The sequence below is a fragment of the Homo sapiens genome, chromosome 22 (genome assembly GCF_000001405.40).
Source record: "Homo sapiens chromosome 22, GRCh38.p14 Primary Assembly".
NCBI lineage: Eukaryota > Metazoa > Chordata > Mammalia > Primates > Hominidae > Homo > Homo sapiens.
In genome coordinates, this window is record NC_000022.11 from 36,541,055 (window position 1) to 36,968,811 (window position 427,757).

General features: G+C 48.5%; 5 protein-coding genes, 7 long non-coding RNA genes and 2 pseudogenes across 29 annotated transcripts, besides 31 other annotated features; 5 read left to right on the forward strand and 9 right to left on the reverse strand.

Moving 5' to 3' along the window:
* Positions 3,348-3,642: a silencer, noted in NCBI's record as "tiled region #13009; K562 Repressive DNase matched - State 8:EnhW". NCBI's record gives its function as "represses a minimal TATA promoter and a strong SV40 promoter by Sharpr-MPRA in K562 cells {active_cell/tissue: K562}" and the evidence as "EXISTENCE:reporter gene assay evidence [ECO:0000049][PMID:27701403]".
* On the reverse strand, positions 19,803-162,698 carry CACNG2 (calcium voltage-gated channel auxiliary subunit gamma 2). Of its 4 annotated transcripts, none has more exons than NR_166440.1 (5): positions 161,312-162,698; positions 46,411-46,494; positions 25,299-25,439; positions 24,143-24,332; positions 19,803-23,832 (listed from the first exon to the last, which is right to left on the reverse strand). NR_166440.1 is itself a non-coding variant. In NM_001379051.1 (5 exons), the coding sequence occupies exons 2-5, from the start codon at positions 161,451-161,453 to the stop codon at positions 23,297-23,299; spliced, it is 903 nt and encodes a 300-aa protein (NP_001365980.1). In that variant the 5' UTR covers positions 161,454-161,457; positions 161,749-162,698; the 3' UTR covers positions 19,803-23,296. The 4 variants fall into 4 exon arrangements, 3 of the variants coding, with proteins under 3 accessions (NP_001365980.1, NP_006069.1, XP_016884020.1); NM_001379051.1 differs by lacking the exon at positions 24,143-24,332 and having other exon boundaries at positions 161,312-161,457; positions 161,749-162,698; NM_006078.5 differs by lacking the exon at positions 24,143-24,332.
* Positions 22,006-22,521: an enhancer, noted in NCBI's record as "H3K27ac-H3K4me1 hESC enhancer chr22:36959107-36959622 (GRCh37/hg19 assembly coordinates)". NCBI's record gives its function as "activates a minimal SCP1, AML or CMV promoter by ChIP-STARR-seq in primed H9 embryonic stem cells {active_cell/tissue: H9 hESC(primed)}" and the evidence as "EXISTENCE:reporter gene assay evidence [ECO:0000049][PMID:30033119]".
* Positions 22,160-22,388: a silencer, noted in NCBI's record as "fragment chr22:36959261-36959489 (GRCh37/hg19 assembly coordinates)". NCBI's record gives its function as "represses an EF-1alpha promoter that drives an FKBP-Casp9 reporter gene in an ReSE screen in phorbol 12-myristate 13-acetate-treated (for megakaryocytic differentiation) K562 erythroleukemia cells {active_cell/tissue: K562(+PMA)}" and the evidence as "EXISTENCE:reporter gene assay evidence [ECO:0000049][PMID:32094911]".
* Positions 29,298-29,889: an enhancer, noted in NCBI's record as "H3K27ac-H3K4me1 hESC enhancer chr22:36966399-36966990 (GRCh37/hg19 assembly coordinates)". NCBI's record gives its function as "activates a minimal SCP1, AML or CMV promoter by ChIP-STARR-seq in naive H9 embryonic stem cells {active_cell/tissue: H9 hESC(naive)}" and the evidence as "EXISTENCE:reporter gene assay evidence [ECO:0000049][PMID:30033119]".
* Positions 67,792-68,456: an enhancer, noted in NCBI's record as "OCT4-NANOG-H3K27ac-H3K4me1 hESC enhancer chr22:37004893-37005557 (GRCh37/hg19 assembly coordinates)". NCBI's record gives its function as "activates a minimal SCP1, AML or CMV promoter by ChIP-STARR-seq in naive and primed H9 embryonic stem cells {active_cell/tissue: H9 hESC(naive and primed)}" and the evidence as "EXISTENCE:reporter gene assay evidence [ECO:0000049][PMID:30033119]".
* Positions 68,457-69,120: an enhancer, noted in NCBI's record as "OCT4-NANOG-H3K27ac-H3K4me1 hESC enhancer chr22:37005558-37006221 (GRCh37/hg19 assembly coordinates)". NCBI's record gives its function as "activates a minimal SCP1, AML or CMV promoter by ChIP-STARR-seq in primed H9 embryonic stem cells {active_cell/tissue: H9 hESC(primed)}" and the evidence as "EXISTENCE:reporter gene assay evidence [ECO:0000049][PMID:30033119]".
* Positions 69,121-69,785: an enhancer, noted in NCBI's record as "OCT4-NANOG-H3K27ac-H3K4me1 hESC enhancer chr22:37006222-37006886 (GRCh37/hg19 assembly coordinates)". NCBI's record gives its function as "activates a minimal SCP1, AML or CMV promoter by ChIP-STARR-seq in primed H9 embryonic stem cells {active_cell/tissue: H9 hESC(primed)}" and the evidence as "EXISTENCE:reporter gene assay evidence [ECO:0000049][PMID:30033119]".
* Positions 143,763-144,304: an enhancer, noted in NCBI's record as "H3K4me1 hESC enhancer chr22:37080862-37081403 (GRCh37/hg19 assembly coordinates)". NCBI's record gives its function as "activates a minimal SCP1, AML or CMV promoter by ChIP-STARR-seq in naive H9 embryonic stem cells {active_cell/tissue: H9 hESC(naive)}" and the evidence as "EXISTENCE:reporter gene assay evidence [ECO:0000049][PMID:30033119]".
* CACNG2-DT (CACNG2 divergent transcript) lies at positions 162,822-226,035 on the forward strand. Its single transcript, NR_134623.1, has 4 exons — positions 162,822-162,938; positions 182,174-182,293; positions 225,290-225,467; positions 225,895-226,035. It is a non-coding gene; the product is annotated as a CACNG2 divergent transcript (long non-coding RNA).
* Positions 167,568-167,711: a silencer, noted in NCBI's record as "fragment chr22:37104667-37104810 (GRCh37/hg19 assembly coordinates)". NCBI's record gives its function as "represses an EF-1alpha promoter that drives an FKBP-Casp9 reporter gene in an ReSE screen in K562 erythroleukemia cells {active_cell/tissue: K562}" and the evidence as "EXISTENCE:reporter gene assay evidence [ECO:0000049][PMID:32094911]".
* Positions 184,882-185,382: an enhancer, noted in NCBI's record as "H3K4me1 hESC enhancer chr22:37121981-37122481 (GRCh37/hg19 assembly coordinates)". NCBI's record gives its function as "activates a minimal SCP1, AML or CMV promoter by ChIP-STARR-seq in primed H9 embryonic stem cells {active_cell/tissue: H9 hESC(primed)}" and the evidence as "EXISTENCE:reporter gene assay evidence [ECO:0000049][PMID:30033119]".
* LOC124905112 (uncharacterized) lies at positions 203,121-205,287 on the reverse strand. The gene is made up of 3 exons (XR_007068090.1): positions 205,125-205,287; positions 203,758-204,868; positions 203,121-203,547 (listed from the first exon to the last, which is right to left on the reverse strand). It is a non-coding gene; the product is annotated as an uncharacterized LOC124905112 (long non-coding RNA).
* Positions 217,157-235,065, reverse strand: IFT27 (intraflagellar transport 27). 5 transcript variants are annotated; one of them, NM_001363003.2, is made up of 8 exons: positions 234,977-235,065; positions 234,620-234,740; positions 226,729-226,808; positions 226,252-226,311; positions 225,084-225,143; positions 222,865-222,982; positions 221,850-221,959; positions 217,157-217,355 (listed from the first exon to the last, which is right to left on the reverse strand). In NM_001363003.2, exons 2-8 carry the CDS (start codon positions 234,651-234,653, stop codon positions 217,257-217,259), a joined length of 561 nt encoding a protein of 186 aa, NP_001349932.1. In that variant the 5' UTR covers positions 234,654-234,740; positions 234,977-235,065; the 3' UTR covers positions 217,157-217,256. The 5 variants fall into 5 exon arrangements, 4 of the variants coding, with proteins under 4 accessions (NP_001349932.1, NP_006851.1, NP_001171172.1 ...); NM_006860.5 differs by having other exon boundaries at positions 226,729-226,805; positions 234,620-235,065; NM_001177701.3 differs by having other exon boundaries at positions 234,620-235,065.
* Positions 224,815-226,014: an enhancer, noted in NCBI's record as "CDK7 strongly-dependent group 2 enhancer chr22:37161913-37163112 (GRCh37/hg19 assembly coordinates)". NCBI's record gives its function as "activates an origin of replication core promoter dependent on BRD2, BRD4, P300/CBP, MED14 and CDK7 cofactors, with strong dependence on CDK7, by STARR-seq in HCT116 cells {active_cell/tissue: HCT116}" and the evidence as "EXISTENCE:reporter gene assay evidence [ECO:0000049][PMID:35650434]".
* Positions 234,627-234,686: a silencer, noted in NCBI's record as "silent region_13671". NCBI's record gives its function as "represses an Ori minimal core promoter by ATAC-STARR-seq in GM12878 lymphoblastoid cells {active_cell/tissue: GM12878}" and the evidence as "EXISTENCE:reporter gene assay evidence [ECO:0000049][PMID:35858748]".
* Positions 234,765-235,328: an enhancer, noted in NCBI's record as "OCT4-NANOG-H3K4me1 hESC enhancer chr22:37171863-37172426 (GRCh37/hg19 assembly coordinates)". NCBI's record gives its function as "activates a minimal SCP1, AML or CMV promoter by ChIP-STARR-seq in primed H9 embryonic stem cells {active_cell/tissue: H9 hESC(primed)}" and the evidence as "EXISTENCE:reporter gene assay evidence [ECO:0000049][PMID:30033119]".
* Positions 234,765-235,366: a biological region, named in NCBI's record as "OCT4-NANOG-H3K4me1 hESC enhancer GRCh37_chr22:37171863-37172426".
* Positions 234,817-234,866: a silencer, noted in NCBI's record as "silent region_13672". NCBI's record gives its function as "represses an Ori minimal core promoter by ATAC-STARR-seq in GM12878 lymphoblastoid cells {active_cell/tissue: GM12878}" and the evidence as "EXISTENCE:reporter gene assay evidence [ECO:0000049][PMID:35858748]".
* Positions 235,107-235,366: an enhancer, noted in NCBI's record as "active region_18939". NCBI's record gives its function as "activates an Ori minimal core promoter by ATAC-STARR-seq in GM12878 lymphoblastoid cells {active_cell/tissue: GM12878}" and the evidence as "EXISTENCE:reporter gene assay evidence [ECO:0000049][PMID:35858748]".
* Positions 235,894-236,457: an enhancer, noted in NCBI's record as "H3K27ac hESC enhancer chr22:37172992-37173555 (GRCh37/hg19 assembly coordinates)". NCBI's record gives its function as "activates a minimal SCP1, AML or CMV promoter by ChIP-STARR-seq in primed H9 embryonic stem cells {active_cell/tissue: H9 hESC(primed)}" and the evidence as "EXISTENCE:reporter gene assay evidence [ECO:0000049][PMID:30033119]".
* Positions 257,521-258,443: an enhancer, noted in NCBI's record as "H3K4me1 hESC enhancer chr22:37194619-37195541 (GRCh37/hg19 assembly coordinates)". NCBI's record gives its function as "activates a minimal SCP1, AML or CMV promoter by ChIP-STARR-seq in naive H9 embryonic stem cells {active_cell/tissue: H9 hESC(naive)}" and the evidence as "EXISTENCE:reporter gene assay evidence [ECO:0000049][PMID:30033119]".
* Positions 259,649-278,445, reverse strand: PVALB (parvalbumin). 2 transcript variants are annotated; one of them, NM_002854.3, is made up of 5 exons: positions 278,377-278,445; positions 275,891-275,958; positions 274,049-274,181; positions 272,592-272,701; positions 259,649-259,864 (listed from the first exon to the last, which is right to left on the reverse strand). In NM_002854.3, exons 2-5 carry the CDS (start codon positions 275,949-275,951, stop codon positions 259,836-259,838), a joined length of 333 nt encoding a protein of 110 aa, NP_002845.1. In that variant the 5' UTR covers positions 275,952-275,958; positions 278,377-278,445; the 3' UTR covers positions 259,649-259,835. The 2 variants fall into 2 exon arrangements, with proteins under 2 accessions (NP_002845.1, NP_001302461.1); NM_001315532.2 differs by lacking the exon at positions 278,377-278,445 and having other exon boundaries at positions 275,891-275,981.
* Positions 266,347-267,073: an enhancer, noted in NCBI's record as "NANOG-H3K4me1 hESC enhancer chr22:37203445-37204171 (GRCh37/hg19 assembly coordinates)". NCBI's record gives its function as "activates a minimal SCP1, AML or CMV promoter by ChIP-STARR-seq in primed H9 embryonic stem cells {active_cell/tissue: H9 hESC(primed)}" and the evidence as "EXISTENCE:reporter gene assay evidence [ECO:0000049][PMID:30033119]".
* A 27,872-nt stretch (positions 278,446-306,317) lies between the features above and the next one.
* Positions 306,318-329,389, reverse strand: NCF4-AS1 (NCF4 antisense RNA 1). The gene is made up of 2 exons (NR_147197.1): positions 329,039-329,389; positions 306,318-306,963 (listed from the first exon to the last, which is right to left on the reverse strand). It is a non-coding gene; the product is annotated as an NCF4 antisense RNA 1 (long non-coding RNA).
* NCF4 (neutrophil cytosolic factor 4) lies at positions 319,952-336,961 on the forward strand. Of its 4 annotated transcripts, none has more exons than XM_047441385.1 (11): positions 320,169-320,761; positions 322,093-322,171; positions 322,991-323,075; positions 323,865-324,018; positions 326,338-326,408; positions 329,361-329,488; positions 330,598-330,655; positions 331,273-331,371; positions 334,599-334,729; positions 334,975-335,040; positions 336,574-336,961. In XM_047441385.1, exons 1-11 carry the CDS (start codon positions 320,665-320,667, stop codon positions 336,767-336,769), a joined length of 1,164 nt encoding a protein of 387 aa, XP_047297341.1. In that variant the 5' UTR covers positions 320,169-320,664; the 3' UTR covers positions 336,770-336,961. The 4 variants fall into 4 exon arrangements, with proteins under 4 accessions (NP_000622.2, NP_038202.2, XP_047297341.1 ...); XM_047441384.1 differs by lacking the exon at positions 320,169-320,761 and adding an exon at positions 320,803-321,727; NM_000631.5 differs by lacking the exons at positions 320,169-320,761; positions 322,093-322,171 and adding an exon at positions 319,952-320,149.
* Positions 330,739-331,277: an enhancer, noted in NCBI's record as "H3K4me1 hESC enhancer chr22:37267835-37268373 (GRCh37/hg19 assembly coordinates)". NCBI's record gives its function as "activates a minimal SCP1, AML or CMV promoter by ChIP-STARR-seq in primed H9 embryonic stem cells {active_cell/tissue: H9 hESC(primed)}" and the evidence as "EXISTENCE:reporter gene assay evidence [ECO:0000049][PMID:30033119]".
* Positions 337,916-338,108: a silencer, noted in NCBI's record as "fragment chr22:37275012-37275204 (GRCh37/hg19 assembly coordinates)". NCBI's record gives its function as "represses an EF-1alpha promoter that drives an FKBP-Casp9 reporter gene in an ReSE screen in HepG2 liver carcinoma cells {active_cell/tissue: HepG2}" and the evidence as "EXISTENCE:reporter gene assay evidence [ECO:0000049][PMID:32094911]".
* Positions 346,974-348,250, reverse strand: LOC105373022 (uncharacterized). The gene is made up of 2 exons (XR_938229.2): positions 348,142-348,250; positions 346,974-347,815 (listed from the first exon to the last, which is right to left on the reverse strand). It is a non-coding gene; the product is annotated as an uncharacterized LOC105373022 (long non-coding RNA).
* Positions 354,468-355,021: an enhancer, noted in NCBI's record as "OCT4-NANOG hESC enhancer chr22:37291564-37292117 (GRCh37/hg19 assembly coordinates)". NCBI's record gives its function as "activates a minimal SCP1, AML or CMV promoter by ChIP-STARR-seq in naive H9 embryonic stem cells {active_cell/tissue: H9 hESC(naive)}" and the evidence as "EXISTENCE:reporter gene assay evidence [ECO:0000049][PMID:30033119]".
* Positions 359,801-360,366: an enhancer, noted in NCBI's record as "OCT4-NANOG-H3K27ac-H3K4me1 hESC enhancer chr22:37296897-37297462 (GRCh37/hg19 assembly coordinates)". NCBI's record gives its function as "activates a minimal SCP1, AML or CMV promoter by ChIP-STARR-seq in naive and primed H9 embryonic stem cells {active_cell/tissue: H9 hESC(naive and primed)}" and the evidence as "EXISTENCE:reporter gene assay evidence [ECO:0000049][PMID:30033119]".
* Positions 360,310-360,429: an enhancer, noted in NCBI's record as "active region_18940". NCBI's record gives its function as "activates an Ori minimal core promoter by ATAC-STARR-seq in GM12878 lymphoblastoid cells {active_cell/tissue: GM12878}" and the evidence as "EXISTENCE:reporter gene assay evidence [ECO:0000049][PMID:35858748]".
* Positions 360,310-360,932: a biological region, named in NCBI's record as "H3K27ac hESC enhancer GRCh37_chr22:37297463-37298028".
* Positions 360,367-360,932: an enhancer, noted in NCBI's record as "H3K27ac hESC enhancer chr22:37297463-37298028 (GRCh37/hg19 assembly coordinates)". NCBI's record gives its function as "activates a minimal SCP1, AML or CMV promoter by ChIP-STARR-seq in primed H9 embryonic stem cells {active_cell/tissue: H9 hESC(primed)}" and the evidence as "EXISTENCE:reporter gene assay evidence [ECO:0000049][PMID:30033119]".
* Positions 360,450-360,569: an enhancer, noted in NCBI's record as "active region_18941". NCBI's record gives its function as "activates an Ori minimal core promoter by ATAC-STARR-seq in GM12878 lymphoblastoid cells {active_cell/tissue: GM12878}" and the evidence as "EXISTENCE:reporter gene assay evidence [ECO:0000049][PMID:35858748]".
* Positions 370,407-371,108: an enhancer, noted in NCBI's record as "OCT4-NANOG-H3K27ac-H3K4me1 hESC enhancer chr22:37307503-37308204 (GRCh37/hg19 assembly coordinates)". NCBI's record gives its function as "activates a minimal SCP1, AML or CMV promoter by ChIP-STARR-seq in naive H9 embryonic stem cells {active_cell/tissue: H9 hESC(naive)}" and the evidence as "EXISTENCE:reporter gene assay evidence [ECO:0000049][PMID:30033119]".
* On the forward strand, positions 372,574-399,385 carry CSF2RB (colony stimulating factor 2 receptor subunit beta). Of its 7 annotated transcripts, none has more exons than XM_011529903.3 (14): positions 372,574-372,623; positions 380,982-381,229; positions 382,190-382,313; positions 384,933-385,123; positions 388,348-388,505; positions 388,585-388,753; positions 389,321-389,456; positions 389,601-389,776; positions 391,711-391,850; positions 392,778-392,940; positions 394,261-394,387; positions 394,576-394,633; positions 395,495-395,598; positions 396,323-399,385. In XM_011529903.3, the coding sequence occupies exons 2-14, from the start codon at positions 381,154-381,156 to the stop codon at positions 397,446-397,448; spliced, it is 2,748 nt and encodes a 915-aa protein (XP_011528205.1). In that variant the 5' UTR covers positions 372,574-372,623; positions 380,982-381,153; the 3' UTR covers positions 397,449-399,385. The 7 variants fall into 7 exon arrangements, with proteins under 7 accessions (XP_011528205.1, NP_001397756.1, XP_011528206.1 ...); NM_001410827.1 differs by having other exon boundaries at positions 394,297-394,387; XM_011529904.3 differs by having other exon boundaries at positions 389,619-389,776.
* On the reverse strand, positions 377,418-384,889 carry LOC105373023 (uncharacterized). Its single transcript, XR_938230.2, has 2 exons — positions 384,696-384,889; positions 377,418-377,885 (listed from the first exon to the last, which is right to left on the reverse strand). It is a non-coding gene; the product is annotated as an uncharacterized LOC105373023 (long non-coding RNA).
* Positions 380,435-380,814: an enhancer, noted in NCBI's record as "active region_18942". NCBI's record gives its function as "activates an Ori minimal core promoter by ATAC-STARR-seq in GM12878 lymphoblastoid cells {active_cell/tissue: GM12878}" and the evidence as "EXISTENCE:reporter gene assay evidence [ECO:0000049][PMID:35858748]".
* Positions 381,234-381,804: an enhancer, noted in NCBI's record as "H3K4me1 hESC enhancer chr22:37318330-37318900 (GRCh37/hg19 assembly coordinates)". NCBI's record gives its function as "activates a minimal SCP1, AML or CMV promoter by ChIP-STARR-seq in primed H9 embryonic stem cells {active_cell/tissue: H9 hESC(primed)}" and the evidence as "EXISTENCE:reporter gene assay evidence [ECO:0000049][PMID:30033119]".
* Positions 384,450-385,649: an enhancer, noted in NCBI's record as "BRD4-independent group 4 enhancer chr22:37321546-37322745 (GRCh37/hg19 assembly coordinates)". NCBI's record gives its function as "activates an origin of replication core promoter dependent on BRD2, P300/CBP, MED14 and CDK7 cofactors, and independent of BRD4, by STARR-seq in HCT116 cells {active_cell/tissue: HCT116}" and the evidence as "EXISTENCE:reporter gene assay evidence [ECO:0000049][PMID:35650434]".
* On the reverse strand, positions 407,191-413,606 carry LOC124900478 (uncharacterized). The gene is made up of 3 exons (XR_007068091.1): positions 412,594-413,606; positions 409,741-410,044; positions 407,191-409,289 (listed from the first exon to the last, which is right to left on the reverse strand). It is a non-coding gene; the product is annotated as an uncharacterized LOC124900478 (long non-coding RNA).
* Positions 407,426-407,507, forward strand: LOC124905162 (uncharacterized; annotated as a pseudogene).
* Positions 409,476-412,670, reverse strand: CSF2RBP1 (CSF2RB pseudogene 1; annotated as a pseudogene).
* A 10,587-nt stretch (positions 413,607-424,193) lies between the features above and the next one.
* On the forward strand, positions 424,194-427,118 carry LL22NC01-81G9.3 (uncharacterized protein FLJ39582-like). The gene is made up of 4 exons (NR_038954.1): positions 424,194-424,459; positions 425,336-425,453; positions 426,114-426,534; positions 426,932-427,118. It is a non-coding gene; the product is annotated as an uncharacterized protein FLJ39582-like (long non-coding RNA).
* Positions 427,119-427,757: the final 639 nt, after the last annotated feature.

Below are 427,757 nucleotides of genomic sequence, written 5' to 3' on the forward strand. Positions count from 1 at the left end.
TCACCCCATTTTATAGACGAGAACACTGAGGCTCAGAGAGGAGGAATGTCTTGCCCCAGGTGAGCCAGCTGGTCAGGGTGCATTTGGAATGGAAACCCAGGTGTGGCTGAAACCAAAGCTGGCACTCTCCATGCACAATTCCAAAACCCACAAAGCTCTGAAAATCTAAAGCTTTTTCATGAGATTGGGGCAAGCATTTGATGGCAAACCTGATATGAATTGGATGTGAGGTTATTTATAGTCTTTATTTTGTCCCACTTAGCGTGAATATTTATACATTTTGCTGCAGAAAAATTAAAGGGTTTATGGAATATTGCTCCAGAGCTCACTGGCATGTCACCTGATATGCGGTAGATCCACTCGAAAACCTTTCAGGAATCCAAAGAATTCCAAGTTATAAAGCACATTGAGGCCGGATGTGGTGGCTTCAGACCTGTAATCCCAGCACTTTGGGAGCCCAAGGCGGGCAGCTCACCAGAAGTCAGTAGTTTGAGACCAGCCTGGGTGAAACCTCATCTCTACTAAAATACAAAAATTAGCCAGGCGTGGTGGTGGGTCCCTGTAATCCCAGCTACTGGGGGAGGCTGAGGCATGAGAATCGCTTGAACCCAGGAGGTGGAGGTTACAGTGAGCCAAAATCGGGCCACTGCACTCCAGCCTGGCCGACAGAGTGAAACTGTGTCTCAAAATAAATAAAATATAAAATAAAATACATAAATTGATAAAGCACATTGAGCCGCGAGGATTTCAGATAAGAAATTGTGGAGCTGTGCTACCTGTACCAAACTTTTCTGTCTCGGTTAGGCAGAGATCACTACCCCCATTCTGCAGATGAGGAAGACTGAGGGCAAGGAACATGGTGTCCCAGGTAGGACGGCAGCCATTTTATCATCCTGTTGGAGGCTGTGCCAGCAGGAAAGGAAGCTTTGGAGCCACCAGCCCACCCCAGCCTCCCAAGAACCTTGTTGTCTCAGCAAAATTTCAGAACTAGAAAACCTGGAAAGATTAAAGCCCCAAAGAATGCCACAAGTCCCCCAGGAAGAAAGGGAGGCTTTGCTGTGCGTTCCAGTGGTCGACATTCTAAATCATTTTTTATTTCAGCTGCATGTACACTCACCCATCACAGGACCAGTTCTCAGAATAGAGAGGTACCTGTTGAATCATCCACCCTACTTCCTGCCTCGTGTGGGCATGTCTCCAAGTGCTGAGCCATCCGCTTCGCTGCCGTGGCCTGAGATATATCAGGATTTGCAGGCCTGGCGACAGGAGACAAAATAGATTCCCATTTCCTTCAGAACCATTTAGCTAGTTTAGAGAGTGTTTGACTGTTTCAATGGGATGAGCAATAACCAGGCCTCTCCTTGGCTCCTTCTCTCTGCCCCATATGTTTTCTTCTGTTGGAAGCTGGGATTTGGGGTCTTAGGGCCAAAGATAAATACTGATTTTGGCTCGATCTGGCCGCACAGCTGTGGGCTAGTAGGTGCCCCTCTCTGAACCTCAGGCCCCCACTTTCTGCAGCACAGTGTTGTTCTCATCTCTGTTTTTTTTTTTTTTTTTTTTTTTTGAGATGGAGTCTCTCTCTGTTGCCTAGGCTGGAGTGCAGTGGTGCGATTTCAGCTCACCGCAACCTCCATCTCCTGGGTTCAAGCAATTCTCCCCACCTCAGCCTCCCGAGTAGCTGGGATTGCAGGTGCCTGCCACCAGGCCCAGCGGATTTTTGTGTTTTTTAGTAGAGACAGAGTTTCACCATGTTGGCCAGGCTGGTCTCGAACTCCTGACCTCAGGTGATCCGCCCTCCTCAGCCTCCCAAAATGCTGAGATGACAGGCATGAGCCACCGCATCCGGTCTCTCATCTCTTCATACCACATGCCTTGGTTCCCACTGCCCCGGCGGGTGCCTGGAGAGCCTTGTGGCTGGGGCTGAGTGACCGCAAGGTGATATTTAAGGTGGTCTCATGGAGCAGTCTGACATCACTGTAATGCAAGCAGACATCTGGGGAGTCAGACTGACTGAATTTGAATTCCAGCGATTTAAATTTTTACCACTGTTGTGTGACCTTGGGCAAGTTGTGTGACCATTTGAGCCATAGCTTCTTCATCTGTAAAATAGATGGAATCATAGCATGTACCACTTCGGGAGGGAGGGAGAATAGAATTAGGTCAGATTTTATATGTGACATGCTTAAGGCAGTGCCTGGCATGCAAATAAGCCCTTGATACATGCCAGTGGGGTTACTCTGGTTACCAGAAACTTGGAAGTAGGGGCTTTGGCTGGGGCAAGATCTCGCAACATTTAAAAAGCAATCACTGACCGGGCACCGTGGCTCATGTCTGTAATCCCAGCACTTTGGGAGGCCGAGGCAGGTGGATCACGAGGTCAGAAGATCGAGACCATCCTGGCTAACACGGTGAAACCTCGTCTCTACTAAAAATACAAAAAATTAGCCGGGTGTGGTGGTGGGCGCCTGTAGTCCCAGCTACTCGGGAGGCTGAGGCAGGAGAATGGCATGAACCCGGGAGGCGAAGCTTGCAATGAGCCAAGATCATGCCACTGCACTCCAGCCTGGGTGACAGAGAGAGACTCCGTCTCAAAAAAAAAAAAAATAAATAAATAAAAAGCAATCACTGGTCACTCGTGAGGAACCAGGCCCCGAGTTGGTCACTCAGCGTTCAGGTGGAGACCTTGCCATGCTATCAAGTAACCTAGAGTCTATTTTTTTTTTTAAGATGGAGTTTCACTCTGTCGCCCAGGCTGGAGTGCAATGGCACGATCTTGGCTCACTGCAACCTCTGCCTCCCATGTTCAAACGATTCTCCTGCCTCAGCCTCCCGAATAGCTGGGATTACAGGCACCCGCCACCACACCCGGGTAATTTCTGAGTAGAGACTGGGTTTCACCATGTTGGCCAGGCTGGTCTTGAACTCCTGAGCTCAAGTGATCCACCCGCCTTGGCCTCCCAAAGTGCTGGGATTACAGGTGTGAGCCACTGTGCCCAGTCAAGTAACTCAGAGTCTAATGGGGAAAGTAGATGTGGCTAATCCAGGGGCTGCAATACCTATAAAGTCCTTAATCAAATATATTTTGCGTCTATGTTTAAAAAGCAGATTTCACCTAAAAATCTAGTTTTTTGGCTTCTCTTAAGATCTGGCAACACCGGGCTGGCCTTCCTGCGATACGAGAAGAAGCTGGAGCTGAATAGGAGTTGCCCCCTTGGCCAGGGGCTCTCTACTTTGCCTCAGTCCCCACTACTCCCTATTGCACCAGATTCAAACTTCTTCATAGTCATGCATGTTTGCCGCTGGGGCCTGTGGGAGTTTGCTGATAAGTTGCAGTGCAATGCTGTGGGTGCTGTGAGAGCACGATGAGCAATAATAACTCAGCCTTGGGCAGTCAGGAAAAGCTTCCCAAGGGAGGCGAAGTCACAGCTGCTTCTCTATAAAACCTGCAGATGCTGCTGAACACCCTCATCTTTATGGCTCAAGGACATGAATAAAGGACGCAAAGTCAGAGCTCACGAGGAATCTCTGGCATAAAGCGACTGAGGCCCAGTGACTTATCTCGGGTCACACAGCCTGCTGATGGCAGAAGTGGGGCTAGAACTAGGATTACCAACCAGAAACCTTTTTGGACTACTTTCCCTAGAACCAGAGCTGTCAACCAGAAACAGTTCTGGGCCACTCTACCTCCCCTGTCTCTGGATTCCTCGGGAGTTAGGAGGATTTGTACTCTGGAATCTTAGACTTGAGTCCTGTCTCTGCCATTTACTTGCAGTATGACCTCAGATGAGTCACTTCCTTTCCTTGAACCTCAGTTTCCTCATCTGTAAGGTAGAGCTAAGGATTCTGACCTCAAAGGAGTGTTCTGAGGGCCAAACGTTGGGAAAGTGGACAGGAGGCAATCTCAGACATCTCATTAGCTCAAGAGGACTCTAGATACCTGAGGGTCATTATGACTGTTGACAAGTAGCCACCTTCTCCCAAGAGATTTTGTTACCATCTGTTTAACAGTGACCTTGAAGGGGATCCATCCCCCACTTTGCCCTTGCCAGTCCCTTAAAGGAGCACGCATGGCCTTTGGTCAGGCTTGGACCCTGGAAGGGAATGCTTTGGGATTCTCTGACTTTGGGTGTGAACTGGGCCCTGGATGCAGAGCCCAAGGGTTCCCCTCTCCTGGGAGGCTCCAAGGTCACAGCGAGTACTAGGGTAGAGTTGGGAAGGAAGCAGAATTTCCTGGGCAAAAGAAATGTCAATAATTCTTTTGTTTTCTTCAAGGCATCTACCTGCCTATCTGGGGCTCCCCTTAAATCCCATGTCTGTGGCTGGAACTATTGAGACTCTCCTACTTTGAGGAGGTCCCACTGTCCTGAGTTCAAATCCTGACTTTTCTCCTTATTAGTTGAGTGTGACTTTGGTTGGACAAGATTTCAAATTCCTCTAAACTCCAATGTCCTCATCTACAAAATGGGCCTCTTAAGAGTACACATTTGGTAAGGTTTAGTGGGAATTAAGTGAGATTATGTGTGAAAGGGTTTAGCACAGTGTAGAGCTCAGTCAATGCCCGTTATTACTGTGATTGGAAATTAGAATGATTGCCACCCATCGTGTTTGTATAACACTTGACCATTTCTGAACTTATGCTTCTCTTACGCCATTTGATCTTCGCAATGACTCTTTGAGGTGGCCGGTGCAGGGATCATGACCTCATTGCACAGATGAGACAACTGGAGCTCAGAGAAGGCAACCGTCTACTCAAGGTCACACAGCTTGAGTATGGCAGAGTGGCAGAGCCAAGTTCACTTCTTGTTCTTTTTTTTTAAGATGGAGTCCGGCTCTGTTGCCCAGGCTAGAGTGTAGTGGCATGGTCTTGGCTCACTGCAACCTCCGCCTCCCGGGTTCAAGCGATTTCCTGCTAATTTTTGTATTTTTAGTAGAGAAGGGGTTTCACCATGTTGGCTAGGCTGGTCTTGAACCCCTCACCTCAAGTGATCCACCCGCCTCGGCCTCTCAAAGTGCTAGGATTACAGGCGTGAGCCACCACACCTGATCTCAAGTCTTCTGAGATGAAGATTAAACAGCACCTTCCACAGGGTCAGACCGGACGAGACAAGACCAGGCTTTGACCACGTGGTTGGGTTGTTCCCTGGGTGCTTCATATCTCCCAAAAACTCCTTGATAGAAATAATCCACAATGCTGTTTCAAACCCTTTTTGCCTCTGTTTATGCTCTGAGCCTGTACCACCTCTAGGGGCGAAGAAACTTCTCCTTTCTCCGTGGCGTCAAACGGACTTTTCCTTGTATTTGTCCTAAAGGGACCTCAGCAGCCCCTCCCCGTTGGGTCCGTCAAAGCACTCTGCCAGAAGGTCTGTGTGTTCTTCAGTGTGGGCACATGATGGCGCTGCTCCACAACGCATGAAAAATCAGGCCCAACCCACCCCTCACCCCCCGCCCCCCGGACTGCATTTCAACGCATCAAAGATCAATTAAACACCTACTATGTGCAAGTGACTGTGATTGCTCCGGGGAGGGCTTCAGTTATTCAATACTGTTATGTTTAGCTATATTAATAATAGCCGTAATAACATCGGTACAGGGCTTCATAGTTTATCGAGCAATTTACGTGGATTATCTGGTTCTATCTGCCAAGCAGTCCTGATGCGTTAGATCGGGTGGGTCTTTCTGTCCCACTTGAGGAGGAAACTGAGGCACGGAGGGTGACAGAACTTATGTAAAGGCACGGGGGAGAGAGGCACATGGTAGGCATTTGATGAATTATAGGTGGTGGATGGAATGAGGCAGACCCAGGCATCTATCTCCTCCAGGTTGTTATTCATCAGTGAGGGCCGGGATTGTATCTTATTTGTCTTTCCATCCCCACTCCTAGCACGGCTTCTGATTGAGGGCTTCCACAGACCTCTGTGGCAGGGAGAGGAGAGGCAGGGGGATTCCCTGTAGGCTGCAATGCCGAACAGCTCCTGGAAGGCTCTCTGAGGGTGTGCAGGCTGAGAGAGGTGGCTTCTGGGCTGGAGACTGCAAAGAGAGGAGGTCACTGCCTTCACCGTGTAGCATTTGCAGGACATGAATGACTCACCGTAATTCAGCTCCTGAAGGCACCAAGTAGCTGAGTGGTCAGGATGATTCATTCATTCATTCAACAAACGTTTTCTGAGTGCCTGTTACATGCTAAGCATTAAGAATGCAGGTATGCAAACACAGCCTCTGTCCCCCTGGAGCTTCCAGAGCAGTGGAGGAGATGGAGGGCAAAGAGCTAGCAATGCGGTTTGGTTTGAGTTGCCCAGAAGTCTGTACTGAGTGCCACGGGGTAACCAAGTCTAGTGGCACAGTGTGAAGGCTACAAGAGGGGGAGATGTTTTGCAGGATTTGAAGGATGAAATGAATTTGCAGATAACCAGACAAAGAAAGGTGCATGAGGACTGGGGGAAGGAAAGCATCAGGGGCAGTGGGGTATGTACGGGCAGGAGCTGTCAAAGGGCGTCAGTCATGTGTTTGAGGATGGGTAACAGATGCAGTAGGAAAGACAGTGGTACCAGCAGGGAGGGCCTTGAAAGCTATTCTGAGGACTGTGAATTGCATCTTGTATTTGTCAGGGAATCACCATGCTGGGAGCTCTGCTAGGAGCTCAGAGTTCCATGGAGAAGGTGGGCAAAGAGAGGCCCATCACTCATGTTTACTGAGCCTTGACTATTTCGTGGTGCTAAGCACTTCTTGGGCCTTGGTTTATTGTCTGTCTTATAAGGCAGGTACTGTGATCATCCCCATTTTATACACGAGTAAACTGAGACTTGGGATACTGACATAAGTTTTTCCCAAGGTCATAAAACTGGTACTAGTGGAGTCAGGACTTGTCTTTTTTGTTTTTTAATGGTCACCTTTACTAAAGCTGAAGTGTATGGGTTTTTCACGGATGGGGTACAAAATTCAAAAGGCTCAAAAAGTCCCAAGTGAGGTTGCTCTTCTTTTTTTTTTTTTTTGGGATGGATTCTCGCTCTGTTGCCCAGGCTGGAGTGTAGTGGGATGATCTTGGCTCACTGCAACCTCTGCCTCCTGGGTTCAAGCGATTCTCCTGTCTCAGCCTCCTGAGTAGCTGGGACTACAGGCACATGCCACCACGTCTGGCTAATTTTTTTGTATTTTTTAGCAGAGACAGGGTTTCACCATGTTGGTCAGGCTGGTCTTGAACTCCTGACCTCGTGATCTGCCCACCTTGGCCTCCCTCCCTCCCCAGAGGTGACTACTCTTACACTTTCTTGTGTTTTTTATTTTCTAGAGACTTTGCCTGTTTGTTTTGTGAGAGGTGTTTTATATAGACATAAGCACAAAAAGCAAGACAAGACAAGTGCCTGTTAACTACAAACATGGGCTTTGGGAAGAGCCAGTGTGGGTTTAGATCTTGACTTTTTCTGAGAGCCTGACAAGTGTCACCATTAAATGCTGGTTTGGACAAAGGGTGGGCGGGCTTGGAGGGTGGGATGAGGATGGCAGGGGGTAGGGACGTGGACATCAAGAGGTCTGTGTGCACAAGTGTGACTGTGTGGGCCTGGACTGGGGGTGAGGTGATCAGATGGGGACAGGAAATGGGGACTGCAGAGGCCTGGTGAGAGACAGAGCAGGGACGAGGCAGGGGAGAGCGGCTGCTGCGGGGCTGTCATAGCCGGCAGGCGTTTGGCAGGGCAGAAGGCACAGTAAGAGGAAGAGAGGCAGCCTGCGGGCTTGGCTTGGGACAGCCTCTCTAAGGCTCGTGCTGACTCTCGAGCAGTTCCAGCTCAGCAGGCCATGCACACGAACCAGGAAGCTGGGTGGACTGGGCTGGGAAGGAGGCCATGGGCTCAGGAGCCCGGGAGATCTGGTCCCAGTGCCCAGTGGGGATTCTGGGCAAGCCAATTCCTCTCCAGGCATCTGTGCGGGTCAGCGCCACACGGAAGCCCCTCGTCCCTGTTGATCTTCACTGTAGAGGGAGAGGCAGGGAAAGGCTTGGGAGATGCCGGGCTGGGATGGGCTAGGGGCTTGGAATGCCTGCCCAGAGGTTTTCAGGGCGGCATCTCAGCAAGTGTCCACAGTGTGCAGAGCTCTCCCAGGCAGGATGGGCACCTATACATGCATGCATATGTGTACTTTACATGTTATATGTAATACAATGTAATACATGTTATTTTGCTCGGTTCCCACTTCCCCTTTTAGAAGCCAGTTGATATATAATGAGTTGGTGTCCTCCCATTCTTTTTGATGCATTGAGGATCCTAAGTCTGTGCCCCAGTCCCCATAGTCTGTTCACTTCCTGGCTTCCTGGAAGAACAAAATGTCCCCGCCTCCTCTCGTTCTTTCCCTGCCCCACTCCTAGAATCAGCTGTTTTTCTAAGGAGCCCAGGTTTTCTTCCCTGAGAAATGCTATTTGGGTGGGGGAGAGGGAGGGAAGCAACAAGCTGTGGGGGAAGAGCCTCGATCTGGGCAACCCCTTTGCTCTTGTGACCTCGAGCAAGTCCCTCGGGGCATTAGGGGACCAGTTATGTCCTTTCTAGACTCACCTGAGGCCAAGAAGATGTGGGAAACATCCATCCTGTGTGCCTGCGGTCTGGAAAGGCACAGCCCCAGCTCTGCCCCTGTGTGGCTGTGTGATTCTGGGTTTCTTAACCTCTCTGAGCCTCAGAGTCCCCATCTGTGAGATAGGAATAACATGAGGCTTTTTTTTTTTTTTTTTTTTTTTTTTAAGACAGGGTCTTACTCTCTTGCCCAGGCTGAAGTGCAATGACATGATCATAGCTCATTGCAACCTTGAACTCCTGGGTTCAAGTGATCCTCCCGACTCAGCCTCTCAAAGTGCTAGGATTACAGGCATGAGCCACTGCATCTGGCACGTGGACATTTCTGACTTATCTCAACTAGGGAAGGTACTCAATAAATGCTAATTCCCTTCTTCCTCCCCTTAATTATTTGACTTCAGTACCCCAGGAAATGAGGACTGGGATATTGGATGGTTTGGGAGAGGAGGAAAGAGGTGTCCAGGGAAAAGGAAGAAATTGGGAAATAGAAGACCACGGACAAATAAAAGAGGAGGGGTTAATTCAGAATAGGGAAGACGGGCCAGGCGCAGGGGCTCACACCTGTAATCCCAGCACTTTGGGAAGCCGAGACAGGCGGATCACGAGGTCAGGAGTTCGAGACCAGCCTTGCCAATATGGTGAAACCCCGTCTCTACTAAAAATACAAAAATTACCTGGGCGTGGTGGCACTCAACTGTAGTCCCAGCTGCTCAGGAGGCTGAGGCAGAAGAATCGCTTGAACCTGGGAGGCGGAGGTTGCAGTGAGCTGAGATCGTGTCACTGCACTCCAGCCTGGGCAACAGAGCAAGACTCCATCTCAAAAATAAAAAAAAAGAAAAGAAAAGAATAGAGAAGATGATTTTAATCATCAGAGCTTTCCAATAAAGGCAGGCTCTGGCTGCTTGGGGGAGGTTGAGAGCCTCCTGTCATTAGAGGTATGCAAGTAGAGGCTGAGGGATTGTGAGCCACACAGATGTGTTTGTGAGGACTCGCAATGGCCAGGAGGTAGATTCCTTCACTCAGCAAACTTTGGGAGAGGGCTGTCCTTGCCTGGTCCTGTAATGGGGCAGGGAAGCCAAGGTGAATAGGACACCATCCCTGGCCCCAGGGAGCGCCCAGCCCAGGAAATAAGCAAATCGCTGAGATCCTTTTACTCTGCAGTTCTGTGCTTTGAAGCATCCAAGCCTTGGAGGGAGTTGGCTGGGGATTTTCAGTGTGCGCCTTTTGGTATTGATCCACTGAAGTTGGAGCTGGCTGGGGAATGGCAGGAGGACGCCGCAGTGTTATTAGTGCGGAGGACACGCTGTAATCTGTCAGTGTCACCCCGGTTGCAGCTGGCCAGGAACCATCCTGCTGTTAACGCCTCCCTTCCCAGCAGCCATGGAGCACACAACTTGTACAGCACCTGCCAGTGCCTCCACCTCTCCTTGTAGGAGGGAGAGTGTGGATATTTATTCTTTTTCTGCATCTCCCTAGCATGAGTCCTCGTCTCCAATCACACTAATTTATTCAGTGTTTTCCAACACACCTTGGGCATTCCTACCTCTGTACCTTCAGTTACCAGAATTCCCTACCAGCGGTGGTCACTCCTGTCCATTCATCCATCCACCTGTCCATCCATCCAATCATCCATCCATCCACCCACCTATCCATTCAATCATCCATCCATTCATCCGTCATCCATCCATCCCCCCATTCATCCATTCAATCATCCATCCATCCATTCATCCATCCACCCACCCACCTTCCATCCATTCAACTTTGCAATCCGCTTCAGTTCAATTCAATTCAATTCACCTTTATTCAACTCATAAGGTTACTGGGCTTTGCCATGTACCACACACATGTGATAAGTGAGGCATGCCTCTGCCCTCAAGGAGCCCATGGGAAGAATCCTCCCCATTCTCCATGGCCAGCTTTGCATCTCACCTCTGTTAATCCTTTGCCATGCCCTTCAGCAGAAGCAACGGACTCTGAAGGGCTGTCCTGTGAGGAGAGTTCAGTTCTGGCTTTCATGAATTGCAGAGGACAGAGCTCAGACAAGGAGAGAGGCAAAGGGTGGGGAGGAGGTGAGAGTGAGATGAGCTAGTGGGACGGGGATTTTGGCTTTGTGGAGGGAGCTGCTTCCAGTTAGCTGTGAGTACTCAGCAGTGTATTGGGGGATGAAGGGAAAGAGAAGGGGGCAAGGAAACCACTATTGGAGAAGTGGGTTAGTGTGGCGGTGAGGAGGTGAGCTCTGCAGCCAATGGACTACCTGGCTTATTGTCTCAGCTCCACCATATTCCTGCTGTGTGAACCTGGGCACATATCTTAACATCTCTGAGCCTCCATGTCCTCATTTGTAAAATGAGGATAATAAGACCTATCTCACAATGTTGCCTTTAGCATTAACACATGCAGTGCTTAAATTAATGCGTGGCACAAAGGGAGAGCTTAATAGATTCCAGCTTTGGTTGTGACTACTCCTATTACGTACCAGCTACTATGCCAGGAGCTTTCATTCCAGTGTGTCCTCTGAGCTAACCCTATGCGGGGATTATTGAACCCATTTTGCAGATGAGGAAATGAAGACCGACGGAAGCTATCTCTTGAGCTCGTCATGCAGCTGGCGAAGGGTGGAGCAGGGCTTCAAATGCAGACCTTTCCAACTCCATTGTCCCTGCTCTCCTGCGTGCCCTTTCCTGCCTTTTCTCAAGGGGTGAGTGCTCTGAGATGCAAAGATTGGAAGACTTCCATCCCAGCTTCTGCCTAGGGCACTCTTTTGGCCTTCTCTAGTTGTAGCCCTGAATTGTTAATTACTGTTTCATGTATGTTTTCTCTGCTCCCCAGAGACCATGAGATCAAGAAAAAAGATTTTCTTCTCCACGGCAACTGAAGTGTTGACTTTGACAGTGAAAGCTACAGAGTGTATGATGTTTCCCTTTTTGCCTTGCTTGCCAGGAAGCTTGTGCTTTTTGTCAAACTGCTTACTTCCCCTTTCCATGGTTTTGGTCTTCTACCTTTGACAGACTTTTATTCATAAGTCTTACTGTAAGCTGTTCTACTCATAGAATAAGCTGAATAAATAGAAATTGAATTGAATGGAAAAGGATGGGTTACAAATTACAAGTAAATAATTCATTTTATATTTAATTTAATTTATTTATTTACTTTTGAGATGGAATACTGCTGTCACCCAGGCTGGAGTGCAATGTCGTGATCTCACTGCAACCTGCGCCTCCTGAGTTTAAGTGATTCTCCCGCCTCAGCCTCCCAAGTAGCTGGGATTACAGGTGCCCATGCCTGGCTAATTTTTGTATTTTTAGTAGAGATGGGGTTTCACCATGTTGGCCAGGCTGGTCTCGAACTCCTGACCTCAGGTGATCCATCCGCCTTGGCCTCCCGAGTGCTGGGATTACAGATGTGAGCCACTGTGCCCGGCCTGCAAGTAAATAATTCAAATAAAATCACGAGCTTCAGGAAAGAAAAATGCCTTTCTTATATCGGGCCATTGCCACAGTGTTTAGCCCTGAGCCCTGGTTCTGGCTGGGTGAAGTTTGCATGGAAAGCCCAGTGGTGATTTTCCCTGTTGTGTCTGGATCAGTGGCTCTCCTTGCACCTAGAATATAACTCAAAGGCCTTCCCTTTGGATTAGAGCAGCAGTCCCCGACCTTTTTGGCACCAGGGATCAGTTTCATGGAAGACAATTTTTCCACATACTGGGTGGGAAACTGTTTCTCCTCACATCATCAGGCATTAGTTAGAGTCTCATAAGGAACAGGCAACCTAGATCTCTCTCATGCACAGTTCACAGTAGGACTCATCCTCCTGTGAGTATCTAATGCTGCCGCTGATGTGACAGGAGGTGGAGCTCAGGTGGTAATTCTCCATCACCCGCTGCTCACCTCCTGCTGTGTGGCCCTGGTCCAAGGCCCAGGGATTGGGGACCCCGGGATTAGAGGACTGACCCCTGCCCACCTCTTCCACCTTATCCTGTGTAACTTGTCCCCTTGCTCACCCAGGATAACTACTGGAGTCATCTTTGAGATGTTCTCACAAGCCAGGTTCTTTCCCTGCTTCAGAAAAGAGGCTTTGTGGCTGGGCGTGGTGGCTCACACCTGTAATCCCAGCACTTTGGGAGGCCGAGGCAGGCGAACCACCTGAGGTCAGGAGTTCGAGACCAGCCTGACCAACATAGAGAAACCCGGTCTTTACTAAAAATACAAAATTAGCTGGGAGTAGTGGCACAAGCCTGTAATACCAGCTACTCGGGGAGGCTGAGGCAGGAGAATCACTTGAACCCGGGAGGCAGAGGTGGTGGTGAGCTGAGATCATGCCATTGCTCTCCAGCCTGGGCAACAAGAGCAAAAACTACGTCTCAAAAAAAAAAAAAAAAAAGAAAAAGAGGCTTTGCATGTGCCGTTCCCTCTGCCTGGAGCCCTCTGCTCTCTCCCATCCCCTGCTTCTGCCTGGCTCATCATTCCTACGCTTCAAATTTCTGCTGAAAGTCAGCATCTTAGGGAGGCCTCCCCTGACTGCTCTGTTTAAAGGGGTTGTGGTAGCTGGTCTGCAAAGACAACTCCCAGTGCTTCCTGGCCTCTCCTGTGTATGCTGCTGTTCCCATCAAGAAACAGACTCTATTTCTCCTCCTCCTGGAAGTGGGCCGGGCGTTGGGCCTGGCTTTGGCCAATGGAATGTGGCAGAGGTAATTTACTGAGGCTTCCGAGGTGAGGCCTTCAGATGACTGGCAGCTTCTCCTTCCTGCCACCTGGAACCCAGCTGGTATGCTGTGGGAAGCCCATATCACATAGAGAGACACAGCGGGAGAAATGGGGTGTTCAGCTCAACAGCCCAGTTGAACCCCCAGCCAACAGTCAGCATGGATTCCAGCCATGTGCGTGAGCCAGCCTGGGTGCTGCAGCCCAGGTGAGCCCCTGAATGACTGCAGGCCCAGCTAACATCATACGGAACAGAAGAACCACCCAACTGAGCCCACAGAACTGTGGGAGATAATAAAATGGTATTGCTGTTTTAAGCCACTGAATTTCCAGTCATCTAAAGAGAGGTTAATCCCTGATAAATTTCTCTCTTTCTCTCTCTCTCTCTTTTTTTTTTTTTTTAGAGAGACAAGTTCTCACTACGTTGCCCAGACTGGAGTGCAGTGACTGTTCACAAGTGCAATCATAGTGCACTGCAGCCTCGAACTCCTAGTCTCAAGCATCCCTCCTGCCTCAGCCTCCTGGGTAGCTGATATTCTAAAAATCATTGCCCCAATGCACTTACTTCATAGCATTCACAATAATCTATAATTATATAATTATTTGATTCTTAACTTGCTAATTTTCCCTTTTTTCTTTTTCTTTTTCTTTTCTTTTCTTTTTTTTTTTTTTTGAGACAGTCTCGCTCTGTTGCCCAGGCTGGAGTGCAGTGGCATGGTCTTGGCTCACTGCAATCTCCACCTCTTGCATTCAAGCAATTTTCCTGCCTCAGCCTCCCGAGTAGCTGGGATTACAGGCATGCGCCATCATGCCCGGCTAATTTTTTGTATTTTTAGTAGAGATGGGGTTTCACCACGTTGGCCAGGCTGGTTTCAAACTCCTGACTTCATGATACATCTGCCTCAGCCTCCCAAAGTACTGGAATTACAGGCGTGAGCCACCGCACCTGGCCAATTTTCCCTTTCTTCCTATAGCACATGAGTTACAGAAGGCTGGGACCATGTTTGTCTTGATTGCAGCTATCCCCAGCATTAAGCACAGTGAATGGCATGTGGTGGGAGCTGAAAGAATGAAAGAATGAATGAATGAATGAATGAATGAATGCAAGGCATCGGAGTGGTCTTGAAGTGTTCCTAAGAGCCAGTGTAAGTCTCTGTGGCTGCAGCCCAGGCTGATATAGCACCAGAAAGGAGATGGGTATGGCCTAAGTCTCAGTTCTCTGGGGCTTTCACGACTCAGAACTGTACAACACTCCCTGACACCACCTCTATAACCCAGATCTCCACACCCCTGCCAGGAAGAATCACCCTTTTCCTTCTCCTTGCCCTTCTGTATCCTGCACAGCTCTCCATTAGGGGACCCGACAGGTCTCCGCGCATGCTCGTGTGTATAGATGATGGAAGCAGGACAGAATAATGGGTATGAATGAGGGCTCTGGATCCAGAGACCCCCACCTTTGAACCCCAGTCCACCACATTCTAAGGATATCTTGGTGCCATGGCTACAGATATTGAGTGTTCACTCACATAGGAAGTGCTGTGTAAGTGTGAGCTTACATTACAATTGCCATGTGCCAGGCACTACTCTCACGTCTTGAATTCATTTACTTCATACAACCTTATAAGGTGGTTGCTATTATCATTCCCCTCTTACAGATGAGGCAACTGACGTGTGGATAATTTGCCCAAAGTTGCGGATCTGAACCCTGCCAATGTGGCTACAGAGCCCACCTTCTTCTTTTTTTTTTTTGAGACGGGGTCTCTCTCTGTTGCCCAGGTTGGAGCGCAGTGATGCAATCATGGCTCACTGCAGCCTTGAACTCCTGGGCTCAAGTGACTCTTCCATCTCATCCTCCCAAGTAGCTAGGACTGAAGGCGTGCACCACCATGCCCAGCTAATTTTTGTATTTTTTGTAGAGACAGGGTTTCACCATGTTGCCCAGCCTGGTCTCAAACTCCTGAGCTGGCGTGATCCACCCAGCTTGGCCTCCTAAAGTTCTGGGACTACAGCCGTGAGCCACCGTGCCTGGTCCAGAGCCCACCTTCTTAACCCTCATACTGCCTCTCTCGTTCTCAAGGTAGAACCCTCGTTCTGCCTCCCTGAGCCTCAGTTTTCATACCTATAAATGGGATAATAATGCCTGTTTAATAGGGCTATGATACCATGATCTGGCAGTGCCTGACACATTGTAGAATCTCAATAAATCCCAATTTGCTGTGGCAAGATAGATGAACAGACTTCCAAACCAAGGAGGGCTTTGAAGCTTTACTGTGAGGGTGCTAGAGAACCACTGAAAGTTTTCGAGTAAGACAATGACATAGTGAAGCTGTGGCTTAGCTCCAGTCCTACCTTTTCCCGCCTCTGTCCCCCCAACAATTAGCTCTATGCTGCCTGAGGTTGGTATCTGAGTTTCACATCCCTGTCTTACCTCCCCGTGAGGTGCTGAGATTTGAACTGTTTCAGGATCGTGATAGTTCATCCCGGGCCTGGAATGAATGGGGTGGGAGGGATGTTCTTGATCTTGTGGGACTCATCTCAAAGGGCTGCCTCAGAGATCCCATCTGGGGCCCCATTTCTGTCTCCACCTCCAGCCCTACTGACTGACAGAGGTGCCTGGGTTTCATATGACTGACTTCGTATTCCCCTTGGAATCCCTTCTGCAGCATAGTGGATGAGGTGAGACAGAGGCTGGTAACTCGGTGGAAGAGAGAGGAGGGAGAAAAAACAAGGGAGCCAGAACAGGAGAGAGTGGGAGACAGGGGGACAGAGAGAGAGAGTGGTGGAGAGAGGGCGAGCCAGAGTGAGGGAAAGATGGGCTCACTGCTTCAGGGCGGGGTGCACCTGGTGACAGAAATGGGCCACCTGACCTTGTGCTGTGTTCCCTTGTTCTGACAGATATGGTGAGGCCATCTGACCTTGTGCTGTGTTCCCTTGTTCTGATGGATGTTGTGAGTCTGTGTGGGTGCACAAGCATGCACATGTGGTCTGTGTGTCCACATAGATGCGAGCGTCTGTGACATAGCATGCACCCTGTCTGCTGGCCTGTGCATGGAAGTGCACAGATGGGTCTCCAAGGACCTAGGGACTAAGCATGTGGAGAACCATGTGCAGTGCCTATGTACGTCCTCAGCCCCAGCGTCACCTCCTCCATGTGCCTCACCCCCTATTCGTTCACCCTCCTCCCCCTGTGGTGGCATTATCACCTTTCTTGGTCAGTCTCTGCTTACCTGTCCCTGTCTCTGCCTCTATTGAGAGCTTCCTGCAGGAAAGTCCACATCCTTGTCATCCCTGTACTCTTGGCAGCAAGATCAAGGCTTGCTGGGGCAGGTGATCAATAAAGGCTGATGACTGATTGAGTATATTTGTGTGAATGGATCTACTTCCAGAAGCGTGTGTGGGTGTGTATGTGTGTGTGTGCACGCACATGTGCACACATGGAAACATGTATGTGGCCATACACAAATGCACATGCACTGTGGGGTGTGGATGTGTCTCTGAGATGTCCATGAATGAGCCTCTGGGCACACACCATGCCCACAGATTGATGCAGTGATATGCTGGCAAATGTTTAACAACCGGCTCTTCATTGAAAAAAAGAATGCTGTTGGGCCGGGCGAAGTGGCTCACCCTGTAATCCCAGCACTTTGGGAGTCTAAGGTGGGCGGATCATGAGGTCAAGAGATCGAGACCATCCTGGCCAACATGGTGAAACCCCATCTCTACTAAAAATACAAAAATTAGCTGGGTGTGGTGGCGCACACCTGTGGTCCCAGCTACTTGGGAGGCTGAGGCGGGAGAATCACTTGAACCTGGGAGGCGGAGGTAGCAGTGAGCCAAGATCTCATCACTGCACTCCAGCTTGGTGACAGAGTGAGACTCTGTCTCAAAAAAAAAAAAAAAAGAAAAGAAAAGAAAAGGAAAAATAAGCCCTGATTAGCAGCATTTGCCCATTGCTGTAGTGTAAATGTTCCCACCATGGCCGACTTCAAGTTGCTGCTGTGGCGTCATGGAATATGGAGTTAGCTGGGAAGAGATGCACATAACTGGCTCACATGAGCCCACAGGAGTTGGCTTCAGTACACGGAAGTATTCATGTCTGTGACTGCCCAGCCCATGATGGGCAGGGGAGGCAGTGCAAAGTTCCCCTGGTGATGGTAATGCTTCTTTCCAGAGCTGTGCCCTGGGGGAGCAGGCAGTTGCTGGCTGCCAGCCAGCTTTCACCAAGCGGCCTTAGAAGTCAGTCTAAACCAATACTCCTTGTTAGGCAGGTCTAGGCGCTCACCAACACAGCAGCACCTTCCCTCACTCCCTGCAGAGGCTTTGAAGTTTTTGGATTTGGTGAAGTCAGCATGACTGCAAGGAGGAATTGCTAAGCCTGAAGCATGAATGGAAGAGGGGGAAGGAGGAACGCTTCAAACCTCCATCTGAGGCAGGTGGCCAGGGATGCTGGAAGGTCTGGAGGCCCTGGGCCTTGTGCCTGCTTGAAGCCGATTCACTGTGTAAGCCTGGACACATCGCTTGCCCTTGCTGGCCTCCACCTGTGACTTCCGTGAAGGGAGAGGTCTTCTGAGCTCCGTGGCCTCTACCTGACCCTCTGGGAGTTGGTCCTTAAACTGCGCTCTGAGTGTTAAAATCTACATTCAAAAGGCAGAGAGAGGCTGTGTTGGCCTTAAACAAGAGCAAGAGGGGACCCTGCCCTGGCCCTCCTCAGACCAGGCCCTTTCCCACATGGTGAGGAATTCACAGGCCAAGGCGATGTGCTCACCCCAAGCCCTACCCTTTGCTAGACACTCGTCTGATGCCTGCTGCTGTAGAATTTCTGCTCCAAGAGTCCTGCCGTGCTGGCTTCCAGGGCTGGCTGCCATCTGTCCTCCTGAGGACCCATGTCCTCCTGCCTTAAGCAGTGGTTTTGGGAAAGCTGGGTGTGCAGGCTGGGATGTGTGCCCACTTTGTGGGAGATGCCCTGAACGTGCTGAGTGGAGCTGGAAGTGGGAAAGGAGGAGGGGTGGGTCATGGGCAGGGAGCTGTGGTCTTGGGTTCCAGGGTGGGCTTGCCCCATGCTGCTACTTTGAGGAGCAGAATGCAGAGGAGGTTGAGAATTCTAAATTCAAACCTAACATTTTAGTTTGTCACAAGGACATATTTGCCAGGACAGAGGATAGACCATATTTTTAAATTTTATTTTATATTTTATTTTAATTTTTTTTGAGATAGAGTCTCGCTCTGTCACCCAGGCTGGAGTGCAGTGGCGCGATCTCGGCTCACTGTAACCTCTGCCTCCCGGGTTCAAGCAATTCTCTGCCTCAGTCTACCGAGTAGCTGGGATTGCAGGCGCCCACCACCACGCTCGGCTAATTTTTGTGTTTTTAGTAGAGACGGGATTTCATCATCTCGGCCAGGCCGGTCTTGAACTCCTGACCTCATGATCCACCTTCCTCGGCCTCCCAAAGTGCTGGGATTACAGGGGTGAGCCACCTCGCCTGGCTGATAGACCATTTTTTAAGGTCGTTAGTTCGATGTGCAGCTGTTAAATCTTCAGACTTAAGTTATGGAGAGTGAGCCTCCCTTTCTACTCTTGCCCTGGACCCCACAAGTGTTAGGGGTGAGCCTGGAGAGAGAGATAATTGAGATTGGTGGGGGCTTGGTGGTGTGGCCCCAGCAGACTGAGGCTGAGTTGAACAGGGAGTTTTGAACATTGGACCCTTCTAGAGTAGACTTTTCCGGGCCACGTCATACAGGGCTTACCTTCTCTTAGGTCTGTGCGGTGTGTAGGTGTCATCTGCTTGCCATCTCCTTTCTCTGGAGCCCCAGGAGAGCTGTACAGTGAGTATGCTTCCCCAACACATCTTAGATAGCACTGTTATCTTAGACAGCTGTTTTGGGGCATGACAGGTCATCCTTCCAATGGGGCCTTTCTCTGATGTCAAAGGTCAAATCCTCCTGTTAGCATTCCATCTTGTCTTTCTCATCTCTTCAAGTTAAGAGAGTCCCAGGGACCCTCCCCATTCTTCTGCCACTCCATGGCTCTCCTCTTCCTGAGAAGCACCCCTCTGCAGGGAGCCCCCTGAGTAAACTGGTAGGGTCATGTCCATTCCAAACTGCACAATTTCACGGGGGAAAATGGAAACCCTGGAGTGTAACTGGGATGTTGAGTGGGGCTGCTTTATTCTAAAAGATAAAACTCAAGGACGTCATGCTCTCTGTCTTCAAATATCTGAGGGGCTGTCATGCTGAAAAGGGAAGGGATTTATTCAGTGTTGTTGGAGTGTGAAGGAAGAGGTGGATTAAAATTCAGTGTGCAGAGAAGACTTTTGCCAAAGAGTGCTGCTTAGCACTGGCTGGTGCTATCTTTGGAGGGGGTGAGCCCGCTGTCACTGGAGGCGTGCAAGTATCCCTAAAGGATATTTAATAGGGAACTCATGATCTAGAGAGTGGGGGGACACCCTACTGTACAGCATCTAAACCTCTCATCCCCAATAATCTGTAGCTTTAGGATTGTTTTAAATAGGATGCCAGGAGTTGGGAAAGGAATTAAAGAAATTCACTGAAGTGAGGACCAAGCTATAAAAAAAAAAAATCTTTATTTCATGTACCAGGATTTTTTTTTTCAGTTTTCTGCTTTTTAAAATTTTTTTTCTGTTAACAGTCTGAAAAAAAAAAAAAGGACTCACCAAGAAAATAAATGGAGGTTAGTTTCTTGAACTGGTCTGAGCTGGACATGAGCAATCATCCACACCCCTGGGCAGCAACGCCCTTGCAGTTCCGGTCCTGGCTCCTTCCCTCCGGACCCCCTAGCCCCTTCTCAGCCATGGCGATGTCACCCCACACCCCAGTGGCTTTCTTCAAGCACACCCAGAACCCAGGCCTTGCGCCATGGAAAGAAGCACTGATCGCCTTCCCAGACGCTCTGCCAGAATTCGGAGAACTGGAGCTAGTTTTTCTCTTCAGACAGTGCTCGCTTGGGTGCGGTTTTCTTGGGGACCCTCCCTTCTCCCTTCGCTCTCATCCTTGATCCCTTTAGGTCTGGAATCTGGTGGGATGGCGGGCAAGATTGGGGTGGGAGAGGGGTAGAGTTCAGTTTCTGCCCAGACTGAGGGCAACTTGGTTGTTGTTACCACACCTTGAATTGTCTCCCATTGTTCTGCCCCAGGGCCCATGACCTCCCCCTGTACTTCTGGGCTGGGCTGGCCGATGTTCTGCCCCTTGCTGACCTGGGAAAATAACTTTCCTTTCCCAGGCAAAAGACAGGAAAGGCAGGTGAGATGTGCAAGCTCAAAAAGCCTTACTAGCCATTCTCTAGAACTCCCCAGAGAGCTCAACCTCAGGAAATGCCGGTGTCAAGAAAAATGCAAACCGGGGGAGACTCGCAGGCAGAGGCAGGGGGGCCTCACCTTGACCTTCAGTCACCTGGGAGTAACTTGCAGACTGTTCTGAAATTTCCAGCTCAGGAAAGCTGTTGGATTTCTGTCAGTCTGAACTGGCCCTTGTCACTCTGGGGAAGAAAGGGGAGAAACACAGGATGCCCTTGACCTTTAGTCTGTGGTGCAAGTTTAACTTTTGGGGTTGGTCCTTACACTGGGATGGAACTGCTAAAATTTTCCTCTCCATTCCCTCAGCCTTGAGCCCTCCCAGTAAACCTCAGAGGATCCTCTTTTTCACAGACCCCCAAAGACACTGGGGAAGCCCTGGTGGCAGAGCTCTTCTCCCAAGGAAGCCTCTTTAACTCTCCATGATCGCAGCAAGGGGACACAAAGTGAAGAAGGGCTTTGGGGACCCCTGCGTCTTTCCCCTCTTTGCCTGAACAGCTTTATGTTTGCTCACATGTGTGTATTTTTGCTTTGACATTGGATGTGGGGGCAGGTGTTCGGGGAGCACAGTGAGGAGGTATATGGTGTGTGTGTGTGTGTGTGTCTGAGAGGCTGACTGATGATGAGCCTGGGGGCTTGGTGGCAGCTGTCCTGGTCATCCCTGGCATATCCTCGGGGCAGGTGGCAGATCTTAAGTCACAGATACATAGAGCAAGAATGGGCCTTTAGTGCTTCTCTGGGTCAATCCACATGCTTACATGGGGGGAAAATTAAGGCCCAGAGAGGCCATGCAGCAAGGAATTCCGGAATCCAGTCCTGGATTCTAGACGGGTGCCCTTCCCATGCATGCGAGTGGTGTGTGTGTGTGTGTGGGTATGTGTGCGTGTGTGGGTATGTGTGCATGTGTGTGTTCATGTGTATGCTCTGTTGGGAGGTTGTGAATGAACACAAAGGCCAGTGTGGAGTTGTTGTCGTCCATGGCTTTGGAGGGCATGAGTCAATTTCCTTTGAGCCACGCCCCTGGCCGTGTATGGGATGGAAGGGTTGAGACTGAGTGTGTCCCTGTGAGTGACTGCAGTGCTGGGCTAAGTGGACTGTGTATGTGTGTGTGAACGTGCCTGTGTGCGTGTGGGGTGTGTGGTCTCTTTCTTTGTTGGATTCTGTCTTCCCCCATTCGCAGCACCTTCCTTGTCTGAGGAAGCCACCTTTCCATCACAGAGACCCCCTGCAGCTCACTGGGACCTTCCGCTACTCCCTCCAACCTTCAAGCCCAGCTCTCACCTCTCACAACGGTTTTGCTTTGTTTTTGTAAATGGATTTGTATATTCGTTTTCTGTTTTTTTTTTCTTTACAAGTTCCCTGCTAAAGTTTAAGTCCCCCACCCCGCCCCATTTTTTGTTTTCACAGTTTAAAGCTGGAAAAGAATTAAAAGAAAAATACTATCTGATTTTCTTGCAAGTAAATCCACTTATTTTGTATTTACATTTATTTATAGTCTGTGGTTTTTTTATTAAAAAAAAATCACCACTTGTTTTTCCTTTTTCTTTTGTAAAAAGAAGCCTTTTTGCAGTGTCATTGTTGAACCCGCTGGGCCCCAAGGGGGCATCAGTGAGTCCAAGGACCCCCAAAGGGTCAATGAACCCCCTTCCCAGGGGACTGGGGGGCTTATGAGTCAGGGGGTCCACCATCGCCCCAGGGTCATCAGGTGGCCCTGAGGTGAGGGGTGAGGAGGGAGAGCTGTTTCATGTCCCCCGGGGGGGGGGGTGGCATCTCCTGACCCCAAGGACAGGAGCTTGGGGACATGACCCCAAGAGGCTCACCCTGAGGATTCCGGGGTTTCCGGCATCTTGGTAAGCCACCGGCAGCCTCCCCTCTCCTTCCCTTTCCTCAAGGCCTAGGAAGTCATCACAGTGGGTTAAGGAGCATTAAGGACTGGGAACCTGGGGCCAGGCAAGCCCCAAGTGTACCCCCCTCCAGGCACCCTAACGGAGAGGAGGGACAAGGGCTCGGTCACCTGGAGGCCTACGATTGCCCCATCAATGCTGGGCGGAGCCGGCTCGAGCTCTGAGCCTTCCTGGAGTTCCTGGGGCACCCACCCAGGGGCTCCAGGGACCTGGCAGTGACTGCAGGCTCACCTGGCCCCAGGGCCCCTGAGTCTCGCCCCCCAATCTCCCAGGGAGGCAGGGCCCGCTGGGGGTTAAAGGGAACAGAAAAGTAACTCTCCCCGAGTTAAAAAAAAAAAAAAAAAGTAACATAAACCCTGAAAAATACAAAGGACATCCCCTTTCCTTTCTGTTCTCATTTTTTTTTTTTTTGCTTTAATGTTATCTTGGTTCCCTTTTATTTTTTCATTTAAATTGATTTTTATTAAATGTTAAAATAATGGTACATGGGAAATCATGCATTTTCTTTTAGATTTATTTTCTATTTTTAATTTTTTATCCCTCTCGCTTTTTTTTAAAGTTTGTTTTCTTCCCTCGTTTATATTTTCCCACATTTCCTGTTGTTTTGCTTCTTTGTTCCTCTTATATTTTGTTCTTTTTTTTAAAATTTACTTGTTATGTTTTTTCTCTTTTTTTGTGTGTGTGTGTTTTTTTGTTTTTTGTTTTTTTGTTTTTTTTGTTTTTTGTTTTTGCTTTTGGAAGGTCTCCCAGCGGAGGGTCTGGGTCTCCCCGCCCCGCCCCGCCCCCGGGGACCGCGCCCTCCTCCCGCGGTCTTCTGGCGAGGCCCGCGGTCTTTATACGGGGGTGGTCCGGCGGTTGGCTGTGTTGGAGTGGAGAGAGTCCTTGTTCTCCTTCTGGATACAGTTGTGAACCTGGAGGAAGCTGTTATCCCTGTCGGAGTTGTAGGTGGCGGTGGGCGTGGTGGCGGCCTTCAGGGGGTCCCTGCTGAGCGTGTACATGGAGATCTCCGTGGACGGCAGGGTGTTGAAGCCCTTGATGCCCACGGGGGAGGCGTCCCTGGAGTGTGAGGGCTCCGTGGAGCGCGAGCTGGAGCGGCTGCGGCGCTGGTAGCGGTAGCGGTAGCTGGGGATGCGGGTGATGGCAGAGGCCTGGAGGTAGTCCGTGGCGCGGGCCGTGGCCCGCAGCTGTTTGTGCCGGTCGATAAACATGTGCACCGCCAGCACCCCGACCATCTCGGCGATGATGAAGGACAGGGCCCCGAAGTAGAAGGACCAGCCGTATGAGTAACTATTCTTTTTGGAGTCGCTCTTGGAGGGGTCTCCGGCATTGGCAGATATGTACACTATGATGCCAATGATGTTACTCAGACCTGCGGGGCGCAGGGTGGCGGGGTGGGGGATCAGAGAGAAGGACGTTAGTTTCTCAGGAAGTCGGCCACAGGGCAGCCGTAAAGGACGGGGACAGCTGTGTGGGCCTTCCCCGGTCCCGCGCCTTCATGAACAGGTGGGGCGGTGTAGATGGACATCCGCAAGCTTCCCCTTAACATTTTATCTTTCCATTCAGAGAGAGCCACAAGGGAAGCGCTAATGGAAACAGACATGGGCAGGGCGGGAGAAGGGAGGCATTTCACAAGGCGCTGAGTAACTAATAATAGATATTGTTCATTGAGCCTTCTCTACCTGCTTTCACTGCTTGGTGCTTCTCAAGCAGGGCACAGATGAGGAAACAAGCACAGAGAGGTTAAGGAACTTGCTTAAGGCTGCACAGGGCTTCAAAGCTGGTGTAGCAGCGGGTGAAGGCGGGCTGATGGAGCCAGGCTGGCCTGCGTTCAAAGCCTTCGCAAGTTAACCTTGGTTTGAGTTTCCAGATCTGTAGAATGGGAGTAAGGTTAAGCCTTACTCTTTAGGGCCACGGAGAGGGTTAAATGGGTGAATACATGTGAGTACTCTTAGATGTTGGTGGTTCCTTTTTTTTTTTTTAAGATACAGTCTTGCTCTGTCACCCAGGCTGGAGTGCAGTGGTGTGATCACAGCTCACTGCAGTCTCAAACTCCTGGGATCAAGCGATCCTCCCACCTTAGCCTCTCTAGTAGCTGGGATTATGTATGCGTCACCATGCCCAGCTGATTAAAATAAAAAAATTTCTGTAGAGACGCGGTCTTGAGGCCTCGCTGTGTTGCCCAGGCTGGTCTCGGACTCCTGAGCTCAAGTGATCCTCCTGTCTCAGCCTCCCAAAGTGCTGGGATTGCAGGCGTGAGCCACTGCACCCGGCCTGATGTTGGTCATTCTTATTAAATGGCTCAGGCTACACCCAGGTTCTTTTTCTGGCATCTGAAGTGAGTGTGACTCATCTGTCATGTAACTGGGCTCAGACATCTGGATGTGGGTGCCTGCCTGCTCCCACCTGAGTAGAACAGTGAGGGGAGAGTCCACCCTTGGTTTCCAAGGTGAAGCTGAGTATCCCATAGGGGTTGGAACAGCGAGGCACTTGGGTGCCCTCTCTCCAGCCTCCTCATGGGTTTACTTGCACCGGGAAGGGAAAGGGTAAGTGGCAATTGGCCAAGTACCCTGAGAGGAAGCGGGCATTTGGGCCTTTTCTCAAGTGGTGGGAAGAAGATGGGGTGTGGGGATGCTCCTGGAGGATTTGGTACAGGCTCGGGAGTTGCTACAGGACAGGAGCCCCCCCACCACCTTCCTCCCCTGCAACACGACCTAGTGCAAGTCTTGGAGATTTCCTCTCCTCTCTCCCCATCTCTCTCTGCCAGGCCCTCGTGGCCCCTGAGCACCCACACCCCAGCCTTCTTCCCAGTGGCAGGACTGGATCAGTGGCTGTTACCTGCAGACACGAAGAAGATGCCGGCACTCAGGATGATGTTGTGTCGAGTTTTGTAGAACTCGCTGGCTGCGATGCAGAGGCCACCCATGAAAAGCAGAATCACACTCAGGATTGGGAAAATGCTGGAGGCCCTCACGGCCCCTGTGGAACACAGAGGGTCAGGGAGAAAGAGAACGGCATGGCTGTGAGACTGAGGCACACAGAGGCAGGTGGGAGAGCAGCCCCGAGGCGCTGGGGGTTTATGGACACAGCCTTAGAGGAGAGGTTGCTTTGCAATCCTAGGGAGGGAGAGACAGCGAGCAGGCCACTGCCCAGCTCACAGCCCTGCAGGAGCTCCCCACTGCCTCCAGGGCCAAACTCCAGCACACCGTCAGGCACACAGGGCCCTGTGTGACTTGGCCTCTGCCCACTTCCAGCTCCCACGGCTCCCAGTCCTCATGTTCTCTCTCGTCCCACCACATCAAACTTCCCACGACATGTCATTTCATGCTGCTGACTTTTGAAATACAGAGCTTCCTACTGGAATGTCTTTCCTATTCTTCACTCAGCAAACTCTTCTTCATCCTTCAAAACCCAGCTCGAAGTCCCCTCTTCTGTAAAGCCTTCCCTGACTTCCTTAGGCAAAGTTATGAGCTCCCTCGTCTGCACTTTGGGGCCCTTGGGCACGCTGAGAGGCAGTGTGGTATAGTGGTTAGGTGGAACCACGTGGGTTGGATTTGAGTCTGGCTGCAGCATTTATTAGCTGTGCAATAGAAAAAGTATCTCACCTCTGTGTGCCTCAGTTTCCTCATCTGTAAAGCAGGGATGGTAATAATGCCAAGCTCCTAAGATTGTTGTGAGGATTAAATGAGTTGATTCAGGCAATGCACTTAGATAAGTTTCTGGTGTCTATAATAAACATTCAATGCATGATATTATAATAAATATTTGTGTATACATATGCTTCCACCATGAACCATGGGTCGTGAGACAAGGACTGTGGCTTTACAAAGAAAAAGTTTCTTGTCTTTATCCTCTCTGTTCAACGACACAGTAGTCTGCCAATAGAAGCTCATTAAGTGAATAAATGTGGGGTCGTGGTCCAGAAGGAAGGAACAGGCACATTGCAAAGAAAACAAAGTAAGAAGAGAAACCCCTCTAGATAAGGACTGACAAACAGGACCGGAGAAGAAAAGAATATGGTAATGAAAAGGGAGAAACAGAAGGTGAGGGCCAGGGCTCCTACAGTTGGGGGTGGATGGGGGAAAAGGGGGACAGGTGGCTAAGGGCAGAGGTCGGGGCTACATGTGTTTGTGGGGGGAGCAGCACCTGAATGAGGACCCAGAGGTGTTGGGGAGCCCTTCACAAAGTGTCTTTGCGAAGTAAAACATTTTTTTTTTAATCCAAATTCAAATAGGCAGTGAGTGACCTCAGGACCCAGCTCCGTGTCCTGGGAGCCATGGGCTAGGCAGGAGGCAGAGCTGGCTTGAGGCAGGGGTGAGGGAAAATATGTCTTCTTTATTATTATTATTTTTTGAGACGGAGTCTTCCCCTGTCACCCAGGCTGGAGTGCAGTGGTGCAATCTCGGCTCACTGCAACTTCTGCCTCCTGGGTTCAAGTGATTCTCCTGCCTCAGCCTCCCAAGTAGCTGGGACTACAGGCGTGTACCACCATGCTTGGCTAATTTTTGTACTTTTAGTAGAGATGGGGTTTCACTATGTTGGCCAGGCTGGTCTCAAACTCTTGACCTCATGATCTGCCCACCTTGGCCTCCCAAAGTGCTGGGATTACAGGCTTGAGCCACCGTGCCTGGCCAAAGATGTCTTCTTTAAATGGTGCTTAAGTGGTTTCTAAGGAAGTTGAGTCCTGATAATTACAGGACCCTTTGGCCAAGCCCAGGGATTGGTCAGGGAGGTTGGTTTTGGAGGGGAATGTGCCAGGAGCGGAGCTTCCTCTTATCCCCATCCCCGTCCCCACCCTTTTGGGTGGGAGTGTGTTCAAGAAGGATCTGTGAGAAGAGAATTTCTCTATATAGAACTGTAGGGATTTTTCTTTTTCTTTTTTAAAATTTATTTTTATTTTTATTTTTTGAGATGGAGTCTTGCTCTGTTGCCCAGGCTGGAGTGTAGTGGTGTGATCTCGGCTCACTGCAGCCTCCACCTCCCAGGTTCAAGCGATTCTCCTGCCTCAGCCTCCCAAGTAGGTGGGACTACAGGTGTGCGCCATCACACCTGGCTAGTTTTTGTATTTTTAGTAGAGACGGGGTTTCGCTATGTTGGCCAGGCTGGTCTTGAACTCCTGACCTCAAGTGATCTGCCCGCCTCGGCCTCCCAAAGTGCTGGGATTACAGGCGTTAAAAGGGGATTTTAGGCAGTTTGCTGAGATGTGTGTGATGTGAAAACTCTTCTTCTGTCCTCACCATGGATCTGCAGCATAGTCTACACTGCTCACAAATGGGTGAGTGGGTTATTTGGGGGGGACCTGAAGAAGGGCAGGGCTCTTGGGGCAAAACTGAGCTGCATATAGGGAAGCAGGGGTGGGAGGATGGGGGCTTGGGGTGGCTGGGCTACTCTGCAGCCTCAGCACCCTCCTTCTCTTGGGCGGGATGGGGCTGCTCCTCCACAGACCCCAGGGAGGTGTTCTCTCCTTGCAAATCATTGCTAAGACAACACGCTGTATCCCTAACCTGATCCCCCAGCCCAAACACACCCACATCCACACCCACGCGTGACAGACATGCATGACTAAAAAGCCACCTTAACTCTCATCTTTATAAGCACATGAGGATGGTGAGAGCTTACTGAAAACCCAGGAGAAGAGAGAGAATATTTGTTAAACACCCATTCGGTGTTGGGTCTTGAGCAGGTACCTAACATATATGATATAATTTCATCCTCATAACAGTCCGGCAGGGTGTGTTTTTTTGCCCCAATTTACAGACAAGAAAATTGAGGTTCAGAGAGAGAAACTCCCCTGCCACCCAGCTAGTGAACCAGGATTCATATCCAGACCAGCTCAACTTTTGGAGCACCCTGTAGTCTCCCTATGTGGCTTCCAAGGAGCCCAGGAAGGGTGAGTGCCACAGGGCCTGGAGAACTGGGTTTGGGTCCCACCTGTGCCACTCACTTGCTGTGTGGCTAAGGCGGGTGCTCACTTCCTCTGTTTTTCCCCTGTGTAACATGGGGTATGGCCTGTTAGATGGTTTCTTTTTGTTTGTTTGTTTTAGATACAGAGTCTTGCTCTATACCCCAGGCTGGAGTGCAGTGGCGTGATCTTGACTCACTGCAACCTCCGTCTTCGGGGTTCAAGCAATTCTCCTGCCTCAGCCTCCCAAGTAGCTGGGATTATAGGCGCCCGCCACCATGTCCGGCTAATTTTTGTATTTTTAGTAGAGATGGGTTTTCGCCATGTTGGCCAGGCTGGTCTCAAACTCATGACCTCAGGTGATCCACCGGCCTCGGCCTTCCAAAGTGCTGGGATTACAGGCCTGAGCCACCGCGCCCGGCCGTTAGATAGTTTCTAATAGCTCTGCCCTTTCCATGTGGACATGGTCCTGGCCAGCCACAAAGGGGAATGACAGAAGAGAGAAGGAAAGAAAGAAAGAGGTCGGTGTGGCTTCCGAGGCGCAGCAGCAGCAGCTCAGAGGAACAGGCAGAAGAAAGGCTCTGGCCTTCCCCCTCCAAGAAAGTGGGGTCTTACTACCCACAGGATGCCTGCAGGTCGCCGACCCAATTGTGCCCTCACAGCAAATGGACTCACAGCAGCCCAGGGCTTGATTTTTCCAGTTGAGCCCCATCTGCTGTGGGAACCCGGATGCCCCAGCTCAGCCCTCCTGCCAGCAGGGGGAGGGAGCGTCGGCTGCGGAGGGAGCTGGGATGCATGCGTGTGGGCAGCCAGAGGCCAGGCATGTGTGGACAAGATGGAGGGCGGCGGGAGAGCAGGGAGGGGTCTGCTGTGTTGCAGCCAGCAAAGAGCAATGTGGAGGAATCAGAACGGCTTCAGAAGCCACCAAGGCAGCGTATGACATGCTCTAAATAATGACCACCAGCGGGGAATACAAACAGAAGCCTCTTCGGCACAGAAGAGCCAGCCCCAAGCTCTGGCCTTTCGTGGAAGAGGCCTCTTTGCCCAGAAAGAAGGCAACAGGCCGGGCGCGGTGGCTCACGCCTGTAATCCCAGCACTTTGGGAGGCAGAGGTGGGTGGATCACCTGAGGTCAGGAGTTCGAGACCAGCCTGGCTAACATGGTGAAACCCCGTCTCTACTGAAAAAAACACAAAAATTAGCCGGGCATGGTGGTGCGTGTCAGTAGTCTCAGCTACTGGGGGTGCTGAGGCAGGAAGATAGCTTCAACTTGGGAGGCGGAGGTTGCAGTGAGCTGAGATCGCGCCACTGCACCCCAGCCTGGGCAACAGAGCAAGACTCCATCTCAAAAAAAAAAAAAAAAAAAAAGGCAACAGTGGGCAACCAGCAAATAGCACCATGCTTAGGCCACTAGACTTGGCAGGGCCCAGATCCAGGTGGGAAGGAAGCTGGTTTAGGAGCAAGCAGGGACTTCTACATTGGAGACGTTTCTTGAAGGAGGTATTTCTGGCTGGGTAGTGTCACAAACGGAATGGGGATTTTGGAGTTAGTCACACTTGACTTTGAATCCTCGCTTTGTCAGTTATCAACAGTGTGACCCTTGGGCAAGGGTCATTACTGCTCTGAGCCTCAGTTTCCCCATCCTGTGAAATGGGAATAGTAAAAATAATATTTAGCTTATAGGAATGTTGTAAGGCCTTGCTGCTGCAAGTGTGGCCTGAGGCCCAGCGGCATTGGCATCTGATTAGAAAGGCAGCCCTGCCAGGCATGGTGGCTCATGCCTGTAATCCCAGCACTTTGGGATGCTGAGGTGAGCGGATCACATGAAGTCAGGAGTTCGAGACCAACCTGGCCAGCATGGCGAAACCTTGCTTCTACTAAAAATACAAAAATTAGCCGGGCGTGACGGTAAGTGCCTGTAATCTCAGCTACTTGGGAGGCTGAGGCAGGAGAACCGCTTGAACCCGGGAGGCAGAGGTTGCAGTAAACTGAGATTTCGCCACTGCACTCTAGCCTGGGTGACGGAGCGAGGTTCCATCTCAGAAAAAAAGAAAAAAGAAATGCCGCCCCTCAGCTCTTTCCCCCAACTGAGTCATAATCTCCATTTTAATGAGATCCCCAGAGCAAGATTTGCATGCATATGAAAGTTTGAGAAGTGCTGTTATAAGAATTAAATTGGGGCTGGGCTCGGTGGCTCACACCTGTAATCCCAGCACTTTGGGAGGCCGAGGCTGGTGGATCACTTGAGGTCAGGAGTTCAAGACCAGCCTAGCCAATATGATGAAACCTCGTCTCTACCAAAAATAAAAAAATTAGCTGGGCATGGTGGTGCACACCCATAGCCCCAGCTACTTGGGGGGCTGAGGCAGGAGAATCGCTTGAACGCGGGAGGCAGAGGTTGCAGTGAGCCAGGATCTCACCACTGCACTCCAGCCTGGGCGTCACAGCAAGATTCTGTCTCAAAAACAAAAAAAAAAAAAAAAAGAATTAAATTGGGTCCTACCTTTTACTGTGTCTCACACTAGAAGTTGCACAGTAAAAGGTAGCAATTTTTATTTCTGAGGTCCCTCTTCCCAAAACATCAGTCCAGGCATAACTTCCCTATAAATTGTCCTCACTTCCTACAAAGCCAAGCATGGTCTTGTTGCCAAAATCTATCACAAGAGTCAGGAAATATCTGATTTATTTAATGAACAAATATTTACTGGTCTCCTATGAGTAAGCATATGGCACTTCACATTACCTGACAACATTTATGGAGCCCCTCCCCTGTACCAGGCCTTGTTCTAAGAGCGGTGTAAACCTCATACCAGCCCCATGAAGCCATGGGCTTTGGCTTCAAGGAGATTACACACGCCTAAAGCTGACACTGGCAAACTTGTTCTGTGAAGGGAAAGACAGCAAATATTTTCATCTTTGCTGGCCATATGGTCTCAGTTGCAATTTCTTAACTTTGCAGTTGTAGCACATAAACAGCCATAAACAATATGTAAACAAATGAACGTGGTTGTCTTCCAATAAAACTTTATTTACAAAATCACTTTGGGAGGCCGAGGGGGCTGGATCACTTGAGGTCAGGAGTTCGAGACCAGCATGGCCAATATGGCGAAACCCCATCTCTACTAAAAATACAAAAATTAGCCCGGCGTGGTGGCGCATGCCTGTAGTCCCAGCTACTCGGGAGCCCGAGGCAGGAGAATCGTTTGAACCCAGGAGGCAGAAGTTGCAGTGAGCTGAGATCAAGCCACTGCACTCTAGCCTGGGCAGTGGGTGACAGAGTGAGTGAGACTCCATCTCAAAAAAAAAAAAAAAATCAGGTGGTGGGCTGGATGGGCTGGATTTGGCCTGCTAGTCATACTTGGCCAGCTGTGGCCAAGAGTATACTCTATACTGGGGAAAAGGCCACGTGGTCCAGAGCAGGGAGATGCTTTGCTCTAGGCTAGCTGTGAATCCAGTGAGCAAATATGGACTGAGTGCCCACCGCTGTGCTAGACCTGGGCTTGGCATGAGAGACATGAGGGGTCCAAAACAGGCCTGGTTCATGTCTTTCTAGAGCTTATACTCTCATGAAGGACATGTATGCCATCAGATAATCACACAGCCTGGATAACGTGCTATGAAAGAAAAGTACCTATATGGCACCATGAGGGTATGTGACAGGCTAATGTCACATGTAGACAACTAATGTCCATAGAGAGCTTAGAGTATGCCGAGGACTGTTTTGAGCACTGCACATACACAAACTCGTTAGTTCTCATTACAACTCTGTGAAGTAAGTACTTCATATTATTTTTATTTTTTAAATTTATTTTAGTTCTACTTATTGCATTATCTTAAGCAGCATATAATAGTATGGCCTCTGAAATGTGATAGACCTGGATTCAAATCCAATGCTTTTGTTTTTTACTTTTTAATTATTATTATTATTTTTTTGAGACAGAGTCTTGCTCTGTCACCCAGGCTGGAGAGCAGTGGCGTGATCTCGGCTCACTGTAACCTCTGCCTCCTGGGTTTGAGTGATTCTTGTGTCTCAGCCTCCCAAGTAGCTTAGATTACAGGCCATGTGCCATCACACCTGGCTAATTTTTGTATTTTTAGTAGAGACGGGGTTTCACCATGTTGGCCAGCCTGGTCTCGAACTTCTGGCCTCAAATGATATGCCTGCCTCAGCCTCCCAAAGTGCCGGGAGTGCAGGCGTGAGCCACCACACATGGCCTATATAGGTATTTTAATTATCCCCACTCTACAGAGACCAAACTGAAGCAAGGAGAGGTTAAGCCATTTGTTCAAGATTTGTGAATCCAGGCAGTCTGACTCTAGGGTCTGTGTGTCTAACCACTGCATTCCCTTCTTTTCAGGCTCTACACTTTGCTGCCCTTCAAAGCATCCTCTGAGCTTATGTGGGGATCAGGACAGGTCTCCCTGAGGAAGTGGTGGTAGAGCTGACCTCTGGCGAATAAGGAGCAGCTGATTAGGCACAATGAAGGCAGGGCTGTGGGAGAGAGAGCAGCAGGAGCCGAAGGTGGAGGAGGCATGGCTCCTTCAGAGACCTGGAAGAAGGCTGGATCACGAGGAGCCAGTGGAAGAGTGTGGGGAGCACTGAAGGGAGGAGCCAGTGGAGGAGTGTGGGGAGCACCTAAGGAGAGGAGGCAGGCGGGTCTGGGCCACGTGGGGCCTCATGAGTTGAGCTAAAGAGCTTAGCTTTATCCCAAGAGCAATGGGAAACTTTAAAGGGCTTAGAACAGGCAGGGCTGTCATGATCTGATTTGCATCTTAAGAAGCAAACGGATTACGAAGGGGTCAAGGGTGGCTCCAGGGAAGCAGTGAGAAGGCTACTGCAGCTGATCGGAGAGGAGTGATGCCGGTGCTTGGGCCAGGGTAGGTACAAAGGGCATGGACAGAGGCAGATGTGTCTGAGAGATGTTTAGGAGGTGAATTGAAGCTTGATGGATGGATATGGGTAGTGAAGAGGGTGGCGTTGAGGTTAACTTCTAGGTTTCAGACTTGCCAGCTGGGTGGAAAAAACCACTTAGGGGGACTGGGAGAGGACCCAGCCTAGCAGTGAGTAGAGAGTAGGGGAGGAGCCTGGGCGAGGTGGCTCACGCCTGTAATCCCAGCACTTTGGAAGGCTGAGGCCGGTGGATCACCTGAGGTCAGGAGTTCGAAACCAGCCTGGCCAACATGGTGAAACCCCATCTCTACTAAAAAAATACAAAATTAGCCAGGGGTGGTGGCGCATCCCTGTAAACCCAGCTACTTGGGAAGCTGAGGCAGGAGAATTGCTTGAACCTGGGAGGTGGAGGTTGCCGTGCACCAAAATTGTGCCATTGCACTCCAGCCTGGGCAACAAGAGCGGAACTCTGTCTCAACAAAACAAAACAAAACCAAAACAAAACAAAACAAACAAAAAAAGAGACTAGAGGAGGAAGATCAAAGGTTTGGTTTTGGACATGCTGAGTTTGAGATGCCTTGGGGATGTGCATGTAGAGTGTGGGTGGGGCAGTTGGGTGTGCAGATGTGGAGCACAGGGGTGCCATCTGGGTTGAAGCTATCTCACAGACACACAGAGAGCTTGCCTATGGATGAAGAGAGGCTTAGGCCTGAGGCTTGGGGAGCCCCAATGGTTAGTGACCATCTCAAGAAGACCTTGGGCAAATAATAGTGTTCCTTGGCCCCAATTTCCTTTTCTGTAAAATGGAAATGAAAATCCTAACTCCGTCTACCTTACTGGGTTACAGGGATTAAGCAGGAAGAGGAATGTGGACGCTTTAGAAAATGCAGGATGTCAGTGAACTATGAGCAATTTATTATTTTCTATGAGGGTGACAGAAATAAAGAGTATCCTAAGTGCCCAGGAGGCAAGCGACATCTTGCCTTCTGGAACGGGTGGCCTGAGCTATCTGTTCTTTGCAAATCTGCTTTTTGGCCAAACTCCCTAGACAAATCATCTTGTGATCTTGTGCCTCGGTGGGCCCCAGCCTCTCTGGCCATCACGCTGTGACATGGTGCTTCATGGTGGGCATAGCCAGAGGCCAGGCCAGACAGGGCACGCGGGGCCCCGAGGTTTTCTCACTGTGTCTGGCAGCGGAGGAGGGTGGGCTGGTGGTCAGTGGGGGTGGGGATGTGACGACGGGGGGAGGTCAGGAGACCTGGGCCTGCTGTGCACTCTTTGCCTAGCTCTCCACGGGACCTGAGCATGTGCTATTCCTTCTCTGGCCTCAGATCTGCACTCTGATGAGGTTGGAGTAGACGATCTCTAAGGCCCTGTCCCTCAATGATGGTCCCGTGCCCATCAAGACCTCTCCCCAGGGCCCATACAGCCAGGCCATGCTGCTGCCTTACCTGTTCCCTGTGCGAGTAATGACCTTGAATCAAAATAGTCACCGTAATCAGGTATGTAGCGGGCAGGTTCCTCATTTTCTGTGCCTAGTGTTATGCTCTTATCCCATCTGGGATTTGACTCATCATTAGGATGAATTAGGATCATTAGGATCAATCCGCATTAGGGGATACAGTCTACAGTCACAGACCTGCACAGACCTGCTGGGTTGCAAGGAGCTTTCTAGTCTCTTGGGCATCTCTTCCCATCTTCTCCTTCCACGCTGTGCTGGCTGGTGTAGCCAATGGCCGTGAGAAGGGATGCGTTTCAAAAAATGCCTGTGTGATGCATGTTTATAGCAGTACAATTTGCAAGTGCAAAATTGTGGAACCAACCCAAATACCTATCCATCAATGAGTGGATAAAGACTGTGGTATAAATATGATGGAATACTACTCAGCAATAAAAAGGAATGACTAATGGCATTTGCAGCAACCTGGGTGAGATCGGAGACTATTATTCTAAGTGAAGTAACTCAGGAATGGAAAACCAAACATTATATGTTCTCACTCATAAGTGGGAGCTAACCTACGAGGATGCAAAGGCATAAGAATGATAGAATGGACTCTGGGGATTCAGGGGGAAAGGGTGGGGAGAGGATGAGGTATAAAAGGCTACAAATTGGGTTCATTGTGTCCTGCTTGGATGATGGGTGCACCACAATCTCACAAATCACCACTGAAGAACTAACTCATGTAACCAAACACCACCTGTTCCCCAACAACCTCTGGAAATAAAAAATTAAAAAAAAAAACACTCCAAAATGCCTCTGTGTGTGCGTGTGTGTGTGTGTGTGTATGTGTGTGTGTGTGTGAGAGAGAGAGAGTCAGAAAGACCTCAAAGAAGAAAGAGGAGAACAAAGATGGTGGGTGAGAAATAGAAAGAGAAGTCAAACGCTATGGTTTGGAGCATGGGTTCCAGATGCAGCCCGCTTGGGGTCTCCTCCTGGACCCCCACTGGCTCTGTAGCCTCTGTGCCTTGCCTTTCCCATCTGTGTGATGGGGACACTGATCATCTCACCCTCATAGGGTGGTTGTGAAGATGAATTAAGATAATGTTTCAAGTGTCAGGCCTGGCACATCGTCAAGTGTTCAATGAACGTGTGCTATATATAATAGCACATGAAAAGCATTTTGAGAGCCCAGGGAGCTAACTTGGGGAGTACCATCTGTGCAGGATGCCGGATACATCCCTGCTTCCTGCTGTCAGTAGAGATTGGTGACCAGTCGCACAGGCTCAGGAGAAAGGCTGCCGGAGTCCATCTTCCTAGCTGTGACCTGGTCCCCCGGGGGCCTCTGCTGCCCCCTCTGCCATATGGAGATCACAAGCACACTTAGCTCACAGGGTGCTATGAGGAGTAACTGAGTACACACACTTGAAGCAATGAGAATAATGTCTGGTATGCGAGGAGCACCAGCAAATCGTGCTCATCATTCCAGCGGAGCAAATTGTTGCTGTCTCTCACCGGGCTTTGGGTTACTGAGGCTGCTATTTATTAAAGTGTGGGTTGTGACTCATTACTAGGTCATGAAATCGGTGTAGTGGTAGCAACCAGCCCTTAAAGAAATGAACCGGGGCCGGGCGCGGTGGTTCACACCTGTAATCCCAGCACTTTGGGAGGCCGAGGCGGGTGGATCACGAGGTCAAGAGATCGAGACCATCCTGGCCAACATGGTGAAACCCGGTCTCTACTAAAAATACAAAAATGAGCCAGGCGTGGTGGCGCAGGCCCGTAGTCCCACCTACTTGGGAGGCTGAGGCAGGAGACTCGCTTGAACCGGGGAGGCGGAGGTTGCAGTGAGCCGAGATCATGCCACCGCGCTCCAGTCTGGCGACAGAGTGAGACTCCGTCTTGGAAAAAAAAAAAAAAAAAAAAGAAATGAACTAGGACAGAATAGAAACTGCCGGCCAGTGTGCGTTCAGGAAGGCTGGGTGGCTTTTGGGGAACATTTTGCTCTGGTTCTGCAGATGTGAGTGAGTACAAGTGGCAGCTTAGATGTTTCCTAACCATGGGGTGGGGTCACAATAGTTTTAGCCGCACTGGTTGTGATGACTTCTGGAGGGGATGTCTCTCAGAAGCCCCCTCATGGCAATGTTTTCTAGAAGGGGCTGAGAGCCCTGGGCAGTGGACAGGTAGCAGGATAATGGACCTGGATAATGCTCCCAGGGTGCAGTCCCAGAAAGTGTGCCGGGCTGGGGCAGGTCATTTTCCCTCTTGGGCCTCCGTTTTTCCCTCATCTGTAAAATGGGAGGGTGGGGCTGGGTGATCCTAAGCTAGGATGATGGGCTGGGTGCGGTAGCTCACACCTGTCATCCCAGCACTTTGGGAGGCCAAGGCTGGCAGATCACTTGAGGTGAGGAGTTTGAGACCAACCTGGCCAACATGGTGAAACCCCGTCTCTACTAAAAAAAAATACAAAAAATTAGCTGGGTGTGATGGCGTGCACCTGTAATCCCAGCTACTGAGACAGAAGAATTGCTTGAACCCAGGAGGCGGAGGTTGCAGTGAGCCGAGATGGCACCACTGCACTCCAGCCTGGGTGACAGAGCGAGACTCAATCTCAAAAAAAAAAAAAAAGCCGGAATGATGGATCATTACACTTCTAAAACTCTAGGCGGGTGAAGCCTGGTGGACGCCCCTCATGCTGTTCCACTGGGGCTCTGGGGAGACCTAAAAAAGCACTGTTCACGGGAGGCTCAGAGAAGTTGTGTAACTTGCCAAAGGTCACAGAGTGGAGCACCCCTTGAATTCAGGCCCTTTTATTCTAAGTAACAACCTCGGGTTTTGACACCTGGTCTCCCCACACTTCCCTGGCTCATGTTCCCTGGTGGGACTGGTGGAGGTGGGGAGAGAGGGGCAATGGGAAGGAGGGACACTGTCTGAGGCCAGGAAGGGTGGCTCTGGCCCAGGTTGACACCCAATATCCTCCTCTGACCTCATTCTGGGAAGAGGGTGAACATGCCAGCTGCCCTAGGGCGGGCGGTACCTTGTTTATTCACTTAGCAAACCTCTCCTGGGTCTGATCCTGGGAAAGGCCCTGTGCTGGAGGGGGTGGATGGGTGGGAGGAGGACACTCTATTTGCAGCCACTCCTTGTGGTGTCCTCAAGCTGTTCACAGTCCGTGGGGAGAAGATTCCGTAACAGAAACCAAGATGAAACAGACCGGCAATAGAGTGGTCACCTCCCCGCACAGCAGCCTCGTCCTACATTCCCAGCCTCAGAGAAGGGCAGTAATGTTTGCCCCATCTGCCAGCCAGAACTCCTCGCCATCCACAAGACCTCTCTCTTACTTCTCCCATCCAGGCTGTCAGTAAAAGCTGCCAGCTCGACTGGGCATGATAGCTCACACCTGTAATCCCAGCACTTTGGGAAGCCGAGGTGGGTGGATCACCTGAGGTCAGGAGTTTGAGACCAGCCTGACCAACATGGTAAAAACCCGTCTCTACTAAATACAAAAAATTAGCTGGGCGTGGTGGCAGACACTTGTAATCCCAGCTACTTGGGAGGATGAGGCAGGAGAATCACTTGAACCCAGGAGGTGGAGGTTGCAGTGAGCTGAGATCATACCACTGCACTCCAGCCTGGGCAACAAAAGTGAAACTCTGTCTCAAAAAAAAAAAAAAAAAAAAAAAAAAGCTGCCGGCTGTCTTGTCAAATACATATAGGATCAAACCCCTTCTCAGCCACCTCTCCACTACCGGGCCCGAGCACCTGCCTTTTGAGCCTGGAGATAGCTGTGGTCTCCTAAGTGGTCTCCCTCTCCTGCAGAAGCTGGAGTGATACTGGTAGCCTGGACATCAGACCATGCCTGTCCCCTGCTCAGAACCCACCCGTGGTGGTCTCATCTCAGAGGAAAGCAGAGGCTCCCAAGTCCTGGTCCCCACCCCTTCTGCCACCTGCCTTCCCCTCGTCTGCTTATCACAGGGCGTCCTGGCTGTTATGAACCTGCCAGCTTCAGATGCTTTGCACTGGCGGTTCCCTCTGCCTGAATGCTCTTCCAGGATATATGCACCTCCCAAGCACTCCCTCACCTCCTTTAGGTCTCTGCTTCAATGTCACCTTTGCCACAAGGACTTTCTGACCACCCTGTTGCAAACTGAAGCCCTCCCCGGGCGCCCATCTCTCCTCCCTGTTTCCTCTTTGTTCTTTGCGCTCATCGCTATGCAATGGGACACAACAGTGAGCATGGATCGTGGCAATCGCTCTGCAATGGGATGCGACAGTGAACACGGATTGTGGCGAATGCCTGCTGAATGCTCACTGGGTTCGGGGCAGGTGCGAATTGCTGTCCGACTCTAACTCCCTTAATCCTCATGGCAATGCTAGGAAGATGACAATGAGCATCATCCCCATTGCAAGGAAACCGAGGCCCAGGGAGGTTCACCGGGAAGTGGCAGAGCTGGATTTGAAGCCCCGAGTGTGCCAAAGCCTGCCTCCCACTGGTGTCCAAGTTCTGTAAATTCACCCCCCAGACGGCCATCGTATGGGTCCTCCCTGCCTTGGCCGCCTTCTGCCTCCCTCCTTGGTTCCACTCCTGCTGTTGGCTTCCCCCAGGCTGCCTGTCATCGTCCTCAGGTGGTCAGTGAATCCCTGGGGAGGTGTCAAATTTAAGCGCAACTGGGTGTACCTCTCTTGTGTGTGTTGTGGGGAGCTGAGTGGGGGCATCTGCTTTGATGAGGGCCTGCCTCCCTTCCCCCTTCTCTCCACTTCTGGCTATGGAGTGTGGCCTGGTGATCCCCCCATTGAGGCCTGTGTGTGTGGCCTGTGTCACACCCCCTGGAGGGAGTACGTCAGAGACAGCAGCCAGCCCTGGGCCCCTCACCCACACCTCCAGCCCCAGGCTCTGAGTATGGAGTGGGGAGACCTGACCATACCCCGCAGTCCTGGACAATGAGTGGCCACAATAGAGTGGATTTTGGGGTCTGGCACACAGTAGGTGCTTAATACATGACTGTTGGAGGAAGCCAAATTCCTCTGATTCTTCTTCCCTTACTCCAAATCACAATAGGACAGCTAGGAAATGTCACCTCCCATCTCCTGGACACAACACGCACACATACACACACACAACACACAGGGACCCACATACACACAGACATGTGCAAACACACAAGCGCTTACACATTCAGACATAGACACTCAAACACACAGACATGCGGGTACCGAAAGACACAGAACACAGCACAGACTCATGCCCTCATGCACAAAGACAGATGCATGGATGCACGCTTGACATTCAAGAGAAGTCACACCCCGGTCACCACAGCCTCGTTCCTCACCACGCTCCTTAATCTTTGGTTAATGAGGGAAGAGGATATGGAGGCTGCCACAGCAGACACATTCGATGGGCCCACAGCGCTGGTTGGGAGAAACAGTCCAGTCACATTCATTACTGGGTAAGCCAGTTATAGGTGGGGCGAAATCCATATTGGTCATGGCTTTATGGAGGCCGGGGTAGTGATGAGGGACTCCTATAGCTGTTTCTCTATCAGTGTGGTTCAGGAGAGGCTGGGGGACTCCTCAGTTACTCATAGGCACTGGGGAGTAAGAGTGTCCATTCATTAATTCATTCATTCATTCGTCCATCAGATATTAATTGAGTGCCTTCCTTCTGCCAAGCCCTCCAAGAGGCTGGACAACATCTTAAGCTTGGCCTGCTGGCTTGAGCGCGGTGAGCCCCACCATCCTTTCCACCCCCGGAGATGAGCTCTGAACTGCTGTCCAGCCATGCTCTTCTGGCATTCTCTGTCCTCCCTCTCTGCTCTACATCCCCAGTCCAGCTGGTGTAGCAAGGATGGTGGGAGTTACCCCAGACACCTCATTGGCCACTCCTGCTCAGCCCCCTTTCCTGGAGTGTCCTCATCTCACTGGCCCCTAAGCCTTCGTGGTGTCCTGGAGCTTAGTGTCTGGGCTTCTCCCCTTCTCTCTCTGTGCCACTCCCTCGGTGAGTTCATTGAGTTTCATGGCTTTAAATATCACCTACGTGCCAACAACGTGAAAACTCACTATCTCTGGCCAGGACCTCTCCTGTGAACCCTGGCCTCAGGTCCATACCGAGCCCGTGACATTGTCCCAGGAAGTCCCACAGGCATCTCTAACTGAATATGTCTGATATTGAGCCCCAGTCTCAACCTGTTGTTCCCCCATGGGCACGGCCCCTTGGCACCATCCTTGCCTCCTTCCTTTGTCTCGAAATCCACATTCAGCCTTTCAGAAAATCCTGTGTGCGGTGCCCTGGAAATATTTTCAACATTGATCCTATTTCACCCCCTTCACTGCTACCACTCTGGTTCAAGCTGTCATCACCTCCTGCCTAAATTATAGCAACAGAGTTTTAACTCTTCTGTCGGCTTCTGCCCTGGTCCGATTTCAGTCCCTTATGAACACAACAGCCAGAGCCTGTTCAAAAGTGAGATGGTGTCTGTCAATCAGAGCAAACCCCCAAATTCTCGCTGCAACCCACAGGGTCCTTGAGGCTCTCCACACTTGCTCTTCCTTTGCTCTTCCTTGCTCACTCTCTTCTTGTCTCACGGGGCTCAGTCCTATTCCTCAGATATTCCAGGCATGCTCCCAACCCAGGACCTTTGCACTTGCTGTTTGCTCTTTCTTTCTTTCTTTTTTTTTTTTGAGACAGAGTTTTGCTCTTGTTGTCCAGGCTGGAGTGCAATGGCATGGTCTCAGCTCACTGCAACCTCCACCTCCTGGGTTCAAATGATTTTCCTGCCTCAGCCTCCTGAGTAGCTGGGAATACAGGCATGCACCACCACGCCTGGCTAAATTTTTTGGTATTTTTAGTAGAGACGGGGTTTCTCCATGTTGGTCAGGCTGGTCTCGAACTCCCAACCTCAGGTGATCTGCCCACCTTGGCCTCCCAAAGTGCTGAGATTACAGGCACCCGCCACCACGCCTGGCCACTGTTCATTCTTGATCCCATCCCTACTCTAGAATTCCCCATCCCCCGTCCCTGCTTGACTTTTTTCCCCATAGGGCTTATCTTAGTCTAACATGTTATATCATTCACCTGTTAGTTTCATTTTTTGCAGACTGCAAGTACCCTGAGGGCCATAACCTCAGTACCTCAAAGAGGGCCTGGCATACAGGGGGGCCCACTCCAGAAAGATCTGTGGAGTGTGTGAATTGCTCACACTTACAAGTGAAGGAAGACGCTACATCTGTTTCATGGACCTTGTGACTTCATAGGAAATTTAAGGGGCCCAAGCGTTGTGCGTTCCTGGTGGGGCTCAGGTTGGTCCAGTTCCTCATGCTGCAGAGGTCTTGGGTTTAGGAATACTCCGGAAGGCATGGATTGTGCCCCATCCAGCTCACACCTCTGCTTTTCCAGGAAGAATTAATTTAGGGCTGGACATGGTGGCTCACACCTATTCGCAGCACTTTGGGAGGCTGAGGTGGGCAGATCACCTGAGGTCAGGAATTCGAGACCAACCTGGTCAACATGGCAAAATCCCGTCTCTACTAAAAATACAAAAATTAGCCAGATGTGGTGGCGGGTGCCTGTAATCCCAGCTACTCAGGAGGCTGAGGCAGGAGAATTGCTTGAACCCAGGAGGCAGAGGTTGCAGTGAGCCAAGATTGTACCACTGCACTCCAGCCTGGGTGACAGAGCAAGATTCCGTCTCAAAAAAAAAAGAAAAAAAAAAAAGAATTAATTGAGGAGCTATTTGGGAACCTGGAAAACAAGCCCCAAGTCCCTTAGGAGATGCTCTACATGGGTTGGAATCTGCTTTTTGGGGAGAAAGAAGAGTTGCTTGACTGCTCCTTCCCTCTCCTTTCACTTCCGTCCCTATCCTGAAATCTGTTCCCTGCCCCATGGCCCATGCCCCATCAGTGGCCACCCCTGCTGCTGTCAGCTCTGTCTCCCAAACATCTCCTTCCTTCTCACCATCACCATGGCTACACTCTGGTTGCCCCCTCTCCCCCATCCTGGGCTCCCTGCCTCTGTTTCCAACCGTCACTACCACAGCAGCCAGGCTGATGTGTCTAAATCGGTCATTCCCATCACACTTAGAATGAGAGCTGAGGTCTCCCCCTGGTCCCAGGCCCACATGACTGGGTTCCTCTGCTGTCTCTGCTGTAGGACCCCACTCCACCCCTGCACTGGGCTCCTGCAAGACCAGCTACCCCTCTGATCCTCAAACATGATGCTCTGTGCCTGCTTTAAGGACTTTGCTCTTGCTATTCTCTCCATCAGCTACTCTCTTCCCCAGAAATCTTCTTACCTGGTTCCCTTTCTTTACTCAGGGAAACTTTGGGACCACCTTATCTAAGTGACATGCCCTCAGGACCCACTGGCCCCTCCCCCATCACTCTCCACTCTCCAACCCCTCCCAGACCACTCAGAAACTATCTCAGCTGGGGCCGGGCGTGGTGGCTCACGCCTGTAATCCCAGCACTTTGGCAGGCTGAGGCAGGCGGATCACCTGAGGCCAGGAATTTAAGACCAGCCAGGCTAACATGGTGAAACCCCATCTTTACTAAAAATACAAAAAAATTAGCCAGGCATGGTGGCGCATGCATGTAATCCCAGCTACTCGGGAGGCTGAGGCAGGAGAATCGCTTGAACCCGGGAAGCAGAGGTTTGGCATTACTTGCACTCCAGCCTGGATGAAAGAGCAAGATACAGCAACAACAACAACAACAAAACTATCTCAGGGTGCAGAGGGCAGGGACAGGGTGTTTCACACTTGTTTATTACTTGTTTCTTACACTAGGATGTAACCTTCACGAAGGCACTGGCCCTCTTTATTTGGTTCACTCTTGGATCCCCAGGACTGACAATAGTGCTGGCACTCAGTGAGTGCTTAGTAAATATCTCTCGAGTGAATGAATGAATGAATTGGCTCTGGTGCCACCTTCTCTAGGGAACTCTTATGGAAGGACCTCCTCTGGTCTGGGTTAGGGGACAGGTTCCCTCAGCACCACACGATTCCTTCTATTCCAGCATGCAGCATAAACATTAGGTCTGTAGGTCTCCCTCCAGATGGCTAGCCCTCAGGGAGAGGAGCTGCTTCTGCCCCCTCACAGCCTCCCCTGCGGCAGATGAGCGGTGCAGATGGGTTTGACAGACCTTAACTAGGAGTGGACTCAGGCCCTCTCCACCCCAGGTGCAGCTCAGCCCGCCTCCTTCAGCCTAAGCTCTGCCCACCTCTGGGAGCCACCTGCCTACTTCTGGCGAATGGGGGCCCAGCTGTTTTCCTCTGGAAGCCTGTTGCTTGCATTGATCTCGGGGCATTAGACCATGATTTACTTGAGTGTTCACATATTCACCCACCCAGTCACTTCATTGCTCAGTCATCAAAGTGCTTTTTTGGGTCAAATTCCCTGCCATGGCCTTTTCTGGGTGCTTGGGGTGCAGAAATGAATGGGACATAGCTCTGCCTTCAAGAAGCTCATAGTCTCTTGGGGATCCCGAGTGTGAACCAGTGACATTGCAGCAAAGTGTGGTCGGGGTTGAATTGTAGACACATGCAGGGTGCCAGGGAGGCCCCAGAGGAGCTTCTGAATCAGAAGCGGGGGTAGGGACTGGGGGCAGGGGATCCTTCTAGAAAAATCATCCCCGTCTTCCAGCTTCTCTCAAGATCTAGGTTAGAACTTCGTAGAGAATGATAGAAACTTGCGTCTTCCAGCTTTAAAGAATTATTTTTGTTTTCCGGCCCAGGACTAGCATTTTATAGACCAGGGGTCAGCAAACTATACCAAATGAAGCCTGCTGCCTGGTTGTGTAAATCAAGTTAAGTTTCACTGTAACACAGCCACACATATGCCTCCATATTGTCAGTGGCCACAAGAGCAGAGTTGGGTAAATGGGACAGAGATTGCATGGCCCACAAAGCCTAAAATATTCAACATCTGATTCTTTACAGAAAAAGTTTGCCGACCCCTGCTACAGGTGTTCAAAAAATATTGTTGGATTAAGTCAACTCAAATCAGACCTTCAGAATCCTGTCGTTGCCAATCTGAGTCCAAGTCTTTTGTCCAGGGACACCAAAATGAACCAAATACTCTATGCTCTATGCTCTTCTTTCTTAAAAACAAGGAAATGGAGGCATTGAGTTGTTAGGAATTGCTACTGAAGAATCCTCTATCTCTTCTTAACAAAAAGCATTCATTGAGCTGTTATAAGGGCAGCAATGAATGAGACAAGTTTTCTGCCCCCAGGCACTTACTGCCTAGCAGATAAAGCATGACATCATTCGAGCTCCACCTGGTGAGCCTTGTGCTCCGGGAATGTGGCTCCCAGTGTGGGGCTTGGCTTTGCCTGCTGGCTTCCCCCTTCTACATTCAGGCCTCACCTCTGCCATGCTGTGTCTCCCAAGTTGAGCTGTTTTTCCAAGGGCCCTCCCTGCCAGGCTGTGCTCTTCTTGGGGGCAGGCCCCATCCATCTTGGCCTCCCCAGCACGGAGCACAGGATCCAGCACACAGAAGGAGCTCAACCCACGTTTACCGCACAGCTGGGCTCCTGCAGCCCCACCCCAGACACAGTCGCAGGTAACAGGTAACCACAACCAAATGGCCTTTTAGGAATTCCAGTTAAGAGCAACGTCTTGAAGGAATTCATAAAAGGAAATGAAGAGCAGGGTATGATATTTTTTCCTTTAAAAAAAAGAATCTAAAAATTGCATCGTGTTCCCTCCCTCTTTCTTCCCAGCTGCCTGGCTGACTTTACATTCCACGGGCTTTTCAATGAAACCAGATTCCAGGCTGACCTGAGAGCTGGGCTTGATGTGAGAAGTAATTATTGAAAGAGACAGGGGCAATCTATATAATAAAATGCCTCCTACATGCTTCATAAAAGTGATCTGAGGGCAATGGCAGTCCTTGTGCTGTTGGGAAGGGGAGGTGGCAGGGCCTGGAGCAGAGGCGGGGTTGCTCCTGGGAGGAGAGCAAACCTCCTTCCAAAGAGATGGCCTGAGAACCTCGGCTTTGCTGTCCCAGGCCTCAAGGACTCTCAGCCCCTCTCTTGGAAATCCCTTTCTCAGGGAATAGGTAGCCTTGTTAGTTTTTGCTGATACTTGAGACATTTCCTTGGAGCCTCAGAATGCTTTCTCTTGATAATATGTCTCAGGTGGATTTAAGATTGCAGCTGTTACATCAGGATTTAACTTTGACTTACTTGACTTGCGGGGGAAGAAAAAATCTCTCTCTTTTTTTTTTTTTCATTAGAAGTTCCAATCTGGCACTGCCTGGTGGGTTACTTCATCCAATTATTCAAGAAATATTCACTGAGTGCTTATCACATGCCAAGCACTGGGCTGAGAATATAATGGTGAATGCTAGGGTGAGTCCATACCCTAGCAGAGTTGGGAGATGGTTACTCAAATAGCCAAGGACCCTACAGCATGATAAAGTACCGTCCTCTAGGAACTCATGCAGAAGGCAGGAAGGACTTCCTGGAGAAGGTGATGTTTTAGCTGAGACCTGGAGGTCGACTGAGTAGGAGTTTGCCAGACAAAGACGGGCAGGGAAGGGCATTGCAGGCAGAGGGAACAGCACATATGAAGGTCTGTACTCCGGAAAGGAGAGAGGCTTAGCTTTTTCCTGCCCTCTGCTGTGATGAGGGCCTCTAGGTAGGCCTGGTCCTTGACTCTGTGAAGGATGGAAGGGCAGGGCCCACCACCAGGAGGGAGATAAAAACAATCGTGTGCACTCACGGAGGAAATATTCTGCTGTGTCAGCTTCGTAATCTGCATCCTCTGGGAAGTGATCAATTTGCTTGCACAGACCTTTGAAATTCCCTGCAAAACAAGGGGAGAAGGAGCACATGAAACATCATAGTTTTGGGGGCGCTTAGGGCCCACCTGCCTCTTCCCAACTTCTGGCTCTTTGGAAACTCACTCAGCCCTCTCCCTCACCCCTGAAGGAAGGTTTCGCTTTGTCCGTTTGGACATCTGCCTGGTGAATCACAACACACACACCCGCAGTACTGCAGAGAGGATCTAAAGCCGACGACTTCAAAACGCTGCCTTCTGTCCCTGCACTGAAGCTTCTGAGGATTAGCGGAGGCTTGGCAGCAGTGGAGGTTTGATTCCGAGCTGGGGACTGCCACGCAGGAGGCCGATGAATGCTCCTCAGCCCGTCTCTGTGCCCCAGCATAGCTGGGAGTCATCCTGCATTTTACATGTGAGAAAGTAGCAGATCACTTTCTAAAGGGGACACACCCCGCACTGGTGCTGCCAGATGCTGCCACAGCCCTTTAGAAGAGCCTGCAAAACACTTTCCCATCTGCAATTCCGCACGGAATTCACCAAACCCAGCCGCCAACTGCTCTGAAATAAATATGGGGGTGGGGAGGAAGTTGAGCCCCCTGGGGGCTGGACTTTTGGGTTTTGAACTACAGCTCATTTTGGTTCCACCACAGGCCTGTGAGGGGGGTATTATCATCCTCATTGTATAGATGAGGAAACTGAGGCTCAGAAAGGCTGAACTATCTGAGCAAGTGCTTGTGGCTAGGAAATGACGGAATCAGGGCTGAAACTAGGATCTTTTGACTCTAAATGTTTCCTCGGTGCCTGCTGGGAAGGTGAGAACTGGCCTGGGGCAAATCCCAGCACAGTGTCACAGGCAGGTCCTCCCCAGTGTTCACTGATGAGCACGTGAACTCTTGAATGTGGCCTTTCTAAAAACCGATAAGTAGCACAGACTCTACAATCACCAGAGCATCGGCTTCCTGACAGCAGAGACTTTGTTTCATTCACTGTCTTATCTCCAGCACCAGCATAGGCACAGTGAATGTCCTTTAACCTTCTCTGAATGGAAGAAAGATTGGGTGTATGCTGGGGCGTATGCACAGTGGGTAAGATGCAGGTTGCACAGCCAGACTGCCTGGGTCCAGCTGTGCATCACTCAGTGTCCTCACCTGAGAGTGGCGATAACAAGAATTCTTCCCTGGCAGATTGTCGTGGAGGTTCACTGAGCTGATGCATGTTGAGTAGTCAGAACAGTGCCTGACACATTTAGGAAGTCCTTGGGGGCATTGACGTGAGACAGAAATGAAATTTGACTGTGTCCAGCCACCAACATAGTAGCTACTGTGACCTAATTAATACAGCCCTCAATACATGTTGGCAATGATTTTCTTCTACAGTCCTGAGACTATGTCTTATAAAATAGGGGCAGATTCTAGTATGTGTCATAGATATTAATTAGGAATTTTACGGTATTATTACATATACCTTTTTTTTTTTTTTTTCCCCCTGAAATGGAGTCTCACTCTGTCACCCAGGCTTGAGTGCAGTGGTGTGATCTCGGCTCACGGCAACCTCCAACTCCCAAGTTCAAGTGATTCTCCTGCGTCAGCCTCCTGAGTAGCTGGGATTACAGGCACATACCAACATGCCCAGCTAATTTTTGTATTTTAGTAGAGATGGGGTTTCACCATGTTGGCCAGGCTGGTCCCCCACTCCTGACTTCAAGTGATCTGCCTGCCTTGGCCTCCCAAAGTGCTGGGATTACAGGCATAATCCACTGTGCCCAGCCTAGACATATATATATATATGTGTGTGTGTGTATAAAATAGACCTATATATTAGGTTGGTGCAAAAGCAACTGTGGTTTTTGCCATCAAAAGTAATAGTGAAACCGTAATTACTTTTGCATCAACCTAATAGTACACAGGTATATAGTATACAGGGATACTTACGTACTACGTAGGAATATAAGCATTTTAGGAACTTCTGGCTATGATTATATGCTGCATATAATGGAAAAGAGGAATCTCTGTAACTCCCTTTCACACATGAGCTATCCCTGTACCAAATTCACTAACTTTCTTGAGTTCTACAAGAAAAACAATTCCCCAGACCATATCGGGACTTCTGGTCGCTTCACTGAAGCTTGGTAGGGCCACTCAAAATGGTCCCATGGACAGGTGTCTTCTCTGAGTGTTTTGGGTTCCCTGCTTTTTGCTGTCCCCACCCCCATCGTGTCATGGCCCCTCTGCCCTCCTGCATCTTGGGGTGTTAAAAGGAAGCCTTGTCCCCTCCCTAGTACCTTGTTTTCCTAATCCAACCATGCACCCTTCTCTGTGGGAAAAGTCTTCATACCAGCTGCTAAGAGGATAACAAATTCTCCCTATTGTTAAAATTACAAATCAGTGTATTTGAAAAGCACTTCGCAAAGCACTCTCATTTTCTTTCAATTCAATCTGACAAATATTTCAGCAAGCCGGTGCCAGGCATCTTTATAAAGAATCTGTGCAGGAGTGAGGCTCAGAGAGCAGTACTGACATGCCCTGAGGCGTCCCACAAATTGAGGACAGAGCTTCACCCAGCAGGGCCCCAGCTGCATCCTGGTGGGCCACACCCGCTCCTGTTCCCCGCAGGAACAGGAGCTCACATTCTACGGGGAGCCTAGTTGCTCCTTGTGTGCAAGCCTGGGCTTCACTCATCCTTGGACCATTGGCTCCTAGCGCAGTGCCTGGCACAGAAGCAGGGTTCAGGAGATGCTAACAGAGAGGCCGTGCGAGATAATCAGTGGCCCAGACCTCTCCTTGAGGCCTGGACCTGGGTATCCAGCTGCCTATTTGACATCTCCTGGTGGATGTTTTAAAGGCACTGAACATGAACTCCTGATCTTTCCCTCTAGCCTGGCACTCTGGAGGCCCCAGTTAGCTTGGCGAATGCTTCTCCAGGGTTCCCTTGTGTAAGCCTGAGCCTAGTTGTCAGCGCTGACATCTATCTCTTCCTCCTCCCTGCAGGCTCCATCCATCAGGGCGTCCTGTCTGTATTAGATCCTTAGTGTCTCAAACTTGCCTGATGTCTCTGAGACAGCACCGCCCACTACCAGGCCACCATCCCTGCTCCCTGGATGGCTGCCGCGGCCTCCCCACTCATCAGTTTGCACCCACTCTTATCCTTCTCTACAGAGCTATGACAGTGATCCTTTGTACATGCAAATCTGATCATGCCACCTCCAGCTCGGAAACACTCCAGCTTCCCAGTGCTGTCGGGGAAAAGCTCAACATCTCTAACAAAGCCTGACCCCCAACCTCCACATCTGGCCTCACCTCCCACCCACCTCCTCCCTCCCTGTGCATCTCTGCCTTCTTTCCTGCCATGCTCCCTCCTACCTCAGGACCGTGGCACATGCATGCTGGTCCTGCTGCCTGAACTCCCACCACGTCCTCTGTTGCCTCTTTCTCCTAACCTCCTTCTGCCTCCCTGCACTGTGCTACTGGGGTGTCCTCCACTAGCTGGCTAGTGCTGGCTGCTCTATGTTGGGGGGAGATATATTTTTTTTTTTTGAGACGGTGTCTTGCTCTGTCACCCAGGCTGGAGTGCAGTGGCACAATCTCGGCTCACTGCAAGCTCCGCCTCCCGGGTTCACGCCATTCTCCTGCCTCAGCCTCCAGAGTAGCTGGAACTACAGGCGCCCGCCACTACGCCCGGCTAATTTTTTTTTTTGTATTATTTGTAGAGACGGGGTTTCACTGTGGTCTCGATCTCCTGACCTCGTGATCCGCCTGCTTCGGCCTCCCAAAGTGCTGGGATTACAGGCGTGAGCCACCGCGCCCGGCCTAAGGGGGGAGATATTAAAGCCTGTATGATACTAGTGGGAATGTTCTAGTAGAGAGGGAAGAAGGGAGGGGCTGGGGGCAGTGGCTCAGCCTTAGCTTTAGGAAGCTGAGGCAGGAGGATCCCTTGAACCCAGCAGTTCAAGACCAGCCTGGGCAACATAGCAAGACCCTATATCTACAAAAAATAAAAACAAATTAGCCAGATGTGGTGGTATGTGTCTGTGGTCCTAGCTTACTTGGGAGTCTGAGGCAGGAGGATCCCTTGAACCCAGGTGTTCGAGGCTGCAGTGAGCTAGGATAGCACCACTGCACTCCAGTCTGGTGACAGAGCAAGACTCTGTCTTGAAAATAAAATCAAAATAAAAAAGTAAAAGAAAGGAGGACAGAAGGGATGACCTGCAGAGATGGGGGAGCAATACAGGTGCACTGTGCAAGGAGATGAGGCCCAGGACACAGCACAAGGGGGGTGGTGCTGTGCCAGGAGGGACAGCAGAGCTCGTGGGTGCAGTGCTGGGGATGGGCAGACATGGTGGGAGGGTGTAACACTTCTCTTCTGTTGCTTCTATTTTCCCAACGAAATGGGAAGCAGGATCATCAACTGAGAGTGAGGAAGGGTTGGGGACGGGAGGACAGGGGAAGGGAAGCGAGAGTGGGAGACAGTGGACCAGGCTGTGAAGTGTGTGTGTCAGTGGCTTGAAGGTCACTTCTGAGATTCTGTGGTTTTCTCTGGCCACATTTGTGGCATGGGTGCAGTTAGCTGGAGAGTTGCGTCTAACCAGGAGGAGGTTTGTGAGGTGAGTGCAACAGGGAGAGGGTGGAATGGGAGGGATTATGAGGATGGATATGGAGTCTAAGCTGGGTAAACAGGGAAATGAGGTCCTGAAGGGCAAGTGAGGCAGTGCAAAGGCGGGGGTGGGGGGTGGAGCGGGGAGGGCAGTCAATGCTTTTGAGCCTGGGGTTGGGGTGGGGTCAAAGCATTGTTGAAATGGGGGTGCATGGGAGTGAGCTGCAACGGTGGCACGTGGTAGCCAGAGAGTGGGATGCAAAAGACAGAGAGTGGAGGGGGTGTGGATATTGGAAATGCCAAGGGCAAGGGTAAGACCCCGAATGAGGTGGCTTGGGGCAGGCAGAGGTAGGGATGATCTTCAAGTATGCACTGGAAAGGTCACACAAATTAATAGATAAGGCAAAACTACAACATTCGCTGTTGTTTTCTATATACATCGAGTATATATTAAGAAACTGCCTACCCGGTTAAAATTTGAAGTGCAAATGATTCATCAAATTATTCTAATAAGCCCCAAATCACCGATTGGTTTTTAGAAATGAGTGGTGTGATCTTTTGATGATGAGGCTGTTATGAGCTAAATGATGGCTTGACTGGACCATGCTTTGACACAGGAAACCACACCAGATGCTCCCCAAGCTTCCCTGTTAGAGTAAGGGTCATTCCACCTCGGCGAGTGCAGAATCTTCTCCTAAGTTGTCCTCTACGGTTCGACTAGAGGACCTCTCTGTGCCCAGCAGCCCCAGGAGGTCAGGGCCGGGAATGGGAAGGTAGTGGGAGGCTGTGAGAGGGGTAGAGGCTCTCATCGGCAGGGCAGTGGTGTGCGCCCAGCCCAGCCCAGTCCCACCAGTCAGGACCAGTAGGGAGACTCTTCTTCTCTTGCCCCCATCCTTGGGGCGGGCCTTGGAGTTTATAGAACCTGAGAACAGAGCTGAGTCCTTAACCCAGCCTTGGGGAGCGAGGAGAGGAGATGGAGCCTTGGTCCCAGCCCTTCTCTTCTCTCTGCCCCGCCCAATGCAGGAGCCACCCCTTCCCCCAGCCAGCTTCCCTGACATAGTAAGACTGATCGGTACAACAGTATTTCAATATTTAACAACCAGTGAGGCAGCACCGGCACATCAGGTTGGAGTGAAGGGGTCACGGCCAGGGACTGGAGGGGCTGATTTCCTGGTTGTGGAATCTGCAAGGATGATAACGGGAGCAGCATTGGAGGCAAAGGCAGTGAGCCAGCGCTCAGCTCCCCAAAGACTGAATGGCGGCGGCCATGAGGGAGTCGGACAGGTAGGCTGGGATGTGTTTCACAGAGGCAGGGAGTTTAGGGAGGAGGCAGGGAAATGGACCGGAAATGTCGATGAGGCCCAGGGAGGCCTGGGATGTGAGCAGTAAAACACTCTCGACAGTGAGAGTTTGCAGGGGCGGTGGTGTCCTTCGGGGAAAGCCAGATTTCCATTAGAGCAAGGACAGAATGGGGGGATTCTGCTGGCACTGTGACCTAAATTCTAGAAGGTGCCATGGCAAGGATTTAGGAGGGCGGGGGAGTTAGAGATCCAGCCAGATCAGAGGACACACAGCCCTGAGGGACAAGTGATGAGTAGGGAGGAGTGATGGGGTAAACTGGGATACAGGTCACTGTGCGATTGGTCCCAACGCCTCTGGTGGCCATGAGGCTGTGAGGGTCAGCTGGAGGAGCACAGGGTCTCCAGGAGCACTTGGAGCTCGGTGGGCCCTGGATTCAGTCTGATTAATGGTGGTGCTGGGGAGAGGTATAGGAGGGGAGGGGGCACTAGCAGCACTCAAGCATTAGTGGTGAAATTTGAACTTCATAGGACATCTACGTCAACAGACATCACTCCAGTAAGGGGAGAGTGGTGAGTGGTGATGAAATGAATGAGATTTCATTTCCCTAAGGCCAGCCTAGGGTTCCATTGTATTTCCTTCTGGTTGGTGGTAATCCACCCCAGGGGTTGTGATGGCTTCAGGCACAGATGGATCCAGGTGCTCCAAAATCTGGAACCTCTCTCCATCTCTGACTTTCCTCCCAACTAGCTTCATTCCTAGGCACCCTCTGTCCCTGTGGTAGAGACTAAGGGCCAAGTGCCTGGCACTGGGATGGTAGAGGAAAATCTAATCTCATCTCTGCCTTCCAGGCTCACATTCTAGGGGCAAAGACAGATAGTACAGAACTTACTAGAGTGCAATCCTTCACATACTATATTAGAAGGAGGTATGAGGCCTTATGGCAGCACAATTGTTCAGCTATCATTTATGTAGCACCAATTGTATGCCACGCTCCATGCAACCTGCTGAGAACAGAGGGGGAAAAATATACTTTCTGTCCTCAAGGAACTTGCAGTCTATGATGGCAGACAGAAAACACACGCTGTGGTGTAGAGGATGTGTGTGATGACAGAGGAGAGTGGAGCGTGTCTGGGGCACACAGATGGAAGGTGTGTCCAGGCGAGGGAGTGTGTGGGTGACAAAGGCCTCCTGAGGAGGAGCAGGTGCCTGAGCTGACACAAAGTGGAGAAGTCAGCCTGATGAAGCAGGGAGGGGTCCGTGTATGCCCGCGTGTGTGTCTGTGTGTGTGTCTGTGTGTGTGTGCATGTGTGTGTGTCTGTGTGTGCATGGGTGTGTGTGCGTATGTGTGTGCGTGCATGGGTGTGTGTGTCTGTGTGTGTGTCTTGTGTGCATGGATGTGTGTCTGTGTGTGTACATCGGTGTGTGTGTGTGCATGTGTGTGTGTGTGCATGGGTGTTTGTGTGTCTGTGCCTGTGTGTACATGGGTGTGTGTGTGCATGTGTGTGTCTGTGTGTGCATGTGTGTTTGTGTGTGTCTGTGTCTGTATGTGGGTAGTTTTGAATGCCTACTGTGTGCTCACTGGGCAGGGTGAGATGAAGTCTGCATATGTGTGTGTGTGCATGTATGTGTCTGTGTGTGCATGTGTCTTTGTGTGTGTCTCTGTGTGTACATGGGTATGTGAGTCTGTGTGCATGGGTGTGTGTGTGTCTATGTGTGTGCATGTGTCTGTGTGTGTAGGCGTGATGAGGAAGTGGTGGAGGGTTGAGAAGGGCTTTCTAGCAAGAGCAGTCAGGATAGTGCGGGACATAGGAGGGAACACACTGTCCCTGGGGGTGGGAGAAGGTTTCCCAGAGCAGAGTTGGGAGTAACAGGACTTGAGAGAGGGCCCGAAGCCAGCAGTGTGCGGGCCGGCTCGCCCCTGCTCAAGGGAGCTCATCACCAGTGTCTTCCCAGCTCTCGTTAGCAGTTTGAAATCAGCCGTGGTAGGTGTATTCACACCATGGGAACCCACGGCAAATGCTACAAACCAAGTTCCCCACCTCCAGCCCAGGGAGCTGATTGTTAAACATGTACCAGCACACCACTGGATGAAGGGTGATCCTATGTGAGGAGTCAGCTGGTACAAAGACGTGACAAATTGGTGGGATTGGAGATTTGCAAAAGGACTGGTCCCATCAGAGGGCTGGGTGGGTGAGGGTGAGGGTGAGGGTGGGTGATGGCTGGAGTGGAGTGCAGGGGTCTCACTGCCCGCTGTCCCCTCAGGCATTGGCTTTGAGCTTCCAGAGGAAAGGGGATGCAGGGAAGACTCTCCCACCATGAACTATAAAGGGTTATTCAGCTAAGGGGCTCAACAACCATGACTCTCCATGGAACCTCCATCCCAGAAGAGTGGCAGTGCCCCACCAACCGCCAGGCTGAGTGAGTTCAGGCCCCGCTGAGGCGGAAAGGCCAAGGGCTGTGCCGTGGGCTGGCACAGCTCTGGCTCAAGGAGTTTACCATGTCAGGCTGGGAATTGCAGCTTGCAGGTATTAAGTAGTTTAAGAGGAGGTTTCATCAGCTTTGTAAAAAGCACATTAATATCTCACACCAACTGCTGTCTTGTTTCTTTAGATACAATAAGCTCCTCATAAACCTGGTCATTAGGGGCTGAACAGACTCTGTTTTATTTTCCACATATTCATGAGAAGCTGAAAGAGCAGCTCTGGAGCCAGGAGGGGACACGGTGGAGCGAGCTGAGGCGTGGGGAGGAGGCTGTCTGAGTAATTTTTTAAGTGAAGCAAAGGAAGGGTTTAGTGGGAGCTGCTTTCTCTGTGTTTTCAACCTTTGCTGCTCCTGGCTTTTTGCTTTCCTGGCAATACCTCCCTGACGGCAGGGATTCGGGAGGCCTCAGGGAGGGTGGGCCATGCCTGGCTTGTTTCTGGCTGGAACCCCAGCCCCCTGGGGCACAGCGCAGCCACCAGCTTGGGTTGGATGGTTTGCAACAACAGAACGTGTGGCATCCTATGAGTTTGATCGTTCTCTCGTTCGTTCATTCATTCTTTCAGTGGGTAGTTTCTTTCTTTTTTTGTTTTTTGGGAAGGAGGGAGGGGAGGAAGAGCTAGGGGTCAAGAAGGGAGAGGGCAGTCTCAGTGGGTAGTTTCGAATGCCTACTGTGTGCTAGGCACTGGGCAGGGTGAGATGAAGTAAGTGGTCTGTCCTGCCTGCCTGCCATGAATTTGCTCCTTCCATTGGCTCTGAGCTCCCACTTCACTGAAGTCCCCAGCACTCAGGAGCTGACCACAATGAACAATTGCTCATCCAACTTTCAGTTGCATCCTGTCCTGGCTCTTGTCTCCATAGCTACCTCTTCAGTTCTTTTTTTTGAGACAGGGTCTCTCTCTGTTGCCCAGGCTGGAGTGCAGGGGTGTGATCATGGCTCGCTGCAGCCTTGACCTTCTGGGCTCAAGAGATCCTCCCACCTCAGCCTCCCGGGTAGCTGTGACTACAGGCATGTGCCCAGCTAATTTTTGAATTTTTTTTGTAGAGATGGGGTCTCGCCATGTTGCCTAGGCTGTTCTTGAACTCCTGGGCTCAAGCGATCCGCCCTCCTCAGCCACTCAGAGTTCCTTCTTTAGTTGTTGTTGTTTTGAGATAGAGTCTCTCTCTGTTGCTCAGGCAGGAGTGCAATGGCACGATCTCAGCTCACTGCAACCTCCGCCTCCCAGGTTCAAGCAATTCTCCTGCCTCAGCCTCCCAAGTAGCTGGGATTACAGGCATCAGCCATCACTCCTGGCGAATTTTTTGTATTTTTAGTAGAGGTGGGGTTTCGCCATGTTGGCCAGGCTGGTCTTGAGCTCATGACCTCAGGTAATCCACCCACCTCGGCCTCCCAAAGTGCTGGGATTACAGGCATGACCCACTGTGCCAGGCCCCTTTAGTTCTTCACATGTGATTTGGGGGAGGAGATTGGGCTCCAGAGTTAGAAAGATTTGGCTTCTAAGCCTGGCTCTGTTACCTAGTAGCTGTGTGAATTTGAGCAAGTTATGTGACCTCTCTGTGCCTCAGTTTCCTTTGCTGTAAGAAGGCAATATCAGTCCTCACCGAGGGGGTAAGGGGATTAACTTTGAAGACTCGATGAAATAACAGAAGTGAAGGGCCCCAGTGCAGTTCTTAACCCAGAACAGATACTCAACAATGTAGGTCCTCCTTCTTTTTCTTCTCTTTCAAATGGCACCTCTTTCAGGAGGCCTTTCTTGATTGCCCTTAGCTGGGAAGACTCTTTCCTCTCCTACGCTCCTATGCAGTGCTTTTCAGCATTTTAATGGGCATGGGAAGCCCCTGGGGATCACGTTAAGCCAGGTTCAGATTCGGTGACTCTCAGTGGCCTGAGACTCTGTATTTCTCATGAGCTTGCAGGAAGTGCCCACGCTGCCAGGCCCCAGTGGCGGGGGCCACACTTTGGGTTGGGTAGCGAGGCTGTCAAGCACCTTTTAGCTGCTTTGGTCATATTCTCTTTGTGTATTGTTGTTTGGGAACAAAGAGCTGCAAGTCTGTAAGCTCCTCAAGGGCAGAATTTCTTCTAGAGGATTCCCTGAATATACCATATTTTCCTTGATTCTAAGACGCTCACATGCAAATTTCAATGTTTCTGAAATTGAGATGTGTCTTATAATTCACGGGTTCACTTCACTGCAGTGTGTCTCTTTTCTCCTGAAACATCATTATCACATTGATGGTGAGCCTTTTAATTAATGGTAATGGCTGCCTGAAAAAAGTTTATTGAACAAATAAATAAATGAATGAGTTAGTGTGTGTGGGTGTCCAGCGACTGTACTACACATTTCCATTCACCTAAACAGTTGAGCATCATGCCAAATATTAGAATCCCTGGGGCACCAAGATCTTTTGCACTTCTCTTATGAAAAACCTACTTGACTATACCTGGCCAGGCATGGTGGTTCATGCCTATAATCCCAGCACGTTGGGAGGCCGAGGTGGGCAGATCACCTGAGGTCAGGAGTTCAAGACCAGCCTGGCCAACATGGTGAAACCCTGTCTCTACTAAAAATACAAAAATTAGCCGGGCTTGGTGGCGGGGGCCTGTAATCCCAGCTACTCGGGAGGCTGAGGCCTGAGAATCACTTGAACCCAGGAGGCAGAGGTTGCAGTGAGCCGAGATTGTGCCATTGTACTCCAGCCTTGGTGACAAGAGCAAGAATCCGTCTAAAAACAAAACAAAACAACTCCCCAAAAACAAAAATACAAACAAACGAACAAACAAAAGACACCTATTTGACTATATCTGGCCGAGCACGGTGGCTCACGCCTGTAATCCCAGCACTTTGGGAGGCCAAGGTGGGCAGGTCACTTGAGATCAGGAGTTCTAGACCAGCCTGGCCAACATGGTGAAACCCTGTCTGTACCCAAAATACAAAAATTAGCCAAGTGTGGTGGCACGCGCCTGTAGTCCCAGCTACTCGGGAGGCTGAGGTGGGAGATTGCTTGAACCTGGGAGGCGGAGGTTGCAGTGAGCCAAGATCATGTCACTGCACTCCAGCCTGGGTGACAGAGTGAGACCCTGCCCCCAATCCAAATCTATTTGAATATATCAAAACATACGTATAGCCTGCAACTCAGCAATTCTGCTTAGAAATGTGTGTTGAAGAAACACTTGCATACATGCACACGATGTATGAGAATGTTCATAACAGCACTGCTTATAACAACAACAAACTTGGAATAGCCCAGATTTCTATTATCGGAGAAATGATAGCATAGTATATTGATGTAATGTAGTGTACAGCAGTGAAAGTTAGTGAATTACAGCTACACAAGTCAACCCAGATGAATTCCACAAACATAACACTGGACAGAAAAAAATCAAGCTGCAGAAAAATGCATATGGTATGATTCCATTTTCATTAAGTTAAAAACATGTTATAGATTATTTAGAAATACATGTGTATGTGGCAAAACTGTAAAGTCAAGCAAGGGAATGATAAACATCAAGTTTAAGAGTGTTTGCAGCTGGGCGTGGTGGCTCACACCTGTAATCCCTGCACTTTGGGAGGTGGAGGTGGGAGGATCGCATGAGCCCAGGAGTTCCAACCCAGCCTGGGCAACATGGCGAAATCCTGTCTCTACAAAAAAATAAAAAATTAGCCAAGCATGGTGGTGCACACCTGTAGTCCCAGCTACTCGGGATGCTGAGGCAGGAGGACTGCTAGAGCCTGGGAGGTTGAGGCTGCAGTGAGCCATGATCATGCTACTGCACTCCAGTTTGTGTGACAGAGGAAGACCCTGTCTCAAAGAAAAAAAAAAGAATGTTTTCTTGAGATAGGGTAGGGCACACAACTGCTTCAATGTCCTAGGAATGCTCTATTTTTTAACTTCGTAATGAGTGCATAGGCACTCTTCATTTTATTGTTATTCTTTATTCCCTGCTGTGACAGAGGCTGTTTCCAAATATGTCTTGTTCTTTTCAAGTTTTGCCTGGACATATGGCTTCCCAGAACGTAGGCTTTAGTTCCCAGCCTCGCTTGCAGCTGGAGGTGGTCATGTGACAAAGTTCTGGCCAATGGGATGTGAGTGGAAATGATGGGAACAACTTGGGAGGAATGGCCTTTAGGGCATGGGATGTGCCCTTCTCAGTCCTTTCCTCTTGGCAAGTGGACTAAGGAGCTCCAGCCGCCATCTTGGTCAATGAGACAATCTTGAGAATGGAGAGCTGCATGATGGTAGAATAAGATAAAGGGTATCTGAGCCACACTCCCATGGAGTGTTATACCAGTCTTGGATAACTTATCTCCAGAGCTGTGCAACGAGAAAGAAATAAACTATCAACTATCTTTATTTTCTTACTTTTAATTTTTTTAGAGACAGGTTCTTGCTTTGTCACCCAGATTGGAGTGCAGTGGCATGATCATAGCTCACTGTGACCTCGAACTCTTGGGCTTAAATGATCCTCCTGCCTCAGTCTCCTGAGTAGCTGGGACTACAGGTGCATGCCACCACACCCGTCCTGTCTTTTTAATTTTAGGTAAATAAACCAAAAAAACAAAAAAAAAAATGCGGGAAACTTTATAGCCAAGCCTAATCCTAATGAACATAACCTGTACAAGTTAAAATAGTCTTTAAAAAAGCTTGATTTTTAAATTTGTTTTTTTTTTTTTGATACGGAGTCTTGCTCTGTTGCCAAGGCTGGAGTGCAGTGGTGTGATCTTGGCTCACTGCAAACTCTGCCTCCCGAGTTCAAGCGATTCTTGTGCCTCAGCCTCCTGAGTAGTTGGAATTACAGACACGCACCACCAAGCTTGGCTAACTTTTGTATTTTTGGTAGAGATGGAGTTTTACTATGTTGGCCAGGCTGGTCTGGAACTCCCAACCTCAGGTGATCTGCCCGCCCTGGCCTCCCTAAGTGCTGAGATTATAGGCATGAACCACCGCTCCCGGCCTAAAATTTTTTTTAAGTGCATTTTATTGTGTATACTTTAAGGTATCCAACATGATGTTGTATGATTACATATATACAGCAAAATGGTTGCTATAGTGGAAAAACTAACACATCCATCATCTCACATAGTACCCAGTTTTTCCCTGTGTGCCAGGAGCAGCTATAATCTCATTTAGCAAAAATCCTGAATACAATACAATATTATTAACAATAGTCCCCATGTTGTACATTAGAGCTCTGGACTTGTTCACCCTGTATATTTGCTACTTTGAATCCTTTGACCTATATCTCTCCATTTCTTCCCTCTCACCCCAGATCTTGGTAACCACTGTTTTATTCTCTATCTCTACATACTTGATATTTGACTTTTTTTTTTGGTAAAGATTCCACATATGAGTGGAGTCATAAAATAGTTTTCTTCCTGTGTCTGGCTTATTTCACTTAGCGTATTGTCCTCCAGTTTCATGCATGTTGTGGCAAATGACAGATCTCTCCCTTTTTAAAGGCTGAATCAGAAATAATATTCCATTGTATGTAAACACCACAGTTTCTTTATTCATTCATCCATTGATGGACATCTAGATTGTTTCCATATTTTGGCTATTGTGAGTATTGCTGCAATGAACATGGGAGTGTAGATACCTTTTTTATTTTTTATTTTTTTTTGGGACAGGGTCTCCCTTTGTTGCCTAGGCTGGAGTGCAATGGCACACTCTTGGCTCACTGCAACCTTCGCCTCCTGGGTTCAAGCGATTCTCATGCTTCAGGCTCCCAAATTACAGGCGCCTGCCACTACGCCTGGCTAATTTTTGTATTTTTAGTAGAGAGAGGGTTTCGCCATGTGGGCCAGGCTGGTCTCGAACTCCTGACCTTGTGATCCATGCGCCTCGGCCTCCTGAAGGGCTGAGATTACAAGCGTGAGCCACTGCGCCTGGGGAGTGTAGGTATCATTACAAGGTGGTGATTTCATTTCCTTTGGGTATATACCAGAAGACATATTGCTGGGTCATATGGGAGTTCTATTTTTATTTTTTTTTGAGGAAACTCCATACTATTTTCCATAATGGTGGCATCAACCTACATTCCCACCTAACAGTGTGCGAGGATTCCCTTTTCTCCACACCCTCGCCGACACTCGTTATCTCATGTCTTTTGATAATAGCTCTCCTAACGGGTGAGAAGTGGTATCTCACAGTCATTTTGATTGGCACTTCCCTGAAGATTAGTGACGTTGGACACTTTTCCATTTACCTATTGGCCATTTTAATGTCATCTTTGGAGAAATGCCTATTAAAGTCCTCTGCTCATTTTTAAATTGTGTTATACATTTTCTTGCTATTGAGTTGTATGTGTTCTTTATAAATCTTGGATATTGAGACTTTAGTTTAAACAAGAATATATGTTTAAAAACTCAGATATTAACCCTTATCTAATATATGGTTTGCAAATGTGTTTCCCAATCTGTACATTGCCCTTTCATTTTGTTGTTTGTTAAAATAGTCTTTTATATGTATTTATTATTAAACACATTCTAAAAATATATATATATATATTTTTTGAGACAGAATCTTGCTCTGTCACCCAGGCTGGAGTGCAGTGGTGCGATCTCGGCTCTCTGCAACCTTTGCCTCCTAGGTTCAAGCGATTCTCTTGCCTCAGCTAGCCGAGTAGCTGGGATTACAGGCACCCGCCACCACGCCCAGCTAATTTTTGTATTTTTAGTAGAGACGGGGTTTCGCCATGTTGGCCAGGCTGGTCTTGAACTCCTGACCTCAGGTGATCCGCCTGCCTCAGCCTTCCAAAGTGTTGGGATTACAGGCGTGAGCCACTGCGCCCGGACTACTTCTTCATTATTATTACATCTGTTATGGCGATCTGTGATCAGTGATCTTGGATGTTACCATTGTAATTGTTTTGGAGTGCCAAGAACTGCACTATATAAGATGACGAACTTAATTGATAAATGCTATGTATGTTCTGACTGTTCCACCAGTTGGCCATGTCCCTGTTTCTCCCCCTCTCCTTGGACCCCCCTATTCTCTAAGACATGACAATACTGAAATTAGGGCAATTAATAACCCTACAATGGCCTCTAAGAGTTCAAGTGAAAGGAAGAGTTGAACATATCTCACTTTAAATCAAAAGCTAGAAACAATTAAGCTTAGTGAGGAAGGCATGTCATAAGCCCAGACAAGCTGAAAGCTAGGCCTCTTAAGTCAAACAGTTAGCCAAGATATGAATGCAAAGGGAAAGTTATTAAGGGAAGTTAAAAGTGCTACTCTCTATGAATGATAAGAAAGTGAAATATATTTGCTGATATGGAGAAACTTTGAGCAGTCTGGATAGATCAAACCAGACACAACATTCCCTTAAGCCAAAGCCTAATCCAGAGTAAGGCCCTAACTCTCTTCAATTGTATGAAGGCTAAGAGAGGTGAGGAAGCTGCAGAAGAAAAGCTGGAAGCTAGCAGAGGTTGGTTCATGAGGTTTAAGAAAGAAGCTGTCTCCATAACAGAAAAGTGCAAGGTGAAGGGGCAAGTGCTGATGGAGAAGCTGCAACAAATCATCCAGAAGATCTGGTTAAGATCATTGATGAAGGTGGCCACACTAAACAACAAATTTTCAAGGTAGATGCAACAGCTTTCTATTGGAAGAAGATGCCATCTAGGATTTTCATAGCAAGAGAGGTCAATGGTTGGCTTCAAAGCTTCAAAAGACAGGCTAACTCTCTTGATAGGGGCTAATGCAACTGGTGACTTTAAGTTGAGGCCAAGGTTCATTTACCATTCTAAAAATTTTAGAGCCCTTAAGAAGTATGCTAAATCTACTCTACCTGTGCTCTATAAATGAGACAAAAAAGCCTACATGCAGCATATCTATTTATGGGATGGTTTACTGAATATTTTAAGCCCGCTATTAAGATCTACTGCTCAGAAAGATTTCCAAATATTACTGCTCATTTACCATGCACCTGGTTCTCAAGAGCTCTGATGGAGATGTATAAGGAGATGAATGTTGTTTTCATGCCTGCTAACACAACATCTATTTTGCAGCCCATGGATCAAGAAGTAATTTTGACTTGGAAGTCTTATTATTTAAGAAATACATTTCATAAGGCTATAGCTGCCAGAGACAGTGATTCCTCTGATGGATCTGGGCAAAGTAAATAAAAAAATCTTCTAGAAAGGACTCAACATTCTAGATGCCAATAAGAACATTTGTGATTCATGGGAGGAGGTCAAAGTATCAACATTAACAGGAATTTGGAAGAATTGGTTCCAACCCTTATAGATGACTTTCAGGGGTTCAAGATTTCAGAAGAGGAAGTAATTCAGATGTTCTGGAAATAGGAAAACAGCTAGAATTAGAAGTGAAGCCTGAAGATGTGAGTGAATTGCTGCAATCTCATGATAAAACTTGAGTGGATGAGAGGTGGCTTTTTATGGATAAGCAAAGAAAGTGGTTTCCTGAGATGGAATCTGTTCCTGTTGAAGATGCTGTGAACATCACTGAAATGATGATAAAGTATTTAGAAGATGATATAAAGTTAGTTGATAAAGCAGCAGCAGGGTTTGAGAAGATTGATTGCAACTTTGAAAGAAGTTCAACTGTGGATAAAAATATATCAAACAATATCACTTGCTATACAGAAATCTTTTGCGAAAGGAAGAATCAATTGATGTGGCAAACTACATTGTTGTCTTAGTTTAAGAAATTGGCACAACCACCCCAACCTTCAGCAACCACCACCCTGGTCAATCAGCAGCTATCAACATCGAGGCAAGACCCTCCATCAGCAAAAAGATGATGGCACACTGAAGGCTCAGATGGTCAGTAGCATTTTTAGCAATAAAATATGTTAAAATTATGTATGTACATTGTTTTCTCAGACATAATGCTATTGCACACTTAATAGACTACAGTATAGTGTAAACATAACATATATTTTTTGAGACAGAATCTCACTCGGTCACCCAGGTTGGAGTGAAATGGCACAATTATAGCTCACTGCAGCCTTGACCTCCTGGACTTAAGCAATCCTCCCACCTCAGTCTCCTGAGCAGCTGGGACCACAGATATGTGTCACCACGACTGGCTGATTTTTTATTTGTAGAGATGGGGGTCTCACTATGTTGTCCAGACTGGTCTCAAACTCCTGGGCTTAAGCAATCCTCCTGCCTCAGCCTCTCAAAATGTTGGGATTACAGGTGTAAGCCACTGCCCTTGGCCCAACATAACTTTTTTTTTGAGACAGATTCTCACTTTTTTGCCTAGGCTGGAGTGCAGTGGCATGATCTCAGCTCACTGCAACCTCTGTCTCCTGGGTTCAAGCAATTCTCCTGCCTCAGCCTCCTGAGTAGCTGGGACTATAGGTGCCCACCACCATGCCCGGCTACTTTTTGTGTTTTTAGTAGAGATGGGGTTTCACCATGTTGGCCAGGCTGGTCACGAACCCTTGGCCTCAAGTGATTCACCCACCTTGGCCTCCCAAAGTGCTGGGATTAAAGGCATGAGCCACCATGCCCGGCCCCAACATAACTTTTATATGCACTAGGAAACCAAAAAATTTGTGTGACTCACTATGTTATGATATCTGGTGTATTGTGGTGATCCAGAACCGAATCCTCAGTATCTCCCAAGTCTGCCTGTATGAGAGAGGCAGTGATGCTCAGTGGTTAGCTTCACAGGGTCTGGAGGCTGGCTACCTGGGTCCACATTCTAGTTATGCCACTGAACCTGAGCGTTGGCTCCTCCACTGTAAAATGAGGAGTCAGTTAAACTTCTGTCATAGAGTTGTGAGAATTGCATAAAACACTGCATTGAGAGGGCTCAGCACAGTGGCTGTCACCTAGCTCGCTAAGAGGTAGGTGTGATTATGTTTTGCTGGGCCCCACGGTCGGGGCACAGATAGATCACACAGTCTCTACTTTGAAGAAGCTCACAGACTAGTAGGGGAGAGACCGGTGATTACACTCTGCTGTGCCAAGAGAGCCTGCCCAAGGAGCTATGGGAACCGCATGCACTTAGATCCTATGAAACAGGATGGTTCAAATGACTCTGTCAACCCCAGAGTCCCTGGAGTAGGCGGATAATGAATAAACACTGTCATGTGTCAACAGCCCTAAATTCATCTTAAGAAGCCCTGTGGTGTGGTGGCTGTGCCTCTCGCAGGAGAGCGTGGGTCTGAGTTCTCTTTCTGCCGTGTATTAACCATGTGCTCTCGGACAAGGTGTTCATCTTTCAGTTCAGTACTTCAGCTCGTCCTTGAATTTTTATCAAGTGGTTACTAGGTGTTGGTGTTGAGCTAGGTTCCACAGCAGAGAAGGGATCAATACAGACGGATTCCCCGTCCCCCAGAGCTGAGTCTTGAGAGGACCCTAGACAAATAATTAATGCAGACGACCCAGAATGAAACCACAAGGGCAGCGAGGGCGTTGGCTGGTCGCCGGGAACAAGCTGCCATGAGCCAGGCATGGGGCCAAGCACTTTACAACAAGCCTGTTGAGGTGGACGCTATTAGTCTCCGTACATTAGAGATATGGAAGTGGAGGGACAGAGGGGTGAAGGAACGCCTCTAAAGATTCATTGCTCGTGTAAGTGAAAGAGCTGGGCTCTGACCCCGGGCAGGAGGTTCTAGGTGACTGCTGGGCTGCACTGTTACAGCACAGTACAGGATGCTGGGTAGTAGGGACAGTGCATGGCATAATCTGGGTACTGGCAGGTTGTCAGGAAGGCTTCCTGGAAGAAGCACCATCTCGGATGAGCCGTGAAGGATAAGTAAAAATTGGCAGATGAAAGGGAGGGCAGGGAGGTGTTTGAGAGAAGAGCAAGTGAGGGCCAACCAGAGAGAGGACAGGATGCTGAAGCCAGAAGTGTCATTTAGAGGACGGAAACCAGACGGTTGGGCTGTGCGTGTGTGTGTGTGTGTGTGTGTATGTGTTTGTATGTATGTGTGTGTGTATGTCTGTGTGATGTGTGTGTCTGTGGGTCTCTGTGTGTGTGTATGTATGTGTACGTGTGTATGTCTGTGTGTGAGTCTGTGTGTGTGTCTGTGGTGTGTGTATGCATGTGTGTGTATATGTGTGTATGTGTTTATATGGGTGTGTGTAGGTATTATGTGTATGTCTGTGTGTGGTGTGTTTGTATGTGTGTGGTGTGTGTGTATGTCTGTGAGTGTATATGTGTGAACTTACGAGCAATGGGGAGCCACTGAGGGGTTTTAAGTAGGAGGTTAATGTGACCAGATCTGTTTGCCCTGGTGGCTGAGTGGGGAAAGGACTGGAGGGGCAAGACCAGAAGCCATGGGCCCAGATTCCTCCATCGGGTGAAAAATGCTTGTGGCCTTTCCTACTTGGCAAAATATACCTTAATTTTCTAACCACAGATTTCCCCAAACCTGTCTTGGCCCTTTTCTTTTTTTGAGCCAGGGACTTGCTCTGTCACCCCAGCCAGAGTACAGTGGCACAATCACGGCTCACTGCAGCCTTGCACTCCCCAGGCTCAGGTGACAGGTGATCCTCCCATCTCAGCCTCCTGAGTAGCTGGGACTACAGACACGCGCAATCATGCTCAGCTAATTTTTGTATTTTTTGTAGAGACAGGGTTTCATCACGTTTCCCAGGCTGGGCTCAAGTGATTCTTTCACCTCTCAGCCTCCCGAAGTGCTGGGATTACAGATGTGAGCCACTGCACCTGGTCCCCTTGGTCCATTTTAATCACATATGTATATTCAGTTTTGTGGCATAGAGTCAAGCCAGAGTGCTCAAACACCACCTACACCATTAACCCATGAGAGCGGAAATAGCTCGTGCAACGAGGACCCACAGGCCTGAGGATGCCCATGTAGCCACATTCCCATTTCCAGGCCAAAGACACACCCCTGCTCAGAAATCTCAAAGATTTCCATTGCCTCCATTGCCTGTCACATAGAACCAGGATTCCCAGCTAGATCCAATCAGATCCAAAACTCTCATCTTCTCAGCTCTGACTCTGCCATCATGCTCTCCCAGCCGAATTAAGCTCTCCTCTCTTCTCCACCTAAAACAACACCCATTTCACTCTGGACAGCAGAGCTAGAAGCCACAGGTGGTAATGTACAGGTAGACCCGAGACTAGGGTGAGACATCTAGGGTGCAAAATTTAAGGAGTCCCGTAAGCATCTCCAACTTTGCACCTTGCTTGCTTTACCCTAGTTGGGCCCTGTGTAGGGAAGGAGAGGTCAGGTTGATATCCGGGTAAGTGTTGTGTTTTCAGAGCTGCCTCCCAAGGTAGTGAGCTACCTGTCACTGGAGGGGTACCAACAGAGGGGGTTCAGCTGCCTCTTAGGGATGCTGAAGAGAGAATTTCTACAGTAGCTGGGATTCTGAGGTTCCTTCTATCCCTTGGAAGCAGGGATTCTAAGAAGCCTTCCCTGATCCTCACAGCCCGAGCTGCCTCTCCCTCCTTTCATCACTGCCTTTACCTCTAAGATCACTCAGCTGGCAATTTACCACAGGCTACCCCATGACATCTCTTGTATTGCTGTCTTGTCTTATTTCAGATTTCACAAGCTTGTGTGTCATTTTCCTAACGGAATTGCATCGAGGACAGGGATTGAACTGAATACTTTCTGTTCTCTCTCTCTCAGTAGATATGGGAGACTTTAAAAATCCTCTCTGTCCCAATGCTTCATATATCATCTGATGTACTCATCACATCAACCCCTTGGGTAGGTTCTATTAATGAGCCTGTTCTACAGGTGAGAAACTGGAGGTTCATAGAGGTGATAAATGTTAGCCATTATTTTTAATAGGGACTCAGGACTGATGCTATCAGACTACCTGGGTGTGTATTTGCCTTGGGCAAATTCCTCAACATCTTTTTTTTTTTTTCAAATGAACCTGATGTTATGAACATATATTTAACCTCTTTGAGCCTCAGTTTCCTTACTGTAAACTGGAATAATATCATTACCTATTTCACAGTTTCTTGTGAGGGTTAACTAAGTTAATCTACATGTGAGCTCTTTGAACAGTACATGCAGTGAGCTCTCAGTACCTGCTAGCTATTGTTAATTATTATTGTTGTTGTTATCACAGGAAGGCCTGGCATTATCAAATCTAGAAAAAGAATGAATAAAATGTGACTCTCAGTGTTTCCAGGTGACCTCTCACCTGCAGAGCCTCTGGTTTTTCTCAGCACTGTCCCTCACCCCAGGAGAGAGGATTCTGCCTCAGAAGCCGTTCATGTATATGGATATGTGAGTCTCTTGTGAGTCTAATCGGCAGGAATCAGCCCCCTAGAGTGTGATCGGGCAGGAATCAGCTCCTTAGAGCGTGATCAGGCAGGAATCAGCAGCCCCAGAGCGTGATCGGGCAGGAATCAGCACCCCCAGAGCGTGATTGAGCAGGAATCAGCCCCCCAGAGTGTGATCGGGCAGGAATCAGCACCCCCAGAGTGTGATCGGGCAGGAATCTGCCCCGCAGAGCATGATTGAGCAGGAATCAGCCCCCTAGAGTGTGATCGGGCAGGAATCAGCCCCCCAGAGCGTGATCGGGCAGGAATCAGCCCCCCAGAGCGTGATCGGGAGGAATCAGCCCCCCAGAGCGTGATCCGGCAGGAATCAACCCCCTAGAGTGTGATCGGGCAGGAATCAGCCCGTAGAGCGTGATCAGGAGGAATCAACCCCCTAGAGTGTGATCGGGCAGGAATCAGCCCCCCAGAGCGTGATTGGGCAGGAATCAGCCCCCCAGAGCGTGATCGGGCAGGAATCAGCCCCCCAGAGCGTGATCGGGAGGAATCAGCCCCCCAGAGCGTGATTGGGCAGGAATCAGCCCCCCAGAGCGTGATCGGGCAGGAATCAACCCCCCAGAGCGTGATCGGGCAGGAATCAGCCCCCCAGAGCATGATTGGGAGGAATCAGCCAACAGAGCATGATCAGGCAGGAATCAACCCCCCAGAATGTGATCAGGCAGGAATCAGTCCCCCAGAGCATGATCAGGACGAATCAGTTCCCCAGAGTTTGATCGAGCAGGAATCAGCCCCGCAAACCATGACAGGGAGGAATCAGCCCCCAGAGCATGATCAGGCAGGAAATCAACCCCCCAGAATATGATCAGGCAGGAATCAGCCCCCCAGAGCGTGACCGGGCAGGAATCAGTCTCCCAGAGCGTGATCAGGCAGGGATCAGTCCCCTCAGAGAGCCTCCCGGAGCACGGTCAGGCAGGAATCAGCACCCCAGAGTGTGATTGGGAGGAATAAGTCCCCCAGTGTGTGATCAGGGAGGAAATCAGTTTCCCAGAGTGTGATCCGGCAGGAATCAGTATCCCAGAATGTCATCAGGCAGGAATCAGTCCCCCAGAGAGTGACTGGGAGGAATCAGCCCCTTAGAGCGTGATTGGGCAGGAATCAGCTCCCCAGAGCGTGATTGGGAGGAATCAGCCCCTTAGAGCGTGATTGGGCAGGAATCAGCCGCTTAGAGCGTGATTGGGCAGGAATCAGCTCCCCAGAGCGTGATTGGGAGGAGTCAGCCCCGTAGAGCGTGATTGGGAGGAATCAGCTCCCCAGAGCGTGATTGGGAGGAATCAGTCCCCCAGACCGTGATGGTCCCTGGGACAAGTGTAAAGAGTGGTATTGAGACTACAAAGCTGAGGGCAAGAGTTAGTCTTTAATGAGTGATTGACTAATTGAATAAAAACACTTTGGAAGCCTTCTCTGTGCCAGGGAGGCAGATCAGGATGAGAAGGCCAGAATCTTTGCTCTGAAATCTTCACAGATGAGGGGCAGGGGAGGACAGAGGAGTGACCCCCAAAGCCAGCCTGTCCACAGAGAAGCAGATGAGAAAGCGGGGCCACCTCCTACCACAATCCCCAGGAGGAATGGGGCTTCCATGGGACAAGGAAAGTTACTGAGAGAAGTTGCAGCTGATCCAGACAGCTCAGCGAAGACCAAGGTCAGGGAGGCTGAGTTGGTTGCACCAGTTGTTGCATATGTGTGGGAGAGGTAGGGGTTCTTGGGGAGACCGCCAAGGCCTCTGCCACCCTCGCTTAGGAAGAGTGGGCACGGGGAAGACCCCCAAGGCTACTCCCCACCTCCCTACTCCCCGTGGCTCTGGTCAGCAGTGGCTGCTTTAGTTGCCATTGGGAAGGCAAACACTGTTTGCATTCCTGTCATTTAAAACAATGTGGTGTTGTGACACTCTGGAATCTGAAGATAAATGTTTAATAAAAGGATTCAATTTGATATGATGTCGGAACTTAATTAGATCCACAATGCACAGAGGGCTTGGCAAGCCCTTCAATTAGGAGCTACTTAAGGGTGTTGTGTGTGGGGATCTGCAGCGCTGTCAAGGGACTGCGGGGGCTGGGATGGTGCCTCCCAGCCTTGAGAGCTGCCCTCTATAGATTCGGGCTCAAGGGCACTGCTTTTTGGCATTTCTGGTAGAGGTGATGGAGGGTCCCGGCCCATTCTGTGCTTGGAACTCTGCATATGCTAGGATTGTGGCTGCAGCATGTGACCACAGAATGATGCAAATGAACCTGACCTATTTGAGACTCAGGGCTATGACCCCAGGTCAGGTGCAGACTCTTCAGAGGCAAATGTTGGACAGGGGAACTGCCTTTAAGCCCACTTGGCCCAGAGTCCAAGGGCAATGAAGCTCAAGGCTGCCAGGAACTGGTAAACAGCTGTGTTTGTGATCCTGGCCAGGACTGACATCAGGCAGGCAGGTACTGATATAGCTACATCAATAGTCAAATATGAGTTGATAAAATGCCTGCTGTCCAAGCACCCCGAAATGCCCCTTCTGCCCACTGCTTTGGTCCCTCCAGCCCCTCCACTGGGATCTCTTGAGCCTCCCCAGCAACTAAAGTGTGGGAGTCTGACCAGCCGCGGGTCTCCAGGCTGTTGTTCTAGCACTGTGGCCGGCGTCTGTTCTGTCTGGTCAGGACCGAGGCCTCAGCAGTTGTGAAATCTGCTGACCATCATCCCCAATTCCAGCCTGTAAAAATGATAGCCGTCTCGGGGACAAGGGAGTAGAGACCTGGGACCATGAGTTTCAGCATCAGACTCCACGAATTCAGGAGTGTCAGTGCTGCTGGCTATGAGTTGTGTGGATACCCTGAGCCTCCTCTGTAAACCGGGTTAATAACACCAATGTCAAAACATGGTTGTGAAGATTAAAGAGCATAAATAATGTGGGTGGTTCCAGGGCTTAATGGTAAGCACTTTAGCTGCAGACTCCAGCAATCCAAGTTCAAGTATCAGTAGGACATTTTATTAGATATAGAATGTAATGCATAAGAGTATAATATCTGGAAGAACCAGCCTGTGTGGGTTCAAATCTCAGGGCTGCCACTTACTAGCCATGACCTCGGGTAAGACATGTCACCTCTTAGTGCCTTACATTCTTTATTGGAGAATACAATGATAAGTATCTACTGGGGTATTGGAAGGATAGGCCAGCTAATATTTGTAATGGACTTAGAAGAGTACTTTATGCATAGTAGGGATTCATTAAATGTCAGCCATTACTATATTAGTATAACATAAGGTGCCTGGCACATAGTAGATGCTTAATAAATGGTATTGACTACAACCACATTGAGAATAATCTTCTACTCTGCCTGGAGTAAAAGACTCTAGCCTCCTAAGTCCCTGAGATCCTTACTAGTTTTCTTCATTGTTTTTACCAGCCAATATCTTCCGTACATTCATAGTTTATCGTCCCTGGAAATCTCATAACTTCTTGGAGGAGAGAGGCCACCTCCTGGTTATGCCTCTTCCCACAACCCTCTCACTTGGCCAGCATCCGCCTGGTTATTTGGCTGGTCATACGCTCCACCACGAGCACACAACACATGTCCAAAGAATGTGCTTCCCACGCTCCTCAATCCTCACTTTCCCAAACATACCCCCTCCACCACCTTCCAGCTTGCTACCACTTAGCAGATGCCTGATATGTTTTAGCTCAATGAATGAATGAGAGAACCCAGACCAAAGAAGTCTTTTGTCCTAAGCTTGGGAGAGGATGCTTTTTACCAGTGGTTTACCGGCTGCAGGTATTTCATCCATTAGACACATCCTTTCCCGCTAATGCTGTGATTTCCAAAGTTCATTCTGCTGATTCCAGCCCCAGGAGATGCTAAGAGGAGATACAAAATAAAGGGGTTCCACTGGCAAGTAAGTTTGGGAAATGCTGAACAAGGGGAGGTTAAATAGGTTTCCTTACCTCAGGGCTTTTCTGTGCCTTTACTATGCTAACTGCATTGTCAAACTCTAATGTGGGAATATAGTGCTCAATGTTTCCAAAAGTTCATTTCATTACAGGCTCTCTGTGTGTGTGTGTGTGTGTGTGTGTGTGTGTGTGCATGTGTGTCTTTCATCTCACGGGGCTACAATCTTTGGATCACTCTTTGGGGAACACTGCAGTAAATGAATCTTGGATTTCACACCTGTACTTTCATGCACAGCAGGGAGTAATGAAAAAGCAAAATGCAAAGGTTTCTAATACCTTTCTCCCTCAAGTGCTAGTGTGGGAGGCATTTCTATACATGTCCCTACAGTCAGCATCTACACATGCCCCTACAGCTTTTGCTATGCACCGTTGACATGATTTGAGTAATCTGACCACCTGGCTTCTTTCTTGATGTGCCGTCTTCCCTTGGCGTCTGGGTCCTCAAGGTTGCTTGGTTTTCTTCCTGTTCATTTTCAGACTCCTTTGCAAGGTCCTCTTCCTCTGATTATCTTGTACATTTGGTGTTTCTGGGGCTCTCTCTTTGGCTGTCTTCTCTTTTCATTCTACATATGTTCCTCAGAAATCTCATCTCTGGCTTCCGTTTTCACTTACATACTGATGACCCACAAGTCTTTATATACAACCCAGTCCTGTCTTCTTTCCCTTGAGTTCTTGGTGCGCTGGCTGTCCCCCCGTGAATATCCCACAGATATCTGAACCTCAACCTGAACTTAGTGTCCATTTCCCCCATCCTCTTATGCTGGCTCAATAATAAATCATGCCTTCCTCCAGCCCATTTCCCAAGCTGCAAACCTTGGAGTCATCCTTGATTTCTACCTCTTCATCTCCACTCCCAGCAAATCGCCAATTCTTTAACATGTCTTGAATCTGGACCCCTACCAACCGTTCCCTGCACTCTCAGAACACCCTCCAACCCCCAAGTGGCTCCCCTGCTTCCCTCTTCCCTACCACTGATTACTTCCACTCTGTAGTCACTGTGATTTACAAAAGGTGAAATCGGAGCTGCCTCTCCTCAGTGCCTCCCCATTCCTACAGGATGACGTCCAAACTCTTTGACAAGGTCAACAGGGTCCACCACAATTCGACAGCTGCTTTGATCTTCAGAAACTACATCCTGTTGTAAGTCCCAGGACCCACCACGCTCTCTCCTATCTCTGGACGTTTGCCACGTGCTTCCTGGCTGTCCTTCCCAACTCACTTCTCTATCACTTCTCCTCTCTGCCCACCCCTGGATACTCCCTATTGATGCCTTAGTGCTCAGTTTACACATCATTTCCTTGAGGAAGGCTTCCTTGAAGACTGTCCCTTCCCCCACATCACCCCAAATCCTGAGCCGGCAGCTCCTTCTGGTTCCCATGGCACCCCGCACTCTTTGGTATGGCGACATTCCTGGACTACATTGAAAGGCCTGTGGCCTGCTTCCTTGCCTGTCTCCTCCACTGGTGTGAAAGCCCCTTGAAGAGCTGCTGCATTCATCATTGTATCCTGAGGCAGAGGCAGAGGCAGCCTGTCCACCCTCTCATGTTTCCGATGCACCCAAGCACCATCCAGCCCCGGGTCAGCACATCCACAGAGAGCAGGCAGGGTGGTGGGAGCAGCAAGTGGTGAGGCCTGTGATGCCATAATCAATTTTGCTGGGCTTAGCGTAGTTACTGAAAAGCTTGTGGAGGGAAGAGAACACACCTATTGACTCAAAGGAGGTTTGGGGATTTTCTGTGGTTTGCAACGATCCATTTGCTCGTTACTAGCTGAGATCTGGAATTGGCAGTACTGACATAATGGCTTATGTCCGTGGACTTACTGCACATGGAGAAAGAAGCTTCGGAGTCTGGGGGAAGAATGCATTTCGCCTTTCCAAGCTTCCCTTGTCCTTGCCTCATCTCTTGAGCGGTGCCAGATGACAAGGGCCTCTGTCACTGTGATGCAGTTTACTTCCTATCTCCCTCTCTAGCAGAGGTCTGCTCTTGGAGAACGGACTATGTGTATTTTGTTCACAATGTACCTCCACTGCCCATCCAGGGCTTTGGCTTGCACCAGGTGCCCAGTAAATGTCTGGAGAATAAATGAATTGAATGAAGGTATTCGCAGCCATATGTCCACTACAGCCTATAAGGCTGCATCTGATTTGGTTGGGAGGGCAAGTGTGTGTACAAGGTTTGTAGTGATTGGCAGGAATCTCACAGATAAGACTAGTGAACAAACTGCACAAACTACTGCCCAGTGGTTGGATTTCCTGTATCTCATGGGTACCACACCTGCAGGGCCCTTCTTGGTTTAGTCTGTGATGACTGCTACGCTCAACTGCCGCTTTCCACAATCTGACTGCTCAGCCACACTGGATTCCTGATTTCTCTTTCCATACAACAAGCAGACTTCCCCTCTGGGCCTCTTGCACCATGGCTCCCCTGTCTAGAATGCTCTTGTTTTGCATCCGCATGATGGGCTCCTCACTTATTCAGGACAAAAATGATATGACCATCATTCTCTGTTCCCCCAGCTGGGTTAATTTTCTTCTTATCACGTACCCTGCATTCATCTTACCACTATCACATTTTTATTTATTTTTATGTTTACTGTTAGTCCCATTAGAATGGACGATCCACGAGGGCGGGGCTTTGCTCTGCTCACTGTTGCAGCACCAGAGTATAGACCCATGACTGGCATGTAGCAGGTGCTCAGTAAATATTTGTGGAACAGTCTGATTTAGCTTTCTGCTTTCCAAAGAAATAATGTCACAATAGTGTTAGTTAAAAAAAATAGTGTTAGTTAAAAAAATTGTGTTAGTTAAAAAAAGAAAGAACTCACAGATGTACTGCATGTCAAGGTATGAAAGTGTGTCTATGTTCAAACATTCTCTTATTTATTCCTCACATAATATTATTCAACCACACACGTGGTAGATGGAGTGTTTATCTCTCCTATTTTTCAAATCCAGAGCTCAGAAAAGTAAAATCATTTGCCCCAAAGACCCTCAACTCAGAAACTTATGTCATCTGACTCCAGATCTCGTGTCCCTTGAGTGACAATGTCCTTGAATTACTTAACCTCTTGTTGCCCTGGTGTCCTCATCTGTGATATGGAGATAAGAAAAGAATAATCCTCCTAGTGTTGTGTGAAGGTCAAATGAGTTAATTTGGTGTGATGCTTAGAGAAGTGCCTGATACATACTAAGAACTCTGTAAATGTTACTTATTATTGTTGAGTTATTTTAATATTGAATTATTATTAAAATTCTCCCTTGTTAGAATTCTATCCTTGAATTTCTGATGCATTTTTCATGCAGCTGCATTTTAGATAAGACATATTAAATACCTGTCTTTCACTACTGGGATTTATCTTGGTAAGGCTGCACGCCATAGTCTAGCGCCTTACGATTCACCGGATTTTCCTGTCTCCAATTGTTCCCATTCACCTGTCTCCCCAGCGAGAGTGTAAGTTCCTGGAAACTAGAGAGTATTGCTGATAGAGGTCTGGACAAAGTGTGACTGTTTTCCTTTTTCATTGAGATCTGTAATCCATCTGGAATTGATTTTTTTTTTTCTGTATGGTATGAAGCAGGGGTTGAGATGCATTTCGTTCCCTATACAGACCTGGGTGACCCAACACCATTGCATCCTGCTTGCTTGGCTCATAAAGTTCTCTCTGCTTCAACTGCCATCTCCTTTCTCAGGACCTATTTGAGTCTTCCATATTCTTCAAAGCACAACTAAAATCCTGCCTCCTTTATGAAGTCTTTCCTGACTAATGCACTATTCATTTATACCATGATGATCTATTTATTTTCTACTCTGTGTTGGGCATTGTGATAGGCAAAGGGATGCTGGGCACTGGGGAGAGTGGTGAATGAATCAGAGACCATCCCTTCCCTCAAGAATCACACAGGCCAGGAAAGGGACACAGACATTGACCAAGTTATGGTGCATGTGGGTGTTGGGAAGTGGAATTCTGGGCTCCTGGAGATGTGTAACTGGGATGTAACCTAGTTTGGGTTTTCAATGAAGTCTCTCCCAAGGCATCCATGTTGAAATTGAGACCTTGAACATGACTAGGAACTTGCTAGACCAGGTCATGGGGGTGGGGAGATTGGTATTTCTCCATGTTCCAGTCTTGAAGAGCACAGACATATTTAATATTCTTTCTTTATGTTTCATGTTGATCTATCTGGATAGATGTTCCTTGGGGATTAGGAGCAGAAACTATTTTTTAAAAATCCATTACAGAGCCTAGTACAGGGCTGAAAGCAAAGTAGGTGTTCTATGTATGTTAATTCAGAGGGCAGGTAAAAGCATTGTATCAGTCATGCTGGAAATGCTGTAATCTGGTCATTTGCTCAGAGGAGGGAACTAAATGAGAGGAAGTATACCAGCTTTTGGAGGCAGACAGATCTGGTGTAAACCTTGGCTTTGTCACTTACCAGCTATTCATGTTGAGCCAATTTACTTAATCTGAGTCTGTTTCCTCATCTGAAAAAGATATATAATCATATCTGCCCCATAGGCTTATTATAAGTTTAAAAGGAAGAAATCCAGTAAAACCCTGATCCTGGGCATCTAGTAGGCAGTCAATAAAACATCAGTCTCTTTTCCCATCTTAAATTCAAAAGGCAATGTGGTGTGATGGGATGGATATGGGCTTTAGAATCAGACAGCCCAATGACTGAACTCTGACTTCATCACCTCTCTGCTTAACTTCCCTGAGCCTGTTTGTTCACCTGTAGAATGGCATACTAGCTCCTGCGTTTGAGGAGCTCTGGGAAAATTAGGTGAAATAAATTGTGTTGAACACCTGCCACATTCTAAGGGTTGGTAACCATCAACCCGAACCTTAAAAGTCCTACACGTTTTAGCTGCTTGCCAAGAGTATAAGCATTGGAGCTCTGCAGTATTTACCTGGCCATGGCAGCTAATCAATAAACATGTGCAGTATGATTGTCTGATTCTAAGTGCCATCCTGGGTGGAGGTGGAGGGCAGGAGAAGGGACAGGTAGTGAATTCTGAGTTGTGTGCTGGTGACACCAGGTGGCTTCTGGATGGCTTCCAGGACTCTGGGTCCAGGACACTGCCAGCCTCTTCTCTGTGACTTTGCTCCATTGGGTTTTGGTGGGACCAACCTCCCCTTTCTTCCCAAGAGGAACTTGCCACCATATGGCTGCGTCTTCATCTGGACTAGAACCTGGTGAAACCCAGAGGAAAGCAGCCAAGTGTGCCTGCAGGGGCCCCTCAGAGGCAGCTGCTCCTCTGTCACATCCCAGGCTGCAGAGGCTGCCCCAGTCTGCTGCCAGGTCTCCTTGCTGCCCTTACATGAGCGACTGGCTTTCCCTTCCTGGGGAGACAGGTGGCAGCTGTATGGCCTAAGCGCCGGCTCTACCTCTCTGCCTTCCTGTTAGCCACCAGGGCTTACCTTTCTCTAGTCCTGACAAGTCAGAAAGAATGAAATGGACACAGTCAGGCAAGAATTGATGATATTGGATGTGGCTGCTATCTCTGGTCTTGCCTCCACTTTTGAAAGGAAGGAGAGAGACAACAGAATGGCCTGCAGATGGGAATAAAACTTAGAGAAGGGCCAGGCACGGTGGCTCCACCTATAATCCCAGCACTTTGGGAGGCTGAGGCGAGCGGATCATGAGGTCAGGAGATTGAGACCATCCTGGTTAACATGGTGAAACCCCGTCTCTACTAAAAATACAAAAAATTAGCTGGGTGTGGTGGTGTGTGCCTATAGTCCCAGCTACTTGGTAGGCTGAGGCAGGAGAACCACTTGAACCTGGGAGTCGGAGGTTGCAGTGAGCCGAGATGGCACCACTACACTCCAGCCTAGGCGACAGAGCGAGACTGTTTCAAAAAACAAAAAACAAAAAACAAAAAGCAAACAAACAAACAAAAAAACAAAACAAAAGCCTTAGAGAACAGGGCAGGAAATTAACTTTTAGGGAGTGCCTACTACATGTCTGGCACTTTCCATAAAATAGCTTTTGAAATTCTCACAGCCAAATTGTGTGGCTAATGTTATTATTTCTACTCAGATGAGGAAACCGAGACCCAGAAAGGTGAAGGGATGGCCCAAGATCGCAGTGTTTCTATGTGGCAGAGGCAGGATTTCAACTCAGTTCTGTTTATCAATCTATGCTCATTCCACTGCACTAGGATTTCTCAAATTTGAGTGGTGTAGGGATGTATTAAATGAATATAATTCTGATGGCACCGCAGGATGACAGAGTTTAAAAAATTCTGAGGTTTAAAATGTAAAAACATTATCACTAGGTGCAAATTTCTTACGCTCACGCTCACAGCTCTCATACAATTGTCAAAATTACCAAGGAAATACAGAGTTGCAGTACTAATAAAAGTCAAATGAACAATGTTGATTGAATGCGATGGGTGATGTTTTGCCGAAGTGTCTATTGAGTTCACTACGCTTTGTCCAATATGTACCAAGTGTTGACTCTGTTTGTCTGCTAATGTTTTCAGTTTGAATTATCTTAAGACCCTCATACATAAAGACCACCGTAATGTCATTTGACATCAGTTGACAGTAGTCCCATCATCCACCTTGCCTCTGTTCTTTTCTCCTTAGTCAATGATAATCAAGGCGGTAAAGTTCCTGCCCAATGATGCTGCCTTTGTGATGTAAGATCAAAGTCTCAATTTGTCCAATAACTTAAGAAGTGAAAGTGCTATTCTACGAGTCTGACTTTCCACTGACACAGACTGTGACAGAGAAGTTTAGTCTTCCTAAGGTAAAAGATTTTAATCTGAGGGTCGATTGTTGTCACTTGAAATTTGGACATACATGCCACTCTCGTGGCAGCTGGACATGTTTATCAATCTGTTAAGAGTTAAATGCTGTCACTTGGGGTCATCGCTTTGTGTAAACACAAAGGCAAACTCCAGCACTGAAATGGCACAGCCGTGCTGGGTTGGAAGGCGCCTCTGCAGATCCTTATAAGCCAGTTATGCTTAAGTGGATTTTAAAAGATTATCATCAACTAGAAAACACGTTCAAGCATGTGCATACACACACACACACAGTGCCTGGACTGCTGAGTCTAGGAAGGACTAATAGACTCTAGGAAATCCTACCCCATCTTCTGTGACTTCGCTCAGATTACAGCAGAGCAGGCCAGCAAAGACAAGTAGTTGGACACCTCACCTTTCAGTCCAAATCTTCCAAATCTGTTTGCAGAGGGAAAGTGGCTCAGAGAGGCATTCCTTTCCTAGCATAAGAACTTAAGGCAGATGGTCCTCTGGGATGCAATTGAACGACTTTCCACTAAGTGATAGCAAAACTCATGCCCCAGAGTGATGTTTGCTGTGTAGAGAGAAATGTGTTCACATGGATGCATTTGGAGAAAAAGGATTCTAATGGTATTTTTTCCTTTCCTTCAAATAAACAATCACCACGTAGAAAATCTGTTCTGCTTCTTTTGTCAGTTCACTTGTTTTGGGATATGGTGGAGTGTTTAAGAACACAGACTTATGAGTAAGACTCCCCAGATTTGAATTCCAGCAATATTATTGACTGTGGGCCTTGGCCAAGTTACTTAATTTCTCCGCACCTTTTTTTTGCTCATCTGTAAAATGGTGCTAGTGGTAATTTGTGACTACCTACTGGGTTTGTTATGGAGCTCACGTCAGACACACACATTAAATGCTGACCACGGGGCCTTGCGTCAGAGCATCCAGAGCCAATGAGAGTCACATTTGCATTATTTACCAGGTTCTGTCTTGTATCTGGCCTGAGGCCAGTAGGAGCTCAAAAAAGAATAAGTATTTACTATTCCAATCCTTATCCTTCAAGGCTGATTTGAGTTGCACTTCCTCTGGGAAGCCTTCCCTGCTTCTGGAAATCTAGTGTCAGAGCTGCCAGCACCTAAGCAGCCTGCTCCTGACTGTTGGGTTTGATAGTCCAAGTCTGTCTGTTCTGGTAACAAACTTTGTGTTTAGAACTCTTACATTGTATGAGATGGGAGCAATTCAAGGCCAAAAAGTGACTTGCTTTTGGATTAAACTTGCTGCCTGGATGAATGTCTAATGGATCTCTTATAGGTATTGAGCTCATTCTTGAAACTACTAAAGAAACCAGGAGAACAGAATGAATTCCATCCCTAATGTCCATAGGTCGCTTTTTATTTAGGAAAACAAAGATTGGCCGGGTGCGGGGGCTCACGCCTGTAATCCCAGCACTTTGGGAGGCCGAGGCGGGCGAATCACCTGAGGTCAGGAGTTCAAAACCAGCCTGGCTTACATGGCAAAATCCTGTCTCTACTAAAAATACAAAAATTTGAGTTTGAGACCAACCCGGCCCACATGGCGAAACCTCATCTCTACTAAAAATACAAAAATTAGCCAGGCATGGAGGCACATACCTATAAACTCAGCTACTCGGGAGGCTGAGGCATGAAAATCGCTTGAACCCAGGAGGCAGAGATTGCACTGAGCTGAGATGGTGCCACCGTACTCCAGCCTGGGTGATGAAGTGAGATTTTGCCTCAAAAAAAAAAAAAAGAAAAATGAAGATTAAGTATGAGGTGTGTGTGCATGCATGCATACATACACAGGCACACACACAAACACTACTGGAGCTTCCCTCTTGCCTTTCTGTTGCATGCACACACAGGCACTGTAGCACATACTCCCCTGTGCTCCCCTGTGTCCTCCCCTGCCAGTGCAGGCTCCTGGTGACAGTGTCTTATTCACCCTGACATCACAGAATCGAAAAGATGCTGGAAATAGTAGATGCTCAGTAAAGATTTCCTAACTAGAGCGGCATTAAAAAGACAACAGGATCTTCAGCCAGTGAAGACAAACTTGTAGGTTTGCGAGACAAACCATACTGTTTTCCAGCATGTTGGTTCATGTATCTGCCAAAGACGACAACAATTAAACAGCAGGTGACATTTACTGAGTGCTCCCTATGTGCCGCTCACTCTGCTCAAGGCTTTCTATCTATGATCTCATTTAACTTTCCAAACACCATTACAAAGAAGGCACGGCTCTCATTCCCTGTTTACAGATGAGGAAACTGAGGCACAGAGAAGTTTAGTGACTTGTGCACACTTGTTTAGCTAGTCGGTGGAGGGGCAGGATTCAGACCTGGCCAATTGGCTCAACCAACATTTCCTGAGCCCCCAACTATGTGCTAGGCACAAGCTAGTGTGGCACAATACTTGAAATCGGCAGTTCTCAATTATTAGTGTGCCATGGAATCTCCCGCAGGGCTTGTGGAAATGCAGACTGCAGGGCCCTATGCCCAGAATTTCTGATTCAATGGATTTGGGGCAACACCAGAAAATATGCCTTCCTAATAAGTTCCCCAAAGTGCTGAGGTCCAGGGATGTACTCATCATGAGGATCATGAGGTCCAGGGATGGACTGGAGATCCATGGGTTTAGATCTTACTTCCTTACTTTTAGAATAGGAAAGGAGAGTTTAGCAACATATGTAACACAAGCCATCTTGTGGGAACAGAAGCCAAAATATGCCGGGTGAAGGCAGACATTCGGCTCTGGACCTCTGTGGGGAGGGAGGGAACAATTTTTAGGTTCCTGTTACATGCCAGCCATGCTCTGACACTAAATCACTTAAAACGTAAGACAAGGGCTGGGCGCGGTGGCTCACGCCTGTAATCCCAGCACTTTGGAAGGCTGAGGCGGGCAGATCACCTGAAGTCAGGAGTTCGAGACCAGCCTGGCCAACATGGAGAAACCCCGTCTCTACCAATAATACAAAAATTAGCTTGGGGTGGTGGCGCATGCCTGTAATATTAGCTACTTGAAAGGCTGAGGCACGAGAATCGCTTGAACCCGGGAGGCAGAGGTTGCAGTGGGCCAAGATTGCGCCATTGCACTCCAGCCTGGGCAACAAGAGCAAAACTCCGTTTAAAAAAAAAAAGGTAAGACAAGTCCTCTTTCTCATTCAGTCTTCAAAACATGGGTTTTTTTTTTTTTTTTTTTTTTTTGAGACAGGATCTCTCTCTCTCTCTCCCAGGCTGGAGTGCAGTGGCACGATCTTGGCTCACTGCAACCTCTACCTCCTAGGTTCAAGAGATTCTCCTGCCTCAGCCTCCTGAGTAGCTGGGATTACAGGCATGCACCTCCATGTTGGGCTAATTTTTGTATTTTTAGAAGAGATGGGGTTTCACCATGTTGGTCAGGCTGGTCTCGAACTCCTGACCTCAAGTGATCTGCCTGCCTCGGCCTCCCAAAGTGCTGGGATTACAGGCATGAGCCACCATGCCCAGTCCAGAACGTGGATTATTAATGGAGGCATAACTCTGGAGAAGATTTGGAAGTGTGATGAGGGAAGGTTGCATTTGGCATTCATATGCTGGGGCCAGAGAGCCTCGACTAAAACCACAGCTCTGCCCCTTCCTGCTGGTGTAATCTTGGGCATATGGCTTAATTGTCCTGTGCCCAGTTTCCCTCTCTGGAAAATGGGGTAACAGGAATATCTACTCGATTGCGTTCATTGTGAGCACCAAGTGAGTTAGTACAAGAGTGCCTGGCCAGAGTCTGCCCCCGGTGACTTCGTTAGCTGGTAATTGACACAGAAAGACTGAGACTGAAAGAGTGAGGGTTGAGCCACTGAAAGGGACTCAGCTGAGCATCTAGGGGGAATTGCTTAAAAACTGACAATAATGATGATGATGATGACGATGGTAATAAAAATGATAATGATAACTACTATTAGTATCATTCATTAAGACATTTGTGGGCCAGTGTGCAAAATGCTCTACAGCAAAATTTCATTGAGTCCTCTTGTCATCCCAATTATTATTTCTGCTGTCAGGATGAAGAGACTGGGGTTCAGTCTCATTAACCCCAATAATGCTCTGTGTGACCTTGGGCAAGTTGCTTGACTTCTCTGGGCCTCCAAGACGGGGTTGGTCTCAAAGTTCTTGAAGGGCCTTTTGGCTTGCAGATTCTAGACTGTACAGTTCCTAAGCGGCGACTCCTCACCTCATCTCATTAATATGCATCTGTTCTTACAGCCTTAGGGATCCCAAGAGAGGGGACCTTGTTGCCTTTGAGCTTCAGATATCAGGGGACCAGATTCCCTGGAATTCATGATTTGGAATTCTAGAATCATTTCTAAATCATGCAGCACCAGCAAATGCTTGGAGTCTGTGTGGGAGGCAGCGGGGATGGCCCGAGGCAAAGCCGTGAACCAGGCAGAGGCTTCTCTCACCTTCCCAGCCTGCTCCTGGTGGTGAGAGCAATGGCAGTCCTTCGCACAGTACTGACTGCATGCCAGGCACCCCACATCTTCCCCGTCAGTGCCCCGAGCCCTGTAGCAAACCTATGAGGTAGGGGAATGCTCTCTTTTCCAGATGAGAAAACAGGCCCAGAGAGGTCAGGCTGCTCACCCACAGCACCCAGGCTGAGGGTCAGAGCCTGGACTTGAACCCAGGTCTGTCTGCCTCCAAAACTTCTGCCAGTGAAGACCAGCCTAAACTGTCTCCCTCCCTGCATATCTTTCTACTCCTTTCTTTCCTGTTTCTGAATTCCCCATTGCCCTTTCATCTTGCTGGCCCCCCTCCAAACCTGCCCCTAGTTCTTTGGGAAAGGTCTAATGAACACCTTCAAGGTGGCTTGAATTATCCCCAACCCCAGGGCCTGGATTCTGTGACTCTGGGGTGAGAGACCCTCTTGATCAAGAACCACAGATTAGGCCGGGCCCGGTGGCTCCCGCCTGTAATCCCAGGACTTTGGGAGGCTGAGGCAGGCAGATCACGAGGTCAGGAGATCGAGACCATCCTGGCCAACATGGTGAAACCCTGTCTCTACTAAAAATACAAAAATTAGCTGGGTGTGGTGGCATGTGCCTATAATTCCAGCTACTTGGGAGGCTGAGGTAGGAGAATCGCTCGAACCAGTGAGTTGGAGGTTGCCGTGAGCCGAGATCATGCCACTGCACTCCAGCCTGGCAACAGAGTGAGACTCTGTCTCAAAAAAAAAAAAAAAAGAACCACAGATTAATCCTTGGGGTCCCTTCCAGATGTAACATTCTTTGAGGTTAGGGTCCTAATGTAAAAGGTGTCAATAAGGCATCTCTGAGGCTCCACCAGGCTTTGTGCAATCCCTGGCAGGGGAATGCAGGACGTTTCAAAAATTAAAATAGTTTCTGTATACAGAGGAGAGAACGCTGGATAGAGAGTCTGAAAATGCATTCTGGCTCTCCCACTAACTTGCTGTGTGACCTTGGACAAGTTGCATCCACTCTCTGGGCCTCATTTCAATCGAGGGTTGGATGAGATGGCCTTTCTTCACTCTGTAATTTGGTGATCACATTCTGCCTTGAGGTTGTTTGTATGTCCTCCCACCCCCATTCTCTTGTTGGAGGGCAGGGTCCTTCAGGGCAGGGCACTGCTACCCCTTCTTTGCTTTGGTTGGTGTCCCCAGGGTCTAGATAGCACCCTCACAAACTCTGTGTTCAGTAAGTATTGTCCAGCGAATGAACGATGCTTCCAAGTATGTAGTAGGCTGCTTGATTCTGCAAACTGTAATGTATCACATCCAGATCATCACCGATGATAGCAGCTAATTTGGGTTTTTAAAAGGAAACTGTATTATGCTTTGTCTGACTTGATAAAGTAGCTCAGCTTTGGAGAAATCGTGTTTATCTTTAACTACAGTTTAAAAAAATAATTTTTCATAAAACCTTCAGAAGGTAATTTGACTGTATGTGCTTTTCTACCTCAAGTCATTTTCTTGGAAAAAAACAAAAATTGAGAACAAGTGCTACTCAGAAACAGGCAATGCTGCTTGGGAATTTAAAGGCACAGGCATGAAAAATTTAGCAGATTGAGCTAGCTACCTTGAAACCTGGTTTTGCATTGACACCTTTTTTTTGTTTGTTTGAGATGGAATCTTACTCTGTCACCCAGGCTGGAGTGCAGTGGCGAAATCTCGGCTCACTGCAACCTCCGCCCCCTGGGTTCAAGCAATTCTCCTGACTCAGCCTCCCGAGTAGATGGGAATACAGGTGCCCGCCACCATGCCCGGCTAACTTTTGTATTTTTAGTAGAGACGGGGTTTCACCATGTTGGCCAGGCTGGTCTCGAACTCCTGACCTGAGATGATCCACGCGCCTGGGCCTCCCAAAGTGCTGGGATTACAGGCGTGAGCCACCGCACCCGGCGACACCTTTAAAATTAGTATCAGTTGCAGACTAACTGTGAGCTCCAAATTCTAACCCTATTTCTGATGCTGACTTGTTTTAGTCTCTGAAAGAGTCACTTAAATGTTCGATCCAAGCTTGCTTCTCCGGCAAAGCATAACAGCATTGACCTACCTCATTCTTGACTACTTCTTTTTTTTTCCTCTCTTTTAAAAGAATCATCTGATCCATACCACCATTTGTTATTTTTATCCTCTTCTTCTTCCTTCCTCTTCCTCCTTCTTCCCGCTCCTCCTCTAATAATTGGACAAAATGTAAGATCAGAGAATAGATACTGTCAGGGTTTCATTGGTCTGTTCTCTTCTTTATCAGTGAAGACCATATTTATGAGATCTTTGTGGATTTCCCTGCAAAGGCAAGCTGAGAACCTTAAACAACTAGGGAGGAGCTTTTTAAAGAGTCGAGTCATATTTTGGTTTCTGTCTCTTCAATGGTTTGCTTTTGGGAGATTTTCCAGCTCTAATGTTAAAAGGTGTCACTTTATCCAAGCAGAAAAGTCCCAGTTGATTAAGAGTCTGTAGCTATACATAGGGAGATCTTGGCCTCAGTCTTGGCCAGAGGAAAAACTGACAGCTTTAGAGTAAAACGAAGACCCCAAAGATGGTCAGTATAGTATGGGGTGACAGGCATTTATTCGGTGCAAGCCGACTTCATTTAATCATGGTATAATCCTCCAAGCTGGTTATCCTCATTTTATAGAAGAGGAAACTGAGGTTCAGAGAGGTTAAGTGACTTGGCCAGGGCCACACAGATAGGAAGTGACAGAGCTCTTCTGATTCCAAAGCCTGTCTATGTCAAAGTCTGTCACTCCTCTGAGGAGACAACCTGGCATCAGGCTTGAGACAGTAAACTAGAGCCAGATATGAAGAGACTGGGGAATCAGATGAAAGCCCCCCACTCCCTCCCCTCCCATCTAGGACCCCATCTAGGACCTGGGGGAAGGAGGAAGGAGTGGGTAGGGGTGGAGCCTATGTGCCTGGAATAGTGGGAGGTGAAAGTGGGAAGTGGATGAGAGTGGGGACGTGTGTGTGTGTGTGTGTGTGTGTGTGTGTGTGTGTGTGTGTAGAGGGAGAGAAAATGAATGAGAGAATCAGGGTAGATACATAATTAGGTGTTGTTTGGTTTCAAAATGAAAATAGCATTATACTTTGTTTGTGATTTTAAAAGCAGGGCATGCTCACGGTAACACATATAGTCTGTACAGAAAGGAACAATCAAGAAAGCAAAAACTGCTTGTCAACCCACTAGCTAGAGATAACGGTGACCCACAGCTGGACTTTGAATTTTACATTCTCAGGCTTAGCTGCCTTAAACTCACCTCAGTCTTGCCTGTTGGCAAGTTGCCATGGAGACCACTCAAAAGCAGTTAGCATGAATGACTTTGATTTTTTTTTTTTTTTTTTTAAAGAAACTGGAGTGCAGTGGCACCATCATAGCTCACTGCAGCCTCGAACTCCTGGGCTTAAGCCATCCTCCCGCCTCAGCCTCCCAAGTAGCTGGGACTACAGGCGTGCGCCACCATGCCCAGCAATTGACTCTGATTTTCGAATTTTAGACTCACTTGTTTACTTCAGGGTAACTGTTGTCACCTGATAACTTCTTTGGTTTTATTTTATCTAGGATGGATTTTAAGGCTAACAAAATATGATTATGTTTTCAAAGTCATGTTTCAAAGATTAAGGACTTGCAAACATTTTGATATGATGTTAAGAAAAAAGAGAAAATTGTGCATACAATATGAACTGAATCCTAATAATATACATATATGTACATTCACAGAAAAAAGGCAAATAACTTTCAGTATTTCTTCTAAAATGTTACCAATGATTATTTCTAGGCGAGAACGTTATGAATTATTTTAAGTCTTCTATATACTTTTCTGTATGTACTCAAGTTTTTATAATAAGCATGTTTTGCTTATACAATCAGAGAATAATGTGTGCTATTTATAAAAAGGAATAGATAGTTGGGGACGAGATGTTTTTGAAAGGTACACAGTGACTAGCATATGCAGAGACAAAATAGAGCAAAACATAAAGCCACTTTGCATTGACCTTAATCAACACCCTTGCCCAGATGGATATTAGAGAGGGAGTAAGGGTAACTGGAGGAAGGAATGTTCATTTGAGTTTCTGAAATATTCTTTTCCTGCAAATGCCTCTGCTCTGCACGATGTGTGCAAACACTAGTTATAACGAGCAAGGGAAAGTTTCTCTCCGTAGGAGCCCCAGAAGTCCCCTCTTATTTATATTTAGGGTTCTGCTTTCCTAGTGGAAATTGGTGGTTTTATCCGTGGACATTTCCCAGAAATCAAATGGAAGGGACAGGTAGGAGAAAATGGTCTGTAATTTCGGTTCCATGGATGTGTGCCATATAATAAATGTCCTCAGCTTGGTGTGTGTTTCTGGCATGAAACTGTCAAGAACTCCCCTAGAAAGCTCTGATTGTTTGGGTTCACTGGCAGGAAAGTGTGAATCCTGCTGTTCCTTCTAGGTGGATATAATAAGCCCCTCCAACCCCCACTGCTTTTTTCTTTTGAAATGAGGGGTAAAGACAACAATAAAAGCCAAGAATCCTTAAATCTCAGGAGAGAGTGGAGAGGTGAAAGAGGATCTGTTTTATGGTGCACCTTCAATAAAAAAGATTTACAGGTAAGTCATTTTCTCTTCTTTCTAGGCACTAGATTGAGAGGATTCAGGGAACTAAACCCCAGGGAGAGCTTGGCATAAATAAAAAAAAACTGACAACTGTCAAAACAGATAGCAACCAATCAGAAATACAATGTTGAGGGAGGCTCCAGTTCCAAAATGATTCAGAGAAGTGTTTGCTTGTTACGGCAAGAATAAGGACTTAGGGGAACATTGGGAGGGAATTAGGATGCTCTTCAAAATCCCAAACTTGGAGACTGATTGAGTGAGTTGGGTAAGACGGATCTGATTTTATATCTTAAGGAATAACCGAAGCCTTAAATACTGGTGAAGAATATGTTCATTCTTCCTTCATTCGTTCATTCACCGTTCATTCATTCATTCATTCACTCAATAGGCAGTCACCCAGTGCCTTCCCTGGGCAGGCTGTGAGCTGGTGATGGAGATGCAGAGTGGAAGGATGTAGCCCCATCCCCAGGGAGCTCAGAGCTTGGGGGAGGGACCATAACCATAATGCAAAGTGTTACATACAGTGAGCAGTAAATGCTGGGTGTTATTGTGGGAGATAGAGGAGAGGGGCAACTAACTGTGTGTGTGTGTTTGTGTGTGTGTGTGTGTTCGTGTGTATGTGTGTGTGTGAGAGAGAGAGAGAGAGCAGAGGGAGAGAGAGAGATGATCAGCAGACCTGAACTTGAAGGACATGAAGGAGTTAGGCAGGTAAAGGGGGCCAGGTGAGAAGAATACAAGTCAGACAAGTAGAACAGTCATTTGTTCATTCACTTCATTCATTCATTCATTCATTCATTCAGCACATATATTGAGCTCCTACTGGGTTCCAGGCACAAGTTCCCAAGTTTCCCAAGGACGCAGTGAAGAAGACAGAGAAAGTCTCTGCCTTTAGAGAGCTTATATTCTAGGGGAACAGAGAGTGAGCAAGTAAACAAATGAATCCACAAAGAAGAGGCTTTCAAATGGTGATGTGTCGCAAAGCCTACAGGAAGGAATAATGTGATGCGAGGGCATGGGGGCGTAAAGGTAGCCAGGGAGTCCATCTCAGAGAAATCACCTTCCATGCTGCCCCCTGCATCAGTCATGCAAAGCCCGGGGAAGTGCATTTTGGGGAGAGGGAACAGCAAGGCTTTTAGGCAGAGACAAGCTTGGTGTCGACGAGGACCAGAAGAAGGCAGTGCGGGAGGGAGACCATGGGAAGGGGTCATGTGGCCACAGAGGTAAGCAGGAGCCAGATGATGTAGCACTGTGGGCTCTGCTGAGGACCTGAAGAATAGTTTGTAAGGGGTGGCAGTGGGTAGGTAGACCAGTTGGTCAGGTATTGTGGCAGACCCAGTGGGAAGCCTTGGTGGCCTGGGTGGAGGTAGAAGCTGTGGGCGTGGACAGGAGATGGCAGTTTGGGATCATATTCTGAAGGCAGAGTCAACCTTATCCACAAAAGGGTTTGATGTCATGGGTGAAGGGAAGAGGAATCAAGGATGACTCTCAGGATTTTTACCTGAGCACCAGATGGATGGTGACCATTTATCTAGGAGGGGAAGAGCAATTTTGCTTGGAGTCAGGAACAGCAAGCATTTGGGAATCTAATATACCTCAGGATGGCATAAATCCAGGTTCATTGAAAGAGGTACAGGGTGGCTGGAGGGGAAGGTAGAGGTCATGAAGGACCCTGTTGGCCCTGAGAGAGCTGAACCCAAACCTTGAAGCTTCAGATAGACCCTGAAGGCCTTTACAAAGCGAAGCAACACTGTCGGGTATTATCTTTTGAGACATGAGCTTCCAGTGTAGATGTTTGCATGGAAGGATGTGGTGGGAAGCAGAGAGATGAAATGAATTAAGATGCTGTTGTCATAGCCCAGGCAGAGTTGGTGATAGCCTGAGTAAGGCGGGATGGAGAGATGTGGACAGATTCTTGAGCTATTTGTTTATTTATTGAGACAGAGTCTTGCTCTGTCACCCAGGCTGGTGTGCAGTGGTACGATCTTGGCTCACTACAACCTCCGCCTCCCAGGTTCAAGCGATTCTTCTGCCTCGGCCTCCCAAGTAGCTGGGTCTATAGGTGCCTGCCACCACACTTGGCTAATTTTTGTATTTTTAGTAGAGACGGGGTTTCACTATGTTGGCCAGGCTGTTCTCGAACTCCTGACCTCGTGATCCACCCGCCTCGGCCTCCCAAAGTGCTTGGATTACAGGCGTGAGCCACCGTACCCGGCCCTCTTGAGCTCTTTAATGGGCAAAAGATGCAGGATGCAGCAACTCGGTACACGTGTGAGATGAGAGAGGCGAGGACAAGGGAGCTCCTGTTCCCTGGGTTCTGGAAGTTCACAGATGGTGTTTTCATCCACTGCAATGCAGTGGAGGAAGGTGAAGAAGGCGAGTTCAGTTATGGACTCAGATGTAGGAGATGTGGTGTGTCACTTCCCTGGGGTGCATGTGACCCTTCCTCCCTTCTCACAGGACACTGATCTTGTGAAACAACTGCCTCTCAGCCCCCACCTCTGTGTCAGCAGTGTCCTTCAGGGGAAGCTGGCCCCACCCTAGCCCCAGGATGGTCTTCCTGTCCAGGCAGGTAACCTATCCCTGAGCAATAATTAGCATGAAGTGGTCCTGTGACCCACTTGGGCCAAAGAGACAGGAGGAAAGGTTTTCTGGGGCCTTCTGAGAAAGTATCTTCCTTGTTTTTATCTAAAAGCATCCAGAGTGACTCTCTCTGGTCCTCTGTGGATGTGTGGCCCCAAGGCACTGTCCTGTCTCACTCTCAGCCTCAGGATAGCAAGAGAAACAGGCAAACTAGCTGGAACTGCCCGGTTATGTGAGCAACTCTTTTTTTTTTTTTTTTTACTGTGAAGCCAGTTTGGGTTGTGTTTTCTTACCTGCAACTCAAAGCATCTCAACAGATATGAGGGCCAGCGGGACAACCAGATGGATCTTCCAGCAGAGACATGGGCTCTCTGGCTAGGGCTGGACCTCAGGCTAGAGTCTGAGGTGGAAAAAGGACTCCAATGCTCATGCCCTTCTGAGAGTTGGATTCAATGGGAATCAGAATCATTTTCCTATTCAAAGAAAAGTTTTATTTTTAATAAGGAAAGAAGTGGAGTAATGAAAGGAAGAACTTCCTTGAAGAACACGCCACACTGTGTGGTCATGTACAGGGGTGGACTATGATGGAACCTCTGTATTTACAACTCGAAAGGAGAGATGCTAATCATTAGAGTGATTCAGGCACTGTTCAAAGGGAAGCTGAATGACCTATTTTCTGACTTTTTTTTTTAAAAAAATGAGAATCCATTTTATGTCGGCTGCCCCAGATGGTCTCTCGAAGACATAGGCTGCTCTGAGGAAAGAAGAGGGGAGCTCTGCGGTCTGGCACACGGGAAGACCAAGTCCAGCTTTCACACGTAGGAGCTGCGTGATCCCCCTGGGCCTCATTTGTAAAAAGGAAAAAACAACTGACCTTCCCCCTGCCATCAAGTTGGTCCTGTGAATTAAATTGGGAAATTCATGTAAAGAAACTTTGCTATGCCCAGCTAATACTAGGAGATTCTCTCTCCTCTCCTCTCTCTCTCTCTCTCTCTCTCTCTCAATCCCTTTTCTCTTCCCCCTTCTCTCTCTCTCCCATTAGTATTTCATCTCCAGCATCCTCTCATGACTCATGATGTGGTTACCAGTGACCTCTGCTTGTCAGATCTGATGGTCAGTTATCTGTCCTCATCTTACTTGACCCATCAGTGGCATTTAATTGGTTGCTCACTCCCTCCTTGAACCCCTTTCTCACTTGCCTTCGGGCACCCCCTCGCTTGGTTCTCTTCCTACCTCACTGGCTACTCCTTCTCAGTCTCTTTGTGGATTCCTCCTCATCTTCTAGACCCCTAACTGGTGGAGTGCCCAGGTCTTCATCCTCAAACCTCTCTTCTCTAGCTATCCTTACCCTTCAAGCCTCCTTATCTCAGCCCAAGTGAAGCCCAGCATCCTTTTCCTGGGCTATAAGACCTTACCCAATCTATCCCCCTTCCCAATCTTCTTTGCCACCTCTCCTACAATTCACGTCTCCAGCTCACCCAATCTACTTGCTGTTTCTGGAAGACGCCAGCATATTCTCCCTTCAAGCCTCTTTGCTAACTGTTCTCTCTACCTAGAACCTCACTACCTCACTTCTTCAGGTCTTTGCTCAAATATCAGAGTGACCCTCCCTAGCCACTCTGTGTAACCTTACAACTTCCTATCAGATCATTCTGCATCCTTCTTACTTTATGTGTCTTCAAAGCACGCATCAACACCTAACTCATTTTATATTTATTTGTGCATCCACTCTTTCCCCCATCAGAATGCCAGCTCCATATCTTCAGATTCTATAACAGTGTTTGGCACTAAGGGGGTTCCCAATAACTATGTGTTGAATGAATGCATTCACGGAGGGTAACTGCTATTGTTCTTCCTAATGTCATTATTTTTCCCAATTTTAAGGTTCTAAGGTTTATGCTTGCAAAGCAAAGGTTAGAGCCAATGACTTCCCAAGATCCCTTTTGGTTTTCCAACCTCTGGATCCATAACACAGCAGATGTAAATTGCTTACATGGGAACGGATCCAAACAGAATTACTGATGCTCAAGGGCTTCAGGATCACCACACTCCTGGATGTCCTAGACTTCCTAAAAAGTCATTCTGAGCGATATGGTTAGACAGCTATTTAGACATGTCTGTTTTGGAGGCAGTTTGACCTATGGTGAGAATGTCAAATGAAACAAAAACATTCTGACATTTTAAGAGCTTAATTTACTCACGATAAAAGGCATAGCATCTGAATATGTCAAGTTTATAAGACGTGGGCTTTAGAACAGGAATATGTACCTCCGTACTGCAAGGGCATGCCTGTGAGTTGATTGACTTGTTAAAGCAGCAAGCCAGTAACACATTTGAAATAAATGGAGGATGCATCTGCAAAATACATCTGAAAGTCGGTTTCGGTGGATCTGTCGCTCTCACTGCAGTTTGGAATTGGGTTATACATGAAATTAAACAATTGCCAAGATGATTCAAATAGATGCAGCTCAGAGGCCACCCCAGAAGGAGAGGACCCCAGTGATGGTTGCCAATCAGTAGGATGTGGTGAAAAAAAGCATAGACTTTCAAGCCATACAGACTTGACAGTGAATTCTAATTCAGTTGTGTATAGGCTGAGTGACGTCAGGTAAGTTACTTAGCATCTCTGGGCTTTGCTTTCTATCTTCATGTGGCAGAGACTACTATGAACCACCTAAGGCTGTTTTCCCTATAGTCTAGCACTCTGCCTGACCACATTTCTCAAGCTTCCTTTTGGTTAGGTGTGACCACAGGCCTGGGATCTGACCAGTGGCTGTGATGAATGGGATGTATGTCACTTCTAAGCCTACCCATTACAGCCTCTCCTAGATGATCTGCCATGATTTTTCTCCTTCTAGTTTGAGGCAGGGGATCATGGTGACTTCAGAAGCTGTGTGTTGGAGACAGTGGAGCTGTAAGATTGAAAGGCATATGTCCCTGAATCAATACTTGGAGGAGAGCTGCCTGTTTTGGACTTAAAGTGAGTGAGAAATAAACTTCTATGAATCGAGCCACTGTGATCTGGGGGTTTATTTATTATATCAGATACCATTACCCTGATACCTTTGCAAAACACTGGTAAAATTTTTTTAGGAGGGTTGAAATAGACTTTGTTTTTTGGAGCTCCCAGGACAGGTCTGGTATATAGCAGGGGTTTAATAGATTAGCTCTTACTATCCTCTTGCTTAGTTAGTTATCTGCAATAATCATTACACATAGATCTTGTGCCAGGTTTTGCTAGGCTCTGAGGAGGACTCAAGAAGTATAAAACATAGTCCCAGATCTCAAGTTTATATAGTGGGGAAGACCATTATCTTTCATGTGTGTATATGTCCTAAAATATCAGGCTTCTGAAGGATAAGATTGGAGTGAATGTCTCTGGGATTAACCATGAGAATTCAGAGGAAGAAGGTCCCTTTGGTTGGCCTGGTTAGGGAAGACTTAATAAATCACCCAGATATTGGAAGAAAGAAGTTACACAGGCCATGATGAAAAATGGTCAATCAAGGCCAGGCGCAGTGGCTCACGCCTGTAATCCCAGCACTTTGGGAGGCCGAGGTGGGTGGATCACGAGGTCAGGAGATCAAGACCATCCTGGCTAACATGGTGAAACCCTGTCTCTACTAAAAATACAAAAAAATTAGCCAGGTGTGGTGGCAAGTGCCTGTAGTCCCAGCTATTTGGGAGGCTGAGGCAGGAGAATGGTGTGAACCCGGGAGGCGGAGCTTGCAGTGAGCTGAGATTGCGCCACTGCACTCCAGCCTGGGCAACAGAGCGAGACCCCGTCTCAAAAAAAAAAAAAAAAGAAAAATGGTCAATCAAAAAAGAATTTCTATTTTATTCTGGGGAGAATGAACATATATATTTATTCTCTTAGCAGGTATTCATTGCTAACCATGTTAGTAATGTCAGCTACTTAGAGAGTTAACCTAGAATATGGAAAAAAGCTACAAACGAGGACAAAGATGCTTGTTACTGGGCCACTTACCATGTCAAAAGACAGAAACAACCCAAACATCTAATAGTGGGAGAAGGCTTAAGTAAATTGTGGTACATCCCTTTGATGTCATCTGTCCCGAAGAAATCCCAGGAAACTGTAGCTTCAGTTACCACCCTCATATCAGTGACTCCCACATTTGTAACTCTGGCCCTGGTATCTTGAAACTCCCTACAGGGAGTTTCCCGTATCTCCAACTCCCTACATGTTGTTGCCACTTGGCTGTCTCCAAGGCACCTCAACCCAAGCTCATGATCCACTCCCTTCTCCATGTCGCTCACCTCCCATCCCTCCAATGTGGTCTTTTCCCAGCATCTCTTGCTCACCACGTCCAGTTGTGAGAGTCAGGATTCTGGGAGTCATCCTGGATATTTCCCTTTCACTCATCCTCACATCCAATCCGTTAGGTCCTAAAAAATTTTGAAATCCATCCTCTTCTCTTTGTCTCTGCTGCTGCCTTCCTGGCCTAAGCCACTAACTCCTTGCATCTCGTTCTGTGGTATAGCTTCGCAACTGGGCTTTTTCTGCATACCTCTGAGGCTTTTCTCCAGGCAGTTCGAGATCAAATCTGATCATTTCACTCCTGCCGTTTCTCACCCTCAAAACTCTTCAATGACTTCCCACAGCTTTTAGAATAAAAACCAACATTCTTAACATGGCCCACTGAGTACCTGATTGTCTGAGCCTTGCCTCTCTCTCCATCTTCATCCCATTCTATCCCTTTCCACCTCCTTCTCCATAATCCAGCCCCGGGATGTTGCATAAGCTGTTCCCTCTGCTCAGAATGCACTTTACAAGCCCGTTCCTTCCCCAACCCCCAAATGCGCCAGTGCCAGCTTCACACCTACATGCCATCCGTTTCTCATAGACTCAACCACCTCAAGGAAGCCCTCCTTGATGTTGCGCCTAGATCAGGTTCCCCCGGGACCAGCTTCTGTGGCATACACACAACCTGGACAGGGGGAAAGATGGCTCAGGAGTGTTCTAGATGGTGAGGCAACAGATGTTAAGAAATTGTCCCTGATAATGCAGAGTGGATATTTTACCTTTAAACAACTGAGCCATTGAACTGTACATCATAGATCTGATATTGAATTTGAATCAGGACTAGCCATGCATGCCAAAAATGTTTACTCTGTGCCAGACACTGTGCTATTTACCGTACCCCCGTGGAACTTCTCGTTTATTTAACAAGTCTCAGAAATCTGAGTGTCAGGAAAGCAAATCTGTATTCAAGGAGTTCCCATGAATGTCTTCTATTTCCTTGAGAAAGACATTTAATTTTCTGAATCTCAGTTGCAATCACAATCCTTACCGACTGCCCTGTGGCGGTGTAGGCAGGCATTCACGTGGCTAAAATACTTGGAAATCTCAGGCCTTGCTTGTAATGCAGAGAAGAAGCTGGGCTTTGAATCTGACCAGTTAAAAGTGTGGCATTCCCAAGATCCATACTTGATCCCTCCAGAGGACTTGTGTTATTAAACCAGAGAGCAGAGCAGGTTCTGGCTGGCAAGGACCCAGGGATTAACGTCCAGGGCGTTAACATCATAATTGGGCCAGCCTTGAAGGCAGCAACATCTGCTGTGTGAGGCTCTGGTGCCAGAGCCCATGTTGCACCTCCTGGCTGGCTAGGGCCTTTGTCTTGGGAAGTGGCCTGGGTGGCCTTAAGACTGCATTTACTTAGCACATGCTCAATAGCTACTGTCAGGTGGTGAAAAGCTCTCATTAGGGCCAAGAAATTGACTTGTGTCCTGGGCTTCTCAGAAAAACAATGGGGACCCATGGGAGAGGCTTTGTGCCTGAAGGTGCCCAGGGACTGGTAATTGAGTTACTGTTCAAGTGATGAGAGACTGTGGCCACTGACGAGTATTAGTGGAACAAGGTTGGCAGGCTGTTGCAAGCCTTCCTAGCAAGGCCAGCCTGCATTTTCTCTTTGGCATGGAGTATATGGGGATTCATTTTCTTTAAAAATGTTTACGTAGGCAGTAGAGCCCAGTGATCAGGGGGGCAGCTTGGAAGTCGGGCTCTCGGTATCTGGAGACGGCAAAGGGAGGTTGGGTTGTTTGGAGAGGCTCACCGCACTCCACACTGTCATATGCATCATCTCATTCAATGACAATCGTCCTGGGGAGGCTGATTCTCTTATTTTCCAGTTGAAGAAACCAAGGCTTCAAGAGGTCGGTGAGCTGCCTAAAACCACACAGCCATGGAAGATAGGTGACGGATTAGAATCTTGTCTGTTTCCTGGCCAGGTGCGGTGGCTCACGCCTGTAATCCCAGGACTTTGGGATGCCAAGGCAGGCAGATCACTTGAGATCAGGGGTTGGAGACCAGCCCCTGGCCAACATGGTGAAACTCTGTCTCTACTAAAAATATAAAAATTAGTGGGGCATGGTGGCAGACACCTGTAGTCCCAGCTACTCAGGAGGCTGAGGCAGGAGAATGGCTTGAAGCTGGGAGGTGGAGGTTGCAGTGAGCCAAGATCGTGCCACTGTACTCCAGCCTGGGCAACAGAGTGAGAATCCATCTCAAAAAAAAAAAAAGAATCTTGTCTGTTTCTGAAGTCCATACTGCCTTTACTCCTCTGTGGGTTCATGTGTGGACCTGTCTGAGTTATGTCAATATCATTGGTGGTCCATTTCCTGCTTCCAAAGGGATCTCGCACCCACCCATTTCTCATCACTGCCTATGGCCCAGGCGACTCCCATTGGGATGATTGCACTGGCCAGTCTTTCTGCCTGTTTCTTGCTTCCTTCTCTGCTCGCATTGCCCACAGAACAGGAGCAGATTGACGCAGGTCCCTTCCCTGCTTCACACCCTTCAGAGGCTTCCCATGGCCCTTTGGCTGGAATCCAGGACACTTATTGAGGGCACGAGGGACTGCATCTTCTAGTTCTGCCTGTGTCTCTACCTCTGTCTGCTTCCATTGCCCCTGCTCTTTGCTTTGTCCATGCTGAGCTTCTGGTACTTTCTGGAAGGCTCTAAGCTCTTAGTCTTGCACTGGTGCCTTTGCATATGCCATTCCTTCTGCCTGGAACACTCTCCCCCAGTTTTTCTCTGGATGACTTCCATTCAACCTTAAGTATTTCTCACTTGGAGAGAGTTCTTGGCCCCCTCTGTCTAACCACACTCCTCTCTTTAGTACCCTGCACTCTTTACTTCACTTTTTAATAATTTGCAAATACATTTCCATTTGTGATATTGTTGACTGTTTTTAGTTTTTCTCCTCCTCTATTTTATGCGCTCTTGAAGGTTAAGGACCAGGACAGTTCTGCTTCCCACGATATCCCCAGCGTTTCACACACAGTACATTTCCAATAAGCACTTTTTATATTGAATAAAAAAATGGTTCTCAAGAACTGTTAGCATTGTCTCTGCAAATGTAAGTGCATGTGAGCATATTTATAGACTCCTGTTCATTATAACTCAGTTTTCATCCATTTATTCATTCATGAGTCATTCCCATCAATATTTACTAAGCACCAACTGGGTGCTGAAGATGCAAAAGTGACTGAGAAAATGTGCCAGCCATTCCCTAACTCAGCCGGCGGAGGGGTAGATATGTAAGGGCCAAGGCCTGAGCTTCTGAGGCAGGTGTTCCAGGTTGGATCGTGGATCCTCCAGTTACTCGTCTGTGTGACCTCGGGAAAGTCACTTCACTTCACTTCTCTGAGCTCTAGATGTCTCCTCTATCAAGTGGAGCCAACAACACCCATCTTGTGGGGCTGTTTTGATATGAAATTGAAATAAAAAGTACGTAAAAACTAAGTTCAATAAAGAGATCTTGTTGTTGTTTATGATGATTACTCAAAAGGGGCATAAAGGGAAGTTAGGTCAGTTCTTCCTAAGAAGTGGTAGGTATTAGGGAAGGTCTTATAACTGAGTGCCACAGAGGCATCTGGACAGGAGGGGAAAGCGTTTTGGGTAGAGGGAAGTGTGAGAGCAAAGAGGGACTTATGTGGGTCTGGGATTGTAGTATTTTGTGAATTTGTGTCCTCCATTTCTCTCTCTCCCTTCAGGGGCACACAGCACCCTCTCTTCTTCCCAGAATGGTACAGTTTGTCTTTTGGGAACCCAACCTCCTCTGTCCACTCCTCCTCCCTGTGTCATCTCTGTTTGTATCCTTGTCCTCTCCATGTAAGCCTGTTCCTCTGGTTACCCCTTTCCCCTCAAAACTGGGAAGGATGAAGGGTTGGGAACATCTCAGTCATCCATCAAATGAAATTGGGAGTTGGCAGCTGTGGTTTCATTAATGACTGCTCAACCCTTCTCTCCCCACATCTGGAAGGCTTGTGCCCAAGGATGGATGAGCCAGTGATACACAGTGAGAGAGGTACTGGCTCCCTAGAGACAGATGGGAACCCTGAGGCCCTGTCATCTGTCTTCTACCCTGGGCAGGAAGCCCCCATCAACACTTTTTGAGGAGGGGCCATTTAGCCCCCACAGGGACACTCTCCAGTGTCTCCCGAGTTCCTGTCAATGGGAGTCAGTTTCAGTGTGTATCAGCAGCATGAGCCTCAGTCTCCAAGTCCGAAATTCAGCACCACATCAAAAGTGAGCAGCTCTTCAAGGAAGAAATGGTACCATGTCCAAGAGTAGGGACTCTGGGACCCAGACTTCCAGGGTTCATATCCCAGCCCTATCATCCCGGCCAGTTAATATAGTTGTGCCTCAGTTTTCTCATGTGTAGAATGGGAATGAAGATCGCGGCTCCTTCACAGGGGCGGTTGTGAGGAATCTGCAATGACAAGCAGGAGTGACTCAGAAGCCTGCTGTGTCCACAGAAAAGCCTGTTAAGTGTTGACGATTGTTATATTTCCTCTTGATGGAACCCTTTCAAAGCAAGGGCTGGAGGGAGATTACAAGGGCCCAGAAAAATCCTCAGCCTCCAAAAATCCTTCTTCCTGCTCTCTGAGGAGTAAGTTTCCTTCACGGAGGAGCAGTGCCTCTCTCCGCATGGTCACAGGAAGCTTGTGGCAGGGGCTAGGAGGCAGGCCTCTGCAGCTGGACAGCCTGCAGGGCTCACGCTTGGCTGCTTACTAGCCAGCTGGCCTTGGCTGACTGCCTACCCTTTCTGCATCTCGGTTTCCTCACCTGCAGGACGGGAACCATAAGACCCACTGCAGAAGGTAGGGCCCGAGCCTTCAGCATCACCTTCCCTCACTCACTCCTTCCCAGGTCACTGCAGCTGTCTCCCAAAGGGCCTCTTTGTTTCCGCGCTTGTTCCTGTGCAGCCTGTCCACCCAGCAGCCAGAGCCAGCTTCTGAAAACCCAAGTCAATGAAGGTCGCTCCTTTGCTTAGACCTTCCAGTGGCTCCTGATGTCCCTCAGTTTAGATTCCAGAGTCCTCATCCCAGCCCACAAGCCCTTCCGTGTCTGTCCTCCTCTTCTTCCCTGCTCCTGCCTCCTCCATTTCCCCACCTCATCCACGCTGTTCTCTCCCATCTGTCTCCTTCTTGGGGCACACCAAGGACTCGCAGGACCTACGCATTTGCTGTTCCCTCGACCTGGAGTACTCCCCACCGCAATGTCCTGTCTTCAACATAGCAACATGCCTTTTGGCTGATTTTCTTCAGGGCTCTGTTCAATGACCGCCTCCTCTGAGAAGCCCTCCAAGACCACCCTATCTTCTACAGCATCCCTTTCTGTCACTCTCTGTCCCCTTGCCCTGCTTTATTTTTCTGCAGAGCACTTGTCACCACCTGATAAACATTTATGCATTTGTTTGTTGATTGCCTCTTTCTTCCTATTAGTCCGCAGAGCCCACGAGGGGAAGGTCTTTATCTTTTTGATCTCTGCTGGATCTCCAGTACCTAGCACAGTGCCTGGCTCAGTGTAGATAGCCAATAGATGTTTCTTGCACAAATGAACAAGTTCCCAGTAGGCAGTAAGGATGAACAATGCTTGTGAAAATGTGCCTGGCCCATGGTAGGTATTTGACAAATGTGAAATTTTAATTCCCTTGTTATCAAATTAGAGAGTTCATTTAAAACACAAATACCCTTGGGAGGGGCAACGCATTGACTTTAATTCACACCGGATTCCTGTACAAGGAAAAGGTCCAGTTGGAAGGGTGGAGGAAGGCAAGCCAGGGGCCCTGTAGACAAACTTCACTTGCTAAGAAATTTTGTCTCTGGCCAGCTCTGTTTAGGTCTGTGTGTACGACGATTCTCTAGGCAATTGAATTGCATTACCCTTTTCATTCTAATAATATGAACAGAATTTAGATGTGGTATTTGATGATGTCTTGTCTATTGAATGACTTCAGGACTTGCCTGGCACACGGCAGCAAATTACTGTCAACTTGAGGGTTGCCGAGCCTCTGCCAAAGTACCAATATTTCTGTGGAAAATCCTGGTCATTTACAGTTCATGTCTCAGAAATGAATTTTTATTTCATTGGCTTAATCTTTAGCATTATCAGAAACATGTGTTTATTCCCAGGGAGACTTCCAATGTGAGATCCTTCTAACAAGACCAGAGCTGGGAGAGCTCCTGAAGGGAATGAAAGACAAGCGCTCCCTGCCTGGTTGGAATTGCTGTTTATATGATCCCTGCTGAGAGAGAGAAGAGGGTAGACTGGACTCCTTCCAAAAATCGGAGGGGAAGCTGATTCTGACTTGGGAGGGTATAAAGATCTCAAGGCCAAGGCTGTCAGCTCGAGGGGAGGAGGTTGGGGAGAGAGGGGCATGTATAAGCATCTTTTCCAAATCAAATGCCTGGAAATTGAACACACCCAATAATTCTCTGGCCGTGGCACATAGTAAGCACTCAATAAATGCTAGTTGAATTCAGCTGGAGAGGGTTTGGAAACTGTGTTAGCTGCTGTGCTCTGGTTGGGGATTTGACCGTTTCTTCCACTCCACCCCCAATGCATTCATATTGCCTAGTAATCTGTCACAAATACCTAGCAGTGCTGAAGCCTTTGGCTGTGTCAAAGGGAAGGATCCAGCCCTTCCCAGGGGAATTTCCTCATTAGATACATGGTACAGCTCCACCCACACACTGGGTCTCTGAGTCAGAAGGGCATGTTTCTGCTGCAACTAATTTTACTACTGTTGTTTCTATTGCATCAGTAAAGCCCTGTTAGCTTTTAGAGAAGGATCTGCACCACTGAGATTTCGAGATTGGTTATTTTGATCATGAGGAATTTTCCTAACCAGTCTCCTGCCCTGCATCCTCATCTGTCCTTAGACAACAGGGGAAAGACAGACTACACTGTGAGAAGCATCATCACTGAAACTTCTCCTGCAGCTCGTTTGCCTGGCAAAGACTTGTGTAATCATGGATAATTAGGATAGTGGTAGCAGACAGCTAACCCAGCACCGATGCAAAGCTACTGAGTTAGTGACCATAGCAAATTTAAGTAAAGAGATTATTTTGAGCATCACTTATGGGCAGATGTGACAAGTAAGAAGGGGTGTCTAGTGATCTTTTCAAAGCAAGCCATGAAACAGTTGTGTGGTCAGATGGTAGAAAGAAATTGGCAAGAGAGGTCTTTCCTTCCTTCCTCTCTCCCTCCCTCCCTTCTTCCCTCCCTCCCTCCCTTTCTTCCTTCCTTCTTTCTCTCTTTATCTTCTTTTTCCTTCATTCCTTCTTTCTCTCTTTCTCTTCTCTTTCCTTCCTTCTCTTTTTCTCTTTCTCTCTCTCTCCTTCTTTCCTTTTTCCTTCCTTCCTTCTTTCCTTCTTTCCTTCCCTCTCCTTTCTTTCTCCTTCCTTCCTTCCTTGCTTCCTTCCTTCCCTTTTTGTCTTTCTCTTCTTTCTTTCTCTCTCTTTCCTTCCTTCCTTCCTCCCTTCCTCCCTTCCTTTTCTTCCTTCCTTCTCTCTCTCTTTCTCTGTCTCTCTCTCTCCAATAAATATTTCCTAAGCCCCAACTATATGCTGTGCCCTATCCTAGTCCTTTGGGATATAGAAATGAACAAAATAGACAAAACTCTTTGCTTATTTGGGACTTACATTCTAATGATCTACATCTATCTGTCTGTCTATCTATCTATCTATCTATCTATCTATCTATCTATCTATCTATCTATCCATCATGTGCAGTGACCTGAAATGACACAGATAATACAATCACAAAACAAAGGATCAAAGAATATGCTAATCAGAAGGGAAGGTCAGGACTGGAGGAGAAGTAAAGAAACACCAATGGGCAGGTCTTAGCATCTCACAGTGTTGCTAATGCTACTCTGTGCAACCGAAGCTCCCTGACAGCCAAAGCAGAGAGGGAACGTATGTCAGTTACATGAATCTTATTGTTCAAGAAGGGGCATCACCACAGTCCCTATTTCTTCTCATGATAAAATGTGTTTTCTAACCATATTACCTTATTTAAGCCTTAGGACAATCTCATGACTCAGTTACCATTATTAGCTCCATTTTACAGATGAAAAAACTGGGGCTTAATAAAGCTAAGCACCTTGCCCAAGGTTACATCCGGAAAATGGCAGAGTTGAGAGAAATTCTCAGGCAGTCTAAACTCAGAGCTCTGTTCTAACCATGAACTTCACTGCCTCTGTTATGGGCAAACTGAAAAAGTACATCAATGGTCCCTCGGTGAAAGCTTAATTGCCCTGGAAGATAGTCTCCTGGAAGGGATTTGGGGAAAAAAAAGAAAGACACACCCATATGCAACGGGAGGACTAAATATTAAGTATAAAGCTCATCTGCTTTTAGGCCCCAGACATCCCAATAGCCCAAGAATGGGAAAACCAGAGCTGTGAGGTCCCAGGCTCCAGCTGAACTGGGCTAAAACTGGCCTGAAAATCCTACACCTAATTCTGTCATCATAAAAGCATGATCTTTGTAAGAGAAAGGAGGAGCAACAATCCCCATTAGCTTGACGTCTTCCTGTTCTCAGCCTCACCCCTTTATAGCAGAACCTCACTAGGTCTTTGAGAGCTGCTCTATTGTCTGGGCCAGTAGTTGGAAGATGCTCTCCAAGGTGCTGAAGCAAGTGGGGCTTATTTTTCTTTTCAGATTGGCTTCTTGCCACTGACTCACCACTCCTGGTAAATCACATGAGTGTTCTAGCAGATTGCGAAGACAAACTGCATGATCAAGCTGAGAAAATGTGGCAATTTGTAAGCGTTCAAGTTTATTAACAGGTAATGCTAATACTGAGAGGTAGCATGGCTGAATGACTTTGGCAAATTTCTTAAACTTTCTATGCCTCAGTTTTCTCACCTGTAAAATGGAAATAATAATAATAAAAAATAATACTGACCCCAAAACAAGTTGCTGTGAGGATCAAATGAGTTACTAAGTGCTTAAAACAGCGCCTGGTGAATAAGCCCTATATAAGTGGTTTTTTTTGTTTGTTTTTGTTTTTGTTTTTTTAAAGTTGGTTATATTCCTTAAGGCAAAATTTCTTGGTAATGGGGTCATCTCTAGGATGACGAACCTGGCAGAGTTACTTCATGCCATAGGATAAGTGCAGTCCCATTGGATGCTGTGATGACAGATGACATAGAAAACAGTATGTTACTTTCATCCTTCTATCAAATTCACATAACAAGACCAAAGCCTGCACCACATCCAATTCTCTGTTGCATCTCAGAATTCTAAGTCCTTCATTAACGTTCTAAAATGTTGAATTCTGTGTGCTATGCAGTTTTTAAACAACATCTGTTCATCAACCCCAGAGGTGACAGCGAGTCAGTGTTGGGGGTTGTTCAAAGCATACCCACACCTCTTGGCTCCCTCACAGGAATGTTAGGGGGTCTAATTAATTACTGTTTGCAAAGCAACCGAGAAATTCTCCAGGGAAAGTTGCTGTAGAAATGCAAGTTTCTTCCAGCACTTTGGGAGGCTGAGACGGGCGGATCACGAGATCAGGAGATCGAGACCATCCTGACTAACACAGTGAAACCCCATCTCTACTAAAAATACAAAAAATTAGCCAGGCGTTGTGGCGTGTGCCTGTAGTCCCAGCTACTTGGGAGGCTGAGGCAGGAGAATGGCATGAACCCCAGAGGCGGAGCTTGCAGTGAGCTGAGATCGCGCCACTGCACTCCAGCCTGGGCGACAGAGCAAGACTCTGTCTCAAAAAAAAAAAAAAAAAAAAAAAAAAAAAAGAAATGCTAGTTTCTGTATTATTATTACATGTGCTTGTAATTGTTTTCAAAGTTTACTTATTGGGCAGGGAGAGGGAGAATATATTTTCTTCCTTGACGGCAATGGATAATGCTCTGCAAATTGGCATTTATGGATACTAAATCACTTTGTGAAACATTATATCTCTAGAGCTACAGGAATCTCATAATGGGAAATGCACATAAAGGGTTTCTTCTTTCACTTTTGCACCCTCCCCTTCATTCAACTTCCATTTCCATAAACAAATGTGAAAAGAAACATTATAAGAAGCAGCCATGTGTATCCAAACTTTAAAAGTCAAATGCATATTTTAATATAAAATTACCTGCATAGAGTCAGACTTTTTTGGATAGAACATCCTTCGCGTTAATTTATGCTAAAGATTGAACAACATTAGGTTGAAATCAAAGCTTGAAACAGACACAAAGGAAGTTGGGGATAGACATAATCTGGAACAATTAAAATTATGTGCTGAGCTCACCCACCCCAAAAGCTATAGAAAATATTGGCTTGACTTGATTTTGTAAAGATTTCTGTGAAATATTTAAGAGCAAGCCTATATCTGGGAAATATCTTTCCATGGTTATATATGTATTTCTTTTTTCCCATTTTATGGAGAAATAACTATTTTATGGGTATTGTTGAGCATTAGCCGAGGAAACTTACCCCCTGTCCTTTAATGTTTCTCTTTCCTAACTCAAGTTTGAGATAGTGACATTACGCCTGGCATACTAAAAAAAAAGTTCACTGGAATTAAAATTTAGCAGTACACAGAGGCAGAACACAAGACCTTGTCTGCGAGCTGTTCAAGTGGTGATGAAATCCGAATTAGAAAAGAACGCTATCGTTGCTCCTATCAGCAGCTCCTCAGCCAAGTTTTATCTATAGCTGCACAAAAATTGATTTGCAATCAGTTACATTTGTTTTTTAAAATCCCATCAAATCCAAGAAGCCTATTTTAGTCTGTAAAATTGAGCAGATAATTGCCTCCTTTATATGAATAAAATGTAAAACCCGTATCTGGAATAACAGCCATTTTCTTATTCCTCAACAGACGCTTTGAGCTCCAGTCACACCACACCTCCTAGATTTTCTAGTTGTATGCTCTTTTCTTCAGCTTGGGATTCTCATCAGCTTTCCCCCAACCCTTTTCTTCCCCCTGGGCTCCCCACAACCCCACCCTCCCAGCTGCAGACATTGAGCTTCTCTCCTCTGGGCTCCCATAGTATTTTTTATGTTTTGAGATTTCTCACATAATAATAAATGAAGGAAAGAATAAATGAATGAGCTAGGTCCTGCTCACTTCATGAGGGCCCTTACTTTGTATTTTCTTATAGCCTGTGGGATGGCAGTCTGATCACAGGGGCAGGCATTGACATTCTTTATTCAAATCATACAGTCACTGCCAGCTCACAGCTCTGGAGGGCTTTTGTTTCTAGTGGATTAGCCATATTGCAAATGATCAATAAGGCCAATGATTCTGGCATATCTTGATTTTAGGTTCTTATGGATGCTGTCCCTTACATAGCTGCATCTGTCCTACTCATTTACTTTGCAAAAAAAGCCTTCCGCTTCTCTCTCTCTCTCCTCCCCATCCTGGTCCAGGCCATTGTCATCTCTCATCTGGACACCTGCAGTGACCTCCTCCCAGGTCTGCCCTCAGTCACTCTTGCTCCTCCAATTTTTATTGGCATTGTAGCCAGAAGGGTTATTTAAAATGCAAATCTGGGCCAGGTGCGGTGGCTCACACCTGTAATCCCAGCACTTTGGGAGGCCAGGGCAGGTGGATCACCTGAGGTCAAGAGTTTGAGACCAGCCTGGCCAACATGGTGAAACCCCGTCTCTACTAAAAATACGAAAATTAGATGGGTGTGGTGGCAGGCTCCTATAATCCCAGCTACTCGGGAGGCTGAGGCAGGAGAATCACTTGAACCCAGGAGGTGGAGGTTTCAGTGAGCCAAGATCATGCCATTGCACTCCAGCCTGGGCAACAGAGCAAAAACTCCATATCAAAAAAAAAATGCAAATCTGATTACATCAATTCTGAGAATCTTCTCTAGCTACCCTGCCTTTCTTCCTGGTCCTTCATTATCTCAATTTGCTGTCCCACCTCAGGACTTTGCACACCCTGTTGCCTCTGGCTGGAATGCTCTTTCCTTGCTCCCCTTTTACATAGTTACCAGGTCATCCCTCTCTCTCCAGGCTAGTTAAGCCTTGAGTCACACACTCTCCTAGCTCCCTGTGTTTTTCCTTCACAGTGCGTAGCACAGTTTGTAGTTGTGTGTGTGTGTGTATGTGCACACATGTGCATACGTGTGTATATGTCTAAGCTCCATGAAAGCAGGAAATGGATTGCTTTCTCTCTACTCTTTCCTCAGCGCTTAGGCTCCTCAGACATGAAGTAAGGATTTAAAAATATTGTTGAATGAATAAATGATTCTTGGATAAATGTCAGATCTTTGTCTAATAAAGCAAAAGCCAGAGGAGAAATGTTTATGCTCAAACATGTATTTTTTGGTTCTTGGGAAGGTGCACACCAGCCAGTTAACAACATTGCCCAGCTCGACTACCAGCAAGTCCTTCTCATCAACCTGAGAAATGATGCAATCTTTTACCCAGTATAAATTCAGCTCTTTATAAAATGATTCCATCAAGTCATGGCAAGTGTCCAAGAAGCCCGTAATGAAATGCAAATAAAAAATTTAAAAAGAGCATATGCTCTGCAAATTAAGCAACAGAAAGAGTAATATCGTATACTGCCAATTCTTTATCAGTGAAATCACCCAGAATTCAACGTGGTAGGTCCTAGACACCCATTGCTCTGGGTAACACGAAATAAACGACCCTCTCTTGCTAGGTTCCTGCCGGCATTTCTAGCTTGTCTTGCCCTCTGGCCGTCAGTTCTCCTATTCCAGCACAACCTCACTCAGAATGCCCAGACAAGTCTACACTGGGAACATGTGAGGTTCTCTCTGCCTTGAACTATCTACCTTCTGACCTCCTACTTCACCCTTCTCTCTCCAGGGCCCCTGAGTGAACATCCATTCATCACTTCCAGCTCAAGTAGCTTTACTCAACAAATATTTCTTTATCTGATTGAAGTTTTGATTTTCCCTTTGCCATCTCAGTAAACGGCCCTGCCATAACCCTCTTTGCTCAAAATGGGAACCTGGGAATCTTCTTTGCTTTTTTTCTTCTCTCTCCAATACCGATCATATCCCATCCATCAGCGAGTCTTGTCTTAACACTGTCCCTTTTCTCCAACTCCATCATCCTCATCTTAACCCCTATCTCTAACCCGCCATGCAAAGTCCTCTCACTTTCAACCCTCCCATCCATCCTTCCCTCAATGGTCAGTGCAGTCTTCTGAAAGTAAATTAGATTGTACCTAAAACTCTTCTATGATTTCCCATGTCTCCAAGAAAAATATTTGAACTCCCTTCCATGACTTGCAAAGCCTCAGCAAATTGGCTTTTGCCTTTCTCATCTAGATTCTGCCCTCACTTTGGGTCTTCCCAACTAGACATCATCACTTCAGATGTCTTAATGGTGACATGTCCTCCGCGGAGCTCCCAATCTCCCCCGGCCTCAATCTTCTGCCGCGGCAGCTCCATCCTTCCAGAGGCACAGACCAGAAAGCTCAGAGTCACCCTCGACTCTTCTTGCTAATTCACATCCTGTTTCCAGCAAATCCTGACAGCTCTACTTCCTTTTTTCTTTTTTTGAGACGGAGTCTCACTCTGTCACCCGGGCTGGAGTACGGCGGTGTGATCTCGGCTCACTGCAACCTCCACCTCCCAGATTCCAGTTATTCTTCTGCTTCAGTCTCCCGAGTAGCTGGGATTACAGGCACCCGCCACTATGCCCAGCTAATTTTTTTGTATTTTTAGTAGATATAGGGTTTCACCATGTTAGCCAGGCTAGTCTCAAACTCCTGACCTTGTGATTTGCCCGCCTCAGCCAGTGCTGGGATTAGAGGCATGAGCCACCACGCCCGGCCAACAGCTCTACTTTCAAACTGTGATATGGTTTGGCTGTGTCCCCAACTGAATCTCATCTTGAATTGTAGCTCCCATCATTCCCACGTGTCTTGGGAAGGACCCAGTGGGAGGTAACTGAATCACAGGGTGGGTTTTTCCCATGCTGTTCTTGTGACAGTGAATAAGTTTCACGAGATATGGTGGTTTTAGAAAAGGGGAGTTCCCCTGCACACGCTGTCTTGCCTGCTGCCATGTAAGACATCCCTTTGCTCTTCCTTTGTCTTCCACCATGATTGTAAGGTCTCCCCAGCCATGTGGAACTGTGAGTCCATTAAACCTCTTTCCTTGATAAATTACTCAGTCTTGGCTATGTCTTTATCAGCAGTGTGAGAACAGACTAATACAGACTGTGTCTCAAGAACCACTGTCCACTTCTCACTTCTCCTGTGGCTATCCCAGTCCACACCACCACCAACTCCTGCCTGGACAATGGCACTGGCCTCCTCCTTTGCCTTTCTGCTTCTGCACTTGCCCTCTCTCCCGCTGCCACCAACCTCTCTTCACTCAATTCTCAACTCAGCCTCTGGAAGAGTGATGCTAAAATACAGGTCAAGTTAGGTCACTTCTCTGCTCAAAACCCTACAGGGACTCCCACCTTACTCAGAGTCAAGGCTAACGTCCTCACAGTGGCCTATAAGGCCCCATGTGACATGCCTCCCTTCACCCTGATACCTCATTAGTCTCATTATCTACTCCTTTCTGCTTGGCTGGACTCGCTCCAAACACACTGGCCTCCTTGCCATTCTATTTTACTTTTTTTCTTGAGACGGGGTCTTGCTCTGTTGCTCAGGCTGGAGTGCAGTGCTTCGATCCCAGCTCACTGTAGCCTCGACCTCCCAAGGCTCAAGAAATCCTCCTGCCTCAACCTCCTAAGTATAGCTGGGACTATAAGCATGTGCCACCACACCCAGCTAATATTTTTTTTAAAAAAATAGACATGGGGGTCTCACTGTGTTGCCCAGTCTGGTCTCAAACTCCTGGGCACAAGCAATCCTCCCACCCTGGCCTCCCAAAGTGCTAGGATTGCAGGTGTGACCCACTGCACCTAGCCCATTCTATTTATTTTTATTTTTTGTAGAGATGGGGGTGTCACTTTTTTGGCCACGCTGATCTTGAACTCCTGGCTTCAAGTGATCCTTCTGCCTGGGCCTCCCAGAATGCTGGGATTTTAGGCATGAGCCACCGCGCCTGGCCCTCTTTGCCATTGTAAAACACCACAGGCACACTCCTGCCTCGGGGCCTTTGCGTTAGCTGTTTCCTCTACCTGAGTCACCTTTCTCTAGATATCTGCTATTTATTGTTCTTTAGATATTATTTGTCATTCATCTCCTTCAGGTATTTATTCAAATATTACTTTCTTACTAAAGTCTTCCCTGTTCACTCTATATAAAATTGCAAACTTCTCTTCCTAGAAACATTCTAGTCCACTTTCCTGATGTCTTTTTCTCCTTAGCTCTTGTCTCTACGTAGCATGTGAGGCTGAATTCTAGGCATGCAAACACTGTGTGGTCCCATAAACCCTGTGCCTAAAAGAACCTTGTAGTTGGTTTAACGCTTTGTGTTGCTATCTTGAAATTCTTAATAATTTCTTCTTCCTCCTTTTTTTTTTTTTTTTTTTTTTTTGACAGAGTCTTGCTCTGTTGCCCAGGCTGGAGTGTAGTGATGCAATCTCGGCTCACTGCAACCTCCGCCTCCCAGGTTCAAGTGATTCTCCTGCCTCAGCCTCCCAAGTAGCTGGGATTACAGATGGCCACCACCATGCCCAGCTAATTTTTGTATTTTAAGTAGAGATGGGGTTTTACCATGTTGGCCTGGCTGGTCTCGAACTCCTGACCTCCAGTGATCTGCCTGCCTTGGCCTCCCAAAGTGCTGGGATTACAGGCGTGAGCCACTGAACCTGGCCAATAATTTCTTATTCTAACAAGGTGCTCCATGAGTTCATTTTGAACTGGGCCCTGCAAATTATGTTAGTTGATCCTAGAAACATGCTATATATTTTACTTTTTTGTTATTGTGTCTCTCCCCACTAGAAAGTGAGCCCCAAGAGGGCAGGAATATTTGTCTTTTTTTGTATATTACTGTAACCCCCTGTGCCTAGAATAGAGGTTGGCACATGCTAGATGCCCAGTCAATATTTGTTGAACAAATGAGTCCTCCAAGTTAACTACCCAGAAATCTGGGAGTCATCCGTGACACTTACCAACCTCTCCTGGACCTCTGCATTCAAGTTTCATCTATTTTGTTTCTTTTGTTTTTGAGACAGAGTCTCGCTCTGTTGCCCAGGTTGGAGTGCAGTGGCGTGATCTCGGCTCACTGCAACCTCCGTCTACCAGGTTCGAGGGATTCTCCTGCCTCAGCCTCCCAAGTAGCTGGGATTACAATCATGTGCCACCATGCCCGGCTAATATTTTTGTATTTTTAGTAGAGATAGGGTTTCACCGTGTTGGCCAGGCTGCTCTGAAACTCCTGACCTCAAGTGATCTGCCTGCCTCGGCCTCCTAAAGTGCTGAGATTACAGGTGTGAGCCACTGTGCCCATCCTGTTTCTTAAATAGATGTTGAACCTGTCCACTGCTCTCCTTGTTCTTACCACCACTCTCCGCCAGGCTGTGTAGGCACCTCCTTGTAACTTGCTTCCCAGCTGGTCTCCAGGCATGCCCATGTGTTCCCCCGCCATTCCCCACTGCTTTCTTCCTAGGAGCCTAGGATGATGGTCAAGGTCTTTAGCTCGGTCTCCAGGCCCTGCCTACCTCTGCAGCCCTCCCTCTCAGCAGTACAGTCTCTCGGGCCTTCTTCTCACCCTGCAAACATGTTTTCTGTTTTTCACATGAAAACCCTTCTTCCTTTATTTCCAGAACATCCTTCACCCCTTTTAGGTCTTGCTCACCCTCAGGCCTCAGGCTCTTTCTGAATCCCTGAACGAAATCTCCCATGATCCACTGTAAGAGCAAAACCCCCATATACCTGTTTTCTGTGGGTGTTATCATAGTAGGGACTATATGGTTATCAATGTGCTGTTTTGCTGGATGACTCTTTTGCCCATGACACTGTAAGGGCAGAAAGGACCACACCTATGAGATTTTTGCATCCCCATTTCCCAGCAAGCCACCACCAAGCACATAACAGGTGCTCAGTAATGTTGCTTGGTTGAGAGAACCTGTGGCAAGATACCCTGTGAGCAATTAATTTAGGCTGGGTCTCCACTGCTCTAGTTACTTTTCACACCCCATCCCAAGGAGGCAGAAGAGCTCTCAGGGCCATGTTAATGGCATTAGGACTGTAGGGCTAAGATGCAAAGTTGCCGTCAGAAGACAGTCCCCATGCTGGAGTCCCCCCGGGCTGTAGGCAAAGACAGAGATGTGTTGTTTGGCAAGCAGAATTGGCCTACATATTGTTGTTGTTATTTTAAAATTCGAGCCAGGTGCAGTGGCTCATGCCTGTAATCCCAACATTTTGGGAGGCCGAGGCGGGTGGATCACCTGATGTTAGGAGTTTGAGACCAGCCTGACCAACATGGAGAAACCTCGTCTCTACTAAAAATACAAAAATATTAGCCGGGCATGGTGGCACATGCCTGTAATCCCAGCTACTTGGGAGGCTGAGGCAGGAGAATCGCTTGAACCCGGGAGGTGGAGGTTGCAGTGAACCGAGATCACATCATTGCATTCCAGCCTGGGCAACAAGAGTGAAGCTCAGTCTCAAAAAAACAAAAGAAAACAAAAAACGGATGAGTTGCTAACATTGAAAAATTGGGAGATGTCACATAAAACTTTGAATATTTGGCTTCCTTTGAAAAACTGGACGATTTAGCGACCTTAGTTCTGCAGTGCCTCAGTTGGCTGGAGCTGACCGGGGGCTGCCCGGGCTGGGGCCTGTGTGTGCCTCAGTTGCCACATGGAATGCTTCCTCCGTCAGGCACCTGCCTGGCTGCTCTGGACACCAGAGGCTGTGGTGTCCAGCCTCGGCTTATAGAAACAACAGAGCCGGATGATCTGAAGTAAGAAGAGTTCCAAGGGTTGGGACGGGTCAAGGGAGCCAATCTGCAGAGGCCACAGGTGTCTGCAGACATGGAAGGCTCTGGAATCTCTGGGAACCCTGGCACTGGGTTCCCAGCCTGGGCCAGTCCCCTGTGTCCAAGCCTGTGGGACCTTCAGGACCAGGAGGGCATGGGCAAGAGATGACCTGAAGAACTACAGACCCTTTCTTGGAGGTTCTTGATGGTGTAAGACCTCCAGGATTCCCACATTATAAGAGAGAGAGGAAGAATCCTCTTGAAAACATGACAGACGTTAGATTTTTTTTTTTTTTTTTGCTACTCCGGTAAGTACAGTGTGTTTGTGTGTGTGTGTGTGTGTCTCTGTGTGTGTGTGTGTGTGTGTGTGTGTGTGTTTATGTATGTGCGCATTTGGGGGGTACTTTCAGAGTTAGAGTTAATTGATTTCAGAACAAAAAAAGGAACACAGCTTTCCTACATGCAACCACTGTGGACAAAATCCACACCTGCCTCAAATAAATTATATTCCCCATATTCTCAAGAGAGCCAATCTTTCTCTTTGAGGAATGTTTTTTTTAATCCCTCTTCAATCTGTTTGTACTAAGAATGCGGGTATACTTTATTCCATGTTTCTCTTTCTTCTTGTAGTTGTGTGTGCGTGTGTTTCAAGACAAGGTCTCACTCTCACCCCGGCTGGAGTGCGGTGGCTTGATCACAGCTCACTGAAGCCTCAACTTCATAGGATCACTTGCGTAGGCCACCACGCCTGGCTAATTTATTAATTTTTTTTTTTGGTAGAGACAGAGTTTCCCTATGTTGCACAGTCTGGTCTTGAACTCCTGGGCCCAAGTGATCCTCCTGCCTTGGCCTCCAAAAGTGCTGAAATTACAGGTGTGACCCACTGTGCACAGCCTCTTTAGTAGTTTTAAAGCCCATACTTATAAGAAGTTCATTATGACACTGCTCTTTGGCACATATATTTTGAGAGACTGTGGGAAAAGCTGTGTCTCTTAAGAGTCAAAAGTCAGAAGCCGGATTTGGCAGGCTATTGAGAAGAGGTGTTTTAACTTCAGACGCATAAAAAAAAGTTCCAATTTAATTCAGACTTGCTATGGAGTCAGAGATATCTTCATCTACAAGAGTTTCATGAGGATCTTCTAGAACTTCAGATTATTACATTTCTTTTCTAGTTATCGAAAACAAGTTCTCAGCTCCTTTAGGCAAATGTTTTGGGACGTATTCTTGCTGTTCCTATCCTAATTTAGTTTTTTGCCAAACTGGTGTCCGAATCTTTGTTTTGCAGAGTCAGGAAAAGTGTGGATAGGAGCAGAGAGGCATTAAAAAAAAGGGAAAAGATGATGGAGGAAACCCAAGTCCATCTTGACTAAGCGGAGCTGTGATTTGGGAGGGGGGAAAACAGAATGCTGGGGCCGGACTGGGGAATTTTGGCGTTTGCTGGAGGAGGCTCTAGAAGTGAGAAATGTCTCTGTGGGCTAGAAATTGTGTCCTTTTCAATGCTCTTATAAGTAGAGTTTGGATTGGAATTCCTTTATAATTATTCTTTGACTTCTTCATATGTGACTCTTTGCAGAACTGAGCCACTTGGAGGTCTGTAATTTGTTAGGGTTAGACAAATGTAGCCTACTGGGCTTATGGCAAAATAGTTTCTATAAGGAGAATATCAACTTTTCTACCTGAGGTCTTGGTTAAACAATTAAAGCCTCGATCAAGCGTCACCTCCTTGTGTGAAGCCTTTACTCCTCTAGCAATTAGCTAGCTTGTTGATGTGCCCACCCTAGTTTCTTCATAGTTCTATTTTAGTACTTACCACTCTGTATGCCAATTTGTTAGTTTACATGTTTGTGTCCCTTCCATGGCCTCAAGGTTATGCAGAATAGGGACCAACTGTGTTTTATCGCCCTTTATAGATTCAGCCCATAGCTAAGACTGTGGTGGCTGGCACACATTAGGTATTTAGTAAATGTTTGCTGAATGAATAAATGAGGCTATCAATGGGTGCAGTTCACTTAAGACTTTCTTTCTTTTCTTTCTTTCTCTTCCTTTCTTCCTTCCTTCCTTTCTTTCTTTCTCTTTCTCTTTCTTTCTTTTCTTTCTTTCTCTTCCTTTCTTCCTTTCTTTCTTTCTTTCTCTTTCTTTCCTTCCTTCCTTCCTTCCTTCTTTCTTCTTTCTTTCTTTTTTTTTTTTTGAGACAGAGTTTCGCTCTTGTTGCCCAGGCTGGAGTGCAGTGGTGTGATCTCGGCTCACCGCAATCTCCACCACCCGGGTTCAAGCAATTCTCCTGCCTCAGCCTCCTGAGTAGCTGGGATTACAGGTGTGTGCCACCACGCCCAGTTAATTTTTGTATTTTTAGTAGAGACAGGGTTTCACCATGTTGACCAGGCTGGTCTTGAACTCCTGACCTCAGGTGATCTGCCCTTCTTGGCCTCCCAGAGTGCTGGAATTACAGGCATGAGTCACCGCACCTGGCCCACTTAAGATTTTCAAATATCTTTAGGTTCATAACCAAGGGCTACTGAAGACATTCAGATAGTATAGGATGGAACAATCTAATAAATAGACTCACCTTATGATTTCTAGAAACTGATTTAAGTTAGGAAATGAATGTTTCCAGGAAGTGGTATTGGGCCCTTGCAGTTATGGTTCTAATGAATGATTTGGGGAAGGGAAAGACTGTAAATTGGTAAGTTAGTAGAGGATTCTAAGCTGGCCTACAAACGCAGGCTCATTTTTGACTCCTGTCTTTTTCTAATGAACCATATCCAATCAATAAGCAAATCTTGTTGGCTTCACCTTCAACACACAGCCCGAATCCAACCACTTCTCATCACCGCCTTCACTACCCCTAATTCAAGCCACATCTTACACCTGGATGGCTGTAATGGGCTCCTAACTGGTCTCCCTGCTTTCACCCCAGCCCCTACATTGTGTTCTCTACCCACCAGCCAGAAAATGACTTTCCTCCGCTCAAAGTCCTCCAACAGCTCCCACGACGCTCAGAGCAAAAGCTGCTCTGGCCCCTGCTGCGTCCCTGACCTCACCTGCTCCAGGGGCCTTGGCCTCCTTGCACCTCATCAAATGCACCCAGCACGTTCCTGTTACTTTCGCCTTGAGACTTTGCCCCAGACATGAGCATGGCTCTTTCCTTCACTTCCTTTGGGTTTTTACCAGTGAGGCGTCCTAGACTTCCCCATTTAAAATGGCGGCGTTCCTGGCCAACGCTCTCTGGCCCCCTTCCTGTTTAATTCTTCTCTGCAGCACTCAGCTCCAGCTGACCTATATTTTGCTTTATTTATCGATTGGTTGTCTGCCTATCTCCAGTAGAATGAGGGCCCTTCATGAGGGTCAGGACTTTTGTTTGCTCTGTCCATGATTGGATCCCAGTGCCCGGAAGAGCATCTGGCACACAGAAGTGCTCGACAGTGATTTGTGGAATAAATGCAGACAGCTCTCTCAGGTAGTGGTTGGGTTGCTTCCATGTGGCACCTGCCTCAGTCTCTGATGTTTGCTAGGATTGTGCTGGGATAATTGTGTATATGGATGAGATGTCTGCATCTTAATGGTTGATAATTAACATTGACTTTTTGCCTTCTTCCGGAGAGATCCAGTGGCTCTGGGCATGGAAGGATAACTGAACAAAGAGAACTCAGGCATCCAAGGAGTGAGACAAGTCTTCAGTTCCACAATGGATAGAAACCAGAGGAGATTATAATTTGTGGTCAGACTTAAGGGTATATGGAATCCGGCCTCAAAGGAAAACAGTCCCAGCCCTGGAAAGCTCATGCTACTCCCATGTCAGATAGAGGGGCCTGGCCTGGACTCGGGAGGGCTCTGCCTGGGAGAAGAAGAGGTGTGCACGTTGCTCCAGGAGCCCGGCTGGAGGACACGGGGGCCGGAATTGCTTTTATTGGATAAATCTTCTCTGGATTGAGGAGTTCATCTTAAGAAATTTTTGATTCCTATGCTGGATAGGGCTGGACACTGGATCTACACTCTGTGCCTATAATTTTTAAAAACCTACAGAGTTTTCATTTTTATAAATCCTAGAACTTTTTTTTTTTCTGGATACAATAAGATTGGCCCGCAAATGGACAGTGGCGTAATGAGCAAAAGTGTCGTGAGGTCTGTGTGTTTCCTTTGCTATGGCTCAGGGAGTGGAGGCTTGTAGTTCCAGAATATTGAGTAGGCACAGAGAGCTCTGGAGCCCCCGGGAGCCAGGCAGGTAGTAAAATCCTAGTGTGGTTATGGTGCTGGGGCAAAGAAAATCTCCGTTCACTCCCAAGCTCTCCAGAGTGTCTGAGGCTGTAGAGAGGCTCACTGAGACTGTGAAGTGGGCACAGGCTTTGTGTCTTGGGGGATGAGCCTAGAGACTTTTCACTTCTGGGGGTTTGTCCAGTATGTTCCTCTAAGGTTGTCATAATAAGTGCATCATTACCAAGTATTACAGCAGGTACTGGTTTGCATCAGGGCTGCTGACGTTGTCTGTGGGCATTGTTAAGAAACCAATCTGGGAAACAAATCTGAACAAAGACCTCACAAAGCCACAGGAGTGAAAAAATAATGGCCCATGAACTTGAGTGGGGGCAGGTATAGAGGGAAAATACCCTAGTCTTTATTTGAAGGAAGATTGCCCGGAACTGTGAACTTTAGATCAAGACAAGAATCCAAGATCAAGGCAGATTCTACCTTATGATTAAGGGAAAGTCCTCCTCTCGCCAATAAGGGCAGGTAGTGACAGGCATCAGGGAGGCCATGGGGCCTGGGAGAGGGAAGAGGAGCAGAGAGAAGCACGCACTGCATGCTGGGCTTTTCACACATGAGAAAGCCTTAAAAATAACCCTCCAGTGGTTATTACTTCTCCCATTTTCTAGATAAGGATAATACAGCTCAGAAGCTAGATAATTTACTATCTCAGGGCTTCTAAGTGTTGGGGTGGGATTTAAGCCTGTCTTCCTCATCCATCTCTTTTTAAATTCCTTCCGTCCTTTATTCAACACATCTGTATCCAGCCCTTGCCCAGGTGCTGGGTACACTGCAGGGACCAAAGCAGGAATGTTCCTGCCCTCAGGGAGCTTTCAATCTGTGGGCATGATGACAGTGAACAAAGTAACAAACCATAATGTAATCACAGAGGGCAATAGTGCTCCAGGGGGAATAGGCGGGGTGTGGGGACAGGGCAAGAGTGTGCGGGGAAGGGACTCCTTAGGTTGGGTGGTCAGGACTGGCTCCCTGCAGAGACTGAAGATAAGATGGAGCCTGGTATTGGGGTGGGGACAGCAATGACGCTGGGAGGGAAGGAAGGGGTGTGCAGGTTATAGGAGCCGAGGGAGCGCCAGACGGTGGCTCTCCGAAGTGTATGTATGCCCTTTCACTCCAGCATGTGGCTTGGCAAGAGAAGCATTGGAGTCAGAGGAGGAAATACCACATTACACAGTGGGTAGGAAACTGACTGCCCTTAGAAGTCTAAGACGGTGTGGGCTGAAAATACCAACTGCTTCCCGCTAGGTGTAGGCACAGGCCTGCTGAGAGATTTCTATGGCATTATTAAGGGAAAGCGGGAGGGTGGGGGCTCTGTCCTCTTGTGGGTGAGGGCCTGGGCAGCAACTTGTCTTCCCACAGCACAAGCTCCGACCCTACCAAGTCAGAAAAGAGGCTGGGACAGGGCCACGTGGAGTCAGGGAGTGGGGAGAGGGCTGTCCCCCATGGCGACCCTGATGCTACTTCTCAGGGACGGGAAAGGAGAGGAAGGAGTGTGTTAACCAGGTCAAAGGCTGCTCCACAGTGAACACTGTGCTGTTTCACGTTACTTATTTCATGTGAGGAAACTGAGGCTCAGAGAGGCAAATTACCTTGCCCAAGTTCATGAATCCAGGAAGGGTATGCCGTGGAGTCTTCCTGGCTTCAAAACCCAGGTTCTCTCCTGTGACCCGGGCTGAGGGGCAGCAGATTACCTGGCCCCAGGAAGGAGTGGGGCCAAAGAAGCAGGACCTGGGGTGATTCTGGGGCCGGGGGAGGGAGGGAATGGCAGGGGTGGGATGGTGCGGGGACACAGGCACACAGGTGAAATGCTGATGTACTGAGATAGGCTTTGCTTGGGAGATCAGAAAGACCTGTGTTCAAATGCCAGCCTGTGCCAACTGCTGGAATTTAGCAGCCAGATGGAACACCTTGAATATCTGCGCGGCCCCTCCCCCAGCCTGCCACCCCCGAGAGGAGGCCCTCACAGCTCCTCTTGCCTCTGGCTGCCTGAGTAAGCAGTCCCCTAGAAGAGCCTGACTCATTCGCCTTGGCTCCCTGCCACCAGAGCTGCAGGGAGGACAGTAGCCCAGTGGCTGGTGGCTTCCAGCTTGCACTGACTGCCCAGCCTCCTCTGGGGAGCAGATGGGGACAATCCCCCCACGACTCTGCTCCTGGTACCCGCACAAGCCGGGGCCTCCCAGGTCAGCTCTCATTCCCTGGCACAGACCTGTCCCACCTTCTTGTATGTGGTTCTGTGTTTATGTGTCATTGTCCCTCACTAGGCCGTGAGCTCTTGCAGGGCAGGGATGCCTGAGTCATCTCCCGTCCCCAGTGCTCATGACAGGACTTGGCACCATGTAGGGGCTGCTCAGCAAATATTTGCCAAATTCCCTTCCAAATCAAACAGGAAATCCCCCTACCCTTGCCGGGGGGCAGTTGCTGGTGGAGCCGGGCCCGTGACCATGGCTTCTGCGGGCTGCTCACCCGGCTTCAGCCCTCCAGTGCCAGGCGCGCACAGGCATATGTCACATTTCAGCATTGTTTTCCTTCCGATGCTGCTTTCGATTGCTGGTTTTATTCCAGCCCATTCTCACTCTCTGTCTTGGAAAATCACAAGGCAACTCCACGCTGCTCCTGGAATTCTTGCCAATGTGATTCAAGAGGAATTGAGCACACTGCGCTGAGCTCCCCTCAACACAAAGACGCTGCTACTTTCAGTGTGGTGGCCTTCCTTCCACCAGCCTGGCCCCCCACCTTGCCCAGGTGAGGCGGGCGGGGCGGGGCAGCGTGTGCGCTTGGCTGTTTCACCCAGTTGTCACCCACAAAGTGCCCCAGTTGAAAGCACCCAGGGCTGGGAGGTGTGGGTTGTTAGATAAACGTGGAAGCAAGGTTGCCCCATAACAGCCCAGAGCCTTCCCTCATCCCAGTCCTCACTCACAACCTACTCTGCTAAAGTTTTTTAAATCATGGCTTCTTTACTAGCTATGTGACTTGGGATAAATGACTTACTCTCCTCTGTGCCTCAGTTTCCTCATGTGAAAAATGGAGACGATTGTTACAGGATTAAATGAGATACAGTGGCAGTACCCAGCACAGGGCTTGGTGTACTGTGGGCATTCAGTGACTTCTGGCTGTGATGCCAATGACCTGTGTCAGTGCCGGCACATGCTTTCTGAGTGCAGGCAGGTTCCTTGGTGCTAAGCCCTATTACCGTGAAATCAATCAACTCCGTGCTCGGACCCTCCCAGGCACACCGTTTGAGAGCAGGCTTGGATTCAGTCTCCTATCAGTCTCTAGAGGAGTCCGGAAGTGGAATGGGGAGCTGAGGCTGCCATGTACGTCGGAGGCAGTACCCGATGGGGTGTGACTCTCTGTAGCTCCTCCAAGCACCTGGGGAGCAACATTTACATGCAGCCTCCTGAGATCGCATGTTAGATGGAATCATATTTATTTCTTCCTTAGTCGGAGATTACACGGTGAAGTGGGAGAAGTGTGGACTTGCCCTCCCATCATGGCCATTTCTGGGCTGAGTGACATGGGACAAATCATCCAACTTCTCTCATGCTTATGGGAATGGGATGTCAGGAGGTTCAGTGTGGACTTGAACCGTGTGGGGCCTAGGGTGTGCCATTGAAAACAGAACCCTGCTCTGTTCCTAAGAGCATCGAGCATATTAAGCGATCCTGTCATCCCAAATCTGTTTTGTCGGAGGCCTCCTTGGTGAAGGGCCACAGCATCTGAGGTGGAAGGCAGAGTAGTTTTTGTAATTGGCTCCATTGCATGTCAACAAATGAAAGGGTAACCGAGACTGACAGTCCCCTAGCTGTGGGGGGACCTTGTCCAGAACCTGTCACAGGACGAAAGCTCTAGGATTGGAGGCAAGGTGGCCTCATGGGCCTGGGAAGCAGGCTGCCTGGATTTGAACAATGTCTCCATCCTCACTCCCATGGAACCTTGGCCAAGCCTCTTAACACTTTTCTGAGCCTCAGTTTCTTCACCTGGAAAATGGGGCTAGCAATATTCTCTTGAAGGCAGCTTTGTGGCTGGTGTGTTGATAACAGGTTCTGCTTCCTATGGACTCATTGCTATTCTTTTTTTTTTTTTTTTTTTTTTTTTTTTTTTCAGACGGAGTCTCCCTCTGTCACCCGGGCTGGAGTGCAGTGGCATGATCTCAGCTCACTGCAAGCTCCACCTCCCAGGTCAAGCAATTCTCCTGCCTCAGCCTCCCTAGTAGCTGGGATTATAGGCACACACCACCAAACCTGGCCAATTTTTTTTGTATTTTTAGTAGAGATGGGGTTTTGCCATGTTGGCCAGGCTGGTCTCGAACTCCTGACCTCAGATGATCCTCCTGCCTCGTCCTCCCAAAGTGCTGGGATTACAGGTGTGAGCCACTGTACCTGGCTGACTCATTGCTATTCTAAGCCATCTTGTGAAGCGGTTACAGCGATCACATCCTCACTTGACAGATGGGAAAACTGAGGTGCAGAGCGATCAGTGATCTGCCAGTTCATTCACTCCTTCATCCCATTTTCTGACCTGACCCCTGCTTCCTTCTCTTCTCTTATCTGCCACCCACCCACACATTGAAATCATGACATGAATTACACACCTGTCCCCAAACTCGCCAGGCTAACTCAGGCCTCTGCCTTTGCATTCCCTCTGCCTGTAAGGTCTGTCTCCTTCTCTGTGCCTGACTCAGCTGTGTGTGTTCTTTAAGGCTCAACTCAGGTGCCTCCTCCTCCAGGAAGACTTCCCTCCTAAGCACTATCGGTAGGTTCTCCTTTAGCCTGGGCTTACCTATACCTGAGTGTGTTCACCTACATAATAATCGCGGAGTAAACTGACTCCACATTTTCTGTCTCCTGGGCACCGTGCATGCCCCTTACAAACACTCTTTCGTTCAGTTTGCCCTACAACTCATCAACGTAGATGTTATTTTTTTCTGTGTCACGGTTGAGGAGCCGGGATTTGAACTCAGATGAGTCCTTTTTAGCTCTCCATGGGACACCTGGTTATGCACTTCTTTTTACTCATCTCTTTTACTGGACCTTGGCGTAGTTATCTCTGTATCACTGGGGCCCTGCACCACACAGGGAATCAAATAATAGTTGTTGAATGAAACTTGAACACTCACGATATGTTTCTAGAATAATAAGAGTTAAAAAAAAAAGAGAGAGAGAGAGACAGAACTCAGTGAAGTATCTCAGGATCCCATCCTCCTCCATGGTTTAAGATAAGTTCTCATTAGGAGCCCAAGCCCTTTGAGAGGAGACCCTTGCCCAAGTCGGTCTACGGGTGGGTGCCTGGTCCGGTGCCTGGCATGGAGGACGTGCTCAGAAAACACGGATTTGACCAGTAGCTGTTTTTCCCCTTTGAGCGTGATCACTTAGGGAGTTCTGCTTTTTGTGAACCAAGACTACTTGGGGATCTCCGAGTCAAAAGGTCTTTGGTTTTCGCCAAGGGGTACTTCGAGGAAAGGGCCACCCCTACCCTCTATACTCAGGGAAATTGGATTTCTGATGACTGCTGCACACACAAGCAAGCAATAAAATGACAAAGCAATATTAAAGTTCAAGCGCTCAGCATACCCATCTTCTCCAGGCATCCTGAGTTTTTTTCTTTTTAGAGCAAAACCCTGCAATATTAATAAATGACAGAGAGAGAAGGATAGAAAAACGACTCTTTCCCTTTGACATGGTGAAGATCACAGGAACTAGAGGGACCTTTAATCTTTATTAATGCGTCGCGAGGGGGCCTCTCCCACAAGCTGTGGGAAGCAGACATCCAAAGAGTTTGCAGCGCTCGCAGAGTCCTCAGCATCCCTGGGCGCCTCAGATGACTGCCTGGTACTGTTCAGAGTCTAGCAGGACCGCGTCATGGGGACCCGCTGTGTCCTGGGCAAGAACAAGGCAGCCCTAACCCAGCTCCCATCTGTGGGGGGCTGGAAGACAGGGAAATTCAGGACACAGGCCTCGATCACATGGGCCTGTTTCTAACCAAGGGCACCGATGCCCTGAAGAGGCTCGGAAGGAACCAGGCTGTCGGTTGCAGGGACGAGCACAAATCATGGCTAGGAGGGAACATACCTGAGTTCATTAAGGAGCACAACCAATAATGAGCACCTTTGTTTTTATACCTTGCTGCTCCCCTCTGGACCACATGGCTAAATGCATCTTCCCACCCTTCCTCCCCTATGGCTGGACATTACATGAGGGTGGCTGGCAAAACCTATATTATGCAAGCCTAATTCCACTGACTTAGTGAGTCAGGAATTGCAAGGTACATATAGGGGAGAGAACATAACTGAAACGTTTATAGTAAGGATTTAAGAGCCAAGAAGGTCAGACACACACACACACCCATACACACACGCACAGAATGAGAAATGGAGAGGCATATTTTGACATTCTTCCATTCATCTCTCTGCCTATTCATTCATTCAAAAATGCTTATTGATCGCCTACTCGATGAGACGCACTGTTCTAGCCACTGGGGCTCCAGCAGTGAACAGGATGAGCAAGGTCCTTGTTTCTCTAAAGCTTACGCTCATTCCACTCGAGAGCGTCCCTGGGTGCCAGGCCCAGCACAGGGTTAATCACACTAAGGATGCATTATAATGCAAAGAGGATGGACACCACCTACACCCCTTTCCGGGCTAGGGATCTAAATGCCAGGGAGATCAACCTGTCCAAGACCTCACACTGGGTTGTGGACCTGGAATCTGAAGCTAGATTTGAGGCCGACTGTCTTTCTACTCACTGCTCAAAGCCGACTAACAAACCCGAGCTGAGAGCGGTGGTGCAGTTGGGGAGGAAGCATCTAGCTGAAGTGTGCTCAAATAAGGCATCGTCTAATTCGATTATGCTTGCTAGACTGCAATGTAATAAAACAGAGTTTTCATATAAGCATCATCTCCTAATGTTTACAGAACAAGGAAGCAAAATTAAGAGAGGAATTTCCAGGGAGAAAAGCATGTGTTTTAGGCTGATGTAAAGAGAATAGACCCAGAAAACATTGATTTTTGAGTTTACAACTCAGCTCTGACGAGGGGGTGCCTGGTGGATTGGGAGGGTAGGACCCCATGAAGGGCCAGGCTGGTGCCCAGAGGAAGCTGGCGAGAGTGGGAGGGCCTGCTAGAAGGACCTCAGGATGGAGGAGAGAGGCTGACAGGGAGAGGCTTGTTAACAGGAAAGAGGGCTGGTGAAGGCAGGCCACAGAAGACTTGGGCAGCCTGTAGGATTTATTTCCCACACCTCCTTGCTCCTCTCCAAGCCTCCAGCTTCTCTTCCCAGTGTCTGCCTTTCACATGCAGCCAGAATGACTTTTCTAGCAAAGTAGAGCCTGATGACGAGTGTGTGGGCCCTGGAGTCAAGCTGCCTGGGTTCGAAGCCTGCTCTGTTCCTTCCTATGTTGTGTGACCCTGGGCAGTTTACTTAACCCTTCTAGACGTCCCTTTCCTCATCTCCAAGTGCGGATTGAAGTAGTGCCAGACTCATAGGGTTGTCACGAGGATTGATGGCCAATGTGCATGAAGCAAGTACACAGTGCCTGGCACATAGTAAATGCTCAGTTAGCGTGAGCTGCTTTCATTATTTTAAATCTGCTCAGACTACTCCCCTTTTTAAAACCCATGAGTGCAAAAACCAACAACTCGACTCAAAAATGGGCAAACAACTTGAACAGACATTTTTCCAAGGAAGGTGCTAGTTAAAATGACCAATAAGCAAGCACATGAAAAGATGCTTAATATCATTAATCATTAAGGAAAAGCAAGTCAAAACCACAGCGAGATACCACTTCACTCCCATGGGATGGTAACTATCAAAGCAAACAAACAAAAAACAACAACAACAAAAAACAAGAAAATAACAAGTGTTGGTGAGAATGTGGAGAAATTAGAACCCTTGTGCACTGTTGGTGAGAATGTAAAATGGTATAGCCACTGTTAAAAATAGAATTACCACATGATGCAGCCATTCCACTTCTGGGTATCTACCCAAAAGAATGGAAACCTGGGTCTCAAGGAGATATTTGTATAGCTATGTTCATGGTAGCATTATTCACAATAGCTAAAACCCAATAGCAACCCGTGTCTGTCGACGGATGAATGGATAAGCAAAACTGGGTATATACATATGGTGGAATATTATTCAGCCTTCAAAAGGAAGGCTGTTACGTGCTACACCATGGATGAAACTTGAGGACATTATGCTAATGAAATAAGCCAGACAAAAAGATAAATACTGTCAGGTGCAGTGGCTCAAACCTGTAACACTAGCACTTTTGGAGGCTGATGTGGGAGGCTCGCTTTAGCCTAGGAGTTTGAGACCAGCCTGGAAAACATAGTAAGACCTTGTCTCTACAAATAATGGAAAAAATTAGCTGGGTAAATAGTGGCATGCAGCTTTGGTCCCAGCCACTTAGAAGGCTGAGGTGGGAGGATTGTTTAAGCCCAGGTGATTGAGGCTGCAGTGAGCTGTGATCATGCCACTGCACTCCAGCCTGGGTGACAGAGTGAAACCCAGTCTCAAAATAAATAAATAAATAAATAAATACTGTATGATTCAACTTACATGAGGTCCCCAGAATAGTGACAATCATAGAGACAGAATGCAGAAGCATGGTTGCCAGGGGTTGAGGGGCAGGGGGGAATGAGGAGTCATTGTTTGCTTGGGACAAAGTTGTAGTTTTACAAGATGAAAAGAGTTCTGCAAACGGGTGGTGGTGATGGTTGCACATGAAGGTATCTAATGCCACAGGACTCTACACTTATAGATTGCTGAGATAGTAAAGGCTATGTTATGTGTATTTTACCACAATAAAAAAAATAGAAAAAAAAATAAAACCAACAAACCTATGAGTGGAGGCTCTTCACTGCCTTCAGAGGGAACCATACTTCCTAACTTCCTAGCCTGGCATTCAAGGTCTCTGTGGCTCTTCTAGTTTCTCTATCACGGCCACCTCTCTCCATCCTGTCCCCCACTAGACCGGATGGCCCACTTCCCCTGCCAGCACGTTGCTCTTTCACATTCCAGGCCTTGCTCTTCTTTCTTTCTCTGCAAGAACTGCTTCCCCGCCACCCCACTTGACTCACACGCAACATGGGATCACCATTTTTTTTTTTTTTTTGAGATGGAGTCTTGCTCTGTCACATAGGCTAGAGTGCAGTGGCCCAATCTTGGCTCACTGCAACCTCCACCTCCAGGGTTCAAGCAATTCTCCTGCCTCAGCCTCCTGAGTAGCTGAGATTATAGGCACCTGCCATGACCCGTGGCTAAGACGGGGTTTCACCATGTTGGCCAGGCTGGCCTCAAACTTCTGACCTCGGCCTTCCAAAGTGCTGGGATTACAGGCATGAGCAGCTGCGTCCAGCTGGGATCCACTTTTAAGACTCAGCTCCCACCTTGGAGAGAACTTTCCTCACCGTTGTCCACCCTGGAACTCACCACTTCTTCTTTTGCGCTGCACTGAGCCCCTCTCTGGGTTTTGGCCCTAACCCCTCTTGATTTTATGCTCTGAGCTGTTTATACAGCTGTTCAGCCCACTGGACAGTGAGGGCCATGCCTTGCACTTTCTGACCACCCCCCACTCCAGGCCAGCCCAATACTTTGCACCGAACCTCAGTGAGTAGCTGCTGAATGGATTTGGCTCTCAGAAAAGGAGGAAGCACAGGCTGGATGGGGACTTATGACCTGTTATTATTACAAAGTAAGCATATGCCTAGGTGATGGGAGATACGGAACCCACGGGGAACTTTGAAAGGCCGTTTGGTTTATTTCCCTGGTGAAAAACCCTTTGAGACAAAGAGCCTGGGGAGGGAAAGCTACATTTCGCCTTCATGTCGCCTCTGAACAGAGAGGCATAAAGCAAGGGTTCGTGTTTCTCCTTCGAGAAATTAGGTCACTGGGTGTCGTTAAGTGTGCCTGACAGAGCTATGCTAATCAGTTCTCTTCTGGCCTAAATATCTGGTAATTACCTTGGTTTTTCGCTTTGCCAGACTCGGCTTCCTAAAACAGTTCATCCACGCTGTTACTTCTTGGCTCAAAATCTTCAAGGATAATGTTCACCACCACCATCAAACAGCAAGCACACCCTGCTCTTGCCTCATGCTGGGCGCTGTTCTAAGCATTTTACCTGCATGAACTCTTCAGATACCGCCACAGTCTCTGAGGCAGGTGATACTATTAGGTCCATTTCAAAGGGGAGGGAATGGAGGCTCACTGCTTTCCGGGGCCTGCAGCTCCGCATCCTGATGCCTCTGCCGGGCTCTCGGCTCCTCTCTCCCTCCTTATCCTTGTTTCTGACTCCTGGCTGTCAGTCCTCACCATGATCATGCACGGCCCGTGCCTCCCAGGACAAGCCAGAGCTTCAGGCGATCCAGGTTCCCTGCCTTCTCCCATGTACCTCCCCATCTCTATTAGCCTGGGTTCTCCAGAGAAACTGAGCCAATAGAATATATATAGAGAGATATAAGCGGAGACTTATTACAGGAATTGGCTCATGCTATTAGGGAGGCCGAGAAGTCCCACAGTATGCCATCTGCACGCTTGAGAACAAGAAAGCTGGTGGTGCGATTTGGTCTGAGACCAAACGCCTGAGAACGAGGGGAGTGAATTTTTTTTTTTTTTGAGATAGGATCTTGCTCTGTTGCCCAGGCTGGGGTACAGTGGCACAATCACCACTCATTGCAGCTTCAACCCCTGGGGCTCAAGCAATCCTCTTGCCTCAGCCTCCAGAGTAGCTGGGACTACAGGTGCACACCACCCCTCCTGGCTAATTTTATTTTATTTTATTTTTGGTAGAGGCAGGGCTTTACCATGTTGCCCAGGCTGGTCTCGAACTCCTGAGCTCAAGCGATCCACCTGCCTTGGCCTCCCAAAGTGCTGGGATTACGAGGTGGGAGCTTACACCACCGGGCCCAGCCGGGTGTAAGTCTTGCTCTGAGTCCAAAGAGCAAGAACCAGGAGCACCCATGTCAGAGGGCAGGAGAAGATGGATGTCCCAGCTCAAATGGAGAGGGTGAATTTGCCCTTCTTCAACGTTTCTGTTCTATCTGGGCCATCAGTGGATTGGATGAAGCCTGCCCACATTGGTGAGGGCAGGCCTTCTTTTCTTAGCCTGCTGATTCAAATGCTAATGTCTTCCGGAAGTGCCCTCCCAGACACACCCAGAAATAATGTTCTACCAGCGATCTGGGTTTCCTTTAGCCCAGTTGAGTTGACACATATATTTAACCATCACACCACCCACCCTAGAATGCCTGCCTGCGTCAGTTCTGTATCTCCCAGACATCCTTGAAGGCATGTCTTGTGTCTAGACTCTGCCAGAAAGTCCTCTCTGAGGCTGGGCGTGGTGGCTCACTCCTGTAATCCCAGCACTTTGGGAGGCTGAGGTGGGTGGATTACCTGAGGTCAGGAGTTTGAGACCAGCCTGGCCAACACGGTGACACCCCATCTCTACTAAAAATACGAAAAAAAAAATTAGCCAGTCATGGTGGTGGGTGCCTGTAATCCCAGCTACTTGGGAGGCTGAGGCAGGAGAATTGCTTGAACCCAGGAGGCAGAGGTTGCAGTGAGCCAAGATTGTGCCATTGAACTCAGCTTAGGAGACAAGAGTGAAACTCTATCTCCAAAAAAAAAAAAAAAAAAAAAAAAAGAACATCTTCTCTGAACTCCTGATGCACTTGGAGTCCAAACCACCCGCTTGAATGTTTGGCTTCTCAGTGATTGTGTGTTTGTGCATGTACGCGCATGAGTGTGTGTGCTCATGTCAGCACTCTCTTTCCATAGTTAATCGTTTTTCTTTTCTCTTCATTAAAATTTCATTCTCTCTCTGTCTCTCTCTTTCTTTTTGAGACAGGGTCTCACTCTGTTGCCCAGGCTTGAGTGCAATGGTGAGATCTCAGCTCACTGCAACCTCCGCCTCCCGGGTTCAAGCAATTCTCCTGTCTCAGCCTCCGGAGTAGCTGGGATTACAGGTGCCCAACACCACGCCCAGTGAATTTTTGTGTTTTTAGTAGAGATGGGGTTTTGCCATGTTGGCCAGGCTGGTCTCAAACTCCTGACCTCAAGATGATCCACCCGCCTTGGCCTCCTAAATGCTGGGATTACAGGTGTGAGCCAGCATGCCCAGCTTCTTTCCATATTTAGATTATGAATGATTTGAATGCCAGGATCCAATTCTCTCTGTGCCTCAGCCCTGATCTAACTAACTATAAGATTCCCCTTACAAACTTCATTCATTCAAAACATCGACAGCAGACATTTAGTAAACTTTTTACTGTGTGCCAGATACTGTGAGCAGCGTTGGATGCTGGGCTAGATGCAGATGGGCAGCTGGCTAAAGGGCAAATATGAAAAGAGAATTCAGGAAAAACCAGTAGATTAGGGCCAGTTCATTTTTTGAAACCCAATTCTCCATCATCCCAGCTTTTGGGACCTAACAAGTTATGCTGTTAATTACAAACAAAATGAAATATAAAATATAAATATAGATGATAGCTTAGCATCTTTGGGCTGATTGGCTTGTTTGGAAGGGTCTATTTTAGAATTTGTATCTTTATAAACTGACAGTCTCTCTGGGCTGTTATAAAAGTATTGATTATCATGATAGCCAAAAAAATTGAGCTTTTGTGGTAGGCTTTACTTAAAATGTATATAACACTGCACCTCCAGGGCAGTGTTCTAGAAGCCAGGAAGTGGCTCTGGTAGGGCTACCTGTTTTTTGTTTTTTTGTGTGTTTTGTTTTTGTTTTTTTGTTTTGTTTTGTTTTTTGAGACTGGATCCCTCTGTTGCCCAGGCTGGAGTGCAGAGGCATGACCTTGGCTGACTGCAATCTCAACCTCCCGGGCTCAAGCGATCCTCCCACCTCAGTCCCTCAAGTAGCTGAGACTACAGGGGAACATCACTGCACTCTGCTAATTTTTTAAATTAGCCTCATCATACCTAGTTCTCTGAAGGGGAAACTGAGGCTCAGAGAATTAAAGTCATCTGTCCAAAGAGCAAGGCAGTCAGAATTGCAGGCCAGGTCCAAAGTCTATATTCTTTTTTTTTTTTTTTTGAGACGGAGTCTTGCTCTCTCACCAGGCTGGAGTGCAGTGGCATGATCTTGGCTCACTGCAACCTCTGCCTCCTGGGTTCAAGCGATTCTTGAGCCTCAGCCTCCTGAGTAGCTGGGATTACAGGCATGCACCACCACACCCAGCTAATTTTTGTATTTTTAGTAGAGACGGGTTTTCACCATGTTGGCCAGGCTGGTCTTGAACTCCTGATCTCATGATCTGCCTGCCTCAGCCTCCCAAAGTGCTGGGATTACAGGCGTGAGCCACTGCACCCAGCCAATCTCTTTATTTCCGAAGTTCTAAAATTATATACTTAGAAAGAAATGCTTTAACCTTGTAGTAATACATTCTCTTTAAGGTCAGGAATAAATAAGTAAAAATTAATCTGACAATCTTGAAGCAGGCTGAAAAATATCACTCTGTACTCCCCTTGGATTTGACTCCCAGAATTGTTCCACTCATTGACAGCTGATTGGCTTAAATAATTCATCCCCTTTCGTGAGGCCTATTGCTTCAAATTGGTATGTGCTTGATGAGGGCTGTGACTGACGGGTGACTGCAAGCTGAAATGCTCCACCGCACAAGCCGAGAGAGGCTCGAAACAGTTACCCAGTGTCTTAAGGCAAATCTGGGCGTTAGGATCTCATTCTTTTGCAAAGCACTGAATCGCCAACAAACAATTTTTTTGGATACTCTGACCATCTGTGCATTCCCGACCTTCCTGTTGACTGAAGGGAGAGGGTTGACCATGTTTCCCAGGACACCCAGAGGCATCTGTGTTCTAAGTTACAGGCCTGGCTGGAAGCTGCTTGCTACAAGAGTCTGCACGGGGCCTCTGCCTCCTCGATCTCTGTGGCAGAGCTTTCACCTCCTTTTCAGGCAACCCAAAATTTGGGGACTCAGATCTCTTTCTGTCACAGGGGGACATTTTGCTAGGAAGAAAAATGGCCAGGCTTTTAGAAGAGAAGAGAGAAGAGGTGTATTCTTGGGGATAAGAGGTTAGAGATTAGGACTGAGGATAGGAACAGGTAAGACGGGTAACTTTCAGCAAAAGGCAATAAAGAAAGGGAAGAAGAAACACATCACATTCTCAGACAGGGTAAAGATATCTCCTCAGACCCACGGCAAGAGGTGAACATGGACCTTGGTGTGCTGGGGTTGCTATAGCTACACAGATTGGGAAGCCAGGAAGGGGCCCTGGTGGGGCTACATTTTTTTTTTTCTTTTTTTCTTTTTTTGAGACAGGGTTTCTCTGTTACCCAGGCTGGAGTGCAGAGGTGTGACCTTGGCTCACTGCAGCCTCAACCTCCTGGGCTCAAGCGATCTTCCCACCTCAGCCCTTCAAGTAGCTGGAGCTACAGGTGCACACCATACCACCTGGCTAATTTTTAAAAATTTTTATAGAGACTTGGTCTCACTTTGTTGCCCAGCCTGGTCTTAACCTCTTGAACTCAAGCCGTCCTCCTGCCTTGGCCTCCCAGTGTTGGGATTACAGGCGTGAGCCACTGTGAATAGGGGTGGTAGGGAAGGCCAAGAGCAAGAGGAAACCGGGAAACCACAGGCACTGAGGATTCTCACACAGGATGACTTCAATGAGGCTTTTGCTGAGAACAGCTACTCTAATGAGCTGGATCTTAAGAAGTCGGATTCCCCCAGCTTCTCGGAGTGACCTTGAACCTGGGAGCACTTTCCGTTCTCCTCCAGTTCTCAGTTCACGAGGTCCGTTCTCCTTCTCCAGGATCCCTGCAAAGCCCATTCTTCCCAAGGCATCACCAACCACCACTGGACATGATTCAACTCCCCACATAAACACCCCACCCAGGCCCACTGAATCCCATTCCGTACTTTAGTCACATGCCAGCTGATTTGTGCATCCCAAAGTTTGAGAAGCAAATGAGAACTGGAAGCTTCTTGGGCTAAGGATGGCATCTGCCTTGCAGCTGTTTCTATCTCCAGGCACAGGGCTGGGCCCATCATGGGACTTGCGTAGTTATGTGTTGAAGGAGGCTGGGCACAGTGGCTCACGCCTGTAACCTCAGCATGTTGGGAGGCCAAGGCAAGTGGATTGCTTGAGTCCAGGAGTTCGAGATCAGCCTGGGCAACAAGGCAAAACCCTGTCTCTACAAAAAACACAAAAATTAGCTGGGCATGGTGGTGCATGCCTGTAGTCCCAGCTACTCAGGAGGCTGAGATGGGAGGATCACTTGAACCCAGGAAGTGGAGGCTGCAGTGAGCCAGGATTGTGCCACTGCACTCCAGCCTGGGTGACAGAGTGAGACCCTGTCTCCAAATATAAAAAAACAAAATGTGTTGAAGGACTGAAGGAATGAATCTCCCAGAAAGCAAAGACAGCAAGGCGGGAAATGGGTCCAGCAAAAGAGAAGAAGGCAATTGATCAAGCTGAGTAGGCAGCAAGGATTAGGAAAAGATGGAGAAGATTGGAAATCGAATTCTCTGAACTCTAATAACATCGGAACTATCAGTAAACCTTTGTGGATGGTACCTTGCCTATGAAGAAAACACCTCGCAGAACATACACATTGATTTCTTTTATGAATTCTTAAATGTTGTGAAAATGGTGCCTCCATGGAGGGGCTACTTCAGTGCAAAGCACCATCAGGGGCACCGCAGGCAGGAGAGGTGGCAGGAGAGAGGACAAGGAGGAGGTCTGGGCAGTGTATGCTGGCAGGGAACGAGCGATGGGAGGCTGCCCCTTCACCACACTCGCTGCTGCTGAGAGCCAGAGCAGAGGACCGCAGGTAGGAGAGAGGGGCTTCGGCCTCTCTCTTCAGAGGTTCCTGCCTTGATATGAGGCCCTCACGTGGACAGAGCACTTTACAGTTTACAAAGTACTTTACAGTTTATGAAGCACTTTACAGTTTATGAAGCATGAGTTATCACGAGTCAGCTCTACTTGTCACTTCCAGGAAGTGAAAACACTCAGGCAGGCAGGAGAGGCAGCAATGTGCGTCAGGAGTGGGGACGTGCCTTTAATTGAGGGCGGCCGGGGTGATTTGGTAACGGGGTCCCCTGTGACTCTCTCTCGATAGCACGCAATCGCTGGTGTGCCGCGGGCAGCCGTCCCTCCCGCATGATCAAGTAAGACACAGGCCTGGTGGTGCCCATGCTTGGCCAAGTCAGCCCTGGCCATTGAAGAGGTTGCCTAGTTGGGCCCCCACCCTGCTGAAGGCTGCAGGATGATGCTGGTCCCAGCTGACGGTGCCATGTGGTGGGCTCAGAGCCAGCCTGCACTCTTGGCTCCACCACCCCTGAGAAGGGACAGGGGTGACCATGGGAAAGCAACTTCACCTCTCCCACCTCCCACTTCCTCAGCATGGACTGGAGATAAACTCATTCCTTTCTTATTTCATTCTTAAACTACACCTGTTTTTTGCTTGCTTTTTTTTTGAGACGGAGTCTCCCTCTGTCACCCAGGCTGGAGTGTAGTGGCACTATCTCGGCTCACTGCAACCTCTACCTCTTGGGCTTGAGCGATTCTCCTGCCTCAGCCTCCTGGGTAGCTGGGATTACAGACGTGCACCACCATGCTCAGCTAATTTTTGTATTTTCAGTACAGAGAGAGTTTCACCATGTTGGCCAGGCTGGTCTCGAACTCCTGAGCTTAAGCGATCCACCTGCCTTAGCCTTCCAAAGTATTGGGATTACAGGCGTGAGCCACCGCACTTGGCCCACACCTGTTGATAAGGACTCTTTTAATCCCCATTTTACAGATGAGGAAACTGAGGCCTAATGCAGAGCATTGAAAGAGCTGGATTGAACACAGGCAGTTTGAGTCCCAGGACCCTATTCTTACCCACTGTGCTATGCCACTGGGAAGAGGGAGGTAGGGTGCACAGTGGGCACCTGAGCCAGACTTGAATCCCAGGCCTCTGCTAATTGGCCGTGTCCTTGAGTAAGTTACTGAATCTCCCTGGGCCTCTGTTTTCTCATCTGTAAAGTAAGTTTGATTATAGTTCCTGCCTCAAAGGATTGTTGTGAAGATTAACATGAGATAACACAAGTAAATCATTAGAACAGTGCCTGGCACATAGTAAGTGTTCAATAAATCCTGCCTCATTATTCATAGGGTTAGTGAGAAGATTAAACGAGATAATTTATTACTTTTTGGGACAGGGTTGCCCAGGCCGAATGCAGTGTTGTGATCACGGCTCACTGCAACCTCAACCTCTCAGGCTCAGGTGATCCTCCTGCCTCAACTTTCAGAGTAGTTGGGACTACAGGCATGTACCACCATACCCAGCTATTTTTTTTCTTTTTCTTTTTTTTGTAGAGATGCAGTCTCACTCTGTTGCCCAGGCTGGTCTTGAATTCTTGGACACAAGCGATCTTCCCGCCTCGGTCCCCAAAGTGATGGGATTACAGGCATGAGCCACCATGCCTGGCTTAAATAAGGTAATTTATGAGGTGGGTGACCAATTAAAAAAAATATGAGTGCTCTCCCCTGTTCTCCTTTCCTGACCCAATAGTCAAGCTCTGGTCAGTTTCCAAAGCCAAGTGGGAGTGGATTCCATCCTGCAATACACATAGTTCTCCTTTTATGTCGACTTTTCTCAAAGAACTGGGAGCACTTCCAAGATGGCAAGTCTCATATGGGTAACGATCCTGGGAACTATGTCCCATTCAACAGCCACAGAGCCTGCTGGGCTATGTTAAATTTCCAATGTCACCCCACCAGGGGACGGCATGGTCTGTCCTGGCAGTGTCAGGGCACTGGAGGGCCCAGCTCACAGCTCCCCATCTCCGTGCCTCTCTCCTGCCTCCAGCCTGTTAACCTGTTATCGTAGTATCCCACTTTCATCCCTTCTCACTTTCTGTAGGGAGGTATTGAGAAAGAGAGAGAAGGAAGAAAAGAAAGGCTGATTTTACTACTCAAGTACTACCACTAGTGACAGCAACTATCAACAACAATAGGAAAGTGATTATAGCACCCACTGTTTGACAGGCTCCACCATGACAGCCCTGTCTGTGCTAAGGTATTGAAGCCTCATGATGACCCTATGAGGTTAGCATGGCTGCCATCCTGAATTTGTAGAGGGAAAGTAGATTTGTGGCCACAGGGCTGGTGAGAAGTGATGTTTATACCGGTCACACCTGGCTCGTGTGACATCAAAGCCTCCTGTGTGGTCTCGCCCCACCCCTCGTGGAGCAGGCTCCCCACAGCGCTATCTCTTAGGAGGGCCAGCCTCCCAAATATCTCTTGGGGGTATTTGCTGCCCCAATATGGGTTTTCACAGACACATTTGATCTTGCTCTCTCTGTAGCTGTGACCACACACGTGTACTTTGCACTTTGACCTTTCTTTAAGTACCATTGACTTAGAAGTCCCTCTAAACCTGAATCTTAGCGGTGGCAGAAGATTATTCTCTGATTGGAACCATGGCCCTCTCTTTAGGAGAGTGGAACTTGCCACCTGGAACTAATGCAAATGACTACCATCGATGGCGTACCCAGGATGCAGCTGGCACATAGCCCGGTACAGGATCTCACTTAAGTGCAATATCACTCATTTTGCAAATGAGAAATAGGAGGCTCAGAGAGGCTAAACAACTGGCCTAAGGTCACCAGCTGGCTCCTGTTTTAACTCGTTCAATTCTCAGAGCTGCCCTGCGAAGCCCAGGGCTTGGAACCTCAAGTCCACACTACCTTCCTCGTGAGGCTGCTACGAGGCTCAACTTGCTACAGCTTTGCTGGCTGTGGCTCACTGTGAAAATGTCAGCATTTTCCTCTTCGTCTGTTTTACAGAGGTTTAGAGAGGTTAAGGGCCTTGACCAAGGTCACAACGCTCAGAAGCAGAAGAGGCAGACAGCCTCTAGCCCAGATTCTCTGCCTCCATATCCGGTGCTGTTCCCTCTACCCCACTGCCTGGGAACATCTGCTGGATCAGCCTCAGCGAATGCCCTGGAAAAATGGTAGGGACCTAATTTCCCTGAGCTGCCTGATGGAGCTTGCCTCTCTTTCTGCTTCTTCTAATATTGTGTGTGTGTGTGTGTGTGTGTGTGTGTGTGTGTGTTTTAAAAATCTTTTGTCAGCAGCAAATTCATCTGAAATTGCAGCAAGAATAATACTTCGGTGTCACCTCTACTCTTCTCTGGTTCTAACAATCTTACAGTATCAAACAGCCCCTGCTTCAGAAGAAAAATAATAATGAATGACTTAAAATAACTCTGCTGAAGAAAATGAAGGTTTGATTTGAATTGCAGAGGGAACGACTCCCTTTTTGTCCCCCTCTCTCTTCATTTCCTGAAGAAGGCTTTCAGAATCTGCAAGATCCTTCTGCATTCAAAGATTCTGAGAGTCAAGAAAAACCAGGGCCAAATTATTTGATCTGAAAGTATATTTATCCCCATCATTCCAAAATACCACCAAATATCACCTAAGGAATAGGAAGCATTGGTGTGTGTCCATCTCTATTCTTCTCTAAGAAGCCTTAAGCTTTCTCGGGTCCACGGGAAAGGATGCGGTTTCCCCACCACTGCACTGCCTGGATGGGTGTGTCTTCCTCTGGGGTGGGTCAGAGAGGTCCATATGCTACAGAAGCCTATTACAAGCTTATCTCATTAATCACAGTGATTCATGCCGATAAAAAGGAATTTTTGGGAGAATGCAGATTTAACCCATTGTGGCCTTATCGGATCAGATTCATTATAACTCCATGCCTAGGTCCCCAAAGGAGATAGCAGGTCACGAGTGTATGCTTCAACAGAAACCCTCCTTAACCCACGTGGGCATAAATGAAGCTGAAATTACCAGAGAAATATACACTGGCATGTGTTGAGCCTGTGGTGCCGTTCAACCAAATGAAGTTCCATGGTTTAATATATTTCTCCATAGAGTGTCACAGCAGACAAGGTTGTGAATTGCACATTCCAGTTTTGCTCTTTGAAGATAGTTCTATTCAACCAAGTAGCCAATAGGAGTTCAGCTGATTAATAAAAGTACATTCTTTTTAAGTATAATTTTGAGTATTGTTGTGGTTTGACTGCCCCATGATTGCAAAGATTTCAACAAAGCCAGCTTGGAAGCTGCTAAAATGAACTTATTACTCAGCTTTTATTTACAAAATGTATTTTGAGGCTTCAAGTGTTGCAGAGATGCCAATGGTCGCAAAGGAGAGAGAATTGGTATTGAATCTGGTGGTATGCTGAAACCCCAAGGGAGGGCAGCTGCTCACCAGCCTGGCATTCTAGGTAAAATGAGGCCACGTAAAATGATGGAATGGTTATCTTCCCAAACGCCAATTTGTGTTGGTTTGCAAAGTGCTGAAGAATGAATGACACCCCGTCCTGGCTGAAATTTATGTCACACAATTTGGGGTAGGAGGAGGAAAGCCTATTTTCAGTCTAATGTTACAAGGGGAGACAGCAAGTCAATGGAATTAGGAGGAAATGGCCAGAACCTAGTAGCTCAATTTTTAACCCCAGGGTGAATCAAAGCAGCTTCCCCATTCCCCTTCCTCTCTGACCTTAGGGATCAGCCCACTCTCTCTATTACCTTCTACTACCCTCTCTCTACACACATTCACATTTGACCCAGTTCCCCCTTCTAACCAAAGACTCGACCCAATTCTCAAGCCTTCTCCCCCACAGTTCTGACCCAATTCTCTCATCATTTCCACAAAGACGTGACCCAATTTGCCTCCATCCTTCCCCCAGCACATGCGATAACATTCCCCCTACAGCTCCCACACTACGGATATGACCTCATTTCCACCCCCATGCCAGTCACTCACACCTGTTCCCCCTCCATTTCCCCACGATGGCCAGGAGCCACCATGGTTACCTTCTCTTCTTGCACCTAGGACACCACCCCCTTCTCTAAAAACACCAAGGACACAGCTTCCCTTCGGCAGCAGCCTCTTCTTTCCCTGGGTACATTCACAGGGATTTGACCTAATTTTCCCACTTCTCAAACCCTACTTGGCTCATCCATCTCATCGCACACCGTCTTCCCAAGGACACGTGGTTTGTGTCATTGCTGGAATGTCAAGCCCTCTGACACAGCCAATGCTCCCAATCAATGCTCGCAGCACAGCACTGAGTAGGTAGTTACTGCAGCCCCTGGCATGGCCAGAGGAAACGTCACAGCTGGCTGTGCCTTAACTGATACTCAGTTATTAGTTTATTCTTTAAAGAAATCATTTTGTTGGCAGCTTATCTGCCAGCATTTTGGATTTTCTCCCTTCCTTCCTTCCTTCCTTCCTTCCTTCCTTCCTTCCTTCCTTCCTTCCTTCCTTCCTTCCTTTCTTTCTTTCTTTCTTTCTTTCTTTCTTTCCTTCTTTCTTTCTTTCTTTTCTTTAAAAAAGGACATGTGATGAGTTCCGGTGAAGTGTGGTAGGGCTGTCAGTCAGGGGTTAAAGTCCTTTATAAGAAAACATGGGCAGGAGCAAATGTACCGGCCACTGAATGCTGCCCTTTCTATGTCAGTAGGGCTCCTGGAGAGGTTATAGGAGATGGCTCTCTGAGGGCTCTTCATTCATGGCTGCTACCTAATTAAAAAATAAATACGTTTCAATGATCACAAATGATTTTTATTTATCCACTAGGAACCAGATTACAATCAGTTATGCATATGAAATCTACTAAACAGTTTTCAGGTGAAAGGGTATTAAGTTCTATCAACGTTGGGGACTGATTTGGGTGAATAGACTTGGAGGCGATTGGTTGAGGGAAGACTGGAGAGAGCTTTTGTAGCCTTGCTCTCGTTTTTGTAACTGTTCCTCCCTAGGTCACTGCCCACTTACGTGTGATGGAGAAAGAGCCCACTCCAGCTCTCCCTGTTCTCTTAACTTGGCTGAGTTTTGGTGACACTCACGGTGGAACTTGGTTAGAAATAGTTGTTGTTTTGAAAAATTCAGAATTTTTCTTCTAAAATGAAGTAATACACGTTAAAGGTTTTGGACACCGTGAAGAGTTGTTCCAAATGGTAGTTATTCGGATGATAACAATCCCTGTTATCATCACAAGCACCATCTCTGCTGCCACCACCTTCATCATCACCACCTGCATCACAATCATTATCATCACCATCACCACCACCTTCATGATCACCACCACCTGCACCATGGCTATAATTACTACCACCACCATCAGCATCACTACCACCACCATCATTATCACCACCATCACCGCCACCTTCAGGATCACTGCCACCTGCATCATGGCTATAATTACCACCACCATCACCACCATCACTACCACCACCATCACCGTCACCACCATTACCACCACCATCACTACCACCACCATCACTGTCACCACCACTACCACCACCATCATCACCACCACCATCACCATCATCAACACCACCACCATCACCACCATCACCACCACCTTCATGATCACTGCCACCTGCATCATGGCTATAATTACCACCGCCATCACCATCATCACTACCACCATCATCACCATCATCACCATTACCACCACCATCACTGCCACCATCACTACCACCATCATCACCATCATCACCACCACCACCATCACCACCATCACCATCACCACTTTCATCACCACCATCTTTATCACAGTCATTATTACCACCATCAATCATCACCACCTTCATGATCACTGCCACCTGCATCATGGTTACAATTACTACCACCACCATCAGCACCACCTTCATGATCACCACCACCTGCATCATGGCTATAATTACTACCACCATCACCACCACTAACACCACCATCATTATCACCACCATCACCACCATCTTCATGATCACTGCCACCACCACCACCATCACCACTACCACCATCACCATCACCACTACCATCACCATCACCACCACCACTACCACCACTTTCATCACCACCATCTTTATCACAACCGTTATTGTCACCATCAATCACCACCACCTTCATGATTACTGCCACCTGCATCATGGTTACAATTACTACCACCACCATCACCATCACTATCACCACCACCACCATCACCATCATCACCACCACCAGCAGCACATCTGAAAAACTCTGATTCTGGCCTTTATGTCTCAGATTCTTTTCTTTTCCTGTCAACTTCTTTATTTATACATTTATCCATTAAAAAGAATGAGAATGAAAAACAGAAAAATTATTCTTTTTTTATTATTCTAAGAATTTGTATCTTTTTCACGAGTAAGTTAGAAGCTAAAGATCTATCTATCATCTATCTGTTCATCTCTCTGCCTATTAATCGATGGATCATTTTCTTTTGCTTGTTGGTTGTATTTCCATGGCTCTTCCCTTTTAGTTTGTCTTCATCCCTCCACCTTCTTTCTGTTGGTTTAGTGCTTAGGGCCTAAAAGTAACTGATGCAGCACCTTAGAATATAGAGAATGCTTCCAAGCCCTCGCAGAGACTGGACTTTTCCTACCTGGTGATAGCATAAGGAAGAGCAACTACATGATTTTTTCTCTTTGTGGGAAAAGGGGCACATCTTTTTATTCAGAGTCGAAAGTTTTTAAAAAGGAAGAAGACAGGGAATTTGAATCTTTGTCAGCACCTGGCTCTTTAGCATAATGATCTGCACATTGTTGACATCCTGTAAATGCTTACTGAATTAAATTTGAGCATCAGCCTTTGGGCAGGAACAGAATTAAATCCATTTTTTGGGGGGCAGCCACTTTTATTCCAAATATATTTTTGGGTTACATTTCTAACTTCTCCCACCCTTTCCTTTTGTCTCTTGTCAAAACTCATCACACTGGTGCTGAAGTAAAGTTGACCATTTGTGTTTGGAATCCATTGGCTGGACTAGGGTTTAAATCCCTGCACCACCAATGACCAACCTGAAAAAGAAATCACTTGACTTCTTTTGGCTTCAGTTCTCTCATCTGTACCACCACCCTGCCATACAGGGTGGTTGTGGGAACTGAATGAAAAAATAAGGACTATACAGTAGATCCCAGAGGATCCAGCCCATGGTAGCTGGAGGCATGGCATGTGTATGTTTCCTGTAGATAATTACTCCCCCCACTCTCTATTGGGTCCATTTCTGGTATGGCCAAAGGATGCCAAGTCTGCATGCTCTCAGGGACCAACTCTCCCTCTACCATCAGCCCATCTTCATGGTGCTCAGCCGTCAGGAGACTCTGAGAATTGAACTAGGGAAGTGTAACAGCAGACCAAGAGGCAGAATTCCTATGTGAATTTCTGCTCCTTTACACACTGCAGGAATGCTACGAGACAGCTCATTTCTAAGCTTGGGAGGGTTCCCACAGCTTGGCTGAGACTTGGGGGAGAAGACGCAGGGCTTGAAGGCCCTTGCAGGAGTGAAGCCAGTGAAGAGACGGAGTCCCAAACCCGACTCCCACCTCTGCCCCTGTTAGCTGTGGGACTCTGGCAAATCGCTTAATCTCTCAGCACCTCCGTTTCCTCCTCTGCAGAATGAGGAAGAGAAGCCTAAAACAGATTTTGCATGGTGGTTGTGGGGATAAAATAAAACCTTTGGTATACAGGAGGGTGCTCAATAGGTAGTGTTTTTCTTCCCTTCCTTTCCTCTCCATCCTCTCCTTCTTTTCAAACATTTCCTTTTTATCTTGTATTCCCCTCCCCCCACCCCACTCCCGACTTCTTCCCAGGTTTCTTGATTCAAATTTAGATATGCTGGCTACTCAATGGTGACTTGTATAGAACCTGAAGTTCTTAGGAGGATGGACACTAAAGAATCCAATAAGTGATAAACGTTTGACTGCATAAACAAGAATAATAACAACACAATTATTTGGGATCATTATTAAATTGTGAGACCAAATGAAGCCAACACAATCAAAATTGAATAGAAAGTCAGTAGAGAGTCACACCCTCTAATTTGTTTGAAGATGCTGCCCTGGTTTATTACTGATGCTCAATCATACAGTTATTTAAAGGAAATCCAGACTGACAATATTAATAATGGTGACAAATCTTCCCGGCATGGACGGCTCTCACTTTCTTTTAATTGAAGGGAAGCTATGGAAGTGTTTTCCTTCATTTAAAAAAAATCTTCCTTTTTTTTTCTCTCAGGCCATCTGTCTGGCTATTAAAATCCCATCAGCTTCATTGCGAGAACGCTTACTTCCCCCATGCCTGCCATCCCAAAGGGGGCTCTTACAGCCAACTAGCTCATGATCGCTCCGGGCCCTCCAAAGGGTAAGTGCATTTGCTCTCAGCGCTTCCTTTGCAGCATCCTGTCTTTCTTTCCTGGCATCTCATTGCTGTATAGACAAGATATTCTGTGATTTATTTCCAGGCCCCCACATTAATACTCTGAAATTAGTTTATATCCATAATTATGTGTTAATTCATTCAACTGTATAAGAAGTAGCTATGTCTCTTCTCAGCAGTTTAGGGTCTAACAAGACAGTGCTGGATCTCTGAAATAAACACCCTCGGGTCAAAGTCCAATACTTCAGGATTAGCCTTTGCTTTATAGATGATGGTGGATGAAGCCCTTGGATCTAAGAGATTGAGTCAGGACTAAGAGTCAGGAAGGAAATGCCTGCATTCTCTCTGACCCAGCACCTGGGTTCCTAAAATCCTACACTATCTCTCTTAGGCTTGTGAGTCATATTATCCCAGCCCTTCCTAAATACCCCAAATCCTTTTTGTCATTATTGTTATGGGAGACAGTCATTCCTGTTATGACAAAACTGCCTTTCCTCCCCCACTCAGGTATGATCATTATGGAGAAATCTTACAGCTTCTTCCAAGAAAACACCTCTTCCTACCAGAGGTAAATCCTTCTATGCTTGGAAGGCTCTAGGGTGGAGAAAGAAATTCCTTCCCTGCTGGTTGACAGGGAGAGCTAATTCCTCTTGTTCTGATGGTGTCTTGGGAGGGGGCATCTCCTGAACACCCTGGAGGAAACCAAAGGGAAAATCCTTCAGTACAAATCAGTGTGTCAACAAGGGAGGCAGCATCTCTCTCTCTCTCCACCCCCCGCGACCCCTGGCTGTCGTCCACACCACCATCCTTTCTAGATGGAGGAATGGGTCAAATTGTAACTAAGAACCGAGTGCTCCCGACGCCTCAGAAAGGCCCTTACAGTCCAGGCGACTTCTGTGAATTGGCCTCTGACCTTCTTTTCACTTTCTATGTCAGTGTCTCTTTTATCACCTAAAGAAAAAAGCTGATGAGTAATGGGGCTGAAGAGCCACCCGTCTCTCCATGTCTTTCAAACCCCGTGGATGGTTTATCAGTAGGAACAACGCTTTTGCAAAGTGAATGGTGGGCCATTGTGGTACCTGAGATGAATTTAGGTGGTATAGGGATGAACATTTAAATAGCTTTAAGCTAAGTATTTTGAAGGCATGTTAAAAATATAACTAGTGAATTGAACCAGTGATTTCTTGGGTACTATTGCTTAGGATGAGGCTCGATTTAAACAGGGGATCGATTTAAAGATACATGTTTGAGGCTGGGTGCAGTGGCTCACACCTGTAATCCCAGAACTTTGGGAGGCCGAGGTGGGTGGATCCCTTGAGCTCAGGAGTTTGAGACCAGCCTGGGCAGCATGGCGAAACCCCATCTCTACAAAAATTCAAAAAAATGAGCCGGTGTGATGGTGCACCCCTGTAGTCTCAGCTCCTCAGGAGGCTCAGGTAGGAGGATCACTTGAGCCCAGTAGGTCAAGGCTGCAGTGAGCCAAGATTGTGCCACTGCCCTCCAGTCTGGGCAACAGAGCGAGACCTTGTCTCAAAAAAAAAAAAAAAACAAAGTAAAAAAAGATATGTGTTTGATTAATAACAGTCCTGATTTAAAACAACAGCACTGTGTTTTGAGCCTTCACTCAGTATGCAACTCCTTTATACAGATTTTATTTTAATTTTTATAACACACTGCTTGAGAAGCATATTTATTTCCGTTTTTGTGTGTGCATGTGGTGGACAGGAAACAGTGGTTCAGAGAGATGAAGCACCCTGCCCGAGGTGGCAGAGTGCATCAGGATTCAAACCCAGGTCTGTCTGATGCCCAAACTGGGCTCTTTCTGCTGGATCGCGCTGCCCAATCAATCCGGGAAGAAAGTAGGGCAGGAAGTGGTTGGGTTCTAGGGAAAATCTATTGGTCCTGAGCTGCGGTGGTGTGTGGTCCTGCCGTCTGAGACTCTGGCCTGTAATTTTAGCCTGGGCTCCAGCCACAAGCTTTGCAGCTTCCTCTCATCGCTCAGTCCACAAATATCCATGCCCCGCCTGGTTTCTCTGTGTTCTCTGTGTCTCAGAGAGCTCTCCCTGGGCAGCGTTTCTGGGGGCGGCAGGGGGTGTCTCTCCCAGCCTGGGGGCGGGCAGGCCTCTCTCTGCATCCTGCTGCTGTTCCTCTTCGCTCTGACCAACTGTCGTGGACCCTCTGGGCTCCAGCATTCCATCTGCTCTGAGAGGGGCCCGCCCGCGCCCAGGCAGCTTCCATCTCTCCCGGGGGCCTCTGCCCGCCTTCTCACGCTCTTTCCCCACCCTGTGCCACCTCGCTATGCTGAGCTTCTGCCCCCCGTCATCCTTACCATGGACCCACCTCTGGCTCCTGTCCTCTGGTGCTCTGCAAAGCCGCTGACTTAGACCTGGGGTGGCAGCTGGCTTCCTTTACCCCCATCGCTCTGCCCCCACCTCACCCACACCACACGTTCTGCCTCTGGCCATGTCCTGGTAACCCTGGTGTCAGGCACCTCGGCTGCCGAGGCCCATCGGGAAGCCCCAGAGGCACAGTGTTCTCAAGCCGAGGACAGGCCTTTTGAAACAGATCTTTCCGGCCTGGTTCTTATGTTCTCCTGTGAACTCAGTCCTCAGGGGAAGGATTCCGCTGTTCCGGGACCAAGGCGGGGAGAGCCGCCTACCCTAGGAGCGGCTGATTCCACGGGAAGCCAAGGCACTAACTAATTTGTTCCTCCCTTCCTCCGTCCATCTTTCCATCCTTTCTCCTTTTCTTATTTTGTTCATTATTACTACTATTTTTGCTGAGATCCTACTATGTGCCAGCCCCTGCCTTAGCTATTTAATTCTGACTGATTGGCCTATCCCCATTTATTCACCAAGAGCTTGAGGTGTGCCAGGCACTGTGCCGGACAGCCGGTCACAGAGGTAAATGTGACACCATCCATGTCTCAAGGGCTTTGCCACCTGGTTGAGGAGACAGATACTTGAAAACAGAGAAGCACAAGGAAGTGTCTGGATCTTTGCCGACATCTGAACTGGCAGAGGCTGCAAATGTCTGAGGGTGGAGGCTCTTTGGCTTTGAGGCTGGCAGGAGAAAGGGGAGAGTGGCCACCACTCCTGGCTTGGATGGGCCCCTGTCTAATCCCTTCACCATGTCAAAACGGACACCAGGGCATACCAAGACAACAGCAACAGCTCGCTGCCACAACCCTCCTCAGATATAAAGGCTCATCTCTAAGGAGATGACCCTGTCACAGAGCAAGTCCAGAAGAAGGAAAAACCTCCGTTTCTTGGTGCTGTTTCAGGCTTCTCTTCGGTCAAATCCTGCAGCTCTTTCATGCGGAAGGGCCCTTGGATTTGATGACTTTGTGGGAGAGATAGGGGAGCCCGGAGCTCCCCCAAGGGTATCAGCTGGCATGTAAGAGGGAGGAAGGCGGATAAACAGACTCAGGCATGCAATGGGCCTGCCTCCCAGAGCTGGGGATTCTATCCACCCTCAAAGAGGCAGCAGCAGAGGCTGTGACCCGGAGGGAATATTGTGGTGGTGGAATGGCACAGTGCCTTCCGTCCCACAAGCATGAGTGAGCTGCTACTACGTGCCAGGCACCGTGTCAGGTGCTGGAGACCCCACACTACTTGCTGCCTGGGACCCGGGCACAGGGGTTCTAGTCCCTGCACTGCCACTTGCTGACTCCGTGGCATGACCAAGTCCCTTCCTTTTTGGGCCTCATGTTCTTCAAAGTCAAGGTGAAGATTTGGACTAGATGAGCCCTGTGGAGTCGCCGCTAGTCAACTTCCCTCTCTCATTTTCCCATAGCAACAGAAACTCGAGTTTTCCTCCAGGCATGTGGCCACCTAGAATAAAGGTTATCTTTTCCAGATTTCCCTATAGCTAATGTGTGGTCACGTAGCAAACTTCTGCCCAATGAAACTAAGGCAAAAATGTTGTGTGATACCTTCTAGGAAGCCTTCTCAGGAGCCAGGTGACAGGTGCCCTTTGCCCTTGTTTTTTTGTGCCATCCTCCACCTTGATCCATGGGATGTGAAGGCAGTGGCTGGAGCTCTGGCAGCCCTACTTGACTGTGAGGTTGAAGGACCCACTGTGGGGATGATGGAGTGGGGAGCGAGCAGGGGTCTGCATTGTTAACCGGTTTGTGGAGCCTCCAGGCCAGCCTTGTAGTTTACAGCCCCAGATTTGTTTACTTGAAAGAGAATAAACTTTTTGTTTTGTTTAAGACACTGCTCATTTAATTTTTCTGTTACTTATCATCAAATCTAATCTTTCTTGATATAATCTCTAAAAATCTCTTCCAGGTGTACTATTCCAAGGTTGTGACACTAGGTTGTGAACAAACTCTTTGTCTTATTTAAACCACTGTTAGTTTTATTTTTCTGTGGCTTATTGTCAAATTGAATCCTTCCTGGTACAAGCTCTAAAGCCTTTTCCAGGTGTGCTGTTCTGAGCTTGTGGCATTAGGGGAATTCTTTGGGTAGACATTCCCTGTGGTCGGCAGAATAACAGCCTCCCAAAGATGTCCACATCCCAATTCCTGTAACCCGTGAGTGCGCCACATTGCATGGGAAAGGGGATTAAGGTTGCAGATGGAATTAAGGCTGCTAATCAGCGGACTGTAAGAGAGGGAGATTATCCTGGATTATCTGGGTGGGCACGTGGTAATCCCCAGGGCCCTTAGGTGTGAGGGGGGAAGCAGGAGAATCACGAGAAGGACTCTGTTCAACAACTCTGGCTTTAAAGATAGAGGAAGTGGCTACAGGCCAGGGAAGGAGGCAGCCTGTAGGAGCTAGAAATGGCCAGCAAGTAGATTCTTCCAAGAGCCTCCGGAAGGAATGCAGCCCTGCCCACACCTTGGTTCTAGCCCAGTGAGACCCAGGTTAGACTTCCAACATCCAGAACCATCAGATAATAGGTTTTTGTTGTTTTAAGCACTAAGTTCGTGTAATTTATTACAGCAGCAATAGGAAACATACACTCCCACTGGTATATAATGGGTAAAATGAGAATCCTAACACCCATGTTACAGAGTGCAGTGCAGCCAGGGAAGGTGACAGACACATGGTCCTCAGCCCAGGGCCCAGCACACAGGAGACTCTCAAACAGTAGCTCTCGGGGAAAATCACTCTTTCTTCTTATATCTCTGGTCACCTCATTTAACCTTAAATGATAATGTTAGCTGAAATGGGCTGGGTGCAGTGGCTCACGCCCTGTAATCCCAGCACTTTGGGAGATGGAGGTGAGAGGATCGATTGAGCCCAGAAATTTGAGACCAGGCTTGACAACACAGCAAGGTCCCATCTCTTAAAAAAAAAATTAGCTCAGTGTGGTAGTGCACACTTGTAGTCCCAGCTACTCATGATGCTGAGGTGGGAGGATTGCTTGAACCCAACAGTTTGAGGCTGCAGTGAGCCATGATTGCACCACTGCATTACAGCCTGGGCGACAGAGTGAGACCCTGTCTCAAAAAAAAAAAAAAAAAAAAAGTAGCTGAAATGAAATGGACTGATAGAGGTGCTGGGACTGAACTAGTGGCTTTCCCAGATCTATGCACTCTGAATTTATTTGGTGCCTGGGAAGAAGGTGGTTATCCTCATGGTAGAGGCAAAGAAACAGGCCCAGCCCGCCAGTGGCAGGGGTGGGATTTAGATCCTCATCTGCCAGAACCTGCTGGCCATGCTCTGAAGCCTTGCTTCTCAAACTGTGGTCTGCAGACCTGTGGCATCAGCCTCACCTGAGCACCAGAAATGGAGTCTCAGCCCCCACCTGGAGCCCCAAATCAGTATCCATCTCAGCAATATCCCCAGGTGATCTGTGTACACATTAAAGTTTTGAGGGTGCTGCTCTAGACCAAGTGCTCCACTCTCTCCTTGACCTCATCCTTTTGGGGACAGTCTTGGGTGATTTCATTTTCTTCATCTGTTTTGGGCCTATCTCCTTTGTTCTACTGTTGGCGAACTCTTATTCGTCCTGCAGAACCCACTGCAGAGGGCCTTTAGGACCTCTTTCCTGACCTCCTCAAATAAAGTTGCTCTCTTTTCTCGCCTTTACTTGTGCCTTCATCAAGTCCCTGAGCTCACTGGTAACGGTTTTGATACCTGCCTGTCTATTCTAGGCTTTGGTCTCCTTCAGAGCAGGGGCGTGTCTTCTGACACCCAAAAAACATTTACTAAGCACCTACTGTGTGCCAGGCACTGCTCTCAGTCCCTGGGCTATGGCAGGTAAATAACACAGACAAGGACCCTGGTCTCATGGAACTCACATTCCAATTAGAAATAATACATACAGTAGACAAACAAATTCAGAGAACGTAAAATCCAACGAAGAAAATAAAATCGGCAAGAGAGACTGGGAAGAGGAAGGGCAGACTCCCCTCGGCAGCTGATTTGTTTCTGTGATCTGTGAACTAGCACAGAGTCTGGCTTACATTAAACATTCAAAAATTATCAAGTTAATTCAGGTCTGACCATTCTTTGAGATTCAAACGACAGGTCTTTAAGTTAATATTCTTTCTGGGCAATTACTGGACAATTTTTCCTACCCAGAAAATGGAAATTTCTCTCTTCTCCATGAAGCTTTCCAAGGTAGAAATGAGAAGTAGTAAATCTCTCGGTCCTGCAGCAGGTCTCCCTCCCATCTCTCTGCAGCCAGCACCAACAGCGTGGCCTGTCGCCTTGGCACCTGGCATTCAGTTATTGAATAAAGCATGCCACGTGGCTGGCCACCACAACAGGGCATGCTTCCCGAACTGGGGTCAAGGTCAGAAAATGTCAGCCTCTGAAAGGAAGCTGCCAGGGTGACCTAAAATGGGTGAGCGTCTCTCTCTTTAAAAGCAACAACTCACCCTGGGGACGTTCTTTAAAAGGGAGTAGATGAGGCTAGCCTTCCACCTGAATCTTATCAACAGGCCCTGCTCAGGAATGTGGGATATTTATGCATTTATTTACAGATGCACGGCTTTCTTCCCTCTGTCTCTGTGAGCTGCTACGCCCTGTCTGCGCTGGTGTCATTTTAGTTCTGTCTTCAGCTGTCAAAAGACAAAGACTCTACCTCTAATTTGCCATAGGCGTAGAGGAGGATTTGCAAACTTCGACGCCTACAGAGGCCGGGAAACGGCCACGCACGGTGGAGCGGAGCAGCCATGTAAGCCACGTAAGACACTCGGGAGCAGTGGGGACTCAGGGGGAAGTGCGAGGCACCTGCCGCACGGAAGAGACATCTGCTGCCCAGCTCTTGCTGATGGCTGCCAAGCAGGGATAGGGCCCAGGGTTACAAAAATCTTTTTTTTTCCCCCCAAGGAACCAAAAATGTGGATTTTTATGGGAAAGTTTTCAATTTGTAGAACATTTGAGGGCCAAGCACAACTCGCTTGCCAATCACCCTTTGCAACTGCTAGCGTCATAAATAATAAACACACCACTGGTAATGACAGCACCCGACATTTGTCAAGTGCTCACTGTGTGCCGGCACCTCGGTAAGCACTCTACGTGGAGCATCCCACCAAAATTTCACAAGCAATTCAGGAGGGAGACAAAATGATTATCCCCATTTTACACGTGAAAAATAGACTTAGGCTATATTTCTTGTCCAAGGGAACATAGCTCATAAGTGACAGGGGTGGGATTTGAACCCAGGCTGTCAGATGTGAGCTGACATGAACTCCAGGCCTCACTGGGAAAGAATGCATCCTGATGATGATGATGATGATGACGATGATGGGAAAAATCTGAGATTAAATAGGCATCCTAATCCCAGATGTCAAGCTTTGTGCTATGTCTTTTTTCTATATTCACTCACTCATTCATTCAACAAACATTGAGCAATCTCACCGTATAATCATTGCTTTGTGATGGGGCCTCTGCCCAATCTCATCCCTCATTACTAACACCTTCCCCTATCTCCTCTCCCATACCTTGTTCTCCCGCAATAGTATAAACCTCAAGTGGTCCCCTAAACACTTCATGCTTGTTCACACCTCTTCCTAGGACAGCACCTGGCAATGGTAGTAACTTGGTAAATTTTGTTGAAGAAATAGATGAGGGAACTCATGATCTAGAGGAAGACACAGGAATGGAAACAAGCAACATAAAAGATATTAGATGCTGGGATCTGGAGGAAGCAGACCCCAGGTGGGAGGGAGCAGGGTGGGAGGCAGCAGAGAGAGGTGACAACTTCACTAAGTCCTGGAGACAAAGTAGGATGTGGCTGGGAAAGGGGCCTTTGGGCAGAAGGCAGGGGGAGAGGGAGTATCTGTATTCACTTCCGCACCTTCACAAACTGCAAGGAGACTGATGTCCTTGCATTTTGAGGGAACTTCTGTTTTCAAAGCAGTGAGGAAATCTGGCAGTCCCTTCACTATTCCCCCACCCTGCCCTGGATAAGCTCAAAATGCTGAAGACTTCATCATGCAAGGGAGTACAAACAGCATTTCTGTTCAGCATTGCCCTCAACATCTGAAAGAAGTTTATTTATAGACTTGGGAGCCAAGAGAAAATGGAAGATATAATTAGTGTCATAGAAGGCTGTACACAGGTTTTGGGGTTGGACAGGCTTGGGTTGGAATCCCAGCTCTGCCATTTGCTGTGTGACCTGGGGCAAGTTACTTAACATCTCTGAGCCTCTTAAGATGGAGTTAATGGGTATCACAGCACATATCTTCAGAATTGTGAAGATTAAATAAGAGCCTCTGGAGAGCATCTAAAACAGTGCTTAGCACAAAGGAAACACTCAACGAATGACTACCTATTATTATTATTGTTACTATTAGTATTGAAGTGATGGCAGAACCGTTGTTTTTCAGGATTACCTACTCTGCAAACATGGTGGAGGAAAATGGAGACAAGAGCTATCAACACTAGCGAAAATTCAGGAAGGAGAAAGGATAACATGTATCCCTTATCAGAGATAGAGAGATCCAGGTTGGGGGAAAATATGATAGAAAAAAGTGCATACATCCTTTAAGCAGAGAAAATGAGACAGGAGAGCCATGGGGCAAAACTGGGATAAGAATTGGTCTAGGGGTCAGCAGTGGCTGGTCTCCAGTGAGTTTTGCCTGGTGCAAGGTCAGAGAGGCTGGCACTGGGGCATTGAAGTTGCATGATGGAGGGGGTGGCAAGACAACGGGTGGATTCTTCCTACAACGAGGCTCCAGCAACCATGCACCTGGGATCTTGTACCTGATCCCTGGCATGCTTGTTAGCCGAAGGAAGGCTACCCAAGGTCAAAGAAGTTCAGGAGAGAGTGAATGAATATAGTGTCAGTAAGGAAGTGGGACGGCACTCCGCAAAGGCAAACCCAGGGTTGCTAAGTCAGTGCCTCTGGGCCCGGCAGTAACTAACAAGGATTGCAATGGAGAGAAAAGATGACTGCTTCCCAGCAGGCAGTGACTTATCAGCTTTTATGGCAAAGCTGGGGCCCAGGAGGCACCACAGAGGACCTCCCAGGTTGCAGGGGAAACACCTGCTTGTTACCAAGCGTTTTTCAGCATGTGGTTTCAGCCAAGCTTAGGAGAAAAGACTGGTCAATGGATGCCTGGAGTTTTTGTTTAAAAGCCCATCTCCTTCACTAGGTGGGCAACTCCCAGAGGCCAGGCCCCATCTCTTTATTTGTTCATTTGACACCTAGCTCCCAAGCACTTTCTTAGTGCCAGAAATTAGACAAGACTTTGGGGAGATGGTGATGGACAAGGCAGACATGGTCCCTGCCCTCATGGGGCTTCCAGTCTTACAGGGGAACTCAGGTCAGAAACATGCATGTGCTAAAAAAATAAAAATACAAAGTTAAAAAAGAAGCCAGGCGCAGTGGCTCATGCCTATAATCCCAGCACTTTGGAAGGCCGAGGTGGGTGGATCACCTGAGGTCAGGAGTCCAAGACCAGCCTGGCCAACATGGCAAAACCCCGTCTCTACTAAAAATACAAAAATTAGATAAGCATGGTGGTGTGCGCCTGTAATCCCAGCTACTCGGGAGGCTGAGGCATAAGAATTGCTTTAACCCAGCAGACGGAGGCTGCAGTGAGCCAAGATTGCACCACTGCACTCCAGCCTGGGGAACAGAGCGAGACTCTGTCTAAAAAAAAGAAAAAAGGGGACAGGACTTGGGGGGCTACTGTAGACAGGGTGGTCAGGAAGCCTCCTTGAGAAGGTGATATTTGAATAGAGACTTTCTGTAGCCACATATTTGTAATGGGAGGGACTAGCACATAGTATGTGTTCAGTCATGCTTGTTATGCTGGGAAGTGAGAAGAGAAGGGGAGACTGGACGTCCCTCTATTGTACATCACTTACAATCTCCCTTCTCCCCTTTACTCTCTGTTTACTATGACTAACTTAGTGCAAGTCACCTGGTCACTGCAACCACCTTCTCACCTGCTCAGCAAGTCTCATCAGCCCTGACCCACTCCTCATCCCATCCATTAAGCCCTCAACAACCAGTGACCTAGACAGTGGAAAAGCCAGTTGTGATGATCCTACCTGGCTTCCTACCTTTCTGGGCTTCCCTTTTCTTTCATGCTGAAACACAAATGTCTCTGTGAGGCATTTCTGTGCCTTTGGGGTCACATCTGTGCTGCCTTCCAGCCTCACCCCTTTCTGCTTTCTACCTTCCATGGGACCATTGGCATTGCCAATGCCCAACATATGGGCATCTGTTTCTGCACATGCTGTTCCTGCTGTCTGAAGTGCTCTTTCTTTCCTTAGCTTGCTCACCCATACTCTGCATCCTTGAGAACTCAGTCCTCCCTGGCATCCCTTCCTCCCCAATCCCTGTGCTCCCAGAATCCCCTGTGCGTACATTTCATGCTGTGCAGTTATCATTGTCTGTTCACTGGGGTATCTCCTCTACTAGACTGAATTCCTTGAGGGCACAGATTGAGTCTTTCAACTCTATCCTAGAGTCCCACACAGTACCTGGCAAATACTCGGGAACAGTTGTTGGAAAAGAGCAACCATCACCCTTTTCCTCCTCAAGCAAGTTGCTGGTAAGGCCACATTCTGCTCTATGCTGCTTCCTGAGTCACGGGGCAGGCACCAGCTGCATGCTGGAGAAATCCTCTGGGCTTTCTTAGCACCCTGCCTACGTTTCTCCCTGCAGCAAGATAGCTGACCGTCTTCTTTTGATTCTAAGGCTCGTATTTTAAGTTGCAAGATTTTTGAAATTAGAGTGTATTTTATAATTAATGTGGAACATTAAATTTGTCCCCCTCTCCCCTGAAGGCTGTTTTTGGTAGACAGGTCATTTTACAATTAGCGGTGTCTTAGAACTGAGAGAATATGGAACTGGGAGAATAAAGCCTTTTATGTACCCAGGAGAAAGGACTGGGGGCTGGCTAGGCCATCGCAGCTCACCAGCAATCCCACAGCTAGTGACATGCATTTCCTGGCATTGGGGAGCACAGTTAACATCTCTTATTCCTATTTTCAAAAAATCTGGTGTTATAACTGAGCCTCATTCAAATTGCAGCTGAAATCCTCGATAATTCTAACTGATTGTAAAATATGCCAAGAATCTCTCTGAATTTGTGGGAGGGTAATAAGGAGAGGTGGCACTAGGGTATGGGGCTGTCTCAAATGTTTAGGATGAAACAGAGCCATTTTGCAAGATTCTTATTCTTTAGGGTCCCCTGCTAGGACTCCCCTGGAGGGTCTTGGAAGCAGGCTTAGGAACTTGTTCACCACTGCCTGCCTAGGTTTCACAAAGGGTGGGCACCCACTGTCAACACATTTTTAAATTTTGTTGATTGAAAGTTATTTGAGTCTATTTCTACCCTTCTCTGAACTGTCATGGGTAGCTGAGAAGCCTAAGAAACCACTGTATTCAGATCGGCGTGGAAGCAAAAGCAGCATGGCAAAGCAGGAAAAGAGCCAGGCACAGAGGCTCACTCCTGTACTCCCAGCACTTTGGGAGGCTCAGGTCAGAGGATCACTGGAGGTCAGGAGTTCGAGACCAGCCTGGCAAACATAGTGACACCTCATCTCTACAAGAAACTTAAAAATGAGCCCGGTGTGGTGGTTTGCGCCTGTCTTCTCAGCTACTTCAAAGACTGGGGCGGGAGGATCACTCGAGCCCTCGAGTTCAAGGCTGCAGTGAGCTATGATCATGCCACTGCACTTTAGCCTGGGTGAAAGAGTGAGACTCTGTCTCTTAAAAAAAGAAAGAAAGAAAGGAAGGAAAAAAAGGAAACAGCTGCTCTAATCCTTACAACAACTATAAAGGCAGGTATTTTTATCCCCATTCTGTAGGTGAGTATAAGTCACAGAGACAGAATTGACTAACCCAAGGTCACACAGCTTATAAGCAAGAAGCCAAAAAACATAACAGAACAGTACCCTTTAACAAGACTAACAAAGCCCTTTGGGTCCTGACCACTTCCACTTGCCCCTCCCACCCCATCCAGCATCACCACCCTGCCACTCCCCCACCCCCACCCCTCTCAGTTTCCTATCCACCCTGGCCTTCTCTTGGTACTTGTCTCATTCCTTCCTTGCCTATCTCTGGACATGCTGCCCTCCGATCTGGAATGTCCTTTCTTCCTCTCTTCACCTGGATTAACTCCTATTCATCCTTCAGGTCTTCACTCCCATCTCACCTCCTCAGGGAAGCCTTCCCTGGTTAGCTAGAATCCCAGTATTATGAGCTCACGTCTCATGCATCTCCTGTGAATAGCACTTATCAGAGCTGTAATTTATATACATGTGAGATTATGTGAATTGGGATTCAAATAATGTGAATCGGGGTTCAACAAGGGCAGTGACCCTGAAGGACGCTGCTTCCTATGATGTTCTCACCTCATGGCCTAGTGCTTGGCGCTTTACAGGGGCTCATGAAAGATTTCACCAATAAAATAAATGAGTGAAGGAATTGTCCCATCTATGGCTGCGAACTAACCTGGAAACGTACAATGCCTATTGCGTTTGAATATGGGTTTTTGACCAAAATACTTATATTTGAGGTTAAAAGGAGACATTGCATTTTGATGAAATATTTCTTGCATTATCAGTCTGGATTTATATCTTCTCCTCCCCTCAACCTGAAAGCGAACACTCAAGGGAAGCTCTCCCCCAGGATCTGTGACAGACACTTTAGATGGTGTGGAGGGAGGAATGTGTGGCCAGGATCTATTTAGAGGACTTGCACCCCCGGCGCTTTCTTCTCAGGCATTTGTTTTCTCTCCAAGCACTTTTTGTTTCCATTATCTTTTTTACTATTGTCCTTTATGCGTTCAGTCTCTCTTCCTCTCTCTCTTTCTCTCCATCTCTCTCTCCCTCCTTCCATCCCTCCCTCTTTTCTCTCACTCCTTCCTCTGTATTGAGTTCATTATTTATTTTTTAGAATGTTAAAAAAATTAATGCTTTGGCCACCACAGCTCACCATGCAGGAAGAATAATCCTTCGGCAGTGTGAAGGGACCACCCTTTCTGAACACCCACACTGTAGCAGGCAGTAGTCATGGGTTCATTCATTAACAAGGTAGATTGACTTCTTGCACTGTCATGATTGCTGTGGGCACAGCAGTGAGCAGAACAGATGAAAATCCCTGCCCTCATGGAGCTGACAGTCTAGTGGTGAGAGACAGACACCACATATAATGAGTGGAGGACAGAGCGTGCTACAAGGTGGTAAGTACTCTGTAAAAATAAAACAGCAAAGGGGGATGGATGAGGAGTGCAGGTGGAGGTTGTTGATTGCAATTTCAAATAAGGTGATCTGAGAAAAGGGAGGACAGACATCCATTCATTTAATCCCTAAGCCAGCAACTGCCCTTCGAGGAGGAGATTATGCCTCCTTTTTTTCCAGATAAGGAAGCTGAGGGTTAGAGGGGTTGAGTAACTTGCCCCAGATCACACAAGGCTGCAGTGCAGGAAGTGAACCCAGGTCTGTGTGGCATCAATTCTTTCAACGAGACCACAAAAACTTCATCTGAAAACTTCTGTGAGTTACGTAGGATGTAAATTTGCTATTTTCTGAAAATGCTTGAAAACATAAACCCATGGATCATTTACACTGGGGACAGCTCCAAAATGAAAGGACAAAATAGAGGCACATGGTGAGTTTGGCCTGAAGTTCAGCATTAGAAATTGACTGCTGCATTTCCTTAGACTCAGCTACTCAGCTCACAGGGGGCGTGGACCAGGGCACAGTCGTCGTCACCCTGAAAGGTGCAAAGCAGCTCAAGATGGCAGCTAGGAGGGAGGGGTATGCAGGGGAGTCACTGGGTTGGAACTCAGGCTTCTTGAGATGCTCAGGTTGAGTGCTCAGTGAGGGATGCTCAACAAGACACAGACCAGATGTAACAGTGCTTATTAGTGGATATAAGCGGGAGGCCACCGTGGCTTGGGTCTACTGCCCAGAGCACTCTGGAGGCTTGCAGAGGGCACATGATAGGGGGACAATGTAGCCCGATGAGTCATAAGGGGCCTGGATTCAAGTTCTGGCTCTGCCACTGCCTGCCATGTGACTTTGGTGTGTTGTTCATTCCTGTGTGCCTCATTCAGCTCACCTGGAAAGAGGAAGCAAGGGCAGGGAGTGTGGTGTGAACTGACCAGGACTCCAGGTAGAGGAGCCGGGTTTGGCTAACACGGTGAGAATGGCTAGGAATGCAAGGCCTGGCTGTATGGAAAAGCTGCTGGTTAGAACCCAAGCCTGAGGGAAAGTTGTCAGGGTTCTTTGAATTGGATGGGAGGTTTGTGAAAGAGTAGAAGGTTCTGCTGGAGCTAAACAGGGGTGGGCCATTCTAAGGCCTGCTCTCTGCTCAGAGGTGTCTGTTCTGGGGAATATTAAGATCACAGTGAACTTTGGTATACTTTAGAAGCAGAAAAGGGAAGAAAATCAATTGGATATTTTTTTTCTTTCCTATAGAGGCTGTGTGCATGGATCATTTTTCTTTACCTTTCCTTGAATAATTTGCCTTCACTGTAGCCAATTAGGAGCTGTGCAGCCTCAATGACTGACTCCTTTTGAATTCACTTATCTTATAATAGTGGATTCATGACTCATTATTATTCTTATAAAAAAAGAAGTTCCAGGAAGAACAAACAAATCATTCTGACTTCCGCACCCCCTTCTCTCCCTCTCTCCTTTCTCTCCCTCTCTTCTTCGCCCTCTCTCCCCACTCTCCTCCCTCTTTCTCTCTCTCTCGATCACTTGGTTGTCACATATCCTCATGATGTTTGCATTCATCTCAGTAATTTTAAGAATTTCTGCATCAATCCATTGATAAATATTTCTTATGCGCTTCCTGTGTGCAAAGTACCTAAAGAAAGTCAAATTATCTTGGGAATTATGGAGCAATACTTGCACAGTGTGAAGGCCTGTTAGTACCTTCCAGATTCAGCCCACCCATGCTAGAAGGCAAGCGTGTCTGGGAAAGGCTATTGGCTTTCCTAAAATAAAAGATGAATCCTTTTTTTTTCCTGCAGAATAAGAGAGCCATGGCTGAGCCGAGCGTGGAGCACTGTATCACCTCGCAGGCCATCATGACTTGGAAAAGATTTGGGACCATTGAGAGAGACACTTCTTGCTCAAAGAGAACAAGGATGTAGAGTGGCTGGCAGAGCCCCTGTGAGCAAGCAGCCTGGTGGGGGCAAGAAAGGAGAAGCCACTGATGGATGAGGAGCTCAGATATTCAGCAGAGGGAATTTGACAGCCTGGACAGAGAGTAAGATTTCTGTTCTGCCTCACAGTAAGGCAAAACGGACAGAGGGGGAGAGAAAACACGGAGTCTGCTTCCTCTACAGGCCACATTATGCCCACTGTTGGCTTCACCTCTGAAGGTCTGGAAATCCTTTGGGGGAGCCATGGAGCCAAGACAGAGGGGAGGAAGGCATAGGAGAGAATAAGCACCAAGAGTGAATTTCTTGCTGTCCCTGGAGACGATGTTTCCTTTAGGTGACAACAGAGGCTAATATCCTGAGCAGCAAGCTACCAGGCAGCCTAGAGACACCTTGCTTGAACAAGCTGTTTTCGCATCTTGTTGTAGATTTCATTGAACTCTTCTCTGAGAGGGCCAATTCATCTTTCCATGCAGAGACTCTTAATTCAGCTTTCTTGAAAAGTTCATGAACTTCTGTCTCTCTCCACCTACCTGTATCCACATACACACTGTCATCTCCCACCCACGCTCCTCGAATCCCCCTAAGGACACCAGCCTGCTGGGGATTTCAAGTTCACACACACACACACACACACACACACACACACACACACAGACTTTTCAGTCTGCAGAGGAAGAAAATAAGGGTGGTGGTTTTTTCCCTGGCCCTTCTCCCTCTCCCCCTGTGCCTGTCTCTAACAGGTGGTCATGTATCTTCTCATTCTTCAGCAGACTAGTTAATTTCAAAAGCAGCCTTAGAGGCAAGGACATTTTTTTTTTCTATTCTTATTTTCATCAAGAGGTGAATGAAAATAATCACCTCAGGAGACAAAAAGCCCTAATGAAAACCAGACAGCAAAAGAGATCAGAGGAAGACAGGGTTGTTTTTCATCTGGAGTCATTAGCGGCATCTTAGAAAGAAGATGTGAAATCTGTTCGCAATTTCTCCAGATTGGGCAGAAAACACAGATCAAGTGGTTAAGGGGTGGGGGGTGGGGGGATCTTTTTTGAAAGTCCAATTTTTCACACAAAAGAAACACAAGTTGGGGGAACCTCAAGCACTGACAACTTGATCTCCATAGAGAGCGACCCCATTCTGAGTGCTCATAAAAGCAAGCACACTGACAGCCCCCAAGGACTGTCTACGCCAACTTCCAGAAACAACTGAACTTACAGCCTTTGGAGATCAGTGCAGTCTTTGAAAATAAGAGGCTTACAATCTCCAAACTACTTCCTAAGTCGCCAAGGCCCAACTTCCTAAGGTGGTCCCAGGCCTGCAAAGCTCCAATTGACAGAGGCTTTGGAAATTAAAGGCCCGGTCAAAAGCGGGCCCGGAGCTCCAGCCCTTCCTGCCCTGGCCATGGCTACAAGTGGAAAGGGAGTATCATCCCTGAGGAGAGCCTGGCAGGGCCCCACAGTACTGCCCGGGGGTAGTGAGGCCCCGCTGGGGAGAATGGCCCAACCCACAGTGCCTGTGCGCATCGCACAATCCTTGGGAAGTGTTGCAATTCTAACCCTTTACAGACAACTCAGGGAGAGAGGGAGTGTGCAGCTTGGAGAGAAAGTTAAAGGGGGTGGGCAGCACATTTGGGGGTGTGGACATCAAACAGATGGAATTTTAATCAAAATACTTAAGCCTTTTTAATGCACGAGTGATACAAAGCTACCTCTAGTCTGTTTGCCTTCTGGGAATTACACAATATTTAAAAGATCACAATATTAAGAATTTGGAAATAAAACACAGATTTAGAAAAGTATATTTATGCCAACCCACCCATTTCTGGGTGTATTTATGGTAAAACAATGTCTTGTCTCTCCTCTAGTCTCTTGGCTACCTATCTCCCTCCATCCATCTAACTAAAATCCAAGGAAAGCAAATTGCCACTATGATCATTTCCCTAAAGCGGTCCTCATTCACTTTGCTTTTCTTCTCTTTCGGAATAAAAGTCTGTCATAAATGTTTAATTAAATGGAAGTCTTTCCACTGTTAATGACTAGCTGTATGAAAGGCTTTTCATTTTTTTAAGGAGGGGGCGTGTGTGTGCATGTGTTTAAAACAGTCCCTATTAATTTCTTGATATTGATTTTCTGGCTGGGGAAGAGCATATAGTATTCAGCATAGAGCTCCTCTGCAGAATATGTTAAAGACAGCGGTTTGGATTGAGAAAGGGCACCAAATGCAGTATGCGTCAAATAGACCATCGCTCAATGAAGTCACTTAGCTATTCAAAACATGTTCAGCCATCACTCAACCGTTTGCACCAAGAATGTTGGGAGGGGGGCATGGGATTTGTGCTCTTTCCCAGATGTAATCATTTCCGAAAGTGTGGCTTTTGCTCAGTTTGGGTTAGACCCTGGGGCCACATCAGTTTCTCTCTCACCCATCCATTTCCCTCTCTTCTCCCCCATCTCCTAGTCTCAACTCCCTGCATCACCATCCCATGTCGAGCTTAACAAACAATCCTGCAGTCCTTGCTTCCCGACGCTGCCTCAAACGGCCCCCAGTATTGGTTCATAACAGAAGCAAAACACATAAGCCTCTTTTTTTCCCCCACATGGAAGCATATGTATCTCTCTGTGCACGTCTATCTATGGGTGGCTGTAGCTTGCACACACAGACATATATAGCCATTCAAATGCAGTCCCTCATACTAAAGTCTGTTGCCAAATGCAGGTTGGATGACCCACAGGAGTTTTTTTTTCTGTGCTTATTAATGTGTCCCAGAAGTACATGCCTTCATCCATAGCGTGATCCCCCAGCCTTTACACCGTGGCGGCTCCTGTGCCCACAGCACAGACACACATGCCTCAACACTCCGCAAGATCAAGGCAAAGAGCTGACACCCCCACTCCCCCCTCAACCTCCCCATGCCCTCCCCTCCCTCCCTCCCTGCCTGCCTGCACAATGTCTGATTCTCAAGCCGGCTGCAATGCTGACTCTACTAGCTTCTGGCTGACAGACATGTCACTCTGTGGAAGCCTAACCCGCAAGTGAATTGCTGTTTATTAGAACTTAGGCTTGTTTCCTGTGAGAGACGTATGTATTTTTAGACTTTGTAAACGTTAAAATACACAAATACACACACGCAGCCAGCCACCTCGAGTGATATGTGTGGCTCATAGACATTACGAAATGCTCTTGAACTCAGCTTGAGATCCTGGAATAATTAGGATTTACCAAATAAGGATTCTTAGAAACAACATATTCTTTTTTAAATAAGGAGATTTGCAGATGGTGGTGTGTCTAGGACTTTTGGGGAGTAAGGAGAAGAGGAGGGAAAAGGGAAGAGCATTTTTGAATTCTTCATTGCGAAAAGAGAAACAGCATACACAGAAGCAATTATTTTACCCTCTCATAGATGGCAATGCTAAATCGGATGGTAAATCCTAATGACTCCAAAGCAGGCAGAACACCTTTGACTTTTAGAGACAATCTCTTGTCGTTTTCACCATGTCATAGATTATTCCAATGAGGATGTTTGAGGGGATGAGGGGGTGGCGGAGGCGAGGGAGTAGAGTATGGGTTTTGCTTATTGATTTTCTTTCCTCTGAAACTAACCCAACCAACCTTGATTGGTGGTGGAAGGAGTGAACTAAGAAAATGGTGGAATGTAAAGGGGACTTATTTGGAGGAGGGTGGGGAGGGGGGAGTGAAAGGGGAGGGGTGGGGTGGAGAGGGGGGAGGAGATGGGAAGTCAAGTACCTTCTAGGCAGCAGGTTCTCCATAATCCGGAATGGGTCATAACTTCCTCGTTCTTTTTGCTGGTTTCATTCTCACTGACACTTTTGGTCTTGCAAACCCCTCTGGAGTAGAGCCAATAGTCGGTTCCCACAGCTATGGTCATCAGGCTGAAGGCAGCGAAAGCACCAACGGTGGTTAAAAGCATTTGAACACCTCGATCAAACAGCCCCATAATTCTTCATTATATAAACACCCAACCGACTTCTGGTTCTCGGGAGAGTGTGTGTGAGGGTGCAAGTACTAAAGCCAAAAAAAATAAATAAAAATAAAAATTATTCCACTACTAATATAATGGATATATGTATGAATAGAGAATATGGAGAGTTATAAAAAAAGGGAGGTAAGAAAGCTCACGGAAAAGAGTGTAAATTATAAAGATCACACGGGAAGAGGCTTGCCTTTTGAGATCAGAAACTGTTCCAGTTGCAGTGTTTTTTTTTTAAAAAGAAAAGGAAAAAAAAAATAAAAAGACACCCCCCACCCCCCCAAGTGAGATGCCTTAATCTCTTTTTCTAAAATTCTGGTCTCCAGTTTCCATATGTGATAGTTAATTTGGAGATGGCTTCCACAGTGAACCAGGGAACAGCCGAATTCTCAACACCATTTCTCATGGTCGGGACCTAGACAGTTAGAGACTGTGAGAGCCGAGATGCAACCTTCGGTCTTCGTTCTCGGCTCTGCGGCCTGCGCCATGAAAATCCTTTGCTTCGCCAGTTCTCTTCCTTGGGGGGTCTCGGCGCTTTCGTTTCAGACCAGACTTCCCAGTATTCTGTAAGCCCTTGAGCTCAGCTGCACAGGTGCGGGGGTCTCGCTTTCCATGGTTTTGCCCGGGCAGCGGCGGCGGCGGCGGCGGCGGCGGCAGGGCGGGCAGGCGCGGCGGCGGCGGCGGCAGCAGGACGAGCAGCGGCGGCGGTTATTGTTGTTGGTGGCGGGGGTAGTGTTGGCGAAGTGGGGGAGAGAGGGGGTTTCTCCTGGAGAATCGAGGCGGATTTCCCTCCCCCTATCTGCAAAGCTCCTGGAAACGAGGGAGCCGGCGTCTTGCTGCAGGGTGGGCCGCGCGCCTGCCCCCCACTCGCTACCGGCTGGGCGCCCGCGGAGGCGCTCCCACCTACTGCATTACGGGTGGTGCTGAACCGGACAGCTCCCTGCGCCGCCCGCTCCGCGCGCTCCCCGGCTGGCTCCCAGGGCCGCCCGCCAGGAGGGGGGCGCTGGCCAGAGTCCTCCCTCCCCGGGGCAGCAAGGCCAGCGCAGAGCGGGGGCCGCCTTTCCTCTTTTTACCCCTCTCCCAAATCCTAAAATGAGCGCTCTCCTGGGCTCCCGGAGCTTAGAGGAAGGCGTAGCTAGAGATAGCTCGCGCTCTCTCTCTCTCTCTCTCTCTCTCTCTCTCTCTCTCTCTTTCTCTCTCTCTCTCTCTCTCTCTCTCCCCCCTTCCCTCCCCCCTTGGTGTTTCTTCCAGCTCAGCCTCCTTCTCATTCCATCTCTACGTGCCCAGAGCTTCAAATACAACCCTCCCATCACAGTCAGACGGGCACAAAACTTCAACCAGCCGTTTCTCTGCCTGGAAGCGGCGAACATGTAACCTGGACGGGTAATTACAAACACGTCTTTATGTGTTTTTTAAATCATTGTTTTCACTTTGCTTTGCTGGGGATTTGTTTTATTTTGTTGGTCCGTTAGATGTATCTTCTTTCGGTTTTCCTCTCTCTTCTCTTTGTCTCTCTCTGGCTTACCAGGGGGTGTGCATTGCTCTGTGTCTCTCTGTAGTTTTCCGTGAAATTCCAAATCTTGCTTCTACAAGCAGACATTTTGGGAAGATTATTCGTGGAAAAGGGTGCAAAAGGGCGACTCGTAGCTGGGGCTTGGGCAATGATTTTCATTGCAAGGATAAACATGTTCTCAGGGGAAGTGGGTGAAATGTGAATCCTTCTAAGTATCCTATGTCATTCATAAACTGGTTGGGAAGAGATAAAAAATCTTCCTTCCATGAACACTGGAACACCGAAACCCTCCCCTCTTTCTCAGAAGAATCATTGTTTGTGGGTTAATTACAGTGTCACCTTTCATTTCTCTTATGTGCAACTTTTCCTTAACGTGACCTCTGGTAGAAAGAAGCACATTAATTCCTGCTGCTACGGATTACATTTTTTTCTCTGATCACTTTTATGGTTAAGTGAGTAAGAGCACATGAGGCATGAGATGGGTTCATGTTTTTGATATTTTGTGTGTGTGTGTGTTGCGGGGGGGACCCTGGAGAGGATGTGAGTATGATGAGTCTATTGAGGCAGGGGGAGTTGAGAGGTTTCAATCCCATAATTCAATTATTCAGTACTTTCTTCTCTCTCCCTCTACTTTTTTTCTTGAGATTATTTGCTTGACATCTTTCTCAGTGGTCTGGTGATTATCAGAGGTATATAAAAGATGAGTGAATTAAAAACAGTCTTTCTTTGGTGTAAAGTCCATTGCCTAACTTCCTTCGCTCAGGTCAGAGTTGGTCTGCAGGTATGACCAGTGTATTTTTTTTGACATAGAAAAACTACCTGTTTCTTCGCCCAGCACAAAACTTCCTTTCTCCCACTCTGTTCTTTTCTTAGAAGGGAAAGGCTCCCATGAGGGGCAATTGCTGTGCTTCTGGTATCTGGGAGAGGGTCCTGGTGTCTGGAGAACAGAACCAAGATTTCCTCAACCTCTGCTAAGGTACCTTTGGGGTACAGCAAGAGCTATATTTGCAGGCTGAAGACTTCTCCACTTTGGTTTCTTGTCCTGTGAAGATGGGGATGGGTACAGGAATGGAGAGGGCTAATCTGCTGATCCCATACAGCAGGGAACCTAGCAAGTTCAGCCAGTGGCTCAGGTGGCTGATTTTCTTCTGTCCTTGAAGCAAAGGTGAGGGGCAGGCAACAAGTCCTCCTCTGAGATAGGCTAAGCTTTTGGGGGGAGTGGAGAGAAGGTTGGGGGTAGTCACATGAGCCAAAGAGCCTTGCCCTCACTTATTGCTGTCACCTTGGTTGTCTTTGACCTGTCCAAAAATCCCTTTAGACTGCAGATAGAGCCATTCTTCTCATCTCTCTCCCCCTTTCAGACCAACCCCTGAAGGTTTTGCTCAAAAGAAATCAGTAACAGAGGCTCAGAAGCTTCTGTTTGTCCACAGAATCTGCTAACATCTTAGCCACTGACAACGGCTGCAGCTTTAGCAGCATTTGATTAATCTTCTGGCCAGATGATCATTGAGAAAAGGGAAAGGGGTGGGGGAGGAAAGCAACAGCTTTTAGGCTGCCAGCATGGACAGTGCAGAGACTACTGGAGACAGAATGGGCCTGGGGCACAGCTTGACTCTGCTACTCAGTAATGGCATAGCTCCAAACAAGTTAAGTTCCTAGAGCCTCAGTCTTACCATATGTTAAATGGGCAGTTTAGCACCTACCTGTTCCTTTCTGAAGTTCTTCCCAGCTACTGCCAAGCCACCTATCCTATTCAGACCTCCACCATCGCACGTATAGCTCATAATTGTGTATGTGTTGTCTCTTTCACTTATTTGAAACCTCTTTGAGGTCAACAGCTGTGTCTTGTTCACTGTTATATCTTTGGGACCTGGAGTATAGCTTTATATATAGTAGATACTTGATGAACAATGGCTGGAGTGATCACAGTAAGGATTAAATTGTAGACGTGAAGTGCCTGACACATAGTATGCACTCAATAAGTGTGGGTTTTCTCTCATTTCTCCTCCCCTCTTTTACATCCAAATTGGCCTCCTCCTCCTTCTCCTCCTCCTCCTCTCCTCCTCCTCCTCCTCCTTCTTCTTCTCCTTCTTCTTTTTCTTCCTCTTCTTCTTCTTCTTCTTCTTCTTCTTCTTCTTCTTTCTTCCTCTTCTTCCTCTTCTTCCTCATGGGGTCTCCTTGTATCACCCAGGCTGGAGTGCAGTGGCATGATCTTGGCTCACCCACACCCTCGCCTCCTGGGTTCAAGTGATTCTCCTGTCTCAGCCTCCCGAGTGACTGGGATTACAGGTGCCTGCCACCTTGCCCAGCCAATTTTTGGAATTTTTAGTACAGCCAGGATTTCACCATGTTGGCTAGGCTGGTCTTGAAGTCCTGACCTCAGTCCTGACCTCAGTCAGCCCTCCTTGGACTCCCAAAATGGGCTGGGATTACAGGCGTGAGCCACCGTGCCCGGCCTCCAGCCTCTGTTTCTATATGGTTCCTGTACCACACCCCTCCCCTTCCCAACCTAGTTCTTCTCCTTAGGTCCCTTCTGCTCACCATGCAAGGCTACCTGGGAAGAGCTGGCTTGGTACAAGCCCTGTTGAATGGTTGGGACACACCAGGCATACTTAGTACTTAGTAGCTGCTAAATGGATGCTCTTAGGGGAGCAGCTTTGTATGCCTGCATTTGGTTACTTGGGAAGGGCTTAGAGGAAATTAGCTGAAATGCCACAGACCTATTTTGAGCTGCTTCTTTGATGTAGTGAAAATAACGTGGGATTTTAGTGCAGCAGACCTGGCCTTGAAGCACAAGGTTGCCATTTCCTCACATTTGACCTTGGACAGTCATTTAACCTCTCTGAAATTTGTCTCTTCATCTGTCTAGGAGGACCACAGATACGAGCATTATGGTGTGATTGTCAGTGTTACATGTTAATAGCATGTGAAAAGCTAACATTTGATGGGCATTTGCTATGTGCCAGGAACTGACCTAAGCTAAATCCCACAATGATCCTATGAGGTAGGTGCCATCATTATTCCCATTTTACAGATGAGGAAAACTGAGTCACATAATGGTTTAAGTATTTGGCATAAGGTTCCCCAGACAGTAAGTGGCAGAGCTGGGAGTCTAGTCCAGCAGCTTGGCTTGAGAGCCTCTGTCTTAACTGCTGTGTCTTGACCCAAGATATGAGCTTTCTGAGTAATGGTATTGCACTGAGGCTATTTACTCCTCATCCACAGATTTGCCAGGCATTTGTGGAGTAACTCCTAGGAGCCAGGCATTTTCACACAGATTCTCACACATAACTCCCCAACAATCCTGCAAATGCATATTAATAACTTTTCCTATAGGGAGAGTAAACAGAGGCTCAGAGAGGTCATCTATCAAGTTGCAAGGTCATATTTCAAGTAAATGTAACAGCAGATATTTGAACACTTTGCACTGCTTCAAGTTCTACTTCCTACAGGTCCAGAGTTTATTCATTCAAAGAATTGAGCACCCACTGTGTGTGACATACCATGCTAATTCCTAGTGATGGTGATCAGGACAAACGTAGTCCCTGCATCCAAGAACCTACAGACAAGCAGGAGGAGTATACAGATGAAGAACGACCACATCGAAGTAAAGAAAATAATACAAAGGATATTGTGAGGCCATGGGGCAGGGAGACCAAACTCAACCTTAGGGGCTGAAGGACATCTTCCCTGAGGACAGGATATTTAAACTGACATGTAGGAATGAGAAAGAGGTACCTAGGCCAAGCTGGGGGTGGTTAGAGGGTGCAAGGGAAGCTGAGAAGAGGAACATTTCAGGCTGGGAGAGTAGTTTGTGCAAAGGTTCAGAAGTGTGAGTAAGATGATTGGCCAGTTTTGGGGGAAAAATACTAAGCATGGCCGATCCTAAGACAATGATAGGAAATGTGTTAGGCCAAGCACCTGGAGACCATGGAGGGGAGGTTGGAGGATGAGCAACAACCTGGAAGAAGCTGGTGGGATATGGAAGGAGAGAACCAACCCTGGAGGCAGGAAGACACTGGGAGACAGGAAGGCAATTGCTGCTGAGCTCTAAGCAAGAAGTGATGGTGGCTTGGACCACCACAATGGCAATGGGATGGGGAAAAGTGAAGGTAATCGGGGTATTTGGGAAGAAATTGATGACTACTGGTGTCCATTACTAAGATGGGCAACTGTGAGGCAGGAGCAGGTTGGGGTGTGTGTGTGGGGCAGGGGATGATGCAGGAAGGTGGGGAAAGCCAAGAATTCTGCTTTGGCCGTGTATCTAGTTTTGCTACGTTCTATTACCTCTTCACTCCCTGCTCCCAGCCTATATCTTCTTGGCAAGTGAATTAATTAATTAGCAATGTAAAGAACTCATGAAAGAAGAGATTTGGGCTGTTCACATTGTATTTCCAACACTTGGAACACAGCCTAGCACACAGTAGGTGTTCAATCAAAATGAATATTTTTCTTGCTATAAAATTTCAAATGCATGTCTTCTCTGTGTCAGGCCCTGTGCTGAGGTACAAGGGATGAAGATGGGATTAAAATATCATAATCAGGGAGGATTGGAAAGTACATAGCTGACCCAGGGCATGCCAACCAGCCTGGGAGAGGAGTGGGTGTCTGGCATTCCCCACTGCGTGTGCCCACAGTCCCTGTGTTCATCCTCTTGTGGCACTTCCATGTTTTGAGTTGCTGTTTTGTGTCTGAACTCGTCTGGCGCATCAGTTCTCACAGCTGTCGGTTCCCACAGCTAAGCAAGCCTGCTCTGCTCTCTAGGGCTACAGAGCCAGTACGTAGTAGGTCTGCAATGCTTATTTGATGAATAAATGAACATAATGAAGGCAAGGGCTGTGGAAGTCCAGGGCAGGAAGCATTCATTTCTGTCTTGCAGTGTCTCAGAAGGCTTTGGGGATAAGCTGACCCTCAAAGACCAGGAGAAAAGATCACAACTGGTGAAGGAACAGAGGAGGGCATTCCAAGCATGGCAATCACACATACAAGTGCAAAGAGGCATGAAGCCGCACGAGGGACTTCAAGGAGGTTGGTGTGACTGATGGGGGTGGACAGGAAAGCTGGGGCCCAATCCAGAGAGACTGCTGTGCTTGGGGTTAGGGACCATCCATCGGCATTGCTGTCCTGGGGGCCCTCGTCTTGCCATAAGCAAACTGGGAAGAGAACAGGCTGTGCCATCAGAAGGCCCTCGGTTTGAATCTCAGCTCTCTGCAGCTTATGCTTCATGACCTTAGGCAGCGATTTAACCCCTCTGAGCCTCAGCTCTTCCTCACTTGTAAATAGGGACCTAGTTTGTTCTTCTTGTAGGCCCTTTGCACTTGCTGCCTCCCCTGCAGGAATGTTTGTTCAGGTCTTAGCTTCCATATCACCTCCAGGGCAGCAGTGCTGGTCACTCTGGATGACACTGGCCTGCTTTGCTTTCATGATCACAGCCTCACATTCTCTTGTTTATCATCTGAAATCTCTTCCTGCCCACCCACCTCCCCCAGGACATCAGATGATATCTATCTTGTTCATTGCAGTATCCCCAGTGCCTAGAAAGTGCCTGGAACAGCATAAATGCTCAGGGAATATTTTTTGAATGTATGAATAAGGTTATGGTTGTTAGGATTAAGCAAGGGAAACCCTATTTACGTATTTGGAAGATAGGAGAAGCAGGTCTCTAGAAGCCCCTGAATGTTAGTGGGTGAGTGGAACTTGGGGAAATGAGGGTACCCTGAGTTGATGATGGGGTGTGTGCAGGAGTGAGGCAGAGTGAGGGTCAGACTTGACCTCCCCTGGGGGAGTGGCACTGGCCTGGTGCCACCCTCGCTTCTCCCCCAGGGCCTGCTCTTCTCTCTCGGGCCACAGAGTTGCTCAGCCCCATGCTGGAGCACCCACTGCAGAAAGGTCTAGATGGGGCTGTTGGCCCCGGGGCTGGGAGGGAAGGAGATGTAATGAGATGGCAGGTTTTACTCCTTACATCTGGGAACTGCCCAGAAAACCTCAGGGAGCCCCAGGATCTGATGCCAAAGGAGGCTGGGGTGGTGGGCAGAGCAGGGCTGACCAAGCTTAGAAAGTGGGATGTGTTGAAGGGGAGTGGTTAGCTCTGAGCCTGGTAAAAACAGAAAGCAGAAACCCTGGGTATAGCCATGTCCAGAACAAGAATCCCCACAGAGAAGTCACTTTCCCACCCAGGACAGGACTGTCACCCCCAAGAGAGTCCTGAGCCACCAAGCACGCTAGCCTTTCAACCCACCACCCCCCGGCTGGTATGAGATTTCCCCCAAAACTAAACTACAGCAAAGAAAATTCTGATAGCAAATTAATCACAAAGTTACAGATTAGAAAAAATGAAATAAAAAATGTGCACATAAAGATGCAGAGGAAGAGCAAGAAGAAGAATATGAGCTGGCCGGGTGTGGTGGCTCACACCTGTAATCCCAGCACTTTGGGAGGCCGAGGCCGGCAGATCACTTGAGGTCAGGAGTTTGAGACCAACCTGGCCAACATGGTGAAACACGATCTCTACTACAAATACAAAAATTAGCCCAGCATGGTGGTGCATGCCTATAATCCCAGCTACTTGGGAGGCTGAGGCAGAGGAATCACTTGAAGCCGGGTGGTGGAGGTTGCAGTGAGCTAAGATTGTGCCACTGCACTCCAGCCTGGGTAACAGAGTGAGGCTCTGTCTCAAAAAAAAAAAAAAAAAAAGATTGTGAGAGAGGCCAGGGCAGGAAGCAGGGCCATTTCCAGCGATTTTTAAAGGAGCGGCTATCCAATAGCGATGGAGACAGTGAGATGCACGCAACCTACTTGGGCAAGCAAGGTGGAGAGGGGACACAGAATGGCCCTGCATGGCCTGGTGACCAGGCTTAGCCCCCTCACAGCCCCACTCTCCTGCCTTCCTCCCTCCAGCCAAATCAGCCTCCCTCTGTCCCTGGATCCTGGTCCCTTGCCCACTCAGGGCCTTGACATCACCGTTTCTCCGCCTGGGCCACGCATCTCTTGGCATCGGGCTCGTGCCCTCTTTCCCACAGGTGTCTGTTCTGAGAGGCCCAACTGACCACCCAATGAAGCCTGTCTCACTCCCCATCATTGCAAACTCTTTATCTGCTGAAGTTTTATCCTTAGCCCTTAGCAGCCACCCTCACCTCCCATAGATTTTTATTTTCTTATTTATAGTGCAAGGATGGGGCCCGGCTATGTTACTGCTTCCCTGCCTTGCACGTGGTATCTGGCACACAGTAAATATGTGTGGCCCAATGTGGCAAATACATGTGGATTGAATGGGAAAACCCCTGGGTCAGCAGGGTGAGAAGCAGAAGCAAAGCAGGAAGAGGAGGAAGGGAAGGGAATGGCCTGGCTGGAGTATCCCAGGAGGGCTGGCCTGGAACTCTGCACAGGGAGGACAATGGGGTCTTTAGGAGAAGACAATGGGTGGCTTCAGAGGTCCCTGGGCAGAGTGGAACCTGGAGAGGTGAAAAGGGAAGAAACGGAGGGGACTTCTTTCCATGTGGATTTCGGCAGATCAAGGAGGAGGTGTCCCCAGGATTGCTGGGGACAGCCATGCAGGCTGGGGAGTGGATCCTGGGGGTCGGGGTCCAGTCTGATGCAGGCCAGCATTGTGGCCTCAAGTGACAACAGCCTGAGGTCTCACTGGCCCTGTCTGGAAAATGGGGGCAGCATCACCTGCCTTGAGGTGCTGTTCTGATAATTAAATAAAATAATGTAGAAAAAGTACTTCCCACGCCTACTCCGTAGTAAGCCCTAAATAAATATTAGCTACATGTTGAGCTCCTACTGGGTGTTATGTGTTTTGAATAAAATACAAAAAAAAGAAAGAAAGAAACAGACGTAGCCCTGCTCAGAAGCAGTCACTCTCAAGTGGAGAGAGACCTGCATGCAGGGCTCAATATAATGTGGGCAACAGGATGGGGAGAGGGCGGAGGGAGGCATGCTAGGGAACACACCCTGTAGTGGACAGACAACGCCACCTGGATATTCAGGAAGGGCTTCCAGGAGCTGGGAGAGCTGCTCTGGGTCTTGAAGGATAAGTGGAAGACTTAGAGGCAGAGAAGGCCAGGGAAAGGTTTTCTAGGCAAAGGGAATAGTAGACCCAACCTATATGGGGCATGAAATAGTTATTCAGCAAAAGTTAGTGCCAAGTGCAGTGGCTCACATCCATAATCCCAGAGCTTTGGGAGGCCGAGGCAGGAGGATTGCTTGGGGCCAGAAATTGGATACTAGCCTGGAAAACAGTGAGACCCCATCTCTACAAAAAAAATTTAAAAATTAGCCAGATGTGGCTCACACCTGGAGTCCCAACTACTGGGGAGGCTGAGGCAGAAGGATCACCTGAGCCCAGGAGTTTGAGGCTGCGGTGAACTATAAGCGTGCCACCACACTTCAGCCTCGACCACAGAGCAAGACCTCATCTCTTAAAAAAACTTTTTTTTTTTTTAAATTAAAAAGTCCCATAAGTTTGTTGAGCACCTAACATCAGTGAATAGGACTGGAGTACTCCCTGCCTCTCGGAACATTAGGAACATACATTCCCAGAAGGCAGCCACTACGTAATTGACTACACAATTGATTGATAGTTTAATTGTAATTGTGGTAAGTGCATGGTGCATTTGTGGGAGCTACAGGTAATTCTATTTCTCCAAAGTGCTAGGAGGGAACTGGCAGAGATCAGCTGGAAAGGGAGGCGGGGCCTGGTCAGGGGGTGCCTTCAATCTAACTTAGTGCCTACTATGTGCTAAGCTCTGTGCAGTGGACACAAAGATAAAACTAAGTCAGTCACCGGCAGGAACCAATGACTGAATGCAGTGTGATCAAGGAGGTCCATGGGGTGGGTCACAGGGACATAGCAGGGAGGGCTTCATAGAGGAGGTGACCTTTCCCCTTCCCCCAGTTGAACAGCAGTCCGACAGCCTGCTGTCCTGCCTTTTAAGGAACAGGGCTTCCCGACCCTGCAGGCTTAAAGAATCATTAGTCACGTCTGAAGCTGGCTCAATAGCAAAGGGTTCTGAGCCTGGTGGAGTTTCTTTTTAGGCGTCTGGTGCAAGTGAAGGAGGTGTTGGTGTCATATTGAGGTACAGACCCAAAGAGCAGTAGGTGAGAGGACCAACAGGCTGCTCCTGTGTCCAAAGGCTCGAGGAATGTTGGCTCTGCCCCATTATCCCAAGCTTGGGACAGGTTATTGTACCTCTCTCTGACTTTTTGCTCATCTGTAAAATGGGTGTGATGGCAGAGTCATGGGGCTGCTTTTGTCATGGGGATTGAATGGGGGTTTCTCCTGCTACGTTTTCATAATGAGTGCTTTGTCTGTGCTGCCAAGTGCACCACCAATTCCATAAATGTGGTTGACCTGGCTCCTTACAGAGGAGGTCAAAATCACCAAGGGTTCTGAACATCTATAAGTTGTGGCCCAACACTATATTCTGAAAACAGGTCTGATTAGGAACACACTGTAATGGGTAGACAAAGACCCCATCTCCTGGACCCTGATGGGTTTTGCGGATTGTCAAGTTCCTCTTTTCCTAAAATAGCTTCCTTTTCAACAACCTGTGGGTGCCCGAGTCCCTCTGTTGGTATCAGTTGGGCTATCTGGTATATTTATGGGTAGTCTTATCTGAGCCAAGTAACCTACTATGTGCTAACACGCCAACTCACTCCATGGGCCTGCTTGGAATTCAGAACCCACTGCCATGCAGACGGACATCGGGGGGCTTCCACAGGTACCCAGGGGTGGATCCCTGGCCCGCAGACTGGGCTAGACTTGCTGTCCTAGCTAGGTTCCTGCACCCTCTTCCCTGGGTCCTCACCTCCTGTCCTGCAAATGCTGTTTCATCATCTCTCCTAAGAAGCCTCAAGTTCTGAACGATGGGGTCCTTGTCCATTGTGGTTGTCATTGTGCCCTTTGTATCTTGCACATGGTTTGGCACAGAACAGGGCCTGAATAAACACAGGTTGTTGATAAATGTGGGGTAGGGGTAAGTTAGAGAGAAGAGGAGGAAATTGATAATAATAGCATATTCTCTCAATGTCAGGAGACCACGTTGACCACCCGGTTTCCATGACACTTGGGGAGTATGGCTGTGTGCTTGGTATACTTGGTGTCATATGAACTCATTTAATCTTTATAGCAAGTCCTCAAGGGAAGTTCTGTGATGGCCCTCAAGAGGCACAGAGAGGGTAAGCAACTTGCCCAAGGTCACACAGCTAATATGTGATACAGTCAAGATTCTAGGCCCTGAGGCTCTAGTACTATAGAGACTCCTATTAATAGATAACCTACTATGTGTTGGGCATTTTCTCCCTTAATGCTATAAAAACCTTGGGAAAACTGAAGCTCAGGGGGCTGACCCTGCCAAGCCAAACAGCCAGCAAATGGCAGAGCTGTAATTTGCACACAGCTCTGCCTGTTGCCAAAGTCCTGCCCAGTACACAATTAGGGCCCCATAGTGGGGAGAGACTCCGCGGGTTAGGTGACTCCCCCACTTCCACTTACTCAGAGTGGCAAGCAGGTGTCTGCTGAGCCCTGGACCTCTTCCCAGCTCCTTGCTGAGCTTCAGGGCTTATGTCTCCGCCTGCTCTTGCTGCTAAGGGAACTATATTTACCTATGGAGGCCAAACTGAGTGGGATAGTGGAAAGAACCTGGGGTCTGGAGCTACATGTTGAGCTCCTACTGCCTCCCCCTCACGGAGCCTCATTTCTTTGTCTGGAAAATAGGAAAAATAATAATGACTCCTCAGTATAGAATTTATGAATTTATATCAAGGACCTAGGACTCTGTGGTACACGAGAATGCTCAAGAAAGGTGTGATATTGTAGCATCTCTCTGCTTAGAACCTTTGATGACGTCTACACACAGCTTGTGAGATTTGACCTTCAATCTCTTCCATCACCTTCCTGCCCTACTCCCACAGAGTTCCAGCTACACTCCTCTTGTTTCTCTCAACAAGCCGGGCCCTTCTGTGCTATGAATTCTCCCATGAAATCATTTTGTCTTTCAACATAGATACATATGTAGATAATCTGCAGAAGGGCATAATCGAGGTGAAGTCATACCTGCTAGTCCCTTTTCAGCCTTGCTTTTTTTCTTTTGCTTGTCTCTTTCCTCTTTATGTATATATCCCTCTCCCATCTCCGTACCCATGTTACAACCGATATATCTCTAGGTGTTCAAGCAATCATAAGCAAAATAGACACGCAGATCGTCTTCACACACAAACACACCTGCGCATATCCAGATGCCACTCACATACAGAGAGCTGGACCATTCTTTTACAGAATGGGATTATACGAGGCACCCTTTCTGTGTCTTGCTTTACTCATTCAAACACCACCACCCGTGGGAATCCCTCCAAGTCAGCCTCTGCAGCTCTAATTCATTCTTTTAATGGCACCATCATTTTTCAAAGTGAGGAACTACTATAATTTCTTCATCCAGTCTTCTATTGACAGACGTTCACTTTATTTCCAATTTTTTTTTCCCTCTGCTATAAGCAGTGCTGCCATAAACCTCCTTGTACATACATCCTTCTAACTGGAGATTTTATTTTGATGGAATAGATTCCCAGGAGGGGGATTGCTCAATTGAAGAGACTATGTATTTTTTATTTTAGTCAATGTTGCCAGATTGCTTTCCAAAAGTGCTGTAACACTTTGCGTTTTCTCCAACAATTCATGAGTGCTTTCCTACTGTTTCCCAGCAGCCATTCCAGCAACAGGTGTTAGCATTATTTTTAATTTTTGCCTGTCTAATAGGGGCAAAGTGAAATCTCAGTTAATGTCCTATACAATAGTGAGTGTGCATATTGTTGTATGTTTGTTGGCCATTTAGATTTGTACTATGTCTTGCCTATTTTTATCCTTTGCCTAACTCCAGTTCTCCTTGTTCATTGCTTATCAGTTTATAACAGCTCTTTGTATATATAGATATTAACATTTTGCTTGATATCTGTGTTGCAAATAGTTTTGTGCTTAAATCTTTTGTTTTTATATCAATGTTGTGAATATCTGTTGCCACAAAAGTAATTTTTATGTAGTAAAATATGTCTTTCTTTAAAAATATGACTCTCTTGGTGTTTTTAAAAATGCTCTGAGATCACCCTTGTCATTTCCTACATTTTCTCCCAAGATATTTATTATTTTAATGTTGGGGGCTGTTAACTCTTTAATCCATCTGGGGTTTATTTATGTGTGTGATTGTAAGAGGAGGTTTCAACTTTCTTACAAAAGCTAGCTGGTTGTGCTGGCATGATTAATAAAACAGTTGCTCCTTTTCCAGCATAATTGAAATACCATCTCTGCCACATATTAAATTCTCATGAATACTTTGATCTAGTTCTGAGCTGTCTGTTCTGTTCCACTGATCTGTGTATCGCTTCCTCACCAGCACCATTCAGATTTGATTATAGGGGCCTTAATATGTTCTGATCTCTAATAAGCCACGTTCTTCCCCCATATTCTTCTCTTTCGCAGGATCTGGTTGTTCCCGGCTCTGCATTCTTCTACATGAACTTTGAGCTGGTTTCATTCAATGGTGCCTTATACCACCCCTGCATCCCAGGGCCTGAGATGGGGCTAGACATTCAGCAGGGGGGCAGGAGATGTTTGTTGAATATAGTTGATGCTCTCATACCTCCCCAGTGCCTCCTAACCCCCACCCCCAGGACTATAAGATATTAAATAGTATTCAAACCAAAGTTAATATGAAAGTGTGTACATAGCAGACAAATCTAACTGAATGGAGGAAGCTTCAGAGGCCTTTAAAGCAAGGAGAGAAGTCGCTCTTGTATTCAACACCTATTTATTGAGCACCTACCATATGCTAGACCTTATTCTAGCGCCTGGGGATATAGCAGAGGCCAAGGGAGACAAAAGTTCAATTTCAAGGTGTGATAATGGTAACGTGTTAATTATTTTTTGGTGAGATAATGATATTGTTGTTATGTTTAAAATAAAGAGCGCTCAGCCAAGTGTGGTGGCTCACGCCTGTAATCTCAGCAGTTTGGGAGGCCATAGCAGGAGGATTGCCTGAGCCCAGGAGTTCAAGACCAGCCTGGGCAATACAATGAGACCCCATCTCTACAAAAATTACAAAAAAAAAAGATATTAGCTGGGCACGGTAGCGTGTACCTCTAATCCCTGCTACTTGTGAGGCTGAGGCAAGAGGATTTCTTGATCCCAGGAGTTTGAGGCTGCAGTGAGCTGTGATCATGCCACTGCACTCCAGCCTGGGCAGTAGAGTGAGACTCTGTCTCTAAAGAATAAATAAAATAAAATGAAGAGTCTTTACCTTTAGAGATACTTCCTGAAATATTTACTGGTAAAACTATGTAAAGTCTGTAATTTGTTTCTAAATAACCTAAAACTGGGGGGAAATGGATGAAAATATAGATGAAACACAATTGACCTTAAATTGGCAATTATGGAAACTCAGCAATGGGTAAATAGGGATTTATTATACAGGCAAGTATCCCTTAAACAAAAAGTGCTTGGGACCAGAAGTGTTTCAAATTCAGAGTTTTCGGATTTTGGAATATTTACATATCATAATGAGGTATCTTGGGGATGGGATCCATCTCAAAACATGAAATTCATTTATGTTTCATATATACCTTATAGACATAGCCCAAAGGTGTTGTTATGCAATATTTAAAATAATTTTGTGCATGAAACAAAGTTCATGTGTTATGAGGTCAGGTGTGGACTTTTCCACTTGTGGCGTCCTGTTGGTGCCCAAAAAGTTTTGGATTTTGGAACATTTTGGATTTCAGATTTTCAGATCAAGAATGCTCCACATCTACTGTTTTCTCTACTTTTGTCTGTATTGGAAATATTCCATGATAAAAAAAAGTTTTAGAAACGCATACAGAGCTTATTATGTTCCAGACATTGTTCTAATTGCCTTACGTCCATTCATTCATCAAATCTTCAAAACAGCCCTAGGAGGAGGGTATTATCATCCCAGTCTTACAGATGAGAAAAGCGAGGCCCCATGAGATCCAGTCACTTGCCCAGGGTTGGTCTCAGTGAGTGAGTGGCAGAGCTCCCTGGCCCCATGGCCTTCCTCTCAAACACCATGTTCTACCGTCTTTCCCATCTCCCACTTATTCTGGTGAGCCTGCAAATGGACAGCTAAATGAGATGGGATTCTTTTTTTTTTTTTTTTTTTTTAGATGGAGTCTCGCTCTGTTGCCCAGGCTGGAGTGTAGTGGTGCCATCCTGGCTCACTGCAACCTCTGACTCCCGGGTTCAAGTGATTCTCCTGCCTCAGCCTCCCGAGTAGCTGGGACTACAGGCACAAGCCACCATGCCCAGCTAATTTTTTGTATTTTGGTAGAGAAGGGGTTTCACCATGCTAGCCAGGATGATCTCAATCTTCTGACCTTGTGATCCGCCTGTCTCAGCCTCCCAAAGTGCTGGGATTACAGGTGTGAGCCACCATGCCCGGCTAAGATGGGATTCTTTCATAAAGTAGGAAGGGCTATGAAAGATACAAAAGATACAAAACAAGGTTATGGGAGAGAGAAAGACTGGTCGTGGGAGAAGGTGAGACTGAGAGTGAAGAGGTGGTGTCCTCTTTTGGGTGAGTGATCAGAGAAGGCCCCTCCAAGGAGCTGAGACCTGCACAGACATCTGAGAGAGATGTTCAGACAGAGAGGCTGGCCAGTGCTGTCTCTGAGCTAGAACCAGAAAGGATCACAGTGGACAAGGATGAAACCTGTTTGGGCACAGCGGCAGGCCCCAGATCTCACTGCAGGCTGTTATGAGGTGTTTTTAGGTTCAAAAAAAAAGTGAACCAAGCCATCTCAGTAAGATCATAATGATTTATTGGATTTATAAGCTCTATGATCATTTAAATACATTTACCTACATTTTGTGGTGCTAAATTCATCTATAACAGAGGAGTAATTTAATTCTGAAGCCACATTAACTGCTCTTTGCCTTCTCGCAAAGTCACCCACTCTTGATTTTTTTTGCATAACTTAATTCAGTTTTTCTGCTCTTGCTACATTTTCTTCAGCTCCTACACATTTTTTGGGAGGTGGTTATAATGTTATTATCTTATTATTAGTCACTAACCGGGAATAATTCACTTTTCCAATTGATCTATGCTGCCTACAAAATGCCATATCAACTGGAAGCACAGTCTGGTTAGTGAGTTTTGAGAGCCAGTTCAGACAGACCACTTTGTGTGACAGGCTTGGCTCAGGCAATGATGACCTCTATGAGCTGAATTTACCTGTGGTCAAACGGTCCCAGTGTTGGAAGAGCATCCACAAGCCAGATTCTCAAGGGTGCGGCAGGGGTACCTGATTGTGTCCAACTCATGTTGTGTGCTGAATATTTTACACAGTTCCTGCTAGTTTGCATTTGTCCTAAATAAATTTCTGACAATGTCAAGTTCAATGGATTCTCTAGATAAAACATCCCTGAGCACCATGTTTCCCTTGAAAGGATGCCCAGCTGCATATGCACATTTGTGGTGTAGCCTTCACACAAACACACTTATTTGGGTAAAGTAGAAGTGTGTATGTGGGAACTAATACATCCTTCTGCCATCGTGACTCAAGCCTGAGGAGTGTTAATTGTGGATGAGTGGGGTTTTGGGGCATAAGCAATTGCCTGGTTCACTTTATGGTAGAATCACCCCGAAGCTGTGTATTGGGAGGAGAGAATGAGGACGGAACATTAGGTGAACTAAAAGGAGAGGCTATAAACTGAAGCTTATTCTTTGGGTAAGAGCAAGCCAAATTTATTCATGAATGGGTGTTCCTGGCCTTTGCTTTCCTGCTGTCATCTAATCAGGTTTTCTTGATTCTTGACTAGGTTTTTGGAAGAACTTAGGGATATAGAATCAAAAAGAAAGGAGGAGAAAGAAATGAACAAGAAGCCCTCTATTTAGGGTTCAGGAGAAGTTTTTCAGGGTGTTAGAGGAAAGGGTGGGAGAACCATAGGGGTGACGAGGGAGACAAGAGGGCATAGAAATTTTAAGAGATATCGCTACAGATATCTCCAATCCGTAGAGTAACCTGGTGGGCTTTGCATGTGGCTTTGACCAGTCATTGGCCCTTCTGGGTCTCCTCATCTCCCCATCTCTCAGAACTTGGACCCCAGGAAGCCAAAGGGCCTTTCTAGTGCTCACATTCAGATGTCAAATGGCATCCTCAAACTATGCTTGGTCCAGGACTCTGGAGAGATCTGGATTCCTATTGACTCAGAAAATTACTCAGTATTATTTTATCTGGTGTAAGCCACATCCCTCTTCTGTGCCTTGATTACTCTATTGGCTCATCAAGGACACTGAAATAAACACAGGGGACTCACAACGTGATATTCATGAAGTTGGGTTTCTTTTTTTCTTTTTTTGAGACAGAATCTTGCTTTGTCTCCCAGACTGGAGTGCAGTGGCGAGGTCATGGCTCACTGCAGCCTCAACCTTCCAGTGTCAAGTGGATCCTCCCTTCTCAACCTACCAACTAGCTGGAACTACAGGCACATGCCACCACGCTCGGCTCATTTTTAATTTTTTTTTTTTTTTTTTTTTTGTAGAGACAGAGTTTTGCCATGTTGCCCAGGCTGGTCTCAAACTCCTGGGCTCAGGCTATCCTCCCACCTCCGCCTCTTGAACTGCTGGGATTATAGGCATGAGCCACCCCGCTCAAACCAAAGTTCTTTTAATAAAGGAATTCCGCAGTGCAGGGTAGACAGCTTCCTTCTATCTCTCATATGTAAACTACCTCCTTTTCTTGCTCTCCTTTTCCCCTGACCCATTGTCTCCTTCTCTCCTCCTCAGGAGGCTGGATGGGGACACATACCATGAGTGACATCTTACCAGAGGGTGGCCATGAACTTCATCATGTTCCACAACTGTTAATGACCACTGGCGCTGGCCCTGCTGCTCTCTGAACTCCTCTCTGTGGAACTGTGCCCCTTCTCTGGGAAGAGTCCTTGAAGCTCTACTGAGAATGAAACCTCTTCTTTCAGCTCATGTCAATCTTGGTATTTTCCCAACATGTTCAGGTTCTGGCTTGGAGGTGCTATCTGTTGTTGACTTTGGACATAAACGAAGCTGTTATTTGCCTCTTTTGGTTTGTTATGTTAACAAGCTTTTGGGATTTGTTCTTTAAGATTCCCCACCCCTATTGTATGATGATAGGTGCTGGAACCAGACTGGTTGGGTTCAAATTTTTGCTGTCGCTAACTTGCTTTGTGAACACATGTCAGTTACTGAATCTCCCCGTGCCTCAGTTTTTTAAATATGTAAACAGGGAGTTCTCGTAGTACCCGTGGGTCTTAGTCAGTTATTGCTATAGAACAAACCACCCCCAGACTTAGTAACATCAACAACAACTATTGTTTTTTTCATTCATGCATCTGGAGAGAGGCTGGGGAGGAGGAGGCTTGGGTTTGGCTTATCTAGGTGGGGCTTGCTAGGCTTGGCTCTGAGCTGTGGATTAAACACAGGTCTTCTCCATTTGTCTTTCATCTTCTTTGGGCCACCGGCTACATAAGGCATGTTCTGATGGCAAAGAGGAGAATTAAAGGGGAAGTCCTATTGGCCAAAGCTGGTCAATGGGAGAGAGAAGCGTACGCCCCTAGGGAGAGACAGAGGGGAGTGAATTTTTGTTGAACAATTATCCTAACTATCACACTGTTGTGATAGTTAAATGATTTAATAACTTTAACAGGCTAATAACAGTACCTGGCATGGAGTAAGTATTCAATAAATAACAAACATTGGTAGTGATAATATCAGTACTAGTGGTAATATTAATATTGGCATTTTTAGTAGTATATGCACACCTCAGGTACTCTTTTCAAAATATACATTCACACTAAAGTGTAAATGTCTGCTGGTATAACACAGACCTCAAATGTGTATGTTTAACAGGAGCAGTTAAGCCAGAGGTGAAGGCATAAAGGTAGATTTTTGAGACTCAGTAAAATCTAATGATGAAGAAAGGGGGTTCTGGAGTAAGTCAAATTTGGATCAAAATGCAAACTCTGCCACTTATTTTGCTGAGTGACCATGGGCCAGTTTCTCACCCTCTCAGTGCCTCATAGGGTAGTGTGAATTTGATAAGCTCTTGTAAGCAAAGCAAGTCAGAAAGCACCTGGCCCCTAGCAAAGTCAATAAACACCCATGGGTAAAAAGGTCAGGAGTGGAGGGAGGAGGTAGCAGAAGCCTCTCATAGAACCCCAAACCTTGCCAGAAGGTGGTGAGCTCACCTCTGTCCATGGGTCTTTCCAGTAAAGGTTCATTAAGCACCTACTATGAGCAGGCATATGCTATGGAACCACAGATTCACTTCTGCTCAATCCACTCATTTCCACAGTTAACTTGCCTCGTAGTTAATCTGGTGGCACGTGAGTTCCGCTGGATCTTAGATATGGTTATCAAAATTAAAATTAAAATGGCCACATGAGGGTTCTGTGGCAAAGCAAGTTTAAGAACCTGCACTAAACAGCCGAACAGGTTCTATGGCTGCGGCACTTCAAGCCTTGCCTAGGCTCCTGTGCCTAAGACTCTCCCAGAGAGCGATGTAGAAGGCAGGCTTCCAGACTTAAGTGACCACAGAACCCAAAAAACTGGAACCTGGCTTTGGGAAACAGTGCTATAATTTCTTAGCATCTCTCCACCCCCATCCCTCCTTGCACTGTCAGCTGCTGGCATTCCTTCCCACCTTGCTGGTCCCCACAGCCCCATTCCTGGTCTCTCCCCTCCCTCAGGAAGTGCAGTAAGGTTTCCCAAGTTTGCATCCTTCACCCGGGTGGCACACTGTCCCCCACACAGGATGAGGGGCTCTGTGCCTGCTATTTTCTGGTTTCTTTCTGTGGGATGTCTTCTTCCTCCCCTGCCTAGCGAATCCTGTTCATCCTCCATGCCTCTGCCCCTGCAGGCAGCCTCCAGCTGTCCTGGTCTGGGATCAAAGCCCCTTTTCAGATCCTTTTGGCCTCCACAGTGTCGCTGTCTCATACCTAATTACTGGTTGGCACCTGTGAGCTTCCTGCTGTCTCCTTCCCCTCCTATTTTGAGTGCTTTGAGGTGGGGGCAGCAGTGCAGTCCCGTGGTTAAGCTTTCTTTCTTTCTTTTTTTTTTGACAGAATCTTGCTCTGTTGCCCAGGCTGGAGTGCAGTGGTGTGATCTCGGCTCACTACAACCTCCATCTCCAGGATTCAAGCGATTCTCCTGACTCTCAGCCTCCTGAGTAGCTGGGATTACAGGTGTGTGCCACCATGCCCGGCTAATTTTTTTGTACTTTTAGTAGAGACGGGGTTTCACCATGTTGGTCAGCCTGGTTTCAAACTCCTGACCTCGTGATCCGCCCGCCTCGGCCTCCCAAAGTGCTGAGATTACAGGTATGAGCCACTGCACCTGGCCAACCCCATGGTTAAGCTTACATGACTGCAGGGGGCTTTAGATCCTGTGTGACTCTGGGCACCTGCATGTGCTTCAGTGTCCTGCTCTGTGAAATGGGAATAACAATTGTAGCACCTCATAGGATGCCATGTGGAGGGAGAAGCAGCCTTTCCCTCCATTTCCTGCTTTCCTTATGTGGGGAGGTGGCAGAATGAAATGGAATGGGCTCAGACCAGGAGCCAGTGTTTGAATGCCGCTGTGAGACAAAGGGCGAGTGACTTCACCTGCTGAAACCTCCGCTTCCTTCTCTGAATGACAGAATGCCTCCATTTCTATTTCTATTGCATGGGGTTGAATTAATAATCTGAGGCTATGCATCTATAGGAGCTGACAGAGTAGGTGCTTAATAAATATTTGTAAAGAAAATATAGACTTGCACTCAGCACCACAGACCTGCGACATGCAACCCACTGGGCTCCCTGAAAGCCTGAGTGGGGAGGCATTTAGAAGGCAGGTGAGTCTATTGCTTCATTTCACAGATGAGAAAACTGATGCCCAGAGACAGTCGGAACTCACCTAAGGGCACACAGCAAGTAGGGGTTAGTAGATCTTAGATAAGAGCCCAGGTCTTCCTGACTTTCAGTCCAGGGAGATTTCGGACTCTCTAGATGGGCCTCAAGACATCTTGGGTTTGGAGAGCATGTGGGGATAGTAAACCACAAAAAAGGCCAGGCACAGTGGCTCATGCCTGCAATCCCAGCACTTTGGGAGGCTGAGGCAGGAGGATCACTTGAGCCAGGAGTTGGAGGCCAGCTTAGGCAACAAAGTGAGACCCCCATCTCTACAAGACAAAAATGAAAAAAAAAAAATTAGCTGGGTGAGGTAGTGTGTGCATGTAGTCCCAGCTACCTGAGAGGCTGAGGCAGGAGGATCCCTTGAGCCCAGGGATATGAGGCTGTAGTGAGCTATGATTGCACCACTGCAATCCAGCCTGGGCAACAGAGCAAGATCTTGTTTCAATCAATTATTCAATCAATGGATAAAACCACACAGATATCAAAAGAATGGGAGTATAACTATTTCTGACAATGCCTTACACTAACTGGCTTTAGTTTTAAAATGGTCAAATACATTCTTTTTTCCTTTTGAGACAGGGTCTCACTCTGTCACCCAGGCTGGAGTGCAATGGTGTGATCATAGCTCATTGCAGCCTCAACTTCCCAGGTTCAAGTGATCCTCCCACCTAAGCCTCCCAAGTAGCTAGGACTGCAGGCATGCACCACTACACCTGGCTAATTTATTTTTATTTTTGTAGAGATGGGGGTCTTGCTAATGCTGCCCAGGTTGGTCTCGAACTCCTGGCCTCAAGTGATCCTCCTGCCTCGGCCTCGCAAAGTGCTGAAATTACAGGTGTGAGCCACCATGCCTGGCCTAATTTCTTCAATGTTCCAATTGTCTTGAGATCTGCAGTCTCCCCTTTGCTTCCAGTTTAGCCTGAGCATGATTTGAGGGTCACTTGCCTCCAGATGCAAGTGTCCGGCAGGCACCCCCTACCCTGTGGCACAGTCCAGTGGGGACAGCTCTTCTGGGCTTGGGCCTGCCCCTCTTGGCCAGGTGTGGTGGTGAAGGGAGGTGGAGACAAGCCACATTACCTGGGCCCTTCCCTGGATGGGACACAATGCTCTGTGCTTGCCCCCACACCAGCTAGACGTTAAGGAGGCTCCCTTGGGGTCTGAGTCCCAGGATCACCATGCACCAAGTCATATGACTTTGGGAAAGCCACCTGCTCCCAGGCCTCAGTTTGCTCGTCTGTGAAATGGAAGGGATGCTGGCATTTCCATCAGCAGTGTTGCAGGGATAGGATAGAAGAAGATAAGCATTTGGGGCACTTAGCAGAGCACATGGTAGTCACAGTCATCAGTATTGTTTCCTTTAATTGCAACTCCTAAAATCAGGGATCCAAGGGACCTCAAAGACACACCCAACGTCTTTGGCCTCAAACTGGGAACGGTTGTGTTACCCCTTTCTCTCACTCTCGTGGGCCCCCTGGCTCATCTCCATGCTGGGGCATTCTCTGGGCATCGCGAAGGGCACGACATTACTCCCTGGCATTTGCAAAGTTGTTTGGCATGGGTGCGGCATTTCACTGTGTACAAGCCCCTTCCTCTGCCCAGTCCATACCTACCCCTCACGTACCTCTAGCGCTTTACAGTTTATATGTCATGCAGCATCTGCTGGGCTTAGGATGCCGACCCATGGTTTACAGAGCACACGGAGGCCCGGAGAGCCACAGGGAGCCCGGGGAGCCATGCGGGCCCCAGGCTTTGCCTCTGGGCGGCCCCACGGGCGGTGGTGCGATTCTGGCTCGGCTCCGGTCCCCTCGGGCTCTACCTTCTTGTGCTCCCTCTGTGTCCTGCGGAAGATGAAGTCTTCCTGAACGAGGCTCGGGAATGCTGCCACTGTTCAATGAGCTAATGGTGAAATTGGAAACTCAAGGGCTGGAGGCAGAGAAAAAAAAAAAAAAAGACAAGCTTTGATTCACAGGCAGGAGAATGAGTGAATGGGGAAAATTCATCCTGCGGTCATCAGAGGAAATGCCTGGGTGGCACGTCCCTCGTCCTTCGAGCAAAGTCTCTCCTGGAGAGGGGAAGGTCATGCAGGTGGCAAGCTCAGTGGCCGGCGGTGGCTGAAGCTGGGACAGGGAGGCGAAGGAGTGGGCTTGGGGCAGACAGACCTGGGCTCCAATCCCAGCGCTGCTGCAATAGCCACCGTGCCACCCTCACCTGGGAAGCAGGGTGATGGTGGGTGTTACCTCAGGGGTCTCCTAAGCAGAGTAAGTTAGCTGGTAGAAGATGGGCACAAAATAGATGCTCACAAAATAAAAACCCCTGGAAGCTTCTCTAGTAGGCCAAAGTGGAGACAATCTACTGTCTCTTTAGAAGAGGGGTTAAAATCTGTCAGCTGCCTCCACTGGTCCTGAGTGAGTGATTGAGCCATTTCGACAGCCTCGGGTCTGATTTCTGGTGTTGGGGTAGTCAGCTGGAGTCATGACAAGGTTTCTAGAGGTAATCACATACATTACATTTAGAATGAGCCGCTGGGCCCACGAGATGAGCCACTGGGCCCAAGAGAGAGAGGGAAAGGGTAACACAACGATTTCCAGTTTGAGGTCAAACACCCTGGGTATGTCTTTGACGTCCCTTGGATCCCTGATTTTAGGAGTTGCAATTAAGGGAAACAAATACTGGTGACTGTGATTACCATGTGCTCCGCTTTGGTTTTAAAATGGTCGGATACATTCTTTTTTCCTTTTGAGACAGGGTCTCACTCTGTCACCCAGGCTGGAGTGCAATGGTGTGATCATAGCTCACTGCAGCCTCAACCTCCCAGGCTCAAGCGATCCTCCCACCTCAGCCTCCCAAGTAGCCAGGACTACAGGCATGCGCCACTATACCTGGCTAATTTATTTTTATTTTTGTAGAGATGGGGGTCTTGCTAATGCTGCCCAGGTTGGTCTCGAACTCCTGGCTTCAAGTGATCCTCCTGCCTCGGCCTCACAATGCTTTATCTCCTTCTATCCTATCCCTGCAACACTGCTGACAGAAATGCCAGCATCCCTTCCATTTGACAGGTGAGCAAACTGAGGCCTGGGAGCAGTTGGCTTTCCCAAGGTCACATGGCTTAAGGCACAGTGATCCCGGGACTCAGACCCGAAGGGAGCTCCCTTAGCCTCTAGGTAATCACACACATGTCTAGCAGGTCACCACAGGCATTCTCATATGGTCTTTTTCATTTCTTCACATGGACTCATTGAGCTGGGTGTTATGATCGCTGCAGGTGAGGACGCAGGGATCTGTGGGACAGAGACTTGTCCCGGGTCACACGGCTTGCAGATGACAGCACTTGGCCTCCAGTCTGGAGCTCCTGCCTCCAGCTCCTCGGTGCCTTCTCATACTCCATCTTAATTTGGGAGGAAATGGAATCACCTGGGAGAAGGGGAGGAATGAAATTAGAATGTTAGCAGAAGAATGTTGTTGTGCCTTGAACAGTTTTAGAATTTCCTCCCAGATCCTTCAGACCGGTGAACTCACCTGCAAACACACTTTGTGATAGGAAGGCAATAGGCTGCAGCGAGAAAGTCTCCAACTCACCCGTTTTTTTGTTTAAACTTCAGGTTCCCAAATTAATAGAGGCTTCCTCTGTGTGCTAGGAGGATGCCAAGCAAGCTTCCCAGCCTGGAACTGGGAGATAATAGTAATTAATGGAGCCAGTTTGGGTGAGGAACCTCAGCTTGTGAGGTAAACAGGAAAAGATTCTGTTCTGTTTTATTATTTTTTTCTAATAACTGCTCCCCTGTGCTCTGCTGAGCTTCGTTTTTCTTGCTGGGTAGCTGGTTTCCTCTAGGACACTTCATTCTGTAACTTTCCAGTCACTTTTAGTTATTAAAAATAACAATCTCATTTTGGTTACTAAGACTCAATCCTGTTCATTTTGAAATGGCAATCTCATATGAAACTGGGAGCTTCCCTCTGGGGTATATGTGTGTGCCTGTGCCTGTGTGGGCATGTTCATATGTGTATGTGTGCCCGTATGTGTGGGTAGTGTGTGCATGTACATGTGTGCATGCATGTGTGTGTGTCCATGTGTGTGCATGTGTGTGTGGACATGTACATATGTGTATGTGTGCCTGTGCATGTGTGGGCAGTGTGTGCATGTACATGTGTGCATGCGTGTGTGTGCATGTGTGCGTATGGGCATGTACGTATGCGTATGTGTACATATGTTTGTGTGGGCTCATGTGCATGTACATGTGTGCATGTATGTGTGCATGTGTATGTGTGCGTACATATGTGTATGTGTGCATGTGCTTGTGTAGGCAGTGTGTGCTTAGGTGTATGCACGTGTGAGCAGTGTATGCATGTATATGTGTGCATGCATGTGTGGTTCTTGGGATCTTGGAAAACGCAGCTCTGGCTCAAATTCTCCCTTTTTATCCCAATTATCTGAGGCAAGCGGGACAGTTCTGGCTCCCAGAGCCCCTGATCTTGATAGCAAGGTGGACCTTGGCTTAAGTCCATACCACCTACTGTGATGTCCACCCAAGCCACAGGAAACCTGTGAGTCCTTGCTACACCAGAGAGCGGCCACCCTTCTCTCTGCCCTGCCATCTCCACTGTTGCTTTCTCCATGCACCATGGGGTTGTTGAAACCTGGTGGCTCAGGGTGCATTGCAGGCTTAATGGCTCAGAGTGGTTGGAGACATGCTCATGGTGCCTGACCTGGGGAGGGGCAGGTGAGATTAGGTGTCGGGCGCTCCTGGGCTCATAGAAAGGCAGCGGGGCACTCTGCCTGCTTCCCTCAACACCTCTCTTGCATCTCTCCCTGGTAAATGCTGCCCTATCGTTTGGTGTCTCTTGTCACTGGAGCTATAGAAAATCCTAGGACTCCAAGAATGACACCTTCTTTGAGATGGCTCTGGAGGATTTAGTAACTTTGTTCTTCCCAGTGAAATTTTGGAGCCCCTTCAGAGCCCTTTAAGAGGGAAGCTGGGGTAGGAGGAGCCCCCAGGACCTCCTGGCATCCTGTTACACGCAGTCCTATTCACAGAGCCCCCGGACAGTGCCTTCTCAGGACACTCACAGCAGGTTTCATTATCCTCATTTTACAGATGAGGAAACGAAGGCTCAGACACAAAAGAACTTGTCCAAGTTTACATGGGCAGCTAGTGGCAGAATCGGGATTTGGATCTGGGTCTGCTTGTCTTCAGAGACCCAGGAGTCACGGATGTTTGTTATTTAGGGTCACCCAGAGTCTATTCCTCCTCCTTCTGGTTCCAGCACCCTAATGTCTTTTAGAGCCATCGCTTCTTCCTCATCGGGTGCAGTCTTGGGGCCCAGTCCATTAAGGCTTCCTGCCCTCCCTTAGACACTGACCTAAACTGAGCTCATCAGACCCTCTGTCCTGGACCCTGAGCCAGGAACAGACAGCAACAGGGACAAGCACCCCATCCCCAAAGAGAGAGAAGCAAACAGCAAAGAGCAGTCATTCCAGCCCTGGACCGACGAGGCCATCGAGTAGCTCCAGCTTCCCAGGCTTGGGAGCTGCTGCAGTTCCTGCCCATTTTCAGGTCCTCGTTTTCAGATCCCATGCGGTGGACTAGCCAATATCCTCCAAATAAAACCCCCCACCCCTATTTTATCTATCTATCTATCTATCTATCTATCTATCTATCTATCTATTTATTTATTTATAGATGGGAAGTTTTGCTCTATTGCCCAGGCTGGAGTGCAGTGACGTGATCATAGCTCACTCCTACCTCAAACTCCTGGGCTCAAGCAATCTTCCTGCCTCAGCCCTCCTGAGTAGCTGGGACTACAAGCATGCACCACCATAGCCAGCTAATTAAAAAACTTTTTTTTTAAATGTTGCCCAGGCTGGTCTTGAATTCCTGGCCTCAAGTGATCCTCCCACCTCGGCCTCCCAAATTGTTGGGATTACAGGTGTGAGCCACCGCACCCGGCCTCCCTATTTTATTTGCTTTAGTCAGCCACAGTTGGTTTCCATTGTTTGTAATCAAATAATCCTCTCTGGTACCCTAAGCATGGTGTTGGGGGACCCTGCTCTTTGCCTGCTGGGAACCCCTTTGTTCTCTGTGTATTGATGAATTATGACATTTAAGGCACTTAGAACAGGGCCTGGCTCTCAACAAATGACTCTGCCATTCTTATTACTCTTCTCGTCTTGGGCTCCAGTTCACGTCGGGGTCCAGGCTGGGGTGTGTGGCCAGGTCTGGCCCTCCCAGGCCTTGGGGCTGTTGGGATCCCCATGAAGCCTGAGCTCACAGGTCTGGGTTCGGTTCCTACCAGGCAGATGCTCGTGCGGCGTCAGATGGGCGCTCACCACAGCTGGCATTAATTGACCATGTGACCAGCTGGCAGCTGCTGCCTGTGCTGTGTTCCAGGGGCCCCAGCCAGGAAGGGCTGGACTCGCCATCCTCCCCAACTGGTGTTATGAAGTATGAAGATCGTTATCGTTCTGAGCACCTACTACGTGCCCGGCCCTTTAACGATAGTAAGGGCAATCCTAATCATAAAAGCCACAGCATCAAACATTGTCACTGTTTGTTTTTCCCAGCATTCTTATGGGGAGACTTGTGCCCATTTTATGGACGAGTAAATTGAGGCCGAGGGACGTTGCTGGGAAAACATGGAAGGTGCTTGGGTTCAACTTGGTGTCTCAACTTCAGCAGTGGCACTGGCTGGTTTCTTTAGATTTACTTCAAGGTAAACACGAAAGTATTTGATTTTCCAAGACAGCACAGCTTGATCGACATGAGAAACACACACAGTCCTCCTATTAATATGGCTTTGATGGTGCTCTTTACAAAATATTCCTGACTCTATTATATTACAGGGCCTTCACCTCCTCCTCCCTGTGTCATGTCTAGATCCTTGGGGACAAATGGGAACATCCTCACGCATGCTGGCTACACATCAATAACTCCCAGATTTCTGTTTTTTTGTTTGTTTGTGGGTTTTTTTTGTTTGTTTTTTGTTTTTTTTTATTTTTTTTTATTTTTTTTTTTTTTTTTGAGACGGAGTCTCGCTCTGTCGCCCAGGCTGGAGTGCAGTGGCGCGATCTCGGCTCACTGCAAGCTCCGCCTCCCGGGTTCACGCCATTCTCCTGCCTCAGCCTCCCGAGTAGCTGGGACTACAGGTGTTTTTTGTTTTTTTGAGACAGAGTTTCATTCTTGTCTCCCAAACTGGAGTGCAATGGCGCAATCTCAGGTCACTGCCACCTCTGCCTCCCGGGTTCAAGTGATTCTCCTGCCTCAGCCCTCCAAGTAGTAGGACTACAGGCATGCGCCACCATGCCCGGCTAATTTTTGTATTGTTAGTAGAGATGGGGTTTCACCATGTTGGCCAGGCTGGTTTTGAACTCCTAACCTCAAATGATCCGACCGCCTCGGCCTCTCAAACTGCTGGGATTACAGGCATGAGCCACTGTGCCCTGCCAACTCCCTGATTTCTATCTCCAGTACAGCTGGCTTCTGCATCCTAGACTGGCTTCTCCAACAGCCTTCTTGACACCTCACAGGGATGGCTGGAAGACACCTCAAGCCCCACACATCCATACTCTTGGGCTCCCTCACTCCCCGACCCTGCTACTCAAGCAACTTCCTTCACCTCACAGGCTGGCAACTCCATCCTCCTCATGCTCAGTCCAAAGCCCTGCAGTCATCCCTGGCTTCCTCTCTTTCTCTCTTGCCCACATCTCATCCATTTGGAAATCATGCATGGGTCAGGAATTGATCCCCTCTTTCCCTTCTACCACCTCCACCCTAGTCTGAGCCACCATCCTTTCTTGCCTGGATTACCCCATTATCTTCCTACCCTGCTCCCAGCTCCTACACTGGCCCCACCTTCATCCCTTCCCAACACAGAGACTGGATGATCCTTTGAAGACAGGAGTCAGACTGTGTCCCCTATCTGCTCAAGCCTAGGTTGTGACTTCCATTTTGCTCAGGGTAAAAGCCAAAGGTATAAGGGCCCCCAGGACCCTCCTGATCTGGACTCAGGTCCCACAGCTCTCTCCTGCCTGCTCTGCTCAGCCACACTGGTCCCTTGCAGTCACCCCCCACGCCAGGCTGGCTCTTGCCGCAGGGCCTTTGCACCAGCCGCTCCCTCCTCCCTCTTGCTACGCACATGGCTCACTTCCTTATCTCCTGCGAGTCTGCTCAGTGAGCTTCTTCTTCCCTGACCACACTAAGGTTGAATTGTCCACACCTCACACCCCATGCCCCTCCTCTCCCTCATGCTGTCTTACTTTTTCTTTGTTTCATACCAAGTATCACCTTCTGATACCCTTATTGAAGGATTTCACTTAAGTATCTACTTTAGGAGAATTTGCTGAAGGCGATTTATGATTGCTGGTTTTTGTCTGACTTATATCAGCTCCCCCAGGGTGAAACTCTTTGCCTGTTTTGTTCCCCACATGTCACAAGCTTCTGGAGCACTGCCTTGCACGCAGTGGACACCCTGTGGATGAATCCCCAGTAGTTTTCCTTGGATCCTCAAATTTCTCCCTGACACTGGAGCCACAGAGCATCATTTCATGCCCTTGTACACAGTATCATTAGAGTCTGCAGAAAACAAAAATGACCCTGCAGTGTAAGCTGTTGGCTCGGCTGCTGTTCTCACCTTTGGGCTCCACCCATGCCAAAGCCCTTATAGGCTCCTGCTCTGTCACACCTCAGGGCCTTTGCACATGCTGTGCCTTTTTCTGCCCAGTGGACTCTTGGGTGTCATTCAAAGCCCTGCTAAGGTGTTGCCTCTTCCCTGAGGCCCTCCAGGACACTCCCACCCTCCTCAGTCCTGGGAAACACTTAATCCCTTCTTCCTTTCCTGCAGTGACATACCTATGGCATTTCTCAGTGTATGGGTCCCAGTGTCCCCCTGGGTCATGGCTCTGTGTCCATTGCACCATCAGACTGTGAGCTCCTTGAGGGCAGAGGCTTGGCTCTTGCTCTGTATCCTGAGCCTGGGGCTTGGCACAGGGCAGGTGCCCAGTCAGTGTTTGTTGGGGAAGACAGAGTAAATCTGACACAAGCCAGGAGAGAACAAAGACAGTTGTGAAGACCCTTTCAAGGTCACTGGCTGGCGGGGAATGAACACTGTCTTATTATTTGATCATTTATTTATACTCTATTTTCAAATAGGATTTGAGACAGGCTGAGATGAAAAGCATAGATAGGGCAAAAATGAAGCCCTGCGTCTTGAGTGCCTCCTCCTCCTCCTCCTGGCTCTTCCTCCCTGGCTATAAACATGCCCCAGACTCTGTCTTCTTAAAAGAAGTGCCCTAAACCCTCCAGCAGCTCTATGGCCCTCTGCAGCCCAGGCTTTCAAACCAGGCCTGCAGCCATTGTCTATCCTCAGACCCACTTTCTGAAGCTGGAGTCATCTTATTTCTGCCCCATCCCCCCAGTAAACCCATCTTAGCCGGGGCACCGGGTACTTCTATGTTACTAATACAATGGACACATTCAGATCTAAGTCACTGGAGTTCTGGGTAGCCTTGGGCATTTTGACCCCTCTTCCCTTCTCCAACCCCCTGTTTACCTTGGCTGATGTGACGCCACACTCTTGGGGTCCCTACCAACTCTCTGTTTTCTCCTTCCCACCTCCTGTCCTCTGCTCATCCCATAAACATCTATGAGCCTCGGGACTCCTTCCCTCATCCCTTCTCTAGTCACCCTACACACTTTTCCTGAGCAATTCTCTTTTCATTCTGCAGTTACCACCAGGACTAGTTTGGGTAATTCTAGAAACAGATAAACCCCCAAAGCTCAGTGGCTTAACACAGTACAAATTTCTCTCTCCCTTACACAAAGTCCATTCAGTAGCAAGAAGAGAGAAGGGGGCTTGGCTCCCTCTGGTCATCAAGGGATGCAGGCTCAATTCACTTGGCCGTCATTGACCCTGAATCTGTGCGCACATTGGACAAGAGCAGGGTTGGGGGAGCCTGTCCACTTACCATCCTATCACCGGGGAATAGTCACCCTACCTCTCTGAGCATCCTTTTCTTCATCTGTCCAGAGGAAGAGCATGCCACCCACCTTGAGACTCTGTTGTGAGGCCCCATGAGAGCACAGACAAATGACGATGCTGACAAGGGAGTTCTAGGTGGGCAGGGACAGGCTTCTTTCTCTCGCATTTCCTGAGCCAGGAAACACCTGCCAGTTGGCTGAACCCAGGAGTTGGGGATGTGGCTAGAAGGAGACGGAATCAGGCCCCATCGCAAGCCATGTTCTCAGGGAGGCCTTGCTGCTGGGGACTGTGCAGGGACATCCCGGCCAGAAGGCAGCTGTGTGACTGGATCCTCCTACATAAATTCGTGGCCAGAGCATGGGAACTCACCCAGAGAACTGACTCAGCCTTCTGGCTGGCTCTCAGAGCCTGTGCTGGGGCTGCAGCAGGGCTGATGGTCAAATCCATCACCCACAGTCAACTGCATGACAGTGGGCATATGTCACCAGCTCTCAAAGCCAGACAGGCTGGATCCTCTGTCCTCTTCAAAGGGAAGGAAGACTGACATTGATTGAGCACCTACTGTGTGCCAGACATTCTCTTAAGTGCTTTACATCTACCATTGTTTAAGTCTCACAGTAGCCCAGGAAGTGGGCAGCAGTCATCGTTCCCATCTCACAGGTTAGGAAACCAAGACTTAGGAAGCTTAAGATTTCAAAATTTCAATAAAAGCACAACAAGAAAGAGGAAGCCCAAAGCATGCACACTTCAAACGCCCAGTGGCTTATTTTTGAGCTCTCTCTTGACCCACTTCTTTAACTCTCCTAAGACCATATCACAGAAAGGAAGGAGGCAGGGCCTGGGAATTGGAACACCTGGGCTCACAGTCCACAGCCAGCACTTACTAAATGAGTCATGTTGTGCAAACCACTGTAACCTCTTGAAGACTCAGTTTTCTCATCTGTCGAATGGTCGTAATCACGCTGCTCTCCCAATGTCAAGGGAGAGGAATTCATAAACTGCCAAGAGCTCAACATTTTCTTTCCTTCCTTTTTTTTTTTTTTTTTTTTGATGGAGTTTTGCTCTTGTTGCCCAGGCTAGAGTGCAATGGCACAATCTCAGCTCACCACGACCTCTACCTCCCAGGTTCAAGTGATTCTCCTGCCTCAGCCTCCCGAGTAGCTGGGATTACAGGCATGCGCCACCACACCTGGCTAATTTTGTATTTTTAGTAGAGATGGGGTCTTGACATGTTGGCCAGGCTGGTCTTGAACTCCCATCCTCAGGTGATCTGCCCGCCTCGGCCTCCCAAAGTGCCAGGGTTACAGAGGTGAGTCTCACTCTGTCACCCAGACTAGAGTGCAGTGGTGCCATCATGACCCATTGCCACACTCGACTTACCAGCCTCAAGAGATCCCACCACCTTGGCCTCCTGAGTAGCTGGGACTCCAGGTGTGCACCACCATGCCCCGCTAATTTTTGAATTTTAATTTTTTTGTAGAGACAGTGTCTTGCTACATTGCCCAGCCTGGTCTCAAACTCCTGGGCTCAAATGATACTCCTGCCTTGGCCTCCCAAAGTGCTGAGAGACCCCCTTCTTTCCTTTTGCTACTGAATGGACTTTATGTAAGGGAGAGAGGAATTTGTACTGCGTTAAGCCACTGAGCTTTGGGGGTTTATCTGTTCCTAGAATTACCCAAACTAGTCCTGGCGGTAACTGCAATCATGGGCATGAAAAGAGAATTGCTCAGGAAAAGTGTGTTGGGTGAGTAGAGAAGGGGTGAGGAAAGGAGTCCCAAGGCTCACAGATGTTTATGGGATGAGCAGAGGATGGGAGGTGGGAGGGAGAAAACAGAGAGGTGGAAGGGACCTCAAGAGTCTGGTGTCCAGGAGAAGCAAAGAGTCCAGGAGCCACTGCACCTGGCCAGCATTTTCTCTGTTTAAGCTGCTGCAATCTCCCACTCAGATGCTCCTTAGGGGTCTTCTACGGCTTAATCTGTTCTGAAGCCTCTTCTCTGCACAGCAGCCAAGGAAGTTTTTGAAACAGAAATCAGATCACAGTACTTCCTTGCTTGAAACCCTTAAATGGGTTCACATGCATTCCTGACACCTTGTGTGAGCAAGCTCTCCCTATGTCTTGCCACCTGACCCTGTCCCTTAGCTTCTTTTCAGCCCCTGGCCACCTTTTCATCTTTTTGTCACCCTGTGCTTTTTTTTTTTTTTTTTTTTTGAGATGGAGTCTTGCACTGTTACCTGGGCTGGAGTACAATGGCACGATCTCGGCTCACTGCAACCTCCGCCTCCCAGATTCAAGTGATTCTCCTGCCTCAGTCTCCTGAGTAGCTGGGGTTGCAGGCGCCCACCACCACGCCTGGCTAATTTTTTATATTTTTAGTAGAGATGAGGTTTCACTGTGTTGGCCAGGCTGGTCTCGAACTCCTGACCTCGTGATCCGCCCACCTCGACCTCCCAAAGTGCTGGGATTACAGGTGGGAGCCACCGCGCCTGGCCCACTCTGTGATTTTTCTTGTTCCAAGTCCTATGCACATGCTTTCTACTCTGCTTGGAACATACCTCTCTCATGCTCTTCAACTGGGCAACACCTGTTTCTGCTTCAGATTGCATGAGAAATATCATTTTCTCAGAAATGCATCTTTCTGCTCCTCTAAATTAGGTTCCCTGGGTTTCCCTCCCACAGCATGCCATCTCTTTCACTCTGCATGATTTGCCATTGCATTTTTACTTGTTTGTTTTTTAATGTCTGTCTCCCTCTTAGAATGTAAGCTCCATGAGGGCAGGCACCATGTCTGCTCTGCTCACTGTCAAGTCCCCATCCCCAGCACAGTGCCTGGCACCAAAAGGGCACTCAACACTTTTAGTGGAACGAGCAGAGGTGTTTGCTGCTGTTTCCCCAGCATGCCTCATCCTGCCATTCCATTCTTGTGCTAGAAAGGGTGCAGCCCCAGGATCCAGTGTGTAGGAAGGAGAAGTGCCCTCGTGAGGGCCCCTCCTGTATTCCCAGGCCCCAAGGAGGTGCAGGAGGAGGGAGAGCCTCTTGCACCACCCGTCTGGTTCCAGAAGAGCAGCCGGCCTATCTCCCTCGCCTGCCACAGTCCCAACTTCCCCTAGACAGCACCGAGGCCACCTCTGCAAAAATGGGCCCCAGATGACAAGGTTCTCCTCTCACCGGGACCACTGGGACACAGCGCGACAACTGACCTATATTAATCACAAGTGCTATTAGCCGTCTTGGTCCCCTCCCAGCCAGCATCAAATCCCACCCTGCACAAGCACTTCCACCTATCCAAGGACGTTGTAAAAATAAAATGATCACAACCTGGCCCTCGGGGAGCCTCAGCCTTACAGTGTGTCCTGCTCCGAGGCGGACAACATTCACAACCCAGTTTGAGGAGGAGAAGCAGAGAGAAGGAGGTAAAAAGGAGGGAGGAATTTGTGGAGGGGAAGGGGGTAAGGCAGATACTCAAGAACTTGAAGGCATGAGGGCAGATGAGATGAGAAAGAGAGGGACAAAGTGGCAAAGAAGAGGAATGAGAGCAACACACGGAGAGAAGAAAAATTAGCAAAAGAGCCCAGGGGAGATATTAGGGAGCGGGACTAGAATTCTAACAAGAACAGTGGAAGCCTTATAAAGAACATTAAAGAGTCCCGGAAGGAAATTCGTTAAAAGGAGAAGAATGGGATGAAAGGAAGAAAATAAATGAAAAGCAAATAAAACTGATTCTTCTGCCTGCCCCCTAAATGAGATTGGGCTGTTTGCTGAAAATAGAAGCAGAGGAAGTGAAACAACCCAGGAATATACCAAGGCTGAAGGCTGGAGAGTTGGGAAGGAAGGGCTGACGGGTAAGACAGAAAGCAATTCAAGGCACACCCAAGTGACAGCTGGGGGCGGGGGCGGTTGGATGACGACTGGACCGGCCCTTGAAAACTGGTTGGTGTTCTTGCCTTGGGCCAGGCATGTCCAGCCCTCAGAGGCCCGGCTTTGAGGCAAGTTCTTTTCTAGACTCCACACCTGCCCTGCTCTGCCCTGCCCTGCCCTGCCCTGCCCTGCCCTGCCATGCCCTGCCCTGCTGGGAGTTTTCAGTCCTAGGAGGGTGGCTGCTGGTTGCTCAGGAGCAAACTGTTCCCCTAAGGCCCAGGTCAAACCCATTGACTCCATTGTCTCTCCTCTTCAACTGTGCCCTCAGAGGCTCTTGGACAGCCAAGGGTTCTGTCTGGGAATGTATAGTCTCTCCCGGGTCCATCCTGGAGATGCACATTTGGACAAATGCACATTTGGACATTTTGTCTCCAAATGTGCAGTAAAAAAAACTCAGTGCACTCAAAATTGCCATCCCTCTGTCTCCCTTCACTAATTCACTATTCAACAAGGTTTCACTGAGCACTTAGTATGTGCCAGGACTCCAGTGAATAAGACAAAGTCCCTGACCTGCAACACTTAGAGTTCTTCTTTCCTCCCATCTTTGCCTCCTTCCTTCTTTCTGGCTCATATTCACCCCTCCAGTGTATCAGTTATTCTTGCTGCATTGCAAACCACCCCAAACTTACTGGGTGCAAACCAACACCAATCATTTGTGATTACATCTCTCATGCATGGGGAGGTTGACTGAGCTCAGCCATGTAGTTCTCGCCAGGGTCTTTCACTCAGTCACGGTTAGATGGGGGCTGAGGGCTAGGGGCTGGGGCTGAAGCTGGTTTGAAGGCCTCCTCCCTCATGTGTCCGGGGGCTGGGAGCTCACCTGGAGCTGGCAGCTGAAACTCCTATGTGCCCATCACCATGTGTTCTGGGCTCCCTTACTGCATGGTGACTGGGTTCTAAGGGGCTGTGGTGCCTTTTCTGACCTACTGTCAGAAGTCACATAGCGTCGCTGCAGTTGTATTCTCTTAGGAGTACTGCTCGGCTCTCAGGCAGTCATAGAGATCCATCCAGGTTGAAGGGGAGGGGACACAGACCCCACCTCTTGATGGAGGACTGGCAGGGTCACTTGCAGGATGAGCATGTGGGAGCATCTTTGGAAAATACCATCTGCCGCAATTTGCCTTCTGGCCACAGCTATTCACGATGATTCATACCCACCCCTATTATGAGCTGAACTCTGTCTCCCCAAAAATTCATATGTTGAAGCCCTAATCCCAGTACCTTAGAATGTGACTGTATTTGAAGACAGGTTCATTAAAGAGGTGATTAAATGACAATGAGGTCATTATCATGGGCCCTAATCCAATATGACTGTTGTCCTTATTAAAAAAGACTGGGACACAGACACACACAGAAGCAAGACTGTGGGAAGACACAGGGAGGAAGCAGCCAACTCTAAGCCAGAGAGAGACCTCAGAAGAAACCAACCCTGCTGACACCTTGATCTTGGACTTCCAGCCTCCAGAACAGCAAGAGAATAAATTCCTGTTGGTTTAGCCACCCAGGCTGTAGAATTTTGCTATGGCAGTCCTAGCAGAGGAATACATGCCCCACATGCAAAACCTATTCATTCCTTTCCCTTGAGATCTGTATGGCAGCCGCTCAAAGGCCAGGAGCCAGCCAGGTGCAGGTGGGAATGCATCTCCTCAGGTGGCCTTTCTTGGGTACAGCTCCTTGAGTGCCACTTCATTCAATGGGAAGACCTGTGAGCTAAAGAAATGAGTTATCTGCCCTCCCCCTCCTACTCCACAATGGTGGTTCAGGCATAGGAAAACTATTAACACCATAGGCACCCCCAAACTAAAAGCGGAGGAGCAGGAGACACACAGGAGTCACTGGTCCAGAGCAATTCTGAAATCCATCCTGCTCAAGTCCCATCCTTCCTTCAGGACTTGATGAAATCCCTGCTGGCTCCCTGTGCAGAGAAGCAGCAGGACCCATCAGCAAGAGTGCAGGCTTTGAGGCCAAATAGTCCTGTGTTCAAATCCTGCTCTGTCAATAAGAGAAGCTAAAAAATGAACTATTATGGCACATATTGCCAGTTCCTGGAATAGTCCTCAGTCCAACTGCCTGGGAAAGATTCCCCACATGGCTCCTGACTCTGGCCTCTTGGTTCTTTCCTCTGGACCACCCTTGGGTTTCTGTAAGAAATGTCCAGTGTTTGCAGCTGAGCAGTTTTTCTTAACTTGCTTTCTGCCCATGAAGATTTTATGGTCCAAAATCTCTCTTTTCATTTGGTGCCCTCTCTAACCCTTTAATTCAAAGCCAAAACAGGCCCTTTAAAAATTGTGTAGGTTTCTTATCTTATGAGTCAATTTATAATCCCTTCCATTAGACAAAAGCCATATCCACAAATCTCTTTTTCACCTTGGGCTCTTGGCAAGGCTGCCTTTATGATTCTTAGAAGCTCTATTATTTAACAGAAAGGGTCTTCAACATATGCTGTTAAGATCCTTAGAAGGCCTTTGTCTGCTTGAAAAGGTCTATGAGGTACCACCTTAAGTCTTTCTAAGGTCTTAATAAAAGGCTTTATAGTTATGTCCTTGGATTCATCTTTAAACTATTTTCCTATTAATGACCCTGGCTTTAATCTTTGCCTGGAAGTCATTTCTTATTTTGGGAAGGAAGAAAGTTTTCAAGCCAAGGAAGTCTTGGTTCCTTTATATTTAATAGTTCATTTTTTAGCTTCTCTTATTGACAGAGCAGGATTTGAACACAGGACTATTTGGCCTCAAAGCCTGCACTCTTGCTGATGGGTCCTGTTGCTTCTCTGCACATGGAGCCAGCAGGGATTTCATCAAGTCCTGAAGGAAGGATGGGACTTGAGCAGGTAGAAGAAGGGAGGGCATGGCAGGCAGGGGTGCCACATGGATGAAGACACAGAAATGGTAGGAAATGCAAGGTGCATTAGGAGACAGAGGCAGCCAAGTGCACGATCCCTTTCCATCCCTCTCTCCCTTGTTTTGTCCTTCACACATTCGGTTCCTACTTCCACTCCCTTATAACCACTGTTTATGTCGTTTTGTAGCACAAGCCCTCTGATATCATCCACACTCCACTCCACCCTTCAATCGGTTGGATCACATGGGTTCCATCTTCCCTGAGAATGCCCTTCCTCATCTTGTCCACCTGGAGCATGACTTACTTATCTGTCAAGGCCCAAGATGACTGTCACCTCCTCTGTGACATTCCATATGAGTTGGGATATTCTAATGGTTATAACAACAATGCCAAATGCCTCAGTGTCTTAACACAAGAGTTTTAGTTCTCACTCAGTTGAATGAGAGTTGGCTGTGGTGAGGCAGGTGGGCTTTGCTCCCCAGTTACATGGGGGCTCATGTTCCTTCTGTCCAGTGGCCCCACCATCCTGTAGCACAGAAGTTTGCAAACAATGACCTGTTTTTGTAAATAAAGTTTTATTGAGACTCAGCCTCACTCATTCAGTTACACGGGCTGCTTTAGCACTTCGATGGTAGAGTTGAGTAGCTGCGACAGAGACTGTGTGGCCCAGAAAACAGAATATTTGCCCTCGAGTGTTTACAGAAGAGGTGTGCTGATACTTGCTCTGGGGTTGGTAAGTCTGGAAAGAGAGTGTGTGGAGGGTCCTTTGGGAGTGATGCTGCACATCACTTCCTCCCACACTCCATTGGTCACAGATGGTCACATGACCCCAGCAGGCTACAAGGAGGCTGGGAAATGTAGTCTTCCTGGATGCTCAGGAGGAAAATGAAGTAGGTCCCACAGACACATAGCTTTGTCTGTCCATTTACATCGTAAATAGCTACTTAGGCCGATCGTGGTGGCTCACGCCTGTAATCCCAACACTGTGGGAGGCTGAGGCAGGCAGATCACTTGAGTCCAGGAGTTTGAGACCAGCCTGGGCAACATGGCAAAACCCCATCTCTACGAAAATACAAAAAATTGGCTGGGTGTGATGGCACATGCCTGTAGTCCCAGCTACTCGAGAGGCTGAGGTGAGAGGGTCACCTAAGCCCAGGAGGTTGAAACTACAGTGAGCCAAGATCATATCAATGCACTCTAGCCTGGGTGACAGAGTGAAACCCCTGAGATGGGGGTAAAAATTTTTTTTTTTAAAGCTACTTAGTTCACAATGGCTGTAGTCTAGAATTCACCTCTTTGTGTTCTTTTCAGTTTGTGCCTGTTCCCCCACTGATCCTCAGATTCCTCTCTCTCCACTCCACCAGTGCCTGGTCCAGCTCTCCCTGCGTGCTGACACTGGGCTCCTCCCCAGACACGTCTTTGTTAACAAAACAGACTTAGCCTGTGCCCTCATGGAGCTCCTGGTCCAGCAGGAGCGACAGGCAACAAGCAAATCATCACAGCCAGCCATGGAAATGTGGCAACTGCGATGATGAAATGCTCCGAGAGAAAAGGGGCAGAGGCCAGGTGCGGTGGTTCACGCCTGTAATCCCAGCACTTTGGGAGGCCAAGGCGGGCAGATCACTTGAGGTCAGGAGTTTGAGACCAGCCTGACCAACATGGTGAAACTCCGTCTCTACTAAAACTACAAAAATTAGCCGGGCTTGGTGGCAGGCGACTGTAATCCCAGCTATTTGAGAGGCTGAGGCAGGAGAATTGCTTGAACCCGGGAGGCGGAGGTTGCAGTGAGCCAAGATTTCGCCACTGCACTCCAGCCTGGGTGACAGAGCGAGACTCTGTCTCACACAAAAAAAAAAAAAAAAAAAGAAAGAAAGAAAGAAAAAGAAAAAGAAAAGGGGCAGAGTCAGAGCTCTGAGCACATCTAAGCGGGAGGGACCTGATTTAAACCAGTGGTGCCAGGAATGCTTCCCGGAAGAGGTGACATTTAGGCTGTGAGCTGAAGAATAACTCATTCACCAGGTGGAGAGAAGCTGGGCAGAGGAGGGACAGGCAGGGGGAACAGCCTGGGCAAGGGCCCTGAGGAGGGAGGAAACATAATGACTTAATCCTTAATCATCACAGGCCCTTATTATTATTAATTATAATCCAGCTGAGGCTCAATGAATACTTACTATGTGCCAGACAGCGTGGTAAGCACTATAATTTGCACAGCACTGTTGAGAGCGAAGCTAACAAAAGCAGAGGCTATTAATGTCCTGCCCATGTTCCTTCAGCCCAACCCAGGGGCACCCTGAAGACAGTTCTCTGCTTGCTGCCAGCATCTTGGGTCACTCTGCAGGCCTGAGAGGCTCAGGATGGGAGTGCTGGGAGTTGTTGCTTCCCCTCACCAATGACGGATGGGAGCTGGAGTGTAAATACCCCAGCTTCCTTGCCCCACGGCTGGCAGATCTGAGGTGTCTCCTGCTAATGCTGCCTCTCAGAGGCCCTCAGGCGATAGAGGCCCTGTTGCTTGCAGGGGTACCCCCAGAGCAGTGCACAGTTTGTTGGCTTTTTTTGGTCCATCCCTGTCTCACTTCTCCACCCCTCCATGCTACTTTTGGGGCAACCTCCAAGAGAAACTACTTGTCCCTGAACACTTATCTCAGGGTCTGTCTTTGGAGGAAACAAAACTAAGAAACTATTAAGTATCCCATTTGCTGGATGAAGGAACTGAGGCGCAAAGAAGTTAACACAGAGTAGCCAGGAAAAACAAAACTGAAGGAAGGTCTTTGAAATGAAAGTGCCAAAAATGCGTGTGTGTGTGTGTGTGTGTGTGTGACACAGACAGCCAGGAGATGGCGGTGGGGGTAGTGAGGCGAGATGAGCCTGGTGAGGTGCGTGCACACCAGGGCAAGGATTTGGGTCACTAACTAGGGGCACGGGAGGCCTCTGAAGGCTTTAGACAGGCAGGGTGACATGTTATGACGTGAGAACACAGGCACCCTGGAGACCTAGGCGAACCTGGATTAAAAGGGTCCAAGCAGATGTAAGGAGGTGATTAGGAGGCTTCGGTGGTCATTCTAGGGGGCCCTGGGGACCTGCCGGGCAGGGGCCACTGAGCTCTTCGTGATCTCCAGAGCCCTGGGGTCCACATGCAGACCAGGACACAGTGTGTGTCCTAAGGAGGACATGCACTGCCTGCCTCTGTCCCTCCCCTCCCCAAACCCCTTCCCCTTCCTCTTAGGTCATGGAGACCCTCCATACTCCCACCTCAGGGTCTCTGGCCTGGGGACAGTGTGGGCTGGGGAGCCAGGCACCCCTGCAGCCTGGCCAGGCTGGGAGCTGCAGCAAGAAGGCCAGCCAGACCTCCTGACCAGCAGCCGGCCAGGCCCCAGAGGCGAGCACGTGTCTGGGCGGGTGCCACTGTCTGCCCCAGTGCCCTGAGCTCGCCGCACTGCCGAGCAGATGGCCTTGTAAGTGAGTGCGATCAGAACAGGGTCAGGAGGGTCTGCTGGTCCTACCTTCTCCTCCACCTCTGCTGGGTTCCACTGCCTTGGCCGCTGTCCTGGAGGTGTTGACCAGCTTGGCTGGCCAGGGGCGCCGTGCAGTCAGGTGTGGCAAACTGTGGTGTGATATGACCCAGGCGTCCAGTCATGCAGGGTGCAGGGGACACGGATCCTGGGGGCTCTGGTGAAGCTGAGGCAGGACTGGAGTGGGGGAAAGTGGTAGGAGAGTGGCAAGGGGCATTGGCCACCCTGCAGTCACCTCGGGGAGCTCCTGACTGCACGTTGAGCCCCTGAGTGTGTGGCTTGAGGTGTCGGCAGGACTGGTGTCCCTAGGGAGGAGCAGAAGGGAACTGGAATTTGCTGGGGGCTTACTATGTGCCTGGTCTTCAGTAGCTGCTTCCTTGGGTTATTACTGGCCCCTTGCCCCACTTCAGAAGCCCTCCCTCCACCCTTCTTGGGGGACTTTTTCTCCAACCCTCCAGGCTAGGGGTTCCAGCTCCCCCGGTTCACAGTGTTTATGACCTGGGTCTTCCTTTTACCCTGGGACAGGCCCTGAAGGACAGCAGTTTCTCTGCAGGCCTTTCCTCCAGCATCTCCAGCCACAGGGTCCTTCCCGGGCACCTGCTTGTCTGCTTGAGCTGCTTCTTTGTGAGCAAATGAATAAAGGTTCTATGCGAGTCCCACTCCCTGCATGCGAGAGTAATCAGCTTCACCTTTCTGAGCCTCAGCTTCCTCATCTGTAAAATGGGCAAAATCACTCCCACCGGCCGGGTGCGGTGGCTCACACCTGTAATCCCAGTACTTTGGGAGGCCGAGGCAGGCGGATCACCTGAAGTCAGGAGTTCGAGACCCTAACACGGTGAAACCCCGTCTCTACTAAAAGTACAAAAATTAGCCGGGCGCAGTGGCATGTGCCTGTAGTCCCAGCTACTCAGGAAGTTAAGGCAGGAGAATCACTTGAACCCAGGAGGTAGAGGTTGTAGTGAGCGGAGATCGTGCCACTGCACTCCAGCCTGGGCGACAGAGCAAGACTCTGTCTAAAAAAAAAACACACACACACACACACAAAACAAAAAACAAATCACTCCCACCTTGAAAGGTTGTTGCAAGGATTAAAGAAGATGAAGGAGGTGGAAGCCTGGCACAGAGGAAGTGCTGATCAGAGGCGCACTGCCAGCCATGTGGCTGGGGCAAGTCTCTGCACCTCTCTGAGCCTCCCTGCCTCAGCCCTAAAGTAGCCCTGCCCTGCACAAGGAAGGGAGGGAGAGAAGGGAAGCTGACATAGTGTGTGAGCTGCGAGGGTTGTGCACTGGGACAGCTTGGGCCTGTATCTTCCCATCCATGTGATTTGAGGTTTGGGTAGGTGAAGGCATCTCCCTGCTCCACCCAGCACTGGCAGTCCAGGGATCTTGGAGCCCCCCTGACCCACGTGGCTCTCCCTCCCTCCATTACTCACCTTTCTTTGGGCCTTTGCACTGCTTTTGCAACCCGGTAGGGGCTGGTGCCGGGCCCGTCTTGCATGAGGCCCCAAGGCTGCCCATGCTGTGTGGGGGAGGAGTGGGATCCCTACTTTACCTCAAGGCTCAGCCCTGGGCAACACCGCCATATCCTGGTGTCTGCCACTCTCTCGGGAGTTGGGAGTCCCAGAGGCTGCAAGAGAAGGGAACATGTGGCAACTCCAGAAGGGTGAGGACAGAGAAGGGGGCTCTGCTGAGAGCTCCTGCTGCAGGCTGGGGACTGCTGTAGCCACCCCCTCTGAAATGCAGTGAGAACAGCTGCCCTGGCCAGGCCCCCACTATGTGCTCGGCGTGCTCCTACGGCACGTCTCACCTTCACAGTGGCCCAGCAAGGGAGTAACAACCATCCCATTTTACAGATGGGGAAGCTGAGGTTCCAATAGACTCACCCAAGGTAATTCCCAAGTGTGTCTGGCTGCTTCCACCATTCCACGGGCTGCTGTTATCATAGAATCAATGTCAAGCTGGGCGCAGTGGCATGCACCTGTGATCTCAGCTACTCGGGAGGCTGAGGCAGGAGGACTGCTTGAGGTCAGGCGCTCAAGATCAGCCTGGGCAATATAGCGAGACTTGGTCTCTTAAAAAAAAAAAGCAAAAGAGAAAGAGAGAGAATCACTGGTCTTTTCTAACCTACCATTTTCCAGAGGGAGTGAGCCCCCAGGGAGTGGCTGGGTCATAACAACAGCAATGGTGGAGGGAGGACTCCCTCCTCCACCCCTCCCTTTTGGTCTTCTGCAGCTGTTTATGGACGTTCTCCTTGTGCAGGCGTTGTTCCCATCCTGAGTTCCAATCCGACTCTGGCTCACACCACATGCCTCCTAGGAGTGCCCATCACACGCCGGCCAAGGCGTGTGTGAGGTCCTCCCTGAAGGGTGGTGGACAGAGGTTCAAGCTAAAACACAGGTCTATCAGCCCAGCCGAGGAGGCCCTGGAGAGGCTGCTGGGGGGTCAGACAGCACAGGTTCCCCTCACCCCCCGCCCCAGGCCAGTCCTGCACCTCGCTGAGCCTTGGTGCTCTGTAACTGTCTCATGAGTGAAGGCATGAATGAGGGAAACCGTGAGGACACCCAATCCCTTAACTCCAACTCCAAAATTACATCACCCCCTCCCTCAACCAACACCCTTCAGCGGCCTCCCCCTGCACATCAGGTAACTCCCAAGCTCTGGCTGGGCTTCTGATGCCTCTTCTTATTTATTTTATTAGTTTATTTTATTTATTTTATTTTTTGAGATGGAGTCTTACCCTGTCACCCAGGCTGGACTGCAGTGGCGTAATTCCGGCTCACTGCAACCTCCACCTCCCAGGTTCAAGCAATTCTCCTGCCTCAGCTTCCCAAGTAGCTAGGATTACAGACGCCCGCCACCGCGCCCAACTAATTTTTGTGTTTTTAGTAGAGTTGGAGTTTCACCATGTTGGCCAAGTTGGTCTTGAACTCTTGACCTCCAGTGATCCACCCGCCTCAGCCTCCCAAAGTGCTGGGATTACAGGTGTGAGCCACTGCGCTCGGCTGGAAACTCTTTTCCCCGTGCTCCCTTCACTCAGTGCCCAGGAGTTCTGGCCTTTTGTGGGCCAACCTCCTCTGCCGCAGGACCCTCAAACATGCTATTTCCTCTGGCTAATGTACAACTCCCCGTTCACTGCCTGACTCCTGCTCCTTCATGTCTCCACAGAGAGGCTGCTGCTGGACACCTCCTCCCTGCTAAGACTCCTTTGGAGTCTTGTATAGAGGGTTCTGTTCTTTTCTTTCCAGTGATTTTTACAACCTGTGGTTTTCTACGGGATTGCAAACTGACTTATTGTCTCTCTCCCTCACCAGCTTGTGTGCTCCATGGAGCAAGGAGTAGGAGGCTCATCTGCCCTGTCCAGCTCTTAAGCCCCTGCACCTACAGCGGGGCCTGGCTGGTGGCTGGTGGTCAAAAAGCCAGGGCCTGTTGAGACACAGGGGCTCTGTGTCGAGGCTGCTCCTTAAACGCTTCTTGCCTGCACGCTGTGCGTGGAAACCCAAAGAAGTGAGAGACGCGAGGACTCCAGGGATTGCTAACCCACTAGTGTCATGCCAGAGGCCCCAAGGCAAAGGCGCTCTCAGCCAGGGCAAGAGACCGACTGGGCTCAGGCCTCCTAGCCCCTGCTGGGCCTCTCTCCAGTCCTCTCTGGGGCCATGGCAAGCCACTCTTCCCAGGGGTCACTCACCGGGGACCCAGGCCTCCTAGTCCCAGAGCTCCTTTGGACGAAGGGTGGAGGGCAGCAGACTCCACCCCTGGGATTATCCAGGATAGGGTCACAACAGCAGCGGCAACAACCGAAACAATAGGGTGAGCGGCGAGTGTCCCACTCAGCAGGGGCTGGGGGGTCTGCAGCTATCGCCAGGCTGTGAACCCTCAGCAAACATCTGAAGTAGGTGATGTTAGGGCCCAGAGAGGCGAAGTGACTTGTCCAAGGCCACTCAGTGAGGTAGAGCTGAGCAAAGACTCGCACCCAGAGGCTGTGTGATTCCAAAGCCTTGGGTGCCGCGTGCAGGTGAAACCGCCCCACATTGCTTCTCGACCGTCACCACCTTCTGCCCCTGAGATCAGCAAGCACCTGCAGGGAGGTGGTTGGGAAGGGCCTGACCTTCCTCTGGAGGTTTCCTGAGATTCACAGAGTCTGACGGTAGCTGTGACATCGCTAGGAGCCTGCACTGGGGAACGCAGGTCATGGGCCCATTGCGTCCTCAGCCGTAACGTAAAACAGTTGCCTTGGCTTCCTGGGGTGGCTGTGAAGGTTGAGTGAGAGGAAACACGCTGGAAGAGGCTTTGGGGGAGATTCTGGGAGCACAGTGTGGCTCACAGGGGTTCAAGCCCCTGCTTGTACCTTGCATTCAGCTTGCCCCTGGGCAAGGTTGCTGCTGTTGGAATCTACAATGAGGCAATGAGCCAGGAGGCAAAAAAGACTCACAGATGTCGAGAAGGAGCCTGAGGTCACAAGAAGCAGCCAAGTGTCATGTCATCTGTCTGGGGTGCATTTTCTTCTTTTGCGCAGTGGGACACAAACAGCCACTTTAAAGAGTTGCCATGTGAAATAAAATCAAGATACAATGTATGAGCTGCTGATTTTTTTGAAAATAATAGGATACTTGTTCATGCAACTTTCTTCTTTGCTTAAAAACTTCCTTTCATACTGCAAGAATCCACCATAATCTAGAGGGTACATGCCTTAAACAATTTTTTAATTGATATATCATAGTTGTACATATTTTGGGGGGGTATATGTGATATTTTGACTGTCTGCTTTTAATTTAAATGCCATCTGATAAATGATATGGTGACCAGGGGATTTCTGGACTTGGCACTATGAACTCAGTACAGTCCTTATCTCAGAGTATTTGATGCTTACTGTTGGAATGGCTTGGTCAATTGAAAATTAGGTCATTTGGGCCGGGTGCAGTGGCTCACGCCTGTAATCCCAGCACTTTGGGAGGCCAAGGCGGGCGGATGACCTGAGGTCAGGAGTTCGAGACCAGCCTGGCCAATATGGTGAAACCCCAACTCTACTAAAAATACAAAAATTATCCGGGTGTAGTGGCAGGCACCTGTAATCCCAGCTACTCGGGAGGCTGAGGCAGGCTAATCACTTGAACCCAGGAAGTGGAGGTTGCAGTGAGCCGAGATTGTGCCATTGCACTCCAGCCTGGGCAACAAGAATGAGACTTCATCTCAAAAAAAAAGAAAAAGAAAATTAGGTCATTTTTATCCACGGACTAGTTCTTTTTTGGGTACTTGTAATCAACATATAAATATACTAGTGTGAACCGGAGAGGGTACATTGAAGGTAAGCAATGCATCATGGCGTCCACCCAAGAGGGAACCTCCAACAGCACAGGCTGTAGGGCCAGAACCAGCCTGTTCTCCATTTTTGTGTGTAGTTCCATGCTTCAAATGTATCTTAATTTTATTTGCTTTTCTCAAACCTGAAATAAATTTTAGTTTTTAGCTATAGCAAAAACAAAAAAAATAAAAACAAAACAAAATAAAAACAAACAAAAAAAACAAACAATGCAGCAGCAGCCGCCACAGCAAGGTCATTGCTCCCACACATGGGTCTCCTTCCCGCCCTCTCCCTGTCCTTAGCGAGGTCCCAGTGCTGAACGCACCCTGACCTTTGGTGGTAGAGATCTTTGCTCCTAGTGGGATCCTACAACTCTCAGAACAACAGGGTCCCCCTGGACTGTGAGCACAGTAGAACCAGCTCTTTCTTGGGATTTTAAGAAAACAGACAAGCTTCGCGCACAGCTGGGTTGCAGCAGTTTTTTTCTTTTCCTTCTTTTTTTTGCTTTCAGCCGTGGCAGCCTGCTCTTGATTTCTCTGGAAAGGCAGCTCCTAATTAGAATGGATCGAAGAGTCTTTGCTTCAGCTTTGTTCTCGGTCTCGACTGAATCGTTGCTTTAGGGCTTAATCTGGTGCAGCCGCTGGTTGGTTGATACCCTTGGTTCTCTGAGCTCCTCTCTGGCTCGGGCAGGCTGGCACCCAGGGGGCACCAGAGCTCTGCAGTGTCACTCTGCTCCCTCTCACTCCAGCCCTCTCTTCCTTCTCTCTTTTTCTCTCCACCTGCCTTCTCTCTCTCTAATTTCTTTTCATTAACGACCCAGAGCTGTCCAGGGTGCCAGTCCCCACTCCTAGGAGTGTAAACTGGTACAATTTATCTGGAGGGCAATTTGTCAAATGCTATTAAAAGCTTTTTTAAAAAAGTACGTAGACTTTGACTTGGAATGTCCCTTTCTAGGAATGTATGTCCTGCAGAAATAATTGGACAGGGGTCCACAGATATGTGCAAGGGGACACTGTCCTTGGCTGTTTTCCTGAGTGACCACCTGGAAACCTGGTGTCCTTCAACTGGAAATCATTATGCGTGGGTCACGTAATAAACCAACTGCAAAAGAACCTTTGGGAGTAAATCAGGGAAATTTGACTGTGGACTGAACAGTAGATGCTCCTAAAGAATTACTATTAATTTTATGTGGTGTGATAATGGCTTTGTGGTTGGTTTAGAGGCAGTGACTGGAGGGCTGGCATTTGGTTTAAACGATCGTAACCACCACCATCATGGCAGGGGAGCAGGACAGAGCAAGTGCGGCAGGATCTTGGAAGTTCCGAATCTGGCTGTCAGGTAAATGAGCGTTCATCATGCTGTTCTGTTTTTGTGTAGGTTTTACAATTCTCACGATTTAAAAAGAAATAAAAAGACCATGTAAAATCACATATATATCATATATATGATATATATGGGATATATATATCATATATGATCATATATATCATATATGATCATATATGATCATATATATGATATATATGAGATATATGAGATATATGAGATATGATATATATGAGATATATATGATATATATGAGATATACATGATACATATATGCATCATATATATGATACATATATGTATCATATATATGTATATATGATACATATATGATATATATGATACATATATGATTTATATATCATATATATGATATATATGATTTATATATGATATATATGATATATATGAGATATATGAGATATATATGATATATATGATATATATGATACATATGATATATATGATATATATGATACATATGATATATATGTTATATATGATATATATGATATATATGTTATATATGATATATATGATATGATATATATGTGATATATGATATGATATATATGTGATATATGATATGATATATATGTGATATATATATGATGTATATCACATATATATCATATATATATCATATATGTCACATATATATCATATATATCATATATATCATATATGTCATATATATCATATATATCATATATATATCATATATATCATATATATATCACATATATGATATATATCATATATATCACATATATCACATATATATGATATATATCATATATATCACATATCATATATATGATATATATATCATATATATGTGATATATATGATACATATATTTGAGACAGAGTCTCGCTCACTGTAACCTCCCCATCCTGGGTTCAAGAGATTCTCTTGCCTCAGCCTCCCGAGTAGCTGGGATTACAGCTGCCCACCATCATGCCTAGCTAATTTTTATATTTTTAGTAGAGATGGAGTTTCACCATGTTGGCCAGGCTGGTCTCGAACTCCTGACCTCAAGTGATCCGCCCACCTCAGCCTCCCAAAATGTTGAGATTACAGTCGTGAGCCACTGCACCTGGCCTAAAATCATATTTTCTGACCTGAAATAATACCCACCAGATATTGTTAAATGAAAAGAGATAAGTTCCAAATTTCATATATGGCATTATCACATTTTGTTTTTGGCTTCAAAATATGTACATATTTGTACATGTGGAGGAGAAAGGGAGGAGGTGCACATGCCTGGATGTGATGGGTGGCTATCTCTGAGTGGTAGGATTTGAATATTTTCTACTTTCTTCTTTATGCTTTTTAGTAATAGTTTCTTTTTTTTTTAAATAAACACACATTATTTCCATGCTTGTAAAAAAGCCATAGTTACTACAGATGATTTGGAAATCACCTATAAAGCACTGAACGTTTACTATATATCATGCCTTCTAAAAGTAGGTTTTATATATCTCCATCCACCCACAAAAACTGGTAAGGTTAGTGGTATTATTCCCATTTCATAAACAAGAAAATTGAGGGCCAGAGAGGATCAGTGCTTTGTCCAAGGACACACCGCTGCAATCCTAATTCCACTCGTCTGATATGAAAGCAGTGCTCTAACCTCTAAACCTTGGCTGCATCCAGAGGGTCTACAGGGGATGTCAGATGTAGCCCCTGCCCTCTAGATGGTGACCCTGTCTTTGCTCTCCTGGTCTCTTGCCCTCATTCTCTTCTCTGGTCACTCCTCTCTGCCCCCCGGAACCAGTTACATAATGGCTTCGGTGAAAATACACTTTCCCTCTCAGATCACAGGTGAAACTCGAAAGCTGCCCATTCAATATTTTCTCCTAATGAGCCTTCCTAGGCTTCTTGCCTTTTTAGAATGGAAACAAGCTCTTCGCTGCCATTCTCCTCATATTCATCAGCTCTGTTTGCTGGCAGGGCAGAAGAGTGAATGGGCATCGTATACATAAACATCATACGATCCACAGAGGGCTGGCCAGCCCGAGTTCTTAATCCTGGCTCCATCACTGACAATTTGCAACCCGGAGAAGTCACTCTCTCTGTGTTTTCTGTCTCTAAAGTAAATAAAGGATAACACACTTTAAAAATCAATTGGTGTTCTGAACAAAAAGGATGGGTGTGTGAAATGAGGACAACTCTAAGGGGCTGAAAATACATTTCCCCAAGTTTTGCAAATGCTGGAGATGGTGCAAGCCTTGTCCTACCTTACCCCTCATCCCCATCAGCTCTTGGTCTCCTTACCTCCAGGCACCTTCTCTCCCACTCCACCCTCCAATTCCTCCAGGCTGATCTTTCCAAAGCAAAAATCCAGGTGAGTCACTTCTGATAATGGCTCTCCACTCCCTTCTGGAGAAAGTCCAACTCCTCTGCTCTGGGTACAAAGAGCTCCATGTTCTTGCTTCATCCTTGTCTCTGACCTCACCTGCTGGGCACCCGTCTCTCCCCAAACCCTACAACGCACACGGTTCCCCAAGAGGGCCTCCAGCTTCATGCCTCAGGGCCTTTGCATATGCTTCCCTTTGTCTGGAATTCTCTTCCCTGGCTAACATCAGGTATTTCCCTGCAAGGTCCTGGAAACCCTTCCTAGGCAGCAGACCTGGAGCTCCTCCAGGCCACCTCCTCAGTCCTCCCTGATCTCCAATGCAGGGCAGGACCCTGGACAGAGATGAATGCTGGAATGGGAAGCACAGGTGCAAAACCAAAGGCTTCCTTCTGCATCTCCAGGATGGGCACCAATCGTCCAGTAGATGTGGCTTAGTGTAAATTTCAGTTCCCATCCTGGGATCAACTGAATCTGTGCTTCTTGCCACTCCAGCTTGGGCCAGGAAGTTTTTAGTATTCCATTTTTAAAACCACAACATTTTAGCACCAAAATGAATGCATTTTATTTATAGACATGGAAGCAGGTTGCCTCTTGCCCCCATCTCTCCTTCCAGAAGATGGTCTATCCAATGCATGTTTCCCAGATACGGAAAACTACAGGGCTCCTTTCACAGCAGAAACACCGTCCAGGGAAACCTGCCTGGCGGGCTTCTCCTACCCCATCCACATCTGAATGGATGCGGCAGGGAAGGGCCTGGGTGTCACAGAGGCAGTGCTTTGGAACTGGGCAACTGTTTCTGAACACCCACCCCAAACACGACCGGCCCCACAGTGTGTCCACCCTCCCAGTCACCTCGGCTTCCCCGCCCTCTCTGGCTGAATCAGGTGATGTCAAGAGGCAGCTCTAAAAGATGCTGCGGAATGGCCAGCCCAGAGCCATGGAAGAGGACAAGAGGCCAGGTCCCAGGCCAAACCGCTCTTACAGAAGGCAAGAATCGTGGAGGACAACAAACAGAACCTTCTTCGGAGATCCTAAAGGAGACAGAGGGGCGGTTCCTCTAACCTCCCTCAGGATTTGAAAGATCAACGCTTTTTGGGTTCCACTGGAGTTTAGAAATCAAGAGTCGGCTCCTTTTTCTCCTCTATGGATGGCAGGTGATTCTAGGGCAGGGTATGCATCTCTGGTGTCCATCCACACCTCCCACACTCATCGGACTTTACGGAGGTCCAGCGTTGGGCACTAGGAAAAGAAAGTGGTCAAGCTCCACCTCTGAGGGGTCACTGATGAGCCAATGATGCCTAGAGGGTGCCAGGTGCTATGACCTTCAAATCCTGCTTAAACATCACCTTCCAAGGAAGGTCTTCCCGACTTCCCTGTTTAATATTGCAGCCCCCACCCTGGCACGTCCTCTGCACGCCTCTGCTCTATTGCAACCTAACAGACTGCAAAATTTACCTATTCAATCAAACACCTCGCTCACCCCCCTTGAACGTAAGCACCCTGAGGGGAGGCATTTTTGTGTTACTCACTGACAAAATCCCAAGATATAGAACAGGGATTGGCACATAGTAGGTGCTCAGCAACTGCTTGATTCAAGCATTCATTCAGCAAATGCCTTCTTTCAGGAATAAAATCTGCAGACGCAGCATGCATTTTGTCAATGTTTGCTCATTGAGAGTGGGTTCTTTAGGCAAGTGAAGTAATTAATAGCCACTTGTTAGGTTCCCAAATAGTGCTGGGCACTGTGAGGATGTAAAATCTCTGATGTCCGGCTGGGCGCGGTGGCTTACGCCCGTAATCCCAGCATTTTGGGAGGCAGAGGTGGGTGGATCACCTGAGGACAGGTGTTCAAGACCAGCCTGGCCAACATAGAGAAACCCCATCCCTACTAAAAAATACAAAAATTAGCCAGGCGTGGTGGTGCATGTCTGTAATCCCAGCTACTCGGAAGGCTGAGGCAGGAGAATTGCTTGAACCTGGGAGGCAGAGGTGCGGTGAGCCAAGATTGCACCATTGCACTCCAGCCTGGGTGACAGAACGAGACTCTCAAAAAAAAAAAAAAAAAAAAGCTCTGATGTCCATCCACCTCTGGCTTCCTGTTGCCTTTGGAATAAAATAGAAATTCCTCCCACTGTGGACCCTCCCTATCTCACCTTCCTCTCCTTCCCCGGCACACACCAGGGTATGTCTTCACCGGCCTTAAGTTCCTCCATGTTCCAAGCTTGTTCGTGCCTCAGGGCCTTTGCACTTGCTGACCTTCTTGCTGAATCTCAGTGCAAATGTCCCTTCTTCTCATAGTCCTTCCTATCCCCCCAAACCAGTTACCCCACAAATCAACACCCATCTCAGCTCCGTTTTGTCATCTGCACTGCCTCAAATTATCTTGATCATTTATTTACTTGTAGAACCAGTTTATTGGAGAATCTCGAATCCATGGGCTCTGAAACAAAACCATTTTACTTTTTCCTAATTACTTTTTTCCATCAAGCTCTGCAGAGGTCCCCTTCCTGCTGGGTCTTCCTAGCAGGCTGATCCCGACACGTTTCAGACCATCCTAGTCACTGAAAGGCAGGCCAGGCCAGCTCAAAGCTTCCAAAGTGTTTGTTCAAATCTCTTTTCCAGAAGGGTGGGGAGGGGAGCAAGATCTTTTCTTCCTCTCTCTGGAGTAACTTGGAACAGAGGGGCCAGGGAGGAGCTGCGTGTCTTCTCCACAGGCCTCCTCTGGGTCTGGTTCCATCTGTTATCTCCGTGGTGGCAGGGGGTGGGGGAGGTACTTGGTTGTTTTGGGGCTGAGCCTCCTCTGTTGCTGGGGTCTCCTCAGGAAGGGGCAGCCACATTCCCCTCCAGCCCTGCCAGGGGAAGAGGCCCCCTGCCCTTTTCCAGGTAGGAAACAGCTCCCTTTGTCAGTACCTGGCTGGCTGGTCACATGACTCCACTCCATGTGGGTCCTTCTAGGAGCCTTCCGTGGAACACCCGTGCCGCCCTTCCAGACGCGGTCCTTGCTTTTCCCACTGCTGGTGCAGGCTTCTCCCCAAGCCTCTCCCCATGGAACGCCCCCCAGAGGGGACCAAACAGCTCTGGGGATGTGTGCTGAGCTTCCCAAGGGTGCCCTCGCCACCCTGTGCTGCAGCTGGCACCAGGTTTCTGCAGCTCAGAGAGCATCCGGCTGGGGGTGTGGTGCCAGCCCCCTCTTCCTGGCAGCATCCTGTCTCAGGAGGATCCTCTTGGGCCTCCTTCCCTTGGCGGGGCAAGGGGGTGATGGGGGGGGCACCCACTCACCAACACAGTGGCCACCCTCACTCCCATCTCTCTTGACCATTCCAATCTTATACAGACAGGGAGGAGTGGGGAGTAGGGGGAAGGGGAGCTCACAGCAGCAGGACCAATTCTTCCGCCTCTACTAGGGCCATGGGGAAGGGGGCTGGCCCTAAGCTTCCATGATCTCTTTAGGAGGTGGTTTATTTAGCATCTTTGTCCACAGCTGTGGCCCTGGTAACCAATTCTGGGGCAACCGGAAATGTCCCCGCTGCATCCCCTTGGTTATGGTGAGCCTTCCCTTTTGGAACATGTGACACGAAACCAGCAGCCTGGCGTTGCTAGTGCCTAGGAAAATGCCCGGCAAATGGTAGGCCCTTGGTAACTACTTGCTGAAGGCATGACGCGGCCGCTACAGTGGCTTCATGTTGAGTAACAGGAAAAGAAGGGGGACGCGAGAGCCTGACCTTGGCTGACACCGTGTGCCCAGATGCCCTGCACACCCGTTACTTCACTTCTCACAGTGACCTTGAGAGGCAGCCTAACCCCCACCTGCTCCCAGCCAAGCTCGGGAGGAGGCAGAAGAGGACGGCGGCTGGGAGCCGGGCTCTGGCGTCCACGATCGTGGCTCGGCCACCCCTTGGCTAAGTGTCTTAATTCTCTGACTCCAGCTCCTCATTTGTAAAAGGGGGATGGTAAGACTCTGCACTGTAAGGACTAAATTAGCGAATATATGACATGTGCTTAGCTCATGTAGAGACATGGCAGGTCGTAAACAGGAACCAGGGCAATTTCCATTATTGCCATTATCACTGGGACAGGCCCAGGTCCGTCCACCCCAACGCTGGCACTCTGCATGACACCCCTAGCTCCTGTGGAGGGAGAGTGATGAAGTCCTCTGGGGCACGGGGGCTGAAAGAAGCCGAGACCCCTGGGGGAAGGTGACAGTCAGGGAAGGCCTTGGATGCCAGACCTTGGCCGGCATCCTGATGTAAAAGGTGGTGAGGCACCTCTGTGGGTCTTTAATCAGGGGAGTGAGACGATGAAAGTGGTGTTTTAGAAGATTAATCTGGCAGCAGAGACAGGATGGAGAACAGTCAAGCTCAGTGCAAATAATGATGCCAGCTGCCCAGCTCCCCGAGGCAGGCAGGAGCCCTGGCCTCCCTGCGCTCAGCCTTCCCTGCAGCCATAGAGGCTGGACCTGCCACCAAGAGACAGGCACCAAGGAAGGCCGGCAGAGGGCACTGTTCTGCCAGTGACAGGAACTACCTCCAGGGAGGTCTGGCATCTGGCTAGCCAGGAGCAAGCAGCAGAACGGACTCTGTCAGAATAAGGGGGCCATCAGCCCCATCTCAGCCTTGGGACAGGTTCTGAGCTGGGCATTTCAGCTGTGGGAAACCGTAAGCAAACGCTGGGCCAGGCCCTTTCAATACCCACTGCGGGCTTCGCTTTTGCAGTGGGAGGCCCTTTAAGGAGCCGGTGCACCCTGCCGCGCAGTGGGCAGGACCACCCCCTCGAGCAAGGCGACGTCCCGAAGCACCAGCCTCACAGAAGGGAGGGCCAGGGTCCCAAGTGGGGCTCCCGGCTGCCCTGGAACCGGCAGTGACGCAGTGGCCAAAGTGTACAGTGGAACTAGGGCCACCCAGGCCAAGAGTGGAAGGAGCTGCTGCTTCGACATTTTCTCCTAATTTTATTTAAAGCCATCATTATATATTAAAAGAGCAGAGGTAATTCTGTCTTCTCCGGTTGTGCAGCACGATCTGCTCCAGCTCGTCATGCCAGGGCCCGGAAAACCTCCACCTTCTCCCGGTACAGCTGGTGGAACTGCTTGGCAAGGCAGTGGAAAGGGGCTTCGAAGTTTTCCATCTCTTTCTGGAAAGACAGTTTAAAAAGTTGGCTGTGTTCTTTTAGAAGGGTCAGAGGGCCAGCTCTCACTCAATGCTTCCCTCATTCGGGGGCTACCTACTTTCCACCTCATTTCATCTTCACGCCCTTCGAGGTAGCCACTTTCATGGATGCCAGTTTTACAAGAAGGAAACTCAGATGGAGTCAGGTAACTCAGAGATGAAGGTACCTTGCAGGAAGCCACACACCTTGTGAATGGTGGAGCTGGGGCCTGAACCCATGTCTGTTTCTACAAAGCCTGTGCTTTTAGTTGCAGTCACTGTACGTGTGACGAGATGTGAAAATGACACCTTTCCTCAGTTTTGACTGAGGCTCCAAAGGCCAAAGCAAAATACCAAGGAACCTGGAGCCCCCCATCCCGAAGAAGAGCTAGACAGCATGGGGCACCCTCTTCCTAGGCTGGTGCTGGACCCAGGCCTGGGAGGAATCGAGGTGAGGTGGTGGCTGGGCAAGCCAGGAGAGGGCTACCAATGAGACGGCCTCGCTGCCTCCTTTGTCAAACTAAACGGCTGCAGCAGCACTTCCCTGAACCAGCGGGGGCCAAGTGGAGCCAGCCTGGTGCTGTCTTAAGGGGGCTCGGCTGGGACCGCCTCCAGGAGGGTGACGGGTCCCAATAAGAATGAACAGCCAGGAACTGGGGCTGCAGGAGGAGTGAGGGGGGACCACCTGTGAGAAGCAGCCTGCAGGTGAGACAGCGCCACTGATGGGGTGGGGAGGGGCATCTCAGAGGCGCCCATGGGGCACCAGCCGGATCCACCCAGCAGGTGTGGAGTGGGCCACGACAGACCCCAGCAAACACGCTGCACTCCTGGCTCCGGTCTCTCCCTCCCGAAGACTGTGAGAGGAGGTGCCACTTTAAATCAAGTTCAGAATTTTGACAATCACCCAGGGCTGGGCACTTTAATACCTGAAATCGTGAATATCTTTGTGACTAAAGGAGCCCAAAAGAATTTTTGTTACCTGAGAGAGAAAAGAGAAGTTCAGGAACTTGCCCTAGATTTTATCTAAGCGGTGGAAAAAACGGGCCCCTCCAGGGTGCACAGGGACAGGCTGGAGGGCAAAGGAAATGGCGCCCTCTCTCTTAACAGCCACTCTCACTCTGTTGGGTGCACGTGTGCATTCAAAAACTTTCTCAGAAAAAAGTTGGCAGAAAAAGGAATGTACTACTTTCAAGACAGCAGCTCAAGCTATGAATGCACTAAGAACCTGTTTTGAGACGATCCCTGGCAGCTGGCAAAAGTGCAACCTTGAGAAGAGGCCGTGAAATATCCCCAACGAAACAGAAGGATTTCCAAACTGAAGAACGTTGCAGAAGGCATCAAGCGCGGTGCCTTCGCTTCACAGATGAGTAGTTTGGGGCCCAGCGGGTGAAGCGGCCCAGCTGGTTGGTGCAGAGCCCAGCCCAGCATCCAGATTCTCTGATTTGGGAAGAGCTACCTTTCCTCGAGGCCAGCTGGGATGTGCGAAGGAAACCAGGTCCCGTGGAGAAAGTTACCTGGACTTTCTAGCAAGGGAAAGCCTAAGTAAAGAAAACAGTTGGCCAAGAGGAAAGACAGTGGTGGCAATGCTGAGAGAGTGCCGAGGAAAGAGTGGAGAGTTTGTAGCCAAGACGAACATTTATAGTAAGCTCCCAACAGCCAAGGACTTGAAAGCCATCACCGTCCAGCTGGACACGAGAGCAAGAATTCAGTACATCCTGCCGGGCCCTGCTAGTTGTGCAGAGCACAAGGTCCTAGGCAAGCCAGTGTCGGGGTAAAACACTGCTTCCGTCGAAAGTAGAGTTAAGAATGGAATGGAAAAAGACTGAGGCCTGCATAGCGCACGCACGGGGATTTCAAAATGGATTCGAAAACACTCCACAATGCAATCTTGGGAGATCGCAACATAAAAAGGAAGGAATTCAATGCAGGTGAGCCTCAATAGACACCACGGCGTGCTTCTGAAATAGATGAAAATTGAACTGTTTTCCAAATACTTTGAGAGGGTTACCAATGACAGGAATCCTTTCGTCTGATCACTAATCATCATCTCGCTTACACAGTCAGGACAGCTGTGGAGTAGGTCGGCTTAGAGGGATTCTCAGGGCAGGTTCAGGCTAGTGTTCAGTCTGGCCTTGAATTGTGTTCTGCAGAGTCCCACAGCAGGCTCCGCAGGAGGCCAGGGTACCCCTTCTAGAAAACCCAAGTTTTCCAGCTGGACAGGCCTGACTCCTAGTCCTGTTTCTAGCCCTCGTTTAACTATGCAACCAGGGCAAGCTACACAACCTTTCTGAGTCTGTCATCTATACAACACAGGAGTGTTACCTTGTAGGGCTGTTATGAAGCCTAAACAAATAATGTGTGCAAAACACCTAGCACACAGTAGGCCCTCATCAAACGTTACTTCCCCACTCCTCGCTTGCCTGGGAGGGCAGTGATCAGCGCGGATTGTTCTTGCACTTGTTTGTAGGGACCTCCTTTGGGTAGGCAGGATGGTCACTGCGGTGTTTAGGCAGAAGAGAGGAGGAGATGAGCTTGGCGCCAGCCCTTGGCTGCGTCTCAAGCTGCGTTTGCTTATATTTCCTTTTTAATTACAGCTTTCTTAACCGAGCTGCCAGCGGTGCTTCTGTGAGCCTCAACTCAGGGGGGACTAGTTAACTTGCACAGATAATAGCAAGTGCTTACTGCAGCCTCTTCAAGAGTAGTTCACACCCACCCACCCACTTCAACACCTCAACAGAGTTTAACCCGTAGCCCACTGGCCTTTGGTGACTCCTGTTTTGGAGGTTGGGGTGGGTTTTAATTTCTGAGTTCTATCAAGCGTTCTAGGGAATATGGAATATTGGGGTGCAGGGACAATTTCACAAATGAATGGAGGAAGGGAGAATACTGAAATCCTGTTTGCTAGGGCACTACCGCCTACTGCTTTGCACAAAGGTGTGCTGCAGAAAAGATGGCAAACCCTCTATACAGGAAAAGCTGATTTGGGCTTCATTAATTTAGCATTTGTGATAATTGGACCAGAGGCAAGGGTGATATTTATCTCTGCACAAGCCATGAATACAAGGATTTAGTAAGTAATAACAGTATAAACAAGATTCTAGGGGTAATATTTATACTTTAAGAAAGCTAACATCTACTGAGTGTTTACCAGGCGCCAGACTCTGTGATCCATGTTTTATATGCGACATATTACTTGATTCTCATATTTATTACTCGATAAGGGATGTATTTTATGATCCTCACTTTACAAGCCTGAGCCACCAACAGGTGAAATAACATGTCCAGGTTCCCACGGCGAGTTCTGCCACTCACCATGGGAGGTCAGAGTGCCTGCCTTTACTGCTGTACTTTCCCTAAGGAAGCATGCTGCTTTGGGGGAGTTTTATAAGCTCGGACGGCAGCACTGGTCAAGGTTCCTAGATGCAATAGCAGAAGTGCCTAGAGCCAAAGTCAAGCTGGAGCAGAAGATGACCTCCAGAACATTAACCAGCCCATGACTCAATTCTGAGGGCCACAGAATCAGGTCTAAAGGCCACAAGGTGAGGTCCAAGTTACGACCATGACTGTGCCAGGCCTGGTGATCTCCCCAGCTAGCAACCCTGGCGAGGGGCAGGGCAACCAACACTCGGGCCCCTGCTGGCTCTGAGATGGATGTTCAGGGCCACACCTGTTCCTAGAGGGCAGATCATCACTTCATGCCCTTCCTAGTGGAGTCTCATGTGAGGGGTCTGATTGGTGCAGCCTGGGTCACATGGCTGCATCTTGGCCTCAAGGAGGATGGGACTTTAAAACTCCCAAACACAGGAAGCAGGTTCCTCAGTGCTGGACAGCTAAAATCATGATACATTAGGTTGGTGCAAAAGTAATTGCAGTTTTTGCCAGGAAAAGTGTACTGAAGACGCTGAAAATCACTTGCTTTTTGTAATGAGGTCTTCTGCTCTTTTAACTGGCAGGCACTTTGTGGCCTGGAGTCACCCTGGGGCTGCAGCAAGGTGAGGATGGGTGGTACCGATGGGAATTAGAGGCCATGAGTCCTAATCCTGGCTCCACCCTTCGCTAATCATGGGACCTTGGACAAGTCACTTGAGCTCCTCAACACTGGAATGGGAGCTGTGGGGCCAACTTCTGGTTCACAGGACTGGTTGTGAGAGCCACATGAAACAATGTTCCAACAACATCTGAACCCAGAATATTGCATGCAAACGTCGAGGGTCATGATCACCGCACACAAAGCACTTGTATTTCTTACTAGTTGAGATACACCTTTTCCCAGGGTTGGCTGGCTGATCTGCTTTCCTGTTATGTCTGAGCAGCTACTGCTATACTGAGAAGAGATCTCGGGTAAGAATGTAAACATCAGTTCCAAATGAGACTCTGCATATGGTGGAATAACAGCTCCCTGCACGTGAGGTCATGTGCAAGACCGCTGCCAGCAGAGGCCCACTCCAGACTTGGCGACGAGGCAAGTGGAAATACTCACCACGGATGTTTCAAAACATTCCAGGCCCTGGCCCAGCGCCCATGCCCGGGCCTCAGCTGAGTCCACTGCTCGTCTGCCGGCCAGGTCTGTCTTGTTCCCAACTAAAACACCTACTCAGAAGAAACAACCAAAATATGGCACTTCACTGTCACACTCTGGAAGGACAGCGGGCGAGATGAGAGCACTATTTTTGAGGGGTGTAAAGCATCCTCTGAGAGCTGCCTGACTCGAGGTGGTGAGCCCCCCCACAGGGAAAGCCGGGGGTCTCTCGTGATGGCCCCAAGGGCCACAGAGAGACAGGTGGGCTTCGCTTTTCATGCACAACTTCTGCTAGGTCTTTTTCTAGACCTCACGTGTATCTGTCTCCCTTGCCTCCTTAAAGGGCTGCAAACGCCTGAAGGCGAGGGCCAAATTTATGTGAGCCTTTGTAATAATTCTGAGCACACGGAGCAAACTGTAAACTGGTCATTAATAGTAATCTAAGGACTCGGCTCGGAGTCAGGGATTCAGAGGTAATTTAGTTCAGCTCCCAGCTGCATCAGCTGCAGCTAATTTTTGAGCCTGTCTCTGGAGATCACTTTCCCCGGTCTATAATGAGGAGAATTTGTTGATCTCACATAGGGACGAAAAATAAACTGATTTAAAGCATTCAGAAGTGACAACAGGCTTGAATGTTTACTTGTACCCCATATACAAGAGAAAATTAGGAACTCTTCCCTGGGGTTAGCTTTCTGGAATTAACAACTGATATTACAGCACCCTCCCGTTATTGAGTCTCCCCACAGCCCTGCCAGGTGCGTGTCCTCATTCCCGTTTCCTAGACTGGGAGAGGTGTGTGTGGTGACTCACCGAGGTTGGCATGGCTGCTAAGTGGCAGGGCCAGTGTACGCCTTAGGCCATCAAAGTCCAAGCCCAGGGCCCCTTCTCCACCCACAGCTACCTCTGCAATGCCCTTGTGCTCTTGAACCAAAGGACAGAGATGCCGCTGGGAAACATGGGTGTCTGCAGCCCGTACCTGGGAGAGAGATGCCTGGAGCCTGTGACCGAGCCTTCTCCAGCCACTTGCTGCAGTTGTTGAAGGATTCTTCATTGGTCACATCATAGACGAGACATAAGACATTGGGACTCTCCCACTGTGCAAGAGGGACAGGATGAGTATGGGTCAGTAACAGGAAAAGTGACTTCAAGGCTGGGAGACAATTTGGCCTTCCAAGGGAAAGGGTATGGGGAGCAGAGGGAAACAAGAAACGAAAACAGCCACACCCCCAGATGTCCAACAATTTCCCCAAAGGAATGAACGGAGGGCCACGTTCAGTGGCAGGAGGCAGGGCTGGGGCGGTGCCGCCAAGGACAAGAGCTCATGTCTGGGCCAGGCTCTGCTGGGCACTTCCGTGCCTCACTGTGAAACCTCCCAACTCGGTAGAGTGTCTGAATATTTCCACTTTGTAGCTGAAGAAACCAAATTCAGGGAGGGTAAGTGACTTGTCCAGGCCTGACAGGCTTTAAAAACAAAGACAACGATGACAGAGATGGGGGACGACTGAGTTCTTCTCTACCCAACAATCTGCTTTCACCTGCAGCTGGCCTCATTCATTCATTCTCCACTCATTCTTATCAAGAGCCCACCACCATGCAAGTTACATTTTTGTGCTTTGCAGCCCTGAAAGAAGATTCTTTCTTCATTAGCCAGCCTGGGAAGCTTGTTTGCTTGCATCTTCTTAATAAGGGCTGGCTTGTTAAAATGCAGAGGGCACTTTCTGCTTCTCTTGCCATCTCTGCATCAGCCTAATCCAAACCACACTGACAACTGGACAGGGCTCCATGACCCAATTAAGAGCCAAGGCTACACTCTCAGGGGCTGTCGCCTTCAGGGGCTGCTCAGAGTCCTGGGATGTCCTGCTGCCTGCCCCTGGATGTAGAATGGCCCTGTACAGGCTGTGGGTGCGCACCCTGGTGCTCGTGACTCTTGGCCATGCTCTGGTTTCTGGATCCCCCAACCTCGCACAATTAGGACCTGGTTTATTTCCGGGGTGCCAGTAACCTCCCAGGGTACAGAAGAGAATCCTTTTCCCTCCAGATTGGATTCCCTTTCAGATCCTTGGAAGGCGGGCCCAGATTCCACTCTGGAGGGCTCCTCCTCACCCTACAAGGCTGTGCTGGCTTCTGGCAGTGTCAGGGATGGGAGGACCGTGGACTAAACTGATGAACCCTTCACTCCACAGATTAACTCTTGAACTCCTGCTAGAACACATTGAGCTCTGTTACATGCACGCAGGAGACACTTCAGCGTGGTTTTAACTCAAGAAATCCTCCTTCTTCCAGGCTTCAGTGAGGGGGTCCTGGAGAGGCCTGGCATCAAGCTAAAGCCAGAGCGGGTGAACCAGGAGTCAGGGCCGGCTGGAGGGGAGGGTGTGAGCTGACGGGTGGCACATGGCCTGGATTTGCCCTAATACATCTTCCCTTCTGCTGGGCATGGCAGCCCCAGTGCCAGGCCATGCACACGGTAGGCAATTGGGGTGAACGTCGTGAACCGATGCATGAAGCCAACCCTGTATGAAATCACTATCATTAGATCTACTTCTCTTAGGCAACAAAAAAAAAGGGGCAGAAAACTGTTCCCATTAAAATGTGGCTGTTCTTGGAAAGGCAGGGGAGGGCTCTGGAGAACTCAAACCTTCTAATTAGCTCACTGGCCCAGATTAGTGAGACTGTTACCGTGGAAGGTACAGCAAGTGGATCCTGCGAGGCTGGTGGGACGGGGGTGGATGGGGCATGGTGAGGCCTGGGCAGCAGCAGGGGCATGTTCCAGAGCAAACCCCAGTGGAACGGCAGAAAGTGAGCCTCGTTATAGGCTGAGGCCTCTACAGCACTTCCCAGAGGGGGAGGAGGCAGTCTGTACTGTCTTGGGAGGTAGGGGACACCATCTGAAAGGACAGTGTTGCTCTAAAGAAGGGAGGCCTCACAGGGGGAGGGCTGCAAGGACCGAGCCGCAGGGCTCTTGGCCCATTGGATCCTGGGCACCCCAGAGCTGGGGCCCGGGCAGTCACACGCATCAGCCACTCCTTCTTGCCAAGTATCCATGAGTCCTGGGCTGGGAGGAATGCCCCTTAAAGAGTAATGCCATGGGAGCTTCCCAACAGCACAGTGCAGGGAAACTGCTGTGTGAGCACTGTCAGGGGTAAACGTTTTGGCAGGAGGTGGTGACAGTCAGGAAAAAGACCACGTGCTACTTGCCAATTTATCCAGCATTTCCGAAAACAGCTCCTTGCCAGCAGAGTCAAAAATGAAGAGTTCCTACAATCAGAAAAGCAAGAAAAGTCTCCACGTGGAAAAACCACAAGCTACGAGTCACTGGTATCACTCTCAACTCACACTGGACTTGTCTTAGGGGTGAAATACAGGCACCCACATCTTCACACATGCTCTGTCTTTTCTCCCAGGCACGAGAGAAGATGAAGGGGAAAGGAGCGAACTCCAGAGTCTTAGAGAGGCAGTACGACGGGTTCTCGCACCAACCAGCACTTTCTGTGTGGAGTCTCACCTCTTGTAACCCTGAGTGCAAAAATACCAGGAACAAGCTGACTTCCCACCTGGCAGAACAGAATGCTAAACAGGCCGGTGAGTGCTCTGGTTTCCAAAAGGTCATTCTGCACTTTGTTAACCAAATTGATTTTCAAATCTTAGAACAATTCTTTCTAAAGGAGGTCACTGAGTAGGCCTGGGGAAGGTGTTTAAAGTAGGACATTCTGTCACCCTTCTGGGATGGCTAAGGTGTGAGGCAGACAGAGGGTGCGGGATGACCCTTCCTGCCCTGTCCAAACCTTCCCCAGCCCATGTGAGAACCCCCAGGGCTGGTCCCCTAGGAAATCACCCCTCGGCTCCCCCACAAGCTCCCTCCTGGCACTGGGTATTTCCTGGCTGGCCTCTGATCCCTGGCATACACCGTCTAAACATCAGCACCATTGTCTGTTTTGCATATTGGTTACCTGGGAACTCACCTTTCTCTTCATCAGAAGTACTTATACTTTTTTTTTTTTTCTCGCAGACCTCTTTAGGAATCTGGTGAAAGCTACAAACCCTCTCTCTAGAAAAGCACACACAAACATAACGTCTTGCAATTCACTTTCAAGAGCCCCAGGTTCCCATAAAGAGACTCAAGAACCTTGATAGTAGAGAACAAGTTCCTCAAGGGCCAGGCCCATCTCCTAGTCCTCCTTCCTTCCTTCCTCCTCCACCTCCTCAGTCCCTCCCTTGAATGCTTCCCGATTCTATTCCGAAATGCTCAGCCAAGTCTAGACCACAGCCTTGCACTGCATCTCTCCTAGGGAGGATGGTGTGACCACAGAGACCCTGGGCCCAGCTGGGGGAGCCCTGAGTTCCCCTGGGTAAAGGCATCACTCACCACACTGTCTCCCGTGTCAGGAACTGGCACTGTCTTCACCACCAAATCCATTCCTGTTGTCTGCCGAGGAACACCAAGAATGTTAGCACTGAGGGCCCCCAAAGGGAGAGCATGTTACAGGAGGACACACAAGCACCCCGATCCCAGGAGGGCTATCTCCAGTGGAAGGGTTTGTTCTGGACTCATTCTTGTGAGAAGCAGCTCAGCATGCAGAAGTCAGAGGGGACCAACTAGTCCTCTCCACCTCCCTGCCCTGATGTGAGCTGCTACACGTGGTGGCCAAGTTGCTTGTGGCCATTCTGCTCTGTAGCCAACCTCTCACCCTGGGCTAGTGGAAAAAACGATCTCCACGTGGCCCTCTGAGCAGCCTTTCATCAGCTGTCTTAAGGCTTCCCTCAAGGAACTTCGAAGTCACTCATCATGGTGAACCGAGCACTTCTCTATAAGCTGTGGCCAGGTCTTGACACCCCAGCTCACCAGGGTGTAGCTTTTCTGGAAATGGGCTCCATCACTGCGGAAGATCTGTGCCAGGGCGGTCTTGCCCACTGCTGGGTCTCCTGTGAGATCAGAAAAGAAGAAAAAGAACGCCTTAGTTCTCATCTGACTTGAGAATCTCCCGCTGCAGAACATTAGTCTAGAAACCAAAAACTTCAATGAGTTTTGAGAGATGTACTTGCCTCTCACGGGAACTTGTTCTGAGGCCGCGGGCAGGGCACAGGTCCATGAGACTGATCTGCAAACCTCACAACAGCCAGAGCACACTTCTGCACGGCTAAGCCTTTTATCCACAGGAACTGACCCAGAAGGTAACAGAACTTACAGAGGGCTTTGGGGCCCTGGAAACGGAACTGACGCTCTTCCACTGAAACACGCCCTATGGGGAAAAGCTGTCACTTCCAAACTGGAATTTACTTTGAAGTCTTGAAGGTAAAGAAGTGTGACTGGCACTGACAGGCAGAGTCACCTGTCCAACTGACCCAACCTGGGTTGACAGCTTCCACCTGAATACTTTTTTGTGTGGGGCGTGGGGGGTGGAAGGGTCTCTGCATTTGTGGGAAGCAAGAAGTCTGAGGCTGTGTTCATCATTCTGAAATCTCTTTCCAAATGCTATGCTCCATCTCCATCGCAGAATACCTGTCTGTGACCCAAGGATTCTTCTTCCCAGGGGCCTCTCCACCAATTCTATCTGCAATAGCAGTCACCTCCTCCAAGCTCATCTCTCACCTACTGGCTTTATCTCCCTCTCCTCTGCTGGTCAACAGCCCCAGAAACTGGTCCCTCAGAACTAAAGGTTTATGTCGCAGTTTTCAGTCTGAGACCTGAGCCTTTCACAAGACTGCTGGGAGCCATTTAATCGAGCGCTCCTCCCGTGCCCGTCACGGGTGCTGGAAGCTCTCCCTGCCCATCTTTAATTCCCTTTGCCCTCCCCATTTTCCCTCTCATGGCTCTGCTGAGCCTCCTTTGATGCTGATTGTTTCCATTTGCAGCCTCTTTTCCTCCTGAGTCTTACGTGGACTTGCACTCCACCGTCCAGGTCCTGGCAGAACACGTGCTTTCTGCTTCTCATCCTCTGGATCCTTAGCAAAATCAGCACCGCCCTCCGCGGCTTCCAACTCACATCACTTGGTACCATCTCTTCACCTTTGCTTCCCATTTTACAGTCGGCTTCAACACTCCTTTCCTCGACTTCTCAACAGTCTGCCACTGTTCACTTTTCAGTTTTGACTTTTCCCACCTATAATTTTCCCTTGTAAGACAATTATTTCAATGCTTGTGGCATTTCATTTTATGTGAACTCCTCCAGGTTTGAGTGAGCTATTCAGGTCCTGCTTTTCTATTTGTCATCACTCCTTAGAAGGGAACCAATATGTGCTGAGCCCCCCTCATGGACCTGTTCACACAATCCCATTCATTCCTTCCCCGCCAAGGTATCATTCACCTTACCTGACAGATGAAGAGACTGAGGCTCAGAGAGGCTGGGTAACTCGCCCAGGATTCCAACCTCACGCTCTTCCCAGGCCCTGCTCCTCTCCTAGAGCTCAGGGACCACTTCTGACACTTTTCTTGTTTTGAGATGGAGTCTCTGTCACGCAGGCTGAAGTACAGTGGTGCGATCTAGGCTCGCTGCAACCTCCGCCTCCCGGGTTCAAGTGATTCTCCTGCCTTAGCCTCCCGAGTAGCTGGGACTACAGGTGCACGCCACCATGACCAGCTAATGTTTGTATTTTTAGTAGAGACGGGGTTTCACCAGGTTGGCCAGCCTGATCACAAACTCTTGACCTCAGGTGATCTGCCTGCCTCTGCCTGCCAAAGTGCTGGGATTACAGAAGTGAGTTCTGACCCATTTTTAATGCTGTCCCTCCAAGCCCTCCTCACCGCCTTCCATGACATCTGGGGCAACCACAGCCTAGACTGTCAAGGGGTACCCACCCATCTCGGAGCAAACAGAGCGCATCGCTTTCCTTCCTTGGGCCCTGACTGCACCCGCCCTCCCAACTTCAGCTCTGCTCCTGAATTCAGCTGGAAGTTGGCTCCTCCTGCTTATGAGATTCCTCACAGATTTGTTCTGGTTAATTTCATAAATCTTTCCTCTGACTGTCAGTCAGAGTCACCAACACTTACAGGAAACCGCCTGTGTTGGCTATGAGGGCTCAGAAGCACAGGGAGGTGAAATAACTGATAAACACATTTGCAGAGCAACAGGATGACAAGTGCAAATTCAAATAGCACAAACTGAGAAGCAAGGCGTCTGGGAAGCATCGAGAAAAGAAATGAATGAGAGGATTCACTGGGGAGGGAGGCTTCCCTAGGGGCAAGGGCTGGGCCTGGGGGCGACAGCAGGCAGGGCGCTGCAGGACAGAGAGGATGACGTCTGCAAGGGCACGATGCGAGATCACCTGTGACCTCACAGTTGCCAAGGCCGATGGCCTTTTCTTGGTTCTCATCCTCCTTGACTTCTCTGAAGGATGTGAGTCAGCCTGAAGTGACCCCTTCCTTCCCGAGTCCTGTCCCCGTGGCCTCAGTGACCCTGCCCTGGCCTGGTTCTCCTGCTATCTGCCTGCCCCTCTGCCCCCCGAGTGTGGGCATTCCCATGGGCCTGTCATCGGCGGCGCTCTGCTCCTAGTCCACTCCGTCCCACTGACTCTCATCACCTTGACAGAAGGCAGGATCTCCCTCCCAAGCTTTGTCTGTATATCCAAAAACCCGTGTGCGTTGCCACTAGAATGAAGGACCTTCCTCCAACCTCAGTCTGTCTACAGCCAAGCTCCGTCATGCCCTGGTCCTGAGTGGGCTGCCCCCATCACCCAAGCTTTCTGTTTGTGACGCCACCGTGTGTTTTCATCGTCCCCAGATTCAACGGGTCACCTCTGACTGCTCCTCCTCCTTCCTCCCATCTTCAGGCAGCCTCCCTTGCATTCCTCACATCCTTGGCTGAGTCTCAGCCCACCTCTGCTCGGCCCTCCCTGCTGACCCTGCCCCAGTTAGCTCAGCCTCACTGCTGGGTTTCTATCTCAGCCCCAAGCCCATCCTTCCACAGTGTGCAGGGGAGGGGCCTCTGCAGACACATTTCTCCCTTGCTAGGAGCTTCCTGTTAGGCTCTGCCAATGGGAGTTCTGGAAGAAGAAGGGAAGGCTGGAGTCGGGGGAGAGGACACTGCTCTTCCCGCCTGCTTCTCCTTTTTCTTAGTACTACCCTAGCAATGGCCTGCACCCCAGCAGCACTAACTGCTTCCTGTCTTGGGGTGTGTGTGTGTGTGTGTGTTTCCCTACTCCCAGACCAGCTTATTGTTGCCCCCAGAGGAAACAGCGCCAGCGGGCAGTGCCCTCTTCTCAGAGATCCACACCTTGGCTCCCAGGGCCCCTCCTCCCTGCTTCTGGGCTGAGAGCCCCACATGCTTCCCTCTGCTTCCCCAGCCCAAGAGGTGGTGCTCCTTCCTGCAGTTACTACCCGTGCTGCCTCAGTTTCCCCCTTTTCCTCTTCCAGTCCTCTAGCACCAGTGTCATTCACATCCTACTGAAATCCTCACTGTTGAAATGCCGAGTAGAGTTGCTGGTTTTTGCCTGGCCCCTGACTTATGTAGTCCTTGGTACCAGGAGTGGTCTTAAAACATGGACCCTCCAGGATGGTTTGGAACTGGTTTGGTGTGTCTTGCCCTGAACACAGGGCTGGGCTCCTCCCAGTGGGAAATGGGTCCTGGTGCTCTGTGGCATGTGCTGGGGTCACGCGGCAGGTGACTGAACTCCTGAGGTGCCGGGACCAGCCGGGCAGGGCCCCTTCCTCAGGGGTCCGGATCCCAGCTCCCTGGGTCTCTTCAAGCTTCTGACAACCCCGACCTCTGCCCGCCAATCTGTGTCAACTCAATGCTGCCTTCTTGCTTCCTCAGTTCTCCAACACTTGATGAAGCAATTCCATACATTAAAATTTCTCTGCTGAAATGACGACTGCGTTTTCTGTCTTCCCGACTGTGCCTTGAACACTTCTTTTCTCTTCTTTTTTCTCCCGGCTGTTATCCACCCAGTGGGTGGCATCAACAGGTGGACCCCCATGACACAGTGCCTCCATCTTGGCAAACCTTCACACAAACCCCACTGAGGATTCCTTCATAGCCTACCCATCTCCACGGTCAGCCCTAACCCACCTTCCCACTCTCTCCCTAGTAATCCCTTACCCCAAATCTGGGCTCTGCATTCCTGTTCGCCCAGTCCCTGGAAATTCCTCAAGGCCACCTCCTTCCAGGTACCCCTAGACCAAATTCAAATCCTGTCCATTCTCTGCAAGGAAAGCTCAAAGAATACCCTTCCTGCACAGCCTCTGAAGGCCATCTCTCCCTCCTTCATCTTTATCTGTGTGGCTAACGTGGATCGTTGCTCAGTGGTAGCGCACGATGTGATGTCAGAGCAACCCTCCCAGGAGGCTCTATTACCATCTCCATGTATATCAAGAGGCAGCATATTATGGTACTTAAGGGCACAGACTCTGGAGCCAGACTCCAGCTCCATCACTTTCTAGCTGTGTGAGTTTAAATCAGTTACTTAACCTCTCTGTGCCTCAGCTGCAACATGTATAACCTAAGATAATCATAGCACCTACCCCACAGAATTGTTATGAGGATTTAATGAGTTAATATGCACAGTGCCTGGCATATATAAGTACTATTTAAGTGTTTTTTTAAAAGTAAACAAAATACAGATCAATGTCAAATGTTGTTTTCTTTCTTCTCCAGAACCAGAACAAGTAGCAGCTGTGCCTGGAGGCATTTCCCCGCATCTGGCACACAAAGGGCATTCACTTTGTGTTCGCTGTGTTAGAACGTATCACACGCATCTTAGTTCTTCCTTGAGTGCAACTGACTCATGCTTGCAGGCCCACTGCACCTTGCACGGTGACTCTGACGTAGTAGGTGCTCAGCGAGTATCTGTTCAATGCATAAACACTTGAACTGAACGTCAGGTCCTTCAATGACCAGTTATGTGAGAGAAAAAACAGAGTAACTCAGTTTAAACAGTAGGGCTGTGGGTCATGGATGGAAAAATAAAACCAATGGCATGTGTGTGGTGGGGGTGGGTGGACAGGTGTCAGAGGGGGCTGATTTCTGGGCTGAGGTCTTTTGGTCCCTGGAAACTTCCAAGAGGAAATGCTGTGGAATCCCTGAAAAGAGGCTGCAGATTGAGGCGCAGGCTGGAGTTCAGGAGCCACTAACTAGGCAGTGGCTGCACTCAGGTGAAAGAACTACCCAAGGGAGTTGGGGGTAAAGAAGGGCACAAAGAGGCCGGGCATAGTGGGTGGCTCACGCCTGTAATCCCAGCACTTTGGGAGGCTGAGGCAGGTGGATCACTTGAGGTCTGGAGTTCAAGACCAGCCTGACCAACTGGTGAAACCCCATCTCTACTAAAAATACAAAAATTAACTGGGCATGGTGGTGTGTGCCTGTATCCCCGGCTGCTCGGGAGGCTGAGGCAGGGAATCATTTAAACCCAGGAGGTGGAAGTTGCAGTGAGCTAAGGTTGTGCACCACTGCACTCCAGCCTGGGAGACAGAGTGAAATTACGCCTCAAAAAAAAAGGTCCGGGCACAGTGACTCACGCCTGTAATCCCAGCACTTTGGGAGGCCGAGGCGGGCAGATCACCTGACGTCAGGAGTTCAAGACCAGCCTGGCTAACATGGTGAAACCCAGTCTCCACTAAAAAATACAAAAAATTAGCTGGGTATGGTGGTGGGCGCCTGTAATCCCAGCTACTTGGGAGGCTGAGGCAGAAGAATCGCTTGAACCCAGGAGGTGGAGGTTGCAGTGAGCTGAGATTGTGCCATTGCACTCCAGCTTAGGCAATGAGAGTGAAACTCCGTCTCAAAAAAAAAAAAAAAAAAAATAGAAGGACACAGAGGAGCACTACTTGAGGACAGAGTAGCTTGGGCTAAAGCCCTGGAAATCAGATTGGGACCCAGGGTCTGGATCATACAGCTCTGCCACTTCCAGCTCTGTGACCCATGGCAAATGTTCTCATTTTTCTGGGCCTCAGTTGCCTCATCTGTAAATGAGGATGGCAATAATGCCAATCCCACAGGGTTGCTATGAGGATTCAATGAGACCACCTGTATTGAGGGTCTAGCAGAGCTGATGCACCCAAAGCGCCAGTAAGTTAGCTCCATGATGAAAACCGAATTTAAAAAGAACCCAGAGAGAAGCCCATTTAAAAAAAAAAGTAACTTCAGAAAATAATGTTCCCACCTTATCCATAAGGAAATTAAAGCTCAAAAAGTGCTTCGTCCAAGATGACACAGCCAATAAGAGGAACAGGCAAAATTACTTTTGTTACACAACACTGCCTCCTCTGGTGCTCTGGAAACTGGAGATTCTCCTGAGAACCATTAATTTATTTTGCTCCAGTATGATTCAGTTACTACTGTCAGTCATCTTTCTGTGTGACCCTTTTATTTTCAAATTATAAAAGCCATTAAAAATATTATCATTTATTCTCAGTCTGGAAGAGGGGAATTTTTTAAAACAGGAATCTCTTTTTCTCTATATAATTTCTCACCACTTCTTTCCTGAGCTGGCCAGGGAAGCCTGGAAAGGTCACAGGTTTCAACAGAAACACGAGTTAAGAGTTTTGGAGTTGGCCAGATCTAGGGGCTGAAATCCTGCATAGGGCCTTCACTAGGGGTTGACCTTGGCTGACATCTCTCAGTGCCTCAGTAAGATCAGAACAATCCAGTACCTGGCCGGGCGCAGTGGCTCATGCCTGTAATCCCAGCACTTTGGGAGGCCGAGGTGGGTGGATCACCTGAAGTCAGGAGTTCGAGACCAGTCTGGCCAACATGGTGAAACCCCAGCTCTATTAAAAATACAAAAAAAAATTAGCCGGGCATGGTGGCTTGCGCCTGTAATCCCAGCTACTTGGGAGGCTGAGGCAGGGGAATTGCTTGAACCAGGGAGGTGGAGGTTGCAGTGAGCCGAGATTGCGCCACTGCCCTCCAGCCTGGGCAACAGCGTGAGACTCCGTCTCAAAAAAAAAAAAAAAAAAGAAAAACAATCCAGTACCTAGCCCAGTGTGCTATGGTGAGACGATTACATGAAATATGTGTGCTTCACATGCAGTAAGCACTCAGTAACATGCATATGTGTTTCGCAGTCTATAATCCAAAATATTGTTTTTCTAAATGTGCAGACTGATACAAGGGGTACACTACAAATGTGCATGCCACATATTCACATATTCATCCATTCTAAAAGTATTTATTGAGTACCTACTATGTTCCAGGCATTGTTCTGGGTGCTTGGGATGTATCAGTCAACAAAACAAAGATTCCTGCCTTTGGGAGACTCAACATTTATGCCCTTCTTGGAGTGGGGCAGCACAGTAACTTTGGGTCTTAAAGACAACACACAAGTGCCTTTTGCAAACTCTGGTCACTACACTCAGGTCACCGTTATCAGAGGGGGTGAGGTCGGGGGAAAAATCCCATAGTAAAGACTACCAAAGTCACTGATGCCTAACTTTGGGGTACAGTATATGTTTAGCTGAAGCACTCAAGGTTTGCTTAAGCTTTGTTTGTTTTGTTTTGTTTTAACAAGTCTGCTTCTCCAGAGTTGTAACTAGTGATTTTTTAACGAGTCACCTCAACTGGTGAAGGTGGTCTCAGAGTATGTGACAGGGAGCAGGGGGAAATCCACTGGAGCTGCGAAGTGCCCTGGAAGATCATTCTTCCACGCCTAACGTAATTTACTGTATCAGTAATTGCAGTAACTCGCCTTTGGGAGAGAGAAAGGAAAAGGTAGGCAATTTAGGTGAACAAAAGCTCTGGATGAATTATGAAGGCTCTGGACTCCAGAGACCACCGTATTCAAGCGCAAGTTTTCAGACTCACCTGCCAGGATGCATTTGGCTGCCAGCTTCACCATGGTAACCAACACTCCCGCGAGCCGTACCCAGAGGACAAGAGCGGCTGCTAGAGACGCGAGTGGGTGGGCTTCGGGCCCTGGGCTGGCCTGGGACGGGAAGGTGGGGAGGGGAGGGCTGATCTCAAGGGTCAGTGGCCGCGACGGGACTGGGGATGACCGAGCCCGGCCCTTCTGGGCCGGGGGCGGATATCGGGCGCTGGGGGCGGGTGGGCAGGGGAGGGCTCCAGGTGGGCCCGGCTCGAGGCCTGACACGGCAGTCTGAAAAGGTGCAAGCGAGCGGACACGGCCTGTGCTCCCCGCCCAGCCCCTCAGCACAGCCCTACCCAGAGGGTTCAAGGAAGGACGATCCGGCTCTCCTCCGATCACAAGTACCGGGCCGGATGCACTCTCCAAGCAACCATAGCCCACCTGCCCCGCCTCCTCCTCCTCCTCGCTGACCCTCGATTGGTTGCCGCCAAAAGCTCCCACCCTCAAGGTCTCACAAAAATCCAATGGGAGTAGAGAGCTGGGATAACAGCCTTTTCTTGAGATGCAATTCGTAGAGTTATCAGTTCTTCAAGTTCAGTCTGCTTGACGAGTGGTTGTAATTGACGTCAACCAGCTTTATATCCCGCCCCCGCTGCGCCTGAGAGTCCCGAGATAAAGAAGCCTCCACGTCAAGCAGTCAGAAGCGGTGACAAGAGAAGCTTTCTGATTGGTCAGAGTCTGGCTTGACCCATCTTCGGGAGGAATAGGGATTCGCCACTCCCGCTGTCCTTCTAGAAGTGGGTTCGCCTACAATGGGGCAGGTTGGGCTCTAGGCGGTCTGGAGCGGCGCCTGCGCAGTGGGCCAGGCCGCCGCTGTAGAGGTCGTTTTGACTTGCTCTGACTTCGCGCGGTTCTCGCGGCTTCCCCGGTTCCCGGGTTCTGCACAGCGCGGCTATTAAAGTGCATGGAGAAGTGCAGTCCTTGCCCCGCATCCCGCAGGGAAATCTCATTTTAAAAGCTCAAAGATGTAATGAGCGTTAAAATCTAAAATATGAAGGTGTTTTATTAAAGTGATGTTTGTGAACAAAGGGAGAACAAATACACTTTGATGGGGCTAAGCGGTGAGACTCGGAAACTTGAAGTCGTACTTTGCTCTTAGTCCATTTACTCTCTGCAAAAGGAGAATGCATCACTAACCTCGTTTGCCCGTCACCCAGGGAGGCTCTCTGTACGCGTTTACTGGGTTGGGGGTGCCTCTTGCACGTGGTTAGGGGGTCAGAGACCTAAATCCCTGGCCTGGACAAGTCACCTCATCCCTCAGCCTCAGGATGGGCCTAGGAGAACCCGCCTTGTGGGGTGGTTGTGGAGATGGAAGGAGAGAAACGTATGAGTGCCTGGGAGATAGTAGGTGCACACGTGATTGTGGGGTGGATGGGAGAGCGGAAGCTTATCTGGACAGATTTGGTTTATCATCACTGTCACTGGTTGGCCGAATGTACCCCTTGTTCTCACTTTCTCAGGGCCCCTGGGATTCTGATGGCTGATGCTGAAGGGAAGAGCAGCCCCTCAGCAAAGGTGCCTGTGCGAAAGTTCCACATTCCCTCCAGACACCTAGAACATTCCACCTCTCCGCCACTCTGCATCTCAGAGTGGCTGCCAGCCTTGTGTGGGGGAATAAACACACACACTCTATGAATGGCTGATGGTTTCAGCCCCGAATCCAGAGTAAATGCAAGTTGTCTGAGATGTTCTTTCCTTGGGATTCATTCCTGGCGCTACGGTAAAGGTCTGTTTCTCCTTCATTTCTCGTAACTGCTTTTCTTCTTTGGTGACATCACGTGAGTCTGTCTCAGACATCCAGGTCTGAGTGAGCAAAAAGCCTCTTTCTGGTCTTCTGCCTTCCTCTTGCCGGCTCCCCTCCAGGCCAACCTGTTCACCATGAGTGACCCTGTTAATCCCTTAAAGGACCCCATTTGGTGAGTCACCCTCCCGAGGCAGCTCCACGTAGCTAAGACACAGACACACATCAGGGCAGCCTCCGAAGCCTTGGTTCCTTCATTTTGCGAGGTGGGTAATGACAGAGCCGGAGCATAGCCATCTTGGACAAGCACTGCCATTTTAAAGTTCTCCTTGATCAAAAACGGCCTAAATTCAACCCAAAGGGCATCAGCCTAATGGCTAATGTCAGAATGACCATAAACCACAAGTGACATCTCCAATCAGAAACATTCCAACCCTAAGATAAACCCACCCCCCGACCAGAGACATGCAGCCCCAAGATAACCTCCCCTCTGGTCAGAGAGATGTCAGCCCCAACATAACCCACCCTCAGACCGGAGACATTCCAACCCCACAGTAAACTTCTCCTCCACACAGAAACATTCCAAGCCTGTGGTAAGCTCTCTTGCCCTAAACCCTTAAATACTCTTAGTCTGTAAGAGAGAGCACTCCTGACTGAAATTGGCCAGAAGCCCCTCTCAGGTTTATGCTCCAAAATAAACCTGTATTTAACTGTTGAGCCACTTTTCATGTTTCTTGCCTCTTTCTTTAACTCTTGCAGGTAATAATCACACCTCCCTCCCAGGGCTGTTCTCTGTTCCCCACCCACTGTCTCCCTTTTGTTGCTGCTACTCTGTGTGATTTTAGTCAGCATTATCATAAGAGCATTGTAGAACTTTCTAGAGAGATGGTAAACACTTGTATGGTGAATTCTGTCCCCCTTCACCTCATGGACCCAAGGGCCTTCTATACATTTCTGTGACTGAAGGTAAGCTGAATGAGAGTCACTAGGTTTAAGGTGGTCAGAGAATTTTGGAGCCATGGGGGCTCCTGAGCAATTCGAGTTATCCCATTTCTGAGCAGCTCTAATAGTCACAGCTGGCCTATGTTGACCACAGACTTAAGGCTGGCCTTGTTCTAAGTGATTTTAGGGATTAATTAGTTTAATTTCACATTTACATTTGATATTCACAATAACCATGTATCATCCCCATTTGATAGATGGGGAAACTAGGGCCCAAATGAGATTAAGTGAAACACCGAAGGTCACCTAGCTAGTGAGTAGCAGAGATGGATTTGAACTCCTTCTCACCCTTCCTAAAGAGCAAATACTTATTGAGTTCCTTGCCGTAATAACTTGCGTTGATTGAGCATTAGATGTGAGGCATCTGCTAAGCACTTCACATCCTCTCTCCTGTATGAAACCATGACCCTGGGAAGTGGAAACTCTCATTCATTTGAAGAAAGGAAAGAGCCACAGAGAGGCCAAGGTCATGCAACAAGTCAGCCAGATCCAGAACCAGCCTCAGATCTCTTGACTCTGGGGACCAATGTTTGTTTCTTTGTTTTCCCCCATTATCCAGCATAGTCTCTCCATTTTCATTAATTAGCTTTTCTTGAGTGCCTACCATCAGCCAGGCATGGTGTTGGTTGCTGGATCCACTGAAGGGTGGGGATGACAGAGCCCCAGGCTTTACCTCTGGGTGAGATATCACGGCAATGTGGGAATACGGGCCCAGGGTTGCACACTTTTCTAGAGGAGCCAGGAATCTGGATTTTTGTGTGAAATCCCCTGACCTGTTAGTGTTGGCAATGAACTTAAATTTAAAACACTGTAGCTGCAGTAGAAACCTCTGTTGACCGGTTCAACCTGGGGGCTGCTCATCTACGATCTTTGGTAAAGAAAGGAAGACCAACATGTGGACAAGTCACTGTGCCACAGGTGGATATGGGACTCCCTATGTACACCTCGAGGAGCATTCCTAACCCTGGGTGGATGGAGAGGGAGTCGGGAAGGATATTCTGAAAGGAGAGCCTTGTAGGAATTTGCGAGGTGGACACAGGGGAAGGCAAATGCTGGGTGGATGGGTCAGCACATGCAAAGGCTCAGAGCTCTGGGAGGGCAGCAGATGGAACACACGGTGGAATGGCAAGACCCAGAGTAGAACCCTTGTTTGAGGAATTAATTCAACAAATATTCTGTTGAGTGCTTGCTAAGCACTAGGACGTAGAGGTGGACAGAACCATCTAGCCCAGTGGAGCGGCAGATGATCAAGCAGTAATGATCTATGATTGCATGTAGTCAATGTTGAATAGGGGAGGATGTGGTGCAGAAAGAACAAATACCCTATGCTCTGATCCCTGGACTGGCACACCAGCATCACCTGGGGATTAGTAAGAAATGCATTTTCCCAGGCCCCACCCCTGACCAGCTGAACACTGGAGGTGGAGCCCACAATCTGCTTCCATAAGGCCTCCTGGTGACTCCGACACAAGCTCATGTTGAGAACTGCTTTTCTTAGCTAATGCCAGGACCCACCTTTATCTACTCTATTGGGTCATTTTACTGTTTTTCAAGCTCCTCGGGAACGTTCCCACCGCAGGGCCTTTGTACGCACTGTTCCCAATGAGGCTGTATGACTCTCCTTCATGATCTTCAGATCTCAGCTCAAACGTCATGCCTTCGGGGAGCCCTCCCAAACACACAATTTAAGCATCGCCCCCAATCTGTCAGTCTCAATATCCTTGACTTACTTTACTTTCTTCATAGCGTTCACTACTACCAGAGATTACACAGTCTGTCCCTCTGTATCCGTGGGGGATTGGTAACCATGGATATCAAAATCCAGGGCTACTCAAGTCCCCTATATAAAATGTTGTAATATTTGCACAAAACCTACACACGTCCTCCTGTATACTTTAAGTCACCTCTAGATTACTTTCAATAACTAATACAATGGAAATGCTATAGAAATATTGGTATACTGTATTTTATCTGTATTATTTTTATTGTTGTATTGTTATTTTTTTATTTTTGCAATGTGCAGTTAGTTGAATCCAGAGATGTGGAACCCGTGGATGCAGAGGGCCACCTATATTCCATATTTATTAGTTTATTTATATGGTATCTGTCGCCCTCCACTAGAAGGTAAGCTTCATGAGAACTGACACTTGGTCTCTTTTGTTCACCCAGTATCTAGGACAGTCCCCTGCATGGTGAGGCACCCCGTAAATACTTCTGAATGAATGAATGACTCTCATAGGGTTTACCCTTCCGGTTGTGTATTCATTCATTCAACAAGCACCAACTCTTGAATATCAGTTTTTGGGCAAGCAATGGGCTTACTACTGAGAGATGTGCAATGACCATTCAGATGGGGTAACCTCATCCTGGGTCCTCTCCCACCCCTAGCCTGCACCCCTAGCTACACCCATATGCTCTGTGGAAGAGGAAGTATTAACAGTGCTGCTTCCCAAAGCCAGGGACTAGACTGTTGGGGCTGATTACTGGGGCTTTGGATAAGAGGGGAGTGGAGGGGCAGCTGCTGACAAGTTGTTCCCAGAAATTGTTCAATCATCCTGGGGTTGAACACGTCCCGACATCCCTGAAGAGCAGCATGCGGATGAGCCACGGCTCCCTGCCAGGGACAGCAGCAACATTCCACGCACAGCGCCAGGGCTGATCATCCCCAATGCAGGGCCCAAGCCCCTTTGCCACTGTGTCTTGACAGCCAGGGGGTTCTCCTTCTGCCTGGGCCCCATCACAGCCCCTTCACTTATAGGGTGTAGTAGCAGAATTGTTGGATGGAATCCAACAATTGGGTAAATAGGAGATTTTAGGGGAAATTAAATAATTGAGAGTGATTCTGCATGAATTCTCAAGAAGAATATCTTTCATACATTAAAGCAGATTTGCTCAAATGCCCTCATGTCAGAGGCAATGCCAAAAAGAGAGTGCTAATAGATTTGTAGAAATTTTATGTATTTAGATCAGGGTTTCCCTACCTCGGCACTATTGACATTTGGGGGTGAAGGGTTCTTAGTTATGGGGGCTGTCCTGAGCAATATAGACAGCATCTCTGTCCTCTGCCCACTAGATGCCAGAGCAAGCTCCCTTGCTGAGACCACCAAAAATGTCCCTGGACATTGCCAAATGTCCCCTGGGGGGCAAAATCTTCCACGGATGAGAAGCACTGATTTAGATGTATGAACCCACTGAATAAAGGATATTGATTTTGCACTTGCAATCTACAAGGCCTTGGGCCTCGGGCTTCCTGGGCTTGAATCTTTGTCTTGCCACCTCTCCTCTGTGTCTCAGTCTCCTCCCACCTGCTCCAGTAGGCGCTTTGAGGCTCAGAAGAGTGGCCACATGCAAGGGGTCCCCAGCACGCCTGACACGTGGTAAGACTCAGTGAGCACCAGTTCTGATGAACAGCCACTGGGGTGGCCATGAGTCCCTGGAGGAGGATTTATAATGCGGTGGTACAGTTCTGTTTTACAATTTCCTATAACGCACTGTCACATCTGGTGCACTGCCTTCTCTCGGTAATGACCTTTGCTGTTCTTTTTTCCACTGTTCACGTGGGCCCGGTTGTTTATGTCTCCGCTGATGCAGTACTTGGCGGTGGCCATCTCAATAAAGGGCAGAGGAAATGGAACTGACTCACCTTCTGTGCGCCCGGAATGCAAAGTGGAGGCCTGAGCTGTGGCCTCGGCGGGGCACGGAGGCCGCGATGTCCTGATTCTGTCAGCAGGGGGCAGCAGCAGCCGGGAAATTGTCTGCTGCAGGAGGGCAGAAGGGCTGCCGCCTTTTGACTTATTTGCTGCCGCCTTTATTTAAAGTTGAGCAAATCATCCCTCCAGAGCCACCCGGAGGCCCCCTTTAACAGCCCGAGATACTCCATCTGCAGAAGCCAAGAGCCGCTTTTCCAGAACGTTCCACATTAGTGCATCTCTGTCCGTTTGCTCGCCAACTGAGAATGAGAGGCTGAGACATCACCTGGGCGCCTCTCTTTGAGGCGCGGTGCTTTGATTTACATCCCAGAGCCAAGGGCTCCTGAGTCCTGCTGGAGAGTTCTTCTCGCACCTGCCGCCTTCCCTCACTGCCCCCTTTCCACACTCCACGCATAAAGCCTGGGTGGTTGTGTTCAAGGAGGGCCAAGGAATTCTGGGTGCCCCAGGCTGAAGCTATGTCAAATTCTGCTAGAGGCAAAGTTGAGTGGGTCCCTGACACTCTACCCTTTTTTCCCTTCCCCGGCCCCCACTCCATATAACACCCTGCAGCTGCGCGACACAGTGCCCTTCCCAGAACAGCCCTCCCCCGGCAGCTGCACCCACCACACTCAGGGCCCATCTTAGTTGATTCCTCACCTCATGCACTTGGAAACTTAATAGCCCAGTTTCATTCTCGCATCATACCTTGGAATACGCCGTAGACATCCTGGGTTCCATTTTCCACCCAGCGGCCAGCATCGTCCTTTACAAATCTTAATTTCGGATAGGTAATCTCACCCCAAGATTCAACATTTAAAAGAGAAAATCTACAGAGAACGTCCCCTCCGTCCCGCCCCTGACAGTTGCTTATGTACCCTTTCGGAGAGATTTTACATATATCCCAGCACAAAAGCACATACACATTCTTTTTTTTTTTTTTCCTTGGGACAGAGTCTTGCTGTTTCCCAGGCTGGAGTGCAATGGCGCAATTTCGGCTTGCTGCAATCTCCGTCTCCAGGGTTCAAGCCATTCCCCTGCCTCAGCCTGCCGAGTAGCTGGGACTACAGGCGCCCGTCACCACGCGTGGCTAATCTTTTGTATTTTTAGTAGAAACGGGGTTTCACCGTGTTAGCCAGAATGGTCTCGATCTCCTGACTTCAGGTGATCCGCCAGCCTCGGCCTCCCAAAGTGGTGGGATTACAGGCGTGAGCCACCGTGCCTGGCCACATACACATTCTCATTCTTTCTCTCCTTCTTCCCTCTGCAAATAGAAGCCAGCACCCGCTCTTCCATCTAATGTACTTTGGAGTGGCCCCATGTCTGTACTCAAAGTGCGCTCGGTCTTTTGTGTGGCTGAGTCCCGTTCAGCTGTAAAAAGTGATACTTCTAAATATCACCGCATTTCCACTGAAAGTCCCCCAAAGGCTTCCCACTGTGCTTGGGGGAAAGTCCACCTTTCCCACGGAGCTGTCAGGACTGGTGAGTGGGCAGTGCCTCCTCCCTGGCAGTTTTCATCTGCCCAGCAGCTGGCTCTCTGCATCCTCACATTCGACTTGCCCGTTCTGCCTCAGGGCCTTAGCCCTGCTGCCCTCACTCATCTAGTTAACTCCTGTATGCCTTTCTCAGCTCAAACATCATTTGCCCTCCATGTCCTGCACACTCTGGACACCAGTGGCAGTCACCACCACTTGTAGTTACTGTCGGGGCACACCACTGCAGGCTCTAGAGCCAGACAGACCCCTGGGGTTCAAATCCCAGCTCCACCACTTCCTTGCTGTGTGACCTTGGGCAGCTGACTACACCTCTCTGTCCCTGTTTCCTCCCATGTGGAATGGGAGCATGAATAGATCCCTGGTCCTGGGGTTTTGTAGTGGGGATTAAATGACTGGCCAGAGCAAGCCTCTACTACCTGCTGGTGCAAATCTTTGAGGGAGGACCACGTCTCCTTGGCAGCCATCATATCCTGGTGCCTGGTTGATAGTAGGAGTTCTATAAATATGAGTCAAAATGACTGCACTTTAGTATGGGTCTCTGTAGGAATCATCGTCTTAACCCACTGGTTCTCAAACTGAGCCGCTCATGATACTAGTTAATAACATGATAATAACAGCCAGGCTGGGTGTGGTGGCTCACGCCTGTAATCCCAGCACTTTGGGAGGCCGAGGAAGGTGGATCACCTGAGGTCAGGAGTTCGAGACCAGCCTGACCAACATGGTGAAACCCCATCTCTACTAAAAGTACAAAAATTTGCCAGGTGTGGTGGCTCACACCTGTAGTCCCAGCTACTCAGGAGGCTGAGACAGGAGAACTGCTTGAACCCGGGAGGTGGAGGTAGCAGTGAGCCGAGATCACGCCACTGCACTCCAGCCTGGGCAACAGAACGAGACTTCATCTCAAGAAAAAAAGAACAGAAAGGAAAAGAAGAGAAAAGAAAAGAAAAAAGAAAAAAAATTAACAGCCTGCCGTCACTGACCCAGGCCAGGCTCTCTCCTTAGATTGTGTCATCTCACTCTCACAACCATCTGGACAGGCAGGTAGCATCATGATCTCAAGATCCCTATTTTACAAGTGAGGAAACTGAGGTACAAAGAGATTAAGTAGCTTGTCAGAGGTCACACAGTAGCTGAGCTAGGAGTCAAATTCAGGAAGCCTTCTAGGAAACAATAAACATTTGATAAACATTGTCTTAACCCAAAGATGCTTATCTCTGTGACTAGGGGAAGGGGCTCTGCCTAATTCTATTCTGGGCAGGTGTCCAGACCCAGCTCAAATGCCCCTCCTTCCTCCTACCTCCAACCCTGCATCCCATGTCCTGATTTACACCTGGACTCTCAGAGAGGAGAGGTGGCTGTTCTACCCAAACCAATCCATCTAATTAAGGATTTGCAGCCCCTGATATCCTCTCCAGCCAGTGCCCTGACTGTTATCCCCTCTGAGCCTTCTGCGTCTGCTGCCCTCTGCCACCCCTGCTGCCCACACAAGCTCGAGCCTTTCCCACATCTCCAAGGGAGACCATCCCTTATTCCTGCATTTCATCCTTGAAAGTATGGCTCCTCCAAGGACTTTCCAGGCCCTCTTTCATTCCCTCACCTCCACTTATTCCATGATATGCCACAAACCATCTTACCCCAAACCTGTGTCAAAGGTTACTCATGGCCAGGCGCGGTGGCTCACGCCTGTAATCCCAGCACTTTGGGAGGCCGAGATAGGCAGATCACTTGAGGTCAGGAGTTCGAGACCAGCCTTGGGCAACATGGTGAAACCCTATCTCCACTAAAAATACAAAAATCAACCGGGCATGGTGGTGCATGCCTGTAATCCCAGCTACTCGGGAGGCTGAGGCAGGAGAATCGCTTGACCCCAGGAGGTGGAGGTTGCAGTGAGCTGAGATTGCGCCACTGCACTCCTGCCTGGGTGACGGTGAGACTCTGTCTCAAAAAAAAAAAAGGAAAATCACTCATGGCTGGGTGGTCAAGTCCAATGCCAGGGTTTAGGATAGGGGACACTTTGCGCTTACTATGTGCTAGGCCTGGAATAAGCACTTAAGCCTCATAGTAACTGCATGAATTGGGGACTATCATTATGCCCATTCTACAGATGAGGAAACTGAAGCACAGGGACGTTTAGCAATATACTAGCCATGAACCCACCTTCTTAGCCACTGGCCACACTATCTCCAATGGAGCATCTCTGCAGAGGTGGCACTGCCTCTCCTTCCTCCCGGCATTCCTCTGCCTTGCTTGGAGACCCCTCTTCTCCTGCTTCTCTTCCTGCAGCTTCCCCCTCCACTGGGCTTTCTCCCATACCTTGGAGCCTTCTCTGCTCCCTGCTCCTGAAGTGACTCCCCTAGGGCTCATCCTGACCCTTCCTTCCCTCCAGGGGCTTCCTGGTGAGCACTTTCTCTGTCACTTGACAGACAGCAGTCCACTTGATATGGCTGGGCTTGGGACAATAATACCTGTAACCTCCCTCTTCTTTAAAGAGTTACCACGAGGGTCAAAACTGACACCACGTAGTGCCTAAGCGTGCTTTGCAAACTGTGAAATGCTGGACAAAGGTAACGGCTGTCACTGTTACCATGATCAGCTCCGTTCAGAGGTTGGTTCCCTCATCCTCTCCTCCAAATATTTTTGGCACAAGTCGTCAGCACCCATATGCGGCATCTGGGAGCTGAAATTCAGAAGCCGCCTAACGGGTTGTGAAAATATCCGTTAGATGTTCAGGCTATAAAGCTGGGGGGCCTTTCTCCAATGGAACTGCAGGGGAAACGCAGGCTGGCTGAGAGAAGAGCATTATCCGACTGGGCCAGTGGGGCAGGACTCCAGGCTGCCTCCCGAGCCTCTTAGAGCTGTAAACAGGCGTGATTGTTTTGGCAGGAGGCATCCCACTGTCAAAGAGGAAGCTGATGAGATGCAAAGCAACCCAGACCCTTTCAACTTCTCCCACCCGAGGGTGGTGTGCCCAGTGATGCGAGCACCCGGTAGAGGGACAGGAGGGCAGACATTTAAGCCAACAGATCTGAGTTTAAAGTCTGAGCAAAAAACATGTCTGTGGCCTACTCTCAGTATCCCCATCTGGCTTGCTGGGAAAGATTTTGAACATCCTACCGACTTAATCTTTGTTGGGAAAACACAGTTTTGGGATATGCCGAGCTGGAGAGTGGGCTCTGAATTGTGTAATATACTCCCCGACTGCTGGACTTCACCTGGTCTGGTAACTCTTACCTGGGCTCCGTCCATTTTCCAGAGGAGGAAACTGAGGCTCAGCTAAATGCATCAAATGACACGTGGACACGAAATAGCTAATAAGAAGAAGGACTGAGACGAGAATTGAAATCTTCTCTCTCCAAACCTGAACCCCCTGGCTTACTGGCTGGGTGATCTTGGGAGAGCTCGTGAACTTCTCTGAGCCTCTGTTTCCTTATCTGTAAAGTGGGGCTGATGATGAGACCTACCTCTGAGAGCTGTGAGGGTTACATGGGATTCTTACATGGAAACCACTTGGCCCAGCCGAAGAGTAAACACTGGGTGAATGCCCCCGGTTATTACTACTTTAGGGCACACAGTTGTTAAATAAATAGAGGAGTGGATGAATAAATAAATGCACTCTTTTCTCTACCAGGGACTGGAAGCTTTCTTTGCAAGAAGCCCATGAAGTGTAGGCAATTTCCTTTTGATGGCAATAAAGTTGGGCCTCGCTTCCTCTGTGATTCACATTCTTGAAGATCTTTCCAAATGCAGAGAAAGGGCTGGCCCCAGATCATCCGACATGGTCTCTCTGGTGATGCTGACAAGGTGACGTTTTGGATGATTATGCAAGAAACCTTCCAAGAACTGACCCTCTGCTCCAGCAAAAAGCTTTGAATTTTGCAAAACTGCCGGAGCATAGCAATTTCTCATCTGGCGCTGGCTCACCCAGTGAGCTTTGCAGGCATCCCAGAATTGTCTCTGAAACACTCTGCCCATTGCCCTCTCTTCGCCCCTCGAGAGTTAACAGATGTGAGCGCTACAGGAGAGGGTGACAAGTGGCCCAAGACCTGGAGAAGCTGGGGTGGTAAGAGCAGGGCGCAGGCTTCTTGCTGGAGTGCATCCCAGGCGGCCCCGCAGGCTCTCTGGTGAATACAGAGAGCATCAGAGCACACTCTGTTTCCACAGCACGATGTTCAAGGGACTGGTCCTGCAGCGACTGCTTCCCTGCCACATTTGCTCTGGGCTGTGGAGAGCTGGCTGCTTTCTAGTTTGTGTTCCTGAATACTGGACACGCATCGGGACTGTGGTGCAAATAACCCCACAGGATAGACCAGTTTAGCTCGGGCTCCAGGATTAGATAAACCACATACAATCCCCAACTCCAACACTGGCTTGGTGGGGCTTCCCCAGGAGCCAATCCACAGCAAGGACTAGAGTACAAGTGGTTTATTGTAAAGTGATTCCCAAAGCACCTCCAGGGGAGTGGACAAGTGAGAGAGGGAGAAGGAGGAAGGCAGAAGGGGGAACTAATGAGCCCACCACCACCACCTGTGGTCTACAGAGGCTCAGGCCTGCCGGGCTCTGGGAGACTGCCTGGAGCTGACCTCAGATCATCCTGGCAGAGGGGAGGAAGCTGGTGTGTTCTGATCCAGCTCACTGTTCTGTGTTGGTTGAGGGCTGCACAGGGCACTGCTCTCGGGCGCTTCTGCCTCGGCCTGTGCAGGGGCTGAGTGGGCTCCCACAGCCCTTGGACAAGAGGCTTAGGTCTTCAGGGCAAGGGGGATGGGGGTGCAGGCCCCCCGGTATCTGGGATATGAGATCCATCACCCAGGCTTGGATGGAAAGTATACTCAACGGAGGAAGTGCTCAAGGCAGGAGGCGATTACTATTACAGTTTGCTACTCATGTGTCTGGAAGGGCCCTTCCTTCCTTGCTTCCTTCCTTTTTTCTTTCTTTCTTTCTTTCTTTCTTTCTTTCTTTCTTTCTTTCTTTCTTTCTTTCTTTCTTTCTTTCTTTTTTTCTTTCTCTTTCTTTTTCTTTCTCTTTCTTTGTTTTCTTTCTTTGTTTGTTTCTTTTTTTTTTTTTTTGAGATGGAGTTTTGCTCTTGTTGCCCAGGCTGGAGTGCAATGGTGTGATCTCGGCTTACCACAACCTCCGCCTCCCAGGTTCAAGTGATTCTCCTGTCTCAGCCTCCCGAGTAGCTGGGATTACAGGTGCATGCCACCATGCCCGGCTAATTTTTGTATTTTTAGTAGAGACAGGGTTTCACCATGTTGGCCAGGCTGGTCTCGAACTTCCGACCTCAGGTGATCTGCCTGCCTCAGCCTCCCAAAGTGCTGGGATTACAGGTGTGAGTCACTGCGCCCAGCTGGCCCTTTTCTTTCTTAACGTGAGAACGGTCTGTCTTTCAAATGCCCAACTTAGATGCCACATCTTCTATGGTACCTTTTAATGTTTTATTTTTTTAGAGACACGGGATCTCTCAACGTTGCCCAGGCTGGACTCAAACTCCTGGGCTCATGCAATCCTCCCACCTCTGCCTCTGGAGGAGCTGAGACTACAGGTGGACGCCAACGCACCCTGTATGGCACCTTTTTCTGCCTGTATTGGTTCCTCAGGGCTGTTGTAACAAGTGACTATAAACTAGGTGACTTAAAAGGACAGAGATTTATTCTTCCATGTTTCTGGAGGCCAGCAGTCTGAGATCCAGGTGTCAGCAGTCCCCCTGTGAAGACTCTGGGAACACTCTCTCCTTGCCTCTTCCGGCTGCTGGTCCCTGGCTGTGGCAGCATCACCCCAGCCTCCGTCTTCACCTCTGCCTTCACTGGGCTTTCTTCCCTGGGCCTCTGCCCGTCTTCTCCTTTTCTGTCTCTTTTAAGGACACCTGTCATTGGATTTATGGCCCACCCTTATCAAGGAGGATCTCATCTCGTGATCCTTACCTTAATTACATCTTCAAAGACCCTTATTCTGAATAAGGGCACAATCCGAGGCTCTGGAGGACCTAGCTTGTGGGGAGTGCTATTCAACCCACTACACTACGTGTTGTAAATTTTCTTTGATTTCTACAGCATTAGTTAGAATTACGTCTGTTTCAGGTACAGACTGCAGCAACTTAACCAAACAGGGGCCTGTTTTCCTCCTGTCACAGGCACTCTTTTTTGTTGTTGTTGTTTTTGTTTGTTTTTTGAAATGGAGTCTTGCTCTGTCGCCCAGGCTGGGGTGCAGTGGCATGATCTCGGCTCACTGCAGCCTCCGCCTCCTGGGTTCAAGTGATTCTCCTGCCTCAGCCTCCTGAGTAGCTGGGATTACTGGTGTGCACCATCACACCTGGCTAATTTTTGTATTTTTAGTAGAGGTGGGGTTTCACCATGTTGGCCAGGCTGGTCTCGAACTCCTGGGCTCAAGTGATCTTCCCACCTCGGCCTCCCAAAGTGCTGGGATTATGGGCACGAGCCACCCTTAGGCTGGCAGCTTGCAGGCCAGTGGGAGGGCTTTAAAGAGCCATCAGGGACCCAGGCTTCTCCTGGATTTCTAATGCCGCTGTCCTCAGCTACGTCTTTAGTTTCTGTGGTTATAGGAAGACAGCTCCGTCTCTGGGCACCAAGTCTGCATCCTAGACATGGCAAAGGAGGAAGACCAAAGCCAGAGGCTTCCGTGCAAACCCCACCCAGGGCTGCCTGTGGACATCCATAGACCAAAACCGTGTCCCCTGGTCAGGGGAGTATTTTCCACAGGGCACATTGCTGCCCTGCCCCTAAATGGGTTTCTGATGGAAAGAAAGAGGTGAGAATTAGTGGTGAGTAGGCAACAGTGATGATCAGTGGGTAATAATATGTAATGTCACCTATAAAAAATTAAACTCCACAGCATAAGCATGTCCCCAGGTCACTACAGAAGAGCCTCAGTATTTTAAAGGACACGTGATAGTATGTTTGTGGATGCCCATCATGTTTCTCAAGCTCTGCCCTTTCTGCATTGCCGCAGCTGCCTGTCTGCACGCCACCGCCTGTCTGCACGCCGCCGCCTGGCCCTGAGGGAGGCTGGGGCCAGGTGTGGGCACTAAGGTATGCCCAGAGCAGCATCAGAAGCAGGAGATGGTGGTGATGCCACCACTATGAGACAGCATCAGAGCCAGGAGGTGGCAGGCACACTGCAGGGACAGCCACTCAGGCAGAGCAGCCCACAGGAGGGACGTGAACTGCCAACTCATCTCTGAACCCAGTGACATCAGCACATCAGAGCCTTAACCCTGCTGGCGTTCTGAACTCTGGGTCAGGTCAGGAAGCAGAAAATAAGAACAACGGCATGGAAACTTCTCTGCCTCTTTAGGAAGTGGCACTTTCTTTGGATCCATCCGTTGACACCTGTGCTCAGTAGATAATCTGGTGAATGATTGATTCAACAAGGTAACAAGGAGCCAGCAGGAGGCTAAATGAGTTTTTAATGACTGTAAGTCATCTCAGATCACAGCGTCTCCAAGTTGGGAGGAACATGTTGTCTAGGGGAACTCTCCTGCTGATGCATGAGTTCTTTCAACAAGTTCCCTCATTTCCATTTGCATGCCTCTCATGACGGGATGCTCACTGCCTTGCAGAATGGCCGGTCTTACTGCTCTACGGCTCCAAGGGTAGACAGGGCTTCCTTAGGTTTAGTCAAGAGCTGTTGCCTTCTCAATCCCACTAGTTGTTCCTGATTTTGTGCCCACAGAATCACACAAAATAAACCCAGTTTCCCTTCAGACTCCACTCCCTGCCCCTAATTATAGAAAGGCTTAATTTTCTCCATTTGTAGGTGCTTTGCTTTCCTTTTTGCTTTCTGTGTTTATTTACTCAACGAAGATGTATTAAGCATCCCCTTTGTGCCAGGGAGCGTATGAAGTGCTGGGGTTACAACGGTGAAGGATTCCAGCACGTAGGAAACCTAAGAACGAAACAGGGAAGGTGGGTGAGGACAACGATAATTGCAGTGAAATTCACATGGCAAGCAACCAACCATTTTAAAGTGTACAAGTCAGTGACGTTCACAGTCATGTGTAACCACCACCTCTGGCTTCAAAACTTGTCACCACCCCAGAATACCTTGTACCTATTAAGTAATCACTCCCCTTTCTCTGCTTCCCCATCTCCTGGAAACCACTAATGTGTCTTCTCTCTCTACGGACTAACCCATTCAGGATATTTCATATATGTATTTATTTACTTATTTTATTTTATTTTTTTGAAGACAAAGTCTCACTCTGTCAGCAGCTGGAGTGCAATGGCACAATCTCAGCTCACTGCAACCTCCACCTCCCGGGTTCAAGTGATTCTCCTGCCTCAGCCTCCCTAGTAGCTGGGACTACAGGCATGAGCCACCACGCCCAGCTAATTTTTGTATTTTTAGTAGAGACGGGTTTCATCATGTTGGCCAGGCTGGTCTCGAACTCCTGGCCTCAAGTGATCTGCCCGCCTCAGCCTCCCAAAGTGCTGGGATTACAGGTGTGAGCCACCGTGCCCGGCCCTGGGTATTTCATATAAAAGGAATCATCTAATATGTCATCTTTTGTGACTGGCTTCTTTCAGGTAGCATAATGTTTTCAAGGTTTACCTAAGTTGTAGCACGTATCAATGCTTTATTCTTTTTTATGGTTAAAAATATTCCATTGTACGGTATGTCACATTTTGACTATCCATTCATCCATTGATGGACGTGTGGGTTGCTTTCACCTTTTGGCTATTATGAATAATACTTGCTATAAATATTTGTGTACAAGCCCAGGCCCAGTGGCTCATGTCTGTAATCCCAGCGATTTGGGAGGCCAAGGCTGGCGGATCACCTGAAGTCAGGAGTTCGAGACCAGCCTGGCTAACATCATGAAACCCCGTCTCTACTAAAAATACAAAAATCAGCTGGGCGTGGTGGTGCACGCCTGTAAACCCAGCTGCTCGGGAGGCTGAGGCAGGAGAATCACTTGAACCCGGGAGGCAGAGGTTGCAGTGAGCTGAGATCGCACCACTGCACTCCAGCATGGGTGACAGAGCAAGACTCTGTCTCAAAAGACAAAAACAAACCAAAAATATTTGTATCTAAGTCTTTGTGTGTATGTGTTTTCATTTCTCTTGGATATACACCTAGGAATGGAATTTCTGGAACATATAGAAACTCATGTCCCATAAACTTGTGTCCTAAATTTTTTTTTTTTTTTTTTGAGACACAGTCTCGCTCTGTCACCCAGGCTGGAGTGCAGTGGCGTGATCTCAGCTCATTGCAACCTCCACCTCCCGGGTTCGAGTGATTCTCCTGCTTCAGTCTCCTGAGTAGCTGGGACTAGAGGTGTGTGCCACCACGCCCCGCTAATTTTTTGTATTTTTAGTAGAGATGGAGTTTCACCGTGTTAGCCAGGATGGTCTCGATCTCCTGACCTCGTGATCTGCCCGCCTTGGCCTCCCAAAGTGCTGGGATTACAGGCGTGAGCCACTGCACCCAGCCTTTTAACTTTTTAAGGAATGGCCAAACTGTTTTTCACAGTGACTGCACCACTTTATGCTGTCACCAGCAATATATGCGGGTACCAATTTCTCAGCATCCTTGCCAATGCTTCTTATTTTCATTTTTTTGGATGACAGCCACCGTGGAGGGTGTACAGGCACCTCATTGTGATTTTGCTGTGCATCTCCTTAATTACAAATGGTGCTGAGCATCTTCTCATATGCCTGGTGGCCATTTGTATATCATCTTTGGAGAAATGTCTCTTCAAGTCCTTTGCCCACTTTTTAATTGGGTTGCATGATGGTTAGTTTTATGTGTCAATTTGACTGGGCCACAGGGTGCCCAGATGTTTGATGAGACATTCTCCCAGGTGATTCTGTGAGGGTGTTTGGGGATGAGTTCATATTTAAAATAACTGAATAAAGTGATTGCCCTCCTTAATGTGGGCGAGACTCGTCCAATTAGTTCAAGGCCTGAATGGAACAAAAAGGCTGACCCTCCTCCAAGGAAAAGAAAATTTCTTTCACTGCCTTCAGCCTGGGGCATTGGCTTTTTTCCTGCCTCTGGACTCAGAAGCTATACCATCAGCTCTCCTGGGCCTCCAGCTTGCCGATTCATCCTGCAGATGCTGGGGCTTGTTCATCTCCCTAATTGTGTAAGCCAGTTCCTTACAACAAATCTTTTTTTTTTTTTTTTAATAGATGGAATTTTGCTCTTGTTGCCCAGGCTGGAATGCAATGGTGTGGTCTCAGCTCACTGCAACCTCCGCCTCCTGGGTTCAAGTGATTCTCCTGCCTCAGCCTCCCAAGTAGCTGGGATTACAGGCATGTGCCACCATGCCCAGCTAATTTTGTATTTTTAGTAGAGACAGGGTTTCTCCATGTTGGTCAGGCTGGCCTCAAATTCCCGACCTCAGGTGATCCGCTCGCCTCAGCCTCCCAAAGTGCTGGGATTACAGGCGTGAGCCACTGCGCCTGGCCACAAATCTTTTTATGCACTATATACATGTGTATACACACACACACACACACGTACATATACAAGTTGAGAAATCTCAGATCTGAAAATCCGAAATCCAAAATGCTCCAAAATCTGAAAATTTTTGAGAGTCATTGTAATGCTCAAAGGAAGTGCTCTTTGGAGCAGTTTGAATTTTGAATTTTTGGATTTGGAGTGCTCAGACAGAAAGTGTAACGCAAATACTTCACAATCCAAAATATTTCTGCTCCCAAGCATTTTGGATAAGGGATACTCAACCTGTGCGCCCACACACACAAATGCACACACACACACACACACACAGCCTATTCTGTTTCTCTGGAGGACTCTAACACAGGTTGTTTGTCTTTGGTTGTTGAGGTGCAGGCGTTCTTTACATATTCAGGATACTAAATCCTTACCAGATGTAGGATTCACAACTATTTCGGTCCCTTTGAGAAGACAGATGCTTAGAGAAGCAATGAGTATGAAGTGGAGTTGGAAGCACAGGGCAGGAGTCCCTCAACACAGATGCTCCCGAGAGCAGGCTTAGCTGGCTGATGTATGGTGGAGCCCATTGCACCTGGCACTGAATAGGTTCTCAATAAAGAGTTGTCAGTAAAAATGAGCAACTACATTTGGATGTTGGGTGGGAATAAACAAGGCTTCCCAGAAGGAGCCTCACTGAAGCTGAAGCCTAAGGCTGGTGTAGCAATGAGCCAGGCAGAGGAGAAACAGTGATGTGGCCGAAGGAATAGCTTATGTGAGGGCCCAGAGGAGAGGGAGGACATGGCAGTTTTGAGGAATGGCACATTTTATGTAGTTGAAGCAGAGAATGCAGGGAATGAATGTGGGGTTGCAGGGCTAAGGTGGGAGGTGAGAGAGGAGAACGCAGGAGAGTCGCGAGAAAGGGGAAACGGTGAAGTTGGAAGGGATCAGACATGAAAGGTTTTGTGGGCTGTAAAGGAGTTTGGGGCCCTCTGCGAAAGGGGGAGGAAGAACAAAGCTATGAAGTGTTCATGAATGAATGGCAGCCATAAGAAGGCCCAGTGCTCTCAGGCCCCCGGGAGGATGCAGGGGAAGCTGACTCTTCCAGGCTCCTTGCAATTTAAATTCTGGCTCTGTTCTCCATCAGGCAAAAAGTGGGGTCAAACAAGTGGATTCAGGAGTCTCAGCAAAGCTACTTAAGCTGCATTTCCTCATCTGTATGACAGGGGCTGTGAGGAGCCTGCAGGCTCCAGTGACAAACTAGAGGATCGTGTCCTAAGCCCCCAAATTTGACCCTCACAAGATCCCAAATAAAGGACACAGAGAGGACACATTCCTGCGAATGACTTCCCTGAGGAGGGAACAGAGAGGGGAAACTGAAGGAGGGTAGGGCAACCGAGAGTGGAAATTGACGGGGGGCCTTTTGCGGCACAGTTCAGGGTCCAGGCGGGCTGCCCAGGCCTTCCTCCTCTGTCGGCACTGAGGCAGGAAGATAAGAAGGGAGCCAGGAACACCAGGCCTCTGTCCCATTTGCCGAACCACCTCTTGTAAACAGTCTTCTGGGTCTAAATAAACCAACATCAGATTCACCCAATTTGAATCTTCCCAGACTAATGCGTCTGCGTGGCCGCAGATGCCTTGGGGACGGGGAATCTTTAATGGGAAAGCAAAGAGGGAAAGAGGCTGAATGCTTTGAGAAGTGATTTCTTCGATGAAGTCATCCTCTAAAGTGGTTAGCTGTGTCCGGCACAAGTAGGCACTCAGAAATCATTTGTCAAGTCAGTGAATACATGTTTGCAATTTTCACTTTTATTGGCTGTGTGGTTTGGGCAAGGTGCCTAACCTCTCTGAACCTTCCTGTATAAAATAGAGAGACATCTCTTCCGTGGATGGCTGCAGTGTGGATTAAGACATGGTGCCTTAGTCCATTTGGACTGCTGTAAAAAAATACCTTAGACTGGGTAATTTAAAAACAACAGAAATTCATTGCTCACAGTTCTGGAGGCTGGGAAGTCCAAGATCAAGGTGCTAGAAGACTTGGTGTCTGGTGAGGGCTCTCTGCTTCATAGATGGTGTCCTGTTGCTATAGCCTCACATGGTGAAAGGGCAAAGGGCTAGGAACCTCCCTTAGGGCTCTTGTATGAGGGCATTCATCCCATCCATGAGGGCTTCTCTCCCATGTCCCATCACCTCCCAAAGGCCCCACCTTCTAATACCATCACCTTGAGAGTTGGGTTTTGACTGTGGATTTTGGAGGGACACAAACCTTCGGACCATAGCAGATGGTATATGCAAAGTGTCCAGCAAGAAGGAGGGAGATGCAGATTTGGCATCCAGCTCTGTCCAGCCGCAGAGCTATAGCCCTGCACAGTCATATTATCCAGGGTCAGGTTAAGAGCAGAGGGCAGCTCAATCCTGACTTTCCCACCCATCCTTCCTCTCCGTGGAGTCTTTGTTCTGATGCTCCTGGCTCTTCCTTCCCCGCTGAGTCCCCTGTCTTCTAGCTCTGGGACATCAACGCATCCAGGGAGCCAGTGATCATTCATCACTCGATGAAGCTGGGCTGCTCCCAGCTCTTATTAAAACCACTCAGAGACAGATTGATTTGGGGCCCTTCCTCCAGCCTGAGCTTTCTCCTTCCTGCTCCCAGCCTCTAAGACAAAAAGGCATAGAGATAAACAGCAAGCCTCCTATGATCATGACAATGAAGAGAAGGAGCTGCATTCAGCTGATGAGAAAACCCGGAGGCGGCTGGTGGGGCAGGTGTCAGGGCAGTGGGTGGCTGGAGACTGAGGAACTGGAGCCCAGTGATACCGGGCCACAGAGGGGTATGCTGGGCAGGGAGGACTTCCTGTCATGCCTGCATTCCTTACTGAGTTAGCAGGTCCCTATGGATGGCACTATGGCAGGGGTGGGGCAGCAGGGGCCTGGGGCCAAGCCCCGTTCTGCTCTGCACTGCTATGTGGCCTTGAGTGAGTCACAAGCCATGTTGGGCCTTTATGGCCACATGTGCATCAGGATGGGTGAAGCCCAGCATCTTTTTGGTGCCAGGTTCTGGGATTTAGCAGGACCCCTGCAGACATGCCCTACTTTCAGGCATTGCATGGTCTTTGGGAGGGGTGGACAGGAATCAGATTGTCACATATTGGTTTTTTTTTTTTCATTTCACTCACAAGACTGGTGCAGGGGCTCTAACCTCAGCTTGGGGTGACGCTCCAGAGTAGATTCCTGAGGATGAAGAGGACTGAGCCAGGGAAAAGGGGGTTGGGGAGGACAGGGAGGCAGAATGGTCCAGGCTGAGGTAGAAGGGCTGGGATAGAGGCTGGGTCATGCCCGTAGGCAGGAACTCTGTGTTTGGCTCTGGGATTTGATTCTATAGATTGGGCAGTCGCTGGAAAGATTTAAGCAGAACAATGTGACTTGATCCATGTTTTGGAAAGAGCCCTTGGGCTCTGGGTGGAGAGGGGAGAGGGAGGGGGAGAGGAGGCCAGGAGACAGGCTGGGGACCACTGCAGTGGTCCATGGACACCAGGGCGGTCCCAACAGTGTCTCCCAGAGACCGGGAGAAGCCAGCCCCCTCGACACGGTGAACGTTGCAGTGTAGAAAGATGCCAAACCTGTGTTACAGACACTGACTGGATATTAGCCGTGTTTGAACAGATGCCCGTGTCTGAATTGGAGGCTCTTTACAAATGGGAGACTCAGGCTGCCAGGCTCTGTCATGCCCAATCCCACCCGTGATGGGGCCCAGATTCAGGTGGTGGCCAAGGCCAAGAGAAACGGTCGAGTGGAGCACGACGTGGGAGGCAGGAGGAAGAGGGCTTGGTGAATGACTGCCGGGGTCAGCAAGGCTCTCCCTTGTCATTTCACCTCCCCCGCCACACTCCTGTGCTTCCCTCCCATCCCCCCTCCACACAAGATGCCCACTGCTGTCACCCTGCGCTGTGCAGTGGTATGTTGGGTCATTAAGCCCTGCATTTAATTCCAGCTCTGCCTCTTGCTGGCTGTGTGTCCCCAGAGGGCCTTGGCTTTCTTGTCTGTAAAGGGGGTAATGGTACTGCTTATTGCTGAGGCTTGTTGAAAGGAGGAAATGAGATGTTGTGGTTTAGTAAATAGAACCCTCCCACCCCCAAAGTGGCCGCCATTACTGCTGCCTCTGTTATCCTGCAGCCGCAGCGCAGGGGCCCTGAGCCCTTGCAGGGAAGACATTTCCTCCTTGATCTGCCCAGGCCCCAGACAGAGTCTTTTCAAAATAGGGTCTTGGAGCTAATGCCTTGCATCCCCCAGGAGGTCAAAGGGCCGTGCTCTCTGACACGTGGCTGCTGCGCCATTTGCTGCCCTGAGTCTGAACTGCATGGTGTGGGCTGTCATGCAGGTGCAGAACAAGAGGCACTGAGGCCACTCCAGGCCAGCGGGCAGCTGTCAACTGTCATCCTGACCTGCCTGTCCCTCGCAGGGCTCTGACCTGGTTTCCGGGTGAAATGCTCCCGCTCCCCAGCCCCAGCCCCTCCTCCTGCATTCCACACAGACCCAGCATGGGGTGGGCCCTCTTCCTCTTCCCCAACCCCACTTCAGTGTCCAGAGTTGGGCCCTCTGAGAACCCCCACATGAAGACCCAAGTCTGCATTGGTCCTGACTGTTGTCACGAGCATATGTGTGTACCAATGCCCTCACGCCTCCCCACGTGTACACGCACACTCATGCACATTCCCACTCCCACGCCCATTCCCGCGTGCTCCACCTCTGGCTCACTTGCCACCTTTGTGCAGGCCCTGGCGCCTGGTTGAGCCCCCGGCAGGGCAGCCCTTTGGGGTTTGCTGCTGTGTTGACCCAGTTTCCAGTGTTGGCCTTGAGTCCTCTCCCAGGCCTGGGCCTGCTTGCTCTGAGCCTGGCTACCACCCTGGATGAGGGCCTGCCCATTCCTGCCCTTCAGCCTGCGTCCTGATGGGCTGTCTGCCCCGGGCTGGGCCCTCAGGGAGAGCCTTCCTGACAGCCCTGCCTAAGGGCAACACCTCAGAGAGCAGGGGAGGTGCAGGGCATGGGGTCTGGTGAGAGAGAGACTAACACTCCAATGCCCCCTCTCCACCCAGGGAAATCTAAAATAACCTCCCCAGGGCTGTCTTGGGGAACAGCAGAAGCCCTTCTGTAGGGACGTGGCCATGTTCACCCCCAGCATCTGTCCCCACTTTTCATTTCCACAGGGACACCCCTCTCCCACTCTCAGGCCGTGAGCCTTGTGGGTGACCAACTCCACCTGTCTCCAATCAAGATCCCTCCTCCTGGCCTCTGTGTCTGACTCAGGAAGGGACACAGGCTCTGGAGGTGATGCTGGGGTTGGGGTCCTGGATCCTCCCCGTGGTGGCTGTGTGACTTTTGGCCAACATTTAAATTCTACATGCCTTAGCTTCCTCATCTATACAAGGGATGTAATAATAGCATGCATTTCACAGTGCTGTTGTGCAGATGGAATCCTGTAAAGGACTCAGCACAGAGTAAGTGCTCAGTAAATGTTACCTACTAGTATTAATGGGACTAAATCTGGGGACTTCTGATAGAGTGGCTGGGAACAAGAAGTTCTTTTTTTTTTGCTGGTAATGCTGAATGTTCACCTTGAGTTGCTGGGGGAATCTTGCCATCACGAAGGGAGAGCCCTCCTGATAACAAATTCAGCACAAAGAAAAGCAGTACTCAGAGAGAGGAAAAGAGGGACTTAGTCCTGATGATATCACTTGAGTCCCTTGATCCAGCTGTTCCTGAAGACCTTCCCTTAACTATTCAGGCACATAAGCCAGTCAAGTCCTTTGTTTCCTTCCTTCTTAGCTTAAGTTACTTGAGTTGGGGTTCTGTCATTTGTAAAAAAAATTCTTAATGGTATCCATCCATCTATGTGTCTGTCCATCCATCCACCCACCCATCCATCCATCCATCCATCCATCCATCCATCCCCCCACCCATCCACCCATTCATCCATCGTCCATTCACCCACCCATCCATCCATTTACCCATCTGCCCACCCATCTACTCACCCATCCATCTATCCATCTATCCACCCACCCATCCACCCACCCATTCATCTACCCACCCATCCATCCATCCATTCATCCACCATCCATCCATCCCCCCACCCATCCACCCATTCATCCATCGTCCATTCACCCACCCATCCATCCATTTACCCATCTGCCCACCCATCTACTCACCCATCCATCTATCCATCTATCCACCCACCCATCCACCCACCCATTCATCCACCCACCCATCCATCCATCCATCCATCCATCCATCCATCCATCCATCCATCCACCTACCCATCCACGGACCTGCATTCAAATCCCAACACTAGCAAATCCTGTATTTGTGGGCTTAGACACATCACATCCCCTCTCTGAGACTCAGTTTTTCAGAGAATGGGAGTTTCATCACCTACCTTATGGGGTGGTTTTAGGGAGTAAGTGGGTAACCTCTGTAGAGTTCCATGCTTAGTACTTAGAACAGAAAAGAGACTGTTCCCTTCCATTCCCTCCTATCACAACTTTTCTAACTGTTGAAATCCAGCCCCCACCCCCTGCCCAGATGCATCTGGAAAGCCAATGCCTGACCAGGCCTGGGTCTTCCTGAGCAAGCAGAGTCTGACTGGTACAACCTTTATTGCTTCTCCAGCATTTTCCAGAAGAATGGTGTCATTAGAGGGCCACAGGGGATGGGGGAGTAAAAAATAACATAAACGAACTGAACAGAAATGCAGGAGGGTGGCGAGAGGGGCCGAGATTGGGTGTTCAGGGCAGAGAGGTGGAAGACCAGGGGCAGTCAGTGCTTCTTAGCTTTCAGCCACCAGAGTGGAGAATTCTGCAGAACAAAATGACAAGGAAAGTGAGTCAGAGGCGGGGATGCAAGAGAGACTGTCCACACCTGACTGCGGGGCCCTGGGTGGTGCTCTCTCTGGGTTCTTGCTTCTGCTGCAGCAGCCCCAGAGCGTAAGTGTGAAAATGAATGAATGAATAAATGAATGAATGAGCAGATGAGTGAAGTGAGGTGGGAAATGATGGGCCTACCACATCTTTTGGTTCATCATGCCATGCCACACCCAAAATCATTAATAATAACTACACTAATAACAATAGCAATAATAATAATAATAGTTTTCTGAATGCTTATCATATGCCAGGCACTATTCGAAACACTTTATATGCAATATCTTATTTGACTCTGACAATAGTCCTGTCTGGTGCATTTTGGCATTGTTCCTGTTCTACAGATGAAGAAACTGAGGCTCAGGGTCCTGATTTCTGGACTTCTCTGCTGTTTTTCTCCCCAGGAGATGAGAGAGGACAAGGAGTTTGCTGCCACGTGCCACTACGTGTCTCTGAGATGCCATGTCTCAGCCTGCTGGGGAGTGTAGGGTCTCAGGCAAGTGCCCATCGCCCTAGAAAATGCAGTGTTGTCTTGGCTGGGCACAGTGGCTCACGCGTGTAATCCCAGCACTTTGGGAGGCTGAGGCAGGTGAATCACTTGAGGTCAGGAGTTTGAGACCAGCCTGGCCAACATGGTAAAACCCTGTATCTACTGAAAATGCAAAAATTAGCTGGGTGTGGTGGCGGACGCCTGTAATCCCAGCTACTCCAAAGTCTGAGGCAGGAGAATTGCTTGATCCCAGAAGGCAGAGGTTGCAGTGAGCCAAGATCGTGCCACCGCACTCCAGCTTGGGCAATAGAGTCAGACTCTGTCTCAAAACAAACAAAAAAAAGAAAAGAAAAAAGAAAATGGAGTGTTGTGATGTGGGGAGAGCACAGGCTGGGGATTGAAAGTTAGGGCTTCCAGGCTTAGTCTGGCCCTATTTGCTGGAAAATGTATCTCTCTGGGTTTTGGTTCCCTCATCTGTCAGTGGAGTGAAGAGAGGGGCCAGTAATAATTGCTTGGGTGAGACAAATAAAAAACTGGTCGTGAAATGGCTTCAAAAAGGCCACAAAAAGTATCTGAGACTCATTTGAGGTGAGCTGCGTCCTCCCTGGACTTTGTGTGGAATACAAATGTAAAACCCCACCTATCCAGTTTCTTAGTTTTCATCATTGTACTGTGGTTATGTAAAATATTAACATCGGGGGAGCTGGGTGAAGGGTGTACAGGACTCTCTGTACTATCATTTCAATTCTTCTGTATATCTACAATTATTTCAAAATAAAAAAGTGAAAACACACACACACAAAAGCCAAACCAACACATGCTGTATTGTAGAAATAACCTGGCACTGGGCTGGGCACGGTGGCTCGCTCCTGTAATCCCAGCACTTTGGGAGGCTGAGGTGGGCGGATCACGAGGTCAAGAGATCGAGACTATCCTGGCCAACACGGTGAAACCCTGTCTCTACTAAAAATACAAAAATTAGCTGGACGTGGTGGCGCACACCTGTAGTCCCAGCTACTTGGGAAGCAGAGGCAGGAGGATTGCTTGAACACAGGAGGCAGAGGTTGCAGTGAGCCGAGATCGTGCCACTGCACTCCAGCCTGGTAACAGAGTGAGACTCCATCTCACACAAAAAAAAAAAAAAAAAAAAAAAGAAAGAAACAACCTGGCACTGGCCCTGGCTAGATGAAGGGACACGTACCTGGGTGCCTCACCTTCCTGAGGTTTGACTTAGGAAATAGACATCATCCTTTCCTGTCCCCAGGCTGTCCTAGGATAGGAAAAGTGGGTGACCTGGATATGGGGGATGCAGGGTGGGAGAGAGTGAGGGTCCACCAGCTGGTTTTGAAATCTCCAGGCTCTCTGGCTGAGTGGTAACAGCAGTGCCAAGGATGGAGTCTCAAATAAATACCAAAACAACAAATACTCGTACAGAATCCCTCCCATAGGGCAGGCGTCAAAGTGCTTGCTTTCTCAGCCAGGAGCCTGTGATCTTCCAGGACCTCGGTGGGGCAGGTGGTTATTTTGAGATGTCTTTTATTAGCAGTACTTTTATTAATTATAGCTAGTAACTAACATTTATCGAATGCCAATGTGGGAAGCATTTTGCATATATTATCTCATTGAATCCTCATGACTACTCCATGGGAGAGACACCTTTGTCTGCATTTTACAGATGGGGAAACTGAGGCTCAAAAATTAAGTAGCTTGACCATGACATGATTCAAGCTAGAAATGCTCTTAGGCTTCCTTCTTCATCCCTGTAGTTTCCGACCTACTTTGACCTTGGTATAGAGTGACACATGTCCCAGCTCAAATATCACCATCCCATCGCATTAGTCCTTTTTTATTTACTTCATAGTCCTTGGCACTCTCTGAAATGATCTTATTTATGCACTTATTTTTGTCAGTCTCCCCCTACTAGAATGCAAACTCTAGAGGGCAGGGGAGCCTCTCTCTTGTTCACTGTTCTCCTGGCAGCCACAGTGTTCCTGGCACACAGTAGGTGCTCATAAATAAGCTCTGGGTGGATGGATGGAGGGATGGATGGACAGATGGAGGGAGGGATAGAGGGATGGATGGATGGGGGGTAGATGGATGGATGGATGGATGAGGAATGGGTGGATGGAGGGATGAGGAATGGATGGATAGAGGGATGGATAAAGGGAGAGAAAGATGAATGGATGGATGGGTGGGTGGGTGGATGGATGGATGGATGGATGGATGGATGGATGGATGGGTGGGTGGTTGGGTGGGTGGATGGGATAGCTCACGAGTCCTTCTTAGGGATCAACAAGTTCTGACTTACTTTATATAATTCACATGACAGTCTGGGAGGATTCTAATTTTATAGATGGGGAAATGGAGGCTGGGAAGGTGAGGTGTCAGGGTCATGTGGAAAACAAGAGGCAGAGCCAGGACTTGGCCTCTGGCCTCAGGAACCTGCTACATGAATGTGGAGAGGCTACTCCTGAGAGGGCTAGTGTCCCAGCTCAGGCAGAAGCATGAACCCTCTACAGCTTCAACCTGTCATTTCATCCAGCACTGGCATTCCCTGTTTGGGGGCACTGAGTTTCTCTGTCCTGGGATAAAGGATGCATGAGCCTGTCCATCACCGCCTGCTCATGGAGAGATTGTCAAGAGGGGAAGCTGGTCCTCTCTGTTTTCCAGCCTGCCCTGACCCCTTCATCCTCACTCTGGAAATTATGGGCTCTCAGGCTGCTCATCGGTAAATAGCCCGTTGGTCACCTTCACACTAGACGGGATTTGGTGCAGCTGGTGTGACGGGGACCCAGGGACACCAATGAGGGACTCTCCGGTGACGGAAAGTCAGACATTTTGGAGCCAGACTTTGGGAGGTACTTTGGAGCTGTGGGGTTTTTGAAAGCCTCTTAAATCAGCCCCTCTGCCCACCCTGCAATCTGTTCTCAAGCAGCCAGGACATCACAGTAGCCACATGCGCTGGCCTTCGGCAGAGAACACGGAATTCTAATTTTATCCCCTCAGAACCTTCAATAGGGGACTTTGTAGATAAATTGAGGGCAGGAGCCACCCCTTCCGTGCCTTTCCTATCTGCCTCAGGGCTGAGCTCTTAGGAGCCAGCCAATTAACGAACAGGTCTCCTAGCCAAACCCTTCCTCTAAAATGCCCAGGTCTCTCCTTAAAGAAAAACAAATGACTGGCTGGGTGCAGTGGCTCATGCCTGTAATCACAGCACTTTGGGAGGCTGAGGTGGGCAGATCACAAGGTCAGGAGTTCGAGACCAGCCTGATCAACATGGTGAAACCTCGTCTCTACTAAAAATACAAAAGTCAGCCGGGAGTGGTGGCGCGCGCCTGTAATCCCAGGTACTCAGTAGGCTGAGGCAGGAGACTAGCTTGAACCCGGGAGGTGGAGATTGCAGTGAGCTAAGATCACACCACTGCACTCCAGCCTGGGTGACAGAGCAAGACTCTGTCTCAAAAACAAACGAACAAACAAACAAACAAACAAAGACTACACAAAGATCCTGTAAACTCTAGGTCAGCTGAATTGGTGGTAGGTAGGATCCCAGGATGGGGAATGTAGCTTTGAATGGTCGGGTTCTAGTCTTGGCTTTGCCATCTGCTGCTGTCCCTGGACAAGATGCCTCATCCTCCCTGGTCTTGCTTTTCTTATGAGTGAGTGTTGGGTCTAGAAGACGCCTTTCCAGCTGTCACACGGTGTTTGGAGCAAGCAAGCTGGGGGTAACTCCCAGCTCCCATTTCTTGTTCCTGTGACCTTCGACTAGATGCTTCACCTCACCTGTCAAATGGAGCTCATGATAGTGCCCACTTCCTTAAGTTGTTCAGAGGAGCCAGCACTAAAGCTCTCGGTCACAGGCCTGATGCATAGCAAGCTCTCGGTATCTGGTGGTGTTGCAACCAAGGTGTTTCTGTACTTCAAGCCACTTTAAAACCAAGCCTATAAACGCCTAGTTGCTGCCCGGCAGAAGCAGGAGGCTCTAAATGGTATTGTAACTGGTATTTGTTAGCATCATCGTTGTTCTTGTTGCCATTGTTTGTCTCCATGATCCCAGCATTTCCTGCCTCCGCCCTGGCACCTACCTACAATCATCCAGCAACCCTGGACCTACATCTGAATCTTGTTCCATCACTATCTGGCTAGGTGGCCATCAGTCACTACTTTAGCTCTCTGAGGCTCAGCTTTCTCATTTGTAAAGTGGGTATAATAATGCCTGTTTGGATGGCTATTAGAAAGACCAGATGGGGTAGTACGCCTGGCACACAGTAACTGGTTTATAAGTGTTAGTTCCGCCTCCCGTGTGGATCTCCCCAGCACAACAGACACAGGTTGGAGCTTTGACATAACATTAACTACGAAAGTCCTGAAACTAAGCAAGACAAGGAAGATATAAACAGAGGGCACGGAAAGCCTAAAGAGCAGCCAGCTGACCTGGTACAAGTTTCCGACCCATCTATCCCATCAGAGCTAGCATCCCACCTCCGGCACATCCATCCGTGGCAACTTAGTTCCTGATCCTCAGTTTCCTCATCTATAAAATGGGGATACTGGGACTATCTCCTTATAGGGTTATGGTAAGGGCTCCATAAGATAATGGAGAAGGAGTGCCCAGCACAGTGCCTGGCACACAGTGGGAATGCGACTAAATCAACTCTTAATGTTGACAGGTAGAAGAGACAGTCTTCCTTTGGAGGTATCCAGAATGGTCATTCTCTTCTAAGACATGAAAGGACAGCAGTACTTTTGCAGTCTAAATCCTCGCCCAAGACCCTCTGGGGCCAGCTTGCAGATGTCATCATTGTCCAACCAGAAAGCGACAAAGGAGGTAGATGGTAGGGATGGGGGTGGGAAGGAGGCAGCAGAGGGAGGATCAGAGGACTAGAGGATTCTGTTCTTTTCTTTCCCTTAGGAAACTGAAATTAGCCTAATTAGGTCTGTCCCAGTCCAAGGCCGCGGGGATTGGACAAATTTAGAAGCTATTGACAGGTGAGAGCAACACACGCTGATGGCCCAAAGCGAAACTGAGCCGGCCATTGAGTCAGCGGCTGGAAGGCTCTTTCCCTCCCTCTGTCGTGATGACCGGGATGAAGGAGCCGGCCTCCTGGTTTATCACCTCACCTCTAAATAGCTCCCGGGCTCGGTTTCTTATAAATTGGTATCTCAAACAGGGATCACCTTCCCATCCCGGAGAACTGGGAGGCAGAGTCACTCCGGGTCAAGCCAGACAGCCACAAGGAGGCCGCGTCAACAGTTCTGGGGCTCACTCTGTACCAGGCACCGCACGGTGTGTTATTCCATTTCATCCTCGTCGGCTCTCTTATCTTCATTTTGTTTACAGAGAAACTGAGGCTGAGTGTCACTGTGTCACTCAGCTAGGAAGATTCTAACAGGCGTGGCTGGGGCCAGGGTGCGTCTCTTCCTCAAAGGTTGGAGTTAAATGGTCCTGGTTCTGACTCAAGCTGCAACCCCCAGAGGCAGAAGGAGAGGGATGCATGGAGGGGAATGTCTTTTTCCACCAAGCAGCTGCTCCCTTTCACAAGAGGCCAGTTATGTAAGGAAGGCTGCTTCCTCTCCCCTTGCTAAATCTTTTCTAGTGCAGCATAAGGCCAGAGCTAGGGAAAGTCCACACGGGAATAAAAAGAGCAGATTGCTAAGCACAGAAGCCATTTATAACTAAAACGTCTCAGCTCAGCTTAGGGGAGGGAGTGGTGGAGTCAGGAGACCCGGGTCCCGTTGGGCCAAGGACTTCTATGTGACTTTGGCACTTACTGTCTACGGGGCCTCAGTTTTCAAGTCTCTCAGTGGGCATCACAGTGTCCCCTAAACCTCATTGAGCTGGTACCAGGGTGCAATGAGATGGGACAAAGCATCGTGCACCTTAGGGCTCTGCCCTCAAAACCCTGGGCTAGCCTTGATCTGAGCATCCTGTCCTACTTAGAAATCAAATCCCCATAGAGGCCGGAGGGCTAGAATTACAGGGAGAACGGCAAATTCTCCTTCTATCTCTCTCACTTTTCTCCTGCTTTAGACTCAATTTCCTTTCTGTTGAGGATTGAGATTCCACCACTTTTAAAAGGTTTTGGGTGGCTTACGAGCAAAACATTCCCATAAAATAAGAGGAAAGGAATCATTTCTAGAACATTCTCTTCATTCGAGCAACAGCCCTGTAAGGTGTGTATTTTTCTCCCCACTTTCCAGGTGTGGGAATGGATGTCCTGAGAGAGGAAAAGATACAGCCATTCCCACGGCTGATCCCCAGCATTTGGCTTTCTAATTTCTGCCTGACTCAGGTGCTCCACCACAGCCCAAGGCCTTACGCTACCACTCCGCCTCTCACGCCTCTCACGGTAAATAGGCTACTTAAGGATAAAAGGGAACAGATTTTGCCAGAGGGAAGCAGAAAAGGCAAATTCCTTCAGGCATGCGAGTGAGTGGCAAGGGGTGGGGGGGTTGCAAGGTTAGGCAATAATGATGACTACATGTTTCAGCAACAGAAGCAAAATGCAAACCCCAAACTCTTGAGTTGAGACACACTTAAAGCAGAGGGCAGTGGATCCATCGCCGGGAATGGGTTTCAGGAAGAATGTAACTAGGACTGCGTGCAGGCACGTGTGCACACGGGGCATGCGGATCTTCTCTGCAGCAAGATATTAGGAGTCAAGGTTTGAAGAGGGCCCTGAGGCTTCACAGCAAGTCGCTCTGCTTCCCGGGGCCTCAGATTCCTTGTATGTATCAGTAACAAAAATATCTTGTAGAGCTGTTGGGAGGTTTGAATGAGTTAAAAGATGTAAGGCCTGTGTGCTGTACTTGGCACACAGGAAGTGGGGATGAATGCTAACCTCGATTCCTGTTGGTCAACACACTCTGCGGGGGCAGGCATTGAGTTTGGAAGGCCCAGGCTGGGGACACATGCTCGTGTGAGGCAGGATGGCAGAGGGTCCTGGCTGGACCACCGAGCCTCAGTTCTAGCTCTGCTACAGAGAGACCCTGGGCATGTCACTTCTCACGATGCCTCAGTTTCTCCACTTGCAAAATGGGGATAGTGACGGCATCTACTTCCTAGGATTATTGTAAGGCAGTGGTCTTCTAAGTGTGGTTCGCCAGATCATTAGCACCATCTGCTAACTTGTAAGAAATGCAAAAGTGTGGGCTCCACCTAAGGAATCAGAAACTCCTGGGGTCTGGCACAGCCATCTGTGTTGCCATAGGCCCTCCAGGTGATGCTGACACCCGCTCCCAGCTGGAGACCTGTTGTGAAGGTGAAGTGTTTGAAAAGCCACCTGCCACATAGTCTGCTTTGTCTGCTTTTTATGCCTGGGCTTTGCAACTGCAGGTGCTTTAACAAAGATTTTTTTTTGGCACCCTTCACCTCTTTTTCTAGCTTCTCTTTCCTTTTCAGCCTTAAGCCCTCCCCATGTCAGCTCTGCACCAGCCTTTTAGGGTGGCCTTTGAGAATGAATCAACCACATCTATAAAAGCCTTTGAGCTTCCTGGAAGTAGTTGCCCCAGAGACGGGAATGCAAAGGGTTATTATTAGAACTTTGTCTTCCTACCCCCTCCCTTCAATACAGGATCTTCAAGAAACTGATAAGTATCACTCACCTTCAGAAGGACAAACAGAGCAGGGAAGAGAGGCAGTCCCTGGTTTGGGCTCCCTGGCACCTGCTACAGACAAGTCTCCACAGATCCCCAACCTTGGCTTGCAGATCATCTCCCACTACATACAGCAGTTATGATCCTCATCACTGCACAGTGCTGCCCAGAGCTGGGTACTTGTTCATTCATTCATTCATTCATTCAACCAAATACACTTTTCTTTTTCTCCCACTATGGGCCAGGCCCTATTCTAGGTGCTGGGATTAGAACTGAAAAAAACAAAGTTCCTGCTCAGTGGACCTGACATCTTAGTGGAGGAGAAAGAAATAGGCAATAAGTCAATAAATATAATCATCTTATAGTAAATTAAACTATGAATGAATGAATGAATGAATGAAGCAGGCAGCACAGGTCACGTGCTTCGGAGCTCAAAAGACCCGACTTTCAGACTTTGATCTTTTCTCTTCCTAGCCTAAAGGGTTTATGCAAGCCCTTAGCCTCTCTGAGCCTCAGTGTGCTCATCTATAAAATGGGAATCATAATAGTATACACTTCAGAGATAGCTAGGAAGATTAAATGAGTGAAATGCTAAGCACGGTGCCTGGCACATATTGAGCGCTCTATGAACTTAGATGCTATTGCCATCATCACTCAAGGTCACGCAGCTGAGCCAAAATAGTGAAGTGGTCTTCTGTGTAGAGGTTTATCCACTGAGACATCTGTGAAATCCCGGGGCTGGAACGCACCCCAGTAATTGGCTAGTGATCTGCCCCATGTCCCATGTTTTTTTTTTTTTTTTTTGGTTTTTCGTTTTGTTTTGTTTTGTTTTTGAGATGGAGTCTAGCTCTGCTGTCCAGGCTGGAGTGCAGTGGTGTGATCTTGGCTCACTGCAACCTCCGCCTCCTGGGTTCAAGTGATTCTCCTGCCTCAGCCTCTTGAGTAGCTGGGATTACAGGTGTGTGCCACCACGCCTGGCTAATTTTTGTATTTTTAGTAGAGGTGGGGTTTCACCATGTTGGCCAGGCTGGTCTCGAACTCCTGACCTTGTGATCTGCCCGCCTTGGACTCCCAAAGTGCTGGGATTACAGGCATGAGCCACTGCGCCCGGCATGCCCCATGGTTTTAAAGACAAGGCACTTTATGGTCAGAGGGGCTCTGGGACATGCCCCAGATCCCGCCAGGAGTTGAAGGCATCTTCCAGCTATAGGTGGGGCTCGGGCCTTCTGGCCTTTAGAGAGAGTGACAGCAAAGCAGAGTATCTGAAACAGAACGTCCTGGGCCCCAAAAAGGCTCTGCTTCCCATCTCGCTGCCTATTGGGCATCATTGCACCCACCCTTCCTGCGTTAGGGGGTTGGGAGTGAGGAAGGGGGCATCTGCATCTTCCCACCTCAAAAGCATGAAGTGTGGGGCCCCAGTGCCTCAGGGTGGTCTGTGCTCATTGTCTATTTTATGTCTTGCCTATGAGCTCAATGGAGGCTGCACAGGTGGGCCTGGACCATGCTGTTGGGTTTGAATCCTGGCCCTGACACTTGCTGGCATTGTGACCTTGCACTCACTCCCTGGGCTGCCCTTTCTACATCTGCACTTATGTCCTCTGTTGTCCCAAGGTCAAATGAGGTAACCAAACCCAGCACTAGGCTGGACACACATGACATGCCCAGCTAATAATTCTTTCCTCCCATTCTTGGCAAAACAATCTTCTTGCCCCTTTCTGAACATACCCAAAAGTTTCCAGCCTTGGCTGATGCCAATACCTTGCCTGGACCCCACTCCCTCTGTCCCCTACAGCCTGTGGCTTAGCCTCCAAGTCCGTACAAAATGCCTGATGCCTGCGCCTCTGCCTCTGGCTGGCACTATCGCTTGTTTGTGTATATGTGTAGAGCTGCAAGCAATTTGCAGACAATAAAAATGACATTGCATGGCCGGGTGCAGTGGCTCATGCCTGTAACCCCAGCACTTTGGGAGGCTGAGGTGGGCGGATGACTTGAGGTCAGGAGTTCGAGACCAGCCTGGCCAACATGGTGAAACCTCGTCTCTACTAAAAATACAAAAATTAGCTGGGGATGGTGGTGCGTGCCTGTAATCCCAGCTACTCAGGAGGCTGGGGGAGGGGGGAATTGCTTAAACCCAGGAGGCAGAGGTTGCAGAGAGCTGAGATTACACCACTGCACTCCAGCCTGGGTGACAGAGAGAGACTGTCTCTAAATAAATAAATAAATAAATAAATAAATAAATAAGGCATTGCAGTGGCCATTTATTGAGCATTTGTTATGTGCTGGGCACTACAGGCCACATTTCCATGTTATAATGCCTAGTTTACAGATGAGGAAGCTGGGGCTCAGGGCTAAGGAGTAGCTGCTCAGGGGCACCCAGTCAGGAAATGGGCCTGAATTATTTTTACCTCTTCCATTGCCGGGCACAGAGTTGCTACTCAGTCAACATCTGCTGGATCTGTTAGAAGAGTTTAGTTGATGCCTTAAGATCTGAGTGTGGCAGGGAGGGAGGGAGGGAGGCAGGGAACTGGGCCAGGTTTGGCTGGTTTCTCTTCATCAGGTAGGTTTTCTGTGAGCAGTCAGCCATGAAGACCCAGCCCAGGGCTTCTGAGGTATGGCATATTGGCTGCAAATAAAAATGGAAGGCAGGTCTGGAGGCCAGGGTCAGGGTTCAGATGGGAGCCAGGCCTTGGGGTGGAGCTGTCTGATAAGCAGATTGGTGGGGATGGGGGTGTGAGGGAGGATCTGCCAAGCACCAGAAGCCCCAGGAGCGGCCAAGCCAATGATGCCTTTCCAATACCCTCTGCTCCACTCCTTTAAAACCACCTCCCTCCTTCCCAGCCACAAGAAGGGCAGCTGGCATCAGATGGCCAGGGGACCCCCTGCATTTGACCTGGATAGGGATTCTCCATTCTCGTTACTGGCAGGAAACAAACAAACAGAAAAGAAATCAACAACAACAACAACAAAAAAAACCCTCTAACTCATAGGCATACACCTACTTTCATAATCCTTGTACCTTTCCCAAAGCAATTTTGGGTTCACAGAATCTTAATTTTCACAACAAGCCCAAATAGGTCTTAGGAGAAGCTGATGCACCCCATTTGCCGGGCAAGGGAACGTAGGTGTGCAGAGGTGACGTGTTCAAGGTCACAGCTGGCAAGGGGCAGAGAAGGAGCAGAGCATGGGGGTCTGGGCTTTACACTCAGGCAGCGGATGTTTATGAAGCACCTGCTCTGTGTGGGGTATTGGCTAGATACTGGGGCTAGAAGGATGAATGCAACCCAATCCCTAGTTTTAAGTTTTACATCCACTTATATGTTGGATGTAAGTGGGTAGAACGTGAAGATTCTAGACAGAAGGTACCCTTGCGAAGGGACCTAGTTTTAAAAAAATTAGCTAACAAATACATATATAACATTTACTCTGTGCCAGACACTGTTCTAGGCACTTTACATATTAACACATCTAACCCTTGTAATCACCCTGTAAGAATTATCATTCTATTCAGTTCAGAGATGAGAAAACAGAGGCTCAGAGTAGTTATCAAATTACGCAAGGTCACACAGCTCGAAAGTGGTAGGGCTGGGATTTGAACCCAGATAGCCTGGGGCCCAGAGGCCAAACACCTACACACAGTTTTCTCTGAGACCAGCAGAAAAGCCTATTATGGGAACAAATGGCAGCTTAGTATGTTGCAAACACTCATTCAGGCCTGGTTCTAAATCCCCACTCCACCGCTATGTCCTAGCTCTTTCAACTAGGCTAAGCACCTTCAAAGTCCATTTGCCCACCTGCAAAATGGAGATAATTCCGGAGAAAATCATAAGCTAAGAGAGATAGCAATGTGGGTGTGCTCCATGAATGCCACACAGAGCCAAATGGAGAAAGGAGTGGACGGTGGGCCACTGGTCTCTCACCTGTGCTGACATTGAAGCCTGCAAAGCAAGGCAGGGCCAGGTATTCCCTGTCTGAATTCCCCACTGATTTCTGGTTTACTGTTTTTCCTGGCTCTGCTGCAAGGCTAGAATAGTATATTTGAGTAAAACCCAAACAGGTTTTGAGACTTGGGGTTACAGGACACCAGGACAAGATGCTGAGGAGGACAGGAGATAGGAATTTCCATCCCTGGAATCTGAGGATGTGAGAGGCAGAGGATCCTTGGGGATTAGTCGGCCTCATTTCGTTGGATTAGAGATGGGAGACAGAGGCCCAGCGATCGAGAGACACTGCCCAAGGTCACACAGCCAGTTTGGGCAGAGGTTGGGCCAGTATCCATGCAAAAATGCAGGCAGAGTTCAGGAAAAAAAAATCCCAAATCCTCCTGGATCCCCTACCCAGCAGGAAAAACAGAATCTATTCCTTTTAGGTTTTCAAATTAGGAAAATACACCAGTTTTCCTTTGTCTGGAGTATGTGGCAGAGCTCTCAGACCTAATGGACTGCTTTTTGTCTTCTAATCTGGGGGAGTGAGGGACCCCCATATCATCCCTTCCTTGTGACAGACATAGCTTCAAACTTTTCGCATCCAACACCCCAAGATCCACAATATGCCCAGACCCCAGGTCACGGCTACCCACCGTCAACCCCAATTTTGCCGTCCCCATCTTTGTCTCCAGCAGCCATCAGCATCTTGGTTTCTTTAGCAGACAGGTCTCTGGCATCTGGGGAGAAGCCTTTTAGGATGAATCTGGAGGAGAAAAGGGAGAAAGCCGGTGAGGGAGTCAGGCCGAGGTCGCCTTGCAGGACGCTGGATGGAGGGTGGTCTGGTTTCTGTATGGGGAAAGGGATGGCTGGGACAGGCAGCGAGCAGCAGTCACGCACACGGATGCTCTGGGCCAGGTAGCCTGCTCGGTGGCTGTGCTTTCGTGGGTGAGTATTTAGGAAAGGACAGGCTGTCCTCAGTGAAGGGTTGTCCTCACTTCAGGGAGGGCACCTACATTCGTTAATTTATCCAACAAGTATTCACTAAGTGTCATTTCTGTGTCTGGCGTATGCTGGAAAGTGGGGTCACAGTGGTGATCTTCGGAAGGCACTGGAAAAAATAAGGAGGTCACGGGCTCCGAGAGAGACCACACAGTGTGATGGGCCGTGGAGGAGGGCACTCAGAAGCTGTATCTGCCCACCTGCGGTGAGGGGAGGAGAGGGGAGGCTTCCTGGTGAAGGTGATACCTGGAGGACAGGGGGAAGTCAGCCTCTGTGAGTGTGTGTGTGTGTGTGTGTGTGTGTGTGTGTGTGTGCATAAGTGTGCATGCATGTTGGATGTAAGTGGGTAGAACGTGAAGATTCTAGACAGAAGGTACCCTTGTGAGATGGTTTAGGGGAGAGACAGGATGGGTGGGGAAGTCCCTACTTGAAAGGCCTCTCCCTACACCCACCCCCCGCTTCTCTTTTTGACAAAACTCAAGGCTTTCTTGGCCAGAAAGTGACATAAGGCAACCTGAGTCAGTAGACATGGCCGGGTGGCTGAGGGAATTATGGTGGGAGATGCTTTTGCAGATGGAGGCATGCATTTTCCTAGCCACAGCCTTCTCCTTCTCTGCTTTTCTCCAAGGACCCCTGGACTCTCAGAGGTGGTTCTGCATCCCTGGCTTGCCTAGAAATTGCACCAGCCACACTAGTACCAGAGGGCTGGGGGCTGCAGGAAGGTGGAAAGTGTCTTTTAGACAAATGAAAATCAATGAAATACTCAAGTGAATGCTTTCTGCCCTGCCTATGGTGTTAGGCAGCAAGAAAACTGCCTCTTCATTTGCATTAAATTATTAAGTAGCAACATTCCATTAGCAATATTAAGTGGCTATCATTTAACCTAGTTAGTTGCACTTTCAGCTGAGGGTTTTACTCTTCCGAAGCAATAGCACCAGGAAGCCTTCTCCCCTGGTGCCCTGGGTCGGAGCCCTGCCTTCACGCACGGTTACTTTCTGTGAAGCAGGCAGAGTGAAAGGCAGGTCTGATGGACACTTGGAAGCTAGAGTCCCAGCCCCCACTCCCTCTCGTGCAGCCGTGGGCTGGGCAGCCCCTGCAGGCCTCCGCTTACCCCAGCTCATCCTCCTCGATGAAGCCACTTTTGTCCTTGTCCAGCATGTGAAACACCTTCTTCACATCATCCGCACTCTTTTTCTTCAGGCCGACCATTTGGAAGAACTTTTTGTGGTCGAAGGAGTCGGTAGCTGTGGGGGGAAGAGCAGGGTCAAACAAGGACCAGAAAGGCTGGTAGGGAAGCCTGGGAGAATGGGGGGCATCAAGGCATTTGTTGATGGATTCCCACATGCCAGTCATGGGGAATGAGAGGTACCCACCTCCATTGGAGGGCTGAGGGAGCCCGGGCAAGGGAGGATAACCTGTCCAAGGTCACAAGGCTGGGAGTGGAAGAGGTGTGCTCAAACCCAGACCTCCCTGGCTCTCAAGCCCGCCCCCACGCCCCACCTCCACTGCACCCATTGCTGATGATGGGAGCAGCACCTAAGAACCAAAGGCTTTTGTTCTTCTGAGAACCTTGTGCCCAGGAAGACTTTTGAGTGCCAGCTGGTTGGGAGTGGGCTGGGGAATTGAAGGGGGCATGAACATGGTCCTGGGGTTAGGGGGAGGAGGGTTGACCTTCTTTCTTGGCCACAGACTTTGTTGCCAGAAAATTGACATAGAAAGGACAGGTTTCCCTCAAGGTCATACAGTGGGAGGAGGAGGGGCAAACCCGGAAGTCCTGGCTCTGCGCAGAAATCCACTTCGGAGGCAGTGGGAAGGGGGTGTTAGGAGGCTCCCGAGAAACACCCAGTTAAGTTTCTTCCCACATGGGCTTGAGGTGAAGGGAGAGGGTTATCCCAGGACCCTGGGAGGGTGGCTTCCCAGAGAGGTTCTTGTGCCCAGGGGAGGGGGTGCAAAGCAGAAAGGAAATGGGGGTCCTTTTCTACCTGCAATTTTCTGTATCTTGGGGTCCTGTTTTAGAACACCTGGGGAAGGGTACAATGTTAGATCATGTATTTTGTGTGTGTGTGTGTGTGTGTGTGTGTGTAGGGAATGGCTGTTGAAGTCATGTTCTCTTCCCCTCAGCACAGGGCTAGAGACAAGGAAAGTTGCCCTGTCCACCTCCGACACTAGGCTGGGCAACCCAGTTCTAATACCCCTTCTGCCCAGCTAGGTGACCTTGGGCAAATGTCTTGTCCTCTCCAAGACAGTTCCCTGATTTCCCCATCTGGAGGACAGGGGAGGAGGAAGGCGGGCAGCTTAGCGCTGAAGTCCCGGGCAGCTGGGAGAGGTGAGACTGCCAGTTCCCCTCCCCTGCCCGCCTAAGGAGGCTGGAGGTTTGAGGCACTGAGGATGCCCCGTGCGGGCTTAGGCAGAGCTGTGCGCCGGCTCCAGAAGGTCACCTCGCCCGCAGGTCCGTTGCTGAATCTCAGTAAAGGAACTAGGACAGTCAGGGGGCCAACAAAGGCTACCGCCTGGCGGGAAAAGTCCTGTCCAGAATGAGGGTCCAGGAAAGGGGTCTCTTGGAGAGGAGGATGCCCCCTGCAGTCCCCTCTAAGTGCCTTAAAGAGGACGTCCAGAGAGCTCGTACAAGGACCCTGGAGGTCTCTCCTCCGACCCTGGTCTTCGCCCTTGGTCCCGGACCCTGAGTCCTCCCAGCCACCGGGCCTTCAGCACCCTCAAGTTTCTGTAACTTAGGCGGGGCGCCCTCTTCCCCGCCCGCTCCCCGCGCCAAGCCTCGCCCGGACAGAGTTTGGGAACTGCCAAGGACGCCCCCGCCCCGACCTCGCCGGCGCCCAGCGGGAAGTGTGGGCAGAAGCGCGCTGGGGAGGATCCGCCGGCTGCGGGGCCGGCGGAGTGCAGGGGCGCGGGCGGTGGACGAGGGGAGAGGGATGGGGAGGGGAGCGCGCTTGCTCACCGCTAAAGGCTCCCACCGCCTTCTTGATGTCCTCAGCGTTCAGCAAGTCTGTCATCGACATCCTGCAACTGTTTGAGCGGGCAGAGCAAGTGCGAAAAGATTAAAAAGTGCTTTTCTCATCATTTCTGCTCATATGACCAGCGCTGCAGTGCTGCGCGCCGGGCGCACGCCCGCCGGGCCTGGCATGGCGCCAGGGGCCCGGACTCTGAGCGCAGCGGGAGCGGCTCAGTCCAGCCGCGCCGCTGAGCAGCGCCGGCCGCCGGCAAGAAGGCGCGCGGACCTGCTACCACTCCTGCACCGCCAGGCCAGGGGTCCGCGGGATCCCAGGGGCTGCGGCCAGGGCACGAGGGAAGGGGCCACCTCTGGGATTTAGGGGGCACTGGCGTCACCAGCTGGGTCTGGAAAGTCCACCTGCCGTCAAGGACACGCAGGAGGTGCGCCGTCTCAGATCTGGGAACCTTGGCGGATGTCCTGCCGCGTGGGGGAAGATCCTGAACCTTCAGCGGCCAGCCTGCACCTCAGGACCTCCTAGGCCCTGCTCCCTTTCTCTCTCCACTCCTACCTCAGCCTCTGCTCTGGTCTGTCCTGGATGCAAATTTATGCTGCAAAATCTGAGCGCTGAGGTCCTGAAACCTGACCCACCCGACGCAGGGAGGAGGTGGCAGGGACAGGGACAGGGACAGGCAGGAGCTGCTGGGGCCCACTTCGGGTGCCCCATCCCACATCTGGCCAGGGATGCATATTCTAAAACCTGATTTGATGTTTTACTTTTATTTTTTATTTTTTTGCTGGCTTGATTTTTCGAAGAACACTTCTCAGATCTCTACTAACTACTTGCTTTCCTGGTCTCCTGGGTCCTGGCATCATGGGTCCAGACTCCCCCTACTCCTATAAACCTTTTTTGGGCAGAGTAGGGTGGGAGAGTCCGCTTGGAATTGCTATGCTCCCTCCCAGAAAGCCCCATATGTGTTTGGAAGAAGGGTAGCACCTTCAGACCACACTTTCTAGACAACCTAAGCAGGTGTAGGGGTCTGAACTTCACCTCTGGAAAAATGTCACGGTGCCTATCTGTATGCAGCCAGAGACCCGTTGTGTTCTTCCCCATGGTTCCCAAGGTTTCAAGCTGCAACCAGCTGCTTCTAGAGTGTGTGAGCGCTGGACAGGGAGTCAGGAGGCCTGGGTTCTAGATCCTGGGCTGCACTAAGTCCCAGTGTGACCTTGGGTTGTGACCTTCTCTGGGCTTCTGTCTCCTTCTGATGTGTTGATGACGTCAGTGGTCCCATGTAGTGGGACCTGGGGACTGCAACTTAAGGTATTGGCAGGTAGGCAGGGCCTTGGGCTGTGGTGGCCCTGGGTGGTGGGGACCAGGGAGAGCAGCTGTCCAGCTGCCCAGTAACTCAAGTTCCCTGACATCGCTGTCAACATTGTCTCCTGCAGCTCAGCCCTGGATGGCTGCCCTTCCTGGAAACCTTAGGATACCTCTGCTGGCTCCAGCTGCCCCCTCCCTGTGAGTCAGCTCCTTCAAGCCACAGCCCGCCAGATGGCTTCCAAGGCACCAAGGATGCAGCTCCTGACCTGATGCCTCTCAGCTCCAGGACTTCCCAGGACCCCTCAGCTGCCCTGGACCCTGCTGCTACTGCCGTCACCTCTGCACCTTGTCCCCAGCTGGGCTGCTGACTCAGATATGCCAGGCTCCTATGCTATCATTTCAACTCCCAGGCTCAGCTCACTCCAGGAGCCTAGTTGGAGAATGGATTTCCCCAGCTGAAGGACGCTTCAGCTATACCAGTGGAGAAACGGAGGCACAGAGTCCGTGAATGGTCTAAGGACACATGGTAAAGCAATAGCAGAGCAGGGTACACCCCTGGACTCACTCGTGTGGAGTTCAGTGACTCTCTGGGTGATCCTCCCTGGTGCCTGGGACCCAGCTCTATCAGGTCCCATACATCTCAGCCACACACTGGCTCCTGGTGAGCCCCTAAGCAGCTACCCTGTGGCAAAGGCTGCAGCCTCAACAGGGGCCCACTCTTCTTCCATCTCCTTCCTCCATCTCTCCCTGCTGCTGAGTTCTCCTATCAACTTGACACCCCCTCCGGGACTGAGCCCTCCCAGCCAGAGCATCAATGTCATTAGGTCAGCCCATCAGCCCTGGGTAGTCCTCCTCTGCCCTCTGGGTCCTCTCTGATGGCATCACCAGAGTCCACAGATGTCTGACTCCAGCCCTCTCGTTCTAAGGCTGGGGAATCTGAGGCCCAGCCACGGGGGGCGGTGGGTGGGGGGAGTTTGCCCCAGGCCACACCAGGAGTCTGGGTGGAGAAGCAGGAATGCATGCTCTCAGCCCTACATTCCACAGCTGCCCTGCCTCCAGCACCCCCACCGCACCCCCCTCCCCGGGTCACTACGGACAGGGGAGATGTAGCTCTCCCTTCCAGCTGGCTCATCCTGCTGCATCCCTCTATCCTCCAACCTCGGTAGCTGCCACTCACCTCGGGTGGGGGTGGAGGGCTGGAGCCTGCACTGAAAGGCTGGGCTGGTGGGAAGTCCTGTCGGGAAGTGAGCCTGGAGGTGGGATGGCCACCTATATAGGCTTCTGCTCTGGCTATTTTGGGAGGTGGCACTCCCCGTAGCCCCGGCCCCCTCCCCTTCCGGTGTCAGGTACTCCCCAACCGTGGTGCTGGGTGTCTGTATCACATTCAGCCTCCCTGGGCCCATCAGGCCAAGACTATTAATAACTCTTGGCCCCTGCTTCCCTCCAGCACCCAAAATTGAGGCCCAGGCAGGGCTCGCCTCTTCCATGAAGCCTTCCGTGACCACTGTAGATGGCAGCGATGCTTCCTTCCTCCATATTCTGCCAGGAAAGGAAGAGAAACAGCAAGGAAAAGAATGAAACAAGAACTGTCCTCTGTGCATGGGGCTGAGCCCCATTCCTATGCTGATATGATCTCTCACTACAGCCTTGCCAGGTAGACATAGCTGCTCTCGCACAGATGAGGAAACAGCATAAAGACGTTAGATGTTAAGTGACCTGCTGCTCAAAGCCACGGGCCTGGGGTTGGGAGCGGACTCAGCACTTTTGTGCGAGGATCTAGTGCCTGGTAGAAGGAAATGTTCCGCATATTCTCAGACAAGTCCCTTCCTCTCTCTTTCTCAGTCTTTCCACCTGTAACATGAGCTCAATCAGAGGTAAACTGTGCCCTATAGATGGTCTAGGGCGAGGGGAAGATGGACCCCCTGAAATTGTATGCGTGTGACATTGAGGCACAAAGGCCCAAGCCCTTCATGATTTGCAAAGAGATCTCTGACATTGTCTGTTTTGGATTGGAGAGGACCAGCTGAGGGATGTGTTTTGAGAAGCATGAATGACCAAATGAATTCAATAAATACGTAGTGAATATCTAATCTGACCACCATGAAATGTTCCTCTCCTCATCCCTAACCTGAAAAGAATCTCCAGGGCACGAAGATTGTCAATGGTGGGGTCTAGTTCTTCACAGTGACACGAGGAATCCCAGGCTCCATGCAAAGGCTGTTTGGAAGCTCCATGGATAGAAAGGGCCGAGGGCAGGCTGCATGGGGGAAGCTGGGACTGGGGCCTCCTTGAGGTGTGGTGCTGGGGCCTGAGCTAGGTTGCTGGTGGTGGCAACAGGAAGGAGTGTGCAGATAGGGGAGCACCTCTTGGAGAGAAGCTTCCAGAATTGGGGCTGTGGCATGAACAAGAGGGACAAATCCAAGCTGACCCTAAATATTCAAGGTGGGGTTTGCTGAAGAAGGAAGGTGTTGACTTTGAAGGCAGGGAGTGTAGGGAGGAGGTAGTGCTCAGTCGAAGGGATGATAGAGTAAGTGGTGTTGAATCCTAGGATGTTAGGGCTGGGACAGCCTCCGTGGTGATCGGCTACAAACTTCTACAAATGACATCATGTTATAGATGAAGAAACCAAGGCCAGGGTGACTTACCCAAATCCCCCAGAGAGTAGTGGAAGAGCCAAGAGCTGATGCTGGGTTTAGGGGACCTGAAGGACACCCTGGCGGAGATGTGTCTGAACTCTGGAGTGAGGTCAGGGCTGGACCCTGGGGGCTTTGTCATCAGAGAAGTCAAGGAGTTGATCTCGTCAAGTCGTGGGCATGGCTGAGCTCAGGGAGCCGGGATGCAGGAGAACCTTGAGGATGAACCCTTGAGGAAGATCGCTGGCTGGGGCCTGGGAAAATAATTACACTTGTTTGTTGAACAGTGTGCTGGGTTCTGTGTGCACAGCATCGCACTTTGATTCTTGTATCCCCTTAAGAGGTAGGCAAAACCCTCTCTTTTTTACTAATGATGGAAGAACAAGGCTCAGAGAGATTGGGCAACTTGCCTAAGATCACAGAATGGAGGTAGGATTTCAGCCCCGGTTCTCTGACTCCAAAGCACTTGCTCCTTTCTACCACACTATCCTGCTTCCAGAATAAGACCGGAAGACGGGAGCAGCACCTACTGTGGGTGAATTCTCAGGAGCCCAGATGGCCTTCCTCTTTGTCCCCATAGGTCTTCTTCATGTACCTCTAATTAAGCAAATCTGAATGGGCTGAACCATATCGTGTGTGTGTGTGTGTGTTGGGGGGGGGGTGCATTTATTGAGCACCTACTGCGTACCTAGTGCTTTATGTGCTTTATCTCAGACGTTCGAAGAAATAGAATCTCAGAGAGGTTTAGTGACTTACCTAAGGTCACACAGGTAGGAAGTAGGTGGGAGAGCTAGGATTTAAACTGAGCACTTCTGATTCTGGAGGATCTTTCCCCCTACAATACTTAAAGTAGGGTAGAGATGTCCTAAAACCCGAGTCATATATCTGGAAACATGATCTAGTTTTTTTTTTTTTTGTTTGTTTGTTTTTTTGCTCTGAATCTGTGCTGATTGAAGCAGGCTTCATTTTATTAATTTGGTTAATTATACAAGGGCCTTGATGCCAGAAAATGGGTTTATCAGTCAGGTCTGTTTTTGCCTGTAAGTGATGAGAAAGTCTGACTTGGGCTGGCTTAAGACAGTGGGGGATTTGCTAACTCGTGCAACTGAAAAGTCCACGAAGGTTCAAGCATGGTTTGATCCAGAACTCAAATGCTGTCAGGAAGATGCTGTTTCTCTTACTTCTCAGCAATACCTTGTGCCACTCTCTCAAACTGGTTGACCCCTGAGGGTGGCAAGATGGCTGTCCCTGCAATGCTACAAACTTTCAGGTCCAAGTCCTTTGGGGGAAAGGGAGTCTACAGCCCGAGAGTTTGCTCAAAAGTCCCAGAGCTATACAAAAATTAGCTGGGCGTGGTGGTGTGTGCCTGCAGTCCCAGCTACTCAGGAGGCTGAGGCCGGAGAATCTCTTGAACCCGGGAGGTGGAGATTGCAGTGGGCCGAGATCACGCCACTGCACTCCAGTCTGGTGACAGAGTGAGACTCCGCTCAAAAAAAAAAAAAAAAAAAAGTCCCAGAGCTGCATTCACTGGTTGTGATGAGCTCAGTTTGGCCCATGTCATCCCTGAACCTGTCACTATTGATTACAAAGGGAGCACAGGCCTGTGGCACAGGATACCCTTCAGGCTTGGAGGAGGCAGAATGTCAACATCATTGGAATGGCCTGGAGAGGGAGACTGTCCCTGGACAGAGAGGTGAGGGGCTTTGAGCAGTCAAAGCCCACGAAGTCATTGTTGAGGTAAGTCCCTGGGGGCTGCCCAAGTGTGCCAGGCACATGGGAGGTTCATGCCCTAAGTCCTTGGTGAGTGTAATGACAGTTTGCCTGCATCAAACTTCTAGAGCATGATTCACTCTGAGGCCCAAAGTTGCTTTCCTGGACTTAAGTCCCCTCCCACCGACCCAGGCCCATCCTGCTCTGCGTGAGACCTTACAGACTCCACCCGCCTAGGACCTCTGCTTAAAGGCAGCAGCAGTGCCCAGTGGAATTTTCCTCTAGCTTCAGGGTTTCTTACTGTGAGCAGGGAGGAGGACCCTGAGTAGCTAGCAGATGCCGCAATCTCACACTGACGCCCCCTTCTATCCCCTAAAATGAGGCGTGGTCTTTAGCTGATCACGTTCACATAGTTCCAGTAACATATATGTTACCAGAGTGGATCCCACTATCTTTTTCTTTTATACAGATGAAAAGTTTTTACAGATGAACCAAACTGAGGTTCAGAGAAGTCAAGTCACTTGCCCAAGGTCACGCAGTTCGCCAGGACCAGAGCCTGGTCTGTCTGCCTCTTCTCACATCCAGTGCTCTCCCTGATGCCCTCTCTGGCCTCCCAGCTGGTGGAGGGGAGGAGGCCAGTGTGTGCGGGCCAGCAGTCTCTCAGCTGCCGCCTGCCAGGAGATAAGTATTCAGCTGTTAGCTTCGCTGCTGCTATTTCATGAGTTCACACTATTTCCACCTGCTGTGGCTGGGAACAGGATACAGAGTTCCCCACATCCAGGGCCCCGGCAGGCTGGGTGGACATCGCAGGATCTAATGATATCGATGAGATCAGCCCTGTGGGATGATGTGTATTAACTCAAAGGAATCTCGGCTGCATTCCTGAGAGCCGGATCTCAGGAAGCCTGTGGCCTTGTTTCCCTTTCCTCCCCTTACCCATGCTTAAGCACGATTTCCTCCGGAGAGAGCGGCCACAGGGAACACAGTCGTGAGGATGGCAAGGGCAGGCAGACAGACGGCCCTGGGTCCCTGCCCCGGCTCCACCCACTTGCCCACTGTGTGATCCTGAGCCAGTTGGTTCACCTCTCTGGGCCTCAGTTTTTCCACCTGTAAAATGGAGCTAAAGAGGAAGCCGTGGTGAATACTAAATGAGATCGTGTCTGAGAAAGGCTATAAAATCCGACACAAATGATAATAGGGTTGCCATTGTGAGGAGCAGAACTTGATCCTGGCCTGCCCCTGAATGAGAAGACCTGGAATAGCTTTATGGATAGAAACATGGAGAGCCAGGGGTGCCGGCCTCTGAAAACCGCTGACTCTCCAGGAAGGTCTCCAAGGCCAGGACCCAGTGTCCTTGCTGGGGAAATGAGGAGCCACACGGAGAGGAAGAAGGGGAGAATCAGAGAATGTGAATGCTGGAAGGGGCTGGGGCTGGGGGCTCAGACGCACTGTGGTCTGGAAGGGCCTGGGGCTCTGGAAAGAGGGTGGGTTAGGGCTCAAGGGGCCGGGGTGAACAGAGCTCTTGGCCACCTGGGTTTATGTTCTGCCCTGGAAGACTCCACCCCATCCCAGTGCTGCCCAGAGGAACCCTGGGAAGGGGTTACGGCCCCACGTGGACTGGAGTGTGAAAGGGGAGCAGGGCACCCCTAGATCATGGCTGAGGTCATGGGCTGAGGGCGCAAGAAGGAGGCATGTACTCAGAAGGCCGGAGAGGATTGGAAAGAGGAGGTCTCTAGGTTCTCCCTTCTTGGGTGGTACTGGAGGGTGGGCCTGGAGGAGCCGAGGGAGGAGGCTGGTCCACAGGGCTTGAGAACGCTCGGCCCCAAGGCATCTTCACCCCAGCTCCAAACGTAAAGGGGGTCCTAGATTAAAAAGGTGACGTCCCCTCTCACTGTATCCTCTCTTCCTCAGTCCCCTCCCCATTAGTCCCTCCTGCCCCCATCACTGGCACAGCCCACGCCCTGCAACAGAGTAGAATGGTCCTTGACAGAGGTGTGTGTCCGTGTGTGCCTGCATCTGCGCGGTGTGTCTGTGTGTGGTATGTGTGGTGTGTGTCTGTGTGTGGTATGTGTGGTGTGTCTGTGTGTGGTGTGTCTGTGTGGTGTGTGTGTGGTGTGTGTGTGGTGTGTGTGGTATATGTGTCTGTGTGGTGTGTGTGTATGGCGTGTCTATGTGTGGTGTGTGTGGTATGTGTGTCTGTGGTGTGTCTGTGTGTGGTGTGTGTGGCGTGTCTGTGTGATGCATCTGTGTGTGGTGTGTGTGGTGTGTCTGTGTGTGGGGAGTATGTGTGTGTGGTGTGTCTATGTGTGGTGTGTGTGGGGTATGTGTGTGTGGTGTGTGTGGGGGGTGTGTGTGGTGTTTGCAGTGTGTGTGTGGTGTGCATCTGTGTGTTTCTCTGTATGTTGTGTCTGTGTATGGGGTGTGTGTCTGTGTGGGTTTCTATGTGGTGTGTTTGTGTGTAGGTGTGTGTGGTGTATGCAGATGTGTGTTTGCGTATGGCGTGTCTATGTGTGGTGTGTATCTGTGTGTGTTCTGTGTGTGGTGTGTCTCTGTGTGGTGTGTGTGTGTAAGGTGTGTGTGGTGTATACATGTGTGTTTGTGTATGGCGTGTCTATGTATGGTGTGTGTTTGTGTATGGCGTGTCTATGTATGGTGTGTGTTTGTGTATGGCGTGTCTATGTATGGTGTGTGTTTGTGTATGGCGTGTCTATGTATGGTGTGTGTTTGTGTATGGCGTGTCTATGTATGGTGTGTGTTTGTGTATGGCATGTCTATGTGTGGCGTGTGTTTGCATGTGTGTCGAGGGGGAGGATGACGAGTTTGCATGTGTGTTTTTTCTGTTTTTTTTTCCTTGGAGACAGGGTGCAGTAGCATGATCATAGCTCACCGCAGCCTTGAATTCCCAGCCTCATGTGATCCTTCCACCTTGGCCTCCCAAAGCATTGGGATTACAGGCATGAGCCACTGCACCCAGCCTCCATGTGTTTTTTGGGGACTCCCATCCAGTGCTCTTCCTTGGCTCTTGGGAGGGCCAGTGGCTGACCCTTCAGAGCCATTACAACAATCCGTGTGTGTCCTCTTCAGCATCTGGCTTCTTTGCATCAAAATCAGGCAAGTTCTAATGCTCTGAACTCTCCCATAGCAAACAGGGAAAATCAAGGTCTCACCTCTAACCACTTATCTACACCCCAGTGCTATGGGCTGCCTTTGTTCCCCCCAGATTCCTGTGTCGAAGCCCTAACCCCCAGTACCTCAGAATGGGACTGCATTTGGAGACAGGATCTTTACAAAAGTGATTAAATTAAAATGAGGTGTTGAAAATGGGTCCTAATCCAATATAACTTGTGTCCTTACAAGCAGAGGAGATTAGGACACAGACAAGCACGGGAGGAGACAGCCATTTACAGTCAAAGAGAGGCCTCAGAAGAAAACACCTTGATCTCAGACTTCTGGCCTTGAGAAGGGTAAGAGGATCCATTTCTGTTGTTCAGGCCCGCTCCCAAGCTGGCTAACACACCTGGCGATGGAAAGAGCCTGCTGAGGGCGCATGAAGGAGAGGGTCTCCATTCCCGTGATCACAATGCAGATGCCAGCCCATGTGCTCATGAAAACTCTCAAAATCCTTTGAAACTGTGACATTTCCCTGCTTTAAAAAAATGTGATCATAAATATGCCATGTACTCTTTAAAGAAACAATAGAAAATAGAGGAGCTAAACAGGGCCGGGGGTGGGGGGGCGTGTCACCAGTAATCCCTTGCTACCCAAATACAACCATGGTTACCATTGATTTCAGAGGTTTTCTGCCCTCTCACTCCTGCTGGACTATCTACCTGCTGATCGTCCTTCATGTTTTAGCTTGGGTGTCACCTCTTACCAGAAGTCCTCCTGGGTTTCTTCCCCCTGACCTCGTGCCCCTCCTAGAACTCTGCATTTGCCTCAATAATGGCCTCCTATTATTCTGCTTGTTCTCTCTGTGTTTCCAGTTGCCTTTTCTGCTGGGAGTTTGAAGCACCACCATAGCGTTCAGCTTCTTTCCAGGACGGACTCCAAGGAGAATAAATCAAATGGGGGATATTTTTATGTTTGGCTCTGCGTGTACAGTGGTTCTTCTCTAAGACATTCTTGGATTCCTACTTACAGTGCTGTCGAAATCCATTTATTCACCTGCACTTTAGAGGCACCTGCTGGTGTGTAATTAGTCTTCCAGGAACTGTGACCTTCCCTGGGAACTATAGCCTCCTGTCCCCAGGAATCTTAATTCCTGATCCAAAATGGCAGCTCACATTTCGATAAGGGAGGGTGCTCTGGGGAACAGGGAGCTGGGTATTTGAAACCGGCTGAGCAAATCCAGAATGTACGATCGCTATCTGCCTTGGTGTTCCTTCAGCCAATAGGGGGATGCTTGATGTTGGTACCAATGTAAAGGCCCCAGGTTAATACAGCTAATGTGTTTTAAGGACATTGTTGAACCAGTTTTTTCTTATTAAATATTTATTGCTTCCATCCTGATTCTGGGTCACATTTGACTGAGAAAAAAATGTTTTTAAATTCAGAGGCTGAATCAGTTTGAAAATCCAATAGTTCCCATTTTGTTTCAATACTGCAGACTAACCCACAGCTCATGTTGGGGTTTAGGACCAAGGTTTGCAGAATGACAATGGCTGAGAATTGAGAAATAAACACAAACACCAATCGAGGCAGAGAGGAAATGAACTGAGGCAGCAGAACTGCCCTCCCCCTTTCCTTCCTCCTTCCTCTCCTCCTCCTCCTCCTCCCACCGCTATGTCTCTCCTCCTTTGTTCCTTTCCCTTTTGCCTCCTTGTCTTGCCTTTCTTTTCCCTAAGTCTCAATCATGAATGCTTGGTCTCACAATTCTACAGGATTAGGGGCCCTTAGCCACCAATCCAACCGTCTCATTTTCTAAAGGTTTTCCCTTGTATTACTTTTTAAATTATGGTAAAAGAAACACACAACATTCACCGTCTTAACCATTTGTAAGTGTAGAATTCAGTCCTGTTAGGTATATTCACATTATTTGTCAATCATTACATTTGACAGATGGGAAGCCTGAGGCTCAGAGAGGGCATAAGATGTCCAAGGAAAATGGCAGAGGAGGGACTCACCCAGGCCTGTGGATCTGACTTCTGGGCCCTCAAAGGATGGCAGGACATGTCTAAAGGGATGAGAACAAGGTAGAAGGGAGAGAGAGCAGGAGATGCTGTGTCAACTTTAGACCACAGTGTGAGCTCTACCCTCTCCTCCTCAACTAGAAAATGTGTACAATACTAAATGATGCTCAGTGAAAGAAGCCAGACACAAAAGGTCACACTACATATATGTATGAAATATCCAGACTAGGTCAATCTAGAGACAAAAAGCGGGGGCTGGAGGGAAGGAGGAATAGGGAGTAACTGCTTAATGGGCTTTATTGGAACCAGGTCAATGTGGCACCAACGAATCAAGGAGGGCGTCTGGGAAGAGGTGATGCTCAGGCCTCTTTGATTCCTTCTCCCTGCTCACACACCAGCCTCATGTTCACCTCTGTTTACTAGGATCATTGCTGTGGAACAATTATCCATGGAATTGTCTGCTCTCAACCTATGAGCTTGTTGAGGTCAGCTACTTAATGAGTGTTGAGGTCACTGCATCGTGGGCTGATAAAAATGTTTTGGAACCAGATAGAGTGGTGGTTGTACAACATTCTGCACACTCTGAACCCTGAAGGCATTAGGTGCCACTGAATTGTCTACTTTAAAGTGGTTAATTTTATGTTGTATGAATTTCACTTCAGTTAAAACATCTCCTATTCTCCCCACAAGATTCGTAGTGAATCTGATAGATGACAGCATATCAGATGACCGTCACTTTTACTGATTGTATGAGTCCTTTCTCACACTGCTGTAAAGGCATACCTGAGACTGGGTGATTTCTAAAGAAAAGAGGTTTAATCGACTCACGGTTCTGCAGGCTGTACAGGTTTTTGCTTCTAGGGAGGCCTTAGGAAACTTACAATCATAGTGGAAGGGCGAAGGGGAAGCCAGCACGCCTTACAAGGTGGGAGCAGGAGGAAAGGGTGGGGAGGTGCCACACACTTTTAAACAAGCAGATCTCAGGAGAACTCGATCACAAGACAGCCCTAGGCGGGTGGTGCTAAACCATTAAAGACTGCCCCCATGATCCAGTCAATCCCACCAGGCGCCTCCTCCAACACTGGGGATTGCAATTTGACATGAGATTTGGGTGGGGACCCAGAGCCAAACCATATCACTGATATAGCCATGTGAGTCATATACAAGGGAGACGTTACCTTTTGTTTACCCTGAAGGGTAACATAGACCACTGTGACAATGGCTTGCAGTAATGGCTGGCAGTGACAGCATGCTACTTCCTCTGGCGTTGTCCTGCCTCCTCCCTCCTGTAGGCTTACTGCACCTGCCATTCATCCTGTATGACTCAGCTTAGGCATCACCTCTTCCCAGAAGCCCTCCTTGATTTCTTCTCCCTGCTCACATACCACTCTCATATTGACCTGTGTTTACTGTGATCATTGCTGTGGAGCAATTATCCATGGAACTGTCTTCTCCCAACATGACTATGAGCTTGTCGAGCTCAGGGGCCCTTTCGCAGCAGGGTGGAAAGGAAACTGCGTTGATTTCGGTGCCACATTGACCTGGGTTCAATATCTGGCTCAGCCAACCTGCTAGCTCTGTGACCTTGGGACAAATTACTTACTCTTTAGGAACAACAGTTTCACATCTGAAGAATGAAAATAATATTTTCCTTATGGGGCTGTGCCAAGGAGTCTTGGATGTATTATCACATCTCCTGTGAGTCTTTGAACTTTTGTACGTATTATTATTTGCATTATATTGGTTTTGCTTTTCTCCTAGTTTTGGCCATGTCTGAATATTTTCAAACAATCTCACCAACCATATGAGCACTAGAATGGAAAGAATGTCTTGGCTGTAGGGCAACCTGGTGTCCACTGGGGGTGCCCAGCTGGTGTGGGGTGGGGGGTGAGGAGTAGCTGAGGCAGAGAGGAGATGAGTCCTGGGGGGGTGAGCATTTGGGGTCAGTGGTGACTGCTGCTGTTACACAGTGGAAATGAAAGAATATTCAGTCTCAGCTGCCAGCTCTAGCTGTGTGACACTTGCAGAGAGACTTGACCTCCCTGAGCTTCCGTTTCCACTTCCGTCAAGTGGGACTCCTGAGAGTCCTCCACTCAAGTGTTGTGAGAGTGAAATGAATACATGAATTCAACAACTTAAGCAGAGAGTGGGTCACACAATGCGCCAATAAGAGGCCGCCATACCAGGCAGATCACCATGATTCCCTGCTTGTGTAATATACACACCTTACTGGATAATAATGTCCTGTAATATAAATATACATACATTCAACCTTTGCCAGATTCTGAAAAGATGCTTCAGTAAATGAACTTTCAGTAATGCCAGATTGCTACCCAAATTCTTAAAGTGTGTTGCAGACAAGCAAGCAAGCAAGAAAGAGTTCCATTTCTTGGTGTTGCAGGCTGAAGGGTGAGCAGGTATCAGGTGGGGGAGTGTTGGGAAGGAAGTGATGCCCCCACTTGAATTCAGTCAGACCACACGTCGTGGATCGTGCCCCTCCACCTCCAGATGGTGGGAGGCAAGGGTGAGGAGAGTGACCAGGATTATTCTGCAGGGCCAGGGCAAAGTCCGGTCCCATAGTTGAGTGACCTTGGAGCGAGGGGTAGGTGAGGGCCCCACTGCCCAGGCTGAGGAGCCCTGAGCAAGCAGCTCCCTGGCGACTGCAAATTCCAGGATGGAAGTAGTATTAAAATTCCAGATCCACATGTGATTACAGAAACCTCAGCTGCATAAGCCAAAAACACAGACTGACCCCTGAACTCCCTCCTCTCTCCCTGCCTACACATTGTAATGGAAGGAAACATTCTGCAAATTCTAAACTTACCACTGAACATGAGGAAATGCTCTGACTTCTCGAGTTCAGTTTCCCCATCTGTCAAATGGGTATAACCCACCTACTTTATCCTCCCCCAATCCATTTTTTAAAAAATCTTTAGTTAGTATGAGTGAAGTTTATTTCACTTGCAATGGAAATAATCTTGACTGTGGTAGTCTATTATATCAGTGGTTTCTGATAAACCATGCTTTTAAGTATTCATACCTTTGTATGCTTGCTGAGCTGATAGGATGCGGTTCTAGAAATGTGGGCAGCCATCTTACCCACTACAAAGAGGGAATCTGTTTGAGAAATGAAAAGAAAGATAAAACCCTGATGATATCAATGAGCCCCTCGATCCAGCCATTCCTATAGACAAATGCACACCTGGGCTTTCAGTTACAAAGCCAATAAATCATCCTTCCCCAATCCACTTTTTAAAAAAACCTTTAGTTAGTACGAGTCAAGTTTATTTCACTTGCAATAGAAAGAATCTTGACTGTGGTAGTCTATTATATCAGTGGTTTCTGATAAACCGTGCTTTTAAGTGTTCATACCTTTGTATTGCCACCTTTCCTTGACTGTAGATGGTCCTTGCAACTTGCTTTATTGCCACATTTTCTTGGCTGTGGTTGGGGCTTGCAGCTTGCTTTCAACAATGGAATGGGGTGGAAGGGACACTGTGCCTGCTCTGGTTCTAAGCTTGAAGAGGTCCTGACAGCTTCCATGCTCTTGGGAGCCCAGATATGCCAGGTAAAATTCAGATGCCCTGCTGGAGAGACCATATGGAGATGTCACATGAGAATGAGAGGCCCACAGACCACACAGAGAGATTAAAGCCCAGCTTCCCAGTGTCCTAGCTGAGGCCACCCTCAGCTGATTGCAGCCACATGAGTGACCACAGGCAAGAACAGAAGAAGCACCCAGTTGAGCCCAGTTCAGATTACAGAATTTAGAGAGATGATAAAATAATTGTTGTTTGAAGCTACTATGTTTTGTTGTAGTTTGTTGTAAAGCAATAGATAAATGAAGCACTGGCTCATACATTATGAAGTTGTTGTTAGGACTAAGATAGTGCATGCAAATTGCTTAGCACGGTGACTGGCACAAAGAAAGTGCTCATTAAGTATCAATGATTCTTCTTGTTGTTGATAATAATGATTACAATGATTCTTCTTCTTCTTGTTAATATGATTCTTCTTCTTCTTCTTCTTCTTCTTCTTCTTCTTCTTCTTCTTCTTCTTCTTCTTCTCTTCTTCTTCTTCCTCTTCTTCTTCTTCTTCTTCTTCTTCTTCTTCTTCTTCTTGTTGATATGATTACAACATGTTTGTTGCCTAAATTAGGTCATGAACTCACTGAGGGTGACAAGTGTGTCATATGCATCGCTGTACTCCCAGGATCCAGCACAGGACATGCATATTGTAGGTAGTAGGTCATTGCTGGTTTCAACGAGTGCATGGATGGATGGATGACGGATAATGAACAGAAGGATGGATGGATGAACAGCAAGTGGAAATGTTTGAAAAATGTAAAACACAGAGCTCTATGCAGAGTTTGCCCTTAGCTTGTAATTTTTTATCTGAACGTACTCTAAGTGGAATTCAAGCCAAAGGTTATATGGGCCTTTGACTTGACTACAAGTATGGAAAGACTTTGAATGCAACGGGGACTCAGAGAAAAGTGGAGACCTTCGAAACAGGGGCAGTAAGGGAGGCTTCTCAGAAGAGCCAGATTTGGATCTGGGCCTTGAAAGGCGAGGAGAAGATGGATGGATAAAGAGAGCTAAAGTAACCACTGGGACTGTAGAAATGAATATGGCTATGATTCGGTATCAGTTCATAATTTTCCAGAAAAACAGATCAGCAGAACCAGAGTGAGAATCCTTAATCAATTTAGATTCTGACCCCTGACTCCAGCCCTCTTCCACAAAAACATCTAATGTACCTGTCCATGAAGTCAGACCTACTCTTGAGATTTTTCAGTTCCATGAGCTAGGAAATTCTCCTTTTCTGCTTGAACGAGCCTAAGTTGGTTTTTCTGTGACTTACAACAGAAATGGGCCTATTCCATGCACCCCAGGAAGTATCCTCAGCTCATTTGAGACAAGGCATTCAGAAGCACCATTTGCCCTGGACTTAAAGATCGCTGAAGACATTTTTTTTTTTTTTAAGACAGAGTCTCTCTCTGTCACCCAGGCTGGAGTGCAGTGGCGCGATCTCAGCTCACTGCAACCTCCGCCTCATGGGTTCAAGTGATTCTCCTGCCTCAGCCTCCTGAGTAGCTGGGACTACAGGTGCATGCCACCACACCTGGCTAACTGTTCGTATTTTTAGTAGAGACGGGGTTTCACTGTGTTAGCCAGGATGGTCTTGATCTTGCCGAAGGCTTTTTCTTAATCTCCTAGAGAATGGGAAAATAGCTTGATTACTCTTTCTTTCCCCATTCAAAGCTGGAAGGAAAAAAGTCTACCAGTAGTCTATGGGGGTAAACAACTAGAGTCAGAGATTCTGGGCCTTAAATGCTACCTCTCTCTCTTTGTCTCTGTCTCTGTCTTTCTCTCTCTCACACACACACACACGCACACACACACACACATACACACACACACACACATCTTTTCTCCCAAAGGCTGAATTCTCTCTGATTGGCTTCATCTACATAGAAGGAAGTCTCATTTCTAATTAATTGCTCCCAAGCTTCCGGTTGACAGCTTTGTCACCAGCAAAGGACTGTTTCACTTCCCTTAATTCCAGTTTGAAACATGCAAGCAACAGTGTCTGATGGGCCAGGTTCATGTCAGCTGCTCATCTGTATCAGTCCGCATGGACTCAGTTGTGCTGCAGTAAAAACAATCCCCTAAGTCTCAGGGACTCATCAAAACAAAGGCTTATTTCACACTCACATGAAGTCCACTCTGGATCCAGATGACTTTCCAGGGCAAGTGACCTCCTTGTAACAACTCAACAATCCAGGCTGAGGGAGGCTCCACATCAAAAGGGCAGGAAGTAGAGAGCCCCTCTGAGGCTGGAGGGGAGAAGAATCAGAAATAGCAGTAAGTGGCAGGGTATCCACTCCACCATCCCTGGGTTACTGCCAGGGGTGAAGTTGGAGGGGGACGAGGCTGTGGTGCACCTGTAGCCACTTGGAGTTCACACGTGTGGTGGGGTTGTTTTCAAGGAGAGAGAACTGGGCCAGGCACGGTGGCTCACACCTGTAATCCCACCATTTTGGGAGGCCGAGGCGGGTGGATCATCTGAGGTCAGGAGTTCAAGACCAGCCTGGCCAACATGGTGAAACCACGTCTCTACTAAAAATAAGAAAATTAGCCGGGTGTGGTGGTGTGTGCCTGTAATCACAGCTACACGGGAGGCTGAGGCAGGAGGATCACTTGAACCTGGGAGGTGGAGGTTGCAGTGAGCTGAGATCACACCACTGTACTCCAGCCTGGGTGACAGAGTGAGACCCAGTCTCAAAAAAGAGAGAGAGAGAGAGAGGACTGTTTTAAGCCAGGAAGCCACCCCAAGGGATGCTCATGACATATAGGCAAGACAGCCAACAGCCCACTCAGATTTACCCTGGGTGTGGTAAGTAACAGGGATAATACCCCACATTTCGCATTTCACAGAGGGAACATACAGACCCTAATAAGTAAAGAAACTTCCCTAGACCTCAGAGATAGGCTCATTTTATTTTAAAAATTTAATAGATATGAGATAAAACTAGTATAGTAGAATGGTCATGGCCAATCCACAGCAGTGGGTACATGGTGCTCATTTTAAAATTCTTTCAACTTTTCTGTAGGTTTGAAAACTTTCATAATAAAATATTAGAAAGATTTTAAGTTTAAGTTTATGTTTAGAATAATTAATACATTTATATGCTTCAAAATTCAAAAGGTACAAGAGTTAAACAGTGAAAAGTCTTCCTCTTGCCTCTTCTCAGCCACGCGCTTCCCTCCCCAAAGGCAGCCAATGTTAGCAGCTTCTGCTGATGGCTTTCCTGAGCAGAATATGTGTGTATACAGCAATTCCAAACAGATGCGGTTCTCCCCATTTATAGCATTAGACACTGACATGGTGACAAGGATTTCCTCCACACCAGCTGAATGCTTTGCATGATTATCTCATTTCATTCTCCTAACAACCCTGTAAGGGAGACATCATTATCCCCAGTTTATGGATAAGAAAACTAAAGTTCAGAGGAAACATGAATTATTACAGATCCCATGGATAATAATTGGAAAATCGTTAGGATGTAAACCTAGGTTTTTATTTTATTTTATTTTATTTTATTTTATTTGTAGAAATGGGGTCTTGCTATGTTGCCTAGGCTGGTCTTGAACTCGAGCTCAAGCGATCCTCCCAAAGTGCTGGGATTACAGGCGCCAGCAATCAAGCCTGGCCAGAACATTGATTTTTTTGACCTCAAATCCTGTGCAATGAGCCACCATATCGTCGTACAGGTATGTGGACTTGTACCTTGTCCACAGGGTGTGGGAGTAGAGTCTCATAGATGGAGCAAGAAATGAGAGCTCACACACCACCATGAGAACCAGCGTCTGCTGGTGTTAGAGGCTCCAGCACATCCTAATTTTCCCTGAGCGTCTTTTCCCAGCAATGTCTCTGGAATGGAAGTAGGTACACATGCGTACTTAAATATGTACCTATTTCCATATGGTTACTTAAATATGTACCTATTTCTATTCCAGAGACATTGCTTGGGAAATGTGATAAGTGTCACATCAACTGAATGGGGATAACCAGAAAGTAATGTACCTCCCCCTGCCCTGGCTCTGATGTTGTAGGTCTAGTCCTTTCCCTAGTCCTGGAGGAAATCTTTTTACTCAGGTAATAAAAAGCTTTCCGTGCTGGTGGCCACACATATCTGTCAGTTAGATAACTAGCATGTCCAGTCTTGTTTAATAATCAAAACCCCAAACTCTGTTCAGAGGTAAAGCTTTGCCCCTGGCCTAGCTGGAGCCTGGTGTGAGGGGAACCTGTGGTGGGAAAGGGGGACGTGTCACCACCTTGAGCTTCCAGTGGCAGCCAAAATCCTAGCTGAGTGCAGTCATATGAGTGACCCCAGATGGCACCAGCAGCAGCAAAGCGACTATCCGGCTACCAACCTGAAGAGTCCTTACAGATAATCTACCATTGAAGATTGATGTTTAGGGTGGGTTTTCCATGGTAATAGACCATTGAACTACACCTAACAGTTTCTCTTTAGGGTTGGGGATCATAGTACCCCAAGAGCTCTCTCTAAAGAACAACCTGCATACTTCGACTTCTCTACCTCTGCAATTTTAACCCTTTTATACCTTCCAATGCATGAAAAGCCAAGAGCCATGAAACTGGTTTTTTACCTTCTCCTTTGCAAGTCCAGCATGAGGGGTCTAGAACAGGGCTTAGCAAACTATAGTCTGTGGCCAAATGAGCCATGGCCCACAAAACCTGTTTGCTATCTGGCCCTTTAAGAAAAAAATGTCCCGTTTGAAATATGCAGGCAACAGTGTCTGATGGGCAAGGCTCGTGTCTGGTGCTCATCTGTATCAGTCCGCATGGACTCAGTTGTGCTGCAGTAACAAACAATCACGCAAGTTTCAGGGACTGGAATCTCACTTTGGAATGTGAGAACAGGTGGCAGCTCTTATCATAGACCCTCAGCTAAAACTGAGATGGAAATAATTGCATTATAACAGACCGTTACAGATGTTTGATGAATAGAGCATTCCATGGCCAAATACATTCAAGAAATGCACTGTGGATCACCCCTGTAATCCCAGCCCTTTGGGACGCTGAAGTGGGCAGATTATCTGAGGTCAGGAGTTCAAGACCAGCCTGGTCAACATGGTGAAACCCCATCTGTACTAAAAATACAAAAATTAGCTGGGCATGGTGGCATGAGCCTGTAATCCCAGCTACTCGGGAGGCTGAGGCAGGAGAATCGCTTGTACCCAGGAGGTGGAGGTTGCAGTGAGCCGAGATTGTGCCACTGCACTCTAGCCTGGGTGACCGGGCGAGACTCTGTCTCAAAAAAAAAAAAAAAAAAAAAGAAATACACAATGGAAAAATAAAAGGCAAACAAGATTCTTTCATTGAGCCTTCTCTCCAAGGTGGGAAGAAGAGGCCTGTAACGTCCTATTGTCCTATAGCTCCTGGACCCTTTCAGCTGGAGCATCCCCCGTGACAACTGGGGAACTCCTGTTGCCAGATGCAGGATGGTGGACGTGAGAGAGGCAGCTGGAGCCAGGCAGAGTTTCTCCACCCTGTGTCTTCATCTTAGCCTTTCTGCCCTCTTTCTTCCTTAGAGTTATCTGGCTGTCTGCTCATCTGGTCATAAACCGTTTTGTTCATATTAGGCCATGAGAAATGTGCAGTTCTTGGGTGGGGGGAGATGAGGAGGGAGGCTGGGGATTTTGCTTTTGAAGAATGCAAGGAAAGGACAAAGTTGAATCTAGTGATCTCACTTTCTTTCTCTTTTGTCACCATCAAAGCTGTGATTTGCCACTTAGCCCCCTCGAAACAGTTTCGTGGTTTGCTGGAGTTACTTCTGAGCAGATTTATTTATGATCAGAAGGAATATTTTATACCAGGAGGAAATTAATTCTGCTCAGCCTTCCTGCACATTCCTTTGACATGACAGGCTCCTCTTTTGAGGGCTGTTTTAACCTCTAGCTTCTCCCTTTGATATATTCAGGAGGCCCCAAAAATGCTGAGCCATCATCCTCACTCCTGATGGCCTTGCCATCATTCTGAGAACTAAAAAAGAATTAAATTGCAGTGGAAATGGTCACAGAATGCTCTTTTCTCTTTGGAAAGCTAATGTTAATTTGGAGTGAGATTTATGTAGGAAGCTTAAGGAATCTGTTAAAAGAAACATTGAGTTGATTTTCTAATTGACCACCATGTTGCATTTACATGTGTGACATCTGCAGATGCTCCAATAGTACGACTACACACATAAAGCTTTAGTGATTTGGTGATTGCCAAAAAGGCAGTATTTTTTCTGATTGGCATAATTTCTACCTCCAATTTACTGGAACACTGGGCATGACTGAGACGCCTTTTTAGTGATGTCTGCTGTTCTGCATGTTCAATAAACATAAAATTGAGAGGCTTGGCCATGGTTGTGTATGTGCAGCATCTGTGATCCAAGTGGAATTTAATGGTGGAATTGGGGCTTAACAATGGAATCCTGGGAGTGATATTTGGGCCTCAGGGCCCTTACTCTGCAGAAATGAGTGATGGGGCCTGTATTAGTCCATTTTCACACTGCTGATAAAGACATACCTGAGACTGGACAATTTACAAAAGAAAGAGGTTTATTGGACTCACAGTTCCACATGGCTGGGAGCCCTCAGAATCATGTCAGAAGGTGAAAGGCACATCTCATATGGAGGCAGACAAGAGAAGAGGACTTGTGCAGGGAAACTCCCCTTTACAAAACCATCAGATCTCGTGAGACTTATTCACTATCATGAGAATAGCAGGGGAAAGATGCGACCCCATGATTCAATTATCTCTCACTGGTCTCTCACACAACACATGGGAATGATGGGAGCTGCAATTCAAGATGAGATTTGGATGGGGACACAGCCAAACCATATCAGAGCCTATTCATATGGAGCCGACTCTGTGTGTGTGTGGTGTGTGTGTGTGGGGGGGGGGGGTGGTGTGTGTGTGTGTGTGTGTGGGTGGTGTATGTCTGTGTGTTTGTATGTGCGTGTGGGCAGTGTGTGGGGGCAGTGTGTGTGTGTGTGTCTGTGTATGTGTGTGTGTGTGGTGTATGTATGTGTATGTGTGTGTGTGATGTGTGTGTGGGGGGGTGGTGTGTGTGTATGTGTGTGTCTGTGTGTGTGTGGTGTGTGTGTGTCTGTGTGTGTGTGTGTGAGTAAGGTTGTCAAGTTAGCAACTGGTCAGGCTCCTCCTGGGCTGGTCCCTGCCTGTCTTCAACACCACCTGGGTGGTCCCTGCCTGTCTTCAACACCACCTAGGTGGTCCCTGCCTGTCTTCAACACCACCTGGGTGGCGTGTGTGTCTCACGGCTGTTATGCTGCCTGAGCCTGTGTGTGACTGGAGCAGGAGCTGGCATTTCTCCAGCCCCTGTTGTCCGCCAGGTGTTTTGTGATGCTTTCTAATTGTTTCTCCTGGGAGCCTCCTCGCAAGCTGGTGCTGGGCTGCACTTTTGGCCAGCCTCGGTGTGCTGGCCAGTTCAACTCAGGAGCCTTCAGCACTGAGGGCCAGCCCCAGTCTGCGGTGTCTGCCCAGGACGGCCAGTCCCTGCCAATCCGGCAGGTCCTCAGAGGCCAGGCTGAGCAGCTGGGGCCTTGCAGCAGGACACAGGGTCACAGCTGGACCCAAGCAGAGAGCCTGCTGGGCCTGAGTGTCCAGGTGTGAGGGAAGGGCTTCCTCCCTCCAGAGAACAGGGATGCAGGTTCCAGCCAGGTAGACCTTCCTGCTTTGTGAGTGTGTCCAGAGCAGGGAGAGTTTCACCCACAAACCCAATATGTGACAGGAGCAGCATAGGGCATACCCACTCTGCTCACTCAAAGGATCCCCAGGAGCTGCTCTGGGGTGCCTGAATTCTCACCATCACAGGCTGGAGTGCAGTGGTGCTATCTCGGCTCATTGCAACCTCCGCCTCCCAGGTTCAAGCTATTCTCCTGCCTCAGCCTCCTGAGTAGCTGGGACTACAGGCATGCACCACCATGCCCTGCTATTTTTTTTCTTTCTTTTTTTTTTTTTTTTTGGTAGAGACGGGGTTTCATCACGTTGGCCAGGCTGGTCTCAAACTCCTGACCTCAGGGGATCCGCCTGCCTCGGCCTCTCAAAGTGCTAGGATTACAGGCATGAGCCACTGCGCCCGGCCCATCAGTTCTTTTTCACCATCAATCCACGTCTGACCTTTCCTGTGCCTAAGCTGTCATAGAGGGTAAATGCAAACCAAACACACTTCAGATGGAAAACACCTCACCCTTCTCCCAATTCTCAAACCTTGACTCACTTCCCATAGCACATGGAGGAGAATGCTAGCATCTTCCCACAACTCGCTCCACCTCTCCTCCCACCCAGCCCTTCCTCCTTCACTGCTAGTTGCCCTGCTGGTTCTAGAACATGCCTTGGAACCTTCTCCCCCAGATACCTACATGGCTGTGTCTAGGACCTCATTCCAGTCTCTACACAAATGTCACCTCATCAGAGGCCTTCCCCGGCCACCATGTCCGAAGAGACACCCAGCCCTACCCTCACTTCTCTCTCTATCTGCTTCCCTTGCTCCGAGGCTCTCTTGCTGCTCAACTGTGGATTATACATTCATTTGTTCCTCATTTCTCTCTGTCACGAGAAAGAAAACCTCAGGTGTTTCCCCACTGCCACAACAGTGCCTGTCAATAATTGAGCCCTCAGTAAATACCTGTAGAATGAAAGGAAGAATCTTTTCAATGGTGGAAGTAACTCAATACACCCATGGTCCTCCAGTGGCGGGACCCTAGTGCTTCTGAGGGAAGGAAGATGCTGCTGTGGCCAGATTCCAGGAGGGAAGGGAGAGCATGACCCCCAGCCCTCAGGACAGATGGGGCGTGGCTGCTCCCACCATGGCTCACTGAAGTGCATCTGATACACCGTGTTTGCCACTCCAAAGTTTAATTTAGCTGATGTCTTGGCTGTGAGCAACAGCTGGTAAATTTAGTTGGGGGATTAAGAAACGTATAAGATGCATAGCTCCTTAAAAGGAGCTGGATGTCAGGGGAAAACGAAAGCCAGGTGCATCCTGAATTTGGCTGTGAAAGGCGGGGCAGCCACCTTCTTGGAGCAGGCCAAGGGGCTGTGTTTGCTGAATCTTCTGAGGGGCGGCATCTCCACATGGAGGTGGCGGAGGGCGAGCCTGGGGACACATCCAGTGGCTGCCATGTCACCTAGCCACCCAGGAAATTCCTTCAACCTGCTGGCAAGGATAGGGACAGCTCTGAAGACATGAGTCTGCCCAGAAACCATAAACAAATAGATTGACAAACATTACTGTAGCAAATTAAAACTTGTGTGAGAGTTAAAAAAAAATGCCATGGACCAAGTTCAAAGCAAACAACAAAATGGCCAAATAATACTTTCAGACAAGTGCTAGAAAAAAGACCAATGCTGTTGATTTACAAATAGCTCATAATCAATAAGAAAAAGATGAACAGTCCAATAGAAAGGAGGGTCCTAAGGCACAGACAGGAGGCCAATAATACAAATGCAAAATACAAAAGGCCAATAAATGTATGAAAATATACTCAGCCTCCTCTGCCATCAGAGAAATACAAACCAAAATCAGAGACTTTTTTAACTTATCAGATGGTCAAAAATGTTTAAGTACAGTTGTATTCAGTGATGGCAATGAATTAAGAAAATGTAAATTTCTATTTTAGGAGGGAAATTTTGAGATTTCCATCCAAATTAAAAATGCACATGTGGCTGGGCATGGTGGCTCACGCCTGTAATCCGAGCACTTTGGGAGGCCAAGGTGGGTGGATCCCTTGAGGTCAGGAGTTCAAGACCAGCCTGGCCAACATGGCGAAACCCCATCTGTACTAAAAATTCAAAAATTAGCCGGGCATAGTAGCAGGTGCCTGTAATCCCAGCTACTTGGGAGGCTGAGGCAGGAGAATTGCTTGAACCTGGGAGGCCGAGGTTGCAGTGAGCTAACACCACTGCACCCACAGTCCAGCCTAGGTGAAAGAGCAAGACTCCATCTAAAAAAAAAAAAACAAAAGAAAAAGCTGCACATGCCCTTTGTTCCAGCAATTCCACCACTAGGAGGTAAGCCTCCAAATATTCTTTTATTTTTAATGTATTATATGACTTTATTATATGAATAAATGTATGAATAGTCTCCCAAATGAATGTTCATTTCAAAATACAAGCACACCTCCTTTGATTGGGTTCTGCTTTGTTGCACTTTGCAGATATTGGATTTTTCACAAATTGAAGTTTTGTGGCAACCTTGCACCCAGGAAGTCTATCGGTGCCATTTTTCCAAGAACGTGTGCTCACTTCATGTCTCCGTGCCACATTTTAGTAATTCTTGCAATATTTTCAGCTTTTTCATTATTATGATATCTGTTATGGTGGTCTGTGATCAGTGATCATTGATGTTACTATTGTAATTGCTTTGGGGCTCCATGAGCCATGACTATGTAAGATGGCAAACTTAATCGATACATGTTGTGTGTGTTCTCACTGCTCCATGGAATGGCCATTCCCTCTCTCTCTCTCTATTCCCTGAGACACAAAGGTATTAAAATTATGCCAGTTAATAAGCCTACAATGGCCTCTAAGTGTTTAAATGAAATGAAAAGTCCTGTCTCTTACTTTAAATCAAAAGCTAGAAATGGTTCAACTTAGTGAGAAAGGTATGCCAAAAGCTGAGATAGGCCAAAAGATGGGCACCAGACAGTTAGATCAGTTGTGAATGCAAAGGAAAAGTTCTTGAAGGAAATTAAAAGTTCTACTCCAGTGAGCGCACGAATGATAAGAAAGTGAAACAACCTTATTGATGATATGGAGAAAGTTTGAGTGGTCTTGATAGAAAGTCAAACCAGCCACAACATTCCCTTAAGCCAGAGCCTGATCCAGAGCAAGGCCCTACTTGTCTTCAATTCTGTGAAGGCTGAGAGAGGTGAGCAAGCTTCAGAAAGAAGCTTGAAGGTAGCAGAGGTTAATGCATGAGGTTTAAGGAAAGAAGCTGTCTCCATAACATAAAAGTGCAAGGTGAAGCAGCAGGTGCTGATGGAGAAGCTGCAGCAAGTTATCCAGAAGATCTGGCTAAGGTCATTGATGAAGGTGGCCACACTAAGTAAGATATTTTCCATGTGGATGAAACAGCCCTCTGTTGGAAGAAGATACCATCTAGGACTTTCATAGCTAGACAGGTGAAGGCAATGCCTGTTTTCAAAGCTTCAAAGGACAGGGTGACTCTATTGTTACGGGCTAATGCAGCTGGTGACTTTAAGTTGAAGCCAGTGCGCATTTACCATTCTGAAAATTCTAGGGCCCTTAAGAATGATGCTAAATCTACTCTGCCTGTGCTCTATAAATGGAAAAATAAAGCCTGGATGCAGTACATCGGTTTACAGCATGGTTTGCTGATCATTTAAACCCACTATTGAGACCTATTGCTCAGAAAAAAAGATTCGCTTGAAAATATTACTGCTTATTGATAATGTACCTGGTTACCCAAGGGCTCCGATGGAGTACAAGGAGATTAATGTCGTTTTCATGCCTGCTAACACAACCATTCTGCAGCCCATGAATCAAGGAGTAATTTCAACTTTCAAGTCTTATTATTTAAGAAACACATTTTATAAGGCTACAGCTTCCATAAACAGTGATTCCTCTGATGGAGGTGGACAAAATAAATTGAAAACCTTCTGGAAACGACTCATTGTTCTAAATGCCACTCAACATATTTTTGATTCATGGGAGGAGGTCACAATATCAACATTATCAGGAGTTTGGAAGAAGTTGATTCCAACCCTCATAGACGACTTTGAGGAGTTCAAGACTTCAGTGGAAGAAGGAACTGCAGATGTGGTAGAAATAGCAAGAGAACTAGAATTAGAAGTAGAGTCTGAAGATATGACTGCATTGCTGCAATCTCATGATCAAACCTGAATGGATGAGAAGTTGCTTTTTTATGGATGATCAAAGAAAGTGGTTTCTTGAGATGAAATCTACTCCTGTGAAGATGCTGTGAATATTATTGCAATGACAACAAAGGATTTAGAATATTCCATTAACTTTGTCGATAAAGCAGCAGCAGGGTTTGAGAGGACTGATTCCAATTTTGAAAGAAGTTCTACTGTGGGCAGAATGCTATCAAAGAGCGTCACGTGCTACAGAGAAATCTTTCTTCCAAACTCCTGTTAATGTTGATATTTTGTCTTGCTTGGTGATGGTGATGATGATGGCAATGATCATGGTGGTGATGATGATGATGGTGGTGGTGGTGATGAGGATGGCAATGGTGGTATTGATTATGGTGACGATAGAGGAGGAGGAAAAAGACCAGGGGCAGAGGAGGGACCAACACAAGAGAAGAATGAGAAGGAGGGGAAAAAAGGAAAGACCAACTGGAAGCTAGGATTGCCAGGCACTTTAGAGTCATAAGCTGATTCAATTCTTCTAATTATGCCATGAGACACAGAGTAGCCATCCCCCATCTGAATTTTATGATTGAGGAAACAGAGGTCAATGTTGTGAGTCGTCTGAGGTCTCCCAACATACAATAGTAGAGCCAACATTTGAACATTCAGCTCTGAAGATGTCTTTCTAGTTCCATGCCTTCTCACAGCGCCTAGCACAGTGTTTGGTACGTAGTAGTGCTCTTAGAATTTATTTCTAGAGGAGTTTGTATCTCAAAATTAGGCTTTGGGAGTTGCCGCAAGGTTTGTGGCCCATTTCTTTGGGAGTCCCCAGAGTGTGTTGGTTATTAAGCTGTCATCTCATATAAACCCCCGATCCACCCTCCCCCGTTCAGCTCCCAGTCTAAGGCTGGGATTCTGCAAACCCATTTCCGCACTGCCAGCTCCCTCCTGTTAGGCCCTGGCACTGGTGGGTGCTAGAGGGAGCCTGTGAGGCTGGAGGAGAAGAGCCTCGTGCTTTCCTTCCCACTTGCCCATCCGCTGAGCATCCCCTCAGCTTCACTTATTCACCCCAGCACTGGTCCCTCACCCTGGCAGCAGCACTTAGTTACCCCCTCTAGTTTTTTCTAGAACCCTCCAAATCAGCCCCATCACACTCCCTCAAGATCTGAGGGTCAGCTGGCCAGTGTTCCCTCCTCAGCCATCCACATCCCAGCTTGTGCAGTCTCTTTTTGGAATTTCCGGGTTCTGTTCACCACCACCTCTCCCCTTTGTTCTGACAGCCCTGGGGGCAAAGTTCCTTCCTGAAGTTACTATCTCTAGGCATCTCACTTAAGTCCCCCATTGCCTTTTCAGGCCCAGAGACCTGTCTAACCAATTCCCTATAGTAAATTCCCTCTGTTAAAGTAACTGGTGTGTGTGCTTTCTGGTTTTGACTGGGTCTTGACTGATGCATGAGGTCAATTTGATTTGGGACAGTAACCATCCTTCAGATCCCACTCTTGGGGAGAAAGAGGGACAAGACAGAGAGAGAGAGAGAGAGAATGAATCAGACTAACACCATTTTGCATCAAAAATAAGGCTTGCCCATGAATAAATAAATGGATTTTACAACTTACTTAGCCATCTCTTTCCTGTTGGTTTTTGCTTCCTACTTTTACAACCCTGACAGGCAAGGCTGTGAGTGCAATGAAGCGAAGTCCTCGGAGTCTGGATTTGACCCCTTTCAGCACTTCTACTCTGGTCTCAAGGACCAGAGAGGGGAACTGCTATCCCTTTAATGTTCTGGCCCAACCAGGGCCACAAACTCCTTCCTGGATTTATTCTTGGAATATCAAAGTCAGACTGCAACTGTCAAAGTGCTTTAGTAAACTCTAAGGAAAAACAACTAAGAAAATGCAAAGAGGGCATGGATGTAAGCAAGTCTTCCTGGTGCTTGGAACCTGTTTGCACCCTGTCCTTCAAGAGAATCCACAGAAACATGGCTTTCCGGGGTCCCTCACTGACTAGCTCCTGGGCTGCTTCCCTGAGAACAGCGCCATTTGCCACCTATTTCCAGGGCTTCGTTTCCTGATCCTATTAGTGCCGAGAATGCTGAGAATGTTAAGTTAGCTCATTGATTAATTCATGTATTAATTCATTTAACCACCCTATGAGATAGGTACTCCTCTTAGCCCCATTTTACAGATGACAAAACTGAGCCACAGAGGCTATGTAACTTTACTAAAGTCATTCAGCTGGTAAGTAGGACGCTGGAATTTGAACTCAACTAATCTGGATCCAGAGTCTTCCTCTGATCAAACCTCTCCATTCTTTCTCAGGGACATCCCTCTTCTCCAGGTGGCTCGCTCTGCGGGGGCATGGCCTCACTCTTGTATACTTCCATTGGCCAGAAGCTTATTCCTTAAAAAGACAGTCTGGATTATTAGAAATTTCTTTATATTGAGCCTGCATTTCCTTTCCAGTTGCTTTTAGCCCCATTTCTGGGATTTCCCCTTGAAGACACAGATTAAATTTACATTTCTTCAAAGCCAACATGAGTCTCTTTCTGAGTTCTCTCCTCTTCTCACATTGCCTATGTTCATCTGACTCTCTACCATCTTCTAGTAGTGTGACCTTGGACCAGTCACTTACACACTCTTTGCCTTTGTTTCCTTGTCTGTAAAGTGGAAACTGAATGAACACACACCTCGCTGGGTACTTTATCCAAAAGCCCCTGGAGCAGTGCTGAGCATACAATATTGTTCTGCAACCTTAACCTGCCCAATCATTCGAATGGGGATAACTGTTAAGCTTTGCTTGGTACATGGTATGGTTGTGTGGAACCAGCCACAGACCTGTGATTCTGCCTTTTTTTTTTTTTTTTTTTTTTGAGAAGGAGTCTCACTCTGTCGCCAGGCTGGAGTGCAGTGACACGATCTCGGCTGACTGCAACCTCCGCCTCCCGGGTTCATGCAATTCTCCTGCCTCAACCTCCCGAGTAGCTGGGACTACAGTCTCCTGCCACCATGCCTGGCTAATTTTTGTATTTTTAGTAGAGACAGGTTTCACCATGTTGGCCAGGATGGTCTCGATCTCTTGACCTCGTGATCCGCCCACCTCGGCCTCCCAGAGTGCTGGGATTACAGGTGTGAGCCACCGCACCCAGCCGATTCTGCTTTCTGTCTGTCTATCTCCACTGTCCTCCTCCTTAGACCCTATCAGCCCTGCCCTGAGCTCACCCTCAGCCCAATGACCAGCTTCTAGTCTTGCTCAGCTGCAACCTCTCTTCCCTTCAGCATCCACGGTGTTCTTGGTAAAACACAAACCTCACCCAGTATCTCCTCTGTTCAGATCCTTCCCACACCTCTCCTGGCCTGCCTGATAAAGTTCAAATTCCATGGCTTGACTTATAAGGCCCTCCTTGGTCTGTCCGCTGCTGATCTCCTGGCCTCTCCTCTCCTGTTTCTCCCCTCCTGCTTCATCTTGAGCCAAACGAACCAGCTCCTGGGTCTCTGAGCCTTGCCTGACTTTGTGCTGTACCTGCTTTGTGTCTGAATCCCCAGGGCCTAGCACTGTGCCTGGCAACCATCCGGGGCTCCGTAAACCTTGGCTGGTGTGTGATGCCGAGAAGCGAATGCTCTGTAAGCCACTGCTGCATCCGTGGCAGTTCATGCCATGATTTTTTCCAGGGGTCATAGTCAAAATGATTGTCTGATCCAGAGCAGTGTCCATGTGGCCCCCAGATGTGCCCAGCATTAACCATTTAGGTGATGGGCATGAGGAGGTTCTGGGCATGCCATGGGGAGGGGGAGGGGCAGCACAGGTGCTGGGAGGCAGTGGATGGAACCAAGTGCTACAGATGCACGTCCACGTTTTAACAACTAGTACAGCTCCAACGTTCCCTCTGGAAAGCGCTTTCTTCCCCTGGGTCCCGTTTCCTTCCTTTCTCTCCCCAGCTTCCCCAGGCCTTGCCCTGTTGCTCTGCCAGCCACCCCAGCACAGCCCTCTCAGAAGGCTTTTATTTTGAAGCCTGCATAGGGCCTTTGGTGACCTGTTTTCCCCAGAGTTTGCCCACAGGGCTTGGAAAGCCTCTTTTACCACATGGCACTGTGCACACCAATCTGGCCTGGTTCTTTTTGCCTAAAGATCCCTCATCCCCAGGACCTCCATTTTCAGGATGGGGACATGGAACACGGAGCCCATGGCATATACCAAACAAACAACATTGAATGGCATGTAAAACAGTGGTTCACCACATGACACCTTCATTCAAATGGGCTTGCAGATTGGCTTAGCCTGTGAGAGGACAGGTGTAGGACTGACAGCCCTCGACAGATGGGAGCCAGGTGACCTCCCACCAGGGGTCTTCATCCGTCAGGTAGGACCAGCATCTCCAAGTGCGGAATCCCCTCTCCTATGTGGCTGTTGCTTCATGTTTTTTCATGGCACCCAATGGGTTAGCTTGTTGGTTGCTCATGTAGTCCGTAGAAAGCCATCTTTGAATAGGTGACAAAGTTTGAAATGTCTGCAAGGGAACCAGCAGAAAGTGGTTGAGGTGACCCTTCCATGGGGGGAGTCTCTCTACAAGGGTGTATCCGTGTGGAGCTTTGGCAGTTCCGAGCCTCCGTTCCCTCCTGTATGACATGGAAGCTGTTGCCACCAGCAGCACTGCATGGGCAAAGGGAAAGTACCTGGCCAGCCCAAGGTCCCTTCTCCTGGGTTCTCATCAGGTTCCAGTGTCCCAGGCCATGTGATGGAGGCGAAGCTAGGGCACCCTCTGGAATGAGAAGCATGAAACTCAAGTCCCAGCTCATCTCTGTGACGTCCAGCAATTCATTCCCTCCAAGCTCCAGTTTCCTCATCTGTGGGAGGAATACTGTAAAGAAAAGAAAAAAATACATATTGCAAACTTTCAAAAGTGAAATGCTTATTCTGGTGCATTCCTGGGGGAGAAGGGAGCAGATGACTTCCAAGTTCAGGAAAATACCTTGATTCATTTTGGTGTTGTTTTTGCTGAAAAGGAGAGGCCTTCTGGGAAAAGTCTGGATAAAAGACAGTTGCACATACAGAAAGCAATCAACTACTTTGTGGAAAAAAGTTACAAGCATTGGTCTCTCCTCCCTCCTGAGCCCTTGTTGACATAGAAAGAAAAAATATCTATATCTATATCTATCTATCATCTATCTATCTCTATATGTATATGTATGTATGTGTATATAAAGGATAGTCCGTCAGTCAAGGACAAAGAGAAGAGAAAGAGCATCAATGGATGTGAGATGGTAATACACTGTGGAAGGCGGGATTTGCTTCGAGGAAAGGTAATATATTCAGAAGGGCAGCAAACCTACACAATGGTCAGGTGTGGTGGCTCAGGCCTGTAATCCCAGCACTCTGGGAGGCCCAGGCGGGTGGATCACCTGAGGTCGGGAGTTTGAGACCAGCCTGACCAACATGGAGAAACCCCGTCTCTACTGAAAATACAAAATTAGCTGGGTGTGGTGGTGCGTGCCTGTAATTCCAGCTACTCAGGGGGCTGAGGCAGGAGAATCGCTTGAACCCGGGAGGTGGAGGTTGCAGTGAGCCGAGATCGTGCCATTACACTCTAGCCTGAGCAATAAGAGCAAAACTCTGTCTCAAAAAAAAAAAAGAAAGAAAGAAAAGAAAAAGAAAACCTACATTACGCAGAGCGGAGCACCAGTGAAAAGAAAACCAATGAGCTCAGACCCGCCCCCGCCCCCCACCCCCCCGCCACAGGGTCCCCAAGGTGAGGGGAGCAGGTGGAGAGGACGACGGGGGTGCAGTGAGAGCCAGCAGCCCGGGGCTTATCCTTGAGCCTTCTTCGGGAAGTCGATTCTCTGAGGATGGCAGAGAGGAGAGTCTCAGGACACCACGGCCACCAGCATAGCGGAGGCCTATGAGTGCCCTACGGAGGGGCATGTGCAGAGCCCCTCATCCCCTGGTCATCCCTACACCTTCTGCCCTTCCGTTAGAGTCTGTAGATAGGGTTTTCGGGGGATAAGGGGCAGGTCCACGCCCTACAATGCAGGGCTCCGGGAGGTAGGGGTTTCAGATGGGAGTGTGTGGGGGCAGAGGAACAAGGGGAGAAAAGACCCTTTCCCTCCCTCATCAGAGAAGAAGAAGACTTTTGGAAAGACCTGGGAGGGGTGCTGGAGAAAGTCTAGATCCTGCTATTAAGTGGAAGGGGAAGTGGTCTGAGCATCAAACTTTACCCTGAGGCTGAAGCCCCTTCTAAGATCGTTGTGAAGCCCATTCTAAGATTCTAAAGATCACCTCGTGATCTTTCTTATCGTCCCCAGGGCTCCAGGGCACCCACCATAACACTCCTAATTCCATCATCTTAAGCACTTACTGTGTGCCAGGCAGATGTTCCATTTCGAACCCTTGTGATACCTTTCTAGTGGATGGCGTGTGGAGTCTTTAAGGAGAACTAGGAATTGGTTAAGCAGAGATATTGGGGGTGGGGGGTGGAGGCACTGGAATATGCAAAGGCCTGGGCACATTGGGGCTTGAGGGACCACCTGCCCCAGTAGTTTTAGCTGGGAGAGGAGAGGAATGAGTCTGGAGTTAGGCTGGAGCCTGGCTGAATGAGAGCGATATGGACTCGTTTTCTTAGCCACCGTGAGGCCTGGAGGGATGGGATGTGTGGGGTTAGTCATATTCAGGAAAGGCCTCCCAGGAGCTGGTGTGGATGACAACCCGCAGGACGGATGGAGGACAAGACCAGGTGGGCCACTGTTGAAATTATTCAGGCAGGAGAGGAGGAAAATCTGAATTTAAGCCCAGGCTGTAGGGATGGAGGAGGAGAGGCAGTTAGAGGGAACTTAAGGAGGTGAAATACATTCCTGACAGATCGGCTGTGGCAGGCCAAGGAGACAGGAAGGCCAAGGTGACTCCAGGTTTCTGTCTTCCGTAAATGGTGGAGACAGAGCTCAGGAGGAGGGGCCGCTGTGGAGGGAAAGGAACCACTGGCTTGGAGGGGCTCGGGGAACAGCTAGGGAGAGGTAGGGGGTCCAGGAGGCAGCTGGGACACACGGCCTGGTGCCCAGCGAGCGACCGCAGAGTCCTCGGTGTGCAGATGGTAACAGAGCGCTCGGGAGTAAGGAAACCCCCACTCAGAGTGCATGCTGGGGAAGGTGGCTGAGGTTGGAGAGGCATCTGGGAGGAGCCCCAGTCACAGAGGAGAAGCGGTGGGAGCAAGTGGCACAGGGGTTGGGGGAGCCGAGGCAGCATTGTGGGTGGTAGGTAATAGCAGAGGCCAGGCCAGGCGCAGTGGCCCACGCCTGTAATCCCAGCACTTTGGGAGGCCAAGGCGGGTGGATCACCTGAGGTCAGGGGTTCAAGACTAGCCTGGCCAACATGGTGAAACCCCGTCTCTACTAAAAATACAAAAATTAGCCGGGCGTGGTGGTCCACGCCTGTAATCCCAGTGACTCAGGAGGCTGAGGCAGGAGAATCACTTGAATCCGGGAGGCAGATTGCAGTGAGCCAAGACTGCGCTACTGCATTCCAGCCTGGGAGACAGAGTGAGACTCCGTCTCAGAAAAAACAAAAACAAAAAACAAATAGCAGAGGCCACAGCTGCAGAAGGACCCCAGGTGAGGGCTGGGGACAGGAGTACACTGAGGGCTGTGGCTAGGAGGTCACAGCTGGGAGCAGGTGGCCGAAGGGCCAGGAGCTGAAAGGCCAGTTACAGAACTCCCAGGACTGCGTGTTACAAAGCTCTCTGGTTCCTGGCTGTGCAGCTCCGAGAGAGTGGGGCACCCTGGGCAGTCGTCGCCACACTGTGGGCATGTAAGAGGGAAAGCTCTCCCCTTAACGTAGAGGGCAGAGCTCATGAGGAGCGAGAGATGCTTTTATTTCAATCACCTGGGTCCTGGCCTCATCCGGCAAGAGGGCAATGTCCGAGATCAAAAGCCCAGTCCTACTGCAAGTCTACCCACTTGCTTTGTCTCCTTCTTCACTCTCGGCCTCCATCCTCCCCTCTTTTTCTCCCTCCCTTCCTCCCACAAACCCTTATTGGTCCTGTTTTGGACACTGGTGATTCATAGATGAATGGGACATGGTTCTTGCCCCCAAATGTGCCCATGCTATGGAATCTTCAGCAGGAAGAGGTGAGAAGTGAAGACGCTGACAGAGGCTGGAATTAAAGTGACAGCTCTAGCTGGGGAGGGTGCTGCCCCAGCCTTCCAGGGAAGTCTTTGACCAGTTTTGAATCTTAGGTGATGCAAAGAATCAAATGGATGAAGAAAAGCCATAAAATCATAGAGATGGGAGGAAGACGGGGAGAATGCATCAGGAGAGGTCAAGTTGATGTACAGGACAATGAGCAGGCAGAGGAAGGGAGGAAGGCATGTCCTGGGGCCCGGGCTGGAGGGAGGGTGCGGGTGGGTGAGGGGCTTCAGAGTGCTGCAGCGCAGAGGAGGGAGGAGAGGGCTGTGGAAAGGGGAGGTTGCCATTCCTTTGTAGTTAATATTTGGAGGCACGACTGATTTTTGAATATAGTTTCATGCAGATGCTGGTCAGCCTGGAGCCACACTTTTCTGCTGGCTGTAGATTTTTCCCCTTTTGATGCCTTTAGGAAAATCAAATTCCAACATGTCTGTGCTGGATAAACTGCAGCTAGAGGAGCCCTCCTTTCCTGGGGCACTTTCAAAGGCAGTGGCATCTTAGCAGCATCAGGAACCAGAGGTAGACCCTCAGGGAGGAGGCAGCCCTCAGGCAGCTGCTCTGCCTCACCCCTCACCCAGGATTCACCTTCCTGAGCTCTTTTTAACTGTCGCAAGGTAGTCTCTTTGCTGTTAACTCTGGTGCAGCGTCCACACAGACCTGCTTGCTTTTATAAATAAAGTTTTATTGGAAGATAGTCATGCACATTCAACTATTTATTGTTTATGGCTGCTTTTGTGCTGTGACAGCAGAATTCAGCAGTTGTGACAGAGACCAACTCCCTGCAAAGCCTAAACTATTTACTATCTGGCGTTTTTTAGAAATTATTTTTCAGCTGGGTGCAGTAGCTCACACCTGCAATCCCAGCACTTTAGGAGGCTGAAGCAGGTGGATCACTTGAGGCCAGAAGTTTGAGACCAGCCTGCCAACATGTTGAAACCTCATCTCCACTAAAAATACAAAAATTAGCGGGGCGTGGTGGCAGATGTCTGTAATCCTAGCTACTCAGGAGGCTGAGGTATGAGAATGGCTTGAATCCGGGAGGCAGAGGTTGCAGTGAGCTGAGATTGCACCACTGCACTCCAGCCTAGGTGACAGAGCGAGACTCCAACTTAAAAAAAAAAAATGAAAGAAAGAAAATGAAAAGAAAGCATTTGCCAATCCCTGCTCCAGTGTACTGGGTAGGGTACAGGTTCAGCTGCTGTAACAAGCATCAAAGAATCAGCTGCTAAAACACAATAGAAATTTCTTTCTCCCTGAAAAATCTGAACAGAAGCAGGGTCAGAGATCCAAGCTGTTTTGTTGCTTAACTGTTCTCCATAGCTGGCCTCTCCAGCCAGCTGGAAGGGGAGATGGGAAATGGAAGATACACCTTCTGTCTTTCACGACACAGCCTGATAGCATGTCCATGGCCTCCCCTCCCATTCTATTGGCCAGCAACTGGTCACATGGCCACAGGGAGCTGCAAGGTAGGCTGGGAAATGTTCTCTTTAGCTGGGTGGCCATGAGTCCAGCCACAACTCAGGGACTTTATCACTAAAGGAGAAAGGACAGAGTGGATCGTAGGGGATATTAGCAGTCTCTGCTACACCTTATCAAGAAGAATAAAGACAGAGTGCACAGGGGAAGGATTTGGCATTCCCTGCAGAGTATTAGAAAAAAATTTGTAACATGCTCAAATGAAGTAGGTATCAATAACGGATATAAAATACCTCCTTCTTCCACTTCCTCCCTCAAATATTTATTAAGCCCTCATTTATATTAGGCTCTATTTGGATGCATTTTGCAGATAAATAACCTGAAGCTCGGAGTGCTTGAGGGAGATGTCTGAGAGTTCATAGCCAAAGAGTGAGAGCTCTTTCTGCCTTATTGCCTTGCTTCCCTTGGGACACCCTGGGGCTGGGAGCTGGGCCTTGCAGCCTGCTAGGCTGGCTAGGTTTGGTGACACAGAAAGCAAATGAATAATTTTTAAAGTGAGAATTCTATAAAGGAGACTGCTTGAACAGATTCTGTTAGACTGAAAAGGCAGAAGGAGACACCGAGGTCACCAGAGATAGAAACTTCAGGAAGCAGCCATCACCCCTGCGGCTGTGGGAACGGAAGGAAGAGAGCGGGGTTACGCTAGCCTGGAAGCTTGGAGGAGGAGACTTAGACCTGCGGGGAGGAGCTGGGACTCAGAACTGCAGACCTCTGAGGAGGGGGTGGGGTGAGACTGGCTCTGGGAATGTGAAAAAAACTAAAACCTAGAATCAACTGCTGCTGGGCCAACATGGCTTCCAGGGCAGGGCAGTTGGGTCCCGCCTGCAAAGAGAAAGAAGCAAGCCCCTCCTTCCTCTCCCATCCTTCCGGCCTCCCTCCAGCGCCCCCTCCTGGCCAAGGGCAGCGGAAATCAGCCAGCAAAGCAGAACAAACAGGGTTTTGAGTCCCAGCTCGGGCACCACAAAGCAGAGGGTAGAAGAAAGGTTTGGAGCTGGGAGAAAATCATTTAATAACCAGCCCCAAGGCTATGACTCATTTAGACCCCCAGTCTGTGCAGACCTGGGGCCACTGCCTCTGAGCCAGTGCACACCGGGTACTCTGGAGCCTCTGTCTTCTGATACATGGGTCAGGGGGAATGCAAAATGATTCAACCACTTTGGAAAACAGTTTCCTTCTTTTTGTTTGTTTGTTTGTTTGTTTGTTTGTTTGTTTGTTTGTTTTTAGACCGAGTCTCGCTCTGTCGCCCAGGGTGGGGTGCAGTGACGCGATCTCAGCTTGCTGAAATCTCTCCTGGGTTCAAGGGATTCTCCTGCCTCAGCCTCCCGAGTAATTGGGATTACAGGTGCCCACCACCATGCGTGGCTAATTTTTGTATTTTTAATAGAGATGGGGCTTCACCATGTTGGCCAGGCTGGTCTCGAACTCCTGACCTCAGGTGATTCACCCACCTCGGCCTCCCAAAGTGCTGGGATTACAGGCGTGAGCCACCACACCCGACCTGGAAAACAGTTTTCCTATAAAGTTAAATATGCATCTACCATATGACCCAGCAACTCTCTCTTAGATATTTACCCAAGAGAAATGAAGGCACATGCTCACTCAAACATTTATGCTTGATGTTTGTAGCCCCTTTGTTTTAACAGCCCCAAACTGGAAAACAAAAAAAAAACCCTAATGTTTATGAACTTGTGCATGGAAAACAACTTATGTTATATCCATACAATAAAATACTACTTGACAATAAAAAGAATGAATACCGATGTACATATCAACACTCATGAATTTCAAAAGCGTTATACTATGTGAAAAAAAACAGGCACAAAAGATCACATACTCTGTGGTTTTGTCCGAAATTTCAGAAATGGCAAAATACTGTGATAGAAAGTGGATCAGTCATTGCCAGGGCCTGGGGGTAGGGGAAGGAGATTGGCTGCAAAGTGTCCTGAGGGATCTTTTGAGATAATGGAAATGTCCTATATAATGATTGTGGTGCTGGTTACACAACTGTCCAAACCCATGGAATTGTATACTTTCAGTTGGTAAGTTTTACTGTGTGTGAATTGCACCTTGATAAAGCTGATTTTTTAAAAATTGAAGTAGAACGCTGTTAGAAGTGGTGCTTCCTCCCCTTGTTTCTAATGCCACCCTCTTGCAAGCCCATATCCAAGTAGTGGACCAAGGCATCTTATAAAAACATAAATTCAATCATATCACTCCTTGTTTAAAACACTTGAATGGTTTCTCTTTCCTCTTTGAATGAAATCCTGAGAATCACCATGACTTACAAGCCTATCTGTCCTGCTCACTGACCCTGACATTTGGAGGGCCTAGAGCAATGGGACAGAGGCCCATGTACCACGATTCTAAATATGTACAGTTAGGAATCAAGCCAATCAACTGCTAAAAAGTAAGTTCTATCCTTCTTTGATAAATGTACCTTCATGATAAACTGGAAGGCCAGGTTCAAATGTAGAGTTTGGAGTTCTGTCCCAGAATGTAAGGTTAACGAAAGGCAGACGCTAGACTATAGCCTACTGCCATTGCCTTTCCACCCCCGGATCCATCTGAAACCTCCAGGCTACCTGCCAGGCCGCTGTAGACATTTGTGTCCATAACCTCTGGGGACCAAAGACAGCACTGGAGATGGAATCAGAGAAACTGGATGTGAAACATGTATCTCTTGGTTTTCCCCAAATTGTACTTGATTCTGTATGTGTGTACATGTTTGAGCATGGGTATGCATGCACGTGTATATTTGCATGTGTGTGCATGCATGTATGTGCATTTCTATATGCCTGTGTGTACATGCATGTGTGTGCAGGTGTACATGTACATGTGTATATGTATGTGTCTCTGTGTACATGCCTATGTGTGCATGTGTATATGTACATGTGTATGTGTATATGTGCCTGCGTGTGCATGTGTATATATGCCTGTGTGTGCATGCATGTGTATGTGTTTATACATGTTTGTGCATGTGTATGTGTGCCTGCGTGTGCATGTGTATATGTGCCTGTGTTGTGCATGTGTGTTTATTTATGTACCTCAACAGCAGTGTGAGCTACCTGAGGGCAGCAGTTGTGCTGAATTCATCTCAATATCCTTTCTACCTGGTGCAGAGTGATACTAGATGAATGCTTGTGGAGTGAATAAATGAATGAATGAGGGCCAGTACAGCAGTTATTAAGTGTGGGTCTTGAAGCCAGACTGATGTGAGGTCCAAATCTTACTCTGCCGGTCATTAAGCAAGCCGCTTTGGTTTATTTTCCTAATCCCGTAAAGCCTGGGTTTCCTTATCTCCCGGTGGGGATAAGAATACCACTATTTTATGGGGGTTGGTGTGAGGATTAGGTAACAACAATCAGAGCCAACATGGACCAAGCCAGGCTGTGGGCCAGGCACTGTACTAAGGGCTTTGCAAATGCTAGCTCTCGTGCTCCTCCTGGCAATTTCACGGTGTAGGGGTGGTTACACAGTCAACTCTCAGAGTGACTTGGCTGTTACCGTATTTATGATGGTGGAGAGGAGATTCAGGATTCTTAGCCCCTGGGGGAAGCTTCCCCTGAGTGCAGCTCAGATTCTGGCTGATAGGGCTGTCTGGAGAGGTTGTCTGAGCCAGCAGGCTGCGCGCTCTGCCTGGCCAGCTGCAACTTGACTCTCGACTTGGCCGGGTCCTTCTAGTGCGGCTTATAGCATTCAACCTCCTCTAGGTGGCGCTGCGGAGCGGGGACTCGGCTGCTGATCGCGGCGCCCCCTGGCGGTCTGTTCCCGTCAACATTTAGATTAAGCGCAGAGCCGGTTCCGCCAGGGAAGTGCGCGTCCCGGTGCCCCCGCGTGATGAGAGCGGATGACAGATTGCGGGAAAAAGTTAGAATGTAACGTTAGTTGTATGACAGAGAGGACCAAGCTGTGCAGCAGAGGGAGACAGAAAAGGGAGGGACCAAGCCACAGCAAGGAATGATCGTCAATAACATTAACGTCTAGAATTTATTGACCACCTGCTATGCGCGAGCCACTGTCCTAAACATCTGGTATTCATTCCCTTAGTTAACACACCTCTAGTAAGTGCGTGTCTCAAGAACAGTGTCTGTGTTTCATTTAGGGCCTAGCACACAGTGGGTGTCTGGCACATAGTAGGTTCTCAACACATTTGGAAATGAATAATACAATAATCCTGCAATTTTTCTCTCCAATTAATAATGTAGAGGCAAATATTATCTCCATTTAGAAAACTGAACAATGGTCGGAGAGTTTGCACAACTAATGCGTGACACAGCGAGGGCACACGAGGTTTAGACCCAGCTCAGCCGTGTGCCAGGGCTTCTCAGAGAAGAGAAGACCCTCTGCCTTCAGGGAGTTTGCTGTCTAATTGGCCACGTCTACACCCTCCCTGCCTGGGTGGCATGCCAGGGATGGCTATTTATGGCTCAGGGAGGAGGTCCAGTGAAGTTCCCCTCATAAATTATAAAGGGAGACACATGTGGGTCAAGATTGGGGAATTCAGTGTGTGAGGGATCCCCAGGAATCTTACACTGTCCAATCAGGGATTTTCCTTCTCTTACCCTGGAGAGTGGCTGATGTAGGCAGTGGGGATTTGCTGAGTACCTATAATGAGCTCTCAAGGGTATCTCCTGGTCCTGTAGAAGAGGCTCACCTCCTCCCTATCACAGAGTTCCAGTTCCTATGGCTGGAGCTCTCAGCCCCAGCCGCTGGCTGCTCAAAGGAGAGTTTCCTCATGTCCAAAATGGGGGCTATGGTTTATCTTGTATACCCCAGCACCTGCATGAGGAAGGACTGAAAAGTGCTGTGCACTTTTGTGATTCGCACATCCAGTCCCCATTCAGGCTCTGGGGATCCCCCAGGCATGGTCTTGGTGTATTAGACTTTTTCCTGGAGATGTGATTATGAATGGGCATTAGTAAGTGGTGTTATGCAGAGATGCCCTTCTCTGAATGGCCTCTGGTATTTGTTTTTTGAGTTCTTGAGAACATATATATTTTTTGGTATTCCATGGTCTTTATCATTGTCAGGCTGTCACTGAACTGTCGCTTGCATTTGGCTGCCCCTGGTAATTTTCTTCCTTCCCCTAACTCACTGCTTCAAGTTCTTGAGTTGGCAGGAAGAGAGGACCAGGCTCCTTTTATATTTCTTCTGTGAATAAAATATGCCAGTGTCAATGCATAGACTTTGAGCTATCAATTCTAACCATTCAATGGCTTTTCTCTTTTTTTGGTTTATTCACAGGCTGTGGGATGTGGAGGTTATCAAAAATCAGGTCTCCATAAGTGAGAGGTCACTTCAGGCATTTCTTTGCACTTATCCAAAAAAGATTCCATCCATACTTGTTTAATGGAACGTGTGAAGAGCTTGGCTCCTCTTCCAGGTCATCCCTCTGCCTCATTCTCCCCCTGCAGCAGGAGCAGCAAGAGCCCGGTTCTGGAGTGGGAGTAGAAGGTACAGGCATTGCTGCAGCGGCAGGACAGGAGCCCATTGCTGACAGAGTGCCTGGCCTCAAATTACACTGTATCAGAGCTCGGGCATAAAATTGGCAGCAGCGTTCTGTGTATGAGGAGACAGAGAAATACCTGTATTCAGCAGAACCACGGGCAGGGACAGAAGAAAAGGAGAGAAAGAGGGGAGGAGGGGAAGAGCTGGCCCGTCGCGGGCTCTTCCCTGGACATCTTTGTCCCCCAGGTGCAGAGGTGGCTTCCCAGTGGCTGAGTCAGGGCCACAGGAGGTTTCTTGGGGGGTTGGGGGGGCCGGGGTTTGGAGGGCAAGCCATGAAAATACCTGGGAAGGTAAACTTGAGGGCTTAACCCACCTGAAACACACACATACAGATATACACACTGAAAACGATTAAAAAAGGAATAAGAAATGTCCATGTGTCTAGGCACTTTTATACAGTTTTCTATTAATTCCTACTACAACTCCATTAGGCAAGACTGTTTCACAGATTGGTGAAGAAGAAAGGTTCAAAAAGGACATGTTATCTTGCCTGAGTTCACCTATTATAAATGTACTTGTGTTTATACTCATTTGTCACCGACTGCAACCTAAACATCTAAACACATTCTCTCACAGCCACAATGCCACCACTATACACATTATATGGTCTTTTATAGACACAACACAAATGCACTTACACTTGCCTATGCGAGCTGTATGTGTTTATACACAAATATGTGTTTCCAACTATAGGCATATACTACACACACAGTTTACACAATCACCTACAAATTCTGTATCATGCTTGCTTGCTAAAATTGTTTTGCCACTTCCTGTCCTTCCTGACCAACTGTAGGCCAATGTCCTCCTCTTCCCTCAGTTATGGCTGTGTGCTTGCACCTGTTGGTACTTACAGACACCTGCACTAATAACCCTGCTCTGTGTTTCATTTCATCCTCTAGCCTGGGAGCCCCGAGACACCAGCAACTCATCAGACTTATTGTTTGTATTATTTCTAGTTCTTTGGGTGTGAATTCTTCATGATGTGGAGGCTCTGAGCTGTCTTTCACAGCTCACGATTTGTAGTTTTGGTCTGTGAGTTGACAGAGTAGGCCCTGCAGAGTCACTGACTCCAAGCTGTTTTTATATAATGCCTCAGCTTAGGATTTCTGCACCACGTGGGTAGCTTATATCGGGGCCTTACACCAGTGCAGAGGGCAGGCTTGAGGCTGATCTGGTACACACGTCCCTTGTTCCACCCATGGACTGTGAGAGGACCTCAGCTCCTGCCGTGACTCTAGGCTGATGGCTGAGAAACTCTGTTCCCATAATCAGTTCTGACACCCACTTTACACTGAGAACTCAGATTTGACTTTCTGCTAACAGCAGGACCTGTGGCCTGTACCTAGTCCCAGATTTGGCATTAAAATCTCAGCCCAACAATGCATATCCAATCTTGGTTTTCCCATGGGCTGTTGGCCACGTTCCTCTCCCCCTGGTATAGATTCCTGACCCCTCTCTTTGATCCTACCTAAAAATTATGCTTTCTTGTTTTTTTTAGCTGGGACTTGTATGTTTAAAGTAGTTTAAAACAACTTTCTGCTCTGCATGTATGAATACGAGTGTGTGAGCGTGTGTAGCTGGCAGGGAGTTACTGGGTGTGGCTGTGCCAATGACTCCTGTGGACCTCTTCTCAGAGAAGTCCCTTCAGAATCAAATACCCATACCTGTTAGGAGCTGCAGTCACTGACTGGCAGCGTTTCATTCATTCACTGAATATTGGTTGAGCACTTGCAATGTGCCAGGCACGCTGCTAGCCAAGGAGGCAGTCATTAAACATACAGATAAACAAACAAATGTGAGATGACAATAGTTATGAGTGCTCTGCAGTAGACGTGCAGGGACCTGTGAGAGAATGTAGTAGGGAGGGCCTTAATTTAGGGTGTGTGGTCAGGGAAGGCCTCGCTAAAGATGTAGCTTCTAAGCTGAGATGCAAAGGAGGCAGTGAAGAGCTTTTTCCAGCAGAGGGAACACCATGAGCATAGGCCTTGGGGCGGACGTCTTAGAACATTCTAGAAACGGAAAGGAGGCCAGTGAGAAAAAGGGAGCTCAGGAGCAGAGGCTGGGGAAGGCTGCAGGGCCTCAGGGGCATTGGAGGCAGGCAGGGCAAGGACTCTGGACTTTATCCTGAGCACAGGGTGATGGGGCAGGAGAGTTTAAGCAGGGAGGGTGAAACTCACTCTGATTGGCAGCCCTGTGAAAGAGGATTGGCTGGGCATGGAGATCTAAGGATGAGGAAAGGATATCCCAGAGTGCCAGGGCGCGCAAACCAAACTTCACACTCTAGGAAGACAGAGGCCAGAGGAACCAGGAGGGCTTCCTGGAGGAGGTGGCATTTACTCTGGGCCTAAGAGATCACAGGAAAATGGAGGCCAGCATTCTAGGCCTGGGGAAGAGTTTGGGCAAAGGCTTGGCAGTAAGAGAATAAAGGTGGGGCTTGATGGGCCAGAGGATAAGTGACTCCTCAAGGTCACAAGACACCCTGATGGCTGGGACCCCATCTCTGATGGAGCAAGGCTTCTGATACCCAACTGAGGCTTGGCGCCAAGGACTGACATCAAGGAAGTGGATTCCTGCAAACCTGGCACCCGAGGGTCCACTTCCTCAATTTCTGTGCAGCTGGGAGGTGAGGTAAGAGGAAGTGTGGGCCACAGGCTAGGCCCAGAGAGCCTGGAGGAGGAGCCTCTGCCAGACTGGAGAGAAGCAGGCCTGAGCCTCCCCAAAGGCAGCTCCTGGGGACTCCCAGGACCACAGGCTGAGACGAGACGCAGGGTGGCTGGAGGAAGTGAGAGGTGAACTCAGCCTGGGACTGGCTGGGCGAGACTCTCCACCTGCTCCCTGGGACCATCGCCCACCATGGCTGTGGCCCAGCAGCTGCGGGCCGAGAGGTGAGTGCCGGGGTGTGGCCGCCCCCGGGCCTTCTCACTGCTCCTCATAGGCCTTAGGGACAAAGGCCAGTCCTTCTGCAGTCCCTGATCAACATGAGAGGCTGGGGTTGAGTCAGAACCCAAATACTCAGAAATGCAACCTCTCAGAACTGCTTTAACGAAACTTTGAGCTGTGGCTCACCACCCTCAGACACAAATGAGAACACTGAGGCTCCAAGAGTGGGAGTGACTTGCCCACGGTCACACAACGAGTGACCGGCAGTGTCTGGAGAGGAATGCAGGTGTCCTGGGTCCCAGGCTGGGGCCCTTTGCTTCACATGGTGATCAGCAATGACTTTCCATCTTCTGCGCAAACAGAATTCACAGAATCTGGCTTGTTCTTCCGCTAATCAGGGCTTGCCTCAAATGTCACCTCCTCCAAGAAGCCTTCCTGACAGCCCCTACCTCATTGCTGTCTGACCCTTTGCCCTATTTCCCTTTTCTGCCTGGTTCTTATATTACAGGAATAATATTATATGCTCATTTATTATTTTTTCTTGAACGTTGGCTCCCCCATGAGAAGCAAGCTCCACGAGGCTGTGTCCGTTTTGATCGCTGCTGTATCACTAGGAGGTAGCTCATCCCTATTGAGCACCAGGACCAAGGGCTCAATAAATGTTGCTGAATGAATGAATAAATGAATGAATGAATGGGTGGATCTTTGAGACGGAAAAGGTCTTAGATTCTTCTAGTCCAACCTTGCCATTGTACAGATTGGAAATCTGAGGCCCAGGGAGGATAAGAGACTTACTCAGGGTCACAGAGAGTGACTGGCAAGGTTGGGGCTTGGAGCACGGCCTCACCAGCATCTAGCCTCGTCGCTTGGGAAGCATTTTCAGAATTTTTCCTCAGTAGCCAGGTCTGAGCTCTAAGCTGCGGGGGCCCTGAGGACGCAAAGCCTGGCCCCTGCACCCCCTGGATTGGAACAGCAGGTGACCTCTGTTACCTACGTGGAGGCCACTCAGGGGGTCACCAGAGACAGGCCAGGCTGGTGTGTGCCTACGCGGGGAACAGAAGGCCCATGTTGGGGCCTGGGGCTGGAAGTAGAACCTGAAGCGTGGGTTGGGGCAAGGGCAGCAGAAGCAAATGCCTACAGGGGAGTCCACGTGGCCTTCCTGAGCCTCAGAGCGGGGTGCAGGAGCTGGGTAAGGCTGGCCGACCTGAATTCCTTCCTCCCCTCACATGCTCCTGGGGGACCCAGCCGCACGCAAACTCGAATCTTCCGGAAGCAGCAGCTGTTTGAGGCTTGGGCACTTCCTGCTTTCTGGGGTACAGGGTTCAGGGGATGACACGGAGAGCTGACCAGCAGGACTGTGCACTCCCTCCCCCACTCCCTGTCCCCTTTCAGCTGCCTTAGCCCTCAGAGGGGGAGGGACTGCTTTTCATGAGGCCTTGAGCCAGGTACTAGGGGCATGGGGGCTCCCTGTACCTCGAAGGTCTTATCTGAAAGCGAGCCTGGATTGTTCTGCTTAAGGTCAAAGCAGAGAGTACAAGGAGAGGGCGCAGGTTCGCGCAGCGGGGACTTTCTAGAACCCCAAGGTGAGACATCCAAAGATGGGGAGGGCTGCCTTAGGGGTGGCAAGTTCGGTTCCAACAGACATGTTTTGAGCACCTACTATGTGCCAGGTGCCAGAAAACCTGCCCTGGCTGCCCTCCAAGGGTTCTTCCAACCTCGGCCTCCCCCAGGGCAGGCTCCAAAACCTCCCCCAGGCCAGGCTCCAAAGTCTGTGAACTGTGCGAGTGTGTCTTGAGCCAGAACATCCCGGCCCAGTAGGGCCTGGGTGAGGTCCCCAAGGGAGCGGATATTCCAGGGGACTTCCGGTTGGGTTTGCTGCTCTTCTTGCCCGCCCCACAGGCAGCCAGGCCATTCTCATGCTGCCCATCAAAAAACTCTATAATTGCAGACGACGGTAGTGGCCGTGTATTGAGCAGTACTGAGCACCTACTGTATGCCGGGCTCTGTTCTGGGCACTGGGATGTAGGGTGAGCAGAGTCCTTGCCCTCATGGAGATTTTAGGGCTGTGTTTGTTACAGATGGGACTGCATGACCACCCGGAGACATAAGTACTTCTCCTGTCCCCATTTTACAGAGGAGGGAAGGAGCGGAGCACAGCTAGGAATCTTCCCAAGGGAGCTTGATCTTCTTGTCCCCAGTGCTGCGCCTATGCCTCGAGCATCTGCCAATGTCTGTCCTGCTTGACTCCTTCCTCAGCCCCCACCACCCCAGGGAAAACTCGAGGTCCCTCTGCGAGGCATCAAGGCACCTCGTGAGCGGGCCCTGCCTGTCTCTCCGACTGGTCTCTCATCACGTTCCACCTCCTGCTCTGTGCTCCAGCCATGCTCAGCAACCTGCGGTTCCCTGAACTGAGCAGCTCCATCCAGGGCACATGTTGACTTTGTTTACATCTGTGACCCAGGGCCTAGGACAGGGCCTGGTATGGAGATGTTTGATGCCTTATTCCCAGGTGAATCTGTGCAATTGACAGCAATGTGTTAGACTATAATTTGGCTATTGCTATATGGTCACCAGCTTCCCATTCCTACACTCAATATGGCCACCAGCTTCCCATTCCTGCACTCAGTATGGCCGCCAGCTTCCCATTCCTGCACTCAAGGCCTGGGCTGTGTCTTGTTATCTCCGTATTCCCAGGGTCAGTGGCTGGACCTGGCCTGGGAAGGGGTGCTGAGAGACGAATGTTGGCTTCACAACATTAGTTTGCTTTGCACTCTACCTCATACCCGGTGGGCCCACAAAACACATCAGGGTGATAAGCAGGATCTCTTTTCCCCTCCTTCGCACAGTGACTTTGAACAGCTTCCGGATGATGTTGCCATCTCGGCCAACATTGCTGACATCGAGGAGAAGAGAGGCTTCACCAGCCACTTTGTAAGACAGACTCCTAGTCCTTCACCCAACAACCTCTGAACTTCCACCCAGCTGACCTCTGAACCTTGCCCTCTGACCTCTGAACCTCCAATTCTCTGATCTCTTAACTTCTATCTCAGTGGTTCTCAACAGGACCGATTTTGCCCATTTGACATTACCCTGGGAGATTCTGATTATTGCATCTTGGGGCAGGTCTACTCCACATCTAGTGGGTAGAATCCAGGGTGCTGCTAAACACCCCACTGTGCACATGACAGCCCTGTCCCCAGTAAAGAACTGTCCGGCCCCAGCATAATACTAAGATTGAGAAATCCTGATCGCGTCCTTTGACCTCAGAACCTCCACCTGGAGAGTCGGGGGTGAGGGACTTTAGTGTTGCCCCCACAACACCCCTGTCATATTCAGACACAGATGGAGGGGGCATCCTGCACCCACAGCACAGCCAGGGGCAGGTTCACTCTGCACCATGACCTCCAAGGCATGGCTCCTCATTTCTTGGGCCTGAATGTGTGTTTGGCCTATTTCCAAGGGCTCTTGCCTCTAACACTAGGTCTCACTTCCTCTCTTTTTCCAGTTTTTTTTTTCTTTTCTTTTCTTTTTTTTTCGCAAAGCTCGTCTGCTTCTGGGGCGCCAGCCTTTTGACTTGACAGGGGTCTCCTTCTCCAGAGACCCTTCTGCATCCTTATCCTCATCATCTTCCTCCTCCTCCTCCTCCCCTTTTCCCTTCCACCTCTTTTTGGCTTGTGCTCCTGGCCCCTGAGCCCTCCCCACAACCTCTGTCCTCCTTAGGTTTTCGTCATCGAGGTGAAGACAAAAGGAGGATCCAAGTACCTCATCTACCGCCGCTACCGCCAGTTCCATGCTTTGCAGAGCAAGCTGGAGGAGCGCTTCGGGCCAGACAGCAAGAGCAGTGCCCTGGCCTGTACCCTGCCCACACTCCCAGGTAGGCGGCCACTCCCGTCCTGCTGCTGCAGAGCTGCTGACTCTCCTTCCTTCCAGGGCCCCTGACACTGTTCTGTGATTTGATCTCAACCCCAGTGAAAACTGTTCATGTAGTTTATAGCCCCCACTCCCGGCAGTTACAGGCTGCCAAGCCCTCCCTGCATGGCTCCCCCTGCCTCACGCCATGGCTTCCACCCCAAGCACTCTAGCCTCACAGCCCCGGAGCTCTGATGACCATCGTGGCCACTCGCTCCTGCTGTCCACTACCAGGAGGCCACAGTCTGGAGCACTTCAGCACCTGGCCTCCCTTCCTCAGAGACAGGAATCCCCCAGTCTGGTCCCTAAACACACTGACTCACCTCCCTGCCCACCCTCAGCTTCCTCCCACGAGACCAGCCCTCTGACTTCATGGTCTTGGCTTCCAGCGTCCCTGTGGCTCTCCTTCTTCTCCTGTCCCGCCAGGAAGCTGGGTGGCCTCAAGCCTCTGCTTGCAAACAGTCTCCCCGCCCCCTGGCCTCCTGGTCCTTCCTCCCCAGCTGGATCCTAACGCGCACCTTGGACAGCGCCAAGCCCTTAGCTGCTCAGCACCTGCCCCGCAGGAGGAAACCCCATCACGAATGGGTTACACGGGGGTGGTCTCAGCGGCGCCCTTCGTGCCCTGCAAGTTAGAGACAGGGACAATTGTCTCCCTTCCCCAAGCCTCAGGGACCCTTCCCCAAGCTCCAACCCCATCTCCAGTTTGTTTTTTCTGTCTCTGTTTCTGTCTCTCTCTGTCTCAGCATATGACCCCGCTCCTTCTCATCCAGCCCCACCAAGGAACTTGAAGCTCCCCCTAGGAGTCTTGCCTACTCTAAGCCAGCCTCCCCTCTCAGGCTCCATCATTTTCCCTCCTCTCTCTTTTGGGGCTCTCTCCTGACAATCTACCCCTCCTTTTCCTTGTATATTCATCTTCCTCTTGATATACCAACTCCCTCTGCTAAGCGTCTCCACAGCCTCAACCCTCTTCTGTCTTTAAACAATCCTGAGCCATGAAACAGCATTCTTACAAGCCTCCCTGAGCCTCCGTGCCCCCAGGGCCCCCAAAGTTCTCTTTCTTCTTCCTTTGGCATCAAATTCACGCACTGTCTCACCTTGGCATGGCCATCCTCTCCTTAACTCCTCAGCTTGGTTTAGCTCTGACTACTCCACTGAAATTCCTCTCGGTGAGGTGGGCCATGACCCATCAATTCTGGCTTCCATGGCCAGTGCCAAGCCTCATCTTCACACCCCCACTCCTTCCTCTGTTAAGCTTTCTCCAACCTCCTGAGGCACCAGTGTCTCCCAATCCCCTTCCTAGCTTACTAGAGACTCCTTCAGCTTCTCTGTTACAGAATCAACCTTCTCTGCTGCTCCTTGGAAGGTGGGGATCCTCTGAGCAGACATCCTCTCTCCCCTGCCTTGTCTTCTCATTCCAAACACTCACCCTGGCAAACTGACCCATGTCTGGGACTTAATTGTCACGTTTTTGCTCCTAACTCCCAATGTCTAGCTCTAGCCCAGACCCTCCTACCGCCGCCGCCATCACCTCTGTCCATCTCCTGGACACCAGGAGCCAGGCAGGTTTCAGACTTGCTTCCTCGTAGGGGTTCTCTTGGTGAATGGTTCCACCAGTGCGCCCACATGAAGGCACCTGGAGGGGACATTTGTCTCTTGGTAGCCCGTCATATTTCCTTTTCCTCCAGAACATCTGCCTTGAGCTTGAGGAATTGTTCATTCATCCACTTAACAAATGCTCATTCATCTGGGCATGATTCTAGACCCATGGTTCTTAACTTTGGTGGTATGTGGACGTGCCTTGAGAGATGGAAAGAATCCTGGTTCCTGAGTCCTGCCCCCGGAGATTCTGATTTAATTGCTCTGGGGCAAGTGCTACACAGTGAGATATTTACAAGCTCCTTGGGTAGCTTGAATGTGCAGCCGGTGTTGCCACTGTCCTGGGTGATGGGGGTACAGCTGTGAGCCAAGCAGGTGAAAATCCTGCTCTCTTAGAACTAAGAGTCGTGTGTGTGTGTGTGTGTGTGTGTGTGTGTGTGCGCTTGGATGAACAGGCAGTAAATAAAAAAGTAAGACAAGAAAAATATCAGCTGGTGATAGCACAACTGAGAGGATGAAAGTTGGATGGTGCCAGAGTGGCCACTTCAGTGCTGTGAAAAGATAACAGGGAAGAATGCTGAGCCATCGGGAAGGGGCTCTGGCCAGGGTTCCTGGCCTGTAGGGGCAGCCCTGAGCCCCGGGGCCATGTTGGGCCAGGCTCCTAGGACAGCTCTTTGTCTCTTCTCAGCCAAAGTCTACGTGGGTGTGAAACAGGAGATCGCCGAGATGCGGATACCTGCCCTCAACGCCTACATGAAGGTACCAGTGGGCCTTGCCACCTTGGCACGTGGAAGGGCATGCAGTATTGGTGGGGGAGCCCACGTACCATCCCTGGGTATGGCTTTGGGAACTGGGGCTGGCTCTCTGGCTCTGATGGCCCCATCTTCAATCCCTAAAGGCCTGGTCTGGGGAGTAAAACAGGATGCGTCCTTAGGGTTCCAGAGATAGGAGCAGGAGCAACGGAGAAGGTAAAAGAGCCACACTAGGAATTGACAAGTCTTCATTTAATGCTCCAAGCCCCACAGGTGAATGTCTATGCCAGGAGTTAAAATACAAAGGTGAATTCCATCCAGTGTCTGCCCCCAAGGTACCCACTGTCCTATGGGAATGCCAACAGGTGGATCATAAGATCACACGGAGACATATGTGTGCCTCCATCATGGGGGTGTGGCCAAGCAGGCCGCAGGTTGCTCATATAGCATCTTTGTGCAAACTAGAGTAGGCCTCCTCTGGGACAACTCACTCCCTTACGTGAACATGGGCTGGATTTTAGCTACACTCATGGGTCTTGGCTGGGGGCCCTTGTGTATTCTCCGACTTGCAAACTCTGCATCTCTATGAGATGGGAGCGTAGAGGAAGGAGCATCTTAAAGGCAGAGGCCAAGGTGGTCAGGAAAGGACTTCCACCAGCCACAGCCATCCAGGAAAGGGGCAGTGTTCCTCATGAGGTGGCAGTGAGTGCACCGTCGCTAGAGACCTGATAGTGACCTCAGGAAGCTGGCAAGCGAAGCCCTCCTCCCAGCCCAGCGGCATCCTCACAGCTGGAGAGCGCTGGGCTAGGATCCTTTAGTCTTGACTCTGACACTGACTGGCTGGGTGATTTGGGGTGAGTTGCCCATCCTCTCTAGGCCTTGGTTTTCACACTTGTGAAATGGGGCAGTGCCCTCTAGTATCACAGGAGTGAAGTTGGGATCTGTCGAGAACAGGATGAGAAAGTGCTTTGTAAACTGTGAACCTGCTTCCAGAATGTGAGAGATCTTGACTCCTGATGGAGGGAAGGAGCAGATGGAGGGCAGAGGAGGTGGGAGGAAGGAGGAGAGAGCAGGTAGCTGCAGGAATCCTGGGCTCTGAGCAGGGAAGAGGGAGGGAGGGGAGCTGGGTGGGCTCCAGCTGCTCCTTCAGGGTGGCTGAGGCTCCACCCTTCTCCCCCTGGGCTAGAATAGGGGAGTGGGCTGTGAAGGGAGGGAGGGAGGGAAGGAGGAAGAGAAGGCAGGAGGCGAGGCTGGGGAACTGGGGCTCCTCATTCCACACCTGGTCTTAGCAACCAGCAGCCCAGAGGATCCATCTCTGCCTCTTTGTGTCCAATTGGGTTCCTGGAAGCCAGAGATCATTCAGGGCAGGAATCTCTGCCATGGCCACCCCATCCTGTGCTTGCATACCCTCAGAGATGGGGAGCTCACTACCACTCCGCCCTGACCCAGGCTGCCTGTCCCATTGTTGGGCAGCTATGAGAAAAGCCCAACTCTCTGTAAGTCCTACCCACTGGTCTCACCCCGCCCTCATGAAGAATGTGAATCACATGATAATGACAACTGCCTGGAACTGCGTGAAGAGCTTTGACTGGCAACCAGGAGACTCTTGATACACGTTTATTGATAAATGAATAATCTTATTTAATCCCCTCAATAACTTGTGAGTTAAGTGTGACAGAGCAGTTAGGTAGGTGGGATGAGATTTGAATTCACATCTCTGTGACTCCAGGGTTTGAGCTCTTACCCACTGTGCCTCGTTGTAATGAAAATCACAGTAACAATGATGACATCTAACTTTGATGGGCACCTGGTATATGCCTGGTGTTGTTCTAAGGATTCTGCATGTATTTACTCATTTAATTCTCACACAATCCCACGAGGGAGAGGCTATTATTGTCCCCATTTTATTAATGACCATCTGGAGCCAGGTTTGCCCAAAGCCACCCAGCTGGTGACAGGCAGAGCTGGGATTCGATCCCAGGAGCCCCTGGCTCCTTAAACACCTCCCAGGCTGTCCCCATATGACAGCCTTTTCCGGGCTCTGCATCCCCAGTTCCTCTCGGACAAAGTTCCCCGACCCCACCTCATCCTGCTGCCCCCATGGGATCCTCTGCAGGGCTCTGGGTGCCTCTGGAGCCTCAGCACCCAAAGCCAACCCTCAGTGTCCCCAGACCTGTGCGCTTGGAGTTTGGTGAGATGACCCCGCCAGGCTCTGGGTGCTCGCGTCCTCACAGCTTCAAAGTCTTTGCATCGTGGTGGGTGTAACCAGCTTGGATGAAACAAGGACACTAGGGCTCAAGTCCGGGCCCTGTCACTTAGCTCGGCTCCTCTGGGCCAGGTACTTTCCCTCTCCAAGCATCAGTTTCCTCAACTATGATATGAGATAAAGTATCAGGAAGCATTTTGTAGGCTATAATGCCACCAACTGTTGTTAATTTGGGTTATTTTGGGAGCCCCCCACCCCCGCCAACTGTTGTCTCACCTTAAGCTTTGGGTAGCCTTTAGTGGCAGATGGCTCTGGGTGCCCCAGCTCTGTCCCTTGCTAGGCTTTGTGGCCTTGAGCATATCCCTTCACCTCTCTGATCCTAACTCAAGGGATGTCATGAGATGGAGCAAGGGCGCGCATGTGATACCCACCTGGTAAAGTCACCGCCGGGTCATGTTAGTTGTCATCACCATTACTGCTGTTTCTGGAGAACTTTAAGTCTTTTCCAAATGGACTCTTCTCAAGCCCCTGGTCCCTCTCCTGACCTTGGACCCAGGAGCAGAGCTTGTGAAGTGTTACCTTCAGCATGCTGAGTTTTCTTATTCTTTTAAACAACGCATTTCTGTTATCAGGCATCATGCATTAGTAAAGAGAGGAGGGCTGATGTCAGGGCTCGGGGACGGGACATCTAGGCTGGGGTGTCCAGATCTTTCTGCTGACTACCCCACCGGTTCTGCTGTCTCACCCACACAGAGCCTGCTCAGCCTGCCGGTCTGGGTGCTGATGGATGAGGACGTCCGGATCTTCTTTTACCAGTCGCCCTATGACTCAGAGCAGGTGCCCCAGGCACTCCGCCGGCTCCGCCCGCGCACCCGGAAAGTGTAAGTGACCAGCCCCTGGGCTTCCACATGGCCAGAGCCCTGGGTCCCTGCTGGAAAAGCATCTCTTTTCCCTGAAAGGAGAGAAGGAAAATACAGATCAGCCATATCCCTGGACACTCCAGGATGATTTGATTTATTAGATGGGTTTAGAAAGTCATGTTCAGGCTTGGAGGGACAGAGGGTGTGTGCCTTTCAATGTGATAATAAGGATTGGAAGACGAGGACTGGGATATTGACTCCAGAGAGTTTGGTGCCACAGCAACTACTGGGGATAGCCCAGAAGCTCTGGGTGCCTGGAAAGAATTGGGGGCAGAGAGGAGGGAAAAGCTGCCCCATCCACAAACATTCTCTGAGCATCTCTGGGAATGCCTTCTCCCTGGTGTGTTGGAGCTCCATGGGGCCAGCTATGGCTCTAGTTGTATCATGCTGGCCTCCAGAGCACACTGTTCCTCCCTTATTCCAAAAAGCCCATCCTTCCCACCAAAAATTCAAGCCACTCGTAGACTGCTGGGCTTCCAAAGCCCAGGTTGCTGCTACTAAGAATTCTGGGAAAAGCAGGACGGAGCTCCTGAGCTCCCCACCAGCTCCTCCCTCTGCTTCCTCCCACCAATGTCTCCAAGGGTCCTCTCCATGCCTGGCATCTCCCCTGTGCACACAGGCAGGTGTGTCTTAATTCCAGCTGTGCCATGTGGCAGCCGCAGGCCCCAGAGCAAGGCACTTCACCTCTCCAACCTTCAGTTTCCCTCAGCTGAAAAATTAGAAACAGTCACATTTACATCAGAGCTTGGTTGTAGGGAGCAGAGGAACAAACACATCTGAACACTTTGGCAAGTGAAAGGCACCGAATGAGCGTGTATCCCCTTCCCCACCTGCTTTCTGAGCCTGGCTTCCTGGTCCATAAAGAAGGGAGAACAATCCCACCTCCAAAGAGGTTGTGAGGATTTGGGGACAAGTGTGCCCGCCCAGAGGAGCAATTGCAGCCACATTTCAGCATCTTCTGTCTCCTCTGCCTTCCCTGCTCCTTGCAAGGGGCTCCTCTGGACACAGGAGCAGGAAGCTGGGCCCTGAGAGAATCACAGGGCTAACAAGCCCCTCTTCTCTCTCCACAGCAAGAGCGTGTCCCCACAGGGCAACAGCGTTGACCGCATGGCAGCTCCGAGAGCAGAGGTAACCCCCGCCCCCACGCTGGCCAGGCTCTCACACTGTGGGCATCTGCCTTGGCCCACCTGCCAGCCACTGGGCCTCTCCTGCTGGGTGCTGCTGTGTGCCTGGGACAGTGCTGGGCACCAGGAGGAAGGAAGGGGTTACAGCCTCAGCCTCTGCCACTGGGGGTCCCCCGAGCCCAGCTAAGGGGAGGGCATGTGACCAGCGTGCGGAGCCAGAGGAGAATGCTTCCATCCCTACGCTCATCCGGACAGTTTACCTGGGCCTCCTCTGAGTCAGCCCTGCCTTAGGCATGGAAGCTGCAGAGATGACTCAGACAAGGCCCAGCCCACGATGAAGCCTGGGGACCAGGGTGGGTGCTCAGCCCAGAGAGTTCGAACCCTTCCCTGTGTGCTCACCCCCACCAGGTTTGGAAGGAGCACCCATCCTGGAGTCAGGGAGACCTGGGTTCAATTCCCAGCTCCTCCACTAAAAAATGGGGTGGCCTCAGAGAAGTCGCTTATTCTCCCCAAGCCTCAGTTTCTACATCTGTAAAATGGGAGACTAAAGTATGTAAGGCACTTCTATAGGAACTCAGTGAGTGTTCTCTCCTTCCCTCCTTACTGCACGCTTCTCCTCAGGCTCTATTTGACTTCACTGGAAACAGCAAACTGGAGCTGAATTTCAAAGCTGGAGATGTGATCTTCCTCCTCAGTCGGATCAACAAAGACTGGCTGGAGGTGAGTTCAGAAGTGAGGATGGAGGTGAGATTGAAGGTGAGGTTGGAGGGAAATTAAAAGTGAAGATAGAGGTGAGGGTGGAAGTGCAATTGGAGGTGAGGATGAAGGTGAGGGTGGAGGTGAGATTGGAGGTGAGGATGGAGGTAAGAGTGGAGGTGAGGATGGAGGTGAGATTGGAGGTGAGGATGAAGGTGAGATTGGAGGTGAGGGTGGAGGTAAGAGTGGAGATGAGATTGGAGGTGAGGATGGAGGTGAGATTGGAGGTAAGGTTGGAGGTGAGATTGGAGGTGAGGTTGGAGGTGAGATTGGAGATGAGATTGGAGGTGAGGATGGAGGTGAGGGTGGAGATGAGGGTGAAGGTGAGGATGGAGATTGAGGGTGGAGATGAGGGTGAAGGTGAGGATGGAGGTAAGGGTGGACGTGAGGATGGGGGTGAGACTGGCAGTAAGGTTGGAGGTGAGGATGGAGGTGAGATTGGAGGTGAGGGTGGAGGTGAGACTGGAGGTGAGGATGGAGGTGAGATTGGAGGTGAGATTGGAGGTGAGGGTGGAGGTAAGGGTGGAGGCGAGAGTGGAGGTGAGGATGGAGGTGAGACTGGAGGTGAGATTGGAGGTGAGGATGGAGGTGAGATTGGAGGTAAGGTTGGAGGTGAGGATGGAGGTGAGATTGGAGGTGAGGATGGAGGTGAGCGTGGAGGTGAGATTGGAGGTAAGATTAGAGGTGAAGATAGAAATGAGAATGGAAGTGGGATTGGAGGTGAGTTTAGAGGTAAAGATGGAGGTGAGGATAGAGGTGAGGAAGGTGAGTTTGCAGGTAAGGATGGAGGTAAGATTAGAGGTGAGGATGGGGGTGAGTTTGGAGTTGAGGATGAAGGTGAGGTTGGAAGTGAGGTTAGAGATGAGGTTGGAGATGAGGTTGGGAATAAGGATGGAGGTGAGGTTGGAGGTGAGGATGGAGGTGAGAATGCAGGTAAGGTTAGGCTGAGATTAGAGGTGAGGCTGGAGGTGAGGTTGCTTCAGGCATTGTATGCTTCAGAGACTGAGGATGGTCTCAGAAGGCCTCAGGGAAGAGATGCTATCTGAGGATAGCCCTGGAGATCCAGGCAGGTTGGGGAGCCTGCGGGAACAAAGCCTTTGGGGAGGCAGGTGTTCGGTGGCAGCAGAACATTCTTGGAGCTCATGCTTTGGTTCTGACCCTGAAAAATGGGTTGCTTAGGGCAAGTAAGTTAACCTACTGAGTTTAGTTTCTTGGTCTGTAATGGGTGTCTCAGCAGGGGCACTATTGACATTGGGGCCAGATGGTCCCTTGTGGGGTTGTCCTGAGCATTGCAGGCTGTTCAGCAATATCCCTGGCCTCTCCACTAGATGCCAGCAGCACTGCTAAATTGCACCAATCACATGGCTCTCCAGATATTTGCTCCTGAGGGGTGAAATCGCAACCACTTGTGTAATATGGGACAACAGTACATACCTTGCCCACAGCAGTAAAAGCTGCTGATGAAGAGTGTGAACTCAGAGTCAGCCTGTTTGGGCCATTTCCTAGCTCTGTTTTTCACTAGCTTTGTGGACCTTTGGAAACTTGCTCAAACTTGCGGTTTCCTTTTCTGTAAATGTTTCTTCATCGGCTTCCTGGAAAGGGTAAAGGAGGTGGTAGATGGCCAGGGCTCGCCCCAGAGCCTGGGTGTGCGGCGCCTGGCCAGGTACTAGGGTCATTAGGAGACTTAAATGAAACTTCAAAGCCAGGGACTTTCCCAGTCACTGCTTTGTCCCTGTGTGGCCCACAGAAGGGCTGTGTTCTGACTCAGTGAGTGGAGGTGGGAAGTGGCTGTGTTGGGCCTTGGCCTGGGACCAGCCTTTTGTATTAGGTCCTGTCTTCAGACTTAGTGCTCCTGTGGGGAGTGTTGAAGGAGGTTCTGGGACAGGCCCAGAGGCAGGGTCAGCCCCCAGGGGTCCCAGGACCTTTAAGAGTTGGGTTGGGTCCCTAGCGTCCAGGCCCTGGAGAGGAGCTAGTAGTGACCACTGGTTTAGCCAGTTTAGCAGTTTCCATTTTACCCTAATCATAGATCTCCATCTCAGGAACTCAGGGCTCTTACAGAGGCCTGAGGAGTATCTCTGGGCCACTTTCCAGAAATAGAAAACATGTATTGCCTTCCTGTTTTCCGGAAAGTCCTACTTATCAGTATGCTGGCTAACTTCTGGCCTCAGGTTGAAGGTGGGGGCAGAGGGGCAGGGAGGGGACCACTTTGAGCCTTGGTTAATATGTTTGTAAAATGGCATGTAAATAATCCATGTTCCATAGGGTCGTTGTGAAGATGAACAGAACACGTGCCCAAAGCCCAGGCCATGGCCGGGTCTGGGTCTGATTTCTGGCTACTTGGTCTAGAGTAGAGGCACAGTTGTATCTGATGAATGAATGAGTGAGTGAGCGGGATCAGCAGCAGGCCCTTCCTCACCCCTCATCCTCTTCCTCCCCTGTTCTATTTTCCTCTGTAACACCTGCTGCCATCTGACTCACTGGATAGGTCATTGTTCACAGCGCGCACAGCGTGTCATTCCCCATCATACTGGAAACTCCGTGGGGGCAAGGACTTATTATTATTTTTTTATTATTATTTTTTCTTTGAGACAGAGTTTCACTCTGGTTGCCCAGGCTGGAGTGCAATGGCGTGATCTCGGCTCACTGCAACCTCCACCTGCCAGGTTCAAGTGATTCTCCTGCTTCCGCCTCCCGAGTAGCTGGGATTACAGGCCCGCACCAACACGCTTGGCTAATTTGTATATGTTTAGTAGAGACAGGGTTTCACCAAGTTGGCCAGGCTGGTCTCGAACTACTGATCTCAAGTGATTCACCAGCTTCGGCCTCCCAAAGTGCTAGGATTACAGGTGTGAGCTACTGCGCCCGGCCCAAGGACTTTTATCTATTTTGAGAGCCCAGAGCCTGTCACGTGGCTGGTTCTCAAGAAGCCTTTGTTGAATGAATAAGTGAATGAGTGAGATAAAAGCAGCTTTCTATATAAATCCAGATTCTGGCATATTGTAAAACCCAAATATAAGCCTTCTTAGAAGTGACCAGCTCAGCGAACTTCCTCGCTTTCCCTCCTCCCTCTACAGAAGAAGACCCGGACCTCATCTGCCTTTCCCCATCACTAGAACGGGGCTGAGGGCTCTGAGGCGTGGCTCTGCTGCCTCTCCTCTCACCAGCATGGCATCCCTTCTCTTCCTCTGCAGGGCACTGTCCGGGGAGCCACGGGCATCTTCCCTCTCTCCTTCGTGAAGATCCTCAAAGACTTCCCTGAGGAGGACGACCCCACCAACTGGCTGCGTTGCTACTACTACGAAGACACCATCAGCACCATCAAGTCTGTGGCCTGGGAGGGAGGGGCCTGTCCAGCCTTCCTGCCATCCCTACGACCACTGCCCCTCACATCACCTTCTCATGGGTCCCTCTCCCACTCCAAAGCCCCCAGTGGCTCCCAGATGAGCCACAATGCTGTAACAAGCCATCAACGTCCAGGGTGGCCTGGCCAGCCTCATTCCCCTTTCCCCCACCCCACACCCCACTTCCAGCCTGATGCCTCCTTACTCCAGCCTGTCACCCCCTTAGGGACATCGCGGTGGAGGAAGATCTCAGCAGCACTCCCCTATTGAAAGACCTGCTGGAGCTCACAAGGTGAGGGGCTGGGAATGGGGCTGGGGAGTTAGATACTCTGGAGAAGAGAGCGCAGGGAGAAATGTTAAGCACTAGTATTAAGGTGCTGGGGTTTTGCGTGTACTTTGTCTTCTCTTTTTATCCGCAGCCCAGCCCTGCAGGTTAGGCAGCATCTCCCCACTTTAGAGATGAGCGGGGAAGCTGCAGAGAGGTTAGGGGAACTGGTTGAGCTCACGCAGGTTGTGGGTTTAGATCCGGATCTGCAGCTGGAGCTAAAGTCTCTCTGGCTAAAAGCCTTGGACTTGAACCATCCACTCTCAGGGACTCACTACCCCCCCAGGTCCAGGACATTGCTGGACAGTTATTTTACAGAATGGTAACCGCATTGCTACATTTCTGACTATAAAACTTGTACCAACTCATTATATATTAAAAAAGAAATGTCAGTAACCATGTCAGAAAGATACAAAGAAGTGAAATCACCTCATATTTTTACTCCCCTCGTTATGTGACGTACACTCAGATTTCTTCAGTACTTACACCCCACACACACATGCACACACAAAAGTCACTTTGGCTGCACAAAACCTTTCAGTGGCTACATCATTAACATGGCCATGCGCTTTTGCTGGCCTCTTAGGATTTCTTCTGCTTTTTTACTACTCTAAACAACATTGTACAGACCATCTTAGTTAACCTATTTGATGACTTATCTGATCATTTCCTTTGAATGATTTTCAAGAAGTGGATTTGGGGATTAAAGCATTTGCAAGTCTCATAGGCTTCTGGCCCACACTGTGAAATTACTGGTAGAAAGCTCAGATCAATTTCTACGTACACCAGCCAAGTAGAAGGATGCGCATCTTCCCGCACCCAGGCCAGACAGTTCCTGTCCTTACAAGGTTCTCCTCAATAGCCTCACACAGGTGTCTCTCTGAGGCTTTATACAGCCCCACTCTGTGCCCAGTCAAACCCACTCTTCTTCACAACTCTTAATCCTTTAGCACATTTATACACGAGACATTTCAGGCTGTGCCACTAATTTCCGTGAAAGTCTCTTCTCCTTCTCCTTTTTTTTTTTGAGATGGAGTCTCACTCTGTTGCCCAGGCTGGAGTGCAGTGGTGCAATCTCAGCTCACTGCAACCTCTGCCTACTGTGTTCAAGTGATTCTCCTGCCTCAGCCTCCTGAGTGGCTGGGATCACAGGTGCATACTACCTCGCCCAGCTAATTTTTGTATTTTTAGTAGAGACAGGGTTTCACCATGTTGGCCAGGCTGGTCTTGAACTCCTAACCTCAGGTAATCTGCCTGCCTCGGCCTCCCAAAATGCTGGAATTATAAGCGTGAGCCACCGCACCCAGCCTCTTCTCCCTTTTAGGCCTCGATATCCCCATCTGTACAATGGGAGGTTAGATTACTTGGATGACACGGGCTTGTATCAGGCTCTGACTTTTTCTTACTCCTGGCTTCAGGACATAAAACCCTTTTCACCCCCTCTCCCTACCCCTACCTTACGCTTAGGCCCTTTGATTATCCCTGACTTTTCCCATGCAGGCGGGAGTTCCAGAGAGAGGACATAGCTCTGAATTACCGGGACGCTGAGGGGGATCTGGTTCGGCTGCTGTCGGATGAGGACGTAGCGCTCATGGTGCGGCAGGCTCGTGGCCTCCCCTCCCAGAAGCGCCTCTTCCCCTGGAAGCTGCACATCACGCAGAAGGACAACTACAGGGTCTACAACACGATGCCATGAGCTGACGGTGTCCCTGGAGCAGTGAGGGGACACCAGCAAAAACCTTCAGCTCTCAGAGGAGATTGGGACCAGGAAAACCTGGGAGGATGGGCAGACTTCCTGTCTTTGAGGCTAATGGACCCGTGGGGCTTGTAATCTGTCTCTTTCTACTATTTACATCTGATTTAAATAAACCATTCCATCTGAAAGGGGCAGGCTGCGGGAAAGAGTGTCTTTCATGGGGAGTAAAATACCATTTAATGAGCATCCACAGGGCGTCATTTATATCTGGCAGGGGCCCTGGCTCTGAGACCCCTGTCCTGCCACCCCATTTCCTTGCTCTGTCCCTGTGTTGGGGGGAAACCCGAGGGTCCCCAAGCCATACCCTTTCTCCCTCCCACTGCTCCCCTTTTCCTGGGATTGGCCACCTGCCCCACAGAAGTGATCTGCTCTGGGTGCCCTCTGGGGTTCCACCAATGCCAAGTCCTCGGCTGTGTGATGAGGGTCAGAAGCTCTCCTCTGCCTTCCTGTCTCTGCTGCTCTGTGGAGGAGGAAGGCAGGTCTCGGGGTTGGTTGTCTCCACTGTAAGTAGACACAGGGGGAGGACTCTAGTCTCATCCAGGAGGAGGGGGACACAAAGCAACGGGATCTCCTTCTCTGAGCTGAATCTCCTTCTATCCTAATCTACCAAAAATTAAACAGGTGTGACTCCCACAATGGTGGTGTGAGGAGCTTGGTGGACCCTCTCCCCAGGGAAACAGCAGTTTAACTGATGAGAAATACTTAAAATCAACTGTTTAAAGTCTCTGGAAATTGTTCTAAGGGCACAGAGCACATGGAGAGACAGTCGTTCAAGTAGATCATTACGTCTCAGTAAGAACAGTGAGTCGGTGGCATTGGAGACACATCGTGTTCCCGTCCCCCCACCCCCAGCTCCATGTGATGGAAATTCCACTCCAGATCCTCCACTCTGGATGGATGCAGCCAGGAAGATGGGCTCCCTCATCCCTCAGCTCCTAACCTTCCACAGTTTCACCCCAGGAGGAACAGGCTGCCAGAATCTCTTCTCTCTGCAGCCCTGTGTTGTAGAAGCACTATTCCAGGTCATTACAGCAGAGAGGACTGAGTTTCCTGCAGTTCCCATACAAAGTACCAGGAAATTGAGCTTAAGCAACAGAAATCGATTGTCTCACAGTTCTGAATGCTAGGTGTCCACAGGGCCATGCTCCCTGTGAAATATGTAGGGAAATCCTTCCTTGCCTTTTCTTAGCTTCTGGTGGTTTGCCGGCAATGTTTGGTGCTCCTTAGCTTGTTGATGGATCACTCTGTCTTCACATGGCATTCTACCTGTGTGTATTTACAGTGTCTTCCCTCTGTGCATGTCTGTCTCTGCATCCAAATTCCCCCTTGTATAAGGACACAAGTCATATTGGACTAGGGCCCATCCTAGTGATCTTCTTTTACCTTGATTACCTCTATAAACCTCCTCTTTCCAAATAAGGTCACATTCTGGAGTACTAGGGGTTAGGACTTCAACATGTCATTTTTAATTCCAACATAACACTTCAACCCATGACACTCCCTTTACCCACTCAGCTCCCCCTCCTAGGGCAAGGGCTCTGCAATAGGCGTAGCAGGCTAAGAATGCTGAACCTTAACCCTCTGGTAGAGCAGGGGTTCCATGCTGAGAGGGGCAATCTGAGATCAAGGGATACCGTCCTCCACTCCAGTGCCCACTCACAGAACAGGACATCACTCCTGGAGAAGCAGGCTGATTTCCCCATCCCCAGCTCTGATGCAGTGGTGCAGAGGTTCTGCCCAGGGAGAGAGTCAGGCCTTAGGGATGGAGAATTCCACAGCTTTTCCTGAGGGGACTAACTTTATTTGGGAAGCATGCCGAAGAAGTTGGCAAAAATAATGGAAATCTTGGTGGCCGGCAATTAAGGAGGGGCTAGATACTAATGCCATCAAGAGAAATGTAAGGCCAGAAATTTAACAGAGAACCAGATAAAGAAATAACGAAGAATAGTGGTTCTAGGACTACAGTCATCCCTGAGGACTCAAAAGATTGTGCTCTCGTGCCAGGCTGCACCCACACAGCAGAAATCAGAGTGGAAAGTGTGGCAGACTTGAAATCATTCCCTAAACCACATACAGATCCATCAGCAAAACACGCTAGCTCAAGAGGCTGAAGCATAACCTCTGACCAAGCAATGGCTGAACAATAAGCTAATCTGACACAGAGGGGATTCTTAGGAAGGCAGGCTTAAAAATAAAATTACACTCATTTCCTGGTGGTCTGGAAGACTGCGTGCACGCCCAGGCCGATCACTCTCAGGAGTGACTGGAGAAAGAAACGCTGGGCTATCAGTTTCTGACTGAACATGGGGCAAGTTTGAACCCTGTACTGTAAAAGATGTCTTCAAACCACATTCACGGCCAAAAGTAAGGGGTGAAACCAATCTAATTGAGGGGGCTTCAGCACAACTTTTCACCAATAGGTGGTTTATGCAGACCCAGGTGCAACCTCTAGGAAACCAGGATAAGAGAGAAAAAAAAAAAAAAAAACACAAGAGGAAAAAATACGAGCGGGGGCATCATAAGCTACACATTGTAGGGGAAACGGCCCTCACAAAATTAGTTCAGTGAAGCCACTAAACAAGTAAACAGATAACAAACCAAATAACAAAAACATTAAGCCCTAGAGGGAATAGGAGAGCAGCATCTAGAGTTGCTTCAAAATATAATCTAAAATGTTCAGTTCCTGATATGGTTTGGATCTGTGTCCCTGCCCAAATCTAATGTCTAATTATAATCCCCAGGTTGAAAGTGGACCCTTATGGGAGGTGGTTGGATCATGGGGGTGGATTCTCATAAATAGTTTAGTGCCATTCCCTCCGTGCTGTTCTTGCGATGGTGAGTGAGATCTGGCCATTTAAAAGTATGTGGCACCTCCTCTTTCTCTCTCTCTTCCCCTGCTCTTGCCATTTAAAACTTGCCCGCTTCCCCTTCATCTTCCACCATCATTGTAAGGTTTCCTGAGGCCTCCTCAGAAGCAGAAGCCACTAGGCTTCTTGTATAGCCTGTAGAACCAAGAGCTAACTAAACCTCTTTTCCTTATAAATTATGCAGTCTCAGGTGTTTTTTTGTTTTTTTGTTTGTTTTTTGTTGTTGTTGTTGTTGTTGTTGTTGTTTTGAGACTGAGTCTTGCTCTTGTTGTCCAGGCTGGAGTGCAGTGGCATGATCTCGGCTCACTGCAACCTCTGCCTCCCAGGTTCAAGTGATTCCCCTGCCTCAGCCTCCTGCGTAGCTGGGATTACAGGCACCCCCAACCTTGCCCAGCTAATTTTTGTACTTTCAGTAGAGATGGGGTTTTGCCATGCTGGCCAGGCTAGTCGCGAACTCCTGACCTCAGGTGATCCACCTGCCTCGGCTTCCCAGAGTGCTGAGATTACAGTCATGAACCACTGCACCCAGCTGGTATTTCTTTATAGCAGTGCAAGAACAGGCAAATATAGTTCCCAACAAAAAATTATAAGAATTGCAAAGACACAGCAAAGTGTAATCCATACACAGGAGGCAAATAAAAGCAGGCAAAGGAAACTAAAAAAATTGCCTTTGAGGGAAGGATTCAGATGCTGGACTTAGCAAACAATGACTTTATATTAGGAATATGTTTAAATAACTAAAGGAAACCATGTTTAAAGAATTAAAAGAAAGTATTGTAACAATGACTCTTCAAATAGAGAATATCAATACAAAGACATAAATAATTTTTTAAAAGAGAACCAAATTGAAATTCTAGAGTTGAAAAGAACAATAACTGAAATGAAAAGTCCACTAGAAAGGCTCAGCAGTAGATTTGAGTTGGCAAAAGAATGTTAGCAGAGAAAGTATAAGCAAACTGAGAGATAGATCAATAGAGATGATGCAATCTTAAGAAAGAAATAAAGAAAAAGGAGTGAAGAAAAATGAGCAGAGCATCAGAGAAATGTGGGACCCATGAAGTGTACCAACATATGCATAATGAGATTACCAGAAAGAGAGGAGAGAAGGAGACAGAAAAAGGATGAAAAGAAATAATGATTGGAAACTTTCCAATTTTTATTTTTTAAAAAACCACCAATCTACATATCCAAAAAGCTCAACAAACTCCAAGTAGTAAAATACAAAGAAAGCCACACTTAAACACATCATAGTCAAAATGTTGAAAGCCAGACATAAAGAGAAAATCTTGAAAGCAGAAAGAGAAAAATGACTCACCGCATAAAAGGGAACTACATTAAGACTAACAGCTGATTTCCTGTCAACCAAGAATCTTACATAAAACAAATCTACCACTCAAAAATGAAGGTGAAATTAAAACATTCCAAAATAAGCAAAAACTGAGAATATTCATTGTTAAGCAGACTTGCCATTACAAAAAAATATTAAAGGAAGTTCACTCTAATGGCTTCATTTTAACTTGATTAGCTCTGTAAAGACTCTATTTTTTTTTTTTTTTTTTTGAGATGGCGTTTCACTCTTGTTACCCAGACTGGAGTGCAATGGTGTGATCTCAGCTCACTGCAACCTCTGCCTCCTGGGTTCCAGCAATTCCCCTGCCTCAGCCTCCTGAGTAGCTGGGATTACAGGCGTGCACCACCACGCCTGGTTAATTTTGTATTTTTAGTAGAGATGGGGTTTCTCCATGTTGGTCAGGCTGGTCTTCAACTCCCGACCTCAGGTGATCCACATGCCCCAGCCTCCCAAAGTGCTGGGATTATAGGTGTGAGCCACTGCACCCAGCTAAGACTCTATCTCATGTAAGATCACTGCATTCTGAGATACTGGGGTTAGAAATTCAACATATCTTTTGGGGGAGAATACAATTTGAACCACAACAGTACACTAGAAAATATCCATTTAAGAAAAATTTTAAAAGACCTTGCAAGGTGTGATCTCCCAAACCCAGTTATTTGGCTTCTAGTTTGTTGCCTGACCACATTCACCAAGAAAATTTTCTGCCACAAAACAACCAGACCTCAGCTAGGACACAGGCTTTGAGGAATTATGAGCCTCACAAGAAGCAAAGGAGTTCTCCAATGATTCTTCCACTCCCCACCAAAAAAACTATGATAGGAGCTGAAACCAGAATACAGAGCAGTTGGGGTGTTGTTTTCTGGAGTGCAGAGGCAGTCCAGAAGGCAGAGCCATGGGGAGGCCATGAGATAGGGAGGCTGCGCCAGGGGCTTCCGTGCCAGGCCAAGGCCCTAGATGTGAGAGCTGAGGTGATCTGGAGAGAGTGGCATTCCTGGCTTCAAGCAGAAGCGGAAGAGGGTCTCCTCTGGAGTAAAGTATTTCCAGTTTAGGCTGGCAGGAGTTACCCTGATTAATATCAAGCAAAAGGCTCATAGTCAAAGATCACCAAATCTCTGTGAGTGAGAATGAGCAGAGGCAATAAACAATAGCTTTAGAGCCCCAGGGACTACCGATTACCGAATTATGTGACTGAAATATTTAAAGAAATAAAGAATGTAACCATAAAGATAAACAAGCAAAAAAGAATGAGATGGCAAATTTTCAGATGTGTAAAAGAAAGAAGGTATGAACGCATCTATGTGTGTGCGTGTGTGTGTGTGTATACACACATATATATTATTCAATGGGTGAGTTGGTAAAAAGTCCAAATTTATCAATAATTCTGATACCATAAACATAGATGGATTCCATGCATGAGTTAAAAGACTGTCAGGGCCGGGCACAGCGGCTCATGCCTGTAACCCCAGCACTTTGGGAGGTAGAGGCTGGCAGATCACGAGGTCAGGAGTTTGAGACCAGCCTGGCCAATATGGTGAAATGCCGTCTCTACTAAAAACACTAAAAAATTAGCCGGGCGTGGTGGTGCACACCTGTAATCCCAGCTACTCAGGAGGCTGAGGCAGGGGAATCGCTTGAACTCGGGAGGCGGAGGTTACAGTGAGCCGAGATCGCACCACTGCACTCCAACCTAAGCGAGAGAGTGAGACTCCGTCAAAAAAAAAAAAAAAAAGACTGTCAGATTGAATTTTTAAAAATCTAAATCTATGTAAGTGTCATATGTACAAGAGACACACATAAGGTAAAACGTCATGGAAACATTGAAATTAAAAAAAAAGTATGAAAAAAGATATTCCTGGAAACCACTAACCAGAAGACAGCTGGGACGTCTATACAGATTCACAATCTACTTTTGTGTAAACTTGGTACTCAAACTCACTTGGTAGCACTCCTTGACCCTGAGCTGAATAGTTAACGCTTACCAGCCATATGTGTCTCTGCTATTCCCTTATTTTTTGATGCTTTTGGGGGGATGAATTTTGATTTTATGTACAGCTCAAGTAAGAACCCGTCAAAATCAGAAGTGAAAAGCTTTTGCTGATAATGAAGCTGATGAAAATTGCATGGGTGGATTTGTTAAGTAACGGTATCTGATGAAAACCTTGGCTCTGATCAATTGGCAGTGGGCTTCAGTCTGCTCTGCAGAATGGCTGATGAGGACCCACCAATTGCTTACACCCTGTTGACTGTTCTTGGCGTACCATGTGCTACAGGAACACACCAGATACATTTGACAGTAACTGGAAAAAGCCTACATCCACCATCTTTGTAGGATGTATCCAATTTACCGTCTGTCAGTACACATACTAGACACCATGAGTAACCAGAGAAATATTTTCTGACTGATTAATAACATTTTTATACCAGCGGTACAAACTCATTGCAGGGATTCTAGCTTGGAAAAAACAATTGTTAGATGTTATCATTCCTAGGAAACTGCTATGCATACTCCCTCCCTAAACATCTTGTGGAAAAGCAGTTTCAGCTTTTATTTCCCCTTGGGGGATATGTGCATTTTAGCCTAAGTGCAAAGAAGTTTAGAGGAAGGGTAAACACTTTTTTTCAGGCTGTGCTCTTGCTACCATCACAGAACCTAAGATTCCATGGCTCCCGAAAGAGTCCAGTGTTAAGAATGTCATGTACACAATTGACAGTGTTTGGAATGATGCTGATTATACATTAACACATTTGACACAGATTCTGACTATACTGATGCTTGCAAACAAGTCTGTACATAAAGGTTTTGGAGAATTTTTGTGACTTATGAGAAAATGATGATGTAAGACTTCATTCTTGCACAAAAAGTTTATCAGCTAAAAGTGGAAATAACTGAGAAAAACTGATACCAAAGAAATGTCAAACACCGTGATTCAGCTATTGTTCATTCTTTGCATAGTGGGGAAGTTGCTAACAAATACAGATAAGGGTTACTGTGATGATAATGACTACACAATTAACACAGAGTAAAACATTCCCATTAAAAATATGGTGAATATTTAATTAGTTAATTATGGGCCTTGAGCAATTCTCAATTAATGGTGAGCAGGAGATAATGGAAAATTACCCAATTAGAAACAGGCTTCTCAAGTAGGCATCTCATGGAATAGGATGCTGGAAGAAGTCATTAAAAAGGCAATTGATTGCAGTGTGCTTCTTGGTTTGGGGACCCTGTTCCTGGTACATCATGAGATGTCCAGGAGGGAATATCTGGCATCCTCAAGTTAAGATAATTCAAGGTGTGTTTAATAAAGGGACTGTTTACAAAGACGTAGACAACACACAGGAAAACCTCAAGGAATAGTTCAATATCCCAGGGATAGGACCTCAGACCTGTTACATTCCTGAGCCCAAAGGAATAAAGGGAAGGAGTGTCTACAAAACCTGGAAGGAGGGGATTGTGTAGACATGGCCTCCTTAGAAGGACTGGTGATCTTTGACTGGTGGGCGAGATTGACCCAAAGTAACCCCGCTGGGAGGCGATCAGAGGAACAAATACCCCGCCCTCCTCTCCTTCCCCATTCTGATCTCAGGGGAGGGGTTCCCTACTGCCAAACAAAACTGGAAGCCCTAGGGCCAGGCTGTTGTAATCCACACAGGTTAGCTTCCCAAGGTAGACAGCAGGGCGGAAGAGAGCACAGTGTAGATGTGAGTGGGGAAAAATGAAGATATCTGGCATCCTCCACCCGTTTTGCCCCTCATTATATACGCTTATCCTTCAGCCAAGTGAAAACTCCATGTTCCCAAGACAGGGAACACAGGAATTCCCATCAGCTATTTTGGCATTTTAGGATCATATCCATACAGACATACTCCCACCTGAAACCCAAAGTGTGAGCTGCTACGGGTATTCTTTATATAAAGCAGTGGAGGCATGATGAATGAAGTAATATACGCATGGCTGTTAGAGCCCCTGCATCCGCAGCTGGTCACAGGTCCAAAGCTGATATTTTGAGCTACCTGTTCCCAGTGTTCATTTCATGTTCCTCTTTCCTCTGCCAGTACATGGGTCAAATAAGGGTCTTTATGTGGTGGAGCAACTCAAGACTTCATTCCTATGGGATCTGAGTTCTCGTTAGACTTGTCTTTATCAGATTGCCTCAGTATTCCATTGACCAGGACTATTGGGTAAGAAAATACTGAGAGGCACCTATGTGAATCACGGTGGGACCACACATAGTCCTGTCTACCTCCTTTCTTTTTTCTTTTCTTTTCTTTTTTTTTTCTTTTTTTTTTTTTTTTTTTTTTTTTTTTTTGAGATGGAGTTTTGCTCTTGTTGCCCAGGCTTGAGTGCAGTGGCACAATTTCAGCTCACTGCAATCTCTGCCTCCCGGGTTCAAGTGATTCTTCTGCCTCAGCCTCCCAAGTAGCTGGGATTACAGACACCCAGCACCAAGTCCAGCTAATTTTTTTTTTGTTGTATTTTTAGTGGAAACGGGGTTTCACCATGTTGGCCAGGCTGGTCTTGAACTCCTGACCTCAGATGATCCACCTTTCTCCACCTCTTTCTCCACCTATTGGCTCAGTGGCACAAGGAGGGTCAAATGGTTCAAATTTCTAAAAAATATCACTTTGTATATGCCACAAGTTTTCATATGCCCTATTGTCATTTGATTGTAACTACTATTTAAATTCAATTAGGATATTATCTGAGCTATCAGTTACTTAGAAGTGTGTTTTAAAATTTTTAAACATGTGAGGATTTTATTTTTTGTTTGTTTGTTTTTGGGGGTTTTTTTGAGTTGGAGTCTTGCTCTGTCGCCTAGGCTGGAGTGCAGTGGCACAATCTCGGCTCACTGCAACTTCTGCCTCCCGCGTTCAAGCGATTCTCCTGCCTCAGCCTCCCAAGTAGCTGGGATTATAGGGATGCACTACCACACCCAGCTAATTTTTGTATTTTCAGTGGAGATGGGGTTTCACCATGTTGGTCAGGCTGGTCTTGAACTCCTGACCTCAAGTGATCCACCCACCTCGGCCTCCCAAACTGCTGGGATTACAGTTGTGAACCACCATGCTTGGCCATGTGAGGACTTTAAAAAAACACTTTTTTTTCTTTTTCTTTTTAAAGTATCCTTGCACGTTTTGTGCAGATTCATTTGTCTTTCATGTCCTTCAGTTTTAGAGACCTAGACAAGCTAAGGGAGTGAATCAAAATCAACAGATAACAAGGGTGAGGTTTCTCAAACTGAAGCATCCTGTTTACGTCTGGTAAAACCACCTCCACAGAACATCATGCGTCGTCAGGTATAAGGCCTAACACCTGTGGTGTGTAGTGATACAGCATTTTATCTCTTCCTTGTAGCCCATGAAATAAAGAGAAAGTTTGTTCAAGAGATGATGGTAGTTTTCACTGCACTAGAGTGTTACAAGAAAGTAAGTGAGAACAATAACCCCAGGACAGGGAGGCTGCTGCTCACTGCTCCAGCATCTGCAGCATTCTCCTGAGGGGACACATTAAGGCAGCAGAGAGACATTTCCCAAAATAAACAGCGAGGGAAATAAAGGTGTAGGAGTCACAGTGAGGAGGCTAAAGTGACTCCATCTTGGAAGCTAATCCACCATGTTGACTTCTGATTAACCCCGGTTCTGGGAATGCCGCTAAGATTTCCATTTTATCTATTGTTCTTTGTGTGAGAACATATGCCTACCATAAATCCTGCCTTTAGATCAAATTAAGCGTGCTACCCTTTCTTTATGGTGTATAATCCCTGGGTCTGGGGGATAATAGTGTAGAGATCTACCTGTCTCACAGCTGCCCAAGACCATCCTTCAGTCCCTAAGTTCCCAAATAAAACCATCCTATAACAAGCTGGATTCGTCTGCTTCCTTCTTTGGTATCCTGGCTCCTATGTTTGCAGGTCACTTTGCATATACAGGCTTAAAAAAACACTTTTAATAGTCAAATATAACAATACAGAAAGTACATAAAAGAAAAATAGCTGAAAATTAACAAGCTAAACTTCCAAAATCAGAAGTAAAAAAACAAAAACAAACAAACAATAGAATTAGCTCAAGGAGAGAAGTAAAGACATAAAGATAAGGCCAGAACTCAAGATCACCACAACCAACAACAAAAAATACAATAGAAAAGGTCAACAAAGCCAAAATTGGGTTCTTAGGAAAGACTATGGTAAAACTGATGAAGATAAAAAGAAAGAAGAAAAAATAGTATTAGGAATGTAAATGAACCATAATTATAGATGAAACAGAGGTTTAAAATACACTGAGAATTTCGTCAAAAGCTTTATATTCTAAATTTTAAAATTTAGGTTAAACAAATACTTAGAATAGTATAATTTGGTTTAAAAAATCAAGAGAATAGAGAGACTGAATTTTCCTTTAACTATTAAATACATTGAAGTTGAAATGTTGCCTCCCCAGGCACATACAGTTTTATGGGCAAGTTCTACCAAACGTTAGAACAGCAGATTATGCTAACATTACAAAAAAATCTTCCAGAAAATAGAAGATAGACTATTTCCCAACTCATCTATGCAGCCAGAATAATCTTCTTGCCTGTCTTAGTCTGTTTTGTGCTTCTATAGCAGAATACCACCGATTGGATAATTTATAAAGAAAATAAATTTATTTCACACAGGTCTGGAGGCTGGGCAGTCCAAGGTCAAGGCACCGGTAGATCAGGGTCCAGTTTCTCTGTTTCCAACATGGCATCTTGAGCGCCGCATCCTCCAGAGGGGAGGAACACTATGTCTTCACATGGCAGAAGAGCAGAAAAGGAAAAGAGTAAATCCATTCCTGCAAAGCCTTTTTATAACAGTATTAATCCATTAAACACCTCCCAAAAACTTCCACATTCCAACACTGTGACATTGGAAATTGAGTTTCCAACACATTAATTTTAGGGGACACATTCAGACCACAGCAATTCCCAAATATGCAAAAGCAGTACAAGTAGTAAAAATTATAAATCAATCACATATATGAAGATAGAGACTTTAGCAAACTAAATTCAGCAGGAAACACACATACACACAAAGACAATATAAATGCCTACATTAGGTTTAACCCAGACATACAAGGAAAGATTTGCATCTAAACATGTATAAGTACTATTCATGCCGGGCGCGGTGGCTCACGTCTGTAATCCCAGCACTTTGGGAGGCCGAGGCGGGTGAACCACGACGTCAGGAGATCGACCTCGTTCGGCGGGTGGACCACGAGGTCAGGAGATCGACCTGGCTAACACGGTGAAACCTTGTCTTTACTAAAAACACAAAAAATTAGCCGGGCGTGGCAGCAGTCGCCTGTAGTCCCAGCTACTCGGGAGGCTGAGGCAGGAAAATGGCGTCAACCCGGGAGGCGGAGCTTGCAGTGAGCCGAGATCGCGCCACTGCACTCCAGCCTGAGCGACGGAGCGAGACTCCGCCTCAAAAAAAAAAAAATTATTCACCACCACATAAAAGAATAAAGGAGAAAAACTATATGATCAACTCAACAGATGCGGGGAAAATAATTTGATACAATTCAAGACCTATTCATGAATTTAAATTAAACGCACGTGCACATACCCACACACCTCTTAGTATACTGGGAATAAAAGCGATGCCTTTCATTTAATAAAGGCTGTCTTCAAGAAAATCTGCAGCAAACATCATTCTAACATTTAGTAGGAGCACATTTGAATATAGCAGCAGTTCCTTTACATGGTAGAAAGGCAAGAATGTCCACTATCGCTCATCTACCAACACTGGAGGCCCCAGCCACGCAGCATGGCATTAAAAAGAAATAAAAGCCTAAGAATTGGAAGGCAAAAGCATATCTGTCATTATTCACATTTGCTATAATCGTCTACATTGAAAACCCAATAGAATGTATAGGCAAATCATTCACTGTGATAAGAGTGCGTCACTGTGTGGCTGATTATGCTAACATTAAAAGTTGATTGCCTTTCTAGACGACAGCAATAAATAATTTGAAAAGAATTCTTAAAAGAGATGCCATTTACAACATCAATAAAACCTTAACGTACTTGGAAATAAATCTAACCAAAGGTAGGCAACACCTGTATGTAGAAAATGGTAAAACTTAACTGAAAGATTAAAGAAAACTGAAATAAATGGAGAGACAACCCATGTTCATGAATAGGAGGCTAATATTGCACAGCTGCCAGTTCTCCCAACTGATCTATAGCTATCCATAGGTTTGATGCAAATAGAAAAAAATCCCAATAATTTATTTCTTCTTTTTGTTTTATTTTGTTTTTGTATATATTTTCATAAACTTTTTCTAACATTTATATAGAAGAGCAAAGGACTTGAAATAGCCAAGTTACTCCTGAAGATGTATAAAGTGATGGGAGATGACCTCTAGAATAGCAAGAATTATTATAAAGCAATGGAAATGAAAACAATGTAATATTGTCCTAGGGACTGATCATTTATCTATGGAACAGAATAGAGAGCCCAGAAATACTTGATATGTGATAGAAGTAGATTTGGCCGGGCACAGTGGCGCACGCCTGTAAACCCAGCAATTTGGGAGGCTAAGGCGGGCAGATCATAAGGTGAAGAGTTTGAGACCAGCCTGACCAACATGGTGAAACCCCTTCTCTACTAAAAATACAAAAATTAGTCAGGTGTGGTGGCATGTACCTGTAATCCCTGCTACTCAAGAGGCTGAGGCAGGAGAATCGCTTGAATCCGGGAGGCGGAGGTTGCAGTGAGCCAAAATCACACCACTGCACTCCAGCCTGGGTGACAGAGTGAGAGTCTGTCTCAAAAAAAAAAAAAAAAAAAAAAAAAAGGTAGATTTGCAGATTAGTTGGGGGAAGAGAAATCAAATCACATAATGGTGCTTGGGCAATTGCTAGGCCATATGGAACACAAAACAAATGAGATTGGATCCCTAACTTAAACCATTCCAAAAGGCAACTTATGCATTAAACTGTAAGACAGAAAAGTAATACTTTGAGAAGATATATAGGATGCTATCTACCAAATCTTGGGATAGAGAACAATTTCATAAAGAAAACAAAAATAAATAAATATTAATAAATTTGATTACATTAAGCTCAAGATGTTCTCATCATCAAAAGTCACAAGAGAAGAGGCACAGTGGCTCAGCCTGTAATCCCAACACTTGAGAAGGCCCAGGTAGGAGGATTGCTTGAAGCCAGAAGTTTGCAACTAACCTGGGGAACAAAGCTAGACCTTGTCTCTATAAAAGAAATGTTAAAATTAGCTGATGTGCCTATAGTCCCAGCTACTCAGGAAGCTGAGGCAAGGGATCACTTGAGCCCAGGAGTTCGAGGTGGCAGTGAGCTACAACTGCACCACTGCTTTCTAGCCTGGGTGACAGAGGCCCTGTTAAAAACAGAACAGAACAAAACAAAACAAAAAACAAAAAGAAGACACAAGGAAGAGAAAAGATAAGCCAAAGACTAGAAGATATTTGCAAGATGTGTAACTGACAAAAGATTAGTATCTAGAATACATAAAGAATTCCCACATATTAATAAGAAAAATAAGGACAACTATATAAAAAACGGGCAAAGCCATGATTAGATATTCCAGTAAAGAGGAAAAAAAATGGTCAATAACTATATAAAAAGATACTCAGTAGTAATAAGAGGAGTGCAAACTGGTTCAATCTCTGGAAGACAGTTTGCAATTTTTTTGTAGAGTTGAACATTCCCATATCTTATGACTCAGCAATGAAACTTGCACATGACCCTGGGACATAAGCAAGAACATTCATGACAGCTCTCTTCCTAATAGCCCCCAACAAATGTAAGCAACCCAAACATCTGTCCAGAGAAGAGTAGGTTCATACAGTGATTATAGCACAATGACAACATGAATGATTCTTAGAAATGTAATTGAATGAAAAATCAACTATCAGAAGATAAGATTCTATTTTTTTAAAGCTCAAGTACTATAAACAGAAATAGCAGATACAAAATTCAAGATAGTGGTTATTTTTGGGAGGGAGGTAGCAAAGGCATAGGAGAGGAAGACATAGGTAAGTATCAGTAACAGGTACTGAAATTTGTTGGAATACTTGGGGTTGAGTGGGTGGGGGAGTGGGTTCACAGCTGTTTATTATACTTTATGGCTTACATATAGGTTACACATAATCTTTTGCATGTATCAAATATGACATTAAAGGTAACATATAGTTTACAAGCTTAAAAATCGGTTTCCATAAAAGATTCTTATTCTCCAGTTTTCAGAGCTTTGACTTCATTTGGCATAAATTAATTACTTTGATCTGTTATGCCAGGAGAGCATTGCTGGCCACGTGGTAGGAGTGGGGTTTTCCTGAAAGACAGGGTGGGATGAGGCTGTGGTGAGCCTCCCCTTGGAGAGGAAATGGTGAGGCAGGAGTCCAAGCCTAGCATTGCTGGCTGGAGGGACCTGGAGCTCTCTTCCCAGGCTGAAAACTTTGGGACTTTCCACCTTTGAAGTTCTGGTTAATATTCTGTTTCCCTGCAAACAAGTGCAGGGAATAACCTTACAATAACCATGGGCTGGAGGTTTGTCCTTAGGGGGAAAGAGGAATGGGACAAAGGACAGGGAGGACAGGTTCAGCTGAGCATGGGAGTGGGGGTGGAGAGCAGGGAGTTCATGCTGAAAAAGAAAGGCAGACAACCACTCACTTAGAGGCTGTTAGGAAGATGCTGAAAGAAAGCAGGGGAGGCCATGAGGCCCTGGAGGTAAAAACATGGTTTCTGGCTCTGCTACCTCCTTGCTGGATAACTTGGGTAAGAGACTGTCTTCCCATCTGTAAAATGGTCTAATAATAATGGCAGCACTCCTCGTAATAGCTCTCAACAAATGTAAACAACCCAAACACCTGTCCAGAGAACAGTAGGTTTATACAGTGATTATAGCACAATGATGACACGGATGATTCTTAGAAACATGATTGAATGAAAAAGTCAAGTATCAGGAGATAAGATTCCTTATCTTCATACCTCCCTTCGTTGCATGGTTTTTGCGACAATAGGAAATATATTTTGTACATTGCCTGCCACACAGCACCCATCAATAACACAGACTTAAAAAAATAAGACCACCTAAAAAGAAGCTTTACCAAGAAACTAAGCAATTTGAAATGGCGACTATGGCATAGTAAAGGCCAGCTGGAATCTGGAGGAAACATGGAGACCTCCAGCATACTCTCCTGTTCCCGCCATGCCACTATAACAATTTCTTCAAGGAATAAAACTGTCCCTAGAAACAGTAAACCATCCAGCAACTGTGTATGAGACATGCTTATGGCTGTTAAATAGACTTTCACAAGCTGCATTCTCTTCCTGCAGTGCTATGAGAAGTCATCATCAAGTTTCCTGCAGAGCAGGATGGACTTGTTCACACATTTGACATTTCAATAATGTACACTTCGGCCCAAATAACTCAAGTTGGGATGGTTGGTGATTTGGGCCTAGGGATTGTGCCCCTCCTGCTTGAAAAGCGGAACCCTTGAGCAGCAACATTAACTCTTGCTGATTCTAACATTTTACAACTTTCAAAACTGGGTAATTAGAATCTTAGAGTGCCCATGACTGAATCATAGAACCTCTAAAGATCAGTGTGTGTGTGTGTGTGTGTGTGTGTTGTGTGTGTGTGTGTGTCTGTGTGTTGGAAGAAGGGGTTGGGTCAAAGAATACCAAAGCAACAAAAGTACTATGGGATGAATGAGTTCAAAGTCTTGCAAAAGGGACAAGATGTTTCTGAAGCCTGAAGTACAGAGACCCAGAGATGGCTCACCAGTGATGCTACATGCCTGTTTGATTAAACTTTTTTTTACATGTATTGGCCCTTTGCATTTCTTCCTTTATGAACTATTGTTAATTAGTATGTTCATATTTTTCTTACTTAGTTATAATATCTCTTGCTATTCAGGATACCAACTCTGTATTTTGCATACGTTTTTGCAAACTTTTGCCCTCAGATTGTCATTTTTTGTCTGTTTTATGAGGTGGTTGGCCTATCTTTGCATTGCATGACTATACAGTTTAGCTCTTGGAGTGAGGGCCTGTCTTCTAAATTCTGGGAGGATGTCACTCAATGGCTGTCAAAGTGCTCATAAACAGAGAAAACTAGGGAATTCCCTGATAAATGTGGCCACAAGAATTCATCTTTTTATTAGATAACCCAGTCCCTTCCCAACTCACTCTCAGCCCATTTCCTTATTTTACGCCCATATAAAAAAAACCTGCCAATGCCAGTTATTAAGCTATTATCTCTCAGCTCCAAACTCATCCCTCTGTACTTTGTTGTGATACTGGATTTGGGACTTCCCAACCACAGTGATGTCAGCTGGTTCCTGGTACCCTCTGCCAACTTGGGTGCTAGAGGGAAGCTGTGAGCTGTGAGGTTGGAGGAAGAGAGGACTTGCACCTTCCTGCCTACTTGCTGCTCCAGTGAGCCTCACTGTAGGAATACTTCTTCACCCTTCACCCTAGCAGCAGCAATTATTTCCTGTGGCAGCATTTAAATCCATTTTGCAGCTTCTCCAGCCCTGGCAGAACCAGTTTTGATGAGAAACTCCCCTTTTCCCCTGGCCCCCACACAAGACACCAGCACCAGCTGATACTGTGTGGGTGTTTGTCCCCTCCAAATCTCATGTGGAAATGTGATTCCCAGTGTTGGAGGTGGGGCCTGGTGGGAAGTGAGTGGATCGTGGGGCCAGATCCCTCATGAGTGGCCTAGCACCAACTCCTTGGTGATAAGTGAGTTCTTATTCAGTTCACACGAGAGCAGGTTGTTTAAGAGTCTGGGACCTCTCCCTTCTCTCTCTTTCTCTCACTCCTTCTCTCCCCATGTAATGGGTCTGCTTCTACTTTGCCTTCTGCCATGAGCAAAAGCTCCCTGAGGCCTTCCCAGAAGCTGAGCAGATTCTGGCACTACATTTCCTGTGCAGCCTGCAGAACCATGAGCCAATTAAACCTCTTTTCTTCATAAATTACCCAGTTTAAGGTATTTCTTTATAGAAACACAAGAATGGACTAACACAAAAAATTGGTACCAAAGAGTAGGGCATTGCTATAAAGATATCTGAAGATGTGGAAGTGGTTTTAGAAATGGGTAACGGGCAGAGGGTGAAAGAATCTGGAGGGCTCAGAGGAAGACAGGAATATGAGGGAAAGTTTGGAATTTCTTAGAGACTGGTTAAATGTTTGTGACCAAAATGCTGATAGAGATATGAATAGTGAAGTCCATGCTGACAGAATTTTCAGACGAAAATGAGGACGTTCTTGAGAACTGGAGTAAAGATCACCCCTGTTTATCCCTAGCACAAAACTGAACTGCATTGATGCATGACCTAGGGATCTGCGGAAGTTTGAATTTAAGAGTGATGACCCAGGGTATCTAGCAGAAGAAATTTCTAAGTGGCAAAGCATTCAAGACAGGACCTGGCTGCTTCTAATAGTCTATGCTCAGATACAGGAGCAAAGAAATGACCTAAAGTTGGAATTATATTTAAAAGGGAAGCAGAGTGTAAAAGTTTGAAAAGTTTGTAACCTGGCTATGTGACAGAGAAAGAAATAGCATTTTCAGGAGAGTAATATGTTTAAAAGAGTCTTGTGGAGTAACCACTTGCTAAAGAGATTAGCGTGACTAAAAGGGAATCAGTGCTACTATCCAAGACAATGAGGAAAAGGTCTTGAAGGCACTGAAGGCCTTGAAGTCGTTTTCAAGATTTTCTTTGAAGGCAAATCTTCACAGCTGCTCCCATCACAGGCCCAAAGGCCTAGGAAGAACCAATGCTTTCAGGGGCCAGGCTGGGGTACCACTGCCTTGTGTAGTCTCAGGATGCTGTTCCCTGCATCCCTGCTGCTCTGGTTCCAGTCTCAGGTTAAAGAGCTCCAGATACAGTCAGGCTGCCACTCCAGTGGGTGTAAGCAGTGAGCCTCGGCAGTTTTCATGTGGTATTAAGCCTGCAGGTGCACAGAATGCAAGAATGAAGGAGGCTTGTCATCTCCCACCTAGTTTCCAGAGGATATATGGGAAAGCCTAGGTGTTCAGGCAGAAGCCTGCTGCAGGAGGGGAGCCCTCACAGGGAAACTCTACTAGGACAGTGCCAAGGGGAAATGTGGGGTTGGAACCCCCACACAGAGTCCCCACCAGGGCACTGCCTAGTGGAGCTGTGGAAAGGGAGCCACTGCCCTCTAGAATCAAGAATGGTAGAGTCAGCCAGGCGCGGTGGCTCACACCTGTAATCCCAGCACTTTGGGAGGCTGAGGCTGGCCAATCACGAGGTCAGGAGATGGAGACCATCCTAGCCAACATGGTGAAACCACATCTCTACTAAAAATACAAAAATTGGCTAGGTGTGGTGGCATGTGCCTGTAATCCCAGCCACTTGGGAGGCTGAGGAATGAGAATCGCTTGAACCCAGGAGGTGGAGGTTGCAGTGAGCCGAGATTGCACCACTGCACTCCAGCCTGGCAACAGAGTGAGACTCCATCTCAAAAAGAAAGAAAGAAGGAAAGAAAGAAAGAAGAAAGAAAGAAAGAGAGAGAGAGGAAGGAAGGAAGGAAGGAAGGAAGGAAGGAAGGAAGGAAGGAAGGAAGGAAGGAAGGAAGGAAGAAAGAGAGAAAGAAAGAAAGAAAGAGAAAGAAAGAAAGAAGGAAAGAAAGAAAGAAAGAAGGAAAGAGAAAGAAAGAAAGAAAAAGAAAGAAAGGAAGGAAGGGAAAGAATGGTAGAATCACTGGCAGCTTGCAACCTCAATGTAGAATAGCTGCAGGAACTCAACTCCAACCCATGAGAGCAGTCACAAGGCTGTACCCTTCAAAGCCACAGGAGTGGAGATGCCCAAGGCCTTGGGATGCAGGATATGCATCCCCTCACACCAGGATGCAGGGCATGGAGTCAAAGAGATTGTTTTGGACCTTTAAGATTTAGTGACTGCCCTGCCAGATTTCAAACTTGTTTGGGGCTGATTGCTCCTTTCTTTTGGCTGATTTCTCTTTTTTGGAATGGGAATATTTACCCAATGGCTGTACCACCATTGTATCTTAGGAGTAAATAACTTGTTTTTAATCTCACAGGCTTATAGGCAGAAGGACCTCATCTCCAGATGAGACTTTGGACTTGGGATTTGGAGCTTGGGACTTTTGAGTTAAGGATGGAATGAGTTAAGACTTTGGGGGACTATTGCAAAAGTATGATTGTATTTTAAAATGCAAGACGGACACGAGAATTGGGGTGCCAGGAGAGGAATGATAGAGCTTGAATGTTTATCTCCTTCAACTCTCATGTTGAAATGTGATTCCCAGTGTTGAAGGTGGGGCCTAATGGAAAGCATTTGATCACGGGGGGGTGGGGGAACCCTCATGGTTTAGCACCATCCCCATGGTGATGAGTGAGTTCTCACTCAGTTAGTTCAACAACCACATGAGATCTGGTTGTTTAAAAGAGTCTAGGACCTCGTGTAGAAAAGCTGCAGGAACTCAACTCCAACCCAAGAGAGCAGCCACAGGGCTGCACCCTTCAAACCTACAAGAGTGGAGCTGCCCAAGGCCTTGGGATGCAGGGCATGCATCCCCTAACACCAGGATGCAGGGCAAGGAGTCAAAGAGATTGTTTTGGAGCTTTAAGATTTAGTGACTGCCCTATCGGGTTTCAAACTTGTTTGGGGCTGATTGCTCCCTCTCTTGCCATGTGACATGCCTGCTCCCGCTTTGCCTTCCTCCATGAGTAAAAGCTCCCTGAGGCTCCTCAGAAGCTAAGTGGACGTGGCACCATGCCTCCTATGCAGCCTGCAGAACCATGAGCAAATTAAACCTCTTTTCTTTATAAATTACCTAGTTTCAGGTATTTCTTTATAGCAGCACAAGAACAGACTGACACACACACCAGTAGAACAGTGACCCCTTCTCAGAGATCGCAGGTTCATCTTCCTCCTCTTGGTTTCTCAGTTTTTATAATTTTAACCTCTTCCCTTTTGCAAGGGGTGAAAGCTGCTTCCTGCAGTTGTTACCACCATGATACCTTACAGTTCTCTCTTTCTTTCTGGCTCACTCTCTTAATCTTTTAGTTACCTAGTTAACAACTCTATACTTAATTAACAAATCATGTTAAGTTCTCTCTGGTCAGATAATTGGTGTGATTTCTGTCTATGGACTGGACCCTGACTGATACAATAAATATAAATTGATCATATTTATTACAGTCATTTTCTGGGACTTAGAAGTTCTGTATTTCAGACCTCGTTTTACCACTATTATATAAAGTAATCAAGGAAACAGTCCCCTGGACTGCCCTCTCTCTAACTCTATTCCCATCCTCTTGGGTTACAAAGTTCTACCTGCTAGAATGCTCTTATTTCCAGGAAATAATAACAGCATTTTTTTCATTTATATATGCTATTTATAATAGCATTTTCAGAGTTTATGTGTCACATAGATCCTTATTTGGATTTTCTTATTTAATCCTCATAACAATACCATGAAGTAAATACTATTGTTAGTATTATCCCCATTTCATGGCCAAAGACATTAATACCCAAAGAGATGAAAAGACTTGCCCAGGAACACACAGCCATAGGTGGCAGGGCCAGAAATCAGCTCCAAGTAGGCTAACCCCAGGGCCGGTGTTCTTCACCTATTGGTTGCTGCTGGTGTGGAAAGAAACTAGCTCTGAATTCCAGCTCTGCCACTAATGAGGTGAATGACCAAGAGGTCGAGGTATTGGCTGGATGGCTCTTGGGAGATGGCAACCTGAGGAAGTGGAGGGAGGGAGACCAAGAGCTGGGTGCTGACGTCATCAGGATAGGTGGGCGCTGACCAGATCATTGGTAGATGCCAGCAACACAGAATGAGCTGCAAATGAGCTGGGGTTTCTAGAAGGCAGGAATGAAGGAGAAAATCAGCCTCCAATGGAGAGAACTGCAAGGAAGCAGTGTGCTCAGGGAGGACAGGTTTGAGTTGGCACAAGAGGGTGGCATGAGTGTCCTAGGGCTGCCAGAACAAAGTACCACATGGATGGCTTCGTCCTGGAGGCTGGAAGTCTGAGACCAAGGTGGCTCCAGAATGGTTCCTTCCAAGGGCTATGAGGGAAGGACCTGTTCCAGGTCCCTCTTCTTGCTTGCACAAAGCGTGTTCATGTTGACATGGTGCTCTCTCTGAATGTGCGTCTGTCTCAAAATTTCTCCTTTCTACAAGGACACCAGCCATATTGGATTTGGGATCATTCTAATGACCCCATTTCAGTTTGATTATCTCTGTAAAGACCCTGTCTTCAAATCAGGTCATATTCTGAGGTATTGGGGTTAGGACTTCAACATATGGATTTTTAGGTAACACAATTCAACCCCTAACAGGAATGAAGAGAACAGTCAGAGAAAAAGAGCAGGGGATTTTGCTAGACCATGAGTTCCCACAGGTACAGGGAAGAGCTTGGAAAGGCTGAGAGATCAGACAGTAGATGCTATTAAGAGGACTTACATATGGAGGACTTGGGGATGAAGTTGGGTCTTAAGGGATGTCCTGGGAGCCTGGGTTTCTGGCAGTGACTAGGGAGAGCTAGAAAGTTGATGTGCTGTGCCTGACCACGATGGTCACCTTGGGGAAGGTGGTGACCAGTTCCAGCTGGCCTGGGGCCACCAGACAGCTGGCCTTTCTTCCACTCTTGGTAATTTGGTGCCAAGTGGGCAGTAAAGGCCTCCTCAGGGCCCACTCCCTTAGGCAGCATTGAGAGTGGGGGTTCATCCTCATGGAAATAAAGGGACAGGAGCTCTCCTCCAGGGCCATGAAAGCACAGTTCTGCACACAGTAAGGGCATGGGACACAGTTCTGGAACCTTTCTGACTCCCCTCAATCAATCAGATTTTCTACCTCTGTCAAGTTTCCTCTTGTAGTTAGCAAGAAAACAAAGATCCTAAGAACGTGGAAGGCCCTCCTGGCTGGTGTGAGGCGCCCTGATGCAGGGGAGCAGGAACCCTTGAGGCTGCAGGGGCAGGGCCCTTGAGAAGAGGCAGGCAATGTGGGGAATTTTTGGCACCCATAGGAGGGCCAGCTGCACTGTAGGCTGCCCCATGGGCTGGGCTGGATGGAAGGAGCGGTTGAGGGTCAAGTCCCTGGGGCAGCTCCCAGATGAGAGGGACCTTGATGGCCCTGGATCCAGGGTTGACAATCCCACACCGTCTGAATCCAGTCAGCTCTCCTCATCTGCCACCCCACCAAACCTCAACTCCTCCCTGCCCTGCCAAATAAGTCTATCTGGTGTGAGTGGCCCTATGTGTCCAGTTAGCTCCCCACCCCCATGCCAGTCACCCCGGGACACATACTTACCACTTCCTCTGTCATACTATCAAACTATCACTAAGGAAACTATCAACTTGAAGGAATCAAGTGATGCAACAAACAGTCTGGATAAAACCATAGTCTAGAGAGAAGCAGGGTCTCAGGGTGACCACAGGGGACATGTGTTTGAAAGTAGGGACAGAGTCTGAACAATCCATGTATCCTGGACAGGTCCCTGCCAGTGGCAGTGAGGTGGGGATCCCCAGGACAGGAACAGGCATCATGTGCGTCCCTCCCATTTCTCTGCCAGCTCCCAGGGCTGTACAGGGCCCCAGCCCAGCCTGCCCTCTCTGGGCCCAGTACACTACACTCACGTCTCCTGGCTCTTCCACTGGCACCACTGCCCTTAGAGTGTCCTCGTTCAGATGCAACTTTGTGCCCAAGCCACACTCACAGGGTCTGTCTGTCCAGGTCCCTCCCGGGATGCCTCCCACAGAGCCCTGCATTCTCACCTAGGGCAGAGCCTCCAACCCCACAGAAAGAACAGCGTTCTCAGGGAAAACCTGCCTGGTTCCTGCCCCCTGGTGCTCCTGACCCCCAGACTGGCTCAGATCTATCCCCTGGGACCTGCCCTGACCTGACTCAAGAGGGACTTGCAGGAGGAAACTTGCTGTTTCCCAGTGCTCTGTAATTCTCGTAATTCTCCGTTCTCATTCTGGTGCCAGCTTTGTTTCCGACAGCAGGGGCCCACTTAACATCTGACAGCTGAATTCCTACATTCCTTCCCATGGCCTAGAAAGCTCAAGGTGGAGACTGCCTTGCCCTTCCCAATCCCTGTTCCCCTCCTACCTTTGCACCTGGGGCCCAGCTCCCTGTTGACAGCCAGCCCCTCAGAACAACCCTGCTTTTCCCATCACTGTAATCAGCCTGCGGGGGGGACACCCCTCTCTTTGGGCAGCTTCTACCTGCCAACAGTAATGGCCTGAAGTCCCTCAGCCCTGAAGCCTCCTACCTGGAGATCTTGAGAAAGAGCCCCATCTCTAAGAAGGGAGCATTGTTTCTTATGAAGGGGTTTTCCTGCAACTTCTCACTCGAGAGCAGTTGCTGTATCTGCCTCTGCGGTAGATCAGACGCTGATGGCTCTTATCTTCCTCATGACTCCAAACCACACAGTTCGGTTCCTGGTATCTGCTTTACCACCTTGGCCTGCCCCTGAAAACCAGAACATGGTGTCGGGAAGCAGAGGTTTGGGCTCCCTGCTTTCGGCTCAGGTTGCTCCTGCTGGTGAGATGTGTGTTGGGCACTTTTCTGGCTTTGGAAGAGCTAAAGGTTCAGGACAAAGTCACTGAGATGGTGCAGGGATGACAGAGAGGTGAAGCAGACAAAGAAGGCCTTCACGAAGGGGAACAGAATACACAGCATATTAGCGAGTACAGCAGAGTGCTGTCAGCTGCAAGCAACTGAAAAACCACTGAAAGTAGCCAAGGAACAGGGGGTTTGTCATTGCTCAGACACAGAGTCTGGAGACACAATAGTACCATGCAGGGACGTGTAGGGTCTCAACCTCATCAAGAACCCAGGTGCTTCCCCTCTTTGCGCTCTGACAGTTCAGAATTGGAGTGATGATGGCCGAGGGGACTCCAGGTATCACATGCAAAGGGCGATGCCCAGAGGTAGAAACAACATCTTCCTTTGTCTCATTGGCCAGGTTGAGATCACATGATCCTTCGTAAGCCAATCACAGGAAAGAAGAAAATTACTGTGAGTAGCTTCAACTAATCAAGTTCCACCTTCTTGGGACAGGGGACAGGAAGGTATTTTATATCCAAGATCTGATTTTTCCAAGTTCTTTGGTTCTTGAAGGTTTATATCCTTGTATTTTATATCCAAGATTTGATTTTTTCCAAGATCTTTGTTCCTTGGAGGTCTATATCTATTGTTGGTTGTTTCTGCTGACTCTCGCCCATGGTGGCTTGTTTCCTTGGGAGTCTGGTGATTGTTAATATGGGTTCCTACATGGGAACATGTGGCTATGTGGAAAGTCAGTGTGGTTCAATGAAAAGAAATGGTGTTTTCTACGATCAACCAGAACCTTGTGCCTGAGTGACATCTGGGATCCAGCTGCTTCATTGCTCCTCCATTGACTGGCCAAATTGGTATTTGTACTAAGTCACGTGGTTGCACGTCCATATTGTCATGTCTGTTCCCCGTTAGCTCAGCCACCTGGAGGGGAATATGGGAAGCAGGAGCCAGGGGCAGGCAGACGAACTTGTTCTCTCTCCTACGCCCTGCCTTCTACCCTCCACTGCCTTCTACCAGCTCTGCCAGGAACCCCACCCCTTCCCAGTTCCTGAGATTTCATTATATAGAGGAAGTCAGTGGCAGGAGGGCAAGATCTTTGCCTTTCATAAACAGAAAGGAGACTGTTGATGTATCCAGGGGCTACAGTGAGAAACAGAGATGTGAGTTTCAGAGTGAGTGTGTGGATGAAATTCTCTATGGGAGACACAGCTTGAGATGAGCCGAGAGCATGTATGGGGTCTTGGAAACACCACCACTTGAGGGATGGGCAAAGAAAGGAAATGACAACAGAGAGTGCCAAAGATCCAACAGAATGAGTTTGTCCAACCCTTGGCCTGTGGGCCACCTGCAGCACAGGATGACTTTAAATGCAGCCCTACACAAATTCATAAAAACATTATGAGTTTTTTTGCGATTTTTTTTTTTGTTCATTGGCTATCGTTAGTGTTAGTGTATTTTATGTGTGGCCCAAGACAATTCTTCTTTTTCCAATGTGGCCCAGGGAAGCCAAAAGATTGGACACCCCTGCACTAGAGAAAGGGAAGAAAACAGGCAAGTGTTGTGTCCTGGAGGCCAAGGCACAAACAGGTGTCCAGAAGTGAAGGCTCCACAATGCCAAATTCTGCTGCAACAGAATAGGAGGTAGCTCTAGAACTGGGCAAAAGGAAGGTCCCTGTGGACAAAGCAGCGTTTGCGGAGCAGGTTTCACTGGGTTGGGGAATAAGTGAGAGGAAAGAAATGCTGACAGTGAGTGCAGCTGGGCCCTTTAGGAACGCTGAGTACATCCTCTGCCTGAGCAGGTGTACCCTGACAATCCCAGTTAATGTTGGAATCTGCCCTCCCATCACCCATCTAGTCCCCTAATGGCTCCACTTCTTTGTTCCATTGCACTGACACTCACCTTCCAAAGTGTCATTTGCCTTGTATTCTTTACTAATGTAGTATGTTCATTGTGGATTGTGTATCTCCCCTGCAAGACTATAACAGTCTCAAAGGCCTCATTTTTTCTGGTCACCACTATGTCCTAAGTGCCCAGAGCAAGGGCTTGGCTCCCAGTAGGTGTTTAGAAGGGTTAGTAGAATGAAGTGAATGACAGAATGGGGAGAAGGACGGGGTTTGGGAAGGAGCCTGGGGCCAAAAAAAAAAAAAAGGTTTCTGCTTTTAGAGCTGGGTGCAGCCTGATTATTTACGGCTGAGGGAAAAACAACTTGGTTTGAAAACATAGAAGAGAGAAACGGGAATTCGTGACGCAAGGTCTTAGGAGAGATGAGTTTCAGAGCAGGCTTGGGGAAAATGACCTGGTTCAAGGAAGCTGGGAAGGGTGAAGCTACGTACGGCTGGAAGGTAGGTTTCTGGAGTGTCTTAAATAACTCTAAGGGCTTAGAGTCAAGGCCCTGGGTATTGGGAATTCCCTGGGTGATGGGTTTGTTTGTTTGTTTGTTTGTTTTTTGAGACAGAGTCTCACTCTGTTGCCCAAGTTGGAGTGCAGTGGTGCGATCTCGGTTCACTGCCACCTCCACCTCCCGGGTTCAAACGATTCTCCTGCCTCAGCCTCCGGAATATCTGGGATTACAAAGGTGTGCAGCACCAAGCCCAGCTAATTTTGTATTTTTAGTAAAGAGGGGGTTTCACCATGATGGCCAGGCTGGTCTCGACCTCCTGACCTCAAGTGGGGTTTTTTGAGCAAGGGAGCAACACATCACTCTGGTGACCATTCAGGGTCATTGTGCCGTACAACTCAGGAGAAACCATTTACAATCCCATAGAACACAATGGGAATGGCGCCCCCTGGAGTTGTGCAAACATGGCAGCCCTGTGAGGAAGGGCAGGAGCTAAGAGGGGTATGAGGCAGGACCTTCTGGTGGGAAGCTCTTGGAGATTTAATTAAGGTCTGACTAGGGGGTTGCAGGAGGGACAGCAAAATGATCACAAATGCAGTCTGACAGCAGGTGGGATGGTAAGAGGGCACGAGGGCCTGAGTGTAACTTGTTTATGGAAGGACCTTCAGGACCGGGGCTGGCTGCACTAGGGAGATAATAAATTGAGGTTTTGGTAGTTGCCGTTGCTCAAGAACAAAGAAGGAACTCCACTTAGATATGGTAACATTGAAAAAAATATATATGATGGTAGATAAATTCCCAGGTAAGACCCATAGAGGGAATTTAGAACTTACCCCAAAAAGCACTATTGGAAAAATCTGGAACTTTTGAGATTGATGTAGGGAGGCCACACATGTCCTACTGAAATCACCTTTTAGTGTCTTTCCTACTTGATCTAATCGCCTCCTGTCTGCTCCCTTCAATTCAACTATATCCTAGTCCATTCAATAAACATTAATTGAGCATCTACAATTCCTCAACATTAGAGATCAAAAATAAACGATATAATCCCTGCTCCTGATTGGCTGTCAGGCTAGTGAGAGAGACAGAAGCATAAGCAGCTACAACAGAACATGGAAGATGCTCAACTAGGGTTTCTGCAGAGGAACAGGGGAGGGCAGAGGCAGGATCTCACCAAGTTTCCTGTGCATGTGGGGCAATGTTGAGCCTCCCTTGGTCATCTTTATTCCCAAAGTCCCAGAAGCTGGAGCACAGGGCGAAGAAAGAGTAGAAAGCTTGGACCCCACATTTGCTCCTGGATTCCTCACTGAGGCCATAAGAGGTAGCGCTGGCCTCAGCTCAGCCCCTGAGTGGCTGTGACCTTGGGATGCCACTTGCTACCTGTGAGCCTGGAAGTGGGTCTTGGGCCAGTCCTACTGGAGGTTCCCTTGACTGCATGGTGTTCTCACAGTTACACAGTTAGCCAGGTCAGACAGTAGATCTCAAGGAGGGCAAAAGCCGCCACCTCCAAGAAGGCTGCCAGATACACCTTTTGCTCTGCCTGACAAGAACCTCCACAGATTCCAAGGTCCAGCTCTAGGGGTGCCTCCTCTGTGGATCCTCCTCTGACCCCCTCAGAGATAAGTCTCTGGCTTCCACGTGCTTCTGCTCTGAGTGGGGGGTTCTCCTTCTGCTGCATAGGACAGAGAGGACATCCAACTCAGAGTAGAAGCATGCCCTCTCTAAGTTGTAAATTCGATGATGTCATCTCCATATTTCATTGCCTGGCATATAGTAGGTGTTCAGTGCTCTTTGAAAGGATGAATACATTAACAAATGTCAAAATCTTTTTTTTTTTTTTTTTTTGAGACGGAGTCTTGCTCTGTTGCCCAGGCTGGAGTGCAGTGGTGCGATCTTGGCTCACTGCAAGCTCTGACTCCCGGGTTCATGCCATTCTCCTGCCTCAGCCTCCGGAGTAGTTGGGACTACAGTCGCCTGCCACCATGCCCGGCTAATTTTTTTTTGTATTTTTTTTAGTAGAGATGGGGTTTCACCGTGTTAGCCAGGATGGTCTCGATCTCCTGACCTCGTGATCCGCCCACCTTGGCCTCCCAAAGTGTTGGGATTACAGGCGTGAGCCACCACACCCGGCCACAAATGTCAAAATCTCATATCCTTCACAGTGCCCATGTCACTGCCCCTAGAAGTCTTCCCATGCCTCCCTTACTGAGTCATCTCTCTTTTCCCCATACTCCAATAGGATGCTGTTTGAATGCCTACGCTAGAACAGGGCTGGCAAACTTTTTCTGTAAGGGACCAGATAGTAAATATGGCCTTGCCAGACGTAAAGTATCTGCTTTAATGACTTCACTTTGTCACTGCAGCACAAAAACATTGTGCAGCCACAGAGAACAAAAATGAATGAGTGTAGCTGTGTTCCAATAAAACTTTATGGGCCGGGTGCGATAGCTCATGCCTGTAACCCAAGCACTTTGGGAGGCCAAGGCGGGCAGATCACTTGCAGTCAGGAGTTCAAGACCAGCCTGGTCAACATGGTGAAACCCCATCTCTACTAAAAATACAAAAATTAGCTGGGCATGGTGGCAGGTGCCTGCAATCCCAGCTACTCGGGAGGCTGAGGCACGAGAATCGCTTGAACCCAAAAGGCAGAGGTTGCAGTGAGCCAAGATCGCACCATTGCAATCCGGCTTGGGGGACAAGAGCAAAACTCTGTCTCAAAAACAAAAAACAAACAAAAAAAAAGTGCACTAACCTGACCCGGTGGTGCCAGGCTTCTCACTAGGCAGTCGGTCTGGCACCAGAATCCGGACTTCTCAGCTACACACTCTGTGCAGGCTCTGGAAGTCTGGCGAGGCCAGGTTTTGCCTGTCCAGCCTGGGCTCTCTCTGGCCCTTCTAGCAGCATCAACAGTGACTTCGGGAGGCTGAGGCATGAGAATCACTTAAACCCCGGAGGCGGAGGTTGCAGTGAGCTGAGATCATGCCATTGCACTCCAGCCAGGGTGACAGAGCGAGACTGTCTCAAAAAAAAAAAAAAAACTATTTATGGACACTGATATTTGAATTTCATGTAATTTCCACATCACAAAATATTATTCTTATTTTGCTATTTTTAAAAACATTAAAAATTAAAAAAGAAAACATTTTTAGCTCATGGGCTGAGCTAAAAGAGGCTGCAGTCTATGTTTGGTGTGTAGACCAGAGTGCACCAACACCTGCTTGAGAGCTTACTAAGATCGGCTTGCTAATAGGCTTATTTTGGTCTCGCCTATTAGCCTATAAAAAGAAGAGTTAGGAACACAGCCTTTGGATGCAGATGGGTCTGTATTAATATTCTGATCCCAGACTCCCTCTCTCTTTTTCTTCCTTTTCGGTCAAAGTCACTGGGCAGGTCTGCTAAGGGCCAGAAGGCAGTCCAAGGGCAGCCAGGACTCAAACAAGGAGGGTGTGTCAATTTCCTAGGGCTGTCATAACAGAAACTGGGTGGCTAGAATAACAACCATGTCTTTTCTCACTGTTCTGGAGGCTAGAAGTCCAAAGTCAAGGTGCTGGCACCGCCATACTCTCTGATGTCTCCAGGGAGAATGCTTCCTGCCTTCTTCCAGCTTCTGGTGGCTGCTGGCAATCCCTGGTGATCCTTAACTTGTGGGATCCCTCCAGTCACATGACTTTCTTCTTCCTGTGTGTCTTCAGTTGTTTTATCTCTAGGGCTGTCTGTCTCCGTGTCCACACTTTCCCCATTTTATAAGGACATCGGTCATATTGGATTATGGCCCACCCATAAGACCTCATTTTAGCTTGATTACTTCTGTAAAGACCCTATTTCCAAATAAGGTCATATTCTGACATACTGGGGATTAGAACTTCTGCATATCTTTTTGGGAGACACAAGCCAACCTCATAACAGAGGGTGTCAGTACAGGGCAGGACCCAACCCAGCATGGAAGTGGGCTATATTCAGTGGGGCAGGAGGAGGGGAGAAGCTATGTAAATACACTGACAACAATAGTGTAGTTTCACACAGATAAGAAGGGAGGTACAGATATAGACAGAGAGAAAGCTAGAAAGAACCCTGTGGTGTTGGATTGGAACTGGCAGTATAAGTGTGAACTCATGGTTTTCAAAATGATAGGTATAGAAATAAATACAGCTGGTCGGACGTGGTGGCTCAAGCCTGTAATCCCAGCACTTTGGGAGGCCGAGGCAGGTGGATCACTTGAAGTCAGGAGTTCAAGACCAGCCTGACCAACATGGTGAAACCCCGTCTCTACAAAAAAAAAAAAAAAAAAAATTAGCCGGGCGTGGTGGTGCATGCCTGTAATCCCAGCTACTTGGGAGGCTGAGGCAGGAGAATGGCTTGAACCTGGGAGGCAGAAGTTGCAATGAGCCGAGATCGTGCCATTGAACTCCAGCCTGGGCAACAAGAGCAATACTCCGTCTCAAAAAAAGAAAAAAAATATAGCTGTAAGTACAATATACGCATTTGTTCATTCATTCTCTGGCTCTGTCCAGTGAGAGACCTGAGGACAGTGACACTTGGGCAGCAGGGAGCAAGATCACCTTGTGTGTGTATCTTGGCTCTAAATACCATTCTCTACTATGAGGAACCCAAGCCCCTTGGAGAAAATTCCCAAGTCCGAGCCCAGGGCAAGGTAAATAGGAGAGGAGATGAGCATTTCATGCTGCCTGAAAGTCAGGGAGGTCTTAAAGAACGATGGGGATCATTGAAAAGGACACAGGAGCCCATTTGAAGGAGCTGTCACTGGCCAAAGTTGGCATGATTTGAGCATTAAAATAAATCATGGTAGGTACTGACTGTAAGCCATTTAATAAAATAGAAATCCGTGAGTCCACACTGATTATATAAGTTAACAAAGAACACAAGAAGGAAAACAAACTCTTCCTTAGGTAGAATGCCAACTATTAAATACAAAAGGAATGGTGACATTTTATTTATTTATTTATTTAACAATAGCAACTTTTATTTTAGACTCAGGGGGTGTACGTGCCCCTTTGTTATCTCATAATACTTTAGCATTTTAGAATAGTTTTTTCTAATTCTGTGAAAAATGATAATTCATATCCCAAACCACATGGTAAGTGTAGTACCCGGGTAGTTAGTTCTTCAATCCTTGCCTCTCTGCCTCACCCCTCTAAGTAGTTCCCTGTGTCTATTGTTGCCATCTTTATGCCCATTAGCACCCAATGTTTAGCTCCCACTTATAAGTGAAAATATACAGTATTTGGTTTTCTGTTCCTGCATTAATTTGCTTAGGATAATGGCTTCCAGCTGCATCTATGCTGCTGCAAAGGACATATTTCATTCTTTTTATGGCTGTGTAGTATTCCGTGGGTGTATATATACCGCATTTCCTTTATCCAGTCCACTGTTAACGGGCAACCAGGTTGATTCCATGTCTTTGCTATTGTGAATAGTGCCGCAATGAACATACGAGCACAGGTGTCTTTTTGGATATATACTCAGTAATGGGATTGCTGGGTCAAATGGTTGTTCTGCTTTAAGTTTTTTAAGAAATCTCCAAACTGCTTTCCACAATGGCTGAACTAATTTACATTCCTATCAATAGCATATAAGCATTTGCTTTTCTCTGCTGCCTCACCAGCGTCTATTGTTTTATGACTTTTTAATAATAGTCATTCCAACTGATGTGAGATAGCATCTCATTGTGGTTTTGATTTGCATCTCTCTGATGATTAGTGATATTGAGCATTTTTCATATCTGTTGGCTGCTTGTATGTCTTCTTTGGAGAAGTGTCTGTTCATTTCTTTTGCCCACTTTTTATTGGGGTTATTTTATTTTATTTTATTTTTTGCTTGCTGAATTGCCTAAGTTCTGTACAGATTCTGAATATTAGACCCTTGCTGCATGCAGTGTGCGAATATTTTCTCCCATTCTGTAGGTTGTCTGTTTACTCTGTTGATAGTGTCCTTTGCTGTGCAGAAGCTTTTTAGTTTACTTAGGACCCACTTGTCAATTTTTGTTTATATTGCAATTGCTTTTAAGAACTTAGTCATAAATTTTTCCCCAAGAATGATGTCTAGAGTGGTGCTTCCTAGGTTTTCTTCTAGGATTCTTATAATTTGAGGTCCTACATTTAAACTTTTAATCCATCTTGAGTTAATTTTTGTATATGGTGAAAGGTAAGGGTCCAGTTTCATTCTTTTGTGTATGGCTGGCCAGCTATCGTATCACCATTTATTGAATAGGGAGTGCTTCCCCCATTGCTTATTTCTGTCAGCTTTGTTGAAGATCAGATGGCTGCGGGTATTCAGCTTTATTTCTGTGTTCCATTGGTCTATGTGTCTGTTTTTATACCAGTGCTATGCTGCTTCGATTATTGTAGCCTTAGTATAGTTTTAATTTGTGTAATGTGATGCCTCAGGCTTTGTTCTTTTGGCTCAGGATTGTTTTGGCTATTCGAGCTTTTTTTTGGTTCCATATGAATTTTAGAATAGTTTTTTCTAATTCTGTGAAAAATGACAGTGGTAGTTTGACAGGAATAGCATTGAGTTTGTGGAATGCTTTGGGTGTATGGCCATTGTAATGATACTGATTCTTCCAATCCATGAGCATGGAATGTTTTTCCAATTGTTTGTGTCATCTATGATGTCTTTTACCAGTGCTTTGTGGTTCTCCTTGTAGAGATCTTTTATGACCTTGCTTAGCTGCATTCCTAAGTATTTTATTTGTGTGTGTGTGTGTGTGACTATTGCAAATGGGATTGCATTCTTGATTTGGCTCTCAGCTTGAACTTTATTGGTGCACAGAAATACTACTGATTTGTGCACATTGATTTTGTTTCCAACTTTATAGAAGTTGTTCATCAGTTCCCGGGGACTTTTGGTGGAGTCTTTAGGGTTTTCTAGGTATAAAATCATATCATCAAGGAAGAGAGAAAGTTTGACTTCTTCTTTTCCTATTTGGATGTCTTTTATTTCTTTCTCTTGTTAGATTGCTCTGGCTAGGACTTCTGAATGACAGAATTTTTAAAAGTCACCATTTGGCAATGATCATCATGATAATGTTTAATTAAATTAAGGAACATCATTGCATACTGAAATTATACAAGTGTGGGAGTGGGATGAGAAAGCTTAAAAGTATCTCCCTACCAAATGCTTATAAATTACGATGTGGAAGGGGAAGTAACTTTACAATAGAGAAACTTGATTGGTGTCAAGTTAATCAAATGATCAGAGCGAACGACATTAGTGATGGGACAGATTGACAATGAAAGCTAATAGGACTCACCAAGAATAATCCAGCATCACTTCTGTGCTATTTTGGCCAAAAAAGCATAACCCAGTTCTAATCATCAGACAGAGCCAAATCGAGGGACATTATTCAAAACAACCAACCTGCAGTCTTCGAGATGTCGAGGAAAAAACAAGGCATCTGTTTCAAACTGGAGGCCCGAAAGACATGGCAACTAAGAGCCATGCATTTAGAGAGAATGCAAAGTCCCGGATGGATTTTCTTGTTACAAAACCATTATTGAGAAGCTTAGCGAAACTCAAAGGGGGTTTCCACATGAAGGGTATGTGAGAGTTCTTTGTATCATTCCTTTAACGCTCTGTATTTTGAAATAGTTTCAGAATAAAAATGGAAATGGAAAAAAATGCAATGTTAACATATACGAGTTACTACTTTCAACAAGTTATCTTCCTTTTCATGCCTCAATTTCTTCATCTGTAAGGTGAAGACAGTAACAGCTACATAAAGGTTATTGGGAAGAGATGGAGAAGCCCCCAGCCGAAGGTCTGCTCACAGCGTAAATGCTCAAGCCCTGGTCATTATGAGTACTACGTTCTTGCCAACATTTTCTTGGGTTTCTTAGTCTCTAAAAGATCGTCAATTGCAAGACACGGTATTTTACATACCACTGAAGGAAAAAACAAACAAACAAACGAAAACATTCAATGAATTCCTGACGGTGTGATTCTTCTCGCTTAGAACTTTTAATACTTATTGAGAGAACTCTGTTAGACTCATTCAAATGTAGATTTTTATCCCCTGCTGCTCTATGATGACTTTTAAAAGGAAAGGGTCAGTCAAGTGAATTGGCTGAGGTGTTCCTAAAGCTCCTTCACATTTTGGGTCTGGTGTCCGGAGTGATTTTGACTCAGAGTCTCGGGTTCTTCGTTTCTCCACCAGACAGCATCCTCTGTGCTCCTGAGGGCATCCAGGCCCGCAGCCTCCCAGTCCCACAGAGGACCTCAGCAAAGACAGGCAGAGTGGGGACACCTGGGAGAAAAGAGAGCCCGGGACGTCACTTTAATTCCATCCTCTCCAGCCCTGGAGAAGCCCCTGCAGGGTTTTTCCATGCCAGGCAGGGACCTCACACTGACCGGAGTGCCTGAGAGAACCACACATGCCTTCCTCTACCCTGGGCTTTCTCTGCTAGGGTGAGGCCCTGCCAGCTCTTCCTGGCCAACCCTGCCCTTCCTGGTAGGAGGAAAGCAAAGAACAACAATCAGGCCAGAATTCCAGTGGCTTCGAGGCAGGTTCCTGCCCCTCCATTTCCTCCATTCCCCTCATTCTTGCCCTCCATTCCCCTCATTCCTGCCTGCTGCCCTTTCTCCTGGGAGGCAGCCCCATGTAGGAGAAATATGACTGCGTTTTGTTGTGTCTTGGCACTGTGATTCATCTTGTCTTTATTCAAACTTTTCATATTTGGTTCACCGTGAATAGTTTCTGCATCAGTTGGGATTTTTTTAAACCATATTGCATTAAAATATTACTTACAACAATTACTGAATTTTTAAATGCCTGTTTAAATTTTGAGCACGAGAGACTGCCTCACTCACCTGACCTTAATTCTGCTGGCCCTGCTGTGCTCAGGGAGCCACTCATTCATTCATTCATTCATTCATTCATTCATTCATTCATCTATTCATTTGCACACAGTCAAAGGTGCAATTTCTCCTCTGTACCAGGCCATGTGCTAGGTATTTGGGAGGGAAGTGCAAGCCGGACACAAGCCAGCACTGAAGATAGTGTCAGAAGAAAGACAGCCATGAACACACATGACCATATGACACATGGTGGGGTGGGGCGGCAGGGCAAAGAGGACATCGGGGAAATCAACATGCCACCAGCTACCACTTGTAGGGGGTTCTCCTGTGGCCAGCTCTGAGCTAAGGTCTTCCTGCACAGAATCTCACTGGATTCCCTCAACAGTCCTTCCAGGTTTGTAGATGCTTCTGCAAAAGTAACAGACAGATGGATGTCCCGAGGCTTGGGGAAGTAACACGCAGATGATTTGCACAAGGACACGCTTTAAGAAGCAGTGGACTTGGAAGTCCAACACAGATCTGTCTGGCTCTGGGCTCAAACCAGCTATGGTTATTGCAGCCACTTCCACCTGCATCCCCATCAAGCAGTCAGGGAAGGCTGCATGGAGGAGGCCCTGCGTCAGCTGAGGCTTGAAGGAGGCCTAGGAGTTTATAGGAAGGTAAATTGGAGTAGGAGGCTTTCTGGAAGTAAGAAAAGTCACGTGCACTATTAGCAAAGTAGGCCTGGGCCGGCACTGCTTCCTCTTTCTGCTTCTCTGTTTCCTGATGACATCAACATAAATAGGAAACGTGGGAGGCTCACTCTGCCTAGAGGCTCCAGAAGAAGACTGGTCTCTCCCACCACACAGAGGTATGGCCCGGCGTCCAGGAGCAGGGCTGAGGGGTGGGGTCAGAGCAGGGGGGAATGTGGGGAGTCCAGGATGAAAAAGGACAGGGGGAGCCTGGGGGGCGTCCTGTGGGTAGCTGTGCCCTGGGGACTTGGAGGAGTTAGGGCTTGGCCTCTTAGGATGACCTGAGCCCAGACTCCTAGGGCGGCCAGTGGATGGGGAGGCAGCCAGGGGTGCCAAGCTGCTTGGGTGTTGTAGGAGAGCTCTGGGGAGGACTCAGCCTCGCTAGCGGGATCTGGTTGGTCCTGGTGGGAAGGACGCCTAGTGGGGTGAAGAGAGCTCAGGCCTGGGAGTCAGGCACCTATAGTCTGTCTTCGCTTTGTCACTAAGATGCTGGTGGTAGTGAGAGCACCCCCTGTCCACCCTGGGCTTCTGTCTCCTCATCTGTGGAATGGGGAGCATGGATAGTCCCTGACATCTTGGTTTAGAAAGAGAGAGAACGCATGCTCGTGTGTTTGCCCGTGTGTGCATTTGTGTGTGTGCCTGTGTGTGTATGTGCATGTGCGGATGTCTGGGGATGCAGGAGTGCAGAGAGACTAAGAGGCAGAGGGTGAAACCTGGAAGCTTGCTGCGCTGAGGCCCAGAGCTGGGTGCGGTGTGGCTTGAGAAGCTCACTTTGAACTTGAGAAAGAGCCCAGCACTTTGCCCAGAGACATACCAGGCACTATCCAGCAATCTCTCTCTCTCTCTCTCTCTCTCTCAGTCTCTCTCTCTGTCTGTCTGTCTTTTTAGTTATGACACTCTGCCCTGCTGATTTGGGTTGCTGATTTGGGTTGGGGCCCAGGTGTGTGTGTTCTGTACCCAAGTATGCTGGCTGGGTGGGTGGGTATCTGGGGTGCCTGCTTCAGGGTGTGTGCAGGTGTGTGTACTGGCCCTGAGAATGAAAGGGCAGGTGTTTCACTGGGACCTTGTCAGACAGGTGCTAGCGACAAGCTGCATATGTGCAATTTTTAGTCTTCAAAAACCCTGCTGTTATATTTTTGTACAGCCCAATTCTAATTTTTTTCTATCATCTTTCCTGCTTTGTAATCATTTTATAATGAGTAAACATTTCCTATTAGCTTTTGGTCACTCTTTTTTTCATCCAGCAGTTTTATTTATATTGTTCCAGTATACAGATATACCAACACCACAGGATAATTCATGAGTTGTATAAGGAATGTATTTAATGCTAAACAAGCAACTACACAGAAACCTACCTTCATGAAAATTAGAATAATCTAGAATTATGTAGCACAAGAGACAAAGTCCCCAGCAATTTCTTTTCCCTAGTTCCATAGCTTATTCTTTTCACCACATGTATTCTTCCAGAACATTTTCTAAGCATGATACAAGCATATAGTTTTTCTTTTCCTGTTTGTTTTTTGTTTTGTTTTGTTTTGTTTTTGTGACAGAGTTTTACTCTTGTCGCCCAGGCTGGAATGCAGTGGTGCAATCTTGGCTCACTGCAACCTCTGCCTCCCGGGTTCAGGTGATTCTCCTGCCTCAGCCTCCTGAGTAGCCGGGATTACAGGCATGAGCCACCACACGTGGCTAATTTTTGTATTTTTAGTAGAGACAGGGTTTCACCATATTGGCCAGGCTGGTCTCGAACTCCTGACCTCAGATGATCCGCCTGTCTCAGCCTCCCAAAATGCTGGGATTACAGGCTTGAGCCACTGTGCCAGGATGGTAGTTTTTCTTTTTACAGAAATGGGATTATTTTATTTATATATATATATATATATTCCTAATTTTTTCACTTAATATTGTATTTTGGAATATTTCCAAATTTCTACAATAATACATACAGATTTAACTCGTTAAGTAACCCTAAGAAATATGTGGCATTTATTAGGATGGGTACACCACAATTCATCTAATCTCACGTTGATCGACACCTAGATTGTTTCTAATTTTTCCACATCTGTGAAAGTGTTTCTGTAGCCTAAATTACTAAATGCAGAATTGCTGTGCAGAGGTTGTGCGTTAGAAATTATAATAGGTATTGTCAAATCAGCCTCAAAGTAGCTGAGCTAAGCTGACGTCCCCAAGGTAGTGCATAAAGGGTCCAATTTACCTTTAGAGAAATTATCAATCTTCTAATTTTGTCCAATATTATGTATGGAAATTCTCAATGTCGCGTGATTTTTTTCTTTCCCTGATTATGGGTGAAGTTGTACATTTTCTATATGTGGATTGGCCTTTTGGATTTCATTTATGATGAATGTGGAGAAATTTTTGTTCATCTCCTGTTGAATTCTCTTTTACATCTTAACTTTTGGAGTGACTCATTTATTACGTGTATTAATAATCCATTTATATATGTTGAAAATATATTCTCCCAGGTTATGACTTATCTTTTTCTTTACCATGTTTAAGATGTCTTATGTCATATAAAAATGTTTTCATTGTTAAGTCAAACCTGTCATTACTTTTTACTTTATGGTTTCTGATTTTGGTGTCTTGTAAACCTCTAAGATCACAGGTGTCTTGTAAACCTCTTTTTACTTTATGGTTTCTGGTTTGGTGTCTTGAAACCTCTAAGATTACAGAAAGAGTTTTAATAATTTTACTATTTTGGTTTTGACTTTGAGATTTTTAGCCCACCTAGAATTTAGAGAAGTGAGTAATGTGTAAAGTAACTTTTAAAAATAATTACCATCTAATTGTCTTAACATTGCTAATTATGAGTGTGTGATTTCTCCTCTCTTCAATGATTTGAAGTGCCCCTATTACATCCTAGGCTTCTATACATACTTCGTTATTTTCTTTATTGTTTTCTCTTCCATTTGGCTGTCACTACATTCCTTATTATTTTTCTAACGAATGGAGCAAGTCTCTCATCTCTGGTTTGTTATAATTTAGAATCAGTTTGCCAAGGCCAGGCACAGTGGCTCATGCCTATAATCCCAGCACTTTGGGAGGCTGAGGCAGGCAGATCCCTTGAAGTTGGACGTTCAAGACCAGCCTGGCCAACACGGTGAAACCCCATGTCTACTAAAAATACGAAAAATTAGCCGGGTTTGGTGGTGTGCACCTGTAATCCCAGCTACTTGGGATGCTGAAGTGGGAGAACTGCTTGAACCCAGGAGGCAAAGTTTGCAGTGAGCCGAGATCACGCCACTGCACTCCAGCCTGGGCAACAGAGTGAGACTCCAACTCAAAAATAAAAATAAAAATCAGTTTGCCAAGCCCATTAAATTCCTTTTTGGAATTTTCATGTTGATTGCATTGAATTTAGAGATGATCTGAGGGACATTGACCACTGGAAGTAAAGACAATAGTGAGAGCCTCCTGTGTGAGGCTTTGACAGGAGGACACTAACGTGCCCCCTTGACTCTGTCATCGCCTTTGGTTTCTGGCAGACTTTCAGTGATGCCAACGTTTCCGCCACTGCTTCATTTGCCAGGGTTTGTTTGTTCATTTAACCAGAAATGTCTTGTTTATTATTAAATATTTAGGAGTGTCTGTCAAGATCAGCTTATCCTTTTTTCCCTTTTAATCCGTTCATCTGTTTGTTTGAATCATAAATAGGTTTCTTAAGGGTTCTCCTTCCATGTATGGAGTACCCTCTACTTGGCCATGATGTCTTCTTCTTTTAAAAGTCTTTGTCAGGTTGACCTATGAAATTGTTTTTGTCTGGAGTGAATTTGTATTTTGCTTTTCCCCCCTAGTTTTTATCCCTGCCATTCAATTTCTTCATAAGCTTGGGAATGTTTATCCCTGCCATTCAATTTCTTCATGAGCTTGGGAATGTAATATGTGCATGTTTATTTTGAGTAAGAAGGTGTTTGGTTTTTCTCTTCTCTTTTCTCTCTCTTCCTTTCTCTGTCCCTCCCATCCCTTCTCTGTCATCCTCCTGTCCCCATGCTTACTCTTCATTCTTAGTGATTTTTAATCTTTATGTTTTTAGGGATTTAAAATGTATTGAACTTATATTTTCTGGGTCGGGCACAGTGGCTCACGCCTGTAATCCCAGCACTTTGGGAGGCCAAGGTGGGCAGATCACTTGAGGCCAGGAGTTGAGACCAACCTGGCCAACATGGTGAAACCCAGCCTCTACTAAAGATACAAAAACTAGCCAGGCGTGGTGGTGCATGCCTGTAGTCCCAGCTACTTGGGAGGCTAAGTCACAAGAGTCGCTTGAACCCCGGAGGCAGAGATTGCAGTGAGCCGAGATCATGCCATTGCACTCCAGCCTGGGTGATGGGGTGAGATTCTGTCTCAAAAAAAAAAAATAGTATTTTTTTTAAAGAAACCATATTTGCTACCAGCATTTGGGTTTATTTAGCACATATATGATCTTCCAAAACAAGAGGAGATCTTTAGCAAGTTTTCAGTTCTCTTCCATTCTCCACCCCAGCCTCACAGCAAACTCCCACATTAAAATCATCTGAGTTTTAGTTCAATATTCTTCTTTAACTTATCTGTAAGTGTTACAGGTTTATTTACCTCAGTATTTCAGCTTTCTTGGATTTTTTTTTCCTGAAATATAACCTAGAGTAATTTCTTTCAGAAAAGATCTGAAAAACTTTCTTTGTCCTTACATACTCAAAATTTTTTGTGTCCTTTAAATGTCAAAGAAAACTTGGCATTTTGTGATTCTAGGTTTAAGCATAATTTTCCCTTGGTATTTTCAAGACATCTATTTAAAGTTCAGAGTCTCTTATGTGAAATCTTTAGCCAATCTGACCCTTGTTGCATTCAAAGTATCCTATTTGTTTTCTTCTGGAAGCATTTCTGGGATCATCCTCATATTCTTGCAAGACGAAAAGTTTACCAGTGAGAACTAGGCATGGCTTTATTAAAAGGAATCTTGGGAGTTAACCCTGATCTCTGTCCCCTACTACAAAACCTCATCGTAGTAGCCTCCCCCCTTGAATACAGATTCCTTACTGTCTTTGAAAAATATTTTAAAAAGGAGTCTTGTTCTTTATTGAGTGGCCTCTTGTCTCCTTGAAAGCCCTGTGAAGCTTTCCCCATTTGCTGTTGTATCTGTTTGGCTGCACATGGAAAATCCCTAAGCAACAGAGGCTTAACAACATAGAAGTTTCTTTTTCCCAGCATATAAAAGATGCCCAGAGGTAGCAGTTTCAGGCTAGTATGGTTGCTCCAGAGTGAGAGTGGGAATCCAGCTTCCTCTCTTTCTGTTGCATCATCTTCACATATGGCTTCCATCCTCAAGGTAACCTCATGGTCCAAAATAGCTGCTGAAGCTCCAGCTATCACCTCCAAGTTGCAGGCTGGAAGAAGGAAGAAAGACAGAGGGACAAAAATGAACCCCTCCCACCTAAGTCAACTGCCATTGAGCAGCCTTTTTTGGAAGACATACACAATGTTTCTATTCTCATCTCCTTGGATCACGTTTAGTCACTTGACTGCACCTAGTGGCAACGGAGTATAGGAAGGAAATAGACCTTTTTATTCTGTGTAGCAATAAACTCAGCTAAAACCTTGGCTTCTGTTGCCAGGAGGAAAGGGACACGGTCTTCCATTGTCTTTCAGACTAGGTAGCTGACATTGTCTGCCATACCTGCTCTTAATTCTCTCCACCCCCTGCTTCTGAATGCTGGAATTTTTGAATTTCTTTCCCAAACCTAAAGTTTTCTCTAAGACTTTTCATCTCCTTGACTATTTGCTCTATTTTATATATCTATCTTTTTCATTTGTGGTATCCATTCTGTGGTTTGGCCCACTATTGATTGTTGTTGTTTTTTTGTTTGTTTGTTTTTTTGAGACAGAGTCTCAGGCTGGAGTGCCATGGCAACGGTCTCAGCTCACTGCAACCTCCACCTCCCAGGTTCAAGCAATTCTCCTGCCTCAGCCTCCAGAATAGTTGGGATTACAGACGTGCGCCACCATGGCCAGCTATTTTTTTTTTTTTTTGCGTTTTTAGTAAAGACGGGGTTCTACCACGTTGGCCAGGCTGGTCTCAAACTCCTGACCTCAAGTGATCTGCCCACCTTGGCCTCCCAAAGTGCTGGGATTACAGGCGTGAGCCACCGCGCCCAGGCTTTGATTGATTTTTTTTTAAATTATGGATCTCATATCTTCAAATTCCAAGAACTCTGTTCTTTGCATAGAAGTGTCTTCTTTTAAATGGCTATGATTCTCAAATCTCCCTGAGGATGCTGATTTAGATGTCTTAATGTACTCTTTTATTTTTGCTGTATCTGTACATGTCTGTAGAAGTGTCTGCTGGGTTAGCATATGTCAGAATAGATGTGCGCTGTTTTGACATTTGGGAAACTGAATCACTATTGGCATAGAGGTCAGGGACAGAGTCTAGAGGCAGCCCACTGCGGGCTCGAATCTCAACCTGTTCCTTACCAACCGTGTGACTGTCGACCAATTACATAACATCCCACCCCTGTTTTCTCATCTACGAAGTGGAGCTTCTAGTGGTAACCTATACATAGATGTATTCATATCCGTAAAACCTTTTGAATAATGCCTGGCTCATGGAAAACACTGCAATATTGTCAGCCACTATCATGAATTCTCTCTGTGTATGTGAGTATTGTTTGTGCTCTTTGATGATATTGATTTGTTTTAACCTTTTAAAGTAAAAGACACTAACCTGTCCTCCATAATTCTGGTTGGTATGGTCTATATGTTGAAGTGCACCCAAGTTTATGTTGCAACCTAATCCCCAATGTGAGAATATCTGGAGGTAGTGCCTGTGGCACCCTATAAAATACCCCAGCGAGCTCCCTTGCTTATTCCATGTGAGATTATAGGGAGAAGACTGCAAGGAACAGGCCCTCACCAGATAGTGAATCTGCCCGCACCTTGATCTTGAACTTCCCAGCCTCCAGAACTATGAGAAATAAACTTTGTTACTAGTAAGCCACTCCATCTATGGTATGTTGTTACAGTAGCCTAACGGATGAGTACATTGGTGCAAAGATTTTCTGTTTGCACTCCGTCCTTTCCTTTTATGGTTCAGTCAGTTTGACAAATTACAGAAGATTTCACTTTTATGTACTTCTGCCAGCCTTTGTCTCTGTGATGTCTCCTATGCTTTTAAGCTTAAAGAGTTCAAAGGCATTCACTCCTCTGGTTTGCAGCTTTCATAGGATGTAACATTTTACATTTAAATTTATAATTAACTTGTTATTTGGGGAATGGTGTAAAATGGGGTTTTAGATAGGCATTTTTATGTTGTTAATCAATGATTTTAGCATTTTTTTAAATTTAATATTTCATCGCTTCACATTGATTCCTGATTCCTTCTCAGTCTGGGGTCAAGTAGAGTTTGTTTCCAGCCAGCATGTCCATTGATAGATTCTGTGTGTGTGTATGTGTGTCTGTGCATGTATCTGTATGTGTGTGTGTATGTCTGTGTGTAGGTGGTATATGCGAGTGTGTATGTGTGTGTGTGTTGTGCATGTATGTGTATGTGTGTCTGTGTATGTGTGCCTCTGTGTGTGAATTTCTGTGTATGTGTGAATGTGTGTGCATGTTTGTGTGTATATGTGTATATATGTGTATATACATGTATGTATCTGTGTTGTTCATGTGTGTATGTGTGTCTGTGTCTCTGTGTGTGTGTTTGTATGTGTGTGTGCATGTTTGTGTGTGTATATGTGTGTATATTGTATGTATCTGTGTGTGTCTGTGTCTGCCTCTGTGTGTGTGTCTGTGTGTGCATTTGTGTGTATACATGTGGGTATGTGTGTGCATGTTTTGTGTGTACGTGTATATATGTATGTATCTGTGTGTGTCTGTGTGTTGTGCGTGTGTGTGCCTGCGTGTGTCCGTGTGCTTGTGTGTGTGTGTGTGTTTGCATGGGCATCTTGAGTGAAGCTTCCAACAATCTAACAGAAGAAAAGGAGCCACACTTGTCTGTTCTGCTCTCTTGGGTACTTCCCAGACCAGTGAAATGAAAGGGAGGAAACCCCCGGCCTCCGAGGAGAAAAGGGAACTGGCAAGCAGAGGGTGGGGGGATGACGGTAAAAGGAGCAGGGGTGGGGAGAGCACAGGCCCTGTGGAAGTGAGGACATGTGTGTGTACATGTGTTCATGTCCAGGGGATGACACTGTGGCATCCAACAGCCGTGGACCAGCAGCCCACGGGGAGCTTAGTAGGAGTCAAATCCTAGGCCCCTGTCTCAGCTGCTCTGCTGTCTAGCGCATTGTGCAGTGGTAGGTGTCAGTGATCCAAGTGGGGACCCAGTCCCTCAGGCCACACAGCGCATGTCCATTGCCTTCATGCCGCAGGAGACTGAGAGGTCATGCATGAGGGCCACTTCTCTGGGTTGTCCCCACAACACGGGCGGTGTCCCTGGGACACGTGGAAGGGGAGGGGCAGCTCACTGCTGACATCTCCTTCTGCAGGCCTGGAGGAGGCAGAGGCCAGGAGGGAGAGGTCCCAAGAGCCTGTGAAATGGGTCTGGCCTGGCTCCCAGCTGGGCAGGAACACAGGACTTCAGGACACTAAGGACCCTGTCATGCCCATGGCCAGCACCCACCAGTGCTGGTGCCTGCCTGTCCAGAGCTGACCAGGGAGATGGTGCTGGCCCAGGGGCTGCTCTCCATGGCCCTGCTGGCCCTGTGCTGGGAGCGCAGCCTGGCAGGGGCAGAAGGTGAGTCCCGTGGCTCCCACCCACTTCCCTGTCCCTGTCCTCACTGCTGCACCCTGGGGGAGGGCCGCAGCGTATCCTCAGGATCCTGCCCGCCAGCCCTCCTCCTGCTCCCCTCCCTCTGTCTCTCCCCCTGGCCTTCCCTGGGCCTCCCCCGCTTCCCTCCTCCTGCACATTCCTGCTCATCCTGTCTTGGAAAGTCCAGCTGAGCGTGTCTGGCTTCCTTGCCCACATTTCTCAGGGCGGCACTCCCGGCCCCTAGGCTCCAGGATGGCTGCTCTGGCCGTTTCCCTGCCCCTCCTTCCCCAGCAGACACTCTCTGTGCCTCAGTGGTTCCCACCTCCGGGACTTTGCTCCTGCAGGGCCTTGGCTGGGGTTCTCTCCCTGCTTCAGCCGCTAGCACCCTCCTTGTGCCTGAAGCCCGCACTGGGATGCTCCTGGGCTCTTGAGGTGAAATGGCCCCTCCCAAGGGCTCCCAGAGACCTGGCTTCTGTGATAATGCTGGGACCACAGTCCCCTTAACAAATACCAGGCTCCTGAGGACGGGGACTAGAGAGGAGGTGGGAGGTTGCAGGGTAGAACTCTGCCACGCTGCATCCCAGGGCTGAGTGTGTGCCCCCTCCCAGGCTGCACAGTCGGTCCAGGGGCCAGGCCTGTGCTTGATGCATGTCCCTGTCCTGGGGTGGGGGGAGGGGACCGTGCCCAGGAACAGCACACTGCGGAGGCCCAGAAACCATGCTGAGAACCAACAGAATGTCTTGCTTCTGCCAGGAGAGGAGGGTCCGCAACCAGGAGCCCACCCCGGCAGACATGAACACATGTACATGTGCCTGGCCACCTGGTGCCTCTGCAGGGACCTGGGAGACCCCTCCCCAGAGCGGGACATCCCAAAGCAGCTGGGGGTGATGGTGACAAGGGTCCCTGCAGGAAAGAGAGGTGACCCCCTTCTACCCCTCTTGTCAGAAACCATCCCGCTGCAGACCCTGCGCTGCTACAACGACTACACCAGCCACATCACCTGCAGGTGGGCAGACACCCAGGATGCCCAGCGGCTCGTCAACGTGACCCTCATTCGCCGGGTGAATGAGTGAGTGATGCTGGGGGCAGGGGCCACGGGCAGGGGCTACGACGTCCCCTGTGCCTGGCATGGGGCGACAGTGTAGAGAGGGACCTGTCAGGTCAGCCTCGGGGTGGGAGTGGACAGAGGACAGAGGAGGAGGGAGGCCCTGCAAGAGCTCCTGCTCCGCCAGGCACCTGCGAGGCCGGGTGCTGCCGTCTGACCTGGGGTTTCTGCGGAGTGCCTCCTACACTGATGTTGGTGACAATGGTGGTGGTGGCAATGGTGAAAATCTTCTCTTGTTTCATCACAATTTAACACAATTGCCCCACATGACCTATCTTAGTTCCTCCTCACTGTGAGGTGGGCAGGGCCAGGCCACGAAGCCCCAGCTGTGCCACTGCCTGCCTGTCCAGAGTAGACCAAGGAGAGATGGCGCTAGCCTGGGAGTTCACAGATGGGAAAACTGAGGCCCTGGAGGTGAGGTGCCAGCCCTGGCCACGGGGTAGACAGTGGCAGAGCAAGCTGTGTGGACGTGTCTGGGAGGGGGCTCCGCGCTCTCCCAGGCCCCCCCTCCGTATGTGGGCTGCCACCTCTCCCACCCAAGCTCTCCTGGGCACGTGCCACAAGGGAAGGGGACCAGAATCGCTCTGGGGTGTTGGCCAGGGTCTAAATCAGCCATAAATTAAGTAATTAAATAGCTGGAACCAGAGAGGCAGATGACAACCCATTGGAGGTCACCCCAGCGTTGGGGGGCGGGGCCGGCTCTGCCACCCCCACCCCTCCACCGCCTTCAGTTCTCCAGGGCGTCTCTGTCGGACCTTCTCCATTCTCCTCAAAGACCATCCTGCCCCTCCCTGTGACCTGCTTCCTGCTGCTCTGACACAACAGGGGACCAGGGAGAAGCTCCCCACCCACCCCACACTCACACTCCCCACCCCCTTTGCCCACCGCCGGGGCCTGGGCCTGGACCAGGGCTCCTGTCTGAGGCCTGAGACACGATGCTGTCTGGTCCTGTTGCTCAGGAACATCACGGCCCCCAAGTCCCCACTCTGCCCTGTGCCACCCACCATGCCCTCTCCCAGGATCTTTCCCAATTGCCTTGCAAACCTGCCCCAACCCCCTCTCAGATGCCCACAGGAGTGCAGCGCCTGGGCATCTCCTGACCTGGCAACCCTGCGGCCCCTCTTTCTCTGCTTCCTTTGACAGCAGCATTCCCTAAAGAGTTGTCCACATTCACCACGTCCAGTGTCTTTCCAGCCATTTCCTCCTGGGCCCACTCCCCTAGGATGCTGCCCCCACCAGGCCACCCAAACTGCTCTGGTCCAAGTCAGCAAATGTCCCAGGGAGCAGGATCTCATGGTTGGGCCTCCGCCTTCTTCCTACTTGACCAGGGGCAGCCCCTGACAAGGAGGACCACCGCGGCCTCCCTGCAGTTTCTCTTGCACCTGACTCTGCCCACAGCTCACCCAGTGCCCCCGGGGCCCTGCCCATCCTCCTCTTTCTCCTTGTCTGCTGCCTCCTGATGGCAAGACACCCAGGCCCAGTCCATGGACCTCCTCTCTGCTGTATCCACTCTGCAGAGACCCCCTCAGGCCCCTGGGGCATCTCCCAAAGGTGACCTCAAGCCCACAATTCCCCTAAGCTCCAGCCCTCCAGGCGTACTGGCCTCTCCACCTGTCACTTAGACAACAGGTGTCTCCGACTCCAAACGTCCTCAACCAAAGTCCCGCTCTCACCCGAGCTGCGCTGCTGCCTCTGTCTTCCCCATCTCCCTTTCTAAATGGGAGCTCCTAGTGGCTCAAACTAAACAACAGGGAGGATTTTGTTTTGTTTTTAAGTCTCTTTTGTCACCATTCCTTCCTGACTGCTACATCCCTCCACCAGCAAATGCTGCCAACCTTATCTCAAGCAGAACATGAATCTCACCCACGCCAGCCTGACCACCCTGTTGCACGCCACTTCCTGTCACCTGAATATTCCAGAAGCCTCGTAACTGGGCTCCCTGCTTCCAACATTGCCACATTCCCACCTCAGTCTATTCGCAACCGAGGACCCTCAGGAATCCTTTCAAAGCATTTATCAAAATCTACAACACCTCTGCTCATGACTGTTTCCCACTCACTCGCAGTGAGATCCAATCCCATCATGTAGATGGATGGGTCTCCTAGACCTCCCTATCACACGCTCTACTCCCTGCGCACTGGTTTTAGGCCAAGCCACGCAGCACACCAAACTCTGCCTGTCCCAGGGCCTTTGCACGTGCTGTTCCCATTTCCTGAAATCCTCACAATTTGCACAGTCCCTCCCTCAATGCCTTTAACATTCTGCCCCCAGGTCACCTCCTTAGAGAAGCCTGCTTGTCCCATATTTCAAATTGCCTCCCTGGCCCAGCCCTTCCTCCCTCCTCACCTGCTTCTTGCTTTATTTTTCCACATGAAGTTCTCTCCACTGCACACGCTACACACTTTGTTCCATGCGGGTCCCCTTCTCCCAGGATGGCAGCTCCGTGGGCAGGATTTTTGTGTGTTTTATCACTGCTGGCCCCTGATTCTGAACAGAGCCAGGCATGTGGTGAGCACTCGAGGAACCTTTCGTGAGTCAGTGATACCCATACACCCTGGGCTAAGCCGTGTCCTCTCCCAACAGGGACCTCCTGGAGCCAGTGTCCTGTGACCTCAGTGATGACATGCCCTGGTCAGCCTGCCCCCATCCCCGCTGCGTGCCCAGGAGATGTGTCATTCCCTGCCAGAGTTTTGTCGTCACTGACGTTGACTACTTCTCATTCCAACCAGACAGGCCTCTGGGCACCCGGCTCACCGTCACTCTGACCCAGCATGGTGAGGGGCTGGGGGCCCTGCCCGGGGCTTGGTTTCCTGTGTGGACAGCGGGGGCACCAGGGGTGGTCCAGGGAGTCTTCAAGGCAGAAGGCTGTGGCTTGGGGTTGGGTGAGGGTTTCTTGAGGGATGAGGGTATGGTCTGGTTACATGGAGACTTCAGAGCAGAGGGGCCCCTGACAAAGGCTTCTCCTGTGCCCCTGGCTGCTACCACCTCCCACTAAGCCATGGGCTTCCAGCACTGCAGGCTTGTCTTGAAGAAAACCGTTCTCACCACTCACTTAGAAACCTACCAAGTTAGAAAACTCTGTCCGCTTAGTTGTTTCATCTCATCTCTGAAGCAACCCATTTCCTGGATGTGGCCCTTGAGGCCCAGGAGGTCAGATGCCTCCTCTGAAGTCCCACAGCTGAGCAGTAATGACAGAGATGGGGTCAGCCTTCCCGGGGGCTTCCTGCATGGTAGACAGGGAGCTTGTCTCCTCGCTGCCCTGGAGGAGGGGCCCCGGTGTGGGCCGAAATCCCACAGTGGTCCATGAAGCCATCTGTGGTCTAGGGTGGGGTAGATGATTATTTTATGTAGTTAGGTTTTATTTGCCTCTATATTAGAAAGAAATATAACCTGCACTTCGAAGTCCTGGATTCAAGGAAATGGTTGCTTAGAATGAAGCTAAACCTGAAAAGGGACACGTTTTATGAAAGTTTTCGTTGACGTGGCAAAAACCCATGCTGGTGGCAGGCTGGTAGGAGGTACTGCAGGCTGTCATTGGGAGTCTCAGAACCACGGCAGGCTTGGTGCTGTTATTGGTGCCTTTGGCTGCTGCTGAAACGGAGACAGAGGGAGGTGACTAGTCCAAGGCCTCTCTACTGCTGCTGGCAGAGCTGAGATCCAGTGCAGGATGGTCTGAGTCCCCGGTCCTAACCACCGAACCACCTGGTGCTCTTTGCAAGGGTCACACGGAAGGGGCTCTGACCATGGCTTCCTGCCCTTTTTTGCCACAACATCATAAAGCCACTGCCAGAGGAGGGGATCAGTTAGGCCACCAGGAGTCCATCAGAAGCAACATTTCCACACATGGGTTTGATGGACACGAGAGTCCCTTCCTTCCCGAATGGAGCTCAGGGGGCCCAGGCTGGAGGGAGGGGAAACACTGTATGCCGTCCACCGTGAGAACTTACTGACAGTGGCGGGTGGGTGCCTCATGCAGGGGGTAAAGGGCAGGGCCCCTGGGAGATCAGAACAGGCTTCCCAGAGGGAAGAGCTTTGCAACTCAGATCTGAAGGGTAGACAGGAGGGGAGGGCAGTAAGAGCCTCTCTGGCAGGGTAACAGCTGTGCAGAGGCTGGGGGATCAGAAGGGCATGGGCAGCTGGGGAACCTGCTCACCATTGTGTCCAGGGAGCATCAGCTTCAAGGGCTGGACAGCGGTGGGAAGAAGCAGGAGACACAGGTAAGGACCTGTCCCTGGAGAGGCTTCTGTCTCCTGCAGTCTCAGGTAGAGGGGACCCTCTAGGCATGGAGAGCACTGAGGGGAAATGACATGATCAGATGTGGATGTGAGAATGCTGGGGACAGGGGACTTACAGGGTAGATTGGAGGAGCATTAGTTGGGAAAGAAGTTGAAATTCAGGCTGTGGCCTAAAGCACTCATTCCTAGAAATGATGAGGACACAACTGGCTAGGAGATGGGGACATGAGGGCATGCAAATCATAGTTCAGATATACACACAATTCATTCATTCAACCTTCTTTCCTTGAGCGCCTACATAAGCCAACGAAGCAGTCAACAAACCAGCCAGCAACCCTGCCCTTGGAGCTTACAGCCTGGAAACAAGGAAGGTTTCTAAGGCGATGGAGACAACTTAGATATAGGGAGAGAAGTGTGGCCCTTGGCCTCCTGGAGCCTGTGTTGAGTAGCGAGGTAGGGTCCAGCCTAATGCAGATTAGCAATGAATCAAGGATGCTGGGAGGTACTGGGCAGGCGACAGGCATGCATCTGATCTGCTCTGAGTCTCCATGTTTGGAGACCTTGGACATTTTACTTCCTCTATGAGTTTCTCCGTCTGTGAAATGAGCTGGTGGACTCAAGAGGTTTCTCTTGAGTTGGCTGAGCAGGTTTCTGATGGGGCTCCCAGTCTGCGCAGTTTGTGGCAGCTTCCGAGAGGGCTCTGCCGGGAAGAGCTCCCCCTCCATGACAGCCTCGGGGGCTGGGAGTGCAGTGACCCATGAGGGACGCCTGTCCTGGCTGTGGGTGAGGAGGGGCGGTTCCCCTGCTGTGTGTCTGCCGTTCTGGGTTGATGGTTCCTGACATGCTCTAGCATGCCATAACCCATGTCCAGCAGAGAGCACTTACATCCTATGTGTGAGGATGTTTTCGTTTGAAAGCCATCCCTCAGCAAGCAGACACCAGAAACCAGAAATCAGGTGCCGTGTCTTCATTCTGCATTTTCTTGAACAACCCAGAGTTCCCAGGAGATAGATGCTTGCCTTGTGGCTGCAAGGATTTCATGAGAAGCCCCAAAGTTGCTTACGCGTATTTGTTCATTCATTCACTCATTCACCTTGCCCCATAATTCACTGAGAAGCCGCATCTCAGCCTGGAGGTAGGGAAGGGGGTCAGGACCAATCCCACCCACCCCCATCTCCTCACACCTTAGGGGAGGCAGACACAGAAGCATAGGAATCCCTCAGCTGTGGTAAGGCCCTGGTGGAGGGAATTCCACTGAGCTATGGTGAAATGAGAGAAGGAATGAGGGATTCCGCCTGGAGATGCAGATCCGAGGATGTTCCTAGAGCCGGAGGCATTTGCCCGGGGCACTGACAACAGGAAGGACCCTGGGCAGGAGGAAGGGAGCTTGGACAGCAGGAGGGGGGAGGCCGCTGAACCGCAGGCCCCTCTGCTAGCAGGAGCCACCCAGGCCGCAGCGTGGGCAGTGGGGAGCCTCAGGACAGAGGAGGCTCCAATGAGTTTCCTCGCCAGCGCTTTTTATGGAGTTCGGGTCACGTGCGCATTGCAATCTGCACGGCTTTCCATTGCTTTCATGTTGAAACCCTACAGTTTTGCAGATGAAGGGCTGAGGCTCACAGAGGAGACGGGTCTTGCTCAAGGTCCCTCAGCTGCTGGGGGCAGGGGTGGCCTGGAACCCCCTGTGTCCACACAAAAGGCCATGCAGGCCCTGACTGCCCCCCAGCGGTCCAGCCCTTAGGTGCCCTTCACTTCCTCCCCTCCAGTCCAGCCTCCTGAGCCCAGGGACCTGCAGATCAGCACCGACCAGGACCACTTCCTGCTGACCTGGAGTGTGGCCCTTGGGAGTCCCCAGAGCCACTGGTTGTCCCCAGGGGATCTGGAGTTTGAGGTGGTCTACAAGCGGCTTCAGGACTCTTGGGAGGTAGGAACCACGGCCAGCTCTGCCCCAGCCCGAAGGGATGGGCAGCACCCCTCCTCCAGCACCCACTGTCTCCTGACAGGACGCAGCCATCCTCCTCTCCAACACCTCCCAGGCCACCCTGGGGCCAGAGCACCTCATGCCCAGCAGCACCTACGTGGCCCGAGTACGGACCCGCCTGGCCCCAGGTTCTCGGCTCTCAGGACGTCCCAGCAAGTGGAGCCCAGAGGTTTGCTGGGACTCCCAGCCAGGTAATGTTGCCAGAGCCCAGGAAATGCCCCGTGGTGGGAGGGCAGGCTCATCAGGAGCTCCTGGCACAGCAGGGTTCCTGGGCTCCACCTGGGGGCTTCCCAGATCTCCTGCTGCCATCTTTCCAGTAGCGTCCCTGGGCCGTCCCACCTCTACTGTGACCACTGACCAGTAGGACTCTGCATCTGTTCACTTTGGGTTTCCAGTTTTCTGCACGTTCTCTGCCAATGGCAATTACAATAATAACAACAACAGTGCTATTAGCAGCTGTGTGTTAATGGAGGCTACAGGATGCTCAGGGCTTACCCACATTTTTCAGTTCAATCCCCAAACACTGAAACTTAGATACTATTTCCATTCTCCCGGGAGGGCGTGCAGGTGCACAGAACTCTCTCTCTCTCTCTCGGAGCTGTTGGACACACAGCTGGCAGGTTCAGGCTGAAGTTTCAGCCCTGGTCTTTTGGCCCCAGAGCTCATGACCTCTGTGTGATGAATCACACGGTGGGCACCCACTGAGAGCTATGGGAGGGATGAATGACGGAGTACATGAGGACCTGTCTCCAACCCAGGGGATGAGGCCCAGCCCCAGAACCTGGAGTGCTTCTTTGACGGGGCCGCCGTGCTCAGCTGCTCCTGGGAGGTGAGGAAGGAGGTGGCCAGCTCGGTCTCCTTTGGCCTATTCTACAAGCCCAGCCCAGATGCAGGGTGAGCATCTTTTTTCTCCATCCCCTCCCCTCCTCTTGGCCTTGCTCTCTCCAAGCTTCCTCCTGTCCCTGGGGCCCCAGCAGAAGCCACAGCCCACCCTAAGCTCTCCTCCCTCCCGTGTGCCCTCCCTCTCCCTGCCCTCAGCTCTGCTGTGCTCCTCAGGGAGGAAGAGTGCTCCCCAGTGCTGAGGGAGGGGCTCGGCAGCCTCCACACCAGGCACCACTGCCAGATTCCCGTGCCCGACCCCGCGACCCACGGCCAATACATCGTCTCTGTTCAGCCAAGGAGGGCAGAGAAACACATAAAGAGCTCAGTGAACAGTGAGTTTGCTCCTAGCCCGCTGTGGGGATGGTCTGGGACCAGCACACCCTCATTGTGTAACCCGAATCAGTTCAGGGTTCCTCCTGGCCCCGTCTTCATGTTTGTCACTTTCAAAGAGATGCAGTCCAGTGACCAAAAGTGAACAGAGAAGCAATGAAACCACGACGGCAGTGGCCAAAAACAGGAGCAGATCTTTAAAACCTCTGATCTCTTGTCCTTTTCTTCTGCTTCCCTCTCCCATCCTGCAGCTCTCTAAATCTCCACTGCTAGCCACACCCTCCTGGTCCTGTCACCAAAACCTTCCCTTTCATTCCTCATTGGATTTTCCTCTTTCTGATATCCGAAATTCCCCACCGACTGATATTCTATCTTTAATGTAATTGATCTATGATGTACTTTTCAACTGGAGCCTGTGGTGTGTACAAATAGTGTTGATCCTTGGAGGTTAACATCCCTCGTTTCTGTGATGTAACAAGGACCCCAGTGCAATGGAACCTCTCACGTTGTTTCATGATGACCAAGTTCTTCCATCCAGTCTTTAGCATATGTGAAGGGCAGAGGCCAATTTGTCTTAATTACCTGGGTTTGAATTTACCATTAACTCTCTTGGGATCCTCACTGGAAAAAGGAATTCTGATTGTTCAAAAGCACAGGATATATTAAGGGCCTCATATAATGCCTGGCACATAAGAGACCTCAGCAAATTACGGGCATTCATATTATGTTTATACAGTGAAGGCATCAAGGTTATAAGCATTCTCTTTTTTCTTTTGGGTAGACTGAAGCTCAGAGAGGTTGAGTGGCTTACTTAAAGCTGCACAGCTATTAGTAGGCAGATCAAGATTAGAGTTCAGAACTTCTCACTCCCTGCCCAGTTTCTGCTTTCTTTACCCTTTGCCTCTTTCAAGTTGTGGGTCTGCCGGCCAGGTGGGAGGTGCTGTCTGCAAAGGGCTTCCCTTTCTCTTTGGCCACTATCTGGCTGGGGAGAGGCCTCACCTAGATGTTGTTGAAGGCCTGTTACAGCCGCTTTATTGGGGATTTTCTGGCGATGAGAACGTGTGAATGTCCTGGCCTTTAGTCAACTCCCTACACCTCTGAGAGTGTCAGACAAGAGAGCCCATCACACTGGTGGGATTGCAATCTTTGCCTCTACCACTGCTTAGCTGCCTTTCCTTAGGGCAAGTTACTTAATGGTTCTGTGACTCAGTTTCCCTGTTTGTGAAAAGTGAAGGTTAATAGTACCCACCATATAGGGCTGTTAGAATGGAGTGGAATAATTCATGTAGAATAAGTATGTATAACAGTGGCTAAAACATAGTCAGGCTGGGCGCGGTGGCTCACGCCTGTAATCCCAGCACTTTGGGAGGCCAAGGCATGTGGATCACGTGAGGTCAGGAGCTCAAGACCAGCCTGGCCAACATGGTGAAACCCCGTCTCCACTGAAAATACAAAAATTAGCTGGGCTTGGTGGCGGGTGCCTGTAATCCCAGCTACTCGGGAGGCTGAGGCAGGAGAATCACTTGAACCCAGGAGGCAGAGGTTGCAGTTAGCCAAGATCACACCACTGCACTCCAGCCTGGGCAACAGAGTGAGACTCCGTCTCAAAAAAAAAAAAAAAAAAAATAGCCAGTTGCCTAGAATAGAACCAACTAACAGTGGTTTTATTTTTACTGCAAAAAATAAAAATAAAAATAGGAGTAGTGCAAGCACTGGGCCACATCACTACAAAACAAGTGTATCTCAGCATCTCCCACGAGAATACCACTCAGGTCAAAACATGATATAGTGAAGTGGGGATGAAAAGGATCCAACCATGGGCAGAACCTGGGGTCTGGTGCCAGTGGAGACAGCCCCAGTGTCTAGCATGAGACACGGGGAATGTTCCGTTGGAGGGTGGGTATGATGACTCTCCTGAAAGCTTCCCTCCCTCCAGTCCAGATGGCCCCTCCATCCCTCAACGTGACCAAGGATGGAGACAGCTACAGCCTGCGCTGGGAAACAATGAAAATGCGATACGAACACATAGACCACACATTTGAGATCCAGTACAGGAAAGACACGGCCACGTGGAAGGTGAGGGCCTTTGCCCAGGGAGGGGAGAAACACTGGGGAGGGCGGGAGAAGGGAAAGCAACCAGAGGCATTCCACCTGCAAGGCGTCGGGCCCTTGGCAGGTGACCAGTGAGAGGTAGCCACTGGGACGTGGTGATCACTAGGCTGTGTGGTCAGCAGGTCACTGTCCTGTCTCTTGGTGAAGTAACTGAGGTTTGGAAAAGTGGCGTGGCTTGGCCAACGTGAACAGCTGACCCTGAGTCCCCAGGCAACAGAAGACCCTCTGGGCAGGGAGGGGTTGAAAGGCCACTGGGAAGAAGGTTTTCAAAAGTCATGAAAGTTTGGGGTTATTTCCTCAGAGGAATCTCATCTGGACACACATGGAGGCTCAGACAGAGCTGCTTCTAATGAGTCGGGGGTGCGCCCAGGCCAGGGCTCGGTCCCCTGCCTCCACAGAGCCCAGAACAGAAACCACAGAACCAACCCCACACCTTCAGTCTAGAAATGGGGCAACTGAGGCTAGGAGGGAGGTGGGCCAGTGGTGGAGCCAGGAGCGGGCCCTGGGGTCCTGAACCCCCATTCTCAGGGTCCAGAGTCCAGTCGGCCTGCACTGCGTTCCTAAAAAGGCCACAATATGGGTGCAAGCTGCCCCAGAAGGGCTGGGAGCTGAGAAGGCTCAAAATAGGGTGGGACAGGTGGCTTCAGGGTTCTGGGCCTCAGTGTTGTCAATGTCAGGGGCTGCACTGACAGGTGGAGTCCCCGGTGCCATCCGAAGTGCTGTCCGTGGGTGGGCCCTCAGGGAGGATCCACGGTGGTGAGAGAGAAGCCGCAGCAGGCCTGGGGTATGGCAGGAGCTAGGAGCCAGCGAAGCCGAGGGTCCAGGTGGGAGGGATTTGCAGCTGCTCCCACGGGCACCGGGCCAGGCCTCACCCTCAGTGCCAACCCACAGGACAGCAAGACCGAGACCCTCCAGAACGCCCACAGCATGGCCCTGCCAGCCCTGGAGCCCTCCACCAGGTACTGGGCCAGGGTGAGGGTCAGGACCTCCCGCACCGGCTACAACGGGATCTGGAGCGAGTGGAGTGAGGCGCGCTCCTGGGACACCGAGTCGGGTAGGTGAAGGCTGGAGTCCAGAGCTTCTGGCCAGGACCAGCTCATAGTTTCTCACTGCCAGAAAATCCCCAATGCAGCAGCCGTAGCAGGCCTGCAACAACTTGTAGGTGAGCCGTCTCCCCGATTAGATGGTGGCCAAAGAGAAAGGGAAGGCCTTTGCAGAGAGCACCTCCCACCTGGTCATCAGACCCGCAAGTTGAAAGAGGCAAAGAGTAAAGCAGGCAGAAACTGGGCGTGGAGTCAGAAGTTCTCCACCCACTCTTCATGAGACAGCACAGCTGGGCAGAGGATGCCACATCTCTGGGTGGGCACAGAGATGTGGGGCTCCAGACCCCACTCCACTCAGGCCTCCTTCCCTCCCTTGGACCACTAGTCGTTGGAAAGTGACACCTGGTGTTCAGTACAGACTGCAAGTGAGGACTTGAGGGAGCAGAGGAGAGCAGGTCTCATGATCGCTCCTCCTTTAAACTGGGACTTAGGCTTCTGTTAATATGGCCCTTGGTTTCTTAGCTTTTGGGACTACCAAGTTTTTGTGGTTGCTCAGCCCGAGTTTCCTGTTACCATGGAAGCAAGAAAATCTAGAGCCACAGACTGGGTCCTTGGATTGGAAGGTTTTGCTGTGATTCCTTCATCTTCCCACCTCCCTGCACTTGCTGCGTGCACTGACCCCTCACCTTTCACCACAGTGACCACCAGGCGACTCCCGCAGAACAAGACAAGTCCAAGGGGTGGTTTCAGAGAGAGTAAGGATACAGGAGATATTGGGAGCAACCCAAGTCCCCAGCCAGGCTTGGTAGCGGCAGGGGCCCAGGGAGAGGGCCACAACCAGGTAGAAAGGAGGCCGGACCAATGGGCCCAAGAGAGGAGGAAGAGGGGAGTCCTGGAGGAACCTGGCCTGGGAGCTCAGGGCTGGGCAGCAGGTGGGATCAGGGGCCTCTGGAGGGGCCTTTGCTCCTGCTGGTGCCTCTGCCACTATGCCTTTCCCCATCTCCACCTCTAATCCTTCCTATTACTGGAGGCCCAGCTAATATGCCACCTCCTTCAGGAAGTCCCCTGTGATTGCCATGAACAGTGGTTCTTGCCCTCCCTGTAGCACCTCCTGTGCTATAGATCCTGGAAAGGATCTGACCCTCCTGTGTCCTCCCAGCACTTTGAACACTGTGGGGGTTCAGACCAATGCCCTTCCCAGCATGGATCTGGCCTCTCTCCCCTAATCCCCCAAGGCAGTAAGTTCCAGAGCCCTGGGCCTGCACAGAGCGGGGTCTTAAGGAATACTGCACCAACCCCACTCCCTGCCCTGAGGTCGATTTCCCGCCCAGATGCTGACATTCCTCTTTCTCCCCGGCTGCTGGAAGTGCTGCCTATGTGGGTGCTGGCCCTCATCGTGATCTTCCTCACCATCGCTGTGCTCCTGGCCCTCCGCTTCTGTGGCATCTACGGGTACAGGTGAGGGGACTCTGTGGGGCTGGAGGTGGCAGCCGAGACCCCAGAGGGCACTGGGGAATCCCACCCAGCTCCCTCCAGGCCCTGCTCTGCCGCTCCCTTCCTGGGCCTCAGTTTCCCCTCTGGGCATGAGCATGGGAGCAGCTGGCCATGAGGTCTCTGATGGCTGTCACCTCCGTGGTGTCTTCCAGGCTGCGCAGAAAGTGGGAGGAGAAGATCCCCAACCCCAGCAAGAGCCACCTGTTCCAGGTAGGAACTGGCTGCGAGGGGCGGAGTGGGGGCTTCTCTGTTCCTGCCTCTCTTGTCTCTGTCCCCACCTCCTCCTTCCCTTCCTGTGGGCTTTGGGTGGTAGGGATGTAGGTGGACTGGGCTTTGGGAGCTTTGGGAGTGGGGCCAGCACTTGGAAATTCATTCCCGGGATTCCCTGGAGTGCCCACACCTGGCCCTGCCTGCCAGAGCTCTGCATGGAGCCCAGTGGAGAGAACTGAGTGTGGGGATGCCTGGGACAGGGTGGGCTCACAGAGGGGGTTCCTGCTACCAGGATGGATGGGGTGTCAGGAGGCAGAAGGGCTCCCCAAGGACAAGATACCTGGGCTGAGCTTTGAGGGTCCCAGTGGTGCCAGGTGGCAAAAGTTGCTCTGGCTCAGGGCATCTTGAGGGTGGAGACAGAAACCCTTCAGGAAGGGAGCTGAAGGGGTGGGACAGGAGGCTGGGGGCCATGTTGGGAGGCTGAGATGACCATGGGGAAGACACCAGCGTGTGGGTGATGGGAGCCCTATAGTCAGGCAGGCAGGGCCAGCTTTGCCTGTGGAGGGGTCTCTTGGCTGGTGTGGAGGAGAAATGGGGGTGAGCATGGAGACAGGCACTCCAGGTTAGAAAAATCACAGGAAAAGGGCCCTGTCCTCAGGTAGCAGGGACATGGGGGAAGTCCCCGCCCCTCTCTGGGCCTCACTTTGCTGGTGTCAAAAGGCCGTGGCCAGTCCTGAAGAAGTGGAGATTCTTCTCTTGTCTGGGGGCTCCTTGAATCCTCCTGCACCCCCGTCACCCTCTGCCTTGCCCCCACCTCGGACCTCCTGATGCTCACCGGCCCAAATGTCTCTGCTCTTGCAGAACGGGAGCGCAGAGCTTTGGCCCCCAGGCAGCATGTCGGCCTTCACTAGCGGGAGTCCCCCACACCAGGGGCCGTGGGGCAGCCGCTTCCCTGAGCTGGAGGGGTGAGTGGGCTCGTGGATCACTCCTGACCTTTGGGGTTCATACGGGGGGCTGACTCCATTGTGGAAATCAGGGACTCAAGTGAGGCTGCCTGTGGCTCACTGTGAAGGGATCCAAGGGAGCTGGTTTGCACTAAAGCAGGAGGCACCTGGGGGGGATGTGAGGAAGAACTTCCTCTTTCCAGGTAAGGAAGTGCCAGACAAGGGGAGTGACCGGAAGTGAAAGAGGGAAACAGTTGGCCTTCCCCTCCCTGGCTGCCTCAGAGGCGTCACACTGCAGAGGCCTCATGGGGTAGCTGGGGCTGCAGACTCCCGGGAACTCGGCGCCTGAGCCGGCAGCTGACCACCAACTCGGCAGGGAGAAGGGGGTGGCATGGTTGATAGAATGATGGAAGGGTTGCCCAGTGCACAGGCTGGGCATGAGCCTGGTGCTGAAGGAGGATGGACTTTAAGGTCAAAAGGGAGAGGGTACCAGCCTTGCAGAGGAAGACCTTGAGCTCAGCATGGAGGATGGAGCTCCTGAGCCACGGAAAGACTGAATCCATGTCCCATGTCCTTCTCTGGGGCCCCTGCTCCCTCAACCCTGTCCCGTTCAGGTTCTCTCTGTGAGATCTGGGGGACATCAGGGCTTCCAGAGAACCATCTCCACCCCACCAAGACCCTTGTGCCTGACCCGGATCATCTGCCCAGGGTGGTCCCAACTCTTCTGCCCATTTTCTTCCCACAGGGTGTTCCCTGTAGGATTCGGGGACAGCGAGGTGTCACCTCTCACCATAGAGGACCCCAAGCATGTCTGTGATCCACCATCTGGGCCTGACACGACTCCAGCTGCCTCAGATCTACCCACAGAGCAGCCCCCCAGCCCCCAGCCAGGCCCGCCTGCCGCCTCCCACACACCTGAGAAACAGGCTTCCAGCTTTGACTTCAATGGGCCCTACCTGGGGCCGCCCCACAGCCGCTCCCTACCTGACATCCTGGGCCAGCCGGAGCCCCCACAGGAGGGTGGGAGCCAGAAGTCCCCACCTCCAGGGTCCCTGGAGTACCTGTGTCTGCCTGCTGGGGGGCAGGTGCAACTGGTCCCTCTGGCCCAGGCGATGGGACCAGGACAGGCCGTGGAAGTGGAGAGAAGGCCGAGCCAGGGGGCTGCAGGGAGTCCCTCCCTGGAGTCCGGGGGAGGCCCTGCCCCTCCTGCTCTTGGGCCAAGGGTGGGAGGACAGGACCAAAAGGACAGCCCTGTGGCTATACCCATGAGCTCTGGGGACACTGAGGACCCTGGAGTGGCCTCTGGTTATGTCTCCTCTGCAGACCTGGTATTCACCCCAAACTCAGGGGCCTCGTCTGTCTCCCTAGTTCCCTCTCTGGGCCTCCCCTCAGACCAGACCCCCAGCTTATGTCCTGGGCTGGCCAGTGGACCCCCTGGAGCCCCAGGCCCTGTGAAGTCAGGGTTTGAGGGCTATGTGGAGCTCCCTCCAATTGAGGGCCGGTCCCCCAGGTCACCAAGGAACAATCCTGTCCCCCCTGAGGCCAAAAGCCCTGTCCTGAACCCAGGGGAACGCCCGGCAGATGTGTCCCCAACATCCCCACAGCCCGAGGGCCTCCTTGTCCTGCAGCAAGTGGGCGACTATTGCTTCCTCCCCGGCCTGGGGCCCGGCCCTCTCTCGCTCCGGAGTAAACCTTCTTCCCCGGGACCCGGTCCTGAGATCAAGAACCTAGACCAGGCTTTTCAAGTCAAGAAGCCCCCAGGCCAGGCTGTGCCCCAGGTGCCCGTCATTCAGCTCTTCAAAGCCCTGAAGCAGCAGGACTACCTGTCTCTGCCCCCTTGGGAGGTCAACAAGCCTGGGGAGGTGTGTTGAGACCCCCAGGCCTAGACAGGCAAGGGGATGGAGAGGGCTTGCCTTCCCTCCCGCCTGACCTTCCTCAGTCATTTCTGCAAAGCCAAGGGGCAGCCTCCTGTCAAGGTAGCTAGAGGCCTGGGAAAGGAGATAGCCTTGCTCCGGCCCCCTTGACCTTCAGCAAATCACTTCTCTCCCTGCGCTCACACAGACACACACACACACACGTACATGCACACATTTTTCCTGTCAGGTTAACTTATTTGTAGGTTCTGCATTATTAGAACTTTCTAGATATACTCATTCCATCTCCCCCTCATTTTTTTAATCAGGTTTCCTTGCTTTTGCCATTTTTCTTCCTTCTTTTTTCACTGATTTATTATGAGAGTGGGGCTGAGGTCTGAGCTGAGCCTTATCAGACTGAGATGCGGCTGGTTGTGTTGAGGACTTGTGTGGGCTGCCTGTCCCCGGCAGTCGCTGATGCACATGACATGATTCTCATCTGGGTGCAGAGGTGGGAGGCACCAGGTGGGCACCCGTGGGGGTTAGGGCTTGGAAGAGTGGCACAGGACTGGGCACGCTCAGTGAGGCTCAGGGAATTCAGACTAGCCTCGATTGTCACTCCGAGAAATGGGCATGGTATTGGGGGTCGGGGGGGCGGTGCAAGGGACGCACATGAGAGACTGTTTGGGAGCTTCTGGGGAGCCCTGCTAGTTGTCTCAGTGATGTCTGTGGGACCTCCAGTCCCTTGAGACCCCACGTCATGTAGAGAAGTTAACGGCCCAAGTGGTGGGCAGGCTGGCGGGACCTGGGGAACATCAGGAGAGGAGTCCAGAGCCCACGTCTACTGCGGAAAAGTCAGGGGAAACTGCCAAACAAAGGAAAATGCCCCAAAGGCATATATGCTTTAGGGCCTTTGGTCCAAATGGCCCGGGTGGCCACTCTTCCAGATAGACCAGGCAACTCTCCCTCCCACCGGCCACAGATGAGGGGCTGCTGATCTATGCCTGGGCCTGCACCAGGGATTATGGTTCTTTTAAATCTTTGCCTTTCAGATACAGGAAAAATAATGGCATTAAATTGCTTTAATTTGCATTATTTTAGTTATCCAGTTTGCACATATTTTTATAGGTATCTTAGGCATCGATTGGTATTTTTTAACTGGGCCAAGCCCATTAAGGTCTTTCTTCTGTTGGGTGCTATCATTTTCTGATTAAGTCTTTTTGACTATTGACATACAGTCTTTCACAGATGGTGGAGTGTTTTTCCCCCAAATCTGTTGTTTGTCTTATAATGTTGTATATGAGGTTTTATGGTGTATGAATATGAATGCTTCTGTAATGTCAAACAGATCCCTAGTAAACTCCTTCTTCACTTTTACTGTCAGATTTACAAAGGTCCTCCCATTGCAAAGCAGTGTTTGTCCTAATTTATATATTGTTTTTCTAGTTCATTTTGTGTTTCCAACTTTTCATGTAAAATTTTAATTATTTTTGAATGTGTGGATGTGAGACTGAGGTGCCTTTTGGTACTGAAATTCTTTTTCCATGTACCTGAAGTGTTACTTTTGTGATATAGGAAATCCTTGTATATATACTTTATTGGTCCCTAGGCTTCCTATTTTGTTACCTTGCTTTCTCTATGGCATCCACCATTTTGATTGTTCTACTTTTATGATATGTTTTCATAAGTGGTTAAGCAAGTATTCTCGTTACTTTTGCTCTTAAATCCCTATTCATTACAGCAATGTTGGTGGTCAAAGAAAATGATAAACAACTTGAATGTTCAATGGTCCTGAAATACATAACAACATTTTAGTACATTGTAAAGTAGAATCCTCTGTTCATAATGAACAAGATGAACCAATGTGGATTAGAAAGAAGTCCGAGATATTAATTCCAAAATATCCAGACATTGTTAAAGGGAAAAAATTGCAATAAAATATTTGTAACATAAAACAAAGTGAAACCCTGAATTTGTGTGTGCATGTTGGTGTAGTTGGAGGAAGGGGTTGCTCTTTGAAACCTCAATTGCTATTGTAAGTGATACAGCTCCAGTGACTGGAGGAACACCAGGGTCCTTAGTCTTGCGCCGATTTAAATAAAACGACACGGAAACACATGGAGTGGTTTTAAGGAGTGGAGAGTTTAATAGGCAAGAAAGAAGGAAGAAGCTCCCCTGTACAGAGACAGAGGGAGGGGGGATCCAAAGCTGAGAGAGGAAACCCTGAGTGCCACAGAAATAAGCCAGTTATATGAGGAGGCTAGAGAAGGCAGTATCTGATTTGCATAGGGCTCAGGGGATTGGTTTGACCAGGCATGTCATTCATGTAACCCCTGAAAAACCTGGCCCTTTCACCCTAGCATTTTAATATGCAAATGCAGGGCGCCATGATGTTCTACACAGGTGGGACTATGTGGGGGTGGCCATATTGCCAGGCAAACATGGGGACAAGGAAAAGATGGCGGGAATCCCCATGTTTGGGTGGACCCAGTTTCTAACGGTCTGCATTTGCATATCAAAGGTTGCCAGCCTGATTCTAAGAGCCGGGGCTTTCCTGCTAGACAAGAAACGTTTTTTGGAGCTGCTTTTAAAACAGAAACGAAAACTTCCCAAGGACCACTTTTCCTCTTTATCTGCCTCAAATAATTTTTTAATAATTCCTATAACACAAGGAAATGAATTCTGCCAAACAGAAGGGCCTTTGGTCTTTGGGGCACTACAGTGGGTACATGATGGCGTGTGGAACACCACGCAATGGAGGGAGACGCAGGGCACTCCTGGGAAAATCCAGGAGGGATGAGGGAAGAGGAAAGACAGTGAGGGAAAGGAGGATAAAGAACACACTTTTAAAAAATCGTTCATTATTATCTGAAATTCCAACACAACTGAACGTCCTGTATTTTTCCCTAGTCATGAGAGTGAAAAACTAAATAGAGACTGAGTTCCCCATACAAATAACTGAGAGTGATCGAGAGCTTATTCCTGGCAGGCCCCATTCGAGTGACCTCTAAGATCAATTCATTTAGATACTATGGAAGTGGAAGATACTATCTTTATCATTTTTGTCATTGAGGAAACTAAGGCACAGAGATGTCATACAACTTGCCCCAGGTCTGCCAGCAGGTAAGGGGCAGAGCCAAGATTTGAACTGTAGCCCTGTGTCTCAGAGCCTGCCCTCAAAAGGTAAGTCTCTCACCTAAAGATCCATACGGAGATGTAAGATGATCCATGTTGGTTGGCAAGACAGAAAAATCCATAAACCAAATAAATTGATTTGGTGGCAGGGGGAGATTGAATCAGAGGTGACCCTGAAAAGTGTCTGTTTATCTGGGAGCTGAACACTGAAGGTGCAATTCTCACCCATTGGAGTCCAGAGAGACCTTCCCTGGAGGACTGCAGCTCCCTCATCTGTCTTCCCCTGAGAACCCAGCCCAGAGCCATGCATGTAGTAGGTGATCATTGAGGTGAGCAAGGCCTGCAGGAGGCTGTCCCTAAGATGGAGGAGAACAAAAAACTTATTAGGGGGATGAAAGGGAGGGCAGGAAGCAGAAGTGGGCTAGGGAAGCCATTGGCCATCCAGAGTTGACATTTGTCCCCCCATGGGGAACTTGGGGGATGAATTGCCTGTTGGAAGAGCCCATGTTGGGTGGAAATGGCCAGTCCCGGAGCCCTTCATGGTGGGGAACCCTGAGAACACACTACATAAGGAAGGAGCAGGGCTGGAGACCATCAGCAGCTTGGGCCTCACAAGCATTTCACGTGTTTAATTGATCACACAGAACCCTTGCACCAAGACAATCGTTTGCTCCTAGAGGGAGCCTTTCCTTCGTTTGGAAACAATCCTTTCCCAACCCCAACAAGGCAACCTGCATCCGGTGGTGCTCAATCAATAGAAGCTGGGCAGCCCGGGTGCAGGGTCAGTGTGCCCAAAGCATTGAAATGCGGTGATTTGGGCCATGGGTCATGCTGGGTGTCCTGAGCAGGGGTAACTTCATCTACCCAGTGACGCAGGTAGCAACTCTCTGGGTCTGGTGGCACAGGAGGTAAAGGAATTTACCAAGCCAGTTGTAGGTAAAGAAAGGCAGATTTATTAGAGAAGGTATGAAAATACGTTGCAAGGTCGCAATTACAATGAGCAGAGAAGGGGCTGTCTGCAAAGAGGCAGTGGCTGAAGGGAAGTTTCATAGAGTCACGTTGAAGAGGGCTACATGCAGAACAAGCAGAACGAGGTTGTTGTGCCTGGTTGTTTGTGATTAGCTGTCTCTGAGAATAATTGATGACTTTTCTCCCCACTTGGGGCCCTCCCCAACCTGGGGCCTCTTCCTCATTGTTGCTTATTTATCAGGACTCCACCAGGGACAGAGTCACCCTACAAGTCCTAACTCAAGTGTGGGTTCTTCTTAGAACACAGCCCCTCCAGCTCCCTTGGAAATCCCCAAGTCTTCCCAAACGATGTAGGACTTTTCTTCTTGGTCACTTTGCAAGCCGGGGCCCCCAGTCAGTGATGCCTTGCCCAGGTCTCACTCGGCCACGCTATCGCGTATAACTTGTATAACTTGTACCCATGTTCAGTGGTTCCTGAGCCCTTGTACCTCGCCCAAGAAGAATGAAGATATACTGGACATTGGAGGGTGAGGAGGGCTGAGAATAATTTTATTGAGTGATGAAAATGGCTTTCCGTGGAAAGGGGATTCAGGGGTGGGAGGTGGGGTGTAGGGGGAGGTTTTGCCACGTGGCTCGGTCTGGGGCCCTTTATGGATTCAAAATGAGGAGTGTATGCTGATTGGTTTGTGAGTATGCAAAAAAGGTTAAAGTGACAACACCACTCAAAGCTGTGCACAATGGTGTAAGAAAACCAATTAGGAAAGGGTAGGGAGGTATATGTAAAATAGGTGAAGGGTGAGGACTAATCAGAGGTAAGCATGCCAAACAGAAAGACAAGTTCTCAATCCAGTCCAGTCGGATGATTTAACTTGTAGCTTGGCTTTCAGGCTTTAAACTGTCTTTGGCTTGGAGGTGGGGTTTCACGGAGGACCTGCCCCATCTGCATAGGCATTTGTCCACCTCCTGCTTCTATCACAGAGCATGTCTCAGCCTCTCTGTCCTGCCACTCAACTTTGTCCCCCTGCCTTTATTACCCATCTTGTAATTCCTGGCTCACAGCTTTGTGTTCCAACTAGACTGAGAGCTCCCTGAGCCCAGCTACTGCCAGGCTCACTTCAGGCTTCAATGCCCAGCTCAGACGCAGTGCATCTGCTAGTGTGTGTGTGTGTGTGTGTGTGTGTGTGTGTGTGTGTGTTAAAAGTGTTTCTTGCTGGCTGGTTCTGGAAATTTGTCATTCTCTGTCCTCTATCTTCCTGTTAAAAACTTCAGCTGAATTAAATTTAAAGGAGTTTAATTGAGCAATAAACAATTCGTGAATTGGGCAGCCCCCAGAATCACAGCAGATTCAGAAAGACTCCAGGGGTGCCTCATGGGCAGAACAAATTTATAGACAAAAAAAAAAGTGACATACAGAAATCAGAACTGAGGTACAGAAACAGCTGGATTGGTTACAGATTGGCGATTGCCTTATTTGAACACAGTTTGAACGCTCAGCAGCGTATGAGTTGTTGAAGTTTATCTGCTGGGATTGGCCAAAACTCAGTGATTGTTACAGACGCATACTCCTAAGTTAGGTTTTCAATCCTGTCTACCTATTAAGTTAGGTTGTAGTTCATCCACAAGGACTCAAATATGGAAGTACAGAGTCCTTCTCAGGCCATATTTAGTTTGCTTTGACATCCCCATTGAGATGACTCAACTATTCGGCTAAGGGCTGTAGACAGTGAAGAAATGTGACTAATTGCTGGATACTGTAGTATATTGAGTGTGCAAGAGCATTATATCTAAAAAACAATGTACATACTGCAATTTAAAATGCTTTGCTGCTTAAAAAAAATAATGCTAACAGTCATGTGAGCCTTCAAGTTGTCATCTTTTTGCTGCTGGGGGTTCTTGCCATGATGTTGATAGCTGCTGACTGAGCGGAGTGGTGGTTGTTGAAGGCTGGGGTTGTGTTGAAGGCTGTGGCAATTTTGTGATTGGCCACCAATGGAGTTTGCTGCATCAATGGACTCATCCTTTCATGAAATTTTTATTGGTAGCATGCAATGTTATTTGATAGCATTTCTTTCCAAATTGAAGTTAATCTTCTTAAACCCTGCTGCTGCTTTGTCAACTAAGTTGATTTAATATTCTTCATCCTTTGTTGTTATTTCAACATGTTCACAGCATCTTTACCAGGAGTAGATTCTATCTCAAGAAACCACTTTCTTTGCTCCTCTGTAAGAAGCAGCTCCTCACCTGTTCAAGTTTTATCATGAGATTGCAGCAATTCAGTCACATCTTCAGGCCGTACTTCTAATTCTAGTTTTCTTTCTATTTCCACTACATCTGCAGTTCCTTCCTCCCCTGAAGTCTTGAATCCCTCAAAGTCATCCATAAGAGTTGTAATTGACATCTTCCAAACCCTGTTAGTGTTGATGTTTTGACCTCCTTCCATGAATCGCAAATGTTCTGAATGATATCTAGAGTAGTGAACCCTTTCTAGAAGGTTTTCAATTTACTTGGCTCAGATCCATCAGAAGAATCACTGTCTATGACAGCTATAGCCTTAGGAAATGTGTTTCTTAAATAACAAGTCTTGAAAGCAGGAATTTCTCCTTGATCCAAGGGCTGCATAATAACTGTTATGTTCACAGACATGAAAACGACATTAATCTTGTGTATCTTCATCAGAGCTCTTGGGTGACCAGGTACATTGGCAATAAGCAGTAATATATTGAAAGAAATATATTTTCTGAGCATTATATCTCAACAGTGAACTTAAAATATTCCTAAACCATGCTGTAAACAGATGTGCTGTCAGCCTTTACTGATCCATTTCCAAAACACAGGCAGAGTAGATTTAGCATAATTTTTGTATTAGTCTGTTTTCATGCTGCTGATAAAGACATACCCAAGTCTGGGCAATTTACAAAAGAAAGAGGTTTAATTGGACTTGCAGTTCCACGTGGCTGGGGAAGCCTCACAATCATGGTGGAGGGCAAGGAGGAGCAAGTCCCATCTTACATGGTTGGCAGCAGGCAAAGAGAGAATGAGGAAGGCGCAAAAGCAGAAACCCCTGATAAAACCATCAGATCTTGTGAGACTTATTCACTACCAAGAGAATAGTATGGAGGAAACTGTCCCCATGATTCGATTATCTCCCACTAGGTCCCTCCCACAACACATGGGAATTATGGGAGTATAATTCAAGATGAGATTTGGGTCGGGACACAGAGCCAAACTGTATCTTTTTTTTTTTTTTTTTTTGAGATGGAGTCTCACTCTGTCACCCAGTGCCACGATCTCGGCTCACTGCAAGCTCCACCTCCTGGGTTCACCCCATTCTCCTGCCTCAGCCTCCCGAGTAGCTGGGACTACAGGTGCCCACCACCACGCCCAGCTAATGTTTTGTATTTTTAATAGAGACGGGGTTTCACCGTGTTAGCCAGGATGGTCTCGATCTCCTGAACTCGTGATCCACCTGCCTCGGCCTCCCAAAGTGCTGGGATGACAGGCGTGAGCCAACGCACCTGGCCAACTGTATCAATACTTAAGGGGCTTAGGGTTCTTTGGAATTGTAAATGAGCATTGGTTTCAATTTAAAGTTACCAGTGGCATTAGCCCCTAACGAGAGATTCTGCCTGTGCTTTGAAGCATTGCAGCTTCAAATAAAAGGCATCTTCTTCCGATAAAAAGGCTATTTTGTCTACATTGAGTATCTGTGTTTAGTGCAGCCACCTTCACTAATCATCCTAGCTGGATATTCTGGATAACTTTGTGTAGCTTCTCCATCAGCACTTGCTGCTTCACTTTGTTCTTTTATGTTACAGAGATGGTTTCTTTCCTTAAACCTCACGAACTAATCTCTGCTAGCTTCCAACTTTTCTTTTGCAGCTTCCTCACCTCTCTCAGCCTTCAGGGAATTGAGGAGCATTAAGGCCTTGCTCTGGATGAAGCTTTGGCTTAAGGGAATGTTGTGGCTGGCTTGGTCTTCTATCCAAACCACTAAAATTTCTCCATATCAGCAATAAGACTGTTTTCTTTTCTCATTCATGAGTTCACTGAAGTAGTATTTTTAAGTTCCTGCAAGAATTTTTCTTTTGTATTCATAACTTGACTATTTTCCCAAGAGGCCAAGTTTTCAGGCTATCTAGGCTTTCAGTGAAGCTTAATCATTTCTAGCTTTTGATTTAAAGTAAGAGATGTGTGCAACTCTTCCTTTTACTTGAAAGCTTAGAGGCCATTGTAGGGTTATTAACTGGCCTAATTTATTTATTGTTGGGTCTCTGGGATGAGGGAGGCTAGATTAGGTGTCTAGTTAGGGCCTGCTTCCTCATAGATGAAGGCTTCTCACTGTAGGGTGAGAGATAAGAGAACGGCCCGTCGGTGGAGCAGTCAGAGCACACAGAACATTTGTTGATTAAGTTTACTGTCTTCTATGACAGATCATGGCATCCCAAAACAATTGCAGTAATAACATCACAGATCTCAGACCACCATGACAGAGACAATAATCATGAAAAAGTTTGAAATATTGCAAGAATTACCAAAAGGTGACACAGAGATGAAACTGCCCCTATAAACTTTATGAAATGAATCAGGGAAGAAGGAAGGGGGAGAAATAAAAGTCACCCACGCTTGCAGCACATTTGGCCTCCATCATGAGGTCGGCCTGCTCTCCAGCCTGCGTCCTCACAGCTGTCTGGTGCCTGTCGTACTAAAATCACATAGACCCTGTTACAAGATCACGGTTCCCCTTAACTGCTCCGTAGATAACAACGTGAACATTATAAAATGTTTAGTTTTCCCTGTGAGATAGTCCTTCAGGTCCCATACACTGATGAAACTACCGACCCAGCTGGTCTGAAGGACCCCACAATGGGCTGACTCACCAAAGAATGCAGTTTCCATATCGTGATGATTTCATCCCCCCTTCCCCCCGACCAATCAACAACCCCAATTTTCCAATTATGGAGGGAGTCTCTCACCCTCTATAATCCCCTTAAAAACCCCAGACCAAAGCTCCTTGGTGAGATAAACGGGAGGGCCTCCTCCCATCTCGTCACTCAGCACTCTGCAATCATTAAACTTTCTCTGCTGCAAACCCTGCTGTCACTATGTAATGGGTCTGTTACTGCACAGTGGGCATATGAACCCATTGGTCCTATAACAGAGGCATGAAGTGAGCACATGCTGTTGGAAAAATGGTGATGGTAGACTTGCCAAAAGCATGGCTGCCACAAACATTCAATTTGTATAAAACACGGTATCTGCAAAGCACAATAAAACAAAGTGCAATAAGATGAGGTGTGGCTGTATATTCAAATTAAAATGAGATGTAGTTCTTTTACTCACCACATTGGTAAATATTACTGGGAAAATAACTGATAATATCCAGAGTGGGAAGTGTGTGGGGGTACAGGTACTCTTGTACTATAAAATACAAGTCTATTTTTTTAATAGACTTTACTTTTTAGAACAGTTTTAAGTTCTCAGCAAAATTGAGTGGGCGGTTCAGAATGCCCATATAATCCCTGCCCCACACATGCACAGCCTCCCCAACGATCAACAGCCCACACTACAATCGTCTTAGCCCACTGGGCAGCTATAACCAAAACAACATAGACCAGTGGCTTATAAACAAAAGAATTTATTTCTCACAGTTCTGGAGGCTGGGAAGTTCAAGATCAACATGCTGGCAGATTTGGTGTCTGGTTAGGGCCTGCTTCCTCATAGGTGAGGCTTTCTCACTGTAACCTCATATGGCCGAAGGGGCGAGGGAGTCTCTCAGGTCTCTTTTATAAAAGCACTGATCTCATTCCTAAGGCCTCTGCCCTCATGAACTAATCACCTCCAAAAGGCCCATCTCCTAATCCATCACCTTGTGGGGTAGGATTTCAACACAGATTATTTTGTAATTCATAGACGTGATGATTGGGTGTTCCTATGCATGTGTGAGATGTGCCACCTTCAAACCTTGTTACTGTAAGAGTTAAAGAAAGAGGAAAGAAGCCAGAAAAGGGGCTCAACAGTCAAAAACAGGTTTATTTTGGAGAATAAACCTGAAAGGGGCTTCTGGCCAATTTCAGTCAGGAGGATTCTCTATTGCAACTATCAACAGCCTGCACTACAATCGTCTTAGCCCATTGGGCTGCTATAACCAAAATAACATAGACCGGTGGCTCATAAACAACAAGAGTATATATTGGTTTTAGAGTGAGAGAGCTTTATCACAGGCTTGGAATGTTTCTGTGTGGGGGAGAAGTTTATGGTGGGGTTGGAATGTCTCTGGCAGAAGGGGAGGTTATGTTGGGGCTGACATCTCTCTGCCGGGGGGGAAGTTATCTCCGGGCTGGCTTGTCTCTGGTCAGGGAGGGATTTATCTTATGGTTGAAATGTTTCTGGTCGGAGATGTCATTTGTGGCTTATGGTCATGCTGACCTTAGTCATTAGGCTGATGACCTTTGGATTTAGGCAATTTTTGATCAAGGGGAACTTTAGAATGGCAGTGCTTGTCCAAGATGGTGATGCTTCTGCTCTGTCAGCTACCATGTGGGCATATTACCTATCTGACATGAACTTAGAAAAAAAGAAACTAAAAAAAAAAGCAAAAAGGATTTCAACGCACTAATTTGAAGGGATATAAACATTCAATCCATGGCAACAGTGGTACATTTGTTACAACTGATAAACCTATGTTGATACATAATTATCACTCAAGGGCTATAGTTTACATGAATACATCTTGACAGGTATCCAGCATTATAACATGGCACAGAATAGTTTCACTGCCCTAAAAACCCTCTGTGCTCCACTTTTTCTTCCCTCCCTCACTCTACCCTCTGGCAACCACTGATCCTTTTTCTCTCTCCATAGTTTTGCCTTTTCCAGAATGTCATGCAGTTGAAATCATACAGTATGTAGCCTATTCAGAGTCACTGTTTTCATTTAGTAATATCCAGCTAAGTTTCCTCCGTGTCCTTTCATGGCTGATAGCTCATTTCTTTTCAGTGCTACATAGTATTCCATTGTCTGGGTGTATCATAATTTATTTATCCATTCTCCTACTGAAGGACATCTTTTTTGCTTCCAAGTTTTGTCGGTTAAGGTTGCTATAAGCATCTATGTGCAGGTTTTTATGTGGATATGTTTTCAACTCATGGGAGTAAATACCAAGGAGTACAATTGCTGATCATATGGTTAGAGTATGTTTACTTTTATAAGAAACTGCAAAATTGTCTTCCAAGGTGGCTGTACCATTTTGCATCCCCATCAGCAATGAATGAGAGTTCTTGCTGCTCCACACCCTGACCAGCATTTGGTGCTGTCCGTGTTCTGGATTTTGGCCATTCTAACCGGTGTGTAGCGGTATCTTTTTGTCGTTTTAATTTGCAATTCCCTAATGATGCATGATGCTGAGCACCTTTTCATACGCTCTTTTCACATCTGTATGTCTTCTTTGATGAAGTGTCTACTCTGGTCTTTAATTGGGTTGTTCATTTTCTCATTGTTTTTTTTTTTTTAATTTTGTTGTAGAGATAGGGTCTCGACTCAGGTGATCCTCCTATCTCAGCCTCCCAAAGTGCTGGGATTACAGGCATGAGCCACCACACCCGGCCCTTATTGTTGAGTTTTAAGAATTCTTTGAATAATTTGGGTAACAGTCCTTTATCCGAAAGTTATGTCTTTTGCAAACATGTTCTCCCACTCTTTGTCTTGACTTCTCATTCTCTTGATCATTTTAGTGGGAAGTTGTTTCTTGGACAATATCTAGCAAAATGAAAAACGTACACCTTTTGACTTTACTATTATGCTTCTAGAAATACTTGGACCCATACCCAAAACTATAGGTACATAAATATTTGTTGCAACATTGTTTCCTTCTAGAAATAGAAACCACAGGAGGGCGGTTCACACAGGGGACCAGGCCCCAGCCAAGGCCCCCTGTCCCTCACCATGCTGGGTCAGAGTGACAGTGAGCCAGGTGCCCAGAGGCCCGTCTGGCTGGAATGAGAAGTAGTCAATGTCACTGATGACAAAACTCTGGTAGGGAATGACACATCTCCTGGGCACACAGTGGGGACAGGGGCAGGCTGACCAGAGCATGTCATCGCTGAGGTAGCAGGACATGGGCTCCGGAGGGTCTCTGCTGGGAGAGGACACAGCTTAGCCCACTGTGCATGGGGATCACTCACTCTGCAAAGGTTCATTGAGTGCTCACCGCTCACTGAAGAAGCCTCCGGGTCTTGGATCGGGATTGGATCTCACTGCTAGTGAGTGGGAAACAGTCATGAGCAAAGGCGTTGCAGATTTTGATGAATGCTTTGAAAGGATTCCTGAGGGTCCTCGGTTGTGAACAGACTGAGGTGGGAATGTGGCAATGTTGCAAGCAGGGAACCCTGTTAGGAAGCTTCTGGAATATCCAGGGGACAGGAAGTGGTGTGCACCAGGGCAGTGGGGCTGTTGTGGGTGAATTTGCGTTCTGCTTGAGATAAGGTTAGCGGCATTCTTTGGTGGATCGGATGCTGCAGTCGGAAAGGAATGGTGGCAAAAGAGACTTAAAAACAAAACAAAATCCTCCCTGTTGTTTAGTTTGAGCCACTAGGAGCTCCCATTTAGCAAAGGGAGATGGGGAAGACAGAGGCAGCAGAGCCACTCGGGTGAGAGGGGGACTTTGGTTGAGGACCTTTGTAGTCGGAGATGCCTGTTGTCTAAGTGACAGGTGGAGACGCCAGTGCGCCTGGAGGGCTGGAGCTTAGGGGAAGTGTGGGCTCAAGGTCGCCTTTGGGAGATGCCCTCATGGCTGGAGGTGGTCTCTGCAGAGTGGATACAGCAGAGAGGAGGTCCATGGACTGGGCCTGGGGCGTTTCACCCTTGGCAGCCGAGAGAACAAAGAGGCAGCAGACAAGGAGAAAGAGGAGGATGGGCAGGGCCCTGGGGGTGCTGGGTGAGCTGTGGGCAGAGTCAGGTGCAGGAGGAACTGCAGGGAGGCCGCGGTGGTCCTCCTTGTCAGGGGCTGCCCCTGGTCAAGTAGGAAGAAGGCGGAGGCCCAACCATGAGATTCTGCTCCTGGGATGTTTGCTGACTTGAACCAGAGCAGTTTGGGTGGCCTGATGGGGGCAACATCCTGGGGAAGTGGGCTCAGGAAGAAATGGCTGGAAAGACACTGGACATGATGAGCGTGGACAACTCTTTATGGGGTTGCTGCTGTCAAGGGAAGCAGAGAAAGGGGGACCGCAGGGTTGTGAGCTCAGGAGATGCCCAGGCGCTGCACTCCTGTGGGCATCTGTGAGGGGGTTGGGGCAGGTTTGCAAGGCGATTGGGAAAGATCCTGGGAGAGGGCACGGTGGGTGACACAGGGAAGAGTGGGGACTTGGGGGCCGTGATGTTCCTGAGCAACAGGGCCAGACTGCATCGGGTCTCTAGCCTTAGACAGGAGCCCCAGCCCAGAACCAGGCCCAGGCCCAGGCCCCAGTGGTGGGCAGAGGGGGTGGGGAGTGTGAGTGTGGGGTGGGTGGGGAGCTTCTCCCTGGTCCCCTGTTATGTCAGAGCAACAGGAAGCAGATCACAGGGAGGGGCAGGATGGTATTTGAGGAGAATGGAGAAGGTCTGATGGAGCTCCCCAGGAGAACTGAAGGTGGTGGAGGGGTGGGGGGTGGCAGAGCTGGGGCCCCCTCCCCCTCTAGGTGGGGAGACCTCCAATCAGTTGTCACCTGCCTCTCTGGTTCCAGTGGCTTAATTATTTCATTTAAGGCTGATTCAGACCCTGGCCAACACCGCAGAGCAATGCCGGTCCCCTTCCTGTGTGGTTCGTGCCCAGGAGAGCTCGGGTGGGAGAGGTGGCAGCCCACATGCAGAGGAGGAGCCTGGGAGAGCATGGAGCCCCCTCCCAAACACGTCCACACGGCCTGTTCTGCCACTCCCCATCTGTGGCCAGGGCTGGCGCCTCACCTCCAGGGCCTCAGTTTCCCCATCTGTGAACTGGGCGTCGTGGCCTGGCCCTGCCCACCTCGCAGTGAGGAGGAACTAAGATAGGTCATGTGGGGCAACTGTGTTAAATTGTGACAAAATAAGAGAAGATTGTCACCATTGTTACCAGCACCATCCTCAACGACATCAGTGTAGAACGTGCTCCCCAGAAACCCCAGATCAGACAGTAGTGCCTGGCAGGTGCCTGGCTGAGCAGGAGCTCCCGGGAGGGCCTCCGTCCTCCTCTGTCCTCTGTCTACTCCCACCCCGAGGCTGACCTGACACATCCCTCTCTACACCACCATCCCACGCCAGGCAGAGGGGACACCGTAGCCCCTACCCGTGGCCCCTGCACCCAACGTCACAGACTCATTCACCCGGCGAATGAGGGTCACGTTGACGAGCCGCTGGGCATCCTGGGTGTCTGCCCACCCGCAGGTGATGTGGCTGGTATAGTCACTGTAGCAGCGCAGGGTCTGCAGCAGGACGGTTTCTGACAAGAGGGGCAGGAAGGGGTCACCTCTCTCCCCTGCAGGGTCCCTTATCACCACCACCCCCAGCTGATCTGGGGCAGAGGTGCCCTGGGTTGGGAAGGGGGTCTGCCAGGGTGAGCTTCTGCCTGTGGACCCTCCTCTCCTGACAGAAGCACCGTGCAATCCCTGCAGAATGGAGACACGCAGCAGCGACAGGCCCTGCCCCCCAGACCCCCAGGCATCAACCCAGCCTTGAGATGAACCCCAAGCCAGGACGCTGCTGGAGCAAAGGTCTGGAGGTGGAACCACTGAGGTGCAGCGAGTGTCTGCTGGGGAAGGAGGAGAAGGGAAACGGTCAGAGCAGCCACCCTGGAGCCTGGGGGCCTGGAGTGCCGTGCTGAGAAATATGGGCTGGGAACCCAGACACACTCAGCTGGACTTTCCAGGACAGGATGAGCAGGAATGTGCAGGAGGAGGGAAGTGAAGGAAGCCCAGGGAAGGCCGGGGAAGAGACGAAGCAAGGGGAGCAGGAGGAGGGTGGGTGGGCAGGGTCCTGGGGGTATGGTGCGGGCCTCCTCCAGGGTGCAGCAGTGAGGAGGGGGCAGGGAAGGGGTGGGAGCCACGGAACTCACCTTCTGCCCCTGCCAGGCTAAGTCCCCAGCACAGGGCCAGCAGGGCCATGAGGAGCAGCTCCCAGGCCAGCACCATTTTCCTGGTCAGCTCTGGACAGGCAGGTGCTGGCACAGGTGGATGCTGGCCATGGGCTGGGGTGGGGTCTTCCATGCCCTGGAGTCCTGTGTTCCTGCCCAGCTGGGAGCCAGGCCAAGCTGATCTCACCAGGTCTTGTTATTCCTCCATCCATGAATTGCCATCCTACCCCAGGTCTTGAGAAAGGAGATGTGGGCCAGGATAAGGCCCATCCACCCCTCTCGTCTTCCCAGGGATATGGCCGATGAGGAGGGAGAAGGCCATGTTGGGGGTACGGGGAGCCTGGTCCTGCGCCTTCTCCACCTAGTGTGGATCTCCTCCTCTGCCACTCTCACCCTTCCCCGCAGTGCTGGTGTAGATTCTGTGTGTTTGTATTGGGTGCTACTGGGTTGATGCCCAAGTGGGCTGCGTTAAGCTCTTCAAGTGATTTTGGCAGATAAGCTTTGTGGATCCACCCACCACAGATGGAGCCTGTCTCCTCCCAGGTCTTGAGGATGCACAGACTCCCTTTGGGCCACCTCACTCAACACCAAACACTCCACCATCCTTCCTCACCTGCCCCAAGCTGTTACTGCCCATCCCTTCTTCTCTGCAGGAGCCTGAGGCATTTCTTAGTTTCTTGCCCTTTGTGATGTCAGAAGAAAAGACAGAGGTCTTCTTTTCTTCTTTCTCAACACTTCTGAAACCATGAAACACGCAAGCCTCCACCCACTCACACACCCACATACACACCTACACATACCTGCACACACATGCTCAGACAACCCTGATGGGACCTGACCACCCTACGAGGGCGCTGACAAGACCTTGAGGATGCTGGGAACGAGCCAGGAAGGAGGACAGGATAGGAATGGAGTTCCTGAGGAGGCAGCAGGGCTTCTCGGTACAGAAAATGGTGAACTCTCAGTCTTCCTGCCCTGGCCATGCTCAGCTGAACAAAACCACACCAGCTGGTCTCACTTAAATTCAGGATTACCATCGGAGGCGGGGGTTGTGGGGAGGCTCTTAACGCTGCCAGAACCCCAAATGACACTTCCCAGCAGCAAGGAGGAACTCTGCCCTTCCCAAGAAGCTATTTCACACCTCTCCACTTCCGTCACACCTCTACTTCCCCTGCACCCCATTCCCATGCCCCACTTCCCCTGCACCCCATTCCCATCCCCCACTTCCCCTGCACCCCATTCCTACACCCCACTTCCACTGGACCCCATTCCCACAGCCCACTTCCCCTGCACCCCATTCCCATGCCCCACTTCCACCTTAAGGACTCACGTATACCCAGGCACTATACAAACACACACACCCACAACCACATGCACAGACGCCAATGCAGGCACCCCTGACTTGCATCAAAGTCAACACCCAAATGGGCCAAATGGCTCCAAGTGGAGGAGGAGGGGCAAAAGACAGGCATGGGCAGAGGGAGAAGAGGCTTCTGCTTCTGGCCATAATGGAGTAACTAGGACCAGGTATAGCCTTCTACTTTAGAAGTATAAAACTGGACAAACGATATTAAAAATCTGTTTTCAGCTGTTAGAAAAGAGGAGTCCTTCTATATGATCGCTCAGAGAGTGAAAACAAACACGGTAGGTCCTATGATCATCCTACCTTTCTTTTCTTTTTCTTTTTTTTTTTTTTTTTCTGAGAGGGAGTTTCGCTCTTGTTGTCCAGGCTGGAGTGCAGCGGCGTGATCTCGGCTCACCGCAACCTCCGCCTCCCGGGTTCAAGTGATTCTCCAGCCTCAGCTTCCCGAGTAACTGGAATTACAGGCACTCGCCACCACACCCAACTAATTTTGTATTTTTAGTTGAGACGGGGGTTTCTTCATGTTGGTCAGGCTAGTCATGAACTCCTGACCTCAGGTGATCCTCCCACCTCGGCCTCCCAAAGTGCTGGAATTACAAGCATAAACCACCGTGCCTACCTTTTTCTACCTTTCTACCACTTTCTTGACTGTGACGTAGGTAAAAGAACTCCAACATGACCATGGCAGTCTTGCTGTGTTGGGCGATAGGGGTCTGAGTCTGAAGAGGCAAAAGAAGCTGGAATTTGGTGTAGAAAACAAGAGAAGAAAGAGCTGCACAGAGAAAGAGACCCAGCAAATCTACACAGAGATCCTCTTGCATGTACTGCTGCACACTAAACCATGCATGTGTGGGGTGGAGCTCCACTAGACTGTGTAAATAGTACACAGAGAGATGTATCTGAACAATTTCCAGAACTCACCAAGGTCTGGGAGATGTTCAAGTTCCAACAAGCCAGAATAGGAATTCTTACTGAACACCTCACACATTCAGTAGAGAACCAAGAAGAAAAACACCTTAGTGCCAGCACTAAACCAGCCCAGGAGAGGGCCATTCTAAAACTGCTCTAGGCCAGCATGGTGGCTCATGCCTGTAATCCCAGCACTTTGAGAGGTCAAGGCGGGTGGATCACTTGAGGTCAGGAGTTCGAGACCAGCCTGGCCAACGTGGTGAAACCCCATCTCTACTAAAAATACAAAAATTAGCTAGGCGTGGTGGCAGGTGCCTCTAATCCCAGCTATTTGGGAGACTGAGGCAGGAGAATTGCATGAATCCAGGAGGCGGAGATTGCAGTAAGCAGAGATTGCACCACTGCGCTCCAGCCTGGGCAACAAAGTAAGACTCCATCTCAATAATAATAATAATAATAATAATAATAATAATAATAATAAAAGTCCTCTAAGGAAGCTTAAAAACAAACCTTAAAAGATCAAACTGATTGATATGGTTTGGATTTTTGTCCCCATCCAAATCTCATGTTGAAATGTAATCCCCGATGTTGGGGGTGGGGCCTGGTGGAGGTGTTTGGATCATGGTTGGGGGATCCCTCGTGAATGGCTTGGGCCATCCCCTTGGGGATGAGTGAGCTCTCACTCTGAGTTCACAGGAGATCTGGTCATTTAAAAGTGTGTGGTACCTACCCCTACGCTGATCTCTCTCTCTCTTTCTCTCGTTCCTGCTTTCATTGTGACGTGCCTGCTCTCCCTTCACCTTCTGCCACAATTGGAAGCTTCCTGAGGCCTCCCCAAAAGCTGAGCAGATGCCAGCACCATGCTTCCTGTACAGCCTGCAGAACTGTGAGCCAATTAAACCTCTTTTCTTTATAAATTACCTGGTCCTGGGTGTTTCTTTATGACAGCATGAAAATGACCTAATACAGAAAATTGGCACTGAGAGTAGGATATTTTCCATATTAGGTCATTCTCATATTGCTGTAAATCAATGAATGCCTTAGACTGGGTAATTTATAAAGAAAAGAGGTTTAATTAGCTTACAGCTCTGCAGGCTGTACAGGAAGCATGGCACCGGCATCTGCTTCGTTTCTTGGGGAGGCCTCAGGAAGCTTACAATCATGGCAGAAGGTGAAGAGAGAAGGCACGTCACACAGTGAAAGCTGGTACAAGTGAGAGAGAGAGAGAGAGAGAGAGAGAGAGAGCACTAGTGCAGAGGCAGCTGCCACACACATTTATTTTAGTTTTTTTTTATGTTTTTATTATTATTTTTGAGACGGAGTCTCGCTCTGTTGCCAGGTTGGAGTGCAGTGGCACGATCTCAGCTCACTGCAACATCCACCTCCCTGGTTCAAGCTATTCTCCTGCCTCAGCCTCCCAAGTAGCTGGGATTACAGGCGCACACCACCACACCTGGCTAATATTTCTATTTTCAGTAGAGACGGGGTTTCACCATGTTGGCCAGGCTGGTCTCAAACTCCTAGCCTCAGATGATCTGCCTGCCTCCGCCTCCCAAAGTGCTGGGATTACAGGCATGAGCCACCATGCCTGGCTGGTGCCACACTCTTTTAAATGACTGGATCTCCTGTGAACTCAGAGCAAGAGCTCACTCATCACCAAGGGGATGGTCCAAGCCATTCAGGAGGTATCCCCCCGACCATGATCCAAACACCTCCCACCAGGCCCCACCTCCAAGATTGGGGATTACATTTCAATATGAGACTTGGGTGGGGACAAATATCCAAACTATGTCACTGATCTGCAAGTAACTTAATGACTCATCAGAATAAAGTCCAACACTTTTTGAAGAAAGACAATACAATGCAGCAGTCACCAACATAAAATAAACAATGCTCAGCATCCAATCAAAAATTACCAGATGTAGGCCAGGTGCAATGGCTCACACCTGTAATCCCAGCACTTTGGAAGGCCGAGGCGGGAGGATTGCTTGAGCCCAGGAGTCTGAGACCAGCCTGCACAACATGGTGAGACCTTGTCTCTGCAAAAAATAAAATAAAATTTAAAATTAGCTAGGCATGGTGGTGTGCACCTGTAGTCCCAGCAACTCGGGAGGCTGAGGTGGGAGGATCACTTGGGCCTGGCAGGTGGAGGTTGCAGTGAGCTGAAATCGTGCCCCTGCACTCCAACCTGGATGACAGTGAGACCCCATCTAAAAAAAAAAAAAAAATTACTACATGTAGAAAGAAGGAAGAAAATGTAACTCATAACAAGAGAAAAATCCGTCAAAGATAGAACCCCAAAATGATGCAGCTCATTATGGAACTGGCAGACAAGGACTTTGAAACAGTTATTATGAATAGGCCGAATAATTTTTCAAAAACATGAACATAACAGAAGTGGAAGATGTCAAAATAAAAACAAATAAAACTGCCACAGATAAAAGTACAACATATGAAAAGAAAATGTCATTGAATTGGCTTAATATTAGTGAATTTGAAAATATAGTAATTGAAATTATCTAAATTAAACACAGAATAAATCTGAAAAATATTACTATAAACTCCCATTCATCATTCAAGCCTCAGCTAACGCAGGGCCTCCTCCATGCAGCCTTCCCTGACTCCTCATGGGGATACAGATGGGAGTGGCTCCAATAACCACAGCTGGTGTGAGCCCAGAGCCAGACAGACCCGGGTTGGACTCCCACCTCTAGTATTGCTAAGAGTGAGACCTTGTGCAAATTATCTGCATGTTACTTCTCCAAGCCCCAAAACTGTCATCTGTTACTTGGAGATGGTCATCTACAAACCTCAAAATGATTTTGAAGGAACCAAGTGAAATAATGCCTGTCACATGGAAACCGATGATCGGAGTTAGCTAAATCACTTGTATTTTCCTTGGTTCCTATTTTGCCCTGTCCCTTCTTCCCATACAGTCCTGGAGTGCTCAGTGTTCATGCCCACCCCCAACCCCCCACAAACACACCTGATTCATATCTCTCTCCCTGGTTATTTGCACATGTCCTGGCACAGAGTTAGCACTTGAAATTGTGTGTTGGAAAATTTGGGTATTGGAAGGTATTGGAATGAATGCATGGATGGATGGATGGATGAGTGGGTGGGTGGATGGATGGATGGAGGGATGGATGGATGGATGAGTGGGTGGATGGATGGGTGGATGGATGGATGGATGGATGGATGGATGGATGGATGGATGAGTGGATGGATGGATGGATAGATGAGCAACTTCTTGAGGATAGAAGCTCCAGAGCCTATGCTTTTCTACTTTGCATCTCTGGTTCTATCCAGCCAGGTATGAGGCTGTGCACACAGACTGAGGAAACTCACTTGGTGACATAAAGACTGGGTGCCCTGTGTAAGCCACAGAGATGGGCACATTGAGTCCTGATGTTTAGAATTCAGAGATTGGTGTCTACCTTTTCTTCCTGTCTTTTTCCTGTGTTGGGGAGAAGGTCAGGGAGGAGGAGAGGGAATGGTGGGAACCACTGACATTCTGCCTTGATGATTCTTGAATTACTGCCTGCCAGGAAGGGGACCTGGCTGGGAACAGTGTAGGATGCCCTTCCCTGGTGGGGAAAGTCTTTCCTGGAGTGGAGGATTGGAGGGTGTTCAGGGAATGCCTGGGGCGCCCTGGGGACCCTGAGCTCTCTTTGGCACCCCTGCATGTGTGTGAAATCACGGTGCTGGCATGGAGAGGGTACTCAGGGGACATAAAGGGTCTGAGCTAATGTCCTGTCCCCAGCATTCTTTCTGTCTTGGATGGTCCCACTTGGCTTCCTTGAACCCCTTCACCACACTGGGAATGCAGAGAGGCACCAGACCCACGGCTGGCCAGGAGGAGCTCAGTCTGAGATGTGCACAGAGTGGAAGTAGGAGGATGCTTCTCAGAGGATTGCTGGTGCTGGACTCATCCTTCGTGCCCTCCTCCCACAGCCATGCCCTGAAACATTAGGACCTGGGAAAACTGACCCGGCACAGGGTCTGCGGGGGATTTCTGCTGCCTGGAGCTCAGGAAGCTGCATCTTATTGCCGCAAGGAAATGTCTACCCTCACCACCCACCAAGAGAGTGCAGAGAGACTCACACTGCTGGTCCCTTCCCTCGGTGAGGAAGATGCCTCTCAGCCTCCCAGCTCCCTGAGTGGCAAGAGCTCAGTACCCCCGGCCAGGCTGCAATGTGTGTGCAATGCAGAAATGTATGTGGTATGTGGAAAGTAGAACACAGGAAAATATCAAAGCCAAAGCTTCTTACAGACAGTGGTAACTGCAAATTCTAAAGTATCTTTTTATAAAAACATTAAACAATAAAATACTTTAAAACTAAACAATGATCAATGAGCCTTGTGGAGGTCCTGGGTCCAGCTATGAAAATTGACCAGAAGGGTAAATTTCCTGTAACTCAGTTATGGAAGGTGGTGTCAGGATAAGCAATATCCTGTAATGATTGATTGTGTAGCTGGAACCACCCTGTCTGAGTTTAAATCTCAGCTCTGCCCCCTTGCAAGCTGTGTGGCCTTGGGCAAGTTACTTAACCTCTCTGACCCCCAGTTTTCTGATCTGTGCAACGGAGATTATAGTAGCCCCTCACTCTCAGGATTATTATATGGATTTTTAGTAGATATGTATGATGCACTTGGACAGATCACAGCATGTAAGTGTTCTGTCTACATGAGTTAGTTTATCATTGAAGGTGCTCGTGGGCATCCCAGGTGTTATTGGGGGCCCCATTTGTCAATCCCTGGACAGCAGTGTCCCTTTGGCCTGGGCCCCAGTCATGCATCCTCATTTCATTCGTGTGCCAAGGCTACCTGCTCCCAGAATTGTTCCAAGCCTGTCCTGAGAGGAGAGGCTTCCTGGACTGTATGTCCTTAAAAAACTCTATGGGGCAATGGAGTGGAATCTATTCTCTCTTTGGAAGGGGTGAATCTCTAACCCACCCTCATTCTCATTCCACTTGCCTTGCTGGTTTTCTAAGCTGATGCCAGTTTCTTTCTGATAAACTCCAAGTCCTGGTTTCCAGACAGATTCCTGGAGAACCTCCCAGAGGCTGAGATGGTGATAGAATAGAAAACCTCTTTTGTGGAATATGCAACATCAGGAAGGGAACTGAACATAAAGGGGAATTAAAGGAGTGTGTGCTTGAACATTTGGGCTTCAGATAGAGACACAGCCATTTTCTGTAGGAAAGTTACCTTGGAGATCTTCTCATACTTGGGCAGGCGCGTGTGGAGGGTGAGTTCAGGCTGAAAAATAGAATGATGAGATTTAGGTGGATTCACAGATAATGAGCTCACAATAGAAATGTTGAGCCCCAAAAAGGATGATTGGAAACAGGACCTTAGAAGCATCAGGAAGGACCTATGTTCTTCCCAAGAGAGATGAGCTCCAACCTCGACTTAGCCTCTGTGTAGCTGTGTAAACTTAGATGTACTCCCCCACTGTCTCTGAACCTGGCTCTGAGCTCTCGTCATCTGTAAAATTTGGGTCTTGGAAGGTATTTATCAGTCTATATTCTAGTCCCCAACCCCCATGTGCCTGGGGGAGCCCTTCAACCTCCATCCCTGGTCCTCCTGTGACCCAGCATCCCTCTGAGCCTGGGGGGTGCTCCAGCCCTCTCTGTTCTGCTGACATCTTCATAAGCAGAGCCTGGGACTCTTAAGAAGGTCTAAGCACCATTATCATCATAGAACACACTTGTGGGATACGAGAATAAACCTGAAATACCATCAGTCCAGAGACAGACACTTACTACAGTTTCATCATTACCAATGTTGGTATCCAAACTTTAAATGTTGACATTTTTCTGGGGAAGAATACCAATTTCTCAACACTGTTTGCTACACATGGCTCCTGGATTTCCTCTCCCACATTCCCGCCATGCTTAATAAACACTCCTGTTCAACAAGCCCATTGGATAATATCCCTAATCTTTCAGGGCTTAGTGGTACATTATTCAGATAGTTTCTGGTAATTTGCTCCTAGAAGGAACTCTGCACTTAGGATTAATGGTTCAAGAGGATTCCCAAAGCCTTCATCTTCGATTTCCAAAAATGCTTGGCCATCTATAGGAGTCATTTCTATAAACATTTTGTTTAAATTACCCTCCAGAGACTCAAAACTGTGAGGAAATGCCTTCCTAAAGCATTCTTGTAAAGTCTGTTGTTTTGCATTTGAATAATCAGAGTAAAACATGTGTGGAGTGCTTTGTTTATTTTTAGCAATGTCTTTCCTCATTCTCTCCATTGTCTTTATTATGTCTGACTCAAAGATGATTTATCTTGGATATGTACTGATTTTAGAGTTGTTTTATCTTTGGACATGACAAAGTCGACATTTTGCTTCTAATGTATTCCTCACAAGATGTAGAGAATTCTCAAATAGTGCTTTTGCTTCAAGGACCCCTGGCTTAAATGAAATTAAGCCACTAAAAAAATGAAAGAGTTTTAAAAGGGATTTTGTTTCTTGTGAGAACTGCTACTTCTCTAAAATTTCTACAAATATTACATTTATAATACAATTAAATCTCCATTGTTCTGCTTTTTATTGTTATTTAAACTTTATAAGCTCAAACAGTCTATAATATTCTTCCTAAAATGATCGAGCAAATGCACTCTCTTAATATTTGTATTAATAATCAATCTTTTTTCTACTCAGCTAAAGTTCTTAATTATTGTGTTTCTTCATAAAATTAATAGCTTTCATAATCATTACTTATTGCAGCATTTTACTCTTGAAATAATCAATATGCGTTTACAACTGACTACTTCAATTTCAGCACAAAAAGTATGTGGGAAAAATTGCATAAGCAAATACATTGTGAAGAAGAAAAAGAGAGAAGTGGAGGGGAAATTATAGATTAAAAACAGGGAACACCAAGCGACAGTGTTCAGAGATACACACAGGGTGATAAAATAACGTGAGAAAATAAGAGACCCTGACGTGGAAATTAGCACACTGGATTCCTGGGTTGGGGGACTGGGAGGTTTGTCTGGGAGCAGTGCAGGGCTCTGGATGGGTGGCAAGGTTCTGTCTCCCGTGCGGGGTGTAGGGCGGGGAGCCATCCAAGGATATTCACCTTACAATGATTTATTTTTAAATTTAATTTAAATACTTTCTTTTGGTAGAGACGGGGGGTCTCACTATGTTGCCCAGGCTGATCTCGAATTCCTGACCTCAAGCAATCCTCCCACCTCAGCCTTCCAAAGTGCTGGGATTATAGGCATGAACCACCTTGCCTGGCCTTACAATGATTTGTTAAGCTAACCATGATTCATGTGGCTTGGGGTATTTTTACTTAAAAATAAAACAAGTTTTTAGAAAGGAAAAAAATTTGAATATGGAAATTTTAAAAACAAAACCAAACCTGGGACATAATGTAGCATCAAAGACTCTTCTTTCATAAATTTCTTTTTCCATCTGCCTGTGTTCCTTCATGTTTTCCCTTTTTCCCTCTTGCCCTGGTGTATTGACCCTCTCCTTAGGTGCAGGCAAGAAACTTGCTCTCTCTCTCCTCTTGCCTCCTCGTCCCTCCCCTTCCTCTTCCCTCCCCTTCCTATTCCCTCCCCTTCCTCTTCCCTTTCCTCTCCTCTGGCATTCAGTGCACCCCTCTGCTGTAGCTCCCACCGCAATTAACTGAAATTCTCTTTTTGTGTGTCTGTCTCTCCTATTGTCCCATAAGCAGCTTGAGAGCAGAGGTGAGGTAGGTTTTGTGCAGTTTTGAATCCTCAAAGCTTACCATACTCCCAGACATATACTAGACATCCAGAAAATAAGGTTTAAACTCAACAACTTTTCCTTTTCCCATAACGTCTCAAGTTCCACTTAATGATTTTCAATGATTATTCAAAGAGGACTATATATCTTTTAAGAATTAATTTGTCAGAAAAGGGATTTCTGGCTGAAAGAATTACAGATTGAGTTTCTGTTTGTAAGTCCAAGAGCCTGCGGGGTTATATGCCTGCTGCGCATGTCATTTAGGGAGTGGAATTTCAATTGACTTCCGTTTTTCCTTTTTGTAAAACACTGTTTGTAATTTTACCACAAATGCACATTTATGTAATAAAAGCATAATTATAATGTTCATTTAAAATGATTTTTTCCATCTAATTCACATTCACTTAGCAGTTTAAAAAGCATAAGATATGTTTACTGCAAATTGCATCTGAAATGCTTCCCTATGTTTGAGAATGAAGTTTCAGCTAGAACAGTGACTCCTGAGATGTACTCTGCTCAGGTGTTTCCAAACTTGGTGACCACAGTCCCTCTCATCCTGCATGCTCCTCCACCTTCTGACTTTGCAGCTCCTCCTATAAGGATGTGGAATCTCTTTCCCCTCCCCTTGGGTCTGGGCCTCCTTGTGACTTCCTTTGGCCAGTAGAAGGCAGTGGGGGTGAAGCTATATGATTTCTGAGACTAGGCCTTAAGAGGCCTTGCAGCTTCTTTTGCTCTCTTAGAAGTCAGCCATGGTGTAAAGCAGTCCAGGCTCTCCTACTGTAGAGGCCATGTGGAGACAGAAACCCTGGAGGATGGGAAGCCATGTGGAGGGGAATAAGCCAGTGAAGCCCTCTCTCACTCCACCCTCGTCAAGCTCCCAGCTAAATGCAGCCACATGAATGACCTCACCTGCTTTGTGGAGCAGAAGAACCACCCAGGTGAGCCTAGCCAACCCACAGAATGGTGACAAATAATAAATGGTTGTTGTTTTCAGCCATTAAGCTTGGGAGGTGGTTTGTTAGGCAGCAGTCAATCATTTGTTCTTATGACAGACATTTGTTTGCTGGTTAGATTGGATGTAACCTGGGATCACATGATCACACATTCACAATGTCAGAAATGTCCCCAACAACAGACACTTGGCAATTTGGAATTAATAAACCCAGCTTCAGAGAATCCCTGTTTCCCAGTCACTGTTTCTCAACTTTCCTACACTGCCACCAAGTATGAGCCAGCGTCTATCCCTCTCACATTCCTCACCCCATTAATAGACTCCCTGTTTTTCTTGTATCTCGTTAATTTCTGGTATGTTTCCTAGGACCTGAAAACATAACCAACTGTCTTTCATCTTAAAAAAAAAAACTCCCCCTTCCCTCACCCCAATCAAGTATCCACCTTAGGCTTCCATACCATCTCTTTCTCCTCTTTCTAATCAAGCTTTTCCAAAAAGCTGTCTTCATATTCCCATTTCCTATTCACTCCTCTCTCTATTTATTATGACCTGGCTTTAGAATGGTCTTCCGCCAGCATCACAGAGGAGCTCCACATCACATAACCAGATGGATTCACCCCTGCCTTGACCTCTCAGACACAACACCAGCACCATGGCCACTCCTAGAGCCTTAAAAGTCTCTCCATTTTTATGCCTCCCACCACACTCTGCTTTCTCCTTCCCGCTCTGACTTTCCCTTCTCTGTTCCCCTCCTGGCCTCCCGAGCACCTCAGCCAGGCCCTTAGGCACCAGTGTCCTCAGGGGTCTCCAGGGCTCCTCTTCTCATCCCGGTCTACGTGCTCTGCTTTCAAGTTTGCAGGCTCTCTCAGGTTTTACCTAAAGGTTTTCCTAAGTAAGTGTTCTTCCCCCAAACCTAAGAGCTATGAATTCAATGACCTATAGAACCTCTTTCCTTGTATGTTCCAGAGACGAGATACCTCAAGCTCCACGTGCCAGAATGTGACTCTTTGGCCACCCCCCAGCCCCCTATCCCCTACTCCCAGTGACTTTGTCTCTTGTAAGAGGCCTTGCCCTAGGCCACTGGTTCTGCTAAGGCCAGAGAAATGCCCACACACATGGTTGCTTATGGGAAGGGGTCATCTGAGCCAAAAATGGGGAATAGAGGCAGCTGCATGCCTTGAGCCACACTTGCAGAATCTGCCTGTCCAGGCCTCTCTTGTTCTCAGTGGTGACCTGTCTGCCTCCTGTTCCTGGGTCTTCCTCTTTCTGTGACTGAGACACCCTCCCCCACTGCCCGGCTGGAGGCTCAGCTCCATCCTCAGCTCCAGGACCAGCCCTGACCCGGGGAAGGAGGGGTTCACAGGGTCACAGTTGTGCCTATACTTCCTTGAACCTCTGTCCTCATCCCTGGGCCCACCCTTGCTTCTGAGAGCTGGGCCACCCTGTGTGGCCTCTGACAACTGAGTTCCTGCCTTCTTCCCCATGCTGGAGTTTGTTCTACAAAGCTCAGATTGGAGACCTTGTTGTTCTTGATTACAACTTACTTCTCTGTTTCCCTACCTCTACAGATGTGGTTTCTAGACAGTTTTCAATTATATTGATGAGTAAAAAATTTTTAAAAACAGAAAGAAAAATACAACTTTATTTTTAAATAAAAAAGAAAATATCATTTACTATCAACATCATTTTCTACTTTAAAAAAAAGACATTTTATTTTATTTTATTTTATTTTATTTTACTTTATTTTATTTTTTGTTTTTTGAGACAGAGTCTCACTCTGTTGCCCAGGCTGGAGTGCAGTGGCATGATCTCAGCTCACCACAACCTCCCCCTCCCAGGTTCAAGCAATTCTCGTGCCTCAGCATCCCGAGTAGCTGGGATTACAGGTGTGTGCCACCACGCGCAGCTAATTTTTGTATTTTTAGTAGAGATAGGGTTTCACCATGTTGGCCAGGCTGGTAAAAAGGGACATTTTAATACAAACGAAGTAATCAAAGAATTCTGATCTCAGCGCGCAGGATGGCCCTTTTCAAACAGAGGCAGCTGGCCATTTTCCTTGCCTTCATTTTCCAGGGTTTTCTCCTCCCATGAATGGGCAGTGAAAGCTTCATCCTGGACCAATCCTGCTCCACGATGGCTTTGGGGACCTGCCTTGCCCCAGTGTTTTGTCTGCAGGCCTGGCAACTTTGACCATGAGAGGCAGACTCCCTCTGACTGGAGGCTGACAAGTGGAAACTATTGGGATTATTCCCAGTGGCCTTACATGGGGGCGGCTCAGCTTGGTGAATTCTCAGGCATGATCCAAATCTGCCTCCCAGGCCCAGAACATCATTCTCTGGGATCCCGGGGCTGCCTGGGCTCTAGGAAGCCATTCTCTGCTGCTCCTGGTGTGCCCCTAGGGCTGGCTGAGGTTGGGAAGGCCTCCCCTCGCTGGAACAGAGGACAAAGTGATTCATCTTGATCCCCGTGAAATGGTTGTGCAACCCCAAGAGCCTGAGATTCATCAAAGAACGTGTCTCTTTATTTCCTGTTCATTACATTGCCAGGCACAATCCAGACAAGACATCCCAGCACTGCTTCCAGACCTCTGCTTGAAGGTGGGATTCTTCAATCTCCTGGACATTCTTAGAGTCTGGCTTTACACCACGTCTCCTTTGCACGATGGCAACACCAGCAGTATCTGCCCATGTGCAAGAGAGCCTCTGCAACAGCCCAATGGAGAAATGGAGGAGTTTCCAGGCCCACGTGACACTGAATCACAATTGTCTTTTACCGCTTGGGATGATGATGCCATCACTTTTCTCTAATTTTTTTTTTTTTTTTTGAGGCAGCCTCACTGTCACCCAGGCTGGAGTGTAGTGGCGTGATCTTGGCTTACTGAAACCTCCACCTCCCGGGTTCAAGTGATTCTCCTGCCTCAGCCTCCTGAGTAGCTGGGATTATGCCTACTATATCTCCAGCCTACAGGTGTGCGCCACCACGCCCAGCTAATTTTTATATTTTCAGTAGAGACAGGGTTTCACCAAGTTGGCCAGGCTGGTCTTGAACTCCTGGCCTCAAGTGATCCGCCTGCCTTGGCCTCCCAAAGTGCTTGGATTACAGGCGTGAGCCACTGTGCTCGGCCACTTTCCTCTGATTTTTAAGTGAAGTATATACATACATACATACACAGCAGGCAAGTGGAATTCCAAGCACAGAGGGCTTTTCAGCATAATTCTGAGAAGGCAACTTTGAGCAAATAACTTGCAGACATTATACAATTCTTTCTTGTTAAAGTCAAGGCAAGCTTTTCTGGGAAGGGGCATGAAGACCTTGACATAGTCTGCTTAGTTTTATTTATTTATTTATTTATTTATTTATTTAGAGACGGAATCTCGTTCTGTCACCCAGGCTGGAGTGCAGTAGCGCGATCTCAGCTCACTGCAACCTCCGCCTCCCCGGTTCCAGGTTCAAGGAATTCTCCAGCCTCAGCCTCCCGAGTAGCTGGGATTACAGGCCATAGTCTGCTTTAAAAATAATAATAATAATAATAAAAGACAACAGTGAAGAAGAAAGAAAGAATGATTCCCTCTTCGCACAAGAAGAAAGTTCTGATGCTTTTGGTATCATGGGGTCTTAGGTTCAATGTGTAGTGAGAGCTAACTAAGACAATTTTTATTTGTTCCTCTGAACACTTCTGTATTCCTATGACTACGTCATGCTTTTCCAGTTGCTATAACTTATGGAGTGTTTTGATATTTGGCATCCTCACTCATTAGTCTTCCTTTTCAACATTTTATTGGACACGATTACGCTATTATTCCTCCAAATTATTGTTAGAATCAATTTATCAAGTCATAAAAATGTCCTCTTAGAATTTTTATTGGAATTGCGCTAAATTTAATTCTTAATTTGGGAAGATCTGACAGTTTTGACAACTTTGTAATACTGGCTCTTTTGATCCAATAATTATGGATTTCCACTTATTTTGGGAATTTTACTTCAGCAAATTTTAAAAGCTTTTTCCTAGGTTCTTATTAGATTCATCTCCAGGATTTTAAGATTTCAGTGCCAGCCTACCTTCTCTCTCTCTCTCTTCCACCTTCCTCCCACCTCTCTCTCTTTCTTTCTTTTCTTTTCCTTCCTTCCTTCTTCCCCTCCTCCTACTCCTCTTCTTCCTTCCTTCCTTTCTTTCTTTTTTTTTCTTTCTT

Bases quoted from the DNA above. Each gene is read 5' to 3' on its own strand.
- CACNG2 (NM_006078.5), bottom strand. From the start codon at position 161,522: ATGGGGCTGTTTGATCGAGGTGTTCAAATGCTTTTAACCACCGTTGGT. The intron at 25,440-46,410 runs GTGAGTGCACAC...TGTGTTCCACAG, and splicing joins CACAGCAGAATATTTCCTCC to GGGCCGTGAGGGCCTCCAGC. The intron at 23,833-25,298 runs GTAACAGCCACT...TGCGCCCCGCAG, and splicing joins CATCTTCTTCGTGTCTGCAG to GTCTGAGTAACATCATTGGC.
- IFT27 (NM_001363003.2), bottom strand. From the start codon at position 234,653: ATGGTGAAGCTGGCAGCCAAATGCATCCTGGCAG. The intron at 226,312-226,728 runs GTGAGCTGGGGT...GTTCCTCGGCAG, and splicing joins TCCAGAAAAGCTACACCCTG to ACAACAGGAATGGATTTGGT. The intron at 221,960-222,864 runs GTACGGGCTGCA...TCTTCTGAGTAG, and splicing joins TCCAGGCATCTCTCTCCCAG to GTGTTTTAGTTGGGAACAAG.
- PVALB (NM_002854.3), bottom strand. From the start codon at position 275,951: ATGTCGATGACAGACTTGCTGAACGCTGAGGACATCAAGAAGGCGGTG. The intron at 274,182-275,890 runs GTGAGCAAGCGC...TTCCCCCCACAG, and splicing joins GGCGGTGGGAGCCTTTAGCG to CTACCGACTCCTTCGACCAC. The intron at 259,865-272,591 runs GTGGGTAGCCGT...TTTGTTCTGCAG, and splicing joins CGGCAAAATTGGGGTTGACG to AATTCTCCACTCTGGTGGCT.
- NCF4 (XM_047441384.1), top strand. From the start codon at position 321,601: ATGGGGGCTCCCTGTACCTCGAAGGTCTTATCTGAAAGCGAGCCTGGA. The intron at 322,172-322,990 runs GTGAGCAGAGTC...TCCTTCGCACAG, and splicing joins TCTGGGCACTGGGATGTAGG to TGACTTTGAACAGCTTCCGG. The intron at 335,041-336,573 runs GTGAGGGGCTGG...TTTCCCATGCAG, and splicing joins GACCTGCTGGAGCTCACAAG to GCGGGAGTTCCAGAGAGAGG.
- CSF2RB (XM_011529903.3), top strand. From the start codon at position 381,154: ATGGTGCTGGCCCAGGGGCTGCTCTCCATGGCCCTGCTGGCCCTGTGC. The intron at 385,124-388,347 runs GTGAGGGGCTGG...CCTCCCCTCCAG, and splicing joins CGTCACTCTGACCCAGCATG to TCCAGCCTCCTGAGCCCAGG. The intron at 389,457-389,600 runs GTGAGCATCTTT...CCCTGCCCTCAG, and splicing joins AAGCCCAGCCCAGATGCAGG to CTCTGCTGTGCTCCTCAGGG.